The 405,953-nt window shown below is 50.0% G+C and overlaps 2 protein-coding genes across 11 annotated transcripts; one reads left to right on the top strand and one right to left on the bottom strand.

The window, feature by feature from the left end:
* Positions 1 to 130,982: 130,982 nt before the first annotated feature.
* Positions 130,983 to 271,299, bottom strand: ENTPD5 (ectonucleoside triphosphate diphosphohydrolase 5 (inactive)). 6 transcript variants are annotated; one of them, XM_075329481.1, is made up of 16 exons: positions 271,226 to 271,299; positions 248,404 to 248,507; positions 247,737 to 247,966; positions 247,328 to 247,407; positions 247,036 to 247,179; positions 225,197 to 225,272; positions 159,228 to 159,263; positions 158,778 to 158,860; positions 158,625 to 158,704; positions 153,206 to 153,337; positions 151,782 to 151,843; positions 151,360 to 151,461; positions 139,440 to 139,580; positions 139,312 to 139,368; positions 131,391 to 131,506; positions 130,983 to 131,316 (listed from the first exon to the last, which is right to left on the bottom strand). In XM_075329481.1, exons 1-16 carry the CDS (start codon positions 271,253 to 271,255, stop codon positions 131,239 to 131,241), a joined length of 1,551 nt encoding a protein of 516 aa, XP_075185596.1. In that variant the 5' UTR covers positions 271,256 to 271,299; the 3' UTR covers positions 130,983 to 131,238. The 6 variants fall into 6 exon arrangements, with proteins under 6 accessions (XP_075185596.1, XP_075185598.1, XP_075185600.1 ...); XM_075329483.1 differs by lacking the exon at positions 153,206 to 153,337 and adding an exon at positions 159,342 to 159,356 and having other exon boundaries at positions 271,226 to 271,297; XM_075329485.1 differs by lacking the exon at positions 271,226 to 271,299 and adding an exon at positions 159,342 to 159,356 and having other exon boundaries at positions 248,397 to 248,523.
* Positions 258,592 to 374,104, top strand: BBOF1 (basal body orientation factor 1). Of its 5 annotated transcripts, none has more exons than XM_075329479.1 (11): positions 258,592 to 258,658; positions 282,358 to 282,613; positions 299,483 to 299,548; positions 331,990 to 332,133; positions 332,211 to 332,291; positions 351,882 to 351,952; positions 356,758 to 356,902; positions 357,263 to 357,753; positions 360,766 to 360,870; positions 363,391 to 363,459; positions 373,917 to 374,104. In XM_075329479.1, the coding sequence occupies exons 2-11, from the start codon at positions 282,461 to 282,463 to the stop codon at positions 374,038 to 374,040; spliced, it is 1,449 nt and encodes a 482-aa protein (XP_075185594.1). In that variant the 5' UTR covers positions 258,592 to 258,658; positions 282,358 to 282,460; the 3' UTR covers positions 374,041 to 374,104. The 5 variants fall into 5 exon arrangements, with proteins under 5 accessions (XP_075185594.1, XP_075185593.1, XP_075185589.1 ...); XM_075329474.1 differs by lacking the exon at positions 258,592 to 258,658 and adding an exon at positions 271,318 to 271,450; XM_075329478.1 differs by lacking the exons at positions 258,592 to 258,658; positions 282,358 to 282,613 and adding an exon at positions 271,244 to 271,450.
* The last annotated feature ends 31,849 nt before the right edge of the window (positions 374,105 to 405,953 follow it).

The following is a 405,953-nucleotide window of genomic DNA, read 5'->3' as shown; positions in this document are numbered from 1 at the left end:
GCCGAACACACAGACGTGGGATTCAAGATAGAGATAACAGAACAGCCCAAGATTAATTATATAATTTAATCAGCCTAAAGCACACTAGAAACTACAATATATACAATAGGGAATCTACAGAATATACATATGTCAGAGTACAGTTACAGATAAAGCATGGTTTACAAACAGGCATACACAGTTCCAGCAGTTACCTTGTGCGTCTGGCCACAGGGGGGCGCCGTGGACCAGGTTTCTAGGATCCTTCCCACAGATGTTTCCTACACGTGACCCCCAGCGAAAGAACACTGGAAAATGGCCGAAGTAGGGTTATCAACCTGGGCAAATCCAGGTCCCCTCCTACCTTAGTGACCTCAGAGGGAGCACTGCTCTACCCCTGGCTGGAGTTATGGACAATATCCACAACAGGGAATATGGGCCATAACTTGGCCTGGGAGCGTCGTAGGCGGACGCCAACGCTCTCATTGTGACAGTTATGAATTTAGCTACAGAACGAGAGGACTCATGACTTGTCTACTAGTTCCCCATTGGCTGATATCACGCCTGGGGTACTTCCCAAGCTCCCGCTCCCATAAAAAAGGTGTGCCAGCATCGTCCGCATGCGAAAACACCATTTTTATGGTTGCCACATTTATCGGAAATATGGCTTGCGAGATATGAACCATTTTTTACTGGAGTCGTTCTGTCTGGATAGTTACATAGCCTTATAATGAGATACAACTCTTGTTACAGGGTGACGGCAGGGGGTCATCCTGTGTCCATTGTTCCCAGGTCATCTAATCTCCATATCACAGGAGATGGCCATGGGATGTGTTGCTGGGATGTGACACCTTCCCAGATGGTGGACATTAAGAACAAGAAGGGAGGGGGCACTGCCAGGGAGTGATGAGAGCGATTATGACTGGAAATCATAATTCCTCTTCATATCCCAGGGTTTCCCTCACACCTCCCCCCTTTTGAGGGCGCTAGGGGGCAGCACACTCCGGTGTTCCCCCGTGCGCCCGTCCGCGACCTCTCCTTGTCGGGACAGCCCGTCTGCGTTACCGTGGTCCCGGCCCCTTTTGTGGCGAATGGTGAAGTTGTATTGCTGGAGCGCAAGGCTCCATCGCAACAATCGCCCATTCGTCCCAGAGACGGTGTGCAACCAGCTGAGGGGATTGTGGTCCGTCTCCACGATGAAGTGGCGCCCGTATAGATAGGGTTGCAGACGCTGCAGGGCCCACACTATGGCCAGGCACTCCTTTTCCATCGTGGAATAGGCCACTTCCCTTGGTAACAGCTTCCTGCTCAGGTACAAGACTGGGTGCTCTTGGCTCGCAGAGTCCACCTGGCTGAGCACCGCACCGAGGCCGAAGTCACTGGCGTCGGTCTGTACTACAAACGGCCGCGTGAAGTCGGCTGCCTGTAGCACGGGCGGGCTGGACAGGGCGTCCTTTAGGGCCCGGAAGGCTGTCTCGCAGTCCATTGTCCAATCGACTGCAGAGGGCAGCTTCTTCTTGGTGAGGTCCGTCAAGGGCTTTGCCAGGCTACTATAGCATGGAACAAACCTCCTATAGTACCCAGCGGTCCCCAAGAAGGACATCACCTGCTTCTTGGTCCTGGGGGTGGGCCAGGACGCGATGGCCTCCACTTTCTCAGGCTCGGGCTTCAGTGTTCTCCCGCCTACCCGGTGACCGAGGTACTGGACCTCGCTCATGGCCAGCTGACACTTTCCCGGCTTGATGGTCAAACCTGCCTGGTGGATCCGCCTGAGCACCTGTGCTAATGCTCTAGGTGGTCCTCCCAGGTGGGACTGAAGACGGCAATGTCATCCAGGTACGCGGCCGCGTACCCTTCAAGTCCCTTGAGCAGGGTGTTGACCATCCGCTGGAAAGTGGCAGGGGCATTCCTCATCCCGAATGGCATCACCGTGGACTCGTACAGTCCAAATGGGGTAATAAAGGCAGAGCGTTCCCTGGCCTTGCGAGTCAGGGGGATCTGCCAATATCCCCGGCTCAGATCCATGATGGTCAGGTACTGAGCCCCGGCCAACTGATCGAGCAGGTCATCGATGCGTGGCATTGGGTACGCATCGGCGACCGTGACAGCATTGAGCCCCCTGTAGGCCACGCAGAACCGAGTGGTTCGGTCCTTCTTAGGGACGAGGACTACAGGCGAGGCCCAAGCGCTGTTGGATGCCTGGATCACCCCCAGCTTCAGCATCTCGTCAATCTCCTGGCGCATGTGTTGCTGCACCTCCAGGGAGACCCGATATGCTGAACGCCGGATCGGGGGATGATCCCCAGTGTCCACGTGATGGACAGCCAAGTTAGTCCTTCCGGGCTGGTTGGTAAACAACCCCCGGAAGGGGTGTAGGGTGGCCCACAGCTGGGACCGTTGGTCCTCCAAGAGCTGGTGGCCAACCTCCACATCCTCAATGGATCCGCCTGCCCTAACCTGGGCTAGCATATCCAAGAGGGTTTCCGCTTCTCCCTCCTCGGGCAGGTTGCACACGGGGAGCGCACACGCCTCCCGCTCATGATGTGCCTTCATCATGTTCACATGGAAGGGCTTCCGCCTTCCACGGGCAGGGTCCAGGGTGACCAGGTACGTCACAGGGTTGAGCTGCTGGTACACGAGGTATGGGCCTTCCCAGGCTGCCTGAAGCTTGTCCTGTGGTACGGGGACCAGTACCCACACCTTTTGACCCACTTGGTAGGTCCTCTCACAAGCGTTCTGGTCGTACCAACGCTTCTGATCGGCCTGGGCTTGAGCCATATTGTCGTGTACCAGTTGCGTCACGGCCTGCATTTTGTCCCGGAAGCGCATGACATACTCGATAACCGACACTCCAGGGGTGGCCAAATCCCCTTCCCAAGCCTCTTTCACCAGAGCCAGGGGGCCCCGCACACGTCGCCCGTACAGGAGCTCAAACGGTGAGAATCCCGTTGAGGCCTGTGGAACCTCCCGGTAAGCAAATAACAGGTGTGGGAGATACCGCTCCCAGTCACGCCCGTGGGAGTCGACCAACATCTTAAGCATCTGCTTTAGGGTGCCATTGAACCGCTCGCACAGGCCATTAGTCTGTGGATGGTACGGGCTGGCCACCAGATGTCGCACCTGGACTTGCTTACAGAGGGCCTCCATCAGCTGGGACATGAATTGGGTCCCCCGGTCAGTGAGCATTTCCTGGGGAAAACCCACTCGGGAGAAAATCTCCAGCAAGGCGGTGGCCACCTTGTCAGCCCGAATGGACGACAAGGCCACTGCTTCTGGGTACCGGGTGGCATAGTCCACTACCGTTAGTATGAAGCGTTTCCCGGAGCTGCTGGGGATGGCCAGCGGGCCGACCAGATCCACAGCCACCCTCCTGAAAGGCTCATCGATGATTGGCAGAGATACCAGTGGGGCTTTGGGGTGTGGCCCCGCCTTCCCCACTCTCTGACAGGTTTCACACGAACGGCAGTAGGCAACCACATCGGCCCCCATTTTTGGCCAGTAGAAATGCTGGTTTAACCTGGCCTTGGTCTTAGCGATCCCTAGGTGTCCGGCCATCGGAATCTCATGTGCGATCCGCAACAACTCCGTCCGGAACGGATAGGGTACCACCAACTGTCGGTCCCTGGGCCACGCCTCCGGTGAACCCTGCTGGACCGTGACCCGGTACAGCCGTCCTTGGTCCCAGACCACTCGCTCCGGGTCCGAGTCCGAGGGAGGCTGTGCCGCCTGCTCCTTTAGAGCTTTCAGGCTGTCGTCAGCTTCTAACGCTGCCTGAAACCCCTGACTAGATGTGGCCAGAATCGACGAGACTGTCACATCTTCGGTCAGTACCCCGGGACCTGTGTCCTGGCCTCCACCTGACTCGGCTGCCACTTGGTCAGAAGGGGAAGAGATATCGGACCTCCGGGAGGCCCCTTGGCTTCCAGCACTCCCACTGCGGGTGACAGCGGCCACAGCCGCTGCGACCGTGGGTCGTGCCTGCTCCTCCTCCGTTCCTGACCAAGTCGCCGGTTCAGGCAGACCTACCTGGCTTCCTGACACCCCGGTTGTGCGGGAACCCTGCACCGAGATCTTACCTGGGAGCACTTCCGCTCCGGGACCGGCCCCAATCTCACCTGCCTGTTCCCCCCCTGCAGCAACAGAACCCCGCTGTGAAATCTCTGGGGACCCCACATTTGCTGTGGTAGCCCCCACCCCACACACTGGTCCTCCCCCTGCAGCACCCTGCTCTCTGCTTATCCCTGCAGAGGGCAACAGATCCCAGCTCACAGGCTGATTACTTGTAGAGGCATTGTCACACCTTTCTCTGACCCCCTCCCCTCCTGTCACAGCTGCAGCTGTGTGTGTGTCTATGCAAGCAGAAAAATCAGAGTTCACTCCCTCCTCCCTTACATCATTCATGGAGAACACATTAACATTGTCCGGAGGCATGTCAGTACTGGCTGAAGGGTCAGCCCTTGGGGGGGGCCCAAACTGGGAGGTTATCTGCCCCAAATCTGTCCCAAGTAACACGTTTGCGGGGATCCGATCAGTTACCCCCACCTCTCTCACCCCTCGCCCTGCGCCCCAGTCCACATAAATGCCAGCAACAGGCAGCGCCGGGTCAATGCCTCCAATCCCGGAGACAGCGAGGGTTTTTCCAGGTATCAAGTCTTGGGGGGACACCATCTCAGGCCGCACCAGAGTCACCTCCGAGGCGCTGTCTCGCAGTCCTATGGTCACAGACCGGCCGACGGTGACAGGTTGGAAGCTGTCCAGGGACCTACCACCACCCCCACCCACACAATACACCTTGGGCGGCCCTTGGGACGGGGACGGAGCCGGGGCCTTGGGACGCTGAGGGCACATGGCCTTGAAGTGTCCAGGTAGGTTGCACTGGTGGCACCGTCTTGGTTCTGGCACGGGCCTGGAGAGGGGAGTTGAGGGGGACACCCCCTGCAGTCTAGGGGCAGGTGGGGCAGTCGCAGAATTCATCTTACCCCCTCTCCAGGTGCTGCTGGTGGCCGCTCTCCTGGCCTCAGGGGCCCGGTTGTTGGTGTAGTCATCGGCCAGGGCAGCTGTAGCCGTGGACCCCTTTGGCTTCTGGTCTCGGATGAACTGGCGGAGATCCTCAGGGCAGTTCCACAAGAGTTGCTCTGTGATGACCAAGTCCAGGATCTCCGGTCCGGTGGAAAGCTGCAGGCCTTGGGTCCAGTGGTCGGCAGCTCGGGCAAGTGCCCGCCGGTGGTCAGCCCAGGAGTCCTTTGGTTCCTTCTGCAGGGTCCGGAACTTCTTGCGGTAGGACTCCGGAGTGACGTTGTACTGTTGGATCAGGGCCCGCTTGATTGTGTCGTAGCCCTGATCTGCCTCAGTAGGCAAGTCCCCAAGGATTTCCAGGGCCTTACCCCTTAAACGGGGGGTCAGGTATTTGGCCCACTGGTCCTTGTCCAGATGGTGCTGCAGGCAAGTCCGTTCAAAAGCAGTCAGGAAAGAGTCCAAGTCTCCATCCTTCTCCAGCACGGGAAAGTCCTCAACACGGACCTTTGGAAGTTTGGTGTCTTGAAGGTCACGGGTGGCTGATGAGGGCCGGAGCTGAGCTAGCTGCAGCTGGTGGTCACGGTCTGCCTGTTGCTGTCGCTCTTCACGCGCTGCCTGCCGCTCCGCAGCCTCAGCCTCACGCGCTGCTTGCCGCTCCGCAGCCTCACGCGCTGCTTGCCGCTCCGCAGCCTCAGCGTCACACGCTGCCTGTCGCTCACGCTCGGCCATGAGTATCTCGTAGGTATCCCGGTCTCCAGCCATAAGCCTGGCCAAGGCAGCTTGAAGGAGGGCCTCTGCACCTCTCAGGCCAGAGGGATTGGCAAGTGGTGATCTGCGGCACGCTGCAGAGCCAGGTGATTCACTGTCCATTTCAGAGCGGAGGACTGGCATCTGGCTCGTTGAGGACCCTTGGGCGAGCTCCTCCTCATTTTGTCCAGCAGTGCCAGGTTGTGCGATGTCCTCTGCAGAGCTGTTCTCTGGCGTCGGGCTCTTGGAGGGCTCATGGACAACCTCCTCATCGTCTCTGGCCTGAGCATCGGCCATTCCTTTGGCTTTGCTCCTGGTGCTCTCAGCCATTCTTGCAGACTTTTGGTCACTGACACAGAACTGGGATGAGTGTCATGCGTATGGTCTGCGGTTTTTTTTTCTCACCTAGCATCCGTATGACATGCGAGTCTGTAGATTTTTTTCACCAAGTATCCGTGTGACATGCGTATGACATGCGTATGACATGCGTATGCGCATAACAAAAAAAAAAATGCACCCATTGACTTACATTGGCGAGATACGCTGAAAACGCAGCATGTTGAGATTTCACCAAGAGCACGATTCGTGAGGAGGAAAAAAAAAAAGCAAGAGGACACTGGCCCATAGCTTACCACTGGTGCAAGTACAATTTTATGTATTATCTGATTGCACTCGCACATGAAAATCGCAAGTGGCAAAGAACCAGTAGCGTAGCTACTGGGGGGCAAAGGGTGCGGTCGCCCCGGGCCCCGTGCTCAGAGGGGGCCCACCCGCAGCTACAATACTGATAATTATATAAGTGACACTGCACCTTTAAATATAGCGGCTTGGTCGCATCATGATGTACTGGACGCGCTCGAGCAGAACAGTGTGCATGGCCAAGTTATATCACACAGTGAACCTGTCTGCAGAGTATTCCCGGCTGTTCCTCCAGGACCTGGGGTGCTCAGTGCTGGCTCCGCCTCCTTCTTCCTCTGCTGACTCCCCGATTCCCTCCTGCTACACAGGGAGCTCCGGGCTGGTGGTAAGAGGCAGATTGCATCTAAGTTTGTGCACACAGAGAGAGGGAAGTTACTGTGGAGGCAGGTGGCAGAGTGTTCATTGCTGTGCAGTGTGGGGGCTATATAGTATAAGGGCCTGATGACATGTATGTAATATGGTGATGTGGATGAGGGGGGGCTGTTACACACTGCAGTGTTGGGGGCCTGATAACATGTATGTGATGGGGAGGGAGGCTATTATACTATATAACCCCACACTGCACAGTGTAATAGCCCCCTCCCCCACACAATCACCTCATCACATACATGTTATGAGGCCCCCACATTGCACAGTGTACTAGCCCCTTCCCCCACAGACAAAACCATATTACATATGTTATCAGGCCCTTACACTGCAGTGTGGGGTTATATAGTATAAGAGCCTGATAACATATATGTAATATAGTTTTGTGTGTGGGGGACGGGGCTAGTACACTGTGCAATCTGGGGGCCTCATAACATGTATGGTGATGTGTGTGGGGAAGGGGGGTTATTACACTGTGTAGTGTGGGGGTCTGATAACATGTATGTAATGATGCGATGTGTGTGGGGGAGGGGGCTGTTACACTGTGTAGTGTGGGGGCCTGATAACATGTATGTAATGATGCGATGTGTGTGGGGGAGGGGGCTGTTACACTGTGTAGTGTGGGGGCCTGATAACATGTATGTAATGATGCGATGTGTGTGGGGAAGGGGGGTTATTACACTGTGTAGTGTGGGGGCCTGATAACATGTATGTAATGATGCGATGTGTGTGGGGGAGGGGGCTGTTACACTGTGTAGTGTGGGGGCCTGATAACATGTATGTAATGAGGCGATGTGTGTGGGGGAGGGGACTGTTACACTGTGTAGTGTGGGGGCCTGATAACATGTATGTAATGATGCGATGTGTGTGGGGGAGGGGGCTGTTACACTGTGTAGAGTGGGGGCCTGATAACATGTATGTAATGATGCGATGTGTGTGGGGGAGGGGGCTGTTACACTGTGTAGTGTGGGGGCCTGATAACATGTATGTAATGAGGCGATGTGTGTGGGGGAGGTGGCTATTACACTGTGTAGTGTGGGGGCCTGATAACATGTATGTAATGATGCGATGTGTGTGGGGGAGGTGGCTATTACACTGTGTAGTGTGGGGGCCTGATAACATGTATGTAATGATGCGATGTGTGTGGGGGAGGGGGCTGTTACACTGTGTAGTGTGGGGGCCTGATAACATGTATGTAATGATGCGATGTGTGTGGGGGAGGGGGCTGTTACACTGTGTGGTGTGGGGGCCTGATAACATGTATGTAATGAGGCGATGTGTGTGGGGGAGGGGGCTGTTACACTGTGTAGTGTGGGGGCCTGATAACATGTATGTAATGATGCGATGTGTGTGGGGGAGGGGGGTTATTACACTGTGTAGAGTGGGGGCCTGATAACATGTATGTAATGAGGCGATGTGTGTGGGGGAGGGGGCTGTTACACTGTGTAGTGTGGGGGCCTGATAACATGTATGTAATGAGGCGATGTGTGTGGGGGAGGGGGCTGTTAAATTGTGTAGTGTGGGGGCCTGATAACATGTATGTAATGAGGCGATGTGTGTGGGGGAGGGGGCTATTACACTGTGTAGTGTGGGGGCCTGATAACATGTATGTAATGAGGCGATGTGTGTGGGGGAGGGGGCTGTTACACTGTGTAGTGTGGGGGCCTGATAACATGTATGTAATGATGCGATGTGTGTGGGGAAGGGGGGTTGTTACACTGTGTAGAGTGGGGGCCTGATAACATGTATGTAATGAGGCGATGTGTGTGGGGGAGGGGGCTGTTACACTGTGTAGTGTGGGGGCCTGATAACATGTATGTAATGATGCGATGTGTGTGGGGGAGGGGGCTGTTAAATTGTGTAGTGTGGGGGCCTGATAACATGTATGTAATGATACGATGTGTGTGGGGGAGGTGGCTATTACACTGTGTAGTGTGGGGGCCTGATAACATGTATGTAATGATGCGATGTGTGTGGGGGAGGGGGGTTATTACACTGTGCACGGTTATGGTCTCTACTGTAACAGAAAACTTATGACACATAATGCAAAATGACAGTGGCCCTGCAATACCATGAGAGCAAAGGCTCACTGTTTACTCCATTGAAATGAGAAACCAGAGGAGAAGGGAGTAGTTTTCAAAAAGGGTAAAAACAGCTTTATTTATCATACTATTAAAATCAATATCAAAACAGTATACAAATATCTGACATGCAATAAAAAGCTGCAAGCATGAAATGACATGTGAGGAGAGGTGAAAAAAGCCTGTGCCAGTGCTGGTAATACACCAAGTAAAATGCACCCAAAATGACCTCCTGACAATAGGGTCAGCCCAAAGGCGGACAATAGATCCCAGCAGGAGGGAGGGAGGAAGACCAAAGGTTTGTGGTTACCAACTCCCCTAAGAGACCTCCTAGAAATCAGATCAGCCCAGTGGCGAACAGTAAGTCCCAGCAGGAGGGAGGGAGAAAAAACAAAAGAGTCTATAATTACCAATCAGGGGTGGCACTGGAACAGGCAGGCGGTAGGCAAGGGAAACCCCCTAAGGCATCCGACGTACGTTTCGCTATCGCTATACTGTTTGCTTACTCATGGATGATGGTATAGTATGATGGCAGGGCCCTTTTATGGGCGTATACCCGGTCACATGACCGGCGCTTGCGACCAATGTGTCTTCAGTGTGCGGCGCATGCGTGGTTGCATCGCCCATCACACACACCCACCGCCGGCGTCAGTACCCACGTGGGCGTCCAGTTGCCACAGCAACCAGGACGCACATGCAGGCCCATGAGACGCCGCGGCGGGGGTGGGAGGAAGCGACGAAACCAGGCATGCGCACATCCGACACAGCCGAGTCACAGATGTATGAAAGGGGTAAATACATAAAAACTTTTTATGCCAATATACAAAACATGTGACAATATACAAAATGATCCATATTCGCATGGGACGGATTCTTTACAGTACGTCCATATAGGTGGTCCATTCCCATGGGAGTCAATGGGTCGAAGCAGGAAGCAGATGGCAAGAATCCAAATCCACAAGAGTAAAGGGCACTGCCATAAATGAAAAGTGGAAAATAAATACACTGACAAAGTACAGAATAAAAACAATTAAAAACAAGGGAAAGTTTCCAAGATGTAAACATATATAAAAATATATATAAACATGGATGTGCACAGAGATCTTATGTGCAGATCCATGTATACCCGCCAATATAAGGAAAATGGCATAGAGATTCTATAAAAAGGAGGAGAAACTCAAATTCTCATTAAGGCCTTTGGGACTCAGTATCAAGCGTGACAATCCACCTAGCTTCCCTTTGGGCCAATACTTTCCTTGTGTTGCCCCCTCTGATGCCTCCATGTACCAGGTCTATACCGCGTATCCTCAGAGACCCAGCGTCACAATTATGAAATTGACGAAAGTGTCTCGGTAGAGTCTTCAAGGAAGTGACATCCACTGCCACCCCTGCCGCAGCAATGTCTCTCACATGCTCCCTAACTCTCACCCGAAGTTCACGCGAGGTGAGTCCAACGTATATTTTGGAGCACCCACATGTGGCGTAATACACCACATGGGAGCTCCCACATGAAATATAATGATCAATATTGAATTCACGTGTTCCGTCGCTTGATGTAAATGTGGAGCTGCGAGAGACATTGCTGCAAGCAAGACAGTGGCCACATGGATATGACCCCTTGATCGGACGATTATGTCCAAATAGCCCTTTTGATTTCGGTATATAATGGCTATGGACGAGTAGGTCTCTGAGGTTTCTGGCACGTCTGGGGGTCATCAAAGGTCGTTCGGGAAGACAAGGTGACAGACCAGGTTCTGTCTGCAGAATGGGCCAATATTTAGTTAAAATGCCACGCATGGTGTCCCATTCTGAGTTGAAGGTAGAAATAAATCGAATGGGTTGAGTACCCTGTTCAATAGATTTAGTCTTAGAATTCCGTAGGAGCTGACTGCGGGGAGTATACTTAGCTCGATTGTAACCCCGCTTGACTGACTTATGGCTGTAGCCTCTTTGGAGGAACCTATTACATAGATCACTGGCCTGTCCCTCAAACCTCTCCTCCGTGGAGCAGATCCGCCTCGCCCTAAGGTATTGACCAACCGGGATGGCCTGTATTGTGGATGTACTATGTGCTGACGTAGCGTGAAGTAGAGAATTTACAGCAGTTTCTTTCCTATGGATGTCAGTCTGAAGCAGACCAGTGTGGTCAACCTCAAAACTGACATCCAAGAAATCAATATTACGCGTACTGATCTTATATGTCAGCTTGATGTTTTTAGTATTACTATTAAGCGAGTCCATAAATGATCTGAGGTCCTCCATTGTGCCCTGCCAAATAATAAACAAATCATCAATATAGCGGAGCCACATTTGCACATGGTCCGAGGCCCGCACGCCCCCGCACGCAAAGATGTCCCTCTCCCAATACCCAAGGAACAAATTTGCGTACGAAGGCGCACAAGCCGCGCCCATGGCTGTGCCCCGCCTCTGGAGATAGAATTGGTCTTTAAAAGTAAAAAAATTATGGGTCAGGACATAATGGAGGAGCTCTAAGATCAACTCACACAAGTGGTCATCCCGGTTGTCATTCCTCAGGTAGAAGCGGACCGCCTCCATACCTGCATCATGACTGATGCAGGTATAAAGGGACTCCACGTCGGCCGTCACTATAATCATGTCAGACTCAACAAAGACCCCGTTCACCCTGTTGAGCACATCCGTCGTGTCTCGGACAAAAGATGGCAGCGTCTCCACTATAGGCTTGAGATAGTAATCGATGAATTTGCAAGCTGGTTCGCACAAGCCATCAATGCCGGACACGATCGGGCGCCCAGGTGGGTCAACGGGGTCTTTGTGAATCTTCGGTAAGAGGTAAAATGTAGGAATCTTGGGGGACAGTACAGTGAGGCCCTCAAATACCTTTTTAGTTATGATACCCTCATCAAAGGCTTTAGAGAGGATCTTCTGTAATTGTGCAGAGAACAGAGTGAGGGGGCTGTGGTCAAGTCTGGAGTAGGTGTCTTTATTCCTTAGTTGTTTGAATGCCTCTTTTTCATATTTTACATTAGGCCAAATAACCACATTTCCCCCCTTGTCGGCTGCCTTAATCACCACGTCATCAAGTGATTGTAGTTGTTGTAACGCATCACGTTGTTTTTTCGTTAAGTTGTCATGCTTGCGCCGGGTGGAGACTTTTTTAAAATCCTCCACAACCAGGCGTGTGAACATATCAATGGCAGGGCAGATAGACAAGGGGGGAAATTTAGTTGATTTCGGCATGATGGTACTTGGAAAAATACCTTGCTTGGCGGTTTCTTGTTCTTTCAAAAGATCCTCCAGAATGGCCACAGCCTCCCTCTCTGCTGCCGTCTCCAAACCAGGTATGGTTGTCTTTTTGTTATGCAGCTTACTAAGTAGTAGTCTGCGTGAGAAGAGATTCAGATCCTTCATGGCTAAAAAGAAATTAAAGCCGTTAGTTGGTGCAAACGTAAGGCCACGTGATAATACCTCAACCTGAGTATCAGTGAGGGAATGATCCGAGAGATTAATCACCTGTAGTTCGTGTTTTTTCTGACCCGGTCTTATATTACTCGTAATTGCCTTGGGGTTCCTGTTTTGAAATCCCTTGGCTCTCCCGGGTAAGGTTCTCAGATCATAGCCCCCACTGGTGGCTGGGTGATCAACATCATCGTGGTGGCTTTCATCAGATGTATATGATTTAACCGATGTAGATCTGGATCTAGACCTCGAGTTAGACCTGAATCCTCCCCTGGGCCTCTGTGAGTTACCTCTCCATTTATAAACCTGGTTGGTGGCTAAGTCGTTTAGATCTCTGCGAAATTTTTTATACTTTAGAGTACGGGTATCCCGTTCCCATTTCAAAAGATCCTTCTCTACATCATCTTCAAATTTCTTCAGAGACTCGCCTGTCAGCCCATTGTTGATCACCTCCTGCAATCCCTCCAATTCATTCTCTAGGCTCTTCAAGTTAGAGTCATTAAGGCCCACAAGTAATCCAATAAAACCAATGGAACACTGGGTAGCCAGCTCCTCCCACTTGTTCTTAAAGGTTTCATCCTCTACAGGAAAAGAGGGTGAAACCTGTATCCTGAGTCCCCTCGGGACAAGATTCTTCTGTTGGTATTTTTCCAGGAACGCACGGTTCCACCATAACTTTGTCCTCTTAAATAGGAGGGCTTTGTACTTAGAAATTGTTTCCTCCATATCTGTTATGCCATCATCCAAGATGACCCCACCATCCTCCTTAAACGTGTCATTAAATTGTTGTTGCCACGTTTGGTCCCGTGACCGAAAATTCATTTTGGCCATAAGTACTGCTGTGAGAAACACAGGAAAGACAATTAATGAAACTACTCCCTTCTCCTCTGGTTTCTCATTTCAATGGAGTAAACAGTGAGCCTTTGCTCTCATGGTATTGCAGGGCCACTGTCATTTTGCATTATGTGTCATAAGTTTTCTGTTTCATTAATTGTCTTTCCTGTGTTTCTCACAGCAGTACTTATGGCCAAAATGAATTTTCGGTCACGGGACCAAACGTGGCAACAACAATTTAATGACACGTTTAAGGAGGATGGTGGGGTCATCTTGGATGATGGCATAACAGATATGGAGGAAACAATTTCTAAGTACAAAGCCCTCCTATTTAAGAGGACAAAGTTATGGTGGAACCGTGCGTTCCTGGAAAAATACCAACAGAAGAATCTTGTCCCGAGGGGACTCAGGATACAGGTTTCACCCTCTTTTCCTGTAGAGGATGAAACCTTTAAGAACAAGTGGGAGGAGCTGGCTACCCAGTGTTCCATTGGTTTTATTGGATTACTTGTGGGCCTTAATGACTCTAACTTGAAGAGCCTAGAGAATGAATTGGAGGGATTGCAGGAGGTGATCAACAATGGGCTGACAGGCGAGTCTCTGAAGAAATTTGAAGATGATGTAGAGAAGGATCTTTTGAAATGGGAACGGGATACCCGTACTCTAAAGTATAAAAAAATTTCGCAGAGATCTAAACGACTTAGCCACCAACCAGGTTTATAAATGGAGAGGTAACTCACAGAGGCCCAGGGGAGGATTCAGGTCTAACTCGAGGTCTAGATCCAGATCTACATCGGTTAAATCATATACATCTGATGAAAGCCACCACGATGATGTTGATCACCCAGCCACCAGTGGGGGCTATGATCTGAGAACCTTACCCGGGAGAGCCAAGGGATTTCAAAACAGGAACCCCAAGGCAATTACGAGTAATATAAGACCGGGTCAGAAAAAACACGAACTACAGGTGATTAATCTCTCGGATCATTCCCTCACTGATACTCAGGTTGAGGTATTATCACGTGGCCTTACGTTTGCACCAACTAACGGCTTTAATTTCTTTTTAGCCATGAAGGATCTGAATCTCTTCTCACGCAGACTACTACTTAGTAAGCTGCATAACAAAAAGACAACCATACCTGGTTTGGAGACGGCAGCAGAGAGGGAGGCTGTGGCCATTCTGGAGGATCTTTTGAAAGAACAAGAAACCGCCAAGCAAGGTATTTTTCCAAGTACCATCATGCCGAAATCAACTAAATTTCCCCCCTTGTCTATCTGCCCTGCCATTGATATGTTCACACGCCTGGTTGTGGAGGATTTTAAAAAAGTCTCCACCCGGCGCAAGCATGACAACTTAACGAAAAAACAACGTGATGCGTTACAACAACTACAATCACTTGATGACGTGGTGATTAAGGCAGCCGACAAGGGGGGAAATGTGGTTATTTGGCCTAATGTAAAATATGAAAAAGAGGCATTCAAACAACTAAGGAATAAAGACACCTACTCCAGACTTGACCACAGCCCCCTCACTCTGTTCTCTGCACAATTACAGAAGATCCTCTCTAAAGCCTTTGATGAGGGTATCATAACTAAAAAGGTATTTGAGGGCCTCACTGTACTGTCCCCCAAGATTCCTACATTTTACCTCTTACCGAAGATTCACAAAGACCCCGTTGACCCACCTGGGCGCCCGATCGTGTCCGGCATTGATGGCTTGTGCGAACCAGCTTGCAAATTCATCGATTACTATCTCAAGCCTATAGTGGAGACGCTGCCATCTTTTGTCCGAGACACGACGGATGTGCTCAACAGGGTGAACGGGGTCTTTGTTGAGTCTGACATGATTATAGTGACGGCCGACGTGGAGTCCCTTTATACCTGCATCAGTCATGATGCAGGTATGGAGGCGGTCCGCTTCTACCTGAGGAATGACAACCGGGATGACCACTTGTGTGAGTTGATCTTAGAGCTCCTCCATTATGTCCTGACCCATAATTTTTTTACTTTTAAAGACCAATTCTATCTCCAGAGGCGGGGCACAGCCATGGGCGCGGCTTGTGCGCCTTCGTACGCAAATTTGTTCCTTGGGTATTGGGAGAGGGACATCTTTGCGTGCGGGGGCGTGCGGGCCTCGGACCATGTGCAAATGTGGCTCCGCTATATTGATGATTTGTTTATTATTTGGCAGGGCACAATGGAGGACCTCAGATCATTTATGGACTCGCTTAATAGTAATACTAAAAACATCAAGCTGACATATAAGATCAGTACGCGTAATATTGATTTCTTGGATGTCAGTTTTGAGGTTGACCACACTGGTCTGCTTCAGACTGACATCCATAGGAAAGAAACTGCTGTAAATTCTCTACTTCACGCTACGTCAGCACATAGTACATCCACAATACAGGCCATCCCGGTTGGTCAATACCTTAGGGCGAGGCGGATCTGCTCCACGGAGGAGAGGTTTGAGGGACAGGCCAGTGATCTATGTAATAGGTTCCTCCAAAGAGGCTACAGCCATAAGTCAGTCAAGCGGGGTTACAATCGAGCTAAGTATACTCCCCGCAGTCAGCTCCTACGGAATTCTAAGACTAAATCTATTGAACAGGGTACTCAACCCATTCGATTTATTTCTACCTTCAACTCAGAATGGGACACCATGCGTGGCATTTTAACTAAATATTGGCCCATTCTGCAGACAGAACCTGGTCTGTCACCTTGTCTTCCCGAACGACCTTTGATGACCCCCAGACGTGCCAGAAACCTCAGAGACCTACTCGTCCATAGCCATTATATACCGAAATCAAAAGGGCTATTTGGACATAATCGTCCGATCAAGGGGTCATATCCATGTGGCCACTGTCTTGCTTGCAGCAATGTCTCTCGCAGCTCCACATTTACATCAAGCGACGGAACACGTGAATTCAATATTGATCATTATATTTCATGTGGGAGCTCCCATGTGGTGTATTACGCCACATGTGGGTGCTCCAAAATATACGTTGGACTCACCTCGCGTGAACTTCGGGTGAGAGTTAGGGAGCATGTGAGAGACATTGCTGCGGCAGGGGTGGCAGTGGATGTCACTTCCTTGAAGACTCTACCGAGACACTTTCGTCAATTTCATAATTGTGACGCTGGGTCTCTGAGGATACGCGGTATAGACCTGGTACATGGAGGCATCAGAGGGGGCAACACAAGGAAAGTATTGGCCCAAAGGGAAGCTAGGTGGATTGTCACGCTTGATACTCTGAGTCCCAAAGGCCTTAATGAGAATTTGAGTTTCTCCTCCTTTTTATAGAATCTCTATGCCATTTTCCTTATATTGGCGGGTATACATGGATCTGCACATAAGATCTCTGTGCACATCCATGTTTATATATATTTTTATATATGTTTACATCTTGGAAACTTTCCCTTGTTTTTAATTGTTTTTATTCTGTACTTTGTCAGTGTATTTATTTTCCACTTTTCATTTATGGCAGTGCCCTTTACTCTTGTGGATTTGGATTCTTGCCATCTGCTTCCTGCTTCGACCCATTGACTCCCATGGGAATGGACCACCTATATGGACGTACTGTAAAGAATCCGTCCCATGCGAATATGGATCATTTTGTATATTGTCACATGTTTTGTATATTGGCATAAAAAGTTTTTATGTATTTACCCCTTTCATACATCTGTGACTCGGCTGTGTCGGATGTGCGCATGCCTGGTTTCGTCGCTTCCTCCCACCCCCGCCGCGGCGTCTCATGGGCCTGCATGTGCGTCCTGGTTGCTGTGGCAACTGGACGCCCACGTGGGTACTGACGCCGGCGGTGGGTGTGTGTGATGGGCGATGCAACCACGCATGCGCCGCACACTGAAGACACATTGGTCGCAAGCGCCGGTCATGTGACCGGGTATACGCCCATAAAAGGGCCCTGCCATCATACTATACCATCATCCATGAGTAAGCAAACAGTATAGCGATAGCGAAACGTACGTCGGATGCCTTAGGGGGTTTCCCTTGCCTACCGCCTGCCTGTTCCAGTGCCACCCCTGATTGGTAATTATAGACTCTTTTGTTTTTTCTCCCTCCCTCCTGCTGGGACTTACTGTTCGCCACTGGGCTGATCTGATTTCTAGGAGGTCTCTTAGGGGAGTTGGTAACCACAAACCTTTGGTCTTCCTCCCTCCCTCCTGCTGGGATCTATTGTCCGCCTTTGGGCTGACCCTATTGTCAGGAGGTCATTTTGGGTGCATTTTACTTGGTGTATTACCAGCACTGGCACAGGCTTTTTTCACCTCTCCTCACATGTCATTTCATGCTTGCAGCTTTTTATTGCATGTCAGATATTTGTATACTGTTTTGATATTGATTTTAATAGTATGATAAATAAAGCTGTTTTTACCCTTTTTGAAAACTACTCCCTTCTCCTCTGGTTTCTTATGGTCTCTACTGTGTTGCACTGTATACTTTGTGCTGCTGGTGGGTATTATGCTGTCAGGGAGGGAATTTTTCATTAAAGTACATTTAGAAAAGTTATTTTATTAAATTAAAGCGATATACATTAAATATGAAAGACAAATTTTGCTGTGGTCCCCTCATACGGTGTGTAGTAGGGGAGCTGTGGTCCCCTCATACGGTGTGTAGTAGGGGAGCTGTGGGCCCATCATACGGTGTGTAGAAGGGGAGCTGTGGTCCCCTCATACGGTGTGTAGTAGGGGAGCTGTGGGCCCATCATACGGTGTGTAGAAGGGGAGCTGTAGGCCCATCATACGGTGTGTAGCAGGGGAGCTGTGGGCCCATCATACGGTGTGTAGTAGGGGAGCTGTGGGCCCATCATACGGTGTGTAGCAGGGGAGATGTGGGCCCATCATACGGTGTGTAGAAGGGGAGCTGTGGGCCCATCATACGGTGTGTAGTAGGGGAGCTGTAGGCCCATCATACGGTGTGTAGCAGGGGAGCTGTGGGCCCATCATACGGTGTGTAGCAGGGGGGAGCTGTGGGCCCATCATACGGTGTGTAGCAGGGGAGCTGTGGGTCCATCATACGGTGTGTAGTAGGAGAGCTGTTGGCCAATCATACGGTGTGTAGTAGGGGAGCTGTAGGCCCATCATACGGTGTGTAGCAGGGGAGCTGTGGGTCCATCATACGGTGTGTAGTAGGGGATCTGTGGGCCCATCATACGGTGTGTAGCAGGGGAGCTGTGGGCCCATCATACGGTGTGTAGCAGGGGAGCTGTGGGTCCATCATACGGTGTGTAGTAGGGGAGCTGTGGGCCCATCATACGGTGTGTAGCAGGGGAGCTTTGGGCCCATCATACGGTGTGTAGAAGGGGAGCTGTGGGCCCATCATACAGTGTGTAGAAGGGCAGCTGTGGGTCCATCATATGGTGTGTAGAAGGGGAGCTGTGGGCCCATCATACGGTGTGTAGAAGGGGAGCTGTGGGCCCATCATATGGTGTGTAGCAGGGGAGCTGTGATCCCCTCATACGGTGTGTAGCAGGGGAGCTGTGGTCCCCTCATACGGTGTGTAGCAGGGGAGCTATGGTCCCCTCATACGGTGTGTAGCAGGGAAGCTGTGGGCCCATCATACGGTGTGTAGAAGGGGAGCTGTGGGCCCATAATACGGTGTGTAGCAGGGGAGCTGTGGTCCCCTCATACGGTCTGTAGCAGGGGAGCTGTGGTCCCCTCATACGGTGTGTAGCAGGGGAGCTGTGGGCCCATCATATGGTGTGTAGTAGGGGAGCTGTGGGCCCCTCATACCGTGTGTAGTAGGGGAGCTGTGGGTCCATCATACGGTATGTAGTAGGGGAGCTGTGGGCCCATCATACGGTGTGTAGTAGGGGAGCTGTGGGCCCATCATACGGTGTGTAGTAGGGGAGCTGTGGGCCCATCATACGGTATGTAGTAGGGGAGCTGTGGGCCCATCATACGGTGTGTAGCAAGGGAGCTGTGGGCCCATCATACGGTGTGTAGTAGGAGAGCTGTGTTCCCCTCATACGGTGTGTAGTAGGGGAGCTGTGTTCCCCTCATACGGTGTGTAGTAGGGGAGCTGTGGGCCCATCATACGGTGTGTAGTAGGGGAGCTGTGGGCCCAACATACGGTGTGTAGCAGGGAAGCTGTGGGCCCATCATACGGTGTGTAGAAGGGGAGCTGTGGGCCCATCATATGGTGTGTAGAAGGGGAGCTGTGGGCCCATCATACGGTGTGTAGAAGGGGAGCTGTGCGCCCATCATACGGTGTGTAGTAGGGGAGCTGTGGGCCCATTATACGGTGTGTAGCAGGGGAGATGTGGGCCCATCATACGGTGTGTAGCAGGGGAGCTGTGCGCCCATCGTACGGTGTGTAGTAGGGGAGCTGTGGGCCCATCATACGGTGTGTAGTAGGGGATCTGTGGGCCCATCATACGGTGTGTAGAAGGGGAGCTGTGGGCCCATCATACGGTGTGTAGCAGGGGATCTGTGGGCCCATCATAAGGTGTGTAGCAGGGGAGCTGTGGGCCCATCATACGGTGTGTAGCAGGGGAGCTGTGGGCCCATCATACGGTGTGTCGTAGAGGAGCTGTGGGCCCATCATGCGGTGTCTAGCAGGGGAGCTCTGGGCCCATCATACGGTGTGTAGAAGGGGAGCTGTGGGCCCATCATACGGTGTGTTGTAGGGGAGCTGTCGGCCCATCATACGGTGTGTAGAAGGGGAGCTGTGGGCCCATCATACGGTGTGTAGTAGGGGAACTGTGGGCCCATCATACGGTGTGTAGCAGGGGAGCTGTGGGCCCATCATACGGTGTGTAGCAGGGGAGCTGTGGGCCCATCATACGGTGTGTAGCAGGGGAGCTGTGGGCCCATGATACGGTGTGTAGCAGGGGAGCTGTGGGCCCATCATACGGTGTGTAGCAGGGGAACTGTGGGACCATCATACGGTGTGTAGAATGGGAGCTGTGGGCCCATCATACGGTGTGTAGTAGGGGAGCTGTGGGCCCATCATACGGTGTGTAGCAGGGGAGCTGTGGGCCCATCATACGGTGTGTAGCAGGGGAGCTGTGGGCCCATCATACGGTGTGTAGCAGGGGAGCTGTGGGCCCATCATACGGTGTGTAGCAGGGGAGCTGTGGGCCCATCATACGGTGTGTCGTAGAGGAGCTGTGGGCCCATCATGCGGTGTCTAGCAGGGGAGCTCTGGGCCCATCATACGGTGTGTAGAAGGGGAGCTGTGGGCCCATCATACGGTGTGTAGTAGGGGAGCTGTCGGCCCATCATACGGTGTGTAGAAGGGGAGCTGTGGGCCCATCATACGGTGTGTAGTAGGGGAGCTGTGGGCCCATCATACGGTGTGTAGCAGGGGAGCTGTGGGCCCATCATACGGTGTGTAGCAGGGGAGCTGTGGGCCCATCATACGGTGTGTAGAAGGGGAGCTGTGGGCCCATCACACGGTGTGTAGCAGGGGAGCTGTGGGCCCATCATACGGTGTGTAGCAGGAGAGCTGTGGGCCCATCATACGGTGTGTAGCAGGGGAGCTGTGGGCCCATGATACGGTGTGTAGCAGGGGAGCTGTGGGCCCATCATACGGTGTGTAGCAGGGGAGCTGTGGGACCATCATACGGTGTGTAGAATGGGAGCTGTGGGCCCATCATACGTTGTGTAGTAGGGGAGCTGTGGGCCCATCATACGGTGTGTAGCAGGGGAGCTGTGGGCCCATCATACGGTGTGTAGCAGGGGAGCTGTGGGCCCATCATACGGTGTGTAGCAGGGGAGCTGTGGGCCCATCATACGGTGTGTAGCAGGGGAGCTGTGGGCCCATCATACGGTGTGTCGTAGAGGAGCTGTGGGCCCATCATGCGGTGTCTAGCAGGGGAGCTCTGGGCCCATCATACGGTGTGTAGAAGGGGAGCTGTGGGCCCATCATACGGTGTGTAGTAGGGGAGCTGTCGGCCCATCATACGGTGTGTAGAAGGGGAGCTGTGGGCCCATCATACGGTGTGTAGTAGGGGAGCTGTGGGCCCATCATACGGTGTGTAGCAGGGGAGCTGTGGGCCCATCATACGGTGTGTAGCAGGGGAGCTGTGGGCCCATCATACGGTGTGTAGAAGGGGAGCTGTGGGCCCATCACACGGTGTGTAGCAGGGGAGCTGTGGGCCCATCATACGGTGTGTAGCAGGAGAGCTGTGGGCCCATCATACGGTGTGTAGTAGGGGAGCTGTGGGCCCATCATACGGTGTGTAGCAGGGGAGCTGTGGGCCCATCATATGGTGTGTAGAAGGGGAGCTGTGGGCCCATCATACGGTGTGTAGCAGGGGAGCTGTGGGACCATCATACGGTGTGTAGCAGGGGAGCTGTGGGACCATCATACGGTGTGTAGCAGGGGAGCTGTGGGCCCATCATACGGTGTGTAGCAGGGGAACTGTGGGCCCATCATATGGTGTGTAGCAGGGGAGCTGTGGGCCCATCATACGGTGTGTAGCAGGGGAGCTGTGCGCCCATCATACGGTGTGTAGCAGGGGAGCTGTGGGTCCATCATACGGTGTGTAGCAGGGGAGCTGTGGGCCCATCATACGGTGTGTAGTAGGGGAGCTGTGGGCCCATCATACGGTGTGTAGCAAGGAAGCTGTGGACCCATAATACGGTGTGTAGTAGGGGAGCTGTAGGCCCAACATACGGTGTGTAGTAGGGGAGCTGTGAGCCCATCATACGGTGTGTAGTAGGGGAGCTCTGGGCCCATCATACGGTGTGTAGCAGGGGAGCTGTGGGCCCATCATACGGTGTGTAGCAGGGGAGCTGTGGGCCCATCATACGGTGTGTAGAAGGGGAGCTGTGGGCCCATCACACGGTGTGTAGCAGGGGAGCTGTGGGCCCATCATACGGTGTGTAGCAGGAGAGCTGTGGGCCCATCATACGGTGTGTAGTAGGGGAGCTGTGGGCCCATCATACGGTGTGTAGCAGGGGAGCTGTGGGCCCATCATATGGTGTGTAGAAGGGGAGCTGTGGGCCCATCATACGGTGTGTAGCAGGGGAGCTGTGGGACCATCATACGGTGTGTAGCAGGGGAGCTGTGGGACCATCATACGGTGTGTAGCAGGGGAGCTGTGGGCCCATCATACGGTGTGTAGCAGGGGAACTGTGGGCCCATCATATGGTGTGTAGCAGGGGAGCTGTGGGCCCATCATACGGTGTGTAGCAGGGGAGCTGTGCGCCCATCATACGGTGTGTAGCAGGGGAGCTGTGGGTCCATCATACGGTGTGTAGCAGGGGAGCTGTGGGCCCATCATACGGTGTGTAGTAGGGGAGCTGTGGGCCCATCATACGGTGTGTAGCAAGGAAGCTGTGGACCCATAATACGGTGTGTAGTAGGGGAGCTGTAGGCCCAACATACGGTGTGTAGTAGGGGAGCTGTGAGCCCATCATACGGTGTGTAGTAGGGGAGCTGTGGGCCCATCATACGGTGTGTAGCAGGGGAGCTGTGGGCCCATCATACGGTGTGTAGCAGGGGAGCTGTGGGCCCATCATACGGTGTGTAGCAGGGGAGCTGTGGGCCCATCATACGGTGTGTAGCAGGGGAGCTGTGGGCCCATCATACGGTGTGTAGAAGGGGAGCTGTGGGCCCATCATACGGTGTGTAGAAGGGGAGCTGTGGGCCCATCATACGGTGTGTAGAAGGGGAGCTGTGGGCCCATCATACGGTGTGTAGAAGGGGAGCTGTGGGCCCATCATACGGTGTGTAGAAGGGGAGCTGTGGGCCCATCATACGGTGTGTAGAAGGGGAGCTGTGGGCCCATCATACGGTGTGTAGAAGAGGAGCTGTGGGCCCATCATACGGTGTGTAGCAGGGGAGCTGTGCGCCCATCATACGGTGTGTAGTAGGGGAGCTGTGGGCCCATCATACGGTGTGTAGTAGGGGATCTGTGGGCCCATCATACGGTGTCTAGAAGGGGAGCTGTGGGCCCATCATACGGTGTGTAGCAGGGGAGCTGTGGTCCCATCATACGGTGTGTAGAAGGGGAGCTATGGTCCCATCATACGGTGTGTAGTAGGGGAGCTGTGGGCCCATCATACGGTCTGTAGCAGGGGAGCTGTGGGCCCATCATACGGTGTGTAGTAGGGGAGCTGTGGGCCCATAATACGGTGTGTAGTAGGGGAGCTGTAGGCCCATCATACGGTGTGTAGTAGGGGAGCTGTGGGCCCATCATACGGTGTGTAGAAGGGGAGCTGTGGGCCCATCATACGGTGTGTAGTAGGAGAGCTGTGGGCCCATCATACGGTGTGTAGCAGGGGAGCTGTGGGCCCATCATACGGTGTGTAGTAGGGGAGCTGTGGGCCCATCATACGGTGTTTAGTAGGAGAGCTGTGGGCCCATCATACGGTGTGTAGCAGGGGAGCTGTGGGCCCATCATACGGTGTGTAGTAGGGGAGCTGTGGGCCCATCATACGGTGTGTAGCAGGTGAGCTGTGGGCCCATCATACAGTGTGTAGCTGTGGGCCCATAATATGGTGTGTAGAAGGGGAGCTGTGGGCCCATAATATGGTGTGTAGAAGGGGAGCTGTGGGCCCATCATACGGTGTGTAGCAGGGGAGCTATGGTCCCATCATACGGTGTGTAGTAGGGGAGCTGTAGGTCCATCATACGGTGTGTAGAAGGGGAGCTGTGGGCCCATCATACGGTGTGTAGAAGGGGAGCTGTGGGCCCATCATATGGTGTGTAGCAGGGAAGCTGTGGGCCCATCATACAATGTGTAGCAGGGGAGCTGTGGGTCCATCATACGGTGTGTAGAAGGGGAGCTGTGGGCCCATCATACGGTGTGTAGAAGGGAATCTGTGGGCCCATCATACGATGTGTAGTAGGGAAGCTGTGGGCCCATCATACGATGTGTAGTAGGAGAGCTGTGGGTCCATCATACGGTGTGTAGAAGGGGATCTGTGGGCCCATCATACGGTGTGTAGCAGGGAAGCTGTGGGCCCATCATACGATGTGTAGTAGGGGAGCTGTGGGTCCATCATACGGTGTGTAGTAGGGGAGCTGTGGTCCCCTCATACGGTGTGTAGTAGGGGAGCTGTGGGCCCATCATACGGTGTGTAGTAGGGGAGCTGTGGGCCCATCATACGGTGTGTAGAAGGGGAGCTGTGGGCCCATCATACGGTGTGTAGAAGGGGAGCTGTGGGCCCATCATACGGTGTGTAGTAGGGGAGCTGTGGGCCCATCATACGGTGTGTAGTAGGGGAGCTGTGGGCCCATCATACGGTATGTAGCAGGGAAGCTGTGGGCCCATCATACGATGTGTAGAAGGGGAGCTGTGGGCCCATCATACGGTGTGTAGTAGGGCAGCGGTGGGTCCATCATACGGTGTGTAGAAGGGGAGCTGTGGGCCCATCATACGGTGTGTAGTAGGGGAGCTGTGGGCCCATCATACGGTGTGTAGAAGGGGAGCTGTGGGCCCATCATACGGTGTGTAGAAGGGTAGCTGTGGGCCCATCATACGGTGTGTAGTAGGGGAGCTGTGGGCCCATCATACGGTGTGTAGTAGAGGAGCTGTGGGACCATCATACGGTGTGTAGTAGGGGAGCTGTGGGACCATCATACGGTGTGTAGTAGGGGAGCTGTGGGACCATCATACGGTGTGTAGTAGGGGAGCTGTGGGCCCATCATACGGTGTGTAGTAGGGGAGCTGTGGGCCCATCATACGGTGTGTAGTAGGGTAGCTGTGGGCCCATCATACGGTGTGTAGTAGGGGAGCTGTGGGCCCATCATACGGTGTGTAGTAGGGGAGCTGTGGGACCATCATACGGTGTGTAGAAGGGGAGCTGTGGGCCCATCATACGGTGTGTAGCAGGGAAGCTGTGGGACCATCATACGGTGTGTAGTAGGGGAGCTGTGGGACCATCATACGGTGTGTAGAAGGGGAGCTGTGGGCCCATCATACGGTGTGTAGAAGGGGATCTGTGGGTCCATCGTACGGTGTGTAGTAGGGGAGCTGTGGGCCCATCATACGGTGTGTAGAAGGGGAGCTTTGGTCCCATCATACGGTGTGTAGTAGGGGAGCTATGGGCCCATCATACGGTGTGTAGTAGGGGAGCTGTGGGCCCATCATACGGTGTGTAGTAGGGGAGCTGTGGGCCCATCATACGGTGTGTAGCAGGGGAGCTGTGGGCCCATCATACAGTGTGTAGCTGTGGGCCTATAATATGGTGTGTAGAAAGGTAGCTGTGGGCCCATCATACGGTGTGTAGCAGAGGAGTTGTGGTCCCCTCATACGGTGTGTAAAAGGGGAGCTGTGGGCCCATCATACGATGTGTAGAAGGGGAGCTGTGGGCCCATCATACGGTGTGTAGAAGGGGAGCTGTGGGCCCATCATACGGTGTGTAGTAGAGGAGCTGTGGTCCCATCATACGGTGTGTAGAAGGGGAGCTGTGGGCCCATCATACGGTGTGTAGCAGGGGAGCTGTAGGCCCATCATATGGTGTGTAGCAGGGGAGCTGAGGGCCCATCATACGATGTGTAGCAGGGGAGCTGTGGGCCCATCATACGGTGTGTAGTAGGGGAGCTTTGGGTCCATCATATGGTGAGTAGTAGTGGAGCTGTGGGCCCATCATACGGTGTGTAGTAGGGGAGCTGTGGGCCCATCATACGGTATGTAGCAGAGGAGCTGTGGGCCCCTCATACGGGGTGTAGAAGGGGAGCTGTGGACCCATCATACAGTGTGTAGTTGGGGAGCTGTGGGACCATCATACGGTGTGTAGAAGGGGAGCTGTGGGCCCATCATACGGTGTGTAGAAGGGGAGCTGTGGGTCCATCATACGGTGTGTAGTAGGGGAGCTGTGGGTCCATCATACGGTGTGTAGTAGGGGAGCTGTGGGCCCATCATACGGTGTGTAGTAGGGGAGCTGTGGGCCCATCATACGGTGTGTAGTAGGGGAGCTGTGGGCCCATCATACGGTGTGTAGTAGGGGATCTGTGGGCCCATCATACGGTGTGTAGTAGGGGAGCTGTGGGACCATCATACGGTGTGTAGTAGGGGAGCTGTGGGCCCATCATACGGTGTGTAGTAGAGATCTGTGGGCCCATCATACGGTGTGTAGTAGGGGAGCTGTGGGACCATCATACGGTGTGTAGTAGGGGAGCTGTGGGCCCATCATATGGTGTGTAGAAGGGGAGCTGTGGGCCCATCATACGGTGTGTAGTAGGGGAGCTGTGGGACCATCATACGGTGTGTAGTAGGGGAGCTGTGGGACCATCATACGGTGTGTAGTAGAGGAGCTGTGGGACCATCATACGGTGTGTAGAAGGGGAGCTGTGGGTCCATCATACGGTGTGTAGTAGAGGAGCTGTGGGCCCATCATACGGTGTGTAGTAGGGGAGCTGTGGGCCCATCATACGGTGTGTAGTAAGGGAGCTGTGGGCCCATCATACGGTGTGTAGTAGGGGAGCTGTGGGTCCATCATACGGTGTGTAGAAGGGGAGCTGTGGGTCCATCATACGGTGTGTAGTAGGGGAGCTGTGGGTCCATCATACGGTGTGTAGTAGGGGAGCTGTGGGACCATCATACGGTGTGTACAAGGGGAGCTGTGGGTCCATCATACGGTGTGTAGTAGGGGAGCTGTGGTCCATTCATACGGTGTGTAGAAGGGGAGCTGTGGGCCCATCATACGGTGTGTAGTAGGGGATCTGTAGTCCCATCATACGGTGTGTAGTAGGGGATCTGTGGTCCAATCATACGGTGTGTAGAAGGGGAGCTGTGGGCCCATCATTCGGTGTGTAGTAGGGGATATGTGGTCCCATCATACTGTGTGTAGTAGGGGAGCTGTGGGCCCATCATACGGTGTGTTGTAGGGGAGCTGTGGGCCCATCATACGATGTGTAGCAGGGGAGCTGTAGGCCCATCATACGGTGTGTAGAAGGAGAGCTGTGGGCCCATCATACGGTGTGTAGAAGGGGAGCTGTGGGCCCATCATACGGTGTGTAGTAGGGGAGCTGTGGGCCCATCATACGGTGTGTAGAAGGGGAGCTGTGGGCCCATTATACGGTGTGTAGTAGGGGAGCTGTGGGCCCATCATACGGTGTGTAGTAGGGGATCTGTGGTCCCATCATACGGTGTGTAGTAGGGCAGCTGTGGTCCCATCATACGGTGTGTAGAAGGGGAGCTGTGGGCCCATCATTCGGTGTGTAGTAGGGGAGCTGTGGGCCCATCATACGATGTGTAGCAGGGGAGCTGTAGGCCCATCACACGGTGTGTAGAAGGGGAGCTGTGGGCCCATCATACGGTGTGTAGCAGGGGAGCTGTAGGCCCAACATACGGTGTGTAGCTGTGGGCCCATCATACGGTGTGTAGTAGGGGAGCTGTGGGCCCCTCATACGGTGTGTAGTAGGGCAGCTGTGGTCCCATCATACGGTGTGTAGCAGGGGAGCACTGGGCCCATCATACGGTGTGTCGTAGAGGAGCTGTGGGCCCATCATGCGGTGTCTAGCAGGGGAGCTCTGGGCCCATCATACGGTGTGTAGAAGGGGAGCTGTGGGCCCATCATACGGTGTGTAGTAGGGGAGCTGTCGGCCCATCATACGGTGTGTAGAAGGGGAGCTGTGGGCCCATCATACGGTGTGTAGTAGGGGAGCTGTGGGCCCATCATACGGTGTGTAGCAGGGGAGCTGTGGGCCCATCATACGGTGTGTAGCAGGGGAGCTGTGGGACCATCATACGGTGTGTAGAATGGGAGCTGTGGGCCCATCATACGGTGTGTAGTAGGGGAGCTGTGGGCCCATCATACGGTGTGTAGCAGGGGAGCTGTGGGCCCATCATACGGTGTGTAGCAGGGGAGCTGTGGGCCTATCATACGGTGTGTAGCAGGGGAGCTGTGGGCCCATCATACGGTGTGTAGCAGGGGAGCTGTGGGGCCATCATACGGTGTGTCGTAGAGGAGCTGTGGGCCCATCATGCGGTGTCTAGCAGGGGAGCTCTGGGCCCATCATACGGTGTGTAGAAGGGGAGCTGTGGGCCCATCATACGGTGTGTAGTAGGGGAGCTGTCGGCCCATCATACGGTGTGTAGAAGGGGAGCTGTGGGCCCATCATATGGTGTGTAGTAGGGGAGCTGTGGGCCCATCATACGGTGTGTAGCAGGGGAGCTGTGGGCCCATCATACGGTGTGTAGCAGGGGAGCTGTGGGCCCATCATACGGTGTGTAGAAGGGGAGCTGTGGGCCCATCACACGGTGTGTAGCAGGGGAGCTGTGGGCCCATCATACGGTGTGTAGCAGGAGAGCTGTGGGCCCATCATACGGTGTGTAGAAGGGGAGCTGTGGGCCCATCATACGGTGTGAGTAGGGGAGCTGTGGGCCCATCATACGGTGTGTAGCAGGGGAGCTGTGGGCCCATCATATGGTGTGTAGAAGGGGAGCTGTGGGCCCATCATACGGTGTGTAGCAGGGGAGCTGTGGGCCCATCATACGGTGTGTAGCAGGGGAGCTGTGGGACCATCATACGGTGTGTAGCAGGGGAGCTGTGGGCCCATCATACGGTGTGTAGCAGGGGAGCTGTGGGCCCATCATATGGTGTGTAGCAGGGGAGCTGTGGGCCCATCATACGGTGTGTAGCATGGGAGCTGTGCGCCCATCATACGGTGTGTAGCAGGGGAGCTGTGGGTCCATCATACGGTGCGTAGCAGGGGAGCTGTGGGCCCATCATACGGTGTGTAGTAGGGGAGCTGTGGGCCCATCATACGGTGTGTAGCAAGGAAGCTGTGGACCCATAATACGGTGTGTAGTAGGGGAGCTGTAGGCCCAACATACGGTGTGTAGTAGGGGAGCTGTGGGCCCATCATACGGTGTGTAGTAGGGGAGCTCTGGGCCCATCATACGGTGTGTAGCAGGGGAGCTGTGGGCCCATCATACGGTATATAGAAGGGGAGCTGTGGGCCCATCATACGGTGTGTAGCAGGGGAGCTGTGGGCCCATCATACGGTATATAGAAGGGGAGCTGTGGGCCCATCATACGGTGTGTAGAAGGGGAGCTGTGGGCCCATCATACGGTGTGTAGAAGGGGAGCTGTGGGCCCATCATACGGTGTGTAGAAGGGGAGCTGTGGGCCCATCATACGGTGTGTAGTAGGGGAGCTGTGGGCCCATCATAAGGTGTGTAGTAGGGGATCTGTGGGCCCATCATACGGTGTCTAGAAGGGGAGCTGTGGGCCCATCATACGGTGTGTAGCAGGGGAGCTGTGGTCCCATCATACGGTGTGTAGAAGGGGAGCTATGGTCCCATCATACGGTGTGTAGTAGGGGAGCTGTGGGCCCATCATACGGTGTGTAGCAGGGGAGCTGTGGGCCCATCATACGGTGTGTAGTAGGGGAGCTGTGGGCCCATAATACGGTGTGTAGTAGGGGAGCTGTAGGCCCATCATACGGTGTGTAGTAGGGGAGCTCTGGGCCCATCATACGGTGTGTAGAAGGGGAGCTGTGGGCCCATCATAAGGTGTGTAGTAGGGGAGCTGTGGGCCCATCATACGGTGTGTAGTAGGAGAGCTGTGGGCCCATCATACGGTGTGTAGCAGGGGAGCTGTGGGCCCATCATACGGTGTGTAGTAGGGGAGCTGTGGGCCCATCATACGGTGTGTAGCTGTGGGCCCATAATATGGTGTGTAGAAGGGGAGCTGTGGGCCCATAATATGGTGTGTAGAAGGGGAGCTGTGGGTCCATCATACGGTGTGTAGAAGGGGAGCTGTGGGCCCATCATACGGTGTGTAGAAGGGGAGCTGTGGGCCCATCATATGGTGTGTAGAAGGGGATCTGTGGGCCCATCATACGGTGTGTAGCAGGGAAGCTGTGGGCCCATCATACAATGTGTAGCAGGGGAGCTGTGGGTCCATCATACGGTGTGTAGAAGGGAATCTGTGGGCCCATCATACGATGTGTAGTAGGGAATCTGTGGGCCCATCATACGATGTGTAGTAGGGAAGCTGTGGGTCCATCATACGGTGTGTAGAAGGGGATCTGTGGGCCCATCATACGGTGTGTAGCAGGGAAGCTGTGGGCCCATCATACGATGTGTAGTAGGGGAGCTGTGGGTCCATCATACGGTGTGTAGAAGGGGAGCTGTGGGCCCATCATACGGTGTGTAGTAGGGGAGCTGTGGGCCCATCATACGGTGTGTAGTAGGGGAGCTGTGGGCCCATCATACGGTATGTAGCAGGGAAGCTGTGGGCCCATCATACGATGTGTAGAAGGGGAGCTGTGGGCCCATCATACGGTGTGTAGTAGGGCAGCGGTGGGTCCATCATACGGTGTGTAGAAGGGGAGCTGTGCGCCCATCATACGGTGTGTAGCAGGGGAGCTGTGGGTCCATCATACGGTGTGTAGCAGGGGAGCTGTGGGCCCATCATACGGTGTGTAGTAGGGGAGCTGTGGGCCCATCATACGGTGTGTAGCAAGGAAGCTGTGGACCCATAATACGGTGTGTAGTAGGGGAGCTGTAGGCCCAACATACGGTGTGTAGTAGGGGAGCTGTGGGCCCATCATACGGTGTGTAGTAGGGGAGCTCTGGGCCCATCATACGGTGTGTAGCAGGGGAGCTGTGGGCCCATCATACGGTGTATAGAAGGGGAGCTGTGGGCCCATCATACGGTGTGTAGAAGGGGAGCTGTGGGCCCATCATACGGTGTGTAGAAGGGGAGCTGTGGGCCCATCATACGGTGTGTAGAAGGGGAGCTGTGGGCCCATCATACGGTGTGTAGTAGGGGAGCTGTGGGCCCATCATACGGTGTGTAGTAGGGGATCTGTGGGCCCATCATACGGTATCTAGAAGGGGAGCTGTGGGCCCATCATACGGTGTGTAGCAGGGGAGCTGTGGTCCCATCATACGGTGTGTAGAAGGGGAGCTATGGTCCCATCATACGGTGTGTAGTAGGGGAGCTGTGGGCCCATCATACGGTGTGTAGCAGGGGAGCTGTGGGCCCATCATACGGTGTGTAGTAGGGGAGCTGTGGGCCCATAATACGGTGTGTAGTAGGGGAGCTGTAGGCCCATCATACGGTGTGTAGTAGGGGAGCTGTGGGCCCATCATACGGTGTGTAGAAGGGGAGCTGTGGGCCCATCATAAGGTGTGTAGTAGGGGAGCTGTGGGCCCATCATACGGTGTGTAGTAGGAGAGCTGTGGGCCCATCATACGGTGTGTAGCAGGGGAGCTGTGGGCCCATCATACGGTGTGTAGTAGGGGAGCTGTGGGCCCATCATATGGTGTGTAGAAGGGGATCTGTGGGCCCATCTGTCACAAACCACCGGGGGGGTCACTCAGAAATCCCCCGCGCTGGCTACCAGTACGTCACAATCGGGGGGTAACAAGTGGGGGTCACCCCTCCTTTATACCTCCCGACCGACAGACAGAGCACGTGACGCGCTCTCTAGCGCCCCTCTTATAGTCAGGCCAATTATGGAATTGCCCGACAATAAGCAAGGAGGCCGCTATACTACTTATGCCGATTATTGAAGGGTCCCCGGTGAGAGTAGGGTATATATTCCCCCGACCTCCGCGGGCGGAATATATAATATCTTCCCGAATCTCACTGGCCTCCCCACAATAATCCTTGGCACAATTCGCTGCCACCAACCGATTTACGGTAACTATTAGCCGAACACACAGACGTGGGATTCAAGATCGAGATAACAGAACAGCCCAAGATTAATTATATAATTTAATCGCCTAAAGCACACTAGAAACTACAATATATACAATAGGGAATCTACAGAATATACATATGTCAGAGTACAGTTACAGATAAAGCATGGTTTACAACAGGTATGCAATTCAATCAGTTACCTTGTGCGTCTGGCCACAGGGGGGCGCTGTAGACCAGGTTTCCAGGAACTCTCTCACAGGTCTGTCCCAACCAGGCCCCCGAGCAGAAGAACGCTGGAAAATGGCCGAAGTAGGGTTATCAACCTGGGCAGATCCAGGTCCCCTCCTACCTTAGTGACCTCACAGGGAAGCACTGCCACTCCCCCTGCATGGATCAGAATTATCCAGCAAAGGGGATTTTGGCTATAACTTTGCCTGGGAGCGTCGTAGGCAGACGCCAATGCTCTCATTGTGACAGTTATGAATTTAGCTACAGAACGAGGGGACTCATGACCTGTCTGCCAGTTCCCCATTGGCTGATATCACGCCTGGGGCATTTCCCAATGTCCTGTTCCCATAAAAGGGGGGTGCCGGCATCGTCCACATGCGGAGACACCATTTTTATGGTTGCCATATTTATCGGAAATATGGCTTGCGAGATATGAACCATTTTTTACTGGAGTCGTTCTGTCTGGCTATTTCCATAGCCTTGCTAATTAGATAGCAGCTCCTACTACAGGGTGACGGCAGGGAGTCATCCTGTGTCCATTGTCCCAAAGCCACCTAATTTCCATATCACAGGACATGGCCATGGAGTTTGTTGCTAAACCAGTTGTGTGGGGGAAAGGGGGGTTGACACCAGGAGAGGGCTTCCTGACATACTTGAATATCATGATTTATCGTCATCTCTCCGGATTTACCTCACACCTCCCCCCTTTTGAGGGCGCTAGGGGGCAGCACACTCCGGTGTTCCCCCGTGCGCCCGTCCGCGACCTCTCCTTGTCGGGACAGCCCGTCTGCGTTACCGTGGTCACGGCCCCTTTTGTGGCGAATGGTGAAGTTGTATTGCTGGAGCGCAAGGCTCCATCGCAACAATCGCCCATTCGTCCCAGAGACGGTGTGCAACCAGCTGAGGGGATTGTGGTCCGTCTCCACGATGAAGTGGCGCCCGTATAGATAGGGTTGCAGACGCTGCAGGGCCCACACTATGGCCAGGCACTCCTTCTCCATTGTAGAATAGGCCACTTCCCTTGGTAACAGCTTCCTGCTCAGGTACAAGACTGGGTGCTCTTGGCTCGCAGAGTCCACCTGGCTGAGCACCGCACCGAGGCCGAAGTCACTGGCGTCGGTCTGTACTACAAACGGCCGCGTGAAGTCGGCTGCCTGTAGCACGGGCGGGCTGGACAGGGCGTCCTTTAGGGCCCGGAAGGCTGTCTCGCAGTCCATTGTCCAATCGACTGCAGAGGGCAGCTTCTTCTTGGTGAGGTCCGTCAAGGGCTTTGCCAGGCTACTATAGCATGGAACAAACCTCCTATAGTACCCAGCGGTCCCCAAGAAGGACATCACCTGCTTCTTGGTCCTGGGGGTGGGCCAGGATGCGATGGCTTCCACCTTCTCAGGCTCGGGCTTCAGGGTTCTCCCACCTACCCGGTGACCGAGGTACTGGACCTCGCTCATGGCCAGCTGACACTTTCCCGGCTTGATGGTCAAACCTGCCCGGTGGATCCGCCTGAGCACCTGTGCTAGATGCTCTAGGTGATCTTCCCAGGTGGGACTGAAGACGGCAATGTCATCCAGGTACGCGGCCGCGTACCCTTCAAGTCCCTTGAGCAGGGTGTTGACCATCCGCTGGAAAGTGGCAGGGGCATTCCTCATCCCGAATGGCATCACCGTGGACTCGTACAGTCCAAATGGGGTAATAAAGGCAGAGCGTTCCCTGGCCTTGCGAGTCAGGGGGATCTGCCAATATCCCCGGCTCAGGTCCATGATGGTCAGGTACTGAGCCCCGGCCAACTGATCGAGCAGGTCATCGATGCGTGGCATTGGGTACGCATCGGCGACCGTGACAGCATTGAGCCCCCTGTAGTCCACGCAGAACCGAGTGGTTCGGTCCTTCTTAGGGACGAGGACTACAGGCGAGGCCCAAGCGCTGTTGGATGCCTGGATCACCCCCAGCTTCAGCATCTCGTCAATCTCCTGGCGCATGTGTTGCTGCACCTCCAGGGAGACCCGATATGCTGAACGCCGGATCGGGGGATGATCCCCAGTGTCCACGTGATGGACAGCCAAGTCAGTCCTTCCGGGCTGGTTGGTAAACAACCCCCGGAAGGGGTGTAGGGTGGCCCACAGCTGGGACCGTTGGTCCTCCAAGAGCTGGTGGCCAACCTCCACATCCTCAATGGATCCGCCTGCCCTAACCTGGGCTAGCATATCCAAGAGGGTTTCCGCTTCTCCCTCCTCGGGCAGGTTGCACACGGGGAGCGCACATGCCTCCCGCTCATGATGTGCCTTCATCATGTTCACATGGAAGGGCTTCCGCCTTCCACGGGCAGGGTCCAGGGTGACCAGGTACGTCACAGGGTTGAGCTGCTGGTACACGAGGTATGGGCCTTCCCAGGCTGCCTGAAGCTTGTCCTGTGGTACGGGGACCAGTACCCACACCTCTTGACCCACTTGGTAGGTCCTCTCACAAGCGTTCTGGTCGTACCAACGCTTCTGATCGGCCTGGGCTTGAGCCATATTGTCGTGTACCAGTTGCGTCAAGGCCTGCATTTTGTCCCGGAAGCGCATGACATACTCGATAACCGACACTCCAGGGGTGGCCAAATCCCCTTCCCAAGCCTCTTTCACCAGAGCCAGGGGGCCCCGCACACGTCGCCCGTACAGGAGCTCAAACGGTGAGAATCCTGTTGAGGCCTGTGGAACCTCCCGGTAAGCAAATAACAGGTGTGGGAGATACCGCTCCCAGTCACGCCCATGGGAGTCGACCAACATCTTAAGCATCTGCTTTAAGGTGCCATTGAACCGCTCGCACAGGCCATTAGTCTGTGGATGGTACGGGCTGGCCACCAGATGTCGCACCTGGACTTGCTTACAGAGGGCCTCCATCAGCTGGGACATGAATTGGGTCCCCCGGTCAGTGAGCATTTCCTGGGGAAAACCCACTCGGGAGAAAATCTCCAGCAATGCGGTGGCCACCTTGTCAGCCCGAATGGACGACAAGGCCACTGCTTCTGGGTACCGGGTGGCATAGTCCACTACCGTCAGTATGAAGCGTTTCCCGGAGCTGCTGGGGATGGCCAGCGGGCCGACCAGATCCACAGCCACCCTCCTGAAAGGCTCATCGATGATTGGCAGAGATACCAGTGGGGCTTTGGGGCGTGGCCCCGCCTTCCCCACTCTCTGACAGGTTTCACACGAACGGCAGTAGGCAGCCACATCGGCCCCCATTTTTGGCCAGTAGAAATGCTGGTTTAACCTGGCCTTGGTCTTAGCGATCCCTAGGTGTCCGGCCATCGGAATCTCATGCGCGATCCGCAACAACTCCGTCCGGAACGGATAGGGTACCACCAACTGTCGGTCCCTGGGCCACGCCTCCGGTGAACCCTGCTGGACCGTGGCCCGGTACAGCCGTCCTTGGTCCCAGACCACTCGCTCCGGGTCCGAGTCCGAGGGAGGCTGTGCCGCCTGCTCCTTTAGAGCTTTCAGGCTGTCGTCAGCTTCTAACGCTGCCTGAAACCCCTGACCAGATGTGGCCAGAATCGACGAGACTGTCACATCTTCGGTCAGTACCCCGGGACCTGTGTCCTGGCCTCCACCTGACTCGGCTGCCACTTGGTCAGAAGGGGAAGAGCTATCGGACCTCCGGGAGGCCCCTTGGCTTCCAGCACTCCCACTGCGGGTGACAGCGGCCACAGCCGCTGCGACCGTGGGTCGTGCCTGCTCCTCCTCCGTTCCTGACCAAGTCGCCGGTTCAGGCAGACCTACCTGGCTTCCTGACACCCCGGTTGTGGGGGAACCCTGCACCGAGATCTTACCTGGGAGCACTTCCGCTCCTGGACCGGCCCCAATCTCACCTGCCTGTTCCCCCCCTGCAGCAACAGAACCCCGCTGTGAAATCTCTGGGGACCCCACATTTGCTGTGGTAGCCCCCACCCCACACACTGGTCCTCCCCCTGCAGCACCCTGCTCTCTGCTTATCCCTGCAGAGGGCAGCAGATCCCAGCTCACAGGCTGGTTACTTGTAGAGGCATTGTCACACCTTTCTCTGACCCCCTCCCCTGTCACAGCTGCAGCTGCGTGTGTGTCTATGGTGTCTGTGCAAGCAGAAATATCAGAGTTCACTCCCTCCTCCCTTACATCATTCATAGATAACACATTAACATTGTCCGGAGGCACGTCAGCACTGGCTGAAGGTTCAGCCTTTGGGGCGGGGCCAAACTGGGAGGTTATTTGCCCCAAATCTGTCCCAAGTAGCACGTTTGCAGGGATCCGATCAGTTACCCCCACCTCCCTCACCCCTCGCCCTGCGCCCCAGTCCACATAAATGTCAGCAACAGGCAGCGCCGGGTCAATGCCTCCAATCCCGGAGACAGCGAGGGTTTTTCCAGGGATCAAGTCTTGGGGGGACACCATCTCAGGCCGCACCAGAGTCACCTCCGAGGCGCTGTCTCGCAGTCCTATGGTCACAGACTGGCCGACGGTGACAGGTTGGAAGCTGTCCAGGGGCCTACCACCACCCCCACCCACACAATACACCTTGGGCGGCCCTTGGGACGGGGACGGAGCCGGGGCCTTGGGACGCTGAGGGCACATGGCCTTGAAGTGTCCAGGTAGGTTGCACTGGTGGCACCGTCTTGGTTCTGCCACGGGCCTGGAGAGGGGAGTTGAGGGGGACACCCCCTGCAGTCTAGGGGCAGGTGGGGCAGTCGCAGAGTTCATCTTACCCCCTCTCCAGGTGCTGCTGGTGGCTGCTCTCCTGGCTTCAGGAGCCCGATTGTTGGTGTAGTCATCTGCCAGGGCAGCTGTAGCCGTGGATCCCTTTGGCTTCTGGTCTCGGATGAACTGGCGGAGATCCTCAGGGCAGTTCCACAAGAGTTGCTCCGTGATGAACAAGTCCAGGATCTCCGGTCCGGTGGAAAGCGGCAGGCCTTGGGTCCAGTGGTCGGCAGCTCGGGCAAGTGCCCGCCGGTGGTCAGCCCAGGAGTCCTTTGGTCCCTTCTGCAGCGTCCGGAACTTCTTGCGGTAGGACTCCGGGGTGAGGTTGTACTGTTGGATCAGGGCCCGCTTGATGGTGTCGTAGCCCTGATCCGCCTCAGCAGGCAAGTCCCCAAGGATATCCAGGGCCTTACCCCTTAAACGGGGGGTCAGGTATTTGGCCCACTGGTCCTTGTTCAGATGATGCTGCAAGCAAGTCCGTTCAAAAGCAGTCAAGAAAGAGTCCAAGTCTCCATCCTTCTCCAGCACTGGGAAGTCCTCAACACGGACCTTTGGAAGTTTGGTGTCTGGAAGGTCACGGGTGGCTGATGAGGGCCGGAGCTGAGCTAGCTGCAGCTGGTAGTTACGCTCTGCCTGGCGCTCTTCACGCGCTGCTTGCCGCTCACGCTCGGCCATGAGTTCCTTGTAGCCCTCCCGGTCTCCAGCCTGGCGTAGGGCCATAGCCATTTGAAGAAGGCTATCCGAGCCTCCCAGGCTCGGTGGAATGGCACGTGGTGATCTGCGGCCCGCTGCGGAGCCTGGTGCTTCACTGTCCATTGCAGAGCGGAGGGCTGGCGTCTGGCTCGTTGAGGACCCTTGGGCGAGCTGCTCCTCATCTTGTCCAGCAGTGCCCGGTTGTGCAATGTCCTCTGCAGAGCTGTTTTCTGGCGTCGAGCTCCTGGAGGACTCGTGGACAGCCTCCTCATCGTCTCTGGCCTGAGCATCGGCCATTCCTTTGGCTTTGCTCCTGGTGCTCTCAGCCATTCTTGCAGACTTTTGGTCACTGACACAGAACTGACACCTGATGCCTCCACACACCTTACAGTATCTGCACTCTGACACTCTAGTGTTGAGCTAGTCTGAAGACCCCAGCAGCCACAGCTGCTGCAGGCAGTCTTTAGTGTCTGGGAGTATGGGTCTCACACTCACACACACTATTATCTCGATCCCACCGCTATGCCACCAATATGTCACAAACCACCGGGGGGGTCACTCAGAAATCCCCCGCGCTGGCTACCAGTACGTCACAATCGGGGGGTAACAAGTGGGGGTCACCCCTCCTTTATACCTCCCGACCGACAGACAGAGCACGTGACGCGCTCTCTAGCGCCCCTCTTATAGTCAGGCCAATTATGGAATTGCCCGACAATAAGCAAGGAGGCCGCTATACTACTTATGCCGATTATTGAAGGGTCCCCGGTGAGAGTAGGGTATATATTCCCCCGACCTCCGCGGGCGGAATATATAATATCTTCCCGAATCTCACTGGCCTCCCCACAATAATCCTTGGCACAATTCGCTGCCACCAACCGATTTACGGTAACTATTAGCCGAACACACAGACGTGGGATTCAAGATCGAGATAACAGAACAGCCCAAGATTAATTATATAATTTAATCGCCTAAAGCACACTAGAAACTACAATATATACAATAGGGAATCTACAGAATATACATATGTCAGAGTACAGTTACAGATAAAGCATGGTTTACAACAGGTATGCAATTCAATCAGTTACCTTGTGCGTCTGGCCACAGGGGGGCGCTGTAGACCAGGTTTCCAGGAACTCTCTCACAGGTCTGTCCCAACCAGGCCCCCGAGCAGAAGAACGCTGGAAAATGGCCGAAGTAGGGTTATCAACCTGGGCAGATCCAGGTCCCCTCCTACCTTAGTGACCTCACAGGGAAGCACTGCCACTCCCCCTGCATGGATCAGAATTATCCAGCAAAGGGGATTTTGGCTATAACTTTGCCTGGGAGCGTCGTAGGCAGACGCCAATGCTCTCATTGTGACAGTTATGAATTTAGCTACAGAACGAGGGGACTCATGACCTGTCTGCCAGTTCCCCATTGGCTGATATCACGCCTGGGGCATTTCCCAATGTCCTGTTCCCATAAAAGGGGGGTGCCGGCATCGTCCACATGCGGAGACACCATTTTTATGGTTGCCATATTTATCGGAAATATGGCTTGCGAGATATGAACCATTTTTTACTGGAGTCGTTCTGTCTGGCTATTTCCATAGCCTTGCTAATTAGATAGCAGCTCCTACTACAGGGTGACGGCAGGGAGTCATCCTGTGTCCATTGTCCCAAAGCCACCTAATTTCCATATCACAGGACATGGCCATGGAGTTTGTTGCTAAACCAGTTGTGTGGGGGAAAGGGGGGTTGACACCAGGAGAGGGCTTCCTGACATACTTGAATATCATGATTTATCGTCATCTCTCCGGATTTACCTCACACCATCATACGGTGTGTAGCAGGGAAGCTGTGGGCCCATCATACAATGTGTAGCCGGGGAGCTGTGGGTCCATCATACGGTGTGTAGAAGGGGAGCTGTGGGTCCATCATACGGTGTGTAGAAGGGAATCTGTGGGCACATCATACGATGTGTAGTAGGGAAGCTGTGGGCCCATCATACGATGTGTAGTAGGGGAGCTGTGGGTCCATCATACGGTGTGTAGAAGGGGATCTGTGGGCCCATCATACGGTGTGTAGCAGGGAAGCTGTGGGCCCATCATACGATGTGTAGTAGGGGAGCTGTGGGTCCATCATACGGTGTGTAGAAGGGGAGCTGTGGGCCCATCATACGGTGTGTAGTAGGGGAGCTGTGTGCCCATCATACGGTGTGTAGTAGGGGAGCTGTGGGCCCATCATACGGTATGTAGCAGGGAAGCTGTGGGCCCATCATACGATGTGTAGAAGGGGAGCTGTGGGCCCATCATACGGTGTGTAGTAGGGCAGCGGTGGGTCCATCATACGGTATGTAGAAGGGGAGCTGTGGGCCCATCATACGTTGTGTAGTAGGGGAGCTGTGGGCCCATCATACGGTGTGTAGAAGGGGAGCTGTGGGCCCATCATACGGTGTGTAGAAGGGGAGCTGTGGGCCCATCATAAGGTGTGTAGTAGGGGAGCTGTGGGCCCATCATACGGTGTGTAGTAGGGGAGCTGTGGGCCCATCATACGGTGTGTAGTAGGGGAGCTGTGGGCCCATCATACGGTGTGTAGTAGGGTAGCTGTGGGCCCATCATACGGTGTGTAGTAGGGGAGCTGTGGGCCCATCATACGGTGTGTAGTAGGGGAGCTGTGGGACCATCATACGGTGTGTAGAAGGGGAGCTGTGGGCCCATCATACGGTGTGTAGCAGGGAAGCTGTGGGACCATCATACGGTGTGTAGTAGGGGAGCTGTGGGACCATCATACGGTGTGTAGTAGGGGAGCTGTGGGCCCATCATACGGTGTGTAGAAGGGGAGCTGTGGGCCCATCATACGGTGTGTAGAAGGGGATCTGTGGGTCCATCATACGGTGTGTAGTAGGGGAGCTGTGGGCCCATCATACGGTGTGTAGAAGGGGAGCTTTGGTCCCATCATACGGTGTGTAGTAGGGGAGCTATGGGCCCATCATACGGTGTGTAGTAGGGGAGCTGTGGGCCCATCATACGGTGTGTAGTAGGGGAGCTGTGGGCCCATCATACGGTTTGTAGTAGGGGAGCTGTGGGCCCATCATACGGTGTGTAGTAGGGGATCTGTAGTCCCATCATACGGTGTGTAGTAGGGGATCTGTGGTCATATCATACGGTGTGTAGAAGGGATGCTGTGGACCCATCATACGGTGTGTAGTAGGGGAGCTGTGGGCCCATCATACGGTGTGTAGCAGGGGAGCTGTGGGCCCACCATACGGTGTGTAGAAGGGGAGCTGTGGGCCCATCATACGGTGTGTAGAAGGGGAGCTGTGGGCCCATCATACGGTGTGTAGAAGGGGAGCTGTGGGCCCATCATACGGTGTGTAGTAGGGGAGCTGTGGCCCATCATACGGTGTGTAGAAGGGGAGCTGTGGGCCCATTATACGGTGTGTAGTAGGGTAGCTGTGGGCCCATCATACGGTGTGTAGAAGGGGAGCTGTGGGCCCATCATACGGTGTGTAGAAGGGGAGCTGTGGGCCCATCATACGGTGTGTAGTAGGGGAGCTGTGGCCCATCATACGGTGTGTAGAAGGGGAGCTGTGGGCCCATTATACGGTGTGTAGTAGGGGAGCTGTGGGCCCATCATACGGTGTGTAGAAGGGGAGCTGTGGCCCATTATACGGTGTGTAGTAGAGGAGCTGTGGTCCCATCATACGGTGTGTAGAAGGGGAGCTGTGGTCCCATCATACGGTGTGTAGAAGGGGAGCTGTGGGCCCATCATACGGTGTGTAGTAGGGGATCTGTGGTCCCATCATACGGTGTGTAGAAGGGGAGCTGTGGTCCCATCATACGGTGTGTAGAAGGGGAGCTGTGGGCCCATCATACGGTGTGTAGCAGGGGAGCTGTGGGCCCATCATACGGTGTGTAGTAGGGGAGCTGTGGGCCCATAATACGGTGTGTAGCAGGGGAGCTGTGGGCCCTTCATACGGTGTGTAGTAGGGGAGCTGTGGGTCCATCATACGGTGTGTAGCAGAGGAGCTGTGGGTCCATCATACGGTGTGTAGAAGGGGAGCTGTAGGCCCATAATACGGTGTGTAGAAGGGGAGCTGTGGGCCCATCATACGGTGTGTAGTAGGGGAGCTGAAGGCCCATCATACGGTGTGTAGCAGAGGAGCTGTGGGCCCATCATACGGTGTGTAGAAGGGGAGCTGTGGGCCCATCATACGGTGTGTAGTAGGGGAGCTGTGGGCCCATCATACGGTGTGTAGAAGGGGAGCTGTGGGCCTATCATACAGTGTGTAGCAGAGGAGCTGTGGGCCCATCATACGCTGTGTAGAAGGGGAGCTGTGGGCCCATCATACGGTGTGTAGTGGGGGATCTGTAGTCCCATCATACGGTGTGTAGTAGGGGATCTGTGGTCATATCATACGGTGTGTAGAAGGGGAGCTGTTGGCCCATCATTCGGTGTGTAGTAGGGGATCTGTGGTCCCATCATACGGAGTGTAGCAGGGGAGCTGTAGGCCCATCATACGGTGTGTAGAAGGGGAGCTGTGGGCCCATCATACGGTGTGTAGAAGGGGAGCTGTGGGCCCATCATACGGTGTGTAGTAGGGGAGCTGTGGCCCATCATACGGTGTGTAGAAGGGGAGCTGTGGGCCCATTATACGGTGTGTAGTAGGGGAGCTGTGGGCCCATCATACGGTGTGTAGAAGGGGAGCTGTGGTCCCATCATACGGTGTGTAGAAGGGGAGCTGTGGGCCCATCATACGGTGTGTAGTAGGGGATCTGTGGTCCCATCATACGGTGTGTAGAAGGGGAGCTGTGGTCCCATCATACGGTGTGTAGAAGGGGAGCTGTGGGCCCATCATACGGTGTGTAGCAGGGGAGCTGTGGGCCCATCATACGGTGTGTAGTAGGGGAGCTGTGGGCCCATAATACGGTGTGTAGCAGGGGAGCTGTGGGCCCTTCATACGGTGTGTAGTAGGGGAGCTGTGGGCCCATCATACGGTGTGTAGAAGGGGAGCTGTAGGCCCATAATACGGTGTGTAGAAGGGGAGCTGTGGGCCCATCATACGGTGTGTAGTAGGGGAGCTGAAGGCCCATCATACGGTGTGTAGCAGAGGAGCTGTGGGCCCATCATACGGTGTGTAGAAGGGGAGCTGTGGGCCCATCATACGGTGTGTAGTAGGGGAGCTGTGGGCCCATCATACGGTGTGTAGAAGGGGAGCTGTGGGCCCATTATACGGTGTGTAGTAGGGGAGCTGTGGGCCCATCATACGGTGTGTAGAAGGGGAGCTGTGGGCCTATCATACAGTGTGTAGCAGAGGAGCTGTGGGCCCATCATACGCTGTGTAGAAGGGGAGGTGTGGGCCCATCATACGGTGTGTAGTGGGGGATCTGTAGTCCCATCATACGGTGTGTAGTAGGGGATCTGTGGTCATATCATACGGTGTGTAGAAGGGGAGCTGTGGGCCCATCATTCGGTGTGTAGTAGGGGATCTGTGGTCCCATCATACGGAGTGTAGTAGGGGAGCTGTGGGCCCATCATACGGTGTGTAGTAGGGGAGCTGTGGGCCCATCATACGATGTGTAGCAGGGGAGCTGTAGGCCCATCATACGGTGTGTAGAAGGGGAGCTGTGGGCCCATCATACGGTGTGTAGAAGGGGAGCTGTGGGCCCATCATACGGTGTGTAGTAGGGGAGCTGTGGCCCATCATACGGTGTGTAGAAGGGGAGCTGTGGGCCCATTATACGGTGTGTAGTAGGGGAGCTGTGGGCCCATCATACGGTGTGTAGAAGGGGAGCTGTGGGCCCATCATACGGTGTGTAGCAGAGGACCTGTGGGCCCATCATACGGTGTGTAGAAGGGGAGCTGTGGGCCCATTATACGGTGTGTAGTAGAGGAGCTGTGGTCCCATCATACGGTGTGTAGAAGGGGAGCTGTGGTCCCATCATACGGTGTGTAGAAGGGGAGCTGTGGGCCCATCATACGGTGTGTAGTAGGGGATCTGTGGTCCCATCATACGGTGTGTAGTAGGGGAGCTGTGGTCCCATCATACGGTGTGTAGAAGGGGAGCTGTGGGCCCATCATTCGGTGTGTAGTAGGGGATCTGTGGTCCCATCATACGGTGTGTAGTAGGGGAACTGTGGGCCCATCATACGGTGTGTAGTAGGGGAGCTGTGGGCCCATCATACGATGTGTAGCAGGGGAGCTGTAGGCCCATCATACGGTGTGTAGCTGTGGGCCCATCATACGGTGTGTAGCAGGGGAGCTGTAGGCCCATCATACGGTGTGTAGCTGTGGGCCCATCATACGGTGTGTAGCAGGGGAGCTGTAGGCCCATCATACGGTGTGTAGAAGGGGAGCTGTGGGCCCATCATACGGTGTGTAGAAGGGGAGCTGTGGGCCCATCATACGGTGTGTAGAAGGGGAGCTGTGGTCCCATCATACGGTGTTTCGAAGGGGAGCTGTGGGCCCATCATACGGTGTGTAGTAGGGGATCTGTGGTCCCATCATACGGTGTGTAGTAGGGGAGCTGTGGTCCCATCATACGTTGTGTAGAAGGGGAGCTGTGGGCCCATCATTCGGTGTGTAGTAGGGGATATGTGGTCCCATCATACGGTGTGTAGTAGGGGAGCTGTGGGCCCATCATACGGTGTGTAGTAGGGGAGCTGTGGGCCCATCATACGATGTGTAGAAGGGGAGCTGTGGGCCCATCATACGGTGTGTAGCAGGGGAGCTGTAGGCCCATCATACGGTGTGTAGCTGTGGGCCCATCATACGGTGTGTAGCAGGGGAGCTGTAGGCCCATCATACGGTGTGTAGAAGGGGAGCTGTGGGCCCATCATACGGTGTGTAGAAGGGGAGCTGTGGGCCCATCATACGGTGTGTAGAAGGGGAGCTGTGGTCCCATCATACGGTGTTTAGAAGGGGAGCTGTGGGCCCATCATACGGTGTGTAGTAGGGGATCAGTGGTCCCATCATACGGTGTGTAGTAGGGGAGCTGTGGTCCCATCATACGTTGTGTAGAAGGGGAGCTGTGGGCCCATCATTCGGTGTGTAGTAGGGGATATGTGGTCCCATCATACGGTGTGTAGTAGGGGAGCTGTGGGCCCATCATACGGTGTGTAGTAGGGGAGCTGTGGGCCCATCATACGATGTGTAGCAGGGGAGCTGTAGGCCCATCATACGGTGTGTAGAAGGGGAGCTGTGGGCCCATCATACGATGTGTAGCAGGGGAGCTGTAGGCCCATCATACGGTGTGTAGCTGTGGGCCCATCATACGGTGTGTAGTAGGGGAGCTGTGGGCCCCTCATACGGTGTGTAGTAGGGTAGCTGATGGCCCCTCATACGGTGTGTAGTAGGGGAGCTGTGGGCCCATCATACGGTGCGTAGAAGGGGAGCTGTGGGCCCATCATACGGTGTGTAGAAGGGGAGCTGTGGGCCCATCATACGGTGTGTAGAAGGGGAGCTGTGGGCCCATCATACGGTGTGTAGTAGGGGAGCTGTGGGCCCATCATACGGTGTGTAGTAGGGGAGCTGTGGGCCCATCATACGGTGTGTAGTAGGGGAGCTGAAGGCCCATCATACGGTGTGTAGTAGGGGAGCTGTGGGCCCATCATACGGTGTCTAGCAGGGGAGCTGTGGGCCCATCATACGGTGTGTAGAAGGGGAGCTGTGGGCCCATCATATGGTGTGTAGTAGGGGAGCTGTGGTCCCATCATACGGTGTGTAAAAGGGGAGCTGTGGGTCCATCATACGGTGTGTAGTAGGGTAGCTGTGGGCCCATCATACGGTGTGTAGTAGGGGAGCTGTGTGCCCATCATACGGTGTGTAGAAGGGGAGCTGTGGGCCCATCATATGGTGTGTAGTAGGGGAGCTGTGGTCCCATCATACGGTGTGTAGTAGGGGAGCTGTGGGCCCATCATACGGTGTGTAGAAGGGGAGCTGTGGGCCCATCATATGGTGTGTAGTAGGGGAGCTGTGGTCCCATCATACGGTGTGTAAAAGGGGAGCTGTGGGTCCATCATACGGTGTGTAGTAGGGTAGCTGTGGGCCCATCATACGGTGTGTAGTAGGGGAGCTGTGTGCCCATCATACGGTGTGTAGCAGGGGAGCTGTGGGCCCATAATACGGTCTGTACCAGGGAAGCTGTGGGCCCATCATACGGTGTGTAGCTGTGGGCCCATCATACGGTGTGTAGCTGTTGGCCCATAATATGGTGTGTAGAAAGGGAGCTGTGGGCCCATCATACGGTGTGTAGCAGGGGAGTTGTGGTCCCCTCATACGGTGTGTAGAAGGGGAGCTGTAGGCCCATAATACGGTGTGTAGAAGGGGAGCTGTGGGCCCATCATACGGTGTGTAGTAGGGGAGCTGAAGGCCCATCATACGGTGTGTAGTAGGGGAGCTGTGGGCCCATCATACGGTGTGTAAAAGGGGAGCTGTGGGTCCATCATACGGTGTGTAGTAGGGTAGCTGTGGGCCCATCTTACGGTGTGTAGTAGGGGAGCTGTGGGCCCATCATACGGTGTGTAGCAGGGGAGCTGTGGGCCCATCATACGGTGTGTAGCTGTTGGCCCATAATATGGTGTGTAGTAGGGGAGCTGTGGGCCCATCATACGGTGTGTAGTAGGGGAGCTGTGGGCCCATCATACGGTGTGTAGTAGGGGAGCTGTGGGCCCATCATACGGAGTGTAGAAGGGGAGCTGTGGGCCCATCATACGGTGTGTAGAAGGGGAGCTGTGGGCCCATCATACGGTGTGTAGTAGGGGAGCTGTGGGCCCATCATACGGTGTGTAGCAGGGGAGTTGTGGTCCCCTCATACGGTGTGTAGTAGGGGATCTGTGGGCCCATCATACGGTGTGTAGAAGGGGAGCTGTGGGCCCATTATACGGTGTGTAGTAGGGGAGCTGTGGGCCCATCATACGGTGTGTAGAAGGGGAGCTGTGGGCCTATCATACAGTGTGTAGCAGAGGAGTTGTGGGCCCATCATACGCTGTGTAGAAGGGGAGCTGTGGGCCCATCATACGGTGTGTAGTGGGGGATCTGTAGTCCCATCATACGGTGTGTAGTAGGGGATCTGTGGTCATATCATACGGTGTGTAGAAGGGGAGCTGTGGGCCCATCATTCGGTGTGTAGTAGGGGATCTGTGGTCCCATCATACGGAGTGTAGTAGGGGAGCTGTGGGCCCATCATACGGTGTGTAGTAGGGGAGCTGTGGGCCCATCATACGATGTGTAGCAGGGGAGCTGTAGGCCCATCATACGGTGTGTAGAAAGGGAGCTGTGGGCCCATCATACGGTGTGTAGAAGGGGAGCTGTGGGCCCATCATACGGTGTGTAGTAGGGGAGCTGTGGCCCATCATACGGTGTGTAGAAGGGGAGCTGTGGGCCCATTATACGGTGTGTAGTAGGGGAGCTGTGGGCCCATCATACGGTGTGTAGAAGGGGAGCTGTGGGCCCATCATACGGTGTGTAGCAGAGGAGCTGTGGGCCCATCATACGGTGTGTAGAAGGGGAGCTGTGGGCCCATTATACGGTGTGTAGTAGAGGAGCTGTGGTCCCATCATACGGTGTGTAGAAGGGGAGCTGTGGTCCCATCATACGGTGTGTAGAAGGGGAGCTGTGGGCCCATCATACGGTGTGTAGTAGGGGATCTGTGGTCCCATCATACGGTGTGTAGTAGGGGATCTGTGGTCCCATCATACGGTGTGTAGAAGGGGAGCTGTGGGCCCATCATTCGGTGTGTAGTAGGGGATCTGTGGTCCCATCATACGGTGTGTAGTAGGGGAGCTGTGGGCTCATCATACGGTGTGTAGTAGGGGAGCTGTGGGCCCATCATACGATGTGTAGCAGGGGAGCTGTATGCCCATCATACGGTGTGTAGAAGGGGAGCTGTGGGCCCATCATACGGTGTGTAACAGGGGAGCTGTAGGCCCATCATACGGTGTGTATCTGTGGGCCCATCATACGGTGTGTAGCAGGGGAGCTGTAGGTTCATCATACGGTGTGTAGAAGGGGAGCTGTGGGCCCATCATACGGTGTGTAGAAGGGGAGCTGTGGGCCCATCATACGGTGTGTAGAAGGGGAGCTGTGGTCCCATCATACGGTGTGTAGAAGGGGAGCTGTGGGCCCATCATACGGTGTGTAGTAGGGGATCTGTGGTCCCATCATACGGTGTTTAGTAGGGGAGCTGTGGTCCCATCATACGGTGTGTAGAAGGGGAGCTGTGGGCCTATCATTCGGTGTGTAGTAGGGGATATGTGGTCCCATCATACGGTGTGTAGTAGGGGAGCTGTGGGCCCATCATACGGTGTGTAGTAGGGGAGCTGTGGGCCCATCATACGGTGTGTAGTAGGGGAGCTGTGGGCCCATCATACGATGTGTAGCAGGGGAGCTGTAGGCCCATCATACGGTGTGTAGCAGGGGAGCTGTAGGCCCATCATACGGTGTGTAGCTGTGGGCCCATCATACGGTGTGTAGTAGGGGAGCTGTGGGCCCCTCATACGGTGTGTAGTAGGGGAGCTGTGGGCCCCTCATACGGTGTGTAGTAGGGGAGCTGTGGGCCCATCATACGGTGTGTAGAAGGGGAGCTGTGGGCCCATCATACGGTGTGTAGAAGGGGAGCTGTGGGCCCATCATACGGTGTGTAGAAGGGGAGCTGTGGGCCCATCATACGGTGTGTAGAAGGGGAGCTGTGGGCCCATCATACGGTGTGTAGAAGGGGAGCTGTGGGCCCATCATACGCTGTGTAGAAGGGGAGCTGTGGGCCCATCATACGGTGTGTAGAAGGGGAGCTGTGGGCCCATCATACGGTGTCTAGCAGGGGAGCTGTGGGCCCATCACATGGTGTGTAGTAGGGGAGCTGTGGTCCCATCATACGGTGTGTAAAAGGGGAGCTGTGGGTCCATCATACGGTGTGTAGTAGGGTAGCTGTGGGCCCATCATACGGTGTGTAGTAGGGGAGCTGTGGGCCCATCATACGGTGTGTAGCAGGGGAGCTGTGGGCCCATAATACGGTCTGTAGCAGGGAAGCTGTGGGCCCATCATACGGTGTGTAGCTGTTGGCCCATAATATGGTGTGTAGAAAGGGAGCTGTGGGCCCATCATACGGTGTGTAGCAGGGGAGTTGTGGTCCCCTCATACGGTGTGTAGAAGGGGAGCTGTAGGCCCATAATACGGTGTGTAGAAGGGGAGCTGTGGGCCCATCATACGGTGTGTAGTAGGGGAGCTGAAGGCCCATCATACGGTGTGTAGTAGGGGAGCTGTGGGCCCATCATACGGTGTCTAGCAGGGGAGCTGTGGGCCCATCATATGGTGTGTAGAAGGGGAGCTGTAGGCCCATAATACGGTGTGTAGAAGGGGAGCTGTGGGCCCATCATACGGTGTGTAGTAGGGGAGCTGAAGGCCCATCATACGGTGTGTAGTAGGGGAGCTGTTGGCCCATCATACGGTGTGTAGCAGGGGAGTTGTGGTCCCCTCATACGGTGTGTAGAAGGGGAGCTGTAGGCCCATAATACAGTGTGTAGAAGGGGAGCTGTGGGCCCATCATACGGTGTGTAGTAGGGGAGCTGAAGGCCCATCATACGGTGTGTAGTAGGGGAGCTGTGGGCCCATCATACGGTGTCTAGCAGGGGAGCTGTGGGCCCATCATATGGTGTTTAGTAGGGGAGCTGTGGTCCCATCATACGGTGTGTAAAAGGGGAGCTGTGGGTCCATCATACGGTGTGTAGTAGGGTATCTGTGGGCCCATCATACGGTGTGTAGTAGGGGAGCTGTGGGCCCATCATACGGTGTGTAGCAGGGGAGCTGTGGGCCCATCATACGGTGTGTAGCAGGGGAGTTGTGGTCCCCTCATACGGTGTGTTTTAGGGGATCTGTGGGCCGATCATACGGTGTGTAGAAGGGGAGCTGTGGGCCCATTATACGGCGTGTAGTAGGGGAGCTGTGGGCCCATCATACGGTGTGTAGAAGGGGAGCTGTGGGCCTATCATACAGTGTGTAGCAGAGGAGCTGTGGGCCCATCATACGCTGTGTAGAAGGGGACCTGTGGGCCCATCATACGGTGTGTAGTGGGGGATCTGTAGTCCCATCATACGGTGTGTAGTAGGGGATCTGTGGTCATATCATACGGTGTGTAGAAGGGGAGCTGTGGGCCCATCATTCGGTGTGTAGTAGGGGATCTGTGGTCCCATCATACGGTGTGTAGTAGGGGAGCTGTGGGCCCATCATACGGTGTGTAGTAGGGGAGCTGTGGGCCCATCATACGATGTGTAGCAGGGGAGCTGTAGGCCCATCATACGGTGTGTAGAAGGGGAGCTGTGGGCCCATCATACGGTGTGTAGAAGGGGAGCTGTGGGCCCATCATACGGTGTGTAGTAGGGGAGCTGTGGCCCATCATACGGTGTGTAGAAGGGGAGCTGTGGGCCCATTATACGGTGTGTAGTAGGGGAGCTGTGGGCCCATCATACGGTGTGTAGAAGGGGAGCTGTGGGCCCATCATACGGTGTGTAGCAGAGGAGCTGTGGGCCCATCATACGGTGTGTAGAAGGGGAGCGGTGGGCCCATTATACGGTGTGTAGTAGAGGAGCTGTGGTCCCATCATACGGTGTGTAGAAGGGGAGCTGTGGGCCCATCATTCGGTGTGTAGTAGGGGAGCTGTGGTCCCATCATACCGTGTGTAGTAGGGGAGCTGTGGGCCCATCATACGGTGTGTAGTAGGGGAGCTGTGGGCCCATCATACGATGTGTAGCAGGGGAGCTGTAGGCCCATCATACGGTGTGTAGAAGGGGAGCTGTGGGCCCATCATACGGTGTGTAGCAGGGGAGCTGTAGGCCCATCATACGGTGTGTAGCTGTGGGCCCATCATACGGTGTGTAGCAGGGGAGCTGTAGGCCCATCATACGGTGTGTAGAAGGGGAGCTGTGGGCCCATCATACGGTGTGTAGAAGGGGAGCTGTGGGCCCATCATACGGTGTGTAGAAGGGGAGCTGTGGTCCCATCATACGGTGTGTAGAAGGGGAGCTGTGGGCCCATCATACGGTGTGTAGTAGGGGATCTGTGGTCCCATCATACGATGTGTAGTAGGGGAGCTGTGGTCCCATCATACGGTGTGTAGAAAGGGGAGCTGTGGGCCCATCATTCGGTGTGTAGTAGGGGATATGTGGTCCCATCATACGGTGTGTAGTAGGGGAGCTGTGGGCCCATCATACGGTGTGTAGTAGGGGAGCTGTTGGCCCATCATACGATGTGTAGCAGGGGAGCTGTAGGCCCATCATACGGTGTGTAGAAGGGGAGCTGTGGGCCCATCATACGGTGTGTAGCAGGGGAGCTGTAGGCCCATCATACGGTGTGTAGCTGTGGGCCCATCATACGGTGTGTAGTAGGGGAGCTGTGGGCCCCTCATACGGTGTGTAGTAGGGGAGCTGTGGGCCCCTCATACGGTGTGTAGTAGGGGAGCTGTGGGCCCATCATACGGTGCGTAGAAGGGAAGCTGTGGGCCCATCATACGGTGTGTAGAAGGGGAGCTGTGGGCCCATCATACGGTGTGTAGAAGGGGAGCTGTGGGCCCATCATACGGTGTGTAGTAGGGGAGCTGTGGGCCCATCATACGGTGTGTAGAAGGGGAGCTGTGGGCCCATCATACGGTGTGTAGTAGGGGAGCTGTGGGCCCACCATACGGTGTGTAGTAGGGGAGCTGTAGGCCCATCATACGGTGTGTAGCAGGGGAGCTGTAGGCCCATAATACGGTGTGTAGCAGGGGAGCTGTAGGCCCATAATACGGTGTGTAGAAGGGGAGCTGTGGGCCCATCATACGGTGTGTAGTAGGGGAGCTGAAGGCCCATCATACGGTGTGTAGTAAGGGAGCTGTGGGCCCATCATACGGTGTCTAGCAGGGGAGCTGTGGGCCCATCATATGGTGTGTAATAGGGGAGCTGTGGTCCCATCATACGGTGTGTAAAAGGGGAGCTGTGGGTCCATCATACGGTGTGTAGTAGGGTAGCTGTGGGCCCATCATACGGTGTGTAGTAGGGGAGCTGTGGGCCCATCATACGGTGTGTAGCAGGGGAGCTGTGGGCCCATAATACGGTCTGTAGCAGGGAAGCTGTGGGCCCATCATACGGTGTGTAGCTGTGGGCCCATCATACGGTGTGTAGCTGTTGGCCCATAATATGGTGTGTAGAAAGGGAGCTGTGGGCCCATCATACGGTGTGTAGCAGGGGAGTTGTGGTCCCCTCATACGGTGTGTAGAAGGGGAGCTGTGGGTCAATCATACGGTGTGTAGAAGGGGAGCTGTGGGCCCATCATACGGTGTGTAGAAGGGGAGCTGTGGGCCCATCATACCGTGTGTAGTAGGGGATCTGTGGTCCCATCATACGGTGTGTAGTAGGGGAGCTGTGGTCCCATCATACGGTGTGTAGAAGGGGAGCTGTGGGCCCATCATTCGGTGTGTAGTAGGGGATCTGTGGTCCCATCATACGGTGTGTAGTAGGGGAGCTGTGGGCCCATCATACGGTGTGTAGTAGGGGAGCTGTGGGCCCATCATACGATGTGTAGCAGGGGAGCTGTAGGCCCATCATACGGTGTGTAGAAAGGGAGCTGTGGGCCCATCATACGGTGTGTAGCAGGGGAGCTCTAGGCCCATCATACGGTGTGTAGCTGTGGGCCCATCATACGGTGTGTAGTAGGGGAGCTGTGGGCCCATCATACGGTGTGTAGTAGGGGAGCTGTGGGCCCATCATACGGTGTGTAGTAGGGGAGCTGTGGGCCCATCATACGGTGTGTAGTAGGGGAGCTGTGGGCCCCTCATACGGTGTGTAGTAGGGGAGCTGTGGACCCCTCTTACGGTGTGTAGTAGGGAAGCTGTGGGCCCCTCATACGGTGTGTGGTAGGGGAGCTGTGGGCCCATCATACGGTGTGTAGAAGGGGAGCTGTGGGCCCATCATACGGTTTGTAGAAGGGGAGCTGTGGGCCCATCATACGGTGTGTAGAAGGGGAGCTGTGGGCCCATCATACGGTGTGTAGTAGGGGAGCTGTGGGCCCCTCATACGGTGTGTAGAAGGGGAGCTGTGGGCCCATCATACGGTGTGTAGAACGGGAGCTGTGGGCCCATCATACGGTGTGTAGAAGGGGAGCTGTGGGCCCATCATACGGTGTGTAGTAGGGGAGCTGTGGGCCCATCATACGGTGTGTAGAAGGGGAGCTGTGGGCCCATCATACGGTGTGTAGTGGAGGAGCTGTGGTCCCATCATACTTTGTGTAGAAGGGGATCTGTGGTCCCATCATACTGTGTGTAGTAGGGGATCTGAGGTCCCATCATACGGTGTGTAGAAGGGGAGCTGTTTGCCCATCATTCGGTGTGTAGTAGGGATCTGTGGTCCCATCATACTGTGTGTAGTAGGGGAGCTGTGGGCCAATCATACGGTGTCTAGTAGGGGAGCTGTGGGCCCATCATACGATGTGTAGCAGGGGAGCTGTAGGCCCATCATACGGTGTGTAGAAGGGGAGCTGTGGGCCCATCATACGGTGTGTAGCAGGGGAGTTGTAGGCCCATCATACGGTGTGTAGCTGTGGACCCATCATACGGTGTGTAGTAGGGGAGCTCTGGGCCCATCATACGGTGTGTAGTAGGGGAGTTGTGGGCCCATCATACGGTGTGTAGTAGGGGAGCTGTGGGCCCCTCATACGGTGTGTAGTAGGGGAGCTGTGGGCCCCTCTTACGGTGTGTAGTAGGGGAGCTGTGGGCCCATCATACGGTGTGTAGAAGGGGAGCTGTGGGCCCATCATACGGTGTGTAGAAGGGGAGCTGTGGGCCCATCATACGGTGTGTAGTAGGGGAGCTGTGGGCCCATCATACGGTGTGTAGAAGGGGAGCTGTGGGCCCATCATACGGTGTGTAGTAGGGGAGCTGTGGGCCCATCATACGGTGTGTAGTAGGGGAGCTGTGGGCCCATCATACGGTGTGTAGCAGGGGAGCTGTGGGGCCATCATACGGTGTGTAGTAGGGGAGCTGTAGGCCCATCATACGGTGTGTAGTAGGGGAGCTGTGGGCCTATCATACGGTGTGTAGCAGGGGAGCTGTGGGCCCATCATACGGTGTGTAGAAGGGGAGCTGTGGGCCCATCATACGGTGTGTAGTAGAGGAGCTGTGGTCCCATCATACGGTGTGTAGAAGGGGAGCTGTCGGCCCATCATACGGTGTGTAGTAGGGGAGCTGTGGGCCTATCATACGGTGTGTAGCAGGGGAGCTGTGGTCCCATCATACGGTGTGTAGAAGGGGAGCTGTGGGCCCATCATACGGTGTGTAGCAGGGGAGCTGTGGGGCCATCATACGGTGTGTAGTAGGGGAGCTGTGGGCCTATCATACGGTGTGTAGCAGGTGAGCTGTGGGCCCATCATACGGTGTGTAGAAGGGGAGCTGTGGGCCCATCATACGGTGTTTAGCAGAGGAGCTGTGGGCCCATTATACGGTGTGTAGTAGAGGAGCTGTGGGCCCATCATACGGTGTGTAGTAGGGGAGCTGTGGGCCCATCATACGGTGTGTAGTAGGGGAGCTGTGGGCCCCTCATACGGTGTGTAGTAGGGGAGCTGTGGGCCCCTCTTACGGTGTGTAGTAGGGGAGCTGTGGGCCCATCATACGGTGTGTAGAAGGGGAGCTGTGGGCCCATCATACGGTGTGTAGAAGGGGAGCTGTGGGCCCATCATACGGTGTGTAGTAGGGGAGCTGTGGGCCCATGATACGGTGTGTAGAAGGGGAGCTGTGGGCCCATCATACGGTGTGTAGTAGGGGAGCTGTGGGCCCATCATACGGTGTGTAGCAGGGGAGCTGTGGGGCCATCATACGGTGTGTAGTAGAAGAGCTGTAGGCCCATCATACGGTGTGTAGTATGGGAGCTGTGGACCTATCATACGGTGTGTAGCAGGGGAGCTGTGGGCCCATCATACGGTGTGTAGAATTGGAGCTGTGGGCCCATCATACGGTGTGTAGAAGGAGAGCTGAGGGCCCATCATACGGTGTGTAGAAGGGGAGCTGTGGGCCCATCATACGGTGTGTAGAAGGGGAGCTGTGGGCCCATCATACGGTGTTTAGCAGAGGAGCTGTGGGCCCATTATACGGTGTGTAGTAGAGGAGCTGTGGGCCCATCATACGGTGTGTAGTAGAGGAGCTGTGGGCCCATCATACGGTGTGTAGCTGTTGGCCCATCATACGGTGTGTAGTAGAGGAGCTGTGGGACCATCATACGGTGTGTAGTAGGGGATCTGTGGGACCATCATACGGTGTGTAGAAGGGGAGCTGTGGGCCCATCATACGGTGTGTAGCTGTTGGCCCATCATACGGTGTGTAGCAGAGGAGCTGTGGGCCCATCATACGGTGTGTAGTAGGGGAGCTGTGGGCCCATCATACGGTGTGTAGTAGGGGAGCTGTGGGCCCATCATACGGTGTGTAGTAGGGGAGCTGTGGGCCCATCATACTGTGTGTAGTAGGGGAGCTGTGGGAGTGGGACCATCATACGGTATGTAGCAGGGAAGCTGTGGGTCCATCATACGATGTGTAGAAGGGGAGCTGTGGGCCCATCATACGGTGTGTAGCAGGGGAGCTGTGGGCCCATCATACGGTGTGTAGTAGGGGAGATGTGGGCCCATCATACGGTGTGTAGTAGGGGAGCTGTGGGCCCATCATACGGTGTGCAGAATGGGAGCTGTGGGCCCATCATACGGTGTGTAGTAGGGGAGCTGTGGGCCCATCATACGGTGTGTAGTAGGGCAGCTGTGGCACCATCATACGGTGTGTAGTAGAGGAGCTGTGGGACCATCATACGGTGAGTAGAAGAGGAGCTGTGGGTCCATCATACGGTGTGTAGTAGGGGAGCTGTGGGCCCATCATACGGTGTGTAGTAGGGGAGCTGTGGGCCCATCATACGGTGTGTAGTAGGGGAGCTGTGGGTCCATCATACGGTGTGTAGTAGGGGAGCTGTGGGCCCATCATACGGTGTGTAGTAGAGGAGCTGTGGGACCATCATACGGTGTGTAGAAGGGGAGCTGTGGGTCCATCATACGGTGTGTAGTAGGGGAGCTGTGGGACCATCATACGGTGTGTAGTAGAGGAGCTGTGGGACCATCATACGGTGAGTAGAAGGGGAGCTGTGGGTCCATCATACGGTGTGTAGTAGGGGAGCTGTGGGCCCATCATACGGTATGTAGCATGGAAGCTGTGGGCCCATCATACGATGTGTAGAAGGGGAGCTGTGGGCCCATCATACGGTGTGTAGTAGGGGAGCTGTGGACCTATCATACGGTGTGTAGAAGGGGAGCTGTGGGCCCATCATACGGTGTGTAGTAGGGGAGCTGTGGGCCCATCATACGGTGTGTAGTAGAGGAGCTGTGGGACCATCATACGGTGTGTAGAAGGGGAGCTGTGGGTCCATCATACGGTGTGTAGTAGGGGAGCTGTGGGCCCATCATACGGTGTGTAGTAGGGGAGCTGTGGGCCCATCATACGGTGTGTAGAAGGGGAGCTGTGGGCCCATCATACGGTGTGTAGTAGGGGAGCTGTGGGCCCATCATACGGTGTGTAGTAGGGGAGCTGTGGGCCCATCATACGGTGTGTAGAAGGGTAGCTGTGGGCCCATCATACGGTGTGTAGAAGGGGAGCTTTGGGCCCATCATACGGTGTGTAGTAGGGGAGCTGTGGGCCCATCATACGGTGTGTAGTAGAGAAGCTGTGGGACCATCATGCGGTGTGTAGTAGGGGAGCTGTGGGACCATCATACGGTGTGTAGTAGGGGAGCTGTGGGCCCATCATACGGTGTGTAGTAGGGGAGCTGTGGGCCTATCATACGGTGTGTAGTAGGGGAGCTGTGGGCCCATCATACGGTGTGTAGTAGGGGAGCTGTGGGACGATCATACGGTATGTAGCAGGGAAGCTGGGGGCCCATCATACGATGTGTAGAAGGGGAGCTGTGGGCCCATCATACGGTGTGTAGTAGGGGAGCTGTGGGCCCATCATACGGTGTGTAGAAGGGGAGCTGTGGGCCCATCATACGGTGTGTAGTAGGGGAGCTGTGGGCCCATTATACGGTGTGTAGAAGGGGAACTGCTGGCCCATCATGCGGTGTGTAGTAGGGGAGCTGTGGGCCCATCATACGGTGTGTAGTAGGGGAGCTGTGGGACCATCATACGGTGTGTAGTAGAGGAGCTGTGGGCCCATCATACGGTGTGTAGAAGGGGAGCTGTGGGTCCATCATATGGTGTGTAGAAGGGGAGCTGTGGGCCCATCATACGGTGTGTAGTAGGGGAGCTGTGGGTCCATCATATGGTGTGTAGTAGGGGAGCTGTGGGACCATCATACGGTTTGTAGAAGGGGAGCTGTGGGCCCATCATACGGTGTGTAGTAGGGGAGCTGTGGGCCTATCATACGGTGTGTAGAAGGGGAGCTGTGGGCCTATCATACGGTGTGTAGAAGGGGAGCTGTGGGCCCATCATACGGTGTGTAGTAGGGGAGCTGTGGGCCCATCATACGGTGTGTAGTAGGGGAGCTGTGGGCCCATCATACGGTGTGTAGTAGGGGAGCTGTGGGCCCATCATACGGTGTGTAGTAGGGGAGCTGTGGGCCCATCATACGGTGTGTAGAAGGGGAGCTGTGGGTCCATCATACGGTGTGTAGAAGGTGAGCTGTGGGCCCATCATACGGTGTGTAGAAGGGGATCTGTGGGCCCATCATACGGTGTGTAGTAGGGGAGCTGTGGGTCCATCATACGGTGTGTAGAACGGGAGCTGTGGGCCCATCATACGGTGTGTAGTAGGGGAGCTGTGGGCCCATCATACGGTGTGTAGAAGGGGAGCTGTGTGCCCATCATACGGTGTGTAGTAGGGGAGCTGTGGGTCCATCATACGGTGTGTAGTAGGGGAGCTGTGGGACCATCATACGGTTTGTAGAAGGGGAGCTGTGGGCCCATCATACGGTGTGTAGTAGGGGAGCTGTGGGCCTATCATACGGTGTGTAGAAGGGGAGCTGTGGGCCCATCATACGGTGTGTAGTAGGGGAGCTGTGGGCCTATCATACGGTGTGTAGTAGGGGAGCTGTGGGCCCATCATACGGGACCATCATACGGTGTGTAGTAGAGGAGCTGTGGGCCAATCATACGGTGTGTAGAAGGGGAGCTGTGGGCCCATCATACGGTGTGTAGAAGGGGAGCTGTGGGTCCATCATACGGTGTGTAGTAGGGGAGCTGTGGGCCCATCATACGGTGTGTAGAAGGTGAGCTGTGGGCCCATCATACGGTGTGTAGAAGGGGATCTGTGGGCCCATCATACGGTGTGTAGTAGGGGAGCTGTGGGCCCATCATACGGTGTGTAGAAGGGGAGCTGTGGGCCCATCATACGGTGTGTAGCAGGGGAGCTGTGTCTAGCTGCATACGCCCACTCGCCCCTCATCCATGTCTAGCTGCATATGCCCACTCGCCCCTCATCCATGTCTAGCTGCATATGCCCGCTCGTCCATGTCTAGCTGCATACAACCGCTCGTCCATGTCTAGCTGCATACGCCCACTCGCCCCTCATCCATGTCTAGCTGCATACGCCCGTTCTCCCCTCATCCATGTCTAGCTGCATACGCCCGTTCGCCCCTCATCCATGTCTAGCTGCATACGCCCGTTCGCCCCTCATCCATGTCTCGCTGCATATGCCCGCTCGCCCCTCGTTCATGTCTAGCTGCATACACTCGCTCGCCCCTCATCTATGTCTAGCTGCATACGCCCACTCGTCCCTCATCCATGTCTAGCTGCATACGCCCGCTCGTCCATGTCTAACTACATACGCCCGCTCGTCCATGTCTAGCTGCATACTCCCGCTCGTCCATGTCTAGCTGCATACGCCCGCTCGTCCATGTCTAGCTGCATACGCCCGCTCGTCCATGTCTAGATGCATACGCCAGCTTGCCCCTCGTTCATGTCTAGCTGCATACGCCCACTCGCCCTCCATCCATGTCTAGCTGCATACGCCCACTCGCCCTCCATCCATGTCTAGCTGCATACGCCTACTCGCCCCTCATCCATGTCTAGCTGCATACGCCCGCTCGCCCCTCATCCATGTCTAGCTGCATATGCCCGCTCGCCCCTCGTCCATGTCTAGCTCCATAAGCCCACTCGTCCATGTCTAGCTGCATACGCCCGCTCGTCCATGTCTAGCTGCATACGCCCACTCACCCCTCATCCATGTCCAGCTACATACGCCCGTTCGCTCCTCATCCATGTCTAGCTGCATACACCCGCTCGTCCATGTCTAGCTGGATACGCCCACTCGCCCCTCATCCATGTCTAGCTGCATACGGCCGCTCGTCCATGTCTAGCTGCATACGCCCACTCGCCCCTCATTCATGTCTAGCTGCAAACGCCCGCTCGCCACTCGTCCATGTCTAGCTGCATACGCCCGCTCGCCCCTCATCCATGTCTAGCTACATACGCCCGCTCGCCCTCATCCATGTCTAGCTGCATACGCCCACTCGCCCCTCATTCATGTCTAGCTGCATACGCCCGCTCGCCCCTCGTTCATGTCTAGCTGCATACACCCTCTCGTCCATGTTTAGCTGCATCCGCCCGCTCGTCCTTGTCTAGCTGCATACGCCCGCTCGTCCTTGTCTAGCTGCATACGCCCGCTCGTCCTTGTCTAGCTGCATACGCCCGCTCGTCCATGTCTAGCTGCCTACGCCCACTTGTCCATGTCTAGCTGCATATGCCCACTCACCCCTCATCCATGTCTAGCTGCATATGCCCGCTCGCCCCTCGTTCATGTCTAGCTGCATACGCCCACTCACCCCTCATCCATGTCTAGCTGCATGTGCCCGCTCGCCCCTCGTTCATGTCTAGCTGCATACGCCCACTCACCCCTCATCCATGTCTAGCTGCATATGCCCGCTCGCCCCTCGTTCATTTCTAGCTGCATACGCCCACTCGCCCCTCATTCATGTCTAGCTGCATACGCCTGCTCGCCCCTCGTTCATGTCTAGCTGCATACGCCCACTCACCCCTCATCCATGTCTAGCTGCATATGCCCGCTCGCCCCTCGTTCATGTCTAGCTGCATACGCCCACTCACCCCTCATCCATGTCTAGCTGCATATGCCCGCTCGCCCCTCGTTCATTTCTAGCTGCATACGCCCACTCGCCCCTCATTCATGTCTAGCTGCATACGCCTGCTCGCCCCTCGTTCATGTCTAGCTGCATACACCCTCTCGTCCATGTTTAGCTGCATCCGCCCGCTCGTCCTTGTCTAGCTGCATACGCCCGCTCGTCCATGTCTAGCTGCCTACGCCCACTTGTCCATGTCTAGCTGCATATGCCCACTCACCCCTCATCCATGTCTAGCTGCATATGCCCGCTCGCCCCTCATCCATGTCTAGCTGCATACGCCCACTCGCCCCTCATCCATGTCTAGCTGCATATGCCCACTCGCCCCTCATCCATGTCTAGCTGCATATGCCCGCTCGTCCATGTCTAGCTGCATACAACCGCTCGTCCATGTCTAACTGCATACGCCCACTCGCCCCTCATCCATGTCTAGCTGCATACGCCCGTTCGCCCCTCATCCATGTCTAGCTGCATACGCCCACTCGCCCCTCATCCATGTCTAGCTGCATACGACCGTTCGCCCCTCATCCATGTCTAGCTGCATACGCCCGTTCGCCCCTCATCCATGTCTAGCTGCATACGCCCGTTCGCCCCTCATCCATGTCTAGCTGCATATGCCCGCTCGCCCCTCGTTCATGTCTAGCTGCATATACTCGCTCGCCCCTCATCCATGTCTAGCTGCATACGCCCGCTCGTCCATGTCTAGCTGCATACGCCCGCTCGTCCATGTCTAGCTGCATACTCCCGCTCGTCCATGTCTAGCTGCATACGCCCGCTCGTCCATGTCTAGCTGCATACGCCCGCTCGTCCATGTCTAGCTGCATACGCCCGCTCGTCCATGTCTAGCTGCATACGCCCGCTCGTCCATGTCTAGCTGCATACGCCCGCTCGTCCATGTCTAGCTGTATACGCCCGCTCGTCCATGTCTAGCTGCATACGCCCACTCATCCATGTCTAGATGCATACGACAGCTTGCCCCTCGTTCATGTCTAGCTGCATACGCCCACTCGCCCTCCATCCATGTCTAGCTGCATACGCCCACTCGCCCTCCATCCATGTCTAGCTGCATACGCCTACTCGCCCCTCATCCATGTCTAGCTGCATACGCCCGCTCGCCCCTCATCCATGTCTAGCTGCATATGCCCGCTCGCCCCTCATCCATGTCTAGCTGCATATGCCCGCTCGTCCATGTCTAGCTACATAAGCCCACTCGTCCATGTCTAGCTGCATACGCCCGCTCGTCCATGTCTAGCTGCATACGCCCACTCACCCCTCATCCATGTCCAGCTGCATACGCCCGTTCGCTCCTCATCCATGTCTAACTGCATACACCCGCTCGTCCATGTCTAGCTGGATACGCCCACTCGCCCCTCATCCATGTCTAGCTGCATACGCCCGCTCGTCCATGTCTAGCTGCATACGCCCACTCGCCCCTCATTCATGTCTAGCTGCATACGCCCGCTCGCCACTCGTCCATGTCTAGCTGCATACGCCCGCTCGCCCCTCATCCATGTCTAGCTACATACGCCCGCTCGCCCTCATCCATGTCTAGCTGCATACGCCCACTCGCCCCTCATTCATGTCTAGCTGCATACGCTCGCTCGCCCCTCGTTCATGTCTAGCTGCATATGCCCGCTCGCCCCTCGTTCATGTCTAGCTGCATACACCCTCTCGTCCATGTTTAGCTGCATCTGCCCGCTCGTCCTTGTCTAGCTGCATACGCCCGCTCGTCCATGTCTAGCTGCCTACGCCCACTTGTCCATGTCTAGCTGCATATGCCCACTCACCCCTCATCCATGTCTAGCTGCATATGCCCGCTCGCCCCTCATCCATGTCTAGCTGCATATGCCCGCTCGCCCCTCATCCATGTCTAGCTGGATACGCCCGCTCGCCCCTTATCCATGTCTAGCTGCATACGCCCACTTGTAATGTCTAGCTGCATACGCCCATTTGTCATGTCTTGCTGCATACGCCCGCTGGCCCCTCATCCATGTCTAGCTGGATACGCCCACTCGCCCCTCGTCCATGTCTAGCTGCATACACCCGCTCGCCCCTCATCCATGTCTAGCTGCATACGCACACTCGCCCCTCATCCATGTCTAGCTGCATACGCCCGCTCGCCCCTCATCCATGTCTAGCTGCATACGCACACTCGCCCCTCATCCATGTCTAGCTGCATACGCCCGTTCGTCCATGTCTAGCTGCATACGCCCACTTGCCCCTCATCCATATCTAGCTGCATACGCCCGCTCGCCCCTCAAACATCTAGCTGGATATGCCCACTCACCCCTCATCCATGTCTAGCTGCATACGCCCGCTCGCCCCTCATCCATGTCTAGCTGCATACGCCCGCTCGTCCATGTCTAGCTGCATACGCCCGCTCGTCCATGTCTAGCTGCATACTCCCGCTCGTCCATGTCTAGCTGCATACGCCCGCTCGTCCATGTCTAGCTGCATACGCCCGCTCGTCCATGTCTAGCTACATATGCCCGCTCGCCCCTCGTTCATGTCTAGCTGCATATGCCCGCTCGTCCATGTCTAGCTGCATACGCCCGCTCGTCCATGTTTAGCTGCATACGGCCGCTCGTCCATGTTTAGCTGCATACGCCCGCTCGTCCATGTCTAGCTGCATATGCCCGCTCGTCCATGTCTAGCTGCATATGCCCACTCGCCCCTCGTTCATGTCTAGCTGCCTACGCCCACTCGCCCCTCGTTCATGTCTAGCTGCATATGCCCACTCGCCCCTCGTTCATGTCTAGCTGCCTACGCCCACTCGCCCCTCGTTCATGTCTAGCTGCATACGCCCGCTCGTCCATGTCTAGCTGCATGCGCCCGCTCGTCCATGTCTAGCTGCATACGCCCGCTCGTCCATGTCTAGCTGCATACGCCCACTCGCCCCTCATCCATGTCTAGCTGCATACTCCCGCTCGCCCCTCATCCATGTCTAGCTGCATACGCCCGCTCGCCCCTCATCCATGTCTAGCTGCATACACCCACTCGCCCCTCATGCATGTCTAGCTGCATACGCCCGTTCGCCCCTCATCCATGTCTAGCTGCATACGCCCACTTGCCCCTCATCCATGTCTAGCTGCATACGCCCACTCGCCCCTCATCCATGTCTAGCTGCATACGCCCACTCGCCCCTCATCCATGTCTAGCTGCATATGCCCGCTCGCCCCTCATCCATGTCTAGCTGCATACGCCCGTTCGCCCTTCATCCATGTCTAGCTGCATACGCCCACTCGCTCCTCATCCATGTCTAGCTGCATACGCCCGTTCGCCCCTCATCCATGTCTAGCTGCATACGCCCACTCGCCCCTCATCCATGTCTAGCTGCATACGCCCGCTCGTCCATGTCTAGCTGCATACGCCCCTCATCCATGTCTAGCTGCATATGCCCGCTCGCCCCTCATCCATGTCTAGCTGCATATGCCCGCTCGCCCCTCCTCCATGTCTAGCTGCATATGCCCACTCGCCCCTCGTTCATGTCTAGCTGCATACGCCCGCTCGCCCCTCGTCCATGTCTAGCTGCATATGCCCGCTCGTCCATGTCTAGCTGCATACGCCCGCTCGCTCCTCATCCATGTCTAGCTGCATACGCCTGCTCGCCCCTCATCCATTTCTAGCTGCATACGCCCACTCGCCCCTCATCCATGTCTAGCTGCATACACCCGCTCGCCCCTCATCCATGTCTAGCTGCATACGCCCGCTCACCCCTCATCCATGTCTAGCTGTATACGCCCGCTCGCCCCTCATCCATGTCTAGCTGCATACGCCCGCTCGCCCTTCATCCATGTCTAGCTGCATACGCCCACTCGCTCCTCATCCATGTCTAGCTGCATACGCCCGTTCGCCCCTCATCCATGTCTAGCTGCATACGCCCACTCGCCCCTCATCCATGTCTAGCTGCATACGCCCGCTCGCCCCTCATCCATGTCTAGCTGCATACGCCCGCTCGCCCCTCATCCATGTCTAGCTGCATACGCCCACTCACCCCTCATCCATGTCTAGCTGCATACGCCCGCTCGCCCCTCATCCATGTCTAGCTGCATACGCCCACTCGCCCCTCATCCATGTCTAGTTGCATACGCCTGCTCGTCCATGTCTAGCTGCATACGCCCGCTCGCCCCTCATCCATGTCTAGCTGCATACGCCCGTTCGCCCCTCGTCCATGTCTAGCTGCATACGCCCGTTCGCCCCTCATCCATGTCTAGCTGCATACGCCCGTTCGCCCCTCGTCCATGTCTAGCTGCATACGCCCGCTCGCCCCTCATCCATGTCTAGATGCATAAGCCCGCTCGCCCCTCATCCATGTCTAGATGCATACGCCAGCTCGCCCCTCATCCATGTCTAGCTGCATATGCCTGCTCGCCCCTCATCCATGTCTAGCTGTATATGCCCGCTCGCCCCTCATCCATGTCTAGCTGCATACGCCCGCTCGCCCCTCATCCATGTCTAGCTGCATATGCCCGCTCGCCTCTCATCCATGTCTAGATGCATAAGCCCGCTTGCCCCTCATCCATGTCTAGATGCATAAGCCCGCTCGCCCCTCATCCATGTCTAGATGCATTAGCCCGCTCGCCCCTCATCCATGTCTAGCTGCATACGCCCGCTTGCCCCTCATCTATGTCTAGCTGCATACGCCCGCTCGCCCCTCGTTCATGTCTAGCTGCATACGCCCGCTCGTCCATGTCTAGCTGCATACGCCTGCTCGTCCATGTCTAGCTGCATGCGCCCGCTCGTCCATGTCTAGCTGCATACGCCCGCTCGTCCATGTCTATCTGCATACGCCCGCTCGCCCCCCATCCATGTCTAGCTGCATACACCCGCTCGCCCCTCATCCATGTCTAGCTGCATATGCCCGCTCGCCCCTCGTTCATGTCTAGCTGCATACAGCCGCTCGTCCATGTCTAGCTGCATACGCCCACTCGTCCATGTCTAGCTACATACGCCCACTCACCCTTCGTCCATGTCTAGCTGCATACGCCCGCTCACCCCTCATCCATGTCTAGCTGCATACGCCCACTCGCCCATCATCCATGTCTAGCTGCATATGCCCGCTCACCCCTCATCCATGTCTAGCTGCATACGCCCACTCGCCCCTCATCCATGTCTAGCTGCATATGCCCGCTCTCCCCTCATCCATGTCTAGCTGCATACGCCCACTCGCCCCTCATCCATGTCTAGCTGCATATGCCCGCTCTCCCCTCGTCCATGTCTAGCTGCATACGCCCACTCGCCCCTCATCCATGTCTAGCTGCATATGCCCACTCGCCCCTCATCCATGTCTAGCTGCATACGCCCGCTCGCCCCTCATCCATGTCTATCTGCATACGCCCGCTCGCCCCTCATCCATGTCTAGCTACATACGCCCGCTCGCCCCTCATCCATGTCTATCTGCATACGCCCGCTCGCCCCTCCTCCATGTCTAGCTGCATACGCCCGCTCCCCCCTCCTCCATGTCTAGCTGCATAGGCCCGCTCGCCCCTCATCCATGTCTAGCTGCATATGCCCGCTCGTCCATGTCTAGCTGCATACGCCTGCTCGTCCATGTCTAGCTGCATATGCCCGCTCGTCCATGTCTAGCTGCATATGCCCGCTCGTCCATGTCTAGCTGCATATGCCCACTCGCCCCTCGTTCATGTCTAGCTGTATATGCCCGCTCGTCCATGTCTAGCTGCATACGCCCACTCGTCCATGTCTAGCTGCATACGCCCACTCGTCCATGTCTAGCTGCATATGCCCGCTCGTCCATGTCTAGCTGCATACGCCCACTCGTCCATGTCTAGCTGCATACGCCCACTCGTCCATGTCTAGCTGCATATGCCCGCTCGTTCATGTCTAGCTGCATACGCCCACTCGCCCCTCATGCATGTCTAGCTGCATTCGCCCGTTCGCCCCTCATCCATGTCTAGCTGCATACGCCCGCTCGCCCCTCATCCATGTCTAGCTGCATACGCCCACTCGCTCCTCATCCATGTCTAGCTGCATACGCCCACTCGCCCCTCGTCCATGTCTATCTTCATACGCCCACTTGCTCCTGATCCATGTCTAGCTGCATACGCCCGCTCATCCATGTCTAGCTGCATTCGCCCACTCGCCCCTCATCCATGTCTAGCTGCATACGCCCACTCGCCTCTCATCCATGTCTAGCTGCATATGCCCGCTCGCCCCTCATCCATGTCTAGCTGCATACGCCTGCTCACCCCTCATCCATGTCTAGCTGCATACGCCCGCTCGCCCCTCGTCCATGTCTAGCTGCATACGCCCGCTCGCCCCTCGTCCATGTCTAGCTGCATATGCCCGCTCGTCCATGTCTAGCTGCATACGCCCGCTCACCCCTCATCCATGTCTAGCTGCATAAGCCCGCTCGCCCCTCATCCATGTCTAGCTGCATACGCCCGCTCGCCCCTCATCCATGTCTAGCTGCATACGCCCGCTCGCCCCTCATCCATGTCTAGCTGCATATGCCCGCTCGCCCCTCATCCATGTCTAGCTGCATACGCCCGCTCGCCCCTCATCCATGTCTAGCTGCATACGCCCCCTCGCCCCACATCCATGTCTAGCTGCATACGCCCGCTCGCCCCTCATCCATGTCTAGCTGCATATGCCCGCTCGCCCCTCATCCATGTCTAGCTGCATAAGCCTGCTCGCCCCTGATCCATGTATAGCTGCATATGCCCGCTCGCCCCTCATCCATGTCTAGCTGCATACGCCCGCTCGCCCCTCATCCATGTATAGCTGCATATGCCCGCTCGCCCCTCATCCATGTCTAGCTGCATACGCCCGCTCGCCCCTCGTCCATGTTTAGCTGCATACGCCCGCTCGCCCCTCGTCCATGTTTAGCTGCATACGCCCGCTCGCCCCTCGTCCATGTCTAGCTGCATACGCCCGCTCGCCCCTCATCCATGTCTAGCTGCATAGGCCCGCTCGCCCCTCATCCATGTCTAGCTGCATAGGCCCGCTCGCCCCTCATCCATGTCTAGCTGCATACGCCCGCTCGCCCCTCGTCCATGTCTAGCTGCATACGCCCCCTCGCCCCACATCCATGTCTAGCTGCATACGCCCGCTCGCCCCTCATCCATGTCTAGCTGCATATGCCCGCTCGCCCCTCATCCATGTCTAGCTGCATAAGCCTGCTCGCCCCTCATCCATGTATAGCTGCATATGCCCGCTCGCCCCTCCTCCATGTCTAGCTGCATACGCCCGCTCGCCCCTCATCCATGTATAGCTGCATACGCCCGCTCGCCCCTCATCCATGTCTAGCTGCATACGCCCGCTCGCCCCTCATCCATGTCTAGCTGCATACGCCCGCTCGCCCCTCGTCCATGTCTAGCTGCATACGCCCGCTCACCCCTCATCCATGTCTAGCTGCATATGCCCGCTCGCCCCTCATCCATGTCTAGCTGCATATGCCCGCTCGCCCCTTGTCCATGTCTAGCTGCATACGCCCGCTCGTCCATGTCTAGCTGCATATGCCCACTCGCCCCTCCTCCATGTCTAGCTGTATATGCCCGCTCGTCCATGTCTAGCTGCATATGCCCACTCGCCCCTCATCCATGTCTAGCTGCATACGCCCGCTCGCCCCTCATCCATGTCTAGCTGCATACGCCCGCTCGCCCCCCATCCATGTCTAGCTGCATATGCCCGCTCGCCCCTCGTCCATGTCTAGCTGCATACGCCCGCTCGTCCATGTCTAGCTGCATATGCCCGCTCGTCCATGTCTAGCTGCATACGCCCGCTCGCCCCTCATCCATGTCTAGCTGCATATGCCCGCTCGCCCCTCATCCATGTCTAGCTGCATATTGCCGCTCACCCCTCGTTCATGTCTAGCTGCATATGCCCGCTCGCCCCTCATCCATGTCTAGATGCATACACCCGCTCGCCCCTCGTCCATGTCTAGCTACATATGCCCGCTCGCCCCTCATCCATGTCTAGATGCATACACCCGCTCGCCCCTCGTCCATGTCTAGCTACATATGCCCGCTCGCCCCTCGTCCATGTCTAGCTGCATATGCCCACTCGCCCCTCATCCATGTCTAGCTACATACACCCGCTCGCCCCTCATCCATGTCTAGATGCATACGCCCGCTCGCCCCTCGTTCATGTCTAGCTGCATATGCCTGCTCGCCCCTCATCCATGTCTAGATGCATACACCCGCTCGCCCCTCGTCCATGTCTAGCTACATATGCCCGCTCGCCCCTCATCCATGTCTAGATGCATACACCCGCTCACCCCTCATCCATGTCTAGCTGTATATGCCCGCTCGTCCATGTCTAGCTGCATACGCCTGCTCGCCCCTCATCCATGTCTAGCTGCATATGCCTGCTCGCCCCTCATCCATGTCTAGCTGCATACGCCCGCTCGCCCCTCCTCCATGTCTAGCTGTATATGCCCGCTCGTCCATGTCTAGCTGCATACGCCCGCTCGCCCCTCATCCATGTCTAGCTGCATATGCCCGCTCGCCCCTCATCCATGTCTAGCTGCATATTGCCGCTCACCCCTCGTTCATGTCTAGCTGCATATGCCCGCTCGCCCCTCATCCATGTCTAGATGCATACACCCGCTCGCCCCTCGTCCATGTCTAGCTACATATGCCCGCTCGCCCCTCATCCATGTCTAGATGCATACACCCGCTCGCCCCTCGTCCATGTCTAGCTACATATGCCCGCTCGCCCCTCGTCCATGTCTAGCTGCATATGCCCACTCGCCCCTCATCCATGTCTAGCTACATACACCCGCTCGCCCCTCATCCATGTCTAGATGCATACACCCGCTCGCCCCTCGTTCATGTCTAGCTGCATATGCCTGCTCGCCCCTCATCCATGTCTAGATGCATACACCCGCTCGCCCCTCGTCCATGTCTAGCTACATATGCCCGCTCGCCCCTCATCCATGTCTAGATGCATACACCCGCTCACCCCTCATCCATGTCTAGCTGTATATGCCCGCTCGTCCATGTCTAGCTGCATACGCCTGCTCGCCCCTCATCCATGTCTAGCTGCATATGCCTGCTCGCCCCTCATCCATGTCTAGCTGCATACGCCCGCTCGCCCCTCATCCATGTCTAGCTGTATATGCCCGCTCGTCCATGTCTAGCTGCATACGCCTGCTCGCCCCTCGTTCATGTCTAGCTGCATACGCCCACTCACCCCTCATCCATGTCTAGCTGCATATGCCCGCTCGCCCCTCGTTCATGTCTAGCTGCATACGCCCACTCACCCCTCATCCATGTCTAGCTGTATATGCCCGCTCGTCCATGTCTAGCTGCATATGCCCACTCGCCCCTCATCCATGTCTAGCTGCATACGCCTGCTTGTCCATGTCTAGCTGCATATGCCCGTTCGCCCCTCATCCATGTCTAGCTGCATACGCCCGCTCGCCCCTCATCCATGTCTAGCTGCATACGCCCGCTCGCCCCTCATCCATGTCTAGCTGCATACGCCCGCTCGCCCCTCATCCATGTCTAGCTGCATACGCCCGCTCGCCCCTCATCCATTTCTAGCTGCATATGCCCGCTCTCCCCTCGTCCATGTCTAGCTGCATATGCCCGCTCGCCCCTCATCCATGTCTAGCTGCATATGCCCGCTCGCCCCTCTTCCATGTCTAGCTGCATATGCCCGCTCGCCCCTCATCCATGTCTAGCTGCATATGCCCGCTCACCCCTCATCCATGTCTAGCTGGATACGCCCGCTCGTCCATGTCTAGCTGCATACGCCCGCTCACCCCTCATCCATGTCTAGCTGGATACGCCCGCTCGCCCCTCGTCCATGTCTAGCTGCATACGCCCGCTCGTCCATGTCTAGCTGCATACGCCCGCTCGCCCCTCGTTCATGTCTAGCTGCATATGCCCGCTCGCCCCTCATCCATGTCTAGCTGGATACGCCCGCTCGCCCCTCGTCCATGTCTAGCTGCATACGCCCGCTCGTCCATGTCTAGCTGCATATGCCCGCTCGCCCCTCGTCCATGTCTAGCTACATATGCCCGCTCGCCCCTCATCCATGTCTAGATGCATACACCCGCTCGCCCCTCGTCCATGTCTAGCTACATATGCCCGCTCGCCCCTCATCCATGTCTAGCTGCATACGCCCGCTCGTCCATGTCTAGCTACATATGCCCGCTCGCCCCTCATCCATGTCTAGCTGCATATGCCCGCTCGCCCCTCATCCATGTCTAGCTGCATATGCCCGCTCGCCCCTCATCCATGTCTAGCTGCATATGCCCGCTCGCCCCTCTTCCATGTCTAGCTGCATATGCCCGCTCGCACTTCATCCATGTCTAGCTGCATATGCCCGCTCACCCCTCATCCATGTCTAGCTGGATACGCCCGCTCGTCCATGTCTAGCTGCATACGCCCACTCACCCCTCATCCATGTCTAGCTGCATACGCCCGCTCACCCCTCATCCATGTCTAGCTGGATACGCCCGCTCGCCCCTCGTCCATGTCTAGCTGCATACGCCCGCTCGTCCATGTCTAGCTGCATACGCCCGCTCGTCCATGTCTAGCTGCATACGCCCACTCGCCCCTCATCCATGTCTAGCTGCATACGCCCACTCGCCCCTCATCCATGTCTAGCTGCATATGCCCGCTCGCCCCTCATCCATGTTTAGCTGCATACACCCGCTCGCCCCTCATCCATGTCTAGCTGCATACACCCGCTCGCCCCTCATCCATGTCTAGCTGCATACACCCGCTCGCCCCTCATCCATGTCTAGCTGCATATGCCCGCTCGTCCATGTCTATCTGCATACGCCCACTCGCCCCTCATCCATGTCTAGCTGCATATGCCCACTCGCCCCTCATCCATGTCTATCTGCATACGCCCACTCGCCCCTCATCCATGTCTATCTGCATACGCCCGCTCGCCCCTCATCCATGTCTAGCTGCATACGCCCGCTCGCGCCTCATCCATGTCTATCTGCATACGCCCACTCGCCCCTCATCCATGTCTAGCTGCATACGCCCGCTCACCCCTCATCCATGTCTAGCTGCATACGCCCACTCGCCCCTCATCCATGTCTAGCTGCATACGCCCGCTCACCCCTCATCCATGTCTAGCTGCATACGCCCACTCGCCCCTCATCCATGTCTATCTGCATACGCCCACTCGCCCCTCATCCATGTGTAGCTGCATACGCCCGCTCGCCCCTCATCCATGTCTAGCTGCATACGCCCACTCGCCCCTCATCCATGTCTAGCTGTATATGCCCGCTCGCCCCTCATCCATGTCTAGCTGCATACGCCCACTCGCCCCTCATCCATGTCTAGCTGCATATGCCCGCTCGCCCCTCATCCATGTCTAGCTGCATACGCCCGCTCGCCCCTCATCCATGTCTAGCTGCATACGCCCGCTCATCCATGCCTAGCTGCCTACGCCCGCTCGTCCATGTCTAGCTGCATACGCCCGCTCTCCCCTCATCCATGTCTAGCTGCATACGCCCACTCGCCCCTCATCCATGTCTAGCTGCATATGCCCCGCTCCCCTCTCGTCCATGTCTAGCTGCATATGCCCGCTCGTCCATGTCTAGCTGCATATGCCCGCTCGCCCCTCGTTCATGTCTAGCTGCCTACGCACACTTGTCATGTCTAGCTGCATATGCCCGCTCGTCCATGTCTAGCTGCATATGCCCGCTCGCCCCTCGTTCATGTCTAGCTGCCTACGCACACTTGTCATGTCTAGCTGCATACGCCCACTCACCCCTCATCCATGTGTAGCTGCATACGCCCGCTCGCCCCTCATCCATGTCTAGCTGCATATGCACACTCGCCCCTCATCCATGTCTAGCTGCATACGCCCGCTCGTCCATGTCTAGCTGCATACGCCCACTCGCCCCTCATCCATGTCTAGCTGCATAAGCCCGCTCACCCCTCATCCATGTCTAGCTGCATACGCCTGCTCGCCCCTGCAAAATAGTGAGTTTATGGAGATTTGATTCATAAACTTGAATATATACATTCATATAATGTGTGTAATTCGCCCATGCCTTTAAGAGAGTCTGTGAGTTGAAATTACTAGCCAAAGTCTTTGACATGGCAGAACCAAGCCATCTGACATTGTTCATCAAAGCTGACAACGTAGTGCTATATTCTAATTGGAATTTGTGCAAAGATCTGAAATTAGCATTGAGAATCTTCTTACTGTTACACTAAGGTCAAGGTTCAGCGAGCTTCAAAGAGTTCTATATATTTTACATTCTATGTCAATGTGGTTTAGTTTTACAAGTCTCCACTGCGCAAGACACTTATTCTGCGAAAATATGAATCACGTGGTATGACATAAGCTAGAACTAAAAAAGATAGTTAGATCTTGTAAGACCATGTAAAGAGATAAGGACAATCAGGGGGTGGGGTTTGAATTATAAAAGAAGACCACACTTCAAAGGGTCAGGAAGGAGGGAGGAGAAGAAGAGAACTCAGAGGTAGAATGGGAGCATTCAACCAGACGATCCAGAGAGGGACGGCTTATCACAACATCACAGCTATGTAAGATAAATGAACTTTTACTCTTTTTCTCAACTTGTCTATCTACCTATCTATTAACTCAAGCCAAGACAGTAACTTTTCTGTAATGACTTTTACTGAATAAATCCATATATGTTTTTGCACCTATTTTGCTCCAATCATTAATATACTGGCTTTGCATATGTCACGTCAAACGTATTTTTTAACATATTTGCCGAGCATCAGCCTGAATGATTGAGAGGCACAGCTGTTTTCTGTGCGTGGTGATTTTTTTCACACTGCCTTTTGCTGGAAGACCCTTTTTCTCACGTCATTCCCTGCCCTTTGTCCGAGAAGGGGGGTCAGGTCGGGTCAGTGGAGTAACATCTCTGTTCAAAGACTGTAGGCAAAGACGATACACTGTGTCTACATCACGGAACCTTGGAGAGGTTTAACGTGACAAGGTGCACGGAGGTCGGATGTGTCAAAGCCTTGACAGACATCTGAGGACTTCCAATCCAGGACGATCGACCCATAGACGATTGGAGCCATTACAGGACGATCGACCCATAGACGATTGGAGCCATTCCAGGACAACGCATCACATATTGGTGAGATATGGATTTTATTCATGTTTATTCTAGACAAAGTCTTGTAGAGTATACATTTCACCATACGCACACTGACGCACAGTTATGGTCAAATCTGTACCGGCAATGTGAACTTGAACGTGAACCCTAATGAGAAAAACATCCCAGGTGTGTCACATCAGAGATTTGCCCATTGGTTGCTCTCATTGTCTCCAAATCAAATTGAGGTAGATTATAAGGCCAAATATGTTCTTCCTCAATTGATGCAGTATGAAAGACAAACCCATGATTGCCTACAAACGTTCCATGAACCAAGTCCATCTCTCTTCAGACGACAGTCGGAAGACGCAGATGAACCTGTGTTTGTAGACTGTTCTAGATTTTTTCTGGAAGGACACTTTCACACAGGATATGGAATTTTCTATTCCAAGCGAGGACAAGTGGTAAAACACAAGTTACCGAGTCATTTCTCAGCTCAAAGGGCAGAGATAGAAGCGGTAAGAATGGTCCTACAGCTGAATGAAGCTGATGATCAAACTCCAATGGTAATCTACAGTGATAGTTCCTATGTTGTCAGATCCCTAACCGATTATCTGCCTGTTTGGGAAAGGAGAGGCTACGTGGATTCCTCTAACAAAGCCTTGGTGCACCGCGATACTCTAGAATCAATTTTTGAGATGGCATCTAGGGCCCCAAATAGGTTTGCTATAGTGAAAGTCGCTGCATATAAAAGATCTGATGACGAGTTATCTGTAGGAAATGCAACCGCAGATGCTCTAGCCAAAGAAGCTGCCTTGACAGTAGAGGAAGTGTTTGACTCTGAACCTTCTGAGAATTCAGCGGTTCAGAGAACAGACACGTACATACCTTCATTTGCAGAAGAACAGAGAAAAGATCCTTCTCTTGTTACTTCTCAGGATGATCCAAAGCCTCCTTTTATCTGTGAAAATGGGGTTTTGTGTCACAATTCAAATGGAGAATTGCGTCCCGTTGTACCAAAACATCTACAGGTAGAATTCACTCGATACAACCACGAGAGTTTAGGTCACTTGGGTCAACAGAAATTGTTAGTCATTCTCAAGGAGAAATTTTATTGGGAAAAAATGGACGAAACAGTTCAAAGTGTTGTACTATCATGTCTCATTTGTGCCCAAATAAATCCAAGACCTAAAGGACAGAAGCCACCACTTCTACGAATCGCACCTGCAGATGGTCCATGGTCTACACTGCAAATAGACTATATTGGTCCTTTACCCTCAGGTAAACATGGTCTCAGGTATGCATTGATTGTGGTAGATGTGTTCTCAAAATGGGTAGAAATATTACCTGTTAGGAAAGATGATGCTTTGTCTACAGCAAGGGAGTTTTTTGTACTTGGGGGATCCCAAGGATGATTACCTCCGATCGAGGAAGCCATTTCACAGGTAAAATCATGCAAACTGCTTGTGCTATTCTAGGGGCACGACAGCAATTTCATGTCCCCTATCATCCACAATCTGCGGGAATTGTGGAAAGAATGAATTTGTGGTTTCCACATGAGCCATTTTTATCCACTCCACAAAAAGATGCTATCTCAAGGTCCCAATGGTTGAGATCGCTGCAGGAGAACCTGAAAGCGATTCTGCCATATGCGGCATCGAGAATGCAGAAAATGGAGCCACCCTATGAGTCCAAAATCAAGAAAGGTGCTCTAGTGATGATCAAAACCTTTCGCAAGAGTGGTCCATGGGAGTGTAATTGGGAAGGTCCATTTTGAAGTCCTTGAGACTATGGGACAAGTCATGATTCTTGTGCAACGAGTGTCAAATGTGGTAAAAAAAGACCCGGAAAACACAAAGTGTGGGTTCACGTTGACCAGTGCAAAATATTTGTGACAAAATAATGACACTGCATTTCTTTCCAGGAAGAAATGGATTCCTATACGAACTGGAATAAGGAACCTAAAGACTGTGAAGGAAAGATGACATCAAGCCTTCTGGAGAAAGAACATCTTCCCAAGCACAAGACAAGCTTCTATGTGATGGGATCTACTTTCCTGCTGCTTTGCTTTATTTCCGTCATTGTCTACATGTTACATCAAGGAACAATCGCCAATGATGTGAATGAGCGGACTAGAGAGATTCAACATTCACAAAGACCGAGAGGATCAGAGACATTGAACTTACTGACAGAGAACATCACGGATGATTCTGTGGAGATAACAGGGAATATCTGCATGGGATATGGAACAAAATGTTGCATTGAATTACATTTCATACATGACACAGACATAATATTACATGCTATTGCAGGACCTAAAACTAGATTCACACAATTACAAGGAGAATATGTACACAATAATAAAACGGGTACATGGGAATGTTCTCCTACAGATGTACTATACTGGAACATAGAGATCAGAGGTGATGAACCTGCTGTATGGTCCGGTGATATTACAAATGACATGATTGCTAGGGGAAAGTTTGGAAGATCCAAAGCAGAAATTTTGTTAAAAACCCAGGTTTTTGGGAAAATTCTGGATCGTTCTTTACTCTCCATTACAGAAGGAGATAAAGATTGGGTCAAAACATGGAATTTCCAGATAACACGGGAACCTGTACAAGTTCAGGTATCTGTAGTGTTTACCGTTACTAACACTATAGTTCCGGAAATAAGGGTTTCACCACAGACAGTACATAACAAAGAAAATACATTTCTTATAATGTTAACATGTAACACAAGGTTGAGATTGCCTTCTGAGTCTCTGATGACATGGACCAAGAATTCATCATTTTTGGGAAGTTTTTTAAACAGTCCAACTAATGTCATTCACAGAGGTCAGATTGGTAATATCAGATGGATGGATGATAATTTCATTTTTTCCATAGAAAATCCATCTTCCAGGGACTCTGGAATTTATCAGTGTTGCGTTGAAACAAAGACACATTACAGACATTGTAAAGACGTTAGTGTGAATATTTGGTCAGCAGCAGATAGTGCATGCACAAACACGAGATTCATGCCATCTACTCCTTTTCAAATTAATCAATTTCAGTCTAAGTCCTTATTAAGGGATGGAGAATTTATGACAATGGTATGGACTTTCAATATGTCTCATTGGAAGATCTCTACCAGGTTTCCTCAGTGTCAATCACATCTCATAAACATGGAGATGGGGATAGAACAATGGTTTGGGAGAAGAACAGCTCAGACTAGGAGTAAGAGAGGAGTGTTAGAAGGAATTCTGGGAGGAATTGGGACAGTGGGAAGTCTGACTAATGCCATGAATATACAGACACTTAAGTCAGATTTGGATAATATTGGTTTTATTGGAGGAAAAGGTGTAAAGATTCAGAAGAGTTTGAATCGACTTCTTGAAAAGATGGTAATGAATACAGCTGCTGTACTAGGGTCTTCCGTGTCACATCTACAGGATGCTACATTAGCTCTCGTGGAAAGCACACACGAAACACAAGTAGCTAAAGCGTGCCTGGAGATACAGGTAGAGTATTCCTCTAATCTGAAGTTGATTGCACAAGCTTTACAGAGTGGAATTACTCCACTGGGAATACTGCGAAATTTACCTGTAGAGTATGATTTTGCATTGAATCATACGGATTTGTGGGTAAATAAGTGGTTAGGATGTGAACGAAACATTTGTGTTGGCACATCGCTAATCCCAGTGATCGGAAGAGAGGGAACTATTGTTCCTGTGACAGTTTTGGGTATACCTGTGAGTAACACACAACAAGTGTTCTATCAACTGCAGTACACAGATTTTGCATTTGATGGAGTGAACACTGAACAAGTAGACATTTCTTCATGTTTACATTTTGTTTCTAAGGTGATGTGTCTACCTGGACAGGATAAGGTGATCTATCATTCATGTTTTCATAATCATTCTTCTTGTCATGCGAGAATAGAGACTGTACAGACACTACATGATCTGGTGACTCCAGTAAGTCCAAATAAGATTTGTTTCCAGGTCATGTCTGAGACAGAGATGGTTTCTGCTTTCTATTCTACTTGTGTGCATAAGGAAAACCTACCTATGGGTTTGTATTGTATAGAAGGAAATGTGAGATCTCTTTCAAAGAAGGAAGGAAGTTTTAATATCACTTCTATAGGAAAGAGAAACTTAACGGCATTTCCCATACAATTCAATTTATCACAAATAAATGATTTTCCTTGGGATATGTGGACAAGTGAAATAAAGAAAGATAAGGGTTTGTTAGATTTATTAACGAAACAGTTAAAGGAAGCAGAAATTATATTCAGGCATGAACAAGGTGAATTAAGTGATATTGAACACGAATGGAATGGAATGTCAGGTAGAACTTGGTGGAAACGTTTAGGGAAATCGGTACATTCCTGGTCTCAGTCATCTTTTCAGTCAGCGGTTGGAAATGTTTTATTTAATCCCATCATAATCATATTTTTATTAGTTTTGATGTGCATTATTTATCAAGTTTTTTTTTTTTTTTCAAAAACTTTTTATTGATTTTCCAATTTTTTATAAACATAACAAGATATTCAAGGTTACACAAGGAAAAACATTTGTCTGACAATATGTGACATAATAGGGTGCAATGCCCCAACTTGATATTTTAAACTGTTTATCTGATTGATATGGTCTCTATTAAACCAAGGCAAAAGTACTAAGAAATAACAGACGCGATACAAGTCAATTAGAATCATTAAGCCCCTAAGCCAACCCCGAATACTTCCAAATTTTCTGGCACGTCTTGTTGCTACCTTAGCGTCTCGTCTCCCTTTCCTCCGGAACCCACACCTCCGTGATTTTCAATTTACCCAGTTTGTCCTGGCTATCATTCAGAAGGTACCATTCCGATTGTATAAAAGGTGTCATCAGATTATTTATTTCTCCCTGAGTAAATTGACTTTCAATGAAATTTCTCCATTTCCCAAAGAACTTGGGTGTCAACCTATCTTTGTCCCTTTCCGCTTCCACTTTCTCCAGCCTCAATAAATTATGTAGTTCACCGATGACCTCTTTTATGGATGGTCCCTCCCTTTGTATCCAATGCTTTAATATGGACCGTTTGACTATCATGGCTATGTCATGTACTATTGTATATTTCTTCTTTCCCGGCATGTCCGATCCCCCTCTTACTCCTCCCTCAAAGGAATGGAAAATCCACACCATTAGCTCTAGATTTCCAGAGATTCCCCATGTTGCCTGGACAAATAATCTAACTTGATTCCAGAACCTGTGAATTTCCGTACACTCCCATAGTCCATGTAGCATATCTGTTTTTTCTCTTTGACATTTAGGACACCGCATATCTCTTCCTGGAATGTTGAAGCCCATAATAGCCCTGTGTAAAATTCTAAATTGGGTGTCTCTCCATCTCTCATTGGTAACATGTTTCCGCATCTGTACCCATCCCTTCAATATATCCCCTACAACTTCCTGCCCTTTCAATTGTTTCCCCCACGCTGTTAGAGTACGGCTATCCTCCCCAGATGTAAGCATTCCCCGAAATGTTCGGTAAATTTTGGAAACATTTACACTTGCTACATCACTTTCCATAAGCTCATCAATCAAACTCTTATTCAATTCCTTTCCAAGCTCCCCCAAATCTACAAATACTCCATGCTTCAGTTGTTCATACTGGATGATATGTGAGCTATTAAGTTCATACTTGTCAAGCACTTCCCGTCCTGTCAGCCACCTTCTCTCCTCCACATTCATGACATCCTTCATTCTCTCGACGCCCTTCTCTTTCCATCTAGTAAATAGCTTATTTTCCCGTCCCATGGGAAAGTTCGGAGATGCCCAGGGATTTAAGTACTTAGATACTTTCCATGACAGTCCCAATTTCTTTCTTACCAGTTTCCATGTTAGCATAGTGTCTCGGAATAAGATTGAGTTCCTTATATGCCCATCCGCCCTGGACAATGGGGAGTGTAAAATGGACGCCAAATCCCACGGTGATGCATACTTGGCTTCCATGCCATAGTCTGAGTGCCTGCTCGTTCCTCTCAACCAATCAAACACATGTCTCATTATACACACCAGGTTATAACCCCGAACATCCGGGAAACTAAGACCTCCTTCCTCCGTTGACTTCATCAATGTTCGTAACTTTATTCTAGGTTTCCTTCCCCGCCATATAAAATCCGCATACGCTGAGTTGAGCCTATTTACGTCCCTCATTTTTAGCAATATCGGGATCGTCTGGAATGGGTACAACAGTCTAGGAAAGCTCATCATTTTTATCAGGTGGCACCTTGCCAATAGTGGTAGAGGCAGACCCTTCCATCCCTTTAGTTGTGCTATAATTTTCCTAATTAGTGGGCCATAATTCATCTCGTAAATTGATTCCACCGTTCTTCCTATATGAATTCCCAGATATTTAAGTGATGTCTGTGCTATAGGAATGCCACATATACAACCATCTCTTACATTCCCCCCTTTTAGGAACAGGATCTCACACTTTTTTTTATTCAATTTGAATCCTGAGACTAATCCAAATTTTTCAATTAGGGCTAGAGTCTGTGGCAGATCCACGTTAGGGTCCCCCATATATAGTATGACATCATCGGCAAAAAGTGCTGTCTTTATTTCAGTTCCCCTTACCTTAATCCCTTTAAAACTATTCGGGCCCTGCAGTATTCTTGACAATGGTTCAATGGCCAAGTTGAATAGAAGGGGAGATAACGGGCAGCCTTGTCTTGTTCCCTTCATCAAAGGGAACACATCTGATAGAAAACCTGGAGTATGTATCCTAGCTCCCGAGTTAGCGTAAAGATTCCTAATGTAAAGCCTCATTTTGCCTACAATCCCTGTGGCCTCTAGTACCTTGTCCAACCAGCTCCAATTTACATTGTCAAACGCTTTTTCTGCGTCGAGTGTAACTAGAGCGGGTCTTGCCCCCCTCTCTGTCTGTTCCAATCTCACCGCATCCACCACTAGTATTGTCTTCCGGATATTAGTGACAGCGTTTCTCCCTTTAATAAACCCTACCTGATGCTCTGTAATGATCCTTGGAAGAATCATGGCCAATCTATTAGCCATAATCTTAGATATTATTTTTAAATCCTGGTTTATAAGTGATATGGGTCTATAACTAGAGGGATCATCCAGGTCTTTAGTTCCCTTAGGGAGTAATTTGATATATGCTACGTTTGAATTTTTAGGAATTTCCTCTCCTTCCAAAAATGCATTAAATACCGCAGTTAAATCTGGCGAGATCAGATCCCTCATAGCCTTATAAAACTCGCTGTTAAAACCGTCGGGGCCTGGTGCCTTGTTGGTGTTAAGCTCCCCGATTGTTCTAGTCACCTCCTCAACTGTGATATCTGCATTTAGGTCACTCAGATCTTCCTCTGTTACGCTAGGCAAGTGCGCTTGTCTTAACCACTCTGCCTCGTCAGTCATGTCGTTGTTTCCTGGCCCATATAATTTTCTATAAAAATGTGCCAGCAATTTATTAATTTCCTTAGGATCTGTGGTCACCTCCCCCACCTTTCTTTTTAGTTTGGAAATCACTGTCATTTTCCTGCTACCCCTTGCCAAATTTGCCAGCATCCTCCCCGCCTTGTTGCCAAATCTATGTAGCTCTGCTTCCCTGTGCGACCAAAATAATTGTTCCTTTTTTTTTGCCCATTCGTCAAACCCCCTTTTTGCCTCCAACCATCTGTCTTTCGTCGTGGGAGATCTATTAGCCAAAAACTTTGTGTATGCTACCCGCACTGCTTCACTCTGGGCATTATAATTCTCATTGGTTTTCCTTTTGATCATGGCTGCATATCCAATCAGGCGACCCCTCAAGACCGCTTTTGCCGTTTCCCAGTATAGCACTGGGTTCCCTTTGTGTTCCTTGTTTTCCTCTGTGAATTCTCCCCACCACTCTCGTAATACCCTGTGGAAATTATCTTGTCTGAGAAGAAACGATGGAAATCTCCATATGATATCTGTACCTCTCTTGAACTGCTCTCTGATACCCAATCTCAACGGACTATGATCAGATATCACCATGTTTTCTATCACACATTCTTGTGCCCCATAAACTAGGCCTTGAGAAATCCAAAATTGATCAATACGCGACCAGCTATCATGAGGATGCGAGAAGTGTGTATATTCTCTATCATGCGGGTGAGCTAATCTCCAGATGTCCTTCAAACCCACGTCTTCTAATGTCACATCCCTATGGTCCGGCCTTCTGTCCACATCCTCTGTCCTCTCCTTCCCCCTCCTCCTGTCTTCAGCTGAGTCTGGAACTGGGTTAAAATCACCTCCTACTATGATGTTGGTCTCCCCATCTGCTAGTATGTTGGCCTTTATGCCATCATGAAATATGCTCTGTTGGGAGTTTGGACCGTAAACATTGTAGATACTTAATTTACCCGCTGGACTAATGATTGTTAAATGTTGCCACCGTCCCTGATCGTCTGCCTCGTGTGTCACTACTTCATGGCTGAGCTGTTTATGTATTAGAATCATTGTCCCCGCTTTCCTACCTTGTGCCTCTGCCCCATATACAGTACCCACCCAGTATTTCTTCATGCGAAAAAAGTCCTCCTTCCTCAAATGCGTTTCCTGTAATAATGCAATATCTGTTTTTAGTCTTTTCAGATGTCTTAATATCATTGCTCGTTTGTTAGGAGATCTCAAGCCTTTCACATTCCATGTAGTTATTTGTACCATATTTGCCTTTGTATTTTGCTCTTACTACTTCCTCCCCTGTGGGCCCTGAACTCACAAGAGACGAGACAATTATTACCAGGTATAGAATTTGCCCCCCAGGCTTGATATATCTTTTCCCCACCTTGTAGGTATAACAAATATAACAATAAACAATTAACTGTAGAACACGTTTTCCCTTCTGGGAAATTTTTGGCTCTTTTCGCCATGCTGATGACTTCCCCTTTTCCTAGCCAAACTGTTGAGCTCCCTAGTCACCCCCCTTAGAGTATAGTTCTAGCCCCGGATTCACATGAGTCACATGAACGAGCCTTAAATAATGTCAAAAATAGTACAGTATGACAAAAACTCTATAAGGACTTCAAGTCCAAGTTAGCTCTATTTTCTGGTGGTCGTCCCAGCACTCAGAGCAGACAGATCCACTTCATTTACGCCTGGAAGTCGTTCCTGGACAAAGGCGAGTGAAAGTAAGAATGAAAGTGAATCTGGAAGTGGAACTGAAAGTAAGCGTGAGACTGAATATGCGAGAGAAAAAGAGTGAGACAGAGCGCGTGAGGTACTGAAAGTGAGCGTGAAACTGAAAATGAAACTGAGTATGAGAGTGAGTGTGAAACTGGCAGTAAGCATGAAACTGAGAATGAGACTGAATATGTGAGGGAGGAAAAAAAAAAAAAAAAAAAAAAAGTGTGGGACTGAGGGTGAGTGTGAGAGTGTGAGACTGAACGTTAGGAGTAAGACTGAAAGTGGAACTGATAGCAAGCGTGAAAGCAAAACTGGACATGAGAGAGTGAAATCAAGAGAGCAAGAGAGTGCGAGAACAGGACCAGCAATATCTAGTTCAGTTCAGTTGTCATGGACCATTTCCAACAGTTAGTCTCTGTGTTCCGAGCGAGGATTATTTTGTTGTTTTGGGCTCAATCTCCTTTCCTCTCTACTCTCCACCCGCGATTGCTCCTCAAAGCTTCTCGAGTCTTTCCCTGGGCCTCTTGGAGATCCTCCTCTGCTGGTCCCTTCTCCATTGTTTCCTCTTTTTTGTCCATCAGCCTGATTCTTATCCTGTTCTGCCATGAGAGTACGCTCTGCTTCTTTAAAGTCTTTGTAATATGCAAACGAGCCATTAAGATTTCTGACTTTCAGTGTGGCAGGGTATAGCAGTTGGCACTTGACTTTTTTGTTATACAGGAATGAACATACTTTGCTGAATTCTTTTCTCTTTCTGGAGACTTCTGCTGAATAATCGCCGAAAATTAGCAGTCTGTTGCCTTGGTAATGCAATGGTCGCTGTCTGTCTCTAAAGGCCCTCAGTATTTCCTCTTTATGTTTATAATCAAGATATTTGACTATCACTTGTCTAGCCCTCAGCGGGGCTTTCTTGTTTGGGGTTGGATCCTCTCCCCTATTTGCTTCTTGTCTTAGTGGTCCCACTCTGTGCGCTCTTTCCACTCTGAATTTAGCCTTAATGCCCAGGGCCTGAGGTAACTCGTGTTCACATATGTTATCCAGCTGTCCCAAAGATACCGATTCTGGCAGCCCCACAATGCGCAAATTATTTCGCCTCGTTCGGTTCTCTAAGTCTTCCGCTTTATCTCTCAAATAATCGTTAGATTTCACTAGAGCTGCTATTTGCTCTTGCATAGCCATTATTTTCTCCTCTGAGTCAGATATTCTCTGCTCTGTTTCTGCCAGTCTAGATGCATGTCCACTAATCTGCTTTTGCATAGCTGCTAGGGATGTTTGTATGGCTGTTTCAATGGCCACTTTAATCTCTTTTGACAGATGTGATGTCACTTCGGCAGCCAATTTTTTATAATCAACATTGAGCTCTTGTGCATGCTTGTCTTGGCCTGCAGGTGGTGCTGGTTTCTTAGTTCTCTTATTCTGTGCTGGGGATTTTCCACCCTCCCCCATTTGTTTACAGTATTTAGATAATGGTGTGGCCGGCAGTTTCTTGTTTGCTTTAGAAGGAGTGTTACTGTTTCTGACATGCAGCTTCTGCTGACGTTGATCAAGATTAGACACCTTATACTGCGTGTCTAAGGCTAAGTTCACATTTCCGCTAAAATCTATCAGTCACAATCCGCTGCTCTTGTAAACAGCGGAATCCGTTTAGCGGATTCCGCTGCTCCCATAGACTTGTATGAGCAGCGGATTGTGACTGATGATGCTGCGTTGCACCCTCCGCCCGACTGATCAGTCGTGGAACGACTGACCGCCGGGCGGGGGGAACGCAGCATGTAACGTTTTTTGAGCAGCGAGATCCGTCGGATTTCGCTGCGCATGCTCTCTGGCTCCCTGCACACGTCACCAGCTTTGGTTGGTTACCCGATATTTACCCTGGTTACGGTGCAAGGAGCCAGCGCTAAGCGGTGTAGGCCCGTAACCAAGGTAAATATCGGGTAACCAAGGTAAACATCGGGTGCTTTGCTGTTACCCGATATTTAGGCTGGTTACGTGTGCAGGGAGGCCGACACTTCCCCGCTCGGCCCCGCCCCCTCCCGCACTCCGCACATGTACACACACACACACACACACCTGTCCCCAGCCATGCAGACAAGCACTGACACCCTCGTCTGGCCCCGCCCCCTGCTCGGCTCCGCCCCCTCCCGCACTTTGCATGTGCACACACACACATACATACATACATATAAGTACAAATTACCAAAAGACACGACCAATCCCGTGCCATCTTTTACTTATGGAAAGAGCCATATACAGATAATAATAGAACAAGAAAGAACAATACTGTACAACGACTCAGATGCAAAAATACTTCAATTTTATTTATATAGGAAAAAGTTTTTTCATACAAATAGAAAAAGATAAAAAGTAGAGACAGACGGTTTCATGCCACCAGGTGGCGCTCTCACCACAGCATACGGCAGGTACAAGTACACATGCAACGATAGTATTATTATTAGTAAGTACACAACCTAGGGCTCGCCTATAAGAAAGCGGCCCATGGTAGGGTACATTACAGAGGTAGTAGTGCAAAGAGCCGCTGATCAAGATACCAAAGGATCAATATGCCTAGTGGCTAAAAGTGTCCCTCGACCAGCAGTAGTACTGTTACCATACCTGGAGATGTGGTGGGAACCCTGAACCCCGACCTATAGGTTTCGTTAGTTCTTCTTCCGGGGGTGGTCTCTGGATAAAACAGTAACCCCTTTTAAATAATAATACTATCGTTGCATGTGTACTTGTACCTGCCGTATGCTGTGGTGAGAGCGCCACCTGGTGGCATGAAACCGTCTGTCTCTACTTTTTATCTTTTTCTATTTGTATGAAAAAACTTTTTCCTATATAAATAAAATTGAAGTATTTTTGCATCTGAGTCGTTGTACAGTATTGTTCTTTCTTGTTCTATTATTATCTGTATATGGCTCTTTCCATAAGTAAAAGATGGCACGGGATTGGTCGTGTCTTTTGGTAATTTGTACTTATATTATTTTCTGTGTATTTTCACAGGCTTTGTTTTTACCAAGAATGGATTATCGCACCAGGGATCTTACCTGGAAGGCAACTTGTAGTAGGGCCTTTGATGGTGGCCTATCGGGTGGTACTGGTGCGGAGCAGAGGGGACGTGCAGACTTACAAAATAATGTGAAACGCCTATTACACCGGCGTACCAGGGTGTGGTGGAATAGGGCTTTCCTCGAGGGATACATTTCTAAACAAATGATTCCTCGGGGATTGCGGATGCAGGTGTTTCCGTCCTTCCCAGTAGAGGACGCTGTGTTCATTCAAAAATGGGAAGAAGTCTGCTCAAATAGCTCTTTGAAGCTCATGGAGCTATTGGTTGGATTCAACACCAAGACCCTTGAGGAGGTGGAGAAGGATTTGGACACTTCTTATCTGGAATTAAAAACGATGTCTTCGGCCGAGGAGATTGCAGCCTTTGATACTTTGATGGCTACTAGTTCCGAAGAATGGGAGAAAACAATAAGGGAGACTCACTCCAAAAAAATCACACGTGATATGGCAGATTACCAGCAACTGAAGGTTTATCGATGGCGTAAGGCAGCACCACGTTTTGTTCGTGGAAGATCTGTGTCGGTGTCTACAACATCTTCTGTGGGTGAGGCTTCTGATCAATCTATGTCCCCCATGACCACAAGATTTGGGGCTAAGAGAAAAGGAGGCCCAAAGGCAATGGGCAATTATAACAAGAAACCCCCTGTGGTGGTGGGGAACCCAAGTGGCACCCCCAAGGTAATTAATTTATCCCAACATACTTTCTCTGGGCTGGAGAATGCGGTCCTAGCTCGGGGCCTCACCTTTTCTCCTAGTTCACGATTTGATACTTTTACAGCCGTGAAGGATCTACATATTTTTGCCCGGGCGCTTTTGATGAAGAGGTGGTTTCATGATGACGATCTGCAAAAAGCTTTTCCAACAGAGGCTGAACAATCTGCTCTGCGCATTCTTGAAGAACTATCGGAAGAGCATTCCTCCAGTGCCCTAGGTAAGATTCCTTCACGGCTTCGGGTCAAGTCTAAGAAATTCCCCCCCTTGTCGGCCTGCCCTAACATTGACCTGTTCGTGCAGCTTGTTTCTAGTGAATTTTCTAAATTCCCTACTAATATTCATCATGATAACCTTACACGAGAAGAGAGGAGCTGCATTGACAGGATCAAGAAATTGGACGATATTGTTATTAAACCGGCCGACAAGGGCGGGAATATTGTGGTGTGGCCCTGTGCACTATATGAAAAGGAGGCATTCAGGCAGCTGAGAGTGAGTAGTTGTTACCAACGTCTCACATTCAACCCTCTCAGCAAATATATGAAGGAGTTGGATCTCTTGCTGAAGGAGGCTTTGGATGGTGGGATCATAGAGAGGGGGGTTGTTGATTCTCTGATTGTTGTTGAGCCCAAGGTACCGACACTGTATCTTCTACCGAAAGTGCATAAGGATGTGAATATGCCACCCGGGAGACCTATAGTATCAGGGGTGGGCAATTTTTTGGAGAAAGTATGTATTTATATTGATTCTATATTGAAACCTTTAGTGGAATCTCTCCCCTCGTATACACGAGATACGAGTAGCTTTCTCCAAAAGATTGACTCTCTACATGTAGGTGAAGGTTCCCTGATGGTCTCTTGCGATGTCGAATCGCTCTACACGAGCATTCGACATCGCGACGGACTACGGGCAACCTTATATTATCTGTCCATGACCAGCATGTCCGGAGCAGAGAGGGATTTCGTCGTGAGCCTTTTGAGTTTTGCTCTAACACATAATTTTTTCTTTTTTGGGGGGTCCCTATACCTACAGCTCCAGGGTACAGCGATGGGGGCGGCATTTGCGCCCTCATACGCTAATTTATTCCTGGGGCTGTGGGAGAGGGACCTCTTCCTGTCAGATACGTTGTCGTCGGTGGACCGCATCCTTTTTTGGACGCGGTACATCGACGACATCTTTTTTATCTGGCAGGGAGATGCCCATGAACTTGATTTGTTTATTCAGAGGTTAAATACTAATGACATCAATTTAAAGCTGACTCATAGATTCAGTGACGTTTCCCTCGAGTTTCTGGACGTGCTGGTCATACGGGACAATTCTGGCCAGTTACATACTGACCTTTATCGTAAGGACACTGCCGTTAATTCGGTTTTACACGCTACATCTGCCCACCCTGCCCATGTCATACGTGCGGTTCCCGTGGGGCAATTCCTCCGTCTGCGACGGATCTGTTCCTCGGACTCTGTCTTTGAATTGAGGGCTCTGGAACTTAAGGATAGGTTCCGCAAACGCGGATATAGCAATAGGTCTATCAAAAAGGCCTATAACAGAGCCAGGAATTCCCCACGGGTTGAGGTATTGTATGGTAATCAAGTCAGGAAAATCTCAAACAATGTGAGAATGATTACTCAGTATCACTCACATTGGGATAGGATGATTGATGTGATGTCTCATTTTTGGTCTATCCTTACTGTCGATCCCATTCTAAGGAACTACTTGCCTGATAGACCATTGGTTGCGGCCCGTAAGGCCAAGAATCTTAGGGATATATTGACTTCTAGTCACTACGATAAGAGAGATAAAAAAGATGGGAGTGTCCTTCCTTTTCTACAGCTTTCCACTCCCCTCCGGAGGTCCAGATTCGGCTGCTCACCGTGTGGTTCGTGCGTTGCGTGCCCTAATATAGACACAGCTACCGACTTTACATCGTCGGATGGGAAAGTCTTTCCCATTAGGAGAAAAATTAATTGCTTGTCTAAGGCTGTCGTGTATTATGCCATTTGTCCCTGTCCGCTCGTCTATGTCGGCCTAACTACACGGGCCCTTAAGGTCCGTGTAAGAGAGCATGTGCGGGACATCCAGGCCGCAATTGATGTAGTGGACATTGAGGATCTTAAGACGATACCCAGGCATTTCAAGAGACATCATGGCTGTGATCATACTCTGTTACGGGTACGAGGGATCGACCAGGTTATGACCAATGTTCGAGGGGGCAACATTAGTCGACTCCTCGCACAGCGGGAAACAGAATGGATATGGACCCTAAAGACCATACAGCCCAATGGGCTGAATGAGTGTTTGAGTTTTGTGTCCTTTCTGTAGTAGTATATATCAATAGACTTTCTGATTATTGCCGCCCTATCTGGACCTCCGTTCAGTGGATGTGTGATTTAGAATCCAATTCACATGTGTTTGACATATCTTGTCCCATGTTCTCTGCTTCGCACCATATTGGTCTTGATTTTAATTGTTTTTAATTTCTTTTAGTTATACTCACCTATATCGCACCCTGATTTCGATGTTCATCATATATGGAACTTGTGAGGTCTACTTCCTTTGGAATTCGTCTGAAGATTCTACGGAGTTCATTTGCTGTACACGAATATACAATTGTTATGTATTTGGGGAATATTGTGTAGTATCATATTTTCTTTTGGATTAAATGCATGATGCGTTATGTATGGGTCCCTAGTGGGCCTTTTAAATATGTGTAACATCCCTCGCGGTACCAGTGCGCGCGGGTGTTTGTCCATGTTTGCGCTGTGCGGCCGCCTGCGCGTCCTTTTGGGGCTACTCTTGTGGCGACCTGGTTGCCCTTGAGTTTGGCCTGGACGTGCTCGCTGTGGTTCGGCGCTTCCTGGACATTCATCCGTGCGCCAATGTGGTGAACCGTGGGAGGATGGTGTTATGTACTCTGTCGTTGTACCGCACTTTTTCTCCTTAGATGTTCTCCTGGTGGAAGTATATTCTTGTTTCTATCATTATGGGGTTAATGTTGTGAACACATATAGGACACGTTTGGATAGATTTAGGGTGATTGTGGCATATTTAGACATGTTTTGATGCCATGTTTGCTTGAGATAAGGCTGTCTATACTGGCCAGTGTTTTATTCTTGTAAGCGACATTTATATGTTTTGATGGCAGTCACACGACTTTCATTGCCCTTTGTTCTGTGATCTGGCATTAAGTGGGGTATGTCTATAGTGACTATATATTTTGGTACGTGTGTAGAAGGGTCACTAATTTTGGGACATGCATGCCCCGTTTAGATTTGTAGGTCGCATACCCTTGATTCATGTGTTCTTATAGTGGTGAGGTCACATTACCCCATTCTGGCCCAGTATGGGTGGATTTAACATTAATATGTATTAGCCTCACATTCCATTTCCCCGTTTTCCCTCCCCTTTTTTTTTTTTTTTTTTTTTTTTTTTTTTTCTAGGCACTAATGTCCATCCTGTAATTAGATGTTCACGGTTGGGTGGAGGTGGCGTCGCGTCGCCTCCACTTCCTGGTGTATCTGGGGCGGCGCGATGGTCGCGTCACTACCATTTCCGGTTTAGCGTTGGTGTGAGGTATGGGAGTGGCGTGCTGAGCGCGTCACTTCCATTTCCGGTGCGGCATGTGGACGCGCGAGGTATGATGGGAGTGACGCGTTTAGCGCGTCACTTCCGCTTCCGGTGTAGCGTGTGCGACGCGTGGGGCATGATGGGAGTGATGTGCTTGGCGCGTCACTTCCGCATCCGTTCTAGCATCCCTCGTCTATGACGTATGGAGGGGAGGTTGCGATTATCCTCCAATCAGGGCTTTGGTTACTTCTATCAGGGGATTTTCCTATACACTCTATCACCTAAGTGGTGGACCGTTTATGGGCTGTGATTGGTGAGTTTTCATTTAAAAGGGGTTACTGTTTTATCCAGAGACCACCCCCGGAAGAAGAACTAACGAAACCTATAGGTCGGGGTTCAGGGTTCCCACCACATCTCCAGGTATGGTAACAGTACTACTGCTGGTCGAGGGACACTTTTAGCCACTAGGCATATTGATCCTTTGGTATCTTGATCAGCGGCTCTTTGCACTACTACCTCTGTAATGTACCCTACCATGGGCCGCTTTCTTATAGGCGAGCCCTAGGTTGTGTACTTACTAATAATAATACTATCGTTGCATGTGTACTTGTACCTGCCGTATGCTGTGGTGAGAGCGCCACCTGGTGGCATGAAACCGTCTGTCTCTACTTTTTATCTTTTTCTATTTGTATGAAAAAACTTTTTCCTATATAAATAAAATTGAAGTATTTTTGCATCTGAGTCGTTGTACAGTATTGTTCTTTCTTGATACATACATACATGCACATACACACACTCACTCACACATACACTCACCTGTCCCCAGCCATGCAGACCGCAGCACTTCTACTGACATCCTCAGCGCCTGGCCCCGCCCCCCGCTCGGCTCCGCCCCCTCCCGCACTTTGCATGTGCACACACATACATACATACATACATACATACATGCACTCACTCACTCACAGATACACTCACCTGTCCCCAGCCATGCAGACCGCAGCACTTCCACTGACATCCTCAGCGCTTGGCCCCGCCCCCCGCTCGGCTCCGCCCCCTCCCGCACTTTGCATGTGCACACACATACATACATACATACATACATACATGCATGCACATACACACACTCACTCACTCACAGATACACTCACCTGTCCCCAGCCATGCAGACCGCAGCACTTCCACTGACATCCTCAGCGCCTGGCTCTGCCCCCGAACTCCGCCCCCCGCACACAACGGAATCCGACAAAGAATTCTGTTCTTTGTCATCCGTTGTACAGCGTTGAACAGCGCATCAGTCACATGCGTCAAGCGACGCATGTGACTGATACAAATCAACGGAAATGTGAACTTAGCCTAAGTGATCAGTCCGGTCTCCTGCGTCTCTGAGCCCTCTTTGCTTGCTGCACTCCTCCTCCTCCTCTCTTTCTTGTTCCTCCATGTCCCCTTCCTCTATCCATTGTGTTTCTCCCTCTGCAATCCCCTGCAGCGATTTCTCTCCTGCTCCATCCTCCCCCGACCCCCCGCTCTCATCTCCTTCACTTCTCCCTCTCCTGGCTTCCATTACCACATCTTGCACTGGGGACTCTGGCTCCTCCTCCATCAGGCTTGTTGGTGCCATGACAGTCTCCTCTTCTCCCCGCCGGCAGTCAGAATCTCCATTCCTGCAGGTCCCCTCACCACCACCAGCACTCCTCAGTAAGTACCGCTCCATAGCTGTGTGCTTCCTGCTACCAGACGTGCTGCTCTCTGCTCGCTCACTTGCCCGGGTATGCTGTTTATCGTCGGTTTCTCAGAGGGGTGTCGGGAGCTTCTCCTCTATGCTGCCTCCTCAGCCAGGACCGGAACAGGAAGTCTTATCAAGTTTTTGTGATGTGTAGAATTCAGAAGATATATAAGAATATAAAAATAGAAATGAAAAAGGAAGATAACATTCTTAGAGGAATGTTAAATCGCAAGATGACTTTTTGACAGAAAGTTTCAGATTGGTTTATCAAGTCAAATATTGGTCTAGAATTTTCAACTAGAATGTATGTGATACGAATGATGATGAATGAGTTAGGGTTTCCCGGGGATTCATCAAATCTTCAAAAGGAGGGACTGTAAAATAGTGAGTGTATGGAGATTTGATTCATAAACTTGAATATATACATTCATATAATGTGTGTAATTCGCCCATGCCTTTTAAGAGAGTCTGTGAGTTGAAATTACTAGCCAAAGTCTTTGACATGGCAGAACCAAGCCATCTGACATTGTTCATCAAAGCTGACAACGTAGTGCTATATTCTAATTGGAATTTGTGCAAAGTTCTGAAATTAGCATTGAGAATCTTCTTACTGTTACACTAAGGTCAAGGGTCAGCGAGCTTCAAAGAGTTCTATATATTTTACATTCTATGTCAATGTGGTTTAGTTTTACAAGTCTCCACTGCGCAAGACACTTATTCTGCGAAAATATGAATCACGTGATATGACATAAGCTAGAACTAAAAAAGATAGTTAGATCTTGTAAGACCATGTAAAGAGATAAGGACAATCAAGGGGTGGGGTTTGAATTATAAAAGAAGACCACACTTCAAAGGGTCAGGAAGGAGGGAGGAGAAGAAGAGAACTCAAAGGTAGAATGGGAGCATTCAACCAGACAATCCAGAGAGGGACGGCTTATCACAACATCACAGCTATGTAAGATAAATGAACTTTTAGGGGTGCTTCACACACAGCGAGCTCACTGCCGAGATCGCTGCTGAGTCACGCTTTTTGTGACGCAGCAGTGACCTCATTAGCGATCTCGCTGTGTGTGACAATGAGCAGCGATCTGGCCCCTGCTGCGAGATCGCTGCTCGTTACACACAGCCCTGGTTCGTTTTCTTCAAAGGCGCTCTCCTGCTGTGACACACAGATCACTGTGTGTGACAGCGAGAGAGCGACAAATGAAGCGAGCAGGGAGCAGGAGCCGGCGTCTGACAGCTGAGGTAAGCTGTATCCAAGATAAACATCGGGTAATTAAGGTGGTTACCCGATATTTACCTTAGTTACCAGCCTCTGCAGCTCTCACGCTGCCTGTGCTGCCGGCTCCGGCTCTCTGCACATGTAGCTGCTGTACACATCGGGTTAATTAACCCGATGTGTACAGCAGCTAGGAGAGCAAGGAGCCAGCGCTAAGCAGTGTGCGCGGCTCCCTGCTCTCTGCACATGTAGCTGCATTACACATCGGGTTAATTAACCCGATGTGTACTGTAGCTAGGAGAGCAAGGAGCCAGCGCTCAGTGTGCGCGGCTCCCTGCTCCCTGCACACACAGCTTAGCGGTGTGCGCTGGTAACTAATGTAAACATCGGGTAACCATACCCGATGTTTACCTTAGTTACCAGTCTCCGCAGCTTCCAGACGGCAGCTCCGTGCAAGCGCAGCGTCGCTTGCACGTCGCTGCTGGCTGGGGGCTGTTCACTGGTCGCTGGTGAGATCTGCCTGTTTGACAGCTCACCAGCGACCATGTAGCGATGCAGCAGCGATCCTGACCAGGTCAGATCGCTGGTCGGATCGCTGCTGCATCGCTAAGTGTGAAGGTACCCTTACTCTTTTTCTCTACTTATCTATCTACCTATCTATTAACTCAAGCCAAGACAGTAACTTTTCTGTAATGACTTTTACTGAATAAATCCATATATGTTTTTGCACCTATTTTGCTCCAATCATTAATATACTGGCTTTGCATATGTCACGTCAAACGTATTTTTTAACAGCCCCTCATCCATGTCTAGCTGCATACGCCCACTCGCCCCTCGTTCATGTCTAGCTGCATATGCCCGCTCTTCCATGTCTAGCTGCATATGCCCGCTCGTCCATGTCTAGCTGCATATTCCCGCTCGTCCATGTCTAGCTGCATATGCCCACTTGTGATGTCTAGCTGCATACGCCCGCTCGCCCCTCATCCATGTCTAGCTGCATATGCCCGCTCGCCCCTCGTTCATGTCTAGCTGCATATGCCCGCTCGTCCATGTCTAGCTGCATATGCCCGCTCGCCCCTCGTTCATGTCTAGCTGCCTACGCCCACTTGTCATGTCTAGCTGCATACGCCCACTTGTCATGTCTAGCTGCATACGCCCACTCGCCCCTCATCCATGTCTAGCTGCATACGCCCGCTCACCCCTCATCCATATCTAGCTGGATATGCCCACTCATCCCTCATCCATGTCTAGCTGCATACGCCCACTTGTCATGTCTAGCTGCATACGCCCACTCGCCCCTTGTTCATGTCTAGCTGCCTACGCCCACTTGTCATGTCTAGCTGCATACGCCCGCTCGCCCCTCATCCATGTCTAGCTGCATATGCCCGCTCGCCCCTTGTTCATGTGTAGCTGCATATGCCCGCTCGTCCATGTCTAGCTGCATATGCCCGCTCGTCCATGTCTAGCTGCATATGCCCGCTCGTCCCTCGTTCATGTCTAGCTGCATACGCCCACTCGCCCCTCGTTCATGTCTAGCTACCTACGCCCACTTGTCATGTCTAGCTGCATACACCCGCTTGCCCCTCATCCATGTCTAGCTGCATACGCCCGCTCGCCCCTCATCCATGTCTAGCTGCATACGCCAACTCGCCCCTCGTTCATGTCTAGCTCCATACGCCCGCTTGCCCCTCGTTCATGTCTAGCTGCATATGCCCGCTCGTCCATGTCTAGCTGCATACGCCAGCTCGCCCCTCATCCATGTCTAGCTGCATACGCCAGCTCGCCCCTCATCCGTGTCTAGCTGCATACGCCCGCTCGCTCCTCATCCATGTCTAGCTGCATACGCCCGCTTATCCATGTCTAGCTGCATACGCCCGCTCGTCCATGTCTAGCTGCATATGCCCGCTCGTCCATGTCTAGCTGCATATTCCCGCTCGTCCATGTCTAGCTGCATATGCCCGCTCGCCCCTCGTTCATGTCTAGCTGCCTACGCCCACTTGTCATGTCTAGCTGCATACGCCCACTCGCCCCTCATCCATGTCTAGCTGCATACGCCCGCTCGCCCCTCATCCATGTCTAGCTGCATACGCACACTCGCCCCTCATCCATGTCTAGCTGCATACGCCCGCTCGTCCATGTCTAGCTGCATACGCCCATTTGTCATGTCTAGCTGCATACGCCCACTCGCCCCTCATTCATGTCTAGCTGCCTACGCCCACTTGTCATGTCTAGCTGCATACACCCGCTCGCCCCTCATCCATGTCTAGCTGCATATGCCCGCTCGCCCCTTGTTCATGTCTAGCTGCATATGCCCGCTCGTCCATGTCTAGCTGCATACGCCCGCTCGTCCATGTCTAGCTGCATATGCCCGCTCGTCCATGTCTAGCTGCATATGCCCGCTCGTCCATGTCTAGCTGCATACGCCCGCTTGCCCCTCGTTCATTTCTAGCTGCATACGCCCACTCGCCCCTCGTTCATGTCTAGCTACCTACGCCCACTTGTCATGTCTAGCTGCATACGCCCGCTCGCCCCTCATCCATGTCTAGCTGCATACTCCCGCTCGCCCCTCATCCATGTCTAGCTGCATACGCCCGCTCGCCCCTCATCCATGTCTAGCTGCATACGCCCACTCGCCCCTCGTTCATGTCTAGCTCCATACGCCCGCTCGCCCCTCGTTCATGTCTAGCTGCATACGCCCACTCGCCCCTCATCCATGTCTAGCTGCATACACCCGCTCGCCCCTCATCCATGTCTAGCTGCATACGCCCGCTCGCCCCTCATCCATGTCTAGCTGCATACGCCCACTCGCCCCTCGTTCATGTCTAGCTACATACGCCCGCTCGCCCCTCGTTCATGTCTAGCTGCATACGCCCACTCGCCCCTCATCCATGTCTAGCTGCATACGCCTGCTCGCCCCTCGTTCATGTCTAGCTCCATACGCCAGCTCGCCCCTCATCCATGTCGAGTTGGATACGCCCGCTCGCCCCTCATCCATGTCTAGCTGCATACGCCAGCTCGCCCCTCATCCATGTCTAGCTGCATACGCCCGCTCATCCATGTCTAGCTGCATACGCCCGCTCGTCCATGTCTAGCTGCATATGCCCGCTCGTCCATGTCTAGCTGCATATTCCCGCTCGTCCATGTCTAGCTGCATATGCCCGCTCGCCCCTCATCCATGTCTAGCTGCATACGCCAGCTCGCCCCTCATCCATGTCTAGCTGCATACGCCCGCTCATCCATGTCTAGCTGCATACGCCCGCTCGTCCATGTCTAGCTGCATATGCCCGCTCGTCCATGTCTAGCTGCATATTCCCGCTCGTCCATGTCTAGCTGCATATTCCCGCTCGTCCATGTCTAGCTGCATATGCCCGCTCGCCCCTCATCCATGTCTAGCTGCATATGCCCGCTCGTCCATGTCTAGCTGCATACGCCCACCCGCCCCTCATCCATGTCTAGCTGCATATGCCCCGCTCCCCTCTCGTCCATGTCTAGCTGCATACGCCCGCTCCTCCATGTCTAGCTGCATACACTTGCTTGTCCATGTCTAGCTGCATACGCCCACTCGCCCCTCATCCATGTCTAGCTGCATATGCCCACTCGTCCATATCTAGCTGCATATACCCTCTCGACCCTCGTTCATGTCTAGCTCCATACGCCCACTCGCCCCTCGTTCATGTATAGCTGCCTACGCCCACTTGTCATGTCTAGCTGCATACGCCCGCTAGCCCCTCATCCATGTCTAGCTGCATACACCCGCTCGTTCCTGTCTAGCTGCATACCCCCGTTCGCCACTCATCCATGTCTAGCTGCATACACACACTCGCCCCTCATCCATGTCTAGCTGCATACGCCCGCTCACCCCTCATCCATGTCTAGCTGGATATGCCCACTCGCCCCTCATCCATTTCTAGCTGCATACGACCACTTGTCATGTCTAGCTGCATACGACCACTTGTCATGTCTAGCTGCATACGCTCGATCGCCCCTCATCCATGTCTAGCTGCATATGCTCGCTCGCCCCTCGTTTATGTCTAGCTGCCTACTGTTACGCTCACAGAGGAGCGGCGAGCGGCCGGAGGTGGACCCACTGGACCGTGCACCGGACTCCCCTGAGAAGACGGCCAGCAGCGAACCCCTATACAGGGACTGTGTGGCGCCTCCCCAGAAGGCCTAAGTGCACGGCAGCCAGGAACCGGAAGTAGGAGTCTCTGTACGGCCAGGCGTAGCTCGGGTATGATGTCCGCAGCAGGCGGAATACGGAAGTGGCACCGGAGATGGTCACAGTAGGTGGCACGGAGACATTCACTACGGGTATGGCGGGTGACGTCCACTGCGGGTAAGGCCGGTGACGTCCACGGCGGGTATGGCGGGTGACGTCCACTGCGGGTATGGTGGGTGACGTCCACAGCCGGAAGGAACAGATGGAACAGATGAGACAAAGTATTAGTAACGGACAGGTAACACACAGATAACAGAAGTACAAAGGGGCCAGAACACTAGCAGGGCTCTAGTAGAAGAGTTGCTCGGGCGCCTGCTGCTAGGGGAGGTGGACTAAATACCATATGGTAACAGGTGACCTCTGAGGTCACTTACAGATAATTGGGCGCTACCACTTTAAGAAAGGGGGCGTGGCCTCGCGCGCAGCCTAGAATCACACACTGCAGACCTGTGTGTGGCCTGCAGACAGGAAGAGGCTGCAGCAGCCCTAGGAGCAGGACGCCCGACCCGGGAGTGAACAGGAGCGGAGTCTCCAGGACCATGAGACTGGTAAGAGGAGGGACGTCGCTGCCAGAGGCTGGGCCTGGGGGTGCAGGTGGGGTCCATGCTGGGGCTGGGCTGATGTGAGGAAGAGCGCCCCCCTCGGACTCTGGCTGGACCAGGCGCTACAGTACCCCCCCCCCTGAAGCCCCCCCCCTCCTCAGGAAGCTCCGGCGGAGACGAGGAGCATCAACGTCCTCCGCAGGTACCCACATTCTCTCCTCAGGACCGAACCCCTTCCAGTCCACTAGATAGTAGGTCCTACCTCGGACCTCCTTAGCCGACTTGATTGCCAGCAACTCACGGTCTCCAATAGAGTAGTTTCGTTCCGCTGGGGAGAAAGCCTTAGAAAAAAAGCCACAGGCTACTGTCTTACCATCAGACGTTTTCTGTGTAAGAACCGCACCGGCTCCGGATGAGGAAGCGTCTACCTCAAGAATAAACGGCTTTTTGGTGTCTGGTCTGTGTAAGGCTGGAGCAGAAGTGAAGGCTCGTTTAAGGGACAGGAAGGAGTCTTCAGCTTCCGGGGTCCACTTCTTTGGGTTCTCCCCTTTGCGAGTGAGAGAGGATATGGGACGTACCAGAGACGAGAAATGTGGGATGAACTGCCGGTAATAGTTGGCGAATCCCAGGAATCGCTGGATAGCTTTCAACCCTTCCGGACGGGGCCACTTCATTACGGCTGACAACTTATCTGGATCCATTTTCAGACCGGTATCAGAGACTATGTGGCCAAGGAAGGGTAGCGAGGTCTGCTCAAACAGGCATTTCTCAAGTTTGGCGTAAAGACGATTCTTCCTCAATCTTCGCAGGACAAGACGGACATGTCTTCGATGGGTATGCAAGTCCGGAGAGAAGATAAGGATATCGTCAAAATACACGACTACACAGGTGTAGAGAAGATCAAGGAAGACGTCGTTCACAAACTCCTGGAAGACCGCCTGAGCATTACTGAGTCCGAAGGGCATCACTCGGTATTCATAGTGCCCATCCCGAGTGTTGAACGCAGTCTTCCATTCGTCTCCCCAATAGCAAATATACTCCTGCACACTGAGAGAAATGTATGAGAGAAGTCCAAAATGGTGCTCAAAAAATCATTTTTATTATTTTGTATTCTTATAGTATTCACCGTCCAACGTTTCAACCCGAAGGTTTTCTTCAAGGACTGATTTTTTACATACGAAAAAAAGGAAAACACATCGTCATACATATGCAATATACATGGATATTATTACAGGAAAGAAAGACACATATGTTGCATTAGTAAGATGAAAAAACAAAAAAACAAAAAACAAAAGGACAAAAAAATGCAGAGAGCTCTCCACAGATATATACGTAAGGAGTTCCCATGGTAACAGGGATCACACTAATGAGATCTACAGAGTATGTTATGACGTAACCAAGAACAGAGATGGGTGACATACCTATGTCAAATTAGAGTAAACATTTTTCTGAATAGGTTTTCAGAGGAGCACCCAGGTGTATCAGGCAGATACGGAGATTCTCATGTCACAATTACGCTATGAGAGTAAAGAGTACAAAATGTCAATACATATCACTGGATAAAGTACAGGAGGGAAAAAAAGGGGGGAGGGAGGGGGATAGCAGGGTATCAAGGGCATACCTGTTGCTTACAAGGTGTCAAGTCATCAAGCAAAGTGGTAGGATATGGAGAAGAAAAGGACCAAGTCCGTCTAATGAACCAAACCGAGACATATATGAATACACAATATGGTATGGGGTTATTGTGATATGAGTATCATATGTGAGTCTACCTTGTGTATGTAGATCGGTGGGCCTAAGGTCTAGAGTGTTATATTATTCACCAAGGGGGAGCCTTAGTGGGTCCGTGCTTATGTTGCTGTAGCAATAAGAATGAACAGATTGGTTAGTGCCCGCATGGGCTAGAGAGATATACCACTACCAATAAACAAGTTCAATGGATCCCACATGGGGTAGAATGAACACCAATATAAATATAGATACCATGAAGGAGGTCCCAAATAAATTGAATGTTACATGCAATATTGTAGTTACCGTTAGTATTCAGGGTAAATGCCCAGGGGTCATAAATTGGCTGATAACAGAGAAAATTAAAAGACGAGGTGGTTAGTTAATGAGCATAAGATGTTGTAGAAAAAGAGTTGTAAAAAAAGGGGGGAGAAGGTAGGATAGAGATACAGCATACCTCAAATGATGACATTCATATCAAGAACGTCATGGAATATAGATCTGAAGTAGGTTCAGGGTCATGTATCAAGGGTCATGCTTTTGTAAGAATGTAACCTGTTACAACTGATAAGGGGACAGTGTAAGGAGCATAAGATGGTAAGCAGTGTAAGGTGTATAGATAGCGACACAACATACCTCCCTAACAGGCTGTGCAAATTGCATAAACCGTGAGCTGGCCAAAGGCTCTATGGGAAGAGGCGAGAGGGAGTTAGACACAATTTGTGTAGGAGATAGGCGTTGTGGAAGCTGGTACATACCTTGATAGTGAGGAAACCACAGGTGGAGCGTCAGGTGACGCGAAAATGCCAGGGGGTGGGCTATTTATACTATGAATAGGGACGTCCACTTGCTGAGTGGCGTGGAACGCACCTGTGATCATGATGCGGACGTGCGCGCGATGACGCAATGCCCCGCGCATGCGCGGTGGAGCAGGACGCCGAGATCTCGGCGCCCCCGCCCCGCGCATGCGCGGAAGGCAGAGCGCTCGCGCCAGTGCCTAAAGAAGCCTGAGCGCGTGCATATTGGGGCACACGGCCGGCACGAGCCCAACGGGGCGGGGCGCCAGTATGACGCCGCGCCTCGTGAACGCGCGCAGGGCAGGGCACCCCGCGCACGCGCTACAGTGGACGTGAGTTTAGAGCAGTGGGGGACAGTGTCACTATACAAACCATACCATAGTGGACGATATAGTGAAGGTGACGTGCTGGAAACAGGTGCGATCAGGGGACATGAGAGACCTAAGGGTAAAAGGAGAAGAGTTAGTGATTTATAGCTGGCATGTACAGTTAAACAGTTACATCCCTACACGATTGTATATCTATACAATGCATACATACACATATGTATATATCTCACACTCAGCCATAAGAGGTGAGATATATGAGTACAATAGGAAGCAAACAGAAATACAATGAGGAGGCTAACAGGTTCCATCATATTCCCCATTTAACTCATTGGGTTCCAGGGTTCTTAAAGCAAACATGAATACAATAAAAAGAGGGCTAATAGATTACATCATATTCCCTGTTTAACCCATTGGGTTCCAGGGTTCTCAAAGTGTGTATCCAAAAGGCCTCACATTGTTTGAGGATTCTAATCCTGTTACCACCCCTTCTTATCGGAGGTACATGTTCAATAATTTGATATTTGAGTTGGGCCACGGTGTGTCCATGTGTCACAAAGTGATGTGGAATAGGTAGTAATACCTGTTGGCAGCGGATGGTCGATTTATGCTTGTTGATCCGGTCTCGGATATGTTGGGTGGTTTCCCCAACATATCCGAGACCACAGGGACACTTTATGAGATATATCACGAATGTGGAGTCACATGTCAGGTAATCACGAATATGAAATACTTTGCCAGTATGAGGATGGGTGAACGTGTCTCCCCGAGTCAGATTATTGCACTGTAAACAATGTAAACAGGGATAATTACCAACCTTAGGGGTTCCTAAGAAGGTTTGGCGTGATACTCTTGTGGATGACCCAATATCTGCCCTCACTAGGTTGTCTCTTAGGTTCTTGGATCTCTTGTAGCAAAATAGAGGAGGCTGAGAAAACTCGGACACTGTGGGATATGAGGTATGTAATAGTGGCCAATGTTTCGCAATAATGCCTTTGATCAATGGTGAAAATGGGTGGTAGGTATTGACACACGCCAGGCGGGGAGTGTCGGCTCGTGTCGTGTCAGACCGTGACCTGCGGTTGTTAGCTATGTGGGCTGGATAGCCTCTGGACATGAATTTAGAGCCCATTTCCTGGAGTCTCAACTCACGCTTGTCAGGGTCGGACACAATTCTTTCCACTCTTTTGTGTTGTGAGATGGGAATAGCTTTTTTGGTATGAGCTGGATGACAGCTCGAAAAATGGAGGAGACTGTTCCTGTCCGTCGATTTTACAAAAAGGTCGGTATCAATCCGGCCTTCGGGTGAGATTTGTATGAGAGTATCAAGAAAGCTGATGGAACGAGGGTCATGGTGTATGGTAAACGTCAGGCCCGTCCTGTATGTATTGATCTGCTGAAAGAAGGTGTTCAAGGAGGAAACATTGCCATGCCAAATCATGAAAATATCATCTATGAACCTCTTCCATAGCACTGAGTGTTTCTTCCATAAGGGATTCTCATATACATACAGGGCCTCAAAATGCGCCATGTAAATATTGGCGTACGGGGGTGCCATGTTGGACCCCATGGCAGTGCCCCTGCGCTGTAGAAAAAACGCATCTTCAAACATGAAGAAATTGTTACCTAATACTAGATGGATGAGGTCCATACAGAATGAATGTTGAGTGGTGGTAAAAGAGCCCTGTAAATCGAGGAACCAGTCCACCGCTTGAATCCCGTCTGTGTGTTCGATACTAGTGTATAAACTGTTTACATCTAGTGTGACCAGTAAACTCTCAGTTGGGATGGTAGACAATTGGCGTAAGTGTCCAAGGAAGTCTGATGTGTCTCTAAGGTATGATGGTATAGTAGGGACTAATGGTGTGAGAACCCTGTCTATGGTAATGGCCAGGGGTGACAACACCGAGTCGGTGGACGCGACGATAGGACGGCCAGGGGGTGACCGCAAGTTCTTGTGAATTTTAGGTAGGGTGTAAAACACTGGTATGACCGGATCAGGTTTAATCAGAAATTCTGCTAGTTTGTTATCTATAGTGCCGTGTAGTAGGTGGTAGTCCACTATGTCCTTTATCTTAACTTGTATTTCCCTTGTAGGGTCCCTAGAGATGGGTAAATACGTAGTCCTATCCTCCAATTGTGTGAGGATTTCGGAGACGTAGTATGACTTGTCTAGAACTACTATGGCTCCTCCCTTGTCGGCCGGTTTTACGATGATATTGGTGTTGTTTTTTAATGTACGTATAGCTTCATGTTCTTCCGGCGTGATGTTACTTTTTACTCTATAATCTCCTTTCTCAATTGACCTAAGAGTCATATCAATGTCCCTAGAGACCAGCGATATATATGTCTCTATGGGATGATAATGTCTGGGGGGGTTGAATTTACTCGGTTGTCTGAGATTGAGATTATGTAGAGTAAATGAGCCAAGATTGTTGTTGGTACTAGACGGCAGTGTCAGTCTTGTTGTTCGAAAAGTGGGCCTTAAGTCGCAATGTCCTATAGAACCGCCTAAGTTCCTGATCTAACTGGAAGGTGTCAAAAGAAGGGGTAGGACAGAACGTCAAGCCTTTTTGTAATACCTGTGTCTCAATAAGGGAAAGATTGTATGAAGAAATATTAAACACCAAATTGGTCATACCTGTGAACGAGTCTGTACTCGATATGGTGTGTAGGTTTTTCCTCTTCCCCCTCCTGGTCGCCCTCTTGATGTCTGTCTTTGATCTAAAAAATTGGAGGGTCGAGAGAAGTATGATTCACTGTCCGAGCCTGAAGAAGCTGAATATCGAGAGGGACCAGGTGGTCGTCTGGGGTAGTTGTCCGATGACCGCCACCTATATACACGGTCCTTGGAGTAATCCTCCTGGTCACGGATGAACTTTTGGCGTTTCCTGTCTTGCAGGGTCTTTTGGAAGTCAGCAATGGTCTCTTTAGTCTTTTGCCGGATCCTGTCTCATTCAGCGATAGGTAGGCTGTTTGCAAACTGGTCTTCAATGGATCGAATTTTGGGGCCGAGTTCTTCAATCTCCTTTTGTAGGAATTCTATAGTCAAAATAATTATGTCCATGGAACATTTATTTAGTATGCTCTCAAATTTAGAGCAGTAATCGGCATTTTCAGCGAAAAGAGTAGGTCTAAGGGACACCCTTAATCCCCTAGGTATCCGTTGCACTTTATGATACTGTGCCAAAGTGGCACAATGTAATTCAAAAGCGGTCCGTTTTCTGAGTTCTTTCTCATAATCGCGGGTGCGTATTTCCTCAGAGGGGGTAGATAAAAATGAGTCTGGAATCGTGACTTTCGCAAGTATGTCCGTCACTTCTGTAGCTCCGTATGAAAAAGCAGTGAATGACATGGGTAAGAAAAATAGGTACAAAAATTAGGGAAAGCGCGAGCACAGATCAAAAAAGAGTCAATTTTGTACAAAAAGGACCTGGCTAGACCACTATTATCAATATGTGCTCTGGAGAAAAAAATAATCAATACAATAGCAAATATACTCCGGCACACTGAGAGAAATGTATGAGAGAAGTCCAAAATGGTGCTCAAAAAATCATTTTTATTATTTTGTATTCTTATAGTATTCACCGTCCAACGTTTCAACCCGAAGGTTTTCTTCAAGGACTGATTTTTTTACATACGAAAAAAAGGAAAACACATCGTCATACATATGCAATATACATGGATATTATTACAGGAAAGGAAGACACATATGTTGCATTAGTAAGATGAAAAAACAAAAAAACAAAAAACAAAAGGACAAAAAAATGCAGAGAGCTCTCCACAGATATACAGTTAGGTCCAGAAATATTTGGACAGTGACACAATTTTGGCGAGTTGGGCTCTGCATGCCACCACATTGGATTTGAAATGAAATCTCTACAACAGAATTCAAGTGCAGATTGTAACGTTTAATTTGAAGGTTTGAACAAAAATATCTGATAGAAATTGTAGGAATTGTACACATTTCTTTACAAACACTCCACATTTTAGGAGGTCAAAAGTAATTGGACAAATAAACCAAACCCAAACAAAATATTTTTATTTTCAATATTTTGTTGCGAATCCTTTGGAGGCAATCACTGCCTTAAGTCTGGAACCCATGGACATCACCAAACGCTGGGTTTCCTCCTTCTTAATGCTTTGCCAGGCCTTTACAGCCGCAGCCTTCAGGTCTTGCTTGTTTGTGGGTCTTTCCGTCTTAAGTCTGGATTTGAGCAAGTGAAATGCATGCTCAATTGGGTTAAGATCTGGTGATTGACTTGGCCATTGCAGAATGTCCCACTTTTTTGCACTCATGAACTCCTGGGTAGCTTTGGCTGTATGCTTGGGGTCATTGTCCATCTGTACTATGAAGCGCCGTCCGATCAACTTTGCGGCATTTGGCTGAATCTGGGCTGAAAGTATATCCCGGTACACTTCAGAATTCATCCGGCTACTCTTGTCTGCTGTTATGTCATCAATAAACACAAGTGACCCAGTGCCATTGAAAGCCATGCATGCCCATGCCATCACGTTGCCTCCACCATGTTTTACAGAGGATGTGGTGTGCCTTGGATCATGTGCCGTTCCCTTTCTTCTCCAAACTTTTTTCTTCCCATCATTCTGGTACAGGTTGATGTTTGTCTCATCTGTCCATAGAATACTTTTCCAGAACTGAGCTGGCTTCATGAGGTGTTTTTCAGCAAATTTAACTCTGGCCTGTCTATTTTTGGAATTGATGAATGGTTTGCATCTAGATGTGAACCCTTTGTATTTACTTTCATGGAGTCTTCTCTTTACTGTTGACTTAGAGACTGATACACCTACTTCACTGAGAGTGTTCTGGACTTCAGTTGATGTTGTGAACGGTTTCTTCTTCACTAAAGAAAGTATGCGGCGATCATCCACCACTGTTGTCATCCGTGGACGCCCAGGCCTTTTTGAGTTCCCAAGCTCACCAGTCAATTTCTTTTTTCTCAGAATGTACCCGACTGTTGATTTTGCTACTCCAAGCATGTCTGCTATCTCTCTGATGGATTTTTTCTTTTTTTTCAGCCTCAGGATGTTCTGCTTCACCTCAATTGAGAGTTCCTTAGACCGCATGTTGTTGGGTCACAGCAACAGCTTCCAAATGCAAAACCACACACCTGTAATCAACCCCAGACCTTTAAACTACTTCATTGATTACAGGTTAACGAGGGAGACGCCTTCAGAGTTAATTGCAGCCCTTAGAGTCCCTTGTCCAATTACTTTTGGTCCCTTGAAAAAGAGGAGGCTATGCATTACAGAGCTATGATTCCTAAACCCTTTCTCCGATTTGGATGTGAAAACTCTCATATTGCAGCTGGGAGTGTGCACTTTCAGCCCATATTATATATAGAATTGTATTTCTGAACATGTTTTTGTAAACAGCTAAAATAACAAAACTTGTGTCACTGTCCAAATATTTCTGGACCTAACTGTATACGTAAGGAGTTCCCATGGTAACAGGGATCACACTAATGAGATCTACAGAGTATGTTATGACGTAACCAAGAACAGAGATGGGTGACATACCTATGTCAAATTAGAGTAAACATTTTTCTGAATAGGTTTTCAGAGGAGCACCCAGGTGTATCAGGCAGATACGGAGATTCTCATGTCAGAATTACGCTATGAGAGTAAAGAGTAGAAAATGTCAATACATATCACTGGATAAAGTACAGGAGGGAAAAATTCAGGAGGGAAAAAAAGGGGGGAGGGAGGGGGATAGCAGGGTATCAAGGGCATACCTGTTGCTTACAAGGTGTCAAGTCATCAAGCAAAGTGGTAGGATATGGAGAAGAAAAGGACCAAGTCCGTCTAATGAACCAAACCGAGACATATATGAATACACAATATGGTATGGGGTTATTGTGATATGAGTATCATATGTGAGTCTACCTTGAGTATGTAGATCGGTGGGCCTAAGGTCTAGAGTGTTATATTATTCACCAAGGGGGAGCCTTAGTGGGTCCGTGCTTATGTTGCTGTAGCAATAAGAATGAACAGATTGGTTAGTGCCTGCATGGGCTAGAGAGATATACCACTACCAATAAACAAGTTCAATGGATCCCACATGGGGTAGAATGAACACCAATATAAATATAGATACCATGAAGGAGGTCCCAAATAAATTGAATGTTACATGCAATATTGTAGTTACCGTTAGTATTCAGGGTAAATGCCCAAGGGTCATAAATTGGCTGATAACAGAGAAAATGAAAAGACGAGGTGGTTAGTTAATGAGCATAAGATGTTGTAGAAAAAGAGTTGTAAAAAAAGGGGGGAGAAGGTAGGATAGAGATACAGCATACCTCAAAGCGTCCTGCTCCACCGCGCATGCGCGGGGCATTGCGTCATCGCGCGCACGTCCGCATCATGATCACAGGTGCGTTCCACGCCACTCAGCAAGTGGACGTCCCTATTCATAGTATAAATAGCCCACCCCCTGGCATTTTCGCGTCACCTGACGCTCCACCTGTGGTTTCCTCACTATCAAGGTATGTACCAGCTTCCACAACGCCTATCTCCTACACAAATTGTGTCTAACTCCCTCTCGCCTCTTCCCATAGAGCCTTTGGCCAGCTCACGGTTTATGCAATTTGCACAGCCTGTTAGGGAGGTATGTTGTGTCGCTATCTATACACCTTACACTGCTTACCATCTTATGCTCCTTACACTGTCCCCTTATCAGTTGTAACAGGTTACATTCTTACAAAAGCATGACCCTTGATACATGACCCTGAACCTACTTCAGATCTATATTCCATGACGTTCTTGATATGAATGTCATCATTTGAGGTATGCTGTATCTCTATCCTACCTTCTCCCCCCTTTTTTTACAACTCTTTTTCTACAACATCTTATGCTCATTAACTAACCACCTCGTCTTTTAATTTTCTCTGTTATCAGCCAATTTATGACCCCTGGGCATTTACCCTGAATACTAACGGTAACTACAATATTGCATGTAACATTCAATTTATTTGGGACCTCCTTCATGGTATCTATATTTATATTGGTGTTCATTCTACCCCATGTGGGATCCATTGAACTTGTTTATTGGTAGTGGTATATCTCTCTAGCCCATGCGGGCACTAACCAATCTGTTCATTCTTATTGCTACAGCAACATAAGCACGGACCCACTAAGGCTCCCCCTTGGTGAATAATATAACACTCTAGACCTTAGGCCCACCGATCTACATACACAAGGTAGACTCACATATGATACTCATATCACAATAACCCCATACCATATTGTGTATTCATATATGTCTCGGTTTGGTTCATTAGACGGACTTGGTCCTTTTCTTCTCCATATCCTACCACTTTGCTTGATGACTTGACACCTTGTAAGCAACAGGTATGCCCTTGATACCCTGCTATCCCCCTCCCCCCCCCCTTTTTTTCCCTCCTGAATTTTTCCCTCCTGTACTTTATCCAGTGATATGTATTGACATTTTGTACTCTTTACTCTCATAGCGTAATTGTGACATGAGAATCTCCGTATCTGCCTGATACACCTGGGTGCTCCTCTGAAAACCTATTCAGAAAAATGTTTACTCTAATTTGACATAGGTATGTCACCCATCTCTGTTCTTGGTTACGTCATAACATACTCTGTAGATCTCATTAGTGTGATCCCTGTTACCATGGGAACTCCTTACGTATATATCTGTGGAGAGCTCTCTGTATTTTTTTGTCCTTTTGTTTTTTGTTTTTTTGTTTTTTTCATCTTACTAATGCAACATATGTGTCTTCCTTTCCTGTAATAATATCCATGTATATTGCATATGTATGACGATGTGTTTTCCTTTTTTTCGTATGTAAAAAATCAGTCCTTGAAGAAAACCTTCGGGTTGAAACGTTGGACGGTGAATACTATAAGAATACAAAATAATAAAAATGATTTTTTGAGCACCATTTTGGAATTCTCTCATACATTTCTCTCAGTGTGCCGGAGTATATTTGCTATTGTATTGATTATTTTTTTCTCCAGAGCACCTATTGATTATAGTGGTCGAGCCAGGTCCTTTTTGTACAAAATTCCATTCGTCTCCCGACCGAATGCGGACCAGATTGTACGCACCCCGGAGATCTAACTTGGAAAAGATCTTGGCACCTCGGAAGCGGTCAAACAGTTCCGGTATAAGGGGTAGCGGGTACCTGTTTTTTACTGTGATCTTAATCAACCCGCGGTAGTCAATGCAAGGCCGTAGACCCCCGTCCTTTTTTCCCACAAAGAAGAAGCCCGCTCCGGCGGGAGAGGAGGATGTTCGGATGAAGCCTCATGTCAAATTCTCCTTTATGTATTCAGACATGGCTTGAATCTCTTCTCGCGACAGTGGGTAGATGCGCCCACGAGGAGGGGTTGTACCTGGGAGCAGGTCGATGGGACAATCGTAGGGTCTGTGTGGCGGCAACGTCTCAGCTTCCTTCTTGTCAAAGACATCGGCAAAGGACCAGTAGGCGGGAGGTAACCCGGGAAGGTTGACCGGTTCGACTGGTGGGTGCGGAGGATGCACTGGTTTCAGGCAGTTATTGTGGCAAGAAGCACTCCATTGCAGGATGTCTCCGGAATCCCAGTCCAGCACTGGCTTGTGTGACCGAAGCCAGGGTATTCCCAGAAGAAGAGCATGTGCCATGCCAGGGAGCACATGGAAGGCGATTGTCTCATAGTGCAGCAACCCCACTTGCATTGTACAGTTCTCTGTGATGAACCGGATGAGTTCGGAAAGCGGTTTTCCATCCACGGAAGAAAGACTGATGGGGGTAGCAAGACATCGGACGGGAATCTGGTGTAGATCCACCATGGACTGCTGGATAAAGTTTCCGGCGGAGCCTGAATCCAGGAACGCATGTACTGACAACCGGATGGAGCCGCAGGACAGGGATACGGGTACATGGAGAAAAGGAGAGGACTTGGCGTGACCTAGGGTGGCCTCTCCGATGGACCCTAGGCTCTGTAGTTTCCCGGCTTTACTGGACAGTCCTGAATCAGATGTTTGGCACTTCCGCAGTAGAAGCACTCTCCTGCCATTCTCCGATTCCTCTGTCGCAGTCTGGACTCAGTGACGCGATCGACCTCCATGGGCTCGTGCGGAGCAGTAGGCCTGGTGGAGGGAGGTGACATCGGCCTTTGGAAGGTGGGCGCAAGGCACGGGGTTCTTCTCGCCCGGGTGACTTCTCTGGCGTGCTCTTGGAAGCGGAGATCAATACGGGTAGCCAGAGAGATCAGCTTTTCTAGGGTGGTAGGTACATCCCGGCCGGCCAGTTCATCCTTAATTTTTCCGGATAACCCTTCCCAGAAGGCAGCTACCAAAGTGTCATTGTTCCACTTGAGTTCGGAGGACAGAGTGCGGAACTCGATTGCATACTGTCCCACGGTGAGATTCCCCTGGTGGATTCTCATGAGCGAAGAGGCAGTAGATGAGAGATGGCCTGGCTCATCGAACACCTTACGGAAGGTGGTCAGAAAGACGGATAGGACTTGGACGGTTGGGTCATTCCTCTCCCAGAGCGGATTCATCCAAGCCAGAGCCTGACCAGTCAGATGAGACATGATAAATGCGATTTTCGAGCGATCGGTCGCTCGCTGCAGCGGCGACAGCTCAAAGTGCAGGGAGCACTGGTTCAAGAAACCGCGACACAAACGGGGATCCCCTCCATACATGGGTGGGGAGGCCAGGCGGGAAGGAGACATGCATGTCGATAATCCCGCAGAGTCGGGGGTTGTTGAGGAGGCCGGATTCTGCAAGGCGTATAGACGGGAATCCACGGACGCCATATATTCGGCCATGCGTCTCTGGGCCTCATGCTGGCGGGACAGTTCCTTCTGAAGTTCAATTAATTGGGAGCCGTCGGAGGATCCAGAGGTTTGCATGGATGCCAGATGGGATTCCACAGACTTCATGTGAGCCACTAATCTTGCTTGGGTCTCACGTTGGCGGGAGAGCTCCTGTTGCAGGTCAGTCAGCGGGTTAACCTTGATCCCGGCGGAGTCCTTGGCCCGAGCAAACTGTTCTGTTCTGTTCGCTCACCCCTCATCCATGTCTAGCTGCATATGCCCGCTCGTCCCTCGTTCATGTAGATGCATACGCCCACTCGCCCCTCGTTTATGTCTAGCTGCCTACTGTTACGCTCACCGAGGAGCGGCGAGCGTCCGGAGGTGGACCCACTGGACCGTGCACCGGACTCCCCTGAGAAGACAGCCAGCAGCGAACCCCTATACAGGGACTGTGCGGCGCCTCCCCAGAAGGCCTAAGTGCAACGCAGCCAGGAACCGGAAGTAGGAGTCTCTGTACGGCCAAGCGTAGCTCAGGTATGATGTCCGCAGCAGGCGGAATACGGAACTGGCACCGGAGATGGTCACAGTAGGTGGCACAGAGACGTTCACTACGGGTATGGCGGGTGACGTCCACTGCGGGTAAGGCCGGTGACGTCCACTGCGGGTATGGCCGGTAACATCCACTGCAGGTATGGCGGGTGACGTCCACTCCGGGTATGGTGGGTGACGTCCACAGCCGGAAGGAACAGATGGTACTACGGTGAGACAAAGTATTAGTAACGGACAGGTAACACACAGATAACAGAAGTATAAAGGGGCCAGAACACTAGCAGGGCTCTAGTAGAAGAGTTGCTCGGGCGCCTGCTGCTAGGGAAGGTGGACTAAATACCATATGGTAACAGGTGACCTCTGAGGTCACTTACAGATAATTGGGCGCTACCACTTTAAGAAAGGGGCGTGGCCTCGCGAGCAGCCTAGAATCACACACTGCAGACCTGTGTGTGGCCTGCAGACAGGAAGAGGCTGCAGCAGCCCTAGGAGCAGGACGCCCGACCCGGGAGTGAACAGGAGCGGAGTCTCCAGGACCATGAGACTGGTAAGAGGAGGGACGCCGCTGCCGGAGGCTGGGCCTGGGGGTGCAGGTGGGGTCCATGCTGGGGCTGGGCTGATGTGAGGAAGAGCGCCCCCCTCGGACTCTGGCTGGACCAGGCGCTACACCTACGCCCACTTGTCATGTCTAGCTGCATAGGCCCGCTCGCCCCTCATCCATGTCTAGCTGCATATACCCGCTCGCCCCTCGTTCATGTCTAGCTGCATATACCCGCTCGCCCCTCGTTCATGTCTAGCTGCATACGCCCGCTCGCCCCTCATTCATGTCTAGCTGCATAGGCCCGCTCGCCCCTCATCCATGTCTAGCTGCATACGCTCGCTCGCCCCTCGTTCATGTCTAGCTGCATACACCCGCTCGCCCCTCATCCATGTCTAGCTGCATACACCCGCTCGCCCCTCATCCATGTCTAGCTGCATACGCCCACTCGTCCCTCATCCATGTCTAGCTGCATATACCCGCTCGTCCCTCATCCATGTCTAGCTGCATATACCCGCTCGTCCCTCATCCATGTCTAGCTGCATATGCCCGCTCGTCCCTCATCCATGTCTAGCTGCATATACCCGCTCGTCCCTCATCCATGTCTAGCTGCATACGCCCGCTCACCCCTCATCCATGTCTAGCTGCATACGCCCGCTCACCCCTCATCCATGTCTAGCTGCATACGCCCGCTCACCCCTCATCCATGTCTAGCTGCATACGCCCGCTCACCCCTCATCCATGTCTAGCTGCATACGCTCGCTCGCCCCTCGTTCATGTCTAGCTGCATACACCCGCTCGCCCCTCATCCATGTCTAGCTGCATACGCTCGCTCGCCCCTCATCCATGTCTAGCTGCATACACCCGCTCGCCCCTCATCCATGTCTAGCTGCATACACCCGCTCACCCCTCATCCATGTCTAGCTGCATACACCCGCTCGCCCCTCATCCATGTCTAGCTGCATACGCTCGCTCGCCCCTCATCCATGTCTAGCTGCATACGCCCGCTCACCCCTCATCCATGTCTAGCTGCATACACCCGCTCGCCCCTCATCCATGTCTAGCTGCATACACCCGCTCGCCCCTCATCCATGTCTAGCTGCATATGCCCGCTCACCCCTCATCCATGTCTAGCTGCATATACCCGCTCGCCCCTCGTTCATGTCTAGCTGCATACACCCGCTTGCCCCTCATCCATGTCTAGCTGCATACACCCGCTTGCCCCTCATCCATGTCTAGCTGCATACGCCCGCTCGTCCATGTCTAGCTGTACACGCCCACTCGCCCCTCATCCATGTCTAGCTGTATACGCCCGCTCGTCCCTCATCCATGTCTAGCTGCATACGCCCACTCGCCCCTCATCCATGTCTAGCTGCATACACCCGCTCGCCCCTCATCCATGTCTAGCTGCATATGCCCGCTCGTCCCTCATCCATGTCTAGCTGCATACGCCCGCTCGCCCCTCGTCCATGTCTAGCTGCATACGCCCACTCGCCCCTCATCCATGTCTAGCTGCATACGCCCACTCGCCCCTCATCCATGTCTAGCTGCATACGCCCGCTCGTTCATGTCTAGCTGCATACGCCCACTCACCCCTCATCCATGTCTAGCTGCATATGCCCGCCCGCCCCTCATCCATGTCTAGCTGCATACGCCCACTCGCCCCTCATCCATGTCTAGCTGCATACGCCCACTCGCCCCTCATCCATGTCTAGCTGCATACGCCCACTCGCCCCTCATCCATATCTAGCTGCATACGCCCGCTCGCCCCTCGTCCATGTCTAGCTGCATACGCCCGCTCGTTCATGTCTAGCTGCATAAGCCCACCCGCCCCTCATCCATGTCTAGCTCCATACGCCCGCTCGCCCCTCATCCATGTCTAGCTGCATATGCCCGCTCGTCCCTCGTCCATGTCTAGCTGCATATGCCCCTCGTCCATGTCTAGCTGCATATGCCCCTCATCCATGTCTAGCTGCATACGCCCACTCGTCCCTCGTTCATGTCTAGCTTCATACGCGCACTTGCCCCTCATCCATGTCTAGCTGCATACGCCCGCTCGTCCATGTCTAGGTGTATACGCCCACTCGCCCCTCATCCATGTCTAGCTGTATACGCCCACTCGCCCCTCATCCATGTCTAGCTGCATACGCCCGCTCACCCCTCATCCATGTCTAGCTGGATACGCCCGCTCGCCCCTCATCCATGTCTAGCTGCATACGCCCGCTCACCCCTCATCCATGTCTAGCTGCATACGCACGCTCGCCCCTCGTCCATGTCTAGCTGTATATGCCCGCTTGCCCCTCATCCATGTCTAGCTGCATACACCCGCTCGCCCCTCATCCATGTCTAGCTGCATACACCCGCTCGCCCCTCATCCATGTCTAGCTGGATACGCCCGCTCGCCCCTCATCCATGTCTAGCTGGATACGCCCGCTCGCCCCTCATCCATGTCTAGCTGCATACGCCCACTCACCCCTCATCCATGTCTAGCTGGATACGCCCGCTCGCCCCTCGTCCATGTCTAGCTGTATATGCCCGCTCGCCCCTCATCCATGTCTAGCTGCATATGCCCGCTCATCCATGCCTAGCTGCATACGCCCGCTCACCCCTCATCCATGTCTAGCTGCATACGCCCGCTCACCCCTCATCCATGTCTAGCTGGATACGCCCGCTCGCCCCTCGTCCATGTCTAGCTGTATATGCCCGCTCGCCCCTCATCCATGTCTAGCTGCATACGCCCGCTCACCCCTCATCCATGTCTAGCTGGATACGCCCGCTCGCCCCTCATCTATGTCTAGCTGTATATGCCCACTCGCCCCTCATCCATGTCTAGCTGCATACGCCCGCTCGCCCCTCATCCATGTCTAGCTGCATACGCCCACTCGCCCCTCATCCATGTCTAGCTGCATACGCCCGCTCGCCCCTCATCCATGTCTAGCTGCATACGCCCGCTCGCCCCTCATCCATGTCTAGCTGCATACGCCCGCTCGCCCCTCATCCATGTCTAGCTGTATATGCCCACTCGCCCCTCATCCATGTCTAGCTGCATACGCCCGCTCGCCCCTCATCCATGTCTAGCTGCATACGCCCACTCGCCCCTCATCCATGTCTAGCTGCATACGCCCGCTCACCCCTCATCCATGTCTAGCTGCATACGCCCGCTCGCCCCTCATCCATGTCTAGCTGCATACGCCCGCTCGCCCCTCATCCATGTCTAGCTGCATACGCCCGCTCGCCCCTCATCCATGTCTAGCTGCATACGCCCGCTCACCCCTCATCCATGTCTAGCTGGATACGCCCGCTCGCCCCTCATCTATGTCTAGCTGTATATGCCCACTCGCCCCTCATCCATGTCTAGCTGCATACGCCCGCTCGCCCCTCATCCATGTCTAGCTGCATACGCCCACTCGCCCCTCATCCATGTCTAGCTGCATACGCCCGCTCGCCCCTCATCCATGTCTAGCTGCATACGCCCGCTCGCCCCTCATCCATGTCTAGCTGCATACGCCCGCTCGCCCCTCATCCATGTCTAGCTGTATATGCCCACTCGCCCCTCATCCATGTCTAGCTGCATACGCCCGCTCGCCCCTCATCCATGTCTAGCTGCATACGCCCACTCGCCCCTCATCCATGTCTAGCTGCATACGCCCGCTCACCCCTCATCCATGTCTAGCTGCATACGCCCGCTCGCCCCTCATCCATGTCTAGCTGCATACGCCCGCTCGCCCCTCATCCATGTCTAGCTGCATACACCCGCTCACCCCTCATCCATGTCTAGCTGCATACGCCCGCTCGCCCCTCATCCATGTCTAGCTGCATACACCCGCTCGCCCCTCATCCATGTCTAGCTGCATACGCCCACTCGCCCCTCATCCATGTCTAGCTGCATATGCCCGCTCTCCCCTCATCCATGTCTAGCTGCATACGCCCACTCACCCCTCATCCATGTCTAGCTGCATACACCCGCTCGCCCCTCATCCATGTCTAGCTGCATACGCCCACTCGCCCCTCATCCATGTCTAGCTGCATACACCCGCTCGCCCCTCATCCATGTCTAGCTGCATACGCCCACTTGCCCCTCATCCATGTCTAGCTGCATACACCCGCTCACCCCTCATCCATGTCTAGCTGCATACACCCGCTCGTCCATGTCTAGCTGCATACGCCCGCTCGCCCCTCGTCCATGTCTAGCTGCATACGCCCGCTCGCCCCTCGTCCATGTCTAGCTGCATACGCCCGCTCGTCCCTCATCCATGTCTAGCTGCATACACCCGCTCGCCCCTCATCCATGTCTAGCTGCATACGCCCACTCGCCCCTCATCCATGTCTAGCTGCATACGCCCACTCGCCCCTCATCCATGTCTAGCTGCATACGCCCGCTCGTCCATGTCTAGCTGCATACGCCCGCTCGCCCCTCGTCCATGTCTAGCTGCATACGCCCGCTCGTCCATGTCTAGCTGCATACGCCCACTCGCCCCTCATCCATGTCTAGCTGCATACGCCCACTCGCCCCTCATCCATGTCTAGCTGCATACACCCGCTCGCCCCTCATCCATGTCTAGCTGCATACGCCCACTCGCCCCTCATCCATGTCTAGCTGCATACACCCGCTCGCCCCTCATCCATGTCTAGCTGCATACACCCGCTCGCCCCTCATCCATGTCTAGCTGCATACGCCCACTCGCCCCTCATCCATGTCTAGCTGCATACACCCGCTCGCCCCTCATCCATGTCTAGCTGCATACGCCCACTTGCCCCTCATCCATGTCTAGCTGCATACACCCGCTCACCCCTCATCCATGTCTAGCTGCATACGCCCACTCGCCCCTCATCCATGTCTAGCTGCATACACCCGCTCGCCCCTCATCCATGTCTAGCTGCATACGCCCACTCGCCCCTCATCCATGTCTAGCTGCATACGCCCACTCGCCCCTCATCCATATCTAGCTGCATACGCCCGCTCGTCCATGTCTAGCTGCATACGCCCGCTCGCCCCTCGTCCATGTCTAGCTGCATACGCCCGCTCGCCCCTCGTCCATGTCTAGCTGCATACGCCCGCTCGTCCCTCATCCATGTCTAGCTGCATACACCCGCTCGCCCCTCATCCATGTCTAGCTGCATACGCCCACTCGCCCCTCATCCATGTCTAGCTGCATACACCCGCTCACCCCTCATCCATGTCTAGCTGCATACGCCCACTCGCCCCTCATCCATGTCTAGCTGCATACACCCGCTCGCCCCTCATCCATGTCTAGCTGCATACGCCCACTCGCCCCTCATCCATGTCTAGCTGCATACACCCACTCGCCCCTCATCCATGTCTAGCTGCATACGCCCGCTCGTCCATGTCTAGCTGCATACGCCCGCTCGCCCCTCGTCCATGTCTAGCTGCATACGCCCGCTCGTCCATGTCTAGCTGCATACGCCCACTCGCCCCTCATCCATGTCTAGCTGCATACGCCCACTCGCCCCTCATCCATGTCTAGCTGCATACACCCGCTCACCCCTCATCCATGTCTAGCTGCATACGCCCACTCGCCCCTCATCCATGTCTAGCTGCATACACCCGCTCGCCCCTCATCCATGTCTAGCTGCATACGCCCACTCGCCCCTCATCCATGTCTAGCTGCATACACCCACTCGCCCCTCATCCATGTCTAGCTGCATACGCCCGCTCGTCCATGTCTAGCTGCATACACCCACTCGCCCCTCATCCATGTCTAGCTGCATACGCCCGCTCGTCCATGTCTAGCTGCATACGCCCGCTCGCCCCTCGTCCATGTCTAGCTGCATACGCCCGCTCGTCCATGTCTAGCTGCATACGCCCACTCGCCCCTCATCCATGTCTAGCTGCATACGCCCGCTCGTCCATGTCTAGCTGCATACGCCCGCTCGCCCCTCGTCCATGTCTAGCTGCATACGCCCGCTCGTCCATGTCTAGCTGCATACGCCCGCTCGCCTCTCGTTCATATCTAACTACATATGCCGCTTGGCCTTACAAACATCTACAAAAACATCTAGATACAAGTATAAACATTTCATGTGTTTACACAGCTGGGAGGTTATCACATTCTCCATGTGTTGGTTTGCCCACTCACTTTTTGAAGCTTGAGATCTTCCTGGTGGTGGACACATTTCAATGTTTTGTTCTCTCCCCACCAGTCATCCCGGGACACTTTGCTGCTGGCAGACACCGGACTCATGGCGGCGCACAGCTTTCTTCTGTACAGTCAGTCATAACTGCAGATGTGCCAAATAGTTTGAGAACATAACTTGTACCTTCTCTGAAGAAGACGGGATCATTTTCAGAACATACAGGGATTGGACTGAAGAAACTGTCTGTTTTTGACATCTGGAAGAAAGATGAGATCTGCCATTTCTGCCAGCAGTAAGGCGTCCTGAGACTACTCGGGGATGCCTCATCCAGGAGAATGGACGTCCAATTTTACCTAAGAGCACTGCTATGTGTAAAGAATGGGATCTAAACAGAGTCCACCAGCAAGATCTCCAACAATCCAGGGGTACTTTCCAAGCAAGAAGACCGGATCACGAGGCAAACGTAAGGCTAGGTTCGCACACTGCGTCTTTTTGACGCTGCGTTTGTTTTTTGGCCGCTAAAAACGCACAAAAACGCACCTGCGTTGAAAAAACGTATCAGAAAACGCATGCGTTTTTGCCGCGATTTGGTGCGTTTTTGGCTGCGTTTTGCTGCGTTTTTGATCTCCTGCGTTTTGCTGCGATTTTCCAATGCATTGCATGGGGGGAAAACGCAGAAAAACGCAGGAAAGAACTGACATGTCCATTTTTTTTTTTTTAACTCAAAAACGCAGGTAAAAAAAACAGATGTGTGCGGACAGCAAAAATGAAAACTCATAGACTTTGCTGGGGAAGCAAAGTCCTGCAGTTTTGAGGCCAAAAACGCACCCAAAAAACGCGCAAAAATGCCGCGAAAAACGCACTGTGCACACATAGCCTTACAATGCAAAACATTGAATGCAGGAAACTCATGGAGAACCTGTGACGGAAATTGTGATAACCTCCAAGCACTGATTAGGCAAGAATGACCATCAATAGCAGAGATCCAGCTGCCAGGGCGAAGGGCAGATGTCTGAACAAACATGGGACAGCGTTGGACATATTGAGTCTTTGTGGAAACTTGATAGATTTACTGATCATTGTACTTAGTATCCATAGACACTTCTGAATAAAGGATTGAAAACCAATGAAGCCACAAACTATGATCCGTGAATGTGTGTCCGCCGCCACTGTAGTTGGGCTGTGAGTGCAAGTTTCATCCAGACCAGCTGCAGTTCTTCTGACCCAAACTGAACAGCCTCGTACCCGGTGATTGTGGACAGTGTATACTTGGTCCATGGGGCAGCGGTTATCTCCCTCCTGTCTCTGCAACACTGACTAACTGGTATTGTGCACCATCTATGGTCCAGTGGTAGAGCCTTGAAAAGCAGCTAATATAGGAGGATTTAAAGGATGTGGATATTAATTGGGGCATTTATTTTACCCAATTGCATGTATTTTGGGCTAAAAATATAAAGTAAAAGCCAAATGGGCCAACTGCACTTGTGGCACTTATTAAAGACGCCGCCTCTGACGTTTTTTATTCATTAAATGTCTGTATACAGTGTGTCCACCTATATCTTGTCCACCGCCATTAACTTGAGAACAGCGGCAGCTATAGGCATAGAAGTGGTGTCTAGGTATAGTAAAGTATCCATGCGCTACGCAATGAAACCACTTATAGCACCACCTGGTGGAAAACAACGGAGTTAGCATTTTAATATCGAAAACTGAACGAGATAGAGAGAAAAAGTGAATTACAAAGTTGTAGGGCATTATCAATTCAATACGAATCGACACCTTGCATACAGAAATGCTATGATTAGAACGTGTAAAACTCTAAAGGCTGCGGACGTGAAGCGATACCTCATGGAGACCTTCCTACAAGTCATTGGGTATAGTGGCTGTTTGGAGTGGTCTCCACGCTCATCTGACCTGACCTCATTGGACTTCTTTCTGTGAGGACACATCAAACAGCAGGTGTATGCGACCCCTCCACCAACATTGCAGGACCTACGACGACGTATCACAGATGCTTGTGCAGACGTGTCACCTACCATATTGCACAACGTGCAACAAGATACAGTATGCTATGCAGAGTCCAGATGTGCATTGCAGCTGACGGGAGCCACTGAGCATCAAAGTTACATGAGCGCCATATGCGTGACCAGCATTCAATGTTTTGGGGGTGTCATTGGTTTCATATCATAGCATTTCTGTATCCTAGATGTAGATTCGTATTGAATTGATGATGCCCTACAATTTTGTAATTCACTTTTTTTCTCTATCTCGTTCCGTTTTTAAGATAAAAATGCTAACTCCGTTGTTTTCCACCAGGTGGCGCTATAGGTGGTTTCATTGCATGGCTACTGTACTATACCTAGACACCACTTCTATGCCTATAGCTGCCGCCGTTCTCAAGTTAATGGCAGTAAACAGGATATGGGTGGACACACTGTACAGTCATTAATAGGTGGTTTCATTGCGTAATGCATGGCTACTTTACTAGACACCACTTCTATGCCTATAGCTGCCGCCGTTCTCAAGTTAATGGCGGTGGACAGGATATGGGTGGATACACTGTATGTATTGTAGTGTTCATAGTCTCCTACCTCTGTCTTCTCCAGAATTCAGCACCGCTCTGCTCCTCTTCTCAGTGACATCACGGCTCTAGAGACTCTCTGGATTGCTCTGCATCACCCAGCCAGTGGGTTTTACAATATGAGTCTATGGAGTGTCACAAAGAGTCGGAACCAGGCTGTTACAGACGTCCTCCCTCCCTCCTGCTTCCTCCTCCTATCAGTGCAACCCGTGCACTCACAATCGCGGCTGCTCAGCGGTATCATCTGCTTCCGTACTCCCTGCCTACTCCTGGGGCCTGCGCATGCCACGCAGGTCCACTGGGAACACCCCTCTCTACTCTTAAAGGGCCAGTGTGCCCTAACTTGGAAGTGCATATCTGGCTATGGGAGGCACCTGAGGCATCTTTCTGCTAGTGACACGCTACTAGTCGTCAGGTCCCATTCCCTGTACCTGCCGTACCTGCAAGTCTTCCTGGAGACATTCTGCAAGTTATTCGATGAGCTGGGTTGTTTTATCTACAGCTACCTGGAAGGTCTGTCATGGAAAATCAAGGATGAATGAGTAGGCCAAGATGTTCCTAATTCCTTGGACGACCTGGTGTCTATGGCTATTCGGATCAAATTCTAAGAACCGAAGGTCAATCCAGATAACCTGAAATAGAAGCTGAGGCGAGAGAGGAGATTGAGCCGTCTTGCACTAACCTTCCAGAGACCCATCGTGCTGCAATCCACAGTTCCTGCTGCTTTTCCTGAACCCATGCAGGTGGATCATATGAACTTGGCAAAGCTTCTTAAGGCCTCTTTCACAGGTCCGTGATAACACACTGCGAGCAGGAACTTTCTGCTCACCTGTCCCAGTCGTTGCAGTCCGTGGTGCTGATGTCTTCCGCTCTGATGCTTCTGGGTACTCGTTGCAGTGAATATACGATGAGCATAATGAACGGGGGTCGGAAGCAAGTGACAGCAACAGCAAACACAGCAGTGCTGGAGATGGGGAGTATAGAAAATAATTTTATTTAGCAGAAACGTGCTATACTCCGGTACATGTCACATGGAGCTCATCCGTGCAGTCAGTGTGACACGCGTGCTGCCAGAGAAACACTGACATGTCAACGTGTGGAGGACACGGACACACGGTCCATATGAAAACGCACATGTACGCAAACCCATTGATTTTAATGGGTCTACGTGTGCCCGTGTCTCCGGTACGGGTGAAAACAGACCTCACATGTACCGGAGACACGGATGTGTGAAGGGGGCCTAAGGAAGACCTCACACCTAGGGATGGTGCTTTTATTACGGAAGTCATAAACAGCAGATTCATTCCTGTCCCGTGAATCAGGGAAGCTCCCAAGCCTAGACTCCCCTCTGTCTCTCTGCATCCATAACCTGTGTTAACTCCCGATTCACTTCACCGATTGCCCTATCAGGAATTTGGTACTGCAAGAAACTTTCTGCAACTGGCTGTGGTGGATCGGTATGAGATTCCTGTTCATAGACTTCAAGCTGCCCTAGCAGTGTCATCCATGGATGGAAAACCCCTGACAGCAGCTATCCAGTTCAGTTCATCACTAAGCAAGTGGAGCTCCATGTGGGAATACTGGAAACTGAGATGATCACCTTTTAAGTGCTACAAGGGCTGTCACATCCATTGCCAGTAGGCCTGCCGTGGATCTGTGTGCCTGTCTTGGACTGGAGATCCGGTGAAGTGCTCAGATGGGGCCAGTCCTGACACAAGCAGTGTCTCGTTCCTGTACATCCTGCCCAATCACCAGCGACTCCATAAAATCTTATGGGTCTGCAACCCGCCTCCTGGCTGTATGGAGACGTCTTCAACAAGAAGGAGGAGGAGACATTACTACCATATAGGCCATATAACTGCCCTATTGACCTTGTGGGTTGCTTACCTCCTCGTGGTCGAATCTATCCTATGTCCCAGGCAGACACCCAGGCCATGTTTGAGTACATCTAGATAAAACCCCTTACCAGATTTTCTTTGAAGTCTTCCTCTCCACCCGGAGCCAGTTTCTTCATTGTAAAGAAAAAAATATAGTTCCCTTAATCCATATATTGACAATAAAGGTCTCAATCAAATTAGTCAAGAATAAATATCCACTGCCACGTATATCAAAATTGTTCAACCACCTCAGACGTTCCCGAATCTTTTCTAAACTCGACCTCCATAGTGCATATAATCTTGTCCATATAGTGTGGGGTGACAAATTGAAGACTATCTTTAAACCCGTGACGGCCACTACGAGCATTGACTAATGCTTCTCTGGTCTTCAAAGAATTTGTGAGTGACGTTTTCAGGACCTTCCCTACTTGTGTGTGGTGGTTTATCTGGACAACATTCTTATGTTCTCTCCCAACCTGCCTACATCCAGGAGAAATGTTTGCCAGGTCCTGCAGAAGCTGAGAGAGTATAGTATATACACCAAATTCGAGAAATGCCTCTTTGATCAGACTTCTCTTGCCTTCCTGGGCTATATGGTCTCCAACACTGGTTTTAAGATGAATCCAGAGAAGATATAGAGAAGAGTGCAGAGATGCACAATATATAAGAATGAGCTGCTAAATCAGGGGTGGGCAATTAATTTTTCCATGGGGCCGCATAAGAAATTGGGATGGTTTTAGAGGGCCGGACTAATACAATTACCTCGGTTCTACATCATTATATATATATATATATATAAGATGTAGAACCGTGTTAGTTATAGTAGTCCGGCATATATATATATATATATATATATATATATATATATATATATATATATATATATATATATATATATATATATATATATATATATATATATATATATAAAATGTGTGTGTGTGTGTATGTATATGTGTATATATGTGTGTGTGTGTATGTGTATGTGTGTATATATATATATATATATATATATATATATATCTATACATACACATACACACATATACATACACACACACACACACATATATACACACACACACCTACACACACACACCCATATATATACACACACACACATATACACACACATACAGACACATATACACACACACATACACATATACACACACACATATATATACACACACACACATATATACACACACACACACACACACATATACACACACACATATATACACACATATACATATACACACACATATACACACACATATATACACACATATATACACACACATATATACACATATATATCCACAACAGTACACATGTGCCTCTCCAGCAGAGAACTCAGGGAGTTGTGTTCACTCCCTCACACCCGGCACACCCGCCCTTGTTCCTGTTTCCTTTTAACCCTTCCTTCAGCCTGTAGGGAAACAGCATTAACCCTGGAGTGGAGTTGCTTTCTATCATGGAGTGAGCACAACCGGGGCGAGACATACCGGCCGTCATAGATAACCCCGGTCACAGTCTCACATACCCCCCCCTCAGTTCAAGCGTGCGGGGTTGAACTCCCGCCATCAAACACGGGCCGCGGGACAAGGCATCGGCGTTGCCCTGCAACCTACCGGCCCGGTGTTCAACCGTAAACCGGAAGTTCTGCAGAGAAAGGAACCACCGGGTAACCCGGGCATTACGTTCCTTGGCGGACCTCATCCATACCAGTGGAGAGTGATCCGTCACCAAGCGAAACCGTCGTCCCATCAGGTAATAGCGTAGGGACTCCAAGGCCCACTTGATTGCCAGGCACTCCTTCTCCACTACGCTATAATTCCGCTCGGGAGGGGTGAGCTTCCTACTTAAGAAGGTGACGGGGTGTTCCTCCCCCTGAACCACCTGAGACAGCACTGCCCCCAGGCCGACCTCCGAGGCGTCAGTCTGTACTATGAACTCCTTCCGGAAATCAGGGTTTACAAGAACGGGCTCTCCGCACAGGACCCCCTTCAGGGCCCGGAAGGAGTCCTTGGCCTGCGGAGTCCAGCGCACCATGACGGACTTCTTGCCTTTGAGAAGGTCCGTCAAGGGGGCTGATAGTCCCGCAAAATCTTTTACAAACCTCCTGTAGTACCCCACGATACCCAGGAAGGCCCTAACCTGCTTCGTGGTCAGGGGTCTAGGCCACTTCTGGATCGCCTCAACCTTGTTAATTTGGGGCTTAATCACTCCTTGGCCTATCACGTAGCCCAAGTAGCGGGCTTCCGTGAGTCCCAACGCACATTTCTTGGGATTGGCTGTCAATCCGGCTGTTCGAAGCGCGTCTACCACCGCTTGTACCTGTTCCAAGTGGGTCTGCCACTCGGAGCTGTAAATAATGATGTCATCAAGGTACGCTGATGCATACGCCTGGTGGGGTTCCAGCACCAAGTCCATCAACCTCTGGAACGTGGCCGGAGCGCCATGTAACCCAAAAGGCAAGACAACATAGTGGAAGAGACCCTCCGGCGTAACAAAAGCGGTTTTCACCTTGGCGGACTCCGTCAGTGGCACCTGCCAGTACCCCTTGGTCAGGTCGAGCGTGGTAAAATATCGCGCCTGTCCCAGCCTATCAATCAGCTCATCCACCCGGGGCATGGGGTAGAGATCGAACTTGGATATTTCGTTCAATCTCCTAAAGTCATTGCAGAACTTAAGGAGCCATCGGGTTTTGGTATTAGGACAATGGGACTAGCCCATTCACTCCGGGATTTTTCGATGACCCCCAGGCGTAGCATTGTCTTCACTTCGTCTGATATGGCTTGTCTTCGAGCCTCCGGCACGCGGTATGACTTCAGGCGTACCTTCAGGTGGGGCTCGGTGACAATATCATGTCGTATCAGACTGGTCCTACCAGGCAGCTCGGAAAAGACATCGGGGTTCTGCTGAACCAGCCGTCTGGCCTCTCGCCTCTGTGTCTTGGTGAGGGCTTCTCCAATCCTTACTTCCGGTTCGTCCTCTCCGGAGGTCGCTGGAGCCGGATGTGAACGACCCGAAGAGGAGGGAGATGGGGAAAAAACAACCATCAGGCTTTCCCGTTCCTGCCAAGGTTTTAATAGATTGACATGGTATATTTGTTCAGGTTTCCGCCTACCGGGCTGCAATACTTTATAGTTGACCACCCCGACTCTTTCCTTTATCTCGTAGGGGCCTTGCCACTGAGCCAGGAATTTACTCTCCGCCGTGGGGATTAAAACCAACACCCGATCCCCGGGTTTAAAGGTCCGCACGGTGGCTTGTCTATTGTAGCGGCCGCTTTGCGCGGCCTGAGCCTCCTGTAAATGCTCCTTCACAATTGGCATGACCGCGCTTATGCGGTTCTGCATTCCTAAAATGTGTTCAATTACACTTTTATGGGGGGTGGGCTCTTGCTCCCATGTTTCCTTTGCCAGGTCCAACAATCCCCGGGGATGTCGCCCGTATAACAATTCAAAAGGCGAAAACCCCGTGGATGACTGTGGCACCTCTCGTATGGCAAACATCAAATAGGGAAGCATCATATCCCAGTCTTTCCCGTCTTTGGAGATCACCCTTTTTAGCATGGTTTTCAGGGTTTTATTGAATCGTTCCACTAAACCATCCGTCTGAGGATGATACACAGACGTACGCAACTGCTTGATCTGGAGTAGCCGGCATAGCTCTTTGGTCACTTTAGACATGAATGGGGTCCCCTGATCCGTAAGGATCTCCTTGGGCAACCCCACACGGCAGAACACAGCAAACAACTCCCGAGCTATAAGCCTCGCCGCAGTATGTCTGAGAGGTATCGCCTCTGGATACCGGGTGGCATAGTCAACGATCACTAGGATGTGTTGGTGCCCTCGAGCAGACTTTACGAGGGGCCCCACCAGATCCATCCCTATCTGTTCAAAAGGGACTTCTATAATGGGTAACGGTACCAACGGACTGCGAAAATGGGTCAGGGGTGCGGTAAGCTGACACTCCGGGCAGGTTTCGCAGAACCGTTTTACCTCCCCAAAGACCCCGGGCCAATAGAACCTTTGCAATATTCGCTCCTGCGTTTTCTTGACCCCTAGGTGGCCACTCATCAGGTGTTTATGAGCCAAGTCGAGGACCCGCCGGCGATACGGCTGGGGCACCACCAACTGCTCTACCCCCACGCCCCGTATTTCATCTACCCGGTAGAGCAAATCCTGCTTAAGAGCGAAATGGGGGTACCTTACCTGGGCACCGGGCAGCTGTGCCACCCCGTCAACTACTGTCCCCCGACTCCGGGCATGTATTAATGTAGGGTCCTGGAGTTGGGCTGTCCCAAACGTATCCGGGGACGCCTCCAACTCCGGGATGGGCTCGACCGTCTCAGCCTCTCCTGCCAATACCTCTAGGGGCGACCTATCGGGTTCACATTCTGTCCCTATCATGGGAACCCCTACGGCAGGCGTCCCGGATTCAGGATTGTAGGGCTCAGGTCCCGGACTAACCAATATCTGAGGGGACTTAGGAGGTCCCTTCCATAAAGTCCAAAAATAGGGCAGATCCCTTCCTAGGATCACGTCATAGGGAAGAGTGTTAATAAGTCCCACCTCATGTTGCACCTGACCGCAAGGTGCTGTGATGGTGACAATCCCCGTGGGATAGTCTCGGCGGTCCCCATGTATGCAAACCACCCCCACGGTACGTCCTGTGGCCTTTACTTTAGCCCTCAAGGTTGATCGCACAAGGGTCACTAAGCTTCCGGAATCCAACAATCCTGTAACCGGACATCCATTCACCTGTATTTGGCACAAGTGGGGCTCAGTCTCTGGGGAGACCAGGTCAGCGGTACACACCACCTGAGCATACATTGAACCCCGCCGGGTAACCCCACAATCCATGGGCTCCGTGGTGAGTGGACACTGGGCTTCCATATGTCCCACCCGCTGGCACCGCCAACATCTAATAGGGAAGGAAACCCCCTTGACGAGTTGTCGTTTAGGGTACAGAACCTTCCGGACCTCAGGGACGGCGGGCGCGGCCTCAGAGGGGACGGTAGTGGAATCCTGCACCGGTGTCAGCGGTGGGTCCTTGACCCTAGGCTTGGAGGGGCCGGACCGACGGGCGGTACGCAAAGTCTCAGTGTCCCGTATCAAGTCCTGCGTAGCCACATGCCGCTCTACCAGGTACACTAATTGGTCCAGGGTACTCGGGTCGCCCTGTCCTACCCACCGTTGAATGGTGACGGGTAAAGTGCGCACAAAACGATCAACTACTACCCTTTCCACCATTTGCGCCGGGCTCAGAGTGTCAGGCTGCAACCACTTCTTTACGAGATGCAACAAGTCATAGGCCTGGGAGCGTACGGGTTTGGCTTCCTCATAGAACCACTGATTTACCCGCTGAGCCCGTACATAGGTATTCACCCCCAACCGAGCAAGTATTTCGGCTTTCAAAGTCGCATATTCTATGGCGTCCTCGGTACAGAGGTCCAGGTACGCTTTTTGGGGCTCCCCCGTCAGATAGGGCGACAATACCTCAGCCCACTGGGTGGTCGGCAGCTTTTCCCGCTCGGCCACCCGCTCGGCCACCGCCAGGAACGCTTCCACATCATCCCCCGGGGTCATCTTTTGCAACGCTTGTCTCACCGCTTTCCGGACGCTGCCGTCGTCACCCGGTCCCGGGGTTGTTGCTGCCGGTCCGGCACGGATCGACTTGGCCAGGAGAACCATCTGTTCTTGGTGCCTTTGTTCCTGCAATTTCAAAGATTGCTGCTGATGATCCAACGACCGGAGCAGGTGTGCATTGATCTGTTGCTGCTGCTTTAGTATTTCCTCCATGGCGTCGCCGGGTTTGGGCTGTAGTATAGCCGCTTGAATCCAGGACATGTGCTACCGGGTCACCAGAAATGGAAGCTACACCTCACCGGGCTGGCATGCCCGCCGATTCTCCACCATATGTGAGGTAGCGTGGTCGGCTGCGCAGCAGAAGACACGGGATCCAGGCATCAAGGGTCACAGCACACGGTTTAATATCCAAACAAAAGTCCACAACAGTACACATGTGCCTCTCCGGCAGAGAACTCAGGGAGTTGTGTTCACTCCCTCACACCCGGCACACCCGCCCTTGTTCCTGTTTCCTTTTAACCCTTCCTTCAGCCTGTAGGGAGACAGCATTAACCCTGGAGTGGAGTTGCTTTCTATCATGGAGTGAGCACAACCAGGGCGAGACATACCGGCCGTCATAGATAACCCCGGTCACAGTCTCACAACACACACACATATATACACACACACACATATATACACACACACACATATATACACACACACACACATATACACACACACATATACACACACACATATACACACACATATACACACACACACATATACACACACACACATATACACACACACACACATATACACACACACACATATACACACACACACATATACACACACACACATATACACACACACACACACATATATACACACATATACACACACACATATACACACATACACACATATACACACACACATATACACACACACACACATATACACACACATATACACACACATACACACATATACACACACACATATATATACACACACACACACACACACATATATATACACACACATATACACACATATATACACACACACACATATATATACACACACACACATATATACACACACACACATATACACACACACACACATATACACACACACACACACACATATACACACACACACATATACACACACACACACACATATACACACACACACACATATACACACACACACACATATACACACACACATATATATACACACACACATATACACACACACACACACACACACATCAAAAAAGCACAAACACAGAACCACGTATCAATATTTACCTTCAAAAAAAGTGTCTGTACGTGCAGTGGAGCCGGCCTCAGCAGAGAGCAGAAACAGTGCAGGAAGTCAGGAATCTGCTTCTTTGAAGTGAAGCTCCGGCCCCGACCCCAGGTCTGCTCCGTGTCAGAGGCTGAATGCAGCTGCCGACCTCCTGTCACTGCAGACAGGGAGCTTCAGGACTGGAGCGGCCGCACACACCAATGAGACAGGTAGTCGGGCGGCCCCCCATTGTCCCCGCAGGTTACTAGTAACCACTCACCTCTCTTCTTACTGTCCCTCCTCAGGCACCTCCGTATGTACCCCCCGCTCGGCTGCTTCTCTTTTGCATGCCCAGGCTGCGCCGATGCTGTGTTCCTAGGAGCCCCCGCGGCTGCTTCTCTCTGTGCGGCCCAGGCTGCTGCCAGGCGGGAAATTTTCAAATGACACGCGCGCGCCGTACTGACGACATCAGGGTGCGCGTGTGTCACACAGAGCATCTGCAGGGCAGGGAACAAAGGACAGATTCCTGCGTTCCGCTGCCTGCACTGACTTTGCGACGCTGCAGGAACTGTTCTCTGTTCCCTGCACGGCACGCAGCGTGTGATGAGGGCAATCTGAACACGGGCCTCCCGGAGCCTGGAGCTCCGTCAACAGGTCAGATTGCTCTCATCACTGACCGGCCAGCAAGGACGCCCTGAACCAGGCGGGCCGGTCACAGAGAGTAGGCGGGCCGGATGTGGCCCGCGGGCCGCCCCTTGCCCAGGTCTGTGCTAAATGCTGGTGATACAATATGTGTCTGGCCCGGATTGCATGGCACGCATGCGCAGGCGCCCTGTTCTCGGGGTGCTGTGCTCATGCACCGTCGCTCATTTGACCTGGATCACATGTTGCTTGCATGCGCTCTTTACACACTTCCGGTTTACCCTGTCCTGCCCACCATGATACTGAATGCTGTGGGGATCACACTCAGTAATGCCAACACAATGGTATATAATTTGCATAGATTGTTGCATGTATATATATTTCTTCTGTATTTGATACACCTGACTCTTTTTACCCCTGAGGAAGCTGTTTTGCGGCAGCGATACACATAGGGTCCATCCCCACTACCGGTTTGCCTTAGCCTCCATCTGGTTTGGTATTGTATTGGTCTTCCTTAGGATCTAATTGTGATTCTTTTCAGAGATGATTTATAACTTTCTCCTTCTAGGGTCTTCTGTTTGTTTTATCCTTCTCTTTTGGTATATCTAGGATATTGCAGGACGCTATGTGACATTTTATATAGATGCATAACAGATAACTAACAGCAGAGTACGAAGTACGACAAATATATATGTAATTCATGATTGTATTGTTTCTGTGGTGGGACTTAAAGAAACCTCCCATGGAGATTTTTTTCATTAAGATTATTGGTCTGTATCCTCGCATATGTTCTTCCTTTACAATATGGAATTATTATTATTATTATTATTCCTCCACATTAGATAATCACCAAAATACACTGAAGTAGAACTCCATCCATGGCTTCAGTGATAAGTGATGGAACCTACTCCAATCGCATGAATATCAAGTCTCCAGTTAGCAAGGCGCTGTTCTGGACTTAAACAATGGGGGTCTTGTTATCAGACATTTATCATCATCTTCAGTCGCTCCTTGGAGATCCAATGCTTTAAGCTGGGTTCACACATAGCAACAGCGACATCGCTGTTACGTCACCATTTTCTGTGACGTAACAGCGACCTTGTAAGTCGCTGTTATGATCGCTGCTTAGCTGTCAAACACATGGACGCAGCAGCGATCATAACGTCGCTACATGTGCAGAGAGCAGGGAGCCGCGCACACTGCTTAGCGCTGGCTCCTTGCTCTCCTAGCTACAGTACACATCGGGTTAATTAACCCGATGTGTACTGCAGCTACATGTCAGTGCAGAGAGCAGGGAGCCGCGCACACTGCTTAGCGCTGGCTCCTTGCTCTCCTAGCTACAGTATACATAGGGTTAATTACCCGATGTGTACTGCAGCTACATGTGCACAGAGCAGCAAGAGCGGCGGAGGCTGGTAACGAAGGTAAATAGCGGGTAACCAGGGAAAGGTCTTCCCTTGGTTACCCGATGTTTACAGTGGTTACAGCTTTCCGCAGCTGCCAGACGCCGGCTCCTGCTCCCTGCTCGCTTCATTTCATCGCTCTCTCGCTGTCACACACAGCGATGTGTGCTTCACAGCGGGAGAGCGACGACGAAAAAATGAAGCAGGACATTCAGCAACGAGCAACGACCTCACAGCAGGGGCCAGCTCGTTGCTGGATGTCACACACAGCGACAGCGACGGGACGTCGCTGCAACGTCACAGAAAATGGTGACGTAGCAGCGACGTCGTTGTCGTCGTCGCTGTGTGTGACACCACCTTTAGTTGTAACTGACCAGGCTACCACCACACTCTCCTTCACTGTTACTTCAGGCTGGCACACAACCCTTCACCCGCTTTTGCATCAGTCTTCCAGTCTGGCAAATATTTCTTCACTAGACACCTCAGTGGGCATTCCCCTCTTCTTCATTAATCCTCAGGGTTGGTACTCTTCTCTAATTTACTGCAAGCTAGCTCCTCTGCTTTTTGTCACTTATTTCCTGTGGTAATCACGCTACTTCCTCCAGCCTGGCACACTCCTCTTCTCTCCCCAGGCCTTCGGCCTGTCACCCTCCCCCTTTTTCCCTAGTCCTCTGGGATGGCACCCTCCCCCTCTTTCCCGAGTCCTCCGGGCTGCCACCCTCCCCCTCTTTCCCTGGTCCTCCAGGCTGGCACCCTCCCCCTCTTTCCCGAGTCTTCCAGGCTGGCACCCTCCCCCTCTTTCCCGAGTCCTCCGGGCTGCCACCCTCCCCCTCTTTCCCTGGTCCTCCAGGCTGGCACCCTCCCCCTCTTTCCCGAGTCTTCCAGGCTGGCACACTCCCCCTCTTTCCCGAGTACTCCGGGCTGGCACCCTCCCCCTCCTTCCCTGGTCCTCTAGGCTGGCACCCTCCCCCTCTTTCCCGAGTCTTCCTGGCTAGCACCCTCCCCCTCTTTCCCGAGTCTTCCGGGCTGGCACCCTCCCCCTCTTTCCCGAGTCTTCCGGGCTGGCACCCTCCCCCTCTTTCCCTTCAGTCCTTCAGGCTAGCATCCCTTTCTTTCAATTCTGCACTCATGGTCATAAAAAAGTAAAATACATTAAAATTGTTTTGAACTTCCAATGACTAATATTTTTTTAACAATCTAATAGCAGCATTGTAAAGAAGCGGTTATTCAGGAAGTGTCTTCTGCGGCCGGTGGCAGAGGATGGACAGCACCAGCCATTGCTTTTGGATTTTTCCTTGAGTTAATGTTTCCATCCTTTCAATGTAACGCGGTGATTTCAGACTGTAGCTAATCCTGATTATAGAAGATGCTGCAGCTCCTGGATGATGGCGCCCAGGGTCCAGCTTGTCTCAATCTCTCGCACTTTTTTGGCCAACTAGAAATTAAAAATTAACAGTAGGTTTTCATAAATGATAGAAAAAGCTTTCCCGGTGCCCGGACGCCTTATACCTGAATGATGGTGTCCTCCTCAAAACCAAATCCTTCCCTGAGCAAAGCCGTGATGTAGCTCAGGTCCATACAAAGGAATGGGCTCTGCGATGTGAAGCGATCCATGTGATCACACACTGCGGGAACAAAGGCTCGTTTTACCCAGGGCAACAATCTGGACTTCACATGTCCTATGTGTTATATGAGAAGGTCACACAAAAAAAAACAGGGTCAATTAACAAAACAGAACAAGCTATGGAACCAGGATAGATGGGCAGGACCCATGGAAGTTACGGGATAGCCTGAGATCCCAGGACATACAGAAACCAGGGCATCACAAGACAGCCTGAGGCCCCAAAACAGACAGAAACCGGAGCATCACAGGACAGCCTGAGGACCCAGGACAGACTGAAACTGGGGCATGAGAGGAGAGCCTGAGGCTTCAAGACAAACATAAACCGAAGCATTACAGGACAGCCTGAGGCCCCAGGACAGACAGAAACCGGAGCATCAGAGGACAGCTTGAGGGCCCAAAACAGACAGAAACCGGAGCATCACAGGACAGCTTGAGGCCCCAGGACAGAGAGAAACTGAAGCAACAGAGGACAGACTGAGGCTTCAAGACATACAGAAACTGAAGCATCACAGGACAGACAGAAACTGAAGCATCAGAGCACAGACTGAGGCTTCAAGACATACAGAAACTGGAGCATCACAGGACAGACAGAAACCGAAGCATCAGAGGACAGCTTGAGGCCCCAAAACAGACAGAAACCGGAGCATCACAGGACAGCCTGAGGCTTCAAAACATACAGAAACCGGAGCATCACAGGACAGCCTGAGGCCCCAGGACAGACAGAAATCGAAGCATCACAGGACAGCCTGAGGCCCCAGGACAGACAGAAACCGAAGCATCACAGAACAGCCTGAGGCCCCAGGACAGACAGAAACTGAAGCATCAGAGGAAAGACTGAGGCTTCAAGACATACAGAGACCGGAGCATCACAGAACAGCCTGAGGCCCCAGGAAAGACAGAAACCGGGGCATCAGAGGACAGCTTGAGGCCCCAGGAGATACAGAAACCGAAACATAAGAGGACAGCTTGACGCCCCAAAACAGACAGAAACCGGAGCATCACAGGACAGCTTGAGGCCCCAGGACAGACAGAAACCGAAGCATCAGAGGACAGCTTGACGCCCCAAAACAGACAGAAACCGGAGCATCACAGGACAGCTTGAGGCCCCAAAACAGACAGAAACCGGAGCATCACAGGACAGGCTGAGGCTTCAGGACAAAGAGAAACCGAAACATCACAGGACAGGCAGACAGAACCTGGGGCATCACATGACAGGATGAGGTACCAGGACAAAAAGAATCCGGGACATCACAGGGTAAGCAGTGTAACAAGGACAAACAGAACCAGAGCATCACAGGACAGCCTGAGGCCCCAGGACAGACAGAAACCGAAGCATCAGAGGACAGACTGAGGCCCCAGGACAGATAGAAACTGAAGCATCAGAGGACAGACTGAGGCCCCAAAACAAACAGAAACCGGAGCATCACAGGACAGCCTGAGGCCCCAGGACAGACAGAAACCGGGGCATCACAGGACAGCCTAAGACCCCAGGACAGACAGAAACCGAAGCATCAGAGTACAGTTTGAGGCCCCAAAACAGACAGAAACCGGAGCATCACAGGACAGCCTGAGGACCCAGGACAGACAGAAACCGGGGCATCAGAGGACAGCTTGAGGCCCCAGGAGAGACAGAAACCGAAACATGAGAGGACAGACTAAGGCTTCAAGACATACAGAAACCAGAGCATCACAGGACAGCTTAAGGCCCCAGGACAGACAGAAACTGAAGCATCAGAGGACAGACTGAGGCCCCAAAACAGACAGAAACCGGAGCATCACAGGACAGCCTGAGGCACCAGGACAGACAGAAACCGAAGCATCAGAGGACAGCTTGAGGCCCCAAAACAGACAGAAACCAGGGCATCACATGACAGCCTGAGGCCCCAGGACAGACAGAAACCGGAGCATCACAGGACAGACAGAAACCAGGGCATCACAGGACAGGCTGAGGCCCCAGGACAGACAGGAACCAGGGCATCAGAGGACAGCCTGAGGCTTAAGGACAAACAGAACTAGAGCATCACAGGACAGCCTGAGGCCCCACGACAGACAGAAACCGAAGCATCAGAGGACAGACTGAGGCCCCAAAACAATCAGAAACCGGAGCATCACAGGACAGCCTGAGGCCCCAGGACAGACAGAAACCGGAGCATCACAGGACAGCCTGAGGCCCCAGGACAGACAGAAACCGAAGCATCAGAGGACAGACTGAGGCCCCAAAACAATCAGAAACCGGAGCATCACATGACAGCCTGAGGCCCCAGGACAGACAGAAACCGGAGCATCACAGGACAGCCTGAGGCCTCAGGACAGACAGAAACCGAAGCATCAGAGGACAGCTTGAGGCCCCAAAACAGACAGAAACCAGAGCATCACAGGACAGCCTGAGGCCCCAGGACAGACAGAAACCGGAGCATCACAGGACAGACAGAAACCAGGCCATCACAGGACAGGCTGAGGCCCCAGGAGAGCCTGAGGCCCCAGGACAGACAGGAACCAGGGCATCAGAGGACAGCCTGAGGCTTAAGGACAAACAGAACCAGAGCATCACAGGACAGCCTGAGGCCCCAGGACAGACAGAAACCGAAGCATCAGAGGACAGACTGAGGCCCCAAAACAATCAGAAACCAGAGCATCACAGGACAGCCTGAGGCCCCAGGACAGACAGAAACCGGGGCATCACAGGACAGCCTAAGGCCCCAGGACAGACAGAAACCGAAGCATCAGAGTACAGTTTGAGGCCCCAAAACAGACAGAAACCGGAGCATCACAGGACAGCCTGAGGACCCAGGACAGACAGAAACCGGGGCATCAGAGGACAGCTTGAGGCCCCAGGAGAGACAGAAACCGAAACATGAGAGGACAGACTAAGGCTTCAAGACATACAGAAACCAGAGCATCACAGGACAGCTTAAGGCCCCAGGACAGACAGAAACTGAAGCATCAGAGGACAGACTGAGGCCCCAAAACAGACAGAAACCAGGGCATCACATGACAGCCTGAGGCCCCAGGACAGACAGAAACCGGAGCATCACAGGACAGCCTGAGGCCCCAGGACAGACAGAAACCGGAGCATCACAGGACAGCCTGAGGCCCCAGGACAGACAGAAACCGAAGCATCAGAAGACAGCTTGAGGCCCCAAAACAGACAGAAACCAGAGCATCACAGGACAGCCTGAGGCACCAGGACAGACAGAAACCAGGGCATCACAGGACAGGCTGAGGCCCCAGGAGAGCCTGAGGCCCCAGGACAGACAGAAGCCAGGGCATCAGAGGACAGCCTGAGGCTTCAGGACAAAGAGAAACCGGAGCATCACAGGACAGCTTGAGGCCCCAGGACAGACAGAAACTGAAGCATTACAGGATGGCCTGAGGCTCCAGGACAGACAGAAACTGAAGCATCAGAGGACAGCTTGAGGCCCCAGGGCAGACAGAAACTGAAACATCAGAGGACAGACTGAGGCTTCAAGACATACAGAAACCGGAGCATCACAGGACAGCCTGAGGCCCCAGGACAGACAGAAACCGGAGTATCACAGGACAGACAGAAACCAGGACATCACAGGACAGGCTGAGGCCCCAGGAGAGCCTGAGGCCCCAGGACAGACAGAAACCGAAACATCACAGGACAGGCAGACAGAACCTGGGGCATCACATGACAGGATGAGGTACCAGGACAAAAAGAATCCGGGACATCACAGGGTAATCAGTGTAACAAGGACAAACAGAACCAGAGCATCACAGGACAAGCTGAGGCACCAGGACAGACCGGACCCATGGAAGCCACTGGACAGGCTGTAGCAGCAGGATAGACAGAACTAGGACATCACAGGACAAGCAGTGTAAGGGCTAAGCCACACGGCGAGAAAATCGGTGCGAGTGGAGTGCGATTAAACATCGCATTCCCCTCGGACCAATTCTAGCCTGTGTGTCAGCACACATGGGCGATTATTTTCTCAGCCCTAATCGGACTGAGAAAACAATCGCAGCATGCTGTGATTGTAAGCTGAGTCTCTTTCTCTCGCACCCATTCAAGTGAATGGGGCGAGAGAAAAATCGCACTGCACTCGCGGTACACCGGTGTACTGCTAGTGCAGTGCGAGAATGGCAATAGCCGGCTACACAGGCGAGAGGGAGAGAAATCCCTCCCTCCCCTACTGAGTGCCGGCCCGCCCCCCACAGCTCAGGTCTGCTCGCACGAACGGACCTCAGTTGCAAGGACACAGGCATGACACTCGGCTCTGCTGTACTGCCAGCACGAGCCGAGTCTCATGCAAGTGGATCGCAGTAGTGCCCGTGTGGCCCCAGCTTAACAAGGACAAACAGAACCTGGGGCATCACAGGACACCATGAGGCACTAGAACAGACAGAACCAGGACATTACAGAGCAAGCAGTGTAGCAAGGACAAACAGAACTGGGGCATCAGAGGACAGAACTAGGACATCACAGGACAGGCTGAGGCACCAAGACCGACAGATCCGGGACACCACACGGTAAGCAGTGTAACAAGGACAAACAGAACTGGGGCATCAGAGGACAGACTGAGGCACCAGAACAGACAGAAACCGGAGCATCACAGGACAGCCTGAGGCCCCAGGACAGACAGGGTAAGCAGTGTAACAAGGACAAACAAAACTGGGTCATCACACGACAGGCTGAGGCCCCAAGACAGAGAGAAAGCGGGACATCACAGGACAACCTGAGGCCCCAGAACAAACAGAACCAGGGCAGAGGATAGCCTGAGGCCCCAGGACATAAAGAAACCAGGACAATACAGGGCAAGCAGTGTAACAAGGACAAACGGAACCTGGGGCATCACAAGTCAGGCTAAGGCCCCAGGACAGACCAAACCCATGGAAGCCACTGGACAGGCTGTGGCACCAGGATAGACAGAACCAGGACATCACAAGACAGGCTGAGGGACCAGGACAGACAGAAAACTGGACATCACAGGCAGGGCTGTGGAGTCGGTAGGCTAAACCTGCAACTCCGACTCAGACTCTTCAATTTCCCTTGCACCGACTCAGACTCCGACTCCCACATATATTGCTTATATTTAAGTGAAAAATGTATTGTAGTACAATGTGAACATCAGACATTTAATATTTATTATACAATAATCAAGATATTTAGATAGAACATAACATATATTTATTGGAATACAACTTTAGAACACAAAAAACTGTAATAAATTGTAAATATGTAATACACTATGTAATATACGTTACATATATATATATATATATATATATATATATATATATACAGTATATATAACACTAAGTAATAAATTATATAAGTGGCAAAAAAAAACAGTTTTCAACAAAAACATACTAAATAACATTTTGCAGTGAGTCTATAACTTTGTTGTAAGAAATAGAATTCCTTCCATCGGATCCTCCTTCATAGATGACCTCAAATCTGACCTAATAATGTTAAGGCTAGAGAACAACCTCTCTGCACTAACTGGTGTTGGAGGCAAAGCCGTAACCACATGGGCAACATCTCTAACAATTTCCAGGTATAAAGGAATTGCCTCATGCACAGTCAGTTTTGATGAACGGTTGAATTTTTCTTTTTCTTTGAGAGCAAGTGAAAAATTTTGCTGAAATCTGTCAATCTGCTGCTATAGGAGACGCAGTGAAATCTGGTCAGTCTGCTGCTATAGGAGACAGAGTGAAATCTTTTTCCTTGTGGCAACGCTTTGCCTGCTCCATGTCATCCAAATACTTGTCAAAGTTAAACTCCTCATCTGATGAGGATGACGATATGGCAGCAGTAGTACTGTCAGGACCCAAGTCCTCTTGCGCCTGGCAGTCCTGTAGGCCACTCATCCTAACTGCTACCTCAGTCAGAGCTTCTTTTCCTTTAGTAAGCTGTTGATCATCAAGCAGTATATGATGACTTGGGTCCACATAAACAGCTGCCAGAAGAATTTTATTTTCCAATAGCTGTGTCTCTCTCCGTTTCATTGAAGGAGAAATGCCATCTGCAATTAAACCTCCTCTTTGGGACAGGCAAAATAGCAAGTTCTTCCACTCCCTTATGAAAATGCCAGGAGTTAAATCCTCAGCTTGTAATTTTTCAGTCACGGTAAATGGGCGATTAAGCAATTCCTTGAATTCAGCCACCCCTGTCCATTGACTTTCATTTAGAGTTACCTTAGGGTTCGCCATATCTATAAGAAACGGTTTTAGTTCAAGCAATCACTCAATCATTAAATAAGTGCTGCCCCACAGAGTGGCTTGATCGACAATTGCCGCTTTCGCAGCACGTCTCTTCAAGATGGAATCAATTTTAGGAGTTCTGGCAGCAATAACTAATTTCCTCACTTTTCCAATCAGATTTCCAGCATTTCCCTCTTGCAGACTATCCCTTATTGCCAGCTGCATCGTGTGCACAACACAGCGCATGTGATGAATACGGAAGTGTTTTGAAGCAGTTTCAACAAGATCATCTCATCCTAAAGTATAATTTTGCTGTTCTTCTGTAGTAATATCTGTTTGTTCCTCAGTTACATGAGCAGCGCTGTGGCTCCATCTCACACATACTGAATCCTAAATGTTCTTCTAGCTGTTGTTCATTACTCTCATTCATCAGTGTAATTGTACTTATGTTTGAAGCATTGTCTGTTACAATAGCAAGAACCTGTTTTTAGTTCCTAATCTTGCAGAATTTTTTCCACTAAGGCCTGGAGAAACTGGCCAGTGTGATGAGCTTTACTATCTTTTACTGCCAGTGTCCTGGTAATAATTTCTTTGTTGTCACAAAAATATCGAACATTGATGGCAAAATAATTCAGTAAAATGCAGCGACTCCGGCATCCAGCAAAGGCAATGGGTGAAAGATAGGACATTCAGACACAGCGTTTTGTGAGGATCCTCATATAGAATTAGCAGTCAGTTTGTGGTGTTTTCTAATCTGCTTTTGCTATTGAAAACATTATTTATGAGCTCAGAAATCTTTCAGGTGATTCGGTTTATAAAAAGCTGATCTGCTTTTACAGCTGACAAACGTATCCTCAAACGCAGCAAAAACGCAATGTGTGAATGTAGCCTTAGATCAGGAATAGAACAGACATTTATAGGACATTTCATAACTTCCCAAATTCCTATGAAAAAATATTCAGCACATTCTGCATTGAACTACTGGACCCAATTTATTATATATTTTAGGAGTCAGAGTTGCTCCATTTTTTACCGACTCCACCAAAATGTACACTGACTCAGACTCCACAGCCCTGATCACAGGACAGGCTGAGGGACCAGGACAGACAGAAACAAGGATAACATAGGGCATGCAGTGTAACAAGGACAAACAGAATCAGGGCATCAGAGGACAGGCTGAGTCATCAGGACGGATAGAACTGGAACATCACAGGACAGGCTGAGGGACCAGGACAAATAGAAAACGAGACATCACAGGACAGGCTGAGGGACCAGGGCAGACAGAAACAAGGACAACATAGGGCATGCAGTGTAACAAGGACAAACAGAATCAGGGCATCAAAGGACAGGCTGAGGGACCAGGACAGACAGAACCTGGGGCATCACATGACAGGATGAGGCACCAGGACAGACAGAAACCAGGACATCACAAGGCAAGCAGTGTAACGAGGACAAACCGAACCAGGACATCACAGGACAGGCTGAGTCATCAGGACAGACAGAACCGGGCAAACATAGGACAGGCTGAGGCACCAAGACAGACAGAACTGGGGCAACATAGGACAGGCTGAGGCACCAAGACAGAATGAACCCATGGAAGTCACATTACAACCTTAGATACTAGGACAGAATATTTACCTTCTTGGGCTTTTCCAGCAAAGTCTCTAATTGTAAGCTCTCCGACATCCTCGTGCTCTAAGAAGGAAAAGTCAATTGATTGACATCTTCAGATGCATAATCCCTCACAGACCAGGGGGTCATCTTACCAATCAGACTGGTGTCCACTGCCCGATCATAGTAATAGGAGAAGGCATAAAAGCGTCTGCCGTGAATCTCATCAACATGGTGAAACTTCCCCTGTAGAATATGCTGAACCTCTGAGTAACAGGCGTCAAACCCTACAAGTCCTGAACAACAGAGGACAAAGACATGTTCATGAGAAGGCATAAGGCTACAGTATTATATCTATACAGTTAGGTCCAGAAATATTTGGACAGTGACACAATTTTCGCGAGTTGGGCTCTGCATGCCACCACATTGGATTTGAAATGAAATCTCTACAACAGAATTCAAGTGCAGATTGTAACGTTTAATTTGAAGGTTTGAACAAAAATATCTGATAGAAATTGTAGGAATTGTCACATTTCTTTACAAACACTCCACATTTTAGGAGGTCAAAAGTAATTGGACAAATAAACCAAACCCAAACAAAATATTTTTATTTTCAATATTTTGTTGCGAATCCTTTGGAGGCAATCACTGCCTTAAGTCTGGAACCCATGGACATCACCAAACGCTGGGTTTCCTCCTTCTTAATGCTTTGCCAGGCCTTTACAGCCGCAGCCTTCAGGTCTTGCTTGTTTGTGGGTCTTTCCGTCTTAAGTCTGGATTTGAGCAAGTGAAATGCATGCTCAATTGGGTTAAGATCTGGTGATTGACTTGGCCATTGCAGAATGTTCCACTTTTTTGCACTCATGAACTCCTGGGTAGCTTTGGCTGTATGCTTGGGGTCATTGTCCATCTGTACTATGAAGCGCCGTCCGATCAACTTTGCAGCATTTGGCTGAATCTGGGCTGAAAGTATATCCCGGTACACTTCAGAATTCATCCGGCTACTCTTGTCTGCTGTTATGTCATCAATAAACACAAGTGACCCAGTGCCATTGAAAGCCATGCATGCCCATGCCATCACGTTGCCTCCACCATGTTTTACAGAGGATGTGGTGTGCCTTGGATCATGTGCCGTTCCCTTTCTTCTCCAGTGTTTTTTCTTCCCATCATTCTGGTACAGGTTGATCTTTGTCTCATCTGTCCATAGAATACTTTTCCAGAACTGAGCTGGCTTCATGAGGTGTTTTTCAGCAAATTTAACTCTGGCCTGTCTATTTTTGGAATTGATGAATGGTTTGCATCTAGATGTGAACCCTTTGTATTTACTTTCATGGAGTCTTCTCTTTACTGTTGACTTAGAGACAGATACACCTACTTCACTGAGAGTGTTCTGGACTTCAGTTGATGTTGTGAACGAGTTCTTCTTCACCAAAGAAAGTATGCGGCGATCATCCACCACTGTTGTCATCCGTGGACGCCCAGGCCTTTTTGAGTTCCCAAGCTCACCAGTCAATTCTTTTTTTCTCAGAATGTACCCGACTGTTGATTTTGCTACTCCAAGCATGTCTGCTATCTCTATGATGGATTTTTTCTTTTTTTCAGCCTCAGGATGTTCTGCTTCACCTCAATTGAGAGTTCCTTAGACCGCATGTTGTCTGGTCACAGCAACAGCTTCCAAATGCAAAACCACACACCTGTAATCAACCCCAGACCTTTTAACTACTTCATTGATTACAGGTTAACGAGGGAGACACCTTCAGAGTTAATTGCAGCCCTTAGAGTCCCTTGTCCAATTACTTTTGGTCCCTTGAAAAAGAGGAGGCTATGCATTACAGAGCTATGATTCCTAAACCCTTTCTCCGATTTGGATGTGAAAACTCTCATATTGCAGCTGGGAGTGTGCACTTTCAGCCCATATTATATATATATATATATAATTGTATTTCTGAACATGTTTTTGTAAACAGCTAAAATAACAAAACTTGTGTCACTGTCCAAATATTTCTGGCCCTGACTGTATATACATACATACATATATATACACACACACACGCATGTATACATACATACATATATATATCTATCTCATTGACTATACTGTATCCAATATATATATATATATATATATATAATATATACACACACATATTGGATATAGTATCAGATGCACAGGGACGAGAGTGAACCCCCAGTGTGGCAGCCTTCATTTGTACCTAATATTAAGAGCAATGTCCACTAGTTTGTTTTGTGGTATATGCCAAATACATCTCCAGAGACCCAATGACGAATCTCAACTAAAAATTGTTCTTTTCCCGTATGTTCAGGGCTTTGGCCACATTATTTCCAACTGTACTGAAAAGCCATGTCATCTAGAGTGCAAAATAACCCCTCTGTTGCCTCAATATTCCTATTACTTAAAGGGTGTCACAAACCACCGGGGGGGTCACTCATAAATCCCCCGCGCTGGCTACCAGTACGTCACAATCGGGGGGTAACAAGTGGGGGTCACCCCTACTTTATACCTCCCGACCGACAGACAGAGCACGTGACGCGCTCTCTAGCGCCCCTCTTATAGTCAGGCCAATTATGGAATTGCCCGACAATAAGCAAGGAGGCCGCTATACTACTTATGCCGATTATTGAAGGGTCCCCGGTGAGAGTAAGGTATATATTCCCCCGACCTCCGCGGGCGGAATATATAATATCTTCCCGAATCTCACTGGCCTCCCCACAATAATCCTTGGCACAACTCGCTGCCACCAACCGCTTCACGGTAACTATTAGCCGAACACACAGACGTGGGATTCAAGATCGAGATAACAGAACAGCCCAGGATTAATTATATAATTTAATCGCCTAAAGCACCCTAGAAACTACAATATATACAATAGGGAATCTACAGAATATACAGTTATGTCAGAGTACAGTTACAGATAAAGCATGGTTTACAAACAGGTATGCAAATTCAATCAGTTACCTTGTGCGTCTGGCCACAGGGGGGCGCTGTAGACCAGGTTTCTAGGAACTCCCACAGATGTTTCCTGCACGTGCCCCCAGCGAGAAGAACCTTGGAAAATGGCCGAAGCAGGGTTATCAACCTGGGCAAATCCAGGTCCCCTCCTACCTTAGTGACCTCACAGGGAGCACTGCTCCACCCCTGGCTGGAGTTATGGACAAATTCACAACATGGAATATGGGCCATAACTTTGCCTGGGAGCGTCGTAGGCGGACGCCAATGCTCTCATTGTGACAGTTATGAATTTAGCTACAGAACGAGGGGACTCATGACCTGTCTACGAGTTCCCATATGGCTGATATCACGCCTGGGGTATTTCCCAAGCTCCCCCTTCCATAAAAAAGGTGTGCCAGCATCGTCCGCCTGCGCAAACACCATTTTTATGGTTGCCATATTTATCGGAGATATGGCTTGCGAGATATGAACCATTTTTTACTGGAGTCGTTCTGTCTGGCTACTTCCAAGCCTTGCTAATGAGATACAACTCTTGTTACAGGGTGACGGCAGGGAGCCATCCTGTGTCCATTGTCCGCACATCATCTCATCTCCATATCAGAGGAGATGGCTGTTGGAGGTGTAAGTGGGATGTGACACCTTCACAGATGCTGGACATTTGAGCACAAGAAGGGAGGGGGGCACTGCCAGGGAGTGATGAGAGCAATTATGACTTCTAGTCATAATTCCTCTTCATATCCCAGGATTTACCTCACACCTCCCCCCTTTTGAGGGCGCTAGGGGGCAGCACACTCCGGTGTTCCCCCGTGCGCCCGTCCGCGACCTCTCCTTGTCGGGACAGCCCGTCTGCGTTACCGTGGTCACGGCCCCTTTTGTGGCGAATGGTGAAGTCGTATTGCTGGAGCGCAAGGCTCCATCGCAACAATCGCCCATTCGTCCCAGAGACGGTGTGCAACCAGCTGAGGGGATTGTGGTCCGTCTCCACGATGAAGTGGCGCCCGTATAGATAGGGTTGCAGACGCTGCAGGGCCCACACTATGGCCAGGCACTCCTTCTCCATTGTAGAATAGGCCACTTCCCTTGGTAACAGCTTCCTGCTCAGGTACAAGACTGGGTGCTCTTGGCTCGCAGAGTCCACCTGGCTGAGCACCGCACCGAGGCCGAAGTCACTGGCGTCGGTCTGTACTACAAACGGCCGCGTGAAGTCGGCTGCCTGTAGCACGGGCGGGCTGGACAGGGCGTCCTTTAGGGCCCGGAAGGCTGTCTCGCAGTCCATTGTCCAATCGACTGCAGAGGGCAGCTTCTTCTTGGTGAGGTCCGTCAAGGGCTTTGCCAGGCTACTATAGCATGGAACAAACCTCCTATAGTACCCAGCGGTCCCCAAGAAGGACATCACCTGCTTCTTGGTCCTGGGGGTGGGCCAGGATGCGATGGCCTCCACTTTCTCAGGCTCGGGCTTCAGCGTTCCCCCACCTACCCGGTGACCGAGGTACTGGACCTCGCTCATGGCCAGCTGACACTTTCCCGGCTTGATGGTCAAACCTGCCCGGTGGATCCGCCTGAGCACCTGTGCTAGATGCTCTAGGTGGTCCTCCCAGGTGGGACTGAAGACGGCAATGTCATCCAGGTACGCGGCCGCGTACCCTTCAAGTCCCTTGAGCAGGGTGTTGACCATCCGCTGGAAAGTGGCAGGGGCATTCCTCATCCCGAATGGCATCACCGTGGACTCGTACAGTCCAAATGGGGTAATAAAGGCAGAGCGTTCCCTGGCCTTGCGAGTCAGGGGGATCTGCCAATATCCCCGGCTCAGGTCCATGATGGTCAGGTACTGAGCCCCGGCCAACTGATCGAGCAGGTCATCGATGCGTGGCATTGGGTACGCATCGGCGACCGTGACAGCATTGAGCCCCCTGTAGTCCACGCAGAACCGAGTGGTTCGGTCCTTCTTAGGGACGAGGACTACAGGCGAGGCCCAAGCGCTGTTGGATGCCTGGATCACCCCCAGCTCCAGCATCTCGTCAATCTCCTGGCGCATGTGTTGCTGCACCTCCAGGGAGACCCGATATGCTGAACGCCGGATCGGGGGATGATCCCCAGTGTCCACGTGATGGACAGCCAAGTCAGTCCTTCCGGGCTGGTTGGTAAACAACCCCCGGAAGGGGTGTAGGGTGGCCCACAGCTGGGACCGTTGGTCCTCCAAGAGCTGGTGGCCAACCTCCACATCCTCAATGGATCCGCCGGCCCTAACCTGGGCTAGCATATCCAAGAGGGTTTCCGCTTCTCCCTCCTCGGGCAGGTTGCACACGGGGAGCGCACATGCCTCCCGCTCATGATGTGCCTTCATCATGTTCACATGGAAGGGCTTCCGCCTTCCACGGGCAGGGTCCAGGGTGACCAGGTACGTCACAGGGTTGAGCTGCTGGTACACGAGGTATGGGCCTTCCCAGGCTGCCTGAAGCTTGTCCTGTGGTACGGGGACCAGTACCCACACCTCTTGACCCACTTGGTAGGTCCTCTCACAAGCGTTCTGGTCGTACCAACGCTTCTGATCAGCCTGGGCTTGAGCCATATTGTCGTGTACCAGTTGCGTCAAGGCCTGCATTTTGTCCCGGAAGCGCATGACATACTCGATAACCGACACTCCAGGGGTGGCCAAATCCCCTTCCCAAGCCTCTTTCACCAGAGCCAGGGGGCCCCGCACACGTCGCCCGTACAGGAGCTCAAACGGTGAGAATCCTGTTGAGGCCTGTGGAACCTCCCGGTAAGCAAATAACAGGTGTGGGAGATACCGCTCCCAGTCACGCCCATGGGAGTCGACCAACATCTTAAGCATCTGCTTTAAGGTGCCATTGAACCGCTCGCACAGGCCATTAGTCTGTGGATGGTACGGGCTGGCCACCAGATGTCGCACCTGGACTTGCTTACAGAGGGTCTCCATCAGCTGGGACATGAATTGGGTCCCCCGGTCGGTGAGCATTTCCTGGGGAAAACCCACTCGGGAGAAAATCTCCAGCAATGCGGTGGCCACCTTGTCAGCCCGAATGGACGACAAGGCCACTGCTTCTGGGTACCGGGTGGCATAGTCCACTACCGTCAGTATGAAGCGTTTCCCGGAGCTGCTGGGGATGGCCAGCGGGCCGACCAGATCCACAGCCACCCTCCTGAAAGGCTCATCGATGATGGGCAGAGATACCAGTGGGGCTTTGGGGCGTGGCCCCGCCTTCCCCACTCTCTGACAGGTTTCACACGAACGGCAGTAGGCAGCCACATCGGCCCCCATTTTTGGCCAGTAGAAATGCTGGTTTAACCTGGCCTTGGTCTTAGCGATCCCTAGGTGTCCGGCCATCGGAATCTCATGTGCGATCCGCAACAACTCCGTCCGGAACGGATAGGGTACCACCAACTGTCGGTCCCTGGGCCACGCCTCCGGTGAACCCTGCTGGACCGTGGCCCGGTACAGCCGTCCTTGGTCCCAGACCACTCGCTCCGGGTCCGAGTCCGAGGGAGGCTGTGCCGCCTGCTCCTTTAGAGCTTTCAGGCTGTCGTCAGCTTCTAACGCTGCCTGAAACTCCTGACTAGATGTGGCCAGAATCGACGAGACTGTCACATCTCCAGTCAGTACCCCGGGACCTGTGTCCTGGCCTCCACCTGACTCGGCTGCCACTTGGTCAGAAGGGGAAGAGCTATCGGACCTCCGGGAGGCCCCTTGGCTTCCAGCACTCCCACTGCGGGTGACAGCGGCCACAGCCGCTGCGACCGTGGGTCGTGCCTGCTCCTCCTCCGTTCCTGACCAAGTCGCCGGCTCAGGCAGACCTACCTGGCTTCCTGACACCCCGGTTGTGGGGGAACCCTGCACCGAGATCTTACCTGGGAGCACTTCCGCTCCTGGACCGGCCCCAATCTCACCTGCCTGTTCCCCCCCTGCAGCAACAGAACCCCGCTGTGAAATCTCTGGGGACCCCACATTTGCTGTGGTAGCCCCCACCCCACACACTGGTCCTCCCCCTGCAGCACCCTGCTCTCTGCTTATCCCTGCAGAGGGCAACAGATCCCAGCTCACAGGCTGATTACTTGTAGAGGCATTGTCACACCTTTCTCTGACCCCCTCCCCTGTCACAGCTGCAGCTGTGTGTGTGTCTATGGTGTCTGTGCAAGCAGAAATATCAGAGTTCACTCCCTCCTCCCTTACATCATTCATAGATAACACATTAACATTGTCTGGAGGCACGTCAGCACTGGCTGAAGGTTCAGCCTTTGGGGCGGGGCCAAACTGGGAGGTTATTTGCCCCAAATCTGTCCCAAGTAGCACGTTTGCAGGGATCCGATCAGTTACCCCCACCTCTCTCACCCCTCGCCCCGCGCCCCAGTCCACATAAATGTCAGCAACAGGCAGCGCCGGGTCAATGCCTCCAATCCCGGAGACAGCGAGGGTTTTTCCAGGGATCAAGTCTTGGGGGGACACCATCTCAGGCCGCACCAGAGTCACCTCCGAGGCGCTGTCTCGCAGTCCTATGGTCACAGACCGGCCGACGGTGACAGGTTGGAAGCTGTCCAGGGACCTACCACCACCCCCACCCACACAATACACCTTGGGCGGCCCTTGGGACGGGGACGGAGCCGGGGCCTTGGGACGCTGAGGGCACATGGCCTTGAAGTGTCCAGGTAGGTTGCACTGGTGGCACCGTCTTGGCTCTGCCACGGGCCTGGAGAGGGGAGTTGAGGGGGACACCCCCTGCAGTCTAGGGGCAGGTGGGGCAGTCGCAGAGTTCATCTTACCCCCTCTCCAGGTGCTGCTGGTGGCTGCTCTCCTGGCTTCAGGAGCCCGATTGTTGGTGTAGTCATCGGCCAGGGCAGCTGTAGCCGTGGATCCCTTTGGCTTCTGGTCTCGGATGAACTGGCGGAGATCCTCAGGGCAGTTCCACAAGAGTTGCTCCGTGATGAACAAGTCCAGGATCTCCGGTCCGGTGGAAAGCTGCAGGCCTTGGGTCCAGTGGTCGGCAGCTCGGGCAAGTGCCCGCCGGTGGTCAGCCCAGGAGTCCTTTGGTCCCTTCTGCAGCGTCCGGAACTTCTTGCGGTAGGACTCCGGGGTGAGGTTGTACTGTTGGATCAGGGCCCGCTTGATGGTGTCGTAGCCCTGATCCGCCTCAGCAGGCAAGTCCCCAAGGATATCCAGGGCCTTACCCCTTAAACGGGGGGTCAGGTATTTGGCCCACTGGTCCTTGTTCAGATGATGCTGCAAGCAAGTCCGTTCAAAAGCAGTCAAGAAAGAGTCCAAGTCTCCATCCTTCTCCAGCACTGGGAAGTCCTCAACACGGACCTTTGGAAGTTTGGTGTCTCGAAGGTCACGTGTGGCTGATGAGGGCCGGAGCTGAGCTAGCTGCAGCTGGTAGTTACGCTCTTCCTGGCGCTCTTCACGCGCTGCTTGCCGCTCACGCTCGGCCATGAGTTCCTTGTAGCCCTCCCGGTCTCCAGCCTGGCGTAGGGCCATAGCCATTTGAAGAAGGCTATCCGAGCCTCCCAGGCTCGGTGGAATGGCACGTGGTGATCTGCGGCCCGCTGCGGAGCCTGGTGCTTCACTGTCCATTGCAGAGCGGAGGGCTGGCGTCTGGCTCGTTGAGGACCCTTGGGCGAGCTGCTCCTCATCTTGTCCAGCAGTGCCCGGTTGTGCAATGTCCTCTGCAGAGCTGTTTTCTGGCGTCGAGCTCCTGGAGGACTCGTGGACAACCTCCTCATCGTCTCTGGCCTGAGCATCGGCCATTCCTTTGGCTTTGCTCCTGGTGCTCTCAGCCATTCTTGCAGACTTTTGGTCACTGACACAGAACTGACACCTGATGCCTCCACACACCTTACAGTATCTGCACTCTGACACTCTAGTGTTGAGCTAGTCTGAAGACCCCAGCAGCCACAGCTGCTGCAGGCAGTCTTTAGTGTCTGGGAGTATGGGTCTCACACTCACACACACTATTATCTCGATCCCACCGCTTGCCACCAATATGTCACAAACCACCGGGGGGGTCACTCATAAATCCCCCGCGCTGGCTACCAGTACGTCACAATCGGGGGGTAACAAGTGGGGGTCACCCCTACTTTATACCTCCCGACCGACAGACAGAGCACGTGACGCGCTCTCTAGCGCCCCTCTTATAGTCAGGCCAATTATGGAATTGCCCGACAATAAGCAAGGAGGCCGCTATACTACTTATGCCGATTATTGAAGGGTCCCCGGTGAGAGTAAGGTATATATTCCCCCGACCTCCGCGGGCGGAATATATAATATCTTCCCGAATCTCACTGGCCTCCCCGCAATAATCCTTGGCACAACTCGCTGCCACCAACCGCTTCACGGTAACTATTAGCCGAACACACAGACGTGGGATTCAAGATCGAGATAACAGAACAGCCCAGGATTAATTATATAATTTAATCGCCTAAAGCACCCTAGAAACTACAATATATACAATAGGGAATCTACAGAATATACAGTTATGTCAGAGTACAGTTACAGATAAAGCATGGTTTACAAACAGGTATGCAAATTCAATCAGTTACCTTGTGCGTCTGGCCACAGGGGGGCGCTGTAGACCAGGTTTCTAGGAACTCCCACAGATGTTTCCTGCACGTGCCCCCAGCGAGAAGAACCTTGGAAAATGGCCGAAGCAGGGTTATCAACCTGGGCAAATCCAGGTCCCCTCCTACCTTAGTGACCTCACAGGGAGCACTGCTCCACCCCTGGCTGGAGTTATGGACAAATTCACAACATGGAATATGGGCCATAACTTTGCCTGGGAGCGTCGTAGGCGGACGCCAATGCTCTCATTGTGACAGTTATGAATTTAGCTACAGAACGAGGGGACTCATGACCTGTCTACGAGTTCCCATATGGCTGATCTCACGCCTGGGGTATTTCCCAAGCTCCCCCTTCCATAAAAAAGGTGTGCCAGCATCGTCCGCCTGCGCAAACACCATTTTTATGGTTGCCATATTTATCGGAGATATGGCTTGCGAGATATGAACCATTTTTTACTGGAGTCGTTCTGTCTGGCTACTTCCAAGCCTTGCTAATGAGATACAACTCTTGTTACAGGGTGACGGCAGGGAGCCATCCTGTGTCCATTGTCCGCACATCATCTCATCTCCATATCAGAGGAGATGGCTGTTGGAGGTGTAAGTGGGATGTGACACCTTCACAGATGCTGGACATTTGAGCACAAGAAGGGAGGGGGGCACTGCCAGGGAGTGATGAGAGCAATTATGACTTCTAGTCATAATTCCTCTTCATATCCCAGGATTTACCTCACAAAGGGGTTGTCCGACATAACAAAAATTTTTGAGTTTAAGCTAATCTGTGCTGTATTGTCATATAAAACACCCCTACATTGTTATTTTTTGTTTTCTAACTTTTGTTCCTCTTGAATTATCCCTTTATTCTCTGCAGCTCTCTGTTTACATTCAGCACAAGCAAACTGACCACTTCCTGTGCAAAACCTCCCAGAGTCAGAGCTGGCACCGCCCGGCCTCAGTGTTCAGCCCCTCCCCAGTGTCCAGCCTCGCCCCCTGCCCGCCCCCTGCACACACATTCCCTGTCAGTATATTCTGCCCCAGCAACTGACCTGTTATCACTACAGCATTGCAAATAACAGCCCCACATCGGGCTTTGCACCGCATACACACATCAGGCTCTGCACCGCATACACACATCGGGCTCTGCACCGCATACACACATCGGGCTCTGCACCGCATACACACATCGGGCTCTGCACGCACACACAGCGCTCTGTACCGACCCCCCCCTACCCCCATAGGGAACACATGTAGGGAGAACATACTCACCCGTCCTCGGTCCCTGCCGCTCCTGCACGTTCACGCGCTGTCTGTGCTCTGGACATATCAGCACAGTAGTGACGTCACCGCTGTGCTGAAGAGAGCACAGACAGCGGGGCAGTGATGAGAAGCGCAACGCTCCTTCTCATCAGCGCTTTCAAATATACCGGCATCTGTGATCTGTGATGCCAGTATATTTGAATGTGCGATCCTGAGCAGGGGGCTCGGTGCTGGCGGTGACACCACGGCAGCCGCCGCCAGGCCCCGCCCCCAGGTCACGGACCCCACAGAAGTGCAGGGGGAGGTTGTGGGCAGAGTACGGGGTGCGGGGGAATGTGTGGGAGGGTGCGTAGAAGGGGGGCGGAGACTCCATGCACTGTACAGCCCAGCAGGGAGGCGACAAGCTGTTTCCAGATTTGCATGTCAACATGGCCCTGCCCATGTTGACATGAAATGACCGTAAGTAGCAAAATCACAGCAGGAGCAGTCACATGACCACTCTGAGCCGGGGGAGAGGGTCTGACAGCAGGGCAGGTAAGTGGTCTCTATCTACTTACCTGCCCCAATGTAGCCCAATAGGGTAATAATGAAAAAAACTCAAAATAAGCCGGATAACCCCTTTAAGACAGCACTAAAAGCAGAGTGTTGGGCCTGGTGCACACTCTAATGTTGCCATAAATCCCCCTTCTGCAGTGTGTGGCCTTTGTCTGCCCAGCACGCATACTAATCTGGGCCCCGTGCACTGGGTTCCTATGGTGTATGGAGGTCAAGGCATCATATGCATCTGACAATGGCCATAAAATGGCAATTCTCCCTCCCCTGCCCCCCAAGTTATTTTTCTTTTTTGTCTTCTGTTCATTGTCGTCTTTTGCGCCAAACTCAAATGATGCACAGAGTTCATGAACTTTGTGCACAATCTAAAGTTTTTTTGTTTTCTTTAACCTGTTTTGCAATCTTTTTATCACAATAATTTGCATGTGCTGCTGAACTATTGCAGAAAGTTCTCTACAGTTTCAGAGGTGCATAAAACCACTTAAGGAGGCACTAAAAGTACATTTGAGAAACAATTTGCAACTTTTCAAAAAGTTGCAAAAGTATGAATTGAGTGGAAACATCTGGAAATCCAAAACTCCGACCAAAGTGCCAAACATAAAAAAGAAATATAATAAAGTAAGACACAAGAAAGGATGAATATGGCAGCAAACATTAACACGCGACAATAAAGTGCAAATACAATGATGAATTGGGCCCTAATAAGTGGAGCTCGGGCTCCAGCCCCTCACCATCAGACTGCCCTGCATATGTGTAGGTGATGCCGGCGAATGTCCATCTGGCCTCCACGTCTGCTGGGACACAGTGGCTCCGAAATGTCTGGTTTTGCTCAGCTGAAAGTCAAAAAAACGTTTTTTTTTTTTTACTGTTCTGGTCATTGTTACAAGCCTGTTAAAAATGTTTAAATAAACAGAAACTTACAAGTATATTTAGGTCAATAAAGATTCCAAAGGGAAAAAGAATTTCATACAGACGGCATCAATAATCAAAATCCACATCATGTGAATCAAATCACCAGAAATACCTGTGCTTGTAGCTAATCTTAAATGTACAAAAAAACAGAATGTACGTATGACCCTTCCACGTCCTGCATTACACATTGCATCAGTCCCCGTCCCCCTCAGGAGACGGAGCAGATTTGCCCTCTCCTTACCTGCAGACACAGAAGCTCCAAGCACAGCAAGACGAGCCGCCTTCAGACCAAGACCCAGATAGCTGGAGAATATACAGAAACTGTCACATACACCTGCACAACCCCCAGAATCTGTACCAACCCTCCATCTCAGACCTGTGTGTACGGGAGATATGCACTGACCTGCGTGACTGAAGCTGACCTGCGCGTGTACGGGCAATACGCACTGAACTGCAAGGGTACGGGCAAGACGCACTGAACTGCAAGGGTACGGGCAAGACGCACTGAACTGCAAGGGTACGGGCAAGACGCACTGAACTGCAAGGGTACGGGCAAGACGCACTGAACTACGAGGGTACGGGCAAGACGCACTGAACTGCAAGGGTACGGGCAAGACGCACTGAACTGCAAGGGTACGGGCAAGACGCACTGAACTACGAGGGTACGGGCAAGACGCACTGAACTGCAAGAGTACGGGCAAGACGCACTGAACTGCAAGGGTACGGGCAAGACGCACTGAACTGCGAGGGTACGGTGATGCCGTGACCTGCGTGATTTGTGGTGACCTGCGCATGTACAGGCGATCTGTCCTGACCTGCGCATGTACAGGCGATACGTCCTGACCTGCTCATGTACGGGTGAAACGCACTGACCTGTAAATCAAATCGGAGGTAAATCCAGCAACCGCTTCATAAGTTAAAACATGGTTTTAAAAACATAGAAAGGACTTCCTGTTCCTGCGCTGAGATGTGAGGAGGGAGAAGGAGCAGCTCCATACAGCCCCTGCAATATACAGCGACCTACAGAAGCAAACAGCACCCTAGACGAACATAGAGAGGCTGCACTGAATTACCAGCTGTCAGTGCATGGATCGTTATCTCCTCAGAAGTGGAGGAACACCATTCAAGCCCAGAGCAGAGCAGAGGGAGGAGGGGGTGAGTGCAGATAACATGGCACCGACAGTGAGGGGGAGGAGGGAGAGGAACCACAAGGGCAGCTGCAGCAATGTGCAGGAGGCCAAGATAACAGTAGAATTCAGAGTATGCAGAGTGGTACAGAGACATTGGGCTTGGGGGAAAGATATGAGATTGATTACAAAAGGTTGGCAAAAGAAGTGGCAGATCATCTGACAGCAGAAATCAGAGAGGCAATAGCAGCCTCAGTGAAGAAGGCTTTGGCTGCACTGCAGGAGGATGTGGAGCACCATGATACGAGACTGACAGAGGTAGAGCAAAGAGTTTCTGATGCTGAAGAGAATCTGACAAGATTGGAGGGCAGATTTAAGGAGCTAAACACTAATGCTCAGCTTATTAAGGATAAAATAGAAGATCTTGAAAACGGATCTAGGAGGAATAACTTAAGGCTGGTGGGTCTGCCTGAGACAGTGACAACAAAATATTTGGACTCAATCTGTGAAAAAGAATTACCCCAGGCTTTAGGCTTACCACATAGCTGCCGTGTAGAAAGAGCGCACAGAGTGGGACCCATAAGGGAGCAAAGAGATGGTCCACAGTAACAATGATAATACCTCCAGGCAAGGTGAAATGTCCAGAGCAAGACAGGTTATTATAAAATACCTGGAATACAAAGATAAAGAAGAAATTCTATGGGCCTTCAGGAATAGGAAACAGGCACTATGCATTCAGGGACACAAGATTCTATTATTTGGCAACTATTCGGCAGAAGTCACACGAAAAAGAAAAGCATTTAGCCAGATCTGCACTGCCCTCTATCACAAAAACATTACATTTCAGCTTTTATACCCAGCAATACTAAGAGTAAGAGGAGCAGATGGGGTCACAAAGACTTTTCGGGATCCTTCAGAGGCGGAGCGAGAGATACTACAGGACGGGAGAACACAGCGACAGGAGAGGAATGGAAAAGAAGGGATTTTCACTGATCCGAAACATGCAGATCCTGCAAACATAACATCTGCAGTTAGACTCGACAACGAGCCAGAGTGGAGTCAATCGAGATCCAGACCAGCCAGTCCGAAGGAAAAGCGACAGATGGCGACTTCAACTGAGAAAAGAGGAGGAAGAGGCAGCAGCTCATGAACAAGCAGGCAAGACAAGGACTTAATTTGGGACTGCTGAATGGAGCCGTATGGTGACAAATGTGCCTTAACTATCTAAAGTCTCGCCTACCTCCTCTTCCCTTTCTTCTCTATCTTTTTTTCTTTCGCTCCCTTTTTCTCTCTCTCTTTTTATGCTTATCACTTTTTTCCTTCTATCATTTACTAATGCTTTTTTTTTTTTCTTCTTCTCTCTCTCTTTTTCTTCTCTTAATGACGGTTTTAGGAGCTTGATAAATTTATAAAGGCTGTTTAGGGGCAAGGAGTTAATAGCCAACAGAGGGGGAGAGGTGACTTAGTGGGGTGGCTTCATGGAGAGCTTGACTTGAAGCAGGGGTTTGAAAGGAGTCTCAATCATCTCAGAAAAAATGGAAGACGTTAATTGTATTTGTAAAGTTGGGGATGGGAGGGGTTATATACAGTTGGGGGAGGGGAGGGGAAGAGAGTTGGGGAATCCATGCGACACGGCCTGAAAAAGGAACTGTTGATTTTGGGGATTATGGTTAAGCTCATTACGTGGAATGTTAAGGGACTCAGATCGCCGCACAAACGAAATATGATACTACGTCATCTCAAGAAGCTTAAAGTTGATATTGCTTTATTACAGGAGACGCACTTGCAAAAGGATGAGTTCTTCCGTATGAACAAGATGTGGGTGGGAAGGGTATATGGGTCGGCCTCAAAAGGTAGGAAAGCAGGGGTTCTTATTTTGATCAATAAAAACTTTGCACACGAGGTGGAAACACAAGATTCAGATGAAGAAGGAAGATACATACATATAAAGATTTCAGGTACTCAAGGCACTTTTAGTATCCACAATATATATGCACCCAATACGGAACAAAGGGTTTTTTTTTAAAATATAGCTAGTAAGATTTTGCTGGATGGGGTTAGGGTTATATGTAAATTGGTGGGGGGAGACTTCAATACAGTGGTTTCTCAGGAAGAAGACAGGAGGAGTCAGGGGAGGAACACGGAGGGGTCGCTGAGAGCATTGTTAAATACAACTACACTACAGGATTGCTGGAGATTATATCACCCGCAAGAGAGAGAATTTACACACTATTCCCACCCACACGACTCTTGGTCAAGGATTGACCTTTGGCTGACAAGTGAGAATTTATTGCAGAGGGTAAAAGAGGCAGTTTTGAGAGGAAAAGTGATAGGATATACGACAAAGGCGAAACGACAGGCACAAGTAAAGTTTCAGGAGGCTAGCCAGGCAGTCAGGGAAGCATATACTGACTTCTTAGAAAAACCATCAAGGGTGACAAAAGCAAAGTGGGTGGAGGCGAAGGGCCATTTTGAGAACTGGGTAGAAAGGAAAGAAGGTATGTACAGGACACAACAAGAGGCAGAGTTGAATCGTTTCGGGAACAAGGCAGGGAAGTTATTGGCAAATCTGGCAAGGGGACGACGACCGATAACACACATTATGACACTGAGAAACACTGTGGGGAGTAAAACGACAGATCCCAAAGAGATAAACGACATTCTTGGAGACTTCTATGCAGGTTTATATAAAGAGGAGGGGTTAGATGATAGGAGAGAAGGAAATGAGTGGTTAAAAGGAACAAAAATGCCTACGCTCACAGAGGAAAATTTACAGGCTCTGAATAAAGAGGTGACGGAGGAGGAGGTGCTACAGGTTATCGGAGAGTTAAAAACGACAAAGGCCCCAGGACCAGATGGCTTTAGCGGCAGTTTTTTCAAAATTATGAAAGATCAAATCTCACCTATACTGACAGAGTTATTCAATAAGATAATGGACGGGGAAAGAATATCAGGTACACTTAATACAGCCTATATAAAGCTCATTCCTAAAGGAGGAAAGAATTTAGAAGACCCATCTAGTTATAGGCCCATCTCGCTGATTAATCAAGACCTAAAAATTTTAGCGAAGTTGATGGCAAATAGGTTAGCGGCAGTATTGCCAGAGATTATAGATCTCCCCCAGGCTGACTTTAAGGACGTTCAGAGGTGACAAACATTAGGAAAGTAATGCTAGCAATTGATGTAGTAAAGCAGATGAGAGAAGGGGGGAGGGGAATCCAGCCTTGATCACCTTGGACGCGGAAAAGGCCTTTGACAATGTGAGGTGGTCATGGCTGGAACAGGTGTTAGATCACCTGGGCTTACATGGAGCTTTTAGGAATTTTGTGAGGGTCCTTTATGCAAATCCTCAGGCAAGAGTGAGTACCCCGTGATTTCTGTCAAAAACATTTCCTTTGATGAAGGGAACCAGGCAAGGATGCCCGATGTCACCACTACTGTTTAACTTGGCTATTGAACCACTGGCTAGACGTTTGAATGAGGGGGGGGTGGTTTGAGGGGATCAAGGTAGGGAGGAAGTCATTGCACTCAGCCTTATTTTCTGACGATATAATCCTGTTCATGAGCAAACCTAGAACGCAATTGAGTAGAGTCATAGAACAAATTGAGGAGTTTGGGAGGTTAGCAGGGTTTAGACTTAACAAAAACAAATGTGAAATTCTCTTCTTGGACGGAAAGAGAGCGGAGAGGGAGAGGGGTGCATTATGTGACATTCCAATAGCTAGAAATACAATTAAATACTTGGGAGTACAGGTTGGGAGGGATACTAAGACCATATATTCATTAAATTATTCCCCTTTGATCGAGAAAATTGAACGTGAACTGCAAGGTTGGGCAAATTTACCGTTGACTCTTCTGGGAAGAAATCATCTAATAAAAATGATGAGCTTTTCCAAGCTTCTCTATCCAATGCAGACAATCCCATTGCTTCTTAAACACTCAGATGTGACCAGATTGACAAAAGCATTCTCACGTTTTTTGTGGAAGGGATATAGGCCGAGGATTAGTGCCAAAAAGCTAATGTTATCAACAAAAAATGGAGGGATCAGACTACCTAACATCAGGGGGTACAATTTGGCCTGTATATTAAGACATGTAGTCAATTGGATTAGACGAACAAGTAGGTATTCTGACTGGGACATAGAGGCTGAATTTTGTAAACCTTGGGACCTGAGTTCAATCCTACATACATCCATTCCAAATTTGCCGCCCAACATTAAACACCCCCTGATTTGTAGAGACACAGTGATGACTTGGAAGGCGGTTAGGAAAAAGTTCGGGTTAGCCTGGAACATCTCCAAATTCCTTAATATATTGGCTTGTCCTGACTTTCCACAGGGAAGGGAAAATTATCTCTTTAAAAAATGGAGGGAAAAAGGGATTGGAACTCTAAAAAACCTTATGCATGATACAGAACGGAGATGGATGACGTGTGAGGAGTTGAGAGCAAAGTATGACTTGCGCCCATTCCAGACTCTCCAGTTTGAACAGGTGAAACAAGGGATAATGAAGAAACTATACAACATAAATAACGAATATGAGGCAAATCAGATGGATGCGATCATATTAAGGGACATCCATGCCACAAATATATCAAGTCTTTATGGAAATATGAGAGAAGTGTTAGTCCCTAACATATCAGGAAGAATGTTGGAAGGGTGGGCAAAGCAGTTGGGAGATCAAGAAGTGGAGGAGAAGATTTTGAATGGTTGGATGGTGATGAGAAAGAAGATTGTGAATGATAACTTAAGAGATACCCAATTCAGGATCATACATAGAGCTATCTATGGATTTAATATACTGAATGCAAGACATTCAGATAAGATGATGAGTTGTCCAAATTGTGGTACGGAAAAAACAGATCTATATCATGGGATATGGCAGTGCGAAAGGATTGAAAGATTTTGGAAACAAGTCCAAGGGGTAGTGAGGAAAATCTGGAATCGAAATGTAGAGTTAGATCCAATGGTCTGGGTATTTCACTATCAGCATCGGGAGGAGGGAGAGAAAGGGGGAGACAAGTTACCGAATCTTTTCCATGATATAGCAATGATAAGTAAAAGGGCTATTCTTCAGAATTGGCTGGTGAAGGAAATACCAACAAAAGAAGAACTTGTTAATCAATTGAAAAAAACGCTCATGTTGGAGAAGGTGATGGTGGAGAGGTGCAAAGAAAGGATGACAGCAAAATTTTTCAGTAAATGGAGAAAGTTCATAAGCGTTATATGTTCTAGAGAAGAAACATTACAAATAATGTCCACATTTGTGTCTACGGAATGGTACATGAAGGAAGACCTGTCAGGGTCCCTGTGCGAGCTGAAAGTATAGCTGGCTAGAGTCTGGGTCGTGTCGCATGGAGAGGGGAGGGGGGAATGGGAGGGATAGTGTTTACAAGTAATGTTTGTAACAAGTTATCAAGGAATGCTGAAGGGGGGTAGCTGAGACTGAACAATTTAAATATACACTGACGAAGAAGGGGAAGGAGCAAATTTGATGACCGTGACAAATATTTGATCGATAAATTGTAGAGACTATGTTATTTGATATTTTGATTTGTTGACCCTTATTTTCTTCATTCTGTACCCTATTTTACCATTACAAGAAAAGAAATAAAAATTTGGTTAAAAAAAAAAAAAACATAGAAAAACCATGATAACAGTTGGGGGCAGACCAGATGTCCGTCTACACATTTCAAACAGGTTAACTGTTCTTAATCATGACAATACTTGCTGACCTGCGCGTGTACGGGCGATACGTGCTGATTTGCGCGTGTACAGCAGATACGTGCTGACCTGTGCTTCAACGGGTGATTCGTGAAGACCTGCGTAATACGCGCTAACCTTGCGCGTGTACAGGCGATACGCGCTCACCTGCGCGTGGACAGGTGATACGCGCTCACCTGTGCGTGGACGGGTGATACGCGCTGATCAGTGAGCGTACGGGCGATGAGCGCTGACCTGCGCGTGTACAGGCGATATGTGCTGTTAAACAACTCAAATGAAGTCAGAAAGTCAGCTGGAGTCTGGTCCAAGGTGGCCTGGAAATATGAAAGAGAAAATGGTGTCAATGCTTATATCAAAGGCAATGATGCAGTAAAATATGGCATTTACCTTAGCCAAAGGCAAGAAAGTTATCTGTGTGGAGCCTCCACCCAAATCCAGGATGCCCACAGTACGGTCACCATCCAGCAAACCTGAAAAGAGAGTTATTTACAGTGTATATGGGACCATTCCCCACAGCGAGACCACTTTTTTCTTCTATTGCCCCCAGTGTGACGAGGCATTGACTACCCCACAATACACAGTTATTCCCCAGACTATACCTCACAGCTGTGTCACATACACTCTTGACTATACCATTGCTTACGGCTGCAATCAAGGGCTTTTTGGCTATAATCCAACTATACCAGAATGTTAAGATGCACACCGTCCCCTGACAGCGGCAGAGTTGTGGTTACTCCCTGGTATATCCCAGAGCTATGAGAATACATTTATCCCCCTCATTGGTGTGGGTCAGAGGTACAAAGTTCGGGATTCCACCATAGGGTTTTGTGGAGATACCTGTCAGATAGTTGACTGTGATCCAGGCCAACACTCCTAGAGAAAGAATTGACAACATCAGATACCCGGAGCGTCCAGTGTAAGTCACATTCACCTCTCATCAGCTTTCCTTACCACAGTGTAAGTCATCTGTATCCGCCAGGAGGTAGAGGGAAAGAGAAATGTTACGGTTCAGTGATACATAATGATCGGCAAAATATATACAGCACCTTGCTAACGTCCTCCCCCTTGGTGTTTATCCAGTTGTGTTTAATTACATCCTGGAATTAAATGGTTACAGAAGAATGGAAAAAAATTACAAAGTTGTGACTGTATACAGTCATGGCAGAAAGTGTTGGCCCCCTTGAAATTGTTCCAGAAAATGAAGTATTTCCCCCAGAAAATGTTCGGTTACACATTTTACTACACAGATGGTTATTTCCAGTGTATTGAAACGCAAAAAAAACCTGAAAAAAAAGGCAAACTGGATAGAATTTCACACAAAATGCCAAAAGTGGTCCAGATACAATTGTTGCCACCTTTCCAAAATTGTGGGTAACCAACTTTGTTTCCAGCATGTGGTGCTCATTCAATCTACCCTGTGGCATATAACAGGTGTGGGCAATATGAAAATCACACCTGTAACCAGATAAAAAGGGGAGAAGTAGACTCAATCTTTGCACTGTGTGTCTGTGTGTGCTGCACTAAGCATGGAGAACAGAAAGAGAAGAAGAGAACGGTCTGAGGACTTGAGAGCTACAGTTGTGAAACATTATCAACAACTCCAAGGGTACAAGTCCATCTCCAGAGAGCTTAATGATGCATTGTCCCCACTGCACAGCATAATCAAGAAGTTTACAATCCGAGGCACCGCAGCTAATTTCTGTGTATGAAAGACAAAAATTAATGAACGTTTGCAACACAGGATAGTCCATATGTAGGATAAGCCCTAATCAAGTTCCAGATAAATTCAAGCTGCAGCTAAGTGTGCATCAGTGTCAGCGCCAACTATCCGTCCACATCTGAACGAAATGAAATGCTATGGAGAAGACCCAGGAGGACCCCACTGCTGACACAGAGACAAAAAAAGCCAAAATGTATGCGAGTAACCAAAATCCTTCTGGGAAAGCGTCTTGTGGACTTTGACAACAAGAAAGGTTTTTGGTAAAGCACCTCATTCTACTGTTTACCAAAAACAGAATGAGGCCAATAAAGTAAAGAACACAGCACCTACAGGCACATATGGGGGAGGTCAGAGATGTTTTGAGGTTGTTATGCTGGCACTGGGGGTCTTAACTGTGTGCAAGAAACCAGGAAATCTGAAGATTACCAGAGTTGTAGTGACCTGAGTCAGAAAGCTGGGTGTGCGTCCTAGATCTTGGATCTTCCACATCTGCTCACTCAAGTACTTTAAAGGTCAAAGACCACCAGCAAGCACTACAATACTTTGGTCTTCCCTCAGCAGGGCAGATCAAAGTGCAAGCGCTTGTGTAATGGAGGCCTCTGTGTGGATGACGTAGGATGTGTCATCTAAACAGAGCTATAAAGGATAACTGAGATGAATGGAAGAGTGGAGTGAGTCCCATTGGACCTAAACGCCCCCACATGTGATTATGCTAAGTCTTTTTTATGTTATACAGAGCGGCTTGGGCTAAAGGCTGCTTTACACACAACGATATCACTAGAGATCTCATTAGCGATGTGACACGCCAGATCGTAGAGGCGATTTGCCGAGATCGCACATAGGTCGTTTTGTGACCGGCGCTACAAATACGACCTATGTGCGATCTCGGCAAATTGTATCTACGATCTGGCGTGTCACATCACTAATGAGATCACTAGCGATATCGTTGCGTGTAAAGCAGCCTTTATATACAGCATTCTCGGACACTATATATAAGAACTCACTGGTGCTGGCCACAGGTTATAAGGGAAAATCCTGGTGACAGGGTCCTTTTAAGAGGTGTTAGGAGCTTGTGGATAGTTATAGGAAGCGAATGATTGCAGTTATTCAGTCTACAGGATGCTCAACCAAATATTAAGTTAAGCGTGTCAACAATATTGTGCGGTTCATTTTGAGGGCTTTGAGTGAGATTATGTACAATTTCCTACTGTCTTTTTTTATACACAAAAGAAATTAAGCATGTGTGTAACAAAATGTGTGACTGCAATAATTTTCTGGGAGACATGCTTCATTTTCTGGAAGTTTCAAGGGTGCAAACATTTTCAGCCATGACTATGTATTCACCCACTTTGCTATAAAACCCTTTCTGCTGCATAAAATTCCCCGACTTCCATCACATAAAGGCTGGAATACGCTGAACTTGGCCGCCTGGCTCGGCCCAGGCTGTGATTTTACAACCTTAACAACCTGCTTTCCCTCTCTCAGGACATCCTTACATACAGTTAGGTCCAGAAATCTTTGGCCAGTGACACAATTTTGGCGAGTTGGGCTCTGCATGCCACCACATTGGATTTGAAATGAAACCTCTACAACAGAATTCAAGTGCAGATTGTAACGTTTAATTTGAAGGTTTGAACAAAAATATCTGATAGTAATTGTAGGAATTGTCACATTTCTTTACAAACACTCCACATCTTAGGAGGTCAAAAGTAATTGGACAAATAAACCAAACCCAAACAAAATATTTTTATTTTCAATATTTTGTTGCGAATCCTTTGGAGGCAATCACTGCCTTAAGTCTGGAACCCATGGACATCACCAAACGCTGGGTTTCCTCCTTCTTAATGCTTTGCCAGGCCTTTACAGCCGCAGCCTTCAGGTCTTGCTTGTTTGTGGGTCTTTCCGTCTTAAGTCTGGATTTGAGTAAGTGAAATGCATGCTCAATTGGGTTAAGATCTGGTGATTGACTTGGCCATTGCAGAATGTTCCACTTTTTTGCACTCATGAACTCCTGGGTAGCTTTGGCTGTATGCTTGGGGTCATTGTCCATCTGTACTATGAAGCGCCGTCTGATCAACTTTGCGGCATTTGGCTGAATCTGGGCTGAAAGTATATCCCGGTACACTTCAGAATTCATCCGGCTACTCTTGTCTGCTGTTATGTCATCAATAAACACAAGTGACCCAGTGCCATTGAAAGCCATGCATGCCCATGCCATCACGTTGCCTCCACCATGTTTTACAGAGGATGTGGTGTGCCTTGGATCATGTGCCGTTCCCTTTCTTCTCCAAACTTTTTTCTTCCCATCATTCTGGTACAGGTTGATCTTTGTCTCATCTGTCCATAGAATACTTTTCCAGAACTGAGCTGGCTTCATGAGGTGTTTTTCAGCAAATTTAACTCTGGCCTGTCTATTTTTGGAATTGATGAATGGTTTGCATCTAGGTGTGAACCCTTTGTATTTACTTTCATGGAGTCTTCTCTTTACAGTTGACTTAGAGACAGATACACCTACTTCACTGAGAGTGTTCTGGACTTCAGTTGATGTTGTGAACGGGTTCTTCTTCACCAAAGAAAGTATGCGGCGATCATCCACTACTGTTGTCATCCGTGGACGCCCAGGCCTTTTTGAGTTCCCAAGCTCACCAGTCAATTCCTTTTTTCTCAGAATGTACCCGACTGTTGATTTTGCTACTCCAAGCATGTCTGCTATCTCTCTGATGGATTTTTTCTTTTTTTTTCAGCCTCAGGATGTTCTGCTTCACCTCAATTGAGAGTTCCTTAGACCGCATGTTGTCTGGTCACAGCAACAGCTTCCAAATGCAAAACCACACACCTGTAATCAACCCCAGACCTTTTAACTACTTCATTGATTACAGGTTAACGAGGGAGACGCCTTCAGAGTTAATTGCAGCCCTTAGAGTCCCTTGTCCAATTACTTTTGGTCCCTTGAAAAAGAGGAGGCTGTGCATTACAGAGCCATGATTCCTAAACCCTTTCTCCGATTTGGATGTGAAAACTCTCATATTGCAGCTGGGAGTGTGCACTTTCAGCCCATATTATATATATAATTGTATTTCTGAACATGTTTTTGTAAACAGCTAAAATAACAAAACTTGTGTCACTGTCCAAATATTTCTGGACCTAACTATCACACACTTTAAATCTTCGTCATTTGCTGAGTGCTAATGGTTTGAAGATTACATTAAGTCATTCTTCCCAATCTCTTTTTGCTTTCCTGATTTAACAGGAAAACTTTATACTCAAACACTATACATCTTCTCATCTCTATCACCTTCCCCATCTTCTCCATGGTGCTGCACTGCCCTACATCTCAATCTGATCTCTGTCTACCATCCTACCCATCCCAGACTCATCCCTTCACTGGCTTCCCATTGCCCAACGACTTCAGTTCAAAACCCTAACCATGATATACAAAGCCATCCACAACCTGTCTCCTCCATACGTCTGTGACCTAGTCTCTCGGTACTTACCTGCGAATAACCTTAGATCCTCACAAGATCTCCTTGTATACGCTTCTCATATCTGCTCTTCCCACAATCGCTGCCAAGATTTCTCCCGTGCATCTCCCACACTCTGGAATTCTCTGCCACAACATATCAGATTCTCGTCCACCTTGGAAAGCTTCAAAAGGAACCTGAAGACTCACCTCTTCCGACAAGCCTACAACCTGCTGTAACCCTCAGTCTGATACAGCACCGCACAAGCACCCCCACCTACTATATCATCACCTATCCCCTGTAGACTGAGCCCTCGCGGGCAGGGTCCTCTCTCCTCCTGTACGCTCACCCATCCCCTGTAGGTACACTGTGAGCACTCGCAGGCAGGCTCCTCTCTCCTCGTGTACCCTCCCCATCCCCTGTAGACTGTGAGCCCTCGTGGGCAGGGTCCTCTCTCCTTCTGTACGCTCACCCATGCCCTGTAGGTAGACTTTGAGCCCTCGCAGGCAGGGTCCTCTCTCCTCCTGTACGCTCACCCATCCCCTGTAGGCACACTGTGAGCACTCGCAGGCAGGCTCCTCTCTCCTCGTGTACCTTCCCCATCCCCTGTAGACTGTGAGCCCTTGCGGGCAGGGTCCTCTCTCCTCCTGTACCCTCATCCATCCCCTGTAGACTGTGAGCCCTCGCGGGCAGGGTCCTCTCTCCTTCTGTACGCTCACCCATGCCCTGTAGGTAGACTGTGAGCCCTCGCAGGCAGGGTCCTCTCTCCTCCTGTACCCTCACCATTCCCTGTAGACTGTGAGCCCTCACGGGCAGGGTCCTCTCTCCTTCTATATCCTCACCCATCCCCTGTAGACTGTGAGCCCTTGCGGGCAGGGTCCTCTCTCCTCCTGTACGCTCACCCATCCCCTGTAGGTAGACTTGTTGCCCTCACAGGCAGGTTCCTCTCCTCCTGTACACTTACCCATGCCCTGTAGACTGTGAGCCCTCACAGGTAGGGTCCTCTCTCATCCTGGATGCTCACCCATCCCCTGTAGGTAGACTGTGAGCCCTCGCAGGCAGGGTTATCTCCTCCTGTACGGTCCCCCATCCCCTGTAGACTGTGAGCCCTCACGGGCAGGGTCCTCTCTCCTCCTGTATGCTCACCCATCCCTGTAGACTGTGAGCCCTCACGGCCAGGGTCCTCTCTCCTCCTGTACGCTCACCCATCCCCTGTAGACTGTGAGCCCTTGCAGGCAGGGTCCTCTCTCCTTCTGTAGGCTCACCCATTCCCAGTAGACTGTGAGCCCTCGCAGGCAGGGTCCTCTCTCCTCCTGTACACCCACCCATTCCCAGTAGACTGTGAGCCCTCGCAGGCAGGGTCCTCTCTCCTCCTGTATGCTCACCCACTCCCAGTAGACTGTGAGCCCTTGCATGCAGGGTCCTCTCTACTTCTGTATGCTCACCCATTCCCAGTAGACTGTGAGCCCTCGCGGGCAGGGTCCTCTCTCCTCCTGTACGCTCACCCATCCCCTGTAGGTACACTGTGAGCACTCGCAGGCAGGCTCCTCTCTCCTCGTGTACCCTCCCCATCCCCTGTAGACTGTGAGCCCTTGCGGGCAGGGTCCTCTCTCCTCCTGTACCCTCATCCATCCCCTGTAGACTGTGAGCCCTCGCGGGCAGGGTCCTCTCTCCTTCTGTACGCTCACCCATGCCCTGTAGATAGACTGTGAGCCCTCGCAGGCAGGGTCCTCTCTCCTCCTGTACCCTCACCATTCCCTGTAGACTGTGAGCCCTCACGGGCAGGGTCCTCTCTCCTTCTATATCCTCACCCATCCCCTGTAGACTGTGAGCCCTTGCGGGCAGGGTCCTCTCTCCTCCTGTACGCTCACCCATCCCCTGTAGGTAGACTTTGAGCCCTCGCAGGCAGGTTCCTCTCTCCTCCTGTACGCTCACCCATCCCCTGTAGGCACACTGTGAGCACTCGCAGGCAGGCTCCTCTCTCCTCGTGTACCCTCCCCATCCCCTGTAGACTGTGAGCCCTTGCGGGCAGGGTCCTCTCTCCTCCTGTACCCTCATCCATCCCCTGTAGACTGTGAGCCCTCGCGGGCAGGGTCCTCTCTCCTTCTGTACGCTCACCCATGCCCTGTAGGTAGACTGTGAGCCCTCGCAGGCAGGGTCCTCTCTCCTCCTGTACCCTCACCATTCCCTGTAGACTGTGAGCCCTCACGGGCAGGGTCCTCTCTCCTTCTATATCCTCACCCATCCCCTGTAGACTGTGAGCCCTTGCGGGCAGAGTCCTCTCTCCTCCTGTACGCTCACCCATCCCCTGTAGGTAGACTTGTTGCCCTCACAGGCAGGTTCCTCTCCTCCTGTACACTTACCCATGCCCTGTAGACTGTGAGCCCTCACAGGTAGGGTCCTCTCTCATCCTGGATGCTCACCCATCCCCTGTAGGTAGACTGTGAGCCCTCGCAGGCAGGGTTATCTCCTCCTGTACAGTCCCCCATCCCCTGTAGACTGTGAGCCCTCACGGGCAGGGTCCTCTCTCCTCCTGTATGCTCACCCATCCCTGTAGACTGTGAGCCCTCACGGCCAGGGTCCTCTCTCCTCCTGTACGCTCACCCATCCCCTGTAGACTGTGAGCCCTTGCAGGCAGGGTCCTCTCTCCTTCTGTAGGCTCACCCATTCCCAGTAGACTGTGAGCCCTCGCAGACAGGGTCCTCTCTCCTCCTGTACGCCCACCCATTCCCAGTAGACTGTGAGCCCTCGCAGGCAGGGTCCTCTCTCCTCCTGTATGCTCACCCACTCCCAGTAGACTGTGAGCCCTTGCATGCAGGGTCCTCTCTACTTCTGTATGCTCACCCATGCCCTGTAGACTGTGAGCCCTCACAGGCAGTGTCCTCTCTCATCCTGTACGCTCACCCATCCCCTGTAGGTAGACTGTGAGCCCTCGCAGGCAAGGTTATCTCCTCCTGTACGCTCACCTATCCCCTGTAGACTGTGAGCCCTCACGGGCAGGGTCCTCTCTCCTCCTGTACGCTCACCCATCCCTGTAGACTGTGAGCCCTCACGGGCAGGGTCCTCTCTCCTCCTGTACGCTCACCCATTCCCAGTAGACTGTGAGCCCTTGCAGGCAGGGTCCTCTCTCCTTCTGTAGGCTCACCCATTCCCAGTAGACTGTGAGCCCTTGCAGGCAGGGTCCTCTCTCCTCCTGTACGCCCACCCATTCCCAGTAGACTGTGAGCCCTTGCAGGCAGGGTCCTCTCTCCTCCTGTATGCTCACCCACTCCCAGTAGACTGTGAGCCCTTGCATGCAGGGTCCTCTCTACTTCTGTATGCTCACCCATTCCCAGTAGACTGTGAGCCATCGCAGGCAGGGTCCTCTCTCCTCCTGTACGCTCACCCACTCCCAGTAGACTGTGAGCCCTTGCATGCAGGGTCCTCTCTACTTCTGTACGCTCACCCATTCCCAGTAGACTGTGAGCCCTTGCAGGCAGGGTCCTTTCTACTTCTGTACGCTCACCCATTCCCAGTAGACTGTGAGCCCTTGCATGCAGGGTCCTTTCTACTTCTGTACGCTCACCCATTCCCAGTAGACTGTGAGCCCTTGCAGGCAGGGTCCTTTCTACTTCTGTACGCTCACCCATTCCCAGTAGACTGTGAGCCCTTGCATGCAGGGTCCTCTCTACTTCTGTACGCTCACCCATTCCCAGTAGACTGTGAGCCCTTGCAGGCAGGGTCCTTTCTACTTCTGTACGCTCACCCATTCCCAGTAGACTGTGAGCCCTTGCAGGCAGGGTCCTCTCTACTTCTGTACGCTCACCCATCCCATGATTATTGGACTTGTCTTTATTTTATTTTTATATAGTGCTAACATATTCCGCAGCGCTATTTTGTATACCCCTATTATGTATACCCCTTTTCACATGTAAAGCACCATGGAATAAATGGCACTATAATAATAATAATCATCCTCTTCACAATGTTGCACTATACTACATCTCATGACATTCTGTGTCTGCTACCCCAGCTGTCCTTTCCCTCATCTGTCTACCATCCTAACAGCTCTCTCATCAGTGCTGCACTGCCCTACATTACATCCTCATGTTTATCACCCTGCCCATTCGCTTCCTCATTTCTAGGACTCTACCTATGCTCTCCACAGTACTGCTCCACCCTATATCTCCATCTCATCTGTCTACCACCTTGCTCATCCACTGCACCGCCCTACATCTCCTCCTCATCTCTGTCTATCACCTACCCATCCTCTCCACAGTTCTGAACCTACCTACATCTGATGCTCATCTCTGTCTATTACCTACTCGTCCTCTCCACAGTGCTGCACCGCCCTACATCTCCTCATCTTTCACCGTACCTTATTTCCACAGCTCTGCACATCTCATGCTCATTTCTGTCTATTACCTACCCGTCCTCTCCACAGTTCTGCACTGCCCTACATCTTCTCATCTCTGTCACCCTACTCATCTTCTCCACAGTGTTGCACCGCCCTACATCTCCTCCTCACCTCTATCACCCTACCTGTGCTCCCCTTTCTTCTAATCCTCCATAATCAAAACCTCCCATTCTTGTCTTCGGAGCTTTTCTCATGCTACACCAATTCTCAGATTATTCTACCACAGACTATCTAGTTAATTCCAGGGTTCATGGTTTTAATTTGCTCTATCGCCTCATTTCACCAATCTAACTTATTTCTCACTTCCTACATTTTTTTCTCAAGATTGTTTCTTTTTCATCAGGTTCCCACACTGTATGTCGTGTCAGATACGGTCACTTACTGGTGACAAGTTCATGAAGCTTTTCCTGAATATTCTGATAGTAAATTATGGCTGAACCTTACATTACAAGCACTTTGTGTGAATTGCTGAGTTATGAGGTACTCTGTAATGGCTGATATTGTCTGTAAATGTGCCCTCCGAATTGTAAAGTGCGGAATATGCTGGAACTATAGAAATAAAAATGGTTATAGCCTAAGCATCGTTGAACTACAAAGTAAGTATGAAGGTAAGTTATCGATTTAATAAATGGAACCAACCACCAAGATTTTGCTATATGAAGTAAAGGCAGTGCCATCCTTGCACTAGGATGCTCAATCCAGGCAGTGCCATACTGGCACTAAGAAGCTGAATCCAGGCAGTGCCATACTGGCACTAAGATGCTGAGTCCAGGCAGTGCCATACTGGCACTAAGATGCTGAGTCCAGGCAGTGCCATACTGGCATTAAGATGCTGAGTCCAGGTAGTGCCATACTGGCACTAAGATGCTGAATCCAGGCAGTGCTATACTGGCACTAAGATGCTGAATCCAGGCAGTGCTATACTGGCACTAAGATGCTGAATCCAGGCAGTGCTATACTGGCACTAAGATGCTGAATCCAGGCAGTGCTATACTGGCATTAGGATGCTCAATCCAGGCAGTGCCATACTGGCACTAAGATGCTGAGTCCAGGTAGTGCCATACTGGCACTAAGATGCTGAATCCAGGCAGTGCTATACTGGCACTAAGATGCTGAATCCAGGCAGTGCTATACTGGCACTAAGATGCTGAATCCAGGCAGTGCTATACTGGCATTAGGATGCTCAATCCAGGCAGTGCTATACTGGCACTAAGATGCTGAGTCCAGGTAGTGCCATACTGGCACTAAGATGCTGAGTCCACGCAGTGCTATACTGGCACTAAGATGCTGAATCCATGCAGTGCCATACTGGCACTAGGATGCTGAGTCCAGGCAGTGCTATACTGGCACTAGGATGCTGAATCCATGCAGTGCCATACTGGCACTAGGATGCTGAGTCCAGGCAGTGCTATACTGGTACTAAGATGCTGAATTCAGGCAGTATCATACTGGCACTAAGATGCTGAATCCAGGCAGTGCTATACTGGCACTAGGATGCTGAATCCATGCAGTGCCATACTGGCACTAGGATGCTGAATCCAGGCAGTGCCATACTGGTACTAAGATGCTGAATCCAGGCAGTGCTATACTGGCACTAAGATGCTGAGTCCAGGCAGTGCTATACTGGCACTAAGATGCTGAATCCAGGCAGTATCATACTGGCACTAAGATGCTGAGTCCACGCAGTGCTACACTGGCACTAAGATGCTGAGTCCAGGCAGTACCATATTGGTACTAAGATGCTTAATCCAGGCAGTGCTATACTGGCATTAAGATGCTGAGTCCAGGCAGTGCCATACTGGCACTAAGATGCTGAGTCCAGGCAGTGCCATACTGGCACTAAGATGCTGAGTCCAGGCAGTGCCATACTGGCACTAAGATGCTGAGTCCAGGCAGAGCCATACTGGCACTAAGATGCTGAATCCAGGCAGTGCCATACTGGCACTAAGATGCTGAGTCCAGGCAGTGCCATACTGGCACTAAGATGCTGAATCCAGGCAGTATCATACTGGCACTAAGATGCTGACTCCAGGCAGTGCCATACTGGCACTAAGATGCTGAATCCAGGCAGTGCTATACTGGCACTAAGATGCTGAGTCCAGGCAGTGCCATACTGGCACTAAGATGCTGAATCCAGGCAGTGCTATACTGGCACTAGGATGCTGAATCCAGGCAGTGCCATACTGGCATTAAGATGCTGAGTCCAGGCAGTGCCATACTGGCACAAAGATGCTGAATCCAGGCAGTGCTATACTGGCACTAGGATGCTGAATCCAGGCACTGCCATACTGGCACTAGGATGCTCAATCCAGGCAGTGCCATACTGGCACTAAGATGCTGAGTCCAGGCAGTGGTATACTATCACTAAGATGCTGAGTCCAGGCAGTGCCATACTGGCACTAAGATGCTAAATCCAGGCAGTGCTACACTGGCACTAAGATGCTGAGTCCAGGCAGTGCTATACTGGCACTAAGATGCTGAATTCAGGCAGTATCATACTGGCACTAAGATGCTTAATCCAGGCAGTGCTATACTGGCACTAAGATGCTGAGTCCAGGCAGTGCCATACTGGCACTAAGATGCTGAGTCCAGGCAGAGCCATACTGGCACTAAGATGCTGAGTCCAGGCAGTACCGTACTGGCACTAAGATGCTGAATCCAGGCAGTGCTATACTGGCACTAAGATGCTGAATCCAGGCAGTGCTATACTGGCACTAAGATGCTGAATCCAGGCAGTATCATACTGGCACTAAGATGCTGAATCCAGGCAGTGCCATACTGGCACTAAGATGCTGAGTCCAGGCAGTGCCATACTGGCACTAAGATGCTGGATCCAGGCAGTGCCATACTGGCACTAAGATGCTGACTCCAGGCAGTGCCATACTGGCACTAAGATGCTGACTCCAGGCAGTGCCATACTGGCACTAAGATGCTGAGTCCAGGCAGTGCCATACTGGCACTAAGATGCTGACTCCAGGCAGTGCCATACTGGCACTAAGATGCTGAATCCAGGCAGTGCTATACTGGCACTAAGATGCTGAATCCAGGCAGTGCTATACTGGCACTAAGATGCTGAATCCAGGCAGTGCCATACTGGCACTAAGATGCTGAATCCAGGCAGTGCCATACTGGCGCTAAGATGCTGAATCCAGGCAGTGCTATACTGGCACTAAGATGCTGAATCCAGGCAGTGCTATACTGGCACTAAGATGCTGAGTCCAGGCAGTGCCATACTGGCACTAAGATGCTGAATCCAGGCAGTGCTATACTGGCACTAAGATGCTGACTCCAGGCAGAGCCATACTGGCACTAAGATGCTGAGTCCAGGCAGAGCCATACTGGCACTAAGATGCTGAATCCAGGCAGTACCGTACTGGCACTAAGATGCTGAATCCAGGCAGTGCTATACTGGCACTAAGATGCTGAATCCAGGCAGTGCTATACTGGCATTAGGATGCTCAATCCAGGCAGTGCCATACTGGCACTAAGATGCTGAGTCCAGGCAGTGCTATACTGGCACTAGGATGCTGAGTCCAGGTAGTGCCATACTGGCACTAAGATGCTGAGTCCATGCAGTGCCATACTGGCACTAAGATGCTGAGTCCAGGCAGTACCGTACTGGCACTAAGATGCTGAATCCAGGCAGTGCTATACTGGCACTAAGATGCTTAATCCAGGCAGTGCTATACTGGCACTAAGATGCTGAGTCCAGGCAGTGCTATACTGGCACTAAGATGCTGAGTCCAGGCAGTGCTATACTGGCACTAAGATGCTGAGTCCAGGCAGTGCCATACTGGCACTAAGATGCTGAGTCCAGGCAGTGCCATACTGGCACTAAGATGCTGAGTCCAGGTAGTGCCATACTGGCACTAAGATGCTGAATCCAGGCAGTGCCATACTGGCACTAAGATGCTGAGTCCAGGCAGTGCCATACTGGCACTAAGATGCTGGATCCAGGCAGTATCATACTGGCACTAAGATGCTGACTCCAGGCAGTGCCATACTGGCACTAAGATGCTGAATCCAGGCAGTGCTACACTGGCACTAAGATGCTGAGTCCAGGCAGTACCATACTGGCACTAAGATGCTGAGTCCAGGCAGTGCCATACTGGCACTAAGATGCTGAATCCAGGCAGTGCTATACTGGCACTAAGATGCTGAATCCAGGCAGTGCCATACTGGCACTAAGATGCTGAATCCAGGCAGTGCCATACTGGCACTAAGATGCTGAATCCAGGCAGTGCTATACTGGCACTAAGATGCTGAGTCCAGGCAGTGCCATACTGGCACTAAGATGCTGAATCCAGGCAGTGCTATACTGGCACTAAGATGCTGAGTCCAGGCAGTGCCATACTGGCACTAAGATGCTGAGTCCAGGCAGTGCCATACTGGCACTAAGATGCTGAGTCCAGGCAGTGCCATACTGGCACTAAGATGCTGAGTCCAGGCAGAGCCATACTGGCACTAAGATGCTGAGTCCAGGCAGTACCATACTGGCACTAAGATGCTGAATCCAGGCAGTACCGTACTGGCACTAAGATGCTGAATCCAGACAGTGCCATACTGGCACTAAGATGCTGAGTCCAGGCAGAGCCATACTGGCACTCAGATGCTGAGTCCAGGCAGTGCCATACTGGCACTAAGATGCTGAATCCAGGCAGTACCGTACTGGCACTAAGATGCTGAATCCAGGCAGTGCCAAACTGGCATTACGATGCTGAATCCAAGCAGTATCATACTGGCACTAAGATGCTGAATCCAGGCAGTGCTATACTGGCACTAAGATGCTGAATCCAGGCAGTGCTATACTGGCACTAAGATGCTGAATCCAGGCAGTATCATACTGGCACTAAGATGCTGAGTCCACGCAGTGCTATACTGGCACTAAGATGCTTAATCCAGGCAGTGCTATACTGGCACTAAGATGCTGAGTCCAGGCAGTGCCATACTGGCACTAAGATGCTGAGTCCAGGCAGTGCCATACTGGCACTAAGATGCTGAGTCCAGGCAGTGCCATACTGGCACTAAGATGCTGAGTCCAGGTAGTGCCATACTGGCACTAAGATGCTGAATCAAGGCAGTGCCATACTGGCACTAAGATGCTGAGTCCAGGCAGTGCCATACTGGCACTAAGATGCTGGATCCAGGCAGTATCATACTGGCACTAAGATGCTGACTCCAGGCAGTGCCATACTGGCATTAGGATGCTGAATCCAGGCAGTGCTATACTGGCACTAAGATGCTGAATCCAGGCAGTGCTATACTGGCACTAAGATGCTTAATCCAGGCAGTGCTATACTGGCACTAAGATGCTGAATCCAGGCAGTGCCATACTGTCACTAAGATGCTGAATCCAGGCAGTGCTATACTGGCACTAAGATGCTGAATCCAGGCAGTGCTATACTGGCACTAAGATGCTGAATCCAGGCAGTGCCATACTGGCACTAAGATGCTGAATCCAGGCAGTGCTATACTGGCACTAAGATGCTGAATCCAGGCAGTGCTATACTGGCACTAAGATGCTGAGTCCAGGCAGTGCCATACTGGCACTAAGATGCTGAATCCAGGCAGTGCTATACTGGCACTAAGATGCTGAGTCCAGGTAGTGCCATACTGGCACTAAGATGCTGAGTCCAGGCAGTACCGTACTGGCACTAAGATACTGAATCCAGGCAGTGCTATACTGGCACTAAGATGCTGAGTCCAGGCAGTGCCATACTGGCACTAAGATGCTGAATCCAGGCAGTGCTATACTGGCACTAAGATGCTGAGTCCAGGCAGTGCCATACTGGCACTAAGATGCTGAATCCAGGCAGTATAATACTGGCACTAAGATGCTGAGTCCAAGCAGTGCCATATTGGCACTAAGATGCTTAGTCCAGGCAGTACCATACTGGCACTAAGATGCTGAATGCAGGCAGTGCCATACTGGCACTCAGATGCTGAGTCCAGGCAGTGCCATACTGGCACTAAGATGATGAATCCAGGCAGTACCATACTGGCACTAAGATGCTGAGTCCAGGCAGTTCCATACTGTCACTAAGATGCTAAGTCCAGGGAGTGCCATACTGGCACTAAGATGCTAAGTCCAGGCAGTGCCATACTGGCACTAAGATGCTAAGTCCAGGGAGTGCCATACTGGCACTAAGATGCTGAGTCCAGGCATTGCCATACTGGCACTAAGATGCTGAATTCAGGCAGTGCTATACAGGCATTAGGATGCTGAATCCAGGCAGTGCTATACTGGCATTAGGATACTGAATCCAGGCAGTACCATACTGGCACTAGGATGCTGAGTCCAGGCAGTGCCATACTGGCACTAAGATGCTGAGTCCAGGCAGTACCATACTGGCACTAAGATGCTGAGTCCAGGCAGTGCCATACTGGCACTAAGATGCTGAGTCCAGGCAGTGCTATACTGGCATTAGGATGCTGAATCCAGGCAGTACAAACCGGCACTAAGATGCTGAATCCAGGCAGTGCTATACTGGCACTAAGATGCTGAATCCAGGCAGTGCTATACTGACATTAGAATGCTGAATCCAGGCAGTGCTATACTGCCACTAGAATGCTGAGTCCAGGCAGTGCCATACTTGCACCAAGATGCTGAATCCATGCAGTGCCATACTGGCACTAAGATGCTGAGTCCAGGCAGTGCCATACTGGCACTAAGATGCTGAGTCCATGCAGTACTGTACTGGAACTAAGATGCTGAATCCATGCAGTGCCATACTGGCACTAAGATGCTGAGTCCAGGCAGTGCCATACTGGCACTAAGATGCTGAGTCCATGCAGTACTGTACTGGAACTAAGATGCTGAATCCAGGCAGTGCCATACTGGCACTAAGATGCTGAGTCCAGGCAGTACCGTACTGGCACTAAGATGCTGAATCCAGACAGTGCCATACTGGCATTAAGATGCTGAGTCCAGGCAGTGCCATACTGGCACTAAGATGCTTAATCCAGGCAGTGCTATACTGGCACTAAGATGCTGAATCCAGGCAGTGCCATACTGGCATTAGGATGCTGAATCCAGGCAGTACCATACTGGCACTAAGATGCTGAATCCAGGCAGTGCTATACTGGCACTAAGATGCTGTATCCAGGCAGTGCTATACTGGCATTAGGATGCTCAATCCAGGCAGTGCCATACTGGCACTAGGATGCTTAATCCAGGCATGGCCATACTGGCACTAAGATGCTGAGTCCATGCAGTGCCATACTGGCACTAAGATGCTGAGTCCAGGCAGTACCGTACTGGCACTAAGATGCTGAATCCAGACAGTGCCATACTGGCATTAAGATGCTGAGTCCAGGCAGTGCCATACTGGCACTAAGATGCTTAATCCAGGCAGTGCTATACTGGCACTAAGATGCTGAATCCAGGCAGTGCTATACTGGCATTAGGATGCTGAATCCAGGCAGTGCCATACTTGCACTAAGATGCAGAGTCCAGGCAGTGCTATACTGGCATTAGGATGCTGAATCCAGGCAGTACCATACTGGCACTAAGATGCTGAGTCCAGGCAGTACCATACTGGCACTAAGATGCTGAATCCAGGCAGTGCTATACTGGCACTAAGATGCTGTATCCAGGCAGTGCTATACTGGCATTAGGATGCTCAATCCAGGCAGTGCCATACTGGCACTAAGATGCTGAGTCCAGGCAGTACCGTACTGGCACTAAGATACTGAATCCAGACAGTGCCATACTGGCACTAAGATGCTGAGTCCAGGCAGTGCCATACTGGCATTAAGATGCTGAGTCCAGGCAGTGCCATACTGGCACTAAGATGCTGAGTCCAGGCAGTGCCATACTGGTACTAAGATGCTGAGTCCAGGCAGTGCCATACTGGCACTAAGATGCTGAATCCAAGCAGTATCATACTGGCACTAAGATGCTGATTCCAGGCAGTGCCATACTGGCACTAAGATGCTGAATCCAGGCAGTGCTATACTGGCACTAAGATGCTCAATCCAGGCAGTGCCATACTGGCACTAAGATGCTGAGTCCAGGTAGTGCCATGCTGGCACTAAGATGCTGAGTCCATGCAGTGCCATACTGGCACTAAGATGCTGAGTCCAGGCAGTACTGTACTGGCACTAAGATGCTGAATCCATGCAGTGCTATACTGGCACTAAGATGCTGAGTCCAGGCAGTGCCATACTGGCACTAAGATGCTGAATCCAGGCAGTGCTATACTGGCACTAAGATGCTGAGTCCAGGTAGTGCCATACTGGCACTAAGATGCTGAGTCCATGCAGTGCCATACTGGCACTAAGATGCTGAATCCAGGCAGTGCTATACTGGCACAAAGATGCTGAGTCCAGGCAGTGCCATACTGGCACTAAGATGCTGAGTCCAGGCAGTGCCATACTGGCACTAAGATGCTGAATCCAGGCAGTGCTATACTGGCACTAAGATGCTTAATCCAGGCAGTGCCATACTGGCACTAAGATGCTGAGTCCATGCAGTGCTATACTGGCACTAAGATGCTTAATCCAGGCAGTGCTATACTGGCACCAAGATGCTGAGTTCAAGCAGTACTATGCTGGCACTAAGATACTGAATCCAGGCAGTACCATACTGGCACTAAGATGCTGAGTCCAAGCAGTGCCATACTGGCACTAAGATGCTGAGTCCAGGCAGTGCCATAGTGGCACTAAGATGCTGAGTCCAGGCAGTGCCATACTGGCACTAAGATGCTGAATCCAGGCAGTGCTATACTGGCACTAGGATGCTTAATCCAGGCAGTGCCATACTGGCACTAAGATGCTGAGTCCATGCAGTGCCATACTGGCACTAAGATGCTGACTCCAGGCAGTGCTATACTGGCACTAAGATGCTGAATCCAGGCAGTGCCATACTGGCACTAAGATGCTGAGTCCAGGCAGTGCTATACTGGCATTAGAATGCTTAATCCGGGCAGTGCTATACTGGCACTAAGATGCTGAATTCAGGCAGTGCTATACTGGCATTAGGATGCTGAATCCAGGCAGTACCATACTGCCACTAGAATGCTGAGTCCAGGCAGTGCCATACTGGCACTAAGATGCTGAATCCATGCAGTGCCATACTGGCACTAAGATGCTGAATCCAGGCAGTACCATACTGGCACTAAGATTCTGAGTCCAGGCAGTGTTATACTGGCACTAAGATGCTGAGTCCAAGCAGTACCATACTGGCACTAAGATGCTGAGTCCAGGCAGTGCCATACTGGCACTAAGATGCTGACTCCAGGCAGTGCCATACTGGCACTAAGATGCTGAGTCCAGGCAGTGCTATACTGGCACTAAGATGCTGAGTCCAGGCAGTGCTATACTGGCACTAAGATGCTGAGTCCAGGCAGTACCATACTGGCACTAAGATGCTGAATCCAGGCAGTGCTATACTGGCACTAAGATGCTGAGTCCAGGCAGTACCATACTGGCACTAAGATGCTGAATGCAGGCAGTGCCATACTGGCACTCAGATGCTGAGTCCAGGCAGTGCTATACTGGCACTAAGATGCTGAGTCCAGGCAGTATCATACTGGCACTAAGATGCCGAGTCCAGGCAGTACCATACTGGCACTAAGATGCTGAATCCAGGCAGTGCCATACTGGCACTAAGATGCTGAGTTCAAGCAGTACCATGCTGGCACTAAGATGCTGAATCCAGGCAGTACCATACTGGCACTAAGATGCTGAGTCCAGGCAGTGCCATTCTGGCACTAAGATGCTGAGTCCAGGCAGTGCCATACTGGCACTAAGATGCTGAATCCAGGCAGTGCTATACTGGCACTAAGATGCTGAATCCAGGCAGTGCTATACTGACATTAGAATGCTGAATCCAGGCAGTGCTATACTGGCATTAGAATGCTTAATCCAGGCAGTGCTATACTGGCAATAAGATGCTGAATTCAGGCAGTGCTATACTGGCATTAGAATGCTGAATCCAGGCAGTACCATACTGCCACTAGGATGCTGAGTCCAGGCAGTGCCATACTTGCACCAAGATGCTGAATCCAGACAGTGCCATACTGGCACTAAGATGCTGAGTCCAGGCAGTGCCATACTGGCACTAAGATGCTGAGTCCAGGCAGTGCCATACTGGCACTAAGATGCTGAGTTCAAGCAGTGCCATACTGGCACTAAGATGCTGAGTCCAGGCAGTGCTATACTGGCACTAAGATGCTGAATCCAGGCAGTACCATACTGGCACGAAGATGCTGAGTCCAGGCAGTGCCATACTGGCACTAAGATGCTGAGTCCAGGCAGTGCCATACTGGCACTAAGATGCTGAGTCCAGGCAGTGCCATACTGGCACTAAGATGCTGAGTCCAGGCAGTGCCATACTGGCACTAAGATGCTGAGTTCAAGCAGTACCATGCTGGCACTAAGATGCTGAGTCCAGGCAGTGCCATGCTGGCACTAAGATGCTGAGTCCAGGCAGTGCCATACTGGCACTAAGATGCTGAATCCAGGCAGTGCTATACTGGCACTAAGATGCTGAGTCCAGGTAGTGCCATACTGGCACTAAGATGCTGAGTCCATGCAGTGCCATACTGGCACTAAGATGCTGAATCCAGGCAGTGCTATACTGGCACTAAGATGCTGAGTCCAGGCAGTGCCATACTGGCACTAAGATGCTGAGTCCATGCAGTGCCATACTGGCACTAAGATGCTGAATCCAGGCAGTGCTATACTGGCACTAAGATGCTGAGTCCAAGCAGTGCCATACTGGCACTAAGATGCTGAATCCAGGCAGTGCTATACTGGCACTAAGATGCTTAATCCAGGCAGTGCCATACTGGCACTAAGATGCTTAATCCAGGCAGTGCCATACTGGCACTAGGATTCTCAATCCAGGCAGTGCCATACTGGCACTAGGATGCTCAGTCCAGGCAGTGCCATACTAGCACTAATATTCTCAGTCCAGGCAGTGCCATACTGGCACTAAGATACTGAATCCAGGCAGTGCCATACTGGCACTAAGATGCTGAGTCCAGGCAGTACCATACTGGCACTAAGATGCTGAGTCCATGCAGTGCCATACTGTCACTAAGATGCTGAGTCCAGGCAGTGCCATACTGGCACTAAGATGCTGAGTTCAAGCAGTACCATGCTGGCACTAAGATGCTGAATCCAGGCAGTACCATACTGGCACTAAGATGCTGAGTCCAAGCAGTGCCATACTGGCACTAAGATGCTGAGTCCAGGCAGTGCCATAGTGGCACTAAGATGCTGAGTCCAGGCAGTGCCATTCTGGCACTAAGATGCTGAGTCCAGGCAGTGCCATACTGGCACTAAGATGCTGACTCCAGGCAGTGCCATACTGGCACTAAGATGCTGAATCCAGGCAGTGCTATACTGGCACTAAGATGCTGAATCCAGGCAGTGCCATACTGGCACTAAGATGCTGAGTCCAGGCAGTGCTATACTGGCATTAGAATGCTTAATCCAGGCAGTGCTATACTGGCACTAAGATGCTGAATTCAGGCAGTGCTATACTGGCATTAGGATGCTGAATCCAGGCAGTGCTATACTGGCATTAGGATGCTGAATCCAGGCAGTACCATACTGCCACTAGGATGCTGAGTCCAGGCAGTGCCATACTGGCACTAAGATGCTGAGTCCAAGCAGTACCATACTGGCACTAAGATGCCGAGTCCAGGCAGTACCATACTGGCACTAAGATGCTGAATCCAGGCAGTGCCATACTGGCACTAAGATGCTCAGTTCGGGGGGGCGTGGCCTGGACGGCAATGTGAAGAGACGTGTTTGTGGAGCTCTCCTGCAAACTCCCTTGATAAATCCCTGAATACCGCTGTTATCACTGCCTCAGCCGGCTGTCAGGAAGATAAGGTGGTGAGGACTTGTCTGGGGTGAGTCTGGTGGATGCAGAGTGCCATGGTCCGTCACAGGCAAAAAGATAATGGAGGCGGGAAAGTCCCCAGCTCTCAAGATGGTGCCATGATAAGGCAGGAAGCTGAGAAAGTTAATGCAGCCTGTCAGGAGAGGATGCAGGTCGCGGCAAGGCTGGAGAAATTTGCCTGGACTTCAGAGAAATCACTTCAGCATACAGATAACAGAGGTGAGGAGGGAGAAGATAATGCCAGCTCTGATGAGATGGGGGATGGTGAAAAGCAGCAAGATAAGACAGGAGAAGTGGAGAAAGCACATAGTGCACAGGAGGCTCCAGAAAACCCCACTTTAAAGGACATTTTTGCAGTGGTGTCTTTTTGTAAAACAGCTCTGACTACCCTGACGAAGCAAGTTAAGGGATTACAGGCAGAGGTTGCTGACATCAAGAAAGACCTCAAGAAAGCCGATCTGAGAACAACGGCTGTAGAGGAGAGAGTGGGGATAACAGAGGATCATATTACAAAACTACAAAAGTCTGAAAAAACATTTGCACAGCAGATAGCTGAAATCATGGCAAAAAATGATGATTTAGAGAACCGCTCTAGAAGAAATAACATCCGAATTGTCGGCATCCCTGAGAAAGCGGAAGGAAGAAACCCCACTGAATATGTAGAAGACTGGCTCAGGGGGAAAATGGGTGCTAATGTCTTATTCAAGCTCTATGCCGTGGAACGTGCACACAGAGTCCCGATGCAGCCACAACCAGCAGGCAGGGGCCCTCGCACTATGCTAGCCAAGCTCCTCAACTACAGAGACAGGGACACTATACTGCGAAAGGCAAGAGACATGGAGGATCTTATGATTGACGGCCAGAGAATTTCCATATACCCGGACTACTCCATTTCTGTTCAAAAGCTACGTATGACTTTTACAGGAGTAAAGAGGCGCCTGCGAGAGATGTGGGTGCAATACTCAATGATGTTCCCGGCAAAGCTAAGAGTGACGGCGTTGGAGCGGGTGCACTTTTTTACAACTCCAGAGGAAGCCATGCAGTGGTTGGACGCAAACGAAAAGCGGATCCGTTTGAAGGAATGAGCTGACTGTCTGAATCTGCAGTGTGTTGGAGAAGGCCGGCTGAGGCTCTACAACATCCTTAGGAGCTTACAGGGGACCCTTCTTGTTTTTTCTTTTTTTTTCTCCTTCCCTTTGGGATTGAGGTAGTATGCAGGGGGAATGTGAAGGGTTTGATGTGAGCTTCGCAGGACATGGGGACTGCCTAATTAGGCGCGGTGGTGGTATTTACAATTTGAGATTCCAGTTTAATTACTGTTCGCCATTTTACTGTTATATTGGTTGAGTGGAATATGATTATACATAGAAAGGGGGGGAGTGGAGAATTGTTGGAAAAGGGACGAGTTTTAAAATGTGTCTAAGAGGGGAAGGCGAGGGAGGTAGGGGGGAATTTAGTAGGGATTATGGACCAGGTTTGGAAAACCCGATGCTTCACGGGAGTACTCGAAAACACGAAGTGGTGGGGAGTAGGAGGGGAGGGGAGCAGGGGGGGAGGGGGGGAAGGGGTAGGGTAGAGGCAGCATGGGGAGATACTACAAGGTTTGATGGTTTTACTGGGTGGGATAATGGGGGATAGAATTAAGGTGTTGAGTTGGAATATTAGAGCGTTATCAGATAGGTCTAGGAGAGCGGCAATAATTAAATATGTTCAAGACCAGAACCCGTCAGTAATATGTCTACTAGAAACGCATCTAACAAAGGAGACAACACATGTTTTAAATAGGAGATGGGTGCAGAAGGCCTATCACTCCACCTTTTCCAACTATGCAAGGGGTGTATCACTGCTGATCCATAACTCTGTGCAATATGAAGAGATAGAAGTGTATGTGGATAAAGAGGGACAGTGTGTGGCCGTCAAGTGTAAAATATTTGGCAGACTCATGTGTATAGCTGCAATATATATACCACCTCCATATAAGTGCACCAAACTAAGGGAGATAAGGGAGTTCTCTGAGAAGGGGGGGAGTAATCCCTTTTTTACTGGTGGGGGACTTCAATAATGTGATAGACCTGTACTGGGATAGGAGTAGTAGACCTCCAGGTATTCAGGATAGTTCTATGACTTCGTTTGGCACTCTTATTGGGGAACTTGGAATGGTGGATGCCTGGCGAGTGAGGAATGGGAGGGTATCCTGCTTCTCTTGTTATTCGGCTTCACATAACACTCTGTCCCGCATTGACATGGCTCTAGCTAGTGATCTGATGGATGCAATGATAAGCGACGTGCAATATCTGACAAGAGTGATTTCAGATCATAGCCCAATTCTAGTGTCCATACGACGGGGGACCCTGACAGGGGGAAGGAGGGGAGAGTGGAAGCTTCATCCAGCATGGATCCGTCATATTAATATGGGGAATATAGAACGGGATCTTGGGGATTTCTTTATCCACAACGAGGGTAGCACTGGTCCGCTGGTGGTATGGGATGCGATGAAGGCATACCTCAGGGGGCTCCTGTTCAGGGATATCTGTAAACGTAAAACACAGACGAGGCAGGATGAGAAAGATAGCCTGGGGGCCTTAGATAAGGCAGAGCTGGAAGCAATCCGGAGTACTACTACGGACGCGAAGCAAAATCTTAGGCAGGCGCATGAACAGGTTAATAAGATGCTTTTGGAGAAGGCGGTAAGGAAGCAGGCATTCCAAAAATTGCATTTTTATGAGGAGGGGGAAAAAGTTGGTCATCTATTATCGGTCATAGCTGCAGCTCAAAGGAGTAGTTCATTTGTGCATGGTATGGACACGGTGGAGGGGACACAGGTCACTGAGGTTGAGGAGATCCTTGGGGTCTTTAAAGATTTCTATCGCACGCTATATTCTTCTATTGGAGAGATGAGGGTGGAAGAGGTGGACTCATTTCTTGAGCGAGGTGAGCTTCCGGTGTTGTCTGTGGCGGATAGAGATAAACTGGAGTCACCTATTACTATTGATGAACTGGAGGGCGCTCTGCATGGCATGAGCAATGACAAGGCACCGGGAGCAGACGGGCTACCAGTTGAAATTTATAAACAGTTAGAAGAAATCCTATTACCCAAACTATTGAAAGTCTTTGAGGTGGCGGAGGGGGAAGGTGTATTGCCTGAATCTATGAGAGAAGCAATAATAGTAGTAATTCCTAAGGAGGATAAAAATCCGAGGCTTCCAGACTCATATAGACCCATCTCGTTATTAACAGCGGACGTGAAGCTTCTGGCTAAGGTGTTGTCAAACCGGCTGACTGGAGTTATATATGTCCTAATACATATGGACCAATCAGGGTTCATGGCCAATAGGTCGACAGCTGCTAATATCAGGAGATTGTACCTTAATCTACAGTTGCCGCCTGACAACCCTGGCCGGAGGGTGATCGCTTCGCTAGATGCCCAGAAAGCGTTCGATAGTGTTGAGTGGGGGTATCTGTGGAAAGTGTTGCAGCATATGGGTTTTGGCCCAAGGTTTGTAAAGTGGGTGCAGCTGTTGTATAATAGGCCTACTGCTAAAGTTAGAGTTAACGGTATGACCTCCTCAGCGTTTGAGTTGCACCGGGGAACGAGGCAGGGCTGCCCACTATCGCCGCTCCTATTTGCTATTGCAATAGAGCCTCTGGCGGCGGCCATTAGGAAAACAAAGGAGATCCATGGATTTAAGTATGGGCATTTAGAGGAGAAAATAGCTCTTTATGCTGACGATTTATTACTTTTCTTGGGGGATCCATCAGCCTCATTGGATCATGCCATGCAGATAATAGAGAAATTTGGAGAAGTTTCGGGACTGACCATTAATTGGTCTAAATCGAGCCTCTTTAAAGTGGATGGGGAAGTAGCCTGGACAAATGAGGATACTGGGGCTAACAAATTGAAGAATGTGGACGAATTTAAATATCTAGGTATCCAGATATCTCTGCCAGTAGAAAAATACATACAGGTGAACTTATGGCCTCTCCTTAAAAAATTGAGAGCCAAGGTGGATGCCTGGAACAAGCTACATTTGTCAGTTGTTGGAAGGGTTAATTTGCTAAAGATGGTAGTAATGCCTAAACTCCTATACATACTGCACAATGCCCCTGTTTGTATTTCAAGGAAAAGATTTAAAGGGATAAACTCGCTGTTTAGGGACATGGTGTGGGGTAAAAAGCAGCCTAGGGTGCGATTAGAGACTTTACAAAGGCCGAAGGATGAGGGGGGTCTAGCAATCCCAAATCCGGAATTGTATTATATAGCGGCGCAATGTCAACACCTCAGGGGTTGGTCTGATCGAGAGAAAGATGGGGGCATTAAAGAAGTACTGGAATACATAGTGGGTAGAAGTCCATTGGTAATGGGACTAGAGGATGGTGCGGTGGGGCTCCTGGGTAGAACATCTCCTACAATGGCACTTATAAATAAGACCTGGGATAGGCTGAAAAGGGTGAGAGGGGTGACCCGGTTAACTAAGTTTACACCTATCTGGGATAACAGTAATCTCCCGGAGATTCAGAAAATGGGGAATATTGAGGAGTGGAGACGCAAGGGTGTAATATACATGCATCAGATATTGGACGGAGGAATTGTGAAGTCGTTCCCGCAGTTACAGAGTGAGTTTCAGTTACCGGCGTCCGGCTGGCTTCACTACAGCCAATTAAAACATGCGATTGCAGCCCAAGCGGCTAAACAAAGTGTGGCCATACAGACTGACCTGGTACTGGAGTATGTGTGTAAGGGCGGAGGAAGCACTAAAGGGATCATTTCTGGCACGTATAAAGATATACTACATACCTTTCTTTTAGACTACCCAATTAAAACTAAATCTAAATGGGAGGAGGAAGTTGGGCCGATAACGGAGGAGGTGTGGGAGAGTATCTTAGAGTATATCCCTAAACTTTCCATGAGCGAACCAGCCAGACTGTCTCACCTATACGTGATTCACCGGGTATATAGGTCTCCTTTACTGATGTTTAAAATGGGGTTGAAAAGGAATTCGGAGTGTCCAAGTTGTCAGGGATCTGACGCAGGTATTTTTCACATGATGTGGTCTTGTCTGAGACTGGTCTACTTTTGGACTAAGGTTATCCACAAGATAGGAAGAACATATGGGTGTGTCCTCCCCAGGGAACCAGTGATATGCCTATTGGGATATGTTGAGGAGCTTGGGGTGGAAAATACTATGAAAATTGTCATTGCTAGGCTGCTATATGCGGCAAGAAAGCTAATCGCCAGGTCCTGGATTAAAAAAGACCCCCCGACCAGGGGAGAGTACATTAAAGGGGTGAAATGTATTCTTCAGCTGGAGCGGGGAGTGTATGAAAGAAGGGGGAATGTTAAAATGTTTGAGAAGCTATGGTCTCCTTGGCTGCAATGCGAATAAGACGAGTGATGGACCAATAAACTGGTCTGGGACCGGGATGGCTGTCTGAGACCTCTGATGTGTATGTTTTGTTTTATTTGTGTTACTAGTTGTTCCTCTTGCACAACGGGATGGTTGCTATACTACAGTTGAAGGGTATCCTAAGTGTGTACTAAATGGGATGTAGTATCGGGGAGAAGTGTTGCTGCCGGGGTGGGGGAGGGGACGGGAGGGGGAGTTAAAGGGGTAATAGATGTGATAAATTTAATTTGGATGCCGATTTGTTATTCTGTTGTATGTATTCTGTTTTAATAAAAAAGTATCTGATTTAAAAAAAAAAAAAGATGCTGAGTTCAAGCAGTACCATACTGGCACTAAGATGCTGAGTCCAGGCAGTGTCATTCTGGCACTAAGATGCTGAGTCCAGGCAGTGCCATACTGGCACTAAGATGCTGAATCCAGGCAGTGCTATACTGGCACTAAGATGCTGAATCCAGGCAGTGCTATACTGACATTAGGATGCTGAATCCAGGCAGTGCTATACTGGCATTAGAATGCTTAATCCAGGCAGTGCTATACTGGCAATAAGATGCTGAATTCAGGCAGTGCTATACTGGCATTAGGATGCTGAATCCAGGCAGTACCATACTGCCACTAGGATGCTGAGTCCAGGCAGTGCCATACTTGCACCAAGATGCTGAATCCATGCAGTGCCATACTGGCACTAAGATGCTGAATCCAGGCAGTACCATACTGGCACTAAGATGCTGAGTCCAGGCAGTGCCATACTGGCACTAAGATGCTGAGTCCAGGCAGTGCCATACTGGCACTAAGATGCTGAGTCCAGGCAGTGCCATACTGGCACTAAGATGCTGAGTTCAAGCAGTGCCATACTGGCACTAAGATGCTGAATCCAGGCAGTACCATACTGGCACTAAGATGCTGAGTCCAGGCAGTGCCATACTGGCACTAGAGCTGGTACGCTGAGCAAGAAAGGATCCCTCTACCCCGACCAGAAAAGGAAGAGGCATATGAGGCAAAGACAAGTGATCCGGACTAGGTGCCCTAAGCCTCAGAAATCATGAACCAACATCTGCAGCTGGGCTAGGTAGAGTTAGTGAAGGCTGTGGGACTCCGTGACTCCAGAGCCTCAGTGACATTGATCAAAGACCATCTAGTACCATTGCCGCCAGCCATATGTTCGTCCACATAGCTGGAGGAGAATCTCTGAACATTTGGAGGACCCAACTAGATTCAGACTGGGGTCACAGCCATGGAACGGTGGATGTAGGAGTAGTGCGGCACCTACCGGTAGATGTGCTGCTAGGAAGCAACCTTGAAGCTGGGTTGGTGTGCCACTGGGCCAATGTCATAATCTGAGACCAAAGCCCGGTTTCCACTCTGTCAGTCAAAAAGGAACAGCGCAATCTCGACATGATGAATAACTTTCCACCAGTAATGCACAAAATACAATGACTGTAACTGAGACGGAACGTGACCTGTGGGCGGTAAATTACATCAGAGAGGATGTACATGGGGACCCATCACTATGAATGTTGAGGAGTTCAGCTGCCAAACAAGGGTCTGAGTAAGAGGAGGTCCGCATTACATGGTAAACAGGATTGATGTATTGGGTGACATGACACACAGCATCATAGGATACCAAGCAGTTGATGGTGCCAGAGAAGTACAGAAGGGAGATCCTATCCTAAGCCCATAAAGGCCCATTAGAGGGACAGCTGGGAGTGAGGAAGACCCAACACAGAGTTATGAGCTGTTTCTTTTGGCATGGGGTATCCTTTGACATAAAATAAAAAAAAAAACAAAAACATTGTAAGCTCCTGTGAAACCTGCCAATGAGTGGCAGGCCCCCCGCACAGAGCCCCCTTACAACCAATGCAATTTTTTTCAAAAGATGGGGTGAATTTGATAGGCCCCCTGCCCCAAGCCAGTCGCTCAGTTAAAGGGGTTATTTTACTTATTTTTTGGTTATTTTTTGGTTATTTCGCTATGGGGCTACATTGGGGCAGGTAAGTAGATAGTGACTACCTACCTGCCCTGTTGTCAGCCCCTCTCCCCCGGCTCAGAGTGGTCGTGTGACTGCTCTTGCCAGTGATTTTACGGCTTCCTGTGATGTCACGTTAACAGGGGCGGGACCTTGTTGACGGGTATCACAGTCAACGTCATGTTGCCGCCCTGCAGCCGACCAGGTACAGTGCCGCCCCTCTTATCTTTCCCCACCCCCTTCCCACATTCCTAGTTCCCAGACAGACAGAGCGGGGGAGAGGGGGCGTAGAGGAGAGAGTGCATGAGGGGGGATTATATATATTATATTACTCTAGGTGTGTGTGTGAGTATACAGTATGTGTAGCGTCCCTGAACCCATCAGGGTGCTACAAGGTTCTGCATCCCCACAAGAATGCAGGACCTACCCCCTTAGGGACCCAGAACCCCAGTGCCGGTACCAACAAAAACTCAGGTAATCCCAGTTTTTCCCCCCAACAATCCCCCATACAATAGTACTTAGCTGGGGGGGCGTGTCCTGACATGGAAGCGTGAGGACGCTGGATCCCAGAGCTCCTGCGCCCACAGCCTAAATATACTAAATCCTGCAGCCCCCACTTACCCAGGATGGCCCCCAAGAAGAGACCGGGGGTAGCGCCCGCTTCTGCCTCCCCGGGGACGAGTCAGAGACCCCAGGGGAGCCTCACAAAGTTTCTGACGGCGCCGGGCTCTGAACCTCCGCAGGCGGCCCGAAGCAAGATGGCGCCGGCTGGCGCGCGGCGTCCTCCAGCGGGGGATTCCCCAGGTGCCGCTCGGCATTCTCCCACAGCCTGTGCAGCGGAGCAGGGGATCAGCAGTGCAGAGAAACGGAGGTCGGAGGCGGCGGTGGCAGTGGACGGAGCGGGCCCAGGTACAGAGGACTGGAGGAGGGGGGAGGCTGCTCAGCCTGCCTTGCAGCACGCTGCTGTGGATAGGGGGGGGGCCCGGAGGGGATCATCAGACCCGGGGATACCGGCCATGCTCTGCACACAGGAGCCCCCCCCGCCCACGGGGCACACAGAACCTCAGGTGTTACTAAGCAATATGCATGCTGGCCCCCCACTGGGGGACATACAAGTCCTGAGAGAGCTCATTTTGGCCCTCCCCAGCAAGAAAGATCTGGAGGATGTTGTGGCTAGAATTGAATCCTCCCAGCAGATGGCGCTGTCTGCCCTGAGGGAGGAAATGGTGGTACTGGAGGACAGAATTGAAGCCACAGAGCAGGCTCAGGAGTCCCTGGAGAGCAGAATGGAGAGGATTGAGAGGGACTGTGAGTCATCCAATGCCCGCATCAGAGATCTTGCCCTGCTCTTGGATGATCAAGAGAACAGGGGCAGAAGAAATAACATCAGACTCAAGGGTATACTGGAGGACTGGCCCCAGGAACTTCTGCGTACTAAGGTCTTAAACATCTTTAACCGGGTCACTGATCGCCCCTTGGAGGCTACCTACCTCTTCGACAGAATTCACAGAGTCGCAAGGTCGGGCCCTAGATCTGCCCCCTCCTCTAGAGATGTACTATGTCGTTTGCACTATTATGGAGACAGAGAAAGGATCCTACAGGGAGCTTGGTCATACGGTCCGGTGGAGATGGATGGGGCCATGGTGAAGCTATTCCCTGATGTCTCCGGCCGCACACTATATATGAGACGCCTGCTTCATCCTCTCCTGCTCGGCATCAAAGAAGTAAACGCCTCATATAGATGGGGCCATCCCTTCCATTTGATAGTACGCAAGGGGGACTCCGTGTTTTTGCTGAAGAGGCACTCAGAGCTTCCTGATCTTTTTGCATTCCTGGGAATACCAGACTGCTCAATTCCGGACTGGTTGGAGTGGGAACCCCAGGCACCCCCGAGGTCGCGGAGGAGGAAGGGAGGCACCCGTCCTGCTCAAAGCGGCGATACTTGAGGGATTTGGCATGTATTGGATGCTGCTGGGAGGAAGGAGTGGTCCAAGTTGTGAGACGACGGTGATTTCGATGAGAGACGGAGTCAAAGTACGGGGAGCTGGGAGGCTCTCTCTTGTCTCTACGACCCCTGAGCAGGAGTCCTGGCCTTTGGCTAGTTTTTTTCTGGACATAGTTTACTGCCTAAAGTTTTTGAAAATTCTATTTCTTTGGCAATGTCTAGTTTAAGATTGGGGGGGGGGGGTGGGGGGGGGATGTTTTTCTTTACCGCGTTCATCCTGGGTGGTGGGGTGTGTGGGTGGTTAATCGGCTGACCCTTCTTCTCCGTCGGGGAGAGGGGTCATTTAGTGTTAATAAGAGGGGCGCGGGTCTGCGCTCTGGCCGCATGTCAGTTCTTGTCCCTATCTTTTTCTTAGTAGTCCCTGGGCTGGTCCCTGGTGCTGCGAGCGGCAGTCTCGCTGCTTTTCCTCTTTCTTGTTCTCTTCTCTGATCTTCTTGCCTCTCTCTTTTCCCCCTGCTAAAGGGTCTCAGCTACTTCCCTCTTTGTCATTACTTTTTCTACCCCTCCTCTCATTTCACCAGCTTTCCCTCTCTCTTTTTTTTTTTTTTTTTCTCTCCCCTTCCCCTCCTTTCTTTTGATTTGCTCCTCTAGGACCTCGCGACAGAAAATGGTGAAACAGAGGCAGGCCAATCTGCGGGTGGGCTCACTGAATGTCAAGGGCCTTCATAGCCCGGAGAAAAGATCTATCCTGCTGAACCTTCTTTGGAAAAATCGAATCCAGGTAGCCTTCCTCCAGGAGACACACTACTGTGAAGCTAAGCCTTACAGACTCTCGGACAGAAGGTACCCCACTGTGCACCACTCACCCTCCCCTGATCCTAGATCTAGGGGAACGAGCATCCTCATGTCCAGCACGCTCCCGTGGGAATTGTTAGACTCTCAGACAGACGATATGGGTAGGCTTATGATGCTCAAGGGACGCATAGCTACTCAGATGTTCACATTTGTGGCAGTATACTTGCCTAATGCGGGCCAATGTCCCACCTTGTTGCGGTACCTTGAGAAGATAGAGGAATTCTCGGAGGGCACTTTGGTTCTCGGGGGTGACTTTAACGTAGTCTTGGAACCGTTGAGAGACAGTTCAAAAGGGGTGTCTGGTATGCCACATATGACGCTGCGCCGGATGAGACGGGGATTACATGACCACCAACTGATAGACACTTGGCGATTGCTGCACCCATCAGACAAAGACTTTTCATTTTATTCTGCAGCGCACGACTGCTATTCTAGGTTGGACCTCTTTTTTATTAAACATGGGGACCTGCACTCTCTGGTGGATGCGTCAATTGAGTGCATATCTTTTTCTGATCACGCACTGATTACGGTCACTTTGTCCCTTGAATGTCCCATCGGGAGGCAGGGTCAGTGGCTATTGAACACCTCGTTACTCAATGAGCCGGTGACAATGCAAGAAATAAGGGAGGCCCTGAGGGAATACTTTGACTGTAGTGGGGGGGAGGGGATGTCCCCCAACATTGTGTGGGAAGCTCACAAATGTGTCGTGAGGGGATTATTCATTAAACATGGGGCCCGTCTGAAAAGGGAACGGGAAGCTGAGGTTACATCTCTACTAGCAGACATAAGGGAGTTGGAAGCAGTACATAAGGGGTCTTTGGGAGGGAACGTGGGCGCCAATCTGGCCAGGAAGAGGGAGGAACTCAGGTCCTTGCTATATCAAAAGGCCAAGGGAGTGCTAGCTAAATGCAGGCGGCATTTTTATGAATATGGCAATAAAAGTGGGAGGACCCTGGCTAGAGCCCTCCGGAACCAGAGGGCGAGGGGATATGTTCCTAGAGTGCACATGTCTGGCGACAGGTGGGCCACTCTTCCGAAAGACATTGCCTCCGCCTTTAAAGACTTTTACGCCTCTCTCTACTCAATAGATGGGGGGCGGTCGGAGAGGGCCAGGACGGAACTACGGCAGCGTATCCAGAAGTACATTTCTAACTCCGGGTTGAAACATCTTAAACCTGAGGATGCGGACGCCCTGGAAAGACCCATCTCAGAGGAGGAGTACTGGGCTGCAATTAAAAATTCCCCTACTGGTAAGGCCCCTGGTCCGGATGGCTTTCCCCTGCTTTACTACAAAAAGATGGGCTCCATGTTGCTTCCCCCATTTCTCTCGGCCTTTAACAATATCTCACTCTCTGAAAAAGTTCACTTGCCGAGAGACTCTCTGGCCGCTAATATAGTAGTCATCCCTAAAGAGGGTAAAGACCCTACCTCTTGTTCTAGTTACCGACCCATCTCCCTCCTCAACACAGATTTGAAGCTCTTCGCCAGAATATTATCAGAGAGACTCTCTCCATTGCTGGGGGAGATTGTCCACCCTGACCAGGCTGGGTTCATGATGGGAAGGGAAGCGAGGGACAACACCACTAAGGCGTTGAACTTAATCCACAGGGCTAATTCGGAAGGGTTGCCCCTGATGCTCTTGTCGACCGATGCAGAAAAAGCGTTCGACAGAGTCAATTGGATATTCATGGAGGAGGTTCTGCGGGAGGTGGGGTTGGGGAGGATGATGTTCAGGTGGATTTGCTCTCTGTATAGCAATCCCTCTGCTGCGGTCAGGGTGAACGGTCTCCTTTCAGATAGATTTTCCATTCTTAACGGCACAAGGCAGGGATGTCCCCTCTCACCCCTGATCTTTATCCTGACCCTGGAACCCCTGCTTTGCCGAATTAGAGGTAACATTGACATTTCCGGCCCTATAGTTGCGGGTTCCACCTACAAAATCGCGGCGTACGCGGATGATTTACTTTTCTTTATTACTAACCCTCGGGTCTCCCTGCCCAATTTACTGAGAGAGCTGGAAACATACTCCTCTCTTTCTAATTTTAGAATTAACATGTCAAAATCGGAGGCTATGAATGTATCTTTACCCCAAGATCTTGTTATTGCGCTTCAATCTGCGTTTGGGTTTAAGTGGGCTAATCATTCTTTGAGGTATCTGGGGGTCCAGCTGGCAGCGGACAATAGCCAACTATATAAGCTGAACTATCTCCCTCTCCTGCAGTCCATTAGAACAGATTGCGCAAACTGGGCGAGGGGTCTTTTCACATGGTTTGGGAGGTGTGCAATATTGAAGATGAACATATTACCACGGCTTCTCTATCTCTTTCAGGCCCTGCCAATTAAGATCCCGAGCTCTTTTTTCAAGGAAGTGGCCTCACTATATACTAAATTTATTTGGGCAAATAAGCCGGCGAGGCTCTCCCGTTCCCTACTGTGCAGACCTAAGCGTAGGGGTGGGCTGGGAATACCTGATATGAAAAAATATTACTGGGCCACACATATGGTTAGGATTCTGGATTGGTGCCGTCACTCTAGGATGAAACCTTGGGTCGCCCTGGAACAGAGCTTCTCGGAGGTACATTTACCAGCCATGCCTTGGGTCGGGAGCCTGTTCCCGGCCTCTGTGAGATCTCATCCCACCATTGGCGCTACTCTGGAATGCTGTTCGAGGGGAGAGGTTCGGCGTCTTCTCCTGCCGTTGCCTTCTCCCATGTCACCAATTATAGGAGATCCGGATTTCCGTCCCGGCCTCTCAGATCCAGTTTTTCGGAGCTGGGTACAGGGGGGCAGATTCAGAGCTTACCAGATGGGAGGAGAGGGTGACTGGTTGTCTCTTTCGGATATTTGTGGTCTCCTGCCGCCGGACCCCATGGGGAGATGGAGGGCAATGCAGTTGAGACACTTCTTGAGCTCCCTTCCCTGCTTCGCCCGGTATGCTGGGCCTCTCACTAGATTCGAAAAATTGTGCTTGGGAGAGGGGGCCCTGCGGCACTCACTTTCCCTGGCATACAATCTGCTATCAGACCCGGGTGATTTGCCCACCCCGGTTTATTTGCGGCAGTGGGAAAGGGACCTTGGGACGACCTTGTCAGACACGCAGCGAAACAACGTCCTAATGTTGGCACATAAAACCTCGGTCAGTTCCAGAATGTTGGAGGCCAACTTCAAACTTCTGACCAGGTGGTATAGAGTCCCGACCAGGCTTCATAGGATATTCCCCTCAGTCGATCCCGTTTGCTGGAGGTGTGGTTCGGGGGAGGGTGACTACGTGCACATCTTTTGGTCTTGCCCTTCTTTACAACGGTTTTGGTCAGGAGTGAGGGAGGTAACTAGACTGGTGACCGGCACGGCTGAGACATTGGGTCCGGAACTGTATATCTTACAGCTTTCGGAACTCCCGGCTCATAGATACAAGCGCTCTTTGCTTAGGTTTATGGTAATGGCCGCCAGGTCTTGTATCCCGCTTGGCTGGAAGTCTACTACCCCCCCTACACTGGCACAGTGGGTTGCAAGGGTTAATGACCTAAGGCACATGGAGGACCTGACATCCTCTCTCAATGACAGTCAGGAAGGTTTTCGCAGGACCTGGCTCCCATGGTTGGAGTTCACTTACTCGGCGGATTACGCCAGATTACTCGCTCCTCCACGGCTGCTGTGAGGCTCTGGTGGAGCATTCCCTCCCCCCCCCCCCCTTTTTTTTTTTTTTTTTTTTTTTTTTTTTCCCTCTCTCTTCTCCTCTTCTCCTCTTTTCTCGCTTTCCCTTTCTCTCTCCTCTCTGCCCACTATCTTCTCCTACTCTCCCTTCCCCTTTAATCTCTCTCTACCTTTTTCTTTTATCCTGTTTCTAAATTCTTTTCGGGCTTTGCCCTCTCTTTCTATGTTCTGTATTCTACCCATGTTGGGTTGGTTCATAAAAGGATTAAAATGGGACTGACTCGAGCAGTTGCAGTTATTAGATATGTACAAGAGAGCGGAAGGGTGGGATATATGTCAATGTTAAATATTTGAAATCTGTTTTTCTGCTCTTTGTGGAACAGTGGTTAATTTGTATGTTCTCGTGTCGGTCTTTAAAATAAAGAATTTAAAAAAAAAAAACAATAGTACTTAGCTAGCGTGGGACCAATGGATGGCCGCCTAGAGGTGGAGCCACTCCAGTCCACTAGTTGACCAGGTGGGAGGGGCAGACTGTGGAGAATAGTCAGTTGAGAGTTGACAGCAGAGGAGTGAAGGTAGAAGCAAAGTGACATCCTGACTCGGGTTGACGGTGACCTGGTACCCAGGAGGAAAAGTGGTTGCCGGTGGAGTACTCCCGAAACTACGCACCGACGGTGTACAGCACCCTAGGACAGGAAAGAGCTTCAAGCCGACCTGTTAACACCTGCACAGCAAAGGGGACCATCAAGGAACTTGCTAACCCTAAAGAATCCGAAGACTCAGTAGCAAAGAGAGAACCAGGGACAGGACCGGAGACTCCAACCCCACAGGGGTCACGCTACCGTCAGGCGGACAGAAGTGGACAAACCACAGAACGTGGATCCCCAGTGTTCTTTACCATGGGGACCCACTTACCAGAGACAGGTGCAGGGGAGGAAGGTACCAGAGAACCAGACTGGCACTGGGACAAAGGGTCCTGGAGGCAAAACCAGCCGGCCTCGAGCAACCAGTTAACATCTGCAGAATGTGAGTAAATCAGTTGCACGGAATACTTGTGTGGACTACCTTCTTCTGACGCCCACTGCACCATACACCCACTGGGGCAATACCCTACTTCCAAAAGGATTACCATCCTAGCTGCCAATACCATCAGCCCCAGTAGAGACATTCTGCAGCGGCGGCTCCCTACACTTAGCCGCAACACCGCAAGTGGCATCAGATGTGAACATTATATTATATTCTCCCCTATAAATATCCCCATTAGAAAAAGGGCCCAGGGCACGGAACCGGGTAACGGCCACCATCGTGATATCCCCAAGAGAGACACTGCCCGGAACCGAGTACCCCATATCCCTGGGTGCGACATATGTGTATATAACTCCATTGGGGGCTATATATAGTCTTCATTACATAGTATTCATTGTCTGTCAGGTGCTGGGGCAGAATACTGCCAGGGCATGTGTGTGCAGAGGGCGGGGCTGGACACTGAGGCCGTGTGAGGTTCGGCACAGGAAGATGTCATGTTAGGTTGAGCTGCATGTAAACAAAGAGCTGCAGAGAATAAAGGGATCATTCAAGAGGAACAAAAGTCAGAAAACAAAAATAATAATGTAGGGGTGTTTTATATGACAATACAGCACAGATTAGCTTAAACATTTTTTGGAGTTTATGTCAGACAACTCCTTTAAGAGATACATAGTAACGATTGTGAATTCTGCCACCAGATTCCCTGATTCGGAAACTCTCCGAGGAATAGATGCTAAAAAAGTGTCTCACACGTTAGTGGAGATAATTAGCCGGTGGGTGTTCCAAAGGAGGTTGTGTCGGATCAGGGAAATCAATTCATGGAGGAGCTTGTGTGCCCTGTGGAGCCAGTCCGGGTCCGATCACTAGATTGCATTGTATACATCCAGTATAAAACCGTCATATAGTAACAAAATTGCATTGTATTGTTGAGGAGGACCTTTACATCAAATACTTAATTAACCTTTTGACAAGGGATTGTGGGAAATATATCGATTTGCCTTACATAATTCAGGTTTCAGATCATATACATGACACAGATATAAAGATGGCTGCCATTTCCTGTTATCCACACCTTGCTTGGAATGCAAGGAATGTCCAGATGAAAGAAGACCACCATATAAGGGAAGATCCCTGGTCAAGCTAGAAGACATCCCAGACCAAACCATCAGCATGGATGCACCAGATGACGTCCCTCCCATCGTCATGGTTTCATCCACTGGAGTCAGACCTGCCCATCAACAGCAACACGGATCTCCCCATTCGCTAGCCCATGAACTGTCCCACTAAATGGGCATATCTGAACTTGTGTACGCCCCTAGCCTATATCAAGAGGATGCATGAGTCTCCTCTGTCTGTTTTGGTGCCATTTTCTACTGTGACCAAGAGACTTCATATCCGACTGTGTCTGGTGTGAATTCTTTTATGCATGCACTTGGCCCATATCAATTCGGCCAGGCAGTAGGCAACTAGTGATCTCTGGTTAAGAGTTCACCTTAACATTATTGGTGCCCAATGTGGGGCCAGTATAGGAGAAACTCTACAATCTTGAGGACCGGCGATTGGAATGGCAGGACGTGCTGGATACCCTGATCCAAGAGTTTGATCAGCTCTTTATACGAGAACATGGTATGTCTGCTGATTTTTATAATCTGAAGTCTTACTCGTGTGTCTCAGGGTATGTGGCACTGATTGCCTGACCGTGTCCGGTTTTTGCGATCTCTGTGATGGCAGAAGAGTTTCTCCGCTGCTGGCCATATTAATCTCGGAAGAACCGTCACATATTCAGTTGCCTGCTGCCTGTTGTGTATTTGTGAAGAGAGCATGTGGGTTTGTGAGTGGTGTCTGTAAAACGTGTAAAGTATATGGTTTGTGGTTGCCTGTGATACGGTTTGTGGTTTTTTGTAGTGCCAAGCTCAAACTGAGTGCAGAGCCAGATGTAAGTGCCAAGCTCAGATGAGTGCAGAGCAAGATGTAAGGGCCCAGCTCAGATGAGTGCAGAGCCAGATGTAAGTGCCAAGATCAGCTAGACTTAAGTGCAGAGCCATATGTAAGGGCCCAGGTTTAGCTAGACTGAGTGCAGAGCCTTACGTTATACATAAATCTAACCTTTTTAAAGTGTTTTCCTGGAGTGAATCGGCCGGTATAGACACCTTGTAGTCAGGGGTGATACTAGGTATTTTTTGTATATTACGGAACGCAGAAATCAGACAGGGACCACGTGGCAGTATAAGGAAGGATTTGGAAGTGTGTGCTGCAAACTGCAGGTTTTCTTTAGTGTTTCAGTTATTTGTCATCTCACCCGTCTTTTTGTTTGTCTGTTTTTATCTGGTATGCATAGAGAAAGATTGCTTGTTTGGTGTTGTTTATCTTGAGAGAAAGATGGAAAAATTGATGAAGCGGTGTCTAGTTGTGCCGGAAAGATCCGGATGAAAGTGGACTTTGTTGGGATGTGGGGACTCTAGGCTGCAATCCTGTGATAAACCATGTGCTAATCATGGAAGCAGACATTTTAGGTAAGATTTTAAAATGGTGGATGAAGCACATGGCTACAGCATGATTGAGACAAAGAAAACGAAGTGAGTCAGGGGTTTGTGTGAAGAAGATCATGTGCTCTGTAAATGTTTGAGCAATGGATTGGATGGAGTACTATATACTTAGACAGAAACATGAGTGTTTTTATCTATAATTAGACTTAGATCTGGGATATATGTGTGTGTATAAATATATATATGTATAAGTACAGACTATAGAAAATGGGGAGACAGAGTTTGAGCAGATGTGAGGTCAGTTTTCCCTTTTCTCTGCCACATGTTCCTACAGATTTTAAAATGGTGGATGAAGCACATGGCTGAATGGAGTAGTACATACTTAGACAGAAAAATTAGTGTTTTTAACTGTAGTTGGACCAGGACTGTGGATATGTAAATCTGTGTGTATATGTATAGAGTATGGAATATAGACAGGAAGGATAATTGGTTAAACTTGTAAGTTTAGCAGAAGTAAAATCAGTTTCTCCCTTCCCCCTCTCATGTGGTTCAACCGCCCTTACACAAAGAAGCCATGTGCTATTCTGGCAGTGGCCATTTTGTTAGTAAATCTGTATGGAGCCCTCCAGTGAAGTTGACAAAACTGCTCTCACTGAATAACCTATGAAGTGTTAGTAAATGTTTATAGTACTAAAAGATGGAATATTGAATGATTGGGTAGTTGTGGAAGACACTTAATATAGATCCAGTGTGCAGGTTGGATTGAGTCAGGACAGTCACAAGGAGCAATATCTTATTGATTAGTAAGCAATAAAATTAGAAAAAAAAAAACCTTTAAATAACGTACCTTTGCAGTAGAGGTCATGATAAAGAAGTAAATAATAAATATTTCCGTTATGGATCTGATAGATTTATCCTGAGAGTTGCATGTTTTAAAAAATAAAAATAAACAAATAAATCAACAGAAGGGAAATTTGACTCTCCTGCAGCTGAAGAAGCCTCTTTCCATCTGGTTTTGGGGGGAGGAGCAATCTTAAAAACTTGTGGAACAGGGGTTTTTTTTTGTCTCCCCTTGGAACCTATTGTGGGCCTGCTGTGAAAAGAGAGAGCAGCCCAAACATGGTCATGTTTCTTTAAAAAAAAAAAAAAGAGGGCTTTCTGCATTTAATTCATTGTAAAGTGTATCAGAAAACATTATTGAAACTAGTTTTTTTATTTTACTAATTTTATCCCAAAGAAATAAAAGTTAACTGTGAATATGTTTAGATTCATTGATAGCTTTTCAAGCATAGAGGTCTGTTGGATAATTTTTCTATGGCAAATCAACATTTTGTTTTCCCATATGGCCAGTTTATTTGTTCTAGATTCTTTTATCCCTTCAAGTTATAGGACAGTATCACAGAGATGCTGATAATGTCCTCAATGATTCAAAAATGAACACCCCTACTTCCAATATCCAAAGGTGTGCTACGTTATTATAGTTAATAATAATAATAATAATAATAATAATAATAATAAATTAATATATTTATTAATAATTTGTTTTAAGGAATGTGAATGATTTATGGAATTCTGTGTTTTATATTTAATGTATTGAATAATCTGCTTTCTTTTTATAGAAAGAATGATTGCAATGCAGATTTCTGTGGTTTAAGCAAAGGTTATAAAAGCCATTGAAAGGGTTTTCCATTATTACGTTACAGATAAAAACAATATTTCTGGTGTTCCCGATTAGGTACAATCTATACAATGTGACTTTCATGCCTAAATGTAGAGCTCCGGGGCCACACACTTTTTTTAATCTAATTATGTTTTGGATAATAGATTCATAAAGGGGGGGAAAGATGATGTGGAAAATCACACACATTATTTAAGGTTTTAGGCTATGTGCGCACTAGTGCGTTTTACCCGCGGATTTACCCGCGGATTTGCCGCGGAAATTTCTTGAGAAATGTCTGCAATCTTTGTGCAGACATTTCCCAGCAAATTCTATGGTAAAAAAAAAAAAGCTGTGCGCACTGGTGCGGATTTTTCTCAAGAAATTTCCTTGAGAAGAATTTCTCGAGAAACTTTCTTGAGAAAATGAACATGTCCATTATTTCCGCAGGTACCCTGCGGATTTCGGCAGTACAGCCTGCAAAAATCCGCAGGGAACCACCCGCGGGAAAATCGCGGCTATTCCGCGGCTAATCCGCGGCAAATCCGCATGCGGATTTGGTGCGGATTTTTTCCGGAGGTCCGGAAATCTTTCACTCCCAGAAGTTTCTCAAGAAATTTTCTTGAGAAACTTCTCATTTCTAGTGCGCACATAGCCTTAATTTGTTCATCGATTGAGTTTTTCTATTAAGTTGTCTTTATATTTTTACCTGTAAGGAGGATACAGCAGACAGACATATCTCATGATTGCTCTGATGTAACAAGAATGGTCAGGTTTTGAACGTGTCTCAGATGAGCCCATTGCTAATGCAGATTTTGAGTTTTTCCGTAGATGGATCCAGATACCAAGATGCTGGTTGATTCTGCACTGGATATGCTGAGGTTACACAATATGAGGTAATAAAAATCAAACCACTCCTCTCTCATCGGAATAGGAGAATGAGATGAAGATTTGCGATCACTGTGGTTTGTAGAGCGGAGGGGGGTAAGATAGTCAAAATGTGGATATAGGCAGCAGCCGGAGGAGATGCTCGCACAGGTGCACAACAAAGAAGCAGTGAATGGGCCTAGAGTTGAGAGTCCAATGCAGACCAGTACCTCGGTGGCTCCTGTCACGTCGTCCGTGACATTGGTCACTCCTTGTGTTCTTAAATCCTTACAGAAACAAGCGATTCAGCAAGGAACGGAGTGTGAGACGCAGGGAGCCAGTGACTGAGGAAGGTCTGTGGATAAAGGGCGGTAAGCTTTCTCTGCCATGAGAGCTCTACTCAATAATGGCCCAGGTAACCCATGTGACAAAGGTGTTGGGATGGACAAGATATGGGCGACACCACTGCTCAGTACCCAGGTGGCCAGACACATCCAGTCTTGTAAGACGTGTGTCTATTAAGGTAGAAAAACTGTAAAGACCTCGTAGAAACACCCCCTCATCCGCTCTACTGCTCCGGTGATTGCAGATTAGTCATATACATCTACCATGAGTAGGTTTATATGAGTTTTGTGCGTGTTGTGTGAATTTCTCTTCAGGCCTGCTCTGAAACATATCCAGTGTGGAAAACATTACTGCTGAAAAACTCATGATGCTGGTGGTATGTAAAGATGGAGTTCCTAAAAAGCGGTAAAAGTACATATCCTATAGCACAGGTCATTATAAAGATTTTACAGTACCTGGCGATGCCCCTGATGAACCCTGTCTGCCACTGCGAAGAGGGGAGAAATGCGTTGCACTTCTTTCATGCTAAGCGTCTGATAAATATGCGTTTATTTTATTAGCCTGAGTGTGAATTGGACAGTGGAGGGTCTGTGATTGGACGAAATCTCCTCATGACTTTACCTGGCCTTATTATTATTATATTTATACAGTGGGTACATGTTATACATGTGAGATATTTAATTTCTTTTAGGGTTTGGTCCTTCAATTTTGCTGTATCATATTGATTTAAGCTACCAAACAGCCATGTAAATACAGAGTGTGAATATTTCATCTTTGGGAATGAATTGGATATATATAATTGCATATTGACGCCTTTTTATCCCCGGTATCTCACGGTTTCTATATTCCCTCACTGACATTAGCAGCACGTATAAGCTTAGCAGTGTAAGGATAGGGAGGGTGAGCCGTCGGTGAGCGGGGGCGCCAATTCGCCTTATAGGGTGCCGACCTCCGCTGCGAGGTAGGGAGAGTTTAGGGCTATTGCCCCAATCCCTGCCCCTCCTTTATTGGAATATTTAATTGTGTCTATAGTCAAATGGGTGTATGTTGTTTGGAATTTTAATGATTATAACATAAAAATGTAACGATCCCCAAGATAATGGTGGACGCTGCAAATCATGTAACAAATGTTCGTTTTCCTTTAATAATTAGATCTTTATATAAGATATTTTTGGTTTAGTACCTAGAGCGTGATTATATTTCTCACAGATACTTTAGATACAGTGTGCTATCCTGACCAGTGATGTATGAGCCGTATACAACTGCCTGTATAGTGTGTTAAACATGTGTATCCTCCAATTCCAGATCCTAAATCAGTGTCAGGAGCACGTGGTCTCCAGCCAGGAGACTGGGTGACCCTAAAAAGACAAGTCAGAATGAGCCATGAGTCAGAATCAGATGGACCGATCCAGCTTATCCCAACCACAGCAGCTTCCATGAAGCTTGAGGGAAAACCCAGACAACAGCGGCTGTAAAGAGTCCATCGTACCAGCAGAATGGGGGTCACAACACACATAGTGCTGGACTATTTCACATAGAACCTTATGGAGAATTTCTAGATTGGGAATGTATCATTCCCAATCTAGAAATTCTCCATGGGAAATAACCATAAGGGAACAATGGGTACAGGAACATTACACAAATAAGGGCTCATGGTGGGAAAGACATTATCTGACCTGAACCAATCAATTATTTTAAGGGTTTAAGCGACTTAAGGATAACATACACTTATAGGTAACTGGTATTGTTTTATTTGTTGGTATTTGAAGCCGTAAAAGTGCTACTCTGTGTTACTGAAGGTAATCGGATCCATGTGTAAGGGAAATCTTGTTAAAGGCCTCCTGGTGGTAGATTATGGACCCGAGACAAGAAGAGATCCATTAGTGTTGTGATACAATTAGGTGTATTAAGGTAGAAAAGTCTGGAAGACGCGGACAGCACTTGGATATTGACTGAGAATCAGTCTTTCAGAAACAGTAACGCTAAAAGCTGCAGCATAACGGTAAGAAGCTTATACTTACAATTGCCTTACTCTTTCTAATCGATTAATCTCAAAATCTGAGTGAGCTCGTCAGCATTAAATAGTCTGTTCTAGTTACCTATACCTCTGTGAACTGTGTGTGCGGGATGTGATCAACTCTCTGATCAGCAGTCTGTACCAGCGGGGGCAAAGGCTTAGCATTGCTCGTATAGCAGGCAGCAAAAAGAAAAGAGTTGCAGCCAGGTATTGGAGACTGATGGGTTAGCAGTAGGGTCAGAAGGTTAATAAAGTATTTAGGGGGGACTGTTGAGGAGGACCTTTACATCAAATACCTAATTAACCTTTTGACAAGGGATTGTGGGAAATATATCGATTTGCCTTACATAATTCAGGTTTCAGATCATATACATGACACAGATATAAAGATGGCTGCCATTTCATGTTATCCACACCTTGCTTGGAATGCAAGGAATGTCCAGATGAAAGAAGACCACCATATAAGGGAAGATCCCTGGTCAAGCTAGAAGACATCCCAGACCAAACCATCAGCATGGATGCACCAGATGACGTCCCTCCCATCGTCATGGTTTCATCCACTGGAGTCAGACCTGCCCATCAACAGCAACACGGATCTCCCCATTCGCTAGCCCATGAACTGTCCCACTAAATGGGCATATCTGAACTTGTGTACGCCCCTAGCCTATATCAAGAGGATGCATGAGTCTCCTCTGTCTGTTTTGGTGCCATTTTCTACTGTGACCAAGAAGAGACTTCATATCCGACTGTGTCTGGTGTGAATTCTTTTATGCATGCACTTGGCCCATATCAATTCGGCCAGGCAGTAGGCAACTAGTGATCTCTGGTTAAGAGTTCACCTTAACAGTATAGTCCCAGCATAATACTGCCATGTAGTAACCACATTACATTGTATAGACCCAATATAATCGTACCATTACCTACATCTGTCTCTGCTCTGCTGCATATGACCATCTCACTCATATATAGCAGAGCTGAGACGGTCAGATGTAGCAGAGACATCTGTCTTTGCTCTGCTACATCTGACTGTCTCCCTCAGATATATCAAAGCTGAGACAGTAAGATATAGCAGAGCAGAGACGTGAGATGTAGCAGAGCAAAGACAGACAGATGCTACATCTGATTGTCTCAACTCTGCTACATCTGAGTGAGACAGATGTTGCAGAGCAAAGACAGAGTTTCTGCTGTTCTCTGCTCTGCTACATCTGACAGTCTCCCTTAGATGTAGCAATGCTGGGACGGTCAGCTGTAGCAGAGCAGTGATGATCAGAGACTATACATCTGCCTCTGCTCTGCTACATCTGTCTCACTCAGATGTAGGAGAGCAGAGACGGTCAGATGTAGCAGAGCAGAGACGGTCAGACGCAGCAGAGCAGAGACGGTCAGACGTAGCAGAGCAGAGACGGTCAGACGTAGCAGAGCAGAGACGGTCAGACACTGTATCTGATGTAGCGTCTTTGACCATCTCTGCTCTGTTACATCTGAGTGAGGCATTTAAGCGGGCTTTACACGCTACGATTTCGCTACAGCGATCTCGTTGGGGTCACGGATTTTGTGACACACATCCGGTTGCTGTAGCGATCTCGTTGTGTGTGACTCCTAGGAGCGATTTTGGATCGTTGCATAAACGTCCAAAATCGCTCCTTGTTGACATGGGGGTCCTCTCCCAATTATCGCTGCTGTCACGTGGGCGAAGTTGATCCTCGTCCCTGCGGCAGCACACATACGTTACATGCAGGACGCCAGCAATGAGGAAGGAAGGAGGTGGGCGGGATGTTACGTTCCGCTCATCTCCGCGCCCCTCCGCTTTGTTTGGGCGGCCACTTAGTGACGTCGCTGTGATGCCGTGCGAACCGCCCCCTTAGAAAGGAGGCGGTTCGCCGATCACAGCGACGTCGCCGAGCAGGTAAGTGCGTGTGAAGCTGCCATAGCGATAATGTTTACTACGGCAGCGATCACCACATATCGCCATAACGATAGGGGCGGGTGCTATCACGCTCGCCATCGCTAGCATCGGCTAGCGATGTCGCAGCGTGTAAAGCCACCCTTAGATGTAGATGACAGAGACAGTCAGATGTAAAAGGGGGAGAGAGAACTAACCCGGGAGTTCTTCAGCTCTAGAAGTCCAGCTGATCGAGGATTCCCTACACTCAGCTGTGGAAATCCCCAACTTCAGTGCGGCGGCTCCAATCATGAAAGAAGCCGCTTCACCATAACTCGAGCACCATGAGATACTCACACTCAGACCTATGCACATTATCTCCATCTCATTCTCAGATGAATCCATGGGCCTCCAATTGCATAAGTATATGTATCAACCACAAAACATAGTGAGATACAGAAATATTTGGACAATAATACAAGTTTAGGCATTATAGTTTTAATTTGAGGGGATTAACATCCTAATTGGAGGAAGGGTTTAGGAATTACAGCTCTTTAACATGTAGCTGCCTCTTTTTCAAAAGACCAAAAGTAATTGGATCATTATCTCAGAAGCTCTTTAATGGGCGATTCCCTCCCTATCCATCATTAATTAAGCAGGTGAAAGGTCTGGAGCTGATTCCAGGTCTGACATTTGCATTTGGAAGCTGCTGCCGTCAAAGGAACTGTCAATAGAAAAGAAACTGACCATCATTGGGCTGAAAAAAAGAAGAAATCTATCAGAGAGCAGAAGTGTCAGGAGCGGCCAAATCAACAGTTTGGCACATTCTAGAAAAAAAATTTCACACTTCCCAAGTGAAGACCACTCTCCCTGGGAAGTTGGTGCTTCAGGATCTAAAGCCCTCCATAAGGCCATGTGCCCACGGGGGCTCGTACCTGTGGATGTATCCGCAGGTACGAGCGCATGTTTCCCGCAACTGCCCGCCGGCATCCGCAGCTATTTTTAGCTGCGAGATTCAAGTGGAATAGCTGCGGGAAACATGCGGACTTTCACGCGATTTACCTACGGACGTCCCGGCCTCTATCTCCATAGTGGAGGGCCGGGATCTCCGCAAGTAAATCCGCATGAATAATTGACATGCAGTTAGGTGTGGCTGCGGGATCTCCGCAGGAGATTCCGCAGCCGCACTTTCCGCAGCGTGGACACAGACACTCCCCATGTCCCATAGGGTAACATGGGGAGTGCCTGTATATGCTAGAACCTGCGGATTTATCTAGAAAATCCAGATAATTCCGCAGATTTTCCGCAGCAAACTCCGCAGCAAAAAGCTCCCGTGGGCACATGGCCTAAGACTTCATAAAAGCAAATACAGAGGGGTCATCACAAGGTGCAAATACAGAGGGGTCACCACAAGGGGCAAATACAGAGGAGTCACCACAAGGTGCAAATACAGAGGAGTCACCACAAGGAGCAAATACAGAGGAGTCACCACAAGGAGCAAATACAGAGGAGTCACCACAAGGGGCAAATACAGAGGAGTCACCACAAAAAAAAAAAAAAAAGTGTGTCTAGTGATTTAGTCAGTAGTATTAGCCACACCTGTTTCTAGAAGCTTCTAGCAGCTTCTAGTAGTCCTTGTAGAACTATATAAACCAGCCAGAGCAAGCGAGGTGCTGAGAGTGCGAGGTACTGAAGTAAAGGGAGGCGACTGAAGATAAGTGTGGCATAGTTTTAACACAATCTCATAGTGGTGATAACTGTAACTGTTTAATTTCATTAGGGATTTGTTGTCTGTGTTTGTCTGGGGTACTGTGAAAAAGCAAAAAAAAAAAAAGTGTGTCTAGTGATTTAGTCAGTAGTATTAGCCACACCTGTTTCTAGAAGCTTCTAGCAGCTTCTAGTAGTCCTTGTAGAACTATATAAACCAGCCAGAGCTAGCGAGGTGCTGAGAGTGCGAGGTACTGAAGTAAAGGGAGGCGACTGAAGATAAGTGTGGCATAGTTTTAACACAATCTCATAGTGGTGATAACTGTAACTGTTTAATTTCATTAGGGATTTGTTGTCTGTGTTTGTCTGGGGTACTGTGAAAAAGCAAAAAAAAAAAAAAAGTGTGTCTAGTGATTTAGTCAGTAGTATTAGCCACACCTGTTTCTAGAAGCTTCTAGCAGCTTCTAGTAGTCCTTGTAGAACTATATAAACCAGCCAGAGCTAGCGAGGTGCTGAGAGTGCGAGGTACTGAAGTAAAGGGAGGCGACTGAAGATAAGTATGGCATAGTTTTAACACAATCTCATAGTGGTGATAACTGTAACTGTTTAATTTCATTAGGGATTTGTTGTCTGTGTTTGTCTGGGGTACTGTGAAAAAGCAAAAAAAAAAAAAGTGTGTCTAGTGATTTAGTCAGTAGTATTAGCCACACCTGTTTCTAGAAGCTTCTAGCAGCTTCTAGTAGTCCTTGTAGAACTATATAAACCAGCCAGAGCTAGCGAGGTGCTGAGAGTGCGAGGTACTGAAGTAAAGGGAGGCGACTGAAGATAAGTGTGGCATAGTTTTAACACAATCTCATAGTGGTGATAACTGTAGCTGTTTAAGAAGAGAAGAGTCGCCGTAAGCTGATCGATTGCTGGGACTTGCCGGGTCTCGCTGTTTGAGGACATCGCGCGCGACTTTCACCTGTCATACGCTACATCAGCATTATGGAAGAGAAGAAAATCCACATGGTCACCTGCAACACATGCTACATGTTTACGGATCTGCCGCACAAAAAATCCAACTTCACCTGTCAAAAGTGCAAACTTGTTGCCCTCTTAGAGGAAAAGGTGCGGGGACTGGAAGAAAGAATAGCAACTTTGAAGCTAATTAAAGAACATGAGGACTTCTTGGACGAGGCAGAAGCAACAATTCAGGATATGGAAAGTGAGAAAAGCTTCAGAACACATACAGAGGCTGAAAAGTGGACACATGTGACCAAAAGAAGCCAGCGGATCAAGTGGTCGGCACCACCCACACAGCTTAGCAACCAATATGAAGCCCTCATGCTGGAGAACGAAAATGGCACCGCTCAGGATGATACCGTCTCTACAGGAGAAGACACAGTATCATCAAAAGAAGTTACTTTGTCAACAAAAGCAGAAACAAAAGACACTCAAAAGCACTCAGGAGCAACAAGCAGAGCGTCCAGAAAGAAAAGAAGAGTGGTAGTTATGGGCGACTCACTACTAAGAGGCACGGAGGCAACTATCTGCAGGCCGGACATAACCGCACGAGAAGTATGCTGCCTCCCTGGAGCAAAAATCAAGGATGTGGCCAACAGGATACCAACTATCCTCGGATCCAAGGACGAATACCCGTTCCTATTGATACATGTAGGAACAAACGACACGGCAAGAAATGATCTACCAACTATTTGTGAAGACTTTGAAATTCTGGGGAAGAAAATTAAGGAACGGAACGTACAGGTTGTTTTCTCATCAATCCTCCCAGTCGATGGCCATGGTGTCAGAAGATGGAATAGGATACTAGATTTGAACAACTGGCTACGACGGTGGTGCAGGCAGCAAGGATTTGGATTCTTGGACCATGGAGTGAATTACCTCTACGATGGACTTCTCGCAAGAGACGGGATACACCTCACAAAACCTGGGAAACACACGTTCGCCAGAAGGCTTGCCACACTCATCAGGAGGGCTTTAAACTAGAAGAAGAGGGGATGGGAGAAAAAACAGCAGACAAGAACATGCAACAGAAGGACAAACTAATCAAGGATACTAGATGCCGTAAAGAGGACCCAAGACAGGGTAATCAGAAGGAAGCTAAGAAAAGGGGAGCAAAACTTCTTTCCTGCATGCTGACCAATGCAAGAAGCCTGACCAATAAGATGGAGGAACTGGAGCTGGTAATGTATGAGGAGAAATACGACATAGTAGGAATAACTGAGACATGGTTAGATGATAGTTATGACTGGGCGGCTAACCTGCAAGGATATGAATTGTTTAGGAGGGATCGTAAAAAAAGGAAAGGGGGTGGAGTCTGTCTATATATAAAGTCCAGTTTAAAGCCCAGACTAAGAGAAGATATTCAAGAGGGAAATGAAGAGGTGGAGTCTCTATGGGTGGAGATACAAGGAGGGAAAACTAATAAAATCCTCATAGGGGTTTGTTATAAGCCACCAAATATAACAGAAACCACTGAAAATGTATTATTGAAACAAATAGACAAAGCAGCAAATCACAATGAGGTGATTATTATGGGGGACTTCAACTACCCCAATATAGACTGGGAAACTGAAACCTGCGTATCTCAGAAAGGAAACCGGCTTCTGTCAGTAACTAAGGATAATTATCTGTCCCAACTTGTGCCGGGCCCAACTAGGGGGGCAGCCCTTCTGGACTTAATTTTAAGCAACAGGCCAGATAGAATAACAGACGTACGAGTGGATGGGCACCTAGGGAATAGTGACCACAATATAATACAATTCCACTTGTCCTTTAGTAAGGTGCCTTGGAGGGGGGTTACAAAAACGCTGAATTTCAGCAAAGCAAAGTTTGATCAGCTTAGAGAAGACCTTCGCCAAATTGATTGGGACAACATCCTCAAAAATGGGAGCACAGGGGGGCGTGGCCTGCTTGCTAATGGCACCGGTCACCTAGCTGCTGAGCTCCAGCCACCTCGACTCCTAACCGGCTCACTGCGGCTCACCAGTGGCACCAATCTCTCTGCACACGGGGGGAAAGTGCTGCGGAGGTACCCAGGAACGTGGCATGCCAAGGGGAAAGTCCCAGAAGAAGCCGTCCCCGGCGAAAGTTACAGACTTCTTCTCCAGCACGGGAAGAGGGAAAATGGCAGCAGCATCCTCCTCCACAGCTTCCTCACGCTCATCCAGGAGGGGATCCACAGCAGGCCCAGACTTGGACACAGACGCTGCAGATATACCGCTTACCAAAGGTACCATGCAGAAACTGCTCAGTGCCCTCCGCTCATCACTGCAGCAGGATTGGAAAGATATGGTGGCTGAGCTGAGGGGAGATATCACTGCCATAGGCAGTCGCACAGCACACATTGAAACTAAAATGCAGGAGCTGACAAAGTCACACAATAGCCTCATTGATGCCAATGCAGCACTGGAGGAACAAGTGCAAAAGCTCCATACCAAGGTCTTGGATTTAGAGGACAGGTCCCGCAGAAGCAACATAAGAATCAGAGGAATTCCAGAGGCCATACCAGACAAGGGGCTGCAGATAGTGATGGGCAGTCCGGCTCTTTTTGATGAGCCGGCTCATTCGGCTCGGCTCACCAAAAAGAATCGGCTCTTTCGGCTCAAAAAACGGCTCTTTTTTAAAAAAAAAACCCTCTGCTACACCTTGTGATGATACAGAACCTCCCCTGTACATTGGGAACCTCATTCTACACCCTTGTATGTATCTAGTGAAGCAGTAAAAACAGTTTTTAGCATTATTGTTTCCGTTTCCTCAGATTGTCAGCTCTTCTGGACAGGGCCCTCGCTCCTCTTTTATGTGGTGTTTTTTGTACATGTCCTTTCTACATTAGTCAGTGCTGTGATATGTGTCGCTCCTACAAAAGATTATAATTCCTGAAAATAAAGGCGAGTTGCAATTACTGTGCTGCCTGTCACTATATGTGCAACACACACACACTGTACATACTGAACACAAAGGACACACATACACACATTGTACACAAACACACACTGTACATACACACATTGTACACACATACTGTACGCACACCAACATATGGAAGCATAGGATACTGAATAGCAAAATCAGTTTATTTCAACACAACCTGGAACAGAAATGTTTAAATGCTAACATAGCATGGGTCCACCTTCTGCTGGTGGTGCACAGCACTACAAGTCCCAGCAAGTGGAACACAATATGGCAATGCAACACTAGTTACATACCAACTTTTTTAACAGTTAAGTGACAATAAATGTCATTGAGGTAGTATTGCACATAAAACAAATGTATAGAGGTTGTCCTGACTAACATTGATGGCCTGGCCTTACTATAGGTAATCGATGTGTGATGGCTGGAGGGCGGATGTGCGGTATCTAGCCGCTGTCACTACATACAAGATGGAGCACCTTCATAACAACAAATCTGGCCAACATTAAGAAGAGCTGATCATCCGAGGTGTCGGGTGCGGCCCTACAGCAATCACACATTGATCAACTAAAGCAGAGGTGAGGACCTCCAGGTCTGGAGGGTGCAGGTCATGTGTTCAGGATTTCCTTATGGTACTGTCACACTGGTGGAGGATCGCCTCTGAACATGCCTGTAGTTCAGAGGCGATCCTCCAGGCGAGGCAGGGAGCTATACTTTGTATGGCTCCCGTCATGTGTCAGAACACTATTGCTGCGTCACACGCGGCAATGTGTTCAGATCGCCCGCTCCTCATCGCCAGGTTTCCCAGCAGTGCTAGGCAACCTCCGAATTCAGGAGATGAGCGGTGGCAGCGGGAAATTGCCCTGTCACACGAGGCGACACACTGGCGATGTCATTGTAACTTGACCATGCCTACTAAGTTGCAGCAACATCGCCAGTGATACCTCCCTGTCTGACGGGGTCTTTAGTATTGCACAGTTGATAATTGAATCATCTACACTGTGTGTGGCACTCAAGACCTGAAGTTTCCCATCTCTGAATTAAAGTAAGGGCCCTGTCACACATGTCAATGTGGTGGGCAACGTCGCTGATGACCGTGTGACCCCGCCCACCGCATCAACGTCACGGGTGAGATGTCATATGTGCCAGGATTTGTAACAGAAATAGAAAAAAAGTCTTAACTGCGAGAATTGTGACACCACAACGCCACAGACACATGCATATAGAGGCTAATGAATATGTTGTATGTAGTCACCAAACTAGTAAAAAAATATCAATTGTGGTCACAAAAAAAAATACACACACACACACATGCACAGACACTCACTCACACACACACACACATGCACAGACACACACACAGACACACACACACACAGACACACACACACACACACACACACAGCAGCTTCCACTAAACATTGAAGGAATGGAGACATGGCTATTATCAATGATTTTCTCTTTTTTATGCCAGAAAGAAAATCTCACAGGGTTAAATGAACATGTCAGGGGTCCATTGTTATCAGCAAACAAGCTGAGCCCCTCTCCTCCTACACATTACCATATGTGCCAGTCGAGGTCAGAAAACTTAACCCTAGCACATCATTCCCTGGTACTCAATTGTGCCCACTGAACTAAGGAAGAACCACTATGTGTGTATAGCTTTAAGTGTCAGCTCCTGCCCAGAGCTTGTGTTTACTTTACTCTTCTCCTTATCTCCTGCTTCCCCCTGAAGCAGAGAAAAAAAAAAAAAGCGGCTCTTTATGGCTCTTTCACTTTGATGATTCGGCTCATATCGTTCACTTCAAAGAGCCGGCTCAAAGAATCAGCTCGTTCGCGAACGACACATCACTAGCTGCAGAGCTTTCTAGGCTCCTTGCTGCAGGAGCTGCTCCCAGACCTGTCTGCAACTGATTTCCTGGTGGACAGAATACAGAGTCCCTAAACCTAAATCCCTCAGTGCTGATGTCCCCCGGGACACTTTGGCTCGCCTGCACTTTTACAAGACCAAAGAAGCCCTGCTGCAAGCCCTGAGAAGGAGGCCGCCTCTGTCTGAGCAATTCCAGCACCTGTCCATTTTTCCGGATCTGTCTGCAGGAACCCTGGCAAAAAGGAGGGAATTTGCCCCTTATACCAAAATTCTCAGGGATGAAGCTATATCCTATAGATGGGGTTTCCCTGTAAAGATCCTGCTTTTCCGTGCAGGAAACACCCACGTCTGCCATTCCCCACAACAGTTGGCAAAGCTCCTATCCTCATGGAACATGGCAAATCTCCCGGCCAGATCTCCAAGAGCCACAGGATCATCCCAAAGGGATAAAGTGAATGAAGATTGTTCCGTCGCGTGAGTTATGTGATATGTCTGAGTCGCGGCTGAGACTTAGTTGCTACTTTTAAGGTCCGCTGGTTCTGTTCAACCAGGACCCTGAGCCCCCATGGCGGTACATTTCCACCATACCGCAGGCCCCCTTTTTGGGCTTTTTTCTATGTGGACTGATGCTCCCTACATCAGTAATGTTAGTGATGTTAATGTTGTCAGTGTTATCTCTTTCCTGCCTAACCTTCCTTTCTCCCCCCGCAGCTCTAGGCAAGAGACTTTTTTTCATGTACAATGGTATTGAACTGTATGTCTATAAATGTTAGGGGCCTGAACTCGCCGGCCAAGAGATCCATGTTTTGGCGGGAAGTGGTTAAATCCAAATGTGACGTGATTTGTGGTCAAGAGTCTCATCTCCTCCAGGGGGACTCGCACAGGTTAAATAATGCTAAATTTCCTTTCATACTGCTGGCTTGTGGGAAAAAAAAAAAGGCTGGAGTATTAATTTGTGTAAAAAATACTGTTGCGTTCACACTACATTCCCAACATTTAGACCCTGAAGGTAGATACGCCATTATTTATTGCTCCATAAATGGCTCTAAGTATACTATTGCAACCCTTTACGCCCCCAACTCTGGTCAGATCAGCTTTCTGCGGAGGTTTCTTTCCAAGCTTTCATCCGTTTCAGAGGGTAAGCAAATAATCTGCGGGGATTTTAACATGTTAATGTCCAGCACTCTGGATTGCTCCAATACTGCTGTAAAGAGGAAGGAAATGAGCACAATAATTTCAGAAAGGCATCTCCATGATATATGGAGATACCAACATGCAAATGAGAGGGACTACACATTCTTCTCACCTCGGTTCACCTCATACAGCAGATTGGACTACTTTCTGGTTGAAAGCTCACTTATTATGGATTGCTCAGATTCAAAAATTGGACTTATAGCTTGGTCGGACCATGCCCCCATATACCTGACAGTCCAGGAGCAAAGCCGCACGCCCGTTTTTACCCGGTGGCGCATGAATGACTCCCTCCTGGCCTGTAGACAACTCTCTGAGGAGTTGCAGGCCGACCTCGCAGAGTTTTTTAAATTTAATGACAACAAGGAGGTGACAGAGGAAACGCTATGGTCTGCACACAAGGCCTTTATTAGGGGGTCATTCATCAAAATTGCCACTAGGGAGAAAAGGAGGCGTCAGGCAACTTCCAAAGCTCTACTGTCCCACATAGCGCTTTTAGAAGCCCACAATAAATCTGCCCCAAACATGTCAACATCTGACGAACTCAGGAAACTAAGAACACAGCTCCGCCAATTGCTGATGGTAGACTATGAGAAAAATTTAAGATCCCTCAAACAGCGGTACTATATGATGGGTGACAGGGCGGGTGCCTTACTAGCCAGGAGGGTTAAAAAACGAGAAATGCAAAACAAAATTGAATACCTCGTGACGGGTTCTAATGCCACAATACGCAACCCAACGGAAATAGCCAATGCATTCGCTGATTTTTATCAGTCTCTCTACAACCTTAAAAATGACCCCAATGCCCCAAAGCCTACCCAATCGGCAATTAATTCCTTCTTAAACAATATTAATCTTCCTCGGTTATCTACAGTACATCTAGAGCAACTAAATTCCCCTTTCTCCCTGGAAGAGGTTCGCCAGGCGGTGATCACAGCCAAAAGAAATTCAGCTCCAGGCCCAGACGGCCTCACTAACTCCTATTATAGGCAATTCACTGAAACCCTGTCTCCTTTCCTCCTGAGACTTTTCTCCTCTTGGCGAGCCACAGCAGATATTTCACCAAATAATCTAGAGGCCATTATAACTACCCTGCCAAAGCCAGGAAAACCCCCTACATCACCAGGAAACTTCAGGCCAATATCCCTCCTAAACTGCGACTTAAAATTGTACGCCAAAATAATCTCAGCTAGAATACATAAAGTCCTTCCATCACTGATTTCCCCGGATCAAGTGGGGTTTGTGGCGGGGAGGCAGGCGAAAGATGGGACGAGACGTATGCTGGACCTGATTGCGGTGGCTGAGGGGAGGAAAATCCCCAGTGTATTCCTGTCCTTGGACGCAGAGAAGGCGTTTGACGGGGTGCACTGGGGATATCTGAACTCTGTACTGGCCAAGTTTGGATTTGAAGGCCCCATACTTACCGCCATAATGGCACTATACTCTAACCCTAACGCCAAAGTTCTGGCATCCGGATTTATATCTCGGAGTTTTGAATTATCCAATGGGACACGCCAGGGGTGTCCGCTCTCCCCTATCATCTATGCCCTTGCTATAGAGCCTCTGGCGCAGACTATCCGTGAATGCCCTCGGATCTCGGGGACTCGAGTGGGGAGTACAAACCATGTGATTAGTCTATATGCGGATGATGTGATTTTATCCTGCACTAATGTAGAGGTGTCCCTAAAACACGTAATGGAGATCCTGTCCTCCTTCGCTCAAGTCTCGTATTACAAGCTTAATATTACCAAGTCCTTAATTTTTCCGCTCTTCCTGCCCGCCTCAACTAGAGCCACTCTTTCTCATCTTTACCCTTTCAAATGGGAAGACGAGGGTATCCCCTACCTGGGTATTATACTGGCCCCGCTACATTCCGTGATCCGGAAAAATCTGCTGACCATGCACACCTCACTGGATAGAGAACTTACTCGCCTTTCTCTTCTCCCGCTCTCTTGGGTGGCGAGAATGCAGACCTTTAAAATGATCTGCCTCCCAAAAATTATCTACTTACTTCGGTGCCTGCCCCTAACAATTCCGCAACGGTATCTCACCAAAATTCATTCGCTAATGAGTAAATTTATATGGGCTGGGAAAAAACCTAGAATAGCCCTGAGATGCATGCATGCCCCGTTAAGTGGTGGAGGAATGGGTATTCCTAATATTCTAACATACCACAGAGCCGCTATCCTGGAACCGGCTCGAGATTGGTGGAGGAATGATTCAGACTTAAGATGGTTACAGATTGAGTACACCTGGGCACAGGTCCACTCCCCTAAACAATTCATAGACTCCCTGCTCCTAACCCCTTCGCCCCCCGGCGATCTTCTACCCACCACAGCAGCTCTAAAGAAAGCTTGGTCCTTGTGGAGCAAGCCAGTGTCACATGCTTTAGGTCCCAGCATTCCCCTTAGATCGCTAGAAGCCTTCATTCCGAACTTGAATCTTGCCGCCTGGACACGTGGAGGTCCAATCACCCTAGCAGATCTCTATAGAGAAGGCGTCCTACTCCCGTACTCAGAAATGTGTGATAAATTTAACCTTCCCCGACACAGTCTATTCCAGTTTTTTCAAATACGTCACTTTCTTCAGTCCGCTCCTCATCTCCCGGCTCCCACGACAGCTGACCACGCCTCAATTAAAAAATTCTTTCAAAATAGCAAAATCAAAGGCCTTTCATATATCCATAATATGCTAAACTCCCCACAACCGGACAAACAATTGCCGTATATGCTCAAATGGGAAAAAGATCTAGCTTCTCCGCTTCCGCCGCAAGAATGGTTCGCGGCCTCAAAATGGATCCACAAGTTCTCTTCTTGTCTCAATCATATAGAGCAATTAAAAAAGGTTCATCTGAGGTGGTACAACTCCCCTACTAAACTGGCTTCTTTTTCCCCACATGTGTCACCACTGTGCTGGAGGGGCTGCAACCACAGGGGCACCTTATGTCATATGTGGTGGTTTTGCCCTAAGTTATCTAACTTCTGGCAGGAGGTGTTCAATCTAATCCATGAGGTTACTAGTCTCCGCCTTTCTCCAAACCCAACCTTAGCGGTGCTACACATTGGCTTAGATGGGATCCCGGATCTTTTAAAAAACATCATTTCTCACATTCTCATAGCTGGCAGGTACTGTGTGGCATACAAGTGGAGGTCGGTGAGCCCCCCTACAAAAAGAGATCTAATTGAGAGGATCAACCTACACTGGCTATACGAAACCAACTTGGCCCCCAACCTAGAGAAGAGAACGGTGAGACTTAAACAATGGCACCCGTGGGCCACTTCCCTTTATGCAATGGCCCTCCCCCAGATACCGACACCTACACCATAAATAAATTGATTATGCCTAAGAATGTCTTGTAGAGCTGCTTCCCCCACCCCCTCTCTTTCCCCCCTCCCTCCCTGCTCCTATGTTCAGGTTGTTGTTGTAAGGGGTATTTAATGTCCCAGATTGATATTCTGATAATGGCTCGAGGCTATTCCACCTCTTGCTACTCAATGCTCCTGTTCTTGATGTTGTTGTATGAGAAGTTTGTATTTTTCTGAAAACTCAATAAAAACCTTTATGATAAAAAAAAAAAAAAAAAAAATGGGAGCACAGAAAATAAGTGGGACATTTTTAAATCGGTATTAAACACCCACTGCGAGCTAGCCATACCATACAGAAATAAAAGGGCTAGGAACAGGAGAAAACCAATGTGGCTAAATAAGGATGTAAAAGGGGCAATGAATAATAAGAAAAAGGCATTTAAAAAGCTAAAACAAGAAGGCAGTGAGGAAGCATTAAAAATATATAGAGAAAAAAATAAAATGTGTAAAAAAAACAAATATATTTAGCAAAAGTAGAAACTGAGAGACTCATTGCTAAGGAAAGCAAAACAAATCCCAAACTATTCTTTAATTATATAAACAGAAAAAAGATTAAAATTGATGGTGTTGGCCCTTTAAAGAATAATGAGGGTAAAATCATAGAAAGCGATGTGGGAAAAGCAAATGTTTTAAATACTTTTTTCTCAACTGTGTTCACACAGGAAAAGCATATGCTAGGGGAAATGCAGAGTGATCATGTAAATGCCCCATTAAGTATGACCTGCCTAACCCAGGAAGAAGTGCAGAACCGACTTAGTAACATTAAAATTGACAAATCACCAGGCCCTGATGGCATTCACCCTCGGGTATTAAGGGAGTTAAGTAATGTGATAGACAGGCCTCTATTCCTTTTGTTTAAAGACTCTATAGAAACTGGGTCTGTTCCACTGGATTGGCGGCTAGCAAATGTGGTACCAATATTCAAAAAAGGGTGCAAAAGGGAACCTGGAAACTATAGGCCGGTAAGCTTAACATCTGTTGTGGGTAAAATGTTTGAAGGGTTTTTAAGGGATACTATTATGGAATGTCTCAATGTTAATAACTGTTTAACTCCATATCAACATGGATTTATGAAGGATCGCTCCTGTCAAACTAACCTGATCAGCTTCTATGAGGATGTAAGCTCTCACATGGACCGAGGAGAATCATTGGATGTCATTTATCTCGACTTCGGTAAAGCATTTGACACTGTCCCACATAAAAGACTGCTAAGTAAAATGAGAAAGCTTGGGCTCGGGGAAAATGTGTGTAGATGGGTAGGTAGCTGGCTTAGTGGTAGAAAACAAAGAGTGGTTATTAATGGTGCATACTCAGATTGGGCCAGGGTTACTAGTGGGGTGCCACAGGGGTCTGTATTGGGCCCCCTACTATTTAATATATTTATTAATGATCTGGTGGATGGTTTACAGAGTAAAATATCAGTATTTGCAGATGATACAAAACTATGTAAGGTAGTTAACACAAAGGAGGACAGTTTGCAACTACAGATGGATTTGAGTAAATTGGAGAATTGGGCTGAAAAATGGCAAATGAGGTTTAACACAGATAAGTGTAAGGTTATGCACATGGGAAGGAGAAACAGATGCTACGATTACTTACTAAATGGGAAACTGCTGGGGAAATCAGACATGGAAAAAGACTTAGGCATCTTAGTGAATAAGAATCTAAATTGGAGTGCCCAGTGTCAGGCAGCAGCCACCAAAGCAAATAGGGTGATGGGATGCATTAGAAGAGGTCTGGGGGCACGAGATGAAAACATCATTCTCCCTCTGTACAAATCACTAGTCAGACCACACTTGGAGTATTGTGTGCAATTTTGGGCGCCGGTGCTGAAGAAAGACATTACTGAACTTGAAAGGGTTCAGAGGCGGGCTACTAAAATAATAAATGGAATGGGTGCATTACAATACACGGAAAGGTTATCAAAATTAGGTCTATTTACTCTAGAAAAGAGAAGACTTAGGGGAGACCTAATAAATATGTACAAATATATCAGAGGGCCATATAGAGATCTCTCCCATGATCTGTTTGTACCAAGGACTATGACAAGAACAAGGGGGCATTCTTTTCGATTGGAGGAAAGAAAATTCCTACATCAGCATAGAAGAGGGTTCTTCACGGTAAGAGCAGTGAGGCTCTGGAACTCTCTTCCTGAGGAAGTGGTGATGGCCACTCACTGAATGAATTTAAGAGAGGAATGGATGCATTTCTTGTTAGCAAAAGTATAGAAGGTTATAAATAGCATAATCTTACAGGTAGATAGAAGAGCGACCTAGATTATTAGAGGAATGGGGGGGGGCTGCAATACCAAGACAGGTTATTAAACTTGGGGTTAGTTAGTTAGGAAAAACAAAGGCTTAGGGGGATCTAATCACAATGTATAAATATATGAGGGGACAGTACAGAGACCTTTCCAAAGATCTCTTTACACCTAGGCCTGCGACTGGAACACGGGGGCATCCGCTACGTCTTGAGGAAAGAATGTTTAATCATAATCACAGATGAGGATTCTTTACTGTACGAGCAGTGAGACTATGGAGCTCTCTGCCGTATGATGTTGTAATGAGGGATTCACTAGTAAAATTTAAGCAGAGCCTGAACGCATTTCTTGAAAAATATAATATTACCAGTTATGTATATTAGATTTTATGACAGGGTGTTGATCCAGGGAACTAGTCTGATTGCCGTATGTGGAGTCAGGAAGGAATTTTTTTTCCCCATTGGAGCTTATTTGACACATTGGGGTTTTTTTGCCTTCCTCTGGATCAACATGTTAGGCTACGGGTTGAACTAGATAGACTTAGAGTCTCCCTTCAACCTTAAAAACTATAATCTGGCAAAAGGAGCAAATACAGAGGAGTCAACACAAGAAGCAAATACAGAGGAGTCACCACAAGGGGCAAATACAGAGGGGTCACCACAAGGAGCAAATACAGAGGAGTCACCACAAGGAGCAAATACAGAGGAGTCACCACAAGGTGCAAATACAGAGGAGTCACCACAAGGGGCAAATACAGAGGGGTCACCACAAGGTGCAAATACAGAGGAGTCACCACAAGGTGCAAATACAGAGGAGTCACCACAAGGGGCAAATACAGAGGAGTCACCACAAGGGGCAAACCCTTCATCAGCCTGAGAAGAGCAAAGTCAAATTAGACTTTACCGAAAAAAAACATCTAAAGAAGCCGCCAGTTGCACCAGAATCATGGAAGAAGACAGTCTGGAGAAGGCTTGAAGCGGCTCCTAATCCAGACCACAGAATGTCCTCTGTAACACATTGTAAAGGCAGTGTGCTGGCCGGGCATGCAGGGCTAACAATGGCCCCGGGGCACTAGTGTGACGCCCTGGAGCCCAGGGGTCGCAGGTAACAACACCTACCACATAACACACACACCCCATTCCCTGTAAGGACACACCAGTCACCCGAAAGGGAGACCTGATGCCTCCCTCAGGGCCAGTAGGGCACACCAGGTGGGCGGAGTCAGGCGGAAAGGCACACCCACCGAGGAGACTACTGTCCTGAGGCAGGAAATGCAAACAGTTCTGAGAAGAGTTTAGAGTGTGACAGTGAGAGGAGCAGAGCTGTCAGGGACCCGGGTTGGAGCCTGGGCCACTTGAAACGTCAGGCAGGCAGACGGTAGTGGCCGTCTGCAGGAGTACCGGTACAGCAACGGCGGAACCGTAACGACCGGGGCAGGGTTGGAGCCCGCCGGCCCTGAACCGGGGAGTCAACTGTGTACCGGAGCACCAGAAACCGGGTACTCAGACCCCGTCCTAGCTTAGAAGCCACTGAGTTTAGGCAAACTGACTGATTGCTGGCTGGACCTCACGGGTTCATCCACACCAAAGTCCCGAAAGAAGGCAAAAGCCCACCGATACCGGGTGAGTGCCACCACCAAGAGCCAAACACCCAACGGGCCAGCGCCTGCGGGCAACCGAGGGCTCCTCCGGCAGCTCAACGCCGAGGAGTGGGCTACCACTGTCCAGGCAGGGGAGCTGAAAAACCACAACAAGATGTGCAAGGGAAAGGGGCCACCATCAACCTCACAGGGGACATCAGCAGCCGGCTGCGGGACCCGACCATACCCGAACTTTGGTTTACCAGTGACTTTGAGTGTGAATTAATCGTGAGTACACCAGTGCCATCCGGGCACGACACTGCACCGCGACACTGCACCGCAGCACGGCACCCTGCACCCAGACAACAACATCAGCGCTCCAGTCCCCCACCGGGCCCCCGGGACACACCGTCCCTACCCACGGAGGGGCTAACATCTAGGCTGCGGCCGCAACACCGATCCCGGACGAGCCCGCCTTCACTCCAACCGCAGCGGTGGTGCACCCCGTCACCACGACCCGTGGGTGGCATCATGACCCGTTAGACGACCGCGCGGCCCTCCCCGGCTGCGCGCCTCGTCCCACCTCACCACCACCTCACTGCCTCCCCTTAACAGAGCGACGTGGCCCCCGGTCCTGAGGCACTCGTGCCACCGACCACCCGAGCCCGGACCTCGAGCGGCTCGGCCCGAGCAGCGGAGAAAGCGGCCGGGCCCCTCTCAGGGCGGTACACTAGTGGTTATTGATAGTGTGACTGAAGACAAAAAACACCGGATGAATTTTGAAGTGTACAGGGTGAGACTTCTCAGATTCAACTAAATGCAGTAATGATTGGACGATTCTTCACAGAGACAGACAATGACCCAAAACATCCTGCAAAAATGAAGTGGAATATTCTGCAATGGCCGAGTCCTCACCAGATCTCAGCGCCATCGAGCTGCATTTCACAGGAGTAAAGCGGGCTTTACACGCTACGATATCGTTAATGAATTATCGTCGGGGTCATGGTGACACACATCCGGCATCATTAACGAGATCGCAGTGTGTGACACTTACGAGCAACCTTAAACGATCGCAAAAGCGGTCAAAATCGTTTGCCCGGGAGAGGTCTTCCTGAAACAAAAAATCGTTTACTGCTTATTAGCGATGTTGTTCCTCGTTCCTGCGGCATCACACATCGCTGTATGTGACACCGCAGGAGCGACGAACATCTCCTTACCTGCATCTACCGCCTGCGGAAGGAAGTGGGCGGGATGTTACGTCCCTCTCAGCTCCACCCCTCCGCTTCTATTGGATGCCTGCTGTGTGACATCGCTGTGACGTTGCACGAACTGCCCCCTTAGAAAGGAGGTGGTTCGCCGGCCAGAGCGACGTCGCAGGGCAGGTAAGTGCGTGTGACGGGTGTAAGCGAGGTTGTGCGCCACGGGCAGCAATTTGCTAGCGAGATCGCAGCGTGTAAAGCCCGCTTAAGACAAAACTTAATGAGCAATCATCATTTTAATTCTTATTTCATAAATCAATAGAACTGTCACAGGGTGCAACAGGATCACTAGGAAGAGCCTAAACAGGCCCTCAGGCTAGGGGGGAACCATGGCTGAGCCTGATCCCAAAGGTATGTCTGAAGGTGGCGATGTTTGGGCCGCCTTCCTTGTCCTAGCTGATCGACAATCCTGGTCTAGTGGCCCCCTTCCTCCATCCAGGAGAGGGCCAGGACAGGAGTGATTAATCCCAAACAAACAGATGGGGGGAAAAAAACAAGACTCAAACTCTAAGCAATCACTCATAGGAAAATGGGCGGAGTTGACTGTGATAGGTCTCCTGCAACATGTGACTCTAGCAGTAATCCACAGGCTAGCCAAAATTAACTCCTGCAAGCCCGATTACTAACAAGAGCACAGCTGGTCAATGGCTGAGCCTGTCAGTGCAAATCAAAAGCAGCATTGTGTGGAGTGTCTGACTCTGCTGTTTGGCAGTCCTGACACACTGCAAGTTTTGAGGCAGACACTGTGTGGCAAGAACACATGAAAATAAGCATCTTTGTAGTATATTCTATCAGACAAATTTGCTTCTTTCTCCTCCTGGACTGATCTTTCATTCTCAAAATTTGCAGTTCAGGCTAAATTCTGTCTTCAGTCAAAACTGACTTTTATACTACTGAGATAAGAGATGGCAGATCCTACTGACATCACTCCTGTCCCGGCCCTCTCCTGGGTGGAGGGAGGGGGCCACTAGACCAGGGTTTACAGGAGCTAGGGTAAGGAAGGTGGCTCAAACATTGCCACCTTCAGACGTATCTTCGGGATCAGGGTCAGCCATGGTTCCCCTAGCCTGAGCGCCAGTTTAGGCTCCACTGTTCCTAGTGATCCTGTCACACCCCATGACAGCAGAAAGAGCCACAAACAAGAGACAACTGAAGTCAGTGCGGTAAAAGTCGGCAAAGCCTCACACCGGAGGAGACCAACGATTGAGACGTCCATGACCGGAAGACTTCATTCATTGCTGCAAAGTATTCTCCACAAAGGATTCAACATGAACAGAAAGTTACTTTATCCAATTACTTTTGAGACCCTGGAAAGAAAGACTTTGTAGAAAAATTCTTAAACGTTTCAGAGGATATTTTTTTACAACCCCTTTAATTACACCTGAATGTCTCCACTTCTATTACATCTCAGCTGTTGCACCATTCACAAACAGTGGCCTGCAGAGCTGAAATCACAAAGATTCATCACTGGCCAAAGACTTCTGGACTTAACTGTCAATTCACCAAGAAATCTACTACATTCATCTTCTATAAGAGGTAATTAGAAAATCTGCCTGGAGAAGGTTTATGGTCATCAGAAAGGATTAGCAGGCATTGATGAGCCTCCATAAGAACTTGTCTTGGTTCAAAATATGGACGGCTTGTACCCGTTTAGGTAGGTGATCATTCTCACCATCCTCAGATATGCATTTATTCAAATAAACAGCCCAAGAACACCCAAAACATTCCTGAGTAAAAATCAACACCCCGAAACAGCAATTCACGTGACGTCTGTGCATGGCTACGGCCATCATAGTGTTATCATGGGTTGTGCCGCAGCTCTCAGGATAAGGAGTGTGTGTCCAATATTTCCATAAAATACTGGGGTCAAATTTACAGTGAAGCCATTGCTCCAGACAAGTGCTCATCGTCCCGGCAGGACTTATTTACAGTGAAGGCATTTCTCCAGACAAGTGCTCATCGTCCCGGCAGGACTTATTTACAGTGAAGCCATTGCTCCAGACAAGTGCTCATCGTCCCGGCAGGACTTATTTACAGTGAAGCCATTGCTCCAGACAAGTGCTCATCGTCCCGGCAGGACTTATTTACAGTGAAGCCATTGTTCCAGACACAACAGCTGATCGTCCCGGCAGGATTTATTTACAGTGAAGCCATTGCTCCAGACAAGTGCTCATCGTCCCGGCAGGACTTATTTACAGTGAAGCCATTGCTCCAGACACAACAGCTGATCGTCCCGGCAGGATTTATTTACAGTGAAGCCATTGCTCCAGACAAGTGCTCATCGTCCCGGCAGGACTTATTTAAAGTGAAGCCATTGCTCCAGACACAACAGCTGATCGTCCCGGCAGGATTTATTTACAGTGAAGCCATTGCTCCAGACAAGTGCTCATCGTCCCGGCAGGACTTATTTACAGTGAAGCCATTGCTCCAGACAAGTGCTCATCGGCCCGGCAGGATTAATTTACAGTGAAGCCATTGCTCCAGACACAACAGCTGATCGTCCCGGCAGGATTTATTTACAGTGAAGCCATTGCTCCAGACAAGTGCTCATCGTCCCGGCAGGACTTATTTACAGTGAAGCCATTGCTCCAGACAAGTGCTCATCGTCCCGGCAGGATTAATTTACAGTGAAGCCATTGCTCCAGACAAGTGCTCATCGTCCCGGCAGGACTTATTTACAGTGAAGCCATTGCTCCAGACAAGTGCTCATCGTCCCGGCAGGACTCATTTACAGTGAAGCCATTGCTCCAGACAAGTGCTCATCGTCCCAGCAGAACTTATTTACAGTGAAGCCATTGTTCCAGACAAGTGCTCATCGTCCCGGCAGGACTTATTTACAAGGAAGCCATTGCTCCAGACAAGTGCTCATCGTCCCATCAGGACTTATTTATAGTGAAGCCATTGCTCCAGACACAACAGCTGATCGTCCCGGCAGGACTTATTTACAGTGAAGCCATTGCTCCAGACAAGTACTCATCGTCCCGGCAGGATTAATTTACAGTGAAGCCATTGCTCCAGACAAGTGCTCATCGTCCCGGCAGGACTTATTTACAGTGAAGCCATTGCTCCAGACAAGTGCTGATCGTCCCGGCAGGACTTATTTACAGTGAAGCCATTGCTCCAGACAAGTGCTCATCGTCCCGGCAGGACTTATTTACAGTGAAGCCATTGCTCCAGACAAGTGCTCATCGTCCCGGCAGGACTTATTTACAGTGAAGCCATTGCTCCAGACAAGTGCTCATCGTCCCATCAGGACTTATTTATAGTGAAGCCATTGCTCCAGACACAACAGCTGATCGTCCCGGCAGGACTTATTTACAGTGAAGCCATTGCTCCAGACAAGTGCTCATCGTCCCGGCAGGACTTATTTACAGTGAAGCCATTGCTCCAGACAAGTGCTGATCGTCCCGGCAGGACTTATTTACAGTGAAGCCATTGCTCCAGACAAGTGCTCATCGTCCCGGCAGGACTTATTTACAGTGAAGCCATTGCTCCAGACACAAGTGCTCATCGTCCCGGCAGGACTTATTTACAGTGAAGCCATTGCTCCAGACACAACAGCTGATCGTCCCGGCAGGACTTATTTACAGTGAAGCCATTGCTCCAGACAAGTGCTCATCGTCCCGGCAGGATTAATTTACAGTGAAGCCATTGCTCCAGACAAGTGCTCATCGTCCCGGCAGGATTAATTTACAGTGAAGCCATTGCTCCAGACATGTGCTCATCGTCCCGGCAGGATTAATTTACAGTGAAGCCATTGCTCCAGACAAGTGCTCATCGTCCCGGCAGGATTAATTTACAGTGAAGCCATTGCTCCAGACAAGTGCTCATCGTCCCGGCAGGACTTATTTAAAGTGAAGCCATTACTCCAGACACAAGTGCTCATCGGCCCGGCAGGATTAATTTACAGTGAAGCCATTGCTCCAGACAAGTGCTCATCGTCCCGGCAGGACTTGTTTACTGATTGATGGAATTCATCAGCCGACAGATTTGTTTTTATCTCAGTCCTGGGACGTGGGGACAAAACACACGCATGAATTGTGCTACAAAGGAGCGGAGAACAAAAAGCAAATGAAAATGATGACTCTGCACATTTTTTAGCTTTTTTTAAATTTCTTGCGCACCTTCATCCGTTCCATCCATGATGCTGACGCTGTTGCCTGGGACCAGAAAAGGAGAGGAACTGAAGACTTTCCGCACCTAAAAACAATAGAAGGCCCCAGAATGAAGAAATGTGCCTAATCCCTCATACACACTGTGCAAGTACTCATGGCAGGCAGTTGTGCCTGTCAGCAGCATTTTACTAAGCACAGACAGCCATATTCGGATCCATTTTGTGCATTTCCTTTAATCCGCCTGTGAAGTTTTCTTCTATTTGTACCGTCGTGCACTGGGGGTCCCGGGGTGGACTGAGGGAAGGGTCTTCAGCTCTGTCCTGGCCTCTCCGCTGCCTTTGGGCATCTTTTCTTCGTCATTATTTACATTTTGCGCTGGCGCCGTTGTAGTGGCGGGCAGCACTTCCACAGGTTGAGATCATGGTGGGCTTCAGTAAAACGGTATCGGTGGCACTGAGCAGCCTGCCAGTCACCGACACCATTTTCCTGAAGACTGCCAAAAGATTAATCTGTGCAAGCACCGCCTGCAGCTAGGGCTGCACAAGCACAAAATGTAAGGCAGAAAAGAGGCCCAGAGGCCGGAACAGAGCAGGAGACTCTTCCAGTAGTCCACCCCACGTACCCCTCCAATGCACAACAGTACAAATAGAAAAAACTTCCAGCACAGAGTAATGGAAATACACAAAATGGATTTCTTCACCTCATCAGTAGCCAATATGGCCGTCTGTGCTACCGCTGCATGACTGGTACATTGTGTCAGAAGCAGACGGAGGTCCCAGCAACCTCCCAATAGCTGTAATGAGGGAATGGTGCTACCATAGAAGAACATTATACACTCCATATACAGTGCATACAAAAAGTAACACCAAGAAGATTCATTTCAGATCTATTTCGCCTTTAATGTCACCCATAATGACACATAGTAATTGGAAAATAAACAGAAATATTTTCAGGTGGAAAAAAATAAAAACAATAATGTATTTGCATAAGTCTCCACACCCTTACACTAATACTATTTTGCAGTCTCCTGTGACTTTCTGGCAGGTTCAGTCTTTGGTTCGGGGTTCATCACATCTAGAATCGATGATCTTTGCCCCCTCCTCCCCTTATGTCAGATTGCGGGGGTCTCCTGTGTACAGCGCCCTCTTCAGGTCACTACAAATTTCCTTTTGGACTCCGGTCCGGGCTCGGTCGTTCCAGAACTTCCATCTTCTACTGATTTGGAAGTCATTCAGGGTCGTTGTGCTGAAAGGTGACATTTATCTTCAGCTTTTCAGCCGGGGCAGAAGGTTTGTTATAAAATTAAATTATATATTTGTTTTGTCCATAATTCCCTCCCCCTTGACTAAAATCTTACCAAACTGTATCTGAGGGTAGCCAAAAAAAGAGCACAATGCTGCTCCCACCCAAAGACCTCTCCTCATTACTAACTTCAGGCTTCATGACAGCTGTGATTTTTTGACAAATCGCTGCTGTCATTAACCACTTATTTTACCCCAATTGCCACCACAGCAGGGCATTCGGGATGGGACAGGTAAAGCGCCAGAATTGTCACATCTAATGGATGTGGCAATTCTGGGTGGCAGTGGGCTGCTATTTTTAGGCTGGTGGGGGGCCCAATAACCATGGTCCTTCCCAATCTGAGAATACCAGCCTCCAGCTGTCTGTTTTATATTGGCTGGATATCAAACGCTGATTTTTTTTTTTAATTATTAATTTAAATAATTAAAAAAAAAAAAAGCAGCATGAGGTCCCTTGTATTTTGGTAAACAGCCAAGAAAACACACACAGCTGGGAGCTGCAGCCTGCAGCTTTATCTGGGCTGGGTATGACTATACGGGGCACCTTACGTCTTTTTTTTTTTCAATCATTTACTTTTGCCTCCACAACCAATCACAGATGTCGTCAGTCTGTCTGCAGTCAATCACAGACGCTGTCACAGAGGGTGGACAGAGAACCTCTGCAGCAGGGAAGGCTAACTCATGGCACTTGTTCGCCTATAGTTTGGTGCAAAATGAGGGTTTGTTTCTTTTGTGGTTGTCACTATATTCAGTCGTTGAAAACACTATCAAGCCCAGTTTGCTTGTAGGATAGCAACCTGGGTGTACACATTTCCACCATTGGTAGGTTGCAATTTGTTCTGCTCACTGAGGTCCTATTAGGTGGAATGAAGGTCTTTAATTCCACCTTTTTAGACCAAGGTGCAGGATCCAATTTGGTGGACGCCCGGTTGTCTGGACCCAGGATCTTACTCTACATAAGTTACCTAAACGTATTCCCATTAACACGCTTGATTCTGCACCGCTGAGTCAGGGGCATTTCACTCAGGTCATTCAAGGTTTACATCTCCAGGTAGGGCCCATGCACACAGAATCCATTGATTGTTTTGTGCTGGAGGGGCTTCACTATCTGGTGGTTTTAGGTCTACCTTGACTGACGCTACACAATCCTGTGATGGATTGGCAGGCACGGGAGGTAGTAAGGTGGTGCGAGTACTGTCACAACTGCATGAGCACCGGTATGTCCATGGTTTCTGCCAGATTGTTGCCTGGGTATCTGTCTGCCTTTGAGGATGTGTATGCTGAGTAAGGGTGTCAGGAGCTGCCCCCGACCACTCCTATGACTGTTCAGTCAATCTAATGCCTGGTGCCAAGTTGCCAAAAAGCAGGCTATGGCCGGTGATACTGTGGCGCCCCAGGATCTAGTTGCCACAACAGCATTGCCCCCTCAAAAGGGTTAATGCTGAGCTTGGAGGTACCATAATTGGGGAAATCATTGGCCAGTAAGTACCAACATCCAACGCAGTTTCTCCCTCAGGCCAGCAGAGGGAGCTCTGAACCTGGAGTTTCAGGGAGCATTCCTCAAGCCTGACCTGAGGGAGGAGTTAGTGTTCAGTCTGTTAGGGAAGTTTGGAGAGTGAAGACGCAGAGTGGTGCTGTCCTGTGGACTGGGGCCTGGAGCTTGAATAGATTGGCCCAGTAAAGCAGGATTGGCAGAGAGGCACAGAAGAGAATTAGACATCGGAGTCTGTGGTTGCCAGGGTGTAAAACCCTTCCCTGGCAGCCGAATCCAAAGGGCAGGAGATCTGCAAGCCCCTGGCCCATAAGCAACCTGAAGGTACAGCTGCATCACCAGGGCCCGGTGTGGACTCCAGCAGAGAAGCACCAGAGAGGGCCTGCGCAGCCTACCACACAGGGAGAGGGACGTACCACCGGTCCCAGCAGCAAGAAGGCCATTGCTAATTCAGAGTGCAGGGTCCTATGAAAGCAAAGGAAGAACAGGGAGTAGGCCTCATACTCAGCTGGCCAAAAAGAGCACCCCAGTTACTTCCAGGCCGGCCGGAGCCTTCTACCACCTGTAATGGTCTCCCAGGACTAACCGTTTATCCAGTAAAAGAGGAGAAGGTAAAGAGACTGTTGTTTGTGTCCGGTCCTTTCACCGCCCTGTCGGCCCTGCACTACACCGCAACTACATCGACACTTACAAGCGCCAACAGTTGCACCGGGGCACCGCTCCACCTGTGGGGAGCAGGACCATCCAAGCTGCCATTCCACCAGCCCCGGAGGCCCTATACAGCAGCGGCGGCTTAATAGCCGCAAACCACAGGTGGCTTCACGAATATTATAAACTTTAAGCACCCCCACTGAAGCCATATTAATTGACTCCCGCCAGGGTCACGGAGTCGGGCCCCGCCACCACTGACGATCCCCGGACTAGTCCGGCCCGGCACCGGGTGTCCCATAGCCCTGGGGTGGGCGAGGCAATACTATGGATAAGTCCTGAGGATGGGGCTACACTGCCTTGAAATGTGTAGACTAAAACCATTTTTAACTTCAAACGCTGCCACAACTGACCTCTGGGGCCATGTCACCATTCCTCTTAGCATAAAGGCGCTCTTATGCACACATATAAATAAATTTGATTTTCTGCATGGGCTGTGGACAGTGCCGCTTCTTCCTTCTACAAGCTTTTTATCTTGCTGATATCCTCAGTGTGGAGCGTGCACCCTGAGCCAGCATTTACTTCAAGAGGTCTCGAGCAGACTTTTTCCCTTTCCAGCCATATTACAAGGTAACCCCGTAGTAGTGCAGGACTGTTTTCTCTTCACTTGATGCTATATTCACCTGTAGGGTGACCTCTCATGGAACTGCAAAGTTGCTGAAAAGACATACACCTCCACTAAGATATGGTCTTTGACGTCCAATTCATCTCTATCTCTCCCCAACCTTATGAAACGGAAAACCTTGACAAAAGGCTGTCATAGGCCGAAGCGTTGGCTTTACTTTGGTTGAGGTGTTCTTTTCCTTTGCAAACACGATTTTTATTATTTCACGTATCTTGTCCCTCTGAGTGCTGGAGATTTACTATTATAGTCCTTCTTTTCTCCTTAGCACCACTTATTTAGCCTGGACCTATCCCAATTTCATGCCACCAGGCTGGTCATGTCTTTCCATTCACATCCAGACAGGCTTGGTCCAGAGTACCCTCTTAGGAGAGGGGTTACTGTCATGAGGGAACCACAATGGAGAGTGGTCCCTCCTATTTCTGGTGTCCGGATATTGCAGTGCAGGGCTTCATGCATACTTGCTCAGATTAATACTGCTGGCTGTGCAGATTCTCCTTTATCCAGTGCTGCTAGGCTTATGTACATCCTCTGGTCTCCTAAACTCTGGATGAAAGCTATCATTGAGGCTTTGTGCACACGTAGCGTATTTTCATGCAGTTACACTGCGATCTGCACTGCAGCGTAACTGCATGCGTCCTGCGTCCCCAGCACAATCTATGAAGATTGTGCCTAATCCATGCACAAGCGTATTAGAACGCAGCGCTTCGGCTGCTGCCGAAGCGCTGCGTTCTAAAAAGCAACATGTCACTTTTCGTGCGCTTTGGATGCAGCTCCCGCTCTGTCTATGGGAGGGGCTGCATCCCGAGCACATGATATCGGCTTTTCATTACGGACTGTTTCTGCAGCCATTTGAAGAGCACGTGTGAAAATTTCAGAATTTTCTGCAGGGACAGAATGCAATGTGGGCACATAGCCTAACTGTTCTGTGTTGCTAATTAGCTCTGCTATATACCTCTCCCAGCCCAGGTAATTGCCAGTGATAGCGTCTGCTTAGCTTGCCTCTAAAGGGAATCTGTGAGCTGTGGACCAGGAAGTCAATTAGAGATGTGGTGCTGGAGTTTGCTGTGTGAAAGCGGAGTGGTGTTTTTCTCTTCCTTATTCCTTTATTGGGTGTGACTCACTAGTCCGTACCTCATTGCTTCCTCCTGTAGTTTGGAGTGCTTTGTACAATTGGTGTTTTATCTGTCTAATCCTCTCTTTGTCTTTAAAGGTAGGGTGTCGTGTTTTTTTATTTTTGTATTAATAATAGTGATTATGAAATAAAGTATTTTTAATACAAAATTAAACTCACTGTTTATTTAGTTTTTATTTAATTCTAGTTTTACTGGTGGCACTGGGGGCTGCCATGCTAGATTTGCTGTGTGTGTAATGACAGTTACTCACCTCCTTTACGGCAGCCCCTGTGCATAGACTCTGATAGTCGGAGTCCAACCCCTAGGCTTATTACAAGAGAGCTCCCTGCTGTGATCTGGACGCGCCCCCTGAGCTGTCCAGATCACAGCAGAGGGAGGAGATCAGCGCCATCTTTCTGCAGCTCACAGTGGTCATGCTGTGTGGTGAACTTTTCCCCCAGTCACCCATTTCTCCTGTGTGAGTAGTGTACCGGCGCCCCTCCCCCCCGCCACCGATGCTACAGTCTCCAATGACAACCCCACGCTATCCCCCCCATGGCCTGTCACCTGTCGGCCTGTGTGAGCAGTCCCCCCAGCTGCAGCAGGTGTGCATGCAGAGCATTGTGTGTGTGTGTGTGTGCGTGCGTGCGTGTGGCAGAGCATTTTGTGCGTGCGTGTGGCAGAGCATTGTGTGTGCGTGCGTGTGGAAGAGCATTGTGTGTGCGTGCGTGTGGAAGAGCATTGTGTGTGCGTGCGTGTGGCAGAGCATTGTGTGTGCGTGCGTGTGGCAGAGCATTTTGTGCGTGCGTGGCAGAGCATTTTGTGCGTGCGTGTGGCAGAGCATTGTGTGTGCGTGCGTGTGGAAGAGCATTGTGTGTGCAGGCGTGTGGAAGAGCATTGTGTGTGCGTGCGTGTGGCAGAGCATTGTGTGTGCGTGCGTGTGGCAGAGCATTGTGTGTGCGTGCGTGTGGCAGAGCATTGTGTGTGCATGCGTGTGGCAGAGCATTGTGTGTGCGTGCGTGTGGCAGAGCATTGTGTGTGTGTGCGTGTGGCAAAGCATTGTGTGTGCGTGCGTGGCAGAGCATTGTGCGTGCGTGCGTGTGGCAGAGCATTGTGTGTGCGTGCGTGTGGCAGAGCATTGTGTGTGCGTGCGTGTGGCAGAGCATTGTGTGCGCGTGTATGTGGGAGAGCATTGTGTGTGTGTGCGTGTGGCAGAGCATTGTGTGTGCGTGCGTGTGGCAGAGCATTGTGTGTGCGTGCGTGTGGCAGAGCATTGTGTGTGTGTGCGTGTGGCAAAGCATTGTGTGTGCGTGCGTGTGGCAGAGCATTGTGTATGCGTGTGTGTGGGAGAGCATTGTGTTTGCGAGCTTGGCAAAGCATTGTGTGTGCGTATGTGTGGCAAAGTATTTTGTGTGGGAGAGCATTGTGTGCGCGTGCGTGTGGGAGAGCATTGTGTGCGTGTGGGAGAGCATTGTGTGCGTGTGGGAGAGCATTGTGTGCGCGTGCATGTGGGAGAGCATTGTGTGTGCGTGCGTGTGGCAGAGCATTGTGTGTGCGTGCGTGTGGCAGAGCATTGTGTGTGCGTGCGTGTGGCAGAGCATTGTGTGTGCGTGCGTGTGGCAGAGCATTGAGTTTGCGAGCATGGCAAAGCATTGTGTGTGTGTGCGTGTGGCAGACCATTTTGTGCGTGCGGCAGAGCATTTTGTGTGTGCGTGCGTGGCAGAGCATTGTGTGTGCGTTTTTGGCAGAGCATTGTGTTCGCGAGTGTTGCAGAGCATTGTGTGTGCGTGCGTGTGGCAGAGCATTTTTTGTATGTGGAAGAGCATTTTGTGTGTGCGTGGCAGAGCATTGTGTGTGCGTGCGTGTGGGAGAGCATTGTGTGGGCGTGCGTGTGGCAGAGCATTGTGTGTGCGTGCGTGTGGCAGAGCATTGTGTGCACGTGCGCGTGGCAGAGCATTGTGTGCGTGTGGCAGAGCATTGTGTGTGCGTGTGGCAGAGCATTGTGTGTGCGTGCGTGTGGCAGAGCATTGTGTGTGCGTGTGTGTGGCAGACCATTGTGTGCATGCGTGTGGCAGACCATTGTGTGCGTGCGTGTGGCAGAGCATTGTGTGCGTGTGTGTGTAAGAGCATTTTGTGTGTGCGTAGCAGAGTATTGTGCATGCATGGCAGAGCACTGTGTGTGCGTGCGTGTGGCAGAGCATTTTGTGCGTGCGTGTGGCAGAGCACTTTGTGAGTGCGTGGCAGTGCACTGTGTGTGTGTGTTCGTTGGAGTGCATTGTGTGCGTGCGTGGCAGAGCATTGTGTGTGCGTGCGTGTGGCAAAGCATTGTTTGTGCGTGCGTGTGGCAGAGCATTGTGTGTGCGTGCATGTGGCAGAGCATTGTGTGTGCGTGTGGCAGACCATTGTGTGCGTGCGTGTGGCAGAACATTGTGTGCGTGCGTGTGGCAGAGCATTTTGTGTGTGCGTGCGTGGCAGAGCATTGTGTTCGCGAGCGTGGCAGAGCATTGTGTGTGCGTGCGTGTGGCAGAGCATTGTGTGCGTGTGTGTGTAAGAGCATTTTGTGTGTGTGTGGCAGAGCATTGTGTGTGCGTGTGGCAGAGCATTGTGTGTGCGTGCGTGTGGCAGAGCATTGTGTGTGCGTGTGTGTGGCAGACCATTGTGTGCATGCGTGTGGCAGACCATTGTGTGCGTGCGTGTGGCAGAGCATTGTGTGCGTGTGTGTGGAAGAGCATTTTGTGTGTGCGTAGCAGAGTATTGTGCATGCATGGCAGAGCACTGTGTGTGCGTGCGTGTGGCAGAGCATTTTGTGCGTGCGTGTGGCAGAGCACTTTGTGAGTGCGTGGCAGTGCACTGTGTGTGTGTGTTCGTTGGAGTGCATTGTGTGCGTGCGTGGCAGAGCATTGTGTGTGCGTGCGTGTGGCAAAGCATTGTTTGTGCGTGCGTGTGGCAGAGCATTGTGTGTGCGTGCATGTGGCAGAGCATTGTGTGTGCGTGTGGCAGACCATTGTGTGCGTGCGTGTGGCAGAACATTGTGTGCGTGCGTGTGGCAGAGCATTTTGTGTGTGCGTGCGTGGCAGAGCATTGTGTTCGCGAGCGTGGCAGAGCATTGTGTGTGCGTGCGTGTGGCAGAGCATTGTGTGCGTGTGTGTGTAAGAGCATTTTGTGTGTGTGTGGCAGAGCATTGTGTGTGCGTGTGGCAGAGCATTGTGTGTGCGTGCGTGTGGCAGAGCATTGTGTGTGCGTGTGTGTGGCAGACCATTGTGTGCATGCGTGTGGCAGACCATTGTGTGCGTGCGTGTGGCAGAGCATTGTGTGCGTGTGTGTGGAAGAGCATTTTGTGTGTGCGTAGCAGAGTATTGTGCATGCATGGCAGAGCACTGTGTGTGCGTGCGTGTGGCAGAGCATTTTGTGCGTGCGTGTGGCAGAGCACTTTGTGAGTGCGTGGCAGTGCACTGTGTGTGTGTGTTCGTTGGAGTGCATTGTGTGCGTGCGTGGCAGAGCATTGTGTGTGCGTGCGTGTGGCAAAGCATTGTTTGTGCGTGCGTGTGGCAGAGCATTGTGTGTGCGTGCATGTGGCAGAGCATTGTGTGTGCGTGTGGCAGACCATTGTGTGCGTGCGTGTGGCAGAACATTGTGTGCGTGCGTGTGGCAGAGCATTTTGTGTGTGCGTGCGTGGCAGAGCATTGTGTTCGCGAGCGTGGCAGAGCATTGTGTGTGCGTGCGTGTGGCAGAGCATTGTGTGCGTGTGTGTGTAAGAGCATTTTGTGTGTGTGTGGCAGAGTATTGTGCGTGCATGGCAGAGCACTGTGTGTGCATGCGTGTGGCAGAGCATTTTGTGCGTGCGTGTGGCAGAGCATTTTATGCATGCGTGGCAGTGCACTGTGTGCGTGCGTGGCAGAGCATTGTATGTGTGTGCGTCGCAGAGCATTGTTTGTGCGTGCGTGTGGCAAAGCATTGTTTGTGCGTGCGTGTGGCAGAGCATTGTGTGTGCGTGCGTGTGGCAAAGCATTGTGTTCATGCGTGTGGCAGAGCATTGTGCGTGCGTGTGGCAGAGCATTGTGTCTGCGTGCGTGTGGCAGAGCATTGTGCGTGCGTGTGGCAGAGCATTCTGCGTGCGTGAGTGTGGCAGAGCATTGTGTTTCCGTGAGTGTGGCAGAGCATTGTGTGTGCGTGCGTGTGGCAGAGCATTGTGTGTGCGTGTGGCAGAGCATTGTGTGCGCGTGCGTGTGGCAGAGCAGTGTGTGCGCGTACGTGTGGAAGAGCATTTTGTGTGTGCGTGGCAGAGCATTGTGCGTGCGTGGCAGAGCATTGTGTGTGTACATGTGGCAGAGCATTTTGTGCATGCGTGTGGCAGAGCATCTTGTGTGTGCGTGCGTAGCTGAGCATCTTGTGTGTGCGTGCGTGGCAGAGCATTGTGTGTGCGTGCGGCAGAGCATTTTGTATACATGGTATATAGTATACACACACATGTTGGCTCCGCCTCCTTCATGCTGCTCGGTCACACACACAGTATATACACAGTGTACACACGGTATATAGTATATACACACACAGTATATACACTCAGTACATGGTATATATTATATACACATGCTGGCTCCGCCTCCCTCATGCTGCTCGGTCACACAGTATATACACACTGTACACACGGTATATAGTATATGCACACAGTACATGGTATATAATAAATACACACGTTGGCTCCACCTCCCTCATGCTGCTCGGTCACACACACAGTATATACACAGTTTACAAACGGTATATAGTATATACACACACAGTATATACACTCAGTACATGGTATATATTATATACACATGGTGGCTCCACCTCCTTCATGCTGCTCGGTCACACACACAGTATATACACAGTGTACACACACACACTGCGGGCATCTGTATGGCAGAGCATTGCAGGCGTGCATGTGGCAGAACATTGTAGGTGTGCGTGCATGCGGCAGAGCATTGCTGGACCGGTGCGTGCAGAGCGTTATGTGGGAAGCACGATGTAGCTGTCCTTGGTGACACTTTAGACATTTGTGGTCACCAACAAAATAGCTCGGCACTGTGTCCCTAGATTTCATTCTCTCTTATCTGTTGGAAACACCCAGTTTGGGAGGGGGAGCTGTGACATCACACACAGGAGAGCAGACTCCGTCCACTTTACTGCAGCTGTAATCCAGGCTATTTCTACAGTGGGATTTCTGTAGTATTTCAGCAGCTGCTCCCCCTAGTGTTTAAGAGTGGAAAATATCAAACTTTTTAATTTTTTTTATATTTTGCTCAATTAAAAACAAATAATATTTAATTAAAACATTATTACTTTACATTTTTTCAGTTATTGTATTTTTTTTTTTTGGGCACGACACCTTCCCTTTAACCTAGAGAGTAGTGATGGGCAATCCCGAACTGTAAAGATCGGGGTTCGTACCGATCACATAATGACGTATACACGATCCCCATCACGAGCTTTCCTGGGAAGCTCGTGTTACAGATCGGGTCTAGATCAGGTCCAGGGGCTGTAAAAAAAAAAAAGCGCATTGTTAAAAAACATTATGCTCATACTTACAGGTCCTGCGACGCATCCTGCAGACTCTTTCTCCCGGCTGCTTCTGCTTCCGATCATTGCTGTGTCCCCCGGTAAGCACCACTACCTAAAGGACCTTGCATGACGTCATAGCCATGTGACCAGTCTGGTGTGAATGTTGTACAGATGTGACGCCCTGGACTAGTCAGGTCGTCATAGGGTTCTACACAATCTTTCTCTCCCAGTGCAGGGCTCAACCCCCATGGTTCTAGGAATCTAACCTGCAGTACTGCCTCCACCAGCATTCACAAATCCTAGGTACACCTTGCACCACACCTGTCAGGCACACCAGTGGGCTGCTTAAACTGGAATAGAGCTGCCCACCTAGGGGTCAGGCAGGGAGGTGTCACGTCAGTGCAGTGGTAGCCCTCGATCTGTGAGGAGCTCTGAGGAAGCTGGGAGTTGGAGCTTCCAGGGGTGAAGCAGACTAGGTCGCAGACAGTGGTCTGGACCTAGAGGAGTCAGACCCCCGGTCGCAAGGGATTGAGGCTAGGTGCCTGGGACCTGTCTTGGAGGACGGTCAGCAGCCTAGGCCTAATCACCGGTCTCGGACCCAAGGCACGACAGGATACACAGACCCTAGGTCGGGGAAAAGTTTCAAGCAACCCGGCAATTAACCTGCGGAGGACAGGACCTCTACAGACTGTTCCCACGAAGCTCAGAGATCGGGGGCACTAGCTCAACGAGGGGGATAGGGCTTTCCAAACAAGCAGCCCACTGAAATCCCAAGCGTGAGCCCCTGAGAGCAAGCTCTTCTACTTAGCCACAGTGGGGAGCGGGGCCCGGAAAGCTCCAAGCTGACGGGCCACAAAGGACACTCTAAAAATACTGTGCCAGGAGGCAGGTCAAGGATCACCAGGCAGTGCTGCAGGGGATGGGACCCAGACGAGCTCCCTCAAGAGGGCAGCAGCACCGAGAGACTTGGTTTACCCTGTTGTCAGCATCTGCTTTATTGCGGAGTACCAGATTAAGCCCTGCTACCATCGAGCCTGCGCTCCCCCTGCACCCCATACCGCCAGAGTCCCGGGGTCTTCCCCTACCCGTGGTGGGTTACGTCATCTTGCTGCCCCACTCCATCACCCCGGATACTCCCAATGGCAGCGGCGGTACTCCCAATTACCATACACCAGGGGTGGCATTACAAACTATATCTCCCCTGTAAATAGCCCCCCTTCTTTATTCGGGTGTAACCCTTAGCCCCTGGGTCCGGAGACCCTCGAGCCATGAGCAGTGACATCCAGACTCGAGCGGTTCGACCGCTGCCAGGGCGTTACAATCCCGGAAAACCTTGGCGTCACGAACAGGATTCAGACAGGACCCACTAACCTGGGTGACGTGCGCCTTGAAAAATGAAGCTGCGGTGTCAAAATCCTGTTCAGGCCATTTTCCGCCATCTTTGGCGCCAAAACGCCATCTTCCAGGCCAAAAGCGCGCAAAGCTGAAGCCCCGCCCTTCGTCTCGAGAGTGTGGCCCGAACCGGAAGTTCCCAGAGTGCCCTAGCGCGAAAGTGAGTGGCTGGCGAAAACCAAGGGGGTGTGACGGCATGTAGCAGCGGAAGTGAAGCAGGGACGCCAGGACTCTGCCATACCATTCCTGGGCACCGCAGAGGCAAGATGTCGGAAACGCGTGACTTTTCAGCTGAGGATGCTGCTCCCGGGACAGCTGCCTGGATTGAGATGCGGAGAGCGACGGCGGCGGTGCGAGCCCAAGAAAAGAGAAACCCTGCGCGTGGAGCGGGTAAGCAGAAACCCAGCTCCAGTTGTCTCGGCCAATCCGTGGAGTCCGGTCTGCCCCTAGCCACCGCCATCGCCCTGTCACCTTCGCTCTCGACCACAGCTGACCCCGAGGTGCTGCCCACAACATTGGCAGCGGATTCCTCAACTCCCGCTGAAGACTACCAGACTGTAGACCCCGATCAGATAATCCTGGTCATTATAGAATCGGAACCAGAGGAAATGGAGGGAGATTCAGGTTCCAGCACCCCGGAGGCTGCCTGGGTGCCACGCTATGGAGGAAATGGCTACCAAATGTCCCTGTCGGCGAGAGCAGTGCAAGGGTTAGAGATAATGGAGGTGGATGAGGAGTCCACTTCGGATGATGAAACCCCAGCTGATACCATGGATGTGGTGGTGCCCATATGTCGCCGCTGTGGCCTACCAGGACACTTTGCCAGAGTGAGTCCAAGAGGTGCCCGACGCTAAAGGGCCAGAACCTGCAAATTTGTAAACAGTTTTAAAATGGTTGTCTGGACTGTCACCTTTGTTGAACGTTCTCCAGTGTTCAGTTTAAAGGGGAGAAGGCTGTCAGGGATCGGCTGAAGGGTCTCTGATGGAAGGTGACAGGAGAAGTTTATGCTGCAATTAGACTGTGCCATCCTTGTTGAACCTTTTGCCATGCTTTGTTACAGGAAAAGGGCCATCAGGTCCTTAGTCGGTGCGGTACTGGTAGATGGCATCAAGAGGCCTTGGTGGAAGTTGGCGCAAAATGGTAACGGCTGCCAGGTTACTCAGGACTGTTAAAGGGTCGTCTTTTCTGCCTCCAGGACTTAAACCCTGTCATGGAACCAAATAGGAAGCAGCGGGCTTCAGGTTGTTTGGGTGGCGGGTTGAAGGGAGAGGGATAATGGGAATGGACTGTCGAAGGAAGGTGCTGCAGTGGAGTAGGCTGAGCACCGACTACCGCTACAACCGGTAGCGTTCCCAGGGTTCTTTAATAAAAAAAAAAAAAATGAACTCTAAGGAGTACTTTACACGTTACAACATCGCTAGCATCAGCTAGCGATGCCGAGAGCGATAGTACCCGCCCCCGTCGGACATGCGATATGTGGTGATTGCTGCCGTAGCGACCATTATCGCTACGGCAGCTTCACACGCACATACCTGCTCGGCGACGTTGCTGTGAATGCCGAACAATCCCTCCTTCAAGGGGGAGATGCGTTCGGCGTCACAGCGACGTCACCGTGACGTCACTAATCGGCCGTCCAATAGAAGCGGAGGGGCGGAGATGAGCGGGACGTTTTGCCGTCGGGACGCAGGTAAGGAGATGTTTACCGCTCCTGCGGGTTTACACACAGCGATGTGTGGAGCTGCAGGAACGACAAACAACATCGTACCTGCGGTCGATCCGACATTCTGGAAATGACCGACGCTACACAGATCAACGATTTTCGACGCTTTTGCAATCGTTTATCGTCGCACCTAGGATTTACAAGTTGCGATGTCGCTACCGGCGCCGGATGTGCGTCACTAACGTCGTGACCCCGACGATATTTCGGAAGCGATGTCGCAACGTGTAAAGCCCCCCCTAAGAGTTTTAAATGTAACGTTTAAGTGATGTGCCTCCCCTGTGAGGGATGAGGAATTGTTAATAAAAATGTTATTTTTCTCTCTTTTTCTAGTTAACCAAAAATAAACCTCTGGATGTCCTGTAGGTCGGGGACGAGCTATGTTTAACCAAGGGGGAATGTGACGCCCTGGACTAGTCAGTGCGTCACAGGGTTCTACACAATCTTTCTCTCCCCGTGCAGGGCTCAACCCCCCATGGTTCTGGGAACCTAACCTGCAGTACTGCCTTCAACAGCATTCACAAATCCTAGATACACCTTGCACCACACCCTGTCAGGCACACCAGTGGGCTGCTTAAGCTGGAATAGGGCCGCCCACCTAGGGGTCAGGCAGGGAAGTGGGAGGTGTCAAGTCAGTGCAGTGGTAGCCCCCAAGCTGTGAGGAGCTCTGAGGAAGCTGGGAGTTGGAGCTCCCAGGGGTGAAGCAGACTAGGTCGCAGACAGTGGTCTGGACCTAGAGGAGTCGGCATCCCGGTCGCAGGGGATTGAGGCTAGGTGCCTGGGACCTGTCTTGGAGGACGATCAGCAGCCTAGGCCTAATCACCGGTCTGGGACCGAAGGCACGATGGGGTACACAGACCCTAGATCGGGGAGAAGCTTCAAGCAACCCGGCAATTAACCTGCGGAGGACAGGACCTCTATGGACTGTTCACATGAAGCTCAGAGATCGGGGGCACTAGCGCAATGAGGGGGACAGGGCTTTCCAAACAAGCAGCCCACTGAAATCCCAAGCGTGTCGTCACAAACTATATCTCTCCTGTAAATAGCGCCCCTTCTTTATTCAGGTGTAACCCTTAGCCCCCGGGTCCGGAGACCCTCGAGCCACGACCAGTGACATCCGAGCGGTTCGACCGCTGCCAGGGCGTTACACAGACATTGGATTACAGACTGGTCACATGACTATGACGTCTTCGAAGGTCCTGTTAACTGAACTTTGACTGTCACTATGCAAGTGTCGCATCGCATCACAGCGCACAATCTCCTGACAGGAGCGGTCAGCTGCATGTATTTCCATGCAGCTGCGGCACTGCTGTCCTGAGTGAGTCCGGCTTTGTGGGGTGATGCAATGCGAGACGCAAGTGTAATCATACCCTCACTGTCAGCCTGCTTCTCGCTCTGTACAGAGCGATGTAGCATAGCTGACATGGCTCTCTCAGCTTCTCACTTTGTATAGAGTGTGTCTGTGCACAATGATGAAGCAGAGCTGACATTGCTGTCCCTGTGGATTACGTCAGACTAAGGATTTTTTTATAATAAAGATGGAGTCTCTAAATGTTTTTTTTTGTTTTTTTTCGAATAAAAAAAAATTCTCTCTGTGTTGTGGGTTTTTTTTTTACTGTCTACTAGAAATTCATGGTGGCCATGTCTAATTTGGCGTGATACTGTAAATTACGGACTTAGTAACATCTGAGAATACATAGCTTGAATTAACCCCTTTATTACCCCGCGTGCCACCGCCACCAGGGCCGCTGGAGGAGCTGGGTAATGCGCCTGGAAATGCGCTAAGAAACAATGGGCCATTTCCAGGGGCAGCTGTGGGCTGCAGAGGATCCCAGCCCAAAGCTGCCTGGCTTTAACTGACTGGCAATCAAAATACAGCGGGAGCCAACGCATTTATTTTTAATAATTTTTTTAAATAATTAAAAAAAAAAAAAAATAATGAGCTTCTCTGTATGTTTTATCTGTGCTGAGAATCAAAAATACCATAGAGCGCTATGTCATTTTTTAAAATTATTTATCTTTATACAACTATATATTGTGTACACATATATACTGTATATGTGTATATATGATAGATAGATAGATAAGATACAGCTCTGGGAAAAATTAAGAGACCACATTAAAATTAAAAATTAAGAGACCAGATTTAGAGACTCCATTTTTATTATTTAAAAAAATCCTTAGTCCGACGTAATCCACGGTGACAGCACTGTCAACTCTGCTTCACTTCCTCACTCTGTACACACACTCTATTCAAAGTGAGAAGCAGAGAGAGCCATGTCAGCTATGCTACATCACTCGTTACAGAGCGAGAAGCAGGCTGACAGCGAGGGTATGATTGCACTTGTGTCTCGCATTGCTAATGCTCTCAGGACAGGTGCGCCTCAGCTGCATAGAAATATGTGCAGATAACTCGCTCCTGTCGGGAGATTGTGCGCCGCGATGCGACACTCGCACAGTAACAATCAAAGTTTGGTTAACAGGACCTTGGATGACATCGTAGTCATGTGACCAGTCTGTAAGCCAATGTCTGTACAACATTCCCACCAGACTGGTCACATGGTATGGAAGGTCCTTTAGGCAGTGGTGCTTACCGGGGGGCACAGTAATGATCAGACGCGGAAGCAGAAGCGGCCGGAAGATAGAGTCTGCAGGACGCGTCGCAGGACCTTTAAGCATAATGACAATGTTTATTATTAACTATATTCTTTATTTTACAGCCTCCCCTCCACCCCATCCCATAACTGTAAAGTCCAAGATTGGTGATCGGAAGCAAGTTCGCATTCTCGATCTCGATCTTTACAAAACGATCAGGCGAGGCTCCCAATCCCGACCATCGGGGGGAATCGCCCATCACTACTAGAGAGGGTCTAGCTTTCCCGCTACCCTGCTCACCAGACACGGCTGAGTCCAGGGAAAGACAGGGATAGGCACGTGATCGCCATCGAGATGAAAGAACCTGTATAGGGACGTTAGGGAGTGCAGGGATCAGCCTCAGTTGAGTTCAGGAGATGACCCTTCTCCTCTTTCCCTAGAGCAAGGCCCCATGTTGTATAATTTTCCAGGTGTACCCTGTGTGTCGCAGTGCTCACCGGGAGTTCCAGTGTACCTGGTGGGCGGAACTCCGGTAGTCATTACATTATGGTCAAGAAGTTCAACCTTGATCTCATTAGGCAGAACACATTCTCCTAAGAGCTTTTGGCAGACCGGAACTTTTTTTTACACCTTCTCCTTACCACAATGAGATCCTTTTATCCTTTTGCTGTGTTGTAAGTGATTAACAGATCATAAGTTTTGCTCTAAAATGCAGCAAAAAATGTTTACATCTAAAAAAACACCAGATTCTGCATTATTTTCTCAGCTTTAAATGTACAATTCTGTAATGTAGTGATTGTAGACTGCATGCACCATTACACATATGAAAATTCTGTGCTTCAGAGCAACAGCAAACAGCGGCACACAGTGCCATCACATGTGTGTGTATAGACCCCAGCATACAGTGCTGTTGTGAACACATTTGGACTGGGCTCTGGTTTGGGACTCCCTCTTGTGGCCAGTGCTGGTAGTGGAGTTGGTCTGCTTATCAGAAGCCAGACAGCTGATGATTGGAAATCTGGTGGTTCAGACTGGGCCTATATAACTGAGTAGTTTTCTCTTGGTCTGGGTCGGTGATCAATGTTGTTTCCTGTGGTGCTGTGGATATTCTGAAGAATGCCCTATTGTTACGGTTGCTGTGGCTCTGGAGACTATGTCCGGATTTCTTGCTACTGCACATGTGCAAGCGCTGGAGACTAAGGCGGGCTTTGCACGTTGCGACATCGGTAACAATGTGTTACTGATGCTGCAGCGATAGTCCCGCCCCCGTCGCACATGCGATATCTAGTGAAAGCTGCCGTAGGGATTATTATCGCTACGGCAGCTTCACATGCACATACCTGCCGTGCGACGTCCCTCTGGCTGGCGACCCACCTCCTTCCTTAGGGGGCGGGTCGTGCGGCGTCACAGAGACGTCACACGGCAGGCGGCCAATTCAAGCATCCCGCCCACCTCCGTCCTTCTCATTGCAGCCGTGAGGCAGGTAAGGTGATGTTCCTCGCTCCTGTGGCTTCACACACAGTGATGTGTGCTGCCGCAGGAGCGAGGAACAACATCGTACCTGTCGCAACATCGGCATTATGGAAATGTCGGAGGCTGCAGCGATGATACGATAACGACGCTTTTGCGCTCGTTCATCGTATCAAAAAGGTTTTACACATTGCGATATCGACTGCGACGCCGGATGTGCGTCACTTTCGGTTTGACCCCATCGACATCGCACGTGCAATGTCGCAACGTGCAAAGCCGCCCTAAGTCCTATCTTGGAGCCATTGCACATGTGCGGGTGACATCATCGCTGACATGAGGTCACATGTCTCTGACACCTTCTAAGCTGATTGGCCACTGGTCATGTGCTTGTGACACGTGGTCACATGTCTCTGACACCTATGCCGATTGGTCGCTGGTCATGTGCTTGTGACGCTTTGCTCGGTGATAGGCCAGCGTGACGTCATTGCTGTCATTCTGGCAGCGGATTGGCTCTGGTGTCCTCCATCTTGGATGAGGCACAGAGTCTATATAAGACCCTGACGCACGCCGCCCGGCGCTCAGTCCTCTTGGTTCATGCATGAGGGTAGACGCCCTGTGCACGTCCCTCTAGGCATCTCTCTGTCTATGTTAGGTAAGCGCTACCGGCAGGGTAGTGTTCTTATACCTTACAGCTTCGGCTGCAGTCCGTATCCTTACCTCTTAGTGGAGCGGACATAGGCAGGTGCCTGAGGCACATGGTCCGGCTGGGCCTTGTGATCCTACTCATAGGTGGACGTTGCCGCTAGGGTAACGTTCCTTATACTGCGTCTGGCAGTTGTTCGTATCCTCGCACACTAAGGGAGCGAACAGAGGTAGGAGCTTTGTGCGGCTTATGCTGCTGTCCGTCTCTTTTGCACCACTAGAAGAGCGGACCTAGGCAGGTGCCATATCTAGTGGTTCGTGTCCTCGCACACTAGTGGAGCGAACGCAGGTAGGAGCTTTGTGCGACTTACGCTGCTGTCCGTCTCCTGGCACCACTAGAGGAACGGACCTAGGTAGGTGCCATTTCACACTCACTGCTTTTGTCTCTGTGATCTTTAACAGAGACCATTCCACACACCCTCCAAGTAAGAGAGAATTGCTTTATTTTCTAATTATATTCCTCTGTGAGTTTAACAGAGGTATTGCACTCTGCACTTGTGCTATTATTTTTTACAGTGGCACACTTATATACCCCTTATCCTCTGCCATAGTCTGCAGCAGAGTCTTTGCTCGGTGGACCCTGACTGTCTGACATTCCTTTAGGTTTTATTATCAGACAGCCCCCCCCCGTAACACCTATCTTCTGTCTCTACCTGAACTCCTAACAGATAAGTTTGGTCTTGTACCTCTGCTGGTTTTGTTTCCATTTTTCTGTTGTTAATATTGGAGGTATTAAGGCTGGTCTCCTGATTTTGCTTGTGGAGTCCTGGGTGGAGTTGGATCATTCCCTGCTGGGAATGTCTGTGTATCTTGCTCCATATTCTTCAATGCATTTGTGTTTTGTCATGCTTGGTATTACTTTTAGTCCTTCCTCTATATTAGTGTTTTGCTTGGATACCAGTAACACCAGAGTACTGACATAGTGGGGGAGAGGCCGTGTAGTCTCAGCTTTTTTCCTATCAGGTGTGTTTGTTTTTTTCTAGAGTATTGCGTGGCTGCAGACAGTGTTCTTTTCTGTACTTTCCTATATAGATAGTTTAGGCCTCATCTTTGCTGAATCTGTTTTCTACCTGTGTACTGTGTTTCATCTTGTCTCCCCGGTTTTATATGTTTGGGGGCTATCTATATCTTTGGGGAACTGCTCCGAGGCAGATTAGCTTTTCCTGTATTTCTCTCTTTAGGAAGAATTACTTCTCCGGCTGTGTCGAGGCGATTAGGTCATCGTAGGCTCGTCCCACAGCTACTTCTAGTTGTGTTGTCAGTTACAGGTTTTCAGTCAGATGAGTTTCAAACCACTCTGGTGACTCTGGAATTCCTAGTTTTTGCCTTTTTTTTATCCTCCTTGGTCACTGAATCACAACACAGTGCCATCACACGTCTGTGTAGAGACCCCGGCGCACGGTGCCATCACACGTCTGTGTAGAGACCCCGGCGCACGGAGCCATCACACGTCTGTGTAGAGACCCCGGCGCACGGTGCCATCACACGTCTGTGTAGAGACCCCGGCGCACGGTGCCATCACACGTCTGTGTAGAGACCCCGGCACACGGTGCCATCACACATCTGTGTAGAGACACCGGCAAACAGTGCCATCACACGTCTGTGTAGAGACCCCGGCACACGGTGCCATCACACGTCTGTGTAGAGACCCCGGCGCACGGTGCCATCACACATCTGTGTAGAGACCCCGGCGCACGGTGCCATCACACGTCTGTGTAGAGACCCCGGCGCACGGTGCCATCTCACGTCTGTGTAGAGACCCCGGCGCACGGTGCCATCTCACGTCTGTGTAGAGATCCCGGCAAACGGTGCCATCACACGTCTGTGTAGAGACCCCGGTACACTGTGCCATCACACGTCTGTGTAGAGTCCCCGGCGCACGGTGCCATCACACGTCTGTGTAGAGACCCCGGCGCACGGTGCCATCACACGTCTGTGTAGAGACCCCGGCGCACGGTGCCATCACACGTCTGTGTAGAGACCCCGGCGCATGGTGCCATCTCACGTCTGTGTAGAGACCCCGGCGCACGGTGCCATCTCACGTCTGTGTAGAGACCCCGGCGCACGGTGCCATCACACGTCTGTGTAGAGACCCCGGCGCACGGTGCCATCACACGTCTGTGTAGAGACCCCGGCGCACGGTGCCATCACACGTCTGTGTAGAGATCCCGGCGCACGGTGCCATCACACGTCTGTGTAGAGACACCGGCACACGGTGCCATCACACGTCTGTGTAGAGACACCGGCACACGGTGCCATCACACGTCTGTGTAGAGACCCCGGCGCATGGTGCCATCTCACGTCTGTGTAGAGACCCCGGCGCACGGTGCCATCTCACGTCTGTGTAGAGACCCCGGCACACGGTGCCATCACACGTCTGTGTAGAGACCCCGGCGCACGGTGCCATCACACGTCTGTGTAGAGACCCCGGCGCACGGTGCCATCACACGTCTGTGTAGAGACCCCGGCGCACGGTGCCATCACACGTCTGTGTAGAGATCCCGGCACACGGTGCCATCTCACGTCTGTGTAGAGACCCCGGCACACGGTGCCATCACACGTCTGTGTAGAGACCCCGGCGCACGGTGCCATCACACGTCTGTGTAGAGACCCCGGCGCACGGTGCCATCACACGTCTGTGTAGAGACCCCGGCGCACGGTGCCATCACACGTCTGTGTAGAGATCCCGGCACACGGTGCCATCACACGTCTGTGTAGAGACACCGGCACACGGTGCCATCACACGTCTGTGTAGAGACACCGGCAAACAGTGCCATCACATGTCTGTGTAGAGACCCCGGTACACCGTGCCATCACATGTCTGTGTAGAGACCCCGGCACACGGTGCCATCACACGTCTGGTAGAGACCCCGGCACACGGTGCCATCACACGTCTGTGTATAGACATGGACCCCAGCACACAGTGCCATCACACGTCTGTGTATATACCCCGGCACACAGTGCCATCACACATCTGTGTATATACCCCGGCACACAGTGTAATCACACGTATATGTATAGACATGGACCCCGGCACACAGTGCCAGCAATCAATCATGCATCAATGGAGAATCAACTGTGAATCAGTAGATAATTAGCGGAGAATCACCAGCCAGACAACCTCCAGAGAATCACCGGCAGGACAGTCAGCGGACAATCACCACGCCATTGAGCAATAGGTCATATCACCCACCTCTTGGAGCAGGGCCTCGGCCTGCAGTGCGGGCAGGAGTCGGAGCCCAGCCGTCGCCTTCAGGAGCAGTGGCGTTTTCTTCCAGTGGGTGGAAGGAATATTGTCTAGTGCCAGCTGGAGCAGTGAGCGCACAGACTCTGCACCCTTAAGAAACACAAACACAATTGCAGTCATCAGGGCACATCACTTTCTATCAAGTCATATAATAGAAAGGTCATCCAAATATGAATATTTCAGTCTAGGACTTCCCACAAATAACCACACTGCTCCATCCATTGTATGGCCAGCTCACCTGCTCAGGCTGCTGGGCAAAAGCAGAAAGTCCTGGCTTCAAAGACTCAAAAATCTCTCCATCAATCTCAAGGGACGGTCCTAAAACATGAAGAAAATGAGATAAGAGGATGTCAAAATGCGAGGAGGGGACAGAGGGGACGACAAAAACGCGAGGAGGGGACCAACAGGATAGGAGGACGTCAAAATGCGAGGAGGGGACCGAGGGGATAGGAAGATGACAAAACGTGAGGAGGGGACAGAGGGGACATCAAAACGCGAGGAGGGGACAGAGAGGATAGGAGGAACGTCAAAACGCAAGGAGGGAACCGAGGAGACATCAAAACGCGAGGAGGGGACCGAGGGGACAGAGCGGACGTCAAAACACGAGGAGGGGAGAGTGCGGACCGAGGGGAGAGTGCGGAACTTACTGGTACTGCTGGGACGGAAGGTGTAGATGTGAATCCGTGTCCCGGTGGCGCCGGCATCAAAAACTATACCATACATGATGTCTCTAGAGATTGTAGGCACTCGGACAGCATAGGTTAAGGGGGACGTCCCACCGTACGTAACAGAGGGGTCCGATAAGGAGAAGCCAGGAAAAAGGGAACAACAGAAGGTGAAAGCTGCAATTATCCATGGCCTCATAATCTCCCACACCCTGAAACAACCGGAAGAAAAGTGTTCATAAAGAGACACACAGCAACACCACCCATCACTGCACCCTCAGAATACCAGTCACCCCCTCCCTATCACAGCACCCCCAGAATACCGGTCACCGGTACTATACACTACAGCCCATCAAACCCCTCTATCACTGCACCCGCAGAATAAGTCACATCCCCCATCATTGCACCCCTAAAATACGAGTCACCACCCCCCCATCACTGCACCCCCAGAATACAGGTCACCTGTACTATACACTACAGACCCTCACACCCCCCTATCACTGCAACCTCAGAATACCAGTCACCTGTACTATACACTACAGCCCCTCACCCCCCCCTATCACTGCACCCCCAGAATACCGGTCACCTGTACTATTCACTACAGCCCCTGACACCCCCCTTATCACTGCACCCCCAGAATACCGGTCACCTGTGTACTTCAGCGTTGATCTCTGTTTTGGATTTGCTTTCTTTGCTGTAATGATTATATAATACGTTCTCGCCAGATTTCCAATAGTTGTGGAGGTTTCTGGTCTGTTGCAAGGTTAAATACATAGAAGTATGAGGATTAAAGTGCAGGGAGAGTCACCTGACCTCTTGGAAAGGCTGCTCACTATAGAAGTCCAATAACTAAAGCCTGAGTTTCATAGGGAGAAGACACATGAGCCGCTTCCCCACTTTGATAATGACGCTGGTATCAGAGTCCTCCTTTCACTGAGCTGTGTGTTACCCCGAATATGAAGACATCAACACAGCTCAGTGATATGTAGGCACTGTATGGTGGAAACATTGTATTAACACCAGGTAATCGATTATATAGAGGGTGTGGTGAGGGTATGTATATAGATGGTGAGAACATAGACAGTGTGGTACTATAGTGTGGGGTGTGTATAGACTGTGTGGTACTGTGGTGCGGGGTGTGTATAGACGGTGTGGTGCTGTGGTGCGGGGTGTGTATAGACTGTGTGGTACTGTGGTGCGGGGTGTGTATAGACTGTGTGGTACTGTGGTGAGGGGTGTGTATAAACTGTGTGGTACTGTGGTGTGTGTATATGTTAGGGTGAACTCTTAACCAGAGATCACTAGTTGCCTACTACCTGGCCGAATTGGTATATACCAAGTGCATGCATAAAAGAATCCACACCAGACACAGTCGGATATGAAATCTCTTCTTGGTCACAGTAAAGATGGCACCGAACAGACCGAGGAGAAGCATGCATCCTCTTGATATAGGCTAGGGGCGTATACAAGTTCAGATATGCCCATTTAGTAGGACAGTTCATGAGCTAGCCAATGGGGAGATCCGTGTTGCTGTTGATGGGTGCGTCTGACTTCAGTGGATGAAACCATGGTGATGGGAGGGGCGTCATCTGGTGCATCCATGCTGATGGTTTGGTCTGTGATGTCATCTGATCTTTGGGTTGGTCTTCTAGCTTTACCAGGGGTCTTCCCTTATATGGTATCTTCTTTCATTCCTTGCATTCCAAAGCAAGGTGTGGAGAACAGGAAATGGCAGCCATCTTTATATCTGTGTTATGTGTATGATCTGAGAGCTGAATTATGTAAGGCAAATCGACATATTTCCCACAATGCTCTATGTCCAGAGGTTAATTAAGTATTTCATTTTATGGCTCTCCTCAACAGTCCCCCCTAAATACTTTATTAACCTTCTGACCTGTGAGGAAAGAGTTAACCTTTTTCACTGACTTAGAAAAATAATAGAAATTCATTCTCCCTGGCAAGACCAAACCAGACTTATTTGCGTAATAAACTGTGAGACCAACTTCAAGGACATAGAATGTTTTGACTTAGAAATGACTGACAAACATCTTGTTATGAGAATGAGAGGCGGAATAGACTATTATGGGAGTATAAGTCATTATATTAATTTCTCTTGCTGGGAATATGCAATCCACGCCTTAATGAATGTAGATTAATGAATATGTATGTTGCATAGTTACGCCCTAATCAACTTTGTATAACTTTGTAATGTAAACAATACCAATACACTTTCTATTCGGAGCCGCACGTCTCCTAGCCTTTACGTGTATAACGGTGTCTGCCTGTTTTCATTGAAGGCTAAAGGGAGGGCAGAGGGGGGTCACCGGTACCCTCTCTGCATTCGGACATCGCTGGCAACAGCTGTGACCGTTAGGTCAACCTAACATTATCTGGCGCCCGAAAAGCAGGGACCCGTGTTTCTAATCCCAGGACGCAGTGGACTGTCTTGCCATTCAGAGGAGGAGTGAACCAGACGTGGGGACCAGAAACACCTGGCCAGGTAAGAGTTGAACCTTATTCTTCTCTTTATGCTCCCCACATCTGATCTCCCCTCTCCTCAACGCGCAAAATGGTGCACTGTGAGTAGATACTGGGTTATTGGCGGGTTTCTACTGAACTCTGAGAGAGCCTTGCCAGCTGATGTTTTCTGTGCCTTGTTTGGTTGTTTGCTTGTTTATTTCTCTGTGTTTCTCTGCCTCTCCGTGTGTCGCGGGTCTGCTCTCCTGCGCTTTACTTCTGTGCTGTTGTCCTTGTTGGTTGTCATAGATCCCATACATCAGTGAGTGTTGAAAGAGAATAGTGTACCTGCTCTGTCCAATGGATGTGATATTCACTGCCCTAGTGTTAGTGGGAATAGCCCTGTTTGCCATTGCTATCGGATATAGAGTGTATCTCTGTTACAAGAAGGGTAACCCAGCGCCATTCAACATTCTCAGCCCCTCTGAAGTTAGGACACCACCTTTCAGTAGGAATACACATCAAGAATCAGTCTTTGGGTATCTCCAGGAAAGGTGGTTCTAGACCTCACCTTAGGTAGGAATACAAAAGGAGTTAGTCTCTGAGTATCTCCAGGATAGGTAGGTTTAGTCCAAAGGACGTTCAAGGGTCTAAAAGCTGAAGAAGATAGACGAAGAATGGGACAAGGAATATCAAAAGGACAGAAGAGCTGGATGCACCCTGCAACATCTCATTACGTGTTATCATGGCAAAAGAACAGCCAGTCAGTCCAAGGAAGTTTTTTAAGACATTTGGATTGAAGGGGAAGGATCAATTGGACCCCAACAAATGGGACACAATAACAGCTACTAGAGCAGGAGTGATAGCAGATAAATCATGGACTAAACTGGTCAGAACTCTTTCTGACATTGCAAAAACAGCCCACGATCAAGGTTGGATATATCATGAAGAATCAGACACATGGGAAGAAGCTGGGAAGCAAGCTAATAAGGATCCGCAGCCCCCTCCGTACCTGTCAGCTACTCCTGGAACAGCTCCAAAAATAGCAGGATCCCCGGAATGGACCTGCACAAACTGTGGCCAACAAAATCCGGACTGGAGTGAAACATGCCTAGCCTGTGCAGCCCCACAGCACAAGCTACAAGCCACAGCACCAGTGCCTCTTTATCCCGTAGTGGAAAGAAGAGTCCTGATAAGACCACCTGTTAATCTACAAAACCCAGATGCTCCCAGAGATGCAGTTCCCCGTACGTATGAAGACTACGTACCCTGGACTCCAACCGAGCAGATTGCTTTCCTGCAAAATGCTCCAGACCCGACTAGAAACCCAGTAAGTTTTTCACGTTACCTGAACCAAATACAGGTCTCCTACAGATTGATGCAGTCATTCGCAGATGAAGGGCTGGACTTACAAGCGGGTGCAATACGTCGCCTGATGGTAAGATCCTTCATGGATGGAATATATGCACCTCTGGCAGAAAGATTGAAAGCGTGCTGCCCAGAATGGAGAAACATGGAAGACATAGATCTTCTAGTCAACAAAGCAAGTGGCTTAGAAACCGACGCAAAGGATAAAAGGAGCAACAAGAAAGTTTTCATAGCAGCAGTGGACGGTCAGCCAGAAGGTACAAGAAGGAAGGCACCGACCTGCTACTATTGTGGGAGTCAGAGGACATGATCAGAGACAGTAGAAAGAAGAAGAGGGACACTCAAAACCGACCCGAGAGTCAGGAGGAGAAGACTGCCTGACTTGCGGCAGCACGGGATAGGGATGCCAGAGGTCCATTTATACATGTCCCCCTTCACATTGGCAACAAGGAAATAAGAGCTTTAGTGGACTCAGGAGCCTCTCGCTCCGTACTCCCCAAGAATCTGGTGCCTGAAGGATCCATCTCATCTGAAGCTACTGTAGTATCCGGATTTGATGGACAAGCCCAGATAATCCCAATAACACATCCACTGAAGGTGAAACTGGGACCACACATGTTCGTGTCTAAATTCTTAGTGTCCCCCCTGGGTGGAGATGCCCTAGTGGGAGAAGATCTACTATCAAGACTACAAGCTCAGATTGTCTACAATGAAGATGGATCTGCTATCCTGCAAATTCCAGAAGATATCCCAGAAGAAATCCTGTGCACTCTCCAGATGATAGAAGACAGACCAGAATCTGAAGTTACACATGAAGTAAACACACACACATGAGACAATCCCCCCTCCCGCTACCTCTCGCAGTACATCTACCAGTACGTGGATGATTTACTACTGTGCTTCCCTAGTGAAGAGGAATGCTTACCTTTCTGGCAGAAGTAGGATGCAAAGCAAGCAGAGATAAATGCAGACGGTGGATTCCCAGTGCATCACTACTCATGCAACCGCTGTATGATTGCACAAAGAATGTTCCTTTTTCCCTTACAGAAGAAGCTTGATAAAACTTTCAAAAGCTCAAGGAACTAGTGATTGATGCATCTGCTCTGGCACTACCAAACTATGATCTCACCTTTAATCTGTTCGTAGCAGAGCTTCAAGGATTTGCCGTAGGAGTACTCACCCAGAAGACGGACAAACATCTCATAATCGGGTACTACTCCTCTCAACTTGACAACGCCACAAAAGCAGCACCAACCTGTGTCCGTGCTGTTACAGCAGTTTCAAACATACTGCAGAAAGCATCTGAAATCTCACTCGATTTCCCGACTACCATCCTTACCAGCCATTACATCTATGCTGTTCTCAATCAAGTGCAGCTGAAACACCTCTCCATGGCAAGACAAGTCAGACTTCAGTGCACGCTGTTGCTACCCCCCAAACATCTCATTTGCTCGAGTTACAAGTCTAAACCTTGCTGATCTGCTGATCTTCACAAGTTTAGAAGGGGGGACAGAAGAGAGGACAGAAGAGAGTGACAAACGTACCAGCGCACCATTTGATCATGATTGTCAGGAACTCATTGAACATGAGGCAAAGCCCCTGCACAATATTTAGACAACACCGCTTACAAATCCAGACTTTGAACTTTTTGTGGATGGTAGCAGATACGCTGATGAAGCAGGCAAGTTCCACACCGGATTTGCAGTAGTGACTCTATATGCAGTCTTAGCCAAACAACCGCTACCTCCACGCACATCTGCTCAAGAAGCAGAACTTCTTGCCCTCATCTGGGCAATTGAGTTTCTGGAAGAACGAACAGTGAACATCTACACGGACTCAGCCTATACACATGGCATTGTGCACGATTTTGGCACTATCTGGCAGACTAGAGGATTCCTCACAGCAACAGGAAATCCCATCAGGCATGGAGCCTCAGTGAAGAAACTAATGGAAGTAGCCTTGATACCAAAACAGCTAGCAATCATAAAGGTTGCTGCACACACCAAGGCTCAAACACCTGAGGCAAGGGGGAAATCGCTTGGCCGATCAAACAGCAAAAGAAGCAGCCTTACTCCCTTTGAAGGAGACGGAAACAGTGTCAACGACGGAGGAAGAAATGCAGAACCTCTTTGAGACACAAGAAAACGCCTCTGAGGAAGAAAAGGCCGGATGCAGAAAAGGTGGAGGGGATTTGGCGCCTAAATGGACTTCCCGTCCTGCCACGCAGTTGGTTCCCTGCCATTTTCCAAGTACTCCACTATCCCACACACAGTAGCACAAACTCAATCATGAACCAGATGCAACCATATTGGGTAGCCCCCGGCTTCAGACAATACGCCTCCCAGAGAATAAAAGCTTGTCACATCTGTCAACAACACAATCCAAGCCAGCTAACTAAAACCCCGCAAAGACACATGCCAAAGACGTTTGCCCCATTTCAAAGAGTACAAATAGACTATATACAGTTGCCAAAACATGGCATCTACGAGTTTGTACTTGTCTGTGTAGACCTCTTCTCAGGATGGCCAGAGGCCTACCCTGTCAGCTCAGCCACGGCCCGAATTACAGCAAAGAAATTGGCCTGTGAGCTGGTGCCTCGGTTTGGACTCCCTGAAGTCATGGAGTCAGACCGAGGTACTCATTTCACTGGACAAGTGTTCCAGAACACCTGTGCCCTGTTAGGCATTCAGTCAGCCTTACACACGCCTTACCACCCACAGTCATCAGGGAAAGTGGAAAGGTTAAATGGCACTCTAAAAGCTCAAACTAGCCAAGGCAGTGGAGGAGACTGGTAGACCATGGACAGAATGTCTCCCCATAGCTCTTTACTCTATAAGAACTACCCCGCAGGGAAAGCACAGGCTCTCACCATTTGAAATACTCTTTGGTAGTGCACCCAGATTAGGATGCTACTTCCCGCAGGAGTTACACCTGCAATGTGAAAGCCTAACGTCTTATGTTGTTTCCCTGCAGAAGAGACTAACTGAAACCCACCAAAGGGTCTACTCTTCTCTACCAGATCCTGATGCCGTTCCAGGAACCCACTCCCTAAAGCCTGGTGACCGGGTCTACCTAAAGAAGCACGTGAGAAAGACCCTTGAGCCACGATTCGAAGGGCCTTTGACTGTCCAGCTGACCACTCCAACCTCCGTCAAACTTGAGGGGAGATCGATATGGGTCCATGCCAGCCACTGCAAGAAGGCCTAATACCGCTGATAAGTATTTCTATGTGTACTCCCTTTTTGGGGCCTTCTACACCACGGCAGAATTCATTTGAGACCCATCATGAAGTGTTAGCTGAAAAACTTGAGATCACAGACTGCTGGATATGTACACACGCACCTGTGACAGCCTCTTCCATGCCATACTTAGCCATACCAGTCCCAATAAACGAAGTGTTTCAATGGGGAGGCTGTTACAATAGATTATCAGTCAATGACACCAAGTATCAAAAACTGTGGAACACTAGTGTGCCCATACCAATAGTAGGGTGGGTAGATTTCCCCTGGTGGCAAGGCAATCTTACTACTGGCCTTCCCGGAACCCAGCAATATTTAGCCTTTGAAGGAAGCAGCTGGGTACCCCGTAATTACACAAAAACACCTACTATGGGCAAGATTCCAACAGAAGGAATCAAAATAAGTTTTGGGCGAACCTCTGACAGTACTGATGCATTTAAACCCTTGCTGTTAGAGAGACATCTGCATGACCATGGGTGGGTATACAATTCATTGTTTCCAGAAGGCACAAATGATACTTGTTACTCCCAACCCGGAAATTTATGGTGCAATGATTCTGACCCATATGTGCCTGGCCGAGAAACCTGTGGTGAACCGTCCGCAGGGTATTGTAGTCCCCTAGGCCAACTTCCCGGATGGTGTATACTCAGGAACATATCGGCCTTTATAGATATAGCACATCGCCTCATATTACAACATTCAGCCATCTGGGATCTCCCACCGCAAACCTATTGGGTTTGTGGTTACAATGCCTACAAATGGCTACCTGTAGGAGTAAATGGCACCTGCACCTTGGCCCGTTTGACCCCTGCCACCTTCATTATCAATACTACTGATATACCGGCAGGGAAAATGCCTCTCCACCTACTGGTAAAGAGAGTGGCAGACAACAAAGACAGGCCTAGTGGCCGACCCCATGTGATTCAAATGAGTCATGTCAACAAATTTTTCAGTTCTCTTTTTATCTATCCCATGATAATGCAGATGTATGATAAGTTGGTGGACAGCACTGACTATCTTGATGATCAAATTTTTGAGGTTCTCCAAGCAGTAAATAGTACCATTGCCATACAGAGACAATTAATCATTGTAACCAACCAACATACTTTGGTACTGGATTACCTCACTGCAGCCCAAGGGGGGATGTGTCAAGTAGTAGGCCCCAGCTGTTGTCACTACATAGATCCAAGAGGAACCTTAAGAGCCCAAGCCAGTTTAACTGAGATACAAAAGCTGAGGAAAAAACATGATGAGGAGGTACTTAGAAGCTCAGATGCTTGGTGGAGCAATACCTTTTCAATGTTCAACCCTGCAAACTGGTTTAAGGGAATAGGAGGATGGTTCATGGGGATATTGCAATCAGTGTTCCAAGTGTTACTCTGTTTGGTAGTTGCTTATGTAGTGTTCAAGTTGCTAATGGCTTTGTTTTCCCGCTGCTTGAAGCAATGTAGATACAATGATTATTCAGCACCCGTATGAAATCACTAATATGCCTTTTTCTCTTCTCTACTCTTTCCTCTAGAAATCACCTTGGCGTATCATGATGAGACTCCTATCGAGAGGCATGCAGGCAGTCCTGGGTGACGGATGTGAGACGACACTCCCTGAGCAACCCGCGGCTCAGAAAGTATCTGGAGACTAGCCTGCTCGCTCTATAGTCCACAGCTTCTCGATGGCCCCCTGTCCATCAATCACGCCAATAGGGGGGATTGTGAGGAAAGAGTTAACCTTTTTCACTGACTTAGAAAAATAATAGAAATTCATTCTCCCTGGCAAGACCAAACCAGACTTATTTGCGTAATAAACTGTGAGACCAACTTCAAGGACATAGAATGTTTTGACTTAGAAATGACTGACAAACATCTTGTTATGAGAATGAGAGGCGGAATAGACTATTATGGGAGTATAAGTCATTATATTAATTTCTCTTGCTGGGAATATGCAATCCACGCCTTAATGAATGTAGATTAATGAATATGTATGTTGCATAGTTACGCCCTAATCAACTTTGTATAACTTTGTAATGTAAACAATACCAATACACTTTCTATTCGGAGCCGCACGTCTCCTAGCTTTTACGTGTATAACGGTGTCTGCCTGTTTTCATTGAAGGCTAAAGGGAGGGCAGAGGGGGGTCACCGGTACCCTCTCTGCATTCGGACATCGCTGGCAACAGCTGTGACCGTTAGGTCAACCTAACAGACCCTACCGTGTTCCTCTAACACATCAGCTCTAATGCTTTAACTGCAACCTTTTTTTCATTTTTCTATCCGCTATACAAGCAATGCTAAGCCTTTGCCCCCGCTGGTACAGACTGCTGATCAGAGAGTTGATCACATCCCGCACACACAGCTCACAGAGACACAGGTAATGTCCCAGTCCTTAGAACAGACTATTTAATGCTGAAGAGCTCACCCAGATTTTGAGATCAATCGATTAGAAAGAGTAAGGCAATTGTAAGAATAAGCTTCTTTCCGTTATGCTGCAGCTTTTAGCGTTACTGTTTCTGAAAGACTGATTCTCAGTCAACATCTGAGTGCTGTCCGCGTCTTCGAGACTTTTCTACCTGAATACACAACTCTAATGGATCTCTTCTTGTCTCGGGTCCATAATCTACCACCAAGAGGCCTTCAACAAGATTTCCCTTACGCATGGATCCGATTACCTTCAGTAACACAGAGTAGCACTTTTACGGCTTCAAATACCAACAAATAAGACAATACCAGTTACCAGCAAGTGTATGTTATCCTTAAAAAGTCACTTAAACTCTTAAACTAATTGGTTAGTTCAGGTCAGATAATGTTTTTCCCACCATGAGCCCTTATTTGTGTAATGTTCCTGTACCCATTGTTCCCTTATCATGGTTATTTCCCATGTTTCATCCCCAATCTAGAAATTCTCCATAAGGTTCTATGTGAAATAATCCAGCACTATGTGTGTTGTGACCCTCATTCTGCTGGTACGATGGACTCTTTACAGCGGTTGTTGTCTCCAGATGGGTTTTCCCTCAAGCTTCATGGAAGTTGCTGTGGTCAGGAAAATCTGGATCGGCCCATCTGATTCTGACTCATGGCTCATTCTGACTTGTCTTTTTAGGATCACCCAGTTTCCTTGGCTTGAGACCACGTGCTCCTAACACTGATTTAGGATCTGGAATTGGAGGATACACATGTTTAACACACTATATAGGCAGTTGTATAAGGCTAATACATTACTGGTCAGGATATCACATTGTATCTGAAGTATCTGTGAGAAATATAATCCCATTGTAGGTGCTAAACCAAAAATATCTTATATAAAGATCTAATTATTAAGGAAAAGGAAAATGATCATTTGTTACATGATTTGCCAGCGTCCACCATTATCTTGTGGATCGTTACATGTTTATGTTATAATCATTAAAATTCCAAACATACACCCATGTGAATATAGACACAATTAGATATTCCAATACAGGGGGGGCGTGGCCTGAGCAGCATGTGAGGAAGACTTGTGTAGCCAGAGCTCCTGCAAAAAACTCCTGTATAATCCTGTCCAGCTGGGGTTAAAGTTTGTTTTACTGCTTTCCTGGAGTGGCGACCTCTCCTAGACTGAGGGGGCTTCAAAGACCTGAGTGATATGACCAGAACTCGGGCTGATAAGAAGCGCGGGACACAGGCCACACTCATGGACGCTGGAGCTTCATGTGGGGGCAGGGCGTCTGATGCAATAGCTCGCCTCAGCAAGTTTGCACGAGATCAGCCTGAGATACCTGGAGCTGTTAAGCAGTGTGACCTCAGCGTGCAGGAGCTACAGATCCCAGGACAAGAACTGATGGAGGAGGAAGAGCAGCAGGGAGCTGTGAGTATGTTGGCTGCTGCCAGTAATGTGGAGAAGGGGGACAACCTTAGAGCTGCAGATGAAAACACAGATCCTGGGAGAGCAGAGCCCACCCTCAGTGATGTGCTTGCAGCAGTAAACACCTGCAACAATATGCTAGCCACTTTGAACATACAGATGGGAGGAATTAAAATGGACATTTCATCTATCAGGCACGAGTTGCAGGGGGTCAATGTACGGGTGGGGGCCCTGGAAGACCGGGTCAGTGCCACAGAGGATAAGCTTCCCCCTCTGACTCGGGACCTTGGCAGAGCAATCCACAATATCTCATTGCTTAGGGCTAAGGTGGACGATCTAGAAAACAGATCCCGCAGAAGCAATCTCCGACTGGTCGGGGTCCCAGAAAAGGCAGAAGGCAATAATCCAGTAGCTTTTTTTGAAATGTGGCTCCCCAAGACTTTGGGTATGGATCTGTTTTCTCCTTTCTTCACTATTGAGCGGGCACATAGGGTCCCCACTAGACCCCCACCACCAGGGGCACCCCCTCGTCCTATCCTCCTCAAGCTACTGCACTTCAGGGACAGGGACACTGCGCTCCGCAGAGCTCGGGAGATTAAGGATCTGGCTATTGACGGCCATAAGGTCTCACTGTACCCGGATTTTTCCACTGAAATCCAGCAGAGGAGAGCGCAATTTATTGATGTCAAAAAACGCCTGAGGCAGCTGCAGATCTCTTACTCAATGCTATACCCTACCAGGCTGCGAGTGGTGGTGGATGGTGGGACAAAGTTTTTTGACACTCCAAAGGATGCAGCCGCATGGCTCGATACCAATGAAAAAGGACTGCGCAGAAATCACCGCTGAGGATTATTGCGGATTCCTTGCTGTTGGACTTGCTGAGGTGACCTTGCTATGTTTCCCGGCTGGAACACTTATGGACGGTTGGCAGGAGCCACCCAGATAGGTTACTATGCAGTTGATGACTGTTCAGGAATTTAAACCGTTATGTGCTCTTACGGTTATGTTTAGCCCCACTTCCCTCTGTTTGAGAGGAATGTCCTGGTTTACTGTGTATGTTTTTATGTTGTTTGACCTTTTTGTTTTATGCACCTGTTTGGTCTATGCTCATCTATGGGAACTGCTGCAGATGGGTCCGGGGGTCCCCGCTTGCTGCCCCCTGCTGTTACATATGTGCACTCACCCTTATGGCGAAGGAGGTTAATATAGTGGCCTGGAATGTGCGAGGATTGGGTGAAGCCACTAAAAGATGTGCAGTTTTTCTGTTTCTACAGCAGCTTAAGCCAGACATAATATTCTTATCAGAAACGCACTTGGTGAAGGAGCGGCTCCACTTGCTCCACAAAAAATGGATAGCCCATGAGTACCACTCTGTATATACCACACATTCCAGGGGGGGTGAGTGTCCTGATACACAGGACAGTGCCGTTTGAGTGTCTTAAAGCTTCTGTGGATCAGGAGGGTAGATTTGTATGTCTTTACTGTGTCCTTCATAATGTGCGCTGTGTTCTAGTTGCAATTTATATTCCGCCGCCATACACAGGGGAACCATTGAAACGTATCCTCAATTTTGTTGCTTCCCTCCCTGAGGTCCCCACCCTATTAGTAGGAGACTATAATAATTACTTGCACCCGTATTGGGATAAGTTACATACAGGGAATATCTCAGTGGGGGCGGCAGCTACATCCCTTGCCAGACTGATGGAGGAGGTGGGATATGTAGATATTTGGCGTATTAGAAACCCGCAGGTCCGGCAGTATTCATGCTATTCTAGTTCTCATCATTCACTGTCCCGGATTGACCTGGCCATTGGAAATGCTCAGCTGCTGCCTTGTGTAGCTTCAGTCACGTACCTGGCCAGGGGGGTGTCTGACCACTCCCCACTACAGGTCCGTCTAAGGCTTGGGGACCCAGACCGGCTGGCGGGGATACCTTGGCGGCTCAACCCTTTTTGGATACAACTGATAGGGGGCACTCTGACTGACACTATACGGGAATATTTTGTGACAAATGACGGTACGGCATCTAAACATATAGTGTGGGACGCAATGAAGGCGTATGTTCGTGGGACATATATTAGGGAAATTTGCACCCGAAAGGCGAAAACAAGAGAGCGCACTAAGTATCTGACGGACACTTTAGGTGATGCAGAACGACTTCTTATATCTAACCCTACAGATGATGCCAAGCGGGACTTAGAGAGGGCACAGAGAGCTCTGAGAGACCATATGACTTCCTTGGCCACTAACAAACGCTTTTTCCTTAAGCAGCGGTACTTTACGGAGGGGGAGAGTGTGGGACATCTCTTGGCTACAATTGCTAGGGCGCAGGAGGGATTGACCTATATCACCAAATTGAAACTTGACACTGGAGAGGAGGTGAGGGACAGCGGGAGGATTGTGGAGGTCATGCAACAGTATTACACCCAATTATACTCCTCTAAATCGCATTATGGGGATGAGGAACTGCGGGACTTTGTGGAGGAGATCACTCTCCCCAGTCTGTCAGATAGTGAGAGAGAATCCCTGAATAGAGATATAGACCTGGAGGAGCTGGAAGAGGCGCTCGGTCAAATCCAAAATGAAAAGGCCCCAGGTGCGGACGGACTCCCGGGTGAATTCTACAAATTATATACCCATCTGCTGCTGCCAAGACTCTTGGATGTGTTCAGAGATGCTGAGGAGAAGGGGTCCCTCCCTGCATCCATGAGGGAGGCTATTATTGTTCTGATTTTAAAACCCGGGAAAGATCCGACCGCGCCTGACTCCTATCCCCCAATCTCGCTGCTTACATTAGATATTAAATTAATTGCTAAAATTCTAGCTAACAGATTGTCCCGGGTGATCACGTCAGTGATCCACGAGGATCAGACTGGATTCATCCCCAATAAATCTACTTCCATACAGCTAAGTTCTGAGGGGAGAAACAAGGAGAGAGCAGTCCTGTCATTAGATGCAGCCAAAGCCTTTGACAGTATTGAATGGAATTTCCTATGGGTAGTTTTGGAGAAATTGGGTCTTGGCTTCAGATTTATTGGCTGGGTCAAATTGTTATATGCCTCTCCGCGGGCCAGGATTCGAGTTAATCGTTGTACCTCCTCGTCTTTTAATTTGGCCAGGGGCACGAGACAGGGCTGTCCTCTCTCTCCATTACTATTTGCAGCGGCAATTGAGCCATTGGCGGCTATGCTTCGTGCATCCGCTGGCGTAAAGGGGTTTGAGATAGGCGGTCTGGAGCATAAGGTTTCCCTCTATGCGGACGATTTGTTGCTGTATCTCAGGGAGGTGGGGACATCGGTGGGCCCAGCAATAAATATTATTATAGAATTTGGTAGGCGCTCGGGACTCCTAATAAACTGGAAGAAATCGGCCCTGCTCCCTATAGATCCACTCCCATCTAATTTTAGTACTCTGGGGCTGCCAATTCCGACGGTGGATAAATTTAAATACCTGGGGATTGTGGTTAGTGCCCGACCGCGTGATTACTACTCTCAAAATCTGGAACCAGTGTTGGCTCAGTTTAGGAACAAGATAGATGCCTGGTGTCGACTCCCACTGTCCCTTATTGGCCGTGCTAATCTACTAAAAATGGTACTGATGCCCAAACTTCTGTATCTTCTCCACAACGCCCCAATATGGATCCACTGGAAATTTTTCCGTAAAATCAACACTTTGTTTCGGGAACTCTTGTGGCAAAAGCAGCAGGCTAGAATCCGCCTTGAGACCCTGCAGAGAGGGAAGGAGGATGGGGGTCTGGCAGTCCCCAACCCGTGGGTTTATTATGTTGCGGCACAGATGCAGCACTTCAGGGGGTGGGGAAAGGATGAGGCATATGACGCTGGGGGCAAATTGGTGAGGGGCCTTGCAGAATGGGGACACCCAGTGGCTTTTTTGGATGCAGGATACTCACCCAGAGGAGGAACATTATATCCAACATTATCATTGATGTACAAGGTGTGGGATAGAGGGAAGCAGTTGCTGGGAATATCAGGAATGACTGAGTACTGGCCCTTATGGCATAATCGTGGACTGGCGGAGCTGCAGAGACTCCCGGGTTGGAGAATGTGGGTGAGCAGGGGGGTGCATCAGGTGTCTCAGATTCTTCAGAATAATATACTTAAAAGATTTGACCAGCTTCAAGCTGAGTTTGGGATACCGCACAGTTCCTTTTACCAATACCTGCAGCTCCGTCATGCCTATGAGACACAGACACGTCGTATGGACATTAGGATAGAGCGGAATCACACTCTTACTGAATTGTTGACATCTGATCGCTCCTATGGTATTATTTCTAGGTTGTATACAGTGATGCTATCTAGACACCTCGACAAATTCCCTTTGCAGGCTAGAGAGAAGTGGGAGAGGGACCTAGGCCCTATGACAGAGGAACAGTGGGGTGAGGTCCTGTCTCAGACTCCAAGCCTTGCTGTATCTGAAGGCCAACGACTGTCACAGCTATTCCTGTTACATAGAGTATATAGGACACCTAGTCTATTGCATAAGATGGGAGTTAGGATGGATGATCTGTGTCCTAGGTGCGGACAGGAAGGTGCGAATCTGATGCATATGATGTGGTCCTGTGGGAACATTGAAGATTACTGGAGGGCAGTACTAGATTTGGTTAGACAAGTTTTCAATATCCGTCTACAGCCAAGACCTATTATATGTATCCTGGGTCTACTGGAGGGGGGGGTGGACTTGAGTTCGCCGGTAATGGTCGGTATTACACGTCTCTTGTACCAGGCTAGGAAACTGTTGGCCTACCACTGGTTGGACCCAGCGCCTCCGGTCATCGGGGATTTTAGGGAAAGAGTAAACGCTATACTTCGACTGGAGAGAGGAGTATACCTTAAAAGAAATGCATTGAAAAAGTTCTATAAGATCTGGGGGGCATGGTTGGATACCCCAGGCCTTCCCTCCTCGGCGTTACTGCAGGACAGTGCGAGCGACCAGGTCCTTCTCCTTCTGACCGGTTAACAAATTTCCTCAAATAGGGTGATATGCGTACTGCTGGAATGTGTGTGTATGTATATGTGTGTGTATGTATATGTGTGTGCATGTATATGTGTGTGCATGTATATGTGTGTGCATGTATATGTGTGTGCATGTATATGTGTGTGCATGTATATGTGTGTGCATGTATATGTGTGTGCATGTATATGTGTGTGCATGTATATGTGTGTGCATGTATATGTGTGTGCATGTATATGTGTGTGCATGTATATGTGCGTGCATGTATATGTGCGTGCGTGCGTGCGTGTATGTATATGTATATATATATATATAATGTCATAATGATGCTGGGTAAGCTATACTATGGAGAATATATTGGGAAATAATATGCACTTTGAGACCCATATTGAAATGAGACGTGGACTGCGGGTGCATTGTTTATTATGTTATTTGTGTGGTTTTTCTTATTGACTAAAGGTTTTTTCCCTTTCTGTGATATTTCTATGGAGGGAATTATTTTATGTGTTGTATAATTTTGATATTAAATAAAAATGAACCTGATTTAAAAAAAAAAAAGATATTCCAATACAGGAGGGGGCAGGGTTTGGGGAAGTAGCCCTATCTCTCCCTACCTTGCAGCGGAGGTCGGCACCCTATAAGGCGAATTGGCGCCCCCGCTCACCGACGGCTCACCCTCCCAATCCCTACACTGCTAAGCTAATACATGCTGCTAATGTCAGTGAGGAAATATAGAAACCGTGAGATACAGGGGATAAAGAGGCGTCAATATGCAAGTATATATATCCAATTCATTCCCAAAGATTAAATATTCAAACTCTGTATTTTACATAGCTGTTTGGTAGCTTAAATCAATATGATCTAGCAAATTCAAGGACCAAACCCTAAAAGAAATTAAATATCTCACATGTATCAATATAATAATAAGGCCAGGTAGAGTCATGAGGAGAGCTGATCCAATCACAGACCCTCCACTGTACAATCGACACTCAGGCTTATAAAATAAACGCATATTTGTCAGACGCTTAGCATGAAAGAAGCCCAACGCATTTCTCCCCTCTTCACAATGGCAGACAGGGGTTCATCAGGGGCATCCCCAGGTACTGTAAGATCTCTATAATGACCTCTGCTATAGAATATCTACTTTTACCACTTTTTAGGAACTCCATTTTTACATACCACCAGCATCATGAGTTTTTCAGCAGTAATGTTTTCCATACTGGATATGTTTCAGAGCAGGCCTGAAAAGAAACTCACACAACACGCATAAAACTCATATAAACCTACTCATGGTATATGTATATGACTAATCTGCAATCACCGGAGCAGTAAAGCGGATGAGGGGGTGTTTCTACGAGGTCTTTACAGTGTTTTCTACCTTAATAGGCACACATCTTACAAGACTGGATGTGTCTGGCCACCTGGGTACTGAAGCAGTGGTGCCGCCGCCCATATCTTGTCCACCACCACACTCTTTGTCACGTGCTTATTGGTTACCTGGGCCATTATTGAGTAGAGCGCTCATGGCAGAGAAAGCTTACCGCCCTTTATCCACAGACCTTCCTCAGTCAGCTGGCTCCCTGCGTCTCACACGCCGTTCCTTGCTGAATCACTTGTTCCTGTAGGGGTTTAAAAACACAAGGAGTGACCAATGTCACGGACGTGACAGGAGCCACCGAGGTACTGGTCTGCATCGGTTAAGGACTCTCAACTCTCGGCCCATTCACTGCTTCTTTGTTGTCGGCACCTGTGCGACCATCTCCTCCGGCTGCTGCCTATATCCACATTTGACTATCTTACCCCCCTCCGCTCTACGAACCACAGTGATTGCAAATCTTCATCTCGTTCTCCTATTCCGATGGGAGAGGAGTGAGTGGTTCAATTTTTATTACCTCATGTTGCGTAACCTCAGCATATCCAGTGCAGAATCAACCAGCATCTTGGTATCTGGATCCATCTACGGAAACACTCAAAATATGCATTAGCAATGGGCTCATCTGAGACCTGTTCAAAACCTGACGATTCTTGTTACATCAGAGCAATCATGAGATATGTCTGTCTGCTGTATCCTCCTTACAGATAAAAATATAAAGAAAACTTATAGAAAATGGCCCCACAGCACGTGATTTCCTTCTCTTTGTTGGGATTGAAGCATCAGGTGGGGGGAAGGGGAAGGTAAACTGATTGATTTTTTTTTTTCTCAAGTATTTCCCCCTATATTCTATACTGTGTTTTATACATACACATACATTTATATTATATATTATATTATATATATATATATATATATATATATATATATATATCATATATTCAGATATGCACAGTCCTGGTCCAACTACAGTTAGAAACACTCAATTTTCTATCTAAATATCTACTACTCCATCCAATCCATTGTTCAGACATTCAAACAATCTATGGTCTTCTGGTTACCTTACACATCACCCTACTCTCTGTCTTTGTCTCAATCATGCCTCAGCCATGTGCTTCGTCCACCATTTTAAAATCTGACCTAAAATGGCTGACACCAGGAATAACACATGGTTTATCACAGGATTGCGGCCTAGAGTCCCCACATCTCAACAAAGTCCACTCTCATCCTGATCTTTCTGGCACAACTAGACACATCTTCATCAATTTCTCCATCTTTCTCTCAAGATAAACAACACCAAACAAGCAATCTTTCTCTATGCATACCAGATAAAAACAGACAAACAAAAAGCCGGGGGGGGGGGGGGGGAGAGATGACTCACAACTGAAACACTAAAGAAAACCTAGGGTTTGCAGCACACACTTCCAAACCAGTCCTTGTTCTGAACTCTACAAAACAATTCCCCTACCTGGTCTCTACTTGCCTCAATCTACCCTTGTACCCAGTCTCTATAACACCCAGGCTCCTGTTAACAAGCTCCTCTTTGGAGGACTTGTAACTAGCCTCTCTAACACAGGCTTCCGTTAACAAGCTCCTCTTTGGAGGACTTGTAACTAGCCTCTCTAACACAGGCTTGTGAGCCCGTGGAAAACACGTGCCTAACCTGGCCAATTAAAACTTGCGCTTTATCTCTAGGCCTCTCGCCGAGTCATTTACTCTAGGCCTCGAGCCACAACTCTATTTAAATCTCCACCAGAACCGCAAAACATATGACAGGCAACAACCAAAAACCGTACCACATGGAGCGTCCTCCACGTTTCCAAACACTGCTCAAAAACCTACTTGCTTTCCTAACTACCAATCTCCCCTCGAGACAACACAAGACAGGCAGCAGGCAACTGAATATGTGACGGTTCTTCTGAGATTAATATGGCCAATAGCCGTGAGACCCGTCTACCCGTCAACAGATACCCCAACAAACCGGACACAGTATGGCAATCAGTGCCACACACCCCACCGAGACCACGGGAAGACTACAGATTATGAAAAATCAGCAGACCTACCGTACTCTCGTTAGGAAGTGATCAAATTCCTGGGGTGTCCAGCACGTCATGCCATTCCAGTTGCCGGTTCATCAGGATTTCAGGTGTCTCCGTCTATTGGCCCCACGTTGGGCACCAATAATGTTAGGGTGAACTCTTAACCAGAGATTACTAGTTGCCTACTACCTGGCCGAATTGGTATATACCAAGTGCATGCATAAAAGAATCCACACCAGACACAGTCGGATATGAAATCTCTTCTTAGACACAGCATAGATGGCACCGAACAGACTGAGGAGAAGCATGCATCCTCTTGATATAGGCTAGGGGCGTACACAAGTTCAGATATGCCCATTTAGTGGGACAGTTCATGAGCTAGCCAATGGGGAGATCCGTGTTGCTGTTGATGGGTGCGTCTGACTTCAGTGGATGAAACCATGGTGATGGGAGGGGCGTCATCTGGTGCATCCATGCTGATTGTTTGGTCTGTGATGTCATCTGATCTTTGGGTTGGTCTTGTAGCTTTACCAGGGGTCTTCCCTTATATGGTATCTTCTTTCATTCCTTGCATTCCAAAGCAAGGGGTGGAGAACAGGAAATGGCAGCCATCTTTATATCTGTGTCATGTGTATGATCTGAGAGCTGAATTATGTAAGGCAAATCGACATATTTCCCACAATGCTCTATGTCCAGAGGTTAATTAAGTGTTTCATTTTATGGCTCTCCTCAACATATAGACTGTGTGGTACTGTGATGAGGGGTGTGTATAGACGGTGTGATGAGGGGTGTGTATAGACGGTGTGGTGCGGGGTGTGTATAAACGGTGTGGTCCTTTGGTGAGGGGTATGTATAGACTGTGTGGTACTGTAGTGAGGGGTGTGTATAGACTGTGGTACTATGGTGAGGGGTGTGTATAGACTGTGTGGTGCTGTGGTGCAGGATGTATATAGACTGTGTGGTATTGTGGTGCGGGGTGTGTATAGACGTTGTGGTACTGTGGTGAGGGGTGTGTATAGACGATGTGGTACTGTGGTGAGGGGTGTGTATAGACGATGTGCTACTGTGGTGAGGGGTGTGTATAGACGATGTGCTACTGTGGTGAGGGGTGTGTATAGACGATGTGGTACTGTGGTAAGGGGTGTGTATAGACGATGTAGTACTGTGGTGAGGGGTGTGTATAGACTGTGTGGTACTGTGGTGCGGGGTGTGTGTATAGACTGTGCGGTGCTGTGCTGCAGGATGTACCGTGTTTTTCCAAAAATAAGACCTCCCCCAAAAATAAGCCCTAGCAGGGATTTTCAGCATTTTCGGAAAAAGGCTTAAATATAAGCCCTAGTCCCGGATCAATAATGAAGTGTCCGTGCAGCTAAAAAAGATACAGATACTGCAGGACACTTCATTATAGACAGCGGCACCCGGCGATTACACTCACCCCACACCGAGCAGAGGACCTGCAGTGATCACACACCCGCACAGATCAGCTCTCTCACACACACACACACACAATCAGATCTCATACACACACCAGATCTCACACACAAACATCGGATCGCACACACAGTCAGATCGCACACATAATCAGATCGCACACACAAACATCGGCTCACACGCAAACAACAAATTACACACACACACACAAACATCGGATCGCACACACATCGGATTGCATACACACTCACCTCATCCAGTGACACCGATCTCTTCTCGCCGGGAGAATCCTGAGAGGCAGTGCGGTGCAGCGCGACAAACAGGACCTGCGGCCGGACACGTGACTTGCTCTCATTCTCTACTGCCGTAAGTGCTGGATGTGATGTGATGTGTGTGTGTGTGTGTGTGTCTGCAATCGGCTGTGTGTGTGTCTGCAATCGGCTGTGTTTTTCTGCGATCGGCTGTGTGTGTGTGCGTTCAGATGTGTGTATCTGTGATGGCTGTGCGTGCCTGCGATCTGCTGTGTGTATCTGTGATCGGCTGTGTGTGTCTGCGATCGGATGTGTGTGTCTGTGATGGCTGTGTGTGATCTGCTGTGTATATCTGCGATCTGCTGTGTGTGTATCTGTGATCGGCTGTGTGTGCCTGCAATCTGCTGTGTGTGATCTGCTGTGTATATCTGTGATCTGCTGTGTGTGTCAGCTAGCAGCAGGGTAGGACGGCATGCAGCACCAACCGGAGATCACAGGAGGACCTGGGAACCACGCAGACGTCCTGGTCTGGTGAGTATGAGTCTCCTGGGAAGTGGGGGGGGGTCTGCTTTTTTGGGGGGTAAACTTACCCCCAACCGTGTTTCTCCAAGAATAAGACCTCCTCCAAAAATAAGCCCTAGCGCTTTTTTGGGGGGGCAAAAAAAATATGAGTGTCTTATTTTTGGAAAAACACGGTATATAGACGGTGCTGTACTGTGGTGCGGGGTGTGTGTATAGACGGTGCTGTACTGTGGTGCGGGGTGTGTATAGACGGTGCGGTGCTGTGGTGAGGGGTGTGTGTATAGACGGTGCTGTGGTGAGGGGTGTGTATAGACTGTGTGGTACTGTGGTGCAGGATTTATATAGACTGTGTGGTACGGGGTGTGTATAGACGGTGTGGTACTGTGGTGAGGGGTGTGTATAGACTGTGTGGTACTGTGGTGAGGGGTGTGTATAGACTGTATGGTGAGGGGTGTGTATATACACGCTATGGTGAGGGGTGTGTATAGACGCTGTGGTGCTGTGTGTGTATAGACTGTGTGGTACTGTGGTGAGGGGTGTGTATAGACAGTACCACACAGTCTATACACACCCCGCACCACAGCACCGTCTATACACACCCCTCACTACAGTACCGTACTGTAGTGAAGGGTGTGTATAGATGGTGGTGTGTATAGATGGTGCTGTGGTGCGGGGTGTGTATAGACTGTGTGGTACTGTGGTGAGGGGTGTGTATAGACTGTATGGTGAGGGGTGTGTATATACACGCTGTGGTGAGGGGTGTGTATAGACGCTGTGGTGCTGTGTGTGTGTATAGACTGTGTGGTACTGTGGTGAGGGGTGTGTATAGACTGTATGGTGAGGGGTGTGTATATACACGCTGTGGTGAGGGGTGTGTATAGACGCTGTGGTGCTGTGTGTGTATAGACTGTGTGGTACTGTGGTGAGGGGTGTGTATAGACAGTACCACACAGTCTATACACACCCCGCACCACAGCACCGTCTATACACACCCCGCACCACACAGTCTATACACACCCCTCACTACAGTACCGTACTGTAGTGAAGGGTGTGTATAGATGGTGCTGTGGTGCGGGGTGTGTATAGACTGTGTGGTACTGTGGTGAGGGGTGTGTATATACACGCTGTGGTGAGGGGTGTGTATAGACGCTGTGGTGCTGTGTGTGTATAGACTGTGTGGTACTGTGGTGAGGGGTGTGTATAGACTGTGTGGTGCGGGGTGTGTGTATAGACGGTACTGTAGTGAGGGGTGTGTATAGACAGTACCACACAGTCTATACACACCCCGCACCACAGCACCGTCTATACACACCCCGCACCACACAGTCTATACACACCCCTCACTACAGTACCGTACTGTAGTGAGGGGTGTGTATAGACGGTGTGGTACTGTGGTGAGGGGTGTGTATAGACTGTGGTGAGGGGTGTGTGTATAGACGGTGTGATGAGGGGTATGTGGTGCTGTGGTGAGGGGTGTGTATAGACGGTGTGATGAGGGGTATGTGGTGCTGTGGTGAGGGGTGTGTATAGACGCTGTGGTGAGGGGTGTGTGTATAGACGGTGTGATGAGGGGTATGTGGTGCTGTGGTGAGGGGTGTGTATAGACGGTGTGATGAGGGGTATGTGGTGCTGTGGTGAGGGGTGTGTATAGCCGCTGTGGTGAGGGGTGTGTATAGACGGTGTGATGAGGGGTATGTGGTGCTGTGGTGAGGGGTGTGTATAGACGGTGTGATGAGGGGTATGTGGTGCTGTGGTGAGGGGTGTGTATAGACGGTGTGATGAGGGGTATGTGGTGCTGTGGTGAGGGGTGTGTATAGACGGTGTGATGAGGGGTATGTGGTGCTGTGGTGAGGGGTGTGTATAGACGGTGTGGTACTGTGATGAGGGGTATGTGGTGCTGTGGTGAGGGTTGTATATACACGCTGTGGTGCTGTGGGGTGAGGTGAACATTTCCCGCTCACTTCCACAGCGGCATACTCCTCACCATCCGCTGTGGGGCGTGGTCTACCCTCATGTCTCTGTCCTCATGACTCGCAAGCTCGCGTCTTCTGCTGCAGGTGTAGGCGGGAGATGCGGTGACGTCACTCGGGCTGTCTCCTTGGTAACAGCTTCGGCCATTAGTACACAATCTATCCAGATCTTTGACTTATTCCGAAGCCGTCATGGCCGCGATCCGGAGGAAAACGACGAAGGGCAAGAAAGGCAAGAGGTGAGAACGTCCACGGGCATCCCACACCACCTCTCCCACCGTGTATATCCCACTCCAGTGAGACCCCCTGCTCCTCTCGTGTACATCCCACTCCAGGGAGATCCCCTGCTCCCCCCGTGTACATCCCACTCCAGGGAGACACCCCCCCCCCCTGCTCCCCCCGTGTACATCCCACTCCAGGGAGATCCCCTGCTCCCCCCGTGTACATCCCACTCCAGGGAGACACCCCCCCCTGCTCCCCCCCGTGTACATCCCACTCCAGGGAGACACCCCCCCCTGCTCCCCCCCGTGTACATCCCACTCCAGGGAGACACCCCCCCCCCTGCTCCCCCCGTGTACATCCCACTCCAGGGAGATCCCCTGCTCCCCCCGTGTACATCCCAATCCCACTCCAGGGAGACACCCCCCCCTGCTCCCCCCTGTGTACATCCCACTCCAGGGAGGACCTCCCCCCGTGTACATCCCACTCCAGGGAGATCCCCTGCTCCCCCCGTGTACATCCCACTCCAGGGAGACACCCCCCCCTGCTCCCCCCGTGTACATCCCACTCCAGGGAGACACCCCCCCTGCTCATCCCCGTGTACATCCCACTCCAGGGAGACACCCCCCCCCTGCTCCCCCCGTGTACATCCCACTCCAGGGAGACACCCCCCCCCCCCCTGCTCGCCCCGTGTACATCCCACTCCAGGGAGATCCCCTGCTCCCCCCGTGTACATCCCACTCCAGGGAGACACCCCCCCCCTGCTCCCCCCCGTGTACATCCCACTCCAGGGTGACACCCCCCCCTGCTCCCCCCCGTGTACATCCCACTCCAGGGAGACACCCCCCCCCTGCTCCCCCCGTGTACATCCCACTCCATGGAGACACCCCCCCCCGCTCCCCCCTGTGTACATCCCACTCCAGGGAGGACCTCCCCCCGTGTACATCCCACTCCAGGGAGATCCCCTGCTCCCCCCGTGTACATCCCAATCCCACTCCAGGGAGACACCCCCCCCCCCTGCTCCCCCCCGTGTACATCCCACTCCAGGGAGACACGCCCCCCCCCCTGCTCCCCCCGTGTACATCCCACTCCAAGGAGACACCCCCCCCTGCTCCCCCCTGTGTACATCCCACTCCAGGGAGGACCTCCCCCCGTGTACATCCCACTCCAGGGAGATCCCCTGCTCCCCCCGTGTACATCCCACTCCAGGGAGACACCCCCTCCTGCTCCCCCCCCGTGTACATCCCACTCTAGTGAGACACCCTGCTCCTCTCGTGCACATCCCACTCCAGGGAGACCCCCCACCCCCTGCTCCCCCCGTGTACATCCCACTCCAGTGAGACACCCCCCCTGCTCCCCCCGTGTACATCCCACTCCAGGGAGACCCCCCCCTGCTCCCCCTGTGTACATCCCACTCCAGGGAGGACCTCCCCGCGTGTACATCCCACTCCAGGGAGACCCCCCCTGCTCCCCCCGTGTACATCCCACTCCAGGGAGACCTCCCTGCTCCCCCCGTGTACATCCCACTCCAGGGAGACCTCCCTGCTCCCACCGTGTACATCCCACTCCAGGAAGACCTCCCTGCTCCCCCTGTGTACATCCCACTCCAGGGAGACCCCCTGCTCCCCCTGTGTACATCCCACTCCAGGGAGACCCCCTTGCCCCTACCTGAGAGTAGACCCACAGTCTTCCCTGGAGGAGATTCTGACTCTGGAGGAGAATGCCCAGTCTTTGGCCAGGAGGATACCCCACTTTGGAGTTGACCCCCCAGGGCCTGTAGATAGGCCTCCACCCCAGAACAGACTCCACCAGGTTCTCCTTGGAAGACCTACTTTGTGGAGGATGGCCCCAACCTCCGACTTGGAGGAATCCCCCATTTTGTGCCCTGAAAAATATCATCACCCTCTCTCCCAGAGGAGACGCCCCACCTAGAGGCGAGCCTACTGTGAAATAGACCACAAAAAATCTAAGATAATACAGATTATTTCCCATCATGAGCAGAGTCAGGTGTACAGAACGGGATGGAGGCCTCTCCTACATTACACGGGACGGAGGCCTCTCCTACATTACACGGGACGGAGTCCTCTCCTACATTACACGGGACGGAGTCCTCTCCTACATTACACGGGACGGAGGCCTCTCCTGCATTACACGGGACGGAGGCCTCTCCTGCATTACACGGGACGGAGGCCTCTCCTGCATTACACGGGACGGAGGCCTCTCCTGCATTACACGGGACGGAGGCCTCTCCTGCATTACACGGGACGGAGGCCTCTCCTGCATTACACGGGACGGAGGCCTCTCCTGCATTACACGGGACGGAGGCCTCTCCTGCATTACACGGGACGGAGGCCTCTCCTGCATTACACGGGACGGAGGCCTCTCCTGCATTACACGGGACGGAGGCCTCTCCTGCATTACACGGGACGGAGGCCTCTACAATATTACACGGGACGGAGGCCTCTACAATATTACACGGGACGGAGGCCTCTACAATATTACACGGGACGGAGGCCTCTACAATATTACACGGGACGGAGGCCTCTACAATATTACACGGGACGGAGGCCTCTACAATATTACACGGGATGGAGGCCTCTACAATATTACACGGCATGGAGGCCTCTCCTATATTACACGGCATGGAGGCCTCTCCTATATTACACGGCATGGAGGCCTCTCCTATATTACACGGCATGGAGGCCTCTCCTATATTATAAGGGATGGATGCAACTATAGGATGACTCTGTCCTTGGTGCATTACTTTACATTTATCGCCAATACTTCTCCTTTGTCCAGTGTCTGCCCATTCCCACATCTAATCCAGATCGTTCTGTAATATCGTATCAAGGTTAGTTTTTAATATCCTACATAGTTTGGTGTTGTCAGCAGATGGAGAACTTTACGCTCAATCCCATCCACAAGGTCAGATCCCTGGGGTCCCCACTGCTCCCAGTACAGATCCCTGGGGTCCCCACTGCTCCCAGTACAGATCCCTGGGGTCCCCACTGCTCCCAGTACAGATCCCTGGAGTTCCCACTGCTCCCAGTACAGATCCCTGGGGTTCCCACTGCTCCCAGTACAGATCCCTGGGGTCCCCACTGCTCCCAGTACAGATCCCTGGGGTTCCCACTGCTCCCAGTACAGATCCCTGCCGTTCCCACTGCTCCCAGTACAGATCCCTGCCGTCCCCACTGCTCCCAGTACAGATCCCTGCGGCCCCCACTGCTCCCAGTACAGATCCCTGCCGTTCCCACTGCTCCCGGTACAGATCCCTGCGGCCCCCACTGCTCCCGGTACAGATCCCTGCCGTCCCCACTGCTCCCGGTACAGATCCCTGCCGTCCCCACTGCTCCCGGTACAGATCCCTGCCGTCCCCACTGCTCCCGGTACAGATCCCTGCCGTCCCCACTGCTCCCGGTACAGATCCCTGCCGTCCCCACTGCTCCCGGTACAGATCCCTGCCGTCCCCACTGCTCCCGGTACAGATCCCTGCCGTCCCCACTGCTCCCGATACAGATCCCTGCCGTCCCCACTGCTCCCGGTACAGATCCCTGCCGTCCCCACTGCTCCCGGTACAGATCCCTGCCGTCCCCACTGCTCCCGGTACAGATCCCTGCCGTCCCCACTGCTCCCGGTACAGATCCCTGCCGTCCCCACTGCTCCCGGTACAGATCCCTGCCGTCCCCACTGCTCCCGGTACAGATCCCTGCCGTCCCCACTGCTCCCGGTACAGATCCCTGCCGTCCCCACTGCTCCCGGTACAGATCCCTGCCGTCCCCACTGCTCCCGGTACAGATCCCTGCCGTCCCCACTGCTCCCGGTACAGATCCCTGCCGTCCCCACTGCTCCCGGTACAGATCCCTGCGGCCCCCACTGCTCCCGGTACAGATCCCTGCGGCCCCCACTGCTGACTGTAGCCCATTTAGAGAATGTACCATTTATGACTACTCTTTGTGTCCTATCTTTTAGCCAATTCCTTACCCAGTTGCATATAGTTTCCCCTAGTTCTTGCTTCTGGAGCTTTAGTATAAGGCTATTATGTGGTACAGGAGAAAATGCCTTTACAAAGTCCAGATAAATCCCCTCAGCTGCATTACCAATACCCAGATCTGCACTCACCTCCTCATAGAACCCCAACATGCTGGTCAGACATGACTTAACCAGCATGGATTCTTGAAAGTTACTAGAAATAGGCCCGATGCTATCGCATCGGGAGTGCGGTGGAATGAACATTTGTCTATGCTTAGTGGTGCTGACAGGAGCAGTGGTGAGTGGGGCTGGGGGCATATAGATCTGATGGGGGCATATAGATCTGGTGGGGGGGATGGGGGAATACAGATCTGGTGGGGGCGGCTGGAGGCATACAGATCTGGTCAGGGGGCTGGATGCATACAGATCTGGTGGGGGGGCTGGATGCATACAGATCTGGCGAGGGAGGCTGGGGGCATAAAGATCTGGTGGGGGGGCTGGATGCATACAGATCTGGTGAGGGAGGCTGGGGGCATACAGATCTGGTGGGGGGCTGGAGGCATACAGATCTGGTGGGGGGGCTGGAGGCATACAGATCTGGTGGGGGGGCTGGAGGCATACAGATCTGGTGGGGGGGCTGGAGGCATACAGATCTGGTGGGGGGCTGGGGGCATAGAGATCTGGTGGGGGGCTGGGGGGCATAGAGATCTGGTGGGGGGGCTGGGGGCATACACATCTGGTGGGGGAGGCTAGAAGCATACAGTTCTGGTGCGGGGGGCTGGGGGCATACAGATCTGGTGGGGGGGGGCTGGGAGCATACAGATCTGGTGGGGGGGGGCTGGGAGCATACAGATCTGGTGGGGGGGGGCTGGGAGCATACAGATCTGGTGGGGGGGGCTGGGGGCATACAGATCTGGTGGGGGGGCTGGGAGCATACAGATCTGGTGGGGGGGGGCTGGGAGCATACAGATCTGGTGGGGGGGGGGGGCTGGGAGCATACAGATCTGGTGGGGGGGGGGGCTGGGAGCATACAGATCTGGTGGGGGGGGGGGCTGGGAGCATACAGATCTGGTGGGGGGGGCTGGGAGCATACAGATCTGGTGGGGGGGGGGGCTGGGAGCATACAGATCTGGTGGGGGGGGGGCTGGGAGCATACAGATCTGGTGGGGGGGGGGGCTGGGAGCATACAGATCTGGTGGGGGGGGGGGGCTGGGAGCATACAGATCTGGTGGGGGGGGCTGGGAGCATACAGATCTGGTGGGGGGGGCTGGGAGCATACAGATCTGGTGGGGGGGGGGGCTGGGAGCATACAGATCTGGTGGGGGGGGGGGCTGGGAGCATACAGATCTGGTGGGGGGGGGCTGGGAGCATACAGATCTGGTGGGGGGGGGCTGGGAGCATACAGATCTGGTGGGGGGGGGCTGGGAGCATACAGATCTGGTGGGGGGGGGCTGGAGCATACAGATCTGGTGGGGGGGGGGGCTGGGAGCATACAGATCTGGTGGGGGGGGGGCTGGGAGCATACAGATCTGGTGGGGGGGGGGGGCTGGGAGCATACAGATCTGGTGGGGGGGGGGCTGGGAGCATACAGATCTGGTGGGGGGGGGGGCTGGGAGCATACAGATCTGGTGGGGGGGGGGCTGGGAGCATACAGATCTGGTGGGGGGGGGCTGGGAGCATACAGATCTGGTGGGGGGGGGGGGGGGCTGGGAGCATACAGATCTGGTGGTGGGGGGGGGGGGCTGGGAGCATACAGATCTGGTGGGGGGGGGGCTGGGAGCATACAGATCTGGTGGGGGGGGGGGCTGGGAGCATACAGATCTGGTGGGGGGGGGGCTGGGAGCATACAGATCTGGTGGGGGGGGGGCTGGGAGCATACAGATCTGGTGGGGGGGGCTGGGGGCATACAGATCTGGTGGGGGGGGGGCTGGGGGCATACAGATCTGGTGGGGGGGGGGGGGCTGGGGGCATACAGATCTGGTGGGGGGGGGGGGGGCTGGGGGCATACAGATCTGGTGGGGGGGCTGATGTCCCCTGCAGTAATGAGTGCATTGTTTAGTAATGTGCTCCTGCTGGTTCCCTTCTGTCCCCTATTATGCCGTGTCTCACCTGTCCTCTGTGCCTGCGGAGCCTCCAGCTGCAGAACACAGACTCCTCCGTGATAGCGGCCGGTGTACGGAGCGGCCGCTGCAGGTTGATGTCATGGCTTTACTGCAGTTGAATGCTTTACGGCACCACAAAGCATTCAGCTTCAGTAAAAGGCTGACAGCAGAAGCAGCGGCCCCGGACAGGTGAGTATACAGCAGTGTGTGTGTGTTCAGCGTATATATGCATGTGTGCTATGTGTGTGTACGTGCTCAGTGTATCTATGTGTATCTGCTATGTGTCTGCACGTGCAGTGAGGACCCGGAAGCCTGAGCATCGTTCGAACTCCGGCTGCGCAACGGACAATGCCGCGGTGCATCACGGAATAGATGTGACGCCTGCCTGGATCCATAGACTCAGACGGGCTGTAATGGAAAGGCTAGAGGGAAGCCACTCACCGAGCAGGACCCCCAGAACCCTGAAACCCTTTAACCCCTATACAGGGATTTGGAATTACACAGGGCCCTAGAGATCAGTACCTGTGGAAGGTGGAAGGCAGCAGTCCGGAGAGAAGTTGTCAGGCAGGGTCAAACCAGGAATTGCAGAACAGGGACAGAATCGGCAGGCAAGGACGTAATTAGCAAACGAAGCAGAGGTCAAATCCGGATCGGGCAGCGAGGTACATAACGACAGGCAGAAGGGTAGTCAGAACACAAGCACAGGAATCAAAATACAAACAGCACAGGAACCAGGAATTCAAACTATCTCTGGCAGTGGTCACATGACAGGAGGGGGTAATAAGAAGGGTGTGGTGTCTTCCTATTGGCTACAGGTGAATGATGGCAAGTTCAGCTGGAAGACACACGCCACCTACAGTCAGCCAGTGGTACTGCAGGTTACAGGGAAACCCAGCCTAGTGGATGAGCGGAGCCTGTGCTCAGCAGAGCCACGGGCACCGACTCCTCTCCCATCCCATCACTATCACTATCCATGGCGGGAACACGCGTCGCCTGGCGATCGGAGCAGAAGTCGCAGGAGCGGACACCAGTGGGGACATGACAATAGGAGAACAGACATAACTGGTGATTATGTATTTAGATTATATTATTTTCTGCAATATATTTTTGCATGTCATCTTTTAAAATTCCCTCAACCTTGCACACCCCTAATATCAGACTTACCAGATGGTAGTTACCTGGATCCAGACTCTTACCTTTCTTAAATATCAGTACCACGGCAGCCATTCCCCAATCCTGAGATACCAACCCTGTTACAAGAGAGTCTAAGAAGATGAGATACAGCGGTCTGTCAATTACTGAGCTCAATTCCCTCAATACTCGTGGATGAATGCCATCTGGCCTGGGGGGATTTGTCATTGTTTTATTTACTCAGATGCAGGCGAACTTCTTCTTGAGTTAAATTATTTATATCGGGGGATTTTGATTTTTGCCTTTGAATGATCCCTGGAACGGTCAGTTATTTGGTGAACAGCAATGAAAAATGCCTGTTTAATATCTCAGCCTTTTCTTTGTTCTCTAGAATTTTCCTGTTATCTTTTTGGGGGCCAATACCATCCTTTTTTTTCCCTTTTGGCATTGATGTATTTGTAACAATTTGGGGGTTTATTTTAATGTCTTTGGCAATTTTTGTTTCAGAAGCTAATTTTGTAGCTTGATTTCTTTTTTACATTTCCTATTGAGATCTTTATACTCCTGAAATGCTGTTTCTGTATTCTCAGCCTTAAAAATTTCTCAGCCTTTTGTTTCATTATACTTTGTACTTTCTTATTTATCCATAGTGGTTTCTTTTTATTCCTGGACATTTTATTGCCAGAGGGTATAAGGTTTTCTTTTACAGGACTCTAAGGAGTATATCCTTAAACTTACTTGTGATGGTAGGATATTATGGGTCATGTGCCATTTTGTGTGGGTTCATGTTTTGGGCATGGTGGGCTGTCTATTCGTTGTATTGTTTATCTGGTCTGCAGGGTTATAACTCCTTAAAGCGCTTCTGTCCCTAGATGTAGGGGAGGGGCATGGGATCCACCTAAACTCTCTGATTACCTGAAGAATTAGTCAATCTGTTGGAGAACTTCACGAGAGGAAGAAGATTGATCCTCTGGGTTTAAGCTGTGGCTTCTCAGAGAGGCCTGGACATTTATCGCTTTTTGGACTATATTTGTGTTTCTGCACTAATTTTACCCTCTGTATTGTGGATTATGTTAAATGTTCTTTGGATTGCTCATCCATCTCTCGCTCTGTTGATTATGGGATATGGGAGAAGGACCCCGTCACAGTACTCCATTTATGTTCAGTATCCAAGTTACCATGACATTGTCCGAATCTACACAATTAAGCTTTTCCCTTAATTTGGTGAAATCAGCTTTCCTAAAATTCCAGGTTTTAGCATTTCCCCTGTGAAATGTTCTATTGAATATTACCTTGAAGCTTACCATATTATGATAGCTAGTGCCCACGTTCTCCCAGATCAGTCAAGTGCTCCCAGGCCTGTAGATCTGAAATTGTATCTGGTCTATGTGACAGGACCAGATCCTGCAGATTATTTACCCTCGTCGGTTCATCTACCATCTGAGAGATGTAATTGTCTTGAATTGTAGATAAGAACTTACAGCTTTTAGCATAACTAGAAGATTCTATGTCCCACTGAATGTCTGGAGAGCTTAAATCCCCCATAATAAGGATCCGATTATTATTATTTGCTGCCTTTTCCATTTGTTGCAGCATTTCACACTTTACCTGTTCAGGTATGTTAGGAGACTTATAGCAAACGTCAATTAGCAGGTTTCCATTATTCCCCTCCCCAAGTACATTTAAGGTGGCTTTACACGCTACAATATCGCTAAAGCGATCTTGTTGGGGTCACGGAATTTGGACGATGTAGTTCGTCGTTCCTGCGGCAGCACACATCGCTATGTGTTACACCGCAGGAACTAGGAACCTCACCTTACCTGCCTCCACCGGCAATGAGGAAGGAAGGAGGTGGGCGGGATGTTACGTCCCGCTCATCTCCGCGCCCCTCCGCTTTGATTGGGCGGCCGCTTAGTGACGTCGCTATGACGCCAAACGAACCGCCCCCTTAGAAAGGAGGCGGTTTGCCGGTCACAGCGACGTCGCTAGGCAGGTAAGTAGTGTGACGGGTCAGCTCGATTTTGTGCGCTACGGGCAACGATTTGCCTGTGTCGCACAAACGATGGGGGCGGGTACGCATGCTAGTGATATCGGTAACGATATCGCAGCGTGTAAAGCGGCCCTTACCCATATTGATTCTACATTGTACAGCGCCCCCCAATGTCATCATTTAGCACAGGTCTTAGGTTAGATTTGATCAATATACACACCCTTCCACCTTTTTGTCTTTCCTGTCCTTTATGAATGTGGTGTAACTCTCTACGATTGTCACCCAGTCATTGCTCTCATCCAGCCAGGTTTCTGTAATGCCCACCACATCATAATCCTCACTGACCCCTAATGTCTAATGGGGGCGTCACACGGTACGATCTATCGTGCGATCGCACGAGCGATCGTACCCGCCCCCGTTGTTTGTGCGTCACGGGCAATTAGTTGCTCGTGGCGCACAAAGTCGTTAAATCCCCGTCACACGCACTTACCTGCTGAGCGACGTCGCTGTGTGCGGCGAACACTTCCTGAAGGGGGTGGAATGTTCGACGTCACAGCGACGTCACACAGCGGCCGGCCAATAGAAGCGGAGGGGCGGAGATGAGCGGGATGTGAACATCCCGCCCACCTCCTTCCTTCCGCATAGCCGGCGTGACGCAGGTAAGCTGTGTTCATCATTCCCAGGGTGTCACACGGAGCGATGTGTGCTACCCCGGGTACGATGAACAACCAGCGTAAAGAAGAATAAACTATTTTTAAAAAATCAACGACATGTCAACGATACACGATTTGTTACCGATTTGCGAACGTTCAGAGTCGCTCGTAGGTGTCACACGGGACGACGTCGCAAACTATGCCGGATGTGCGTCACGAAAACTGTGACCCCGACGACATATCGCACGATAGATCATCTCGTGTGACGCCCGCATTACTCTTCCTGTCTAATCTATCACCGTTTTTTAACAACTAGTCCTCCACACTCCAGATCCTACTTTAAAAGCTCCTCCGTCCGTCTGACCATTTTTTTTTTCCCCCAGCACAACAGCCCCCTGCCCATTGAGGTGCAGCCTGTCCCTACCATAGCGCTTGTGGCACCAGACCTACTGTACTTCTGAAAACACTGCCTTGGAGGACCTGGACTTCAGCTTCTCTTCTAGCTCCCTGTAATCGTTTTTAAGGACCTTACAGCTGTCTTTAACTTTGTCATTAGTACCAATGTGCCCCGTGGCTGCTGGGTTTTCTCCAGCCCCAGCCAGCAATTTGTCTGATTCGCAATATGCTTAACCCGAGTACCTGGGAAATAAAACACTGTTTGGCATTCACGGTCTCGGCAGCAGATGACCCTGTCTGTCCACCTAACTGTTCACTACCACCAATATCTGCTTTACTGCACTTCTATTTCCCTCCTTCCCACCACAGAGGAGACTTCACCAGCCAACCAGGATTAGATTCCAGTCCAGAGAAGTCAGTTTCCGCCAAACTAGACACCAGTGTATAAAAGACTCTGACCTCCACCCCTGAGGAGACCTTATGATAACAAAAACTAGCCTTCCATCACAGATAAACCCTCCTCCACATCAAAAGAGGCCCTGCCCTTCCTAGAAGAGACCCTGCCCTTCCTAGAAGAGACCCTGCCCTTCCTAGAAGAGACCCTGCCCTTCTTAGAACCCACCTTAGGGAAGACCCTCTGATTTGATGGATTAGTCTCTATCCAGACCCTTTTTTGTTTATAGGAAGAAGACAACTGGGAAACATGAAACTTTATCCAAAGTGGATAAAGAGTCAGAGGTAGAGAGAGCGAAGGCGAGTGCAGCTGTGTGGGAGGCCCGCCTGAAGATGACGGAATTCTCGAGAGCAGAGTACCGGGAGGCTACACGCAGCCTGGCGCACAATAATGTGGAGCTGACAAGGAACCAGTATCAACTGGAGAAGGACATGCTGGATGTCATCGGGTTCCTCAAGAAAGAGGATGAGAAGAAAGAAGAGATGGTAAATTTTTTTGATGAATTCACAAAGTGTAAACTGCAGCTGAAAATGAGATCTAAGATGAGGTCCCTAGTATTTTATAGAAGACAAGATCAGTTTCTTCTCTAGAAGCCTGTTATACTGCACTACATCCTCTCGATACAGACCTGTCCAGAATGAGGTTTCCCCATTCACCTTAAATATCCTCTACCACTCTGCTTTTCATATCACCAGAGTATCCAGGTCACCCTGCATTCCGTACCTTTTAAAAAAAAAAAGTGCCACAAAATTAATCTCATCACTTACACCCTCCTTCCACTGTTACACCTCTCGTGATTTACACCCTTCTCCTCCTCCTCACGCAGTCACCACTCTCATCATTTACACCCTCCTCCTCCTCACGCAGTCACAGCTCTTACTGGTGGCCGGGGGAAGCCGTGACTATGCATGATCCTCATAAGTGCCCCCAGAAGAGGGATGAGCGGCCGAAGGAGCAGTTAACAGCTGTGCAGGAGGCTTGGTAAGTATAGCGCGCTCTCTCTCCTGGCACTTGAATGGTTTTGAACCCGCGGGGGTCGGACTTTACAGTCCGATCCTCCCATAACTATTTTTCACAAAAAAACCCACATCAAAATCAGATTTGACAAAAACACACACAAAACAAACAAAAAACGTAACATCATTACAAGCATTCGTTTCTTTTACATTTCCAGGCTCTCTGGGGAAAGGTGCAGTTGTGGTGAAGTTTTGGTGCAGTTTTTTGGTGACCACAAAACTGCAACATGCATATATAGCATTACACCCTCTTCCTCCTTACGCAGTCACAGCTCTTCTCATGTATACCCTCCTACTCCTCACACAGTCATTTACATCCTCCTCCTCACGCAGTCACCGCTCTCATTATTTACACCTTACTCCCCATACAGTCACCATTCTATCATTTACACCCTCCTCTTCCGCATGCAGTCACCATTCTCATCATTTACACCCTCCTCCCCACCCAGTCACCGCTGTCATCATTTACACCCTCCTCCCCACCCAGTCACCATTCTCACCGTTTACACCCTCCTCCTCCACACACAGTCACTGCTGTCATCATTTACACCCTCCTCCTCACGCAGTCACCACTCTCATCATTTACACCTTCCTCCTCCTCATGAACTCACCGCTCTCATCATTTACACCCTTCTCACGCAGTCACCCTGCTCACCTCACCCTCACCCTCCTCCTTCTCACACAGTCACTGTTCTCCTCATTTACACCCTCCTCCTCCTCACGCAGTCATCGCTCTCATCATTTACACCCTCCTCACGCAGTGAGTGCTCTCCTCATTTACACCTCCTTCTCCTCACGCAGTCACCAATCTCATAATTTACACCAGGGACCTCAAACACGCGGCCGCATGTGGCCCTTGAGGATACTTCTTGTGGCCCGCAGGCCCGTGGCTCCCATGACAATCGCGAAAGATGCAGGGAGCTGCTGCTGACACACTTTATCTCAGTTGAATGAATTGCTAGCGCCGTGCAGAGCAGCTCCCTGCACAGTTATACAACTGGCAGCTGCCAGCCAATCAGAAGCCAGCAGCTGATGTCGGTGTATAAAGTTAACTGCTTGCCTGTGATTGGCCAGTGGCTGCCATTGGCATAGCTGTAGAGACCTTCTCTGCATGGCACCGGCAATTCATTCAACTGAGATAAAGCGCTGTCAGCGTTGAGAAGAATCTCTACAAGAAGGAGACAAGGATTGGCACATTACAAGAATTGGACAAGAATGGAGCACATTCCTACAAGAAGGAAACAAGAATTGGCATATTACTACAAGAAGGGGACAAGGATGGGGCAGATTACTATAGGATGTGGACCACGATGGGCTCATTACTACAAGAAGGAGACAAGGATGGCCACAATACTACTTGATGGGGACAAGGATGGGCACATTAGTACAAGAAGGGGACAAGGATGGTGCATATTACTACAGGATGGGGACCAGAATGGGAACATTACTACAGGATGGGGACAAGGATGGGCACATTATTACAAGAAGGAAACAAGGTTGGGCACATTACTACAAGAAGGGTACAAGGATGGGGCACATTAACACAAGATGGGGACCAGGATGGGCACATTACTACAAGAAGGAAACAAGGATGGGCACATTACTACAAGATGTGGACCAGGATGGGCACATTACTACAGGATGGGGACCAGGATGGGCACATTACTACAAGGAGGAGACAAGGATGGGGACATTACTACAAGAAGGAGACAAGGATGGGCACAATACTACTTGATGGGGACAAGGATGGGCACATTAGTACAAGAAGGGGACAAGGATGGTGCATATTACTACAGGATGGGGACCAGGATGGGCACATTACTACAGAATGGGGACAAGGATGGGCACGTTATTACAAGAAGTGGACAAGAATGGAGCACATTACTACAAGAAGGAAACAAGGTTGGGCACATTATTACAAGAAGGGTACAAGGATGGGGCACATTAACACAAGATGGGGACCAGGATGGGCACATTACTACAAGAAGGCAACAAGGATGGGCACATTATTACAAGAAGGGTACAAGGATGGGGCACATTAACACAAGATGGGGACCAGGATGGGCACATTACTACAAGAAGGCAACAAGGATGGGCACATTAGTACAAGATGTGGACCAGGATGGGCACATTACTACAGGATGAGGACCAGGATGGGGGCATTACTACAAGAAGGAGACAAGGATGGGCACAATACTACTTGATGGGGACAATGAAGGGTAGATCACTACAGAATGGGGACAAAGACAGGCACACAGCTATACAATGGGGACAAGGATGGGCACATTACTACAGGATGGGGACCAGGATGGGGGCATTACTACAAGAAGGAGACAAGGATGGGGACATTACTACAAGAAGGAGACAAGGATGGGCACAATACTACTTGATGGGGACAATGAAGGGTAGATCACTACAGAATGGGGACAAGGACAGGCACACAGCTATACAATGGGGACAAGGATGGGCACATTACTACAGGATGGGGACCAGGATGGGCACATTACTACAGGATGGGGACCAGGATGGGCACATTACTACAGGATAGGGACTAGGATGGGCACATTACTACAAAAAGGAAAAAAGGATGGGCACATTACTGCAAGATGGGGACAATGACAAACACATTTACTGAATAAAGGATGGGGACAAGGATGGGCAGATCACTACAGAATGGGGGACAAGAACAGGCACATAGCTACACAATGGGGACAAGGATGGGCACATTACTACAGGATGAGGATGGGCACATTACTACAATAAGGAGACAAGAATGGGGACATTACTACAAGAAGTGGACAAGGATGGGGCAGATTACTATGGGATGGGATCAGGATGGGCACACTACTACAAGATGGGGATAAGGATAGGGCACACTACTACAAGATGGGGACAAGGATTGGGCACACTACTACAGGATGGCTACAAGTATTGGGCACATTACTACAGGATGGGGACAACTATTGGCACGTTTCTACAAGGATGGGGACATTTACCACAGGATAAGGACAATAATGGGCACATTACTACAGGATGGGGACAAGGATGGGCACATTACTAGAAGAAGGAGGCAAGGATGGGCACATTACTACTTAAAGGGGACCAGGATGGGCACATTATTACAGGATGGGGACAAGGATTGGCACATTACTACAAGGATGGGGACATTACAGGACAAACGTTGCTATAAAAACAACCAAAACACACAGTATTGGCCCAAAATTATTTTATTATTTATATTCAATTATTTAAAAAGACATATATATCCAAAACAAAAATATATTATAAAAAATATGTAGAACGTGCTAAAATACACAAATAGGGGGATAACATAGCGTCCACAGTTCAGAGTATCAAAAATTCAAAAAAATCCACTTAAAACAAATACATAGCATAAATGTTTTTCATAGCACCATTAGATTAGCCTGGGGAGAATAAAAAATAATAATATACAAGAAAATAGACAGTTTATTAAGTGAAAAAATAATTATATAAAAAAAGAAATATATAAATTATTTTTAAAGAAAAATACCATATTTATTAAAGTGTCGCCATGCCATAGTAATATCCAATAAATAATAAAGTGTGAAAAATATAAAATAGTGAAATGTGTTAAATAAATATATATACTATTCGAGTGAAAAAAAAATATTTAACAATATATACATATATACAAATAATTACAAAGTGCCTCAGTGCTATATATATTAGAAAAACTCACTACTTGCAATAAGTGCCAAATATATTTTATATCACTAAAACAGCGGCAACAGTTAAACAAATAAAACTAATAAATCAAGTAATTGTCAAAACAAAACAAATGCCTTAAGCTGGTGTCACACATAACGACGACGACAACGACGTCGCTGCTACGTCACCATTTTCTGTGACGTTGCAGCGACGTCCCGTCGCTGTCGCTGTGTGTGACATCCAGCAACGACCTGGCCCCTGCTGTGAGGTCGCCGGTCGTTGCTGAATGTCCAGCTTCATTTTTTGGTCGTCACTCTCCCGCTGTGACACACACATCGCTGTGTGTGACAGCGAGAGAGCGACGAAATGAAGCGATCAGGAGCCGGCACTGGCAGCTGCGGTAAGCTGTAACCAGCGTAAACATCGGGTAACCAAGGGAAGACCTTTCCCTGGTTACCCGATGTTTACGCTGGTTACCAGCCTCCGCTCTTGCTGCCAGTGCCGGCTCCTGCACTGTGACATGTGGCTGCAGTACGCATCGGGTAATTAACCCGATGTATACTGTAGCAAAGAGAGCAAGGAGCCAGCGCTAAGCAGTGTGCACGGCTCCCTGCTCTCTGAACTGTGACATGTAGCTGCAGCACACATCGGGTTAATTAACCCGATGTGTGCTGCAGGAGAGCAAGGAGCCAGCGCTAAGCGCGGCTCCCTGCTCTCTGAACTGTGACATGTAGCTGCAGCACACATCGGGTTAATTAACCCGATGTGTGCTGCAGGAGAGCAAGGAGCCAGCGCTAAGCGCGGCTCCCTGCTCTCTGAACATGTAGCACAGCGACCTTATGATCGCTGCTTCTGCTGTGTTTGACAGCTAAGCAGCGATCATAACAGCGACTTACAAGGTCGCTGTTACGTCACCGAAAATGGTGACGTAACAGCGACGTCGTTGTCGCTGTCGTTTAGTGTGACACCAGCTTTACAAATAAAGTGTCTAGTGTCTCCTCAAAGTCCTTACCCTATCCAACACCTAGATAACCAGCATTGGTGTGAACCTGATAAAAGTGCCTAGTGCTTTTAAATCTTGCTCCTAATCAGCCAGACAAATAACTTTTTGGCCAACAATTTAAGCTAATGCAAACAGGTTTAAATAGATTTAAATAGATTTATAAAGTTAAAATACTACCTACTGGGGGGCGTGGCTGACTATGGAGGAGTGAGGAGGCACTTTTTAGAGCTCCTGCAACATACCGACTAATCCATCGGCATCCCCAGCAATCATGGGCAGAACAACTAAAAAAACAAAAGCCCGAGCGTCCTCACAGCCCCCAGCATCTAAAGGGGACATCGTTCAGCTCCTGACTCGCCAGATTCCTCCCCGCCGAGAGTCCCGCGATTTCCCGCCGGCAGCACAAGGAGGCCTACCACAAAATACCCACAAGATGGAGCCTGCACCCCCTGGGACCGGTCAGCGAACCGCAGCACAGCACCCGGCGCCCCAGATGTCTTTGTCCCCCACCGCTGCAGAGACTCACCGGCAGCCGACCATGCGACCGGAGGAGAGAGGAGGTGCAGCGGAGCAGGACGGCGGCCCCCCACGTGGTAGCACAGCAGGGAACGTGCCTGCACTCCCTCGGAGCGACACAGCCGGCAGGCAGAGTGAGGGCCCCCGTCGGCTGGACCGCACACACAGGCAGGAGGGCAAAGAGGACAGATGGGACGCGACGGTTCTGGAGGAGGTGAGACGCGGGGGGGGAATGGTGGCGCTTCCCCCATCCACTCTGAGGGGGACGGCAGCGCTGCACACACTTCCCCAGAGTGCCTACCAGGAGAATCGCAGACACAGGCCGGAGCGCTGGGAAAGGAAGATGCCCCCTTAAGCGAGGAATCCCCCCCTCGTCCTGCTTCCATGAAAGGGAGCCACAGGTGGGAGGAGGAGATGGAGAGAGGTCCTGATCCCCCTGTGTCCTGCGACCATCTGCAGGGTCGCCCACCTCCAGCATGCACTTGCCCAATACAGCAGCTGGGACACCTCTGGGATCCACACTAGGGCCCACGGCACGGGGCCTGTGGGATGACTCCCGCGCTCCACAATCCAATGGGTCCTCAGGTGATCAACGGGATCTTCCGGGCCCCCACCCTCCCCCAGGGATGGAGATGTAGCAGAGGCCGAGTTAAAGGCACCAGCACCCAGCAATGGGGCACAGAAAAATATCAAGTCTCCGGACCACTGGTGGACTATCAGACAAATACTCTTCTCCTATCAGGGGTGACCAACAATCCCCTGCAACTATGCAGCTATCTAAATATACACCCCCAGAGGGCGACAGGTCGACTACCCTGGCGGATATACGCGCATTACTAGAATCAATCCCCACCAAACAGGATATCACTAACCTAACATCTCAGATTGTCTCTGAGTGCAAGCAAGAATTTGCCCGGTTTCGCTCTGAGCTGACTCATCAAAAGTGGACTCCCTTTCTCAGTCCCGAGACACCACGACGAAAATTATACAAACATTGACAGACACCGTTAAACGCCACTCCTCCCAAATACAAAATCTTCAATCCTCATTGGATGATCTCGAAAATAGAAATAGGAGGAACAACTTAAGGGTCAGAGGCCTCCCAGAATCCATTACCACTACGGACATTCCATCTACACTGATTTCCATTTTTAATGGTCTACTTCGACGCCCGCCGGGCACTTTTATTGAAATAGACAGGGCCCATAGAGCCCTACGGCCTCCTGATCCGAACAACCCCCAACCAAGGGATGTAATCTGCCGGATTCACTTTTTCCACCTCAAAGAACTGATCCTACAGGCAGCGCGCCAGAAACAAACAATCTCCCATCAAGGCCAGCCTATCCAAATCACTATGGGGAGATAAGGTATGCACACCAGTGACTATGGAAGGGGAATACATGGAATAGCAGAAACTGCTGTGTGAATACTGACATGAAAAATTCAATAGCTATTTGTAAGAATGAAATGTGAAAAATGGAACCTGCATTACTGCCATGAATATATGAATAAAGAGAAATTTAGCTACTGAATTGATCAATGCAGAAGAGCCCCAACACTACGCCAAAGTATTTCTCTACGTTGGGGTCCCTAGCTTGTGTGTGTCCTCTCATGCAGTTAAAAAACTTACCGTGTATGGGACGCTGAGACCCAGGCTATATATACGATGTGGATTGGCAATAGGTGTGTGTGGGGAGGGTTCACAAACGAAAAACTACTAACATTAAGGAATAACGTTTGGAACTCCATTCTATGTCTGAACTGGGTGCAAAAAACCTAAAAAACATCACTATGGGGAGATAAGGTATGCACACCAGTGACTATGGAAGGGGAATACATGGAATAGCAGAAACTGCTGTGTGAATACTGACATGAAAAATTCAATAGCTATTTGTAAGAATGAAATGTGAAAAATGGAACCTGCATTACTGCCATGAATATATGAATAAAGAGAAATTTAACTACTGAATTGATCAATGCAGAAGAGCCCCAACACTACGCCAAAGTATTTCTCTACGTTGGGGTCCCTAGCTTGTGTGTGTCCTCTCATGCAGTTAAAAAACTTACCGTGTATGGGACGCTGAGACCCAGGCTATATATACGATGTGGATTGGCAATAGGTGTGTGTGGGGAGGGTTCACAAACGAAAAACTACTAACATTAAGGAATAACGTTTGGAACTCCATTCTATGTCTGAACTGGGTGCAAAAAACCTAAAAAACATCACTATGGGGAGATAAGGTATGCACACCAGTGACTATGGAAGGGGAATACATGGAATAGCAGAAACTGCTGTGTGAATACTGACATGAAAAATTCAATAGCTATTTGTAAGAATGAAATGTGAAAAATGGAACCTGCATTACTGCCATGAATATATGAATAAAGAGAAATTTAGCTACTGAATTGATCAATGCAGAAGAGCCCCAACACTACGCCAAAGTATTTCTCTACGTTGGGGTCCCTAGCTTGTGTGTGTCCTCTCATGCAGTTAAAAAACTTACCGTGTATGGGACGCTGAGACCCAGGCTATATATATATAAAGCCTATCCAAATCATGCCAGACTTATCAAGATTCACACTGGCCCAAAGAGCGGCCCTCAAACCTTTACTCAACCTCCTGCAAGAAAGGGAAATCCCATTCAGATGCGGATTCCCCTTCTCTTTATCAGTGCGACGAGATCGCCATACCTACACAGTAAGAGCCCCGGGAGACCTGCGGGGTTTCCTGGCCGACCTGGGACTACCGAGCATCAATCTACCTGACTGGGAGGCGCTCATCGAGAATGGCTTGGTTTTGGCGGGGAGACCTCCAAGACTCCGAGACCGTCCTCAGGCAGGTCTCCCCCCCGGAGCAAAGCCGAAGGGAGGAGAAAAGAGAGGACCGACCGCGGGTCGTAGCACTACGGCCTAGTGACTGGGCCCAGCATTGGGTCGCCAGCATTAAAGCAGAATTGCACATGATCCAGGCACGTCCAGATGCCCTCCAAAAAAGAAGGAGGCGGGGATGGATAGAGACACTGGGACGGGTTCCGGGAATTTGGGTGTAATACAATAATTGTTGGGGATATCGTCTCTCTTCTGTATTCCCCAGAACTCTAATACGATCCTAGTAACAACAAGAATGTTATCTACTGTAGAGCTTTCTTAGAAAGTCATAGTTGTGAGATATATAACTACAGACAGATTTCTCCTCAGGCCCAGAGACCATTTACTTTATTCCATAGCCGATGGATAATCAGTTAAATCACGTTATAATTTTTCAAGCCAGTTAAAGTGTTGTGCGGGTTCCTGTGCTACCTTGCCACTTGCTAAATCAGACCTCGCCCCACATAGGGTGTGAGCCTCTGTTCCGCCTACCAAGGTAGCACAAGCTCCTGATATACGTTAGTACCTCTTTTTAGGTAGTTTACTGCACAGAGGCTATACCTCTGAACCTTTTCGTTTTCTTCTCTGCAACTTTGATTCTTTGTCTCTTTTCTACACTTTAACCTTCCTCTTGTTTTTTTACCTCCCTTACGGCATTGCACGAAGCTTTCTACTCACAGATATCGCATCACCGCTCAATCTGAATGACGGAACTAAGAATCGCATCCTTCAACGCCAAAGGTTTGAACACGCCGGAAAAGCGGGCACAAAGCCTGCAACATTTTCACCGACATAAGGTACAGATAGTGTGTCTCCAAGAAACACACTTTAAGGAAAATCATGCACCCACCATCAAACACAAACACTACACCAATTGGCATTTTGCCAACAATCCCAGTAACAAATCCAAGGGGGTTGCCATAGCAATCCACAAATCCCTCCCTCACCAAATCCTTAACTGCACAATAGACAAAGAGGCGAGATACATTATTCTGTCACTAAAAATCGAGGGCCAAATATTAACCCTACTTAATGTGTACGCCCCCAACCAAGACCAGGCCAATTTTATCTCAAACTTGATAGACGAGTCATCTCCCTTGATGCAGGGGTCGGTGATTTTATGCACGGACCTCAACCTTACGCTGAACCCGATTTTAGACAATTCAAAGAACAAATCACACTTAGCATACAAAGCCATTAAACACGTCAAAAAAGCCCTTCTTAGGTTACAGTTATGTGATGTGTGGAGAATACAGCATCCTGCGGATAGAGATTACACCTTTTATTCCACACCGCACGACTCTTATAGCAGGATTGATTATATCATGATTCAACAATCGGCTCTCCCATGGGTATCTTCCACAACAATCGGCAATATACTGTGGTCCGATCACGCTCCAGTTTACTGCTCTCTAACGATCCCTTCCCTCTCTAAACCAGTACGCCCTTGGCGCTTGAATGAGAGCCTACTGACAGACGAGGCGTGTTTGGCGGATATGAGGGAGTCCAAAGGACACTTTCTCTCGGACCACGTTGCTGACACGACTGCCCCAATTCTTAAATGGGAAGCACTCAAATATTTTGAGAGGGGTCCTAATTAAGCACGGGTCTCGTCTGAAGAAGGCCAAAGCTCAAGCCCTAAATTCCGCCATGCACACGGTCACTAAACTGGAGTTGTCACATAAAAACGCGCTCTCGACAGAAACTCTAAGAAACCTCCTCAAAGCGAGACAAGAAGTAAAACATTTATTAGACGAATCTTATAAGCGTTACCTCCAAATTGGGCGAAGCCGATTTTATGAATTTGGTAACAAGCCTGGGAGGATGCTTGCTAGAGCCCTCCGTTCTCAGTGCACTCGGAACTTCATTCCCTGCATCAAGGGGCCCAGTGACTCCATGGTCCACACAACGGCGGAGATCTCCGACACATTCCGTGCATATTACGCGAATTTATACAGTCTCCCCAAACCGACAAGCCCCCCTATCTCTATCACATCACCTTTCAACACTACTAAACCAGACGTGATGGCCGAACTAGACAACCCTTTCGATCATTCTGAATTGTCAGAAGTAATAAAAAACTTACCAAATGGCAAAAGCCCAGGACCGGATGGATTCACAGGGAAATTTTATAAAACGTTCATAGATCTCTTGTCCCCTTTGATGCTGGTCGCATTCAATTCCATCTCTGAGTCCTGCCCATTCCCCCCCCCAATCCACGGCCGCATTTGTCACCGTGATCCCTAAACCAGGAAAAGACCCACATGTCTGTAAGAGCTATCGCCCAATTTCCCTCCTGAATACGGACCTAAAGATTTTTGCAAAACTAATAGCAAATAGATTGAGTCCACTGCTTCCCTCGCTGGTTCAGCCTGATCAAGTGGGTTTTGTCCCGGGGAGAGAAGCACGGGAGAACACCCTAAAAACCATAGACATTATACCCACAAAATACCAATGATGGTCCTATCCCTCGACGCCGAGAAGGCGTTTGACAGAATTTCATGGCCCTCTCTTGCAGAAACCCTTGCACATATTGGCTTTGGTCCCTCACTCATTACTAAAATTCTTTCACTGTACAAAAACCCAGTCGCTAATTTAAAAATTAATGGCTCATTATCAAACCCCTTTACCATTCACAATGGCACCCGACAAGGCTGCCCACTATCTCCCCTTCTCTACATACTAATTATGGAACACCTCCTGGCCGCCATTCGTAATCACCCTGAGATTCGAGGTATTAAATTAGCAGGTAAAGAATATAAATGTTCAGCGTTTGCTGACGACGTACTAATTTATATAACAAACCCAATGACCTCCCTACCCAACTTGCTGGATTTGCTGGAGAGGTTCGGTAGGTGGTCCAACTTCAAGATCAATATGGACAAATCCGAGGCCCTCAATGTAACTCTCCCTGATGAGACGGTGCATAACTTAAAGACGCACTACCCATTCAAGTGGCCACCTGGTAATATCATTACCTATCTGGGCATTCGTCTACCCTCGGATCTGTCCAGATTGTATTCATTGAACTTTCAGCCATCTCTCTCTAGACTAGAAAACAACCTAGCCACATGGGAACGAACGAGTTTCTCCTGGTTCGGGCGCATTAATATATTAAAAATGACTATTCTTCCCAGAGTGCTATACCTTTTACACACAATTCCCACTCACATTCCAGCGGTGTTCTGGGAGGGAATCCGACGACAATTTAAAAACTTTGTATGGATGTCAAAACACCCGAGGTTACGTTGGGAAACCCGAACGCGCCCCAAGGAAGCAGGTGGGACGGGCTTACCGGATTGCCGCTGTTACCACTTTGCAGCAGCACATGCCCGGGTTTTGGACTTAATACATAGTTATTGGACGAAATTGTGGGTACGTTTAGCAACTGATATATGCCCGATCTCGGTCGGAACCTTGCCCTGGTTACGCCCGTCCACGGTTCCGAAAAACCTAGAAATATCCTACACAACAGCTAATACGCTGAAGACCCTAAGCATTCCTTCACTGAACAATAGGCTGGTGAAAAGGAACGGCCCCTTGCTCCCTATTTCAGGAAACCCTAAGTTTGAACCGGGATGTACCGCCCCGACATTCCTAGGTTGTTCGAAATCCCGCCCCCTACGTTTTTCCCAAATTGCTCCTAACGGAGTACTAATACCACTCAGCGCGATCCTGGGAGAGACCCCCCCACTCCTTGCCATGAATATGAATATACCCAGCTCCAGCACTTCTTTGCCTCAATCCCTGAGAAAGCAGCACTGATGCGCCCCCCATCAACGTTCGAAACGCTATGCCTCACAAAAACTATCACACCACATGCGACTTCGGTTGTGTACAAATTGCTCATGGAAAAAGATTTGCTCTCCCTCCCCCCTTTCTGCAAGGTCTGGGAGTCAGAACTAAATAAAACTTTCACGAAAAGCCAATGGAACAAATGTTTTACCCTATCACACAGGTCAGTCATAGCATCCAAATCGCAAGAAACAAGTTATAAAATAATTTCGAGATGGTATAGGGTTCCATTCACATTGAATAAATGGTTCCCAGGGGTCCCAGACACATGCTGGCGTTGCGGTGCGGAGGCGGGCTCGATGACACACATATGGTGGTCCTGCCCAGCCCTGAGCGCCTTTTGGAACGGAGTACTCAGGGCGGTGCTGGAAATGACAGGGATCTCAGTACCAAAGTCCCCAGAGGCTATCTTGCTTTATATGTTCCCCATGTCCACCTCTAGATATAAAAAATCTCTGCTTAGACACCTATTGCAGGCCGCAAAAACTGTGATCCCCAGACACTGGAGATCCATGGATCCCCCGTATCTGGAGGAGTGGTTTGCAGAAGTAGACTTGACACACCGTATGGAGTCCCTGATGGCTAGCTCACAACTGGAAAGAGACACAATCGACAAGATATGGTTTCACTGGGAGGCGTTCCTGTCCTCTCCCCTATACCATCAGATTCTGAAGTAAAGTGCAGTGCCGTATATTTCTTCTCCTTCGTTTCTTTTTATTCCTACTCTATAGCTTATATATATTTTTTTTTTTCTTTCTTTCTTTATCTTACATGTTTTCTTTTCTCCCGTTTATAGCAGAGTGCTCCCCGAGTTGGGGAAATGAGGTTAGGGAACATATGGGAATTCATACAAGATTGTTAAAACATTTTATTTTTTTTGTCTTCTCACCCTGACGATTGAATAGGGGTATCAGTTATATTGTTCTAGCTATAACTCGTGACAGATCAGTTAGCTATCCATGTTGTTTCCTAACCTAAGGATATATCAAAGTTCTGTGAAATATTCCAACTGATAAGTGATTTACTACCTTGTTTTCAACACTTCATCACTCTGTATTTGCGATTAACTTGAAAATCAATAAAAATTTATTGTTAAAAAAAAAAAAATAAAAATACTACCTACTGATTACAAACTGTGCTTTGTGTATCCCCCAAGCGCTCCTACGTACGTTTCGCTCTTATCTTCAGGGAGCGTCCTGTGATACATTACTACAATGGGGACATTACAGGATAGGGACAAGAATGGGAACATTACTACATGGATGGAAATATTACTACAGGATAAGGACAATAATGGGCACATTACTACAAGAAGGGAACAAGGATGGGGACATTACTACAGGATGAGGACATTACTACAGGATGAGGACAAGAATGGGCACATTACTACAGGATATCAAAAGAGAAATAAAATGGGTCAGCTCACCACACCAGAGGTTGCCTGTAGTTTCCTCCCACTTGATGCCCGGCACGGACAAAGCAGCAGCCAACCACACAGACTGAAGGCCCCGTTACACGCAACGACGTATCTAACGATATATCGCTGGGGTCACTGATTCCGTGATGCACATCCGGCATCGTTAGCGACGTCATAGCGTGTGACACCAACGAACGGCCGTTAACGATCAAAAATACTCACCTTATCGTTGACACGTCGTTCATTTTAAAAAAAATCGTTGATTGTTGCAGGACGGAGGTTGTTCGTCGTTCCCGAGACAGCACACATCGCTACGTGTGACACCTCGGGAACGACGAACTACAGCTTACCTGCGGCCGCCGGCAATAAGGAAGGAAGGAGGTGGGCGGGATGTTACGGCCGCTCATCTCCGCCCCTCCGCTTCTATCGAGCGGCCGCTTAGTGACGCCGCACGAACCGGCCCCTTAGAAAGGAAGCGGTCTGCCGGCAACAGTGACGTCTCTAGGCAGGTAAGTCTGTGTGACGGCTCCTAACAATTTTGTGCGCCACAGGCAGCGATTTGCCTGTGACGCACAAAAGACGGGGGCGGGAGCTTTCACCAGCGATATCTCTGCATGTAAAGCCCCCTTTAGTAAATCGAAAGAGCAAAAATCCAGGTGGGTCTCCATGAAAGCAAAGAAAAACAATCACTGTATTCCAACCCAGATAAAAGTATTTTACCGGCAGTAAATACACTGACATGTATTAGCAGTCTCCTCAGACTATACATTTCGGTGTAAGATCACCTTCTTCCCGGTCTGAATAATCACAAATTCAGGTTATTTTTACAACAATGCAGGAAGCTACACAGAAAGACCCTCCCTCTATAATTGAATTGATTGATTTGTGGAGTAGTATAGCAACTGTTATGGTCGCCGAGGCGCGGTGAGCGTCCGGGAGGGGACCCACTGGGCCGTACACTGGATTCCCCTGGAGGAGCAACCAGAAGCGAACCCCTATACAGGGATTGTCAGGCACAGCCCCAGGGGGCTTAAATGCATGACTGCCAGGAACCAGTTGAGGTCGGCTCTTAGTCTCTGAAGTCTGGTGCAGGTGTGCTTGTATGTGATGGCACAAAGGTGGTAACTTGGACTTGGCTACACGGAGGTGGAGACCTAGACGTGGCGGCACAGGCGTGGCAGCATGGAGATGAAATGGCTCAGACGTGGAAGCACAGAGATGGAATGGCTCAGACGTGGCAGAACGGAGGAGATGACACGCTGCAGGCTGTAGCACGAGACACAGGTTAGCTATACGGAACTGGAACAAGGTCACAGCAGGCTGAGATATGCACAGTAATGTAAAGGGACCTGAACTAGCAACACACTAAGTAAAGGCAATGTTGCTCAAGAGCCTCCTGTAAGTTGAGGCAGTCTTAAAGCGAGTGACTGGAGCTGCCAGGCAAGTGATAGGGAAGGTTCCCCCGTCGGAGCCTGGGAGTGGAAGCGTGCGGGGATACCGATCTGGTATCGGGCAGGTGAGAGGGAGGGCGCCCCCGCTGTAGCCTGGGAGCAGGAGTGTGTGGGGATACCGCATCGGGACCGGGCGCTACAACCACAATCTTATACGTCATACTATATAAACAACTTAACAAATCCCCCATAGTGCCCCTTTTAATAATATCCCCCACACTGTCCCTCTCCATAATGTCCTCTCACACTGACCCTCTCCATAATGTCCTCTCCATAATGTCCTCCCACACTGACCCTATCCATGATGTTCTCTCACACTGACCCTCTCCATAATGTCCTCTCCATAATGTCCTCCCACACTGACCCTCTCCATGATGTTCTCTCACACTGACCCTCTCCATAATGTCCTCTCCATAATGTCCTCCCACACTGACCCTCTCCATAATGTCCTCCCACACTGACCCTCTCCATAATGTCCTCCCACACTGGCCCTCTCCATAATGTCCTCCCACTCTGACCCTATCCATAATGTCCTTCCACACTTACCCTCTCCATAATGTCCTCCCACACTGACCTCTCAATAATGTCCCTCCCACACTGGCCCTCTCTATAATGTCCTCCCACATTGTCCTTCTCCATAATGTCCTCCCACATTGTCCTTCTCCATAATGTCCTCTTACACTGAACCTCTCCATAATGTCTTCCCACACTGACAGTCTCCATAATGTCTTCCCACATTGTCCCTCTCTATAATGTCTTCCCACATTGTCCCTCTTCATAATGTCCTCCCACACTGGCCCTCTCCATATGGTTTCCTCACACTGACCCTCTCCATATTGTGCACCTTGATATACTGTGCACCCTTTCACAGTCCTCCAAATTGCCCTATAATGTCCTTCAATATATGTGTTATGTCACCACCGGAGTTCGCTCTATCGACTTCTAATCCGATCGCCAGGCGACGCCGTGTTCCTGCCATGGATAGTGCTGGTGATGGGAGAGAAGTCGATGCCAGCGGCACCGGTGGGGGCAGGCTCCGCTCATCCACTGGTCTGGGTTTCCTGGGGATCTGCAGTGCCACTGGCTGACTGTAGGTGGCGTGTGTCTCCCAGCTTCCCTCTAGCCTGTCCATTACAGCCAGTCTGAGTCTGTGGATCCAGGAAGGCGTTAGCAGTAGCACCATAATTTGAGGCCACATATTGTAGGACATTATGGGGCTATGAGAGACATTATGTGGCAGTTAGGGGGCTGAGAAAGGGGGAACAGTATATTACTTGAATCCTTCTGGGAACTTGATGATGGCCTGTGTCTTGCTCTGCTTACGTGTTTCCACATGCAACTGTCTCCCTATTCATTGCAGGAAGGAAGCAGTGTAGAAACCCACAAGTACCAGTTACTCCATATTCTGGGGCTGGGATGGGAGTGTGTCCTGATTTTTTTTTTTTGTCACCTTTTTTATCCTTGAGATTTCTATCAGCACGCATTTTTTTGGTACATTGTGAGTTCTTGCTTGCAGTGCGATAGTTGTTTCAGTTGTTTCAGCTGGTTTTCAGTGTCCACTATTGCTGCAGTAACCATCTCTATTATTCCTTCTAAAGATTGAGAACCTGCAAAAACAACTGCTAATGCAGAAGAAGTCAGCAGAAGAGGAGCGAGCAGGGCTGGTGAGTGTCATTAGGTGGCGGTTATCTGAGCACAGTAATCACGGCAAAAAGTTGTCCTCCAGCAGTGACACTCATGTGGCCTGAGCCCACTGGGGCAGATGTAATCAGGATAGCGTCAAGACCTTGGCGTAATATGCGCAAACGTTATACATTATTGTCTACAATAAACCAATGAATGATGAATGTACAGGAAGCCGCCCGCTGTGGGTGTGTGCAGAAATCTAACCAATGGGAGTGTATGTAGTAAACTTACCAATGGAGTGTTTACAGCAAGCTGATCAACATTGCATGTGCAGAAAACCAACCAATTAGATCATGTACAGTAAGTTGACAATGGGGCGTTTACAGAAACCTGTAATCAGAGGATGTGCAGAAAGCCAAACAATGGAGTGTGTACAATTAAAAAAACTAATAAGGCGTGTACAAGCTGCAGAGTTTGTGGGGTGCTTCTCTTAGTTTATGTGGGGATGCTGTGTGTGTGTGTATTTGTGTTTGTGTGTGTATAGGTGAGATGGCGTGCTGCTCTTGTTGTGGGAATGTTGTGTCTGTGGGTCTGCAGCCTTTGCTCTTGTGGGTTCTGGTGGGGCTGCTATTTCTGAGAGGCTGATACTCTTAGTTATTGTGGGGCTGCTGTGTATATGGAGTGCTGCTCTTACTGTGTCTGTGGAGTGCTGCTCTTACTTATTGTGGGGCTACTGTGTGTATGGAGTGCTGCTCTTATTGTGTCTGTGGAGTGCCGCTCTTATTGTGGGGCTACTGTGTGTATGGAGTGCTGCTCTTATTGTGTCTATGGAGTGCTGCTCTTAGTTATTGTGGGGCTGCTGTGTCTGTGGAGTGCTGCTCTTACTTATTGTGGGGCTACTGTGTGTATGGAGTGCTGCACTTATTGTGTCTGTGGAGTGCCGCTCTTATTGTGGGGCTACTGTGTGTATGGAGTGCTGCTCTTATTGTGTCTATGGAGTGCTGCTCTTAGTTATTGTGGGGCTGCTGTGTCTGTGGAGTGCTGCTCTTACTTATTGTGGGGCTGCTGTGTCTGTGGAGTGCTGCTCTTAGTTATTGTGGGGCTGCTGTGTCTGTGGAGTGCTGCTCTTACTTATTGTGGGGCTACTGTGTGTATGGAGTGCTGCTCTTATTGTGTCTGTGGAGTGCCGCTCTTATTGTGGGGCTACTGTGTGTATGGAGTGCTGCTCTTATTGTGTCTATGGAGTGCTGCTCTTAGTTATTGTGGGGCTGCTGTGTCTGTGGAGTGCTGCTCTTAGTTATTGTGGGGCTGCTGTGTCTGTGGAGTGCTGCTTTTACTTATTGTGGGGCTACTGTGTCTGTGGAGTGCTGCTCTTAGTTATTGTGGGGCTGCTGTGTCTGTGGAGTGCTGCTTTTACTTATTGTGGGGCTGCTGTGTCTGTGGAGTGCTGCTTTTACTTATTGTGGGGCTACTGTGTCTGTGGAGTGCTGCTCTTAGTTATTGTGGGGCTGCTGTGTCTGTGGAGTGCTGCTCTTAGTTATTGTGGGGCTGCTTGTGTCTGTGGAGTGCTGCTTTTAGTTATTGTGGGACTGCTGTGTCTGTGGAGTGCTGCTTTTACTTATTGTGTGACTGCAGTGTCTGTGGAGTGCTGCTCTTACTTATTGTGGGGCTGCTGTGTCTGTGGAGTGCTGCTCTTATTGTGGGGCTGCTGTGTCTGTGGAGTGCTGCTCTAAAGCGGGCTTTACACGCTACGATTTTGCTACAGCGATCTCGTTGGGGTCACGGAATTTGTGACGCACATCCGGTCGCTGTAGCGATCTCGTAGTGTGTGAATCCAAGGAGCGATTTTGGATCGTTGCAAAAACGTCCAAAATCGCTCCTTGTTGACATGGGGGTCCGCTCCCAATTATCGATACTATCGCTTTCCCGTTGTTGTTCCTCGTTCCTGTGGCAGTGCACATCGCTGTGTGTGACCCCCGTAGGAACGAGGAACATCTCCTACCTGCCGACAACCATAATGCGGAAGGAAGGAGGTGGGCGGGATGTTCGTCCCGCTCATCTCCGCCCCTCCGCTTTCATTGGGCGGCCACTCAGTGACGTCGCTGTGACGCTGAGCGGACCGCCCCCTTAGAAAGGAAGCGGTACGCCGGTCACAGCGACGTCGCTATGCAGGTAAGTATGTGTGACACGGGTGCGCGATTTTGTGCGCGACGGGCAGCGATATGCCCGTTTAGCACAAACAATGGGGGCGGGTTGCATGCTAGCGATATCGGTACGGATATCGTAGCATGTAAAGCCACCCTTAGTTATTGTCGGGCTGCTGTGTCTGTGGAGTGCTGCTCTTGCTTATTGTGGGGCTGCTGTGTCTGTGGAGTGCTGCTCTTAGTTATTGTGGGGCTGCTGTGTCTGTGGAGTGCTGCTCTTACTTATTGTGGTGCTTCTGTGTCTGTGGAGTGCTGCGCTTAGTTATTGTGGGGCTGCTGTGTCTGTGGAGTGCTGCTCTTAGTTATTGTGGGGCTTCTGTGTCCGTGGAGTGCTGCTCTTAGTTATTGTGGGGCTGCTGTGTCTGTGGAGTGCTGCTCTTAGTTATTGTGGGGCTGCTGTGTCTGTGGAGTGCTGCTCTTATTTATTGGGGTGCTTCTGTGTCTGTGGAGTGCTGCGCTTAGTTATTGTGGGGCTGCTGTGTCTGTGGAGTGCTGCTCTTAGTTATTGTGGGGCTTCTGTGTCCGTGGAGTGCTGCTTTTAGTTATTGTGGGGCTGCTGTGTCTGTGGAGTGCTGCTCTTAGTTATTGTGGGGCTGCTGTGTCTGTGGAGTGCTGCTCTTATTGTGGGGCTGCTGAGTCTGTGGAGTGCTGCTCTTAGTTATTGTGGGGCTGCTGTGTCTGCGGAGTGCTGCTTTTAGTTATTGTGGGGCTGCTGTGTCTGTGGAGTGCTGCTCTTGCTTATTGTGGGGCTGCTGTGTCTATGGAGTGCTGCTCTTATTGTGGGGCTGCTGTGTCTGTGGAGTGCTGCTCTTAGTTATTGTGGGGCTGCTGTGTCTGTGGAGTGCTGCTTTTAGTTATTGTGGGGCTGCTGTGTCTGTGGAGTGCTGCTCTTAGTTATTGTGGGGCTGCTGTGTCTGTGGAGTGCTGCTGTTACTTATTGTGGGGCTGCTGTGTCTCTGGAGTGTTGCTCTTATTGTGGGCCTACTGTGTCTGTGGAGTGCTGCTTTTAGTTATTGTGGGGCTGCTGTGTCTGTGGAGTGCTGCTCTTAGTTATTGTGGGGCTGCTGTGTCTGTGGAGTGCTGCTCTTAGTTATTGTGGGGCTGCTGTGTCTGTGGAGTGCTGCTCTTAGTTATTGTGGGGCTGCTGTGTCTGTGGAGTGCTGCTCTTATTGTGGGGCTACTGAGTCTGTGGAGTGCTGCTCTTATTTATTGTGGGGCTGCTGTGTCTGTGGAGTCCTGCTCTTGCTTATTGTGGGGCTGCTGTGTCTATGGAGTGCTGCTCTTATTGTGGGGCTGCTGTGTCTGTGGAGTGCTGCTCTTAGTTATTGTGGGGCTGCTGTGTCTGTGGAGTGCTGCTCTTATTTATTGTGGGGCTGCTCTGTCTCTGGAGTGCTGCTCTTACTTATTGTGGGACTGCAGTGTCTGTGGAGTGCTGCTCTTATTGTGGGGCTGCTGTGTCTGTGGAGTGCTGCTCTTAGTTATTGTGGGGCTGCTGTGTCTGTGGAGTGCTGCTCTTAGTTATTGTGAGGCTGCTGTGTCTGTGGTGTGCTGCTCTTAGTTATTGTGGGGCTGCTGTGTCTGTGGAGTGCTGCTCTTAGTTATTGTTGGGCTGCTGTGTCTGTGGAGTGCTGCTGTTACTTATTGTGGGGCTGCTGTGTCTGTGGACAGTTGCTCTTATTGTGGGCCTGCTGTGTCTGTGGAGTGCTGCTTTTAGTTATTGTGGGGCTGCTGTGTCTGTGGAGTGCTGCTATTAGTTATTGTGGGGCTGCTGTGTCTGTGGAGTGCTGCTCTTAGTTATTGTTGGGCTGCTGTGTCTGTGGAGTGCTGCTGTTACTTATTGTGGGGCTGCTGTGTCTGTGGACTGTTGCTCTTATTGTAGGCCTGCTGTGTCTGTGGAGTCCTGCTCTTGCTTATTGTGGGGCTGCTGTGTCTATGGAGTGCTGCTCTTATTGTGGGGCTGCTGTGTCTGTGGAGTGCTGCTCTTAGTTATTGTGGGGCTGCTGTGTCTGTGGAGTGCTGCTCTTAGTTATTGTGGGGTTCTGTGTCTTTGGATTGCTGCTCTTATTTATTGTGGGGCTGCTGTGTCTGTGGATTGCTGCTCTTATTTATTGTGGGGCTGCTCTGTCTGTGGAGTGCTGCTCTTACTTATTGTGGGACTGCAGTGTCTGTGGAGTGCTGCTTTTATTGTGGGGCTGCTGTGTCTGTGGAGTGCTGCTCTTACTTATTGTGGGGCTGCTGTGTCTGTGGAGTGCTGCTCTTAGTTATTGTGGGGCTGCTGTGTCTGTGGATTGCTGCTCTTAGTTATTGTGGGGCTGCTGTGTCTGTGGAGTGCTGCTTTTAGTTATTGTGGAGCTGCTGTGTCTGTGGAGTGCTGCTCTTAGTTATTGTGGGGCTGCTGTGTCTGTGGAGTGCTGCTCTTACTTATTGTGGGGCTGCTGTGTCTGTGGAGTGCTGCTCTTATTGTGGGGCTGCTGTGTCTGTGGAGTGCTGCTCTTAGTTATTGTGGGGCTGCTGTGTCTGTGGAGTCCTGCTCTTGCTTATTGTGGGGCTGCTGTGTCTATGGAGTGCTGCTCTTATTGTGGGGCTGCTGTGTCTGTGGAGTGCTGCTCTTAGTTTTTGTGGGGCTGCTGTGTCTGTGGAGTGCTGCTTTTAGTTATTGTGGGGCTGCTGTGTCTGTGGAGTGCTGCTCTTAGTTATTGTGGGGCTGCTGTGTCTGTGGAGTGCTGCTCTTACTTATTGTGGGGCTGCTGTGTCTGTGGAGTGCTGCTCTTATTGTGGGGCTGCTGTGTCTGTGGAGTCCTGCTCTTGCTTATTGTGGGGCTGCTGTGTCTATGGAGTGCTGCTCTTATTGTGGGGCTGCTGTGTCTGTGGAGTGCTGCTCTTAGTTATTGTGGGGCTGCTGTGTCTGTGGAGTGTTGCTCTTATTGTGGGCCTGCTGTGTCTGTGGAGTGCTGCTCTTACTTATTGTGGGGCTGCTCTGTCTGTGGAGTGCTGCTCTTAGTTATTGTGGGACTGCTGTGTCTGTGGAGTGCTGCTCTTAGTTATTGTTGGGTTCTGTGTCTGTGGATTGCTGCTCTTATTTATTGTGGGGCTGCTGTGTCTGCGGATTGCTGCTCTTATTTATTGTGGGGCTGCTCTGTCTGTGGAGTGCTGCTTTTACTTATTGTGGGACTGCAGTGTCTGTGGAGTGCTGCTCTTAGTTATTGTGGGGCTGCTGTGTCTGTGGAGTGCTGCTCTTATTTATTGTGGGGCTGCTGTGTCTGTGGATTGCTGCTCTTATTTATTGTGGGGCTGCTCTGTCTGTGGAGTGCTGCTCTTACTTATTGTGGGACTGCAGTGTCTGTGGAGTGCTGCTCTTAGTTATTGTGGGGCTGCTGTGTCTGTGGAGTGCTGCTCTTACTTATTGTGGATCTGCTGTGTCTGTGGAGTGCTGCTCTTAGTTATTGTGGGGCTGCTGTGTCTGTGGAGTGCTGCTCTTACTGATGGTGGGGCTGCTGTGTCTGTGGAGTGTTGCTCTTAGTTATTGTGGGGCTGCTGTGTCTGTGGAGTGCTGCTGTTACTTATTGTGGGGCTGCTGTGTCTGTGGAGTGTTGCTCTTATTGTGGGCCTGCTGTGTCTGTGGAGTGCTGCTCTTACTTATTGTGGGGCTGCTGTGTCTGTGGAGTGCTGCTCTTAGTTATTGTGGGGCTGCTGTGTCTGTGGAGTGCTGCTCTTAGTTATTGTGGGGCTGCTGTGTCTGTGGATTGCTGCTCTTATTTATTGTGGGGCTGCTCTGTCGGTGGAGTGCTGCTCTTACTTACTGTGGGACTGCAGTGTCTGTGGAGTGCTGCTCTTAGTTATTGTGGGGCTGCTGTGTCTGTGGAGTGCTGCTCTTAGTTATTGTGGGGCTGCTGTGTCTGTGGAGTGCTGATCTTAGTTATTGTGGGGCTGCTGTGTCTGTGGAGTGCTGCTCTTAGTTATTGTGGGGCTGCTGTGTCTGTGGAGTGCTGCTCTTAGTTATTGTGGGACTGCTGTGTCTGTGGAGTTCTGCTCTTACTTATTGTGGGGCTGCTGTGTCTGTGGAGTGCTGCTCTTAGTTATTGTGGGGCTGCTGTGTCTGTGGAGTGCTGCTCTTAGTTATTGTGGGGCTGCTGTGTCTGTGGAGTCCTGCTCTTGCTTATTGTGGGGCTGCTGTGTCTATGGAGTGCTGCTGTTATTGTGGGGCTGCTGTGTCTGTGGAGTGCTGCTCTTAGTTATTGTGGGGCTGCTGTGTCTGTGGAGTGCTGCTTTTAGTTATTGTGGGGCTGCTGTGTCTATGGAGTGCTGCTCTTAGTTATTGTGGGGCTGCTGTGTCTGGAGTGCTGCTCTTAGTTATTGTGGGACTGCTGTGTCTGTGGAGTGCTGCTCTTAGTTATTGTGGGGCTGCTCTGTCTGTGGAGTGTTGCTCTTATTGTGGGGCTGCTGTGTCTGTGGAGTGCTGCTCTTAGTTATTGTGGGGCTGCTGTGTCTGCGGAGTGCTGCTTTTAGTTATTGTGGGGCTGCTGTGTCTGTGGAGTGCTGCTCTTACTTATTGTGGGACTGCAGTGTCTGTGGAGTGCTGCTCTTAGTTATTGTGGGGCTGCTGTGTCTGTGGAGTGCTGCTCTTAGTTATTGTGGGGCTGTTGTATCTGTGGAGTGCTGCTCTTGCTAATTGTGGGGCTGCTGTGTCTATGGAGTGCTGCTCTTATTGTGGGGCTGCTGTGTCTGTGGAGTGCTGATCTTAGTTATTGTGGGGCTGCTGTGTCTGTGGAGTGCTGCTGTTACTTATTGTGGGGCTGCTGTGTCTGTGGAGTGTTGCTCTTATTGTGGGCCTACTGTGTGTGTGGAGTGCTGCTTTTAGTTATTGTGGGGCTGCTGTGTCTGTGGAGTGCTGCTCTTAGTTATTGTGGGGCTGCTGTGTCTGTGGAGTGCTGCTCTTAGTTATTGTGGGGCTGCTGTGTCTGTGGAGTGCTGCTCTTAGTTATTGTGGGGCTGCTGTGTCTGTGGAGTGCTGCTCTTATTGTGGGGCTGCTGAGTCTGTGGAGTGCTGCTCTTAGTTATTTTGGGGCTGCTGTGTCTGCGGAGTGCTGCTTTTAGTTATTGTGGGGCTGCTGTGTCTGTGGAGTGCTGCTCTTGCTTATTGTGGGGCTGCTGTGTCTATGGAGTGCTGCTCTTATTGTGGGGCTGCTGTGTCTGTGGAGTGCTGCTCTTAGTTATTGTGGGGCTGCTGTGTCTGTGGAGTGCTGCTTTTAGTTATTGTGGGGCTGCTGTGTCTGTGGAGTGCTGCTCTTAGTTATTGTGGGGCTGCTGTGTCTGTGGAGTGCTGCTGTTACTTATTGTGGGGCTGCTGTGTCTGTGGAGTGTTGCTCTTATTGTGGGCCTACTGTGTCTGTGGAGTGCTGCTTTTAGTTATTGTGGGGCTGCTGTGTCTGTGGAGTGCTGCTCTTAGTTATTGTCGGGCTGCTGTGTCTGTGGAGTGCTGCTCTTAGTTATTGTGGGGCTGCTGTGTCTGTGGAGTGCTGCTCTTAGTTATTGTGGGGCTGCTGTGTCTGTGGAGTGCTGCTCTTATTGTGGGGCTGCTGAGTCTGTGGAGTGCTGCTCTTATTTATTGTGGGGCTGCAGTGTCTGTGGAGTCCTGCTCTTGCTTATTGTGGGGCTGCTGTGTCTATGGAGTGCTGCTCTTATTGTGGGGCTGCTGTGTCTGTGGAGTGCTGCTCTTAGTTATTGTGGGGCTGCTGTGTCTGTGGAGTGCTGCTCTTAGTTATTGTGGGGTTCTGTGTCTGTGGATTGCTGCTCTTATTTATTGTGGGGCTGCTGTGTCTGTGGATTGCTGCTCTTATTTATTGTGGGGCTGCTCTGTCTGTGGAGTGCTGCTCTTACTTATTGTGGGACTGCAGTGTCTGTGGAGTGCTGCTTTTATTGTGGGGCTGCTGTGTCTGTGGAGTGCTGCTCTTACTTATTGTGGGGCTGCTGTGTCTGTGGAGTGCTGCTCTTAGTTATTGTGGGGCTGCTGTGTCTGTGGATTGCTGCTCTTAGTTATTGTGGGGCTGCTGTGTCTGTGGAGTGCTGCTTTTAGTTATTGTGGAGCTGCTGTGTCTGTGGAGTGCTGCTCTTAGTTATTGTGGGGCTGCTGTGTCTGTGGAGTGCTGCTCTTACTTATTGTGGGGCTGCTGTGTCTGTGGAGTGCTGCTCTTATTGTGGGGCTGCTGTGTCTGTGGAGTGCTGCTCTTAGTTATTGTGGGGCTGCTGTGTCTGTGGAGTCCTGCTCTTGCTTATTGTGGGGCTGCTGTGTCTATGGAGTGCTGCTCTTATTGTGGGGCTGCTGTGTCTGTGGAGTGCTGCTCTTAGTTTTTGTGGGGCTGCTGTGTCTGTGGAGTGCTGCTTTTAGTTATTGTGGGGCTGCTGTGTCTGTGGAGTGCTGCTCTTAGTTATTGTGGGGCTGCTGTGTCTGTGGAGTGCTGCTCTTACTTATTGTGGGGCTGCTGTGTCTGTGGAGTGCTGCTCTTATTGTGGGGCTGCTGTGTCTGTGGAGTCCTGCTCTTGCTTATTGTGGGGCTGCTGTGTCTATGGAGTGCTGCTCTTATTGTGGGGCTGCTGTGTCTGTGGAGTCCTGCTCTTGCTTATTGTGGGGCTGCTGTGTCTGTGGAGTGCTGCTTTTAGTTATTGTGGGGCTGCTGTGTCTGTGGAGTGCTGCTCTTAGTTATTGTGGGGCTGCTGTGTCTGTGGAGTGCTGCTCTTAGTTATTGTGGGGCTGATGTGTCTGTGGAGTGCTGCTCTTAGTTATTGTGGGGCTGCTGTGTCTGTGGAGTGCTGCTGTTACTTATTGTGGGGCTGCTGTGTCTGTGGATTGCTGCTCTTATTTATTGTGGGGCTGCTCTGTCTGTGGAGTGCTGCTCTTACTTATTGTGGGGCTGCTGTGTCTGTGGAGTGTTGCTCTTATTGTGGGCCTGCTGTGTCTGTGGAGTGCTGCTCTTACTTATTGTGGGGCTGCTCTGTCTGTGGAGTGCTGCTCTTAGTTATTGTGGGACTGCTGTGTCTGTGGAGTGCTGCTCTTAGTTATTGTGGGGTTCTGTGTCTGTGGATTGCTGCTCTTATTTATTGTGGGGCTGCTGTGTCTGCGGATTGCTGCTCTTATTTATTGTGGGGCTGCTCTGTCTGTGGAGTGCTGCTTTTACTTATTGTGGGACTGCAGTGTCTGTGGAGTGCTGCTCTTAGTTATTGTGGGGCTGCTGTGTCTGTGGAGTGCTGCTCTTATTTATTGTGGGGCTGCTGTGTCTGTGGATTGCTGCTCTTATTTATTGTGGGGCTGCTCTGTCTGTGGAGTGCTGCTCTTACTTATTGTGGGACTGCAGTGTCTGTGGAGTGCTGCTCTTAGTTATTGTGGGGCTGCTGTGTCTGTGGAGTGCTGCTCTTACTTATTGTGGATCTGCTGTGTCTGTGGAGTGCTGCTCTTAGTTATTGTGGGGCTGCTGTGTCTGTGGAGTGCTGCTCTTACTGATGGTGGGGCTGCTGTGTCTGTGGAGTGTTGCTCTTAGTTATTGTGGGGCTGCTGTGTCTGTGGAGTGCTGCTGTTACTTATTGTGGGGCTGCTGTGTCTGTGGAGTGTTGCTCTTATTGTGGGCCTGCTGTGTCTGTGGAGTGCTGCTCTTACTTATTGTGGGGCTGCTGTGTCTGTGGAGTGCTGCTCTTAGTTATTGTGGGGCTGCTGTGTCTGTGGAGTGCTGCTCTTAGTTATTGTGGGGCTGCTGTGTCTGTGGATTGCTGCTCTTATTTATTGTGGGGCTGCTCTGTCGGTGGAGTGCTGCTCTTACTTACTGTGGGACTGCAGTGTCTGTGGAGTGCTGCTCTTAGTTATTGTGGGGCTGCTGTGTCTGTGGAGTGCTGCTCTTAGTTATTGTGGGGCTGCTGTGTCTGTGGAGTGCTGATCTTAGTTATTGTGGGGCTGCTGTGTCTGTGGAGTGCTGCTCTTAGTTATTGTGGGGCTGCTGTGTCTGTGGAGTGCTGCTCTTAGTTATTGTGGGACTGCTGTGTCTGTGGAGTTCTGCTCTTACTTATTGTGGGGCTGCTGTGTCTGTGGAGTGCTGCTCTTAGTTATTGTGGGGCTGCTGTGTCTGTGGAGTGCTGCTCTTAGTTATTGTGGGGCTGCTGTGTCTGTGGAGTCCTGCTCTTGCTTATTGTGGGGCTGCTGTGTCTATGGAGTGCTGCTGTTATTGTGGGGCTGCTGTGTCTGTGGAGTGCTGCTCTTAGTTATTGTGGGGCTGCTGTGTCTGTGGAGTGCTGCTTTTAGTTATTGTGGGGCTGCTGTGTCTATGGAGTGCTGCTCTTAGTTATTGTGGGGCTGCTGTGTCTGTGGAGTGCTGCTCTTAGTTATTGTGGGACTGCTGTGTCTGTGGAGTGCTGCTCTTAGTTATTGTGGGGCTGCTCTGTCTGTGGAGTGTTGCTCTTATTGTGGGGCTGCTGTGTCTGTGGAGTGCTGCTCTTAGTTATTGTGGGGCTGCTGTGTCTGCGGAGTGCTGCTTTTAGTTATTGTGGGGCTGCTGTGTCTGTGGAGTGCTGCTCTTACTTATTGTGGGACTGCAGTGTCTGTGGAGTGCTGCTCTTAGTTATTGTGGGGCTGCTGTGTCTGTGGAGTGCTGCTCTTAGTTATTGTGGGGCTGTTGTATCTGTGGAGTGCTGCTCTTGCTAATTGTGGGGCTGCTGTGTCTATGGAGTGCTGCTCTTATTGTGGGGCTGCTGTGTCTGTGGAGTGCTGATCTTAGTTATTGTGGGGCTGCTGTGTCTGTGGAGTGCTGCTGTTACTTATTGTGGGGCTGCTGTGTCTGTGGAGTGTTGCTCTTATTGTGGGCCTACTGTGTGTGTGGAGTGCTGCTTTTAGTTATTGTGGGGCTGCTGTGTCTGTGGAGTGCTGCTCTTAGTTATTGTGGGGCTGCTGTGTCTGTGGAGTGCTGCTCTTAGTTATTGTGGGGCTGCTGTGTCTGTGGAGTGCTGCTCTTAGTTATTGTGGGGCTGCTGTGTCTGTGGAGTGCTGCTCTTATTGTGGGGCTGCTGAGTCTGTGGAGTGCTGCTCTTAGTTATTTTGGGGCTGCTGTGTCTGCGGAGTGCTGCTTTTAGTTATTGTGGGGCTGCTGTGTCTGTGGAGTGCTGCTCTTGCTTATTGTGGGGCTGCTGTGTCTATGGAGTGCTGCTCTTATTGTGGGGCTGCTGTGTCTGTGGAGTGCTGCTCTTAGTTATTGTGGGGCTGCTGTGTCTGTGGAGTGCTGCTTTTAGTTATTGTGGGGCTGCTGTGTCTGTGGAGTGCTGCTCTTAGTTATTGTGGGGCTGCTGTGTCTGTGGAGTGCTGCTGTTACTTATTGTGGGGCTGCTGTGTCTGTGGAGTGTTGCTCTTATTGTGGGCCTACTGTGTCTGTGGAGTGCTGCTTTTAGTTATTGTGGGGCTGCTGTGTCTGTGGAGTGCTGCTCTTAGTTATTGTCGGGCTGCTGTGTCTGTGGAGTGCTGCTCTTAGTTATTGTGGGGCTGCTGTGTCTGTGGAGTGCTGCTCTTAGTTATTGTGGGGCTGCTGTGTCTGTGGAGTGCTGCTCTTATTGTGGGGCTGCTGAGTCTGTGGAGTGCTGCTCTTATTTATTGTGGGGCTGCAGTGTCTGTGGAGTCCTGCTCTTGCTTATTGTGGGGCTGCTGTGTCTATGGAGTGCTGCTCTTATTGTGGGGCTGCTGTGTCTGTGGAGTGCTGCTCTTAGTTATTGTGGGGCTGCTGTGTCTGTGGAGTGCTGCTCTTAGTTATTGTGGGGTTCTGTGTCTGTGGATTGCTGCTCTTATTTATTGTGGGGCTGCTGTGTCTGTGGATTGCTGCTCTTATTTATTGTGGGGCTGCTCTGTCTGTGGAGTGCTGCTCTTACTTATTGTGGGACTGCAGTGTCTGTGGAGTGCTGCTCTTATTGTGGGGCTGCTGTGTCTGTGGAGTGCTGCTCTTAGTTATTGTGGGGCTGCTGTGTCTGTGGAGTGCTGCTCTTAGTTATTGTGAGGCTGCTGTGCCTGTGGAGTGCTGCTCTTAGTTATTGTGGGGCTGCTGTGTCTGTGGAGTGCTGCTCTTAGTTATTGTTGGGCTGCTGTGTCTGTGGAGTGCTGCTGTTACTTATTGTGGGGCTGCTGTGTCTGTGGACTGTTGCTCTTATTGTGGGCCTGCTGTGTCTGTGGAGTGCTGCTTTTAGTTATTGTGGGGCTGCTGTGTCTGTGGAGTGCTGCTATTAGTTATTGTGGGGCTGCTGTGTCTGTGGAGTGCTGCTCTTAGTTATTGTGGGGCTGCTGTGTCTGTGGAGTGCTGCTCTTACTTATTGTGGGGCTGCTGTGTCTGTGGAGTGCTGCTCTTATTGTGGGGCTGCTGTGTCTGTGGAGTGCTGCTCTTAGTTATTGTGGGGCTGCTGTGTCTGTGGAGTCCTGCTCTTGCTTATTGTGGGGCTGCTGTGTCTATGGAGTGCTGCTCTTATTGTGGGGCTGCTGTGTCTGTGGAGTGCTGCTCTTAGTTATTGTGGGGCTGCTGTGTCTGTGGAGTGCTGCTCTTAGTTATTGTGGGGTTCTGTGTCTGTGGATTGCTGCTCTTATTTATTGTGGGGCTGCTGTGTCTGTGGATTGCTGCTCTTATTTATTGTGGGGCTGCTCTGTCTGTGGAGTGCTGCTCTTACTTATTGTGGGACTGCAGTGTCTGTGGAGTGCTGCTTTTATTGTGGGGCTGCTGTGTCTGTGGAGTGCTGCTCTTACTTATTGTGGGGCTGCTGTGTCTGTGGAGTGCTGCTCTTAGTTATTGTGGGGCTGCTGTGTCTGTGGATTGCTGCTCTTAGTTATTGTGGGGCTGCTGTGTCTGTGGAGTGCTGCTTTTAGTTATTGTGGAGCTGCTGTGTCTGTGGAGTGCTGCTCTTACTTATTGTGGGGCTGCTGTGTCTGTGGAGTGCTGCTCTTATTGTGGGGCTGCTGTGTCTGTGGAGTGCTGCTCTTAGTTATTGTGGGGCTGCTGTGTCTGTGGAGTCCTGCTCTTGCTTATTGTGGGGCTGCTGTGTCTATGGAGTGCTGCTCTTATTGTGGGGCTGCTGTGTCTGTGGAGTGCTGCTCTTAGTTTTTGTGGGGCTGCTGTGTCTGTGGAGTGCTGCTTTTAGTTATTGTGGGGCTGCTGTGTCTGTGGAGTGCTGCTCTTAGTTATTGTGGGGCTGCTGTGTCTGTGGAGTGCTGTTCTTAGTTATTGTGGGGCTGCTGTGCCTGTGGAGTGCTGCTCTTAGTTATTGTGGGGCTGCTGTGTCTGTGGAGTGCTGGTCTTAGTTATTGTGGGGCTGCTGTGTCTGTGGAGTGCTGCTCTTACTTAATGTGGGGCTGCTGTGTCTATGGAGTGCTGCTCTTATTGTGGGGCTGCTGTGTCTGTGGAGTGCTGCTCTTATTGTGGGGCTGCTCTGTCTGTGGAGTGCTGCTCTTAGTTATTGTGGGGCTGCTGTGTCTGTGGAGTGCTGCTCTTATCGTGGGGCTGCTGTGTCTGTGGAGTGCTGCTCTTGCTTATTGTGGGGCTGCTGTGTCTGTGGAGTGCTGCTCTTAGTTATTGTGGGGCTGCTGTGTCTGTGGAGTCCTGCTCTTGCTTATTGTGGGGCTGCTGTGTCTATGGAGTGCTGCTCTTATTGTGGGGCTGCTGTGTCTGTGGAGTGCTGCTCTTAGTTATTGTGGGGCTGCTGTGTCTGTGGAGTGCTGCTGTTACTTATTGTGGGGCTGCTGTGTCTGTGGAGTGTTGCTCTTATTGTGGGGATGCTGTGTCTGTGGAGTGCTGCTCTTACTTATTGTGGGGCTGCTGTGTCTGTGGAGTGCTGCTCTTAGTTATTGTGGGGCTGTGTGTCTGTGGAGTGCTGCTCTTAGTTATTGTGGGGCTGCTGTGTCTGTGGAGTGCTGCTCTTAGTTATTGTGGGGTTCTGTATCTGTGGATTGCTGCTCTTATTTATTGTGGGGCTGCTCTGTCTGTGGAGTGCTGCTCTTACTTACTGTGGGACTGCAGAGTCTGTGGAGGGCTGCTCTTAGTTATTGTGGGGCTGCTGTGTCTGTGGAGTGCTGCTCTTAGTTATTGTGGGGCTGCTGTGTCTGTGGAGTGCTGATCTTAGTTATTGTGGGGCTGCTGTGTCTGTGGAGTGCTGCTCTTAGTTATTGTGGGGCTGCTGTGTCTGTGGAGTGCTGCTCTTACTTATTGTGGGGCTGCTGTGTCTGTGGAGTGCTGCTCTTATTGTGGGGCTGCTGTGCCTGTGGAGTGCTGCTCTTAGTTATTGTGGGGCTGCTGTGTCTGTGGAGTTTTGCTCTTGCTTATTGTGGGGCTGCTGTGTCTATGGAGTGCTGCTCTTATTGTGGGGCTGCTGTGTCTGTGGAGTGCTGCTCTTAGTTATTGTGGGGCTGCTGTGTCTGTGGAGTGCTGCTTTTAGTTATTGTGGGGCTGCTCTGTCTGTGGAGTGCTGCTCTTAGTTATTGTGGGGCTGCTGTGTCTGTGGAGTGCTGCTCTTAGTTTTTGTGGGGCTGCTGTGTCTGTGGAGTGCTGCTCTTAGTTATTGTGGGGCTGCTGTGTCTGTGGAGTGCTGCTCTTATTTATTGTGGGGCTGCTCTGTCTGTGGAGTGCTGCTCTTACTTATTGTGGGACTGCAGTGTCTGTGGAGTGCTGCTCTTAGTTATTGTGGGGCTGCTGTGTCTGTGGAGTGCTGCTCTTAGTTATTGTGGGGCTGCTGTTTCTGTGGAGTACTGCTCTTACTTATTGTGGGGCTGCTGTGTCTGTGGAGTGCTGCTCTTAGTTATTGTGGGGCTGCTGTGTCTGTGGAGTGCTGCTCTTGCTTATTGTGGGGCTGCTGTGTCTATGGAGTGCTGCTCTTATTGTAGGGCTGCTGTGTCTGTGGAGTGCTGCTCTTAGTTATTGTAGGGCTGCTGTGTCTGTGGAGTGCTGCTCTTAGTTATTGTGGGGCTGCTGTGTCTGTGGAGTGCTGCTTTTAGTTATTGTGGGGCTGCTGTGTCTGTGGAGTGCTGCTCTTAGTTATTGTGGGGCTGCTGTGTCTGTGGAGTGCTGCTCTTAGTTATTGTGGGGCTGCTGTGTCTGTGGAGTGCTGCTCTTAGTTATTGTGGGGCTGCTGTGTCTGTGGAGTGCTGCTCTTACTTATTGTGGGGCTGCTGTGTCTGTGGAGTGCTGCTCTTACTTATTGTGGGGCTGCTGTGTCTGTGGAGTGCTGCTCTTACTTATTGTGGGGCTGCTGTTTCTGTGGAGTGCTGCTCTTAGTTATTGTGGGGCTGCTGTGTCTGTGGAGTGCTGCTCTTAGTTATTGTGGGGCTGCTGTGTCTGTGGACTGCTGCTCTTAGTTATTGTGGGGCTGCTGTGTCTGTGGAGTGCTGCTCTTAGTTATTGTGGGGCTGCTGTGTATGTGGAGTGCTGCTCTTTCTTATTGTGGGGCTGCTGTGTCTGTGGAGTGCTGCTCTTATTGTGGGGCTGCTGTGTCTGTGGAGTGCTGCTCTTAGTTATTGTGGGGCTGCTGTGTCTGTGGAGTGCTGCTCTTAGTTATTGTGGGGCTGCTGTGTCTGTGGAGTGCTGCTCTTAGTTATTGTGGGGCTGCTGTGTCTGTGGAGTGCTGCTCATAGTTATTGTGGGCCTGCTGTGTCTGTGGAGTGCTGCTCTTAGTTATTGTGGGGCTGCTGTGTCTGTGGAGTGCTGCTCTTAGTTATTGTGGGGCTGCTGTGTCTGTGGAGTGCTGCTCATAGTTATTGTGGGGCTTCTGTGTCTGTGGGGCTGTTGTCCTTTGTTTGTGGGGCTGCTGTGTGCAGGCACACAGTGCTACCAGGCCCAGGATTATTAAAGCACCTTCTGCGAGGAACTTTAATTTTCCGACTCCTCAGTTTGCAATTTCTTGCTGCCTGTCTGTTAATGAAAGATGTAAAAATAAAAAAAAATTATGATCTGATCCTGGAAAGTATCTATTCGTTTTATGGTTGTTTGTAAATACAGATTTGTGTGGGTGTTGTCCTTTTTTGTGGTTGTGGGGCTGCTGTGTGTGTGTGGTGCTGTTGTCCTTTGTGGTTGTGGGGCTGCTTTGTCTGTAGGGGTGCTGTGGCTGTGGGGCTGTTGTCCTTTGTTTGTGGTTTGGGGCTGCTGTTTCTGTGGGCTGTTGTCCTTTGTGGTTGTGAGGCTGCTATGTCTGTGGGGCTGTTGTCCTTTGTCTGTGGGGCTGTGGTCTCTGTCTCTGTGTCTGTCTTCCTTTCTCTCTTTCTGTCTCTCTCTCTCTGTCTGTCTCTCTTTCCCTGTCTCTCTTTCCCTGTCTCTGTCTCTCTTTCCCTGTCTCTGTCTCTCTTTCCCTGTCTGCATCTTTCACAATCTGTCTCTTTCACCATCTCTTTCCATGTCTTCGTCTCTTTTCCTGTGTCTCTCTTTCCATGTGGCTGTCTCTTTCTCTGTCTGTCTCTTTCCCTGTCTGTCTCCTTCCCTGTCTGTGCCTGTCTATCTCTCTCTCCATTTCTCTGTCTGTCTCTCGCTCTCTGTCTCTTTCCTTGTCTGCCTCTTACTCTCTGTGCCTATGTCTGTTTGTCTCTTTCTGTCTCTCTCTCTATCCGTTTCCCCACCGACATCTTATTACCTCACACATAAGCTTATATACTATGAATGTCCTTTGTTCCTATAGCAACCAATTACAGCTGCTATTAATAACCTATAGCTCGCAACTCCGTTGATTTTAATGGAGGCAGCTATTTTGGAGAGTAAATGTAAAGCGCGGGGTTAAATTTTCCGGTCAAAACATAGTCTATGACGTTCCCTGAGTCACATGGGGCGTCTGTGCCAAATTTTGTGATTGTAAATGCAATTGTGCAGATTCCTTTAGCAGACATACATGCACACACACATACATACACTCAGCTTTATATTATACTAGCTGTAGTACCCGGGGGTTGCCCAGGTAGTAACTGTCTCTGTCTGTCTGTATCAGTCTCTCTGTCTCTCCCTATGTCTGTGTCTGTCTCTTTTCCCCATCTGTCTCTTTTCCCCCCGTCTGTCTCTGTCTTTCTTTTCCTGTCTGCCTGTCTCTTTCCCTGTCTGTCTGTGTCTTTGACTGTCTGTCTCTCTTTCTCTGTCTCTTTCCCTGTGTCTGTCTGTCTGTCTCTTTCTGTCTCTCTCTATCCGTCTCCCCACCGACATCTTATTACCTCACACATAAGCTTCTTATACTAACAGTTTATTTTGTTCTTATAGCAATTACTCACAGCTGCTATTAATAGCCTAATAGCTCGGAGCTCCATTAACTTTAATGGAGGCAGGTTTTTTGGAGAGTAACTAAAGCGCGGGGTTAAATTTTCCCGTCAAAACATAGTCTACGACGTTCCCTGTTCACATGAGGCATCTGTGCAAAATTTCGTGATTGTAAATGCTACAGTGCGTATTCCTTTAGCGGACATACATACAGTCATGGCCAAAAGTTTTGAGAATGACACCAAAATTCTATTTTCACATGATCTGTTGCCCTCTGGTGTTTATTTGTGTTTGTCTGATGTTTACGTCACATACAGAAATATAATTGCAATCATATTATGAGACCAGAAGGTTCTATGGACAGTTAGAATGAGTTAATGCAGCAAGTCAATATTTGCAGTGTTGCCCCTTCTTCTTCAGGACCTCTGCAATTCTCCCGGGCATGCTCTCAATCAACTTCTGGAGCAAATCCTGACTGATAGCTGTCCATTCTTGCATAAGCAATGCTTGCATTTTGCCAGAATTTGTTGTTTTTTGTTTGTCCACCTGTCTCTTGATGATTGCCCACAAGTTCTCAATGGGATTAAGATCTGGGGAGTTTCCAGGCCATGGACCCAAAATCTCTATGTTTTGTTCCATGAGCCATTTAGTGATCACCTTTGCTTTATGGCAAGGTGCTCCATCATGCTGGAAAAGGCATTGTTGGGCGCCAAACTGCTCTTAGACAGTTGGGAGAAGTTGCTCTTGGAGGACATTCTGGTACCATTCTTTATTCATGGCTGTGTTTTTAGGCAAGACTGTGAGTGGTGCGATTCCCTTGGCTGAGAAGCAATCCCACACATGAATGGTTTCAGGATGCTTAACAGTTGGCATGAGACAAGACTGGTGGTAGCGCTCACCTCTTCTTCTCCTAATTAGCTGTTTTCCAGATCTCCCAAACAATCGAAAAGGGGATTCATCTGAGAAAATGACTTTACCCCAGTCCTCAGCAGTCCACTCCCTGTACCTTTTGCAGAATATCAGTCGGTCCCTGATGTTTTTTTCTGGAGAGAAGTGGCTTCTTTGCTGCCGTCCTTGAAACCAGGCCTTGCTCCAGCAGTCTCCGCCTCACAGTGCGTGCAGAAGCACTCACACCAGCCTGCTGCCATTGCTGAGCTAGCTCGGTACTGCTGGTAGTCCGATCGCGCAGCTGAAACAGTTTTAAGATACGGACCTGGCGTTTGCTGGTCCTTCTTGGGCGCCCTGGAGCCTTTTTGGCAACAATGGAAGCTCTCTCCTTGAAGTTCTTGATGCGATAGATTGTTGACTGAGGTGCAATCTTTGTAGCTGCGATACTCTTCCCTGTTAGGCCATTTTTGTGCAGAGCAATGATGGCTGCACGTGTTTCTTTAGAGATAACCATGGTTAACTGAATAGAAACAATAATACCAAGCACCAGCCTCCTTTTAAAGTGTCCAGTGGTGTCATTCTTACTTAATCATGACTGATCGCCAGCCCTGTCCTCATCAACACCCACACCTGTGTTAATGGAACAATCACTAAAACAATGTTAGCTGCTCCTTTTAAGGCAGGAATGCAATGATGTTGAAATGTGTTTTGGGGGTTAAAGTTCATTTTCTTAGCCAATATTGACTTTGCAAGTAATTGCTGTTAAGCTGATCACTCTTCATGACATTCTGGAGTATATGCAAATTGCCATTAGAAAAACTTAAGCAGTAGACTTTGTAAAAATTAATATTTGTAGCATTCTCAAATTTTGGCCATGACTGTACATACACACACACACACACACACACATACATACACACATACATACATACATACATACACTCAGCTTTATATATTAGATAATGTTAAAAATAATCGTTCTATCGCATCGGGAGTGCGGTGAAATGAACAACTCTGTATGCTTAGTGGTGCTGACAGGAGCAGTGGACATGTGTCACACTGTTTGCGCTTTTGGGGCTAATTAAACGTGGCGTCTGTGTACATGTGTATGTATATGGCTGTACGCTGTATGTACGTGTCGTCTGTGTATGTGTGTGTGTGTATGGCTGTACGCGGTGTGTAGGTGATGCCTTTGTATACAGCGCTGGCCAAAAGTATTGGCACCCCTGCAATTCTGTCAGATAATACTCAGTTTATTTTTGAAAATGATTGCAATCACAAACTCTTTGGTATTATTATCTTCATGTAATTTGTCTTGAATGAAAAAAAATAATTGTCAAAGCCAAATTGGATATAATTCCACACCAAACATAAAAAATGGGGTGGACAAAAGTATTGGCGCTGTTTGAAAAATCCTGTGATGCTTCTGTAATTTGTGTAATAACAGCCCCTGTAACTTACCTGTGGCACCTCATAGGTGTTGGCAATAACTAAATCACACTTGCAGCCAGTTTACATGGATTAAAGTTGACTCAACCTCTGTCCTGTGTCCTTGTGTGGACCACATTGAGCATGGAGAAAAGAAAGAAGACCAAAGAACTGTCTGAGGACTTGAGAATCCAAATTGTGAGGAAGCATGAGCAATCTCAAGGCTACAAATCCATCTCCAAAGACCTGAAAGCTCCTGTATCTACGGTGCGCAGTGTAATCAAGAAGTGTAAAGCCCATGGCACTGTGGCTACCCTCCCTAGCTGTGGAAGGAAAAGAAAAATTGACGAGAGATTTCAAGGCAAGATTGTGCGGATGGTGGATAAAGAACCTCGACCAACATCCAAACAAGTTCAAGCTGCCCTGCAGTCCGAGGGTACAACAGTGTCAACCCGTACTATCTGTCGGCGTCTGAATGAAAAGGGACTGTATGGTAGGATACCTAGGAGGACCCCACTTCTTACCCCGAGACATAAAAAAGCCAGGCTGGAGTTTGCCAAAACTTACCTGAGAAAGCCTAAAACTTTTTGGAAGAATGTTCTCTGGTCAGATGAGACAAAAGTAGACCTTTTTGGGAAAAGCCATCAACATAGAGTTTACAGGAAAAAAAAGAGGCATTCAAAGAAAAGAACACGATCCCTACAGTCAAACATGGCATAGGTTCCCTGATGTTTTGGGGTTGCTTTGCTGAATCTGGCACTGGACTGCTTGACCGTGTGCATGGCATTATGAAGTCTGAAGACTACCAACAAATTTTGCAGCATAATGTAGGGCCCAGTGTGAGAAAGCTGGGTCTCCCTCAGAGGTCATGGGTCTTCCAGCAGGACAATGACCCAAAACACACTTCAAAAAGCACTAGAAAATGGTTTGAGAGAAAGCACTGGAGACTACTAAAGTGGCCAGCAATGAGTCCAGACCTGAATCCCATAGAAGACCTGTGGCAAAGACAATGGCAGTTTGGAGAAGGCCCCCTTCAAATCTCAGGGACCTGGAGCAGTTTGCCAAAGAAGAATGGTCTAAAATTCCAGCAGAGCATTGTAAGAAACTCATTGATGGTTACCGGAAGCGGTTGTTTGCAGTTATTATGGCTAATGGTTGTGCAACCAAGTATTAGGTTAAGGGTGCCAATACTTTTGTCTGGCCCATTTTTGGAGTTTTGTGTGAAATGATCAATGAATTGATTTTAGTCTCATTCTCTTTTGTGTTTTTTAATTGCAAGCAAAATAAATGAAGATAATACCAAAGAATTTGTGATTGCAATAATTTTCAGGAAGAAACGGAGTATTATCTGACAGAATTGCAGGGGTGCCAATACTTTGGCCAGCACTGTACGTGTGTGTGAATATGGCTGTACGCTGTGTACGGTCTGTGTGTGTATATGATTGTACACTGTGTGTAGGTGGCATCTGTGTATGTGTGTGTGTGTGTATATGGCTGTACGCAGTGTGTAGGTTGCGTTTGTGTATATGTGTGCAAAGGACCGGCACTCCAAATCTTCTGAAATATTTTTTATACTTTATTCCACATCATACAGGCGTAAATAACGTGTTTCGGCTAATAGTGAGGATGTGAAAAAGGCTCACTATTAGCCAAAACGCATTATTTACGCCTGTATGATGTGGAATAAAGTATAAAAAGTATTCCAGAAGATTTGGAGTGCCGGTCCTTTGTGTGTGTTCAGTCTATACATACATGTGCGCTCTGTGTGTGTGTGCTCGCTGTATCGTGCCCGGAAGCAGCGGCAACGTGTATGTCACTACGCCTGGTGGGGTGGGGGCATACAGATCTGGTGGTGGGGTGGGGGCTGGGGGCATACAGATCGGAAAGGGGAGTGGAGCCTATGTACAGCGCTAGACCCCGTGACGTTCCTTGGTGCTGTGGCTCCTCTCCCTCCAGTCTCTTCATCTGTGGGACAGGAGCTTAGCATGTCGCATGGTAGCTCCGTCCACAGATGAACTTCCGTACAGAAGCAGCCAAGTGGTCAGCAGTGTACACTGGGCTGCAGGTGCCGGGTTTAAACCGACCCATACGTTAGCAGCAGCACAGAGTCAGAGCCGTTTGAAGTAGCGTACTCGGCTCTGCTCTGCTCACGTGGATAGGAGGGAGGGGAGAGAAAGCGAGACGGGAAGCATGACTCACGGCCATGACAACGGTACACCGACCGCAGCTTCCGCTACTTACGCACACGCAGTTCGTGTCCTGAAGCTACGGTAGCAAGTATGTTCGAACTGCGCCTGCGCAACTGTGCCGCGGTGCATGACTGAATTGGGGGACAGAAACTCCCGATTATGTATGTAGATCTACGGCCATGCCTGACATCAGTCTGTATACCTACCCTTGGGAGGACATCACTGCGGGTGGCGATAGACGCGTGGGTCAGTCCCCTCCTCCTCATTTTGCCTCTTGTGGTATTTACCTCTCCCTTATGGATCCACACAAGCGCTTCAATATATATTTCCTGCACTTGCATTCTGTGGGATCTTGTGGGATCTGATGATTACTGTTCTGGTGATCTCTTTTTCTCTTTGATTTAAGCGGGCAGCGATCTCGTTGGGGTCACGGATTTTGTGACGCACATCCGGTCGCTGTAGCGATCTCGTTGTGTGTGACTCCTAGGAGCGATTTTGGATCATTGCAAAAACGTCCAAAATCGCTCCTCGTTGACATGGGGGTCCTCTCCCAATTATCGCTGCTGTCGGGTGGGCGAACTTGATCCTCGTCCCTGCGGCAGCAAACATATGCTACGTGTGACGCCGCAGGAACGAGGAACCTCTCCTTACCTGCCACACGCCAGTAATGAGGAAGGAAGAAGGTGGGCGGGATGTTCGTCCCGCTCATCTCCGCCCCTCCGCTTTGATTGGGCGGCCGCTTAGTGACGTCGCTGTGACGCCGAGCGAATCGCCCCCTTAGGAATGAGGCGGGTCGCCAGTCACAGCGACATCGCCGAGCAGATAAGTGCGTGTGAAGCTGCCGTAGCGATAATGTTCGCTACGGCAGCGATCTTCACATATCGGCATAACGATAGGGGCGGGTGCTATCACGCTCGACATCGCTAGCATCGGCTACCGATGTCGCAGCGTGTAAAGCCACCTGTAGTCAATAATTTTGTTATCTCCCGGTAATCCACTTTGAGTAGTTATTGGCACTTTTCTTAGTACATTCTCCTGCTTGCCACTATAGGAACCTTTTACTAATTTAATTTGTGAAATTTTTCCCCAGGTTAAAGAGGATGAGTGTCAACCTTGTCATTGGCACATCTTTTGTTTTTTGTTTTTTTGTACCCAATGGGCTTTTTAAATTCTTTCCATGTTTGATGTCACTTTTTACTTTACTTTGAATAATACATTTTCCATTTGCATATCCCACTTCTATTGCATACTTCCTCTGTCTCTCATTTGCCCTTATTTATCTGTGCATACTGGTTGTACCCTTGGTATTTGTAGTGCCCTCAGTTTTTTTTTAGTTCTTGTAGGTCTGCTTTGTCTGTGGGATGCTATCCTTGTTTCTTATTTGGCTGCTGTGCCTGTGGGGCTGCCTCCTTTAGTTCTTTTGTAGTTTCTGTGTCTGGTACTACTATTAGTAATTATGGGGCTGCTGTGTCTGTGGGGTGCTCAGAGCTGGGAGTAGGTATTTTGGAGCCATAGGCAGTTGAAGCCAATGGCTTTGGTGGATACCCTAATAGAACTAAACAGACCCCATTACAGATAAAGGAATACATATGATGGTTGTGTCCATCATGCGACAAACATAACTTGCACAAAACTGATGGTTGTTATGGTGATGTATTCATGTAGTGATGTTGATTCTGGTGACGTATTCATGTACTGATGGTGGGTCTGGTGACCTATTCTTGTACAGATGGTGGGTCTGGTGACGTAATTATGTACTGATGGTTGGTCTGGTGACGTAATCATGTACTGATGGGGATTCTGGTGACTTAATCATGTACTGATGGGGATTCTGGTGACGTTTTGATGTACTTAAGGTGGTTCTGGTGACGTATTCATGTACTGATGGTGGGTCTGGTGACGTATTCATGTAGTGATGGGTGTTAAAGTGCTGTATTCATACATTTCTGATGGCTCTTGTGATGTATTCTTGTAGTGATGATGATTCTGGTGATGTATTCATCACTAGAACCATCATCAGTATAAGAATTTCAAAACCAAAATCCTTATCTGTACATAAATATGACACCAGAGCCATAAAGAGTACATGAATATAGCATCATAAACACCATGGGTACATGAATACATCACCAGTACCACGATCAGTACATGAATGCATAACCAAAACCATCATTAGTTCCTGAATACATCAACAGTCCCACCATCAGTACATTAATACATCACCAGAAACATCCTAAGTACATCACCAGTACATGAATATATCACAATTGTGACAACTCAGCTTCTGGACACTTGTTTGGGGGATGAACTGTTCTTAATTAGGCCAGACATATGGTTCCTTTGTTTGTTAAATCTAGAGAAGTTAGCCATTATCTCATGTCAAATTGTTCAGAGCCCTATTGTCTGTAAATGTGGACTGCCTCAGCCCTTCCAACTACATAGTTCTGAAGAAAATTATGCAGTCGGACTGAACTTGCGATGAGAGAGCAGCCACCTCCACCAATCCTGTAAGAAAATGAGAGGTATAAATGAGCCTTGCTTCTCACACCAGAGAGTTAAGGGGGCTTTACACGGTAGCGATATCGGTACCGATATCGCTAGCGTGCGTACCTGCCCCCATCGTTTGTGCGACACGAGCATATCGCTGCCCGTCGCGTACAAAATCGCGCTCCCCTGTCACACGGCTTACCTGCCCTGCGACGTCGCTCTGGCCGGCGATCCACCTCCTTTCTAAGTGACGTCACACGGCAGGCGTCCAATAGAAGCGGAGGGGCGGAGATGAGCGGGACGTAACATCCCGCCCACCTCCTTCCGCATTGGCGGTGGAGGCAGGTAAGGAGATGTTCCTCGCTCCTGCGGTGTCACACACAGCGATGTGTGCTGCCGCAGGAACGAGGAACAACATCGCTAGTGAGAGGTAAACTATTTTTTGTTTTAGGACGACCTCTTTGCGGCAAACGATTTTGGCCGCTTTTGCGATCGTTTTAGGTCGCACATAAGTGTCACACGCTGCAATATCGTTAATGACGCCGGATGTGTCACTAACGACGTGACCCCGACGATATAACATTAACGATATCGTAGCTTGTAAAGCCCCCTTTATTCATCGTTACCTCAGCCGATGAGCTTCGATTCCAGCTGGGGATCACAGAACGGTTTCAAGATTCGTTCTACAGGATTTACGCCTAAGATCCACATTTCCAGTGGAAGGATCACAGAACTACTTTGCTGATCAACACTGAGGCCACAAATTTGCATGGAGAAGCAAGTTTGGGACAACAACATAGTTGCCTGGCTACATATCTTGCTGGGTTCGGTCAGCTTCCTAAGCACGCCGCAATATCTTCTCCGTGAGTGCCCACCAAAAGCGGGGTGCTGCTGGCTGTAATAGTTGGTCTTGGAAGCCCTGAAGTCACAAGGAATCTAATCCATAACGTCAGCAGAAGGGTGAAACTCTGTCTCATGTATCATCTTATGTTATTGCTTGGAATGTATGATATGTTTTTGCCTGGTAAGACTTTAATGGTTCATCAATAATGTGTGCTTCACGCACCCTTTGTTCGCTGAGTAGTGTTCTGTCCACGGGGAATGAGTGCAAGCGTTCAGTGGGATGAGCCCTTTTTGGTGCAGTCTTTCTGAAGACAGCCAGGCCAGCGGACGAGAGCACCCAGGGCCGGATTATAGGCGGGGCAGACGGGGCTTCAGCCCAGGGGCCCCCACCACAAGAGCCTCTGAGGGGGCCCCCACCACCATCTGTGTGTCCGCCATTTTATTAATGTCACAGTTGTTCAAGACTGCACTGTACCTTTAAGGTATTTCAATCCCGGCCATCACTGTGCTGCAGACACGCCCACTGCACGCTGTGTGGGCTGCGTCTGCCAGGATGACGTCACCGCGCTGCTGTTTCTTCCTGCCGTAGAGGAGCTTGTGGGAGGACCGGAGGTCTCAGTGGATCCCGGTAAGTATGAGGTCATTAATCATGGTGCCGGCCGGGCAGGAGGCTGCAGTGAGGAGGGAGCAGACGCCGCTGATAACTCCAGACCGGTTCCATAGTGTCAGCGGCCACTCTGCTATCAGTGTGAGTTATTGCAGGAGTGTGAGCTGCTGCAGACCAGGTCGGGCTGTCAGTGCCGGGTCATCGGCCTCATCCCTCCCCTGCAATAACTCACACTGATCTCCAGCACAGACATCACTACACACAGAATCCTGCACTGATCACATCTGAGCCTGCAGCACACATTACACTATATGGCCCATATTACATATAGAATATGTTACATCCTGTCCTGTAGGCCCAGGTGTGATCAGTGCAGGGGATTGTATATCTGTGCACATGGTATACCACATCCAGTGTACAGAGCAGTGGGATATACTGTGTACACACATCAGATGGTATATAATACTGTGTATATTGTATAGCATCTGGTGTCTGTGTCACAGTATATGGTGTACCAGTCATGTATTCTCCTGTACACTGTACAGGGGCGTACCTTTGGGGGGCATGCGGCATATGTTCCCCTGCACAGCAATCAGGGGGGCACCATTAAAAAGTGTGAGGCAGCAGTATGGTGGGAGAAAATTGTAAGTGGAGAGTATCGGTGGAAAAAAGTGTGAGGGGCATAGAATAGAGACTGGGTAGTGGGGAACATAAGCAGTATAGAGAAGGGGCAGCATGGTGGCCAGTGTGAGGATACAGTATGCTGAGGAGGGGGAATGTGAGACTGAGGTGCAGTATAGTGACTGTATAGTGAAGGAGGTAGGCAGTATAGAGAAGGGGCGGCATGGTGGCCAGTGTGAGGATACAGTATGCTGAGGAGGGGGGATGTGAGACTGAGGTGCGGTATAGTGACTGTATAGTGAAGGAGGTAGGCAGTATAGAGAAGGGGCAGCATGGTGGCCAGTGTGAGGACACAGTATGCTGAGGAGGGGGGATGTGAGACTGAGGTGCGGTATAGTGACTGTATAGTGAAGGAGGTAGGCAGTATAGAGAAGGGGCAGCATGGTGGCCAGTGTGAGGACACAGTATGCTGAGGAGGGGGGATGTGAGACTGAGGTGCGGTATAGTGACTGTATAGTGAAGGAGGTAGGCAGTATAGAGAAGGGTCAGCATGGTGGCCAGTGTGAGGATACAGTATGCTGAGGAGGGGGAATGTGAGACTGAGGTGCAGTATAGTGACTGTATAGTGAAGGAGGTAGGCAGTATAGAGAAGGGGCAGCATGGTGGGCAGTGTGAGGGCACAGTATGCTGAGGAGGGGGGATGTGAGACTGAGGTGCGGTATAGTGACTGTATAGTGAAGGAGGTAGGCAGTATAGAGAAGGGTCAGCATGGTGGCCAGTGTGAGGACACAGTATGGAGGGCACAGTATGCTGAGGAGGGGGAATGTGAGACTGAGGTGCGGTATAGTGACTGTATAGTGAAGGAGGTAGGCAGTATAGAGAAGGGGCGGCATGGTGGCCAGTGTGAGGGCACAGTATGGAGGGCACAGTATGCTGAGGAGGGGGAATGTGAGACTGAGGTGCGGTATAGTGACTGTATAGTGAAGGAGGTAGGCAGTATAGAGAAGGGGCAGCATGGTGGGCAGTGTGAGGGCACAGTATGCTGAGGAGGGGGGATGTGAGACTGAGGTGCGGTATAGTGACTGTATAGTGAAGGAGGTAGGCAGTATAGAGAAGGGTCAGCATGGTGGCCAGTGTGAGGACACAGTATGGAGGGCACAGTATGCTGAGGAGGGGGAATGTGAGACTGAGGTGCGGTATAGTGACTGTATAGTGAAGGAGGTAGGCAGTATAGAGAAGGGGCGGCATGGTGGCCAGTGTGAGGGCACAGTATGGAGGGCACAGTATGCTGAGGAGGGGGAATGTGAGACTGAGGTGCGGTATAGTGACTGTATAGTGAAGGAGGTAGGCAGTATAGAGAAGGGGCAGCATGGTGGCCAGTGTGAGGGCACAGTATGGAGGGCACAGTATGCTGAGGAGGGGGAATGTGAGACTGAGGTGCGGTATAGTGACTGTATAGTGAAGGAGGTAGGCAGTATAGAGAAGGGGCAGCATGGTGGCCTGTGTGAGGGCACAGTATGGAGACACAGTATGCTGAGGAGAGGGAATGTGAGACTGAGGTACAGTATAGTGACTGTATAGTGAAGGAGGTAGGCAGTATAGAGAAGGGGCTGCATGGTGGCCAGTGTGAGGGCACAGTATGGAGGGCACAGTATGCTGAGGAGGGGGAATGTGAGATTGAGTTGCACTTTCAGTGATTTTGGTACTAAGGGTGAGGGCAGTATAGAGAGGGGATTGCATGGGGAACAGTGTGAGGGTACAGCTCAGGAGGGGGAGTGTGAGGAGGAGGCACAGTATAGACATTTGGAAGTATAGTGGGTACACAATGTAGAGGACGGTGTGAAGAGGGGGCCCAGTACTGAAATAAGAGGCCATGTACCATAAGAATGACATTGTGTGGGTCATTTTGTGCAGGGAGCACAGTGAGGGGCAATTATTTATTCAGGCGCACAGCGTAGGTCATATATTTATATTTCGGAGCATTATAATCATTCTGCTATTTATTTTAAGGGCATAATGTCGAGATGTGCTGCAGAAGGCCCGGGAGGTCTGCAGAGAGGAGCTGTAGAAGACCCGGGAGGTCTGCAGAGAGGAGCTGTGGATGTGAATAGTCATCATGACGTCTGGACAAGATGGAGAAGAAAGAATAAGATGACTCCGATCAGGGAAGATGTCACCTACAAGGTACCTGGATGTGACTGTATGTGTGTGATACTCAATGCTTCTCCTCATCAGGACTGTGGTTCCTGTATGGTCCAAAGTCTGATAAATACTGATAACTCCCAGCATTTTCTTACAATTGTTGAGGACATACTGGGAGTTGTTAATTCATGTGATACAAATGTATATGGGGATGTAACATTACAATATATTGTTGTAGTAAATTTGGTACTGTAGTCATGTATTGGTGGTTCTGGTGATATATTCGTTTACTGATGAGGGTGCTAGTGATGTATTTTGGTATTGCTTTTGGTTCTGGTGCTGTACACCGTGTGCAGAATTATTAGGCATTTTGTATTTTAGAGGATTTTTTTTATTATTGATCAACAACTATGTTCTTAATTAGCCCAAAAGACTCATAAATATCAAATCTTAATATTTTTGGAAGTTGGAGTGGTTTTTTTTTAGATTTGGCTATCTTAGGAGGATATCTGTCTGTGCAGGTAACTATTACTGTGCAGAATTATTAGGCAACTTAATAAAAAGCAAATATATTCCCATCTCACTTGTTTATTTTCACCAGGTAAACCAATATAGCTGCACAAAATTTAGAAATAAACATTTCTGACATGCAAAAACAAAACCCCAAAAAATGAGTGCCCAATATCGCCCCCTTTCTTTCTGATGACACTCAGCAGCCGACCATCCATAGATTCTGTCAGTGCTTGATCTGTTTACGATCAACATTGCGTGCAGCAGCCACCACAGCCTCAGGACACTGCTCCGAGAGGTGGACTGTTTTCCCTCCCTGTAGATCTCACATTTTATGAGGGACCACAGGTTCTCTATGGGGTTCAGATCAGGTGAACAAGGGGGCCATGTCATTATTTTTTCATCTTTTAGACCTTTACTGGCCAGCCACGCTGTGGAGTAGTTGGATTAATGTGATGGAGCATTGTCCTGCATGAAAATCATGTTTTTCTTGAACGATACCGACTTCTTCCTGTACCACTGCTTGAAGAAGTTGTCTTCCAGAAACTGGCAGTAGGTCTGGGAGTTGAGCTTCACTCCATCCTCAACCCGAAAAGGTCACACAAGTTGATCTTTGCTGATCCCAGCCCATACCAGTGCCCACCTCCACCTTGCTGGCGTCTGAGTCGGAGTGGAGCTCTCGGCCCTTTACTGATCCAGCCTCTGGCCCATCCATCTGGCCCATCAAGAGTCACTCTCATCTCATCAGTCCATAAAACCTGTGAAAAATCAGTCTTCAGATATTTCTTGGCCCAGTCTTGAGGTTTTATCTCATGTTTCTTGGTCAGAGGTGGTGGTTTTCAGCCTTCCTTACCTTGGCCATGTCCCTATGTATGGCACACCTTGTGCTTTTTGATACTCTAGTAATGTTGCAGCTCTGAAATATGGCCAAACTGGTGGCAAATGGCATCTTGGCAGCTTCACGCTTGATTTTTCTCAGTTTATGGGCAGTTATTTTGCGCCTTTTTTGCCCAACACACTTCTTGCGACCCTGTTGGCTATTTGCCATGAAACGCTTGATTGTTCGGTGATCACGCTTCAAAAGTTTGGCAATTTCAAGACTGCTGCATCCCTCTGCAAGACATCGCACAATTTTGGACTTTTCAGAGCCCGTCACATCTCTCTTTTGACCCATTCTGCCAAAGGAAAAAAGTTGCCTAATAATTAAGCACCCCTTATATAGGATGTTGATGTCATTACACTGCACCCATCCTCATTACAGAGATGCACATCACTGGATTTACTTAATTGGTAGTTGGCTCTCAGCCTATACAGCTTGGAGTAGGACAACATGTATAAAAGTATCATGTGAGCAAAATACTCATTTGTCTAATAATTCTGCACACAGTGTATTTATGTACATTTTACTGATTCTGATCCTGTACACATGTAGCAAGCCATGATTTGTAAAATTACATGACCGCAAGGGTTTCTACATTATGTTAGTAGCATTAAAGGGGTTGTCCAGGTTTGTGATGAAAGTTTCTATGTGACTGCAGACTTCTGAATCCTCAGTGTGCACACTGCACACTGTCAGGACTCTCCGATGCCAGCAGTGAGAGCTTGAGGGCATGTAACTATTGAGTGAGGCTGCAGACGTCTTATTTGAATGTGGCCGGAAGTAAGCAAATCGCATACTTGCAGTCCCATGACTACTTGCTCATGGCACGGGAAAATCATGACAGTGTGCAGTCCGCAAGCTGTGAGAATTCAGAAGTCTGCAGTCATATAACTACAAATTTTCCTTGTCAAGCTGGACAACCCCTTTAATAATAAAAGTAAGCCCCGTAGCATGCCCAATCTAACAACCTGTAATATACTCAATGTAAGGATTCAGCTCTGCTTGCTAATTTTAGAAGTGGTCACATGACCACTTGCAGGTCATTTTAATACTTTGAGTCACAATTAGCTTCTCTTCCTGCTTCTCTCTATGGGCTGTAGTATTTCACTGAACATCGAGAGAATTAGGAAGAGCAGCTCATCGGCACGTGTGAAAATGGCGTATGAGCGGTCACATGACAACTACTCAAACCGCATAAGCAGTGTATAGAAGGGGGCGCCAAACTGAACTCCTACTCAATGGACAGGAAAACCTAGATCCACCTCTGATACAGTGTATGGCATACCGTGTACAGACATCAGCTGCTATGTACTACTCCGGAGACAATACAATAGAGAGCACATTGTGATTTTCAGCAACCATTGCTGCCAGTGAGAACTTTCCCTTTCTTTATTTTTACTATTACTTGGCTGTCTTAACATTGGGATCAATAAAAAAAATGTGAGTAACTTTATTTTCTGTGTATGAGTGTGAATGTGGCAGAACAGGATAAGATCCATGCTCAGTGGATTTATATCTAAATGCTACAGTTCGTGCTCTACTGTTACGGCTAAAAATGTTAACGTTATGGGGCCCCCACCAGATTTTCTGCCCAGGGGCCCCCACCAACCTTAATCTGGCCCTGAGAGCACCCACTAACTCCCGTGTCTCCACAACAATAACCACCATGAATACGTCACCGGAACCACCATCAATACATGAATATATCACCAGACCAATCATCAGTACATGAATACATTACCAGAATCACCATTAGTAATTGAATACAAGAATCAAGCTTAGTACATTGATCACATGTAATGTCAAGTCAGCCCTATATACAATTGTATCGCATGAATATAAAACTCCCAGAATGTCCTTAATCATGGTAAGGAGATGCTGGGAGTTATTAGTCATCATCAGACTGCGAACCATACAGGAACCACCGTACTGATGAGATACAGGCAGTATCACAAGTAAACATGTATAAGCCGGTCCCTTATAGGCCACATCTTTTTCTCCGATAGGAGTTGTCTCCTTCTTTTTGCCCCTGTGTTGTGTAGATGCCATGATGACTTTACTTAGTTCTTGTGGATCTGTGGTGTCTGTGGGGCGGCTTGGACTGTTGTGTGCTGGGTCTGCGGGCCTTAGTTCTTGTGTGGTTATGTAATTCATTATGCAGATTTCAAGTCTCTACTTCCTCCTATATGTCCAGTATGCCCAACTCCACATAGACCTTACGTCATGAGAGTCTATTCTTGTTCTTCCATCCAAAGTTCACTGATTGAACTGGAAGGACCAAGTCCACTTAGGTGGAAGCCCATAGTCCACACAGGTTAGAATAGCTGTCTGGTACTTACCCTTAAATGGCTGTTTTGTAGCTGACATTGAGTGTTTTGCTGGGAGTTATTGTCCACTAATACTTCGTTCTTCTTGCCCTATGACCTTATCAATTAGTGAAGAAATATATTCTTTCCCAGGTGGAGACATATGAGAAGCAAATTTCTTGTCTGGAGGAGGAATGTTCACATAAGGCCCATGAGATGCAAGTCATTCAATCCGAGTTCAGAATGATGAAGGAATTCCGCAGACACAAAGCAGAACTAGAGCGAGAACTGGATGAGGTGGTACTTTCACCTGGCATGTGTGTCAGCAATCAAGTAGTTGGACACCTATTTACATTCATGTTCTATCCTTACAGATTAAGGACAGTCTCCTCAGAGCCAAAAAGGAGCATGAGAAAGCCCTGTCCACCGCAGAAAGGCACTTCATCCAGGAGAAGGTAATATTTCTTGTTGTGAAAGCCAATAAACCTGTTCTTAAAGAGGATCTGTCACTTGCTACAAAAAAATCTGTGCCTCTCTTTTTGGTTTTGTGCTGCGTCACTGTCACTCTTGGACTAGGGGAGGTCCAGCATGAGGCCAAAAACGGAACTAAACAGGGGAAATACGACAAACAAGGGTGCATCGGGGACACTTTAACAATGGTGGGCCCTACCGCTAGTGAGAGGGAAGATGGGCACCTCCTCACTTACCTACTGCTGTACCTATCACTCAAAGCCAGTCCCTATACAGGTTCTTCACCTGTCGCCCAGCAGCAACATGAAGCCCTGAGTGACCCTACAATAGTCCTGGCTAGTGAGTGGGCAGGTGACAGATGCCAGCCTCACCGCTGCACTGAAACAACACACCAAGGAAGGAAGACAGGCGCAAAACACCACAACAGACTGCTGCAGTCAGCACCAAGACTGCAATGAAAAATTTGTGAAAAGGCGAGTCTCAGTAAAAACATACCTTTTATTTGTCAATTCAAAGTCCATAATGGTGGTATAAATTTTTCTACGTGTTTCTGGCGCCATGCGCCCTTAATCAGTGAGTAACAAATCCTAGCATCTTCGGAAATCTTTTAAAAAACTAAACAACCTGCGGAGGGGACAGATAGATGGAGAGGCGGAGTTTCTCAGGGCATCCCTGAGGATCTGGGACGTTGAGTGCAGGCGGGGATCTCTCTCAAGGGGTCCTGGTCCACTCTCACCGCTTCTCTAACCCGGAGTTCCCCCGTAGGGATGGGAGTTGAGCGTTTCTTAGGTTGGAGGAGGGGTGAGGACACACGGATAGTCCAGACTTTGAACGGTTTGGAAGTACCCCCCTTTTCGGCCCTTTTGCTCCCAGAGGGTCGGCATCCAACAGCGTGGCTGGAATACCTTCAAATTAGGTCCTTCTTGATGGTTGACAAAAGACTTGGGCTTTTTGCGGCTCAGCCCACAAAATTTGAACAATTGTTTTTGCGGGAGGATTCTCCCGGGCATCTCTTGTCTCTGGTTTACTCCTTCCTGATTACAGAGGCGGACATGGGAGATCTTAAATATATCGAGAAATGGAATAGAGATTTGGGGACTTTCATTCCTGAGGAGGACTGGAAAAAGTCCTTTATCCTCACTCATAAATTTTCCATCGCCTGTGCAGCACAGGAAAAAAATTATAAGATTCTGACCCGTTGGTACAGGTGCCCGGATACTCTACACACAATATTCCCGGGGTCTCAGATAGCTGCTGGAGGTGCTGAAGGGGAAGGGGGACAATGCTGCATATCTGGTGGGACTGCCCATTGATACAACCTTTCTGGAGGTCTGTGTTCAAAGCATACGCTGTGATTTGCGGAGAGCAGTTGGTGGGTTCCCCTCAGATGGCGCTGCTTTCAATTCTCCCGGGATCGCTTAAATCACAGAAAGCGGGCCTTCTGAGATACTGTCTTACGGCGGCACGCATGGTGATCCCGAGATACTGGAAATCGACTGGGGTGCCATCTGCGAGGGAGTGGTTTGCGGAGATGGCCATCATCCACAGGATGGAGTCCCTAACGGCAGAAACCAATGACTCAGTGGATACATTTCTTAGGATCTGGACCCCCTGGACCCTGGCTCTTGATTCTCTACCATTTCAGAACCTTATTGGTAACGCATGACGTGTGTTACGTTAGTCCAATGTAGCGGCCCGAGTACTGGGGAAGTAATCCCTACCATGCCTTCCCTCCCTCTTTCTGTTGCTCTTCTCTCCCCCTTTTCCTTCTCTTCTTTTCCTTGTCTTTCCCCCTTGCTACTTTCCTTTCTCTCTGGTTCTCGTTAAATCTTCAAATTTTTTCCTTTTCTTTTTTGTTTTCGGCAGTAGCCTCACTTTGTTTCAGGTGTAGTTCTCAATTGGAAGGAAATTGTCTGTATTATAAAAGGTGGTTACATGTCATATGCGTGCCTTATGATAGTAAGAGAAGAGGTGTTAGTTAGGACGTGGCTTATGCTCTTCTCTGTAAGTTGACATGAACTAATCACGTATTTGAATCTTCTTTTTTTTTCTTCCTGTAAATTCTCTTGTTTACTTTAATAAAGAAAGATTAAACATAAAAGACTAAACAACCAATCACAAAACAGCCATACAAATACACACAATTGGATAAAAAAAAAAATGAATATATGTAATACCAATATTATAACTGTGCAACGTGATTTCTAATAAATAAATAGCGTATAGTTTCTATAGTTCATTCCATTCGGATATTTGCTATTCATTTGTATAATCCAAAAGGTTTCTCTTAGGCTGCTTTCACACCTCCGGTTTTAGCAGAGCCGGCCAATCCGGCTCTAAAACCTATGCAACGGATGTGGCGACAAAACCGCATCCTTTGCATAAGTTTTTGACATGTGGCCGTCCGGTTTTTGCCGCTTGCGGCAGGCTACTGAGCATGCGCAGTGGAAAAAACGCATGCGGCGGCCGGATGCGGTGTTTGCCGCAGGACGCCGCATGCGGCGTCCATAGGCATGCATTACAAATCGCGCCGGATGCGGCGCAATGCTTTTTTTTTTTTCGGACAAAAAACGTGCCAGGCAACGTTCCATCCGGCCGCCGCATCGGCTAAATCTGCCGCATGCGGCAAAAACCGGACGGAACGAAGCCTATGCGGCACAATACGGCACTAATGTAAGTCTATGCAAAAAAAAAACAACCGGCGGCAAAAAAAAACTGTTGCGGTTTTTATGCAAAGCGCTGGATTGTGCCGCACAGGAAAAACCGGATGTGTGAAAGCAGCCTTAGACGGACCTTTTTCGGTCCAATCACCTCCACCTGAAGGTTTGTTCACCCTCTTCACTCTATAAAAGCCAAAATGTTCCAAATTTCCTCCATGTTGTTCCACAAAGTGTTTAACCGCACCTGAATAAACTGTATTTTTATTGTTAGTATTTGAAATGTGTTCCCCAAAAGAGTCAAAGACTTGTCACTTTTACTACTACGGATGTCGATACCTCGGATTCTATAGGAGAACTTTCAGATAGCAACTTGGATAATTCCATCTCAAGTCACAAAATAAAAAAAAAACTCGTCAAAAAACATGGATGAAAGAGGAAAAGAAGGAAGGGGAGACAATGTTGCCAACAAACAGAAGACTCCTGCAAGGAAAAAACGCCCCTATTAGGAGATTCCAGTGTTATTGTGCTCCCCGATAGTGATGTCAGAGGCTGAAATTGAGATCTTTTTTTTTTTTTTCCAATTTAAAGTTTTATTGACTTTTTAAAAGAATACATTAAGAGAACATGTATCCATGCTCTAACAAATGATGCGAATCAAAAGTCTATGCGATACAACACATTCGCAGACTTCATAATAGTATGTAGATGATTGATATAATCCATGGATAGTCATTTCATACCACAGAAAATAATAAAACAAAGAAGAGAGGTTAAGGAGTGTGACAGTCACGATATATAGAGAAGGAAGGATAAGTCAGAAAAAAAAAAGAGAGAGTAGAACGCGTCGACCGGGTCTGATGCATTGTCCGTTGGACCAAGACTTGTCGGAAGGGTGGAGTATGTTGTCTGAGGGGGATAGGGCCAAAGTACCTATTTTCCAGAGATTAAATTAGTTCAAGAAATTTTTTACCAGACAGGAATGATTCCCACTGAAACCATTTAGTGGCCGTCTCTACCGTCTGTCCACGCGACTGGGCCATCACCATTTCCATGCGGTGAATCACATTCACCTCCATTACCCACTCATCTAGCGTAGGGGGGGCAGGATTCTTCCAGCGCCGTGGAATTACTGTCTTGGCTGCCTGCAGGAGGTGGCCCTGGAGGGATTTTTTTGTAGGCCTTCTCTGCTATGTTAAAGATGCCAAAATAAAACTGCCTCTGGGCAACTAGGGACTGTGATCCCGGTGACCTCTTGTATGGCTGCTAGTACTTTGTTCCAAAAGACCGCCAAGCTCGGGCAATACCACCAGATGTGGGACATGGTGTCCCCCTGCGCTCCACAATGCCAACAGGTATCAGGTACTTCTGGGCACTACGCATTTGATTGAAGCTGGGACCCTGTACCACCTAGAAAGTATTTTATAGCTGGTTTCTTGCATCCTGGTGGCAACCACGAACCTGTGGGTCAGACAGAAACAGTGCTCCCACTGATTCCCAAGGAACGTCTGATTGAGCTCTGCCTCCCATGCCGTACAGAAGCGAGGAAGAGATACCTCTGCCACGCTTGTTATGAGCTTGTACACTTTTGATATTGCGTGACGTGTATCGGAGGGCACAGTGCAGAGGTTTTCAAAAGGTGTTTGGAGCAAGGGATAAGCCATGACAATGTCTTGTGAGGTTATAAAGTGTTTGAGTTGGGTATATTCAAAATGAAACCGCATTTTAAAATTACGATTCTCTACAATCTCTAGGAGCGGTAGGAGGAATTACCCCGGGGCCACCTGGTTCAATCTCAAGGTGTTCTGTTTTGTGCTTCCCAGAAAATTGTTGGATGATGCCCCGGTAAGAACTCTGGGTTATCGGTTAATGGCATAAGGAGACCTCTGGACTGGATCATGCGATTGCGTAATGATGTAGAGTGTACAGTTTTCAAAGTTTGTTTAGTGCTATAGGAAATCTCAGTCTTATGTTTGGTAAGGAGTGGCCAAGTCCACAGCAGGGTCGGCACTGATAAGGGGTATAAATCCTGCGCCAGACAAACCCAAAGCTTGGACCCAGAGCTATGCAAAAGGTCCAGAACTCTGGCGTGAGCGGCCGCCATGTAATACCGCCTACAATCGGGCAACCCCGCTCCTCCTGCGTTCTTGGTCCTAGTTAAGACACTACTCCTGAGATGGGCGCATTTCTTTGACCAAACAAATTGATTGAATAAGCGCTGTATCCTAGCCCAGTAGGCCGCCGGAACGTAAACCGGGACCGTCTGTATAAAATACAACAATCTTGGCAGGGCCGTCATCCGGAGAGCGCTAATCCTACCGAACCAAGAAAGAGTACCTCTTTACCATGAGGCTAAATCTCCCTCAAGTTTTGACAGAAAACTTTAATAATTTAATGGAAAGAGCCTGGTCAGATCGGATGGAATATTAATGCCCAAGTATCCAATACTGCCGTGGGGTGGCCATTTAAAGGGGAAATTTGGTTTTATAGCCTTAAGGGTATGTGCGCACGTTGCTTTTTACCTGCTTTTTACCTGCTTTTTTGCTGCTTTTTCTTCTGCGCTGTTTAATGCCAAAATGGATGTGTTCTTCTATTCAAGCAAAGTCTATGGGAATTTGGGTTTCTTGTTCACACTATGTTGTTCAAAATGCTGCCTTTTTGTGGCAGAACTTTGGTCAAAAACTCAGCTTTGCAGTGCAAAACCCAAATGGCAAAAACAATTGACATGTTGCTTCTTTGAAAAGCTGAGTTTTTGACCAAAGTTCTGCCACAAAAAGGCAGCATTTTGAACAACATAGTGTGAACAAGAAACCCAAATTCCCATAGACTTTGCTTGAATAGAAGAACACATCCATTTTGGCATTAAACAGCGCAGAAGAAAAAGCAGCAAAAAAGCAGGTAAAAAGCAGGTAAAAAGCAACGTGCGCACATACCCTTACTGTTGTTTGGGAGAAGGAGATATTTAGGGCCTCTGATTTATCAATATTGATTTTAAAGTTGGACAACTTGCTAAAGCTGATTAGTTCCAACATTAGTGACGGAAGAGATGTGAGGGGGTTACACAGATATATAAGGAGATCGTCGGCAAAAGCGGCGCATTTATGCTCCCGATTGGCGATCTTGATTCCCTGTATATCCGGGTTGGTCCTAATGGCTGACAGCAAGTGTTCCATGACTAAAATATATAATAAAGGTGACAGGGGACACCCTTGCTGGGTCCCGTTCTGGATGGAGAAGGGTCTCGACAGAGTGCCATTAATCTTAAGATATGCAGTCGGAGAATGATATAAGGCCATAATCTTAGACGAAGAGACTGGCCCTAGGCCTATATGGTCCAGTGTTTGTGAAAGTGACTGCCAGGAGACTCTGTCAAAAGCCTTCTCGGCATCCAGAGATTGCAACATCAGAGAGTTTTTTTAGTGTGTGCGTGTTGGATTAGGTCCAGGGTCCTTATGGTATTGTCCCTCGCCTCCCTGCCCGGGACAAATCCGACCTGGTGTAAATGAATCAGGTCAGGAAGCAGAGGGCCAAGTCTATTTGCCAAAAGCTTGGCATAGATTTTTAAATCTACATTAAGGAGTGATATTGGTCTAAAACGATTACACGCCGTGTGGTCTTTTCCAGCCTTACGGAGCAGAGAGATATGGGCCATGGTGGAATGGGGCGGGAAAGGGACAGAATCCGAAATTAAATTGAAGGAGAGAAGCATTAAGGGTTCCAACTGTTCTGAAAAGAATTTGTAAAACTTGGCGGAGAACCCGTCGGGTCCAGGACTCTTATTACCAGGTGTGTCACGAATCACCGCCAATATATCCTCCAATGAAAAAGGGGTTTCTAGGTCTTCAATTATAAAGCTGTTAAGACATCTAAGAGGTGAGGGCATTGAAGGACATCCATCGCTCAACTCAGGGGGCTTGACAGGTAAATTGTATAGCTTGGAATAAAAGTCGTGAAAAGTATTTGAGATGTCAGGGGTGGCATAAAGTAGTTTGACGCGTGAGTTCTTGTTGCAAGGAATGAGGGTATGAGCTCTACTTTCTCTCAGCGCATTAGCCAACAGTCTGCCTGGCTTATCCCCAAACTCATAAAACCTCCCCTTCCCCACCTGTATTAGGCGCTTATATGAGGAATCTAACACTTGTTTTACCTCTATCCTAGCTTGTAGAAGAGCTTGTAAATTTGTGGCCGATAAGGCTCGCTTGTGGATGAGCTCCAGTTCAGAAACCCTATGAAGAGCTTTTATTATGTCCTGGGCCCTTTCTTTTTTAATTTGGGACCCATGTTTAATAAAAATGCCTCGTAGGATGCACTTCGATGCTTATAAGGGGGATGTGTCATCCACTGAGTGGTCTTCTATGAACCTTGTTATAGAGGTCTGAACATTGGTAACACAGAGCTCATCCAGCAGCAATGACTCGTTCAGTCGCCACGACCCTCTGGGGGCCGAGAGAGAGGGAATCTCAATCGTACAATAGACCGGCGCATGGTCCGACCACAGTATGTTATCCATCCCAGTATGTTGGATCCAGGGGAGGGCATTGTGTTGTAGTAATATATAGTCTATACGACTATATGAGTCTTGTGTGTGGGAATAGAAACTATAGTCTCTGTTTGACGGGTGTTTTAGTCTCCATGTGTCAAACAGTTGGATGCGAAATAAAGCTTTTTTGATACGTTTAAAGGTAGTGTATGCAATGCTAGATTTCCCCCTGGAATTATCCAATGCGGGGTTGAGGGTGACATTGAGGTCGCCGCATAAAATTGCTGTACCTTGTATCAAGGGGATCGCGGCGTCTACCAAACGAGCAACAAAGCTGTCCTGTTTTTGATTTGGGGCGTATGCATTAATTATTGTGAGTGTTTGGTACCCCACCTTCAGCGAGAGGATAATCTGTCTTCCAAGACTATGGGGTACTTTGCACGTTGCGACATCGCTACTGCGATGTCGTCGGGGTCAAATCGAAAGTGACGCACATCCGGTGCCAGTAACGACATCGCAACATGTAAAGCCTAGATGCACCTATAAACGATCGCAAAAGCGTCGTAAATCGGTGATCTGTGTAGTGTCGGTCATTTCCATAATTTCACTGAAGTGACAGGTACGATGTTGTTCCTCGTTCCTGCGGCAGCACACATCGCTGTGTATGAAGCCGCAGGTGCGAGGAACATCTCCTTACCTGCGTCCCGCCTGCAATGAGGAAGGAAGGAAGGAGGTGGGCAGGATGTTTACGTCCCGCTCATCTCCGCCCCTCCGCTTCTATTGGCCACCTGCCGTGTGATGTCACTGTGATGCCGCGCGACCCGCCCCCTTAGGAAGGAGGCGGGTCGCCGGCCAGAGCGACGTCGCAGGGCAGGTAAATGCGTGTGAAGCTGCCGTAGCGATAATGTTCACTACGGCAGCTATCACAAGAGATCGCATGTGCGACGGGGGCGGGGACTATCGCGCTCGGCATCGCTACAATCGGCTAGCGATGTCTCAGCGTCAGAATCAGAATCAGATCCTGTCAGAATCCTCTGGATCTGGGGGACGCAAGGCCCTGTGGGCTCTTTCAAGTTCAAGAGGGGCTCCTGGTGGCCTCTTTAGTAAGCTATTAAAAATTGAAAGGAGGACTGCAGGAATATCAGGAGCGGCAATGGACTCGGGAAGGCCCCTAACACGTAGATTGTTCCTTCTATTTCTGTTCTACAAATCATCTACATGCTATCGGAGGGCAAATAATTGCTTGGACTGGTTCTTTACTGTCTCTTGGATAGATTGAATTTAAGAGAATTGCCGCTCGACAAGGGTGTCAACCCTATGGGTGAGTGAAGAAAGTTCAGTCCGCAATTGGGTGAATTCCTGTTTACGCTCCGCTACCACTTGGTTGACCAGTGCTGCAATGTCATTCTTGATGGGAATCGCTTGTAACAGTGACCGCAGATCTGCCAAGGATGCCGGATGGTCCTCGTCCATCGAGGCAGCAGTATGAGACATGTTGGGATATGCACGAAAAGAGTCCTGTAGAGCTGGACCATATATCACTTTCTGTGTACCTTGGGGGTTGTTTATGCCTTCCCATGTCTGTGGCATTGTCGCATGTTGAAGTGTTGGGGACTCCAACACCCTGAGCCCTCTGTTCACGGGCATCAGTGTGCCCCTCTCCAGATCCCCATCTGGGCCTGTCAGGCTCTCTGCCCAGGAGGAACCCGTGAACCAACTCTCTGAATGGGTGGGGGATGTCTCCCTATGGGGGATTCTCCAGGGCTCGTTAGGAGCCACTAGGGGACTATGTGGTCCCTCTCCATCCACAAAACCCCCGTGGACCCTGAGACCTCTAACAGGGGAGTGGGACTGGAATTGTTGCCACAGCCTCTGGCTTGGGCCCCCCTCACCAGGTCCCCTCGCAGTCCCAGTGCCTGTGAACTGCAGACAGGCAGACCATGGGGGCTAAATGCAGCACTTTCCGCCTCCCCATCCACAGCACCTGTATGCAGGGTTAATGACTTCTCTCCTGCTGCTCGTCGCGGCGACATCTTCTCCATAGCCCGGGGCTGCAGGGGTGAGTCAGCGTTTGTGCCCGAGCGCATGTGCACCCCGCTCTCACCGGCTGCAACCGCCCGATTCCCACGAGCGCCGACCGCAGGTGAGTTGTGAGAGCTCTCCGGTCCCAGCAGAGTCGCAGCGGAGCGCGCGGTAGGTGAGGCCATAGCTGTGGGTGTCCCATCCTCCATCGCTGAACCGCCGGCCTGCTCCCCATGTACGCGGCCGCCATCTTGGAATGGCGCCGCTGGATTTAGTGCCTCTCTCTGCGCGGAGCTTCTGTAGCTTCCCGCCGCCATCGTGGGTCTGACTGTGGGTCCCACTGTATCACGGGGCCTCCCCACCACTTCTCCCATCCTCCGGGTCCCTGAGACTGCTGCATTTTCGGGCATCGGGTCTGGTACTGGGTCAGGATCTGCACGCTTCAACTCCCGCCCTGGCTGTGTTACTGCCCCAGGCTCCCGAGAGCAGGTGAGATAGGATCCAATGTTGCTGTGGGATGAGGGTGGTCGTCTTGGGGTGCTGGGCTTGACCTTTTTGGTTGAGGATTTGCCCATTTTAGATGTAAAAACCGGCTTTATGGGGGATTATAGTGAGGAGCTCAAAGAAGCAACGTCTTCACTCGGCCATGTCCGGCTGCGCCCCCCCTGAAATTGAGATCTTAAATAAGGGAAAAAAATTGTACCAACACAAAATTTTGATCTTTTGCAAACATTAATTGATATAAATAAATTTTCTAGAAATGTAACCATTAAGAGACATTTTGTCAATAATGAGGGTGTAATGGACTCTGACAGCGCTTCTGAGGGAATAGCTGTGTGAGGTAAATCCTGGGATATTAAGAGGAATGATGATGTCCAGTCATCATTTCTCTCATCACTCCCTGGTGGCACCCCCTCCCTTGTCCCTTCACACACAGAGGTCCTTCTCAGATGCCACAACATCTGGAAAGGTGTGAAGTCCCACTTACACTTCCAACAGCCATCTCCTATTATATATAGATTTGTTGTCCTCTCAGGCCTTTACAACAAAGAGGCACAGGATGACCCCCTGCCGTGACCCTGTAACAGGGGCTGCTATCTACTTAGCCAGCTTGGAAGTATCCAGACAGAAAGGCTCCGGTAAGATATGGTTAATATCTCGTGAGCCATATTTCCTATAAATATGGCAGGCATAAAAATGGTGTCCCCGCATGCGGACGATGCTAGCACATATTTTGTAGGGAAATGGGGCCTAGGAAAATACCCCAGGCGTGATATCGGCCGGTGGGGAACTGGCAGACAAGCCATGAGTCCTCTCGCTTGGCAGCTAAATTCATAACGGTCACAATGAGAGCATTGGCGTCCGCCTACGACGTTCCCAGGCAAAGTTATGATTAATATTCCCCTGGGAATATTATTCTAACTCAAGGCCGGGGGGAGTGGCAGTGCTTCCCTCTGAGGTCACGAAGGTAGGAGGGGACGGGGATTCCACAAGATTGATAAACTCAGATCGGACATTTTAGCTTGTTCTTTCGCCGGGGGTCACATGTACGAAACATCTGTGGGAAAGATCCTAGAAACCTGGTCTACAGCGCCCCCCTGTGGCCAGACACACAAGGTAACTGATTGAATTGTATACCTGTTTGTAATCCATATCCTGCTTGTAACTGTACTCTGACCTATGTATATTCTGTAGATTCCCTATTGTATATATTGTAGTTTCTAGTGTGCTTTAGGCTGATTAAATTATATAATTAATCTTGGGCTGTTCTGTTATCTCGATCTTGAATTCCACGTCTGTGTGTTCGGCTAATAGTTACCGTAAGTCGGTTGGTGGCAGCGAGTTTGTGCCAAGGATTATTGTGGGGCAGCCGGGGAGATTGGAGGAGGTTTTTGTATATTCCGTCTGCTGGAGTCGGGGGAATATACACCTCACTCTCACCGGGAGCCCTTCAATCATCGGCACAGGAGAATAGCGGCCTCCTTGCTTATTTTCGGGCAATTCCATGATTGGCCTGACTATAAGAGGGGCGCTAGAGAGCGCGTCACGTGCTCTGTCTGTCGGTCGGGAGGTATAAAGGAGGGGTGTGTCTCCCGCTTGTTACCCCCCGATCGTGACGTACTGGTAGACAGCACGGTGGATTTCTGAGTGACCCCCCCCCCCGGTGGTCCTTGACATATCTGCCTATGAAGGTTCATTTGTTAACCCCTTCACGTAAAGTTACGTCCTATTTTTACGTGACTTAACGACCAGGGACGTAACTTTTCTACCTAAAATTCATTTGATTGCCGTGGTCATAGCAACAGTTTTCAAATGATGTCCCCTGCTGTTTCTTACAGCAGGGAACCTTTGCTTGACCCCAATGGGGGGTGGCATTGCCACCCCCCATCCACGATCGCTGTGATTGGCTGTTCAAATCTGGGCTAAAAAATAAATGCACCAAAGAGTGTGATCCTGTGAGATTCTGCTATAAGGTGCTGCAGCAGCACCATATCATAGCTGGAGACCAGCAGACACAGCGCCGCCACCCCCTGCAGCACTGATTGGGACGATCGTGCTATGATGTTCGTGCGATCGTGCAGGGGGGTGGTCTGACCTGGGGGTGACCGGCATCCCCAGGCTTGTTTTGGCTTGGGGAGCCCTCCCCCAACATGTCTGCACTGTGCCTTGATGGTACTTGTAGTACCACATCGCCACCGTCCGGTCGCCGCTTCCTGATATCCTGCCGCTGTAAGTATTGCCCCTGTGCGCTCCCGTGCAGACCCTGCGCACTCCCGATCTGCCATCCTACCCGCCGATCTGCCCCAGCCACCCGCCGATCTGCCTGCTGATTTGCTCCCCCTGCGTTTTCTTCTCCTGCAGTCGGAGCAATCTCTCCCCTGGCTATTGTTGTCCCTCTCCGACGTTCCCTACCTGCTGCCACCGGGTTATCCAAGGTCTTCTGCATACGAGGTCCGATCGCATTTGCCTCCATCGCTGGCTCCTTCCTGGGTCCTTGCAGAACTGTCTGTCTTACTGCCTGCTCCTGTAATAAGCCATCCATCTTTCTGCCTGCTATAACTCCTGCAGTTCCTCTGTTCAGTGATCCTCTTATTGATACTTTGCTTCTGTGAGCATAATGGTTTTTTTGCGTCCGTATCACCCATTGCTTTTGCCCCCCTCCGTGTGTGCATCCTGCAGCAGCTGATTAGTGATGCACATCACTGCTCGGCATCCGTGCGTTTTGAAAAGGCAAATGTCGCTCCTTCTCTTCCGAGCCCTGCTTGTGCATCCAAACAATTGATTTCCACCACACATGAAGTATCTGCGTACTCAGAAGAAATTGCACAATAAATTTTATGGTGCATTTTTTTCCTGATTTCTTTGTGAAAAAAAGCTACCTGGTTGAAGTAACAATTGTGTTTAAGGCTATGTGCGCACGTCGCGTAAAAACATGCAGTTACGCTGCGCTTTGTAGCGCAGCGTAACTGCATGCGTCCTGCGTCCCCTGCACAGTCTATGGAGACTGTGCAGGGGCCGTGCGCACGTGGCGTTTAAGAGCGCAGCGCTTCGGCTACTGCCGAAGCGCTGCGCAAAAAGAAGTGACATGTCACTTCTTTCCTGCGCTTTGCCGGCAGCTCCTGCTCTGTCTATGGCAGGAGCTGCAGGCAGAGCGCATGGAATCGGCGCTCACTACGGACATTTCTGCAGCGATCTAAAGCGCACATGTGCTCTTCAGATCGCTGCAGAAATTTCTGCAGGGCTTGTACGCAACGTGCGCACATAGCCTAAAAGAAAATAATAAATATTTCACGGCTCAATGTTATCAACTTCTGTGAAGCCCCCAGGGGTTTAACACTAGAAGTCCCAGGAATTTCGAGCTCCATAGGGTTCCAATGGTAGAAATGTTAAATGACCCCTCTCTGGGACTTCTAGTATTAAAGTGCTCACCAAACATCTAGATAAATTCCTTGAGGGCTCTAGTTTCCAAAATGGGGTCACTTGTGGTGGAGCTGCACTGTTTAGGCACCTTTGGGGGGTCTTCAAATGCCACATGGCGTCCGCTAATGAGTCAAGCTAATTTTGCTTTCAAAAATTCAAATGGCCCTCCTTCCTTTCCGAGCTGTGCGCCCAAACAGTTGATTTCCACCACATGTGAGGTATCTGCGCACTCAGGAGAAATTGCACAATAAATTGTATGGTGTGTTTTTTTTTTTTTCCTGATACCCTTGTGAAAATGCAAAGTTTTGTGACTAAACTAACATTTGTGTACAAAAAGTAAAATTTTAATTTTTTTCCTTCCACATTGCGTTGGTTCCTGTGAAGCACCTAAAAGGGTTAATAAACTTTTTGGATGTGGTTTTGAGCAGTGTGAGGGGGTACAGTTTTTACAATGGTGTCACTTTGGGTTATGTCACCTTGGCCTCTCAGTCACTTCACATGTGATGTGGTCCCTGAATAAAATCTTAAAAAAAAATAAATTGTGTAGCTAGAAAAGGTAAATCGTTGGGCGATCTTCTCACCCCCAGTCTCTATAGTGCACCTGTCACTAATACCACATGGCTTTCTTGCACTGGCTTCTACAAATGTGCAGGCTCAAAATGTAACGTCTGTCAGTATGCTATACAGACAAAAAAGCAAAAAAATATTGAGTTTCATAAATTGTGACACAACTCCGCTGTATACTGCATTGTTTGTAAAAATTGTAAAATAAAATATATAGGATGTACCATCCGTAAATTAAAACGTATCATTGCGGAACACATCTCAAATATTAACAATAAAAATGCAGTTTATTCAGGTGCGGGTAAACACTTTGTGAAACAACATGGAGGAAATTTACAACATTTTGGCTTTTATGGAGTGAAGAGGGTTAATAAACCTTTTACGTGGAAGTGATTGGACCAAAAAGGTCTGTCTAAGGCTGGTTTCAGACGTCCATGTTTAATCAGGTACAAGTCACACGTATGGTTATGGTTATACGTGTGTCACGCGTGTGACATGTGTTTGCATATGTGTGATATGTCCCAGAGAAAACACGGGTCTGTGTTAAAAACGGATGTCACACGGAGCTGAAACACGGACGTCTGAAACAGGCCCCAGAGAAGCCCTTTAGATTATACAAATCAATAGCAAATATCCGAATGGAATGAACTATAGAAACTATACGCTATTTATTTATTAGAAATCACGTTGCAGTTATAATATTGGTATTGCATATATTCATTGTATTTTTTTTATACAATTGTGTGTATTTGTATGGCTGTTTTGTGATTGGTTGTTCCATGTTTTAAAAGATTTTCCATGACACTAGGATTTGTTACTCACTGATTAACCCCTTCACGACCACGGGCAGTAAAGTTACTTCCTATTTTAACGTGACTTAACGACCAGGGACGTAACTTTACTGCCTAAAATAAATTTGATTGCCATGGACATAGCAACGGCTTTCAAATGATGTCCCCTTCTGTTTCTTACAGCAGGAGACCCTTGCTTGACCCCAGGGGGGTGGCATCGCCACCACCCATCGACGATCGTTGTGATTGGCTGTTCAAATCTGAACCGCCAACCACATCGTTCGCACTGATTTTGGCTAAAACAACACCTGAAGCAGTGCAATACTGTGAGATCCTGCTATGAGGTGCTGCAGCAGATCATAGCTGGAGCTCAAACATGTCACCCCCAGCCCCTGCAGCACTGATTGGAGCGATCGTGCTATGGCGCGCAATCGCTCCATCAGCGTGCAGTGGGGCAGTCTGATCTGCAGGTGACCGCCCTCCGCAGGCTTGTGTTGGTCTGGAGAGCCTTCCCCCAACATGTTTGCAGCGTGCACCGGCTGGTACTTGTAGTACCACTACGGCTCTGCTACCGCTGCCGCCGCTCCTGCTCCACGTAAGTATTGCGCGCTCTCCCTGATGGTCCCTTTGCGCTCCCGTGATCATCCCCTGTGCGCTCCCGTGATGGCCCTGCCCCCTGCCGCAATCTGCCCCCTGCCGCGATCTGCTCCCTGCTGCTGTGCCCCCTGCCATTCTGCCCCCTGCTGATGTGCCCCCTGCTGATGTGCCCCCCCCCCACTGCGCCGTGATCTCTATTCTGCTCCCATTCTCCTGCCTCTGCTTCTCTGGTCTCCCCCTCCCCATCTGCTCTCTCCCTCCGACGTCCCCTACCTGCCTCCACCGGGTCATCCGAGGTCTTAACTGGCCCGATCACATCTGCCTACATCGCTGGGTCCTTCCTGGGTCTTCTGATGAGCTGTTCAACATCCTGCCTGCTGCTCCTGTAAGAAGCTGTCCGCTTTCTGCCTTTCATTCCTCCTGCAGTTCCTCTGGTCGGTGATCCTCCTGCAAATCTTCTGGGTACTGTGAGTATAATTTTTTTTTTATTATTTATTATCCCCTGTCAGTTTTTAAACCTCATCCGTCCGTGCGTCCCGCCGAGTGCTGATCAGTGATGCAGATAACGTATCTGCATCCGTTGTCAATTTTTGTCCGTATCTTGTGTCGTTTTGTTGCATCTCATCCGTGTGTGCGTACTGCAGCGTCCGAGCGCTGATCAGGGATGCACATAACGGATCGGACAATTTTTGACGTGACTTTTTTTTCCGTATCCCCGACGCTTTTTGTATCTCATCTGACCGTGCGTCCTGCAGCGGATGATCAGTGCAGCACGGCATCTGTGCGTTTGAAAAGTCAAATGGCTCTCCTTCTCTTCTGAGCTCTGCCATGCACCCAAATAATTACTTTCCATCACATGTGAGGTATCTGCGTACTCAGGAGAAATTGCACAATCATTTTTATGGTGCCGTTTTTCCTGAAACCGTTATATAAAAAAAAAAAAGCTACGTGGTTGAAGCAAAAATTTTGTGGTTAAAAAAAAAATAATAATTTTCACGGTTCAACGTTATCAACTTCTGTGGAGCCCATGGGGGTAAAAGTGGCTCACCAAACATCTAGATAAATTCCTTGAGGGGCCTAGTTCCAAAATGGTGTCATTTGTGGGGGAGCGCCACTGTTTATAGACACCATAGGGGGTCTTGAAACGTGGCATGGCGTCCGCTAATGATTCCAACCAATTTTGCTGTCAAATGGTGCTCCGTCTCTTCTGAGCCCCGCCATGTGCCCAAACAATTACTTTCCACCACATGTGAGGTATCTGCATACTTACGTTTTATGGTGCATTTTTTTCCTGATACCCTTGAGAAAAAAAAAGCTGCCTGGTTCAAGTAACAGTTTTGTGGTTAAAAAAAAAAATAAAATTATTCATGGCTCAACATTATCAACTTCTTTGGCGCCCCTTGGGGCTCACTAAACATCTAGATAAACTCCTTGAAGGTTCCACAATGGGGTCACTTGTGCAGGAGCTCCATTATTTAGGCACCTCAGGGGGTCTCCAAATGCAACATTACGTCAGCTAATGATTCCAACCAATTTTGTCAAATGGCGCTCATTCTCTTCTGAGCCCCGCCATGCGACCAAACAATTACTTTCCACCACATATGAGGTATCGTCGTACTCCGGAAAAAATGCACGATAAATTTAATGGTGCATTTTTTTCCTGATACTCTTGTGAAAAAAAGCTACCTAGTTGAAGCAACAGTTTTGTGGTATTTTTTTTTTTCTTTTCATGGCTCAATGTTATAAACTTCTGTGAAGCCCCCAGGGGTTCAAAGTGCTCACCAAACATCTAGAAAAATTATTTGAGGGCTCTAGTTTCCAAAATGGGGTCACTTGTGGGGCAGGTCCATTGTTTAGGCACCTCAAGGGGACTCCAAACCCGACATGGCGTCTGCTAATGAGTCCAGCTAATTTTGCGCTCAAAAATTCGAATGGCGCACCTTCCCTTCCGAGCTCCGCCGTGCGCCCAAATAATTGATTTTTACCACATATGAGGTATCGGCGCACTCAGAAGAAATTGCACAATAAATTGTATGGCGCATTTTCTCTTTTCTCCCTTGTAAAAATCCAAAATTTTATGGCTAAAGTAACATTTTTGTGTTAAAAAGTCAATTGAAATACTATGTCCCAGGAATGACAAAAGTATTTTAGGAGTGATACCTTTATAGGCTAACCAGAAAAATTATATTAGCAGCTTTCAGAGCACAAAGGCTCCTTCCTCAGGCATATTACAAATGGATTGAGCCTCTGTGCTCTGAAAGCTGCTAATATAATTTTTCTGGTTAGCCTATAAAGGTATCACTCCTAAAATACTTTTGTCATTCTTGGGACATAGCCAGGAAAAGCAATTGAAATACTATCACAGTACCACAATATTACCCTGGAATGCACATTGTGTTAAAAAGTAAAATTTTCATTTTTTCCTTCCACATTGCTTTGGTTCCTGTGAAACACCTGAAGGGTTAATAAACTTCTTTGTATGTGGTTTTGAGTAGCCTGAGGGGTGCAGTTTTTAGAATGGGGTCACTTTTGGGTATTTTCTGTCACCTCGGCCTCTCAAAGTCACCTCAAATGTGATGTGGTCCCTAAAAAAATTATTTTGTAAATTTTGTTGGAAAAATGAGAAATTGCTGAACTTTGACCCCTTCTAACTTCCTAGTGAAAAAAAAATTTGTTTCGAAAATTGCGCTGATGTAAAGTAGACATGTGGGAAATTTTATTTAGTAACTATTTTGTGTGACATATCTCTCAGATTTATGGGCATAAATTTTCAAAGTTTGAAAATTGCGAAATTTAAAAGTTAATGTATTTGATTGTTGTAGTAGTTTAGTATGTAGTGGTTAAATTTAAAAGTCACGAATCCTGATTGGGTCACGCCCGTCTCGCGCCCGCCCTTGGGTGGAGCTACACCTCCTTAAAAGCTCCCCCTGCCATCATGGCGGCGCGCGACCGTCCTTCTATGTTTGGATGTCTGGCAGTGTGCTGCCACGCCACTGCTCAGGCACTATTGTCTTTTGTGGGCTTTGCCCTTGCTGCTCAGGCAGCACCTAGTTTGCAGGTCTTGCCCCTGCCTTGCTGCTCTGGCAGTATCCCGTTGAGCAGGCTGTGTTCCTGTCCCAGGTGAGCCCCTCGAGTCTCTGTCAGACTCACTTGGTTTCTGAAGCACACGTGCGTGGGCACCTCTGTGCTACCCCCGTGCCATATTCCTGTGACTCCCGCTGGCACACGTGTGTAGGCACCTCTGTGCATCCCCGTGCAACAGGTACACCGTACGAGAAGCCCCGAGCCATACAACCCTCACGGGTTAGGGCGGACCGGTGTACATAGATCGTCTGTGACGTTCCAGACGATCACTAGCAGCAACCCGCTCACTCTTTCCTGACCATAGCAGCGGTCCCTTACACCGCACAGTGGACCTTGACCGGCGGAAGCTGTCCATTTCCCATCTTGGCACGCTTCCCCGGGTCCCCCTCGTAACATAAAGGGAGTGGTCCAAACTGGAAACACCTGACCAGGAGTCTGAGGCTGCTACAAAGCAAACTGACATTAACCCTCTCTATGCCAAAGGAAAGGAAACCACATCTAAATAGCAGAGTCTCACCAGGTAAAGTGAGACTCAGACCCAGAACCTGTCACTAATCTCTTACAGCAGAGAGATGATCGTGACAGTCACTCTATTGTAGGGTAATGCACACTTGTGTCTTCTGAAGTCCAGTATGTGAGTGCAACTGAGCCTTTCTTCAGAATCTTCTCTCAGGACCATGCGCTTTCATCCCTCCCTTATAGACACTGTCTCAAATGCTGCCATGATGTGATTGGCAGCACCTGGGAAGGAAGGGTGAAAGCGCACCCACCAAGAGTAGCCCCACCGAGCGCATCAAGAGCGCACCTACTGAGACTGCACCCACCAAGAGCACACCTACTGAGAGCACACCCACCGAGAAGTGCACCTACTGAGAGCAACGAGAGCGCACCCACCGAGAGTAATCCCATCAAGAGGGCACCTACTGAGAGCGCACCCACTGAAAGCGCACCTACCGAGAGTACACCCACTAAGAGCACCGAGCGCACTCCCACCGAGAGTGCACCTACTGAGAACACACCCACCAAGAGCATCAAGAGTGCACCTACTGAGAGCACACCCGAGAAGCGCACCTACTCAGAGCAACGAGAGTGCACCCACCGAGAGGTCACCAACCTAGAGCGCACCCACCGAGAGCTTACCCACCGAGAACACACCCATCAGGAGCCTACTCTAAAGAAGCACCCAGTGGCTCTTTACAAACAGATTTCACATCCTGCTCTCCAAAAGCAACAAATGTAAAGTACTTTGCAATGCATTGATGGCCACACACAACTTATCCACAGTGAACATTCTACACCAGTGTCTGCAGCACAAGTGGGAGAGGCCCATCCGAGGACAGATGTCCGGGAATGTTTCGATCCATCGCAGTCTGCTCGTGAAGCCGTCTGTAGAACTTCCGCTTCCTCTGTGTCTGCCTTTTCCACTGTCTCATTTGACTTTCCTTTCTGTTTTCTCAGCAACGCTTGGAGAAGGAAGCAGAGAAGAAGGTTGTGCTGCTGGCAGAGGAGGCTCACACAGAGGCTGTCATGTAAGTGACTCCGCCGACCATTCTTTGTCCCTTATTCTCTTGTGTCTGAGAAATCGCCCTCCCATGTAGGATTTTACTTAAGATCATTTTATAAGTTCATATCAGGAGATAATTAAAATAATTCAGATTTGCTATTTTTTCATTGTTTAGGATATGCTGGGCACCTTGGGACACCATCAGTAATTCACAAATGCAGCACATATCCCCCAACATGTTTCACCCATAAAATGGCTTCATCAGTCGACTACGTTCGGGTGTCCGCCTGCAAAAAGACGTATATGCACGAAAATGGTACAAAACAGAGCACACGCTAACGTAGTGTGCTCCATTACAGTCAATGGCCCTGTCGGTGCATGTGTCCGAAACACGTTTTGCAGGGTGGGGGAAGGGCGGTTCGGATGGATGCCCCGACAGGACCACTAAACGTAAGGCAAAACACAGTGTGAAAGGGGCCTTATTCGCCAAAAAACCTGCCTCCATTAAAATGAATGGAGCTGAGAGCTGTAGCTGTAGGACATTAATAGGAACTGTAATTGGTTGCTATAGGCAACAAAAGACATTCTTAGTATAAGAAGCAGGGCAAGAGGCAGACGGACAGGGCAAGAGGCAGACGGACAGGGCAAGAGGCAGACGGACAGGGCAAGAGGCAGACGGACAGGGCAAGAGGCAGACGGACAGGGCAAGAGGCAGACGGACAGGGCAAGAGGCAGACGGACAGGGCAAGAGGCAGACGGACAGGGCAAGAGGCGGATAAAGAGACAGACAGGGAAAGAGACATACATTGAAAGAGACAGCGAAAGAGAGACAGGCAAAGAGACTGAAGCAGACAGGGAAGGAGAAAGACAGGGAAAGATACAGACAGAGAAAGCCAGGGAAAGATACAGACAGACAGAGACAGCCAGGGAAAGATACAGACAGGGAAAGATACAGATAGATACAGACAAAGAGACAGACAGGGAAGAGACAAACAGATACAGACAGACAGAGAGATACAGAAATAGACAGACCGGGAAAGAGACAGATAGACACACAGAGACAGACAGAGAGATAGAGACAGACACAGATAGAGACAGACAGAGAGACACACAGATACAGAGAGACAAACAGGCAAAGAGACAGACAGGGAAAGAGACAGACAGAGATATGGAGAGACAGACAGAGAGCAAGAGACAGGAAGCTACTATCCCGGGCAACGCCGGGTACTACAGCTAGTATAAAATAAAGGTTACATTTTATTGACATGTTAGAGAAGGATTCTATTAAGTGGGGCTCTGCCTTCTAGGTTTTGGCTATTTAATTATATCCTTCACAAGCCATCCAATCTCCACTAGTGTATATAATAAACTCTCAAGTAGGATGGTCACCTTCTCCCTCAGTCTAGTACATGTACACTCTACATCTAGTAGGATGGTCACCTTCTCCCTCAGTCTAGTACGTGTACACTCTCCATCTAGTAGGATTGTCACCTCCTCCCTTAGTCTAGTATACGTACATGCTCCATCTGGTAGGATGGTCATCTTCTCCCTCAGTCTAGTACACGTACACTCTCCATCTAGTAGGATGGTCACTTTCTCCCTCAGTCTAGTACACATACACTCTACATCTGGTAGGATGGTCACCTCCTCCCTCAGTCTAGTACACGTGCACTCTACACTAGTAGGATGGTCACCTCCTCCCTCAGTCTAGTACACGTACACTCTACATCTGGTAGGATGGTCACCTTCTCCCTCAATCTAGTACATGTACACTCTACACTAGTAGGATGGTCACCTCCTCCCTCAGTCTAGTACACGTACACTCTACACTAGTAGGATGGTCATATCCTCCCTCAGTCTAGTACACGTACACTCTCCATCTATTAGAATGCTCACCTTCTCCCTCAGTCTAGTACACGTACACTCTACACTAGTAGGATGGTCATATCCTCCCTCAGTCTAGTACACGTACACTCTCCATCTATTAGAATGCTCACCTTCTCCCTCAGTCTAGTACATATACATATATGGGCGTGCCTATCTGCTTGACTCCGCCCACTTGGTGTGTCTGTCTGAACCCGAGGGAAGAAATCAGGTCTCACTGGGCATGACTGCTGTGAACTGCTGGGGGTGGGGGGGGTGTGTGTGTGTTGTTACCTGTGGCCCCTGGCTTGTCCAGGGCGCCACACATATACATAAAGTGATACTGTGCAACTATGGAGCTCACAATCAACCTCAAAAATCAAGAGGCCGCAATCGTTCTGAGTAAGAACCTCCGTTATAGCAGGGACATATAATACTTAGCTTATACTGCCTCACGCCTCAACATGTTTCCCCATTTCATGGTTCATCAGGAGGCCGATATCAATCTGTTGTGGTCCGATATACCTAAGACAGCCAGTATGCTGCTAGATTTTCATGATGCACGAAGTCACTTCATTCACATGAAATGTGGTATTTTTCCTTTTAGAAGTATCATTAAATGTTAAGTTTTAGTTAGGGTTTTATGGAATTTACGTGTACACTCTCCATGTAGTAGGATGGTCACCTTCACCCTCAGTCTAGTACGTGTACACTCTCCATCTAGTAGGATGGTCACCTCCTCCCTCAGTCTACTACACGTGCACTCTCCATCTAGTAGGCTGGTCACCTCCCTCAGTCTAGTATACGTACACTCTCCATCTAGTAGGATGGTCACCTTCACCCTCAGTCTAGTACGTGTACACTCTCCATGTAGTAGGATGGTCACCTTCACCCTCAGTCTAGTACGTGTACACTCTACATCTAGTAGGATGGTCACCTTCACCCTCAGTCTAGTACGTGTACACTCTACATCTAGTAGGATGGTCACCTTCTCCCTCAGTCTAGTACGTGAATGCTCTCCCTCATTTGGAATAATCTGTAGATTGTGATCTCTCTCCTTCATCAAGGATGTACTTTCTCCCCGTCTCTCTAGGATGTGCTAACTCATCTTACCCTGACTATTTGCTAATACTGCAGCCACCAACCACCCCCTCCAGTGTCCAAGTATTACTGCAGTTAATGGCTTGTCAAGTTCTAAAGCTGGCTATACACATGCCTGCCATGGGAAACTGGGCAGAAATATGAGTTAACATATTTCTATCTTTTATTGAGATAAGCTGCAGAGGGGCCTGGAGGAGAGCAGAGGAGGACGGAGGGGCTTGGGGAAGGTGGAGAAGGGCAGAGCAGCCTGGAGGGGTGGGCGGCGGGACCTAGAGGAGAGCAGAGCAGGACAGAGGGGCCTGGGGAAGGTGGAGAGGGGCAGAGCAGCCTGGAGAGGTGGGCGGAGGGACCTGAAGGAGGTCGGACGGAGGGTCTGGAGGAAGTCAAATGGAGGGGCCTGGAAGAGGTCGGACGGAGGGGCCTGCAGGAGGGTGGACAGAGGAGTCTGGAGGAGGGCAAGCATAGGGGTATGTGGGAGGGTGGAGGGGCCTTTAGAGCGCAGAGGGGCCAATGAGAGGGTGGAGGGGCCTGGGGAGGGCGGAGTAGGGCACAACAGCCTTGAGGGGTGAACGGAGGGGTCTGGAGGAGGGCAAGTAGAGGGGCCTGTGGGAGGGTGGAAGGGCATGTGAGAGGGCGGAGGGGTCTGGGGGAGGGCAGAGCATCCTGGAGGAGGGCGGAGGGTTCTGGAGGAGATCGGAAGGGCGTAGGGGAGGGCAAAGGGGCCTGGGGAAGTGCGGAGGAGGTTAGAGGGGCTTGGGGGAGAGTAGAGGCTAGTGGATGAGTGTGGTGGAGGGAGGAGGTTTGTGGGGGAGAGTGGAGGGGCCTGGGGAAGGAAAGAGGAGTCTTGAGGAGGGCAGAGAAGCCTGGGGTAGAGCAGAGGATTCTGGGGAGAGCGGAGGGGCCTCGGGGAGGACAGAGGAGTATTGTGACGGGCGGAGGAGGCTGGGGGAGAGCGGAGAGGTCTGAGGGAGAGTGGAGGGGCCAGGAGGAGGATGGAGGAGTCTTCAGCAGGACGGAGGAGGGCGGAGGGGCCTGGGGGAGGGCGGAGAATTCTGGGAGTGAGCGGAGGAGCCTGGGGGACGATGGAGGAGTCTTGTGGAGGGCAGAGGAGCCTGGGGGAGGGCAGAGGATTCTGGGGGAGAGTAGTGGGGCCTGGAAGAGGATGGAGCAGTGTTGAGGGCAGAAAAGCCAGGGGGAGGGTAGAGGATTCTTGGGGAGAGCGGAGGGGCCTGGGAGAGGACTGGGAATTCCGGGGGAGAGCGAAGGGCCCTGGGGAGAACGGAGGAGTCTTGAGCAGGGCAGAGGATTCTGGGGGAGGGTTGAGGGGCCTAGGGGAGGATGGAGGAGTCTTGTAAAGATCAGAGGAGCCTGGAGGAGGGTGGAGGGGTCTGGTGGAGGGCGGAGCGGCCTGGGGGAGGATGGAGGAGTCTTGAGCAGGGCGGAGCATTCTGGGGGAGGGTGGAGGGGCCTAGGGGAGGACGGAGGAGTCTTGTAGAGGTTGGAGAGGTCTGGGGGAGAGCAGAGGAGCCTGGGGGAGGATGGAGTCTTGAGGAAGGCGAAGGGGTTTGAGGGAGTGTGGAAGAGCCTTGCAGAGGAGCCTTGTGGAGGGCGGAGGGACCTGGTGAGGGCAGAGGGGTCTGAGGGAGGGCGGAGGGGTCTGAAGTTGGGCGGAGGGGCCTGCGGGAGGGTGGTGGAGTCTTGTGATGGATGGAGGAGCCTGGGGTAGGGTGGGTTGGAGGGGTCTGGGGCAAAACGGAGGTTCCTTGTGAAGAGCAAAGGAGCCTGAGGGAGGGCCGAGGAGTCTGGGGGAGGGTGGAGGACCCTGTTCTTGGTCAGATTATGCAGTTTGCTCTATTCACCTTTCAGGCAGTTGGGTGAAGTTGGAAGGTCTGTTTTTACGGAGAATGTGCGTCTGAGGGAAGCCATTTCTTATCATATGAACCAGTCCCATGAGCTCCAGAAAACGGTGCTGCAGCTGCAGGAGGAGAGGAAGCGGCTGCTCCAGGACAAGGTCAGGTCGCCCTTCTTTCTGTATTAGCGGTGAGATTTATTCTCTGCTGTAGTCTTGGGTCGAGGATTTTTTTTAGCTTTTTTCTGTCCCTCTCCCCTGCGACACTATTTCACGTGCCATTTATGTGGATATGAAATGTACAAGCCACCTAAACATTCCCGCTGATGAAGTAGCCCCCGTCATGAATGTGTTGTCCCTTATTGCCAGTGCCTCTGAGCAGAAACTATACAGGACTGGTCTGTATATACTGTAGATTCAATGCCTGCGATGGACCTTTCTATTAGGTGTTGAGTATATGCCAGCATAAGTGGCCTATATCTACAAGCTGTGTACACTCCACCCCTCTTATTTCTTGCACAGGAAACCAATGAACAGCTCATTCAGGCAAAGATCCACCAAGGAGCAGAGCAGAATAGCCAGATCCAAGCATTACAGCGGAGGATCGGGACCTTGGAGGGCTCTCTGGAGACCACTCAGCAGAAGGAGCATGGCCTTACCAGGACACAGAAACCACTCCAGCCCATGGATTCAGCAGGAAAAGTCGAGCTGCAAATGCTTCACCAAACTCTAGAGCTCAAAGACAGAGAGATGAAGCGTGTGAAGAAGCTGGCCCATAACATCCTGCAGGAGAGGACAGAGGTCGAGCACTTCTTCCTGGAGGCGCTGGAGCATGTGAGGCAGGAGATCAAGTCAAGCAGGAGCTATTATCAGAAGGTGGCACAGGTGGCATATCACAGCCACATGAGGATGGCAGCAACAGGGGCTGAACAATACCCCAAGATCCGCACCTTTCACAACAAAAAGCACAGCAGCAATGATGTGAGCCGTGATCTCACGACAGCTGAAAACTGGTAATGTACAGCCATTGAGCTGAGAACTGCACTATCCCCCGGCTCGTTACATGCGAATCAAGCTATTCTACAGTCCCCTACATTTCTAGTCCATCCTGTAGCCATCACAAAGCCATGTGTTACTTTGTAGACACCACTGATTACTCATGAATCTAAACTACCTGGTCTTCACCCTCTTGGCACCTAGGGTGTCTAAGGCATATTTGTCTGCTGTCATGGTTCTGATCTGCGGTGCTCTGCTCTCCAGCAGAGACAATGCTCTGTTTTGTATTGTGCTCTGGTGGATGGGTTATTTCCCGGCCTCTGGTCCTGCGCTGGTGTTGGGAGGAGCCTGTTCACTGCGCCTTGTTCCGGGTGATTGTTCTGCTTCATTAGGGAGCAATCTCGCCAGGAATGCCGCCAGTCATAGTTCCTGCTCTGCAGTGAGTGTTCTGGCTCTCATAAGTGCTTTGTTCTGATCTTGTGTTTCTACGCCGGACCTTAGCGACCCTTCTCCGTCCATGCCCCTGACTCTGACGTTACTCCCTGGCTCCTGACCTTCGGCTCGTAACTTGATCTCGGCTCCACTTTCCCCCTGTGTACTTTATGTGACTTCCTGGCTCCTCACTTCTGGCTCATACTCTGACCTTAGCTCCGCTTTTTCCCTGTGTTCCGTTTGTGACTTACTGGCTTCTGACCTCTGGCTCATACTCTGACCTCGGCTCTCCTTTCTTCCTACGTACGTTCTTTGTACGTGACCTCCTGGCTCCTGACTTCCAGCTTCTTTGACCACCCCTCCACTAGCTGTATCTAGTGACACCTAGTGGTTGAATTTCACATGTGCACTCTCAGCATCTAGGGCAGGGTTTCCCAAACTCCAGTCCTCATGGCCCCCAACAGGTCATGTTTTCAGGATTTCCTTACTATTGAACATGTGATGGAATCATTATCAAGACATCACCTGTGCTATATTAAGGAAATCCTGAAAACATGACCTGTTGGGGGTCGTGAGGACTGGAGTTTGGGAAGCACTGATCTAGGGCATCTGTGCCACCCTTGTCTGCTGCCTCTCAGCAGCTAGGTTGTATGTGCCATCATACCCGGCAACCTAGTCATCCTTGCCATGCTGACCTGCACTCTGTTAAAGGGAACCTGTCATCAGAAATTTAGCTATCCACCTAAAAGTTTCCCCCTCTGCAGCTCCTGGGCTGCATTCTAGCAAGGTTCCTGTAGTTTTTCTTGCCCCTTTTAGCCCAAAATAAACACTTTATAAAGTAGTACCTGCTCGTATGTAAATTTTCTCATTTTTCCATGTGGGCGGTCTGTCTGGTGTCTGTGCCTGTCCTACCGATTTACGCCCCCCCCAGAACGCAGAATTTCAAACCTCAAGACGCCGCCCCTGGGCGCCTGAGGTCCTGCGCATGCGCTCTGCTACCGTAGCGGGACAGTGCACAGCGTGCACGTGTGACCGCTGGTGACGGTATGCGCAGGCACGATGTTATGGGCGGCGCTGTGAGTGTCCTCAGCAAGTGCCGCCCATAACCTCGTGACCGCACTTTCCTCTCTTCCTCCATCGTTCTGCGCCAGCGCTCGCTGGCGCGGTGACCCGACGTCACCTCCTCCCATCTATTTCCTGCTGCAGGGCAAGATGGGAGGAGGTGACGTCGGGTCACCGCGCCAGCGAGCGCTGGCGCAGAACGATGGAGGAAGAGAGGAAAGTGCGGTCACGAGGTTATGGGCGGCACTTGCTGAGGACACTCACAGCGCCGCCCATAACATCGTGCCTGCGCATACCGTCACCAGCGGTCACACGTGCACGCTGTGCACTGTCCCGCTACGGTAGCAGAGCGCATGCGCAGGACCTCAGGCGCCCAGGGGCGGCGTCTTGAGGTTTGAAATTCTGCGTTCTGGGGGGGGCGTAAATCGGTAGGAGGACAGGCACAGACACCAGACAGACCGCCCACATGGAAAAATGAGAAAATTTACATACGAGCAGGTACTACTTTATAAAGTGTTTATTTTGGGCTAAAAGGGGCAAGAAAAACTACAGGAACCTTGCTAGAATGCAGCCCAGGAGCTGCAGAGGGGGAAACTTTTAGGTGGATAGCTAAATTTCTGATGACAGGTTCCCTTTAACATATAGGGTGTCTATGCCACCCTAGCTTCCACCCTATTAGCACCTAGAACATCTGTGCCACCCATGCCTGCTTCCTGTCGACACCTTGGTTAACTGTCCCATCAAGACCTGCTTGCTTTCGACACCTAAGTTACCTGTCCCATCCCGGTCTGCTTCCTCTTGACACCTAGGTTAACTGTCCTATGCCAGCCTACTCCTTCGCGACACCTAGGTTAACTGTCCCATCCCAGCCTACTCCTTCGCATCACCTAGGTTAACTGTCCCATCCTGGCATGCTCCCTTGCAGCACTTAAGTTATCTGTATCATCCCGGTCTGCTCCCTCGTGGCACCTACGTTAACTAACCCATCATGGTCTGCTCCCTTGCGGAATTGAGGTTAACTGACTCATGCCGGTGTGCTCCCTTGTGGCACCTAGGTTATCTGTATCATCCTGGTCTGCTCCCTTGCAGCACCTAGGTTATCTGTACCATTCCGGTCTGCTCCCTTTAGGAACCAAGGTTAACTGTCCCATCCCAATCTGCTCCCTCATGTCACCTAGGTTAGGGTTAGATCTTGGACTGCTCCCCCGCAGCATCTAGGGTGTCTGAGCCATCCTGGCACATAGGGCAGCTGTGCCATCCTGACCTGTCGCAGCACCTAAAGGGAGTTTGCCATCCTGACCTGTGCCCGCTTTGGACTTAGGACATTTGCACCACAAAACATGTGCATCTATATGCCTGAAACATACAGGCAATTGACCTCTACTAAATGCATCTCAGTCCACCATACTGTGCTGGAGTGAGTGATCCTTATGTATATACTATTGTACTAGCTTTTGAGACCAGGTATAGATCCAGTAAACCCTCCACACACCACCAGGACTCTAATCTGATAATGAACTCTGGGTATTTTGTAGGTCTCATGTCCAGAGTGCAGGAGCTGATTTCAAGGAGCTGACGTGGGAGCAAAAGGAGAAAGTTCTGAGACTTCTGTTTGCGAAGATGAATGCCTCGGCCATTAGGTAAGGGTGTAGGTGAATGCCGCTTTTTTTTGTGAACAAAATTTGGATATTTATAAAATGTTTTTGCTTGTGTCCCCATTTTCAAAAACTTGCAACATTTTTATTTTTTGTGATCTGTGTGACAGCTTGTTTTTTTGCGCATGTAGCTGATGTTTTTACTGATAACATTTTGGGATATATATAATGTTTTGATCTATTTATTTTTTTTATTTATTTTCCTTTTTACTGTATTTGTTAGACCCCTTAGGGGGACTTGAAGTTGTAATTGTCTGATTGCTTGCGCTGTACATTGTGCACCAGCACTGCTCAAATCACAGTCTCCTATGAACGCCGGCAAAGCGCTGGCTTTCACAGGAGAATTGTAATGACAGGAGGTGGATTATAGATGGGGGATGAGGCCGACGGGAGGCAGATTATAGACTGGATGATGAAACCGATGGGAGATGGATTATAGACGGGGGGATGAGGCGATGGGATGAGTCCGATGAGAGGCAGATTACAGACTGGAAGATGGGATCACTCCATCTATGATCCACCTCACATCGGCTTCATCCCTTCGTCTATGATCCGACTCTCATCAGCCTCATCCCTCCGTCTATGATCCACCTCTCATTGGCCTCATGGACCCTCCGTTTCTGATCCACCTCTCATTGGCCTCATGGACCCTCCGTTTCTGATCCACCTCTCATTGGCCTCATCTCTTCAACTTTAAAAGATGAACATTGTTGGGTTTTTGAGCATTACCAGACTCTTTAAAAAATGATGAATTAGCTATATCTTCTGATACAAGATTGGACGTGTTTGAGCACATAGGCCCTGATGGCAGATTGTACACCGTGTGCAGAATTATTAGGCAAGTTGTATTTTAAAAGATTTTTTTTTTTTTATTGATCAACAACTATGTTCTCAATCAACCCAAAAGCCTCATAAATATCAAAGCTTAATATTTTTGGAAGTTGGAGTGGTTTTCTTTTTAGATTTGGCTTAGGAGGATATCTGTTTGTGCAGGTAACTATTACTGTGCAGAAATATTAGGCAACTTAATAAAAACCAAATCTATTCCCATCTCACTTGTTTATTTTCACCAGGTAAACCAACATAACTGCACAAAATTTAGAAATAAACATTTCTGATATGCAAAAACAAAACCCAAAAATATGAGTGCCCAATATAGCCCCCTTTCTTTCTGATGACACTCAGCAGCCTACCATCCATAGATTCTGTCATTGCTTGATCTGCTTACCATCAACATTGCGTGCAGCAGCCACCACAGCCTCCAGACACTGCTCCCAGAGGTGGACTGTTTTCCCTCCCTGTAGATCTCCCATTTTATGAGGGACCACAGGTTCTCTATGGGGTTCAGATCAGGAGAACAAGGCGGCCATGTCATTATTTCTTCATCGTTTAGCCCTTTACTGGCCAGCCACACTGTGGAGTAGTTGGATGCATGTGATGGAGCATTGTTCTGCATGAAAATCATGTTTTTCTTGAACGATACCGACTTCTTCCTGTACCACTGCTTGAGGAAGTTGTCTTCCAGAAACTGGCAGTAGGTCTGGGAGTTGAGCTTCACTCCATCCTCAACCCTAAAAGGTCCCACAAGTTAATCTTTGATGATACCAGCCCATACCAGTCCCCACTTCCACCTTGCTGGCGTCTGAGTAGGAGTGGAGCTCTCTGCCCTTTACTGATCCAGCCTCTGGCCCATCCATCGTCACTCTCATTTCATCAGTCCATAAAACCTGTGAAAAATCAGTCTTCAGATTTTTCTTGGCCCAGTCTTGAGGTTTTATCTTGTTTCTTGGTCAGAGGTGGTGGTTTTCAGCCTTCCTTACCTTGGCCATGTCCCTGAGTATGGCACACCTTGTGCTTTTTGATACTCCAGTAATGTTGCAGCTCTGAAATATGGCCAAACTGGTGGCAAATGGCATCTTGGCAGCTTCACGCTTCATTTTCGTCAATTCATGGGCAGCTATTTTGCACCATTTTTGCCCATCACGCTTCTTGCGACCCTGTTGGCTATTTGCCATGAAACGCTTTATTGTTCGGTGATCACGCTTCAAAAGTTTGGCAATTTCAAGACTGCTGCATCCCTCTGCAAGACACCTCACAATTTGGACTTTTCAGAGCCCGTCAAATCTCTCTTCTGACTCATTTTGCCAAAGGAAAGGAAGTTGTCTAATAATTAAGCACCCCTTATATAGGGTGTTGATGTCATTACACCGCACCCCTCCTCATTACAGAGAGGCACAGCACCGGAGTTACTTCATTGGTAGTTGGTTCTCAGCCTATACAGCTTGGAGTAGGACGACATGTATAAAAAGCATCATGTGATCACAATACTCATTTGCCTAATAATTCTGCACACGGTGTAGGTTGGAAGCAGTATCAGACTTTAATTCTGTAATTATGGTGTCCCTTGAGGATGGACTCTTTTTTTATGTATCTGACTGTTCTGAGACTTTTTACCAATCTACTCTTCTATTACCTGGACACAAACACTTTTTTTTCTATCACCAGAAAAAGAAATCCCATTATGAAAGAAGAGAGTTATCAAGATGACACCACTGCACACGAGCTGCATGAAAGGTGAGGGGGCCGTTCATTCAGGATGAGTAGGAATATTGCACCACATACCTCTGTGGAGTAGAAGGACACCATATTAATTTAGTGTAATATATACAATGTGTCCACCCCTATCCTGTCCACCGCCATTAACTTGAGAACGGCAGCAGCTATAGGCATAGAAGTGGTGTCAAGTAGTGGTGTCTGTAGGATGTAAGGTGGCCAGTATATCCAGGGTCTGTAGGATGTAAGGTGGCCAGTATATCCAGGGTCTGTAGGATGTAAGGTGGCCAGTATATCCAGGGTCTGTAGGATGTAAGGTGGCCAGTATATCCAGAGTCTGTAGGATGTAAGGTGGCCAGTATATCCAGGGTCTGTAGGATGTAAGGTGGCCAGTATATCCAGGGTCTGTAGGATGTAAGGTGGCCAGTATATCCAGGGTCTGTAGGATGTAAGGTGGCCAGTATATCCAGGGTCTGTAGGATGTAAGGTGGCCAGTATATCCAGGGTCTGTAGGATGTAAGGTGGCCAGTATATCCAGGGTCTGCAGGATGTAAGGTGGCCAGTATATCCAGGGTCTGTAGGATGTAAGGTGGCCAGTATATCCAGGGTCTGTAGGATGTAAGGTGGCCAGTATATCCAGGGTCTGCAGGATGTAAGGTGGCCAGTATATCCAGGGTCTGTAGGATGTAAGGTGGCCAGTATATCCAGGGTCTGTAGGATGTAAGGTGGCCAGTATATCCAGGGTCTGTAGGATGTAAGGTGGCCAGTATATCCAGAGTCTGTAGGATGTAAGGTGGCCAGTATATCCAGGGTCTGTAGGATGTAAGGTGGCCAGTATATCCAGGGTCTGCAGGATGTAAGGTGGCCAGTATATCCAGGGTCTGTATGATGTAAGGTGGCCAGTATATCCAGGGTCTGCAGGATGTAAGGTGGCCAGTATATCCAGGGTCTGTAGGATGTAAGGTGGCCAGTATATCCAGGGTCTGTAGGATGTAAGGTGGCCAGTATATCCAGGGTCTGTAGGATGTAAGGTGGCCAGTATATCCAGAGTCTGTATGATGTAAGGTGGCCAGTATATCCAGGGTCTGTAGGATGTAAGGTGGCCAGTATATCCAGAGTCTGTAGGATGTAAGGTGGCCAGTATATCCAGAGTCTGTAGGATGTAAGGTGGCCAGTATATCCAGAGTCTGTAGGATGTAAGGTGGCCAGTATATCCAGGGTCTGCAGGATGTAAGGTGGCCAGTATATCCAGGGTCTGTAGGATGTAAGGTGGCCAGTATATCCAGGGTCTGTAGGATGTAAGGTGGCCAGTATATCCAGGGTCTGCAGGATGTAAGGTGGCCAGTATATCCAGAGTCTGTAGGATGTAAGGTGGCCAGTATATCCAGAGTCTGTAGGATGTAAGGTGGCCAGTATATCCAGGGTCTGTAGGATGTAAGGTGGCCAGTATATCCAGGGTCTGTAGGATGTAAGGTGGCCAGTATATCCAGGGTCTGTAGGATGTAAGGTGGCCAGTATATCCAGGGTCTGTAGGATGTAAGGTGGCCAGTATATCCAGGGTCTGTAGGATGTAAGGTGGCCAGTATATCCAGGGTCTGTAGGATGTAAGGTGGCCAGTATATCCAGGGTCTGTAGGATGTAAGGTGGCCAGTATATCCAGGGTCTGTAGGATGTAAGGTGGCCAGTATATCCAGGGTCTGTAGGATGTAAGGTGGCCAGTATATCCAGGGTCTGTAGGATGTAAGGTGGCCAGTATATCCAGGGTCTGTAGGATGTAAGGTGGCCAGTATATCCAGGGTCTGTAGGATGTAAGGTGGCCAGTATATCCAGGGTCTGCAGGATGTAAGGTGGCCAGTATATCCAGGGTCTGTAGGATGTAAGGTGGCCAGTATATCCAGGGTCTGTAGGATGTAAGGTGGCCAGTATATCCAGAGTCTGTAGGATGTAAGGTGGCCAGTATATCCAGAGTCTGCAGGATGTAAGGTGGCCAGTATATCCAGAGTCTGTAGGATGTAAGGTGGCCAGTATATCCAGGGTCTGCAGGATGTAAGGTGGCCAGTATATCCAGGGTCTGTAGGATGTAAGGTGGCCAGTATATCCAGGGTCTGTAGGATGTAAGGTGGCCAGTATATCCAGGGTCTGTAGGATGTAAGGTGGCCAGTATATCCAGGGTCTGCAGGATGTAAGGTGGCCAGTATATCCAGGGTCTGCAGGATGTAAGGTGGCCAGTATATCCAGGGTCTGTATGATGTAAGGTGGCCAGTATATCCAGGGTCTGCAGGATGTAAGGTGGCCAGTATATCCAGGGTCTGCAGGATGTAAGGTGGCCAGTATATCCAGGGTCTGCAGGATGTAAGGTGGCCAGTATATCCAGGGTCTGCAGGATGTAAGGTGGCCAGTATATCCAGGGTCTGTAGGATGTAAGGTGGCCAGTATATCCAGAGTCTGTAGGATGTAAGGTGGCCAGTATATCCAGAGTCTGTAGGATGTAAGGTGGCCAGTATATCCAGGGTCTGCAGGATGTAAGGTGGCCAGTATATCCAGAGTCTGTAGGATGTAAGGTGGCCAGTATATCCAGGGTCTGTAGGATGTAAGGTGGCCAGTATATCCAGGGTCTGTAGGATGTAAGGTGGCCAGTATATCCAGGGTCTGTAGGATGTAAGGTGGCCAGTATATCCAGGGTCTGTAGGATGTAAGGTGGCCAGTATATCCAGGGTCTGTAGGATGTAAGGTGGCCAGTATATCCAGGGTCTGTAGGATGTAAGGTGGCCAGTATATCCAGAGTCTGTAGGATGTAAGGTGGCCAGTATATCCAGGGTCTGTAGGATGTAAGGTGGCCAGTATATCCAGTGTCTGCAGGATGTAAGGTGGCCAGTATATCCAGGGTCTGTAGGATGTAAGGTGGCCAGTATATCCAGGGTCTGTATGATGTAAGGTGGCCAGTATATCCAGGGTCTGCAGGATGTAAGGTGGCCAGTATATCCAGGGTCTGCAGGATGTAAGGTGGCCAGTATATCCAGGGTCTGCAGGATGTAAGGTGGCCAGTATATCCAGAGTCTGCAGGATGTAAGGTGGCCAGTATATCCAGGGTCTGTAGGATGTAAGGTGGCCAGTATATCCAGAGTCTGTAGGATGTAAGGTGGCCAGTATATCCAGGGTCTGCAGGATGTAAGGTGGCCAGTATATCCAGGGTCTGTAGGATGTAAGGTGGCCAGTATATCCAGAGTCTGTAGGATGTAAGGTGGCCAGTATATCCAGGGTCTGTAGGATGTAAGGTGGCCAGTATATCCAGGGTCTGCAGGATGTAAGGTGGCCAGTATATCCAGGGTCTGTAGGATGTAAGGTGGCCAGTATATCCAGGGTCTGTAGGATGTAAGGTGGCCAGTATATCCAGGGTCTGCAGGATGTAAGGTGGCCAGTATATCCAGGGTCTGTAGGATGTAAGGTGGCCAGTATATCCAGGGTCTGCAGGATGTAAGGTGGCCAGTATATCCAGGGTCTGCAGGATGTAAGGTGGCCAGTATATCCAGGGTCTGTAGGATGTAAGGTGGCCAGTATATCCAGGGTCTGCAGGATGTAAGGTGGCCAGTATATCCAGGGTCTGCAGGATGTAAGGTGGCCAGTATATCCAGGGTCTGTATGATGTAAGGTGGCCAGTATATCCAGGGTCTGCAGGATGTAAGGTGGCCAGTATATCCAGGGTCTGCAGGATGTAAGGTGGCCAGTAGATCTGACCTTGGTAGTATTTAAGGCTACAAGTAGATCTGGCTTCATTATGAGGTATGATGGTGATGAAGTCCATGGTCTGTGGGCAGTCTGTGAGTAGCTCCGGTCTTGGTAAGAGTGGAAGCAGCAATGAGACCTGGTATCAGTAGGAGCTAAGGTGACGAGTACATCCAGGGTCGATAGGAGATAAGCCAATTTTTATGTTCGGTACGAGGGAAGGTGTCTATGAGGTAATATGGCCAGTGTCGCTATGAGGCAAGGCAGCAAATAGATCTGACGTTGGTAGCAGGTAAGTTAGTGATTATATCTGGTGTCTATAACAAGAAAGTTGGGGAGTAAATCCGGTGTCACTAGGCGGTAAGGAGGTCAGGCCTCAGTGGTAATGAGATTGGGCATCAGTGGGAGGGAAGGCAGTAATGACAACAGGCCTTGTGGGGGGTGGGCGATGAGATTGGGCCTTGATGATGGAGGGGGGTGGTAATGAGATCATGTCTTGGTGGTAGGGAAGGTAGCAATTAGATAGGGCCTCGTGGGGGAGGGGCGAAGGAGGCAGTGATGATCAGGCCTCGGGGAGGGGAACAGGCGACGGCATGGAACATTGATCTGGGTCATGCACCTTAGGTGTCAGACAAACAGCTATATTTCCCAACTCCTCATCATAGAAATGCATGCTGGAACAAAAGAAGATCAGGCATCCTGAAAATTTAGCATGTTAACTTTTTCTTCTCCCCGACCTCTGTTGTCCGGAACGATTCTTTTTTTTAAATCAGGTTCATTTTTATTTAACATCAAAATTATACAACACATAAAATAATTCCCTCCATAGAAATATCACAGAAAGGGAAAAAACCTTTAGTCAATAAGAAAAACCACACAAATAACATAATAAACAATGCACCCGCAGTCCACGTCTCATTTCAATATGGGTCTCAAAGTGCATATTATTTCCCAATATATTCTCCATAGTATAGCTTACCCAGCATCATTATGACATTATATATATATACACATATACATACACGCACGCACGCACGCATGCACACACATATACATGCACACACATATACATGCACACACATATACATACACACACCTTCCAGCAGTACGCATATCACCCTATTTGAGGAAATTTGTTAACCGGTCAGAAGGAGAAGGACCTGGTCGCTCGCACTGTCCTGCAGTAACGCCGAGGAGGGAAGGCCTGGGGTATCCAACCATGCCCCCCAGATCTTATAGAACTTTTTCAATGCATTTCTTTTAAGGTATACTCCTCTCTCCAGTCGAAGTATAGCGTTTACTCTTTCCCTAAAATCCCCGATGACCGGAGGCACTGGGTCCAACCAGTGGTAGGCCAACAGTTTCCTAGCCTGGTACAAGAGACGTGTAATACCGACCATTACCGGCGAACTCAAGTCCACCCCCCCCTCCAGTAGACCCAGGATACATATAATAGGTCTTGGCTGTAGACGGATATTGAAAACTTGTCTAACCAAATCTAGTACTGCCCTCCAGTAATCTTCAATGTTCCCACAGGACCACATCATATGCATCAGATTCGCACCTTCCTGTCCGCACCTAGGACACAGATCATCCATCCTAACTCCCATCTTATGCAATAGACTAGGTGTCCTATATACTCTATGTAACAGGAATAGCTGTGACAGTCGTTGGCCTTCAGATACAGCAAGGCTTGGAGTCTGAGACAGGACCTCACCCCACTGTTCCTCTGTCATAGGGCCTAGGTCCCTCTCCCACTTCTCTCTAGCCTGCAAAGGGAATTTGTCGAGGTGTCTAGATAACATCACTGTATACAACCTAGAAATAATACCATAGGAGCGATCAGATGTCAACAATTCAGTAAGAGTGTGATTCCGCTCTATCCTAATGTCCATACGACGTGTCTGTGTCTCATAGGCATGACGGAGCTGCAGGAATTGGTAAAAGGAACTGTGCGGTATCCCAAACTCAGCTTGAAGCTGGTCAAATCTTTTAAGTATATTATTCTGAAGAATCTGAGACACCTGATGCACCCCCCTGCTCACCCACATTCTCCAACCCGGGAGTCTCTGCAGCTCCGCCAGTCCACGATTATGCCATAAGGGCCAGTACTCAGTCATTCCTGATATTCCCAGCAACTGCTTCCCTCTATCCCACACCTTGTACATCAATGATAATGTTGGATATAATGTTCCTCCTCTGGGTGAGTATCCTGCATCCAAAAAAGCCACTGGGTGTCCCCATTCTGCAAGGCCCCTCACCAATTTGCCCCCAGCGTCATATGCCTCATCCTTTCCCCACCCCCTGAAGTGCTGCATCTGTGCCGCAACATAATAAACCCACGGGTTGGGGACTGCCAGACCCCCATCCTCCTTCCCTCTCTGCAGGGTCTCAAGGCGGATTCTAGCCTGCTGCTTTTGCCACAAGAGTTCCCGAAACAAAGTGTTGATTTTACGGAAAAATTTCCAGTGGATCCATATTGGGGCGTTGTGGAGAAGATACAGAAGTTTGGGCATCAGTACCATTTTTAGTAGATTAGCACGGCCAATAAGGGACAGTGGGAGTCGACACCAGGCATCTATCTTGTTCCTAAACTGAGCCAACACTGGTTCCAGATTTTGAGAGTAGTAATCACGCGGTCGGGCACTAACCACAATCCCCAGGTATTTAAATTTATCCACCGTCGGAATTGGCAGCCCCAGAGTACTAAATTTAGATGGGAGTGGATCTATAGGGAGCAGGGCCGATTTCTTCCAGTTTATTAGGAGTCCCGAGCGCCTACCAAATTCTATAATAATATTTATTGCTGGGCCCACCGATGTCCCCACCTCCCTGAGATACAGCAACAAATCGTCCGCATAGAGGGAAACCTTATGCTCCAGACCGCCTATCTCAAACCCCTTTACGCCAGCGGATGCACGAAGCATAGCCGCCAATGGTTCAATTGCCGCTGCAAATAGTAATGGAGAGAGAGGACAGCCCTGTCTCGTGCCCCTGGCCAAATTAAAAGACGAGGAGGTACAACGATTAACTCGAATCCTGGCCCGCGGAGAGGCATATAACAATTTGACCCAGCCAATAAATCTGGAGCCAAGACCCAATTTCTCCAAAACTACCCATAGGAAATTCCATTCAATACTGTCAAAGGCTTTGGCTGCATCTAATGACAGGACTGCCCTCTCCTTGTTTCTCCCCTCAGAACTTAGCTGTATCCCCAGGAATAAACGTCGCAAATTAATGGAAGTAGATTTATTGGGGATGAATCCAGTCTGATCCTCGTGGATCACTGACGTGATCACCCGGGACAATCTGTTAGCTAGAATTTTAGCGATTAATTTAATATCTAATGTAAGCAGCGAGATTGGGCGATAGGAGTCAGGCGCGGTCGGATCTTTCCCGGGTTTTAAAATCAGAACAATAATAGCCTCCCTCATGGATGCAGGGAGGGATCCCTTCTCCTCAGCATCTCTGAACACATCCAAGAGTCTTGGCAGCAGCAGATGGGTATATAATTTGTAGAATTCCCCCGGGAGTCCGTCCGCACCTGGGGCCTTTTCATTTTGGATTTGACCGAGCGCCTCCTCCAGCTCCTCCAGGTCTATATCTCTATTCAGGGATTCTCTCTCACTCTCTGACAGACTGGGGAGAGTGATCTCCTCCACAAAGTCCCGCAGTTCCTCATCCCCATAATGCGATTTAGAGGCGTATAATTGGGTGTAATACTGTTGCATGACCTCCACAATCCTCCCGCTGTCCCTCACCTCCTCTCCAGTGTCAAGTTTCAATTTGGTGATATAGGTCAATCCCTCCTGCGCCCTAGCAATTGTAGCCAAGAGATGTCCCACACTCTCCCCCTCCGTAAAGTACCGCTGCTTAAGGAAAAAGCGTTTGTTAGTGGCCAAGGAAGTCATATGGTCTCTCAGAGCTCTCTGTGCCCTCTCTAAGTCCCGCTTGGCATCATCTGTAGGGTTAGATATAAGAAGTCGTTCTGCATCACCTAAAGTGTCCGTCAGATACTTAGTGCGCTCTCTTGTTTTCGCCTTTCGGGTGCAAATTTCCCTAATATATGTCCCACGAACATACGCCTTCATTGCGTCCCACACTATATGTTTAGATGCCGTACTGTCATTTGTCACAAAATATTCCCGTATAGTGTCAGTCAGAGTGCCCCCTATCAGTTGTATCCAAAAAGGGTTGAGCCGCCAAGGTATCCCCGCCAGCCGGTCCGGGTCCCCAAGCCTTAGACGGACCTGTAGTGGGGAGTGGTCAGACACCCCCCTGGCCAGGTACGTGACTGAAGCTACACAAGGCAGCAGCTGAGCATTTCCAATGGCCAGGTCAATCCGGGACAGTGAATGATGAGAACTAGAATAGCATGAATACTGCCGGACCTGCGGGTTTCTAATACGCCAAATATCTACATATCCCACCTCCTCCATCAGTCTGGCAAGGGATGTAGCTGCCGCCCCCACTGAGATATTCCCTGTATGTAACTTATCCCAATACGGGTGCAAGTAATTATTATAGTCTCCTACTAATAGGGTGGGGACCTCAGGGAGGGAAGCAACAAAATTGAGAATACGTTTCAATGGTTCCCCTGTGTATGGCGGCGGAATATAAATTGCAACTAGAACACAGCGCACATTATGAAGGACACAGTAAAGACATACAAATCTACCCTCCTGATCCACAGAAGCTTTAAGACACTCAAACGGCACTGTCCTGTGTATCAGGACACTCACCCCCCTGGAATGTGTGGTATATACAGAGTGATACTCATGGGCTATCCATTTTTTGTGGAGCAAGTGGAGCCGCTCCTTCACCAAGTGCGTTTCTGATAAGAATATTATGTCTGGCTTAAGCTGCTGTAGAAACAGAAAAACTGCACATCTTTTAGTGGCTTCACCCAATCCTCGCACATTCCAGGCCACTATATTAACCTCCTTCGCCATAAGGGTGAGTGCACATATGTAACAGCAGGGGGCAGCAAGCGGGGACCCCCGGACCCATCTGCAGCAGTTCCCATAGATGAGCATAGACCAAACAGGTGCATAAAACGAAAAGGTCAAACAACATAAAAACATACACAGTGAACCAGGACATTCCTCTCAAACAGAGGGAAGTGGGGCTAAACATAACCGTAAGAGCACATAACGGTTTAAATTCCTGAACAGTCATCAACTGCATAGTAACCTATCTGGGTGGCTCCTGCCAACCGTCCATAAGTGTTCCAGCCGGGAAACATAGCAAGGTCACCTCAGCAAGTCCAACAGCAAGGAATCCGCAATAATCCTCAGCGGTGATTTCTGCGCAGTCCTTTTTCATTGGTATCGAGCCATGCGGCTGCATCCTTTGGAGTGTCAAAAAACTTTGTCCCACCATCCGCCACCACTCGCAGCCTGGTAGGGTATAGCATTGAGTAAGAGATCTGCAGCTGCCTCAGGCGTTTTTTGACATCAATAAATTGCGCTCTCCTCTGCTGGATTTCAGTGGAAAAATCCGGGTACAGTGAGACCTTATGGCCGTCAATAGCCAGATCCTTAATCTCCCGGGCTCTGCGGAGCGCAGTGTCCCTGTCCCTGAAGTGCAGTAGCTTGAGGAGGATAGGACGAGGGGGTGCCCCTGGTGGTGGGGGTCTAGTGGGGACCCTATGTGCCCGCTCAATAGTGAAGAAAGGAGAAAACAGATCCATACCCAAAGTCTTGGGGAGCCACATTTCAAAAAAAGCTACTGGATTATTGCCTTCTGCCTTTTCTGGGACCCCGACCAGTCGGAGATTGCTTCTGCGGGATCTGTTTTCTAGATCGTCCACCTTAGCCCTAAGCAATGAGATATTGTGGATTGCTCTGCCAAGGTCCCGAGTCAGAGGGGGCAGCTTATCCTCTGTGGCACTGACCCGGTCTTCCAGGGCCCCCACCCGTACATTGACCCCCTGCAACTCGTGCCTGATAGATGAAATGTCCATTTTAATTCCTCCCATCTGTATGTTCAAAGTGGCTAGCATATTGTTGCAGGTATTTACTGCTGCAAGCACATCACTGAGGGTGGGCTCTGCTCTCCCAGGATCTGTGTTTTCATCTGCAGCTCTAAGGTTGTCCCCCTTCTCCACATTACTGGCAGCAGCCAACATACTCACAGCTCCCTGCTGCTCTTCCTCCTCCATCAGTTCTTGTCCTGGGATCTCCTCCACGCTGAGGTCACACTGCTTAACAGCTCCAGGTATCTCAGGCTGATCTCGTGCAAACTTGCTGAGGCGAGCTATTGCATCAGACGCCCTGCCCCCACATGAAGCTCCAGCGTCCATGAGTGTGGCCTGTGTCCCGCGCTTCTTATCAGCCCGAGTTCTGGTCATATCACTCAGGTCTTTGAAGCCCCCTCAGTCTAGGAGAGGTCACCACTCCAGGAAAGCAGTAAAACAAACTTTAACCCCAGCTGGACAGGATTATACAGGAGTTTTTTGCAGGAGCTGTCTCTACACAGGTCTTCCTCACATGCTGCTCAGGCCACGCCCCCCGTCCGGAACGATTCTGCACACCGCTTGGACTTTGACTGCCAGTCCTCATGTATTTGGCCAATGGGGGTGACATTGACCTTCCCTATTCCTCCATATTCAGTGTGCATGGATTAAGGGGACATTGGCAGCTGCCTCCCGTCAGCATCACAATGGCATCATATAATGCACGACGCTCTTCTATCATTCCTCTCTGACAAATCCATCGTGTTACCAGGGCCTAACACCATGTCCTTCCTTTCAGGTCGCCTGGAGACGTGGTGGAGCATGGACACACTGCTTTCCTTACCCAACCCATTTCTGAAGCGTTTGTGTCAAGCATAAAGCTGCCTAACATCCATAAGACAAAGTCCACCGCCCAGTCCTGAACGTCTGCACGTCCCATCATGGTGTCATCTTCTAGCACAGTAGAATAAAGGCGTCTTCTCTTCAGCGATGGCTCTTTGTGGTAATATGCAGCACACACAGCACTGACAGCCGCCACGTTGTCCCTCCTATGTGCCATCACCATGTACAACCTAGCTGGGCATTGTACCTCCTTCTAGATATATTGGGACGTGCACTAAAGCCAGGTGTACACTTAGATCAGGCACACAGTGCCACTATGATTACTCTGCTCAATTCTTAAATGGGCAACAAGACACACATTAAAAAATTCAACTGACCCTGCCGAATCCTGTGCAGACTAAAGAATTGGAATAGTTGTGACCACAGACTAAACCCGGGGTCTCAAACTCAGCTGGGTGTATGGGCCACACAGAGAAAAAAAATATAATTTGGAGGGCCGCATTGATTGCAGAACAAAGTCATATTTCTTTGTCGCTCCATTGGGAGACCCAGGCAATTAGGGTGTATAGCTTCTGCCTCCGGAGGCCACACAAAGTATTACACTTTAAAAAGTGTAACCCCTCCCCTCTGCCTATACACCCTCCCGTGGACCACGGGCTCCTCAGTTTTATGCTTTGTGTGGAAGGAGGCACACATCCACTCATGCATTCTCATACTTAGTTATGTCGGTTGGAAGAAAAGAGGACCCCCACGGGGTCCCCGACATGTTCCCTTCTCACCCCACTATGTCGGCGGTGTTGTTAAGGTTGAGGTACCCATTGCGGGTACAGAGGCTGGAGCCACATGCCGTCTCCTTCACCATCCCTTAGCGGCTCTGGGAGAAGTGGGATCCTGAGCGGTCTTACATTTGCTGGGACCGTGCTCCATCCGCAGCCCCTGAGGGAACCTGCCGGACCGGAGCCTCTTCAACCCCAGGGACCGGGCCCTGCAACTTAAAGGTACTCTGTATCCCTGTCGGGGATCGTACAGAGAGCGCACCTTCTTCCCGGGAGCCGCGGTAGTTTTAAAACTAAGGAGGCCGGTGGACTTCCGCGCCGACCGTGCCTGCTTGTCGGGCGCGGCCTCAAATTTAGTCCCCAGCTTCACCGCGGCCTAGTCGCAAAAATCCCGCCCCCGGGCCTGCTTGTCAGGGGTAAGGGCGGGTTCTCCGGCATGACGTCGGATGTGATGGCCAGGGCCAGATTAAGGTTGGTGGGGGCCCCTGGGCAGAAAATCTGGTGGGGGCCCCATAACGTTAACATTTTTAGCCGTAACAGTAGAGCACGAACTGTAGCATTTAGATATAAATCCACTGAGCATGGATCTTATCCTGTTCTGCCACATTCACACTCATACACAGAAAATAAAGTTACTCACATTTTTTTTATTGATCCCAATGTTAAGACAGCCAAGTAATAGTAAAAATAAAGAAAGGGAAAGTTCTCACTGGCAGCAATGGTTGCTGAAAATCACAATGTGCTCTCTATTGTATTGTCTCCGGAGTAGTACATAGCAGCTGATGTCTGTACACGGTATGCCATACACTGTATCAGAGGTGGATCTAGGTTTTCCTGTCCATTGAGTAGGAGTTCAGTTTGGCGCCCCCTTCTATACACTGCTTATGCGGTTTGAGTAGTTGTCATGTGACCGCTCATACGCCATTTTCACACGTGCCGATGAGCTGCTCTTCCTAATTCTCTCGATGTTCAGTGAAATACTACAGCCCATAGAGAGAAGCAGGAAGAGAAGCTAATTGTGACTCAAAGTATTAAAATGACCTGCAAGTGGTCATGTGACCACTTCTAAAATTAGCAAGCAGAGCTGAATCCTTACATTGAGTATATTACAGGTTGTTGGATTGGGCATGCTACGGGGCTTACTTTTATTATTAAAGGGGTTGTCCAGCTTGACAAGGAAAATTTGTAGTTATATGACTGCAGACTTCTGAATTCTCACAGCTTGCGGACTGCACACTGTCATGATTTTCCCGTGCCATGAGCAAGTAGTCATGGGACTGCAAGTATGCGATTTGCTTACTTCCGGCCACATTCAAATAAGACGTCTGCAGCCTCACTCAATAGTTACATGCCCTCAAGCTCTCACTGCTGGCATCGGAGAGTCCTGACAGTGTGCAGTGTGCACACTGAGGATTCAGAAGTCTGCAGTCACATAGAAACTTTCATCACAAACCTGGACAACCCCTTTAATGCTACTAACATAATGTAGAAACCCTTGCGGTCATGTAATTTTACAAATCATGGCTTGCTACATGTGTACAGGATCAGAATCAGTAAAATGTACATAAATACACTGTGTGCAGAATTATTAGACAAATGAGTATTTTGCTCACATGATACTTTTATACATGTTGTCCTACTCCAAGCTGTATAGGCTGAGAGCCAACTACCAATTAAGTAAATCCAGTGATGTGCATCTCTGTAATGAGGATGGGTGCAGTGTAATGACATCAACATCCTATATAAGGGGTGCTTAATTATTAGGCAACTTTTTTCCTTTGGCAGAATGGGTCAAAAGAGAGATGTGACGGGCTCTGAAAAGTCCAAAATTGTGCGATGTCTTGCAGAGGGATGCAGCAGTCTTGAAATTGCCAAACTTTTGAAGCGTGATCACCGAACAATCAAGCGTTTCATGGCAAATAGCCAACAGGGTCGCAAGAAGTGTGTTGGGCAAAAAAGGCGCAAAATAACTGCCCATAAACTGAGAAAAATCAAGCGTGAAGCTGCCAAGATGCCATTTGCCACCAGTTTGGCCATATTTCAGAGCTGCAACATTACTAGAGTATCAAAAAGCACAAGGTGTGCCATACATAGGGACATGGCCAAGGTAAGGAAGGCTGAAAACCACCACCTCTGACCAAGAAACATGAGATAAAACCTCAAGACTGGGCCAAGAAATATCTGAAGACTGATTTTTCACAGGTTTTATGGACTGATGAGATGAGAGTGACTCTTGATGGGCCAGATGGATGGGCCAGAGGCTGGATCAGTAAAGGGCCGAGAGCTCCACTCCGACTCAGACGCCAGCAAGGTGGAGGTGGGGTACTGGTATGGGCTGGGATCAGCAAAGATCAACTTGTGTGACCTTTTCGGGTTGAGGATGGAGTGAAGCTCAACTCCCAGACCTACTGCCAGTTTCTGGAAGACAACTTCTTCAAGCAGTGGTACAGGAAGAAGTCGGTATCGTTCAAGAAAAACATGATTTTCATGCAGGACAATGCTCCATCACATTAATCCAACTACTCCACAGCGTGGCTGGCCAGTAAAGGTCTAAAAGATGAAAAAATAATGACATGGCCCCCTTGTTCACCTGATCTGAACCCCATAGAGAACCTGTGGTCCCTCATAAAATGTGAGATCTACAGGGAGGGAAAACAGTCCACCTCTCGGAGCAGTGTCCTGAGGCTGTGGTGGCTGCTGCACGCAATGTTGATCGTAAACAGATCAAGCACTGACAGAATCTATGGATGGTCGGCTGCTGAGTGTCATCAGAAAGAAAGGGGGCGATATTGGGCACTCATTTTTTGGGGTTTTGTTTTTGCATGTCAGAAATGTTTATTTCTAAATTTTGTGCAGCTATATTGGTTTACCTGGTGAAAATAAACAAGTGAGATGGGAATATATTTGCTTTTTATTAAGTTGCCTAATAATTCTGCACAGTAATAGTTACCTGCACAGACAGATATCCTCCTAAGATAGCCAAATCTAAAAAAAAACCACTCCAACTTCCAAAAATATTAAGATTTGATATTTATGAGTCTTTTGGGCTAATTAAGAACATAGTTGTTGATCAATAATAAAAAAAATCCTCTAAAATACAAAATGCCTAATAATTCTGCACACGGTGTACAGCACCAGAACCAAAAGCAATACCAAAATACATCACTAGCACCCTCATCAGTAAACGAATATATCACCAGAACCACCAATACATGACTACAGTACCAAATTTACTACAACAATATATTGTAATGTTACATCCCCATATACATTTGTATCACATGAATTAACAACTCCCAGTATGTCCTCAACAATTGTAAGAAAATGCTGGGAGTTATCAGTATTTATCAGACTTTGGACCATACAGGAACCACAGTCCTGATGAGGAGAAGCATTGAGTATCACACACATACAGTCACATCCAGGTACCTTGTAGGTGACATCTTCCCTGATCGGAGTCATCTTATTCTTTCTTCTCCATCTTGTCCAGACGTCATGATGACTATTCACATCCACAGCTCCTCTCTGCAGACCTCCCGGGTCTTCTACAGCTCCTCTCTGCAGACCTCCCGGGCCTTCTGCAGCACATCTCGACATTATGCCCTTAAAATAAATAGCAGAATGATTATAATGCTCCGAAATATAAATATATGACCTACGCTGTGCGCCTGAATAAATAATTGCCCCTCACTGTGCTCCCTGCACAAAATGACCCACACAATGTCATTCTTATGGTACATGGCCTCTTATTTCAGTACTGGGCCCCCTCTTCACACCGTCCTCTACATTGTGTACCCACTATACTTCCAAATGTCTATACTGTGCCTCCTCCTCACACTCCCCCTCCTGAGCTGTACCCTCACACTGTTCCCCATGCAATCCCCTCTCTATACTGCCCTCACCCTTAGTACCAAAATCACTGAAAGTGCAACTCAATCTCACATTCCCCCTCCTCAGCATACTGTGCCCTCCATACTGTGCCCTCACACTGGCCACCATGCAGCCCCTTCTCTATACTGCCTACCTCCTTCACTATACAGTCACTATACTGTACCTCAGTCTCACATTCCCTCTCCTCAGCATACTGTGTCTCCATACTGTGCCCTCACACAGGCCACCATGCTGCCCCTTCTCTATACTGCCTACCTCCTTCACTATACAGTCACTATACCGCACCTCAGTCTCACATTCCCCCTCCTCAGCATACTGTGCCCTCCATACTGTGCCCTCACACTGGCCACCATGCTGCCCCTTCTCTATACTGCCTACCTCCTTCACTATACAGTCACTATACCGCACCTCAGTCTCACATTCCCCCTCCTCAGCATACTGTGCCCTCCATACTGTGCCCTCACACTGGCCACCATGCCGCCCCTTCTCTATACTGCCTACCTCCTTCACTATACAGTCACTATACCGCACCTCAGTCTCACATTCCCCCTCCTCAGCATACTGTGCCCTCCATACTGTGTCCTCACACTGGCCACCATGCTGACCCTTCTCTATACTGCCTACCTCCTTCACTATACAGTCACTATACCGCACCTCAGTCTCACATCCCCCCTCCTCAGCATACTGTGCCCTCACACTGCCCACCATGCTGCCCCTTCTCTATACTGCCTACCTCCTTCACTATACAGTCACTATACTGCACCTCAGTCTCACATTCCCCCTCCTCAGCATACTGTATCCTCACACTGGCCACCATGCTGACCCTTCTCTATACTGCCTACCTCCTTCACTATACAGTCACTATACCGCACCTCAGTCTCACATCCCCCCTCCTCAGCATACTGTGTCCTCACACTGGCCACCATGCTGCCCCTTCTCTATACTGCCTACCTCCTTCACTATACAGTCACTATACCGCACCTCAGTCTCACATCCCCCCTCCTCAGCATACTGTATCCTCACACTGGCCACCATGCCGCCCCTTCTCTATACTGCCTACCTCCTTCACTATACAGTCACTATACTGCACCTCAGTCTCACATTCCCCCTCCTCAGCATACTGTATCCTCACACTGGCCACCATGCTGCCCCTTCTCTATACTGCCTACCTCCTTCACTATACAGTCACTATACCGCACCTCAGTCTCACATTCCCCCTCCTCAGCATACTGTATCCTCACACTGGCCACCATGCTGCCCCTTCTCTATACTGCCTACCTCCTTCACTATACAGTCACTATACCGCACCTCAGTCTCACATCCCCCCTCCTCAGCATACTGTGTCCTCACACTGGCCACCATGCCGCCCCTTCTCTATACTGCCTACCTCCTTCACTATACAGTCACTATACTGCACCTCAGTCTCACATTCCCCCTCCTCAGCATACTGTGCCCTCACACTGGCCACCATGCTGCCCCTTCTCTATACTGCCTACCTCCTTCACTATACAGTCACTATACCGCACCTCAGTCTCACATCCCCCCTCCTCAGCATACTGTGTCCTCACACTGGCCACCATGCCGCCCCTTCTCTATACTGCCTACCTCCTTCACTATACAGTCACTATACTGCACCTCAGTCTCACATTCCCCCTCCTCAGCATACTGTGTCCTCACACTGGCCACCATGCTGCCCCTTCTCTATACTGCCTACCTCCTTCACTATACAGTCACTATACCGCACCTCAGTCTCACATCCCCCCTCCTCAGCATACTGTGTCCTCACACTGGCCACCATGCTGCCCCTTCTCTATACTGCCTACCTCCTTCACTATACAGTCACTATACCGCACCTCAGTCTCACATCCCCCCTCCTCAGCATACTGTGTCCTCACACTGGCCACCATGCCGCCCCTTCTCTATACTGCCTACCTCCTTCACTATACAGTCACTATACCGCACCTCAGTCTCACATTCCCCCTCCTCAGCATACTGTGCCCTCACACTGGCCACCATGCTGCCCCTTCTCTATACTGCCTACCTCCTTCACTATACAGTCACTATACCGCACCTCAGTCTCACATCCCCCCTCCTCAGCATACTGTATCCTCACACTGGCCACCATGCTGCCCCTTCTCTATACTGCTTATGTTCCCCACTACCCAGTCTCTATTCTATGCCCCTCACACTTTTTTCCACCGATACTCTCCACTTACAATTTTCTCCCACCATACTGCTGCCTCACACTTTTTAATGGTGCCCCCCTGATTGCTGTGCAGGGGAACATATGCCGCATGCCCCCCAAAGGTACGCCCCTGTACAGTGTACAGGAGAATACATGACTGGTACACCATATACTGTGACACAGACACCAGATGCTATACAATATACACAGTATTATATACCATCTGATGTGTGTACACAGTATATCCCACTGCTCTGTACACTGGATGTGGTATACCATGTGCACAGATATACAATCCCCTGCACTGATCACACCTGGGCCTACAGGACAGGATGTAACATATTCTATATGTAATATGGGCCATATAGTGTAATGTGTGCTGCAGGCTCAGATGTGATCAGTGCAGGATTCTGTGTGTAGTGATGTCTGTGCTGGAGATCAGTGTGAGTTATTGCAGGGGAGGGATGAGGCCGATGACCCGGCACTGACAGCCCGACCTGGTCTGCAGCAGCTCACACTCCTGCAATAACTCACACTGATAGCAGAGTGGCCGCTGACACTATGGAACCGGTCTGGAGTTATCAGCGGCGTCTGCTCCCTCCTCACTGCAGCCTCCTGCCCGGCCGGCACCATGATTAATGACCTCATACTTACCGGGATCCACTGAGACCTCCGGTCCTCCCACAAGCTCCTCTACGGCAGGAAGAAACAGCAGCGCGGTGACGTCATCCTGGCAGACGCAGCCCACACAGCGTGCAGTGGGCGTGTCTGCAGTACAGTGATGGCCGGGATTGAAATACCTTAAAGGTACAGTGCAGTCTTGAACAACTGTGACATTAATAAAATGGCGGACACACAGATGGTGGTGGGGGCCCCCTCAGAGGCTCTTGTGGTGGGGGCCCCTGGGCTGAAGCCCCGTCTGCCCCGCCTATAATCCGGCCCTGGTGAGGGCTGGAGCATCCTGCATGTCTTCCTCCCCCCTCACTGACCACTGTGGGGACCCCAGATTCCCGCTCTTGGCTGGCGCCGCCCTCGGCTCCACTCCTCCCCTGAGAGCTCCGGCGGCCATTTTCTGGCATTCTGCCGGTGGATGCTTCTCAGTGAACAGCTCAGCAGCTCCGGGGGATCCAAGGCAGGGAATCTGGAGGACACACTCCGCTCGTTAGCGGTCGGTAAGCCACACCGGTCACCCGGTGCTGGCCCCCCTGGGGTGCCGGTATAGATACATATATATATATTTATACAATAGATATATATATCTGTTCGGTCAGTCCGTATACCTTGGTCCCTATATACCCTCAGTTGGTCACTCTCCTAGGAGACAACAGCATGTCGTCCACAAGGAGCAAAACTGCTAAGGCACAGGTTTTTTTCGCGGCCTGTACCTCTTGTGGGGCTATGTTGCCTGCGGGATCCACGTACCCTCACTGTGAGCAGTGTTCGACTCCTGCCAACGCTTGCTCAGCCGGAGCCTCGGGCACTGGTGGGCCCCTCGGCTCAGGTAGACCCCCCTGCTCCCCCTGAACATGCAGGGACAGAGTCACAGGGGTTGGCCTCTTTTGCTGAGAAACTCTCTCAGTCCCTTTCTCAATCCATGGCACAGTCTATGGACAAATGGTCTGCTAGGCTCCTGGAGGCATTGCAATCCAGACCGGACCCTTCACAGGCCCCGGTTCCTGTTAGCTTGTCTCCTCCAGGCCCCTCTCGGTCCGCGCCGCAGCGCGCTCCCAGGTTGGCCCCTAGGTCTCAGGCGGAGGACTCCTGCCCGGACCGCAGTCCCAGACCGGCAAAGCGGTCTCGCTGGGACTCTTCCCCGTCTTCCTCACGCTGCTCGGAGGACTCTCAGGTAGACGAGGCGGATGTGGGAGCTCAGGGCTCTGACCCTGACTTCGCCCTTAACCTTGATACACCTGAGGGGGATGCCTTAGTAAATGATCTTATCTCATCCATCAACCAGGTGTTGGATCTTTCTCCCCCGCCTCCTCCTGTGGAGGAGACGGCTTCTCAGCAGGAGAAACACCAGTTTCGGTTCCCCAAGCGTACGCGAAATACGTTTTTTGATCACTCTAACTTCAGGGATGCTGTCCAGAAGCCCAGGGCGGTCCCGGACAAGCGCTTTACTAAACGGCATACTGACACGCGTTATCCCTTTCCATCTGAAGTTGTTAAGGGCTGGTCTCACTCTCCCAAGGTGGATCCGCCAGTTTCCAAATTGGCTGCTAGATCCGTTGTGTCTGTTGCAGATGGCTCATCCCTGAAGGATGCCACTGACAGACAGATAGAGCTCTTGGTGAAGTCCATCTATGAGGCCACGGGCGCGTCTTTCGCCCCGGCCTTTGCCGCTATGTGGGCTCTCCAAGCGATCTCGGCTTGTCTGGCTGAGATTAATGCTGTCACACGGAATTCTGCTCCGCATGTTTCGTCTTTGACTTCCCAGGCATCTGCCTTTTCGTCCTACGCCATGAACGCCGTCCTGGACTCCGCTAGCCGGACGGCTGTAGCATCCGCTAACTCCGTGGCAGTCCGCAGGGCCATGTGGCTGCGCAAATGGAAAGCAGATGGGACAAGAGCCTACACTCTCAGGGCCACTCGGTGATCCCCTACTTGGACGATCTCCTAGTCAGGGCCCCTTCTCGGGTGGCGTGTCAACAAAGCCTTACCGTCGCTCTGGCGACTCTCCAGCAGTTCGGGTGGATCATCAACTTCCCGAAATCCAAGTTGACACCAACCCAATCACTGACTTACCTTGGGATGGAGTTTCACACATAGCCAGCGTTAGTCAAGCTACCGCGGGACAAACAGCTTTCTCTGCAGGCAGGGGTGCAATCACTTCTTCGGAGTCAATCACACCCCTTAAGGCGCCTCATGCACTTCCTGGGGAAGATGGTGGCAGCTATGGAGGCAGTGCCGTTTGCACAATTTCATCTACGGCCGCTCCAATGGGATATTCTCCGCAAATGGGACAAGAGTGCGGCTTCCCTCGACAAGAACGTCTCTCTTTCCCTCGCGACCAAAACATCACTTCAGTGGTGGCTCCTACCCACATCTCTGTCGGGAGGAAGATCATTCCTACCCCCAACCTGGGCTGTGGTCACCACGGACGCGAGCCTGTCAGGTTGGGTAGCGGTTTTTCTCCACCACAGGGCTCAAGGAACCTGGACTCCGATAGAATCGTCCCTTCAGATCAATATTCTGGAGATAAGGGCAGTATATCTAGCCCTATTGGCTTTCCATCGGTGGCTGGAGGGCAGGCAGATCCGAATCCAGTCGGACAACGCCACTGCCGTCGCCTACATCAATCACCAAGGCGGCACTCGCAGTCGTCTGGCCTTCCAGGAAGTCCGGCGGATTCTGCAGTGGGTGGAAGATACAGGCTCCACCATCTCCGCAGTTCACATCCCGGGCGTAGAAAACTGGGAAGCAGATTTTCTTAGTCGTCAGGCCATGGACGCGGGGGAATGGTCTCTTCACCCAGACGTGTTTCGGAAGATCTGTCGCCGCTGGGGAACGCCGGACGTCGATCTCATGGCGTCACGGCACAACAACAAGGTCCCGGCCTTCATGGCACGGTCTCAGGATCACAGAGCTCTGGCGGCGGACGCGTTAGTGCACGATTGGTCACAGTTCCGACTGCCGTATGTGTTTCCCCCTCTGGCAATGCTGCCCAGAGTACTACGCAAGATCAGGTCCGACTGCCGTCGCGCCATTCTCGTCGCTCCAGACTGGCCGAGGCGGTCGTGGTATCCGGATCTGTGGCATCTCGCGGTGGGTCAACCGTGGGCACTTCCAGACCGCCCAGACTTGCTGTCACAAGGTCCGTTTTTCCATCTGAATTCTGTGGCCCTCAACCTGACTGTGTGGCCATTGAGTCCTGGCTCCTAGCGTCTTCAGGGTTATCTCAGGATGTCATTGCCACCATGAGACAGGCCAGGAAGCCAACGTCCGCCAAGATCTATTATAGGTCTTGGCAAATCTTCCTGTCCTGGTGCACTGCTAACGGTTTTTCGCCATGGCCGTTTGCCTTACCCACATTCCTTTCATTCCTTCAATCTGGAGTGGACAAGGGTTTGTCCCTCGGCTCTATCAAGGGCCAAGTGTCGGCGCTCTCCGTGTTTTTTCAAAAGTGTCTAGCCAGGCTTCCGCAGGTCCGCACGTTCCTGCAGGGGGTCTGCCACATAGTTCCACCTTACAAACGTCCGTTGGAACCTTGGGACCTTAACAGGGTCCTGACGGCTCTTCAAAAGCCGCCTTTTGAGCCACTGCGGGATGTCTCTCTCTCCCGTCTTTCGCAGAAGGTGGCCTTCCTAGTGGCAGTCACGTCTCTTCAGAGAGTGTCTGAGCTTGCAGCGCTGTCATGCAAAGCTCCCTTCCTGGTTTTTCACCAGGATAAGGTGGTTCTCCGTCCGGTCCCGGAATTTCTCCCTAAGGTGGTATCCCCTTTTCATCTAAATCAGGATATCTCCTTGCCTTCCTTTTGCCCTAATCCAATTCACCAGTGTGAAAAGGATTTGCACTCTTTGGATCTAGTGAGAGCACTCCGGTTCTACGTGTCTCGCATGGCGCCCCTGCGCCGTTCAGATGCGCTCTTTGTCCTTGTCGCTGGCCAGCGTAAGGGCTCTCAGGCCTCCAAGTCAACCTTGGCTCGGTGGATCAAGGAACCGATTCTCGAGGCCTACCGTTCTTCTGGGCTTCCACTTCCTTCAGGGTTGAAAGCCCATTCTACCAAAGCTGTAGGTGCGTCCTGGGCTTTGCGGCACCGGGCGACGGCTCAGCAGGTGTGTCAGGCAGCTACGTGGTCTAGTCTGCACACTTTCACGAAGCACTATCAAGTGCATACCTATGCGTCGGCTGACGCCAGTCTAGGTAGGCGAGTCCTTCAGGCGGCGGTTGCCCACCTGTAAGAGGGGGCCGTTTTTCGGCTCTTTCGATTGAGGTATTCTTTTACCCACCCAGGGACTGCTCTTGGACGTCCCAATTGTCTGGGTCTCCCAATGGAGCGGCAAAGAAAAAAGGAATTTTGTTTACTTACCGTAAATTCCTTTTCTTCTAGCTCCTATTGGGAGACCCAGCACCCGCCCCTGTTCCCTTTGGGCTAGTTGTTCTTTTGTGTACACATGTTGTTCATGTTGAATTGTTCTTATGGTTCATGGTCTTCAGTTCTCCGAACATCCTTCGGATTGAATTTACCCTTGACCAATTTATAAGTTTTCTCCTTCCTGCTTTTGCACCAAAACTGAGGAGCCCGTGATCCACGGGAGGGTGTATAGGCAGAGGGGAGGGGTTACACTTTTTAAAGTGTAATACTTTGTGTGGCCTCCGGAGGCAGAAGATATACACCCAATTGTCTGGGTCTCCCAATAGGAGCTAGAAGAAAAGGAATTTACGGTAAGTAAACAAAATTCCCTTTTTTTGGTACCATATTTTTTCTCTACACCTTTGGATCGCTGTTTTTGAACATTTTTTTGCTCATTTATTATAACAGACACTTTTTTTTTTGTTTAAATATATATAAAAAAGATTTTTGATGGTAAAAACAAATATCATGCTTTATTTTTGTTTACATTTTATCCCTTTCTTATAAGTAATAGTTTTACAATTTGAAACATACAGTAATTTTGGCCAACATCTTTTAGCAATCCCCTTCTTAAAGTAATGTTCCCATCCTGGTCCCCATTCTGTAGTAATGTGTCCATTCTTGTCCCCTTTACTAAGGTGCCCCATCCTTGTCTCCATCCTGGAGTAATGTGCCCCATGCTTGTCCCCATCCTGGAGTAATGTGACCCATCCTGGAGTAATGTGCCCCATGCTTGTCCCCATCCTGGAGTAATGTGCCCCATCCTGGAGTAATGTGCCCCATGCTTGTCCGCATTCTGTAGTAATGTGCCCCATCCTGCATAAATGTGCCCCCTCCTTGTCCCCTTTTACTAATGTGCCCCATCCTTGACCCTATTCTGGAGTATATTGCCTTATCCTGCAGTAATGTGCCCAACCTTGTCCCCTTTTACTAATGTACTAATGTGCCCCACCTTTGTCCCCATCCCGCAGAAATGTGTCCATCACTATTCCCATTTACTAATATGACAATGCAGGGCCTCTTCTTGTAGCCACGTAGAGGAGAGAGCGGTCCGAGATGGTGTTCACTGACCGGCTGAACAAAACAGCAATAAGGCTGGACATCAAAATGATAATATCACCAGCAGCAGGGGGAAAGGATTTAAAGCCGCACCCAAAGGGTGGTTTGGCAGACAATCGAGTAAATGAATACACCTCTTACCCTAATAGAACTAAAGCAAGGATAATAAACTAAACGCCTGAAGAAAAGCTGTATCTGCTGTGGTCCAGTGCACAGAGAAGCTGACCACAGACTTCAGGGATTGAATCCAGACACATGACAGTACACACACTTCTATGAGGGGGCACTGGACCAGAGATCCCCCAATTGCTGACGCTGCGGACAGAATTCCCTCACGAGTCCATCTACATGCAAATAATCTCTTACATCAACCCAGGAATTCTCCCCTGGACCAAAACCCTACCTAATAAGTGAGATGCTGCAGGTGACGTCTGACAGGTCCGGAACACATGTTCCACCTCATACAGCTCGTCCTCTTCCAAGTCATCCTCCATGATATCCTAAGGACCCGGTGTCACCTCAAACTTTAAGAAGAGAGGATTGGAAGGAATTATTAATCCGCCAAGCAGCCGGCAGTTGGAGCTTGACTGTCACAGGATTAATGATTTTAATTACTTTACGCAGCCTGACAAATTTAGGAGTAAATTTCCCTGATGGAACTTTTAGAGGGAGATTTTTTGAGGATAGCCACTCAAAATCTGCTACCTCAAAGACACTAGCAATAAGTCTGCGGGTTGTAGTTCTCTTGGTTTGATCATAAGTTATCAAAAGACCTTTTCTAACTTCTCTCCAGATCTTAATAAAACAAGAAGATTATCTTTCCTCCTCTGGGAATGACAACTGCCAACCAGAAAAATGACCAAAAACTGGCTAAAATCCCCCACAACAAAGAAAGCGAGGTAGTGGTACAAGTGCGGTTATGGAAAGCCAAGTCAGCCAGTGGAAAAAAATCCACCAAGTCCTCTTGATTAGAAGAAGAAAAAACATCTTACAGTGCTGGCCAAAAGTATTGGCACCCCTGCAATTCTGTCAGAGAATACTCAGCTTCTTCCTGAAAATGATTTGCAATCACAAATTCTTTGGTATTATTATCTTCATTTATTTTTCTTGCAATGAAAAAACACAAAAGAGAATGAAACAAAAATCAAATCATTGATCATTTCACACAAAACTCCAAAAATGGGCCAGGCAAAAGTATTGGCACCCTTAGGGGTACTTTGCACACTACGACATCGCAGGTGCGATGTCGGTGGGGGTCAAAGCGAAAGTGACGCACATCCGGCCTCGCTGTCGACATCGGAGTATGTGAATCCTTTTTACTACGATTAACGAGCGCAAAAGCGTCGAAATCGTATGATCGGTGTACCGTCGGTCATTTCCATAATTTCGGAAGGACCGATGTTACGATGTTGTTCGTTCCTGCGGCAGCACACATCGCTGTGTGAGAAGCCGCAGGAGCGAGGAACATCGCCTTACCTGTGTCCCGGCTGCAATGAGGAAGGAAGGAGGTGGGCAGGATGTTTATGTCCCGCTCAACTCCGCCCCTCCGCTTCTATTGGCCGCCTGCCGCGTGACGTCGCTGTGACGCCGCATGACCCGTCCCCTTAGGAAGGAGGCGGTTCACCGGCAAGAGCGACATCACAGGGCAGGTGAGTGCATGTGAAGCTGCCGCAGCAATATTTTTCGCTACGGCAGCTATCACAAGATATCGCAGCTGCGACGAGGGCGGGGACTATCGTGCTCGACATCGCTACCATCAGCTTGCCATGTCGTTGTGTGCAAAGTACCCCTTAGCATAATACTTGGTTGCACAACCTTTAGCCAAAATAACTGCGCACAACCGCTTCCGGTAACCATCAGTGAGTTTCTTACAATGCTCTCCTGGAATTTTAGACCATTCTTCTTTGGCAAACTGCTCCAGGTCCCTGAGATTTGAAGGGGGCCTTCTCCAAACTGCCATTTTGAGATCTCTCCACAGATGGTCTATGGGGTTCAGGTCTGGACTCATTGCTGGCCACTTTAGTATTCTCCAGTGATTTCTCTCAAACCATTTTCTAGTGCTTTTTGAAGTGTTTTGGGTCATTGTCCTGCTGGAAGACCCATGACCTGTGAGGGAGACCCAGCTTTCTCACACTGTGCCCTACATTATGCTGCAAAATTTTTTGATAGTCTTCAGACCTCATAATGCCATGCACACGGTCAAGCAGTCCAGTGCCAGAGGCAGCAAAGCAACCCCAAAACATAAGGGAACCTCCGCCATGTTTGACTGTAGGGACCGTGTTCTTTTCTTTGAATGCCTCTTTTTTTTCCTGTAAACTCTATGTTGATGGCTTTTCCCAAAAAAGCTCTACTTTTGTCTCATCTGACCAGATAACATTCTTCCAAAACGTTTTAGGCTTTCTCACGTAAGTTTTGGCAAACTCCAGCCTGGCTTTTTTATGTCTTTGGGTAAGAAGTGGAGTCTTCCTGGGTATCCTACCATAGTCCCTTTTCATTCAGACACCTACGGATAGTACGGGGTGACACTGTTGTACCCGCGGACTGCAGGGCTGCTTGAACTTGTTTGGATGTTGGTCGAGGTTCTTTATCCACCATCCGCACAATCATGCGTTGAAATCTCTCGTCAATTTTTCTTTTCCTTCCACATCTAGGGAGGTTAGCCACAGTGCCATGGGCTTTATACTTCTTGATGACACTGCGCACCGTAGACACAGGAACTTTCAGGTCTTTGGAGATGGATTTGTAGCCTTGAGATTGCTCATGCTTCCTCACAATCTGGATTCTCAAGTCCTCAGACAGTTCTTTTGTCTTCTTTCTTTTCTCCATGCTCAATGTGGTGCACACAAGGACACAGGACTGAGGTTGAGTCAACCCTAATCCATGTCACCGGCTGCAAGTGTGATTTATTATTGCCAGCACCTGTTAGGTGCCACAGGTAAGTTACAGGGGCTGTTATTACACAAATTACAGAAGCATCACATGATTTTTCACACAGCGCCAATACTTTTGTCCACCCCCTTTTTATGTTTGGTGTGGAATTATATCCAATTTGGCTTTATGACAAATGTTTTTATTTTTTTCATTGAAGACAAATTAAATGAAGATAATAATACCAAAGAATTTGTGATTGCAATCATTCTCAGGAAGAAACTGAATATTATCTGACAGAATTGCAGGGGTGCCAATACTTTTGGCCAGCACTGTAGATATTGTTCTAATTCTTGGTTTATTTTCTCCGTCTGACCATTAACTTCAGGATGAAAAGCTGAAGAGACCGAAGAGTTAATTCCTAACCCGAAGCAAAAGTTGCTCCAAAAGCTATCCATAAGCGGAGCTCCTCTACTGGAAACAATGTGTTTAGGAACACCATGTAGCTTAACCATGTGAGAGATAAACAATAGAACTAAACTCTGACTTGTAGAGAAACAAAGTGAACTATCTTGTTGACACTGTCCACTATAGCTCATACTACAGTTTTACCACCAGTATTAGGCCCCTTTCACACGTCAGTGATTCTGGTACGTTTGTGCTTTTTTTTTTAACGTACCAGAATCACTGACATACGCAGAGCCATTATAATCAATGGGTCTGCTCACACATCAGTGATTTTTCACTGAACGTGTCTCCGTGCAGCATGCACTCGTGGCCGTGATTCTGCACGGAGACATGTCAGTTTTTGTCTGGCATCACTGATGACCCACGGACCACACTATGGTGTGATCCGTGTGTGATCAGTGACACACGTACAAGAAAATCACGGACATATTAAATATTAAATATTTTCAACTTACCTTGCCTGCAATTCGCTCTGCAGCCTCTGTTCTCAGCAGCTCCTGCCTGGCTCATTAATATTCATGAGAGCAGGAGCAGCCGACCCGGAAGTAGCTGCAGAGAGCGGTGGGCGGACGCTGCAGAGCCGAGGAGTTCAGCACCATGGACAGCAGCAGTGAAGGCAGGTGAGTAATGTCCATATGCAATCACGGGATCACGGATTACACATGGACAACCCACGTGTGCCGTGAATCACGGAACACGGAGGGACATGTGCGTGTTTTACACGTCAGTGAAGAATGTCTGTGTTTTTCACTGACGTGTGAAACGGGCCTTAGGCAAATCCGTGATTTATCCCCTGTGCGCAATAGAAAATGGAATTTTCTTAAGAAAATTCCACAGGGTCTGGAAGATTACTGCACCTGCGGTAAAAAAACGCGGCAAACCGCACACAAAAATCACATTCAGTTTTACCGCGGTTTTGCCGCGAGTTGGAACATGTGTTTTAATGCATTCAATGCAATAAAGCATATTGGGGAAAAAAAAAGTATAATTTCCATCTGATAGCTAGATAGAATGATAGATAGAATGATAGATAGATAATAGACAGAGGGATAGATAGATAATAGATGGATAGATAGATACATAGTTAATAGAGGGATAGATAATAGAGAGATAGATATAAGAGGGATAGATAGATAAGAGGGATAGATAGAATGATAGGTAATAGATGGATAGATAGATAATAGATGGATAGATTGAGGGAGGGATAGATAGATAGATAATAGAGGGATAGACAATAGATATATAGATAATAGAGGGATAGACAATAGAGAGATAGATAATAGATGGATAGATAGATTAGAGGGATAGATAATAGATAGATAATAGGGGGATAGATAGATACATGGATGGATAGATAGATAGATAATGGATAGATAGATAGATCTCGGGAGCGGTAATGTGTTGACATTACCGACCGTGAGAAATGACCTGGAGTTACTCCTGCAGCCTCGTTCACGGGGATGCATTGAGTGCTATGTCAGACGCCGCTGGATCAGTATGCAAGTATCGTTGGACATTGTGTGGATTACGCCAGACCTGGAGGGATATTTGGGGATTTTAATAAAGTGGTGAAAGAGGGGGCTTTTTTGTCTTTTATTTTAAATAAAGGATTTTTCGGTGTAAGTATTCATTTACTGTCACTTACAGATTGGTCATAGCGTGTCATAGACGCTGCCATTACTAATCTTGGACTTAGTGGCAGCTATAGGCTGCCATTAACTCCTTATTACCCCGATTGCCACCGCATCACGGCAATCGGGATGAGCCGGGTAGAGTCCCGGGACTGTCGCATCTAATGGATGCGGCAATTCCGGGCGGTTGCTGGCTGATATTTTTAGTCCGCACGCCGTTTTTTTTTTAATTTATTTATTGTACTGCACGATATAGACCCGCCCACCGGCGGCTGTGATTGATTGCAGTGAGACAGCTGTCACTCAGCGTGGGGGTGGGTCTGACTGCAACCAATCACAGCCACCGGTGAGCAGGGAAGGCATGAATATGTTATGAGACTAATAAGCAGTGGCTCGGGAAGATGAAATATCTGCCGCGGGAGCAGTGTGTCAGCCGCCCGGATATCGGTAAGCATGAAGCGCTTGCTTCTACCCCTTTGCGCCCAATTCTGGTCCCCATACACTTTATATGGGGAGCAGTATCTGGCCAAATACCAGCCCCCCGAACGTATGTTGCCTGATTGCTATGTGTCGGTGTGTGAGTGTGGTATGTGTGTGTTTTACTGTCTGATCAATTTCATATTCCTCTCCTAGTAACATCACTTCCTTGCAAAATGCAGGGTAGTAATGATCACTATGTCCTGAAAAACGTGAAATACCGCGAGAATAACATAATGAAACACACATAATTTGCTGCCTGCGTTATTCCCTGTGGTATTTCATGATTACATTACAGTCAATGGGGTAAAATACCGCAGGTACCTGCAGAAAAGAAGTGACATGCAATTCTTTTCCGCAGCGGAAATTCTGCAGCAAAACCTGTAGGGATAAAAAACGCAGTGTGCGCACAGCATTTCTTTTTTTACCATAGGTTTTGCTGGGGAGGGACTGCAGCAAGCTTATGAACATTATTTTTTAGCAAAACTGCGGAAAAGAGCGCAGCGTGCGCACAGGGCCTAAATCCATGGACAAATGAGAACAAGGCTGAGACTGAACCTCTTTAGGCAAAAGAAACCCTGCTGGGGCTTGACAGGAGGCTTTAGGCTATGTTCACACAGGGCTTTTTTGGTAAGTTGTTTTTTTTTCCAGACCAAAACCTGATCTTGTTGCAGGAAATTTTTCTTTGAGTCATCTGCGTTTTTGGTGCATTTTTTCATGCGTTTCTGGTGCGGTTTTCTACAAAATAAGTTGTATCAATGAACAAACGTTGCAAAGAATTGCCATGCTCATTCTTTGAAATCTGCTGCAAAAATGCAGGTATCTGACAAAACAGTCGGGAAAAAATCTGCAGGTGTTTGTGTGTGCAGATTTCAGAAACCTCATAGACTTTGCAGGGACTGTAAAAAGCAGCTTTTTATTAAAATGGAACTGCTTAAAACCAAGGCAAATCTGCAGCTAAAAAACGCAGCAAAAACTTACCAAAAAAAGCCCTGTGTGAACATACCCTTAGGCCTGGCCCAAATGCTGCACCTACAGACATAAGGGTACTTTACACGCTGCGATATCGCTAGCGAGCGTACCCGCCCCCATCGGTTGTGCGTCACAGGCAAATCGCTGCCTGTGGCGCACAACCTCGCTTACCCCTGTCACACGGACTTACCTGTCCTGCGACGTCGCTGTGGCCAGTGATCCACCTCCTTTCTAAGGGGGCGGCTTGTGCGGCGTCACAGCGACGTCACACGGCAGCCGTCCAATAGCAGAGGAGGGGCGGAGATAAGCGGCTGGAACATGCCGCCCACCTCCTTCCTTCCTCATTGCCGGTGGACGCAGGTAAGGAGATGTTCCTCGCTCCTGCGGTGTCACACATAGCGATGTGTGCTGCCGCAGGAACGAGGAACAACATCGCTACTGACCAGACAACGATTTTTCATAAACGACCTCTCTCAGACAAACGATTTTTACCTCTTTTGCGATCGTTTAAGGTCGCTCCAGCCTGTCACACGCTGCAATGTCGCTAACGACGCCGGATGTGCGTCACAAACACCGTGACCCCGACGATATATCGCTAGCGATGTCACAGCGCATTAATGGCCCTATACTCATCAACATCCTTGCGAGTAATCACCAAATGGACCTAGAAACGACTCTCCAGTAGCAGAGGAACCACTATGGCCGGCCAACACTGAGTCATGCACTTTAAGAAGTTCAGTACAAAGCAAGGACAGCAAAAAGTTTGCAAGGTGGCTAGCCTTCTGCTGCACCAACATGAGCCTCCATGATGTGCTGTCTGAGATCCGGGGCGCCCACCACCAACTTTTCACTAAGAATGCTAAGGCTGATGCTTCATCATGTACATATATATATATATATATATATATATATATATATATAAAAAAAATATATGTATGTGTACATACAGTATATATATAATATATATATATATATATATATATATATATATATATATATTTTTATTTTTTTTTTAAATCAGATGTATTTTTATTTAACTTTTTCTGAGTACACATAAAACAAAACAGAATCCAAAACAATTCCCTTCCCACCTTCCCTCCCCCTGAAGCAAATCCAATGAAAACAGTGACTATAAGGCCTGAGACATACGGCGTGAAAATCGGTGCGAGTGGAGTGTGATAAAACAGCGCTTTCCCCTCAGACCAATTCTAGCCTGTGTGTCAGCGCACATGAGCAATTATTTTCTCAGCCATAATCGGACTGAGAAAACAATCACAGCATGCTGCGGGTGTAATGTGAGTCTTGTTTCTCTCGCACCCATTCAAGTCTATGGGGCGAGAGAAAAATTGCACTGCACTCCCAGTACACCAGTGTACCGCGAGTATCGCAATAGCCAGCTAAGGAAGTATACTATGCCCATCTCAGGCATATACTGAGTCAGCAATGTCATGCACCACACATTGAGCACCTCACAAGTGTATAAATCCTGCTCATGCATCTACCGACCCTAACCACCGAAGTCACACCCGCTAACAAGGATCTGGTCCAGGTCAGGGTCAATGGTGCTAAATTTGGAGTATTGAGCCACAGAGCCCATAAACTCTCAAGGCCTTTCTTTCTGGCACACTGATTTCTCTAATCTGAGGGTGTTGCTTAAGCTATCAATCAATTCTTAGTAACCCAAGCTTTGGTATTTTTCCGGTATGACGCTATAAGTTTCCACGCCTGGTAAAGTATACGTGCAATGACTAACATGACTTTCTTGAATTGGATTCTCTGCCATGTAACTGAGAATACATGTCACAAACCTCCATCCAGGGCGCCACACTTCAGCAACATGAATCTGGCTTCACCCCTATTTTAAATAAAAATGCCGGGGCCCGATGTACCCTCTGTACCAGGTATAGTTGGGAGAGTCTATGCACTTCCCTAGCTGAAATTGATGGAATGTTTTGAATGATTTCATCCCATATTTCTGTGGATATAGGGGCCACATCCCTCTGCCGCTTCTTAAGGGGGCAAGATTATGTTCTGCATTTGGCATCTTGTAAATACATATAATAAAGTGAGATTGCACCCTTTGTGTCTCCAGCCGCTACCACTGCATCTAATAAAGGGGTTTGTCTCACCGGTGAGACTCGTCTTTTTAGACTGAGCTTCACATGCATGCCCAGGTTGTAGACGTTGGAGGAACCTGGTATTTGGTATGTCGAATACTTGTCTAAGCTTTTCACTTGTTTCACAACCTTCCTCGTCATATAGTTGGGTTTCCTTATTTTTCCCACAGTCCAAACCCTTGTAATTTATTTAGTTTGTGGAAGTTAAGATTCCCCTAAATTAGAGCGTATTTAGTGACATTAGCCACCTTCATTATATCTTTGGCCTTTGCCCATCTCCTGTAATGTACTGGATGTTGGATTAGGAGCCATTGAAAACTTCGATCAGTCTAATTTAGAAGTCAGATCCACTACCCCTAATGCATGTCTTACCATTTCTACCAAAGGGGAAGGCGTTCCCATATCATCACCCCACAGCTTTTGAAATGTTGCAGTTCTGCCGCTGAGTAATATAGAAACGGGTCAGGGATTGACAATCCACCATTAGACTTGGAGTTCTGTAGCGTCTGTAATTTAATCCTTGCTATCCCCTTTTTTATATTAGATCTCTAAATATGCTATCGATCTTATAAAGGATTTGTTTGGGTAACCAGTTGGGGCATTATGTAACAGATAGAGGGCTTGTAGCATGAGAATCACTTTGGTTGAGTTAATTCTTCCTATTACCAAGAGATGGAGTTTACACCATGCCTTAGCTTTATGCTGAAATAGGTTTAATAATGGGGCGATATTCAGTTTTTCATAATCTGCAATCTTCTCACTGACCCAAATGCCAAGGTATTTTAAAGAGACTATCTTTAGCGGACCTGAAAGATCCTCACAGTTGGAGGGTATGGAACCTAGGTGAGGATTTGTCCCAATTGATTGTCAATCCCGACACCGCACCAAAACAGTTAATAATAGATATTGTGTGTCCTAGCAAACATGGCCAGTCGTTCAAAAATACTAGTGTGTCGTCGTCATAGAGTGCAACCTTTTCGTTAATTTGCCATGCAAAAAGCCCATTTTCTCTATCGCTTTCATTGGGGGACACAGGACCATGGGTGTATGCTGCTGTGACTAGGAGGCTGACACTAAGTAGACATAAAAAAAGTTAGCTCCTCCCTAGCAGTGTACACCCTGAGCCGAAGGCGGATCTATGCCAGTTTTTTGCTTAGTGTCGTAGGAGGCTGAAGTGGGCCCATATCTCTGTGGGCCAACCTCAGCCTAGGCTATTGCTTTTTTTCCGTTTTTTCGTGCTATACGGCGCCGCTCAGCCCTCTCATCTCTTCTAGGTTTTTTGTCTCTTTTGCAGGGTTAAAGTCCCTGCATCAGAGAGAACCCTTGCCTTCTCCTCCCCCACGGGGTACCGTCCCCAGGGTTGTCTGAGGCGCGAGGCGCCAGGCCCTATCCCCCTCCGGCCCCATGGTACCACCCCAGGGGCTGATTGTGGACCGACATTGTTAATTTTTTAAGGGCACACACTCCCCGTCGACCCCTATGGTACCGTCCCAAGGGGTGCTTCTGGTGAAGGCGACGAGGGATCTCTGTTAACCAGAACCCGATGTCAATCGCAGGCTGCAGCGCAGGAGCGCTCACAGCACCAGGCCTCCCCCAGCGTTCTTCCTCCTACCCTGGGCCCAGGCAATGGATTTCTTCAGGCAGCGCAGGAGCGCTCTGCAGCGTTCCCCAAGCTCCCCAGCACTTCCCCCTGGTGTCTCCCAAGGGCAGACTGGACTCACCGACAGCCGCAGCATCAGAGGATGGGGCCGTGGATCAGAGCGACGCCGCCAGGACGCAGGTAGGATCTTCTCCAGCAGCGCTGCGCTCCCGGCGGCCGCTCACTAATTTAGATCCCGGCTTCGGGCCTACCTCGGGCCGGTGCGCTCCGCCCCCCTGTTTGCGCGCGCGCGCGCTTTTCCGGCCACGCCCCCCTCGACTTCTGCCCGGCGACAGCCAGCTCACTGCTGCAGCACGCCCCCTTTTCCTCCCAGCGTCCCCTACCATACAGGACCCAGGGAGAAGATCACAGCTGCAGCGCAGGAGCGCTCAGCAACACCAGGCCTCCCCAGTGTTCAAAGAGGATCATGGTTACAGCGCAGGAGCGCTCAGCAGTTCGGCAACTCTCCATGCAAGGCAGGATGGGACCGAGGATCACAGCGACGCCGGCAGAACGCAGGTACGACCTCTATGCGCTCAGCGCTGCGCCTCCGGCGGGCCGCTCACTAATCTAGTCCCCTGCTTCGGCCTACCTCAGACCATCCCCCCCCCCCCCCTCCCCCGTGTTGCGCGCGCGCATGTTTTTTCCCAGGCATGACCCCTGCAGGTCCTGCCCGGTCCCAAGCTGGCCATCCCCCCTACTCCAAAAAAAAAAGGAAGGGCTGCTTTTCTTCTTCAGCAATGCTGCCCCCGTCAGGTTCTGAGACCTCTGCGGACCTGGGTGGGACACAGGACCTGGGTGAGTGCTGCTCCTGCTTAGGAACAGACGATATCTCTTTAACTTTTTTCCCCCTTTTTCTCCTGTCTCCCCCCCAGCGTCACTAGTGTTTTTTTTCTAAGCACCTTATAGTTTTTTTAGGCATGCACAGCCTGCTAGGTAAAAGCCACCCAATCCAGGCTACACCCCCCGCTCGGCTTGCGCCCCACGTCACCGCCAGCACCCGAGCTCCGCTGCGCTCCCTTATCCGGAGGGGTAGACCCTCTATCCCAGTTTGTGGACTCTCTCTCAAGGGCGTCTAGGACCATCGCGCAGGCTTTGCAGTCGCTTCCTACGCCCGGCCATGCTCCCCCGGTCCAGCTGGCTCTGGACAACAGTCGGTCTGATCCAGACCCTACCACTGGAGCGCAGAAGGGGACCTGCTGGGTCTCCTTTCAAGCCCTCCCGGAGTTCTCATCACCTCCAGGGCCCGAGTGTTCCTCGTCTCCGATACCGGCCGACCCTTTTTTTTCAGGAGAAGAGTCGGAATCAGCCTCGATGCTGATTCCAGATCAGAGGGCTGATGTCAGAGGTAGGGTGGATAGTCCGGCCAAAGCGGTAAGTCATACGCTAGAGTTCCAGACAAGCTCTGTGGCTACCCAGTGCTTGCATGTCTCCTTAAAACAGGTTAAGCGGGCACACAGGCAATTCGATGACCATCTTGTCGTTGCTGAAAGTCTGTACAAGCACAGACTACCGGTCAAGATATTTATCAAGAGTAAGTCGTTTGATTTTCTTTTTCCCGCTTCCTGAGGCTCTCAGAAAGGAATGGGCAGGCTCGCCTACGGTCGCCCTGCTGTTTTTTTTCCGGCGGTCATCTTCCAGTACTATCTCTCCCGCACGGGGCATCGCTCCGAGACGACAAAGTTCAAAACACCGAGAGAGTTGCCCGTTCAGTTTTTCTTCAGACGGCAGACACGGTACTCCTACTGCCCTCGCCGCCATCTAGCTGGCAGCATCCATGATGTCCGGGTCCGATAACCTCCACAACGGTTTTTCGCGCGGGATCGAGCAATCCGGAGTTCGCAACCTGGCACACAGTTTGCTCTAGCACAGGGGTGGGGAACCTTTTTTCTGTCGGGGGCCATTTGGAAATTTCTACCAACCTTCGGGGGCCGCACAAAATTATCAATGTTTAAATGACCCTGCTATATTGGGTGAAGCAATTAATTAACTGGGGGCATGGGGCTGGGGACACAGACACCACACGCGGGGCTGGGGGCACAGACACCACACGCGGGGCTGGGGGCAAGAACACCACACGCGGGGCTGGGGGCACAGACACCACACGCGGGGCTGGGGGCACAGACAACACACGCGGGGCTGGGGGCACAGACACCACTGTGGGGAGGCACAGACACCACTGTGGGGAGGCACAGACACCACTGTGGGGAGGCACAGACACCACTGTGGGGAGGCACAGACACCACTGTGGGGAGGCACAGACACCACTGTGGGGAGGCACAGACACCACTGTGGGGAGGCACAGACACCACTGTGGGGAGGCACAGACACCACTGGGGGGAGGCACAGACACCACTGGGGGGAGGCACAGACACCACTGGGGGGAGGCACAGACACCACTGGGGGGAGGCACAGACACCACTGGGGGGAGGCACAGACATCACTGGGGGGAGGCACAGACATCACTGTGGGGAGGCACAGACATCACTGTGGGGAGGCACAGACATCACTGGGGGGGCTGCACAGACATCACTGGGGGGGGCTGCACAGACATCACTGGGGGGGGCTGCACAGACATCACTGGGGGGGGCTGCACAGACATCACTGGGGGGGGCTGCACAGACATCACTGGGGGGGCTGCACAGACATCACTGGGGGGGGCTGCACAGACATCACTGGGGGGGGCTGCACAGACATCACTGGGGGGGGCTGCACAGACATCACTGGGGGGGCTGCACAGACATCACGGGGGGGGCTGCACAGACATCACGGGGGGGGCTGCACAGACATCACGGGGGGGCTGCACACATGACTGGGGGGCTGCACACACGACTGGGCGGCTGCACACACGACTGGGGGGCTGCACACACGACTGGGGGGCTGCACACACGACTGGGGGGCTGCACACAAGACTGGGGGGCTGCACACACGACTGGGGGCTGCACACACGACTGGGGGGCTGCACACACGACTGGGGGGCTGCACACACGACTGGGGGGCTGCACACACGACTGGGGGGGTGCACACAGGACTGGGGGGGTGCACACAGGACTGGGGGGGTGCACACAGGACTGGGGGGGTGCACACAGGACTGGGGGGGTGCACACAGGACTGGGGGGGTGCACACAGGACTGGGGGGGTGCACACAGGACTGGGGGGGTGCACACAGGACTGGGGGGTGCACACAGGACTGGGGGGTGCACACAGGACTGGGGGGTGCACACAGGACTGGGTGATGGGCTGCACATAGGATTGTGTGGGGGTGCACACAGGACATTGGGGGGCTGCACACAGGACTGGGGGAGGGGTGCACACAGGATTGGGGGGTGCAAACAGGACTACTGGGTGATGGGCTGCACACAGGACATTGGGGGGCTGCACACAGGACTGGGGGAGGGGTGCACACAGGATTGGGGGGTGCAAACAGGACTACTGGGTGATGGGCTGCACACAGGACATTGGGGGGCTGCACACAGGACTGGGGGAGGGGTGCACACAGGACATTGGGGGCCACACTGCGCTGAGAGTTTCATGCAACTCTGGGGGAGAAGGTTTACAGAACTGGTGTGGGGAGGCACAAAGCATTGGGCAGGGCACATAGCAGCAGAGGGTCGGCGCTGGACTCACAGCAGCATTGCACTCACATCACCGGAGTGCAGGAGCCGGACACACTGCATCAGAAGGAGAAGGCAGGCACTGATCTCCGGAGGGCAGGGGGCGTGCACACAAGGCTAGAAACTGTGAGGCTGCTGTGGACCCGCCCACAATTGGCACTGGCCGACGGGAGAACACATTGCAGCACAAACAGCAATGTGTGGATTTAAAGGGCCGGCGGCAGGAAACCGCGGTGACAGCACGAGCACTGCCTCCCCCGGGAATCTGCCCGGGGGCCACATAAAAGGTCATGGCGGGCCGCATGCGGCCCGCGGGCCGGAGGTTCCCCACCCCTGCTCTAGCAGGTGAGTACTTACTCATTGCGTCTCTGTCAGCAGCTTACTGCCCAGTAAAAGCGGCTAGCAGCACGGGGACCATCTGTCGGGCAATCTGGCTCAGAGACTAGTATGCGGACGCGGCTTCTAGGATATCACTTACAGCCCTCCCCTTCACAAGAGGTCGTTTGTTTGGGGACTGGCTGGATCAGGTTATCGACGAGATCACGGGAGCTTCGGTTCCACATGCACAAGAAAACCAGGTCCCCGCAGAGGAACAGGTAGATTTCGTACCTCAACGCATGCCCTTTCTGGCGTTTCTCAGCCACGCCAGCCATCGACGACGACGTCCGGATCACAGTGCTACCCCGCAAGATGACTCTTTGTCGTTGCGCGCGGGCGCAGACCAGGTGGAGGGGGGGGGCGCCTGTCTCATCTCAATCCGGTCTGGCGGACTTGGATCACGGACGCCTGGGTCGGAGAGATGCTGGACTCAGGGTACATAATAGAGTTTTTCAGCAGGTCTATCGTTGGACATACAGGTCGCACCTAATTTGCCAACAGCACAGATGTTCCTGCGTCTCGCAATAGCAGACGATCATTTTTGGTGATTCCGCACCTGGTCGCCTTGTTGATCAGGGGTTATTCTTTTTGACGACTGTCTCCTAAGTGTTCAGGTCACCATCGATATCCTGTCCCGACTCGGCTAGCTCATCAATCGGAAGAAGCCCTCTCTGGCCCCGGCCAGCAGAATTACCTTTCTAGGCATGGAGTTCGATACCATCCAAGGACGCGTGTCCCTCCAAAGAGACCTCCAGATCCTCCGTTTCTCCAAGCCAGAGAGTCCTCAGTCGGATGGTGGCGGCAATAGAGGCGGTTCCGCTTGCCGCTTTCACCTTCGTCTCCTTCAGCTGACTTGGCCGAACGGATGGACAATTCTCTATTCACTTTTGAATCGCAGGATCCAATTGACTCCGGGAACCCGACGCTCGCTTTTATGGTGGACCAGCAGCCCTCATCGGTCCAGTGGAATGTCTTTCATACCAGTACACTGGCAGGCAGTCACCACCGAGACCAGTCTTCTGTCTGGAGAGCGGTGTTCCGAAACACACGGCTCACGGTCGGTGGTCCTCCCAGGAGAGCCGTCTGCCTATCAATTGTCTTTTAGGGATCAGAGTTTTTTCTCCGAGCCCTACAGATTTTTTTTTTTCAGCCCTTCATACAAGAATCGCCATCAAGAATCCAATCGGTCATCACCGGGGCGGAACAAGGAGCTTCATGACGATGACATAGGTGAAGAAGATCTTACAGTGGGCATAGCCTCACCACTCCAGATTTTGTCCGCAATCATTTTCCCCGCCGTGGAGAATTGGGCAGCAGACTATATCAGCAAGGTCTGGCGGAAGGCAAATGATCCCTCAACAGAGAGGCTTTCGAATGGATCTGCCTCAGATGAGATATTCCGAATGTGGACCTGATGGCTTTTCGATTCCACAATCAAGTCACAAGAGTCCTCAAGAAACTCAGAGCAGAGGGCATCCCAGTGACTCTCATTGCCATGGATTGACCCAGGCAAGCGTTGTTCGCAGAACTCACGCAGCTCATCAGACACCCCAGGGTGGCTTCCAGATCGTCTGAACCTCCTGTCGCAAAGTCCTCTTTGCCATCAATATTCTGGGGTTCTCAATTTCACCACATGGCTGTGGAACCATGGCTACTAGCCCAGGCAGGCTTTATCCCACAGGTGTTACTGACCATGGTCAGTACTCAGAAGCCTCCGTCTTCAAACATCTACTACCGCACCGGAAAGGCCTCCTTTCAAGAGTGTGAGGTCAATCATCAACTCATCTACACTGGATCTGTCACTCCCAGTGTTACTGGCCTTCCTACACTCAGGCTTACAGGCGGGTCTCTCGCCAGCAACCTTCAAACGGCAGATGTCGGCTCTATCTCTCTTTTCCAGAGGAATCTTGCATCTCGGCCGCAAGTCAGGACGTTCATCCAAGGAGTCGTCCATCTGGCACCGCTAGATCGTTCCCCGCTAGAACCATGGGACCTCCAGCTGGCTCTAGGGTCTCGTCAATTAGCTCAGTTCGATCCTCAATCTCACGCCTATCCGGGAAGGTGGCTTGGTTGAGGACAGTCACTTCAATCAGAGGAAGGTCTGCTCTGTCAGCCCTCTCATGCGGGTCACTTTTTTCTTGTTTTTTCACCAAGACGAGATTGTTCGGCACCCGTCTCAGGTTTTTTCCTACCGGAAGTAGTATCTGAATGAGGTGATTGTGCTTCCATCCTTCGGTCCAGCCTCCATTCGATCCTTGGAGAGGTCACGGCTTACACCGGATCTAGTGCGAGCTCGGAGGAGTTACGTTTCGAGATCCGCGCCCTTCTGCATCTTGGACGGCCTATTCGTCTTGTCTACTGGACCCAGGAGGGGCATGCAGGCGTCCAAAGCTACCACGGCGAATTGGATCAGGCCGACCTTTTCAGAGGCCTACAGGATTAGAGTCAGGTTTTCTCCGAGGGGTGTACAAACCTTTCCACCTGTGCAATTGGGGCATCTAGGACAATCAGATGCCAGGCGTCAGCCAAGCAAGTCTACAGAGCCGCCGCGTAGTCAAGCTTTTCTTCCTTTTCCAGGGTTTCCAGGATACAGCAAGGGGCTGTCGCACACCTATGATAATGGGGAGATAAGGTATGCACACCAGTGACTATGTAAGGGGAATACATGAAATAGCAGAAACTGCTGTGTGAATACTGACTTGAAAAATCCAATAGCTATATGCAAGAGTGAAAATGTGAAAAATGGAATCTGCATTACTGCCATGAACATATGAATCAAGAGAAATTTAGCTACTGAATTGATCAATGCAACAGAGCCCCAACACTACGCCAAAGTATTTCTCTACGTTGGGGTCCCTAGCTTGTGTGTGTCCTCTCATGCAGTTAAAAAACTTACCGTGTATGGGAAGCTGAGACCCAGGCTATTTATGCGTATGATATGGATTGGCAATAGGTGTGGTTGGGGAGGGTTCACAAACGAAAAAATACTGACAAATAGGAATAACGTTTGGAACACCATTCTAAGTCCGAACTGGGTGCAAAAACCTAAAAAAACATCACTATGGGGAGATAAGGTATGCACACCAGTGACTATGTAAGGGGAATACATGAAATAGCAGAAACTGCTGTGTGAATACTGACTTGAAAAATCCAATAGCTATATGCAAGAGTGAAAATGTGAAAAATTGAATCTGCATTACTGGCATGAACATATGAATCAAGAGAAATTTAGCTACTGAATTGATCAATGCACCCAGTTCGGACTTAGAATGGTGTTCCAAAGGTTATTCCTATTTGTTAGTATTTTTTCGTTTGTGAACCCTCCCCAACCACACCTATTGCCAATCCATATCATACGCATAAATAGCCTGGGTCTCAGCTTCCCATACACGGTGAGTTTTGTAACTGCATGAGAGGACACACACAAGCTAGGGACCCCAACGTAGAGAAATACTTTGGCGTAGTGTTGGGGCTCTATTGCATTGATCAATTCAGTAGCTAAATTTCTCTTGATTCATATGTTCATGGCAGTAATGCAGATTCCATTTTTCACATTTTCACTCTTGCATATAGCTATTGGATTTTTCAAGTCAGTATTCACACAGCAGTTTCTGCTATTTCATGTATTCCCCTTACATAGTCACTGGTGTGCATACCTTATCTCCCCATAGTGATGTTTTTTTAGGTTTTTGCACCCAGTTCGGACTTAGAATGGTGTTCCAAACGTTATTCCTATTTGTTAGTATTTTTTCGTTTGTGAACCCTCCCCAACCACACCTATTGCCAATCCATATCATACGCATAAATAGCCTGGGTCTCAGCTTCCCATACACGGTGAGTTTTGTAACTGCATGAGAGGACACACACAAGCTAGGGACCCCAACGTAGAGAAATACTTTGGCGTAGTGTTGGGGCTCTATTGCATTGATCAATTCAGTAGCTAAATTTCTCTTGATTCATATGTTCATGGCAGTAATGCAGATTCCATTTTTCACATTTTCACTCTTGCATATAGCTATTGGATTTTTCAAGTCAGTATTCACACAGCAGTTTCTGCTATTTCATGTATTCCCCTTACATAGTCACTGGTGTGCATACCTTATCTCCCCATAGTGATGTTTTTTTAGGTTTTTGCACCCAGTTCGGACTTAGAATGGTGTTCCAAACGTTATTCCTATTTGCACACCTATGATAGGCCGGTTTGCTTTTGCACCGAGCATTCATACAGAGTTTTGGATATGTTTTGAATCTGTATGATTACTCCTGTACCCACCCAGGGACTGCTTTTGGACGTCCCATGGTCCTGTGTCCCCCAATGAAAGCGATAGAGAAAGAAGGATTTTTGTGTACTCACCGTAAAATCTCTTTCTCTGAGTCTTCATTGGGGGACACAGCACCCACCCTGTTTGGATATTGAGTTACTCTTAGTTGCCGGATGTTTCTGGTTCTTTATGGAAAGACGGTCCTCTGTACCCGGCTTATTTATGTTTTTTATATATATATATATATATATATATATATATATATATCTTTATATACAGTATAGGTTTAGATAAGATACTGTGTGTTTCTTGTTATTACCTTGATTAGTTATGGTTGTTCAGGTTTCTCCTACTACTGCTTGTACACTAAACTGGCATAGATCCGCCTCCGGCTCAGGGTGTACACTGCTAGGGAGGAGCTAACTTTTTTTATGTCTACTTAGTGTCAGCCTCCTAGTCAAAGCAGCATACACCCATGGTCCTGTGTCCCCCAATGAAGACTCAGAGAAAGAGATTTTACGGTGAGTACACAAAAATCCTTCTATTTCTTGTGATGATCTCAGTACCAAAGCCAGAGGCTCA

The sequence above is a fragment of the Anomaloglossus baeobatrachus genome, chromosome 12, assembly GCF_048569485.1.
Source record: "Anomaloglossus baeobatrachus isolate aAnoBae1 chromosome 12, aAnoBae1.hap1, whole genome shotgun sequence".
NCBI classification, from domain to species: Eukaryota; Metazoa; Chordata; class Amphibia; order Anura; family Aromobatidae; genus Anomaloglossus; species Anomaloglossus baeobatrachus.
This window is presented reverse-complemented; position numbering and strand designations above follow the sequence as displayed.

Bases quoted from the DNA above. Each gene is read 5' to 3' on its own strand.
- ENTPD5 (XM_075329481.1), bottom strand. From the start codon at position 271,255: ATGAGGGTAGACCACGCCCCACAGCGGATG. The intron at 247,967-248,403 runs GTGACCGGTATT...CGGTTGTTTCAG, and splicing joins ATCAACGCTGAAGTACACAG to GGTGTGGGAGATTATGAGGC. The intron at 151,844-153,205 runs GTAAGCCTAAAG...TATATTCTCCAG, and splicing joins TTCTACACGGCAGCTATGTG to CTATCTGGGTCTTGGTCTGA.
- BBOF1 (XM_075329474.1), top strand. From the start codon at position 271,404: ATGGCCGCGATCCGGAGGAAAACGACGAAGGGCAAGAAAGGCAAGAG. The intron at 282,614-299,482 runs GTAAATTTTTTT...TTCCTTCTAAAG, and splicing joins ATGAGAAGAAAGAAGAGATG to ATTGAGAACCTGCAAAAACA. The intron at 360,871-363,390 runs GTAAGGGTGTAG...TTCTATCACCAG, and splicing joins ATGAATGCCTCGGCCATTAG to AAAAAGAAATCCCATTATGA.